Below are 576,716 nucleotides of genomic sequence, written 5' to 3'. Positions count from 1 at the left end.
CAGAATGGTTTACAGAGGGACCGCGAGGCGCTGATTGGCCACCGGCCGCCGTGACGTCGGCAGGCGCTGCATTAAGGCGAGGGGGCTTCCAGAGCTCAGCCAACAGCCAGGAGCAGTGACCGAGTCGCTGGAGCTGGGGAGAGACGCGCCAGGGCGGCCGGCTGGGCCGGGAGACCCGGGAATCGAACGACGCGCGCCGGGAGAAAGCCAGCCAGGAGCCGCGGGCAGGGCGGCGACCGCCGGCGGGCCGCACGGAACTGTTCCAGCCGCGGGCCTACCGGAGCCGCGACACCAGGACATTATTTTGAAGCTCTCCAAGCGGTCCCCTCCCGTTCGACTTTTCCTGTTGCACGAGGGGAAGGGAAAACAACATACACACACACACACACCACAAAACCAAACAAGAGAGGAAGGAGACGAGAAGGGAAACCCAGATTTGCCACCACAACGAAAAGGAAAAGAAAAAGGAAAAGGAAAAAAAAAAAAGGAGAAAGGAAAAGTAAAAGAAGGTCGAGCGACTGTGGGGCTGGACGCCGGCAGCCGGGAGCGTGAGCCGAGCGATGCGGGGCTGCGCGCCAAGGCGGCCAGGAGTTGTGATCGGAGCCACCATGCACGACCAGGTGCGGTGAAGAACCGGACGGCGTTGCCTTCCCACACAGGAGTCCCGGAGCAGGGAGGGGGGGCCGCCCCGAGGACACGGAGGCCGCTGGGCAGGCCACCGGCGGAGGTGACGGGGCTGGGTCGGTGGGGACTGAGCTGAGTGCGCCTGATTTGCATCCTCCCGAAGTTATCACTCGCGGTTTTTCGGCCCACACACAAACACTTCTCAAAAAAAAAAAAAAAAAAAAAAGAGGGGGAGAAACCTAAGCAACAACTGCAATCAACAAGATCTTCTCGCACTCTCCCCTCCCTCCCTCCTCCTTTCTATCTGTCCCCTCCCCCCCCAGGCCCAGCGCGGGAGCCCCGGCGCGTCCCAACCGGCTGCACCATGCCGGCAGTTTAGGATCCAAAGCTTCTCTACTTGGGGTTTTTTTTTTCTTTCTTCCTTCCTTCCTTTTCTTTCTTTTTTAAGAGGGAGAACCCCTGGTAGTGGGCAGCCTGGCACGCACGCATCCGCCTTCATACTCCGACAAAAAGCAGTTGCACTTTGACTCCTGACAGCTCTACCTCAAGCCTGAGAGAACTCGGCGGCGCTCCCCCCCCCCCCACCACCTCCGAAAACCCGAGCTCGCCGCGTCTCTCCTCTCCGGCTCCGTCGCGGTTTTATTTATTTATTTCCGTTCCCGCCTCCGTTCCCGGTGACCTTCACTCTTCCGCGGGCTCCGAGCCGAACAGTGGCTTTCTGGTCTGCCTGAGACTCCTTTCCGTCGCCTGGGGAGCTGCGGTGGCGCTGCTCCGCCCCACGCCCCTGGGACTCCCTGACTACACAGCCCATCCAGGCGCCCCGGGCCTCTCCACAGCCTGGTTTTCCTGGTTTTGATATTTTTTTTCCTCCCCCTCTCGTGCGGGTTTTGGCTTGCACGGCCGAGGTGTGTCTCCTCTCTTTGGAGGGGCTGGGGAGCTGGGACTGGTTGTCTTTGGGAGTAAATCCCCTTGGCTCTCTCTACTGGGCTCCGTCTCCTCCGGGCCTCACCCGACCAAACCAAAGACCATGGTGCACTGTGCCGGCTGCAAAAGGCCCATCCTGGACCGCTTCCTCTTGAACGTGCTGGACAGGGCCTGGCATGTCAAGTGCGTCCAGTGCTGTGAATGTAAATGCAACCTGACCGAGAAGTGCTTCTCCCGGGAAGGCAAGCTCTACTGTAAAAACGATTTCTTCCGGTGAGTATTTTCCTCCCTAAGGGACTTTCTCAGCCAGCTTCAGATCAGAGGTCAGCGTGGCCACCGGCAGACGCTTGAGGAGCTACCTCTGGAAAGGGCAGCCAAGTTCCCCAGGCTCCTGCCTCTTGGCCAGCTGGCGTGCTGCGAACCCAGTGGGGAAAGCGCCTGTACTTGTGGCCTAGAAAGTAGAGGTGCATGTGCCTGGGAAGAAAGGCTATAAGCCTTCCTCCTTTCTGGGAGCGCCCCAAACTTGGAAGAGATTGGGCAGCCTGGAGAGTTGTAGCTCCAGCTCCAGTCTCTCCCCCCACCCCAAAGAAGCTCTCCAACCACTGCATTTTCCAAACCACCCCCGGGCAGTTGCTTACCCTCTAAGGCTGAGCTCTGAAGCCTAGGTTCTTCCCAGCCACAGTTTCTTCCTTATGAGAAGTATTGGCGGGAACACGGAGTCTTTTGGGTGGAGTGTCCCCTCCCAGCAAGTCCCATAGCAAGTCGACCTTAAAGGCAATTCTGCACAGCCAGGAAGCTACCCCAAACTTGACTTGGTCCATAAGCATGAAGCTGGGCAAACTTCTGTTCTGTAGCCTGTGAAGGACCGAAGCTTTTTCCGTGCTGTCCCGCCTGCTAGGGTTGCCATACATTTCGGTCTCAGCCCCAAACAGACTGGGGTATCACAGCATACCAGCTCCCTTCCATAGTCCTCCCAGGCACTTTCCCACCAGGTCTACCACCAACTCCTTTGCAGAGACTTGCTTATGAGAGAGCCAGGAAACTTTCTACTTCACTTCTGTCTTTAGCATTTTAATAGTATGTTTTAAAACTCACTATTGGCCACCTCATCCACAAAACCTAATAGAGAAGCACAGAAACAAATGTGAATTCTAATTCCACTGCACAGGTTTGGAATCTCCCAGCTAACTAGACTGATTTGATCTCTGCTTTCTCTCAATTTGTGGTGATGGATCAAATGGGAGGGAGGGTTTTGAAGCCACCGGTGCCCCTTAGCTCAGAAGCCCGGGACGCTCAGTCCCCAATGCAGTTCCAGGACGCTTAGGTTTGCGAGGAACTGTGAAGCAGATCTGATGCTGAGCCTTGTAGCCTCCACTGTCTATCGAGTTTCCTCCGTAATACCGAGATCAGAGCCGGAGATTCTGCGAGTCATAACCACTTCCAGCGGGTCTGCTGAGGCCTGACTTGTGACAAAGCTCAGCAGGGCACTGAACACCGGCTTTGCCGGCGGCGACTCCCGCTAGCGCCAATCTGCTAGGCTTTGCGCACGAACGTGGTAGCAGCCGAGGCTCCGGCCACTGTGTTTGTTTACCTACAGTGAGCCCCTTGACTGGACCAAGCTAAACCCCAGCCTGTACTCAGGTCTTTTCGTAGTAAAAGGCGAAGCCAGGAGAAAAAAAGAAAAAGTGGTGCTCGGAATGCATGTATAGGGGGCTCGAATTCGAATTTGGCTTCTCCGAATCCAATTGGAGATGAACTATTTCCATGGCCACCTTGCCACCATTTCCCGCGATGCCTTTTTCTCTCCTGGGGGGGGGGGGAATTAAGCGTGGACGTGAAGCTGGGTTTGGGAGACAGCTTGGGCCCCTTGCCCTAGATATATTGCATTTTCTGCCCTCTTCCTCCCCCCCCCCCATGCCCTGCGCTCTCCTCCCGGCTTCCGCCCCTAGTTAGTCGACACATAACCTATAATCTCTGTCTCTCTGTCTGTCTCTTTCTCTCTCCATCCTCCTCAACACGTTTCTTTCCCCCGCGATCTTCTTTCTTTCATTCTCTCCTGCCTCCTCCTGTCCCTTGCCAAATCCTAACTGATGCAGATGTTTCGGTACCAAATGCGCGGGCTGCGCGCAGGGCATCTCCCCGAGCGACCTGGTCCGGAGAGCGCGGAGCAAAGTGTTTCACCTAAACTGCTTCACCTGCATGATGTGTAACAAGCAGCTTTCCACCGGCGAGGAGCTCTACATCATAGACGAGAACAAGTTCGTCTGCAAAGAGGATTACCTAAGCAACAGCAGTGTCGCCAAAGAGAATAGCCTCCACTCGGGTGAGGCACGGATTTCCAGATGCCTTTGGGGCTGGGATTCTGGGGGAGGAAGGCCGTCCAAGGCCCCTGCTCACCTGTCCTTTCCCCCTCTCCCCAGCCACCACCGGCAGTGACCCGAGTTTGTCTCCGGATTCTCAAGACCCGTCGCAGGACGATGCCAAGGACTCGGAGAGTGCCAACGTGTCAGACAAGGAAGGTGGTAGCAATGAGAATGACGATCAGAACCTAGGCGCCAAGCGGAGGGGACCTCGCACTACGATCAAAGCCAAGCAGCTAGAGACGTTGAAGGCCGCGTTTGCTGCTACGCCCAAGCCCACTCGCCACATCCGGGAGCAGCTGGCTCAGGAGACTGGCCTCAACATGCGGGTCATCCAGGTCAGACTCCTGGCGTGCCATTTTGTCCCCTGCCACACACACACACACACACACACACACACACACACGGACATTCAGATTACCCAAGGTGGTGCCTAAGAGAGGAGTGAGCTTGTGGAGGCTGAGGGAGCCGCGAGGGTGGTTATCAAACTCCACAGGACCTGAGAAAGGATGCGGAATAAGTGGAGCATCTCAACCACCCCCTCTTCTTCCCAGACCAACAGAGGTGATAATGGCCAGGGAATAGGAGGAGCTGAGAACTAGACAAGAGGTTGGAGGAAGGGATACTACCCAACACTACAACACTGGACTCTTCTTTATGCATATACCTTAGCAGCCTGCTCCCACTCTTGTTAAGGAGTGGAGAGAGCTGGGCACACACCCGTAATCATAGTTACTCAGAAGGCTGAGATCTGAGAATTGTGGTTGAAAGCCAGCTTGGGCAGGAAAGTATTTGAAACCCTTATCTCCAACGAACCACAAAAAAAACAGAAATGGAGTTGTGGCTCAAGTGGTAGAGTACAAGCCTGAAGCACAGAAGCTCAGGGACAGCACCCAGACCCTGAGTTCAAACCCCAGGCCTGGACAAAAAAAAAAACAAAAAACCAGAATGGAGAGGTTGATTCCACTTCAGGGGTCAATCAGTTGCTTCTTCAAAACACCTTCTCCCTCCAAGTTCTCAGCCCCAACTCTGTGGATCTCTTGCCCTTCAAAGCTCCAGAGCTGAAACTTCCCCCCTGAAAGGAGGTGGCCTGTTAGATTGTGGGAGGGGGTAATTCAATGGAGAGTCAGCCTTGCCTGGGAGCAGCCCCCAGTGGGATGGAGAGGAGAGGCCATCTGGAGGCAGCTGGGCTGAGTATCTGAGGGAGGTGAGAATGTGTGTGATTAGGCAGCAGGGGTCTCTGGCTTACTGGTAGGTGTTGGGTCAATGTGTTTGGACTATGTGGGGTGTGGGTGGAGGTTCAGGGTGAGGCTGAGGGTGTCTGTGTAAGGGTACTGACATGTCCACCTCAGCAGCAGGCTCTGAGGTATCTGGAAAGCTGTGCAACTTGGGTTTGTGAGTGCGAGGTTGTGTGTTTGCCACTATCAGCAAGAGATTGTGGATAAGTATGTTTGGGGCAGGGGAGATTTGCATGGGAGTAAAACAGAGATTGTGGGGTTTGGTGTGACCACCCTTGGGAAAACAGTGTCAGTGGGAAGCTTTTTGTGTCTCGGTCACGATCAGGCCATGAGGATGGGAGGAGCGCTCCAAAAGACCGTGAAAAGGTAGCTAGCTCTGTGTGTGTGTGTGTGTGTGTGTGTGTGAGAGAGAGAGAGAGAGAGAGAGAGAGAGAGAGAGAGAGAGAGAGAGAGAGAGAGACTATTTTGTAGAGGTTTAGTGTCTCCAAGTGCACAGCCCCTCAGACGCCGGAACTGCGATAGTTCGTTTGAAATAACTCAGCTACTTCTTGCCTCACCTCAGGCATGGCGATCAAATCAAGTCCTTTTGTCCTGAAATCCTGATCACCTTAGGCTCAATGTCTGTTTTACCCCGGTCTCAAACCCCTCCCACCCCCTACGCCCCCCCCCCCCCACCAGCACTACCGCCACCCCCGCCACGGCCCCTTCCGAAGTTCGCGTGCTCGCACCAAGTCTAATCGGCGAGCGGGGAGGCGAAGGGCTGAGACCCACACTGCATACTCGAGCTAGGGCGCGAGGGTCTCGGTGGCTTCACCCCACCGACGTGTGTTCTTCAGGTCTGGTTCCAGAACCGGCGCTCCAAGGAACGCAGGATGAAGCAGCTGAGCGCGTTGGGCGCCCGACGCCACGCCTTCTTCCGAAGTCCCCGCCGGATGCGGCCGCTGGTGGACCGCCTGGAACCGGGGGAGCTCATCCCCAACGGCCCCTTCTCCTTTTACGGAGGTGAGTGGTGGGGCTCCGTCAGACCCGGATCGGCTTCGCAGGAAGCGGGTGTTTCCGTGGCCAAGTGAACAGGTAGGGTGGCACGGGAGGCTGGGGAGAAAACCCGGGGAGGTGCTGCGACTCAGAGGCCAAATTCCCCACCCCGGAATCAGCGAGGTGGGCCGCGAGGAAGCGGCTCCCGGCTTTGCGCAGTCTCCTCCCTGCTCCCCGGAACGCAGAGGCGCCCTCCCAAAAACAAAACAAAACAAACAAAAACAACAGTTCCCTCCCCCGTCCCCCCCCCCCCCCAGCCCCGAGGTGCCCTTCCTTCGCTTCTGCCCGGGCCGGCCCCGAGCTCCTCCGTGACCCTCCCTCTTCCTCGCTGACCCGCAGATTACCAGAGCGAGTACTACGGTCCCGGGGGCAACTACGACTTCTTCCCGCAAGGCCCCCCGTCCTCGCAGGCGCAGACGCCCGTGGACCTACCTTTCGTACCTTCGTCCGGGCCGTCTGGAACGCCCCTGGGCGGCCTGGAGCACCCGCTGCCCGGCCACCACCCGTCGAGCGAGGCGCAGCGCTTCACCGACATCCTGGCGCATCCTCCAGGGGACTCGCCCAGCCCGGAGCCCAGCCTGCCCGGGCCTCTGCACTCCATGTCGGCGGAGGTCTTCGGGCCCAGCCCACCCTTCTCATCGCTGTCGGTAAACGGTGGGGCGACCTACGGGAACCACCTGTCCCATCCCCCTGAAATGAACGAGGCGGCCGTGTGGTAGCGGGGTCTCCCATGGTCCGAAGAGTTCGTGATTGTACAGAAACGAACTTTTATTTAAGAAAATAAAATAGAGAGGAGAGAGAATGAGAGAGAGAGAGAGAGAGAGAGAGAGAGAGAGAGAGAGAGAGAGAGAGAGAGAGAGAGCAAAAAAAAGAAGAAGAAAAAATAAACCCCATAAAAAGCAAACCTCCTGCACCACTTTTCTCCAGTCTCGAAGACCCTTCTCGGTATGGAGAGACCAGGTGGGAAAAGGTGGAGGGGGGGGGGGGGACAGGGACATAAAATAGGATCCAAATTCGACTCGAGCGGGACTGGGATCCGTGTCCTGGCTGCAAAACTGGAGGACCCGAAGGGCAAGGCAGAGCTTTCCTCTCTGCCCACCCGGACCCGGCTCGCTGGATGGACTCCGAGGGTCTGTGCCCCCTGGCCGGAGAATGGCCCGAAAGATGTCTACGGAGGCCGCAGGCGGGCAGAGCAATTGGTGATGCCAGGCGCTGAGGGAGGGAGGCCGCGAGGCCGCGCAGCCCGGCCGGGGAGATGAAGTGGTCGATCGGAGGCCGCTCCCGGTACAGCCGGGAGGGTTTTCTAGCTCTGGGATAGCTCTTGTTAGTGTTGTCTCAGAGTTTCATCCACCACAGCGACAACAAACTCTTATAGCTTCAGAAACACCGACCTGCTGTGCATCAGGTGGGACTCTCTATATATATATTTTTTGTCTATCTGAGTTTTTGGTTTCTGTTTTTGCCAAAATTACAAAATTCTAAATGGTAAGCCCTCAGTATCAACTATTCTACCTTCACAAAGCTACACACACACACACACACACACACACACACACACACACACACGGGACAGGTCTCCAGTTAGACCTCTCAGTAAAATGACTTGAACATCAGCTATACAAGAAAAGTATTCTACTTTCACACACAAAGGTTAAGAAAAAAAGACTATTGAACTAAAAAATAAAAACAGTCAACTGTTTACGTATAATGTTAAATTCAGGAGTTCAGTGTTTTACTACTCTATCCTGTTTGAAACCTCTTGTTCAAAAACAAAACGTTTTGAGCAATCAACCAAAATCGTTCCTTTTCTTTTCCTGTAGATGTTCTGACAGATTTGCAGGGCTGGCGGCTCACTGTGCTAGTATGTAAAAAAGGTGTTGTTTACACGAGGCAAAGAGAAAACATGATATTCAGACAGTTGCCAAATAGAATAATTATAGCACAAATACTGTAAAGGTGCCAGGCACCAGCAACCTGAGAAAGTATTAAAAAAAAGTGTTACAAGGTTTAAAAAAACATCTTTACTAATTTTTAGTCCTGTTGAACATTCATGGAATTGTTAATATGACTTATATAGACCCACACAGGTTTTATTTTTGTGTCTTTAAAATAAAAGTCCAAAATATTTAAATTTTATGGTCAAATATGCAGTCAACAGCTGCTACTTTTTTCTTTATATATTAAATTTCTCATATGTCTTTTATTGTTCTAATAAACCTAAGCTTGTGTGACCTCCAGTGCATATTAGACCATTCACTGTATGAAAGAAAACATGTTGAATAAATTTGTGAGTTTTTAATAAAAATAGAAAATCTGATGTTTAGATAATTGGTGTGGTATTTGATGTTTTCAATGAGCTGAGGGGATGCCTGCTGGGGTGTGGAATGGGCCCACAAAAGTCGGATAAAGACAGGGAGGCTTGCAATGATGTATATATTTTCACCTGGACTGTAGTTGAATCACAAGCTTTTTCCTCCGTGACTCCCTGCTGTTAGTAAATACAGATTTGCATTCTGTGGATTTAGCTGATACAGTTGAAGGGGTGTTTGCTGATAAGTTTATATAGAATTTGAAATAGAAATCAAATCCATAGCTAAAACCCAAGCAGTCCCGATCTGCAATTAGGCATGAGATCCAAAGTATATATACTCACTCCTCTTCCCACATGCAAAGCTGGCCTTGTGAGTGTCAGATTCTTGTTAAATATGTAGTAAGAGGTGATCCTTTGCAGTTGTGATTCATTTTCCATAGATAATACTGCTTTCTAATTTGGTGGTTGGAAAGACAACATAGATTGAATGTACAAGTATATAGCTAGCAATGAAATACTTCAATCCCTACAGAACTGACATGTATTTGTTCCGATCAGATCTACATATGAACTTCTCTGGAAGGAAAATTATTTTGTATGCCACATGATACATATTGAGTTTCTCTAGGAGATGAACAAAAATAACTAATATAGAAATCAAATTTTGACTGGAAGTTGCCAATAGTTCCTGAAAAGTATCTTTATTAAAAATGGAAAGAATTTCAGTGCTTTATCTACTATAAAATACCCATGTGTGGGTGCATATGTGTTTTAATATCAGATACTATTAGAGTTATAGAATTTCTCCACTCATCCACCTAGATTTTAGTTTTGATCACTTGTTTAAATCAAAGGTTTTCATTAAATTGTACGTAATTTCCAGAGCTGTGTCTGTATTTTGGTAAGAAGGGTATCTTTCCTGTAAAGAAGGCTTTAAAATAAGCAATATTTTACTTCAACCCTACCTCATCCAATGGGAGGGGGGCACTATCAGGAAGGTATCTGGCTGGGTTCTTCAGGAATAAAAAATTTGAAATACAAGGGAAACTTTTGAAACTCCTGGTATCTGCACACAGCACATTTTATCTGCTTTATATGCAATTCATTGAATGGCATGTTTTTGCCCGTTTAGCATATATATATATATATGTAAAATCGTAGCAAACTTGTTCATTATAGTGACCACTCTTCATGCCTTTCCTCTTAAGGACATTCACTTGACTGAGCTCATCAGAAAACTGAATTTTCCTATCAGGACTGCTGAATTATTTAGCAGCCTTATTGTGGTATCCGGGTATTTGATAACAGTTGAGCAGGCGGTGTGGACTCAATTCTTCCAACACGGTGACATTAACTCAGCCTTTACATTCCACGTGGTATAGTGAATCCTGGTAAATACCCCTAAACAGTTGGCAGTGCTCAGCAGTCTAATTTGGAGAAGGAGAAGGAGAAGGAGAAGGAGAGCTCTGGAAATAGTAAAGACTGGTTCTGTCAATGTCTCCCTGCCTGCCTCCTGCCAGAGGTGCAGGGGTGTGGGGTTGAGGACCATCTTCACTTAGAGCTATGTAGAGGATGGAGGGTGTAAGGTAGTGGTCCCCAGTCTCCAGGGAGAGCAGCCTCTTCATAAAGGGCTTGAACAACCTGGTCCGTCTCCTTGGTCATCTTTCAGCCTCCAACTTGGTCCCTTCAGCCACCTGTCCTGGAGCCACCATCTATTTAGAAGGAGGAAGCCACATTTCTTCTGGAGAGTAGAGGCTGGAGGGCTGTTCTGGTGCCACGCAAGGTGGGGGTAGGAATGTGGATGGATAGCGTGGACATGCTTTGCTAGGAGAAGAGAGACAGGTGGAAAGATGGTCTTCCCTATACTCTTTGGAACTCCTGATCAGGTTGAATGAACAGTTGTATTGGATAACTAGGTGTGAGTGCAGGGGCCTGTAATTTCATCTCTGCCCAACTTCTGCTACTTCTACATCTGCCTGTCATTTCTGCAGTTCGTAGATAGCAGGAAGGGCGATGTGTACACGGAAAGCCTGGAACCTTCTCTCTAGGTTGCAAACTGTTCTTTTGCCAGACTGCTTACCTTTATTTTCCTTTCTCTGCTCATCTCTGGTTCTTATCTCTACAGAATTTAAAGGCTGGTATTTCTTCTAGGGAGACATTCAGTCTTTGAAACATCTTCTCTGCATAGTCCACCATAGTCTACCCTCTGTCTCCATTGCCACAACACAAGAATTACGATGTGGTTAGAGAAGAACCCCTGATTTCATCTCCATGCCTCAACCTCCTTCTTGAATCTGAAGTCCTAAACTTATTTCCCAGCATGTACAGCATGCATTTTGGAGGCCCTAGGCTGAAAAGGATAGGGGTAGAGTACTTTTGATTATTTCCTAAAGCCACTTTGAAAGATGGTTAGCAACCAGGACATGGAAGCCAGAGTAGGTAAACAGGTCTATGATATTTTCTTCTGAGTGTTTAGCCAGCACAGCCCTTAACAGTCCAGCACTGTCCTGTTTGCCTGACCGTTTAGAGGTGGCCTCTGTCCTGACTCACCTCCCTCTCTCTGTTCTCTTTTCTCCTTGCCTGGAAGGGCAGATTTCTAAGCAAGATTGTGGCCCGAAGTAGGCAAGGGAAGAGGACTGCGGGAGGTAGTTTTTCTAAATGTGGAGTGGGAAAAGAATTTCTGTTCTTCAAAGCCTAGGGCAATGGCACCTTGTAGAGGAATGAGCAGTGCATTTTTACTCTGGAAGCCCAGATGTATGCACAGGACTTCAGTTATAGCATGTTTACAAACAAAGCCCCCAAACTGTTCAGTTAGCCTGAGTTTCCTTATAGAGAGTGAGAAGAGGTTTTCTTCACATGAGTTTCCCGCCTAGTCTGACATTCTTTCCCTTCCACTTCTGAGGGGATTTAGCCTAAGATGGGGTTCTCCCTTCTCTGCAGCCATTGTCATCTTCACATAGAGTCACCCAGGACAAGGGTGTGGGGCAGGACAAAGTAGTATCCTGTCATTAATGGACTCTCAGAGTAAAGGACTGCCTTTTTCTTCCTTTGTGTTCCACAGGAGACACGGGGGCTAAGAGTTGGCTAGATTTTTCAGCCCTGGGATCTAACTGGTACTTAAGTAGGGGCATCTCCACACTGATCAGTACTGTCTTTCTCTGGAATTCTTTTGTGACAGTTTTTGTGTTTATCTGGTTCTAGATCTCTACATAGGACCTCCAACAGATGCTGACAGAGCGGAACACTTTGTACTCAAACTTATCATTCCTTACAGCAGTTTATGTTTACATTTGTCAGCACCCCCCCCCCCCAGGCTGATCAGTGTGTGGACAGAATCTAACATACTCATCTTGTATCTCATCTAGCAGTGTCTGCCACGTAGTGGGCAGGCAGAGAATGTGTGGTGAAGGGAAAGAATCATGTCTCTCCTTGGACCTGGGGGCAATTAAATCTATCCTTTTGCGTCTTTATCTTTTGGTTCTACTCTTCTTACACGGCAGACCAGAATTCTTCTGCACTTGTGGCTCACCTTCAGGGGGTCTGCATCCACCCCCATCAACACCGGGAGAGCTATCAACACCGGGGAGTGTGCAGTAGGGTAAGTCCCACTCCCTCCCTTATCCCCCCACCTTTCTTTTTCTTTCTTTCTTTTTTTTTAATAATTGCTGAGGCAAGGCTACTTGGAGAAGCTACTGAAAAGGATCTTTATTTCCATCGCCATGTCTAATTATTCTTATTGGCAGAGACACCTGAAGACGTGTACCCCGGGCCCAGACCAAATTGTGAAAAGCTTTTATCTATTTTGGGGCCCGGTCCACGCGCGCTCTAGTGAGTACCTGAGAGAGAAGCAAATCCCTTTCCCTCTTCTTCCTTCCTAAATCAGCCACCATGGGCCCCCTGACGCTTTATTTCTGAACGAATCTCACACAAAGCTTATGGCAGATCCTGTGTGGACGGAACCCGGGCCGCCGCGCAGCGAAATAAATGCCGAGCGCCAGCGGCGGTCACGTGCCCTCAGCGTGCTCCAGCTCTTGGGCCGCGCAAATCGCGGCCCCGACTCGCGCGCACGCGCACAGGCGTGCATCCAGCCTCCATCTCTCCCCCGCCGGCTCGCCCGCCCCTCAGCCTTCGGCGCGCTTCCGTCTACTTCCTTAGCAACGGCCGTGGTGACGCGCAGGCTCCGCCCCTTCCCGCGCGCGCCTCCCGGAAGTTACTGGCCGGGTGCTGAGCGGGCGATCTCCGCGCGGTCGTGAGGTGGTGGTGCCGAGTAGAGTCGGGGTGAGAGTACCCGGGAAGGAGCGTCCGGTCCGGGTGTAGGCCGCATAGTCGTGTGCGCTGTGCGAACTGGGAGCCTGGTGACGATGGCGGGCCCGCAGCCTCTGGCATTGCAGTTGGAACAGTTGTTGAATCCAAGACCGCGAGAGGCGGATCCTGAGGTTGACCCGGAGGAAGGTGAGGCTAGGCCACGTGTGGAGCTGCCGTCTGGACTGCTGTGGGCTGGGGCTGCGTGGACACGTGTGTGTGTGTGTGTGTGTGTGTATGTATGTATGTATGTGTGTGTATGTATCCGGTCCGGGAGTGTGCGCCAGTGCTTCCCAGTCTGGCCTGCTGCCTTCTCTTTGAGTGAGGAAAATTGCCTTTCACAGGGTTGCCTGCAGGCCCCGGAACACAGGTTATCCGGGAGAGCTCCGACTTCTTTAGGTTTGGTGTGTAGGTGAACTTACCGGGGTCTCGAGAGAGGAGCAGGTTAGGTTGATTGAGGGCTGTTGGAAGGAGCCAAGGTGGCATTACTCAACCCGTTTTTGCTTTTGTTTTTGTGGGTGTTTTGTTTGTTGTTTATTTTGACACTGCCTGCCTCTAAAAACTTGTTTGGAAGATGAAGGCAAAAGTAGAATTCCTTTGGTGCTTTTTAAGCCTCTTTAGGTTTCATGACATTTGTTCAGGATCTGAGGACAGACCCTTGTTCTGTAAGCTGACGTTCAAAGGTCTAGCTGGGAGTAATCCTGCTTTAGACTTGCCTCACAGAAGTGTGAGGAAGGGATCAAAAGGAGGGATAAGTGGGAGTTCTGAACCATGTCTTAGGAAGGAACAAGGGTTTAGTTAGGATCAGCAAAGAAAACTCCCTGAGAGATGGGATAGAGTGGAGGTCGAAGGAGATGATCCGTTATTTAAGATACTGGAGTGACTGTCACACATGCAAGAAGGGTTAAAACTAGTTTTAGATCATCCAAGGTGTAGAAATATATCTGATGATAGAAGAGAAGGCAACTTTTTGTTGAGAAACAGCAACAGACAGTGATCTATTTGGAAAGCAAATGAGTTCCTTATACTTGAAACTTGGTAGAGGACATTTAAGCATGAGTTGAAAGGGTTGAACAGGGATCCTATTAAAGTTCCTTCTAACCTGACATTCTTATTACTTTTCCACTCACAGCCACTGCTGCCAAAGTGATTGACAGGTTTGAGGAAGGGGAAGATGGGGAAGCTGATTTGCTGGCAGTGGGTAGCATTAGAAAACTGGCATCAGCCTCCCTCCTGGACACAGACAAAAAGTATTCTGGCAAGACTACATCTAGAAAAGCTTGGAAGGAAGACCATTGGGGGCAGACTCTGCCTGGTTCATCTGGTAAGTGGATTTTTTTTGTTTTTGGCATGGAACTATATCTTCCTTAAAATTTTAGGGTTTAAATCACTTTTTTTTTTTTAATGGATGTTCTCTGGTTTTTTTTTTTTTTTTTGGCCAGTCCTGGGGCTTGGACTCAGGGCCTGTGCACTGTCCCTGGCTTCTTTTTTTTGCTCAAGGCTAGCACTCTTCCACTTGAGCCACAGCGCCACTTCTGGCCATTTTCTGTATATGTGGTGCTGGGGAATCGAACCCAGGGCCTCATGTATATGAGGCAGGCACTCTTGCCACTAGGCCATATCCCCAGCCCTATGGATGTTCTCTGGAAATGTTTCCCCTACTTAGTACCTTAGGAGAGACCCTTTTTTTTTTTTTTTTTTTTTTTTTTTGCAATAGCAAGGCAAGACTTTATTCAAGCGGGGCCGCGGCCCGGGCCTTGTCCTACCCACCGACAACAGTGGAGGTTAGGAGGCAGCCTCGACCTGTGATTCCACAGAGCTTATAAAGGCAAAAAACAAAGTTACAGCAATCAGGTGTTCAAGGAAGACAAAAAACAAAGTTACAGCAATCAGGTGTTTGAGCAAGCAAGATTAGGATACCGGTACAAATCTGATTGGCTCAGGGCTTGAGGCACTAGGCTTGAGGCATTCTAGGGGCAGTTAGAGTTAAGCATTCCCAGACGGTTAGAGTTCTTGACCAACTGGGCCCTAATAAGCTTGCCCTAGGTTTGCTCAGACAACAAAACGGGGGCTGCCTGAAAATGGGGTTCACCCTAACTCTTCATTCCCCCCTTCATTCCCCCCTTCTGATAGGTAACTCGAGAACCAATCGTGGTTCTCCTTGCTTATTAGTTTGATTCTGACTGAGAATTGGTAGGGATAGATTGGTATTGTGCCCGCAATACCATAAGTTGTCGGTGGCACTTAGTTGGTAGCGGGTGTGGCTCAAGAGGAGGTCCAGTCTCATAAAGGACCTTTAGCTTGAGCCAGATCTCTTGGTGGACTTGCTATAGGGCTCTGAGGGGGCGGTAAAAGCTCATAACAAATGCGATTGCAAGTTAACATTTAGATGACATCACACAAGTCCCTTAGCCCTGCAGATACAGGTACAGATAAACATACTTTTACACCAAAGCCCCAATTCTTACCCTATTTATATTATAGCCAATTTGATTACATACCAACTTTACTCATATGCTCTAATTTTTTTTTTTTTTTTTTTTTTTTTTTTGCCAGTCCTGGGGCTTGGACTCAGGGCCTGAGCACTGTCCTTGGCTTCTTTTTGCTCAAGGCTAGCACTCTACCACTTGAGCCACAGCGCCACCTCTAGCATCTTCTGTATATGTGGTGCTGGGGAATCGAACCCAGGGCCTCATGTATATGAGGCAGGCACTCTTGCCACTAGGCCATATCCCCAGCCCCCATATGCTCTAATTTTAAGACATACTGATACCATTTGTTATATGTTCACTTTCTAGGGATTGTCTTTCCATACTAACCTTCCTCTTTACATTTCCTGGGGCTTCTTTGCTGCTAGAGTTTTAAACTGTCTACATTTTCCGGTTTATCTCAACTACAGCAAGGCAATTTACTGTGACTCCACCCACAGGCTGTTGGGGAAGACAAAGAGGGGGCGACGGTCAGTCCAATGGGACTGCTGCTCCTAAGAAGCCAGACCAGAGCCAACTATCATAAGCCAACTATTCTATATCTATATTCTGTATCTATATTCTATATCTATATTCTATATCTATATTCTGTATCTATATTCTATATCATGAGCCAACTATTCTAGAGTGGATTTCTCAAGTTTCCAGTTCCTCCAAGTGCCTAAGGTTGGTCAGTGGCATCTGCAAGATCCACCCCCAGCAGGGCTCCATGAAGATGCCCCCCCGGCAGCTTAAGTCTCTGTCCAGTTACCTTGGCACCTGGCACACCTGATGGCAGTTACCTCCCTCTCTTCTCTGAAGACCATTGTTTTGACATTAGGAAGGACCTTGGAAGTTACTTCATTTCATTTCATAAAGAGCCTGCAGTCCACAGTGATCAAGCACTTCGTTGTACTCATGTTCAAACTAATGCTTCATCTACAATAGAATGAATGTAGAGGCATTTTATCCTGGAATTGAAGAGGGTTATGTGTTCAAAAACTATTGTGTTGGAAGAGCATGCTACCGTTGGATTTTGACCATTTTCTTTCAGTTTTTTTTTTTTTTTAGGTCTTGCTTTGACTTACCTTTCGTTATTTATGAAACTTACTTTTTGACATTGTAAAAATAATATAAAACTTCCCTGAAAAGGAATTAGGAAGATGTAAGCTTACAATTTTAGGGATTTATTTCTCAAGGTGGAATGAGAAGTGGATAGAGAAAGGATGTTGTTTGTTTTTCTTTAGCGAGGTCAGGGTTGCCAGATTAAAAATCCACTGGTACTACACAAGGAACTATTATTCATAAAGTCCATAAAGTTCCAGTAGCTCTTGGTAAGGTTGTTTTATTTTATATTCATTGTCTAAAGACTGATAAGGGACCAATCATGAACTCTGATCACAATTCACTACTGAGATTACTTAAGTTCTAAGAGCTTGGGACATAGTCGTCAAAAATATTATCTATATCATGTAATGATGTAATCTTCCCAATAGCCCAAAAGGTTGGCATTATTTTATTATCATAGTATTTTATTTATTTATTTATGGTTGGTACTGGGCTTTGAACTTGGGGCTTCACACTTGCAGTGCAGGCACTCAAGCACTGAGTCACATCTCTGGCCTTGTTTGTCACTGGTTATTTTTGAGATTTGATGTCACTTCCTGGCCAGGTGTGAGCCTGGATAGTGATCTGCCTGTTTTAGGCTTATGGTCACTGCTAGGATTAAGAGTAAGGAATCACTATACCCAGCTATTGGTTAAAAAAAGATTTCAAGAACTTTTCTGCCCAGACTGGCCTTGAACTGCAATCCTTCCATTCTCAGCCTCATAAGAAGCTAGGATTATAGGTGTAAGCCACTAGTACCCATTGAGGTTGTTATTCTATTTTCAGATAAAGGGGCTAAGTGCTTAGTCCAGTAACTTTTGGAGTTGGTAGTCAAATGAAAGCAGTTTGATTCCAAGATATACATTCTTTTTGTGTGTGTGCTCGTCTTGGGGCTTAAACTCAGGACCTGGGCACTGTCCTTGAGCTTTTTTGCTCAAGGCTAGTGCTTACCCACTTGAGCCAAATCTCCACTTCCAGCTTTTTGGTAGTTGATTGGAGATAAAATGGACTTTCCTGCTTGGACTAGCATTGAACCTCAATCCTCACATATCAGCCTTCTGTGTAGCGAGAGTTATAGGTGTGAGTCACCTGTGCCTGGTCAAGATGTACACTCTTAACTATTGCACTGGAATCGGCGTTTGTAAGTCTGAGAAGTGGTATACCTTTAAAATATTAAAAGTATTGCTTACTGCTTTTGCATTTAGTCTATGTGTTTATATTTTTGACAGCATTAGCAATTTTAAGTTTATATCTTTTTTTTTTTTTGTTTTTGGTTTTTTTGGCCAGTCCTGGGCCTTGAACTCAGGGCCTGCACACTGTCCCTGCCTTCTTTTTGCTCAAGGCTAGCACTCTGCCACTTGAGCCACAGCACTACCTCTGGCTGTTTTTTATGTATGTGGTGCTGGGGAATCGAACCCAGGGCTTCACGAGGCGAGCACTCTTGCCGCTAGTCCATATTCCCAGCCCAAACTTGTGTATATCTTTAAAGAAGTACTGAAGAGGGCTGGGGATATAGCCTAGTGGCAAGAGTGCCTGCCTCGGATACACGAGGCCCTAGGTTCGATTCCCCAGCACCACATATACAGAAAACGGCCAGAAGCGGCGCTGTGGCTCAAGTGGCAGAGTGCTAGCCTTGAGCGGGAAGAAGCCAGGGACAGTGCTCAGGCCCTGAGTCCAAGGCCCAGGACTGGCCAAAAAAAAAGAAGTACTGAAGAGCCTTCCTTTTCCTTCCCCCTTTTCTATCTAATGAGCTGTACATTATGCTCATGAGTAAAATTAGATGTCTCTTTCACATAAAGACATCTTTAGCCTTTCTAGGAGAGTTGTGGTTCCTGCTCCATATACTATGTATTGATAACATTGTAATATAATTATTGGTATGTATATGGACTTCCTATGAGACTATATACATCTCTTTACAGGTGTTTAATTCTTTCTGTATCCCTGATGCCTGGCTCATAATAGATAGTATACTAATATGGTAGAGATTTGGGATAGCAAGTGATAAACTGAGGTTTTTTAGATGTAGGTTTGGGAAACCATTCTCACTATTCAAGATCTAGATCAAATGTTCCCCTTCTCCCCCTCTCCCCCTCTCTCCCTCTCTCCCTCTCTCCCTCTCCCCTTCCCCCTTTCTTATACTGGGACTTGGGCTCAGGGCCAAGGCACTATCACTTTACTTTTTCCCTCAAGGCTAGTGTTCTACCACTTGAGTCATAGTACCACTTTTTAGTGCTTAATTGGGGATGAAAGTCTTTTGGACTTTCCTGCCTAGTTTTGCTTTGAATCATGATCCTTAGATCTTAGCTTTAGCCTCCTGAAGTGGTTAATTAATTAATTTTTGAGTGAGAGTCTTGCCAAACTCACAATCCTCTTGCCTCAGTTTCCTGAGTGCCCTGACACCTAGTTTACCTCTTCTTTATAGTCTTCCTTAAATTTATTTGCCCCATAGTTAAAATTTCTCTGTTATTGTAGTTTTTTCAAAAACATGTTTACTTTTTTTTTTTGCCAGTCCTGGGGCTTGGACTCAGGGCCTGAGCACTGTCCCTGGCTTCTTTTTGCTCAAGGCTAGCACTCTGCCACTGAGCCACAGCACCACTTCTGGCCATTTTCTGTATATGTGGCTGGGGAATTGAACCCAGGGCCTCATATATAGGAGGCAAGCACTCTTGCCACTAGGCCATATCCCTAGCCCGGTCTCTGGCTTTTTGCTCAAGGCTAGCACTCTACCACTTGAGCCACAGCGCCACTTCTGGCTGTTTTCTGTATATGTGGTGCTGGGGAATTGAACCCAGGGCTTCATGTATTTGAGGCAAGCACTCTTGCCACTAGGCCATATTCCCAGCCCCACATGTTTAATTTTATGTATTACATTACAGTCTCTTCCTACTAGAACCTTTTCTCAGGGTTAGACCTGTGTTCTGGTCATCTTTATTTTTTCTTTAGCATTTTAGAGATTATAAGTATATAGTAAATATTTGTTGAGCTGAATTGAATATAGTAATAGTTCCTGTCATTGATAACATAGTTGAAATTAAAGGTATGGTCTGGTATTTTTCTTCAGGTTAACACCAGTATTTTTGTTTCTGGTTCAGATGAGGAAATATCTGATGAGGAAGCATCTGGAGATGGAGACTCAGAGGTCCTGAGTGTGGAAGAATCTGAGGATGATGACCTGAGTGCTGCTGAGACCCAAGATGCTGAGGATGATGAAGAGAACAGTCTGGCTCGGAGGAAGAAGAGCAAACACCACTCTGTAGAAACACCAGGCTTCAGTTTCCAGGGCATCAGTGACTTTGAGAAATTTACTGAGGGAATGGATGACCTTGGCGACAGTGGTGATGAAGATGAAGGGGAAGAGAGTGGCATGGAAGAAGGGGATGTTGAGGAAGACTTGGAGGGTGAGAGTGAGGAAGACAGAGCTGGAGACAGGAACAGTGAAGACGATGGTGTGGTGATGACCTTCTCCAGTGTCAAAGTTTCAGAAGAAGTGGAGAAAGGAAGAGCTGTGAAGAACCAGATAGGTTTGTACATGGCTTTTCCAATGGCTTGTTTTTTCAGGTGTCTGCATTTGGTCTCCTTTTTGTTTGTTTGTTTGTTTGTTCATTTGTTTTTGGCTGTTCTGTCTCTCCTGTGTCCTTCCAATTAGTTTGTGACATGCCTCACTTGTCCAAAGGCCTAAAACCTCATTCCTCTATGCTTAGCCAGCCGTTTCTGTGCTGAGCTGCTTAGCTGGTTCTGCTTCAGTACTTCCAGCAACTATGGAAGATTGACGAGGAAAGTGTTTTCTTCTTTCCCTGGGCTTTAGCATTCCCTCTCGTTGACAATATTTGCTTCCAAGATACAGAAATTATTTTCTAGAATAGTGTTTCTGTGGCATGAAACTGATAAAGCTGTGCTGTGTAAAGACTGGCATGATTTCTTGTCCTTCCCCTGACCCCCTCCCAGGAAGATTTTGTAGCTCAAGGATGGGATTTTATTCTTCTTCCTCAGCACTGTGGGACCAGCTCTTGGAAGCAAGGATCAAACTACAAAAAGCCCTGTTGACTACCAATCAACTGCCTCAACCAGATGTTTTCCCTGTTTTCAAGGACAAAGGTGGCCCAGAATTTGCCAGCGCCCTAAAAAATAGTAAGATTAATTATGCCATATTGGGATGCTTAGTATCAATAAGGTACATTGAGACATTACTGTGATTAATAGAAGAGAACATTTTATTTTAATGGTATTATGGTTTAGAATATTAGTTTCAGCTCCTAAAAAAACATCATGTGGGGCACCAATGGCTCATGTAGATTATCCTAGCTACTTGGGAAACCTTGATCAAGGGGATCATAATTTGGGGCCAGCCCAGTTAGAGAATTTTAAAAGACCTCTTAACCTATAGCTGAACACAGTGATGTGTACCTGTCAGCTGTATGGGAGGCTGAGATTGGAGGAGTATAGTTCTAGGCAAGCTTTGGCAGAAAAGTCTGTTGAGACTCCATCACAGTGGAAGAACCTGAATGTGGTCATGTGTCTGTTATGCTAGCTACAATGAGAAGCCTAAACTAGGGCTGTAGTTCTGGAGTATATCAAAATAAGAAATGATACCTATCAAAAATAACCAGAAATCTGGTGTACTAAGACAGGCTTCCTGCTGAGACAGGAGAATCTTTGAGCCCAGGCTAACCTGAGCATTTTATGGAGACTACTTCTTAATTTAAAAATGGAATGGCGGGGCTGGGAATATGGCCAAGTGGCAAGAGTGCTTGCCTCCTACACGTGAAGCTCTCGGTTCGATTCCCTAGTACCACATATATGGAAAACGGCCAGAAGAGGCGCTGTGGCTCAGGTGGCAGAGTGCTAGCCTTGAGCGGGAAGAAGCCAGGGACAGTGCTCAGGCCCTGAGTCCAAGGCCCAGGACTGGCCAAAAAAAAAAAATAATAATAAAAAAATGGAATGGCACTTGCCTAGCAAGCGTAAAGCCTTGAGTTCAAACCCTAGTACTACCAAAAAAAAAAAAAAAAAAAAGCAGTGTAAAACAAAAGGGAGAGAGGGTGATTAAACTCATTTAAGTAGTTTGTATCAGGTGCTTAAAAGTATGCTTTCTCTTGTTTGGGAGGTTTTTAGAACAGCATGCTAAGATGATCTTACTATATTCCTTTGGGTGCAAAAATATTTACTGCCAGGGGAGGAAGAAGGTTTGGAAGATGATTGCTGAGCTATAATGTTAAACATTGAAAGAGAAAAAGAATTTAGAAAGTTAGGTACTGGTGGCTCACGCCTGTAATCCTAGTTAAGAGGCTGAGATCTGAGGAGCACAGTTTGAAGCTAGCTGGGGCAGAAAAGTCTGCGAGACTTTTATCTTCAATTAACCACAAAAAGCCAAAGTGGAGCTGTGTGTCAAGTGGTAGAGAGATAGCCTTTGCCCAGGCCCAGAGTTCCAGGACCGGGGGAAAAAAAATAGAGATTATTTGGGCCCTACTTTCCTCATTTCACACTTCCTACATTCAACAACTAGGACTTAAGAAGGTTTGGGTTGAGCCCTTTGTGTTCGGAATCACTTTCTAATTTGCATGGTGTGGTTTAGTATTTACTTTTGTCCTTTACAACTTAAAATATGGGTATATTAGTAACAGGCTTGTTGCTGAGGTAGGAGAATTCTTTGAACCCAGAGATTCAAGGTCAACCTGGGCAATATATGAAGATGCTATATCAGTTAAAACAAAAGTAAATTTTTTGTAGTAAGGCTTTCTATGAACCAGTGTTTCTGTGTGGAACATCTAGTTTAATTTGGAATGACTTCCTAGGGTCCAATTTTTAGTTTTTGTGTTTCCTGTGTGAAGAGTGTGCAGTCTTTCTTAGAACCCTGTGTGAGGATGTTATGGGATGGGTCTTTCATACCTCCTCCTCCTCCCAACTTTCCCTGCTTTTTTTTTTTTTTCTCCTTCATTTTGATAAATACTTTGTGATCAGAGGCACAGGAAGCATTGAGCCTTTGGGTTCCTCCCCTAAGCAAGTCCTCCTTTGGTTTCACTATATGTGAATGCCTAGAGTCCTGTATCCCTCCCTCCTTTGATTTTATCCCTCCCTCCCTCCTTCACTCCCTCCCTCCTTCACTCCCTCCCTCCCTTCCTTCCTTTCTTCCTTCCTTCCTTCCTTCCTTCCTTCCTTCCTTCCTTCCCTTCTTTATTTCTTTATTTTGTTGATCATACAGCTTGAACTCAGGACCCTAAATACCTGAGCTATTTTTGCTTAAGGCAAGCTCTCTGCCACTTGAGCCACAGTTTCACTTCTGGCTTTCTTGGTAATTGGGAGATGAGTCTTATGGGCTTTCCTGCCTACGCTGGCTTTGAACCATGATCCTCAGATCTCAGCCTCCTGAGTAGCTAGGATTATAGGTGTAAGTCATCAGCTTTCTGCCCTCCTCCTTTTAATAGATGATGGATTCAGTTTTTGAGATTGTAGCACTTCTCTGCTATTTTTAATACCCTTCTAGCCTAATTTCTGGAATATTTTTAGATGAGACCTAAACTGAGTTAGATTAAGTAAGGTCTTTTCCATTTTGTTACTCATTCTTCAGTCTTTTTTTTTTTTAGGATTCATTTTAAAATGCAGATATCTTAAAGGTTAGGAGCAGAAATAATGAGTACATTCTTAAAAAATTTTTTTGTATAAATTATTACTTTTAAGAATTTTTTAAAATATATATTTTTGTGCTCCTGGTGCTGGTGCTTAAATTTAGGGCCTGGGCAATGTCCTTGAGCTTTTGTGCTGAAGGCTAATTCTCTACCACTTGAGCCACGGCTCCCCCTTTGGGTTTTTTTGGTAGTTAATTGAAGATGAGGGTCTCACAGGCTTCCCTGCCCAGGTTCCTTTCAAACTAATCCTCTGATTGCAGCCTCTTAAGTTGCTAGGATTATAGGTGTGAGCCACCAGTCTCTGGCTAAAAGTTTCCTTAGTCATTTTAATGTTGTCTAACTTGCACTACAGGTCTGATTTTTTAAATATCTTTTTTGTATGTAACCAGTTACTCTTTGGTCAACCTCAGTTAGACAGTTTTCTATAAATCTGACAGGGTGGATGGTGGTGGAAGAGGGAGATGTTTGTTTAGTATTTCATATTGTGAGAGGATAGAGAACTTATCTGAAGCATAGTTAATTTTTGTTTGTTTCAGCCCTCATGGGAATATGATATAATACTGTATACTACCCTGTTGAGGTAAATAAAGTTTTTAGAACAATTTCTTGGCTACATTACTTTTTCTACTCATCACCAATTTATATGGTGCTCTATAGCTGATGTGACACACAGGCTGAAATTATACTAGCTGCAGAATCAATAGTAGAACTTAACTGTGTTTAATTAAATCTTTTTATTTTTCTTGGTCTTACAGGGTAAAATCAGACTGTCTGGGTTTAGATTTCATTTCAGCAATGGATTAGCTATGTGACCTTGAGCAAGTTACTTCAAAGTAAAGTGAGGATAATATGGTTGTGAAGATTAAAGGGCAAATCAATATAAAGCATTAGCACAGTGTCTGGCACACATCATGCCATAATGTTAGGTACTAGCATCTTTTTCTGCTGAAGGGCATTTGCTAGTGTCCAACCCTGTGAGTGATTGTCATCAGTAAATAATCCTCTGTCCTCAGTTGTGGTTTACTTTTTCTAACTTATTATTAGTATTCAGATTTCTTATATGATTTTTGATATTTGTTGGGGAATGTGAGTAGAGGTTTTTTTGTTTTTTTTTGTTTTGTTTTTTTTGCCAGTCCTGGGGCTTGGGACTCAGACTCTGAGCACTGTCCCTGGCTTCTTTTGGCTCAAGGCTAGCACTCTACCACTTGAGCCACAGTGCCACTTCCAGCTTTTTCTGTTTATGTGGTGCTGAGTAATCAAACCCAGGGCTTCGTGCATGCTAGGCAAGCACTCTGCCACTAAGCCACATTCCCAGCCCCAAAGATCAGTAGAGTTATAGACTGCTATATTACTTACAGTTCAGCTTTGGCTTTTCGTGATAATGTAGACAGGTAGCTAGAGATTTCCTACTTGCCAAACTGAGTTCTTGCCTCCCAGAATTTAACGTTCTTCAGCTTTGGTAACCCTTCATGTATTGCTTGGGTAGGCTCTTTTACCTTCTTAATGTAAACTGCATCACTTTTAGAATCCTGTCTTTGGTTGTATTTTCTCATCATGTTTCTCCTTGATTGTCATTTACTCCCTAACCCAAACTTTAGTTTCTAACATAGATTTCCAGCTATTTTCTAGCACAGTAAACTCTGGAGTGTCAAGACTGTACCTTCAGCAGCTTAAACTACTTTTCAGAAACTAAACAAATACCCCCTTGATTCTTTCCCTCATCAACATATGCACTTAGTCTCCAGTCACGTTGCTGTTACATGTTGGTAATCATCTCTGTAACTATGAAGTAATTTCAAAGATGTTTTGTGGTATTTTAGAGGCTGCATAAAAGGCAAGTCTTAGAGTAGCCTCAACAAACTTAAGGGATATTCTGTGCACAAAGCTATATTTCTAAAGAGATTAGTTTTATTCCTCTTTTAACAAGGTTTGTGGTATTAGAAGGTAGGCTTTTATTTTGGTGGCAATGGTATGTAAGATTACTTAAAGATCTCTGCATATTATTTGAAACTTTTCATTATGAACTATATAAAGTCTTTGAGTACATTTATGTGTATGTATGTATGTATGTATGTATATATTGCTAATCCTGGGGATGGAACTCAGGGCCTGGGCTCTATCTGTGAGCATTTTTGCTCAAAGCTAGTGCTTTACAGCTTGAAGCACAGCTCCACTTCTGGGTTTTTATTCATTAATTGGAGATAAGAGTCTTACAAACTTTCCTCTCTGGCTGGCTTAGAACTGTGATCCTCAGATCTCAGCCTCCTTAGTAGCTAAAATTGTAAAAAGAAGCCAGGGACAGAGCTCAGGCCCTGAGTCCAAGGCCCAGGACCGGCAAAAAATAAAAAATAAATAAAATTGCAAGTGTGAGCCACAGGCATCTGGCTTTCATTTATTCTTAAATTAGCTTAACTCCTTTTTGGACTATTTTAAAGAGACAATATTAAATTTTTAGTATACATGTCTAAAAGATAAGGATTAAAAAAAACAAAAAGCCCAGCTTGCATGCCCATTATGCTGTATACCCTACAGCAGACATGCAGGTGTCCCCTAAGTGGGTCTTGAAGATGTCTATTTCTTTTTTTTTTTTGGCCAGTCCTGGGCCTTGGACTCAGGGCCTGAGCACTGTCCCTGGCTTCTTCCCGCTCAAGGCTAGCACTCTGCCACTTGAGCCACAGCGCCGCTTCTGGCCGTTTTCTGTATATGTGGTGCTGGGGAATCGAACCTAGGGCCTCGTGTATCCGAGGCAGGCACTCTTGCCACTAGGCTATATCCCCAGCCCCGAAGATGTCTATTTCTATTGTCCTTTTTACTAGAACATGAGTACATACTCCATTGATACTGTGTTTGTAGTAGCTAAAATTTTTTCCTATGTAATTTTAGCTTTACACGGTATCTTTAATGACTGTGTGAAATGGAAAAAAAATGATACGATTATAATATACAAAACAATAGCAGCATTTATTTATTTATTTATTTTTGCCAGTCCTGGGGCTTGGACTCAGTCTGAGCACTGTCCTTGGCTTCTTTTTACTCAAGGTTAACACTCTACTACTTGAGCCACAGCAACACTTCCAGCTTTTTCTGTTTATGTGGTGCTGAGGAATCGAACCCAGGACTTTATGCATGCTAGGCAAGCACTCTACTGCTAAGCCATATTCCCAGCAGCAGTAATTTTTTAAAAGCACTGTTTGGTGTGTGTGTGTGTGTGTGTGTGTGTGTGTGTATATGTGTATGAATGTGTGTACACATATGTGTGTACACATGTATATGCTTGTGCTCAGTCCTGAGGTTCTAATACGGACCTTTTACACAGAAGGCAAAGACTGTACCACTGAGATACACTTCTAGCGTAGCAGTTAATTTTTACTAAGCATGACCACCTTGGATAAATGGGAGAATTGAGAACATTTCTCCCATAGGCACTCTTTACTATCTTTTCCAGAGTTTTCCTTACAGCTTTATATGAAGTGATTAAAGGAAAGCTAAACTTTAGCCATAATAAGTTGACCTTTTAGTGAAATGCTTGTTATTAATGTATTTAATGAGATGCATTACAAACTGCAGTGAGCATCATGTTTCATTACAGGTCTAAAATGCAGTATCATTAAAGACCTTTAATAGAAACAATGATTGACATTTTGGTATTTCCCATAAGCAAAAAACATTCAAGAACACAGTATAATGTAACATAAATTGAGAAGAGGCATTAAATATTTTTACTTACATAAGAGTTTAAGAACAAATTCTGCTATTAATAAAGTACATTCCTCTCTTATTCTCCTTTTTTTTTGTATGGGTACTGGGGCTTGAACTCAAGGCACTGCTTAAAAAAATACTTTTATTGTTATTATTAAGGTACAGAGGGGTTGCCATTTCATAAGTCAGGTAATGAGTACATTTCCTTTTTTGGATAGTTTCACCTTTTTTCCTTTGCTTTCCCCAGGTTCCCCCTCCCATCTCTACCCACAAGTTACATAGGTCATTTTCCACATAGTGTATACCAAATAGCATGATTGCATTTGTTCACTCTTCCTCTCTTTCTGCACCCTCCTACCTTAACCTCCCCTAAAAGAAAAAGAAAAAAACACAAAATGAAAAGAAACCATCAACAACAAAATCCATGTTTCCATTTCCTGTTTTTTTTTTTTTTGATAAATAGTGTTTTAGGATCTTTTTTTTTTTTTTTTTTTTTTTGCCAGTCCTGGGCCTTGGACTCAGGGCCTGAGCACTGTCCCTGGCTTTTTTTTGCTCAAGGATAGCACTCTGCCCCTTGAGCCACAGCGCCTCTCCTGGCCATGTGGTGCTGGGGAATCGAACCCAGGGCTTCATGTATATGAGGCAAGCACTTTTGCCACTAGGCCATATTCCAGTCCCGATAAATAGTATTTTAAATGTTCAGAGAAGTTACACCTTTGTGTTCTTCCCCTAAGGGTATCCTTCTTTAGTCTGTTTGTGTGTGAATGCCTAGAATCCTATATAGGTTATCATATCCAGTTGTGTTTAAGATCTAGCTTCCACATATAAGAGAAAATGTGCACCATTTGTCCCTCTGATCTAGGCTGCCTGACAGTGTGATTTGTTCTTGGTCCATCCATTTCCCTGCAAATGGCATAATCTTATTCTTTTTAATGGATGAGTAAAATTCCATTATGTATATATACTATATTTTATTAATCTACTCATCTGTTGTCAGGCACCCGGGCTATTTCTATAACTTGGTTATTGTGAATAATATAGCAATGAACATGGATATGCAAGTATCTTTACCGTATCCTGACTTATAATGATCTGAGTAGATGCGAGGCCTCTTGCTCAGCCTTTTTGCACACACCTTACATTCTTAACACTTGAACCACCTCTCTAGTTCTGGCTTTTTGCTGGTTAACTGGAGATAAGAATCTGAAGGACATGTCTGGGCTGGGTTTGAACCACTATCCTCAGATCTCGGTCTCTTGAGTAGCAAGGATTATAGGTGTGAGCCACCCATGCTTGGCTCTATTTCTAATTCATATTCATTCTTTTTCATCTCTCTGATGGACTTCCACCCAGTTATTTTCACTTAATAATTTTTTTTCTGTGCTAGGAATTAAATCCAGGGTGTTATACATGCCAAGCAAGCACTGTACCACTGAATTATATCCCTAGCTCTCTAGACTAAAACCACTAGTAGACCCCTTAAAGGATAATGTTTAATTTTTGTTGTTGTTGTTGGTTGTGGGACTTGAGCTCAGGGCCTGGGCATAGCCCTTGAGCTTTTTCGCTCAGTGCAGCACTCATCACTTTGAGCCACAGTACCACTTCCAGATTTCTGATGATTAATTGCAGATGAGAGTCTTATGGACTTGGCACAAAACAAAACAAAAATTGGGGCTGGGAATATGGCCTAGTGGTAAAGTGCTTGCCTCGTGTACATGAAGCCATGAGTTTGATTCCTTAGCAACACATATATAGAAAAAGTCGGAAGTAGCGCTGTGGCTCAGGTGGTAGAGTGTTATCCTTGAGCAAAAAGAAGCCAAGGACAGTACTCGGGCCCTGAGTTCAAGCCCCAGGACTGGCAAAAAACAAAACAAGAGTCTCATGGACTTTCCTGCCCAGGCTGGCTCTGAACCATAGTCTTCAGATCTCAGTCTCCTGAGTAGGTAGGATTACAGACATGAGCCACCAGCATCTGGCTAATATTTTAAATTTTGAGTAGGTCATGAAATTTCTCTTTTATTTACAAAGTATTTAAGTAGACAGTGCATTCATATGGTTCAAAATTTAAAACATACTGAAGATTATACCTCAGAATATTCTCTGAACCACTGTGATGTGCTCCCTGTTACATAGACAATCAGTATTGTTAGTGAAATCGCCCTCCTGTTGCCTTTTCTCATTTTAGAGATATATTTTAATGGACTGTGTGTTTGAACTCTTACATTTAAAACAAAACCTTAGGGGCTGGGGATATAGCCTAGTGGCAAGAGTGCCTGCCTCGGATACATGAGGCCCTAGGTTCGATTCCCCAGCACCACATATACAGAAAATGGCCAGAAGCGGTGCTGTGGCTCAAGTGGCAGAGTGCTAGCCTTGAGCGGGAAGAAGCCCGGGACAGTGCTCAGGCCCTGAGTCCAAGGCCCAGGACTGGCCAAAAAACAAACAAAACAAAACAAAAAAAAGAAAACCTTAAAATTACAGATTGGTTCACAGGTTTTCATAGAAAAATTAATTTGTAACAAAAACAGTCTTCAGTGAAAAAAAAGTCACCATTGTTGAGTAAAGTGTACAAAGGTTTGCATACAAAGGTTCCAAGGGATAAGATGAAAAATGAGGGTTTGGTACTTAGTGGTAGTACATGCCTAGCATACATGAAGCCCTGGGTTCAATTCCTTAGTACCACATAATCAGAGAAAGCAAGAAGTGGCACTGTGATTCAAGTGGTAGAGTGCTAGCCTTAAGCAAAAGAAACTCAGGGGCAGTGCCCACATAGGTCCTGAGTTCAAGCCCCAGGACTGCCCCTCCCCCCCCCCCCAAAAAAAAAGAGGTGTTGGTAGACTGGGACATTTATAACAATAGCATTTTTTTTTTCCATTTTCTTGTTCTTGTTTTTGTTATTGTGGTGCTGTGGGGATCAAACCCAGACCTTGTTTATGCTAGGTAAGTACATTACCAACACGAGCTCTTTGGTTCTTGATGGGAGGGGTGGTTAGCTTAATCAAACTTCACCCAGAGGTCAATACTTTAGATACCTTAATTGCACTGATCTCCTAAATCATGGCTAATTTTGTGGCTAGGAGTTACTTTCTGGAAAGTAGCTAATGTAAAAGTAAGAGTCATGACTCAAGTGGTAGAATGTCTGTCTAGCAAATGTGAGGCCCTGAGTTCAATTCTAAGTACTTCCAAATAAAAAGCCAAAAGAAGCTGGGGATTGGTGGCTCATGCCTGTAATCCTACCTACTCAGGAGGCTGAGATCTGAGGATTGTGTTCCAAGCCAGCCTGGGCAGGAAAGCTGATGAGACTCTTATCTTCAATTAACAACAACAGCAACAAGCCAGAAGTGGAGCTATGGCTCAAGTGGTAGAGAGCTAGCCTTGGGCAAAAATAACTTGGTACAGCACCCAGGGCCTTGAGTTCAAGCCCTAGAATTGGAGTGCATGCATGAGTGTGCGTGTACACACACGTCGCAGGTGCCAAAAGAGCTAGGTGTGGTAGTATATAATATCTAAGATCCCAGGACGTGGAAGTTGGAAACAAGATGACTATGAGTTTGATCTGGTGCTATACCATGATTTCAAGGCCATCCTGAGTGACATAGTGACGGTCCTTATCTCCAAAAGCCAAGGACTGGTTAAGTAGCTCAGTGGTAAAGTAAAAGGCCCTGGGTTTGATTCCTAGCACTACAAAAAAACTCCAGATAACATTAATTTTAGTAATATATTTTATTTAATCCAATATGTCAATAATACAACAATGTAAGTAGTCCAGAGAAAATGAGATAAATTTATATTCTTGTTTTTCATGTTAAGCTTATTTTAAAAACTCACATGTAGCCACATGTAGGGGTTGAAGTGTGACTCGGTGGTAGAATACATGTTTAGTATGTTCTAAGGCCTTAGCACTGTAAAACAAACAAAAACCCAACATTAGCCATATATAGCTAGTGGATACTATGTACACAGATCTACATTCCCTAAAATGTAATTGCAAAGGCAAAGAAATTGTACTTCTCTTTTCTGTTTTAGGCTTTGGGAATATATTGCCAAGCTGGTTCTTAGAAGAATTATAACAATTTAAATTCTCATCTGTAACATTTGTTCTACTCTGCTACCGCAGAGTATTATTGATCTCTTGTTTTTCCTGAACTCTAGGTGGGAAATGAAGGCAATCTTTTTTTGATAACTTTCTGTTTGATATTTACATAATACCTGTTGACTTAGCATTGAAATATAACTCTGTTTGGCCATCTCTATTGACTATTTTTGGTCCCTATGTAGCTGTTACTTATTTTGCCAACCTGGTTCAATGAGCATTTATATTCTGTAGACAGTAAACTTGATCATTGAGCAAGTACTTTTTCAAAGCAATGAAGTGGTAGAATCAGAAAAGTGCAATCATCCATCCATCCATCCAGTGTTGAGAATTAAACCCAGAGACTGTTGCTTGTTAGATAAATTGTTCCACCACTAAGATGCAGTACCAATCCAGAGAGTGTTAGTACTAGATTCTGTTTGTTTGTCAGTTGTAGGACAACTTGAACTCAGGGCCTGGGCCCTGTTGCTGAGCATTTGTATACTCAAGGCTACTGCTCTACCACTTGGAGCCACAGTTCCACTTCCAGCATTTTGGTGGGTAGTTGGAGATAAAAATCTCATGGATTTTCTTGCCTTGTCTGGCTTCGAACCTAGATCCTTAGATCTCAGCCTCCTGAGTAGCTAGAACATGTGCCTAGCACAGTAGGATTTCACTTTACATTGTATTCCTGCTTAAAGGCTTACAGATCTTTATATGTTGGAGCCTGCCATTTTTTTCAGCAGGGAATGGTGGCAGGACAAATCTTTTGTTGTCGCAGTTATTTTTGTTCCTGGGTACCTCTTCAGTGAGTATCTCTTTGAGCAGAATATGAATTTAGTGTTCAAAGTTTATGACATGTAGTCTTTGTATAGCATGATTCCTAAATGTGGTAATGTGTGTTTAATTGATGTGCTCTAATGTATGAAGGGAAAACAGACTGCTGACTTACTTAGGGAAAGCACATTTATGTACCTCATGAACAATTTAAAGGATTTTCAAAGTCATTTTGTAAGAACTTTCTAAAATTTTATTTTTGTTTATGCTGTCTTTAAAACCTAACTATAGCCTAAGATGCTACTATGTTGTTTTTTTAATGTCTTAAAACCTATTTTTATATTCATATACATACATTTTTATATACATGTTTATACATGCATATATTTATACACACATGTATATGCTACACATTACATAAAGAGAAAATAGCATGTATCTTGTAAGGATATGTATGCATCTATACACTATCTTCTGTTAAAACCTATTCTTAAAATATTTTATTAAAATTATTCATGAATATGATAAATAGTGTTGGACCATTTGGGAAGCCATTACTCATTTTTGTTACATTCATTTTCACTTCTGTAACCATCCAGTTTCCTTCCTTCCTCTTTCCCTCTCTTTCTGACTTTTAAGTGCTGGAGATAGAATCCAGGGCTTTGCCACTGAGCTACATTCTCTAATCTTCTGGATTTTTTTTTTTTTGTCAGTTTTGGGGCTTGAACTTAGGGGCTGGGTGCTGTCCTTAAGCTCTTTTGCTCAAGGCTAGCACTCTACCACTTTGAGCCACAGCACCATTTCCAATTTTTGCATGGTTAACTGAAGAGAAGAGTCTCACAGGGACTTTGCTGCCCTTGCTGGCATCCACAGATCTCAGCCTCCTGAGTAGCTAGGATTACAGGTGTGAACCTCCAGCTCATGGTTGTTGTTGTTCTTCTTACTTCTCCTCTTCCTCTTCCCTTTGTAGCCCCTTCGGTTGTAGAGCTTGAATTCTGGGCCTGGACACTGTCCCTGAGCTCTTCAGCTCAAGGCTAGCACTCTTATCACTTGAGCCACAGTGCCACTTCAGGTTTTCTAGTAAATTGCAGTTAAGAGTCTCACAGCCTTTCTTGCCCTGGCTGGCTTTGAACTGTGATCCTCAGATCTCAGCTTCCTGAGTAACTAGGATTATATGCATGAGCCACCTGCACCTGGCCTGGTTCTTCTTATGAATAAATATATATATTTAAACTCAAGTTTTTTTTTGTGGAAAAATAGTGACAGGTTAACTAAGGCGGAAGCTGAAATTTGACTAATAACACGATGAGCATCTGTGACTTTGGTGAGCTATTTTGGTGGGGTTTCAGAGCATAAGTTTATAAAAAATAAGTATAGGCTTAGCCAGGTACCAGTGGCTCATGCCTGTAATCCTAGTTACTCAGAGGGCTGAGATCTGAGGGTTGTTGTCTGATGCCAACTCAGGCAGAAGCGTCCACAAGAGTCTATCTTCAATTAACCAGCAAAAAAAAATTAAATAAATAAAAAATGCTCGCTTGAGGTATGATTCAAATAGCAGAGTATCAGTTTTGAGTAAGAAAGTCCATAGGAGAGCACAAGGCTCTAAGTTCAAGCCCTTGTCTGCGGGGGGGGGGGGGGGGGGGGAAGAAGCATAGACTTGATCATAATGGGAACAAGGGAGGCTGGGGAAAAAGGATTTTTAGACAACATACATAATTCTTTCATAGGATGTTGCTTTAAAGCTGAGCAGAGAAGTGTGCGGCATTAGGTGATGGGAGATCTACATCAGAAGAAGTTTTGTTTGTTTTTAAGATGGAATGATAATAATATGTTTGTATATTGGTATGAATGATCCAGCAGTAGGCAAAATTGATGATGCAAATGAGGACATCTTTCTGGTATAGCAATGATTTGTGTAGGTAAGGGGAGATGAATCTAGTGCTAAGGTGATCAGTATGGACAGCTTAATTATAGTGGCAGATGAGAAGAGAATATGTAGAAATACATAGAAAAGTTTCTGAAAATTCTCTTGGATTATTTCCTCCCTCCCTCCTTCCCTCCCTCCCTCCACCTTTAACTTTGGGTCTGTGCACTGTCCTTGAGCTCCTTTTGCTCAAGGCTAGCACTCTACCACTTGAGGGACAGGGATTTATTGGAGATAAAAATCTCGTGGGCTTTCCTGCCCTTGGCTTTGAACCATGATCCTCAGATTTCAGCCTGCTAAGTATCTAGGATTGCAGGTGTGAGCTTAGGAACTAGGGGTGAACCTACCTTATTAAGTTTTTTGAAGAGTACATGAGAGAACTGTCTTTAGGACATTGGATTGGGCAGAGTTCTTTTTTTTTTTTTTTTTTTGGCCAGTCATGGGCCTTGGACTCAGAGCCTGAGCACTGTCCCTGGCTTCTTCCCGCTCAAGGCTAGCACTCTGCCACTTGAGCCACAGCGCCGCTTCTGGCCGTTTTCTGTATATGTGGTGCTGGGGAATCGAACCTAGGGCCTCGTGTATATGAGGCAGGCACTCTTGCCACTAGGCTATATCCCCAGCCCAGGGCAGAGTTCTTAGATATGGTGTCAAATGCACAGTTCATAAGAGAAGAAATTAATGGTCATGCTAAATTAGAATTTAAATCTTTTGCTCTGTGAAAGGTGTAACAGAATGAAAAGACAAACTACAAACTGAGAGAAAATATTTGCCAAATGGCCTATCTGAAAAAGGACTTAAGTCCAGAATATATAAAGAACTCTAAAACTGAACAATAAAAAAATTCACTTAAAAACACAGGCAAAAATTGGACAAAGACTTTACCAAAGAATATGACAAGCTTGTGAAAAGACATTTCACATAAAAATAATCATAATCATTAATATAATCATTAGTGTTGAGAGAGATGCAGATTCTACATTCCAGTTAGCCATACCAAATGCTGGCAAGGATGCCAGAGCACCTGAATGGTTCATGTGTTTGTGGTAGGAATGAAAAATAGTACAGCTATTTAGGAAAAAGTTTTTTTTGTTTGCTTTTAAATAAAATTGGGCATATTTTTAGCATATGGTCCTCCTGATCTACCACTCCCACTCTTAGACCTTCTTAGGGAAATGAAAATGTGTCCATACAGACTTGTACATGAGTGTTTATAGCAGCATTCTTCATAATCAGCAAAATTGGAGACAATCCAAATGTCCTTCAAACAAATTGGGCAAATTGTAGTACATTACTCATCAATAAAAAGGAATAACTCTCAAAGGTATTATACTAAGTGAAAGATGCCAGCCTCAAAAGGTTGTACAATTCCATTTTTATGAAATTCTAGAAAAGATAAAACTATTGGGACAGAGAACAGATTAGTGGCTGCCACAGGTTATGGTTGGGGGAAGGGTTTGACTACAAAGAAGCAGCCCAGCCTTTTCTTTGTCTCCTATGAGTTTCCATTTTCCTCTCTAGTACCCTTGTTTCATTGGAGTGTTTCCCACCTGTTTTCTAGTGATTCATTGTTGAGCCCTTTCTTTAGCTGGCCTTGATTGTGAACATTTTGCTTGGATTGAGGGAGGGGGGTATAAATAGTTGTATGCTTATTCCCAGAAAACTCTGGGAATATTTCTTATGGTAATGGATACATGATACAGTACTTCTAGGGGTAGAGGAATGAGTTACATCAACCTATAGTGTCATTTTTGCTTGAAATATGTATCTTTGGAACTAAAACCTTATCCAGAAAAGAATAATAGATTACACAGAGCTTCTAGATTTTGATGTGGGTTCGAACTGAAAAATGAGATGTCTTTAAACACTTTTTTCCTTCTCTCTTTGATAAGTGATATAATGTGGTTTGGACACTCAGAGATTCCTGAGATTCCAGGTTCTGGTTGATGATTTACTGCAAAATTGCTTATAAATTGAAGTAGAAAATGTTTTGCAGACCTGGCAGCTTTCTGGCTTCACACCCATTTGTCACCCAGCATTTCCCTTTGTGTATAGAACAAGAATTAATTAGGCTGCACTGCAGGAAAAGTTTATGGCTATAATTTATATAGGATGAAATTTTTTTTAAAGAGACAGCATTGTTTTGTTGTACCTGTGTGTGTGTGTGTGTGTGTGTGTGTGTGTGTGTGTGTAAAGTAGGTTTTTTCCCCCCCTTTTCCTTCTTAACACAGTGTCTATAAGCTTATGAAGTAAATTTTTCTGTTTGATGTGACACAGTGTAGGAACAGATGCTTTTATAGTGATTGCTTTGTGATTAAACTTTTATTTTTATCTCTTGTTTTTAATTCATTGTGTACTAGAGAGAACACTCAGGTGTAGGTTTGTATTTTAGACATTGGTCAGAGTTGTCTGGTTTCCAGAGCTTTGTATTCTTTTGGTCTCTTGGAAAACTTGAGCTTCTGTCTTTCTTAGGATCGTGCTCATTCAATTAATGTTTTCATAATCAATGCAAGTCAGAACTTGCAATTTGTTCCTGATTTGCACATTAAAGAGCTCCATTAATTAAGAATCCTGGTGTTTGGCATGTTCCCGCAGGATCTGTGCATTATTTACATGGTAAAAGTAAAAGATGCAAGTTTCTCAGTTGTAGTAGCAATTGCAGTTAATTCTGCTTTTTCTCTCTTCTTCTTTTTCTTCTTCTTTATTTTTTTTTCCCATTTTGCTTGTGAGTAACAATTATTTCAGAACTCATTGAACCTCCTTAGGGATACATGGTACCAAAATAGGAACAAATGATCTGATTGAGAGGGCTAGGGTAGAAGAGTAGAAAGTAAATCCTTTATTTAAGGAAAAAAAATTCCAGGAAGACACAGAATTTGTGTTTAGTTTTTTGTTGGTTCTTTCACTTGGCTGGATGTGTAAGATGTGATAAGGTTGAATTGTAATTGTATTTATTCTAAATTTTCAGGACTTTCTCCCCCACCCCATAATAGTACTTGTCATCATAAATAAAATCATCTTGGAAATGGAAACAAACTAGCTTCATGCTTACATCACGTGAGCTTTTTCATAAAGCCATTTTTATATGGAGTATATGTTCTGTTACCTTTTCCTTTCAGCAGCCGTGGTCTAAAGCCAATGCTAGTCTCTGTTTTAATGTGTAGTGTGGAAAAGCGGCTAGAAACATGAAATCAGATTGCTCGTTCAGCAAGCTCCTTGCCAGTTTTGTCATGGCTAATACTCAATGTAGTTTCCTATCAAGTTGGTCTATCTTTAAAAATACCACATGAAACAAAAACAATTTTTAAAAAGGAGATATTTTTCTTCCTAATATCAGTTAATTTGAAACAATCATATTATATAGTCCAGCCTAGCCTTGAATCTCTGTCCCTCTTACTTCAGCTTCCTGAGTGCTGAGACTTACATGCCTGTGCTCCTATGCCAGGCATCTCCTGATACTTACGAAACTTGATAGGAATTTTGTAGGAGTTAATTTGTCTGTACAGTCTTTCTTTGTGTTAAAAATATATGAAGAGGGTTGGGAATGTTTAGCAGTAGAGTGCTTGCCTAGCATGCATGAAGTTCTGGGTTCGATTCCTTAGCACCACATACAGAGAAAAAGCCCGAAGTGGTGCTGTGGCTCAAGTGGTACAGTGCTAGCCATGAGCAAAAAGGAAGCCGGGGCCAGTGCTTAGGCCCTGAGTCCAAGCTCTAGGACTGGCAAGAAAGGAGGGGGGAGGGAAATGTGTGTGTGTGTATGTGTCTAGTGTATACACACACACACACAAAGAGCAAGGCACTAGTGGTTCATACCTGTAGTCCTAACTACGCAGGAGTCTGAGAACTGAAGGTTGCTGCTCAAAGTCAATTTAAGCAGGAAAGTCCATGAAGCTCTTACCTCCAATAAGTCAGCAAAAAAGCTGGATTTAGGAGTTGTGGCTCAAGTGGTAAAGCTCTGAGCTTTTAAAAAAAAATCTCAGGGACAGCAATGCAGGCCCTGAGTTAAAGCCCCAGGGAGACTGGCCAAAAGAAAAGAAAAAAAAATCTTCATTTAAAATGTTGAGACAAATCATTATAGGTACATATAAGTAAGAAAATAAAAGCTTTTCTATGTTAACAATTTTTATCTCTACTCAGGAATAACACAACCAACAAAATTTGATTTGTGTTGCTTTGGATGTGATAGTACACATTTTCTTTTCTTTTATAAAAATATTTTATTATCTTTGATTACATTTTAAAGGAGCTTCCTTTGTTTTTTTCTTTTTTTTAATGGGGTTTGGTTTGGTGCTGGAGATTGAACCCTCAGGTCTTGTACTCAGGTACTCTACTGTTGAGCCTTATAGTAAAGTTTAATGGCAGTTTTGACAAGAACAGAAGGTTGTTAGGATGTGTTATACTCATAAACTGACATGTTGAGTTGTACAACTACTTTAAACAAAAACAAAACAGGACAAGTGCAAGGGTGAGGAAAAAAATATGAGTGCTGGTGGGGGGGGGTGGGTGGCTCAAGTGAAGTGGTAGTTAGTGCACCAGCCACACAAGCATGCTGAGCAAAGTGCCAGGGCCTAAGTTCAAACCCCCAGCACCAGCAAAAATAGCAAACAAAATTTTTTAAAGGGCTACAAAATATCTTGTGAATTATATGTATTTTAGGATAATTTTAAGACATAATTTTATGTGGATTATTATTTGCACATTTGAAAATTATATTTGGACTACACTATAATGTAGATTCTCTCTCTTTTTTAAGTTAATTTATGTAGTTCTCAGGTTCCATTGCTTTTTATCTTTGGGGGAGAGAACAAGCCTAATAAAATATGTGCATATCCACTTTTTTTTTTGCCAGTCCTGGGGCTTGAACTCAGGGCCTGAGAACTGTCCCTGGCTTCATTTTGCTCAAGGCAAGTACTCTACCACTTGAGCCACAGCGCCACTCCTGGCTTTCTCTATATATGTGGTACTGAGGAATTGAACCCAGGGCTTTATGTGTTCGAGGCAAACACTCTACCACTGGGCCATATTCCCAGCTCCTCCACTTTATTTTTATTTCATTCTTTTGGTGGTGCTAGGTTTTGAACTCAGGGTCTTACACTTGCTAATAAGCAAGTCATAACTCTAGCCCACCATTTTCTTTGTGTGTTCATGTATGTATTTTACAATTTTTATCATCAGTTATGCCAGGGTGGTTATCTTTCGACCTATCTATTAATGTATATATTTGGTACCTTGATCAGACTCTTTACCTCCTTCACTTTCCTTTCCTCCCCACTCTGGTTGATTTTTAATGTCTTTTATATAATATTGGTTTGCTTGTTATCTACTCTCAATCTTGTTTACTCTTAAGTCTATCAGTTCTTATTCAGTATAACTGTGAGTAAGTTTGTCTCTTGGAGAAATCCAACATGCTACTAGTGCAAGAATTCTTATTAGCTGCTCATACTGTTTATATAAGAAAAAGTTTTATAGGTAGATAAAGCTCTTGCTAGTCTTAAAGATTCCTATGGCTTAGAGATAGTATAATATGTTGTGCTACATACGTCATGGTGCGGGTTGAGTAGGTTGGCTGAGACAAACGTTCTGACTCAAGGAATCAAAGCATTTCTGTCATCTATAGTAAGACTTATGAAATATAAGAGCATGAGAAATGAAATAGGACATTTGAGAATTATCAGTTTACTTCTATTTTAGTATTTTTATTGCCTAAGTATAATTGTAAATGCCAGTATATTCTGCAAGTTACAAAAGTAGCTCCTGGTTGTTCATCTTCCTCTACTACCTACACACAAGAGTTAAATGTGTATGAGTGATTTCACTTCTCACAGCAGCCTGTGAAACAGACACAGAACTGAGTTGTACAGGTGAGGAAATTAAGTTTAGGGAGGTAACATGTTTAACAGCCATTAGCTAGACCTGGTCTGCTCCATTTCTAAGCCTTTGCCCTTGGCTGCATTGTCCAGTCTTTGTTCGTATAGCTGTAACTAAAGGTCCCCCCCCATCCTTTTCAAAGAAAGTTTGAAGGAATACATATATGAAAAAATGCCAATGCTTAAAGAAATGAAGGTAGGAAAAATGTCCTATTATTTTGTTTGGTTTTGTTTTTGTTGCCAGTCTTGGGGCTTGAACACAGGGCCTGAGCACTGTCCCTGGTTTCTTTTTGCTCAAGGCTAGCACTCTGCCACTACTATTTTAAGGCAAGTTTCAAATAGATGTCTTTCAGTTTTTCTAAAATGATGTTTCTGACATTTGTGTTTTCAGTAAAGGCTAAAAAGGCCCTCAGGGACTCTATCCTAATAGCAGGTTAGATTTTTTTTCAGATGATAAAATAATGAGTAAACAGACGAGTTTACCTTTATATTCTTTGTAAACACTTTAGAAAAAATTAGAAAAAATTCACACAAAATTAGGAAATAGTTTTTCAATTCTAGCAGTTAAGAGTTATATACTTTAAAATTGAATGTGATGATACATACTTATAATCCCAGATTTGGGAGACTGAGGCCAGCATTGGCCTTTTTGGAGACTTGTCTACAATAAAACCAAAGTTAAGTACTCTTTTTTTTTTAATTTTTTTTATTATTAATTGAACATAAATTTTTTTTTACAAGGTGTTGTGCAAAGAGGGTGCAGTTACATAGAAGTACTCTTAATATCTTGTTATGTTGTATTTATTTTTCCTTTTTTTTTCTTTGTGAATGTAAAGTTAGAACCATAATAAGAACATATATTCTACAGGCTGGGAATGTAGCTTAGTGGTACAGTGCTTGCCTAGCATGCACAGAGCTCTGGGTTCGATTCCTCAGTACTATATAAACAAAAAAAGCCCAGAAGTAGCACTGTGGCTTAAGTGGTAGAGCGCTAGCCGTGAGCACAGAGAGGCTCAGGGACAGAGCCCAGGCCCCAAGTTCAAGACCCAGGACTGGGGTGGGGGTGGGGAGAACATATTCTATATTGTTTTGTAGTCTGATTTTTTCCCCCCAATAACAGAACATGAATATCTTTCCATGTCATTGCAGTTTGTTCTACAGTGTTGTTATTATTGTTTTTGTGCTAATACTGGGGCTTGAACTCAAGGCCTGGGTACTGTCTTGAGCTACTATTGTTCAAGGTTAGCACCCTACCATTTGAGTTATGGTTCTACTTCTGGCTTTTTGTGGTTTGTTGGAGATAAGAGTCTCAATGGACTTTCCTGCCTGGCTTTGAGCCACGGTCCTCAGATCTCAGCCTCCTGAGTAGCTAGGACTACAGGCATGAGCCCCAGGTGCCTGGCTTCTCCAGTGTTATTTTTAATAATAGTATAAGCTTTCTTTCATACGGGTAGTTTAATTCTTTACTATCAAAAAATACTTTTGGGTTTTCATTTCTATAAATAATAACAATATTGTTATTACTATTCACTTACATTTTTGAATACTTTATTGCAAAAAATACATTTTTAGATTTAGATTAGTACCTTTTTCAAGAATATATGCAATTTTAAGGCTTTGGATCTAGATTACCAAATTTCTCTCCAAAAAAGTTACCAGTTTGCATTCTAACCTTTATATGAATAAGTTAGTTTCCCTTATCCTTGTCTACACTAGATATTTATAATTTTGTTTCATCTTTGTCACTTTGACAGATGGAAAATGATGCCTGTTTAATTTACGTTTTCCAGTGTTTAATGAGAGTATTTCCCCCCTTACATTTGTTTGGTTTTTGTTATTTCTTGTGTGAATCCAATAAGGAAAACTATAAACTAGCTCTAGGGAAATGGCCTCTTGTTGAGCTATGCAACTTCTGAGTCTCGTGGTTCTATTTTTGTTTTTTTTTGTTTTAGTTTTTTGAGATCTAGGTCTCACTCTATATTATATCCCAGGCTGGCTTCCCACTCACTATGTAGCCTGGACTAGCTGGCTAATTATCCTCCTGACTCCGCTTCCTTTGCTCATATACTCACGGGCAACACTATGCCTGGTTCCTAATTGTATTTTAATCTGTTTCTTCTTCATGTTTGATTTTCTGTTGCCAGAATTAAACCTACCTCAGAAGATTTTTTATTCTTGATAATAGTCTTAAAAGCTTAAAAATTCATAGTAAAACTCATTTGTTCTAAAAATATTATTTTTGTTCAAACAGAATTGAGTACTCTAGCTACCCAAAACAGTACTGGAATATGTAATGTGAATTATGAAAATCTTCTTCTCTGCTGTTAATATTGTTATGCAGACATTCTGTTTTAGTAAGTTTGTTGTTGTATATGTCCTTCAATGTATTTTGTGTCAATGTTAACGTTATTAAAAATCATAAGTGATAATGTTTTATACCTTAACATGTCATTACATATAAATATAGCTCTTTTTTTTTTTTTTTTTTTGGTGGTACTGAGGTTTGAAGTTAAGACTTAGGTAGGTAGGCACTGTACCAGTTGAGTCAAGCTCTCAGCTCTAGCTTTTATCTTTTTCTTTTAAAAAAATATTTCAAATAACAATCACTATACAATTTTACCCTGTATTTGAGTATGTGGCTTTAAAATATCATTTTTGACAGTATCATCTCATTTAACCTAATCAACATTCCTAGTTCCTTTCTAATACATCCATTTTTTTTTTTGCCAGTCCTTGAACTCAGGGCCTGAGCACTGTCTCTGGCTTCTTTTTGCTCAAGGCTAGCACTGTACCACTTGATCCCCAGAGCCACTTCTGGCTTTCTTTATATATGTGGTGCTGAGGAATCAAACCCAGGGCTTCATGTATACGAGGCAAGCACTTTATCACTAGGCCTTATTCCCAGATGTTTCCCAAACATTTTTTTATGGCTTGACTTATTCAAAACAAATTCCATTTGGACTTAACCTTTTGAATAGCTGCACAGAAAGTTTTCTGACTAAAATTAAGCAGTCTTCTGTAAATTGACACCTAAAATGGTTACAGTATTTTTGCCATTATAATTAATGCTAAAAAGACTATTTTGTGTTTTGAATCTGTTTCTTTCCTGATTAATTTCCAGAAGTAGAAGACATGCATATGTACAACTTTGATAAGTTTTGCCAGACAGCTTCCTAGATAAGATGTGCTAATTAAACTCTTTATCAGTTGTGAATGGAGAATTCCTTTCCTCAGAATCTTGCCAGAATCAAACATTATCATAAAAGTATCACATTATGCTATTTTATTTATATAGATGTCTGTTTTTGCCGTCCTGGGGATGGAACCAGGGCCAGCACATTTTTAATGAGTACTTTGCGGGCTGTATCCCAGACTAAGAAATTGGCTATAGAAAACTTGATATTAAATGTCATTTATCTCACGGTGTTTTAACTTTTTTTTTTTTTGCCAGTCCTGGCCCTTGAACTCAGGGCCTGAGCACTGTCCCTGACTTCTTTTTTGCTCAAGGCTAGCACTCTGCCACTTGAGCCACAGTGCCACTTCTGGCCATTTTCTATGTATGTGGTGCTGAGGAATCAAACCCAGGGCTTCTTGTATATGAGGCAAGCACTCTTACCACTAGGCCATATTCCCAGCCCTGTTTTAAGTGTATTTTAAGTTGTTGTTTTTTTTTCAGTACTGAGTCTAAGCATGTTATCTTATGTGTTTGGCTGTTTAATTTTGGAGACTTTAACCCGTTGCTTAACATTATTTTATTTTATTTTTTGCTGGTCCTGGGGTTCAAACTCAAGACCTGAGAACAGTCTCTGAACTTTTTTGCTCAAGGCTAGTGCTCTACCACTTGAGCTACATATCCGCTTCTGGCCTTTCCCCTCTTTTTGGTTAGTTGTGGGGCTTGAACTCAGGGCCTAGCCACTGTCCCTGAGCCTCTTTGTGCTCAAGGCTAGTGCTCTACTACTTAGACCACAGCTTCAATTCTAGCTTTCTGGGGGTAGTTTGTTGGAGATAAACAGTCTCATGGAATTTCCTGCCCAGGTGGCTTTGAATCTTGAACCATCATCCTCAGATTTCAGCCTCCTGAGTAGCTAGGATCACAGGCATGAGCTTCCAGTGCCTGGCCCTTAACATTATCTTTTCCTATAGAACTTGCTTGTCTATCACATACTTTGTGCCTACTTTAGTTTTTCCATTTTATTTTTCAACTGTGGGAACCAGATTTGGCCATAACATTTTAACAAGAGTCTCACTGGTGTTTTGTTTTTTTTTTTAAATCATATGGTAGAACTTTGGTCATTTTTTAGTAATTGAAAGTTTTATTATACTTTGATCCTCGGGTAGCTTTGATACATAACTCAGAAAGGTAAATTGATGTAGAAAATGAAAACTGTAATTTATTTTAAGCTTGTAAGTAATGCTTCATTTTCTTCATCTCTAAAATAGTGATGTAATAGAACATCCTTCAAAGAATTGCTGTGAGGACTTAAATGAGTTAAAAGTGCTTAATCTGGCACTTAGTAGGTCTTCACTGAGTGTTAACTGTTAATCTTAAAGAGATAGTACAGAATTTTCTGATTTTTTTTTTTTGAGATCAAGATTTGAACTCAGTTCCTGATGTTTTGCTCATTGGCTGATGCATACCTCCACTCCCTATAGCACAGAATTTTGTGACTTTTGTGTAGGTCTTTCACCACAATAATTGTTTCCTTTTTCTTGAAAAGATGATGTGAATTACATATATTTAGTTCTTTTAAGATTTGAAATGCACATATAAAAAGTATATACTGGTGGGCACTGGTGGCTCAAACCTGTAATTCTAGCCACTCAGGAGGTTGAGATCCGAGGATGATGGTTCAAAACCAGCTGGGCAGGAAATTCCACGAGACTCTTTATCTCTAACAAACTACCCTGAGAAAACTGGAATTGAAGCTGTGGCCCAAGTGGTAGAGCTCTAGCCTGAGCAAAAGAAGCTCAGGGATAGCACCTAGGCTCTGAGTTAAAGCCCAGGACCAACCCACAAAACCCCCCAAACAAACAAACAAAAAGTATATACCATACCTGTAATCCAAGCTACTCATGAGGCTGAGATTTGAGGATTACAAGGTGTAGTCAGTTTGGCAGAAAAGTCCCTGTGACTCTTCTGATTAACCAGTAAAATGTCAGACTAGAGGCATGACCTAAAAGCTACGTTCCAACAAAAAAGCCAAGTAACAATGTAAGGACCTGAGTTCAACACTGGTACCAAGCCACACAAAAAAGTATATGCCGGGATTACGGATTTAGCTCAGTGAAAGAGTATTTGCCTGGCAAGTACAAGGTCCTAAGTTTGGTCCTCAGCTCTGCCAAAAAAAAAGAAAAAAAAAAGTATATGCCAAGGAAGAGATCAGATGTCATTCTTAAATATAAATGTATAAGTATTTATGTTTTTTTCAAAAATACAGAATTATTTACAAGCATCAAGGTACCATGGTGAATAGTTTACAGTCCTGGCTCACAAGGAGTGCACAGGAAGGCATATGGTTAGTTATGTTATAATAAAGAAAATGCCAAGTGTGGCAACTCTGTATCTATTAACAAAAGGTTGAGAATATGTAGTTGATTTAAAGTTAGAACATAAGTAGGTTGGGCTGTCAGCATTTAGATTTGGAAATGATAATGTGATCAGACATTCTGTCATAGAACTTCGACATCAATTCTGTTAGGAAAACATTTCTAGAATACCTTTTATGGTCAGTGTGATATATTGGATGTTGGAGTGACAGCATGAGGTGGGTCTCTACCCTGAAGCAGCTTAAACCTGGTGAAATCAGATGCAGAGCACAGTGTACTAAGTTTGGTGGCAGTGATATGCATGACCCCAAAAGAAGAGTGGTTGATTCCACATGAAATTCTGAATTTTCAGCAAAGAATTTTCTGAATCCCCATTTTCACCAGACTTAGCTCTCAACCCATTTTATTTACAGAATTTGGGCATTTGGTTAGGGATAGGTTTACCTAGGGAGTTTTACAATATGAAGGAATCAGAGTACTTTAAATGAAACATGAGAGGGTTATTTGGATTTGGGTTCTAATTTTGTTTTTAATAAATTTCCTTACTTTGCAGCTTACTTTAAATTTTAATAAAAATTTAAATTATGAAAGTAATATATGCTTATAAAATATTCAGATGGTTAAAAGTATATCAAATACAAATGAAAGTGTCCCTACTCTCTCTGGATAACTGCTGTTAGACAGTTTAAATCATTACTTGTAAATAAACTTGGATTTTAAGTACCTTACATTCTGAGCTCTTCCTATTTAAAGGGAGAAAATAAATTTCTCCTTTTAGGAAAAGTACTCAGGAGCAGTCGAGGTTGTCTAGGGTCTGTGAAGTAGAAGCTAACTGTAGTGGCTTTCTGGATGTACATTGATCAGTTAGATTGCTGTGTCCTATAGGGCTTTTTAAGGATTTATTGACACACTTCATCAAGGTATTTGAGAGAGTATTCAGGGAAACTGAAGAAATTTTCAGTTCTTTTTCCTTCCTTATAAATTCATGCCTGGTCAGAAATTACAGCATGAGTGGGATGTCCCTCCACAGAACACAAATGCCCACTATTTATCATGTTACTTAGTGTGGCAGTAATGTAAAATGTTAAGGATTTTTTTCTGTTGTTTCTTTCTGTGAGGGGGCTCTCTCAACATATATTTTATCATGTGTCTCTTCATTTCTCCCTTATTTCAACTTTCACTTATTCCCTCAATTCCCCACACCATTTTCTTAAAAGAAAAAGTTTTGTCCATCGAGCCCTCTTTCTTATTTTATTTAATGTGTCTTGTGTTGAATAGTTCTCACAAAACACTTTACATTCAGAATTAGCTTATCAAGCCTTTTCCTCCATAGACCCCCTCAGATTCACATCTACTGTGGTGCTCTCTGAGGTATGAAAACCCAAGTCTGGTTGTGGCTTAACCTTCATGATTTTAGAATGTAAGTCCCCATACTCTTGCTTGAAAAGTTACCTTGTGGATATTCTACTTTTGGTTCACAGGGCTAGCTGACATTCTGTGTCAGAACTCCTTACACTGTTCTTAAAACCAGTCTTTGTGACAGCATACCAAATTATCTAAATCTGTATACATGTATGTGCACAATCTATATATACATATATTTATATTTAATGGATAACAATTCTAGTTGGACCTATATTGGAAATGATAGCTATTCATCCAAATGATGGTTGTTGGGGAATTTGTAACTTGCCATCCTTTTTCTTACTGGAAACAGCATTCTGGTTGGGGAATATAGAACAAGCCCAAACAGTAATACTGACAGAATTCGGAATTATGATACAGTGGAGCTTTCACGTAATTCTTTGTTGAAGAAGTTAGGGCCTAAATGTTAAGGCTTATTGTTATTCTGAGTTGATAATCTCTGCCTTGCTTTAATAATTTTTCCTCATGCCTGGGTAGCCTGCGAGTTGCACAATAATCACTCACACAGCTTTGTAATCAATGCCCAAAGTAATAGGATTCCTCTGGCCACCGGCAATTAATAAATTTGTGTCTTTTTTAAAACACTAGCAAGTCGGGCCTGAAATACGACTGACTGGCTCTCCTCATTTGCATATTTATTGCAGTGGAAAAATTCTTACCAGATGATTGATGCTGAGCCTGCCTCTTGAATTCCAAGCAGCACATTATTATGAAATGAAAAATGCTGGCCATACAGTTGATTAAAGTTGAAGACAGTGGAATCGGTGTTTTTTAAGATTGTGGGAGAATTAAAGGCATATTTTAATAGATGTTGACAAGAAGTGAACTAACAAAAGCAAAGCAAAGGATTTGCTTGAAAAGATTTAATCAAACGTCTTTCTTGGGGGATTAATTGCTGGGGATGACTAGTGCAAGTGGCAGGCTTGTGTGGATTTGAATGAAAAGTATTGTTCTCAGGCCAATATATTGTGTGTCATTTTGACCTATAGTTTAGCTCTAGTTCTGGAGTTACTTTTGAAGGAGAAAAAAATGCTCTCTTGTAATCTGTAAATTCCAGCTCCATGTATTTATCTGAGGTAATAGGAATGTGGGAGTTTATGTGTACTTGCACATAAATAATTGTATGTTTGCATATTCATTTAAATATAACTATGTAGACATTTAACAACAGATAAGGTAAGCTTTATTTTACCTTACACATTCACTCTTCTAATTTTTTTCTCCATCCCATTGCCAGAAATTTACTTATTGGTTTGTAATCTAATTAATGAACTGTGTGCCATGTCCAAACAGATTCTTAACCTATAATTTTGTTTGTGTTGGACAGCCTAGATGAATCAGGAGGAAAAAATAGAGCTGTTAGGTAAAAATGTTTTTTAGATTGGTGACATTTTACATAGAGAATGTTTGCATATGGGTAGCATGTAAACGAATAAGTAAGATTCGAATATGAAAACAAGTACAGTGATAGATCAATATTAGAGCTTAGCGCACTTTCACTGTATAGAAAGTGGTGGTGACTTTTTGATAGTATATAACATGCTTTCTTCTTCAGAAATTTAGTGAATGTCTTAATAACACATTTTTTTTTGTTAGGTCAATGGGCAAATGATTGTGTATTTTATAGCTGAGATAATTGAGACTCAGATTAAATTGGTCAACTTACATGACTTGACCAGTTGGTGATAGCACTCAGGACTTCTGACCCTTACTGAATACTCTTTCCCTTTATTCTTTGCTCAGAATTATTCCTTAAAGCTTTAGTGTTCACATGCTAGGTTATAACTTGATAATATGGTAAAGCATATGTTTTTCTTAGTCTGCTTTTAAAGGAAAGGCCTTTTCAAATGGACCATGTAGGGCAAAACAAACATAGGTATTCTTGACAATTTTCATTTGCTTTGTGGCCATGTGCCAACAGGGGGAGTGAAAAAAGCATATTATTAACATATCTCTTGTAATAATTGGGAGAAAAAATTAGAGTTAAATTAGGGGCTGGGAGTATGGCCTAGTGGCAAGAGTGCTTGCCTCGTATACATGAAGCCCTGGGTTAGATTCCTCAGCACCCACAGATAGATAGATAGATAGATAGATAGATAGATAGATAGATAGATAGATAGATAGATAGATAGATAGAAAAGGCCAGAGGTGGCGCTGTGGCTCAAGTGGCAGAGTGCTAGCCTTGAGCAAAAAGAAGCCAGGGACAGTGCTCAGGCCCTGAGTCCAAGCCCCAGGACTGGCTTAAAAAAAAAAAAGAGTTAAATTAGAAACTGTTGATTTCTATATCTATCTATCTATTTTTGCCAGTCCTGGGGGCTTCGACTCAGGGCCTGAGCACTGTCCGTGGCTTCTTTTTGCTCAAAGCCATAGCGCCACTTCTGGACGCTTTCCATATATGTGGTGCTGGGGAACTGAACCCAGGGCTTCATGTATACGAGGCAAGCACTCTTGCCACTATAGGCCATATCCTCAGCCCTCAATCTATTTATTATTCATAGGGTTCAACAAATAGAATTTGGTCCTATATAAATAATAACATATAAATAATACATAGGATTTTGTTTTGTCCAGGATGCATTTACTGTTGAATTTGAACTTTCTGAGGTCTTTGCTTACTGTAGTGAGAGGTGCCTTTAAGAAACCCATCTACTTCAGCAAGGATTGTTCCATTGTTTCTATGTTTTGTACTCCATCCAGACATATGTGGCCCTTCATTACAAAGAAATGAAAATTGAGTTCTGTCTTGGACATATTTTTTTCTTTTTGTTTTTTTTTGCCAGGCTTGGACTTAAGGCCTGAGCTCTGTCCCTGGCTTCTTTTTGCTCAAGACTAGCACTCTGCCACTTGAGCCACAGCGCCACTTCTGGCTGTTTTCTGTATATGTGTTGCTGGGGAGTTGAACCCAGGGCTTCATATATATGAGGCAAGCACTCTTGCCACCAGGCCATATTCCCAGCCCTTTCTTTTATTTTTTGTAGGTGTGGGGCTTGAACATAAATTTCTTTACAGGAAGTTCTCCATGTGTTGGGCCACTGGTGACTGCTTTAATTTTTATTTTATTTTATTTTTTGGTGGTGGTGTTTAGAAGCACAGAATTGCAGAGTTCATCTCTTGAGACTTTGATGCATGATGGTGCTACACCTGAATAGAACTTAAATACTCCAGGGCTACATTCTGAGTGGGTAAACGGGTGTATAGAACAAGAGTATATGAAAGTATTAACAGAAGGCATACTTTGATTTACTGATATTGGCTTTCTGTTTTCTTGTTGGATTGATATGCTGTCTAATATGTACAATGGAGTTTTTTAAAAAAACAACTTGAATAAAATAAAAAAGCTTGAGTAGCTACTTGAAAGTGGTCTTAAAATTGTATTTTTTTATCTTTTCACACTTCTTTTTTTTTTTTTTTTTTTTTTTGGCCAGTCCTGGGCCTTGGACTCTGGGCCTGAGCACTGTCCCTGGCTTCTTCCCACTCAAGGCTAGCACTCCGCCACTTGAGCCACAGCGCCGCTTCTGGCCGTTTTCTGTATATGTGGTGCTGGGGAATCGAACCTAGGGCCTCGTGTATCCGAGGCAGGCACTCTTGCCACTAGGCTATATCCCCAGCCCTTCACACTTCTTTATCATGTTACATATTAAGAGTTTGATTATGGCTTACAGCTATAAATATTATAGACTACTTTCCAGCTTCTTTCCTGTGTTGTGTGATTCTTGATTTCATGTTGATTATATACACATTATCTCGAAGAAATAAGAGATAGGCCCTTTGCTCTTCTGTTATTTTAAATTTTTTTGTTATGGTAAGAAGCATATAACAGCTGGGCTCCCATGACTTAGGCTTAGCTACTCAGGAGACTGAGATCTGAAGATCATGGTTTAAAGCCAGCCTCGACAGAAAAGTCTCTGTGAGTCTCTTATCTCTCATTAACCATTCAAAAACTGGGAGTGATGCTGTGGCTCAAATGGTAGTAGAGTGCTAGTCTTGAGCACAAAGAGGCTTAGGGACAGTGCCCAAGCCTGAGGGGAGGGGGGACAGGGAGGGAATAAAAGAGAATTTACCATTTTAAGTGTACAGTTTGGTAGTGATAAGAATAATATGGTGAGGAATATGTTGTGGTGCATGCCTGGATTCCCATCCCAGTACTGGAGGCTAATCTTGAGTTTGAGGACAGGGATACTACTGTGATTGATGACCACTTCTTTATGATTATAGTTACTTAAGGAAAAGAAGGGAAGACAGGTATGGTGGTTACATGCCTGTTATCCCAGTCCTGCAGAGCCTGAGGCAGGAGGATCTAGAGTTTATAGCAAGCCTGGGTTCTACATAGCAAGACAAATTCTCCACAACCATGATTAGGTAGACTGTCTACCTAATCCTAATTACTTGTATCATAAATGTATCTGTACTGTTGGGTAAAAGAATCCGGTGGAATCATAGTCTGAGTGTACAATTTTTGTCTTTTTTTTTTTTTTTTTTTGGCCAGTAATAGACCGTGAACTCAGGGCCTCAGCACTGTCCCTGGCTTCTTTTTTGCTCAAGGCTAGCACTCTGCCACTTGAGCCACAGCGCCACTTCTGGCCATTTTCTGTATATGTGGTGCTGAGGAATCAAACCCAGGGCCTCATGTATAGGAGGCAAGCACTCTTGCCACTAGGCCATATCACCAGCCCCAGGCCATATTCCCAGCCCCCAATTTTTGTCTTTTTGGGGGCAAGATCATACAATTGTAGTTCAGGCGGACCTCAAACTTTGGTACACCTGCCTGCCTCAGGCTTCTGAATGCTGTCTGTGTACCATCTTTTTTTTTTTTTTTTAATATTCAGTACTGCAAAGTAGAAGATCATTAACATGGGCTCTCCTATGTGAACAGGAACTTTCCATAAGGATGTGTATATGAGAGGTTGAGGTGGATAATTGCAGTTCAAACAAGAGGCAAAGGCAAATGAGATATGTGTGAGAGGAATGTTGGTGGTAGCTCAGAATGGGATTGTGCTCTTCAGGAGGAAGAGAAATTTGCCTAAGGAAGTGGTTGCTAGAGGGACACAATCTAGGAGTTCTGTATATACTTTTAGAAATGAATATACTCAAGAAAACTCAACACCACAGGGACAGTTTATTTTATTTTTAAATTAACACACTCCTCCCTCCCCCACCCCCCTTTTTTTGCTAGTTCCTGCTTGAACTCAGTGCTTTGCTCTTGTTTGGATTGCTTATTCACAGCTACCACATTGGCCATACATTTGGTATTTTTGCTGGTTAATTGGGGATTGAGTTGTGTGGACTTTTCTGCTTGGGCTGACTTCAAACTGTAGTCCTCAGATCTAAGACTTCTGAATAGCTAGGATTATAACAGGTATGAGCCACTGATGCCTAGCGCAAAGGGACAGTTTATTGGTTATGATGACAGGCCGGGAAAGGGTTTGTTAAACTTAATAAATTTAAGCACTGACCATTTAAGTCTTAATATTTACAGGTACCTTTCTAAGCACTTTATACATGCTATCTTGCCTATTCTCACAAAATCCTTATGAGATAAGCCCTGTTATTATATTTTAAAAGTTTTTTAAAATTTCATTTTAGAGATATCCAATTGTACTGGACATTTCCACCTACACTGCTCGTAGATAGAACTTAATGGGAGACATCTTCCTTCCACCTTGGAGATCACTTCTATTCTCTATGTTTTATTTCCTTTCTAGGTCACAAGGCACTGAAAGCATTGTTGAGGTCATTGGTAGATCTTCAGGAAGAGTTGCTTTTCCAGTACCCAGATACTAGATATCTAGTAGATGGGATGAAGTCCAAAGCAGAAAGGTAAGAAGGAAATGGAACTATGGAGTTGCTTAAAAAAAAAAATCTGTATAGTGTCCCATCATGTATGAAGGAGAAAGACAGCTCTTTTTCTGGACGGCAGATATCAGACTTGCTATTAGTTTAAAAAAAAAATCTCTTACATTTTTAACTGGTCAAGATGGCATATAACCAGGTGCTGGTGGCTCCTGCCTATAATCCTAGCTACTCAGGAGGCCAAGATCTGAGGATTGTGGTTCATAGGCAGTCTGAGCAAGAAAGTCTGTAAGACTTATCTCCAATTAACCACCAGAAGAATTGGGAGCTAGCCTTAAGTAAAAAGCTCGAGGATAGCACCCAGGCCTTGAACAACCAAAAAACAGATACTGCTTTTTAGGATTTTTAGTTGTATTGATTCTCTTTATGGGTTTAGGCAACATTCATGTCTTCTGTTTAGATCTATTAAAAGTTGGTAAGGTAAAAAACACATTTTGATTATTAATGCTTAATTACTGTTCACAAAGTATTTTTGGCTCATATTATAGAATCAACTGGTCACAACCATCTCTAGTAAGAAGAGCAGTTACTTTGAAGGGTGGAAAGATTTCAGAAAACATGGGTTATGTTTGATGAAGGGTTTTGCTCCTTTGTTTAAGCTTAGCTTGTTTAAGCTTGATTTAGTACTAGCTTGCTTTTTTCCTCTTGTGTCTGTCCTTAAAGTGTTTCCTACTGAAACTAGTTGAAAACACAAGAAAGGAAGCTCACACCTCTTGAGTACCTACTGTTGGAATTAGTAATCCAGTGAGCTGTTGGTTATGTAGTTGGAGGTTGTTAAATTCTCTTGGCAATTCTTATTGCATATACAGCTGTCCCTCTGTACACTCATGGAGGAGTGGTTCTAGGACCCTGTACAGACAGCAGATCTGCTCAGGACCTTCAAATAGCACAATTTGTATATAACCTATAACACATCTTTTCTTGTATTTTAAACCATCTGAAATTATTTATTTTCAATTTCATTTTTTATTTTTATTTTTGCCAGTCCTGGGTCTTGAACTAAGGGCCTAAGCATTGTCCCTGGCTTCTTTTTTGCTCATGGCTAGCACTCTGCCACTTGAGCCACAGCGCCACTTCTGGCCATTTTCTATGTATGTGGTGCTGAGGAATCAAACCCAGGGCTTCATATATACAAGACGAGCACTCTTGCCATTACGCCATATTCCGAGCCCCATCTGAGATTATTTATAATCCCTAGGACAACACAAATGAAATCTAAAGAGTTGTTATGCCCTTTCTTTTTATAGTGAATTGTAACAAGAAAAAATGGTCTGTACATGTTCAGTATAGGTGCAGGGTTTTTTTCCCCCTGAAATTTAAGAAATTGACTTATAACAGTTACATTGGGGGTGTGGGGAGGATTTCATTGTTACACTGTATTCTATTTAATCCTCTGTATCATACTTCATGCACACTTTCCTCTAAGAAACACCAACAGGTTTTCTTGTTGTGTTTTCATATTTACAAATAGTCTATTTTGATAGTATCCTTCCCCCAGATGTATGACTTTTTCTGGAATATTTTTGATTTGCACTAGATTGGTTCCTCTGATTCGGAGCTTGTGGATTCAGTCAGTGGGCTGGTTGCATTGCAGAGTGCTGATTTGAGTACTTGCTCATTTGAGTTTTCTTCATATTCAGCTTCTCTTTGTTTGGTTAAACTAATATGTTCACCTCTCCTTAACAGTTACCGAGACATGTTTCTCTTATTGATTTGGGGATTAAGGTCAGAGAAATGTGATTATGTGTTTAATTTTTAAAGACCCTTCAGAATAGGCCTGGTTCATACACGTTTCTAATATTTTACAACCTCATTTTTTTTTTTTTACAATTTGCTTACCTTTTAAAAAGTATTTTGAAACCTAAGTGCCTTATTTTTATTTGAAAAGTTATATGAGTTTTTGAGTGACCTAATGGAGATGTTTCTGATGTTATTTCAATTGTAAATAAGAATAGGTAAGGCCTGTATCCTCTCAATTCATGTGAGCTTAGTTTTTAAGTAATGCTTATTTACATTAGACTTCTCATGGGTTTTCTAGTGAGGAGATTTCTAGTGAAGATGATGAGCTAGAAGAGAAGAAGCAGAGAAAGGCTCCACCAAAGCGGAAGCTGGAGATGGATGATTATCCTGGTTTCATGGCAAAGCGCTTTTCTGATTTTACAGTCTTCAGGAACCGCACACTGCAGAAATGGCATGATAAAACCAAGCTGGCCTCTGGAAAACTTGGAAAGGCAAGTGTCTGTAAGATAGCTTGTGGTGGTAAATGGAAGCAGTTGTAAGAAATAGAGCTTAGCTTGTTTACATGGATGGTGTTATGATGTAATAGTAATCAGTCATTTCTGTTGTGTAATTTACTGAACTACTCCTGGAGTTTACACCATTCAGATTTGAGATTTTAACATTATTAGAAAGAATGTTTTAGTATGGAAATGGAGCCTTATTCAGTGCTAAAAGTATGAAATAATTTAAAGAAACAGATTTTAAAACAGTCACTAAAGGAGCATCTCTGGGGATAGGAATGTGATGTGACCTGCCTAAGACTAAAGAACACTTATAACCATTCACAAACTCAGAAAGACCTTCCTAAAGATGATTGTCATATTTCTCGGCTGACATAGGAAGATAGACAAGCTAGTGTCGCTGCCTTTAACACTGACTTTCTGTATTATCTGATACTGGATAATGTTTTTGCAGGGTTTTGGTGCCTTTGAACGCTCAATCTTAACTCAGATTGATCATATTTTGATGGACAAAGAAAGATTACTTCGAAGAACCCAGACCAAGCGTTCCAGTTACCGAGTTCTTGGAAAACCTGAACCAGCTGCTCAACCTGTCCCAGAGACTTTGCCAGGAGAACCAGTAAGAACTCTAATGCAGTTTGATTGTCCTGAAGTTTCTAGGAGGCTAATTAAATGAAAACCTTGTAGGTATTGTCTCTAAATATAAGCTGTTAGTGAAAGGAAGGAAAACAGCACTACTTTCCTGGATTGGGGAATGCTTAAAGGGGAGAGGGGAGCCTTCTGTTTACTTGTATTTCATGCTGATTTTGAGTTTGATACAGGAGTCTGGTGGTGGATGTATTCTTTTTTTTGCTAGTCCTGGGGCTTGAACTCAGGGCCTGAGCACTGCCCCTGGCTTCTTTTTGCTCAAGGCTAGCACTCTACCACTTGAGCCACAGTACCACTTCTGGCCTTTTCTATATATGTGGTGCTGAGGAATCAAACCCAGGGCTTCATGTATATGAGGCAAGCACTCTACCACTAGGCCATATTCCCAGCCCCGGTAGATGTATTCTTAATGTAATTTTAAGATTTAGGATTTATTTTTGTTTGCTCTTTTTATTTGTTGTATTTGTACTGCTGGGAACCAAACCCAAGACCTTGTGTGTTAGGTAAGCTGTCTACCACTGAGCTACAAGTTTGCTATATACATACTTTGGAAAAAAGCCATAAATAGAGCAAATTATTTAATTTCCTTTAAAGGAAACATTTTTAACTTTTTAATGGTAGAAGAAATAAATGAATAATACTTTTTAAGTTGATAGTAATTTTAAAAGAAAAGTAGAATTTTTGATATTCAATTTAATATATTAACAATTATGATAAGTTTTGTGCATATAACATATTAATATTAAAATATGGTTTTTAATTTACTAAATAAGATGTGTAGCTACATATGAATCTATAAAATAACACTGTTGGGCCAATGTGGCTTAGTGGTAGAGTGCTTGTCCAGCATGCATGAGGCCCTGGGTTTGATTTCACATAAGCAAAAAATTAATAATATTTTAAAAAATCACAGTTATGTCAAGTCGTACAACTTTTAAAATTTAGTATATCCTAGATACTTTTTTAAAAAATAGCAGTGCCTAGAGATCTACCTTTTTCCTAATGGCTTCAGAGTTTTCATTGTATGAATATAAGCTATAACAGTCAAATAATGTATATTTATATTGTCTCAGAAGAACTTCAGAAGAACACTGTAAGAAACATTTTTTCTTCTTTTTTTTAAAATTAAATTTTATTGACAAGGTGATGTACAGAGGAGATACAGTTACATAATAAGGTAATGAGTACATTTCTTTTCATATTTGTTACATTCTCCCTCATTTTTCTTTCCCTTCCCTAGTTCAGGTAAGCATATATACAATATCCAGTGTACCAAAATGATATACAGTAACCACATGGGGTACGCCAAAGGAACTTCACCTCGTACATTAAACATAACGACAACAATAAGATCCTCCTGTTTCCCTCTCTTGGAGTTCACCCTACTCAGCTTCATCTTATACAATCATATGCACATAGCTATTGAGCTACTTCGATCCTCTTGTTAGGTCTAGCCTAGACCTTTTTATGTTTGTTTGGCAATTGTTTGGTTTTAGATACACAATGCAAATTCGCTGACCCAAACATGTGGAAATACCATTGGAAAAGAAGTTTGCCACCCTGCAGATCTGGTCTCCACTGTTCTCCCTCCTTCCCCCCACCTAACAATCACATATCAAGGAGACCATGCACCTCTGTTCTCTGTGTTCTAGGCTTGTCTCGCTCAACATTATTTGTTCAAGATCTGACCATTTCCCTGTGAATACCATTATTTTATCATTTCTAATCGCTATGTAGTATTCCATTGTGTACAGGTACCACATTTTTTGGATCCATTCATTTGTAGTAGGACATCTGAGTTGTTTTATAGGAGACATTTCTGAACATTCATACTTGTGTATTTGTGTGACAGAGGACTAGATATCTTACAGTGAAAACATTAAAGAAAATACATTAAAGCCTGGTAGGTATTTCCAAATTACCTCTAGAACACTGGCATTAATTTCTAGTTCCTCCAACTGTGTCTCCAGAAGTCTTAAGTATTACCAGCCAGCCAGATGAAAAATTGTATTTTATCATTCAAGTTTTTGTATAATAGAGTGGAGTTAAGCATTTTGTATAATTATTTGTTTTTCTTTTTCTGTCAACTGTCTTTTATTGTTTTTATCGGTTTCTTTTCTTTTCCCTCTTTCTGCACCCCCACCTTTTTTTCTCTCCCAGATAGGTCTTAGCTATGTGGTCCAGGCTGACCTCAAAGTCCATATCTTCCTGCCTTAGCCTCCAAGCCCTGAGAGTATCTAGCTTGCTGATTTATCTATTAGACTGTTTGTTTTAAATTTAAAGGGACCTGTATATCTTAAAAGAAACACTATTTTGACTTTTCATTATACTATATATAGTAGCTACATTATTTACTGGATTCACTCTTTTTTACTTTTCATTGGCCTAGGAGATTCTTCCTCAAGTCCCTGCCAATGCTCACCTGAAGGACTTAGATGAAGAAATATTTGATGACGATGATTTCTACCACCAGGTATGAGTTTATAGTCTTCTGTTATAAGAAATCAGGTTCTAGAATTTTAAAACTGTTGATAGAATTCTGTGAGTAAAAGGTAACTTGTTTTGGAAGTTAGACAAGGAGTTAGAACAACTACATTCAGAATTGACTTATGGTGTCATTCTAGATTGTTGCTTTTCTTTTGTTTTATGTTTTCCTTTTGAAATGAAAACAGCTACAGCTGTTTTTTTAGTTGTTGCTTTAGTGTAAAGTATCTATAAAACAGTTTCAGCTTCTTTGAGTCAGGTGATTTATCCTTTTCCAGCTATTTATTTATTTATTTATTTATTCCCCTCCTGGTTCTAGGGATCAATCCCAGGGCCTTGTATATACTAGGCAAGTACTCTACTGCATTTCTAGCCCTTAATAATAATAGAGGGCATTTATTTAAAGACCTCTTTTCTTTTCTTTTGTTTTTTTTTGACAGTTCTGGGACTTGAACTCAGGGCCTGAGCACTGTTCCTGACTTCTTTTTGCTCAAGGCTAGCACTCTACCACTGAGCCACAATGCCACTTCTGGCTTTTTCTATATATGTGGTGCTGAGGAATTGAACCCAGGGCTTCATGAATATGAGGCGAGCACTTTACCACTAGGCCATATTCCCAGCAAGATTTCTTTTTCTCCTTTTTTTTTTTTCCCTTGGTGCCACCACTGAGGCTTGAAATGCAGGGCCTGGGGACTGTCCCCTGAGCTCTTTTGCTCAAGGTAGCGCTCTACCACACTTCCAGGTTTTTTGAGTTAATTGGAGATAAGAATCTCAATCCTCAGATCTCAGCCTCCTGAGTAGCTAGGGTTATAGGCCTGAGCCACTAGTGCCTAGCCATTTAGAGATTTCTTGTCTCATTACATTAGAATGGAACATAGTGTTAAAAGTCTGGAATCTCTGAGTTTTTGAATTGCACTTCTGGTTCTGCAACTTATTATTAGTTCTCTTGTTTTCAATGACTTTTGTACCTGCTCAAATCAGTTAAGACTACATTGTGAATGTCTGCTACAGTTGATGATAATCATAGTGTAAAGTTTAAAAAAACAATTGATGGAAGTTGAAATATGGTACAATTCCATCTCTTCACAAATACTCCCAGTTCTTTACCAGTCTTTGTCCGCTGACATGCTGGGTTTTTTTGTTTGTTTGTTTGCTTGCCTGTTTTGAGGCTTGAACTTGGGCCAGGCCTGTCCTTTCAGTTTTTTGCTCAAGGCTGGCTTTTTGGTAGTTGATTGGAGATAAGATCTCACACTTTATTTCTCAGGCTGGCTTTGAACCATGATTCTCAGATCTTAGCCTCCTAAGTAGCTAGGATTATAGGCATGAGCCACCAGCAACTGGTTCATGCTGCTCTTTTTAATAATTTTCATGACTGTGAACATTTGGGCTATTCTAAAGAACCACAATAACAGCTGGGTGCTGGTGGTTCACACCAGGGTTCAAAGTCAGCCTGCACGGGAAAGTCCATGAGATTTATCTCCAATTAACCACCAAAAAGCCAGAACTAGACCTGCGGCTCAAGGGGTGAAGCACTAGCCTTTGAGTAAAGAAGCTCAGGGATAGCATCCAAGCCCAAGTTCAAGCCCCAGGACTTGTGCACACACGCATACCTCCCTTCTTCTAGCCTCCTCCCCTTTATAGTCCTATTTTAGGGCAGCTGCTTTTGTAGATTTAGTCATAGCTGTACTTTATGTTAAGGAAGAACTTTCTTAGGAAAGTTACATGTGAAACCAGAACAAGTTATTTTTTTATATTAATACCTCTGATTGGCCCTAAAGAGATACTTTAATATTTTTATATATTGTTAAATATTTGATAAAATTATTGTTGTATCAGTCTGAAAAATAATGATTGGTAGGTAGAGAGTTGGTGTGGACTCAGCAGTTCCCAATTCCTTATTCTTTTTTCCTTTTCTTCTTCCTTGTATCTATTTGTCACAAGAATAGGGAACTCTATTTTATTCTGGAGTGTCTGAAGAAGTGCCTGATATGGGATATTAATGCTGTATAATTGTGTGAGATCACGGGAGATGATCAAAAATGTTCCAGTCCTCATTAATTGAAGTGTAAGATGGAAAGTGCATCATAAATTATATAGGCTTAATAAAGTAAACTAAAATTACTGGGGAGAAGTTGCTTCTACTGGCAATTCTTATTCTGAAAGAATTTTTTTCCTTTTTCTTCTCTCTTTCTCTCTCTCTCTCTTTCTCTCTCTCTCTCTCTCTCTCTCTCTCTCTCTCTCTCTCTCTCTCTCTCTCTCTCTCTCTCTCTCTCTCCTCTCTCCTCTCTGTCCCCCCCCCCGGCCTAGAGGTCTATTAAAGAAATAACATTATTTGATTGGCCCTCCATCACAATTAATAATTTTAACTTCGATAAATTCTGATCTCAGAGTTATGACTAGTCACATCTTAGCTTTTCCCCTTGCTGGTTAATTGGGGTGCTGAGGTTAATCTAAATTAAAACTTAAACTAATAGAGGTCAGCAAGGCAGCTGAAACACCTGAGTGAAACAAATGGGGCTGCCAGGTGCAACTTTATCTTGGCTGTTTCCCAAGAGGGAAGTGGCAGCAAATTGGAGTTGTTTCAGCCTTCTGTAAAGGTGAATGATGGGTGACACTTGTTAATGTACAGCATCTCCGGAAGCATTCCAGATTGCTTTGCTGCTGTACCAACTGCTGCCATCCATGCACAGTCAGTAGGAACTGGACCAGTTGCCAACATCTGGTAGCACAGCAAGGAATGGGTGCAAGTCTTGAAACCCCACAGATTCTAAATATGGTGCTTAGAACTGTGCAGGCTTTAATCACTTACCACTCTTTGGCAGCAGGCTATGACAGCTTATCCTAGCCTCGTACATCACATCACGACATCTGCTGAGCTGCAAGGCAGCTGCACATTCATTTTCTTTTTTTGCCTTTTCTCTTTGCTTCCTATTCCTCTTCTTTCCACTGCCCTCTCACTCCCCCGTTGCCTCCTCCCTTTGCACTTTCTCCCCCTCCCCAATATGCTTCTTGGGAGAGATGATCTGTAAAGATTACTGCTTCATTGTGTGTGAGTAATTGTGATGATGCCAGGCCCTTGACAGACACAACGTAGCACCTGTTCTGCTGACCTGGTTAATTTCTTCTGTTGAGTGGGATTTGCCAGAGATTGGAGCTGAAGCCAATTCAATGATAAGGCTAAAGAAAATGGCTGTATGTTTTCTGTCACCTCCCAATTAAATTGGCTTCATAAAGTGCTTTCCTTTATTTGTCATTGTAGTAAGCTTGAGCTAAGTGTTGCATTCAGAAGTGGTACAATGTATTACAATGGGTCTGTGAGTTTTCATTTCTTTTCTTTCTTTCTTTCTTTCTTTTTTTTTTTTTTTAATGTGGTCATATGGAAGAGCTGGATGGGTGTAATACATTTCATCCCTTTTTTTTTTTAAACCATACTTGAAGCCAGACACTTTAGGTCCATGTTTTGTAAGGAAGAGATTATAGCCACATTGAATTTTAATGTTTCATTGTACGGGTTTAAAGGCTTACTTGGTTAATTCAGGTGTCATGTGGCTGTGTAAATGCTCTAACTACTGAGAATAATTGTGGGGTCAGACAACCCCTAACACTTGCTCTTGCACATACACTTACTCTCATTCTCTTTGTTTCTTAAATGGGCCTTAAACTTACAAAAAAGTCTGTATTGTTTAATAATGGCACATGTTGTATATATGTATGTATGATACGCTTGTGCATATACATATATGTGGACAATATCATAAATCTCATTTTTATTTTGCTCTTTTTTTCTTTATTGTCAAAGTATGATACAGAGAGTTTTCAGATTCATATGAAAGGCAGTGAGTACATTTCTTGTTCTGCTTGTTACCCCCTCCCTCATTTCCTCCCCCTCCTCCTTCCCCTCTCCCCCCAAGAGTTGTGCAGTGGTTTACACCAAATAGCTTTGTAAATGTTGCTTTTTGAATGGTTTGTCTTTTTGTTCTTTGTCTCTCGACTTTGGTATTCCCACTCCCTTCCCCAGTTCTAATACTCGTATAAACAGTATCGGGGTACTCAGATGTGATACAGTGGTAGCGAGGGTACAGCCACAGGAAGGGAGTACAAGAGAAACAAAACTATTTTGCTCTTTTGAGAGTCTTGCTGTGTAGGCCTGGCTGGCTTTGAACTGCTGATCCTGCTCCATCTGCCTATTTAGTACTGATCACAGGCTTGTTCCACCATGCACAGATTAATCTCATCATTTTAGAGCTGAAAAGAAATAGAGTCCTTGGGAACTGAAACAACTTCTTAAAAGTCATAGCAAATGGCAATATTACCACTTGATCTGAAGATTGCTTAGGCCAAGTCTTTCTTTCTCTAAACCTTCTTAAATATCTTACTCTTGAGTCATAAAAAGATTTTGCTGTAGTATTACAGCTTTCAGTTTGTAAATAAATAAGCTTCATTTTCTTAGAACTAGGAGAAATATTATGCTGTTAGAAAGTAATTTTTTTCCTTAGAAGGCAAATGATTTATTGAATTCCTGTTACTTAACAGTTCTTATGAAAAAATTAGCTTTATACTTTTGTTACTGATTTTTTTTTTTGAAACTAGAATTGCTCAAAGCTTGAAGTATAGCCACTGGTGAAGAGGAACTGTTCACCTGATGTGGAAAATCATTGGGGGGAGATCATTTTCAAATGGAATTAATTTGCATTTGGCCCCTTTGTTTTTGAGGCTCATTCCTAAAGACAGTTTCACAAAACATTAGGGTTGTAAATAACTATGAAGGATGAGTCCTTTCAGAAGTGTTTTCAGTATTTGTTTTTCATTTTCGTGATCCTACTAGCTACTTTTTAACATTAGATTCTTTAAAGAATATAATGCATTGTCTGTGTGTTACCATTTAAGATTTTTCTTTTGTTTAACCTTTTTAAACCATCAGATGTTCGTTGGCCTTATAAGCCTGAGTTCTTAAAAATTTTAGGGAGGCACCAAAATTTGTTGAATATTAATTAGGGACCAGCTCCTGGACTATGTAGGAAGGTAGTTGACCATCATCTTTATTTAAGCTTTACAAGATCCCCATATTGGGATGCGACTGCTCCTCACAATATGTAAAGAGACTGATTTTACTCTTTTTATATGACAAACCTCAAACTAGTTTCTTGTCACTTGGCAAGGTATTTTGTTCTGAAAGGACTATTGAGCTTAGCTGTTGACAGATTGATGCCTGGATTTCTAGGGGTTCATTCGAATTTTGTATGTTGCTTCTAGTTCTGTTTAGTTTGGGTCCAGCTTGTCCTTGTCACTTTAAATCTAGCCTGGAATGTCTAGAGAAAGGCATATGGGTTTTGTACTTTTGATGGCCATATTGTTGGGTTAAATTTCTTCTTTTATTTGCCATTAGGACATGTCTGTAACTGACCTTGCCTACATGTTGGACTTCTGTATCCAAGACATTTGATAATGCTATAAACAAGTAATTACTAATTTGATGAACTATAAAAAGTCAATATCGTTGAAAAATAGCGAATAGGCTATCTGACACTATGGTTTTCTTTAAGGAAATAGGTGAATGATTAATATGGACAGTTAGTGTGTTGGCTTTAATTGTATACATTTAGAACTTTGTATGAATGAGTGATGTTTCAAGCCATCCCTGGGGCAAATAAGACATAGTATTTTTACTGTGGCATGTATCTTTTCTAGTGGTTCAGTTGATGGTTAATAACATGTTTTAAGTTTGGATAGAAATTTGTTCCTGCTAATGAGTTCCTGAAAAACAAATGCCTTTTGTTCAGAGAAGTCTTTTGTTTTAAATTTTACTTTGAAATGTTACTGTGACTTGGCAAATATGTTGTCAAGATTTCTTTTTTTGCGTGCTAATAATAAGCACTGTTCTACTGCCTGAATGTAAATAAAATACAAGATTCCAGTAATACTTTTGTAGCCTCAAGTGAGGAATTTTTTTCATAGTCCTCAAGAAATGAGAAATAATACTTCCTTGTTCAAATAGGTTGATGGCATGATGTTGGACTTTAATAAACCTTCCAAGTGACTCATAAGAAAAATGGTGTAGCAAAGAGAGAGTTCAGTGCCTCGTGGATTATAGATCTAGGATAGAAAATAGTTGTTTTAAATTTGTATAGTGGGCTGGGAATATGGCCTAGTGGCAAGAGAGCTTGTCTCACATACATGAAGCCCTGGGTTTGATTCCCCAGCACCACATATATAGAAAACGGCCAGAAGTGGCGCTGTGGCTCAAGTGGCAGAGTGCTAGCCTTGAGCAAAAAGAAGCCAGGGACAGTGCTCAGACCCTGAGTCCAAGCCCCAGGACTGGCAAAAAAAAAAAAAAACACCCAAAAAACAAAAACTAAATTTGTATAGTGACTTTGGAGATGTCCAAATCTAAACTGTCTTATCACTGGAGCCTAGATACTGAAAGCAGCCAGACACATCATAAAGAAAATTATAAATCGGTATTTCTTATGAGTATTAATTTTTAAAAAAAAAAAGCAAACTCATGTAGACTGCTGCTTAACATGTGCAAGGCCCTAGATTTAATCCCTAATACTATATAAATAAAAGTCAGAAAATTTAGTCCCTTAGAACATAAAAAAGAACTACAGCCAAATGGAATTTAGCCCAAGAATACAAGGTTATTTTAACATCTAAAATCAATTAATACAATATGTCAATAGAATAAAGATAAAAATTATCTCAGTAGGTGCAAAAATAGTCTCTAACATCCTTTTATGATAAAAATAAACATTCAACAGACTAAAGATAGAGGACGTTTCCACATTTGATAATGAACATCTGTGAAGCCTTATGTTGTGGTACAAGTCTATAATCCCAGCAGTTGGGAGAGTTAAGTCAGAATGATCACAGTTTGAGATTAGTTTGAGACCTTGTTGCCAAAAAAAAAAAAAGAAATGTGTGAAAACCACAAAAGATGGAATGTTTTCCCCTAAGATTAGGAATAAATACGGATGTCTGCTTTTGTTACTTGCATTCAATATTGGGACAAGAGAAAAAACACATTCACTTTGGAAAGAAAGGATGAGATTAAACTGTTACTTGCAGGAGGACTGCTAGAGCTAATAAATAAACACAGCATTGAAATGAATATATAAAATCAGTGCTGGGTGCTAGTGGCTCATGCCTGTAATCATAGCTACTCAGGAGGCTGAGATCTGTGAGGATTGAGTTTGAGAATTAGCCCGGGCAAGAAAGTCTAAGAAAGTTATCTCTGGTTCCCCTCCCCCCCAGCCCCTGAAAAAAAAGTGGTAGAGTACCAGCCTTGAGCAAAAATGCTAAAAGACAGTGCCCAGGTCCTGAGTCTAAGCCCCAATAATCACACACACACACACAAACACACCAGTTGTATTTCCATTCGCCAATAATGAGCAATGTATAAAGAAAACTAGCAAAAGAATTTATTTATAATAACATTCAAAAGAGTAAGAGTGCCTAGGAATAAATTTTATTAAGGAAGTAAAAGACTTGTACATCAACAACTATAAGTATACTGGGTATTGATGGGTCACACTGGTAATCCTAGCTTCTCAGAAGGCCAAGACCTGGAGGATTGTGGTTCAATTCAAGCAGAAAATTCTGCAAGACTTTATCTTCAATTAACCAGCAAAATACCAGACTGGAGGTATGGTTCAAGTGGTAGAGCACAATAATGAGCAAAAAAAGATGGAGCTGAGCGTGAAGCACTAGCAGCATGCATGTGTACACACACACACACACTCACAATGCAACGTTGCCAAAAGAGATTGGAAACCTAAGTAGATGGAAAGCTTAGGAGAATTATAATAATGTTAAGATGAGAATATTCTTTAAATCCATATCAACATCCCATATTCACCCTTTTGGCAATATTGGTAAGCTGACTCTAAAGTTCATTAGGGAATATAAGGATCTAGAATAGTGAAAACAATCTTGAATAAACAGCAGAGTTGGAAGGTCTGTGCTTTTCTGTTTCAAAACTTACTGCATAGCTACAACAATCAAGACATTGCAGGGGACTGGCTTGGAAGCATGTAAGTCAATGGAGTACATTTTACATTTATTGGTCATTTGAGGGAAGGAATTCAGTACTTCTATTGAACCCAAAGCCTTGCAAAATCTAGGCATGTACATTCTCATTGAGCTAAATTTCTCTGCCTAGTCAACTGTTTTTTGTGTTTTTTTTTTAAATAAGAATAGCAAAGCAATTTTAATGGAGGAGAGAACAGTCTTCTCAGTAAATGATATTAGGACAACTAGATAATTCACATGCAAAAGAATAAAGATAGGGCTGGGGATATGGCCTAGTGGCAAGAGTGCCTGCCTCATATACATGAGGCCCTGGGTTCGATTCCCCAGCACCACATATACAGAAAATGGCCAGAAGTGGCGCTGTGGCTCAAGCGGCAGAGTGCTAGCCTTGAGCAAAAAGAAGCCAGGGACAGTGCTCAGGCCCTGAGTCCAAGCCCCAGGACTGGCCAAAAAAAAAAAAAGAAGAAGAAGAAAGATAGAACATTGTCTTAAACCCACATGAAAATTATCTCTTAGTGGATCATAAACTAAAATATAGGAATTAAAACTAGCTGAGGTGGTGCATACCTACAATCCCAGCGTTCAGGAGGCAGAGCAGGAGGATCATGAATCCCAGAAAAGCCTGAGCTACATAACAAGATTCAAAAAAGAGCTAAAACCATAAACCCTTCAGAAGAAAACAAGAAACAGGAATTTCTATGACTGTTGGTTAGGAAATGGGTTGTTCTTAGATGTGATAGCAAAGCATCAGCGACAAAAGAAAAAACAGCTCAATTGGGCTTCACTGATAGTAAAAACTTTTGTGCTACAATGGTATTAAAGAAAGTAAAAAAGGCCTCAAGAAGAGTGCTGTTTAGCAAGCACAAGATCTTTAGGACCACAGAAGGAATAAAACGAGGGGAAATACTTTAAAATCATACATCTGAAAAGGTGCTTGTATCCAGACTATATTAAGGATTCTTAACCACATATGATGGCACAAATATTTCATTCTAGCACTTGGGAGACTGAAACATAAGGATTGAAGTTCAAGGCGTATCTGATCTTGATAATGAGAATATTTCTCCAAAAAACCCTAAACAAACAAAACTCTTACAACTCAATAGTAAGACAGACACATAATAATGAAAAATATCAAAAGATCTGATTAGGGCTGGGAATATAGCCTAGTGGTAGAGTGCTTGCCTCCTATACATGAAGCAGTGGGTTTGATTCCTCAGCACCACATATATATAAAAAGCCAGAAGTAGTGCTATGTCTCAAGTGGTAGAGTGCTAACCTTGAGCAAAATGAAGCCAGGGATAGTCCTCAGGCCCTGAGTTCAAGCCCCAGAACTGGCCAAAAAAAAAAAAAGGTCTGATTAGCAATTTCTCAAAAATTCTGTAGGTCACCAATAAACACAGGAAAAGATGCATAGGATATTTAGACCTCAGGGAAATGAGCATTAACCACAGTGAATATCACTTTACACTGACAGGAAAGCTGTAATTAAAAAAAAAAAAGAGTATACATTGCTGGTGTTTAGTTTGTATGGAAAAGTTTGACATTTCTTGAAAATGTTAAGCAGAGTTATCATATGAGCTGTGTATGTCGTAGAAAACTTTGTACATGAATATTGACTGCATTATTGCCACAAAAGATAAAAGCAAAATATCCCTTAGCTGAAAAATGGATAAAAAATGGGATTTATGCATAAAATTTAATGTTATTTGCCCATAAAAGGAATGAAGTACTGATATCTGCACTTGGAAGTCATCATGCTATGTGAGCCAATGCACAAAAGATCATGTAGTAGGGGCTGGGGATATAGCCTAGTGGCAAGAGTGCCTGCCTCGGATACAGGAGGCCCTAGGTTCGATTCCCCAGCACCACATATACAGAAAACGGCCAGAAGCGGCGCTGTGGCTCAAGTGGCAGAGTGCTAGCCTTGAGCGGGAAGAAGCCAGGGACAGTGCTCAGGCCCTGAGTCCAAGGCCCAGGACTGGCCAAAAAAAAAAAAAAAAAGATCATGTAGTATAATTTCATTTATATGGAATGACCACACTAGACCCACCTATAAGAACAAAAAGTAGAGTTTTGGTTGCCTAGGGCTGAGGACATTGGGGGAACATGGAGAGTGACAGCTAAGGAGATAATGGGATTCCTTTGGAGCTGATGATTGTATTGTAGTGTGTGTGTGTGTGTGTGTGCGCGTGCGCGCGTGTGTCCGTGTGTGCACGCGCACGTATGTGCCAGTACTGGAGCTTGACTTTGGGTCTGGGAGCTGTCCTTTAACTTTTTTGCACAAGGCTGATACTACCTCTTGAGTCATACCTCTACTTCCAGCTTTTATAGATTCTTTGCTGACTTTTAAATGGGCAATCCTAGCTATTCAGTAACCACCAAAAAACAAGAAGTGGTGCTGTGGCTCAAAGGGGTAGAGTGCCAACCTTGAGCATAAAAGCTCAGAGACAGTGCCCAGGCCCCAAGTTCAAACACCAGAACCAACAATAACAAAATAATAATTTTGCTGCAAATGGTGCCATTAAGAAAGTGAAAAAAAGACAAATGTGATGGCACACACCAGTAATCTCAGCCGCATGTGAGGTAGAAAATGAGAAGATAGACACTTGTGATCAAACCAGGTAAAAAGTTGTTGAGATAATATCTCAAAAAGCAATTTGGGCATGGCAGCTCATGCCTGTAATCCAAACTAAAAGGAATTAGGTAGGAGAGTCACTTTCTGAGGCTTGTCCTAGGCAAATGTAGGAGAGCCTACTTGAAAAATAAACTAAACCAAGAAAGAGCTACAGGCATAGAAGTGGTAGAGTACCTATCTAACAAAGAAGGTCCTGAGTTCAAAATCCAGCACTACCCCCACAAAAATGAAAAACACACCACAGAATTGAGACTGCCAAGGGACAATTATCCAGAATATGTAAAGAACTCTTACAAGTTAACAAAAAGAATCCACTTAAAAATGGGCAAAGAATCTATAAATAGACATTTCTCTAAAGAAAATGCAGATACACAATAATTTAGAAAGTTTTACTTAGTTTTCTAAGTATCTGCTGCTATCCCCCCCGCCCTCCCCCCGTCTCCCCCCCCCCCCCCCCGGGGATGTTTGTTCTTGGCCTGTGCTGTTTAGGACTTGCCCTGGCTTTTTTTTTTTTTTTTTTTTTGAGTAAGGGGTATTTTCTAACATCTATGTCTTTTTCTTGTTTGCTATGTGCTTTCAGTTACTGAAGCATGCCGTCCAGTGAAAGGGTATGTAGAAGATAAATTGTTGAGTCCTTCTTTGCATGTATGACACTATGTAATTCTTATTATATTTGGTTAGTGATTTGGCCATATATGGAATTTGAGGTTGGAAATAGTTTTTCTCCGAATTTTGGAGATACTCTTTTGCTTCCGTCTGCTACCTGTAGTTGCTGTTGATTGAGATATTTAATCCCATCATGTTTTCTATTCTTTAATATGAAGTGTAACCATATAATTTATTGTCAGAAATAGGCACTCTAGGGTAGCTGAACAGTAGGGAAATAAGCACAATCTATAACTTTCTTGGATAAACTGGTACATGCTTTTCCTCAGGAACGAGTTTTGACACAGGACTTTCATGTTTGCTAGACAAGAGCTATACCACTTAAGCAACACCTCCACTCCTAAACTGGGACATGTGGTTACTTACCATCTTTCTATATAGTCTGTTTTTTTTCTCTATTGAGGATTTTTTCATTTATTACACTTGGTCTATACAAGCTGTTCTGTTCTTTAATTTTGGGAAATTTCCATTACAATTTCTTTAAAATCGTTAGCCTAGCCTTTGTTCATTACATAGTTAATTTTCTAGCATGTCCTCTTAATTTTTATTTCCTTCTTTAACAAATAACTAAGGAGTTACTGCTTAGTCTTTTTTGTTTTATTTTATTATTTTTTAAAATTTTTATTGTCAAACTGATGTACAGAGACGTTACAGTTTCATATGTTAGGCATTGGAAACATTTCTTGTACTGTTACCTCCTCCCTCATTCCCACCTCCCTTCTTCCCCATCTTTTTTGTTTTATATTAGAGATTTTAAAAGAATTTTTCTTCTAGTTCTTTATTGGATTTTTAATTTTTTTTTCTGTTTTGGTTTAAGACTAAGATAGTAGCTGGGCACTGGTGGCTCATGCCTGTAGTCCTAGCTACTTAGAAGACTAAGATCTGAGGATTGCAATTCAAAGCCAGCCTGGGCAGGAAAGGCTGTGAGACTCTTATCTCCAGTTAACCACCAAAAAGCTGGAAGTAGAGCTGTGGCTCAAATGGAAGAGAGCTAGCTTTGAGCAGAAAAAAGCTCAGGGACAGTGCCTAGGCCCTGAGTTCAAGCCCCAGAGCATACACGCAGACACGCATGCAACATTAAAAAGATTATTTGGAGTCTGTTAAGCCTGAGCAGAGCTTTTGGGCTTTAAAAAATAAAATTAAGCTGTGAACTAGCCTCTTGATTATGCATCCTTCAGTGTCAGAACTTGTACTTTAGTCTCTTTGTACAAAATACTATGAACTGGGTAATTTATAAGGAATAGAAAATTATTTTTATTTTTACACAGTTTTGGAGGCCCAAGATCAAGTTATCAGCAGATTCAGTTGTCTAGCAAGAGCTACTCTTAGCTTCCAGTATGGTGGCTTCTTTTGAAAATTTATTTTTTTGTTAAGGTACATTGGTCATACAAGGGTGTTAAGGGTTAAGTAGGGTTTAGAGGGCTTGCCTAGAAGCCTAAACTTCATCTGTGATTACACCAGAGACACAAACAAACCTTTCCAAGTTGACTCTGAGTAATTTTAATAGACTGCAGCAAAACTATTTCATATACCTCTCCACTTCCAAGTCACATAGAAAATTAATGTAAATATCCTGTCATCTTTGTGAAATAATGAGCTCCGATAACTGTAAAAGAAACTTGAAGAATTTTTGTAGAAAAATATGTTCATCAAGTTAAGTTATAAAAATTGAATCCAGAAGCAAAGTTACCCTGCCAATGTTCTTAAAGCTTCATTTTCTAGCAACTTTTTTTTTTTTTTTTTTTTTGGCCAGTCCTGGGCCTTGGACTCAGGGCCTGAGTGTCCCTGGCTTCTTCCCGCTCAAGGCTAGCACTCTGCCACTTGAGCCACAGCGCCGCTTCTGGCCGTTTTCTGTATATGTGGTGCTGGGGAATCGAACCTAGGGCCTCGTGTATCCAAGGCAGGCACTCTTGCCACTAGGCTATATCCCCAGCCCCTCTAGCAACTTTTTGAAGGCAGCTTTTGTAATTAAATTTAAATCTAGTGATAATGACAGCTGTGGAAAATGGCAATTGCCATGGGAATAGTTTGTTTAATTATGGCTTTTTTATTGCTTTTTTTGTTTAGTTTTTTTTTGCTTTGATATCCTTCCTACCTTGAATAAAACAATCTTTCAAAAATGTGGGCCATAAATAAACTAGATTTAGCCAGATAAATGCTAAGAAGAGCCCAAGAATACTTGTGGAGTAAAAATGAAGGTCAGGATTTATATAGAGTATAGAAGATGTATACAGAGTGCTTGAAAGGAAATTCTGCCCCTACTTGGTGTTTGAATGCCCAAGACGTATTACGGATCCAGTGCAGTTGTGCAGCTCCAGTTTCCAGTCTTTGTCAAGGAAGTATTGTGGCTCTTTTCCAGATGAGGCTGTCCTCTGGACTGGGGCAGCCTTCTATAAGCACATACTACTCCCCAGTGGCCATGCCTGTCCAGCCTCAAGGGATCAAGGATGATTAGGAAAGCTGGGAATGGCTCTTGTGTAGCTAAAGCAGGGTAATAAGGGCAATGAAATGCAGTCATTTAATCATTTTCATATATATAATACTTTCATATATAATATATAGATGTAATTATTAACCCCTACCCTCATTTTCCAAACTTGCTTTTCAGGGAATATTGACTAGAACCTATTTGTGCTGGGCCTGAAGGGCAGCTGTTTATACAGCCATGGTGTTACATAGGTTTACTGGGTCGTATGTCTGTGTAGCACTGGATTTGGATCTTGTATTTAGCTGCCAGAAGTGACTGTGATGAAGTAGGAGAGATAAACTGATAGATTGGCTGCCAGAAAGATGTTGGGAATCAATCAGATAAACAGAGTAAAGAAATAGCTTGCTGTTTTCTAATGATAATAAACAGTGGCCTCTGGTCTCTGAATTTTTAAACGTGATTGCTGTGGTAATAATGTCCAAAATAAGCAAATGAAAAAAAGAATCACAGGAGGATTTTTAATTGTGATGGAGATACCCTTTTCCCTATTGCAATAAAGATGCATATTATGGATGTGAATATTTTTATACATTTGTTAGAAATAGGCACTTCTTCCAGTGCCTACTTATATAAACAAGTGAAAATTAGAAAGTAACCTACTTTCATAGGTATTTTTTTTCTCTATTCCCACAAGCTTCAGCTGTTTAGTTTAGTGAAATATCTATAGTGCTGCTATCCTTTACCTAAAAAATAATTGCTTATTTGGGGGAAAGAACAAGTTTTAAAGTCAGACCTATATTACTGATGGATGATTAGCAAAAATGCGTTTATTTTAGTTTTCCTCCTTAGATTTCTCTTCAATTTTTGGAATTTTAACCTCTTACTATATCTTTGCATACAGCACTTGTAGAAGAGAGATGATATCTAGTTTTGTTAGTTTTGTAACTTACAATTCTCCTCCTTCAATGTTGACTTTAAATTTGATTGCTTCTTTTCACCTAGGACTTGAGGGTCCCATGCAAATTCCTAAATCTGTGAAAAGGACACAGATTTAGTTTTTGATTGTATGTAGTAAGAGTGCCTGGGATTAAAAGAACAGTAGAAAATAATTTAGAGTTTCTGTGGAGTTATTTGTAGAAGAGCCTGTTTGTGTTGTACTTGCAGTGAACACAAATGGCTTTATTTTGGTTTCCTCTTATTTTTCTTTTCTTTCTTTTTTTTTTTTTTGCCAGTCCTGGGGCTTGGACTCAGGGCCTGAGCACTGTCCCTGGCTTCTTTTTGCTCAAGGCTAGCACTCTGCCACTTGAGCCACAGCGCCACTTCTGGCCATTTTCTGTATATGTGGTGCTGGGGAATCGAACCCAGGGCCTCATGTATATGAGGCAGGCACTCTTGCCACTAGGCCATATCCCCAGCCCCTTCTTTTTGTTTTGTCATGGTGCTTGAACTTGGAGCCTAAGCACTGTCCCTGAACTCTTTTGCTCAAGGCTAGTACTATTCCACTTTGAGCCACAGCACCACTTCTGATCTTTTTTTTTTTTTTTTTTTGCCAGTCCTGGGGCTTGGACTCAGGGCCTGAGCACTGTCCCTGGCTTCTTTTTGCTCAAGGCTAGCACTCTGCCACTTGAGCCACAGCGCCACTTCTGGCCGTTTTCTGTATATGTGGTGCTGGGGAATTGAACCCAGGACCTCATGTATATGAGGCAGGCACTCTTGCCACTAGGCCATATCCCCAGCCCACCACTTCCGATTTTTAAGTGGTTAATTGGAGATAAGAGTCTCACAGGGACTTTTCTGCCTGAGCTGGCTTTGAACTGCATTCTCAGATTTCAGCCTCCTAAGTAGCTAGGATTACAGGCATGAGCTATGGATGCCCAGCTCTCTTAAGCTTTTTGTGACTGTAAGTGTGTTAGTGTCATGTCTGGTTACATCACTGATAGCTAGCATGGGAGAGCAGCAGCCATATCCCCAGCCCCTTCTTTTTGTTTTGTCATGGTGCTTGAACTTGGAGCCTAAGCACTGTCCCTGAACTCTTTTGCTCAAGGCTAGCACTATTCCACTTTGAGCCACAGCACCACTTCCGATCTTTTTTTTTTTTTTTTTTTTGCCAGTCCTGGGGCTTGGACTCAGGGCCTGAGCACTGTCCCTGTCTTCTTTTTGCTCAAGGCTAGCACTCTGCCACTTGAGCCACAGCATCACTTCTGGCCTTTTCTGTATATGTGGTCCTGAGGAACCAAACCCAGGGCTTCGTGTATAGGAGGCAAGCACTCTACCACTAGGCCATATTCCCAGCCCCTTGGATTGCACACTCTTAACTGCAGTCAAGACTTTTGCCTGAAGATCTTCCTGACTCCTGAAGGTTATAGTTCATGCACCATTATCCTATGGCTGGGAAGTTGATACATTTTCCTTTTTGCCACATAGCACTTCCCACCTGACCTTTTAAAGATTCTTTATTGATATATGTAGGGTGGACAAAACTAATCATAAAAACAATGGAAGGAATGTTGCACACACATTGATCCATTTGAAATGAATTACAGTACACTAAGTCTTCAGTATGGACTTCTGTTTTCAGCTACTGGTATGCGTCCGTGTAAAGGTGTATAAGTATGAAAGGGTTAATGGAAATTCAGCCATGCTCTTGCCACTGGCTTGTCCTTTATTGATTGTAGTTTAAGAGCTGTCACTGTGCCATTCAGAATTCCTTCTGTGCTCTTTTAAAGTCAGTTGGTGCTTGGAGACGATAAATAAATCAGTTGCTTTTCTTTCCCCTAGCTCCTTCGAGAACTCATAGAACGGAAGACCAGCTCCTTGGATCCCAATGATCAGGTGGCTATGGGAAGGTAATTTAGATGTGTGTGTGTGTGTGTGTGTGTGTGTGTGTACATGTACTGTATGTATACTGTATGTATTTTTTGTTTTGGAGTGCTGAGGTTTAAACACAGAGCCTCACACTTGCTAGCAGGTGCTTTACCACTTGAGCCACCCATCCAGTACTGCTTTTTACTGGTCGTTTTGGAGATGTAGTGTAGTGAACTTTTCTGCCCCTGCTGGCCTCAAAACGGATCCATTGAATCTTTGCCTCCTGCATAGAGAGTTTTAGGCATGAACTACAACACCTGGCTTAAATGTAGTTTTCTACTCATAAGAACAACCTATATGTGTCTCCCTTTGAGTCTCTTTAATTCTGACTCTAAGGCAGTGATTGGTCCTATAATTATCCAAGTTAAGCAAGATAATAAGAGCTAGAAAGACAAAGTGATTGTTTATCCTACATTGTCTTAAAGTCCCTCTTAGGCTTTTTGTTCTGCATGTGGGTTGTGATTGTATCCATATCATTCTGCAGACCAGTGAATAAAGAACTGTCCCCTAAACTGCTCTCAGCTGTGGCAGTGTATACAACAGGTTCCTTGCAAAGAGTCAAATCTGCTTTGTTAGTCTGCCCCAGTTCAGACCACCACCCTTTCAGGAAAAGCTTCAGTACAATTGGAAATGGAACGTGGCAGCATTTCCCAGATGTCAGGATAGAATGCATAGTAGCAGAGAAGGCTCTTGTGTGTATGCTTCTTCCTGTGGTTGGAAAATAAAAAGGGCATTTAGAGTACTACCTAACAAATAGTGTACATTTCAATAGCCATGAGCCATAATTTGCAAGAGCATGAAAGGAAACAAAAGCTGCAAGTGCCAAAGATGGGATTCTGGGTAGAGCGGCATTTTGAGAGCAATGAGAAATTTTCAGTTGATGAAATAATCTTATTTGAGTAGAATATTATTTGAATTTTAAGGTTGGATGTTGTTGATATTTCATGTATCTCTGGAATGTTGTAGAGGCTGTTCGCCATCAATTTAATGTGATGGAGCAAATTGCATTTAAGTGGTGATTATATTGTACATTTATCTGACTTTACAATAAAATAGATTATGGTAATTAAGATTATATTAAGATTACAGTAATTGGATTTCCCTAGATTTTTTTTTTCTGATGTTGAGTTTTCATTGTGTAAATCAGGTGAGATGATGAGCTGCTTGCTGTTTCTCAACTTCTTCCTCCTTTCCCCACATTTGATTGTGGTAGCAATCTGCCAAGATTTTCTTAGCTTGGTACTCCTCACTTGAAAAATGAATTTCTTCAAATAAAATGACTGCAGAATCTACAATTCATTTGTGGCACCTGATCCAAATGAACTAGCTTTAAAATTGAGACAATCTGGGAAACTTGAAGACAGCATATTTAATAGTAAATACTGCTATGTACTTTTTGGTGAATAATGGTATGGAAGTTAAATTTTAAGAGGGGAAAGAGTCCTTTTATCAGCATGTGCTGAAAATTTAAATGAAATGAAAATTAAATAAATGACTGTAAAACTAGTGTCAGGCCAGGCTGGTATGGTGGCTCACATATATAATCTTAGTTACTTTGGGAGATAGAGATCAGAGGGATCACTGATTGAGCCTGGCAAAAAGGGCAAGGCCCTATCCAACAAATGAACTGAGTAGTGATGGCATATACCCAGTTGTGTGGGAGGTGTAGGTAGCAGGCTTGCAGTCCGTGACTGGCTCTAGGCAAAACAAACAAGCAAACATACCTCCATACATAGTGGAACCCTATCTGAAAAATAAAATAAAAAAGGCTGGACTCAAGTGGGTAGAACCTAGCAAGCCCAGGCCCTGAATTCAAACTCTAGTACCACATCCCCCTAAAAACAAACCCTCCTGTCAGTGGTTGATAAGTTACTTTTAAAAATAAAAAGTTAGAAAGTAGAAGAAGGTCTGGGAATGTGGCTTAGTATTAGAGTTCTTGCCTAGCATGCATGAAGCCCTGGGTTTGATTCCTCAGCCCCACATACACAGAAAAAAACAAAAGTGGCGCTGTGGCTGTAGTGGCAGAGTGTTAGCCTTGAGCAAAAAAGAAGCCAGGGACAGTGCTCAGGCCCTGAGTCTAAGCCCTAGGGGGGAAAAGTAGAAGAAAAAGCACTCAGTTTTACAAAAGGGGGAATAAAAGTTAAAGAATTCATGTGTTCGAACCAACCAGCAGTTAGTTGCAGTTAATAAGAGAATATGAGGCAGACCTGAAGAATTAGCAGCCCTTTTCAGTTCGATGGGCTTCCTGCAGACTGGTGGATTTAGTGCTTGTCACAGCAGCTCCAAACACTAAAGAGCATTGTTAACCAAATTTGCTGTAGAATTTTGCAGCTGCCATTTGTTTTTTTACCATTGTACAAATCCTCTTCAATTGATTATAGCCACTTTGGCCCCAGACTATCGTAAGGAATTTAGTATAGGTTGATGATTTCCTTCTGCAGGGTTGATAGTGAGGAAAATTCCAATTTGTCAATATGTGTAACTTATTTCTGCCTGTGATGATGCATAACATTGCTTGTGAAATTCCCAGGCAGTGGCTTGCAATCCAGAAGCTGCGAAGCAAGATCCGCAAGAAGGTAGATAGGAAAGCCAGCAAAGGAAGGAAACTACGGTGAGTTTGGGGGGGAAATTATCATGATATAATGTATGTCTTCTCTTAAATTTTGATTATGTCATTTTTCTCTTCCTGATGATTCTGTTTTTAAGGATCAGAAAAACAACAAAATGATATTCAAGCATTTCTTCCTTTTACTTAGCTTTTTAAAACTTAAAATGTTTTATTCAATTTTTTTCTACCATTGTGAATGAACGTATGAAATACAGTATTTCTTGAAAAGAGAAATAATAGGGAAACAAAGGCATGATAGTTGAAAGTATTTTAATTTGAAAATGACATAAATGAAGGAAGGACTCCAGAGAATGTTAACATCATGCTCAAAGGAGATGAGAAATAAGACATGTATGAGAAAGTAGGCTCTGAATGTAGGAAAACTCCACTCTCTGAGCTCTTGCAGTCTTCTGAGGGTACAAACAGGAGCTATCCTTAATATAATCTTAGATTTATATCCCTGATAACATTGTGTGTATGTGTATGTGTGTCCGGGCCCTGGGGCTTGAACTCAGGGTCTGTACACTGTCTTTGAGCTTATTTGATCCAAGGCCACAGCTCCACTTTTGGCTTTTTGGTGGTTAATTGTAGATAAGAGTCTCATGGACTTTCCTGCCTGGCTGGCTTTGGACTGTGATCCTCAGATCTCAGCCTCCAGAACAAGTAGGATTACGGGAGTAAGCCACTGGCTTTGAGCAAATAACAGTTCATTCTTCAGATCAGGTAAAAAGACAGTGAGGAGGTTGGAATGACTCCTACTGTTTCAGAGGGAACAGAAAGAGTTTGTATTATTCATTGCTACATGTGTGCTTCAAGGAGAAAATCTATTTTGAGGAAGAGAGTGGGTCCTGTTTCAGAACACATTGAATTTATTGAATTTGACTTATATTGAACTTCAGAAGACCAAGTTTACAGAATTTTTTTTGTGTGCTGGTACTGAGGCTTGAATGTGGGCCTCATGTTCTTGCTTTGCTTTTTTACTCCAGGCTGGTGCTCTACCACTTGAGCCATGGTTCCACTTCTGGCTTTTCTGGTGTTTAATTAGAGATAAGAGTCTCATGGACTTTCCTGCCCTAGCTGACTTCAAGCCACAGTTCTCAGATCTCAGCCTCCTGGGTAGCTAGGATTATAGGTGTGAGCCACTTGTTCCTGGCTGGTTTGCAGATTTTTGAATCAAGAAAAGGATATAGATAATTGGAAGCTTATAGCATGACAAGAATAAAAGCATGAGAATATCACCCTACATAAAGCAGACAGAAGAAGGGGGAGGAATCTATTAAAATACTGAGGAATAATGGTCATCTAGTAGGGGAATAGGAGAAAGTGAAGCAGTAAATGCAGGAGACTGCCTCACAAGGACTGGAAGTATTCAGTGTCTCAGGAGTTAATTAGGGCAGGGCCATTTCCTCTGTGATCACGTTTTTTCCACCTGAGGTTCTCTTGGCTACAGTGGAAGTTGAGAACCAAGGGACATTCCATACTTGAAATGCCTGTAGAATTACTGCATTAAACCTTTACTTTTTTGACCTCTTTAATAAAAGCCTTTTGGATACCAGCTGGTGTGCCATTAAAGGTTATGTATGTAATGTAACTTTCTAGTTAAATGTAAAGAGAAAAGTAGAAAATCACCAAAAACAAAAAAAACAAACAGTAAATTTTGCAGGCAAGACCACCAATAAATGCTAAAGTCAGGGAGCAAAAGTTTGAGGATATAGTTGCATTGTTTCCAAGTATTGTCACAAGGTATTGATCAGTTATAAGGGAGAGAATAGTAACTACAGTGGAGAATTCTCAATAAGTCATATTTGCATTTCTCTGTTCATGGTAATAAAACACAGCATCATTTGTGGTATTTTTGTCCAGAATGTCTAATTGTATGTAGTCTCATAATAAAATATCACTCAAATCCAAATTTTGAGACATTATATAGAATCTGACCAGTACTTTTCAGAAGTATCAAATTGACCAGTTATGATGGCTCACACTTGTAATCCTAGCTACTTGGGAAAGTAGGAGGCTTGAGGTTTGAGAGCAGCCCAACAAAAAGTAGTGAGATGGGCTGGGAATATGGCTTAGTGGTAGAGTGCTAGCTTTGCATTCATGAAGCCCTAGGTTCAGTTCCTCAGCACCACATAAACAAAAAGCCAGAAGTGGCGTTGTGGCTCAAGTGGTAGAGTGCTAGCTTTGAGCAAAAAGGAAGCCAGGGCCAGTGCAAGCTCTTGAGTCCAAGCCCCAGGACTGGCAAAATAAAGCAAAAAGTAGTGAGACATCATTTCAACAAGTAAGCCGGATGTGATGGCATGCAACCTGTCATTCCAGCTATTCAGGAGGCATAAATGGTAGGGTTATGACTCAAGACAATCTGGGCAAAAACAGGAAACTAAATTTGAAAAATAGAGCAGGAAAGGGCTAGAGGCATGGCTCAAGTAAGTGCTAGAGTGCCTGCCTAGTGAAAGGTCCTGAATTCAAATCACAACATTTCCCATCCCTAGACGTTTCAAGGTAATGAAAAAACAGGGAAGAATGAAGAATTATCATAAATTGATGCTGCTAAGGAGAAAGCATAATTAGCGCAATATGGTGTCTAAGGTGGAATCTTGGCAAAAAAAGAAAGGAGGGGATAATTGGCAAACTGAATGATGTCTGTAATGTCGTTAATAGTATTATGCCAATGTTAATTTCCTAATTTTGATGATTACACTATGATTTTATAAGTTATAACCATAGGGGAAGCTGCCTGCGCTTTTTTTTTTTTACAACTTTTCTATAAGCCTAAATTTATTGCAGAGTAAAAATAAAAATAATAAATAAGGTCACTGTATTGGTTTACTTGCTTGCTTGCTTTGTCATCTGTTCTTGCTGGGTGACCACAAATGTGGGCAGTGTGGTCAGAATCAGAAGAATTCTTATTAATGGCTTTAGTGATAACTAAGGTTTATATAAGTCTCACTATCAGGTACTTTATAGAAAGAACAGTCTCTGGAGCCACACTGAAGGTTTGGAATCTGATTCTTCTATTTACTAGTCTTGAGACTTTGAGCAAGTTACTTTGCATCTCTGTGCTTTAATTTCCTCATCGGTAAAACTAGTACAATAATTGAAGTCACGTCTCATAGGGTTGTTATGCAGATTAAATGAATTAATTTATGTAAAGTGCTTAGAGAAGATAAGTAACTTACCCTGGGTTATGAGCTAGTAAGTAGCAAACTGGGATTTGAAGCAGTTGGCCTGATTCCAAAGGCTATGCTTCTAACCTCTGTTTGTTAACTTGTTGCACAGACAGAATCAAAGTGACATCTTGGCACTGTAAATCCCATCCTAAAGGAATAATCTAAGCATTCTAGGGTAGATGAGAATATTATGTGTAACTTCCTTACTTAAACTTGAAGAATAGGTAAGTAACCCAGCTGCTATCACTGATACTAGCCCCTATCAGACAGTCAGCTTCTTGTTTGTGATGGATTTAGAAAGGTAAAATTTCCAAAAAAAAAGTTACAGCAAAGATTATCGATTATCATTACTTGTGGAAACAGTTTAAATGATAACAGGCCATTATAGGTTATAAGCTACTCAGACTAGGATTGTGCTGTAGCTGTTCAGATATTTCTTTTAGGGTACAAAAGTATGTGTGCATGTGTGAACCGAGCGCTGGTTGCTCACACCTGTATTGCTAGCTACTCAGGGAATTGATGTGGTAGATTACAGTTTAAGGCCAGCCTGGGAAGAAAAGGTTATAATACTCCATCTCCAAAATAACCAGCAAAAAGCTAGACTGGAGTTGTGGCTTAAGTGGTACAACACTGAGCGAAAAAGCCAAGCAAGCAAGAGCCCCAGAGTACTGTCAAAAGGAGGGTGGGAGAGAGGGAAAGAGGAGAGGGAGGAGGACCCACAAGGAGAAGGGAATAAGAGAATCACTAACATAACTAACATATAACTAAAACAGTTGTTTGAAGGTGAAGGAAACTGGTGTGTGTGTGTGTGTGTGTGTGTGTGTGTGTGTGTGTGTGTGTGTGTGTACTTGCTTTATTTTCCAGTTTTTTGTGTGATGAATTTATACTTTTTCTATTATTCTTGTTTGGGTTTTTTTTTGGTTTTTTTTTTTTTTTGGCCAGTCCTGGGCCTTGGACTTAGGGCCTGAGCACTGTCCCTGGCTTCTTTTTGCTCAAGGCTAGCACTCTGCCGCTTGAGCCACAGCGCCACTTCTGACCGTTTTCTATATATGTGGTGCTGGGGAACCCAGGGCTTCATGTATACGAGGCAAGTACTCTTGCCACTAGGCCATTCCCAGCCCTCTATTACTCTTGGATTGAGGGAAATCTCAGTGTTATTGTAAAATGCATTTGTTGAGAAAAGTATGATATTTGAAAGAATTATATACAAGTAGTACAATAGAGAATTAAATTATTTAGTAGATGTAAAAGGGTTTCTGGCTGGGTGCTCACTGGCAGCTCACACCTGTAATCCTAGCACTCAGGAGGCTGAGATCTTAAGATCACAGTTCAGAGCCAGTCGGGGCCAGTCTGTGAGACTCTTATCTCTAAGCAACCACAAGATGCTGGAAATGGAGCAAAATTTCATTTTTTTGTCTTCCACGGTAGTGAAAGACAGGGATACCTCATTGAATGTTCTTTGGTATAATTTGGTCAGACATTACAGTAATACCCTTTTGCCAAGTGCCACTGGGTCTCAGCTGTAATCCTTGCTACGCAAGAGACAGAGATCTGAGAATTGTGGTTTGAAGCCAGGCTAGGCACATTCTTGAGACTCTTATCTCCAATTAATCAGCAAAAAGCCAGAACTGGAGGTGTGGCTTAAGTGTTAGAGTGTGAGTTGTGAGCAAAAAAGGAGAGTACAAGGCCTGTACTTCAAGTCCCAGTACTGGCGCGTGCGCGTGCACACACGGTCCTTTTTACTTATTGCCAAGAAATCTAGTGACATAACTTTAATTTCTATAACACTTCAACTAAAGGTCTTAGATTTAAACTTGTTCTGAATTCACTTGTGCTCCTTCATCTAAAGATGGAGAAATGAAAGACCCAGGGGCGCTTGTGTGAGGAGATGATGCTTGTGTGAGGAGAATTGTAGGAGCCTTTTCTGACTCAGAACTTACTCAGGGATCTGGTGCAAGTGAGAAGTAATGTTAGGGAGGTCTTGCACTCAGCTGTTACTCCAGTGCCTGTGCTGGATAGCTTTAATGGTAATGAAAAATGATTATGATGTACACGTAAGAGGAAAATAGAATAGTTAAGTCCTCACTGACTTGTCTGGAATGTTTAAAATTCATATGTTAAATGCATTAGTATATGTACTCTTTTTCCTCAGCTCTGATATAGATGGATCTTTGTTTGAACTGCTATCATTTGCCATGTGCTTTTATCAGACTCTTCCTGCAACATAAAGGAAAAATAGAGTTGTAATTGCCTGTGGAATTTTCCCTATTTTACTGGGAGCCAAGTGTCCCTATGATCAGTTCTGGGTTTGCAAACTCATAGAATGTGTATCCTTTGCTAGGTTAATGGCCTCTAAAGTTGCTGTCTTTGTGTTTCTTGCTTTATTTAGGTTTCATGTCCTTAGCAAGCTTCTGAGCTTCATGGCACCTATTGACCATACTACAATGAATGATGATGCCAGGTAAGTAATAGATTAATTATATGTCTCAAATGGCTTCATGACAGCCCGGTATTGACCTGTTCTACTGCCTGTCACCCTCTTGTTTCTTCTTATCAGTTAACCATTTGTCATTGGTATCATAGCAAGGATCCTGGTCTCATCTCTTCACTCCCATAATTACTAAAGCCAAATCAACAATTTCCATAAATCTCAATGCCATCTGTAATGATTCATTTTGCTGTATTGCTTTGTTGTTTTTAATGTTGTTAGTCCATCTGCCTAGGACATCTGATTTCCTCTCGGGCAGAGGGTCAGGACAGATCACGTGTGCTGTGTGCATTGGAGATGTGTACATGTGCTCTTTGCAGAATGGTTGTAGACATTACTGGAGAGGTGTACATATAATGTGTTTGCTGAGATTGTTGTTGAGTGTTGGGGACAGCTGTGCCTTTAAGAGGGGACGGCCCAGCTAGCCCGTACCCCCACGTGGATGGGGGGTAGAGCAAAGCCAGGCAGTTGAGTATTGTGGGTTTTGTTGTTGTTTGTTTTGTTTTACAAAAGAACATGCTCCTAAAGCTGAAATGATAGAAATGCATGCAGAAAAAGTATGTCTTCTCAATTTATTAATTGGCATTCTATTATAATGAAGATTCTCCTTCTGCATTTATTTACCGTTCATTGATTCATTTGTAGGAGTATAGACTCGTATGCATTCCTATTTTATTCAGTGAATTATGTTTATAGTGCTAAAGATGTCCCAAGTACGTGAAACCCTTTTAAGCTGACTTGTGTCCTTTTGGTCCAGTCATTATTTGAATTCTTCTTTACTCTCTGGCATAAGATGTTCAAAGCTCATCATGTATCTTTCCTGTGCCGGTACTGGAATACACCCTTCTTGAAGGTATCCTTGTTTTTACTGGATGATTATGTTTAGAAGCCAAGATCTATGCTATGTGTGGAACAGTAAATATGGGGCCTTTCAGTTTGTTTTTGTGTGTGTATGCGTGTGTGTGTGTGTATGTGTGTGTGTGTGTGTTCCTGTGTGTGTGTTCCTGTGTGTTCCTATGTGTCTGTCCCAATTGTAGGGCATGAACTAGATTCTGGGCACTGTCCCTGAATGTTTTGTACTCAAGGCTAATTAATGCTCTACCACTTGAACCTCTGCTCTACTTCTGGATTTTTGATGATCATTTGGAAGTTAGAGTCCTGTGGACTTTCCTGCCTGGGCTAGCAATCCTTAGATCTCAGCTTCCTGCATAGCTAGAATTACAGGCATGAGCCACTGGCATCTATTTTTGTTGTTGTTGTTTTTGTTGTGGTTGTTTTTTCGTGCTTATAACTGAAATTATATTCTGTAAATATTTTGTACTTCATGCCACACATGGCATTTTTATGTCATTAAAATAGTTGAAAAATTATATAACTATACAATATTTTAATGTAATTTAGTCATTCACTGAAAGTTGGACACAATTGTTTTTAATTGTCATTGTTATAAATAATGCTGTGATAGAGACTTTTAAGTAAATATCAAGTAAAATTATTGATGATGATATAGGTAGATGTGGGTTTTGTCAGCTTTCTCTTTTAAACTGTATATGACCTTTTATTTGGTGATTTATTTCCAAACTATCAGAATTTTCTTCTTGTTGCCTGAAGTGTTAGGTTGGCAAATGTGGGCAAGCACAATTAATGATTTTTCATTTGGTTTATTTATTACTTTGAGTATAAAGCAACTTGTGAGTGGTCATGAGTCCGTTCATATCTGTTTTGGACTCACATGTTCTTCAGTGCTATGGAGATGTGTATGTAGCTATTGCTGGCTCTTTTTTTTTTGTGTGTGTGTGTGTGTGTGTGTGTGTGTGCATGTGTGCATGTGTGTGCGCGCTTGGCGTCCTGGGCACTATCCCTGATAGTGCTCAAGGTTAGCACTCTACAACTTGAGCCACAGCTCCACTTCTGGCTTTTCTGGAGGTTAATTAGAGATAAGAGACTTACAGATTTTCTTGCCTAGGCTGGCTTTCAACCATGATCCTCAGATTTCAGCCTCTTGAGTAGCTAGGATTACAGGTGTGAGCCACTGGCACCCAGCAGCATTGGTGGATTTTAATGTCTTGGGGTTGGATATCCTGGAACCAGCTGGCCATGGATAGGTACTGAGAACCCACTGACTTACTGTTGGAAACAATGCAGTACCATTCTGTTTTGTACCCAATTTTGTATACCAAAAAGAAATTTGGTATCACCCTATACTACTTTTCCTCAAGTGAATAGATTAGGTTTTGCTACATTACTGACAACATTGCTCAATGAAATTATAAATAATTTAAAAGATGTAGTAGGCGCGGAAGGAGGCAGGAAGGGGAAAAACTAGGAGAAAAAAATAGAGGGTGACACTGTTCCAAAAGAAATGTACTCATTACCTGACTTATGTAACTTTAACCCCTTTATACCTCACCTTTATAATAATTTTTTAAAAAAATAAAGATAGAATAGAACAGTATGGCAATGTTAAGTGGAAAAAGTAGGCTATACAATTTTGTCTGTATTATAATCCCATTTTTGAGTAAACATAAACAAATTGAATATTCCTTTTCCAAAATGGTTGAGACCAGAAGTATTTAGATTGGCATTTTCTAGATTTTTAAATATTTGCATAGACCCTACCAGTTGAGCATCCCTAATAAGACAGTCTGAAATTAGAAATGCTCCAAATTCAAACTGAATGCCATATATATATATGTATATATATGTGTGTGATTTTTTTTTTTTTTGCCAGTCCTGGGGCTTAGAACTCAGGGCCTGAGCACTGTTCCTGGCTTCCTTTTACTCAAAGCTAGCACTCTACCACTTAAGCCACAGTACCATTTCCGGCTTTTTCTGTTTATGTGGTGCTGAGGAATCAAACCCATGGCTTCATGCATGCTAGGCAAGCACTCTACCACTAAGCCACATTCCCAGCCCCTGAATGCCATATTGATACTCAAAAAGTTTCAGTTTTCAAGGACTAGGAGTGTGGCTCAGTGGTAGAACACTTATCTAGCTTGCATGAACCCTAGATTCCAGTCTCAGCCTGTAAAATCAGAGCAGAAGTGTCAGCTCTCAGATATTCATATTAGTGACACTCAAAGCAGTTTTCCATTCCCCATTGGTTCTTAGGGTCCAGTTTATTGTTCACAAATAGGCCCACATTAGATTAATACCCAACGGGATGGGGCATCTTAAGTGCTTATCCTTGAATCTCCCATGTCCCTTGTACAATTCTAGCCAATAAAATTGGTGCTTTAGTTGAATTGGATTAAAACGAAACAGGATGCAGCTATCGTTAAGGAGATGAGAGAGATTTTTAACACATGATTATTAAGATAGTTTTGGTACGGAAGAAGTGCTCTCTTTAAAAAGATCTTTAGACTGGCAGGGGTACGTTCACTTTGTTTTTCCTTTGGAGTAGTCTGTGTGGGGCTACCTTATTTAATTTTTGCTCATGCAAATTATTTTTCCATAGTATAAAAGTTTCTCTTCTGATCAGTTATTAAACAAGCAAACAACTTCTAGCCAGGCACTGGTAATTCACACCTACAATCCTAACTATTTAGGAGGCTGAGATCTGAGAAGCATGGTTCAAACTGGGAGCAAAGTCCATAAGACTCTTATCTCCAATTAGTCACTCCAAAACTAGAAGTGGAGTATATCTCAAAGTGGTACGGTGCTAGCCTTGATCAAAAGAGCTCCCAGATAGTGCTAAGGCCCTGAGTTCAAGCCCCATAACTGACAAAATAAAAAAAAAAAGAAACTTTTTAAAATGCAAAGTAGCCTCATTGAGTCCCTGGGTTATCAAGTTTCCTTTTGAGAGCATTGTTTTGTTTTGTTTTTTGCCAGTCCTGGGGCTTGAACTCAGGGCCTGAGCACTGTCCTTGGCTTTTTGCTCAAGGCTAGCACTCTACCACTTGAGCCACAGCACCACTTCCAGCTTTTTCTATATATGTGGTGCTGAGGAATTGAACCCAGGGCTTCATGTATATGAGGTGAGCACTTTACCACTAGGCCACATTCCCAGCCCTTGAGAGCATTTTTTGTAGGTACACTTTGGATACTGTTTGCATGCTTTCAATTCTCTTGTGTTAGTGAAAGTTTCATGTGTCCCTGGCATTGACTATGTGTTGGTCCAGTAGGTCTGTACCTTCTGCAGTGTGAGGTAAACAGATGATTTCTATTTTGTGTCTGATGAACATTCCAGCATTGAGACAAACACAAAGAAACCCCAGTTGCATGCAAGGGAAGCACCGTGAGCCTAAAAATGCCTCTGCTTAATGCTTGATACTCTTGGCTCTTGGCCACTCAGTTCCCATAGTACCTACTGTTTGCCTTCCAGTAATCTTTTCTAGGAGGCAGGGAATATTTGTGGTTTGCACAGACAGCAATGGATTGAGGAGGGAGAAAGCACTGTCATGGAGTTCATCTGAGTTTTTCCATGTTGCTGTTCACTTTGATGTTAAAGGTTTTCTTCTTGGTCATTATTACTTTTGAGTCAACATACATTTGTAATATGGGGTTTCATTGTGATATTTCCATCCATGCACACAGTGTACCTTGAACAAATTCATGTCTTTGTCATATTCCTATTGCTCTCCTATTTCCCTACTTTTTCAAATAGCATTTGGTGGGTTTCATTATGCTATGTGTGTTATTCTCTTCACCCCTCAGTATCATGCTGATCTCTCAGATAGTTCCCTTTTTATATTCATGCTCCATTACCACTACTGTACCATCACCATCCTCCTCATCATTTTAGATTGTATTCCACAGATGAGAAAAAACATGTTGTATTTGGTGTTTCATGTTTGCCTTATCTCACTCAACATGAAAAATCTCCAGATCCACCCATTTTCCTACAAATAACCTCATTTCATTTTTCTCTGGCTGAGTAATATTCCATGGTGTATAATATATACCATAATTTCTTTATCCATTCATTGGATAAGGAATGGTCACCTCAGCTGATTTCACATTTGGCTGCTGTGAACAGAACTATAGAAAACATAAGTATATAAATATTTTTTCTGGTATATTGAATAGGTCTATTTTTAGTTTTCTGTGGAACTCCTATACTGATAATGGTTGCACTAGTTTACATTTCTGCCAATGGAGCATGAGGATTCTTTTTCTTGTATCCCTACCAGCATTTGTCCTTCCTTCTTCCCTTCCTTACTACCTTCCATTTGTTTTTTGTGATGGTACCAGGGCATGAACTCAGGGCCTGGTGTTAGCAATTTTGCTTTTTGGGTTGCAGCTGGTGCTCTATTACTTAAGTCATACCTCTAGAATCCCTGCTTTATACTGGCTAATTGAAGGTGAAGTCTCCCTGACTATTCTGCCTGAGCTGGCTTTGAACCTCAGTCATCAGGCCTCATCTTATAGTAGCTAGGATTACAAGTGTGAACCACCAGTACCTAGCCTATTTATTTTCTTGATTGCTGTTCTGACTGTGACAAGATGGAATCTTAGTGTAGTTTTGATTTACATTTCATTTATGGTTAAGGTTATTGAACATTTCATGTACTTATTGGCCATTTGTATGTCTTCTTCTGAGAAGGGTCTGTTCAATTTATTTGCTCATATATTAATTTTATTATCCTTTTATTGTTTAAATTTTTTGAGCTCTTGAGTTCTTTGTATAATCTGGTTATTAATCTTTTATGCATTGAATAGCTGGCAAAGATTTCTCTCCCATTCTGTAGGTTCTTTTTCTGTCTCACAATCATTTGCTTCCTTTGTGATATAATGGATCTTAGATTCAGTCAACATTTTGTTCACCTTGCTTTTCTTACTTTCTTATCTTTTTGTTTGTTTGTTTGTTTTTAGTGTTGAGGACTGAACTCAGTGCCTTGTACTTGCTAGGCAAGCACTCTTCCCCCGAACGAAATCCCCAACCCCTCACTCAGCTTTCTTGTTCATGGCAGGCATTCTACCACTTGAGCCATGCTTCTAGGTCAGCATTTTGCTTGTCAGTTGGAGATGGTGTCTCCTGGAGTTTTTTGCCTGGGCTGAAATCAAACTGTAATCCAGATCTCAGCTTCCTGAGTAGCTAGGATTAGAGGCATGACCCACTGTCACCCACAAATAGGTTATCTCTTGATTCTGGTAAATTTTTTTTGTGCCTTTTTTTTTTTCTTTTCCTTTTTTTTTTTTTTGTGTGTGTGTGTGGGGGGGGGGGGGGGCGAGGCTGGGGTCTTGGAGCTTGAACTCAGGGCCTGGGTACTGTCCCTGAGCTTATTTTGCTCAAGGTTAGCACTCTTCCCCTTGAGCCATTCCTGTACTTCTGTTGTTTTGTGTTGACATTTAATTGGAGATGAGAGCTTCATGGACTACCCTGCTGGCTTTGAGCTTGATCCTCAGCCTCCTAAGTAGCTAGGATTACAGACATGAGCCACACCAGCACCCAGCTTGTGCTTGTTTTGTTTTTTCTTTTTGTTTTTGGCCAGTACAAAGGTCTTGAACTCTTGGATTTCTTGCTTGCTCACTCTGTGAGGTTTTTATGCATTGCTGCTACTTCAGGGAAGGGTTCTCAGACAAACTTGATTCTTTCTATGTGTAGCTCATTGTTTTTTTCTATGTAGCTTTCTTATTCAAAATGTGGCAACCATATATTCCCAGTAAAAACAGCAAGGATTTCAGTCTTACCCATATTCTTCCACCAAAGAATTCCACCTCTCCCTCTCCTTTTGTAAAACTGCTAGCATTAAAAAAGGAGAGGACCATTTGCTAAGTACCAAGTAAGCACCAAAAGTGTTATTGTTTTACATCTGGAGTTTTAGAAAAGAAATGTAAAAATGCAATCAGGTCTTGTAAAGGGCTTTGTCAACATCACTGCCACACTGTTCTTGGCGTGCCTGCGTATAATAGAGTTTATATAGGCAATTTGTCTACACCTGCCACTTTTGTGTTACATGCCTGTCTTCCAGTTGGCAATCTAGGGGTTACTTAAACTATCTTTTCCTCCTCTTCCCTACTGTACCCTTTCATTTGGTAGAAATATGCAGATTATGGTGAGATACTCTGCTGTAGCTCACTCAGCATTTGAGAACTTGTCAGTAATAACCCAGAAGTGCCCTCCTTAGCACACTGTCTGCTGGTTCAAAACTCCAGGCAAGTATGGTTAACATACAGATGTTTTCTCTGAGGCCTCTTATCTCCTAAAAAGACACAGGTTTCTGACAGGTGAAACAAGTCTGGGCAAATATGCAACACTGATCTAATCGGCAGGAACAAGAGCAATGTTTTAACTGGTGCTACCTTTTACTAGCATCATTAAAGGTGCCCATTACTCTTTTATTAGCAGTTCCCACTCTTCCTTATCAGATTACAGAACAAACATAACTCATGGCAGTGATTTGATCTCTTGTTAAAGAGGATTACAGCTTTGCATTAACTCGGATTGACACAGTTTATAATTTGCTTGTTGATACTCAAGCAGGCATTGTCAGTGTTTGACCCCCCCCCCCAGCAGTGCTGAGGGAAAAGCCCCCCCCCCCCCATATATCATCATTAAAGATGGCGCCCAGCACAGAGAAAGGAGACTTGGGGCTTTCCTCTAGTGATGTTACAAAGGACAAAGAAACATTTTTCAAGTTCAAGTCTAAGACATGTGCCAGAAAATGCTACTATTGTTTATTCTCTTTTTCCTGATTCTCTGCTAAGCTTCTTATTCTGGAGAACTTATATTGTCAGATTGAAGTCTTGGTTCCAGGTAGTCAGTGGACTGAGAAAAGTGCATCACATCTTCTGGAAAGAGAAGTTCTCATTTCTGCAGTCACATTCTCAGCATTTCTTCAAAAGCTTGCATATTTTTCCCCCAAAGCATTTCTAATATTCTTTTTATTTGTTTTGCTTTACATTTTTAATTAGCATTAATTAGCTGTACTAGGATGTTTCATTTTGACATGTCTGTCTACACATACAGTTACCTTTTTCTTTTTTAGCTTTGAACTCAGGGCCTAGGTGCTGTCCCTGAGCTCTTTTGCCCAAGGCTAGTGCTCTACCACTTTGAGACACAGCTCCACACGTGGTTTTCTGGCGGTTAATTGGAGATAAGAGTCTCACAAACTTTCCTGCCTGGGCTGGCTTTGAACCGTGATCCTCAGATCTCAGCCTCTTGAATAGCTAGGATTACAGCCTGAGCCAATCTCAACAAGCTTCATTATTCTGTTTCCATACATGTAAATATTTTGACCCTCCCACCTTCCTTTAGTACCCTTAACCTAAACAGGGCCCATTTTATATTCCTGTCTTTTTTTTTTTTTAGTTTTTGCAAATTGTTTACATTTTTAAATTGAGTGTAAATATTTCTCTTAAGGATTTGTTGTTTTAAAGATTTTATTATTGGCTTTTCAAAAATATCTTACAGCTATTGTATTTTATCACAGCTAAGTAACTTGAAAGTGGGTAGGCAAATAGCTAAGGTTTTCACCTTTATCTAGATTAGTCATTCATATATATTATTAATATGCTTTCCACGAGGCTGGGAATATAGCCTAGTGGCAAGAGTGCTTGCCTTGTATATATGAAGCCCTGGGTTCGATTCCCCAGCACCATGTATATAGAAAATGGCCAGAAGTGGCGCTGTGGCTCAAGGGGTAGAGTGCCAGCCTTGAGCAAAAAGAAGCCAGGGACAGTGCTCAGACCCTGAGTCCAAGGCCCAGGACTGGCAAAACAACAACAACAACAAAAAAACCCCACAAACAAATAATATGCTTTCCACAATGGCATTAGATTGCCAATATATGTAGGCTATTTCCATTTCTGAATGAAGTCATTCTTTGCTCTGATTCAGCCCAAGTGTGTTATCCAGTTTTTGATAGGCAAGGGATGAGCCGGTAACAACGTCACATCTACTAGCTCTAAGCCCTTTATGGGCATTTTTGTTTCATCCTTATAGGAAACTTGTGAAATGCTCAACATCTGCATTTTATGATGGGAATACTAAGGCATGGAGCAATTAAGTAGCTTACCAAGGTTAAACATCAAGCAATGGAGCTGGCACATGCATGTGGTGCTACTTCTAAGAAATCAGCAAGCTTTTTTTAGAAATAATTATTTGGAAACGATGTGCCAGAGGGAAGTTGTATGTACACCCATACACACATACCTTTCAATTAAAAGCATTTTTAGAAAATAAACTTACTTAGATTGAGGGGGTTTTTTTTGTGCGTGTGTGCTGGTACTGAGGCTTGAACTCAGGGCCTGGGCACTCTAGGCTGACACTCTTTTTTAATTTTTTAAATTTATTTATTAAACAAATTTTTTTGACAAGGTGTTGTGCAAAAGGGGTACAGTTACATATTAGGGCAGTATGTACATTTCTTGTGCTATATTACACTGTGTTTTTCTTTCCCTTCCCTAGGTCAGGTAGACATATACAATATACAATGTACCAAGAACATATACAGTAGCCATGTGTCCTACGCCAAAGAAAATTCGCCTAGGGCTTTAAATGTAATGTCTACAATAGACAGTATGTCGACAATAGTCTTATATGAACGTACGTACATATAGCTTTTGAGCTGTTGTGATCCACTGAGAGGTTAATTTTTGACCTTTATATGTTGAGTAGTTGTTTGGTTTTAGTTACATAACGTAGGGTTGCTGACCCAAACCTGTGGGAAATATCGTTTGACAAGAGGTTTTTGGTTTCACAGACCTGGTCTCTACTGTCTCTCCTTCACCCCATCTTAACAGTCATATATCAGGGAGATCATGCCCCTTTGTTTTCTGTGTTCTAGGCTTGTCTCGCTCAACATTATTTGTTCAAGTTCAAACCATTTCCCTGCGAATAACAATATTTCACCATTCCTAATCGCTTTGTAGTATTCCATTGTGTATAGGTACCATATTTATTGGATCCATTCATCTGTGGAGGGGCATCTGGGTTGATTCTATATTTTGGCTATTGTGAATTGTGCAGCGATAAACATGGAAGTGCAAATGTCTTTTTGATATCTTGGGACCTGCTGTTCAGGATAGATTAGGCTGACACTCTTATTACTTGGATCACAGCTCCTCTTCCATTTTTTTGGTGGTTAATTGAAGGTAAGAGTTTCATGGACTTTCCTGCCCAGGCTGGCTTAAAACTGTAATCCTCAAGATCTCAGCTTCCTGAGTAGCTGGGATTACAGTTATAAGCCACTGATGACCAGTTCAGTTTTTTCTTTTCTTTTTTTTAACATACATACATATTCTTTATTATTAGCATCAATTAGTTGTACAAAGGAGTTTTATTTTGACATGCCCATTTATGTATATAATATATCTAGATCAGACTCACCTCTCTGTCACTTTCCATCTCCCATTCCCAAACCAGTTGCCTGAGCTTAAACCGTGTGAGGCTATGCCATTGTGACTTTGCTAATAGAGAAGAGTTAGCTTTTACTTTCTATTTTAGTATGCTTTGTCATCACTTTTTTATTTATTTTAAAAAAATGGTCTAGCAAGTGATAGATCCCACAGTGTGGGGAGGTGCTGGCCTGTTGTCTGATACATATTTTCTCATTTCACTGTAAACTTGAAATGTACTATTCATCTCTTTACAGAGTATTGCTCAGTGTTCTCCATTTTGCATTTCTCCTTTCTGTTTGAGTCCAGTCTTTCTTGTTCTAATTTCCCATGTAGGCTGTCACTCTTAAGAGCTTCTAACTACCAATCTGACCTCATGGGTTCTGCACATGTTGAGTCTTGCCTTCTTCACATTCTATGTGGAGCCACTCCTCTTTGCTGTGAAACAAAACTCATAGTCTAGAACCCACCCTGAAGGCCTTCAGTAATTGGTTGCCTTGCTACCATCTTTCTCTTCTTTGTCACCTGTTGGGGCAACATGCCCTCATACCATTCAGAGTGGGGCCCTGCTTTCCCAGAACATGTCCTTCCTGATCCTTTCCTGTCTTTATTCTCCTTCCTTAACCTGGAGGGGCTCCCAGCCTGTCCACCACCATCCTGTCTTATGGAGGTGTTCATAACCATTTGAAGGTACCAGCCTTTTGCCAGGGGACTCTTGCGATCCCCATACTCCATTGGGTGGATGTCTTTCTCTTCTGAATACCCTCCTCCCCCATTTTGCTTGTTCCTCCCCAGTGCTTCACAAAAGCACCTACAAAGTTTTTTGTTTTTTTTTCCTTGCTAAGAGTATTAGCCTACAAGTTAAAGAAGTATGGTTATGTTATGTTATAATTTTCTATCTGGTATTATCAAAGCTTTTATGCTTATATATTTGAAATAATCTACTTTAGTTCTAATCACATTTTGCCTTATGTAGCATTTTTTTTAGCACAGTATTATTTATAAGAGTTTATGAGGGCTTTTTCAGTGCTGTCAGTCTGCTCAAAGCTCGAGAACTGGCTTGGATTCTTGGGCAAATGGTATGTGCTCTGGTCTTCAGGTATTGTGCAACCCTGAGATCTTTTCTCTGTGTGCCTTAGTGGTTTTGGTTTTGTTCAGTACTGAAGGAGAACTCAGGGCTTCATACTTGCTCAGCCTGCTTGTTTACTCACTCAGCTGGCGCTCTGCCACTTGAGCCACAGCTCCAGCCTGGCTTTTTGCTGGTTATTTTGAGAGGAGGCTGCCTTCTCTAGAGTACAGCCTCTTAAGCAGCTAGGATTATAGATGTGAGTCACTGGTACCCAGATTCGTGTTTTTCCTTATGAAGTGCCTCTTGCTCACCAGTCCCAGAGAATAAAATATACTTTTTGTTTCTGAGAAAGGATTGTTTTAAATGTAGTATTTACAGATAATTATTCAAATAAACAATTCGTGTATAACATCTATATATTGTGCCATTGTCCCTTTGCCTACAATACAGACATATCCATATCTTTACCATCTTATAAACAGTTGGCTATAGACTTCCTTTCCAAAACTCCTCCACAAGCCTTCAGCTTATAAGTCTGTACAAAGTGACTGCTGTGATTATTTTTGCTAACAGTCCTATATATGATTGATGAGAATGAATTGTTTTTGTTTTACCTCTTTTGCTAACTCCTTTTATTTACTGTCCTTTGCTCTGTGAATCTCTGTCTATGTCCATATTACATACATCAGCCCCAGGTTGCCTCCTCATTCTTTTTTGTTGTTGTTGTTGTTGTTGTTGTTGTTGTTGTTGCCAGTCCTGGGGCATGGACTCAGGGCCTGAGCACTGTCCCCTGGCTTCTTTTTGCTCAAGGCTAGCACTCTACCACTTGAGCCACAGCACCACTTCTGGCTTTTTCTATATATATGGTGCTGAGGAATCGAACCCAGGGCTTCATGTATGCAAGGCAAGCACTCTACCACTAGGCCGTATTCCCAGCCCCAAAACTTTTCCTTTTTTTTTTCTTTTCTTTTTTTTGCCAGTCCTGGGCCTTGGACTCAGGACCTGAGCACTGTCCTGGCTTCTTTTTGCTCAAGGCTAGCACTCTGCCACTTGAGCCACAGCGCCACTTCTGGTCGTTTTCTATATATGTGGTGCTGGGGATTGAATCCAGGGCTTCATGTATAGGAGGCAAGCACTCTTTGCCACTAGGCCATATCCCCAGCCTTGCCTCCTCATTCTTTATGGTGTGTGCCTCCATTCGAGAACGTTTGCACTGTTGGAGAGCCTACCTTTAATTTATTCATAGCTCATGACCCTGTTGGAAAAGCACCAGAAAGAGTGTGGTTTGTGTACTTCTCATTTCTATCTAGCCCTTTGCTTAGAAGGTTTTCGAGGTCTTTTTTACTAGGATGAACTCTAGGAAAAGATTTTCCAAGAATCTTACTTTTCAGTCACTTCCTTGAGCTTGATATTCTGCAGTAAGTTTTCCTCTTGGCCATCTTACCTGTAACGTTTATGTCATGCTTGGTTTTGGTAATCTTTCTACAAATGATTGGTTTGTGGAGAGACCAGCAGGACTTTATGATGACCAGTTATACTTCTGGTCAGTGTTTTGGACTACTTTCATGATTTGTTTAAGAAACAAACAGAAGTTCTGGAATGCATTATGTATGGTTACCTTTTGTTATTTTTAGTGTTGGCATGAAGTGTCAAACCAAGAAGGATCTGTAGAAAAAGGTACTGCCTCAGTGTGCACTGAGGCCCATTGCTGGGAAGCACCTGTACTGGGAGCTGTTACTAACTACCCAAGAAATGAGGTCTAGAATGAGCCATAACCATACCTTGTGTTTTATCTATGTCTCCCTCTGGGGAGTAGAACACTTTATAAACATGAACCCTTTTACCCTGTGGGCACCTCCACTTAAAAGGTAAATAAGACTGAAGGGTCTTTGTCCTCCAATATAGATGAGGAAACATCAGCTTGAGAGGGAAATTACTTGAGCAGAGATAGGTGAGGAGATCCAGTAGTAGGCCTGCAAGCTGTGGTGACCCTGACACCCCGGAGTCCCTTCCTGTGCAGTTTCCCCTCTGCTTTTCAAGGGGCTGGGGGCTGGGGCTGGGCCTTTGTCTCTTGTGTGGAATGTGAAATGCTGCAGAGACGAGCAATTGTTCTTCAATGCTTTGTGCTCCCTTATAAGAAAGAAGAAATCAATACACATTTTCTCATACACACACTTGGCAGCACTTCGTCGCCTCTTCCACAGCTCGATCCTGCAGGGGAGGCACAAGTATGCAGCACCACAGGCGCCCCAGCTTCCAGGGGAAGAATTGCAAACTACTCATTTTGTACTTAGCAATCAAGCTTTTTAAAGCCAGCCATGTAAACAGCTGAGGCCATCAAGCTGCAGACCGCAGGCACTCAGTGGTGCCACTGGTACCGGAGAGGTGGTCCTCTTGTGAGTGTGAAAAGCCAGAGGAGTCCTAGGCTGAACCACTGAAGGGTTATACCTGACCAGCACTGGCACAGAGTTGTCTTTTGCAGTGTTCTCTCTCCCTCCCTCCCTCCCTCCTCCCTCCCTCCCTCCCTCCCTCCCTCCCTCCCTCTCTCTCTCTCTCTCTCTCTCTCTCTCTCTCTCTCTCTCTCTCTCTCTCTCTCTCTCTCTCTCTCTCTCTCCCCCCCCCCCTCTCCCCCTTTCTCTTTGGCCTAGCTTCTGAGGATTCAGTTTGTTTTGTTTTGGTGGTTAATTGGAGGATAAGAGTCTCATGAACTTTCCTACTTGTGCTGACTTTGAACCAAGATCCTTCAGTCTCAGCCTCTTGAATAGCTAGGATTACGCCAGACCCAGTTCACATTCCTCTCCATTTCCTCAGGAGAGGATGAAGCCCTTTGAAAGCCACCATTAGGAATCAAAACGAATGGCAGCAGTTCTCATTTTATTTTTTTCAGTAGACTAAGCTAGAGCCCTATCTCAAGTTGAATTTAATTTTCTAATTAGAAAATATGGTACTGATCTCTGAAACTTGGTCACAACAGTTAAATGTAGGGCTTGCATAACAGAATCTGTTACCATTGGGAATAGAAATGGCAGTTTAGGTGACAGACAGGACAGCCTTGCAGGGCAGAGGTGGGCGCAGCGTTATTTTGAGTTAGCAGAGTGGCTATAGATTGTGTGGGGAATGGGGGTCTGGCTTCACATAGAGGAGATGGTCAAAGCAGAGACAGAGTTGCCGGGACAGGCAGGATGTTGAGATGAGAGGAGGGCAGGGGCAGAACGTGGGAGAAGAGCAAAAGAGACAAGGGAGGATGGAGAGGACTGAACCTTGGGGAGCAGGTAGACAAGCTTGCTCCTGCTGTCCCACAGTCCCTCTCCCACTCAGATCTGTGGACTGGCTGCTTTATGTTTACTCAGCGGTTGCTGCTTTTTTATTTGGATTGGACTGTGTTTCTTAGAGAAAAAGAAAAAACACAAAAACAAAAAACCCTCCAACTTGTCACCAAACATAAAAGTGGAGTGCCTGGCTGAGGCTCTCTGGGTGGAAGATGAATATGCTTACTAATTTCTACATGGTTTGACCCCCTGGAAGTTGGAGTTCAGTGAAGCGGGAGATGCAGCCTGTGCCACCCCCAGGCCCAGGGTCACTGGGCAGTGGTCCTCACGTGGATACCAGCGTAACTGGGCATCCTCTCCCTTCCCTGCTTGCCGCTAGGAGAAAGTGATTCACGTCTAAGCAGTGAAGCATCCCCTGGCTTTTAACAGGAGCTGTTAGAGGGGCTGCCGTTTGAACAAGGAGCTTCATCTTCCTGAAGCCAGCAGTCACAAAACCGTAAACACAACACCGGCCAACTCTATTGCCACGATCACAGTGGCCTGACGTTAATATTAAACATCTCCAGCAAGGCAGAGAGCTTATGCCTGATTCCAGAGTAAAAATAAAGAGAAAACCCTGCTAAAAAATAGTGAGATGATTTTTGTCATCTTTCCTTTGTGAGGCTATTTGTCTTCTCCCACATCAAATCTCTTATAAAACAGTCAAACTGTGAAAAGTGGAAATCAACCCAAGAATACGGAATATTAACGCACAAAAAAGGAGTAGTCTCCCTTTTGTCTGAAGAACAGCTTCTGTCCCCATTTCACCCTTTTTGTTTGTTTGTTTTTGTTAAGTCCACTAAGGTAATTTTTTTTTAAAGAATGTGAATAACTTGAGTGGAGTGGAATGACAAAAGTTTCAAGTATTTTTCCATCTTTGTTTAGGTGAAAGAAGACCTTCACAGATTGCACCCGGGGTTCCTTCTGGCTCTCTTCTCTCCTCCTTCCTATCTTCCTACCCATCTTCCTCCTCCTTCCCCTCCTCCCCCTCCTTCCCATCCATCTAGTTCCTTTGTTTGGGGCTTGAACCTGCTTCTTTGAACATTTATAAATCTTGAGTCTGTCTTATATTTAGGAGACAGGCCAGAGGCCATACGTCACCATTTATAATTTAAAGCTTGTAGGGCTAAAAGCATTTGCAGAGGTTTGAAGGACCTAGTTCTGACCTGACCAAAAGAGTGCACTGGAACAGACCTTCCCAAGTCTCCTTCAAGCCCTGGGAGAATGGTGATGGGAGCAGACACACACAGCCAATTTATGGCCTAGTTTGCTCCAGCTTCCTGGTTGCCTGGTCTCCTTAGAAATGAGTCATGTACTGCCACCTTGTGGCAGATTTGGGCAGCTGCTGTTTTAAGTTGAGATGGCTGTGCCCTTGTGTCTAGATTTAGGTAATTAGTGAGAGAGTGGAGGGGATTCTGTTGAGTTACTGTCAGCTACTTTGCCAGTTTGAAACTGTTACAGAGTAGGTCTTGGGAGAGATAAGGTTTTCTTTTACTTCCTTTCTCTGTTTTGTGCTTTTTGTGTTTTCTGTCACTCTGTTTTGGTTTTGCTGTCAATGTGACATGCATTCAGGAAAAGAGTGAGGTGTGATTGCAGGAAAAAAGCCTGTGATCCTCTTATTGTTGGAGACTAAAAGAGGTAAGTAAGGGAGAGTTCTGCCCTGACCTCTACTTTTCTTCCCTCCAGAACCCTAAGCTTTTTGCACTCCTGACTTGCTTGCTATTCTAAGTGATGCTCACTGTTTACTAGAGCTGCGCCTGGCTCTGCTCTTGGTTGGCCTTCTGACTTGTCCTCTTGGCAGTCTTGTGTGCCAGTGTGAGTCCCATTCTGGGGTGGGCACTGGGTCACCCTTTAGCATGGAACATTCACCCGCTGTTTCCATCAGCATCTTCCCCCTGTAGGTCATGGTCACTGATGTTGAGCAGGACCGTTTGGGTGAGAGCAACAGAAGGAATAAAAGATAAAGGAGGGGCTGGGGATATAGCCTAGTGGCAAGAGTGCCTGCCTCGGATACACGAGGCCCTAGGTTCGATTCCCCAGCACCACATATACAGAAAACGGCCAGAAGCGGCGTTGTGGCTCAAGTGGCGGAGTGGTAGCCTTGAGCAGGAAGAAGCCAGGGACAGTGCTCAGGCCCTGAGTCCAAGGCCCAGGACTGGCAAAAAAAAAAAGATAAAGGAAAATATCCTTTAGTCCCTCGTGTTCTTGGGAGCCAACCATAAGGCATTCAAGATGGACTCCTGGGTCCTACTGTATTGGTTGCTGTGTCTTGTGGCATTTTATAACATCCTAGATGGTTGGGCTGTTTATGCAGCAAGGACTTTGCTTAGCGATATAAAACCACCATGGTTAAGGAGGACACTGCTGCTGTCTTACTGCTGAGCAAGCAGGGATTTGGGAGCCTAAGGAATTCACCGCAGGCCATGGATCTGAGCCACAGGCAGAAGCAGATCAGACTCTAGGTTGTAAGTACTGCACACTTATTATGTGCTGTGTGCCAGCACAGATGATCAGCTATGTTTGGTGACTGTCACTGTACGTGAGGAAAAGCTATTGTCCAGGACCTTCAGGTGTCTCTGGGAGGACAGTGGAGCAATGCCAGCCTTTGCCCTTTGGCCCATTTTAGTTTCTGACAGTTAGAATGGGGGCTTGCATCTTCCTGGAAGAGGATCCCTTGTTCAGTGCCATTTGCCAGTTTATGCCAAATGATAATTGGCAAGGTACCTTTCTCAGCAGATCTGTGGAATTCCCGGGCATGTTGATGGGTGAAACAGAAGAGAGTGGAGCTTTATAAGGGCAGAAAGAAGTATTTATTCAGAATGTAAGTGGCAGGACTGGGGTGTAGCTCGGTGGTAAGACACTTGCTTAGCATATATAATGCCCCAAGTTTGATCTCTAGCACTGCCAAAAAAAAAAAAAAAAAAGAAAGAAAAAGAAACATAGGAGCCAGTGATATCTGTGGGGGAGGAGGAGGTGTGCACACGTGCCAGTCCTAGGGCTTAAACTCGGGGCCTGGGCATTGTCCCAGAGTCATTTTGCTCAAGACTAGTGTCCTACCACTTGAGCCATGGCTCTACTTCCAGCTTTTTGGTGGTTGAAATAACAGTGGGGCCGGCTGCCTAGGCCAGCTCTGAACCATGGCCCTCAGATCTCAGTCTCCTGAAAAGTGAGGATCACAGATGTGCGCTATTGGCGCCTGCCTCAGTGATGTCCTCTGTGTCCTCTGTGTTTGCTCTCACCACTGAGGAGCTGAGGGTCTTCTTTGGAGCTTCTGCGGACTGGAGGATTCAGTGGGGTCAGCAGGAAGACTGGCCCAGGAGCAGCAAGGGCAAGTCACAGAATGAGTTCCTGCGTGTCTGTGCTTGTGGAGTGAGCTATCCTGGACTGCTGGATGGTGATCCTCCATGGTAGCTAATGAAGTTCAAGTAGGCACTCAGTCATTGTTTATTAGATATCTCACTCTATGTTGTACATTGATGGGCCATACTCATCTAGCAAGTGTTTTGTAAGCTTCCATAGCACTTAAGTAAATGTGTTGAAGATACAAATGTAAAAAAAGGTGACAGCAGTGACATCACCATCACTTTTGGAAGCACGTGTTTGTCATCAGTGGCTTGAGGTGCAGGCAGGCATGTGAATTTCTGCACCAACCTTGTGTCTGTTGATTCTCCTTGAAGTGTTTTGGGTTTGATCCAGACTCTTACCAGACATGAGTGCTGGTAGAATTGGAACCCTTAGTGTGATTTTTTCCCATCACGTTCTATTGTTCACCCTTGGTTCTTAAATGTATGTTTTGGGGGTCAGGTTCAGCAGCAGAAAAAATTAAAAAAAGCCACCAGGGCTGCAGTGTACATGCAAAATCCTGTAGCATGTGGGAGAAGTGGAAGAGTGGAGAGGAAGGGAAGGCTAGGATGTACACTGGATGTGCCTTAGGGTTTGCTTCTCCCTCATGAGGCAACAAAGGAATAATTTAACATTAATAACCAAGGGAAAGTTAGAGGTGTAGCCCTGTTTGCTCTATGAAACAGGGTCTCACTGTGTAGTCCCGAGTGGCCTCCAACTTAAGTGTTAGGACAGGATTACAGGCATGTACCACCATACTCTATTTAGGTTATCTGAATAATTTTAACCAGGAGATCAGCATTATTGTCTCTTGTACATTTGAAAGACTGGGTGTGGTTCTTGCTTAGACATAGTGATCTACCTGTACAGACTTTTTTTTAGAGAACAGAGAATGGCTGCTTTTTTGGGCTACTCCATCTGCCCTGACCACAGGAGTGCAGGGTATGTCAGCTCAGGGGATTGTCTCAGAGCTTGGGGTTTCCAGGCAGAGCAGGAGCACTGTGGTCTTACAGAGCAGACAGTATAATTCCTCCAGGGCCCCGGATGCCACCAGCTCCTGACCTAAAGACCCACACCGACCATTTGCAGATTTAATATGCTCCTTTGTTCTGTTTGCCCAGATAACATTGTGAAAAGTGGTCTGTGTTGCAGACGTGTGAGGAGCCTGCATGGAACTGAAGGGAATGTGCTGGATCCATGGCGTTTGTTATACATGTACGCTGCCTTTCACTCACCCACCACACGCTTACGGCTCACAGCCAGACCTAGACCTGTGCCCCTGAGTCTTGAGAAGAACTCTCCAGGAAGCCTGCTCCTCACACATGCACTGCACACACACATTCTGTCTTTATAGAAAATGGCTGCTAATCCATGATCATTTTTTTTCAGAAACAGGTTTTATGATAATATAGTAAAAATATTAAATTAGAAAATGCCTCACTAAGGGTTATAAAACCTTACTACACTAGAGATAGGTAATTATCCCCTCTACAGCCTAAATGACAGTTTAAAAGAAATAAAAATGTTAGTGCTCATTACTTGCTTTTGTAGGTTGCAATAAAGGGTAAGTTAAATTTTAATTCAAGGAAGAGCCCCTGCTATCGACCTTCTACCTTAGGTCCAAGTCCTGTTAATTACTCGGTCGCTTTTTTTCCAGCATGATACCAACATTAATACATTTTCATAGACATTCCCACTGGCCATTGAGACCAAGAATAGGGATAAAGTGGGGGTGGCATTTCAGACCAGGAGTGTGAATCTTGATTCTTAATGTGATTGGCAGCAGCAGTTATGTATTTTAAAAAGCAACAGCCACGCTCATTTGCATAGCCTTAAGAGGACCAGAGTTCTTAAATGCCACACTTCCCCTGGAGATCTGAAGGGAGACAGAGGTAGCTTGGAGGATTGTTAGGCAGCCCCTCACACAGCCGGGTCTGGGGTGGGAAAGATGTGGCAGGGAGACGCGCCCTACTGCAGAGTCAGGCTCGCTGTGCATCGGCCTTGTCATTGCCTTGCTTCTTCTGCTTTCTGGGATGAGGTAAGGGGTAAGGGATTTGGGTGCACAGAATTTTGCTTTTCAGATGTTTCAGCCTGCCTCCTAGTTGACACCAGGTCTAGCATTGTCTTAAGCTGGGGGGAAGCTTTGCGTCCTATGCCTCCATCTTTATCCTGGGTGTGCTGAAGTAGACAGAATTTGAAGGTATAGAACACACCTGGGCTGGCAGGTCAGCATCCCTTTGCTGACCTTTCTCAGTTGTCCTTCTGCCTTGCACAAAGCTATCTTGAGGCCTGACCCCAGTGTACCATGCACTGGCCCCGAAGGGGAAGACCTCTAGCTAGGTACCAGGCAGGAGGGAGGCCAGCTTGAAACATGGGTGCAGGGATTGAGAAGGGAAATCCCCCACAGTCTGTATAAAAAGAACCCTGTAGCTCACATGGCTTCCAGGTCTTCATTTTTAATTCTTTTAGGCTTCTTTGTTTTAAGACAGGATCTCTGTGTAGCCTAGGTTGCCTTGGAACACATGATCTTCCTGACTCAGCTTCCCTAGTCCCTAGATTACAGGCATGTGCCTCCACTTCTAGCCAGGCCTTTTATTTTCACCCAAATTATAGGAGAACACAGTTGGGTTGTCAGTTGGTAGATCATAAAAGTAAATTTTGGTGGTGGCTCACTGTGTGGTCTTTGTTTTTGCCATGTAGTTCAGAAAGTATGGAAAGAATTGACATTATTATGACCTCTCTTATTCTTATGTACTGGTTTATGTGACAGTTGATGCTAGACTCTTTGTTCCAGTAAATAATCCTCATCCCTAGCTTCATGAACAAATTGGAGGGAAAAGCTTCATCTGTGTTACAAAGACATGCATTTGCAGTACCATTTTACACACTTATACTGCCATTACTGTATTGTGCTGTCATTAAATATATCATGTGCCCTGATCATAGGTTATATAGATAACCCAACTCAGAAGAAATGCTTAATCAGACTATTGCCCCAAGAAATTTATTTCTATTTAATTGCAGAAAATTCAAGCATAAAGCAATTATAGCAGAATAGAAATCTATAGACAAAGTCAAATGGAAATACCAGTTTAAAAAACAAAATGATAGCAGTGTGCTGTAGTCCTAGTTACTCAGGAGGCTGAGATCTGAGGATTATGGTTTAAAGCCAGTCCATTGTTCTTTCATCCACCAAGAAGCTGGAAGTGGAGCTGTGGCTGTAGTGGTAGAGTTATTAGTCTTGAACAAAAAAGCTAAAGAACAGCACCGAGGCCCTGACTTCAAGCCCAGGACTGGCATCTCACGCTCCCCCCCCCCCCCATACGTACGTACATACATACATACAAACAAAAAGATACTGCAAAAATTCCAAGTTAAGCTTGGGTGCTAGTGGCTCATGCCAGTAATCCTAGTTACTCAGGAGGTTGAGAGCTAAGGATTGCTGTTCAAAGCCAGCCCAGGCAGAAAAGTTCTCCGTGAGATTCTTATCTCCAATTCACCACTCAAAAACCAGAAATGGAGCTGTGGCTCAAAGTGGTAGTGCACTAGCCTTTAGCAAAAGAGTCAGGGACTGCACCCATGCCCTGAGTTCAGGCCCCATGACCACCACCAACAAGAAAAAGTTATGAATGATTGTGGGTATCAAGTCAAAGTGGCATGGAGATTTCATTGGATGCGTTACAAAGGCCTGTAAACTTACAGTGTCTTGATAATTGTATCCTTTGTGACCATAAAATTTACTATGAAAAGTTATATGTAGCATCTTAAAAAGTGTGTGAACTGGATGCAAGGTTTGTGACATACTTGCAGGGCTCCAGAGCCACAGCCTCTTCACACCACTCTCACCAGCCCCTGAGCATGAGGCCTGCATTGCTGCTCCCTGGTCCTGGAGCAGAGGGCTGGGCTGCAGGATGGAGGCTCGTGATGGCCCTGGGCCCCAAGGAGAGCTGCTCCATATCAGTCTGATTGCAGTGCCAAGGCCGAGGGCAGAGGGATGCTGAAAAGAAGCAGAAGTACCAGGTTTGAGGTTGTGGCCATGTTGGGGGCAGAAATGGTACAATCTGAGGTGGTGGGGATTGGGATGCTTTTTACAGGTCCCCACAGCTGCTGATACAGTGAAGTTGCTTAAGGATGTTTACTCAGAATTGCCCTATTGATTCAGACTTCCCCTGAACCCCAGTATTCTTAGAACTCAAACCACTCCATCTCCCAGGTTGCAGCTTTGCACACCTGGGTGTGCAATGATCAAAGCTGCTCCACTGCTGCTGGGGCACAGAAAGGAAGCATTTGCTCGAGGCAGTGATGGCGCGGGTGGCTGGTGCCGGCAAGCAAGGGGGTGGGAAGGCTGAATAGCACTCAGCCTCCTATCTCCCTCTCAGCAGCCTGCGGTCATACTGTCCCTGTCCTCATGGCAACTCTTCCTCACTGCCACTTAATTCTGCCGTTAAGTGGCTAGAGAGATTTGTGTTTGCTGGTGAATAGGTCAGCTTATGTGGTGAAGGCTGGCCAGAATGGCGCTGCCGGTTCTGGGCTGGAGGAGGCCAGGCACACACAGATGTGTACACAAGGGAACAAAAGAGGAGGCTGCAGCTCAGGGTGTGCTCCCTTGTCCACAGGCCTCAAGGTGAGAGTCCAGGCAGATTCTTGCAGTAAAATTCTCTGTCTGTCCTGGAGTCTGCGGCATGAGTGGTCATTTTACATTTTGCTTTCTGCAGTTTCAAGATTTTTCACTTTTATTTTTTTGAAGCTCTGATACACTCTTCTTATTGCTGAGTTTTCTAATTATAGTACCTCCACAACTACATTAGGATGATTCAACAAGAGTCAAATAAGTTTGTGTGTTTTTTTTTTTTTTGCTGAACTGAAAACACTGTGGGAAGATAGGGTTTTTGTGATGACATTAGAGACAAGGAGCGTGCTCTCTAAAGCCTGTTTTAACAAGGCAGATGACTGTCTTTTGGGTTAGATCTGAAGATGTCAGAGCTGGTGACTCCCTAGATCGTCACCATAGCTATGTGCCCCCTGCCTCCAGGAGGCCTGGGGGGACCTGCACACTGGCAGAACATGACCACAAGGTCATCTCACATGGTTCTCTCCTGGATTGCACATCTCCTTTGGGTTGAACTTTCTACAACTATGTGTCTCTGCCTCTCTGCTGGAGGATCTGCTCCGTGTCCACAGACACTGTGCTGAGGCTTCTGTCTCATGTCCCCACCCCCTTTGAAAAAAAGCCTTGGCGCATGCACGCATATATGCACATGCACACTACTATACTTAATATAGACAGAGGTTGAAAGTGATCATTTATGTATTTTCATGTCCCCAAGACTCTGCCATGTTAGGATTTTTCTTAATGCCAAAACCCAACTTTAGAAATAAGTGTATCCAATCACGTCGCTTGTTCGACTGAGACCAGAGAAAGCAGGCCGGGAGTGGGGGAACCCTGGTTCTACTCCTGAACACATGATGGTAATTGGAATCTTGTTGCTGGGTCATTTTCATTGTTTTTCAAGTACTGCCAAGCCCAAGAAAATGTATGAAAACTAAATTATATCCCCTACATCCCATGTCTGATTGAATCCTCCTCATCTCGTGGCAGTCTCATACATCCTATTAAAATATTCAATCTTGTTTTCTTACTGAAGAGCCTGTCTGTAAAGGGCAAACTTATAGAAAACTCATTCCCTGGAGACAGGGTATCTGGCCACACTGGATTATTTACATATTTTACTGTTTGATTGGCTGCTTGTGGGTTTCATATTCCTCTTGTATTTGTGGATAAGAACTGTGAGATGCATTTTTTAATTACATGGCTGTGTTTTCAGTTGAGGAAACAGATGAGGGTATTTCCTAGCTTCATAGTTTCTTCTTAACCTTGAAAAGTTAACCAACGTGTTAACCAATTTATTTTGTTTGTGTTCTAGGACAGAGTTGTATCGATCTCTTTTTGGCCAGCTCAGCCTTCCTGACACAAGCCATGGAGATTGACATCACCCGTCCCCTCTGCTGCTGGCCCTGGGGCTGGGCTCCCAGCACCTACCACCACCCCCTGCTTGGCAGTTTGTCCAGATGGAGGCCACATGACGCAGCAGGGCTGACTCCAAGAACATCCCAGGAAAGGTGCTGTGTTCAGACCCTGAGCCAAACCACAGGGCATGAGGCCCTGACCTTTAGCGTCACAAATAAAGAGTATTGTCACGTCACCACCATGTGTGATTTCTTAAGCAGCACAGAGTAAGTCTGATAGAGTTGTAGCAGGGTTGGCTTTTTTTTTCCTATTAAAATGGCCTCATACAACATGAACCTCTTCATTTTCTTTATCAGTTCATCCATTAATGTATTTTTCCACATTTGGGTATTGTGAAGAGTGCTTTGGTGATTGGGAGGCAGATGTCCGCAGGTCTCACTCATTTCCAGGCTTTTTGATACATACTCAGACATACTGCTGGGTTGTATGGTGATTGGGGTGTGTCTGCCTGAGACCCTGACATGGGACCTTGCCCGTGCTCACTACCTGGTCTACAACTAGGCTACATAAACTCCCAACCCCTATTTTTAGGGTTTTGTTTTTTTGCTGTTGAGTTATTTGACTTTTGTGGGTGGGTAGATGGATGGATGAATAAATAAAATATAGTATATATCCATAGTGGAATACTACTCAGCCTTAAGCAAAGAATCTTGTCATTTGTGACAGTGTGGTAATCCTGGAGGGCGTGATACTGAGTGAGCTAGCAGGCACAGGCCCATACCTGCCACAAGATCTGCCTTGTACGTGCAGTGTCAAAGCAGTGACCTCAGAAGCAGAGCAGAATGGTGGTTCCCAGACCTGGAGAAGGGATGGGGACAGTGTGACTGAGGCAGGTCTCACATAGCAGGATGGTTGCAGGTAATAACATGTTGTATATTTCAGAATAATAGAAAAACTAAATTCTAAATGGCTCAAGTAAGCTGATGGATATGTTAAACAACCTGATCTAATCTTAATCCATTCACTTATCTATCGGTGGGTCTATCCATCTACCTACCTACCTACCTACCTACCTACCACTTTATTCTACCCCCAAAATAAGTACAATTAGGACTTTTAAATTAAAATTAACATCTTTTGCCCTCCTCCCCCTAGTGGCTCACGCCTATAATCCTAGCTACTCGAGAGGTTGAGATCTGAGATTGCAGTTCAAAGTTAGCCCAGGTAGGATTCTACCCCCAAAATAAGTACAATTAGGACTTTTAAATTAAAATTAACATCTTTTGCCCTCCTCCCCCTAGTGGCTCACGCCTATAATCCTAGCTACTCGAGAGGTTGAGATCTGAGATTGCAGTTCAAAGTTAGCCCAGGTAGGAAAGTCTGTGAAACTCTTAATTTCCAATAAACCACCAGAAAAAAATGGAAGTGGCACTGTGGCTCAAGTGGTAGAGCACTGGCCTTGAGCTCAGGGACAGCAGAGTTCAAGCCCCACAACCAACCATAAAAACAAAACAAAGAAAACATTTCTTAGGGCTTGAGATTGGCTCTGTGGCAGCGCACTGTCTATCCATGCAGTAAGTCCTTGGTTCGGTCCTTAGCTTAATTAAAAGGTCCTAAATTTAAAGTTACTTTTTTATGCTTTATTATTATATTGAGTTTTTTTAAAAAGATTTATCTTTTACTGTTATAAATGTGATGTACAGAGGGGTTACTGTTATTTAAGCCAGAATAAGCGTATTTCTTTTTGGACAATGTCACCCCTACCCTTGCTGTCTCTGAGTTTAAAGAACAAGAGTGATATGAAGAGAGGGGGAGGGGAAAGGGGGATTGTGGCCTTGCCATCAATTCATTTCAACTTCTGAGCTCTAAGAGTTTTTTTTGGTTTTGGTTTTGGGGTTTTTTTTTTTGGCCAGTCCTGGGCCTTGGACTCAGGGCCTGAGCACTGTCCCTGGCCTCTTCTTGCTCAAGGCTAGCACTCTGCCACTTGAGCCACAGCACCACTTCGGGCCATTTTCTATATATGTGGTGCTGAGGAATCGAACCTAGGGCTTCATGTATATGAGGCAAACACTCTTGCCACTAGGCCATATTCCCAGCCCCTAAAGTTATTTTTAAAGAAAAAGTTGTGGGGCAATATGCTGCTTTCAGTAATGTCCGTCCACAGGGCAAGTTGTAGATACTTATTTGTTGCTAAGCATAGATTTCTGGTTTCTGTTTTTTTTTTATTTCTTCTTTTCACTTACAAAGATTCTTTCAGGTTCTTCTCTACTTTCCACATTCTTTTTTTTTTTTTTGGCGCCAGTCCTGGGGCTTGGACTCAGGGCCTGAGCACTGTCCCTGGCTTCTTTTTGCTCAAGGCTAGCACTCTGCCACTTGAGCCATAGCACCCCCTCTGGCCTTTTCTGTTTATGTGGTGCTGAGGAATCGAACCCAAGGCTTTGTGCATGCTAGCCGAGCACTCTACCCCTAAGCCACATTCCCAGCTCTACTTTCCACATTCTTAAATCATTTGTTGAGATTAACTCGTGTAAATCTAGCAGGAGGAGATGATTCACTTGTTTCTTAACCAAAGGTCAAAGGCTGGAATTAAACCCTCATAAGGGGATTTATTGGCCTGCTGTGGTCAATACACGGTAGAGGCTGCCTTGCATAAGTAACATAGGCATGCATGTTGGAACAGCAGCTGGCATCTCACTGGTCCTCCTCAGGATTTACAGTGATGGAAGAAAGGAAGGATTGGAACCAGGTTGTTGTGTGCAGTTGTTAGAGTCAGGGTTTGCTATAACACCAGTGGCAGATTTGCAGGAATCCTGTGTGCCCTTGGCAGGGAATCCTGTGTAGCTTGCAGTCCAGGCTCCAGATGAGGCAGAATCTTCATGAGGTTTTAGTTTTCCCATAGTCCCATCAGTTGAGTTCAGGTGGGACCAGCAGGCACCAAGGCTCCTCTGTCTGTCTCATAGGGATCATGCTGATTCCCCCCCCCCCCTAGTTACACCTAGATGTGATTATCATGGAAATGCATAATCCTCAATTTGTTCCTGGTTACCCAAAAGATCAACAGAAATAAAGTCCCCCATTCTGGCCCCTTTTAAAATGATTATTTTAAAAATTAAAATAGCATCCATTCCTGCCCAGTGAGAACTTTCTGGAAGTCTTATACCAGCCACAAGAGGTAGAAGTCACTCCATCTGATGAAGAGAAAGGTTAAACAGGTGCTTTAAAATATTTTGGGTCCAGCAAGATGAATTAGAATGAGCTTAAAACTGGAGCGATGAAACTGAAGGAACTGGCAGTGTTTCCACGATAGGGAGGCCTGCATTTTAGAATGCAGAAGACCACCCTCCTTCCAGCCAAGAATAAATTGGAAAGTATTTTAATTGACACGGATACTGCAATTCAACTGTTACTAGAAAGACAGATTAGTTGATTGATTTGCATTTTAATAAAACTAATACTTTACATTTTGGTAGCTAATGCTGATTTTTAAATGAGTTGAGAAGTTATCAGGAGCTTTGATCCTGAGCCTTTTTCAGTGGTGACTGAAGCATTCCACCCTTTTGTGCGGACTTTGCTGAGTTTATTTCTGCTCAGCTGACTGCTTCGCATTACACTCATAGCTGTAGACCCTGAGATCTTCCAGGACTGTGGTGGGGAGTTGGTCACTGAGACAGCAGTGCGTCGGCACAGAGCCAGGAAGGATGCAGGTATAGAGAAGGCAGGTTTCTTGATGTACTCCATTTCCATCTTGAACATTACAGCTGGGGATGGGGCTCAGTGATAGAGCACCTGCCTAAATGTAAGACTGTGAGTTTTAGCACTGGGAGCCAGCAAGTACAAGGCCTGAGTTCAAATTCCAGTACCACCACCACCAAAAAAAGGGGGGGGGTCTGAGTAGGTATAGTGGTATACTCCTTTAATCCTAACTACTCAAGCAGAGACAGAGGACTGCAGTTTGAGACCAGACCAGGCAGAAAGTCAGTGAGACCCTATCTTGGAAAAAAGCTGGGTGTGCTGGCATATTCCTGTAATCCCAGCTATTCCAGAGGAAGAGGTAGAAGGATGACAGGCAAAAATAGGAGATCCTATCTGAAAAGCATTAAAGGCAAAAAATTTGGGGGGGTGTGGCTTAAATGATAAGAATACTTGCGTAACAAACATGAGACCCTGAGTTAAAAAAACAAAAAAAGTTAAAGGTACAAAAGCAAGACTCAGCTATATAAACCCACTTAGCTCAGAAGTAACCTTACGCTGGGTGTTGTGGTGCACACCTGTAATACCAGCAACTTAGGAGAGTCTGGGATTCAAGACCAGCCTGGACTACATTAGATTCTTACCTCAAAAAAAGAGAAGGGGAAAAAAGGGGAAAGCAAGAAAAAGAAAGCTCTTGCATACCAAAGACATCACGCTGGGTGGGCTCAGTTTGAACACTGTGTGCTTGGTACTATTTTTTCTTCTGGGGCTTGAACTCAGGGCTGTGTCAGGACTTTGCACTGCACTTGAAAAGCAAGAGGCTCTACTATTTGAGCCATACCTCCATCATTTTGTTTTTAAAGTGTGATCCTGAGGATGGAACCCAAGACCTCATGCATGCTTGTTACCCTTTGAAACATGGTAAAGGCAAAATCCCTAGAGCTGGGAGTGTAGCTCAATAGTAGAGCCCTGCTGAGCAGACGGGGCCTGGACTGGCTTCTCAGGGCTGCAGAAGGTATAAATATATAAACACATTTTAAAAAATCACAAAGACAATAAGCAGTTGTGTCTTGAGTCACAGGTGGCTTGCCACACACACCACGATGCCAGAAGCAGCTTAATAGTGCAGTAAAAGCTCGTTTCTGCCTTTGTGCACATACTTTGTTTTGTTTTGTTTGTCAGTCCTGGAGCTTGAACTCAGGGCCTGAGCACTGTCCCTGGCTTTTTGCTCAAGGCTAGCCTAGCACTTTGCCACTTGAGCCACAGTGCCACTTCTAGCTTTTTCTATATATGTGGTGCTGAGGAATCGAACCCAGGGCTTCATGTATATAAGGCAAACACTTTACCACTAGGCCATATTCCCAGCTACATACCGTTTTAATTGCTCACTAATAATTTATTTCATTTTAAGTATCATTGTTTAACTAGATTCCTTGTTAGTAGATTTCTAATCTTTTTTTTCTAGATTTCTGCTTTTATGAATTATGCTCCACATTTGTGGGTAAAGCTTATTTGTGAGAAACCTTTATTTTTCTTGGCATATATATACTTTGAGGAGTAAAGTGTGTCAACTGAATCTAGGTTGTGTGTGTGCCTGCGTGTATGTGCACCAGTACTGGTGCTTGAACTCAAAGACCTTGTTTGGTCAATTGGCATTTTTGCTCATGGCTGGCATGTTACCACTTGAGCCACATCGCCAGCTTGGCTTTTTGCTAGTTAATTGGTGATAGAATGTCACAGACTTTTCTGCCCATTCTGGCTTGGAATTTCCATCCTTCATTTTTTAGCTTCTTGCATAGCTAGGATTATAGGGTGAGCACCTAGCAAGTCTAGATATTTTTAAAGTTTTGGTCCCCATCAATGAGGTTTGTTTTGGGGCTGGGGTCTACATCTCCACACTTGCCTAGGCTGGGCCATCTGGAGAAGCAGGTAGGACATCTGCTCTGGAGTGTGAGCCTAGGGGTTATTCCTTGATCCCCAGGGACCTCTTCACATCAGTGTCCATGTCTGTGTGAAGCTCGTGAGTGTTGAGATGCTCTGAAAGATGGCAGGTAAGGAGGCAGGCGTCTGCTCCTTGTTCGGCCTGTTGGGACCACCCGGGTGCACTCCCCTCCCGCTCCGGTTCTCACACCTGCATCCTGGGCATGGCCAGGTGGGCTCCTCACCTCATAGGACCTGGAACTCCTCTGCTGTTCTTGGCATGGAGGCTCATCTTGTCTCTCCAGGGACACTGACCCCTCTCTTCCTGAGTGGGAGGAGAAGCTGCCAGAAGCCAGCCACAGCCATCCCAGCACACCCAACCTCTCAGGTTAGGAAAACTTCCAGAAGAAAGCAGGGAGAAGCCGCTGCAAGGGGAGGGCATATTTAGATAAGACTCAAAAGCAGAGTAATTGGATTCAAAAGTGTGTGGCTCACACCTGTAACCCCAGAACTCTGAAGGCTGAGGCAGGAGGAGGACTGAGAATTTGAAGCCAGTCTGGGCTACACTGAGAGATCCCACTCCCGAAAAAAGTTAAAAGTAACATTGGACAATAGACTGGGGAGTGTAGCTCAGTAGTAGAGCATGTATGTGTTTGTATGAGGAACTGATCCCCAGCTCCAAACAACAAAAGAAAAACATAGCAATACAGTAAAATAGGTATTTCTTAAAAGAGGACATGTAAGTGATCAACAGATCTATGAAAAAATGCCATCCCACCAATCAGCAAGGAAAGGCAAATGAAAATCACAGTGAGCAGCACACTTGTTAGGCCAAAGATAAACTCTTACAGGCTAATAACGACTGTGAATAGTGTAGTCATGGAAAATAGAAAAGAGGTTTCTCAAACAGTTACAAGTAAAACTCCCTTATGATCCAGCAGTCCCAGTCTTGGGTGTATAGCAAATAGCATGGTGAAGAGACAATACTCTTGGTGTTTCTTACAGGAGTGTAGTTCACAATAGCCAAGATACAGCCATCAACCTAAGAGTCCCATCAGTTGATGAATGGGTAAAGAAAATGTGCTACATGCATACAGTGGAATACTACTCAGCAAGAACAAGGGCAAAATCCTGTTCTTTGTAACAATATGAATGGAGCTGGACAGTATTATGCTAGGTTGAAATAAGCCAGATACAGAATGCCAAATACCCGCATAATGTCAGGTGGAATCTACAGTTGGTGTGACAGAAACAGGGCAGGTAGGGGTTACCAGGGGCTAAGCAGGGGGAGGGATGAGGAAAGGGAGGAGAGATGGGACAGGCTGGTGGGTACTAAGTTACAGTTAGAGTGGGAGCAGGGAGCTCTGGTAGTGCGCACTGTTGATGCTGATAACATACATTTCAGAAAGATAGGGGAACGGCTTTTGCATATTTAAAGGATAAATGAGACATGTTTATCCAGATTTGAATGTTACACATATACGTGTACTGAAATATTACATATCCCGTAAGTATGTGTAAAGATCTATGAAATCAGAAAATCATTAAAAGCAAAAAAAAGCAACACAAAGCTTTTTCCTTCTACAGGCTGATTTTCCTGCTCCCCACACACGGCTAAAACCTTTGCGTGATTACTTACTGCCTCTTTACCTCTTGCCCTGTGACCTAAAAGGAGCTGAGTTGAGGCTTGGAATTAATTCAGACAGGGCATTCGTTATAAACTTTGCTCCATTCGATGGAACAGTTGCTCTCTCTCTGAGATGTGCTCATGGAAGATCTGTTTTCTGGGCTAGGATAGGTGAGGGGTATGGGAAGCAGCCAGAGGCCACCATGTGCCTGCCTGGGGTGCCAACAGCAGCCACTCGGCCCTGGCTGCTCTGCCATCACTCGATCCGGACCAGGATCCGCCTCCTGAACGAATGGGCCTTGTTTCCTGCACCTTTTTGTTTTATGCCAGTTCTGGGCTTGAGCTCAGAGCCTGGGTTCTGCCCCTGAGTTTTTCTTAGGGCTAGCGCTCTACCACTTGAGCCACAGCTCCACTTCCAGCCTTTTGGTGGTTAATTGGAGACGAGTCTCACAGACTTTTCCTGCCCAAACTGGCTTTGAACCATGGTCTTCAGCCTCAGCCTCCTGCGTAGCTAGGCTTAGCGGCGGGAGCTGTCAGCACTCAGGTACTTCTGCTTGTTGAGTTGGAGTCTGTGCCTGAGCACAGGTGAAGGTGTGCTAGGATTTAAGTAGATCTTGCCTTCCCAATAGGCCCTTTTGTTTTTTCACATTTCTTCCTTCCTCTTCCTTCATAACACTTCAAAAAATAATTGCCAGCGATTTGGTAAGTTCATTACCTAATTCTCTTGAAGTCTGTGGGATCCATATCAGCCTGTTGATTTGATTTGTCGGACAGCTCTATTGACCGAGTCCTCATTACCTCTCCAGGTTGGCAGAGGCATGGGGTGTTGCTGGTGAGTCAGCTCATCTACCTTTTGTTTCTCTGTGTCTGTGGATTTCCTGCAGCGCCTCCCCTGCCTCTCCATGGGGTCTACCAGCAGCGCCATGGCCGGCAGCATTTAGATTCTCATGAAGTTTGCTTGCGCTATTAGCCCTGCTTCGGGGTCCTCCGTGCAGTGGCCGAGTTGGGGGTGGGGCATGAGTTCTTAGCAAAGAAAACTTAGAAGAATGTGTTGGGGAGGGGGTTTGGCAATCCCACACCGCCAAGCAGCTCCTGTGGCCGTCCACCCCAGAATGGCATTGGAGAGGGGCTCAGGCCCACCCTTCCCAGGGTGGGGGGCTTCTGTGATGTTCTGGGCAGAGGACGTGTGACTGAAACGTGGAGAAGTGGAAGCATCCACGGTGGGAAGTTGCCCTCGCCAGTCCTGGCGGGGGGGGGGGGTGGGGGGTGAGGGGGTGTTCCTGGAGACCGGGGCTGGCTTCCACCAAATTGCTGGCTCTCTCAGCTCAGCTTAGCCCTGGGCATTGCACCCTGAGCGGGATCGGCTTCCAGGAGAGCCAGGTGCATTAGTGTGCAGGCGCTAGCAATCAGCCGGCTGCTTGCAGTTGCCCTTTCTTTCCATGGACAGTGCAGCGGCAAGCAGGCCTCTGCCCTTGTCCAGTGTGGCCAGCACCGCCTCTGTTCTGCGGAGACGCCTGGAGAACGCCGGGGGAGGGGGGCATCTCTGCTAATGCTAGGAATGGCTGGGGGCATCTAGGCCAGAGCGGCCTTGATAGAACATTCTGGGATGATGATCCTGTGGTTCTGTGCCAGGTGTGGCTTTTGAGCACTTGTTAGTGGGCTGGGGGCTACTGCGTTGGACAGTTCGGGTCCATGTGCCTATTTCCTAACTTTTTTTCAGGTCAGAGCAAACACCAGAGTTGAAAATTGGGTAAATGGTGCCCAGGTGGGAGGTAGGGCGCTCTGGCTGACTGGGCTGAGAGGCCGCGGCAGGGCCTCTCCCTCAGTCCGCAGCCTTCAGAGGTGGCTGGAGCTGTGATCTCTCTCCACCCGCTGCCGCTTGGCCCTAAGGCCTGAGGTAAGCCAAGGCGGTGGGGCCTTGGTGCCTGGAGTGGTTCAGGGGAGCCCACTCCTAAGGGATTAAATGGAGAACTGACTTCCTGGGGCCACACAATTATTTTCCAGTTGGACTCTCATGTCCCTTAACGTTGTTGTGCACCACTTGTGGTCTTAAGAGCCGAGTGCCAGGCTGATAGGAACACTTCGCCATGATAACTCTGGTCAGTATTGTCTGAGGAGATAGGCGGGAAGGGGGCAGGTGCTTGGAATCCACTTATTGGTGTGTGAGCAGGTGCCTCCACCTTGGAGCAGTGATGTTCTGGGGGGATCTTGGACTTGAAGGCCCCAAGGGCTGTGGGTACCTTTCATCCCCCCTCCCCCCACTTTCTTGGCCCAGGAGGCCCCAGCTTTGTTTCCTGCAGGACATTAGCCCCAGGTGTGCATGAAGGGTTCGCCACCCCCCCCCCCACTCCCCTACGGCTGGGCCCTGCCGCCTCTGGAGCCCTGTGGAGAGCTCATGTTTTTTAAGGTCACATCGAGATGGCTGAGCAGGAGAGTGAGGATGGATGAATATAAGCCCTAGTTTGTGGTTATATAATTAAACAGATTTTTTTTCCTTCTTGGAGGAACAAAAAGAGGCCAAGGACAGCCTAACAGAAGTCTCAAGATGGCTTTTCTCATTGTCCAGAGCAAGTGGGCCAGGGGAGGGCTGGGGCTGGCGGTCCCTGCTCCCACCTCAGCCCACGGCAGAGGAAGGGGGCTCAGGGGGAGCGGGCAAGCCAACAACACCTCATCTCCTGCCCCTGTCAGCTCTTGTGGTCCCCACTGTTCCGTCCCCTTCTTTAAAGCGGTGCTCGCTGACCTCAAGTTCCGTGGAAGTGTGCATGTCTCTTTATTTACAAGGACGTGAGCCACACGGGCTCTTCTGACGTCATTCATTACAGATAAGCCATTGTAAAATAGTGACACTATTAATTGTGGATAGGACTGCTAAATAGAACTCTGGTTGTGTGTGTGTGTGTGTGTGTGAGTGAAACTTGTTGACTTGTACATTTGCTTCAGAGCGAAGGACTTTCTCACCTCTCCCGCCTCTCCCCCACCCCCAGAAGAGAATTTCAACTTTAAGACAAACAACTTCATTTACAAGTGTGTCTCTAATTAGCTGCAGAATTAGGAAAGCTGAGTTTTCCCCCATAGATCGGCTGAACCCTCGAGGGAGACTGGTGGAATAGAGAGAATCGCATTTCCAATTATTTTGTTGAATTGCTAATTTAGTTATTGTGCCTGGTGTAATTGTGATGGGTATTGGGTGTGCAATTCAATTTGTTTTAAATATTTGTGGGAAGGCTGATCAGTAATGGAGCTGACCTATTTTATGGCCCAAATTGAGGGAAAAAAAAGACTAAAACACAACAGCCACAAAGATATAGTTTGTTTCCATTTTTATTTTGATCTCTCTCATCCCTCTTAAGACCACTGATGCAACAAAAGGATTAAATTAAAAGATGACAGCACTTTGATCTTCTCCCTTTGAAGGCGTAACTGTCCCTGATAATTTAATATGCAGATATTTTAGGGTGGCGTTCAGATTGCACTGGTGGGGTTGGTAATATCCCCCTTCTCAAGTTGCATTTCCATGTGTGCCTGGAAGTGACCCCACTGTTGACCGGGAAGGGTGTCGGAAGCAGAAGGAGCAGAGCAAGGAGGCAGCCTCGGGGGCCCAGTGGGCAGAGCCCAGGAAACTGCATGAGAAGTTCCCTTGCACAAGGGATGTCCCCAGTCAGAGCTCTGCCGGGGCGGCTCTGCACTGGGTTTCAGCCTCTGCAGTTGTGCTGGGGGGCAGCTGTGAGGTGACCTCACAGTGGAGGGTGACCCTAGCCAGAGGCCCCTGGGGGAAGCTTGAAGGGAAGGGGCTTCATGCTGGGCAGCAGTGGATGCTCCTGTAGGGTGCTGATGAATAAATCCAACCCAGGCCTGAGCCAGGGCAACTGCTGGGCCTTGAGGACCCAGAAATAAATCCATCACAAGCCCAGTGCCTAAGTGCCGGGTGCTGTAAGGTCTGGATTGTTCCCAGGTGCCTGACGCTCCTCCTCCTCCTCATTGGAGGCTGCCAGGCCCAGCAGCCTGTGGTAGACTCCGGGGAGGGTGTGGCTGGCTCAGAGGGAGGAACTGGGTGCTTTTTTGTGTGCTGGTCCTGGGTACTGTCCCTGAGCTTTTGTGCTCTGCTACTTGAAGCACAGCTCCACTCCTGGCCCTTGTGGTGGTTAGAGATTAGCATCTCATGAACTTTCCTGCCTGGGCTGGCTTTGAGCCCTGCTCCTTAGATCTCAGCCTCCTGAGTTGCTAGGATTACAGGTCTGAGCCACCAGCTAGGGAGTTGGTTCTGAGGGAAAGTAATAATAGAAATAGGTCATAAGCACAGCGGGGGTAATGAATTTGATATTGAAAAGGTTCATCTTGTAACTCAGCTTACAAAGGTGCCAGGGTCAATTTCTGTGCTGAATAGAAGTTAAAGCTTCTCAGTTCCCATGTGAGACATTAGCAGAGCCTGCAGAGCAACTTCAGGCTCTCATTTAACAAGCTTTTGGAGAGAAGCTGGGAGGCAGACAGCTGAGGGATGTGTTCTGAGCTGAGAATGGGTAACACCAGGAGCTAAAAAGAGACCTGTGGTCTGGGTGTGAGGTCGAGCGCAGGCTCAGAGGCCCTGCACTTCCTGCCCAGCCATGTGTGTATCCACCGTACACATGTAGCTGCTGTTACTGAGGTACCAATCACATAAAAGATCCATTGTAAAGGGACTGGTTTGTTGTTGGTGGTGGGGGGGGGTGTATTTGTGCACCCACGTTTGTGTGTGTGCCTGTGTGTGCGCATGCACTCCTGCTATTGGGGCTTGAACTCAGGGCCTCACATTCTTGCTTGGGCTTTTCACTCAAGGCTCACACCCTACCACTTGAGTCACAACTCTTTCTGGCTTTTTGATGGTTAATTGGAGATGAGTTTTATGGCTTTTCCTGCCTGGATGAGCTTTGAACCTCAATCTCAGCCTCCTGAGTAACCAGGATTACAGCCTGAATGGACAGTGTGAATTTTAGTAAATTGGTAGTGTTGTGGTGCTAGCACACATAACACTTTAGAACACTTCCACTCCCCCCACGCCAAGGAGCTCCTTCATGTGGTCTTGCAGAGGGTGTCTCTCTCCCATAGCTCACATTGGTAGCTTATGCCTGTTCATTACAGATTAGCACTCTTTTGCTCGGGGAATACTGAATTTGGTTTGTCTGCTCACCTTTGAAATGATTCCAAGTTTTAGCTATTCTGTATGAAGCTGCTGAGAACAATCACAAGTCTTTGTGAAACAGGTTTTTATTTCTCTTAGGTAGAAGCCTAGAGACATGGAATTGTGGGATATGTAACTTTAAAGTTATTACCATAGTTTCCCAGAGTGCTTTGTGTCACATATTTCTGTCAGCTGATGTTTTGGGGTTCTGATAATCTTCTTCACACCTCTACAAGCACTTCTTGCTGCCTGTCTCTGATCATAGCCATTCTAGTAAGGCTTCAACTTATATTTCCCTAAAAGTTGAGCTAGCAATGCTGAGCTCAACTGAGTTTAAGGTTTTATTAGATTTTCATAGGAGAAATGTCTATTCATATTTTATTTTTAAGTGCTGGGGATCCATTTCAGGGCCTTGCACATGCTAGGCAAGCACTGACCTGCATAGCCCTTTTTTCTCATTTTTAATTGAGATGTGTCATTACTGTAAGAATTCTTTATGTATTCTGGATACAAATTCTTTACCAGATAGATATACGATCTGCAAGTATTTTCTCCCAGTGTACAGCTTGTCTTCATTTTCCTAGTGATGTCTTTTAAAGCACAAAAAATTAAATTTAGCTAACATTGGATTTTCTTTTCTGGATTGTTTTGGTTTCATATACTGAAGAAATTTTTACCCAACCGAAGGTCACATTTTCCATGTTTTCTTTCCGAAGTTAAAAAAAATAATTTTAAATCACATTTTATTTTTGGGGGGTAGGGAGGGTCTCAAAGGCCTTTGAACCATGATCCTCAGATCTCAGCCTCCTTAGTGGCTAGACTTGGCATGAGCCACTAGCACCCAGCTTATTTTTGAGACTGAGTCTCCCCTATGTAGCCCAGGCTGGCCTTGATTTGACAATCTTCATATTTTAGCCTCCTGTAGTTCTGGGATTTGCAGATATATACCATGTGTACCACTATACCTGGCTAGCTCTTTTATGTCAATTTATAGTCTATAATATTGTTTGCATTAATTTTTGGTCATGCTATGAAACTCTGAAATGTACTTGAATCTAATTGTCTCAGTGAACACCTTATTTTGAGAAGACTAACTGCTATTGAATTGTCTTGACTTCTCTTGTTGAAAATTAATTGACCATAAATGTAAAGACTCTTCTAGACTTTCAGTTGTTTCATTTACTTGTTTCTATGCCTGTTTTGAAACTGACTAGTTTAAAGTCCTCCAAATTAGCTATGGCTCTAGCACTTGAACCACTGCTCTGTTTTTGGCTTTTTTTGTGTGATTAGAGTGCAGTATGGTTATGATTTGTAGTTCTCTGTTTGGTGGTATTGCTTATCTTTTATCATGTTTATTGGCTATTGGTGTAAAATCTTTGGTAGGGTATCTAAGCCCTTTTCCTACTTTAAACAAAATTATGTGGGTTGTTATTCTGGTAGCATTGTAGTTCTTTATGTATTTTGGAAATTAACTCCTATCAAATATATAATTTCCATTTATATTTTGAAATTATAGCATTAATAATTCTAGGGAATATATTCAATCTACTTGAGGTTAATATTAAAGTAACCCTGCAGTCTTCTGCTTAGCTCTAGTTTCTTCCCTTTGTGTGAATATCATGTTATGAATCCTACAGTACAGTAGTAGTTCCTGTTTCATGCAATCTTTTTCTTTTTTTGGCCAGTCCTGGGGCTTGGACTCAGGGCCTGAGCACTGTCCCTGGCTTCTTTTTGCTCAAGGCTAGCATTCTGCCGCTTGAGCCACAGCGCCACTTCTGGCCATTTTCTGTATATGTGGTGCTGGGGAATTGAACCCAGGGCCTCATGTATAGGAGGCAAGCACTCTTGCCACTAGGCCATATCCCCAGCCCCTGTTTCATGCAATCTTATGTCTATTTACTTTTTATTTATTTTTTGATGCTGGTCCTGGGGCTTGAACTTAGGGCCTTGACACTGTCCCGGAGCTTTTATGCTCAAGGCTAGCAATCTACCATAAGAATCTCACAGACTTACTTGCTGGGCTGGCTTTGAACCGTGATCCTCAGATCTCAGCCTCCTGTAGCTCGGATTACAGGTGGGAGCCACCAGCAAGTTTATGCCCTGATCTAGCTTATTTCACGCAGCACGTCTTTAAGGCTCGTCTGCTGGTGAGATTTTGTTCGGCTAACTCATTGTTGCACATTGCTTTGGTTTTGTTTGGCGGTGCTCACCTTTGAACTCGGGGCCTCTTGCTTGCCAGGCTGACACTCTTGGCATTTGAGCCGTACTTAACACTAGTTGACTTGAAGTCTTCGTAAGTGTGGACTAATGTAGAAAGTTTGTTTAGTTGGGTTTTTTTTTTTGTTTTGTTTTATGTCAGTCATGGGACTTGTACTTGGAGCCCTGAGCTTTTTCACTCTACCAGCCCAGGCTGGCTTTGAACCATGGTCCTCAGATTTCAGCCTCCTGAGTAGCATTACAGACATAAATTACCAGTGCCTGGCTCTACTTTTTTTTCTCCTAAGAATGGATTACTTTGTTTTTGGAATGTCTTACACATTCCTTGAAAACTGGACTTTTAAAAAGTTAGCAATTATAGTCTCTGGGTTTTCTCCTTAAAAGGTGGTTCTTGCTGGGTGCTGGTGGCTCATGCCTGTAATCCTAGCTACTCAGGAGGTTGAGATCTGAGGATGGCAGTTCAAAGCCAGCCTGGGCAAAAAAGTCTCTGTGAGACTTTTATCTCCAATTACCCACCAGAAAATTGGTAGTGATGCAGTAGTTCAAAGTGGTAGAGTGCTAGCCTTGAGCAAAAGAGCTCAGGGATAGCACCCAAGCCCTGAGTTCAAGGCCCACCACCAAAAAAGAAAGAAAGAAAAAGTGATTCTGGGTGGGGGCTGATGGCTCGCTCACACCTGTAATTTTACTCAGGAAGCTGAGCTCAAAGGATCACAGTTCAAAGCCAGCCCAGGCAGAAGTCTGTCTCAAGCAAAAAAGCAGGCTGGAGGGGTGGCTCACGTGGTAAAGTGCCAACTGTCAGTGAGAGAGCCTGGTGCACGGAGTTCAAGCCCTAGAACTGATAATAGATTTTTTAGAAAAGGTTCCCTTGTTTAATTGTATTACTATTTTAGTTTCTGGCACTGCTGGGGTTTGAGCTCAGGGTCTTGAGCTTGCTGTGGAGGTGCTTTAGCACTTCAGCTGTGTCCTCAGCCCTTTTAGCTTTCATTTCCCAACAGGGTCACTGTTCACCCAGGCCCTCAATGCTGGGATGACAGGTAGGTAGAAATGTGCCCAGGTCTTGTTAAGATTGTGTCTTGAAAATGTTTGCCCAGGCTAGCCTTGGATCCTAATCCTCCTGAGCTCTATTTCCTCGGTAACTAGGATTTAGGTGTGGATTTAGGCCTGGTTAACAACTCGACTAAATCTGTAGACTGCTTTCCACATAGCATGCAGGAAAAGTTTCCATCTTTCCTTTTGTCTCCAATTATTAAGGGTCACTGTGTGCCTAATGGTTAGCAAGATTTGAGCAGATACACCTTGAGCCAGAAAGGCCTGTTTTTATCTTCTGTGATGTCTATTTGTGTGTGGTGATGTGTGTGTGTGTAAATCATTCCAAGTATTGGACTTTGAAAGTCTGCTGTGGGCTTTACTTTTTGATGGGCCTTTTGTATTTCCTCTTCACACGCTCACAGGTTCACAATTAGTCTGCCTGGTGCTTAGCAAGACGCCCCATGGCGATCTCATTTCCCGTGTTGCTGTTTACTTTCTGGCTAGGTGCTGGTCTGCTGCTTTGAACCAAGCAGGGCTGCAGCAGCAGGCTTAGTGGAGGGTTCCTTGAGCATTTTCCACCACATTACTAACAATGCCACTGGGGTGTGGGCTTTGACTCCAGCCTCCCCCATGATCCAGATCTGAATCTTTGTCAAGCTGGGAGAGATCTCCTCATTCACTCTTTTCATCCCAGGGAGAGTGGGACCGAGGGCACTTGAGCTGATCAAGGCCTCAGGTGACAGCAGCCAGGCCCCAGGCCAGCCTTTGACCGCTGAGGAAAGCGCCTGAGCGACAACAGGCCCCAATCATGCGAGTATGAAGAAGGAACAGGGCATGGAAAAACTGGACATGTATTGAGAATATTCTAATAACACCTGATAATGAAGATGAATTCTCAGAAAGCCCCACGGAGGTCCCTATTATCATTTCAAGGCAAAGAGCTAGGCACTTGCCCAAGGACAGGTTTGAGAGCACCCAGTGCAGCCTTCTCTCAAGTGATTATGGAAGTGCCCACTGGAACGGCCTCAGCGTGGTGTTTCCTAACTCAAGGCCTAGGCTTTTATTGTGTCTCCTCACTCCCACACCTGAGCACACTTGGTTACTCTGTAAGTCATCAAATGAGAATGCTTGGGCCTTTGCTTCCCCGAGCTGCAGTCTGCCACCTGAGAGTTCCTGATGGGCTCCTCTGGGGCTGTCTCTGCTGCCCTGCTGTCCACCAACTCCAGGGAGTCCTGTCTTGGGTGATGATGCTGTGTTCCGATGTCCCAGTAACACTGCTTAGCACTGGCGTCCACTGGACCTGGCCAGCATCTGGGTTATATAAAACTCCACCTGACACAACGGCTTAGTGAGCTGGGCCTGAGGCTCTCGACATGGGGGATTTCTGGAGCATTAAAAATGGCTGATGAGTACCCATTATCACCTATGCCTGCCATCCTGGGTAATCCTACAGTTTAGGGATCACACACACATGGGGCTGAACCTGGACCCAGATTCCTTGGTACTCAGGATGGTGCTCTTTAACTTTCCTATGTACATGTCCATCTAGACCACCAGGGCCTCCTCTCAGCGATGCCAGCTCCTACAAGCATTGAAGTACCTTCATGATCCAACACCTGCTCATTGTCCATCGAGCCTGAAATGACTGCTTTGCTCCCACCAGGAGCATCCTCCTCCTCCAGCATAGGCTCCAGCCCTGCCAGGTATCTCCACACATCTGCACCCTAGTGCTTGTGCCTCACTGTGCAGATCTGAGTGTGTGCCCAAGACTGGAAGAGGTGGATGTGTGCACAGTGTGGCCTCAAGCCGTGTGCAGTCCCTACTTGCAGGAAAAAAAAATCTGCTCTGGGTGGTCATTAGGTATTTGCATGACTGAATCCTCCACTTCCGGTTGTGGCTCAGGCAGGACTAGAACCCTTGCTATTATCCAGTCTTTCCCTCTTCACTGCACAGTAACGCCAATGGAGGCTTTAACTTTCAGTATGATGACTGGACGCGACTCCCCAGGAGAAAGCACTGTACCTATCAGGCAAGGCGGCAGAGGGAGATCGCCTGCAGTTCATCTTTGCGGAAAACCACCAGCAGGTGCTCGCTTAGCACTGGGATGGCATGAACGCACACAGCCAGGCCTGGCTTACCTGCCGCTTGGGGAAAGGGCAATGGCCTCTCCTGACCAGGATTCACTAATTGCAGAGCGCAGAAGCAATGTTCCCACTGGTTCTGTAACTGTATTCTCCCCACCCTTCTTGACACAAGGTCTTGCTGTAGCCTAGGCTAGCCTGGAACTTACAATCCTCCTGCCTCAGCCTCCCTAGTGTTGGGATTACAGGTGTGCATCACCACATCTGGCTTTGTAGCTCCTCCTTGCTCTTTTTTTTTTTTTAAAGAACATTGGGTTTCAATTACTTAATCTGATCTTTCTGTAACTTTGTATTTTCTTTCATTTTAGAAAAAGCCACCCTCTTTGCTATATATCTCAAAAGAGACAGAGGTGGCACAAAAGTTCAGTCATCAGGAAGACCAGCAATTTGTCTTCCCAGCTTGCTAGTGGCCTATGCCCTTCTTTGCAGATGTTCAGGGACTGATTCTTACCCCTACCTCCACTCTGCAGAGACACAGTTAAGCCTCTAACAAGGGCAACACAGTATCAGAACTTGCTCCACTTCTGCACACTGGAGGGGCTGAGAAAAGGTAGGCTCAGGGCTTTGGGGTAGCTTTTCCTCTGTCCATGGGGCAGGGGGATGTGGAACTGTTATCCTCAGGGACAGCCCAGTTCTTTCTCCCTGTGGCCTGCCTTGTTCCTGCCCTGAGCCAACTTTGTGGGAGAGGATGACACCCCACGAGCACCCCCCACCCCTAGCTCTCAGCAGGTAGACTTTTCTATGGAAAGACACACGCAAGAGTTTCCCCCTGTGCTATGAGTGGGATGTTGGCGGCCTTGTCTCAGCCCAGACTGGGCAGGCCACGGCCAGCTTCCTTGCTGAGCTCCTGCGACCTGAGAGCAGAACAAGTGACCGGGCAGGGATCAAAATGACAAACGGTGGCTCTTCTACAAATGTGGAAGTTTATTTCAACAAAATGTGAAAAGAGTGCATTGGACTGAAGCTCCTTGCTCGTTGGCGCATGTGTCCATCGAGTTTTCACTGACACAAGTGAAGGCTGCTTTGTGAACGACGTGAACAGATAATATGGCAATCTCAGCTCAAGCAAGTCTTGGTCAATACATCATTTATCCTCCTCCTGCCTCAGTAACCTTGTATGTGTAATGGGCTGTGGGAATATCAGACTGCTCATGTGCTGTGGCTCTTTCTGGCTTCTCCATATGAAAAATCCGTGTCTTGGGGATGGGAGAGTAGGCACTGTGGGGTTCCGGAGAGGAAACTTATTTCTTTAATGCGCCATCATTTGGTAGGGCCAGGGGAGCTAAATGAGCAGAGCCTACCCCACCTCGGAAGAAAGGCCAGCTGCCTCCTGGGAGTGGACGCTTTGGGCTCACCCCTGGTTATGTGGATTTGATGCATTTGCATCAAGTGTGGAGGTGAGAGGTATAGGCGGGGATGAAAACTATCCCCATCTTTTTTGCTCTTCTTTGAAGGTGCTGAGCTCCTGCAGCTTTGCCCGGGGCAGGTGGACCCCAGGCTCCTGGGTGGCTTGCATGTCTGCATTACTGAGGGGCCCCCTCCCTCAGGGGGTGCAGGGCGGGGGTCTGCTCTTTGTGTCCACTCCAGGGTAAAGGCTCCAGGCTGAAGTCTTCATTCCACTGCGTCTATGGCATCTTAGTGATTTCCTCCTTGGTTCCCAGTGCCAAATGCAATTAGCTGCACTGTAGGAGCCGGATGCTACACCAGCCCTGATCACCTGCCACTCTTGCTTTAGGCGTACCGACGGGGGAATCAGTAAGCTCCTTTGTTGGATAAAGTGGTTGTTGAAAATAAGCTCTCTCCATCACCCCTGAGGAGGCCCTTGCTGCTGGCCCCAAGGGGCCAGGAAGCCTGGAAGACATGAGCACCATGACTGAGGTGTAAAGGATCTTAAGGTCATGTGGGCTGGGTTCTGGAAGCCTCTACACACCAGGAAGGCCGGTGTCTAGACCTCGGAGCACAGCTGTCACCAGGACCCTGTGAGCAGCCGGGGAGACCTGCCATACCTGCTGCCTGTGTATGTTCTGGAAAGGGGCAAGTCCCAGGGCCAGGGGGCCGCCCCGGAGCAGGGTGACTCCCTAGGCATGAAGGGGCTTCGTGACTGTCAAAGCGCCAGGCTTCACAACCTTCTCTGCGCATCCCACTCCCTGGGCAGCATGTGTTTCCATCACTGACAGGAACGGGAGCCAATGCCTCTGGCTAGTCCTCCACTGCTCAGGGCTCTTGCACGTGCCTGTGCTCTTAGTGACAGGCAGGTAGTGAGGTGTGCCATCTGTCCACGGCACTAAGATGTCAACTCCAGGAGGAGGTCCACAAGTCGAGAGGCAGAAGTTGGTCTCTTTTTGGTCTGCTTCTCTGGCCATGGCTTTCCCTTATCTTTGAATTCTCATAGTGCTTGCATTAGGCCTTGTGCTCTTCATAATTCCTCATCGACAGAGATCTTGGTGTGGTTAAACAAGGACGGGTTCCTCTCCAGTGCCAGGTGTGTGCCGGGCTGCGGGTGGGGTGTGGACGATGGGTTCCATGTCTCCTCTTCTCCTTGGCCCCAGCCCTCCTCTACTGCCCGTGGCTGCGGCTCATGGGGCGGGGGGCCGCTGATGCTTGCCGGTGCTTTGCACAGTCCTGTGCAGGGGCTTAGGGGCTGGCAGGACAAGAAGAGCAGCAGCCCTGCTTGAGTAAGACCTCAAGGTACATGCCCGTACCCTTCATTGCCTTCTCAGTCCTGTGCAGGGAGAGAGGACTGTCATTTCAGCTGGGGTAATAAATACTGAATGGTGTAGGTTGGCTAGGCCTTTGTGTCCTGGGTCCCAGATGTCACGCATAACCCGAAACACTCAAGGGGAATCAAAGTACCATGTTGAATCCAGTGCGCCTTCCCGTTACAGTGGTTTCCTTTGTGCGGGGCAGCTCTAGTCCTTTTCTCTGGACAGGGCAGGGGCTAGGTGGGGAGCTCGTCCTACGTGGAAGGGGAATCCATCGTGGAGAGGATCCGGACGACTTCCGCTCGCTGAGTGGGTGAGATGTGCTGGGTCATGTGGACGATGGAATCCATGGCGACCTCTGGGTTGGCCTGCACCAAACTGGGGGGAAAGATCGGGACAGTGAGGAACAGACAGAGCACAAGTGTCTCGTGGGAAGCTTAAGAACCACTAGTGGACACACGACCATGGCCCTGCAGTCACGACCTCACCTCGCCCTTTCCATATTAAAAATGTTCCAGCAGCCACCGTGTAGTACAAATGAACCAGGAAACAGTCAGCTGTTGCCAGTGGCTCAAACTTCTAATCTTAGCTACTCAGGAGGCTAAGATCTGAGGGTCGTGGTTCAAAGCCAGCCAGGGCAAAGTGAGACTCTTATCGCCAATTAACCACACAAACAAGCCTAGAAGTAGAGCTGTGGCTCTGGTGGTAGAATGCCAGCCCTGAGTGAAAAAGCTAAAGGGCAGAACCCTAGGTCCTGAGTTCAAGCCCCTAGACTGGCCCAAAACAAAACAAGAGGGGCACCGACAGTGGAAACTACAGGAAAGGGCACTTCTGACATCAATGGAAGAATAGAAGTGAATTATAAACCAATGGAAACCAGATACTCATCAGTCTATACCACTAATGACTAACAAGTGCATTGGGACGATGAGGACTTGTAGCTGTGGGGGCTGAGTGGTGAGTGATAATTGGAGGGTGGGCTGGACTCCTAAGTTATTGACTGGCTCAGGCAAGAATTATCAGTGAATGCTAAACCTTAAGAATATCAAGTGTGCAAATCAGTAACTACAGAGAAATGGAGCACCATCTTGACCAGGAGGTGGAACTTGCACTAGCCTCTGGGCAGAAGAGCACCACTGCTCCAGCTGGTGACACGCCATCACGAATTCTGTCCTCAGTGTATAACCAGAATCAAATCATAGGAAACATGAGACAGACAATCTCGCAATGAGATATTCTATAAAAGGAAAACCTTTTTTTTTTTTTTTGGCAGGAAGCAGTGCTGGGGAACCAAGAATCTTGTGAGTATGAGGCAGGTGCTGAATCACCAGACTACATCCCCAGCCCAAATAGTAGATTTTTAGATACAAGGTTTTAATATTATGAATGCTGATTTTACCAGTTATTTGTGAGAATATTTTTGTTCCTGGAGTGAGCATACAAGTGATAAATGGGGTAAAACATAAGCGACCGGTAAAGTTAGGTGCAGACATACAGGCTGCTAACTTTTTCCATAAGGGAAGTATTTCCTAATAGTGTTATTTTTTCTCGTGGTGCTAGGGATTCAACCTGTAGTGCATGTTAGGTGAGCATTCTACCACTGAGCTACATCCTCAATCTTCCAAGTAGTTTCATTACCACCTGGCCAGCTTTCCTTCCTCCCAGAGTGGGCGTCAGGCTGAGGAAGAACCGTAAGCACGGGGCCTCAGGGCTGTATGTGTGGGTCAGCTTCCAACAGCCAGAGGCCACAAGCATGGCATTGCCACCTCATAGTCTGTACCAAACTTTCTTTTGTGTTAATGCTCTACCACTTGAACCACAGCTCCACTTCCAACTTTTTTGGGGTAAGTTTGTTGGAGATAAGGGTCTCATGTTCTTCTGCCCAGGCTGGCTTCCAAACACGATCCTCAGATCTCAGCCTCGTGAGTAACTAGGATGACAGGCAGACATGAGCCACAGTGCCTAACCGTGCCAAACTTGAAATCCCAAATGACTCAGTGCCCTGGTGTGGAGAGGCCCTGGCGGGCTCACCTGCGGATCTGCTTGAGGACGTAGTCTCTGCTGATGTACTTGATGTTCTCCTCTATCACCGACCGAGCACCATCTTCCTCTGTCAGCTGTTTCTCCAGCCACTCCACCAGATCCTTATTATTGTCCCAAATATAGGCCTGCAAACAGATGAGCTGGGGTCAGGACCGACACCTGGCTGCGCAGTACTGGAAAGTTCACTCCCAAGGTTTGCACAAGTCTCCTGAACTGTTGGCACTGGAGGAAGAAAGGATCCTCTCTCCCCCAGGGACCTGGCCTCCTCTCCCTTGGGTTTGTGCAGACATTTTCCCAGTGTAGGGCTCACACCAGACTCTTGTCAGCCCATTCCACAAAGGCTGAGAACTCAAGAGCCCAATTCAGTGAAGTGACGGGGGTGAGGTGGGGGGGGTGTTGGAGGAAGGAAGGTATACCCAGCTCTAGAAGGATGTCTCCAGTCCCAGCAAGGCCTGGCAGATGAGCCCCCCCAGCTGGCAATCCTCCTGTGGTTGTCACCCTCTGGAGCCACCAAGGGAGGACTGTCAGTGTGGTTTTGCTGCTGTACTGTGAAGCCATCAGGCCAGGAAGCAACCCTATTTTATTAGCTATCAGAGTATTCACAAGGGTCAAGAAGTCGACAGCCCTGAAAGTCTCAACCACCCACCTCTCACCTCCTTTTTTTCAAGATCATTTAGCTGAGTATTTCCTAGGTAGTTGACTACATAATAATTCAGGAGTGTGTTAGAAGCCTAATAGCCTTCTCCTTGCTCTCTCCTCCTCTCATTTTCTTTACAAATCATTTAGGAATCGTTTTGTTAATGGTTTCCGGAAAACCAAGTACCACCATTAGGGCTCATTCATATTTATGTCATTTTGTTTGGGTAATTAAACACAAAGCTCGTCATTTAAAGGTGCGCTATCCTTCTCTGTTATCACTAAGGAAGCCAAAGTCAGCATGACAATGAGTTTGGCACTGTAATTTGCGAGGTGGGTGCACCAGGGACTGTAGGGCTAGGGGCTACAGGGGTGATGTTTTCTGCGCACCCCTGACAGGCATCCGGCAGCAAGAAACTAAGCTGTTTCTAACCTACTTCATGCCTTTGAAAGCAGTTCTTCACACATGCTCTTCCCAGCCCTGACTGAGCTGGTGACTTGGCTGTGTGAGCGGTGACTATGAGACATTCCATTGACCTGCATGCTTCTGAAAGCCCTTCAGATGTTCTTCACATGGGAAGCGGATGGGTTCCTGGGACGAAAGGTCAACCATGAGCCTTGGCTGCCTCTCCATTTGCCCCGTCATCACCAGTAGGCATGGCAAGGCGCCTGGCGGGGCCGTGCTCCCATAGCAGGCCCTGCTAATAAACACAAGGAGGCGGGTGTAGACCTGTCCTGTATGTGGCTGTCCTCACATATGTGGCTCACCTATGGATGGAAACACCTGGGCTCCAACTACTGCCACCCAAGCTTTAGCATTTCCCTCGCTGGTAATGTAGGTATCTCTATGGTTTGAGGACTCACGCTTTCCTGAGAATTGTGAAGGATGAAAAAATGCTTCTTGTATTTCAGAATGGGGAAAAAACACAAAGCAAAACCCCAAAACCAACCAGATTTGCCCAAGAATCCCAAAGCCTTTAGTGGAGGAGAATATTTAATACTCTTATTAATCATTTTTAATCCGTTTGCTTTTAATTAAGAAACAGCATGATGCTTTCCTATCAACATATGCCAGGGAGCAGATTAATTGTGGCTTAAGATAACTCTCCTTGATTGGTGTAATGTATTAGCTAACGAGATGCCTGCTTCTAATGATGCTCAGACACTGCACTGGAAAGCCCGCTACCCTCTGGAGAAAACTCTTCTGCCTTGCCCTCCTGCAGCCACAAAGTTGGATAGGTGTTTAAACAGTTACAGAGTTCCCCGACAGGACTACAGCAACACATTTTAACTTTCACAGTTAATTGAAAACTTGGGCCCTGTATATAAAAGAACTGATGTTTACTCAAAGCACAACTCAATGACAGCCACCACACCCAACCCCAATACAGTGTGGACTAGCTATAGAGCTCAGGGTAGGGAAAGGGGTTATGATTCCTAATTAACTGCATTTTTTAGCAAGAGTAAACAAACTTACATACCCACAATGTCACTGGTTTACCTCAACAGACCTGGGAAGACTGTAGATGGTTCTGAGTTAATTTGTTCCCTTCCATTAGGCTGTAGAGGTTATAGGTCCTTGCCTGCCTTTCGAGGGGAGTTGTAAGACTCATTTCAGCAACCCAAAGGATAGGCCACCTCTATTTCCAGGGAAAAAGCCATTGTTCTCCTTAGATGGTGAAAATGTGGCTGATAATTCCCAGAATCCAGCATGGATTTTAAACAGGTATAAGATACTGGACTGCTCATCTTATAATAGGCCCTGATGCACCCCACCTGCCTGGTGTTCTACCAACCAGATGCCAACCACATCACAACACTGCCTGCCCTACACTTCCAACAAATGATATCATCAGTGGGTAATAGCTCAGGCACCACTCAGCCTCACTAATTGTATGTAGTAATTAGTCTATCTTACAAAGTCTAAGTGAGCTCCTTGGGAAGTTTCACGTCTCACATACAGAACAGCTGTTAACCCCTCTGTGGACGATACACGACAGGGGCAGGGGGTAGTTAGCCTATGGCCGGGGGCCCAATTCCCATGCTCTACATACAACGCCCCTCGAAGGCCCTAGACACACCCTGCCTGCCGGGGCTCTTTCCAGCTCTGACCTGGACTTCCAGGAGCCAACCAACCAGTTGGGTGGGATCGGCCTCCCAGAATACAATTTTGGAAAGACATATTCAATAGATCTACAAATACAAGGTTACAATATGTCCAAAAGAAGCCAAGGAAACAAAGATTTTTTTTAAAAAGAGGCTGTGGAATAAAACACCAAAAGGCCACATGCGCGCCAGTGACTTGCTGAACTCCCAATCAGTCCCAGACCCACACTGAGGCCAAGAAGGACTTACCAGCTCTGCCTTTCTCCTCACTCTCTGCCCTTGTGTAGGAAGCTTGCTACATGAGACCTACCTGTGGGTAGCTTTTTTTTTTTTTTTTTGGCCAGTCCTGGGCTTTGGACTCAGGGCCTGAGCACTGTCCCTGACTTCTCTTTGCTCAAGGCTAGCACTCTGCCACTTGAGCCACAGCGCCACTTCTGGCCATTTTCTATATATGTGGTACTGGGGAATCGAACCCAGGGCTTCATGTATACGAGTCAAGCACTCTTGCCACTAGGCCATATTCCCAGCCCTGTGGGTAGCTTTAAGGACAGTGAACAGGCAGTGCTTTTCCTCTATTGCCCTCACAGGTTTCCCTGGTCACTTATTCTCTTGGAACTAAGAAAAGACCATGGTGCTAGGCTGTAGAAACCTCTGGGGAGCTACGGCAAAGCACCTTCACTAACAGTTCTGGTGCTGAGGAGCCAACCTCTGCTTATCAATATTATGAAATCATATACCTTTAACTCAGCCTGGGTTTGTTTTTTTAAAAAACTTCTAACATGCTGTGCTGAGGGCAATGTACTTCATGCTTTATTTCAATTCACTGAAGCTTGTGTCATAAACATCGTTTTATAAATGAGGAAATGGAAGCTTAAAATATATGCTTAAGCCAATAAGTAGAAAGATGATATTCCAAAAGTTTATGAGATTCCAAACCCTACATTTTCAGTGTTCCACGAAGAGTCAATCTCAGTTTTTACTGTTGGAGTTTTTGGGTAGCAGATCAATTGGCCCATTTGCAAAACCACATACTTCAAATTGTGTGAGCTAGCAATCAACGGGGAAACATGACCATGAAACAAGTGTGTGCCATGTTCTTACGATCCAATTTAAACCACACTTCTTGTATTTTTTTTTCCAGGGAGCTGTAGTGATGCTTTGCCTCGCCTGCAGTGAAACTGTGAACCATAAACTCAACTATTTCCGGCCCCGGTGGATTCAAACAGAATTCTATAACTCATGGTAACAGATACTGCTAAGGGAAACAAAAGAATTATATTGCTCACTTATAGAACATCCTAGTGCCTCCAATATTCTGTCCTGGAATCCTCTTTTTTTTTTTTTTTTTTTTGGTATTAAGATTAAGAAACAAATTCTCTGGGGACAAAGAACACAAGCACAGCTCGCAGATGCCTATCCTGACATGTTTCCTTACTGGTAACCACAATGAGGATCAGAGGGTCATTTCTTGGTGCAAAGCCAGTCGTCTCGGCTTTGTACTTGAGAGATGGATCTGGGACTGTTTGAAGAACTAAGAAAATAGGAATAAGTGGTTTTAAGCCATTTCCTAATACCAAGCAGCACATCGGCTTCTGAACACTGAAACACTTTCTTCTCTCAAGGGCGCTGAAGATTTTATCACCCACCCCGCACCGCCTAGGTCCTGCTGAGCCTGCAGAATGTGCAAGGAGCTTTCACTGCCACACACCCTGACTTCAGAGGCTCCGTCGTCCTTCCTTTCTCTCCTTCTGTCCCCTGAAACGAAAAGCTCAGGAGTATGTTCTTTGTAGTCAGGGGCAAGGGAAATAATCTCAGTGCTCGGGTAAAGTTGGTCCCCAGTGTTTGGGCAACTCTGTTCTGAGCTGTGGGGCTGGGAGGCGTCTTGTTCACTTGAGTTCCAGCCAGAAGCCTGTGCTCTTATTGTTCTCTCCACTGAGGAGAAATAACAATGACCCGTTTCTTCAGATGCACTGTCTCCTGGGAGCAGGATGCTAAGGAGAAAGTGAGGGGCCTATCTCCTCACTTCATGCTTGAGGGAAGCTATTCCTTCTCCTCATCCTTGTGCCCACTGAGGCTGTGCATGTCCATTAGTAACTAATGTGGTAGGAAGGCGTGTGGGACACACACACACACACTCACACTCCATTTACCTAGCTGGCCACTCTTAACTGGAGAACAACCTCTTATTTTACACTTGCGTGACTTTCAATGCCAACTTCCACTAGAAGCTGCCAGGAGCCACTGACAAAATTGTCTCACTCAATTATGATGCCACAGCCTGACCTTAACCTGAACCAAGTGTCGGAGAAGGCTACGTTCCTCTGCTGCACATCTGAAATATTTATCCAAAAAAGCTTTCGTCGTAAAGAATTCAGGCAGACTTAACACAAAGGTGAATATCAGAAGTACCCTACTTCACTAGCTTTAAAACTGATGGTGGATCCTGGTGCTCCTTTCTGAGAACAATTAGCTGAGACTTCAAGCAGCATTTTCCAGGAAGGCCAGAGTGAGCCTCTTCGTAGGAAAGGACCTTCAAGCTACCACCAGCCAGCGCTCCATCAACACCATCACATCATTTTCAGAAAGACAGAAAAATATACTTTGAACCTCAATTACCAATACTCTGATAAGTATACACATATGTATAAATAAATTATATATATATTTAGAAAGTGTGTCAAGTGTGTGTGTATATGTGAGAATCAAGCTGTACATGCACTCTCTCTCCCCTCCTTCCCTCTATCTCCTCCCTCTCCCTTCCTCTCCCTCTCCCAGGAGCAAACGCACATGCGCACATGCTCACTGCTGCAAGGCTCAAGCTCTCTCCCTGGGATCGCCCTGAGAGCATGGCAGGCACATAGTTTCTTACATGTAGCTTGGACATTTCTTTCCATCTCCAACTTGAAATCAGATCTCCAGTTGTGGTCCTAGAGCCTCCTCTGTATATTACTATCATGTCCTATTAAGCCTCCTGCTTCTACTCCCTTTGATCCCATCCTCTACAGCTCCCCAAGTGGGGTTTACAAAATAGAAACCAGAAAATGTTACCCTGCTGCTAATAATACCCCAGTGGCTTCCACAGACCTCGAGACCAAGTCTGGACCCCTTGGCTGCTTACAGAGCTTTGTGCAAATTAGGCCTCTTCCCTTTTCTTATTGGCACCCAATCTCTGAGTCATCTTGAAAGCTTTGCAGTTCCTCGGATGCATGCTGCTTTTGCCATTATGCCTTGGAACATACTATTGCTTCTGCCTGACATTCATTCCATCCCTGCCCCTACAACCCAATCTTTTCTTTGCATTTGTTCCCACTTGGTTTTTGCCTCTGCTAAGATACCACTTCCTCCAGAAGTCGCCCTCCTCCTCCCTTGAGTTCGGGTGCCTGAGCTCTATGCTCTGTGACTCTGTTCCTTGCTGAGTTTAGCCCCAACCTCACCGTTGTACAGGACCAATGACTTTCTTTTTTACTGCTGTGTCCCCAAGGCTTAGTGCAGTATCCAGGTTTGCTAAATGACAGCATGAGCTGAAAAGATGTTCTGTGAGGTCTTCTGCGAGGTCACACATGTTTCTGGGCTACGTGTATGGAAAATAGGGCTTAGTAGGCTCCCCCTACTTGTGGCCCTGGAAGGGTGTGGATTCTTAGGTGAAAAGCCTTGCACCCTCAGGTGGGGGTGAGAAGCAGTCACTACCTACCTTCACTGTTCCTTCTACTTCCACAAACCAGCGTCTCAACATGGCCTGGATCTGGCCATCGGTTAGCTCAGGGTTGGCGTTGTGGATTTTCTTCTTGACTAGGTCCTCCAGCAGGAGACGCCTCAGCCGCCAGTAAAAGAAGGTACGAGATGTTTTCCAATCTAGGATGTCCTTCAGGCAGACAAGAATAGCGTAGTCAGCTAGGCATTGGTAATCCTAGCTACTTAGGAGGCTGAGATATGAAGATGAGGTTCAAAGCCAGCTGGGGCAGGAAAGTCCTTGAGACTCTGATTTCCAATTAGCCACCAGAAAACAGAAAGTGGTGCTGTGGCTCAAAGTGGTAGAGACTTTGTTGTGCTTTAGGCACAACAGCTCAGGGTCAGTGCCCAGACCCAGAGTACAAGTTTAGTTAGCCCAGCCTTATTCCCTGCTCAGCACTCATCCTGAGGCTGAAGCCCACAGGCAAAGAACCCTGTGCTCTGACTGGAGTGTAGCTTGAGGGACAGCATATAATGCCCTGCATCTGAACCCCAGTGCCACAAAAAGAATCTTCCCCAAATCCCATTGTCTAGGCAAGCCCTTCGAGACTCCAGAGCTAACCATGAGCTCTCTTCATCTTCAGATTCCCCCCACCCCCACCCCATGCAGGACTTTACCCACATATTCTGTAGGCCATAGCACTGTGGCCAGCCCTGGGCTCAGCCTCTATCCCCTCTACAATGACCGGAGGGGAGGTCCTGGGGAAGAAATCAAATCTCCACAGAATGGAAGGGATGATTTTGGGCAGATGGCTCAAACTGCTTGCATGCAGCTCCAAAGTGAATCAGCTCCTACTGGAACCCAGGACTCTGCAGGTCCCCCTGGGTGGCTGTCACCAATAGAGGCATGGAGCCTGCTTCCTAAGGAGTCTATGAAAACCTAAATCACAACTGTTTTCAAGATGATAACAGATGCACAAAACAGGAAGAAAAAAAACCCAACAACTTGGAAATGGTTTCGTCTATACAAACCATCTCAATCAGCCCTAACGACTCCCTGCTTGTGGACCTGTGTGTATGACACACTCATGGGTCTTTGACAAGCTGGAGAAGAGGCACCATGACACTTACGTTAATAACACCCTTCTCCTGCATCCGGCCTGGTGTGTCGTGCAAGTCAGCAAACTGTACGGCTACCTGATGGTAAATGGGAATTAGAAATTCCTCCCGCTCCTTCATCTTGTTCTCCAGCTCCTTCCGCTCAGCTGAGCTCAGCTCTGGGGTGCCTGCAATTAGATAAAGCTGCCTGTCACACTCTGTGGTGACTGGGAATCTCGGCACAGAAGCAACCATCGTTCTGGTAGGCTTCCCTCTGGGGCCGGCTCTGCGCAGACTTCACATCTCCTTGGTGCATGACAGGACTCTACAAGACATCAGTCCTGTCCTTCCCTCGCCGATGGGAGCCCACCCGTCCTCTTTTCCTGTGGAGGTCACCAGTAAGGAAGCAGTGATGGCCGCCCTGCCTTTCCAAGCAGGTGAAACACCACCTAGAGGCCTGAACCTGCCACCAGCTTGCTGCCTGCCCACGAGGCAGGGCTGCTGCACACCACCCTATTACCAGTGTTAAAGCAGCTTGACTATTCTAGGTATGGGGCACGGTGGGAGAGCTAACCCTGTGGTAGGCACAAACTTGCAGTTCTGGTTTCTCTATGCCCACACCAGTCATTGCGAAACTGGTGAGCCCCTGACCACAAGACTGGAAATCTCAGGACCTCACAGATTCTAATACTCAGTTTGGAAGCCAATCTAAATTAGAGCCAGATCTGTGTATCTTGTGTCAATTAGGTGGATTAGACCCTCCTTGTTCATCCAGGCTGCAAACAGCCGAGCTAATCCCTGACCAAGATGACAGAGATCTTCTGGTTCTTGGGCTAAGAGAGAAGAAAGACTAAAAAAAGGAAAAGGCATCCTCCCCAGTGTGGGCCACAGAGCGTGTAGGCATACTATACCTTCACTTAATAGAGAAGAAACTAGAATTCTTGTAACAAGGGGAACCCCTCCCCCAGTCAATTGGTCCTAGTAGAGGTGTTGCTATATTGTACTTTTCTTTCTAATTGCTTTCAAAATAGAATCTGCAATCAATACTGAAAATTTAACTGCCTGCCTAGTAAGGAAAAATAAGTATAGCTGAAGGAGCAGTGGGTGACTGTTCCTGGCGTTGGGGACAAGCTGATGTGCTCTGTCGCCAAAGCTGACAAATACAGGCGCTCAGGTGATGGGATGCAGAATAGAAAGATCTATTTCAGGCATGCCTGTCTGAAAACAGGCATTGCTCTTTATGCTACTATGAATCATAAGCCATAAACAGCCTTGGGCTGCTGAATGAGCCATAAGTAGTATACATAAACACACGTTAACAGAACAGGGGTAGAACTAGACCACCTAGGGTTTCCTTTGCCTTTTTCAATCCAAGACTGGCACTCAAACTTGGGAGGCCTACTAGCTAGTGCTCTACCAACCATGCCATGCCTCCAACCCCATTTTTTCTTTTCTTTTCTTTTTTAGTGCCTTACTGGGGCTTGAACTCATGGTCTAGGCTGGCTTCAATCTACAGTCCTCAGATCTTGGATTTGAGATCTCAGGATTACACGTGAGAGCCACGGCATCTGGCTCTAATTTCATTTTTATAGTTTATGGATGCCCAACTCCACCCCTGACCCTTCTCTTAAAAAAAAAAAAGTATTTTAGATATTGGGCCATGGTGTCATCTGTAGTGAGTGACACCATGACCCATTCTTTCTAGTGGGACTGCCTGGAACACTGGGAAGAAGCTAATGTTATCTTTATTTTGGCTGGTGAGGCTTGAACTTGGGGCCTGGGCACTGTCTTTGCCCAAGGCTAGCGCTCTAGCACTTTAAGCCACAGCACCACTTCTTGTTTTCTGGTGGGTAACTGGAGATAAGTCTCACAGACTTTCCTGCCAGGGCTGGCTTTGAACGGTAATCCTCAGATCTCAGCCTCCTGAGGAGCTAAGATTACAGGCATGAACCACCAGCACCTGCCTTGATGGTATCTTTTATGATAAGACTTTCTTAGAACATCTGTGACAGTGAAACTAACACTGTTTCTTTTCCGTTGGAAATAACTTAGGAGAAATGATAGGGCTATGGAAAATGTAAGATATGCTTAGAACGTGACAAAATCTAAGGTAGCACCTAAGACGTGTCAGAAGGATGTAGGAGCCAAATCTAAGACAAATTGAATACCAAAATAAGTGATACTTATTAGAATATTTATGAAATAAAACAAGAGTCTGTCCTGATATAAATAATTAAATGGGGGGAATGGAAAAGGAATGCTTTTCTCCTCCAGCAGAGTAATAATTAAAATGTAGTCAGAATGATGAAATTATAAAATCACCATTTTATACCCATCATAATAATTGATTCTGCCAAGAAGCATCAATAGGTGCTAAAACTAGTGGTTTGAAAGTTTTTTGGGCAACTGGATACCAGTGGCCCACACCTGTAATCCTAGCTACCCAGGAGGCTGAGATTTGAGGATCATGGTTCAAAGCTAGCCAGGGTAGCAAAGCCTGTGAGACTCTTATCTCTGATTAACCAACCACCAGAGAACTGGAAGTGGCGCTGTGTCTCAAAGTGGTAGAGTGCTAGGCTTGAGTGAAAAAGCTTAGGGATAGTACCCAGGCCCTGACTTCAAGCTCCACAAACTGACCAAAAAAAAAAAAAAAAAAAGTTTGTGGAACAGAATGTTCAGAGAGTCTCAGAGTTTCTTTTACAAAGTGCTAATTAATTACAAAGGGGAAACAGTGACTTCATAGATGAACCTAGTGAATAAAACCACAAAGTGACCATCACTAGTGACAGGACAAACAGGCATTTTGTGCCTGCTCATTAGATGTACTGAGAAAGGTAGAATAAAGCTTGTGCAATATTCTACAAAAAACACAGATCTGAGTCTAATCACTGAGAGGACAAACCCAAACTGATAAGCATGCTACAGAACTGATCTGTACTCTACATGAAAGATTAAGAAAAGTTGAAGAATTTTTCGAGGTAAAAGGAGACTGAAAATACATCTTAGCGCTGGGGCATGGCTCAAGCAGGTAGAGAGCGAGAAAAAGGCCCAGAGTCCAATCTCCAGTACCAAACAAACAAACCTGGCTTTGGGGTTCCAGCTCAAATCGAAAGGGAAAAAAGACCTAAAGGACATTATGGAGACACTTGGTATAATTTTAATGGCTCATGAATTTATAGTATTGTACCCATGTTTGTAGTTCTGCTTTGATATATACACTGTGGTTAAATAAGGGAAAGTCTATGTTCTTAGAAATGGTAAATATGCATAAAAGAGCATGTTGTGTACAGATGACTAATAATTCAAAGACGTGTGTGTGTGTGTGTGTGTGTGGCCATGAGAGTGAACACACACAAGTGCAAGAGCAAATGATAAAGTACCTGGGACAAGATGGTAACACTAGCTGAATTTGAGGGGAAAAAAAGCAGACATTCTTTGCATTATTTCATAATTGCTTTGTGAAATTATATCAAATGAAAAGTTCTACTATATTTGCCCCATCTGAAAAGACAGTTTTGCTTGCTTATCCAATACATCAACACATCCAATACATCCAATATAATCAACAATCTATGCTAATATTTGTAGGGAACTGGGTGCCATTCTAGGTGGTTTACACTTAAGTCATTCACTTCATCTTCACAAGGACCTTATGGGGATGGTATCTGCAGGTAAGGAAAGCGAGACACTGAGAATGTATGCAACTTATGTGAAGCCATAGACCAAGAAAATGATACTCAACTGCAGCGGTTTGGCCTGCGAGGCTTTTGAACGCAGTCAGCAGACCAGTGCTTCCTAACATGAACCATTTCACTTCACAAAGACTAAGTGGTGATGGCAGCATGTGGCTAATAAAGCCAAAGCTCAGGCTGAGTGCCACCGGACAACAAAGACCAGGACAAGCTCTCCAGTAACCCCAACCCATACTATGGGTCAGATACAATGTCCAAGGCAAGTCTAAAATTTCAGGGTAGCTTTTCCAGCTTCTATGAGATTGAGAACAACCACAACAGCAGGTAAAACCACAGCCTTGCCAAGGCTGAGGAATAGCAAGGTTGTGGACACAGACAGTAGGGAGTTCCAGACCCTTTCAACCTTTTCTCCGACACTGCCTGAATGTAAATATATCTCTATGTGGGCCATATAGAAGACACCATTTACTGCACATCAGGTGCTGCACTCAAACCCTTCAGGATCATGAACTTCATGGGTCAGCATGCACAATTCAGATGTAGACCTGGTCAGCTGTTAATCTTGATGCCAAGCTGAATATCTCAACAGTACCGTGGGTTTTGCAAGATGATTTCACATATATTATCTCTGATCCTGAGGCCCAACCTTATGGACAGGTCATTTATTTTACAAATAAGAAAATGAAGGTCCAGCTGGGAATGTGGCTTAGTGGGTAGATTGTTTGCCTAGCATACATGAAGCCCTGGGTTCGATTCCTCACTACCACATACACAGAAAAAGCCGGAAGTGTACTGTGGCCCAAGTGGTAGAGCGCTAGCCTTGAACAAGGAAGTTCAGAGACAGTGTTCAGGCCTTGAGTTCAAGCCCCAGGACTAGGAAGGGAGGGAGGGAAGGAGGGAAAAAGGGAGGAAGGAAGGAAAGAAAAGAGAGAAGGAAGGCAGGAAGGAAGGAAGGAAGGAAGGATGGAAGGAAGGAAGGAAGGAAGAAAGGAAGGAAGAATGGAAAGAAGGAGGGAAGGAAGGAGGGAGGGAGGGAGGGAGGGAAGGAAGGAAGGAAGGAAGGAAGGAAGGAAGGAAGGAAGGAAGGAAGGAAGGAAGGAAGGAAGGAAGGAAAATGAAGGTCCTGTGATACAAAGTGCCTTGCCCCATAGCATCCAGCTCTTTAGGAGCCAAGTCAGGTCTGGCTGCCTCTAAAGCTCCTACATGGATTGAAAGGGGCCAAACAGACAGATGATTTTAACAGAAGCCAAAGAAGGGAGAATAACTGGAGAGTTGGTAAGAACAAGGCTCAGCACAGGGTGTAGAAGAGGCTTTACCAAGTTGGAGTGACAAAGGAGGCTGGATCCAGGATAGCAGAGATTTTTCCCACCTAATAAAGCTATTCTAGATCATTGGGGGGAAAAAATGAAGTTAACACCTAGAATACTCTGGCTCTCCTATGATAAGGAAGACCATGGAACACTCCCTCAAAGGCTGACTCAAAGGTAGCATAGCAAAGAAAGACTGATGTAGACCAAGAATTTGTGTGCTTTTAGGAAAAAATGGTTTAAAATTTTTTATTTTCTAAAAATAAAAGCCTACTGTTAAGCTACTTGTACCCTTGTGTTGAGCAATGAGGCCTCTGTCTCCTTGTACAGCAAGGCAGCCAGCCCCGGTAATGATTTAGGGGAGATTAACAAATATGTCAATGTCTATTTTCTGCTTAATTTAAAAGCGGCGTCTATAAAGATTTTTGACTTCTGAACCCTGTTCTCCTGAAAGAAAGAAGGTAAGAATGAGGAGGGGGATAAAGAGTGATTATCCTATCATTGATCGTTTGTCAGGAGCATTTCTTATTCACTGGACTATTGTAAAAAGCTAAGCTCTCGATCAATCCTGTAAGCTCCCTGTACAATTAAATATCTTGGAATGGTTTTCTTTCTTTTCTAGCTAGATTGCAGGGCCTCGGGGTTTTTAGGAAAGCAAGTCAGTGTGTATGCCTGTGAGTGTGTTTAAGAATATACTACAGAGAGGAAAGTCATTCTTTTCTAGAATCCTATGGTAGGCAGAAGCTGAAACCAGTGACGAAAGGCGGGCTGCTCCTATCTCTTGCTGCCAAAACACAAAGTCCCTATGAAATCCTAAAAACAAAATTTTACAATTAAAAACATTTTAAAGAAGAATTAAAACAGAAGAGATATCACTAGTATGAGCAAATATGAAGTGCTACTATTACTGCTATGTTGCTATGCTATACTGTTTAAGAACTTTTCATCTTATTTTAAATCTCACATTAACTCCAAATAAAAGTCATTTCCTTATAGATAAGAAAACTAAGGGACAGAAAGTTAAGTAGTCTGCCTGAGGCCAAAGCCAGGATGCAGGGCTGGGGCCTGGGCCTATGCTTGCTTAGGAGACCAGGATCCTTAAACACAATTGTGTCACCTGACCCACAGGACCTCCAGTACAGGAGCCAGTTAGGTGTGCCTCAGACTCAATGCAGAGCCAAAACTCCCTTGGATGGGACCAAAAGGTGGAAGGGAGCCAGACTTTCCCTATATATAAGCAGGACACATCTCAGAGAGTAAGATTTGAGGGAAGTAAGACCTTTAAAAGTCTACAGTAAAATTAAAACTGACACACTAAAACTTCTTAGCTCAGCCAAAGGGACTAGGTGACTTTGTGGAAAGCTCTCTCCTTTTCTGAGTTCAGTTTCTCATCTATGTAACAACAACCCTAATACAGCAAAAAAAAAAAAAAAAAAAAGGGGGGGGAGCATCAGGTTGGGCACTAGTGGTTCATACCTGTAAATCCTAGCTACTCAGTAGGCTGAGACCTGAGGATCAAGGTTCGAAGCCAATCCAGGCAGGAAAGTCCACAAGACATTTATCTCCAATAAACTACAGAAGGTGGAAGAGGCACTGTGGCTCAAGTGGTAGAGTGCTAGCCTTGAGCAAAAGAAGCTCAGGAACAGTGCCCAGGCCCAGAGTTCTAGCCCTAAGACCGGCAAAAACAAAACAAACCCAAAGGGATCATGTTTTATAAAAGAATGGAATATGAAACTATTTTTTAAAGTTATGCTAAGAATCCTATGAGGGGCTGGGAATATAGCCTAGTGGCAAGAGTGCTTGCCTCCAACACATGAAGCTCTCGGTTCGAATCCACAGCTCCACATGTATGGAAAACGGCCAGAAGGGGCGCTGTGGCTCAGGTGGCAGAGTGCTAGCCTTGAGCGGGAAGAAGCCAGGGACAGTGCTCAGGCCCTGAGTCCAAGGCCCAGGACTGGCCAAAAAAAAAAAAAAAAAAGAATCCTATGAACATTTAAATCCAATTTTAACTTTTATGGGCCTTATTCCTTCTCTTCAAAGAGCAATCTGCTTTGATTGGTTAAATACTTATGCTAGAGAAAAGAACCAGACCACCCTCGACACATAGCTCCTTAATATTCTATATTAAAATACACCTCCATCTTGAGATGGAACTATGAGTATAAAGAAGCCTGGAATCTTACAAATCTTGTATGAAAGTACAAACTTAAATAGCTGTTTAAAACATCTATATAATCACATTTTCTGTGCTGAAAGAAATTTCTCTATAGAGATAGTAAGAGTGAAAAAAAATGCTGCAAAACTATTTCCATATCCATAACAGGTGTGCCATTAAAAAAAAAAAACCACAAAAGCATTCCTGAAAAACTGTGTAAATCAGATCCTGTTTTAAATGCCTTTAGGGAGCTATTTAGAAGGAACCCTGCAGTGAATCCTTTGGTAAGGCAAATAATCTTTTTGTAATAGGAATAATTTCTCCCAATGTATCTAGTTTTTTCAAAATCCCATTTTCATATATCTGCTTTTCTTCAAAGGGGGCCATACCTATCTAAATACAACTGCATTTGCATATTGATTTTAACAGTGATCTCCTCAAGGATGTTTAACCCTAAAGTTCCTTGTAATAGTGTTAGTGTTATGCTGTTCACATTTAAAAAAATCATCATGGCAAATCTGTTTCTACTTCAGACAAGCAACACTGGCTCTTTTCAGTTGATAACATCATGAAGACAGATACAAGAGATGGAAAACACACAGAGCTCAGATAGTAATCCCTGGACCCCTACCCCTCAGAACAATCCTTTTCCTGTCATTCTGGCTGCTGAGTGGAAGACCTGTGAGGAAAGGGATTCCTGAAGAATGTGACAGATGTGTATCCTCATCAATGACCACCATCCTCCAGGATCACCCATCACACCTTGGCCAAAAGGCCGAGAGGCTCAGGTGAGGGCCAGCAGCGGCTGCCACAGCTTGTTTCTTTATCAGGGCACCACCAAGGAGCTTCCCAGCTGTCTGGGAATGGGCCAGGAAGGAGACCAAGGTTCTCCTATGTGACTTCTTTGCCTAGGTGCCTTTCCTACAACCGAGTGACAGCGGGGAACTAATAATTAGTTCACATTTGGGCCAGACCCTTCTTTCTCCATCTAAACTGATGATGATGATGATGATGATGATGATGATGATGATTATTATTATTATTTTCCAGTCCTGGGGCTTGGACTCAGGGCCTGAGCACTGTCCCTGGCTTCTTTTTGCTCAAGGCTAGCACTCTGCCACTTGAGCCACAGCGCCACTTCTGGCCATTTTCTGTATATGTGGTGCTGGGGAATTGAACCCAGGGCTTCATGTATTTAAAAGGCAAGCATTCTTGCCACTAGGCCATATTCCAAGCCCCTGAATTATTTCTTTCTGAACATGAGAGGAGGGTAAAGGTCCAGGCAAGGACCTGTGAGTCATAGCACTCCAGAGGTCTGATTAACATGGAAATCCACCTCCACTGCCACTTTCTCTGCTCTGAGACTGAGAAGCAGCAGATAGATGATAGTGAGATACAAAAAGGCCTTGGAGGACAGGACTCTATTTCAGAGTAGGAATTTGTTTTCGTTAAGGCAACTAAAGTAGTCATATTCCCAGCAATGATTTTTACTAAACCCTGGTTCTGAGAATCCAGGGCCAAAACACGCTCAGCAATGCAAGATTCTGGCACATGGACTGAAGTTTGCTTTTCATTTTGAGGCAATTCTTTTCTATATCTCAATCAGAGCTCAATATATACACTATTCTCATTCTCTGTTACAGTTGTAGACCAGCAAAGAAGTAATTCACCACCATTGGATCCAAACTGGGTGCATAAAATGGCCAAAGGTCATTTGTTAAAATATGTGACTGTTTTCAATCTCTAGTATCAAAGAATTATGTGTGTATGTATACATACAAATAATTTTAAATAATTCTGGAAGAGATGATGCTAGCTGTTCAGAAATTAGATGTGACTCATTATCCTTGGAGAATACATCATAATTTTGAACACAGTCAGCTGTGCACTGGAGTCTTGAGTGATCTGTGAGTGTCCCCGGTACACAGGCATACAAGATAACATCCACTCCTACAGGTTTTCTAAATCAGATTTTCTCAGTGTAATTGGCTTTAGCTCACAAAGGGGAAAGAATCCCTGTTTAATTTAGATCAGGCTCAGTATTCAGCTGAGATATAGTCTGAAGAAATCTTGAGAAAAGTAGAATAAAGGGACCAAGAATTCTAGTTTGGGCTCTGTTGTACATGCATTTTATCTTGGAAGATATGTTTTAGCCCCACCCACTTTTTGTTTCTCACTTTGGCAAATCTGGTAGTCTTTGTAGGCATTGTAAGAAGAGTCAAGAGCCATTGTGACCTCATAAAGAACCAGGTTCACACCCAGGCTGATTTCAAGTGTTATGTCATAGACACACCTGGATGCAGAAGACTTCAAATGCCCGAGAGACAGGCCTACTTATTTTTCTTTTGTACTCCCAAATGTGGACCTGAGCCACAGAAAATTTTTGATGCCAAACATGTCCATATGCTTTTTCCAACAATTATGGCTATAAAGAAATGATGCCAATCTCCATGTTTGAGAAATGCATTGCAGATTCAAATCAAATACATGTTCATCTGATCCTCACACTAGCTGGATGAGTGTTATCCCCCTCTTTATTGATATTTAGAGAAGTGAAGCAATGTACCTATAAGTAACATATCCAAGACTTAAATATAATTATTTCTATTCCCAATCCATTGCTCATGTTCCCAAGGTTCCCTGGGCCAGACCTACTTCATGTTTAGCAGACTCCTGATTCTTTCTTGAGTGCCATTTTGGTCAAGGTTAAATAAATATGATTTCCTTCAGTGTGGATAGAAAATTGATAATGAGATGATTTGTAACAAATGATTAAATGGCTATCACTTGGGAATCTCCTCCCTCTCCCCTGCATACGCTTCTAAAGTTAAAGGTGCTGGGTGAAGGTGGGAGAAAAACCACTTTCCATGGAGAGAAGGAAGCTCTGGCTCCACACCCCTCTTCCCCAAGTCCTCCCACCAATGTGGAGAGGATCCTTCTTCCTACCACCCAGTAGTCTGAAGGGATGATAACAGCCATTGGGGGGTTAAAAAGAGGCAGTGAACCCCCAGTTAATGAGTAGGAATTCAGCAGGCAGTGTAAGATAAATGGAGCTCTCTCTGCTTCTGCTGGAGTCAGCATGAACCGCGGCCCTGCGGCTTGTTTGTGGCAAATGGAGTGCGCGAAATATCAAAGGGCAGTGATCCAGAAGAAGACCGACTTTGACAAATTTTAAATTGGCCAGAAAGAAAACCAGAAAAAAAAGGTGGAGGGGGGGGGTGGCAAGAAAGAGAAAAAAAAAAAAAAAGAAAGGAAATTTGGCAATTCTCTGTCTGGCAATTGTGGCACTGTGGACTTCATACAGAATTTAGTGGTTAAAAACAACAGTCATGATCGCTGGATGCTGGGAGCAATTACAAGCCATCTAAGTGAGATGCTTATCAGTGGCTGAAGCTTTTAGCGCTTTCTCTATGTACAGTTCTAAGTAACTTGCTCTTGAACTGCAGTTACTTTAATTAAAGTGTATGGGGTTGGTCAGAAGTAATTATCCTGTTTGGAAAAGAAAGAGAAAAAAAAAACCCACCTCAACAATTCTGGATGGCAATAGATTTTAGAAACAACTTTGCCAATTTCTTTTTGTATGTGTGTATTTCCAATAAAACGATCAGGTGGTGGTGGGCTACAGTTATTGGTGGCTGTTACCTAATAGCAAACAATGGGACACAAACAGGGTTTATTGTAACCCCTGTCACCATGTTCAACAAGCAACCTAGCTTAGGGGTCCAAGGGCCTGGAGGTGTCATTTCCACACACACACTTAGTTGTTTTTCCAGATTCTAGATGGGGAGGATTCTAGACTCCACAATGGTATTTTATTAATTAAATTACTCTGTGGAACATAAATAAGCTAGCACTTCTCTTTTACTCTTTCCATGTGCTGTGTACTTGTGTTTCATTACAATTTTAAGACAATCTCTCTAACTTCTTTAGAAAACCAAAACCAGAGCCAAATAACAGAATCCTAAGCATCTGTCTTTACTAACACAGAAAGGGTCTCAATGGGAGACCTGGATAAAAAAAAAAAAATCAGTGTTTCAAAAGAACCTAAAACTCATTCAGACTCCAGACTCATCATTGGGCTCCTACAGTTTCATCCTATGTTCAAATTGCAAGCATCTCCCAAAAGCTCTGAAAACAAATGAGCAACACAGTAATAGCTAGAAGCATCTCAGGGCGATGACTGCCACAGCCACTATTTGGAAGCAGGCACACAGTGCGCAATCTTGACTTCCATAGCTCAGGATGACCCCAGAACACCGCCTGGGTAGACTATGGCTTTTCTATAACACAACACTCTCTCTCAACATTTCTCAGAAACAAGATAGGCTGTTCAGAGAGATAAGCAGAAACAGGACATACTTAAGTCTTGAGTGTCTCCACCTGATTAAGCTGCTTCCCCAAAGCAACTTCTACCTAATAATTCTCTACAAGAGTATTCTTTAAAAAAAAAAAAAGTAGACTATTTGCACTATAAGAAAATACCAGAGGAAAAACTGGGTATAGCTTTTTTAGGGCCCACTTTCCCTCATATTACACACACTATTTCATTCTACCAGGGTCCTTACCATATAGAGGACAGTAAATAAAGATTATCATGAATTTGATCAAATGCTTCAGTGCCTCCTCCCCTGGCCTATGAATGCACTCATTACAAATCAGCTGAATGGCTCATTGATTTGCCAAGAGGACAAGCAGACATACCTAATCGCTCAGCCAAGTGGATGTAGACTGGGTCCACCCGACGCATGGTTTTCACCAGATCCTTTTTTCGGAATTTGATTTCTACAGTCCCTTCTGGCTCCAGAACTGATCCCCTGGATGAGAGAAACAAAACAAAACAAAACAGAAATAGAGGCACTTTAAAGACGACAACAGAATGAGGCCAGTTACAATTTGTGGACCAGGAAATAGCTTCATTATCATTTTGCCCACCCATGGTTCACAGAAATCACCCTGGGGGAAAAAGCAGACACCAGAGAAGTGTCTAAGTGAGGTATGAGAAAGGCTTGGCAAAAAGAAATTAAAATAATTCTCATTACTACACCAGTTGACTTGTACCTCAGACGGAGAATACAGATTCCACCATCTACAGCTGATAAGGGTGACAAGAGTCACATTATGCTTGTAGGTGCAGTGGCAGGGGAAGCACTTCCAGCTCTTAGGCTATGTGAGTGAGGGGTCAGTGTGGATGGACCCACACCACAGCTGTCAGTCTGCTGGTAAAACTTGGATCAGACACAGGAGGCCAGGCCAAGCTGTAGGTAAGATATCTGCCCAATGCTAGGGAAATGAGCTAAGTGAAGGCCTCAGGGTTGCTTCCAGAAAATACTCAAGAGCTCTATCATCAGAAACCTTTACCTAAACATTTTTTAATATTAAAAATTACAGTTAATGTCTGCTATCTACATTTTAAAGGGCTTACATATAAGTTCTCACAAGTTTTAGTGTGGTTTGGAGGTACCAAGAAGAAAGGACTTCATGCTTAAAAGAATCTGGGATGAGGGACTATCTTGAGGAAGCTTGACTCCGGCCTGGAGTGCTAACACTATTTAGAGAGCCTATTTTCTCACCTTACAGTTCTTTAGGAATGGACAGATTCAAATGTCCCCTTGGTTATCATGTTCCCTGGGAGGAAAACAACAGCTGAAGAATCCCTAGAGGTAGCAAGTGGAAATCTGGGAAGCATATTACCTGCTTTCTCGGTCAGCATACATCTCCATGTGTCGGGGGTTTATGGTAGGGTCAATCACAACCCAGGAGCCACCTCGGAGCTCAGCTTGTGGAGGAATATAAACCATCACAGGCTGGGAGCACTCGCGCAAGCTGTCTACGATGTAAGCACCAAACTTCAGCACTTGGTCATACATGTCTATAGAAAATGAGACAAATGAGAAATCATGAAACTCATCTTTTCCAAAGCAGTGATTTCATACATTGCTCAGATTCTGGGACACAAGGGAAATATTTGTATAGCACACTGTGTTTTTCATAAGGAGGGTGCTTATAGCTAAAGGTAGTGGGTCTTAGGGCTCTAGTTTCTTCAGGTCCCAGGAAGTCACCTTAAAGCCTAATGGATTGTTATCTCTATGTGCATTCCATTCCAGAGATCTTCAAAAGCACAAGAGAAAAATGCATGTCTTCACAAGACACAGCGTGCAAACCCTCAGTTACATATCCATTTTATATCCTCTCTGGATTTCTGTACTAAGGTCTCACCACATTAATTCACACTTGCTCTAAAAACGTTGAGTATTTTTCATGTCAATATGTGATCTCTCCCACTACATTAAGTTTTCTGAAGGAACTATTCTAGCTCTTTCAATTCCTCTCATGATTCTTCACGTATAAGTTTTTTAAAAATGTACAGTTAATGAAAATGGATCCTGCAAAAACTTTATCTTTAAAAACTGGAGTCATGTGTGATGAGGCACAGTTGTAATCCTAGTACTTAGGAGGCTGAGTCAGGAGGAGTCTGAGTAACTTGGGCTACAGGGGAAGTTCTAGGACAGCCTGAGCTCCACAGTAAGACTTCAGATTTCCAAAAGAAAGAAACTCAAACTGGATCTTTCATCCTTACATGCCCATTGGCCTTCCCAATACATGGAACACAGTTAGTACTTAAGTATTGACTCAATGAGTAAATAAGCACACGTTTTTGAAAGAATACAGTAAGAACAAATGGAGTCCTTGGAAAGCTGGATCAGTTATTTATTTCCCATCTTTATATGGACTACTTCCCCAAAGTCTAAACATTGCTAAAGTTTTAGGTTTATGATTCCAGAAGTTTAATGAGTACTTCACTGGAGCTACAATGAGGCTTTTCTAAACACCAAAGAACAGGTTCAACTGAGTTCAAACTTTCTTATCAAAGAGAGGATCTCAATTTGGAATAAATCAATTCTGGAAATCCAAGGCAAAGAAGCATTTTTCAGGAAGTTAAGAGCAAAGTAAATAGAAATTGCTTCCAATGTAGTTACTGGCAAATTAAACTGCCACTTTCTCCAAAGTAAAAATGGCTCTATATTCCAACCACCAGTGAGTGCAGTTCACTGCGAGGCACATGCCTTTCTCCATTGTCCCAACTTGCTTGTCTATACAGACTTTGGAAACTCCAAGCTGCCCCAGGAAGCACTCCTTACTTTATACAGTGTGTATGGTCACATACCCTGTATGTATGATCAGAGTGAAGACATTCATCCTTTCAGAGAAAAGCAAGGACCAAAAAAAAAAATTTACTGCTAATTGCACAAGTGCCGTATGAAGAGCTGGGAATAAAGGACTTTCAGGGCTTTGCGCTAATTCTGTGGTTATGAAAATAATTGCTCAGTTCAAATTATTTTAACTAAATTAATTCTTTAGTGGATATTTCAGCCAGTGCTACATAATAAAATAATTGTGCAATTAGCAGTACATTTTTCAGTGCTGCCAAGAGCACAGTTTCAGAATAAGAAAGGAGTGGCCTCTGTCGATATTGTAAACAATCTGTGGTGTCAATAAAAGGTGAAAATACAATGAGAGTAGACAGCACAAAGTCATCCTACCTGAAAAATAAAATACAGGTAAATGAAGAAAGTTTCTAGTCTCTCGATTATCTTGTTTGTTAGAAACATATCAAAATCTACTTCTGTACTATCTTTGTAATAAATTCAACTCCCAAAAGGGAAAAGCATTAATCAAAAATGTATTTTTCATTCATTTAGTTGAAATCATTTGACTTCATGTTATGCAGAAATAGCTTGAAGTGAGGTTGAATATGTACTTACTTTTCATTTTTGTGAAATGAACTTGGGTTTCTTTTGGTGAATGTGGTTAGCTGGTATTGTATATGAGGAATAGTGTCTACACACACATACGCACATCACTTTACCATCAGAATGCCATCTTGTTCATATATACAAGTTGCAAATAAGTAGATGAAAGCTTGGCTAAATAACAGTAGCTGGGCACTAGAGGCTCACACCTGCAATTCTAGCTACTCAGGAGGCTAAGATCTGAGGATCTGAGGACTGAGATTGGAAGCCAGCCAGAGCACATAAATCCTTGAGACTCCTAGAGACAATTACCAGCGAAGAGCCAGAAGTGGAGGTGTGACTCAAGTGATAGAGTACTAATCTCAATGAAAAAGCCAAGGAGAACATGAAGCCTAGAGATCAAGTTCCAGTACTGGCACATATACACAAAAAGTAGTAATGAAGATAAGACTCGAAGACTCCTTTAAAAAATTGAGGTGGGGTCTTGCTAGGTATCCCAGGTTAGCCTCAAACTTGTAATATTCTTGCTGATAGCTGGATTAGAGGCATATACCACCACACCCAGCTTCAGACTCAGATCTTTTTTGGCTCTAAAAGTCTACTCATATTAATTAAAATGCATACCTTATTTTTATTCATCATTCTTATTCCTTCTAAAGAGCACAAAGCTGAGGTTATCTGCTTTACTAGATCTGATGCAATGCCTGACTAAAATGAAACCACTAAAGAGACTTGCCTAAATGACACAACACTTCTAAATGTTACTTAGACTTCCTCTATGTTCAGAAATGTCAGAGATTGTGCTGATGACACTAGCAACTATGTGAAGAGCTTGGTTCTGGATGCCAAAGTAATTTTTTTAGGCCCCAAGACTGCAAGCTAAAATGGCTTCATTAAAGCTGACATTCTTGGAATGAGGATAATTCTTCCATCTACCCTTAAATACTAACAGATTCACAATCCAACCATAAAAACACAAAAAAGAAGGCTATTAAAATATAAACAAACACAAAAACAAATTCTACAATCATCATGTTCATACTGAATTGGAACTGCTCCAAACCACCTATTTCGAAAGGCAGGTTGGAACACTTGGCAACAATCTGACATACAATTGTCTAAAATCCCTTCATACTTTAGAGAGAGGTGAGGGGACATGAATGGTGATCACATACAGTCTCTAAAGCATGTTCTCAGCAACCAGACATCAACTCTGCCTACGGCTTTCATTGTTACACAACATGGCTAAACCCTGGCAACCACATGTACCAAACAAGGAGCAGGGTGGCTGAGAGTGTTCCCACAGTGCCTCACACACTCAACACTGGAACAGAGTTTATTGGTTTGAGCAAGATGATCTGTTAGAAACTAAGGTAAACAGGCACACACAAACTGCATATACATTATATGTCTCATGAGTTCATTATGGCCAGCAGACACTCTATTTCAGCATCCAAGTAATCAGAGACTTTAAAATAGACTTTCGTTTCAGTTAAAGTTTTCAATAAGTGTGTTTTTTTATTGTTATTTATAACCTGTCCCAGGAACAAAATAATAAGTATAACATGAAAAGCCAACTGAGAGTGACCCTGTAGCTCCAGCAGTGAGGCGGCTTAATATCACTGGGATTTGCATCCTATCAAGCTATTCATGCTGAGGCTGGGACCCTGGTGCTAATTTCTAGTAAATTTCACGCTTGATGTCTCCCTGTTGTGGGTCATTGCCGGTTCGTCTAAATAAACTGCTTCCAAATGGCTCTTCCATCTAAATATTCAGCCAGTTTTTATAATTTAATTTTGCATTATGCTGAATAGCCTTCCGGCCAGATAGAGCTCATTGGAAAGAAAGCACCAATACCATCTTGACAAGCTTTTATTTATTTATTTATATTTTTACTGCTCGAATTAGACCTCCTAGGCCGACTAGTAAAGAGTTTTTTTTTTCTCCACTAATGTCAATTTTCAGCATAGCAAGAGCTGTCTCTAATCTTTTCCTACTCATTACACACAATTTTGGAGTCATTTTACCCACAGTGCAGTCGGCTCCTGGCTGTGTGTTTGTGTGCACTGAGGGATGGCATAATTGTTTATTTTCCCTCCCTGCATAATCCCCAGTCAGTATTGAAACCAAAACTGCAAACATCTCCCCAAGGGATGTGGAGAATGACAAGAGGCTCTCAGTTTAGGTCCCTTTACATGAGATAATATGCAGGAAACATCCTGACCTGTATGTAAATAAGAAAGACACCGGTCCTCCCTTCTTACTTTCACACACTCTGTCCTCCCTGATGTTTTTTTGTCTTATGTGGTATGTAAATGAACACATGAGCACCAAAATTCAAAAGAAAACCTCGCCCAGGCCTATATCTGGCCAACAACTCCATTCTGATAAGGTAAAATAAGAACAGGTAGTCACCGATTAATGAGTACAGAGTTTAAGTAAGAGATGATGAAAAAGTTTGGATATGTTGATGGTCACACAACATTGTGACTATACCTAATGCCACAAATGGTTAAGATATAGTTTATCACAATAAAAACATTTCCTCTTCCTTTCTTTTCCTGAAGATAAAGTTTCTCTATGTAGCACAGGGTGGCTCTGAACTTGCTATACAGTCTAGGCTGGAAAATGACATTTCTGAGATCTAAAAGTTTCTTTTTTTTTTTTTTGTTTTTTTTTTTTTTGGCCAGTCCTGGGCCTTGGACTCAGGGCCTGAGCACTGTCCCTGGCTTCTTCCCGCTCAAGGCTAGCACTCTGCCACGTGAGCCACAGCGCCGCTTTCTGGCCGTTTTTTCTGTATATGTGGTGCTGGGGAATCGAACCTAGGGCCTCGTGTATCCGAGGCAGGCACTCTTGCCACTAGGCTATATCCCCAGCCCCTAAAAGTTTCTTTTCACAATAAACATGGCCGGTTTCTCCAAAGGAGGGGAAGGTGGAAGTAGATGGATTATAACTTTTCAGAAACATTAATATGTCATTCCAGGGATGTTGAAGTTGATCCTGTTCTGGCTCTCTTAATCTGAAGTTGGATGGATTACACTCTTCTCTCAACTCTTATTTGTAAGCTGAATTATCTTGGGAATTTTACTTCAAGGCTTAATCCATGACAAATGAAATATAAGCTACACTTTAGAAGTGCTTATAATGATGACTATGTAAGATAGTGTACAGTGGTTAGCATTTTCTGGTGAAAGGTGCTCAATGAAATTCAATTGTTGTTTTCAAAGCTACAGGCTAGCAGAGAACTGGGCCTCAGCCAAAATAAGCAGAACTGAAGCTTTTACTAGAAGTGGCAACTCTGGAACCTTTGAACTCTGAACTCTAGGTAGGACAGGATAGCCAGGTTGAGTCCCTTTCCTGGGTGTCAAAAAGAATGCCTGAGACCAGTAACAAGAAGCAGCACTGCATTTTCCTCTCAGGTCCTAACACAAACCACAGCATTAAGAAAGTGGGGACCAAGAGATCCCTAGTGCTAAATGAACTTCATTTCTATAAACGAAAGGCATGTATTAGTATCCCCATACTCCCCAGCTTGCACATGCTACTGTCTTCCTTTGAACCCTCTGGCATTTTGTCTCTATGTTATAGCTTCACCATTCTGGCCAAGACATTTTTCTTAACTCCTTGAGGCCCTGCCTGTTTTTCACTTATTTTATTTCCTCTGGATGTCTAACATGTCCTTGTACACAGGATCTTAGTAAAACTGTGTAGGATTGATTTGTTTAACTTGTACTGTCAATTTCTCATGTTATTTCTACTGATTGTTTTGGTCAAAAAGGAATTCACTTTTAAGCAAGGTATGTTGGTATATGCCTATTATCCCTACACTTAAGAGCCTGAGGAGGATCTTGAGTTAAAGGCTAACAGCATGGTCTACACCTAGTGAGACTCATGTCTTAAAAACAAACAACAACAACAAAAAAAAAACTCACCTTAATGGTTTAAAAAAATACACAAATATTTCCCCCAAGAAAAATGCAAGGCATAGTAGTTCTCTAGCAAAGGGCAGATTCTCAACCACTGCCACCATCTTCTCACCCCATGCTAATCAATATGGTCTACATTTTGCTAGGGAGGTCTAGCCACATAATGTTCTTCCTAGCCAGGCTAAACATTTGCCAATGTTTACTGGCAAAATTTTTTATTATCTCCCATCACATGGCTGTAAAGGGGAGCTTCCCCAAGGTTTTCCTCCTCAGAAGAAAGTAGTGATCCTATGCTATTACTAGGTTTCCTAGTAAGTGTTCATTGCTTCAAATTTCCTATGTTCTGGGCACTCTCTAATTACTTACCATGGCAGCTTCTCCTTCCATTCTCCTATTCTGTCTACTTCCTTAGAATCCTGAAGTGAATGAGGTTTGCACAATCTAGTCAGCCTCCAAGTGCATAGTCTCTGTCTTTTGCATAGTTGTGGGGTTCTGTCATTGGAGCAAGGGCCATACCACTGTAAGAAATGGAATGTGTTTCTTTTGGCTCTTCATGGACTGTTGACAGAGGCTTTGCTCATGGAGGATTCTTGGTTAATGATGACATGGGCTGCCTAATCACTAAGCCATTCCCATAGCATGGAGTAGGGCCTTTATAAAATAATGGTCTAATCTGCTAGAGCCACAGGCTCAGGACTGTTGGTGGATAGTAATAAAACATATTACAAATTGCCACAAAGAACAGCCTCTGGTACAGAGTTTGTTTCATTTTCTTTCAGCTAGTGTTAATTTTAGAATCTATCTTTATCATTATAGAACATGAGAGAGTAGTGTGAATGAAGGAAATGACCAGAAAACAGGGACAGAGACAAGTATATCCTATTTCCCAGGACCACCAGAATGATCTAACATCCACCTGTGAAAATTAAATCAACAACAGTAGCCCACTTAGATAATATTTGATTATTCTGTGATAATCAGTGAAATTACAAAACATACCGTATTTTTCCATTTGAGATGCAACTCAAAAGGTATCTCACCCCAGAATTATCTATTCTGTAAGATACCTTTTGAGTATGTCAGAATAACCATAGGCCCTACAGAATGTATATCCTACCTCCTGTCCTCTTTTATTCAGTAACCAGTGATGCCCTTCCTGCCCACAGCCAGGCCAATCACCTTTCATCCCTCCAGAGAAGCCTCTCCAGTTGGCAAAGACCATCAGAGGTAGCCCTTCACGGTTGAAGTCCTTGATAGCCTGATAGGTCTTAAATGCAGAGTCTGGGAACCAAACTTGGCCGGCCTGCTGGATTATCTAGTAGGAAAAATTGAAGAAGTGCTAGTTAACAATATTGAAAGAGAACTTTGAAACTCTATGAAGTGAAGAAGCCTTTATTAAAAAAATGTCAAATTAGGCTGGGCAACGATGGCTTATACCTGTAATCCTAGCTACTCAGGAGACTGAAATCTAGGACTGGGGTTCGAAGCCAGTTTGGGCAGGAAAGTCCATGAGACTCTTACCTCCAATTAACTACCCAAAAAAGCTGGAAGTGGGGCTGGGAATGTGGCTTAGTGGTAAAGTGCTTGCCTTGCATGTATGAAGTCCTGAGTTTGATTCCTCAGCACCACATAAACAGAAAAGGCTGGGAGTGGTGTTGTGGCTCAAGTGGTAGAGTGCTAACCTTGAGCAACAAGAAGCCAGGGATAGTGCTCAGGCCCTGGGTCGAAGCCCTAGGACTGGAAAAAAAGAAAAAAAAAGAAAAGCTGGAAGTGGGGCTGTGGCTCAAGTGGTAACATTAGCCTTGAGCACAAAAAAAACAAAACAAGAAAAACCCCAAAAACCAAACAGGGACAGTGCTTAGTCCCCAGGCATGCGCACACAGGCTCATTCATGCAAGTGTGTGCATGCGCGCACACACACACACACACACACGCACATACACACAAAGGCAAGCCATCAAACAAAAACTATTATTCATCAAGAGTATCATCTCTGAAATAAAAAATAAGAAAGCACCTGAGATCCTTGACCTCATTAAAAACCCTTCTTTTGGAGTCCTGATACACCACTAATTCCTAGGAATTCTCATTCAGCTTCTCAAAGGCAACTTTAAATGGCCCAATTATACTATTCTGCAAAACAAGCCAGTTATATAGACTCCAAGGCTTTCCACCTCTTTGCTTACTTAGTACAGCCTTTTTTCATTGCGCTTAGTCAAGACACGTGATGTAACACTGCTGAAAAGTCTCCTCTCTGGTCTCCTCTACCTCTCACCGTTATCACAGGTGTCAAGATGTAAATATAATCCATCTATAGAGCTGGGATGTAGCTCAGTGGCAAAGCGCTTGCTTAGCAAGTACAACCTCTTGGGTTTGATCCCCAGTTCAAAAAGGAAAGACCAAAAAAAAAGGCCATGCTGTCCATGTCTGGCACTGTTAGAATGAATTCTGGCTTTAGTGCTTTCCTGTGTATGCTAGGACACAAGCTGTAGCATTATCTCTGTACTCTCTCTCCCCGCCTCCCTCCCTCCCTCCCTCCCTCCTTTCCTTCTTACCTGCCTGCCTTCTCTTTCCAGTCCTGAGACTTGAACTCAGGGCCTGGGTTGAGATGCAACTCAAAAAAAAAAAATCAAAGCTAGTGCTCTACTTCTTAAGCTCCACCTTTTTGGTGACTAATTGGAGATAAGAGTTTCATGGACTTTTATGCCTGGGTTGGCTTCAAACAGTGATCCTCAGCTGTCAGCCTCCAGAGCAGTTAGGGATTACAGGCATGTGTTGCCAGCTCAGCCGGTATTCCCCAGCAAAACCAGATTGGTCTCCAGCATCACCAAGACTACTGTAAAGGCCTATTGTTTTTTATGTCTAACTTAGCTTACAGTCCACCTAGAGTCATCCTAAAGGTGAACAACGTAATGATCTGAAATACTGCTACTGCTCTTCCCTCTAAAATTTGGTGATTTGCAATGCTACCAATATATCCATAGGCACTGCAGAAGGAAAATAAGCTTGAAGCATGAAGAAATGCCAAGCACCATGTACTTGAGATGACCTACCTTGGCTTCAGAATCCAGGTTTGCAGGGTCGGCCGGGATACTCAGTTCTACTGTTCGAGTTTCTACAGCAACTACTCCCACAGGTATTCCCCCTAGCCTGATTAAGAAAAAAAAAAAAAGAGTCACAAAGAACCCAGTGCATGTTCAGATTATAGCCTGTCATTTATTTCCCAATACCACATCAACACTGGGGGGGAAACTAAAGCAAGCACAGACAACAGGGGAGACAAATTCTTCTAGGAGTGGAATTAGTCTTCACTTCCTCAGAATCACTCCAGTACAACTAAGGGTTGCACAAGAGAAGCCTCTACAGTGAGACTCAACGGCTTATGCACATCTGCCTCTTTGCTTACCAAATGAAATCTCTGAGCCCAGTTTTTACTATCTCTTGGTAAAGAAGATGAGAAATTGCATGCATGAAAGGTTCTAGAAGCCTTCTAGAACTCAGGAACTTTTCATGAATGCTAGCCCAGTGGAAACAGCTGTGGTTTTCTATGTAATATTAATAATGTGGTTCTAAGGTTGGAGGTATGGCTCAGCAAGTGTGAGGTTCTGAGTTCAGACCTTGGTACCATTTTTAAAAAGCAGATCCAGGGATCTGAGAGTATAATAGGTCTTACCTTTGGGTATGTAAGTATTTAGATATGTAATGAGGATGATGAAAAATATAGGTCAAGATAGGTAAGTGATTCAATAATCCCTTAACGTTTTCAGTGGAAAGAAACAATGAGGAATACTTTTCTGTAATAATCTTGGCAATAATCTATCTCAGAAGTATATATTAAACTTTGGCCAGGCACAGTATCTTTTGTCTGTAACTTAAACTAATAGGCAGGTAGAAATTGTGGTTAAAGGCCAGCCAAGGCAAAAAGTAAGACCTCCATCTCAACAAAACAAGCTAGGCATTAGGGTACATACCTGTAATCCTACTACATAGCTACATGGACTGTGGTCAAAGGCCAGTCCTGAAATGTTATCTGAAAAAAACAACTAAAGCAAAGGGGGCTGGGGATATGGCTATAAGTGGGAAGGACCTTCCTAGTAACTGAAAGGCCAGACTTCAAACTCTAATATTCCCTCCCCTCCCCCCCCCCGCCAAAAGTACATATTTAATTTCCAAACTATGTTATTTACAAAAAAAAAAAAAAGGCTTAGTTTCTGCAGCTATGCTCTATGATCCCCTCCCAACTTGGTTCTCATAAGATTTCCAAGGAAAACTCAGAGAGAAAGGAAGGAGGGAAGGTGGGATGGGAAAAGACAAGGAGAGGGAAAGACACAGAGGCACAAAGTATAGGATGAGTCCTTACTGTAGAAAATGTGATCAATATTCATTCTCAGTTGCGTTCCTTGGGGTTGGGATGGATTATCGTCTCTCATTCCCCACAGCATCTCCATAACAAACTTCCCCATGAAGGATGGTCTTTGGTTACATTTCAGTTGCCATTATACTGGCTACTGGAAATGGATTCTTGTCATCACAAGAGGCCTAACGGGGGGTGAGTAGAGACCACCCACCCCCTTGTCACTTGCCTGCACTGAATCAGAATCAAAAGCCCTCCAGACAACCAGACAACGAGCAGGAGGTACACAGGAGGGTTTAGAAATATTTCTGTTCACAATGATTAATAATCCAACTGGAAACTTGTAATTGCAAAAGCCATCCTAAATCGGTAACTTATAACTTATATATTAGGGCCCATGTGACCTAATAAAGAACATCTTTATCCGAGTATTACAGTTATTTATTGAACTTGAAAACAGCTCAGAACAACTTCTGTTTTCTATTATACTTCATATAAATTTTATCAGGCTAGCACATGAAGATGCTACATCTTGTTTTATAGTGTGTCCCTGGACAAGGTGCCATGGAATAATAAAAGACAATTTACAGCCAATAGCACACATATTCCAAACATACATACCAAAGATGAGTTTTGGCAGCACTTACAGTAACAATCCCAGAAGAATACATTTATATTTATTTCTCGAAATGCCATTGCTTTTGAAAGAAGCTAGCTCCATTTCTGTTTTATATACTTGTGAGCATGTGTATGTGTTTGGAGTAAGAACCCCAGAACTCATCAGATGGAAAGAAAGGAAGAAGTCAGAATGGGTGTTGGAATAAACAATGGCAAAGCTAAGCATCCAAGTTTGACTGATCTAGGTTGCAGAGAAATCCCTACTCTTCCAAATGTAAGTGTAAAGCATTGTTCTTTTATTTCCCAAGGGATGATCTTAATGACCTTAAAAGGAGGGTTGGCTTTGTTAGGCTTAAAGTCTGTCATGCTTTTTATAGACAGGAAAACTGAAGGAGAATATATAAAAGCCAAATTTAAAAAAAAAAAAAGTTGGTCCTGGTGTGATATGAGGATATGTGTAAGGAGCAGTAAGCTCTGGGTGGAAGGGCACTAGCTCTTGTGTATATCCCACCTCTACCTCCCCAGTGAGAATGTTAGTGGCACAAAAAGTGATTCTCACTGGGACCTGGAAGCCTGGGGTGAGGAAAAAGACCTGAGACTCAGAAGAAACGAGCTGCTAGTTTTTGTCTGAGCTGACTTGAGGCCTGACTCCTATTTAGAGTCACAGTGAACGACTCTGTCTGTGGGATTTGCCATCTGATGGCTCCTTGTCACTGGCAGCATGAGGCGTGCTGACCTGCTGCACTGAGAGAACCACAAAGCCTAGAATTATTTTCAAGGCTAGGATCTAAATCTCAAGCCAATGTGGCATGTTGGAGAATCTTGAGCAGGTGCCTTTTTTCCCCAAGATAAGGAAAACTGATTGCCCCCGGGAGGAAGGTGAGCCCCCTGATGCGGGTCCCTCGGGCAGCATGTCTGCAGCACAGAACTAGATTAAGATCAGCCTTGGCAGGTGCTCGTTATAGTGAGTGCTGCAGATTATTTCGTGCAGAGCTTGCTGTTGAGTGAAGCACTTCTTAGAGTGGGTATTAAAATTTAATAGAAACTTCCATTTCTCACTTGAAAAATATAGGTATCCCAGCAACCCATTCCAGCGTATTTTACTTAACTCCTGTTTCAGGTAAACCTTTTTAAATTTTTTTTGTGATTCAAATCTTAATCTAATCCAAGACTATACAAAAGATACTTAAAGAATCTGGATGCCAGGAACTCTCAGGGAGCTTGGAGGAACATATGAATCTCTCTGTGATTCACTCACCACATGCTTCTGAGAGAAAGTGGTCTTTGTGGGAAGGGAAGTTGCTGGAGGACTATGGCTACAACAGGTGATCTTTGCAGATCCTGAAGAGCTTTTATTGGACCAACTTGTATGACTTTATTTATCCTTTTTTTTTCCTTTTGATGTTACATGGGGTTTGAACTAGGGCCTCACACTTGCTCAGCAGTATTCTTCCACTTGACCAATGTCCCTAGATTTTGTTGCTTTGTTTTTAGATAGGGTCTTACATTTTTGTCCAAGATCAACCTCAGATTAAAATCCTCCTACTTAAGTCTCCCCAGACTGCTGTAGTTATAGGCATACCCTGTTCATTTATCTAGATAAGATCTTGCTAACTTTTTGGCTAGGCTGTGATCCTCCACTCTCTACCTCCCAAGAAGCTAGGAGTATAGGTGTACATTCCTTTCTCATACCATTTTATAAAGCAAATAATGCCCAAATCAGCCTTCAGATTAAACGCATCATTAGAGTACTATACTAAAGTACTACTGGGAACCACACTCTAGTTAGGCTGCCTTGTGAATGGCTATAATCTAGTATTTGTGCAAAATTTAGACAAAGAATATTATTGGTTAAAAAAAATCTCAGTAGTCACAGTTCTTTATTATTTTTACATGGAAGGAAAAAGAACTTCCGAACAGAGTTCTTACCTGGCTCTACCAACTACCACAGTCTGCGCCCAGGGCTGCATAATCTCTGAGAAAGATCCATAGTCAAAAAATCCACTCAACCACTGACCTTTCTGGGCTACAGAAGGAAAAAAGAAAACAAAGAATAAAGACAAATCAATTCATTGACAATGCATTGGAACTGATTAATTTAAGGTAGGTTTTGGGGGATTCTTTTGGGGAGTATGTTGTTTTTAAGCATATTATAATAGATGAAAAGCATTTGGCAGCTGAATGTTTATCTGCCTCCAGCCATCATATCCTATTTCATTTGTTAGTCTGTATAAAAGAGTCATTTATCAGCAAAAGCATCATTTATTGTTAAACGATGGGGTTCCGCTAGCTAGAAGAGTTTGAATGCTTTTAAATAAATAACTTGTTTTTCTTTTCAAGTCACCATAAACATTTGTCAAAAGGCAGCCAAGTCATTAAAGACGCTTTTAACACATCTATTTATATTTTAAAACTTGCCTTATAATTTTGATTTCAATGATTTTCATGGAAAGATGAAAACAGCCAAGCAGTAAGTATTAATGATCAGATGAAGAGCCAAATTTGGGGAAGAGAAAAGAGATTCAGTTTCTCTGCTATAACAGCAACAAGATAGATCCATTTTATTTATAGCTGACAAAGAATTATCTTTCTTCAAGAAGACAGACATGACCATACATATCCTTCACAGGGCACAAATGTGGTTCAGATTGCACACATTTACTCCACTAGTCTCCCTTGTACATGTGACTTCAACATCCTAGTTTAAGACAAACTTTTGTTCCACAGGTATGAATGTTTGACCAAATGCCCATGAAGGCTTCTGCAAATAACTGTTTGCCCTCTCAGCTCAGTTTCTCAGTGATTCTTCTAATTTGAACATGGCCCTCTACCCTCTAAAAACCCAAGTCCAAAACCAATTAAAAGTGGAGATCCAAGCAAGCTAACCTCTGCTGACTTAAACAGGATGGAGAGTGTTTTATCAAGACTAAACTTGTAATTACTGTGTTCTACATTCCTTGCCTCTATGGCCCCGGTGTAAAATGTGATCATCCATTTCAAAATTATCTCTCTATCGTGAGCCCAAAGCTGATCGTTTAGATTCTGGTCTCGTGTTGGGCGTCAGTTTGAAGAATATCACAGCACTATCTCCTCTAATAAATGACTTTAACTTTTCACCTAGAAGATATCTGCTTTAACTTATCACAGGGAATCATCTGCTTTCTTTAACGCTTCCACTAAATTAAAATCTGAAGTCATTCGATTTGGGAGCGAGTGTTAGCTGCACATAGACAGCAGGATGAATTACTAGGGAGTTGATGAAAAAAATATTATCCCAAAACCCCCAGAAAACTTAGTTTATCACAAATTTCATTTCATTTCGTGGATTTCATTAATAACAGACAGGATAATGCCCACCTACACATACACACTTCTATTCATCCCATATTGGAAAAGGAACTCAATCTTTTTTTTTTTTTTTTTTTTGAGAGGGTTTATGCAGTCCAGACTGGCCTTGAACTCAAGATTCTCTCTTCTTAGCCTCCCGAGTCTGGGATTACAGGCATCATGTCTGGCAAGTAGCTTAGTTTAGTTTTTGTTTTTGGTCAGTCATGGGGCTTGAACTCAGGACTTGGGCACTGTCCCTGGGTTATTTTGCTCAAGTCCAGTGTTCTACCACTTTGAGCCACAGCTATACTTCCAGTTTTCTGGTGGCCAACTGGAGGTAAAAGTCTCATGGACTTCCCTGCTCAGGTTCCCTCTGAACCACAGTCCTCAGAGCTCAGCCTCCTAGGTAGCTAGGATTACAGGTGTGAGCCACCAGTGCCTAGATGAGGAGCTGAGATTTTAATAAAGTAGCAAATCAAATTCCTAGGGCATCAGGATTCTAAATTTTTAATTGTATATGCTTGGATCATTTTATGGTTCTTACTTCAACACTAATGATTTTGAATTACAGAATTAATTTTAAAACAGAAATGTTCAGAAATATTAGGGGAAAGGGAACCATTGGCTACTGTGGTTGGGCTTCACAGTTCCCAAAGGGCAGATCATTCTTACTTCAGACATGGAATTTAGAAGCCTGCTAAAATGGTTCCTTTATATTTCTCAGAGAAATGCTTGCTTGAACCTTCTGAATTCTAGAAGTCTACTTCATTCTCAGAAAAGTCCTGGATTTTGAGGCAGATATTAGGTTTATTGTTCTTATCATAACCTCATATAAAAGTAAGAGGCAGGGAGAACACTACTATGATATAATTAGTCATAAGAAGTCTCAGGCAGGTGCTTTTGCTGACACCTATAATCCTAGCTACTCAGGAGGCTGAGACCTGAGGATTGCAGTTTGAAGCCAGCCCAGACAGGAAAGCTCATGAGACGGTCAACTCTAATAAACTACTCAAAAAACTACTCAGGGGGCTGGGAATACGGCCTAGTGGTAGAGTGTTTGCCTCACATACATGAAGCCCTGAGTTTGATTCCTCAGCACCACATATATAGAAAACGGCCAGAAGTGGCGCTGTGGCTCAAGTGGCAGAGTGCTAGCCTTGAGCAAAAAGAAGCCAGGGACAGTGCTCAGGCCCTGAGTCCAAGCCCCAGGACTGGCAAAAAAAAAAAAAAAAAAAAAAAAAAAGCATCTCAGAGACTTGGGACTTTACAAAAGAGTCTCCTGAGAAAAGAGGTTTGCTAGAACAGCCAAATGGACGGACAAATAAAAATAGCAATACTATTTCCAGTATTCCATATACCCTGTGTAGGGGAGGTGCTCAGGAATAGCTTGTGGAGAAGAATGTAGTCACATTCTGCATTTAAAGATATTTCCTAAAAGCTGACTTGATTAATCTCTCTCTATGGGATGCTAATGGGCTAAAGACTCTGGTTCTGGGACAGGGATGTAGTTCAGTGGTAAAACAGCTAACATGCATGAGGCTATGGGTTTGATTCCTAAAATTGAAAGAAAAATTCCTAAAAGTCCATAATTTTACAGCTCATATTTTATTGGTTTTAAAGTCTTTGAGCCTACTGAATAGTAAGTGCTTTAATAACAAATAGCATAAATCAGTAACTATACTGGCTATGATTCAATGGGTTATTTATAAATTTCTTATGTTTCATTTGTTCATGAAGGATTTCCCTATCATTTTCTTCATAATGCTGTTTTTAGACCATCCTTGTTTCTAAGAAGCTCTGATTTCTTACATACTTTTGTGCAAGAATTGGATCGTGTTGGAAAGAAGATTAAAAGCTTGAGAAGCAAGGTAGCCAAGGTTCTTTCAACATATACATACTTGGGTGAGGTCGGCCTGCCAGCATCCATCGGGGATCATATGGGGCTTTTGTGGGAACAAACTCGATGATTCTATCTATAGGGTCCTTGGAGTTCAGGAGAGGAACTGAACTATGAACATTCTAAAGAAAGATTGGGGGCGGTAGGAAGAGAAAGAGAGAGAACACAATAATCAGTGAACATCAGTCTTATACCTCAACTCAGGAACAACAGAAAACAAACAAACAAACAGGGTCCACATACAGAATTATACCTACTGGTCTCTATCACCAGATGCATCCCAGTTACATGCTGAGGAACTTGCACAACTCTCAAGTCTTTTAGGATGCTGGCATAAATTATTGCATTTTGATTATGATTCAATGTGCCTCTGCTTTCTGGGAAGCTCCCCAGAGGACAGACTATGGTTACTAGGAATCCTTACTATGTTAGGTCTGAGCCTAAATTACTCATGAAAATGTCCGTGGCTGGAAAGCACTAGAAAGGGACCTAACTAATGAAATTCAAAGGCATTTTAGGTAGAAAATAGCTTTAAGATAAAAAAAAAAAAAGGAATTAACAGCTTTCAAAGAAATATTCCATTATACACACACACATACACACACACACACACACACACACACACAAACATACAAAACCAACTCCTCAACCATAAAGATAGTACCACAGACCCAGTGAGCTGGGGTGGTAATGGTGGGTAAGGTCTCACCTTAGGCATGTATGACAGCCAGTGCAGAACAGTAAAAACCCCTTCAAAGTCATCACATACAGTGCAGTGGGTGACCCCATTGTTGTGCATGATCTGGATGCCCCCAAGCTGGTTGTTGGAGGTGTACACTTCTCGCCCGAGAACCTAGAAAAATGACAAGACACATTTGGGTCTGCAGAAATAAAGACAGCGTTTATTTCATAATTATCCTTGAAACAGTTTCATTTCCCTGTAAGACAGAGATTCTAGCTACTGTGGGTTATTCTGCGGGACTATAAGGACCGTACTCATGAAGAGGGGAAAAAAAAACTTAGAAAGAGATTTTTAGCAATTATGTACATTTTTAGAATCCCATAAGCCTCCTTACCTCTAAGTAGCTGTAGATATGGGGAGCACACTTAGAATTGAAATTGCAATGGTGTGTAGGTTAGGACTGTGAGGCATAGGCCACCTTTTCACATGCAAGTCTGGTAGAGCTGTTACATGCACATGCACATGCGTGCACGCGCACACACACGAGGTAACATGTCTATTGTTTGACCATCTTTAGTGATGAGTCTGTTAAAGAAACCCTGTGGAGGTTTGAGTTCCTCTTTTTTTTTTTTTTTAAAGGATTAGCTTTTTTTCTTACAGCCCCTAAGGCTGGTAAAATCCTGAAGCAGCTCACCCGGCACACACAAGTCCTCTTTGTGTGCTGGGTGCAGGGTTGTGATTTATTCCCTAGCCTGCTTTTCTTCCATCCTTCCTTTCCTCCCAAGGCTGGTGGGAATTCAAGACCTCATCCCAGTGTCTCTCTGGAGGAGTTTAACCCTTGTCAGGTCAAAGGGCACCTATAATTGGAAATCACAAAGTTTTCTTTAAAGAAGAAAAATAGAAGAAGAAATATTCTTGGACTTGGAAATTGTAGGGTTTCTTTCCCCCTTGAAGATTGGTTAATAATTTCTTTCAGGAGGGAGGTTTTCTGACCCAGCAGATGGAAGCCGGGCAGCCTGATCACTGACTATTGCAAACTGCTGAGTGTGTGGTAATTGCCAGTCATCTAGGGTAGCCCTGGAGAGCTCTAACCAGTTGTGGAGTGCTTACTGTATTTTTCACTTTTCTTTTCCTTTTCTCCTCTCTAAAAAAAATAACAAAACAAATTTTCTTCCTTACCAACTTTTATTCATTTTCAGTCTCTGGGGAGAATCTAATAAATTAAGGAATAGCCAATTGTAACTGTATATTCCCAATTGGCCCTTGCTTGTTGGGTGCTTTAAAAGGTTCCCCTGCATGTATGGTCAATCCCTACCAAGGCTTTCCAAAGGCTGAAGAAGTTGTGACTAAAGTAATAACCTCACTGTGACCCAGCTGGCCTTAGTTTCATTTAACTTCAGCTAGCAAGGGCATAAGAGAGTTTTCTGAAAAGAATATGGAAAGCAAAATTGCTCTCAGATTACTGCTTTCTTTGATAAGGAAGCAGAGAGAACAAGCCTTTACAGGCAGCCACAAGCTGAGCAACATGCTGGCAGCTCCTTTGAAGGAGCCCCGTGAACAGGGGAGACCATATCTGACCACTGGGCTCCCATCCTCCTCTCAGTCCGTCTTTAATCTCAGCCCAGGCGCTGCGGCTCTTTTCTCATTCTCCTGCTGTCTCTTTCCATTTGCCCTCTCTCTGACTGATACACTGATCTCCCGGTCACTCGGCTTTCTGCTCCACTGAGTCCATATTACTAATAACACCTCCGCCACGGCCAGTTTACCTCATGAAGGCAGGAGCACATCATTACAAAATAAACTCATAACTTTGACATTCTAGCAAATACACGCCGTTTGTTATTTTTATGGCTTTAGTCTTTCTAACAGGCAGAGGACATTACATACCTGTTTCATTTCTATCTTTAAAGTGTGCGCACACATGCACACTCTTACATGAATCAGGAAACAAAACAGCAAAAAACAAAAACAAAAAACCCCAACCCAAACAAATAGCCCAAGCAGCCAGTCGGCAGGAGACCCTGGTGGAGGCAGAAACCCCATCACTTAGGGAGGCCATGCTCTGATCTGGCTCTGGTTTTATGGTCGTCATAAACCTGATGGCCCAAAACTGGTCCTTCTGGGACAGACTGCCTCTCTGCTAGAAGTCATTCAGTCTGATCAGCAGTATTTTTAATTATCAAAATAAAATTGGAGTGAAGAAAAGGGGATAAAGAGGAGACACTGTGCTGACCCTGTATATCTGATATTCACAATCTATATCAAGAGCCAAGTACTCAATGTTGCCTAAAAAGAGCCATTTTCTATTCAAACCTTGTTTTCTGCCCTATCTTTAATATTTGATATTGTCCAGCCAGTAGAATTGTATACAAATCTAAACTCAGTAATGAACCAAGAGCTAAGCTTTGAAAAAGGGATCAAAGCAGACCAAGAGCTACTTTGTTGTTTAAAATGCACTGTCCTTGGGGCTGGGTTAAGGCTGGGAATGTGGTTCAGTGGTAGAGTCTTTGCCTAGCATGAATGAAGTCCTGGGTTCAATTCCTCCATACCACATACACAGAAAATGCTGGAAGTGACACTGTGTGGCTCAAGTGGTAGAGTGTTAGCCTTGAGCAAAAAGAAGCTCAGAGACAGTGCTAGTTCAAGTCCCAGGACTGGTAAAAATAAAATGTAGTTTCCTCATATGTCATTTCCTCTTATTACAAGGAGGAGAAGAGCCAGTTCCAGAGAGAGGTTCTGTTACTGACCCTATCCTTTTAGTGTACAAGCTGGGGACTGAAACACAGCACACATTCTATCTACACTGAACCATATATACTTCTACTAACTCTCTATACTATATTTTTAGAATAAAAATAAGAAAAATTTGAAAGGAGTAAGTTCAAAATCTACCACATCTCTTTCCAAGCTAAAATGGAATGCTCTGATGCTATATAGCACTATTCTGGAAAAGAAACAGCATTTCTACATCCCTTCTCCTCTGGGTTCTAAAGAAATCTAACTAGAGTTTACTGCAACCAAGAACAGTATGTCTAAGCTCAAGAAATGTCATTCATCTGAGAAGATTCATTTAATTTGGAAGTAAGAAAAAATAATTATAGGCTAGACTAATAGAGCATTTAAGAACCGTCTCTGATCAGCATTATCTTTGGAAATGGAGGTGGAGATGGACAAATAGAAATGAAACCTGCTCCACTAACCACAAACAAACAGCAACAATCACAGCTACTTAACAATCAGTGAGGAGAAAGCAGTTACCCAGCCGCCCCCACCCCCTTCATCTGCAGTGCAGGTTTGGAGTATACACTGGTAGGATGAGGGCACACACAATAGGTCCTGATTTATAGGGGCCGTTGCTGACTCAAGTGGTTTTAATGATTTTAGAATACTTCACAACAAAAGCTCCAACGAAGGAAGCAGAATGTGGGCCAGGACAAAATCCATTCTGCCTAATTCTGAAATGATCACACAAATCCTAATCAGCCTTTAGGAAGATGACAAGAGCCCCCAGAGAACCATTGCTCTTTCCTTCAATATGTTGGCCTTCCAACCTTCAACAGAAAAATCTGGGATCAACAGCTCTCATCATCACACTACTTCATCAAGCAGGCAAGCTTCCTTTATCACTCTTTAATCCCCAACACAGGCATTTCTATATTAGTCACCTTACTTACAATGTTTCAGTTTCCAAATTATCCCTCTCACATATATTTTCTATTGAAGGTACAAACTTTGTATACTTCTGCCTAATAAACATCAATTGGCATTTCAACACAGGAGCCATTTAAACAGGAGGTGACATTCCTGAGGTCCCCTTTGCCCTTTATCTCTAAGTGGAGCAGCAACACCACCATCTTGTGATCCTCTGCTGAAGAATGCTCAGGCAGCAGAGCTGGATAAAGGCTGAATCTGAGAGGAAGGGGGATCTCCATAGTCTCTTGAAAAAGTTAAACCTCATCCAACGTTCCAGTCACTGAGCTGGCTGACCTCAGAATTAAGGCACCACATAAAAGCCAGTGATTAGCAGAGATGCAATTGCTAAAGGCTCCACCAAGGATGCTAACAGAGCCTTTAGAAATTCTGAGATACATAAGAGGTAAAAATGAATGCAGTCATACATACATGGTAAGGCCTCTGCTGCTACTGCTGCTTATCTAGAGACATTGTAGACAGCTCAGGTTTACCATAGCTGACAGGCAATGAAAACAGTCTAATATACCGCCTGCTCTTGCCCTTAAATCCCTTTTTGGAGATCAAGATAAACACGTTCTTCCTTTCCCAGTGCTCCAGACATTTGACTGAAGTGGCACAGCATTGTGAGGTTTTGTGCAAATGAAATCACTATGTAATACTGAACGAGCATAGTATTTACTTGTCAGGATATTTGTCAGCACAGGCATTTGGATTTCCAAGTTTCATAGATGCAACTTAGCTCAATTTTTTAGAAAATTGCTTTTGTCCTGATACATGCATTATGTTAGGGACCTTTAGACTTATATACAAACATTTGCAATCATGTGCTAAGATGTGAAAAATAATGATGCATATCGATGGTGAAATACAAAAAGAAATCTACTGCTGCTTTCCCCCCTTTAAGACAATCCTTAGTGGGTTAAGGCATCTTCTATTTAAAGAAGCATAGAGTACAAAATTCTTCCCATCCAGGCATTAGGCTATACAAAAGTGGAGTCCTTATTGCAATCCTTTTCTCATTATGATATTTCCATTCTCAAGAGGATCTAAGGAGGTGTTTTGTAAATTTACTGAGCAATCATCATCACTGACTTCATCCATGATTCTAGGTATTAAAAATCACTCTGGGATTTGCCAGATTATTGGTAACGGTTTGGCTAAGACACAAAGAAAAACAGATATGTGAAAGAGTGAGTGTAAGGGAAAAGTGGTAAAATAAGGCAACAGAAAGATGAAAGAGGATAGGGAGGGGGAGTGAAAAGAGGAAGGGAAAGAAAAATGTAATAGCTCATCTCCTCAGTGCTGCTAACATCCTCCTCCTTGACCTGAAAGGACTACATTTTTAAAAGCTGACAAGTAATTCAATCTCCAATTAACAATTTTAAGTGGTGCAGCACATATTACTGTGCAAATGTTTCTCCAGGAATATATCTAAGAGTGAATGGAATTAAATCTCTAGGGAGACAGGAACAGTGCCTCTGTGACCAAGAATATGTTAAGTGTTCCAAAATACACAGTCATAGGGTTACTTCTCCACCTTCACTGCCAATACTGTCACCGACAAACTGGAGAGCTGACTGTTGGCTGGTAGATTAGGGATGAGGTAGAGAACAGACTCAATGACATTAAACCTGAAGGTCCAGAAAAGTGCATAATTTGAGCCAGAGATGGAGTTAAGACCAAAAATCTCTATAGGTAGGTGCTCTCTGTCACTTGAGTCACATCTTTAGCCCACAAAAATCTCTCTGTAATAAACAAATTATGAAGTGATGATTGGGTTTGCCAAAGAATAAATTGGGGCAGAGAGAGACTATGCTACCAGTGGTAGGAAAAGATGCCAAAAGGAGGCCAAGATACATGCCAGAAACAGCACTGGAAGGCCTGCTTACTGAGGTGTTCTCACTGGAGAACAAGGATTTATTAGTTAGCAGAACAACGATAAGGATTGAAGGTAGAGAGGGTAAGGAACAGAAACTCATTTTTAATGTAAGGGATAGTGAAGAGCCACATGATAGTTTGCCTGTCAAATGTAGGAGAAAAAGTGTAGGCTTCTGGAGAAAAAGCTGACTGCCAAAAGAAATCACTCATCCCAAGAATCCATCAACTTCTCATTTAGCTAGAGACTAGAGAGTACTGACAAGAAATCAATTCCAAGTATGGAAATATTTAACATTTTAAATAACATCTAATTTATCGAGGTATAGTTTACATAAAACAATATTGTCCATTTTAAAGTGCACAACTCTATGAATGCTGACAAACACATGTAGTCATATAACTTCCTCAAAGAAATCAGAGAGCATTTTTATCACCCCCAGAAGATCCCTCATGCTCCTTTGTAATCCATCCCCTTCTGCCACCCCTAACAACCACTGGCCTGCTTTCTCCCTCAACACTGTTGCTTTTTGTGGAATGTTATATAAATGAGGTCACATGGTATATAGTCCTTTAAGTTTAGCTTCCTTTGGTTAGAATAGGGCATCAGATTCTTTCATACTGATGCAGGTATCAGTAGTTACTTTCATTGCATGGAAGTACCACAAGTCATTCAAATGTTTTTCAGCTGATGGACATTTGAGAGATTACCAGTTTAGTGAGATTAAAACTAACTTCTAGGCCAGGTGATGGTGGATCACACCTAGCTAGTCAGGATGCTGGGATCTGAGGATCTGTAAGCCAGACCAGGCAAGAAACAACATGAGACTCTTATCTCCAATAAACTACTCAAAAAATGCCAGGAGTGGTACTGTGGCTCAAGAGGCCGAGTACTTACGTTGAGCAAAAGAAGCTCAGGGAGAGCCCATAAGCCCAGAGTACATGCTCCAGGGATTGGCAAAAAATAACAAAAACCTAACTTCTATAGAAATTCACATACAGGTGTCTGTATAAACAGTATGTTTTCACTTTTGTTGAGTAAATGCAAAGGTGTAGGACTGCTAAGTTGTATTGTAAGTGTATAGCGAAGTATATAAAAACACAAACACCAAAAGCACACCTTTTTCAAAATGGTCATATCCCCTTCACATTCTCATTAATAATGTAACAATATAAAAGTATGTAATATATAGCATGTCATAATACAGCATCTTCATCAGCACTTGAAATTTGTCTGTTAAACTTTTTTTAAGTCTAGGGCTGGGAATGAGTTCAGTAGTAGAATGCTTGCCTTAGATTAGATCCTCAACACCTTTAAAACAAACAATAATTTTGGGGAAAATTTAGTGGTGTCAATTGTTGTTTTAATTAGCATTTCCCTAATGAACAATGATAAGCATCTTTTCATACAGTTACTTTTCATCCTGATGTATTTTGGGACATGTCTATTCAAATTTCTTGCCCATGCATGTTTTTATTGTTTAGGATTGAGTTCTGAGAATTCCTTTTTTGGGTGAGTGGGGCTTCACTTCAGTCTCATGCCCTCACTTGATTTTTTTCATTTAAGGCTGATGTTTTATTACTTTAGCCATGCTTCCATTTTCTTTTTTGCTGGTTAACTGGACCTAAGAATCTCATGGACCATACTGCTCAGACTGGCTTTGAATGCTGATCTTTAGATCTCATCTTCCTAAGTAAACACAATAGGTATGAACGACCAGCCGATTGGCTTTTGGTGGGGGTGGGGGGGAAGGAGGCAGTACTCAAAGCCTCAAGCTTGCTCAACTTGTTAGGCTGATATCCGACTGAGCCATGCCTCTAGCCCCACTTTTCTGCTAAAATGAGATAGAGTCTTAGCTGACTTTTCTGCCTAGGCTGCCCTTGAACAATGATCCTCGGGCACTCTGCCTCCTTGAGTAGCATGAGCTGCTAGAACTTGGGTCTGAAAATTCTTTATATAGTCTGAACACTAGTCTTTTATTAAGCACATACTTATTAAAGATAGGATAAATTAAGTCCATTTTTTAATCATATACTGATTTTTCTCAATAGACTGGTATTGAAGGAAGGGGGCTATGTGACCAACTGCCCATGCCCACAGTGGCCAAGCACCAGTTCCGTGCTTGGTAAAAAGCCTGGCTTCTTGAGGAGTAGGATGACTCTTCAACTCTGAAGACTTTTTGTGTTTTCTCATTTTAGTTTTACCTGTAGAGCCCATGAAAAGTGTATTGTTGGTTATAGTTTTAGTGTTTGAATTTTGACATTGTTTTTCATGAAAGCTAAGACTTTTTACAGTGTAGCTAAATTTTAATTTTACTGAAAGTGGAATTCAACACTCGTCTTTTGGCCTAAATTTTAAGCTCCATGAAAGCAGTAATTACATTTGTATCTCCACAACACAAGAACAGCTTTATATATAACATTCACACAATAAATACATGTGAACTACTACGATTCTTAGTGGGCTATACAAATTCAACTTTTTGATCACTTTGATCACTATTATAAGTAAATCTTTCTTATTGACATTATAATGTGTAGTGGTTTTTTATTAAACAAGACAAGTGGCTCAATTTTCTTACTGTTTTACTGGTCCCCCATGTAGATGTTAGTTGAGTTTTCTTTTCCTCCTTCCCTTTCCAAAAGTCTTTACTTGGGCTAGAATTAACCTAATAACTCTACTCCAAAGCCATATTATATTAGGGCTGCTCTACTGAGCTGCATACATCTGTTTTATCTGTTGAGAAAAAGTATATTTTATCAATGGGCAGATAGAAAATGATGATTTTTCAAGTTGATTATATGTTCCAATGGTCTTGACTGCTCTTATTTGCATCTTATGCTGCTGGTTAAATTTAGGTGGATTCTTTTCTTTAATAACGTTGATTTCTCAATTTCTCAGATGTGCATACTATTTTAGTGGGCTTATATCCCAGATGCTGGGACATTATTTAAATTAGGAATCAGCCAAGAATCAACCAAAAAAACCTTGAAGTCCAGGCATGGTAATCTGTAGTTCAATCTAAAAAGCTCTTAAAGCTTCTCCTTTCATAATTCAGCACTTCTGACTGTGTACATTAGCTGATTAGACTGTGGGATGGCCACTCTGAATGAGGACATGGGTAGGTTTGGATCCATGCACAGGGGACATTCCCTGGCATGATGAACAGCCAGGAGTCAGGTTTCTAAACAGTCTTACTTCCCAGGTCTTTATCATATTTGAATACATAGCAGTCTGTGCACAGCAAGGGCCCAGGTCTGTCTTTCTCAGAAAAGACTGGAGTCCTTGCATTTCTAATCTACCAACGTGTGCAGTTCTTACACTTTTAATTTATGAGTGTTTAGGGGGGACCTCTCTGACTTGGGAACATATTGGCTTGGTCTAATGCTTGGAGATTATTAAACTTGGAGCTATGCTCCACTATCAGGTCTACAGATCTTTTATTTAGAAGATATGGTGCTCTAAATGCACAAAGAGCTCCCTGTCACCTTCACATTAAAGCCCCTAGTGCCTGGTAAATGGAATTATATAGCTGTCATCTCCTTTCCCCAAAGTTTTAAGAGTACAATGGGCTCATTTTTTCACACTCCATCCCAGCTTCAGAACTAAGAGACCTACTTTGTATTGATTTAAGGTCTCAGAAATAAATAAACCTGCTTCACCGCTGTGATTCACAACAAATTCATGATACACTATTGCATGATATATTTCAAGCTCTTGCTCTAGCTCTCTTTTTCCTCTAGTGAGTGATGGGGGAGGTGGGAGGTAGTGGGGAGCTGCAAAGCTGACAGCCTGATGGTTATTGGAGATGGCTGCTGACTGCAAATCCAAGAGCAGACACTGTTGGAGGAATATGGGATTTTTTTTTTTAAACTTGGGGGCAAGGGTGAGAAGCTAATTTACTTGAGTTTCTGGCTGGGGTTGGGGGAGAAGAAAGGTTGAAGGGAGAAGGGAGGGCTGTCAGAGTAGCAAGCTTCAAGCTAACACTGATCTACTAAGACAAAGCTATGAACATGTGAAGAAAGTGAAGGAAATCTACCATGTGAAGGTGTAACAAATGAGTGACTGGAAAATGAAGCAGCTAAAGAAATAGTTCTGCCTAAGGGACCGTGTTCATAGACCTAAGTGGGTACTTAGTTTGAGTTCAGGGGCAATGCTTTTGTAAAGCCAGGAAGCAAGCAGAGACTGTGTGCCACTGAATGTGTGAAGTAGGGACAATTCCTTACTCTAATACTCAAGATACATCAGAATCCTCAAAGTTGAAATGGACACTTTGGAGATGGGGTAAAGATGTATCGGAGGTCAACATGGATGAGGTCAGCCAGGGACTGTTCACTGAAGTGAGAGGGCAATAAATTCTAGCAGTTTGGCTTTTGTTTGTATATCCTAAAGGCTTTGAGTACCTCAGTCTATATCATCTTCACTGATTCTACCAAATCTTGGACTCACTGAATTTTAGCTCAAATAAGACCTATCCTCCAACCATATATTGCAATCCTGACTTTTGGCAGGGCAGATTAATGGCAAAGCAGTAGATAACTGGGATTGAAAACTTCTGTGAGACACTGTGGCGGAGACCCCTAAGGGTCCACAGCATAAATTCAAATTAGATTAAGTTTTAACTGTCTTTTTTTTTTCACTTATAATCACTACTTACTTCATATTGGTAACAGACAAAAAGTATTATTTATAAATATAGCACCTTTTTCTCTTAAAACAGCATTTTCATCTTTACTAAATTTACTTTTCAGACAGGATCAAATTGTGAGGCAAAGACCTGGAAAAATCTTTGGTTCTGTTCAATTCCCCGTAGGTCATATCAGAAAAGTAAGACTTTGATTTTGAATGCTTTTTAATAGAAAACAGTCTGTCTATATAACAGAAAGAGATTTTGATCAAGAAGAAGTTGATATAGATAAAGGGGATGGATTGGGTTAAAAAAAAAAAGAGGGTTTTTTTAAACCTGAAAATTTCAAACACAGCTAAATGAATATTTGACAAAGGTGTCAGAGAGGAAATGGTTGGGTGGCTAGACTTTTGAGAATTTTTTCACTGCCCCAAATAACAATTCTATGGCCACTTATGATTGTGAACAACAGCACATAGGATTTACTTTTCTATAATCTAGTCACAAAACAAGATAAATTTTAAGTATCACATACCACTTTCATTCCTAATTTCACTAATAGATATAATTTTACATATCATGATATGTAATCTTTTTTTTTTTTTTTGCCAGTCCTGGGGCTTGAACTCAGGGCCTGAGCACTGCTCTTGTGTTCCTGGCTTCTTTTTGCTCAAGGCTAGCACTGTACTTCTCGAGCCACAGCGCCACTTTGCTCATGTATATGAGGCAATCAACTCTACCATTAGGCCATATTCCCAGCCCCGATATGTAATCTTATATAATGTTATAATATATAATGTCTTTTAAAAATTGCTCTTCCTAGCCTAATATGGTTTTCTGGCTTTAAATAAATACACATCTTCACAGCATCACAGAGTACTAGAAAAATTAGAGAAAGTTTATGATTAAGGCAGGAAATGTATTTTGTTTCCTGTTATATACAGAGGAAATTGAGACCCTGCTTAAGTCCAAAGAAGTTTATCTATAAATGGAGAGGAAAGGTTTGTTTTGTTGTTATAATCTCAATTCTTATCCTCCCTCCCTCCCTCCCTCCCTCCCTCCCTCCCTCCCTCCCTCCCTCCCTCCCTCCCTCCCTCCCTCCCTTCTTTGCCAGACCTAGGGCTTGGATTCAAGGTCTGAACACTTTCCCTGGCTTCTTTTACTCAAGGCTAGCACTCTACCACTTGAGCCCCACTGCTACTTCTGGCTTTTCCTGTTTATGTGGTACTGAGGAATCAAACCCAGGGCTTCATGCATGCAAGGCAAGCACTCTACCACTAAGCCATATTCTCAGCCCTCAAATATTTTTACTCTCAAAAGTTTGGGTGGATTTGTAATAGGATGTCCAATGAGATCATCCTTGAGTCTGTATTTAATTATCTAAACACAAGCTCTGGGCTATAACTTGGAAGTTTTCCCAAGTCCTTGCTATCTAAACTACCAAACATATAAGGGGCTGTCTTAAGAGAATCAAGACAACTTTTGTGGTGAGCTCTGAATGGCAATTCTATCTCGTAAGATCTTTAAATCAGTATATTAAGAACTAGACAAGAGTGCTTGCCTCGTATACATGAAGCCTTGGGTTCAATTCCCCAGCACCACATATATAGAAAAAGGCCAGAAGTGGCGTTGTGGCTCAAGTTGGCAGAGTGCTAGCCTTGAGCAAAAAAGAAGCCAGGGACAGTGCTCAGGGTCTGAGTCCAAGGCCCAGGACTGGCAAAGAAAAAACAAAAAGAACTAGGCTGCTGGGGCTGGGAATATGGCCTAGTGGCAAGAGTGCTTGCCTCGTCGTATACATGAAAGCCTGGGTTCGATTCCCCAGCACCACATATATAGAAAATGCCAGAAGTGGCACTGTGGCCCAAGTGGCAGAGTGCTAGCCTTGAGCAAAAGAAGCCAGGGACAGTGCTTAGGCCCTGAGTCCAAGACTCAGGACTGGCAAAAAAACAAACAAACAAACTAGGCTGCTGATGGATCCACTAAGGCTCATGAACATAGTCAAATACACCTGGTATAGTTTTCTACTGAGCCCGAGGAACATAAAATGAAATCCAAAACAGTCCCCCCCCGGCCCACATACACACCAAATGGGGTCAAATTTATCCACATTTGTGTACAGGGGAGACTTCAAAATTAAGGAGACCTGTGTATTGCAATCCTTTCTTAGAATTCATTCCTACTACTATAGAAAGGCTTATTTAAAAAGGAAGCTAAAAGGCCCTCTTTAGAAAGGAGAGTGATCCCATCTGGAGCTGTGGGAGTACAGGGATTTTCTATTGTCTAAATGGGTAGTTGGAGACTTTTAAAAATGCAAATTGCTGGACAGATCTTTAGAGTGATTATGGGCTATTGTATCAACAAGTCCTTGGGGACTCTTATAGACAGATGACTGACACATATACTACCCTATCATGACTGAACATGGTGCCTCTCACATTAATGGTTTTCCAAAGTACGTTGATTGTCTTTAGATAACATCTACTGAGAAAGTCAATATGTGAATGTACAGCCTCAGTGAGAACTACCATTTAACATTTCCTTAAAGGAAATTTTGCCTTTGGAGATACAAAGTATGGGGAATATTGGGTTTGTAATTCCTTTTCAGGACCCAGATAATGAACAGCAATGAGAAAGGACCCTAAGTGCACCTCAGAGAAGATTACAACAGTGCCTGTGTTTTCCTGTACTAAGTCCTTTAATCCCCACATGACCTTACTGGATAGGTACTATAATCACCTCCAATTTTACAGTTAATAAAATTGTAACCCAAAGGGTTAAGTAAATTTCTCGAGGCCGTACAACTAGCAGGTGCGAAAACCAGGAATTAAACCTAAGCAGCCTGGGTTCTAGAGCCTGGGCTTTTTCATCTCTTCAAGTTATATGAAAGTGACAATGATGTATGCCCTACAATGAGAGCTAAATAAACTTTCTTCCCTCCCTGAACCCCAAGACACTCTCACATTCTGTCACAGTGTCATGGATGAGCATGGGAACTGTACTGTATCGCCCTTGGTACAACAGGAAAGTCCCCCTCTGGAAGCAACCGTGGTACTGTGCTCAATAGAGTCAAATGTGATAACTGCATGTTTTATGTTGCACAACTACATATAAATTTCTATGTGGAAACTGAGAAGGATGTGAACTACTTATACCCAGTCTCAAAAGCAAGATTAGCAGAATCAGTCCACAAAGAGCCCTAGCCACACCTATCTTTTTTTTCCCCCTAGCAGTTTCAGTGTAAGTGCCTGATCTCATTAAAGGAAATGAGCTTATAGATTTTTTTTCCTTAAAAAAGAAGTGGAAGTTCTAACCTGTTAACCTGTTTGCCATACAGAAACCACATGATCTCCTGAGTGAATCTATCACCCGCACACTGCAGGCATTACAGAAGCCATATCTTCCATCAAGCCATTACGGTCCAGAGGCATAGCAGTCCCGTGACACCATGTTAAAAACAGGAAGCAAAAGCTGGGAAGAGCTGAGGTAGTAGTGGTAGTGATGATGTTAAATGTTACTACAAGTGTCTACACGAGGTACCCCCAACTCAGAAATTTACAACTCTGCAACTCATCTTGGCAACTTAAGGGTCTGTCTTACTAATACTCCAAGTACACACTGCCTTTGCCAAGCCAACCTAAGTCCCTTCACAGAATTTTGTCAGCCACATCTCTCAGGTCTATCCTACCATTCAGTGAGGCATTGAGACTTTTCCATCTACAATTTCCAGAGTTAGGAAACCTACTTATTACCTTGAGAGACATGAAATAGCAGATTCTTAGAAATATCTCTATTTATGTCATTACACTCATAACATTCGGATTAAAAAAATGAGAAGAAAAGAAAGTGAACAGACCACCATCTTTTTGTAGGCCTTGTGGGCATTAAGCAGAAATTTTTCTGTAATAAAACTTAGGGAAACAGATTCATGTCCTGACAATTTAGTCTGTTTCAGCTAATTCTGCTTCAGTCTTCCCATCTGTAAAATGGCCCTCAAACCACTGCTTATCCTAAAGACAGCAAAAACAAAAAACCAGACAGGTGTTCTTGATTTTGAGATTCAAATAAATCCATTTGGACTGCCTCCAAAACATCCACCGCTTTTAGTTCAAATGTCAGCTCTATACCCACAGTCAAGAAAGTCCAGAAACTCTCTCTCCTCAATGTAGTAATATTTTGAATACCTAACAAAATAACTACAGGCAACAAAATAAGATAAGTGCAAAAGAAGAATACAAATACTGAGATCACAAGTGGAAAGCATCTTCTGATTTGGGAACAAAAGGATACAGTGGCAAAGGATGATGCTGAAGAATAAAACATGTACTTTACAATGACTGAACGTGAAAAGCAGCAGCTGCAACATTTTATCTTATATTCCTGTTACTATTATCTAAAAAACAAAACAACCCTCCCCCCCCCAAAAAAAACAAGAAATCTTCTTAAAAGTGTCTTTGGAAGCAAAACATGGGGAGGTATAAACTAATTAAAAACAGATCATTGATATCACGTGTGTGCTGAGATGGAATACAGCTATAAAAGCTCAATGCACACATGCAATGTATTAACTGGGAACATGTCTGTCTTTAGCTTTATATCTATTAAAGGAACAAACAAATTACATGTTGATGCATTATGTGAGTATGCTACGTGGCCTGTCAACCCGTCTTCATATCAAACCATGTTAAGTTCAATCAGTGATGGGGTGGAGGGGGTGGACGGGTTGGAGAAAAGCAGGAAGAAAGAAAGTTTTCAAAAAATCTCTGCCTCAGCAAAAGTTTTCATTAAAATTTTAGACAAATGATCCCTGTGTCCTTCTCTCTTGCTGCCTGGGGCTCCATGCTATTTCTATGCAAATAACAACCTCGTGGTTTATATCTTATTATTTCCACCGGAGTTGCAGTGACATGACCTGAGACGTGTAAGAGGTGGGATGGAGGGGGTGTGTGTGTGTGCAGGCGTTGAAGAAGATAGAGAAAGAGAGAGAGAAAAGAGAGCAGGAAGAGAGAGGGAGAGAGAAAGAGATGGAGTGGGTGTTCATTCAAGTGTGAAAAAATATTGTCAGGAGTGAGCGTCAAGAACAAAAAAAAATTGCAAGGATAACGTGTTTATTTCAACCCCCCCAGCTTCATACCCCCACCCCCACTTGCAAACCAGCACCTTTTAAAATTCATTGGGCATCAGGCGATCATGCACAATCCATCTGCTTTCACTTTATCATTTGCATTTCATGCCTCCTGGCTTTTGATGTGCTGATACTTTGATGCAGTCAGGAGACGCGCATTATCATTATTTCAATTTTCACAGGGGTCAACGGGATCGGCACTTGCACACACAAGATCTTTTTTTTCCCCAGCAACCTCTGTGAACCCCCTTCTTATTCTTCACCCCAATGTTTAACATAAAAGATGAAGGCTCAAAAATGTGGATGGGTCAAATGTTTATAGTCTCAGACTGTATGTAAGCTTTCATATACCACTTACATTTCCACTCTACACAGGTACACACATATGATGAGCAGAATGGCTAAGGCTTAAAAAGGAGTCTCTACAGTATTTCAAACACACAAAGACTTTCTCATCTGTGCACACTCGGGGAGGAGCACAGTCACAGCTCCATAAGCAAGGCACAGTAACAAAGAGATCAGTGCTCACACAGAGAAAGACATGCACTCGGAGTGACTTGCTCACACCCAGAATAAGTGAGACAGAAAGAGATCTAGAGAATGAAAAGCTAACAAGAGACTAGAAAGACATCGGGACACACAAAGACAAGAGTATGCACAAGGAGAGGGTCAGAGGAAGCATTTTGAGTGTGCTATCGTGTTTTCTTTTTCATACCTGATAAGTAAAAGGGCTGACAGAACATTCTTAATGAATTTGCATAAATCCAGAGTCTTGCAGCAACATGACTCTTCTTAAGAGGTGCTGACATGTAGATAGTGAAGTAGAGCAAGATTAGGTAACATCTACAAACGATAACTCCCTTTAGCTAAAAATGATCGTGTCCATCTTGAAATGAGAGTTGTTTGATAAGTTACAACAGCAGCTTTACTAGTCTTTCCCTCTGCAATTAGGTTTTTCCTTTAATGAATAGCTCTGCAGGCTTAGGAAGGTGAATATACTGAATTTGATCAATTCAACCAGATTTTATTTTTGTGCTGGCATTGTGGCTTGAACTTAGGTTCTCATGCTCTCTTCAGGTTGATGTTTTAACCACTGAGCCACACCTCCAGTCACAGCTTTTTTTTTTGCTGGTTAATTAGACAAAAGTCTCTCGGAACTGTCTGCCCAAGCTGGCTTTGAACCTCATTCTTCAGATCTCAGCCTCTTGAGTGGCTAGGATTACAGGTGAACCATAAACATGAGCCCCACCAGATTTTAAGAAACAAATCCTTAGTGTTTTCTTCATGGCACAAATGAAATTCAACCAGCAAGTTTTCAGGCAAAACAAAATAAACTCTAAAGTAACAATAAAACTCCCCCCCCCTCAAAAAACCCAAAGGCCAAACAAACAAAACTAATAACCTTAACTTTGCTTTTTGTGATATAGTATCTGTATATGTGTATACAACAAGATACATTTTAGAAACTAGCTCTGTTGGTTCATGTTAAATGATATCATGTAAACATAGGGGTAGGTATTTCTAAATTCTATCCTCATAGATAATGATATTTAAAACTAAAACTCATCAATATCTCATCCTATTGAAAAGAACAACAAACAAGAGTCTCAGCAGTTTCTCTCACTGCAATACTCTTCAGTAGTGCAGTTTTAAGTCTTTATTTTTAGGCTATTATTCTCCCTATGAAAAAATAAAAAAAGAGGACAGCCAAGTCTGCTACTGTTAGCACTACTCCACTTTCTCTTGGAGAGAAAAACAAATCCAGACAATGATACAGAGTTCATATGAAGGCAGAGAACAAGCTCATCACATCTAGCAATCTCTAATTTCTGATCTCCCAGAAGCTAACTGAGCCCAATGACAGTATCAGCATTTTTCATGTAGGAATGATGTGATAGGACAGTTAGTTCCTGTCCTTCTTGCTTAAAAATCAGGGCTTGATAAAAAGTTGCTAGTAAGTCTCATAAACAAAATATCCATACTGTAACCTCTCTGTACGTCAGTTTGATAATAAAAATTTGAGAAAAACAAACAAACAAACAAAAAAAACCAAAATATCCAATATACTTTAAAATGTGGATAACTCTATAGCTTCAATTATGGAATGATGTGAGAAAGAAGAAAGGGCTTGATAGTTAAGTGCTAACTTCCAGGCACTTTTACTCTTTTTGTTGTTGCTCTTGGTGTTACCAGGGTCTGAATATGGGGCCTCTTGCTTGCAAGGCAGGCACTTTACCACTGAATCATGCCTCTAGCTACTTAGGTTTTTCATTTGAACTTAATAATATTACTTGAAGGTTTACATTATTATTCTCCATTGATAGCTGAGGAGCTAAAAGGTGATGTAAGCTGCACAATGGTAGCCAGCCCCAGATTATTCCATTACAGAATTCTGGCTGTAGAAAGAAAATGTTTCCTATGCCTCCAAAGAACTGAGCACTGTATTATCCTTTGTATATGTAGTTTCCTTGGTTTATTTTCACTCATATTAGCAGTGACTTCACTATCCATTTTTCTCTTTTAGGGCTGGGGGTGTGATTCAAGTGGGAGACCACCTGCATAGCAAGAGCAAGGTTCTGAGTTCAAATACCAATACCGCCTTCCCAAAAAGAGGACCCTTTTTTTTTCCTCTTAGAAAAGCTACTAGCTTAGATTAAAAAGGCATAAACCTTTAAAAGGAATGATAATGTCTATATCATACTCTTTCCCAGCAAGTGTCCTTTTTTAGAGGTCTACTCACAGAATTCTGAAAACATTAAAATTAGATATCTTCAACACCTAGTGCATAATTCACACTGTAGATCTGAGACAGCTCCATGAGAATAGGTTTCCTCACATTCCTTATTCACAGGTCAGAAAAAGGAAGGGTGTGGGACAGAATAAAAACATTCAGTTAAGTCTCAGTCTTTCAGAGAATGTGAGCTCTTTAAAGCAGAGATTTTTATATACTTGGTTCACTAAGGTATATACAGGATGTGGAACAGTGCCTGGCACACAGCAGGTACTCAGTATTTGTTGAGTGAAATGAAATGAATGAGTGACGGAATAAATACAAAGGCAAGCAAGTCAATGAGTAAAAGTGATAGGCGAGAGTGGAAGAAAATAGACGAAGAAAAGCATGGATTGAATGCCTTCTCTCCAGTTAGGACCTTCCTTACATTAAGAAAATATACTTATCTGTATTTGAAATAGATTCACATACTTTATTCAAATCTTAGAAACTTACTTTGTTGAGAGCACCAGCTCCTGTCAGAATTAAGTGAGAATTCTCAACCTGGATGGTTCTTTGTCCCAGCCGGACAAGGTAAGCCCCGATCCCAATGGCCCGGCATGTAACCTTAAAAACAAATACATTTGTCTTTATTAACAACAACAACAAAAACTAATCTCCAGGTCAAAGAAGAGACAAAATTATTCATTCAGTAATCTGACTATTAGGCACTTAAATGATCACAACCCTTTCACGGACACCTAGCACCTCTACTAATGGCATGAGCAAAGAATGTACTATGAAGAAAAGAAAGTCAAGCTGTTAAAATTATGGTAGACAAATAAGTGAAACTAGAGGCTAATACAAACCTAGGTTTATTTGGAAAATCTACTTATTTATATTACTGAATTACCTATCTTCACATTGTACCTGATAATGATTCAATTATACAATGATACAATTTCAAGAAATGTTATCATTAGAGACTGAATAGCATTGAATGGGGGAAGAAACAAACCTAGTCATGTAGCTAGCTCTTTAAAAAAAAAAAAAATCACATCCTAGGGGCTAAGGTGTAGATCAGGGTAGAAATCACTTGCCTAGCATACATGAGGGTCTGAGTTCAATCCATAGCCTTGAATTAAGGGGGAAAAGGGAAGGGGAGAGAAGATCCAACAACATTCTAGGAGGATTTACCAGACTGATGGTGATGATCTCATCATAGGCCAATGAGGATTCTCCAGCAATCATTCCAGAGCCTCGAAGGTTTTCTGCTCCAAGTCCCTCTTCTTTCCCAATAATATCTGTTATCTTGTACCTATTGGGAACAGCCATGTAAAATAGTAAAGGTTAAACATAGTGAACAATAATCCTTAAAAGAACAATCAGGGCTGGCTCAAGTGGTAGAGCACCAGATGAGCAAGAAGCAAGCCTGGAGGGCCTGAGTTCAAACCCAAGTACCCCAGAAGCAGTAGCAACAACAGTAACAGCAACAATAACTAATCACTATTAAACAGCTACAGAATGCATTTGAAAAATTTATAATCAACATGAGGGCTTTATGTCCTTCCTATTGTACCCTTCATTCATGTATTTTCTTCTTAGCTTGTTTTCTATTTTACCTGGAAACAATATAGCACAGTAGACAAAATAAAATCTAAAATTAAGCAGAAAGGTTTGAATCCTTGCAGTAATGTTACTCTAGTGATTTAAGTTTTATAAAATAGGTATAAAAGTATTGTCCTCTCTAAGGATTGAAATGGGAATTATAGCAATGAGACAGCTTGGCACATAGATAGATGCTCCTCAGATTTGAGATGCCCTTTCTTGCTTTCTTGAGCCAGCTTCTTAAAATTGGGGCCAAAGTATATAAACACAATAAGCAATAGCCACTAAATTGGCAATTTCAGACAATTTTTTTTCAATCCCAAAATAAGGCTGGGTGCCAGTGGGTCACATCTGTAATGCTAGCTACTCAGAAGGCTGAGATCTAAAGATTGCAGTTTGAAGTCAGCTGGGGCAAAAAAGTCCATGAGACTCGTATCTCCAATTAACCACCAAAAAGCTAGATGTGAAGCTGTGGTTCAAGTAGTAAGAGCACTAGCCTGAGGGGGAAAAAAAAAAAAAAGCCCAGGGATGGCACGCAGGCCGAGTTCAAATCCCAGGATTGATAAAAAATAATAATAATAATAAAAAAATTCAAAGACAGAGGTAGTAGAAAGCTCAGTCAAGTTTCTCATGTCAAACTACTCTCCTTTTCTAAGATAGAAAAGAAGAGGTAAGTAAAAGCAGTGTATTCCATTATTATATACCAAGTGTATGCATAAGGGTTCCCTTCCTGACTATAGTTCTCTGGAGGAGCAAATGGAGTGTGTGTAGAAGTGAAATGCTGACCAAGTTGTCCAAAAAGCATCCTGTGGATCTAGTGGGAGTCACTCATCTGTCTTCCTGGCAGGGGATTAGGAGTGATAGCTGATAATGGGAAATGAAAGATGGGGAATGCAAATAATAAAAGAATGGAAAAATACAAAGTCGGAAGCAGAGATAGACGTATATTAGTTGTTGTTCCATGTGTACCCAGAAGACATGGCACTGGGTAGGTTTTATAAATTGAAATAATAAGTATCCCATAGTGGCTCTTAACTATTCCCCCTTCCTCTGCTCCCATCTTTTGTCAGTTCTACTTATTTGCCCTTGCTGTTGGCCTGTGATTTTCCATCTGTTTCCCAGATTATCCTAGCTTCCTACTTTTAGTCCCCAACATTATGTAGTAACACCTCAATTCTTCCTTTTGTTCTATATTTAGACCTTAGATTCTAGGGTTATGTTATAAATAAAGCTAATCTTCCTTAAAGGGTTAATGATCCACATTAATTGGAGAGGTGATAATGTCTCCCTTTTAAGTCCCACATAATATACAATGACAGATACTTATGGCCCATACAGCCTGATCTGGAAAGGAGATCTTTACATCATATCACTTGCCTATTTCTTCACATCTGTTTAGGATTTGTTAAGCAGTATTTTCTCCTACCTTACCATAAGGAAAAAGCATTAAAATCTCCTACTTTCTGTTAAGACTGTAATTCTTTAAAGAAGCACTAACTTTTAATGCTATAAAAATGTGATTATCATTTATTACAATTAAGTTATTCTGATTTTTAAAAATCACACGTAATTTAAAAAGAAAAATCTAGCGTAGCTTGGCGTTGAATTTTAAATCCTCCTGCTTCAGCCTCTCTAATGATTCATGATTTTGATTTTCATTACAATCCAATATGAGAAATAATATCATTTCCATTATTTAGATAATAGTTAATAGCCAGGATAATTGTTTACTATGAGCTCAGCCTTGTGCTAAGGCCCTAGCCTATTAGATCTCAACTTTCAGATGAAGAAACTAAGAAAAGAAAAAGAACTTCTTGTAACAAAAGCAATATACAAAATTATATTTGGAAATACCTCTCTACTCCCAATAACACAGAATTCTAAAAATATGCAAAGGGAGAAATTTTTTACACCAATTAAAAAAAAGTAAAATATTTAGAAATAAACTCAAAAACCTTGGCAAAAATCCCACCATACTCACAGTGTCCCAAGCATCTCAGGACACCCTTGGGGTATGCAGTTTCAACTTTTGAGAGACACATTATAACATGTAGTGTCTTCTGGACCCTAAGTTAGTGACAAGTATCACATAGTCAACAACTCAACACTGGATAGTGCCTTTTGAAAATATTCTGTCTTGATGAAGCTAGATTTGTATACTTTCTGTGGGGAAAAAAAGGTAGGCTTTACACAAAAATCAATGAAGAACTAGAAACAAGAGTGGCAATGCCCCAGCTGATTCCAAGGTTTACGTGTTAAACAGACACTAATACCCCATTCTTTAGTAGCTGTAATTATTTAAGAAAAAAAAATTAGATGGGCAGTGGTTCAAATCTAGCCCAGGCAGCAAAGCCTGTGGGAGACTCTTATCTCCAATTTATCACCAGAAAATAACAAGTGGAGCTGTGGCTCAAGTGGTAGAACGCTAGCCTTGAGCAAAAAAACTCAGGGCCAGTGCTTAGGCCCTGAGTTCAAGCCCCAGGGCCAGCAGGCATATGGTGCTCATGCTCTCACACACAGGCTGTTTAGAAACAGCTAGTAAGACATGAAGAAAATTTTAAGGCTGTAAAACAAATTTCCCAGTCATATATTTAAACAGTGTGGCATTGGTTCAAGAATAGATAAAACAAAAAAGAGGAACATATGAATTATCCAATAAATTACTCCAATAGTACTTTACTCCAATAGTAAATTACTCCAATTATCCAATAATTACTCCAATAGTATTGGAGTAATTAGCATTCTAGAAAGTACCTGTAGACAGATTATAAAAATGTTCAGCTTCACTAGTAATCAAAAATACAAGTTAAAATAACAATAGCTGTTTTTATCCTACTTTATTAATTGACAATAACCAATCTTGGCAAGAGTAGAGAAAAATTGAAGAGAAAATAAGTACTACTACATACATACTGATTAGAAATATAGATTGGAGAGAGTGATTTGAATTTTTAACTTTAAAAATGGACTTTAACCAATAATTACACTAAAGGGAATAGAGATTTCCATATAAGTTTGTATGTCCCAAAGACTTAAAAGTGAAAAATCAGATAGCTGGAATGCTCAAATATTATATAGTCATTATGAGATATTATACAATCATTAAACTTCATATTCTCAAGCAATATTTTAAGAATCTAAGAAGCTTCTATAAAATAATTTTTAGTAAAAATCACAAATTTAAAGGAAAAAATGTATTTACTATAATCCCAGATAGGTAGTAGAAAAGGTATGAATGTAGAAAGACAGAATATAACAAATTCATAATTGTGGCTTCAGGATAGGATAGAATTGTGGCTGATTTTAATCTTTTTCTTCATAATTGTTTATATGCTTACATTTTTCTAAAATGAGTATTGTAAATATAATTTTAAAATGTCTATCAATAACAGGGTCCTTCAGCTAGTAAGTAGTAGAGCTGAGTCAAAAGTCTAAGATATGGGCTGGGGATATGGCCTAGTGTCTAGAGTGCTTGCCTCGTATACATGAGGCCCTAGGTTCGATTCCCCAGCACCACATATACAGAAAATGGCCAGAAGTGGTGCTGTGGCTCAAGTGGCAGAGTGCTAGCCTTGAGCAAGAAGAAGACAGGGACAGTGCTCAGGCCCTGAGTCCAAGCCCCAGGACTGGCCAAAAAAAAAAAAGTCTAAGATACTTAGATTATGTAATGAATAATCTTCAGTGCTCTTCAAAGTCATGATCAGCAAGACATTACAGAAAATGACCACATTCTTTCCTTTTGTCATGGCCAAATTATTCTGACATACAGATACCTACCTGGATTCTCCTTCATCCTCTACATGTTCACAGTGGACAGAGTTGAGAGCACTGACTCTCTTGTAATCTTGAGGGGTCAGATACAAATATTTGTATCCCTGTGAAGCAAAAATAATTTTAACCCATTACTTTCCACTATCATGTTCCATAGCTAGCTATCAATTGCCATATCACTTCTTGGAGTTACTAATAGGATACTAACACAGACAAGGAAGTACCATGCCTTCTTCCCAATCAAATCACGGAATGCCCTTGAATCAAACAAGATACGTTGTGGTTACAACTCCACATATATTTATTTTACTTTCAACAATGATCATTTTTGGGTCATTAGTGACAGTTTTATTAATGTTATCTACATGAAATTCAAGAAATAATTGTGTGAAGAATAACTGAGAGACTGACAAATCTAGGTGATTCAGTATGGAAATCAGAAGGCAATCCAATACTAATTAATAACCAATGAGCTTGGTGCTTTTTAACAAATACCTAATTTCTACTTATATTAAAATTTTATTAATATTTAATAATCAATTTGTTTACATACCTATATACTCAAATACAAAATAAGAGTAACATAGCATATGTAATTAACATTGCACAATTCAGTAGTTTTTACATTTGGAAATTGTGCAACTATCATGACTAATTCCAGGATACTCTCATTACCCACCAAAGAAACCCTGTCCCCATTAGTAATCATTATCTATTTCCATATACTTTTAAAATATATGCTACTGACCTATAACTTAGATTCAATAAAATCCGTCAATTTTCAGTTTTAAAACTTTTGGGGAGGGCTGGGAATATGGCCTAGTGGCAAGAGTGCTTGCCTCCTACACATGAAGCTCTCGGTTCGATTCCCCAGCACCACATATATGGAAAACGGCCAGAAGGGGCGCTGTGGCTCAGGTGGCAGAGTGCTAGCCTTGAGCAGGAAGAAGCCAGGGAAGGTCTTGCTCAGGCCCTGAGTCCAAGGCCCAGGACTGGCCAAAAAACAAAACAACAACAACAAAAAAAAAACTTTTGGGGAGCTTTGAGACAGTCTTTTATATTGCTCAGGCTGGCTTTGAACTGGTGGTCTTCCAACATCAGCCTTTGAGTAGCTAGGATTATGCCAGTGTATCCAAACTTGTGTTGTAATATGATGGCTTCTGACAAATGTATATGTATTATGTAACCAATATGGCAACTAAAATATAAAATATTTCTATCATAACTTGAAAGAATCCTGTTTGTAAAGATATGAAAGACAACTAAAGAAGCCAAGGACGGAGACAAATTTTAAAAAGAAAGAAACAAAGACTGTAGGGTTCTGAAAGCCAAGAGAAGAAAGTATTTCAAAGATAAAGAAATGACCAACTCTGGCAAATACTGGTGAATTACCAAATAATTAAGAATAGGATTGAGGGCTGGGGATATGGCCTAGTGGTAAGAGTGCTTGCCTTGTATACATGAGGCCCTGGGTTGAATTCCCCAGCACGACATATACAGAAAATGGCCAGAAGTAGCACTGTGGCTCAAGTGGCAGAGTGCTACCCTTGAGCAAAAAGAAGCCAGGGACAGTGCTCAGGCCCTGAGTCCAAGCCCCAGGACTGGCCAAAAAAAAAAAAAAAAAAAGAATAGGATTGAGAATTCTCTGTGGAATTTAGCAACCTGCAACTTCTGGTAGCCTTGATGAAAGCAGCTATACTGGAATGATGAGGGTTGTGCAACTGTGAAGTGTGTTCTAAAAGAAACGAGAGAAGAATATTTGGAGACAGTAAGAAAAGAGAATTATTTCTGGGGATGGGCAGTCTTGAAGCTTAAACTTAGGGTTTGGGTGCACTCCTTAAGCTTTTTTTTTTTTTTTTGCCAGTCTTGGGGCTTGAACTCAGGGCCTGAGCACTGTTCCTGGCTTCTTTTTGCTCAAGGCTAGCACTCTACCTCTTGGGCCACAGAACCACTTCTGGCTTTATCTGTTTATGTGGTGCCAAGGAATGGAACCTAGGGCTTCATGTAAACGAGGCAAGCATTCTACCACTAGGACATATTCCTAGCCCCTGTCTTTAAGCTTTTGTACTCAAGGCTAGCACTTTACTACCAGAATCATAGCTCTACTGCCATTTAAAAAATTGTATTTTATTTTTTTTTAATTTATTAATTAAATTTTTTTGACAAGGTGTTGTGCAAACGGGGTACAGTTACATAATAGGGCAGTGTGTACATTTCCTGTGATATCTTACATATTTTATTTTTATTTTTGTGATTTATTGAAGATAAAACATCTCACAGATTTTCCTGCCTGGGCTGGCTTCAACCCACGATCCTCAGATATCCACCTCCTGGGTAGATGGGATGATAGGCATGAGCCACTGGTGCCTGGCAAGAAAAATCTTTTAAGTTTTGTTCTACAGGGACAAAGAAAATAGTGTAGGAATCCTAACTAGAGGGATATATGTATGTATATTAGTAAAGAGTAATTCCAGTAGAGAGAGGGGGAAGAAGTGATCAAAGAAGAAGAGGGCAAGCCAGGTGCTGGTGGCTCATGCCTGTAATCTTAGTTACTCAGAAGGCTGAGATCTGAGGACTGAGGTTCAAAGCCAGCCTGGGCAGAAAAGCCTGTTGAAACTCTTATCTCCAACTAACCACAGAAACTGGAAGTGTCACTGTGGCTCAAAATGGTAGAGCACAGCCTTGAGCAAAAGAGCTCAGGGGCAATACCCAGGCCCTGAGTTCAAGCCCTATGACCAGCAAAAAAAAAAAAAGAAGAAGAAGAAGAAGAAGAAGAAGAGGGCCAGAAGTACTGATCTACACCCTTAATTGCAAGAAGGGAGAAGATCAATGTATAAGAAGAGGAATGGCCTTAGATAGGAGCAGGGATCATTCGTCCAAACAACTCCTGTAAAAGTACACAAGAAGACATATGGAAGCTTGTGGACAATCTGTTCTAATTGTTTCTGTTTCTGAGTAAATTGGGAAGCAAGGTCTATAATCAGTTAAGAGTGAAGATGGGAGGAAGAAGACAGTGAAGGCTTAGGGTGAAAAGATATAAAACTATCATGCAGGAGTTTCAAAAGCTTGAATAAGATTAGTCAACAGAACCACACAGGTGTACTCATGGGAGTACAGATGGATTTTTAACAGAGATTTTGCAAGGGCAGAACGAAAGGAGAGGCAAATGTTGAAGATATTAAAAAGGTAAAAGAAGTATGTGATTATATTAACCTTGTAACTTAAAGTTAGAAAATCTGAAATGAAAACGAAAGAAGGAAGTGAAACCCAGAAAACAGTGATAGGATCAGTAGTTGTAGGTCCTGGTAGGTTAGAAGGACTGATTTGGAAAACTGGAGACTACCAGCTAGGAAGAAGATAAAGGAGTGGCAGTGAAAGGCATTTTTGAAATTGAGATTATAGGGAAGGGAGGCTGAGCTAGATGTTGGATAGGACCCGTAGAGGACATAGGAAGTCACTATCCAAGAAGCTAGATTCTGGGAGGGATCTTTTATAAGGATATAGCAGTTACGATGAATTGTCACATGACTATTAGTAATGGAGAAGAGACAGTAAGTATGTCAGAAACTCAAAGATATAAAGAATGAGAGGTTATAACTGAAAGGTGAAGAAACACTATAATAAAGTAGTATGGCAGTCAGATGGCATGAAATTAAAAAATGAGATATTTCAGAGAAAAGGGAGAAGAAGGAGTCTGGAAGTAACAATAAGGACACAACAAGACAGCATGCCCCCTCTAGGCTCAGTAGTACAAAGGAATGAGAAAACATTCACTACTTGGGAAGGTAACAGAAGTGATCGTCTTTAGAGGATGCTTTTAGGTTAGAGAAGAAGCTTGGGATATAAGGACTGATGACTGATAGTAAGTTCTGGAACCCATAGTAGGAAAGTTTAAAGATGTACATTTTGGATTTACATATGTCATGCACTCCTGTCATGTCATCTAATGTTCAACCAAACAGCCATCTGTTTTAAACCCTAGAAGGAAAACCAAATGAACGTACCAACAAGCAATTTGTCTGTAACATGGTGTCTCACAGAATTTTTATAAGTAATTATTCATATTTTGTTTTTGCTAAAAATGCTTTGAACTCAATTTCATTTCTTCTACCTCTCTATACATGTATACACATACTCATAACCATAGAGTATTTGATCTCTTCTTCGTCTGTACCTTGTAAGGATCCTCTGGATCTACCCAGGCGACATGAAACATATGACGAATTTCTTCTGCCAATCCAATTCTTGCTCCACTGTTGGCTGCTACATAGATGCGTGGGATTCCTTCTGCCCTGGCAAGTTCAGAAGCTCTGAGAAACAGCAAGTCCTCCTGGGGCCCAAAGGACCCAATTCGGTATGTGATATCATTGCCAATAACAATTATATCCCGGCCTTCTGGACACTCAGGACTTTTAAGGGTCATTTTCCAAGCTACCATGCCAATCTATAAAAATACAAATAAATGAATACAAGTTTCTTACATGCAGAAAATTTCCCAGGTTCTTTGATGATATGATACTATAGCTAGATATATCATTCATGTAAAGATATTCACTGCTAAGAGCCATGTTCCCTCTTGGAAACTAGAAAAACATTATAGTGTACTGCTTTAAACTTTTCTGAGTACAACTTGTTTACTGTGTATTCCACTGAGCTGTCTCAATTCCCTCTTTGAGCTTACTGAAAAAAGATGGTTAAAAACAAAAATAAAACCCAACAATACAAACAGTGTAAATTCACTTTGTGAATGAATGCCTTAATAGTGGTGACTAAATCCAAAAACAGTGTAAATTCACTTTGTGAATGTATGCCTTAATAGTGGTGACTAAATCCAGAATTCCCACTAAGGCATTATTCCAACTTTAGTGATATTATTTCCAAGAAATCTTTAACATACAAGTTATATAAGAAAGTGAATCACCTCTCATGGACTGTATGAGTTTTGTGATCTGAGGTCCTTTTACTATCCTTTAGTATTTCATAGGAATAATAAAAGCATTCCTTGCTGGCTTGCTCCAGGTATCTTCCATTTCTGCAAGGATTTAGTACTGCTCAACACTCCATCCTTTTTTTTTTTTTGAGCATCTCTTGCTGCTTTTGCCCAGCACCAGAAAAACCAAAGAATGCAACAGAACTAATCTCTTGCTTCACTATGACAAATGTAAATTTCTGCTCCCTGTTCAGCATCATCTGACTAGCCACACAAATAAAGAATATTGACTTAAAAGGCAGAGGTGACATGCCTCTTGCAAAACCCCCATGACCCTCTCCTCTTTTCATCCCCTTCTATATGAGAAAGTTAATCCTTCTATGTGTTTTTGGTAGTCTCATTTCCTTTCTATTCACTTACACCCCAGTTACGGCTGCAGTTTTTCATATCTGCCTGCCTATGTGCTATATACCTGGATAAGTAATGTTTTCCATTCTTTCTTCTCTTTCTTTCCACCCTGCCCCCACCACTCACCCCCAAACACAAAGCCAACCAGATGAGCTTTCCTGGTCCTGCCTAATGGAGCCCAGTCACATCTGCAGCCTTAGCCCCTCATCCCCAGGCTGCTGCATATCACCTCATTGGGGAACTGGCCATCAAGAAGGGCCATTAACAGATGTAAATAGCAGCATCCCTGGAAAGCCACATGCATCACCCAGGCTCAACCCGGCCAGTGATCATAAGCTCTGAGTACACATTCCTCAATCCAATTGCACATCCACTGTAATCAGGCTGGTTGAAGCTTCCACATGGCTATTTGTGATTCTCTGAATTAAGAAACATATATACATATACATATAGATAGATAGATATGTATGAAACACCCACAGATAAATATAAGCTATTTAATGCATCATACCACTGGCCAAATACAAATCAAAATAGATATAACACACAAGAAAAAAAATCCAATCACTTCCTGAGATAAGGTATTACTTTATCTGCTCATTAAAGACAGACAAGGAAAGGAGAAATACATCATCTAAAAAACAGCACAGAGAAACCTCAAATATCAGGATAATTTCAGTTGTGTTCTTGAGAAGCTAGTTAATATAATGCATGTGTTGGAAGAAATGTTTTATCTATCTTCTCATATGTTTCCCCAGTCCAAATGTTCTTTTGTTTTTAGGAGAGAAAAGCTATTTCCTGTCAGCCTCCTTCTAAATGCATTTGTAGTTAGGAAGATTAGGTTTTACACCAAATTTTATGCTATATTAACCTTAGCCACCTAGACTAGAAGCAGCTTTGATACAAGCGCTAAAGAATCCATGTTATCATTTGTGTGCTAATGTAAACACTGTGACTATGTGGCACTGGCAGGTAAATAATACTCTTACCTTTGGTTAGTACCTGGGGATTCTAACTGTGTCACTTGGACAGTCATTTTAGCAATTGGCCAGGTCATTATGCTTGCAATATTGACTTCTAATTAGGTGTCAACACAGCACCAACAAGAACACACTATTCTTTAGCAGTATCTTTTCAAAGTGTGTTCCTCACTGCCTCCCCCATGCCTCCCAGCCACCTTGAAAAGTATCATTGCAAAATGAAGTATGTTATCCCAGTCTTAATATAAGCAAGATTCCTTACTGGAAGAGATTCAGTTGAGTTACCACAATGGAGAAATATGTAAGAATGCATCTGTGACTTGATTTGCATTAAAAGTTTGGATTTCATTACTAATCAAATAATAGGGCATATATGGAAAAATAGGCTTTGGGAGTCAACCAAACTTAGATATAAATCCATTACTAGTTTTGTGGCCTTGAGTATGCTATTTAATCTTACTGAGCTTCAGTGTCCCTGTGTGCAAAACTAAGAAATCTCATGAGTTTGATAACTACTGGAAAGAGCAATCATTAGCTTTTTTTGTTGTTGTTTTGTTTTTGGTGCTACTCCTGGGCTTGAGCTTAGTTAGGGCCTAGGCACTGTCCCTGAGTCTTATTTTTTATTCAGGGCTAGCACTTACCACAAGAGCCACAGCTCCACTTCTGGCTTTTTTGGTAGTTAATTGTAGATAAAGTCTCACAGACTTTCTTGCCCAGGGTTGGCTTCGAACTGCAATTCTCAGATCTCGGCCTCTTGAATAGCTAGTATTACAGGTATGAGCCACCAGTGTCTGGCAAAAGTCTGTTATCTTTAACATCCAGTTTCCCTTTTATCTCCTCTCAATCTCTCCAAATTCTGTCTTTTCCAAAAGTTTCATTCAAATTCCATGTCTTCAATAAAGCATCCCCCAGCCTAAAACGACTTCTCTCTTCTCTAATCTTTAAGATCTTAATGTAGAAAATATATTTGGTAATTAATCATGTAATGCCAAGACTTCTTTTATCATCCCACATTTTTATTCATGTTTATTAGTTGTACAACATGGGGATTCACTACTCATACATGCACATGATATATTTTGCTTATACTTATCCCCTCTATTGCTCTTATCTCCTTCCCCTCCTTTTTAAAAAATCTTCCTTGTAATTTTCTTAAATGGAGTGAAAAGGGAAAACTCTATGTTGAAGCTAATAGAGCTCTATGTCCAATATCTATCAAACTTATAGGCTTTCTTAATTTTGCCCATGAGGAAACATTTATTTGCTCCTTATTATTATTATTACTGTTAGCAGTACTGGGGATTGAACTCAAATCCTCATGCTTGCTAGGCAGTTATACTACCACTTGAACCATGCCTCCAGGCCTGTGAATTACTTATTTTTTTAAGTTTGCAGAAGAAGAAATGGTACTTTTATAATAGATAAGTTATGGAAGTATATTTCGGAAGTGCAGCTGCTTTTAGCTATATACAATAGAGAAGATGAGTATTGATTATAGCATATACATAAATGTCACTGACCCCTAAATACAACATGGTTTTGTAGATTGGATCCTGAAACAGAAGAAAAAAAATTCTTAGAAGGTGGCTTGTGCCTGGAATCCTAGCTACTCAGGAGGCTGAGATCTGAGGATCATGATTCAAAGCCAGCGAGGGCAAGGACATCTGGGAGACTCTTAACTCCAATAAACTACCAAAAAAAGCTCAAAGCAGTAGAGCCCTAGCTTTGACACAAAAGCTAAAGGATATTTTCCAGGCCCTGAGTTCAAGCCCCAGGACCAGCTCAAAAAAAGGCCCCCGCAAAAAACCTAGTGAAGTCCGCCCCAGAAGTCTATCCTTTATTTAATAGAACTGGAAAAATGTTAACTTTTTAGTTTTGATAACTATAATTACATAAGATGTGATACTGGGGAAGTTGGGGTCGGAGGTATAGTTAATGGTAGAGAACATGTTTACATATACATATATATGTTGAGGAAACTTGGTGAAGGAAGAGAAGTCTCTATACTACCTCTAAACATTCAAAATTACTTGAAAATGCAAAGTTAAAACAGTACATGCTAGGCTGGGCATGGTGGAGCATTCTTGCAATTCTGGAGCTCAGGAGGCAGAGGCATGAAGGACCTAAGTTCCAGATGAGCCTGGATTACATAGAGACTATGAAGCCTGCCATAAATGAACAAATAAGCAAAGAAAATGTCACGATAAAAACTTTTTATGAGCTAGGTGCTAGTGTCACATGCCTGTAATCCTAGCTACTCAGGAGGCTGAGATCTGAGGGTCTCGGTTTGAAGCCAGCCTGGGCAGGAAAGGTCCATGAAACTCTTATCTCCAGTAAACTACACAGAAAAGGCCAGACATGGTACTGTGGCTCAAAGAGGTAGAGCAGTACCCTTGAGCCAAAGAAGCTCAGGGACCCACCCAACACACCCAAGCCCTAAGTTCAAGCCTGAGGACCAGCACAAAACAAAACAAAACAAAATCCTACCCTTTGGGGAGAGAAGTAAATTGCCTACTACAGTCAGTGTTAACGTTCTGGGTAGCCTTATAAAGTGATAGCTATGAAGACTAGGAATAGTATTTCAAAGTACTCATGGTGTGCTATCACATAAAACTGCATGCATACTATAATTACATGAGGTTAAAATAGTGTGAAGGTCATGGGTACAGATTCAGGAGCTAGACTCTTAAGACTGAATGTAATAAAAAACCAAGAGTCAGTTTTCTATCCATATAATTTTAGGCAAGCTAATTATCTTTCTGTGCCTCAGTTTTTCATCAGTAAAATGAGCCTATGATTGACAAACTGTATAAGTTTATTGTAAGGGTAAACAGGTGTTTAGATCTACAATGGTCCTGCACATACTATGTACCTATGGAAAAGTATTCTGGGAGGAAAAACAAAAATGAAGAAAAGTAGCAAAATAAGATAATTAGCAGGATAATGGAACTGTGGGCTTTTTTTTTTTTTTGGCCAGTCCTGGGCCTTGGACTCAGAGCCTAAGCACTGTCCCTGGCTCCTTTTTGCTCAAGGCTAGCACTCTGCCACTTGAGCCACAGCACCACTTCTGGCCATTTTCGGAATATGTGGTGCTGGGGAATTGAACCCAGGGCCTCATGTATATGAGGCAAGCACTCTTGCTACTAGGCCATATCCCCAGCCCAACTGTGGGCTTTTGCTTTCTAAATTCTCTTTAATATGTTTATATTGTATTGATAACTTTAAAGTTTTGTAAGTTAAAAAATAAAAAAGATTATGTACCTCTTCTCTGAGTGGTAGCTGAAGACTACTTGTACAGTACTGTAATATTGATATTACCTTCGAATTGCTGATGAAAAAACTGAGGCAGAGAAAGGTTAGTAACTTACCCTAAGATAATATGACTAGGAAATGGATTAACTCTTTATTCTATTAAAGTATATTATTAGCCAGTGCAGGTGGCTCGTGCCTGTCAACCTAGCTACTCAGGAGACTGAGATCTGGGGATTGCAGTCCAAAGCCAGCATAGGCAGGAAAGTCCATGAGATTCTTAAATAAACCACCAGGAAACCAGAAGTGGCACTGTGGCTCAAAGTAGTAGAGTGTTAGCCTTGAGTGGAAGAACTCAGAGACTGTACTTAGGCTCTGAGTTCAAGCCCCACAACCAACAACAACAAAAAAGTATATTATTATTATCCCTACTGAGGTGAGCCCTTGAACATTTAAAAATTTTTTAAGGGAGGAAAGTCTCATCAGCTTAATGGCTTTTCCATATTTTATAGGAACCGACTGACTCTAGATTGCAGTCATACTACAGCAGATGGAACTAATGCAAAACTAAAAAGAATAGAATAAAATAGAGGAATAAACATGAAAATTAAAAATCAATCAGCTGGGTACTGGTGGCTCGAGCCTGTAATCCTAGATGCTCAGGAGGCTGAGAGCTGAGGATCGCGGTTTGAAGACAGCCGGAACAGAAAAGTCCCTGTGAGACTCTTTATCTTCAATTAACCACTCAAAAACTGGAAGTGGTGCTGCGGCTCAAGTGCTAGCCTTGAGCACAAAGAGGGTCAGGGACAGTGCCCAGGCCCTGAGTTCAAACCCCACAACAACAACAACAACAAAAAAAAAAAAAAAAAAAAAGGAGGGGCTGGGGATATGGCCTAGTGGCAAGAGAGCTTGCCTCGTATACATGAGGCCCTGGGTTCGATTCCCAATGCACCACATATACAGAAAATGGCCAGAAGTGGCGCTGTGGCTCAAGTGGCAGAGTGCTAGTCTTGAGCAAAAGGAAGCGAGGGACAGTGCTCAGGCCCTGAGTCCAAGGCCCAGGACTGGCCAAAAAAAAAAAAGGGGGGGGGGAATATATGAATGATCAAAGTACCAAGATCTTAGTAGCCAGGCATGGTAGTAATCTCAGAATCTCTTCACCTAGAAGGCTGAAACAGGAGAATTCTATGTTAAAGGCCAGCTGGGCAACATAGAAGAAGAAAAAACAAGAATCAATCTGAGTTTGTTGGGGCTATCATTTCATTTTTTAAAAGAGAAATGCCCTGGCAATGCTGTAGCAGAATGTAAACATAGGTATATATAGGTTTATACAATATTAATATCTCTACCTGAGAAGTAGTGCTTCACTGTTTTTCTGGTCTGATGGTTAAATACATATTTATACTTTTAAAGTCAATATTTGTACAATAGACAAGAACAGTGCCTATCAGCTAAATACATATTTAGGACTGTACCACATGTATTACAAACATGTACTAAAATCGAAAGCTTATATTTATATAAAGCCTTTCATCTTGATGGGGACTAAAGAGCTTTATAAACATATGTACATAAAAGGACGTAAGCGCTGAGCAGCAGGCAAGGTATCAATTCGCCCACTCCCCTATTTCTTCCAGCAGTCCTGGGGAGGAACACATGGTGTCAACAGATGCAGGTCTGTAACAGCTGCAAAGACATGGAACACAATAATCCAGTTCCGACGCACAGTCACTGAAAGGAGACTTGCAACTTGAAAACAGCAACTGCTCTCCTCGAGTGCACAAGTACCACAGCCATTTCCAGCTTTGTGTTTTTAAATTATTCTCTACCAAACTCAACTAATCACTTGACAAAATTGAATTTGATACTGGAAATGGATTCTGAATGCAAAACACTTTCTGTCTGATGATGAACACTATGGTTGAAAAACGCTTCCTCTTGCCCTTATTAGATTGCTGGGGGGGGGGCGCGGAGGAAGCATCACAATATTGAGAAGAAATGATTCAAAATATTCTACCTAAGAATAGCTTTCTCCCAGAGGATTGGGTCATTACATCAGAAGACAGTCATACCTCATTCCCCCAATTTAATTAGGACACTGTCATTTTTCAGTCAAGTTACTTTATATGGATGTTACATATACAATATAGATTCTATATCACAAATTCTGCAATCCCTATGAAAGTATGTACAAGTGTGACAATGTGATTAGGAATGCAATATTCATTGATTTCATCTAAACCCAAGCTGGCTTGTATATGAACTGAAGAGTAACAACCAAGGGAAACTTTGTCACTGAGTTCCCTTTCTCCTATTGTCTTTTTCCCTATCGTATTTTTCACAAGTGAAATCAGGTATAAATGACACGCTAGGACTAAGGGCTAAGGGCCACCTGTAGCCTGCTGTGTGAGCGGGTGGGTTTATGTTTAATGAGTTTCTGACTTGGGCTTCTTGGTACAGCAGTGCCAGGATCTTCTTCCCTAACAACTGCTTTACTTGAGCACAAAATAACCAAGTGGTTCTAAGCACTTGTGAAAAGGCTGTTTTCATCAAGAGTCATGAGTCAGCTGTAAACATTTCATTTCAGACATTTTCTTATATCAGGACTTTCAATGAACAGGTTTCTTGGGTTTAGGGTTATCAATGTAAGCTAATTATCTTAAAATGAAAAAAGTCAAAACAGCTACAGTAAATAAGCTAAGGACTAACAAATATTTGTTTTCTTTATCCAAGTCCTGAGGGGGGGAAATATTTCTCTAGTCACATTCTGATCCTGGAATAAACATACTCAAGAGAAGGAGGAGGGAACCGGGAGAAGAAAGGAAGCAGAAGATAGCAGTCTTATTTAACTGTTTTTATGTGGGTAAAATGATTTGTGCCACAGTATTTCCATAAGAAGTGGGACCATTATTTTCCTGTAGAAACACATTTGGTTTGAAAAGTATCACTGGACAGAACATGAAAATCAAACCAAATGAATTATTCACAACCTCCGATCAGAGGTGATCATTATTTCTGATGCTCCAAACAGTGATTAGGATTCTGCCCTGAGATGTCATTTTCTCGCTGAGTAACACCAGCAAAACAGAAAGGCATTATCTATCTACCCATATATGTATTTTTTCTCTTGGGAGGACCCTGGTTTAATGTTACTATAAGAGATACTAAAAACATGATAATATTAACATTTATTCTGGTGGCACCCATAAATGCTATTAGTCTGACATGAGGTGTCAACACTAATCATGACCCAAAATTAACACCAAAATTGACATCAACATTAATTGTACTATCATTGTGAGTAGAATGTACAAGCACATACAGGCACCTTCCAAAGCTTTGTTATTATAATAAAATGAAACAGTACTATTAAGCTCAACAGGAAAATGTGAAGTGAAAGCTAAGGAACAAAAAGCTAAGGAACAAAACATTGATACGATTTTATTTTTTGGAGGAGATAAAGGAGCATCCATCAGCTCTAACTATGCTGTGGAAAGCAGAAAGGAAATATCTATGTGACAGCTGCCTTTCTTCTATTTCCACACTTAAGGGTTCAGCTGTACCAATATCTTTCCATACAGATTTAAACACAAGCTAAGTTATGGTTAATTTGGTGATACTCTGTCATTTCCTGTGCTAAGAGCCAAGCAAAAAACCTGAGGGTTTTGTTTTTGGCAAAATCTCCACTAGCTATTGTTCTAAATACCCTAGAACAGTGATATAAAAATAAACAAAAGTCTTAAAATGTTATCTCTGGTTCAAAGTAAATTTATGCATTATCCACATTAAGATAAAGAGAATTAGAATTAGAATTTGAGTTATCTTTTGCCCATTTTATACCTTAGATGGACTATTAAACCTGTACTTGTAATTGGAAACCATCAAAAATGTCACAGTAATTTTAACTTGTTAGCCTCAAAAAAGATATGATGAAACAGCAGAAAATGCTGCACAGGCTTTTAACAATGGGTTTTGAAGCTATAAGGTAATGCAATATTTGATTTGTTCTGTTTGCTATGACATTGCTGAAAAACATGCCAATGACTCTCCATACTGTATCATCTACCAGATGAAACATGTCCCACTGCCTAGATTGTATGCTCCAAGAAAAGAGCTCAGAATAATTTCTTTTTTCTTTTTTTTTTTTTTGGCCAGTCCTAGGCCGTGAACTCAGGGCCTGAGCACTGTCCCTGGCTTCTTTTTTGCTCAAGGCTAGCACTCTGCCACTTGAGCCACAGTGCCACTTCTGGCCATTTTCTGTATATGGGGTGCTGAGGAATCGAACCCAGGGCCTCATGTATACGAGGGCAAGCACTCTTGCCACTAGGCCATATTCCCAGCCCCAGAATAATTTCTTTATGAGCTGAAAAAATTCTTTTTCCCAAGCTTGGATAACTCAGAAATGGATTTAAACCTTACTTTATTCTTTCTAAAATTTGACAAAAGGTTGAGAACAGTATAGTTTTTACAGTAACAAAAATTTCATCTCATAAATAACTTCAGAAATACTAACAAAATATTGGAAACAATAATTTTGAACAGGGAAATGATTTCTCTCTGTCAAATATATGTGAAGCTAAAGCAATTTTACACATGTAGACACAGTAATTTAACAAACATATCCATTAAAAAAAAAACATGTATTGGAGCAATACAAGCCAGTGGTATTTGAAAAATGGGGAGCAGCATTAATTGGTTGATATGAAAATTAACCAAGTTGGCTAACTGTAGTTTCAGAAGCCTGGTCTGTTAGTTATATGAATAAATGTTGAACTCTGATGCTCCGTAGTACACCTCATTCTCTGCTGTCATCTGCTGTTATCCTAATGTTCAATATCATCCCCAGCTCAAGCTATAGTTTCTTGACATAGGGTATAATGTCACCTCCTTTTACAATGGACTATTAAAGCCTAAGAAATGTACAAAAATGCTAGTAAGTACCTTCTTTTGTTTAAGGGTTAATCTCTCAGACTTTTGAAAAAGAACAGAAGAGTGATCTACCAATATTGCTGCAGTGGGGGCTAGGAATATGGCCTAGTGGCAAGAGTGCTTGCCTCGTATACATGAAGCCCTGGGTTCGATTCCCCAGCACCACATATATAGAAAACGGCCAGAAGTTGCGCTGTGGCTCAATTGGCAAAGTGCTAGCCTTGAGAAAGAGAAGCCAGGGGCAGTGCTCAGGCCTTGAGTTCCAAGCCCCAGGACTGGCAAAATAAATAAATAAAATAAAATAAAATAAAATAAAATAAAATAAAATAAAAAACAAATATTGCTGCAGTGGGCCAATGGATGCTTTAAGATATTCAAAGTCAACCAAGGTCATTGAGCCTTGGTTTGCTAACAATGAAATAAGATAAAACTAACTAATCAACCCGAGGAGAAATCTCCAAAACCAATAACCAGCCTTTCAGAGGAATCCTAAGTATGTGCACCCCAAAGAACAGTGTTAAAAATTCTTCAGAACTAATTCTACTTCAGAAAACTTATTTTTCAAAATCAGACTCAATTTTTTTCTTCTTTTTATTTATTTATTTTTGCCAGTCATGGGGCTTGAACTTCAAAAATTTTCTAATAAATTACTTTGAGGTTGAGTAAAAAAATGTATAAAAGTCTAATGTTAAATTAGGAATATATTTGAGTCCTGTGTTCAAGAGAAACAGCCACCCCTTTCTTTACTCAAGTTGACAAAGCAGGCAATTTAAGACCATAATGGGTTCCACTAGAATTTGGTTCCAGGATGACTCTAGCAATTCTTTTGAAAGTATGGAAAATGTCAACCAGGTGAATTTAGACAGAAGGTATGGTGGTTTTACTAAAAGTAAGAAAGAGGTCCATTAGGTAAGAGATCTGGCGTAAGAATTGTTAGAATGAAACTGTTAATTTTTCTTGTCTTATACGTATTTAAGCTTATAAACCCTTTCTGTGTCCCACTCCAAATTTTTCTATCTTCAAATTATTTTTAAAAATATCATAGCAATATATAAATGAGAAGCACAGTAGTTAAGTGGTTAAGATTTAAGTGATCAGTAGTTGCAGGGGTGTTAGTTATCCATCTCATGTTTTTCCGTACTGTTTAAAATACTTTGTAATTAGAAGAAAAGATACAATACTATGGTGATGCGGGATGAGGGCACCTTGGGAACAATTAAAGAATAATTAAATACGGGTAACTGGGAGGGCTATGCAGTTCTAGTACTGAATTCCTAATTTCCCACTATCTGTATCATTCCGAGCTCGAGAAAATAAAGCAGAACTGAAACCAAGGTATTAGTCATGATAGCAGCTAGACTTTAAAACTTTAATTTATCCTACTTTATTTCTCCTTTGATTACCTTCTTCCAAAAAAGAAAGTGTAAGACCATGTAGGTTCAACACATTTGCAACCAAAGACTTAAAATGGCAATTACATATTATAGGTACATTAGGGGAAATCTTCTATACCAACTAGTTACAAAAAAGGGGGGGGGGGGCAGGCCACAAGTGGATTTGCTTCACCAACAAGGCAATTCCAGAGGTTTATTTGAATGTTAAACTACTAAAAGGAAAAACCCTGACACCTAGTGCCCATCTGAAAAAATGAAGCTGAAGCAATCACAATTCTTAACCTGGCAGGGTGTGCGGAGGTAGCCATCAAACTATATTCAATTTGAACACATTTTTCTCCCAGAAAAAAATTTAAAGAAAAAAAAAAACACATTATGCCATTTAAGAACTCCAGTCTACAATTACAAGACCCTGTTTTGGGTAGACATATTGTAGCTAATTATAATAACTGCTTTACTGTTTCTCATTCTGATAGGAGTGAAGAGAGGGAATATTTAAAAGACCATATTTTGAAATAGTAAAGAAAACTGGGACCTGATTTCTAGTATCACTGAAAATATTATGAGTTATCTCTCCATCCTATCTTCCATCATTGCCTAATTTAGAGGTTCCTGATTTAGTTCCCAGAGCTGCTTTTTAAAGGAACAAAATAAAATGCTAATGACTTATTTTAGAATAAATAACTTAGCCTCAAGGCAAGTATGTTCTTTGTCCTACCAGGCAAAGTTAAGTTGTTCTCTGTCAAGTCCGTTACAGTCATTGGCTTGATCCAAGTGTGAGCTTTTTAATAATGGGATTTAGTGCGAAAAGAAGCTGCACTGGATTGCGAACTGTTACTCAAAATGTTCCCACCTGCAATTACAGCTTCCACCAAATGATCAAAACAGATTAGTAAACTGGCAGGAAAATGAAAACAATTCTTCCAAAATTGAGAAGTAGGAAAGTACACTGGCTGGACAGCTGCATTTCTCTTACACTGGGGCTCAGCAGCACACATTCATCTAACTGTGTATTTACATACAGTGCTCATCACGGTAGCTTCATAGTAGCTAAAAATGAAATCCGTTTAGTCTCTGTTGCAATCACATTTCCTCAATTTTCATCTTTACTTGAAACCATCAAGAAAACCCTGGCAACTCATCTTAGAGCAAATAATGTAGTCCACAGATTTGGTGTATATTGTTTTTATTTCTACTCTAAATTCATGTTAAATGTTATGCCATTCAAAACTGACACAGAGAAAAATGTGTTCTCCTATACCTTTCATCAGGCATAGGGGTGACATTACTTTAGTACATCTTTCTTTTTGGGGAAGGGCCAACTAGAAAAACAGAAAGGAGAAAGCAGCTAACACGAAATCAGAAAAGCTTTCTTTCTTCTGCTTTTAACACAGGCATGAATGTTCAAAATGCAGGTCACATCTCTCCTGAAATAGCCAATATTCTTTCTCAAATGGCAAACAAGTTACCTAAAACTAAATGAAACTGAATTGGTCCAAGTCTTGGTCCTATCACCATTTCACCTATTTACTGTCCTGTGGGGGGAAAAATAGGGAAGGAAGGCTGGCTACCAATATAAGCAATGGTCTGATAAGTGCAGGTTTTCTCCCTTTGATCGTGGGGTAAAGCATCTCAATTCATGGAAAAACTCCACAGGAAACTCTTGTTTTACCTTTATTCCTTATATCCATGTGCTAGCTGAAACTCCTATACTTCAAGGTAATATAATACTACCCACAATGATGACCTGGTAGAGCCATCACTTTTGGAGAACACTGCATTATGATGATTTAATGTCCACGTAGCACCAATGCATTTACATTGAACCTTGGCTCTCAGAACATTAACAGGTCAATTTTTTATTTCTTCTTTTTTTTTTTTTTAATAAAACTACTTCTCAAGGCTGTGTTCAGATGCCCATTCTCTTTGGGACAGGACATATTTGCTCTAAATCTCATCAACAAGAGCTCTCCTCCACCCCCACCCCCCACCATTCACCATTCTTGGTGTAATATGTACAGTGCCAGGCTCATGACAAACTTGTCTCTTTGGCAAAGAAAATTAAATTGCAATAGCTGAAAGTCAACGTGCCCTGACAAAACTGGGCTCAGCATGAGGAAATACATTCTACTGACACCTCGTCATCTCTTACGCACAGCTGTCTCTCAGCATTCTGACTACTGAACTCCATCCTTAGATTGGCCAGTCTCACAGTGGACATGCTCCATTGTATGTCCAACTATTGGTAGCAGAGTTTGATACTAATACCTTAACCTCATTCCTGTCGTGCAGTGCCCTATAATCTAGCTAAGGCCACTGACTTCACCAGCTATCCTGAGCATTAGTCACTAACTGTGCAAAAAAGAACATCAGTCTCACTCTTCCTGGGCTCAAAGGCTCAGAAACAGCAAACTAACGCTCAGCCTCAATCCCAGTCAATCAACTGAAGAAAAAGAAAAGAGAACAAAGAAAATAGGCAACTAAGGAGGGAAAAGTATAGAAGAAAGTGAGAATTAATAAAAAAAGCAAGAAATCATTTTAATAAATGCTAGTAGCATCTTGGTTCAAAACCATTAAAGACCTGGGCAAAAGAAAACGTGTGACCCTATGGTAAATTGTAGCTATCTATAGTCCTGTTTCGCTACGTAAGGCATGCCCCTTTTAAGAAGGTTTGTTACATCTTTTTTTTTTTAATTATTTTTTTGTTTTGAATTTTATTGTATAGGTGATGTACAGAGGGGTTACAGTTACATGAGTCAGGTAATGAGTACATTTCCTTTTGAACAGTATCACCCCCTCCCTCAGGTTTGTTAGATCTTAAAGAGTTAAAAAAAAAAACCTTTAATTTTTTTTATTCGTGTGTGTGTGTGTGTGTGTGTGTGTGTGTGTATGTATGTGTGCGTGCCCGTGTGCGTGTGAGTGTGTGTGGTCTTTGGGTACAGAGTCCCGTATAATAAGACTATTTGTATTCATACTGGCAGAGTAAACACTACATGTTCATGCCCAGGCAGCTCTGTGCTTGTAATTTCAGCAAGAACAGAGCTCTGTCCCTCTGGGACTTCACTATTCCCCCAGTCTCCATTCGCTCAAACACAGAATAAGAGCAGAGAGAAAGCAGGAGAGAAAGATCATGGCAAGAGGTTTCACACAGCACTGCAGCTAGCTTTCACGTGGCCAAAAATCTCATTTTGTGTTTTAATTACATTAGTTAAACCATTTTACTCTCAGCTCCATGTTCACAGGGGTGCCTTCCATTCCTGAACAGTATCCCAATGAATCAGAATTTAAGTCTAGCACAATGAAGCTTTTCTTTGCTGCTGAGGAACACACTAAGCAGATGCTATACACAGTAGCACAAATCTCTGTTTCAACTTTGTGTGTTGACAAGTATATATGTACTCTTGTCAAAATTCTATGCATTCTCATAGAATTTTGCCTCATCTTCTTGCCTTTGCTATTTGTTGAGGTGCTAGATTATAACTCCCACAAGTCTGATACTCTCCATTTGCTCCAATATTTTTTTCCACTTTAGTACTAAATCATCCTTTCTTGGAAGCCCCCACTGTATTGATGAAATAGCCATACACCTTGTTTACAGACTTTCTGAAAAAAATACTGAAACACAAAAATCTGCACATTGTTTCTAGAGATCTACCCAGTCTGTTATGGCTAATATTCAGTCAAGATTGCTCTAAGGAATGAGTTTTATCTCCAAATATGTTACTATTTTTTATCACTGTTACAACTATATAGTAGCAGCATGTTAAAATCAGTAAAATCTCAATGTATATAGAAGGGCTATATAAGGGTTCACAACAAAATATGACTTTATATTACTATTAAGATGTCATTATATGAGAAAGGGTGCTAGGGCTAGAAAATGCATTGTTGTATTAACTATCAAGAAATGGTTTCTCTGTTTCTTTTATGTTTAAACTCCTAGTTTTGTTTGACTGCCTTTAAAAAGAATGTATCTATGATGCTCACAATTGGATGAGATCAAACGAATTGAGCGTGGAAGATATATTTTAAAAAACAAAAACAAAAACAAAGGAAGCTGGGCACTGGTGGCTCACATCTGTACATTCTATCTACTCAGGACCCAGGAAACTGAGATATCAGGTGATGATTCAAAGTCAGCCTGGGCAAGAAAGTCTATGAGACCCTTAACTGTAATTAACTAGCAAAAAGCTGGAAGTAGAGCTATGGATCAAGTTGTAGAGTGCTACCCTTGAGTGAAAAAACTAATGGACAGTGCCCAGGCCCTTTGTTCAAGTTCCAGCACACACACACACACACACACACACACACACACACACACACACACACACACATTAGGTAAGAAAATATCTAATCATATACAAAAATAAAGAACCCAATCTATTCTCATATACTAATCACCTATCAACTGTGATGCATCTATAGCTCCACCTTCATCCCTTTTTATTTTGAAGAAAACCTTAGACCTCAAATTATTTCATTTGTAATTATTTCTGTATGTATGACTAGAAAATAAAACTTCTTCAAAAAGCAAAATTTTACTATGCCAAAATTCCTTGATTTCCATTCAGTATTCTCTCACAAACGAATTTTACCAAGACCACCATGCTACCTGGGGCACATGAATCTTAATACTATTTAATGAAGACTCACAGAATGCTAATACTAATAGGCCCAGAGACAAGAAAGGGAGAAGGGGTTTCAAGCACTTGCCTCATTTCCTCCTGGAAGCCTGTTCATGTGTACCAGCTGACCTTGATCATCCAACACCAGCTCAGTATACGTCAGCATGTCAGAAGGCAGTGGAGGTGGGGGAAGGAATGCTTGAGTGGACATAGACTCCCAGAGTTTGATCAGAGACTAGTGAGGGAAAGAAATTTTACTAATCAGCGATAATTAACATTCCAATATGAGCAGAAATAATTATTAAGACTTGGTCAATCTTGTTTTGCTTTTCTTTGTCAGGTGCTTTGCAGAGAATATAAACATTATGCTAAATGCTCTACTGCAGTATCACTAAATACAGATCTGTAATTATTTTTTATATAGTTTTTGGCATGCAAAAAGTCAAGTCTTTTTCCAACAAAGTCAAACTACTGAGTGAAACTGAATCAGGACCAGATCACTAACCCACACAAATGTCCTAACACTATCCCATGAATATTTTTTAAAAATTTAAGTAAGTAAGGAGTTGGGGGCGGGGGAGTGAGACACATACTCAACTAAAACAAACAAAATCCAGGAAAGCCAGAACAAGGCAAAACTATCCATTTAAAAGCCATTATGGTTTTTATTTTCAACTTCCTACATAAATGAAATAAACAAATCCTTTCTAAAGTGGGAACTAGTTCTGGTCTTTCTTTGTATCCTTTAAAGCAACATTTAAAGCCCAAATGACTCATACAAACCTACTTGTTCTATTATGTTTATAAAGAATTACACAGGCTGGGCTGGGTGCTGATGGCTCACACCTATAATCCTAGCTACAGAGAAGACTGAGATCTGAGGACTGCAGTTTGAAGCCAGCCCAAGCAGGAAAATCTATGAGATTCTTATCTCCAATTAACTACCAGAAAACCAGAAGTGGAGCTATGGCACAAAGTGGTAGAGCACTAGCCCTTGAGTGAAAGAGCTCAGGGACAGCACTCAGGCCCTGAGTTCAAGCCCCACAACAAAGAAAGAAAAAAAATTACACAGACTCAAATTTCTATTTATAGCACTGACACTGAGAAACAAAACTCTCACTCAGTTTCAGGCTAACAATGCTATTAAAGGGAAATAATAAACTGAGATACGTTTCAAGAGACAGAACTTGCAAATGAATGGTTACATAAAGGTAATCCTTGCATTTGTGAACAATACAGGAATTATAGTCTATCTGTCAATTTCACATGTATTACTTTATTTAGATTCAAATGTTGTAATACTGGAAGTATTGACTAGGAAACTTGGAAAAATCCTATATTCATAGGATTTTAAAAAACAAGTACGGTATTCTTTTGATACCTTATTCTTTATCTGTTGTATTTTCTGCTGGTGAAATACTTTTCTTGCCTTCTATTGATGGAAGAAAAGGCTGCAGCATAGAAGTGATTCACCATATAGATCAAAGGAATTTATTTTCATATAGAGGATGAGATTCATAATGTCATATTCTCTCATGCTAGTTTTTATTCAGCTATAATAAATCTCCCACAAAAGAAGTTATACTTTAAACTGTGTACCATGAACTCTATATTCATTTGTCTATGCTATCTGTATTGATTCTCATCATATTAGCCCAGGCTATCAGCCAGGGACCAGAGTTATCTTGGAAAATAGGAGAATGAGAACTAGAACTTCATACTTCTCTTTTAATACCCCTAATTTGAATACAGACTTAGTAAATGTATAAAACTCTTCAGATAGGTCACTGTAAGCTACTAGCACAGACATATGGTCTTGGGTTAGTTTCTTTTACTTGAGAAACTATTCTAGCCTTAATATTCCCCTCATTCATTCTACAAGAACCACTCAATAGTTGAGTTGGGAGTCAATGAATCTTGAACAGAGTAAAAATGAAAACAGTGTCGAGGCATTTTGAAAGTGCTATTTTCTAATCAGAGCTCCATGTGATAGAAATTCAGGAAAATTTTGCCTTCGTGGAATGTATCAGAATCCCCACTATGAGCCACCTTTACCTGCCGAAACATCTCTGGGATATCATATATATATGTTGTTCCTAAGGATTGCGCCTGAAACCTTTTCGATTGAAGTAGATCTTTGGTCACATATGGAGTGTTGATTAACATTCCATGCAATGGTCCTTGTTTGTCTCCATATGCCTGAAACATGATCTGTAGGAAAAAATAAAATGGTATGCAGAATTAAGGCAGAGGAAGAAAATCAGATATTTGCATATAGGCTATTGTTTTTTCCCCCTTGAAAGTCATTTTTGGTGAGTTAAACAGTTTCTTAAACATTATTGACAATTGCGTTCTCTGTTCTCTACAGGTTAAACAACTCCTAAACATAGCCAGCCCTGTACCTGCAAGCTGCTCTTCTTTTTGGATTGGTTAAAATTAATAAAACATAGTATAAATTTCCCATCTCAGAGATGTACTGAGGATGCTTCCCTTCCAAAGGGACTTAAATCCAAAATACTCAGAAATGAACTATATCAACTAACTAACCTGAGCAGTCCCTGTATTTAAGTCCTATGCACTAAAGATAACTCATATTCTAAGGCCAGATCAAAGTTCTACAAGTGATTGTTTTACTTGATTAGAAAGTGCTTTGTAAGGGCTGGGAATATGGCTTAGTGTAGAGTGCTTGCCTAGCATGCAAGAAGCCCTGGGTTCAATTCCTCAGTAACACATAAACAGAAAAAGGTGGAAGTGGTGCTGCAGTTCAAAAGAAGCTCAAGGACAGTGCCCAGGCCTTGAGGTTAAGCCAGAACTGGCACCAAAAAAAAAGTGCTTCCTAAGTTTTATTAGCCACACAAAAGCTTTGATGATTTCTTTTATCCATCTAGAAGTTCTTGTGAGCCAGTAAGATATAGCCTATAGTAAAATTACCATGTTTTACAAAATTATATTATACGCACATATATTTCTTTTTAGTATGTCTATAACTAGTAATTTCTGGAATACCTATATTGACACATACTGAAATCATGCCAGTTTTTAATCATTTTAACTCAAATATTTCTAGAAGAGTACTTCATACTCCATATATTTAGCTAGTCTTATTTGCTCATGAATATTTATAAGGGATGCCATTATTTCAATTCAATTAATATTTATTGAGTGCTCAGAGGTTGTATAACACTAAACTAGGCACTTTATGTATGAATACATAAAATATAGAGTCCCGAAACAGAGAATGTAAATGGAGATTGGGATGAAAGGGTATGTGTACACCCACATATCTGTTCAGGTCTAAAATATAAGCACCAAGCTACCATTAATGAATAGATTTGTGGGCCTGATATATAGGCATAAAAATGGGATTAAGTACTTTCCTAAACCCTAGGGATAGCTCAGCTTAGTAAATCCTTAGCCTCTTTTGCTGACTTGTCAATCAGGTCCTATTGTGGGCAAAACTTATTTGAGACTACTTAAAAGCCCAAAGACTAGAGCTCCCAGTGGTGCTCCGCAAGACTAGTGGGAAAGAGTCACAATGTGGAAGACAAAATTAGTAATGTCTTAGGAATGTAAGAGTAAGAAACAGCAATATTAAAGAGAGTCAAAGTATATGTAATGCAAGGATATAACACACACACAAAAAAAACTGGACTCAGAGGAAGTAACTGCAGAAGGTTCTTGGAACTACATTTCTTGTCTCCTAAAAAGAAACAAGACCTATGGGTAAAGAATGTAAGGCTGAGTTTTGCCAAGTTCTGGAATAAAATTAGATAGCTCATAGTTAAGCAACACAACAATTCACCAAAGAAGAGAGGTGAAGAACATATATTATTGCTGGAATCTAAAATAAGTAACTTTGGCAGTTTATTATTGTTTTTCCTCCTCTCCCTCTCCTCCCCTTCCTTCTCCTTCCCTCCTCCTTTCTTCTTTATTTTTATTTTCTTGAGAGCTATGTAAGCCAGGCTGGCCTAGAACTCATGATCATCTTGTAATTATACTCTTACAAAATTATCCAAAAATAAATGAAAATATATATACATAAAGATTTATAAATAAATGCTTATTATAGAATTCCCAACATCCTTAGCTGGGAGATAAAACTCTATCAAAAGGAGAATGGATATAAACCTTTTAGTCAGTCCATAAAGTGCAATACTATTTAGCAACAGAAAAGAATATAGACTAATCTCAGAAACATTATGTTTAAAACAAAAAAAGGCCAGATAAAAACAATGTGTATAATTTCATTTGTTTACATATATGAAGTTCTAGGATAGGAAAAACCAGTCTATGGTGACAGAAAGCAAATCAATGGATACTCAAGAATGGAGATGGTGGACGGCAAAGGACAATGGAAAAACTCTTGTGGTAATCATGATGAGGTAGTCCCTACCCTAACTGTGATACAGTCAAACAAGTGAGTACAGCTGTCAGAAGGAGTACATTGTATTATATGTTAACAGTATTTCAACAAAGACTGTTTTGGGGTTTTTTGTTGTTGTTCTTGTTTGTTTTTTTGTGGGTTTTTTTTTGGCCAGTCCTGGGACTTAGACATAGGGCCTGAGCACTGTCCCTGCATTCTTTTTGCTCAAGGCTTACACTTTACCACTTGAGCCAAAGCACCACTTCCAGCCTTTTCTATTTATGTGGTGCTGAGGAATAGAACTCAGGGCTTCATGCATGCGAGGCAAGCACTCTACGGCTAAGCTACATTCCCAGCCCAACAAAGAGTGATTTTAAAATGTTATTTTTCAGGAAGGTGTGCTGGTGCAAACCTATAATACTGGCTATTTAGGAGACAGAGGCAGGAGGATCACAAGCTAAAGAATAGCCCGTGTAAAGTTAGCAAGATCCTATCTCAAATAACAATACAAATCTTGAGTGAGGGAGCTCAAGCCTATAAGCCTAGCTACTTGGGAAGAGGAGATTGGGAAATTAAGAGTTCAAGGCCAGCCTAGGAATAAAGTTCATGGGATTCCATCTCAACTCATGACTAGACACAGTGGTATGTGCCTATCCAGCCAAGGTACTGAGAAAAAATAATGGTTGGATGCAGTAGTACATGTTGGCAGCAAAAGAGATCACAGACTTGACTGACTTGGTCATAAAGGGAGACTCTATCTCAAAATTAACCGATGCAAAAAAGGGCTGGCAGAGTGCCTCAAGTGGTTTAACATCTGCCTACAGAACTGAAGACCCAGAGTTCAAACCCCAGTAACACTCTCTGAAGATGCAAACCAAACAAAAATCAAGAAAATCAGAAGAAACTAAGGGCATAAAGCAGGTGGTAGACTACTTTCTTACCAAGTATGAGACCTAGTTTAATCCCCATTAATGCAAAAGAAAAAAAGTGTTATTTTGCTTTTATACTACATGCTGAAAATTAATTCACTTCTGCAAAAGATTACTCAACTCTCTTTTCACTATGACTGCCTGACATCATGGCTTGTTATAAGCCTATACCACAAGGATTACATAAGGAAAAGGAAATTGAAGCAAGTCACCCTTCTCCTTATTGGCAGAATCAATGGCTGGTGTGCTAGGACAAGAGGTGATGGGGACTAATGGAAGCCAGGTTAGCTTTACTTTCCAATATAATAAAACAGGAATTAAAAACCAGTAAGGGTCATGATAATGTGGACACTGTTGTATAGTTCCCCTTTTATAAGAGACCCGCAGACCCGATTCTCTTAGAAAACAATCTCTGCTCCAGAGTCTGCTGTCTTAGAACTCTGCCCTTTTATGATATGATGGCACATATGCCCCAGAGAAACAAATGATCTTTTTCTATTGGCATGTAAATTTCTAAGTGGTCAATAAATATCAAGTTAACTAATAAACATATGAATGAATGTCAGACATGGCTCTGTATTACCTTAAATCCTCTAATGATTCATTACAGAAAGAGGAAAAAAGATTAGCAATATGCACCCCACCCCACCCCCCACCCCGTAGGCACTGGGAGCACAGAAAGTGGGCTGGCGGTTGTTCAGTTCCCAGCCCACATGGGATCACAAAACAAAGCACACCCCAACAGTGCTCCAATTCTCAGCTGAAGAACCGGAGGAAAATGTCTTCTTGCAGGGTTTCTTGAATATACAAGATCACAGTAAAAGAGGAATCCTCAGGTTGACAGTGTCATTCTTTCACATGCCTCCTGAGTGCTAATTTTATGCCAGGCACAGTACAAAGCTCTGATACACATGTTATGCTCCTGTGTCACCACTAGCTAGCATGAGGGAGATGTAAGAGCTTGATAATAAAAGAAAATGAAAAAAAAAAGGAATTCATGATGAAAATCAAACATATTTACCTAAAACATTAACATCTCAAGTGGTCATCTCATTTTTACAAGAATGTTATTTCCAGCTAGGTACCAGTAGTTCACAGCAATAATCCTAGCTACTCAGGAGAGCGATATCTGAAGTCCGTGGCTCAAACCCAGCCTGGGCAGGAAGGTCCGTAAGATTCTTATTTAAGCACTAAAAAAAGCCACAAACAGAGCTATAGCTTAAATGGTAGAGTGCTTAAAAGCCTCAAGCAAAAAAGCCCATGGACAGCACTCAGGCACTGAGTTCAAGCCCCAGAATGAGGGGATAAAAAGATCATGTTTGCCTTGAAGAAACCGTAGAACTGCCATGCCCAACTTTTGCTCATGTTGGCTTTAACTCTCTGCCTCAAGAGTAGCTGGGATTATAAGCATGATCTACAAGCTCAACCTTTTATCAAAAGGAATACTCTTTACAAGCTCTTACAAAAATACTTTAAAATAACATCCCAGTTCTTTAAAAAAAAAGGCATATTAATATTCAACAACATAAAAATGATACAAATATTTTTAGAAAATAAGATTAAAATAAAATTCTTTTTTGGGGGTGGAGACTAGTACCAGGTATGCAGGAGGTAGTGTGATGAGTGTGTGTGCGCGCGTGCATGTGTGAGCGCGCCTATGTGTGCACATGTGAACTGAGTTCGAACTTAGGCCCTAGGTACTGTCTCTTAACTTTTTGCTCAAGGCTCAATTGAGCCTCAGCTCCACTCCTGGCTTTTTGTGTGTTACTTGAAGATAAGAGTCTCATGAACTTAAGAATCTCATAGACTTGTCTGCCTGGGCTGGCTTTGAGCCATGATCCTCAAATCTGGGAATGTGGCTTAGTGGTAGAGTGCTTGCCTAGCATGCATGAAGCCCTGGGTTTGATTCCTCAGTACCACATAAACAGAAAAACCCAGAAGTGGTGCTGTGGCTCACGTGGTAGAGTGCTAGCTTTGAGCAAAAGAAGCCCAGAGACAGTGCCCAGGCCTTGAGTTCAAGCCCCAGGACTGGCCAAAGAAAAAAAAATTGTTTCCAGAATAGCCAGAAATACAGGCATGAGCCATAGTGCCTGGCTTGGTATCAAGATTTGAACACAAGGCCTCATACTTGCTTGCTTTCTTGGTATTCTACAACTTAAACCATGTCTCCAGCTTGGCTTTTTGCTGATTAACTAGAAATAGGGCTTTTCTGCCCAGGATGGCTTTGAACCATAATGCTCCAGATCTCATAATCCTAAGTAGCTAGGATTAGACATAAGCTACCAGTGGCTCAGCAAAAGAGAATTCTTTAAAAAATTTTTAAAAAGACATTAATATTATCATAGAATTTGCACACTGTGTCATTTTCCATTTTTGTATTCTCAGTATTTTTTCCCTGAAAACCAAAACATGAATTAAAGTTTGACACTTTGTTTCCACGTAGATATCAAACAAGTCTGAATTCTGTGAAGACGTATATAAACAGAAAAGAATAATGGAGAAATAATATGATGAAGTCACTGTCTGACACTCATTTATTATACTATGTTGAAGTTTTACTTGCTTCAAGATAGAAGTTGGTGACATATTCCAACAATTCTCCTTTCCTTACTTGCCAAAGAGTTGTCTAACTGCACTGAAAGCAAGAGAGACAAAAGACTACAAGACCAGACTGCTACAGTAGCCCAAACAAAAAAACAACAACCAACCAACCCTTAATTGCAGAATTACCTGCGGAGTCAGGTTCACTTGGCATTTGCCAAGTGTTCATCAGTATGTGGCAAAATGTTGAGGGCTTTACAACAGCCATGACTGAGAACACAGGCATATCTCATAAGGTAAAAGAGGTTTTCAAATTCATACAACCATGTAAGCTCAAAGGGATAACCCCGCTGTGTATCAATGAGGTTTGTTGGCTTGGGTCATCCATAACGAACACTGGTGGCTTCTCAGTAGGACAAAATCAGATTGGGAAAAGAGATGGCTTGACTACTATACCTGTGCTGTCCTGGAGTCAGTCACTTCCTTATAGAGGCTGATGTCCAAGTAATAGCCAGACTCGTTTGTCAGGAAGAGGCGAATGGGAATTGCTTTTCCAGTTGGTGTCAGGCGAATGTTGATTTTCAGTTCTGCCTGGAGGACGCGCAATTTCCACAGCCGACTTCCATAGCGCATTACCATGCTCCGCACAGATTCCTCAATCTGACACAGACACATCACCAAGCACAAAACTTCAATATCTTGTAACTAAGACCTGGTTAAGGTCTGCCCATCTTTGGGAAAGGAGAAATGGAAAAAGATGCTGGCTTGTGGAGATGTATACCACATATATCCCTGACAAAAGGTGGTCAAATAGTTTCTCCCCACCTATTCTTGCTTGGAACAAGTTGGACAATTTCTTACTGGTCTTGCATTTTAGTGGTTTCCTTTGACTAACAACACCTAAATCTGCACAACTCCTTCCCCTTTCCCAATTATATTCCTACTCTCTATCAAAGATCTGCAATATCTAAAATTAAAAGCCATGAGATTTAAGCGAAAGCCCCAAATAAGAATAAAATCTCTAGTTAAACAGCCATTAAGTAGCATTTATATGCATGGTAACTATGTTTCATTGCAGTTACCAGACCTTAAATCAACATAGCAATTACCACCATGAGGTTTTTTTCCATACAATTTTATTAAACTTGATAATATATGTCTCTTGGTAAATTGCACAAATTAAAGAAAAGCAATCTGCAGGTTGTATTATACTATTCTCTCTAAACATTAGACCTTCAAGTTTGGTCACTGCTAAGTCCGAAGGGGAATTAAGAGTTGGGAGCTCCTGGGATTCTTTACATCTTATGCCACCGTATAGCTTAGTACTCTTGTTTTTCAGTGTTAGGAATTATTTGAGTTAAGTGGCCTTACAGGTGATTTTGTTATTGACATACAAAAGCCAAACTTTCTAAAATACTTCCATAACATCCTACAAAATCTTAATCATCCTTCTCTAATGATTCCTTTTTTACTTTGAAAGTAATGCAGGCTTGAACTCAGGGCTTGGGTGCTATCCCTGAGCTTTTCTGCTCAAGGCTAGTGGGCCACAGTACCACTTCCAGTTTTCTGGTGGTTAACTAGAGATGAATCTCACAGAGTTTCCTACCTGGGTAGGCTTTGAACTGCAATCCTCAGATCTCAGCCTTCTGAGTGATAAGATTACAAGCCTGAGACATCAGAGCCAGCCTCCAATGGTTTTTTTAGTCTGTGCCACCTTGCAGCTTGTTTATGCAGCACAGAATTCTAGGTTTCAAAGAGTTAACTTCCTTATTCTCACATTTGCTTGCCACTAAGAGATATTTATCCATTCTTTTCTCAAGGGAATGAAAGCCAACAATCTTTATGTATAGGAAACTGACAGCTGTCTATGATTGGCAACACAGTGCCTGGACATGTGGGTATTTAGAGTGAAGAAAGCAGAAAGGCTGATGTTAAAAAATTGAGAAAAAGCAAAAGTATGTGCCTACAATAGATCTGGAGAAAGGGAAATACTGGTCATCCTATCTAAACTCTACAGTATCACGACAGAATCAGAGACAGCAGAAATAGAGCAACTTGTCCTTGCTGTACCTAGGTTAAGAGTCAGGTACAGAATTATCTTGTTTTCTTTCCTTAAAGTATATGGAATGCATTTTAGAACAGAGCCTCGGGGAAGAAAATAAGACATAGTACATGTGAAATTCCTTATTAGCCAAAATCTTATTGTAGAAAAATACTAAAAAAAATAGGTCAGACATTTTGGAAAGTGCTTTATCTCACCAAGGCCACAAGCTAATTAACCCTTAGTGCACAGGAACAGTAATTTAGCCCAGGCCTAATGGAGAAAAATTAATTATTCCAGAGGAGAAATCTTAGAGAATATAAAACATGACCACTATTGTGGCAATATCACAAAACTAATATCAATGCAGAGTTTTTATTACAGCTTATAAATGACCAGCAACCTAACAGCACACTACTTCAGCCATGAGGACTATTCCTAATGGCTCTAATTTTTGATACTGCTCAAGAAATTAAGTCTTAGAAGCAGTCTATAAACTTTAAAGATGAACAACTTGACTAACTGACACAAGTACTTGTTTCTAAGTTCAGGTGAGATACACATAAACCAATCACTTTGCTAGTGCTCAGAGAGAAACTGTAAGAAAGATACCTTTGATGGGTCCATGATAACAGTGGGTACAAAGTTGAGGAAGATATGGTTACAGTCAGTGCGAACATTCGTGTTGTTAAAAGCAACTTCCAATTCATCCATGGCTTCCAGAAGCAGTCTCTCCCCTTCATTTTGTAGATATTCAAAAGAAGCTTCCTGTACACAGGAAGAAAATCACTAACATTCACGTGTTTTAAAGGCAATAAAGAAATTACTACTTTGATAACTTAAGGATCCACATGTCATGACTCATGAAGTACCTGTTAAAGACATTATTTTACCTTTCTCCCTAGTGTCAACTTAGTGACCCACAGACTAGCCCTTTCTTCTGCCTCTTAAAGTGTATTGTTTTTACCCAATAAGTGGAGATGGTGAGCATTCCCAGAGCTGAAACACCAGATGATTATACTTTACATGTGCCAAACAGGGCTGTATGGAAATGAGAAGCTGAAGAAAACTATCACTACAGAATGTGATAATAACTAATAAAGCCAGAAGCACTTGCTATATAGATACACTACCGTTAGACAGGTTTACAATGGGGTTAGCTCTTTCTCAACTTTTCTCCTTATTCTCTATCAATACCCAACTTTCCCTGAGGTTTTTCTATTCCATACTTTTCCTTTTCTAGAGTGAGTGCTCTCATGGTTTTATGACCAAGAAATATCAGAGAAAGAAAAAGAAGCCTTACTTATTTGTAATATTTACTTCAGTGAGAGAAATGACCTCCAGACATCTGCTAGTTATTGGGAGACTAGGAAAGAAAACAAAAGCCTTGCTTCAAACTATAAAAACTTGATTTTTGAACCTTGCTTATGTTGCTGCCACGTCCCTGAGGGATAACTTCCCATTAAAGTACAGCACCTACCTTTGTGACCAGATCAGAATGTCTGATGATTGCACGAACAAAGAACCTGTAGTCTGTTACTTCTGTGCCCACTTCCACCTTGGCTGCCCCAAGATACAGGTGCATCTTGTGATTAGCACATGGAATGGCAGTAAGGTCGAAATTTCTCATCCGGTTCAGTTCTAACTGGAAAGCCAGAGCAGGCTCCAAGTGACGATAGATACGATCTTCCTCAAACTGAGCATGAAAATCAGAGAAAACACTGGCTCATAAGAGGCAATTACAAAGTTATATTATGACTGGGTAAGTTAAAGTGATGCTTAAAAAGAGAAAAATGAAGTCAAGTGATAGAACATTAGCCTAGAGCAAAAAGAGCCTAAGGGACAGCACCTAGGCCCCCGAGTTCAAGCCTCAGTACTGGCATCAAAAATTTTCAAATATTTTATATATATATAGTATGTACATACACATAGATACTATATATGCAATATATTACATATCTTATATATACAATAAGCTACAGTGTGCTAATAGACAACAAAAATAGCTACAGTTAATGCTCTTGTTATGGGTTATATAAAACTAGAGGCCAGGGGCTGGGGATATAGCCTAGTGGCAAGAGTGCCTGCCTCAGATACACGAGGCCCTAGGTTCGATTCCCCAGCACCACATATACAGAAAACGGCCAGAAGCGGCGCTGTGGCTCAAGTGGCAGAGTGCTAGCCTTGAGCAGGAAGAAGCCAGGGACAGTGCTCAGGCCCTGAGTCCAAGGCCCAGGACTGGCCAAAAAAAAAAAAAAAACAAAAAAAACTAGAGGCCAGAATACCTATTCACTTCCCAAACTTTCAGTATTTATGTTTTTACAAATGGTGATGTTCACAATTAAAAACAAAAACACAAGCAAGCAAAAAACTTCAATTCCTCCAGAATTTTTATAACACTAATAATGTTATAATTCATTTTTTTGGTAATTAACTATAGATTGCTGGGGCTGGGAATATGGCTTAGTGGGAGAGTGCTTGTCTAGCATGCATGCAGCACTGGGTTCAATTCCTCAGTACCACATAAACAGAAAAAGCCACAAGTGGCACTATGGCTCAAGTGATATAGTGCTAACCTTGAGCAAAAGCAGCTTAGGGACAGTGCTCAGGCCCTGAGTTCAAGCCCCAGGACTGGCAAAAAAAAAAAAAAAGTTAACTAGATTGCTTCACATTAACACCTTTTGCATGCTGATGTTTGGGGCATTTCTTGATATTTAAATTTGGAGCATAATATGCCCATAGATACATAATATTTATCTTTTCAAAAGCTGAAAAAGTATATTAACTATATGCTTTGCTGAAACGGAATTGTTTTTTGCAACGTACATGTCAACTAAATGTAAGCTGGCAAAAAGAAGAAACTCAAATGGTATGACCTCTTACATATTAAAGCTGAAAAACAAAGAAGAGTTCAAAATAGAAAATAATAACTTTGTGTAAGGGACAAAAATTATTCTACTAAGTGTAGAGCCCTTCAATATCATAAGTCTATTCTAAAGGATAGGAGTGACCTGCAAACATGTATGACTGGTTCCTAAACCAAACGCTTTCTGGAGTGTGCTCACTTGGGTAAGGCAAAAAAAAAAAAAAAATCACAATTTTAATAAAAGAGAATGGCTCTAAGGAAAAAAACTTAAAGATCATATACACAGCTGCACAAAAAAGAGGTGAGGGAGAGAAAGAGCAAGAGCAGCCCTTACTTACCTTATCTCTTGCTCGAAAGGTAAAAAATTTAGGGAATTCTCTCTGCATTAAAGAAGTAGGAGAGAGAAATGTTAGTTCTTCAGAGATATGGCTCCTCGGGGACAAACATACGATATAAAAGCAGTCAAGTATCTAAAAGAGAATTTCCTCGAAAACATAGTCCTTATCCAAGCTTAGTCCAGGGAACACGAATAATTCTCTGGGTAACTATCACTTTGACCCCCACTTCCAAACTTGAGATTACTCAACTGTTAATTTAACTTTAGTATCAATCCACTCATAAAAAAAGAAGTTTGTATTTTTTTTCCTCTTCCATGTGGAAAAAGAGGTTTTGGGTATTTGTTCTTGGCACAAGCTGGCAAATAAAACCAATGCACCTTTATGCTGTAGCCACTGCAGTTGTACTTACTGGGCTGATTTCCCAAGTTTCTCCTTAAGAAAACCTTAAAATGTAAACCAACCAGATAAAAGAATCTTCAGTTCAAGGGAACTGTTGTTTTCCACATTCACTGTCAAGTCAATATTGCAAGAATTTAAAGAATAACATTTCAAAACTAAGTATACTATGATATGCCACTTTGATCACTACTACTCTTACATCGAGGAAAAAAAGGAGCAGAACTAGTGAACTTGTAATTGCTAGGTTTTAACTCCTTTTTGCAGCACATTACACAAGAAAGCAACTAATTCACTAGAACCTTATTAATTAACAAAGATGAATTCAATTAGCAGAGTTCATTAGTTTCTGAAATTTAACTTATTACCACTGAATACCCCTGTTTCTTGGATGGGAAGGTCTACTGGCAGTGCTAGCATCAAGTCATTACTATGTGTCTCTATAGGAGGTTTCATTAGGCATCTTCTTCATTATGAGTGCAATATAATCAAACACTGGTACAAACAGAGAGCGACCAGAACTGGTTGCCTGCATATCCTTCAGTGGGCTTTTTAGGAACCATGAAGAAAACACAAAATGAAAATCTCCTAGGTGTTGGCCCATCGAATGCTCTTAATAACCTCGAGGGAGTTATTATTACTTCCTTCTCACCCCCAATTTTACAAATAAGCAACTCTTGGCTTATAAGATATGCATAGGATCATAGAAGAAGAAAATAAACCTTAGTCTTTTCTATGCCAAAGCTCATGCTCTTTCATCTCTAAAGTTCAAGACATTATGTTTCTGTTCTTGATGTCATCCAAATTCCTTATTCAGGGAATTTCTCTTTGATGAAACAAACAACAATGAAACACCAGAAAATAAAATTTTAAGGAAGAGTTTGCGATGGCTCAGGTAATAGAGTATTTGCTTAGCATGCACAAAAGACTTTAAGAGGGGGGAAAAGGGCAAGCAAAGTAAAAGTCACACTGAAAATCTCAGGTACTTAATTTACTGAAAATTTCTTGAATAGTTGCTACATGTGTTATAGCTCATCCTCATCATGCACAATTAATAAATCTGTTTATATTTTCCTTGGCATTTTTACTAAAAAAACTGAATATACTCATAGGAGTTTATTTACCAAGCCCAGGGAAATCCCTTGTCCAGACTTTAGTATTTAAAGGCCCCTTAAGAGTAGATTTTTATAAAGGACTAATATTTTATTACTGTTCTGTTGTAGATAATTCTTTCCCTCCCTCCCTCCCTCCCTCCCTCCCTCCCTCCCTCCCTCCCTCCCTTCGCCAGTCCCGGTCTTGGACTCAGGGCCTGAGCACTGTCCCTGGCTGGCTTCTTTGTGCTCAAGGCTAGCACTCTGCCACTTGATCCACAGCGCCACTTCTGGCCATTTTGTATATATGTGGTGCTGGGGAATCGAACCCAGGGCTTCATGTATACAAGGCAAGCATTCTTGCCACTAGGCCATATTCCCAGCCCTAGATAATTCTTTCTGACTGACACATTCTCTCCCCTCTGACCTAATGACAGGGTAATAAGTACATGAGTAAACAGGAAAACTTCAGCAGTTGTTAGTAGATTGCATGCTTATGGTTTTCCGGCCTTCAGAAAATTACCTAAAAAGTAATACATGTTAAAGAGGAAAAGTAGCTGGGCACTAATGGCTTGTACCTGTAATCCTAACTACTCATAAGGCCTAGACCTTAAGGATTGTGGTTTGAGGCCAGCCAGGGCAGAAGAATCCTTAAAGACTCCATCTCCCAAATAATGAGCAAAAAGCACAGCTGGAGGTGTGGCATTAAGTAGCAGAGTTCTAGCCTAGCAGACATGAGGCTTTGAATTTAAACAAAAACAAGAAAAGTGATAATAAAACTTTAAGCACATACTTTACTATTCTGTGTAAACTATTGTTAATTAATAAGAGTATTTATTTGGTGTATCATTTATCCAATTACGCTCATTTGTACTATTTTCACTAAAAAATAAAACTATTTTCTTTTAAAATAAAAAGCCCCCAGAAAACGTTTTCTTTTTCCACAAAACCAATTAAGAAAATTTGTAGTAACCGAAAGGCAGGAAAAGAAAGGAGCTTAAGTGGAAATATCTTTATTATGAATAATGGAAGAGACTAATTCTTAAAGGAGAACAAACTATCTCTAGGTGACAAAATTGCTCAACAACTACCAATTAAGAAAAGCCACTTTTGGGCTACAGGAGTAGCTCAAGAGGTATAACACCAGACATTAGGGAAAAAGCTAAGTAACAGAATGAGGCCCTGAGTTCAAGTCCCAGTACCAACAAAACAAAACAAAACACCCAGTTTCATTTATGCTAAGAAAGGGCATCATAATAAATTTCTCTTTTTATTTCTAACTTTTGAATAAATTTTATATGTATGGCATTATCTTTAAACACTGAGCATTTAAAACAGGAGGTAGCAAGAACTTCAGTTCTTGCTGCAAGCAAAGCTATCAAGAAATTCTTTGAGCTGGGTGCCAGTTGCTCATGCCTATATTCCTAGCTACTCAGGAGGCTGAGATCTAAGGATAGCAGTTCAAAGCCAGCTTGAAGAGAAAAGTCCATGAGACTCCTATCTCTACTAAACTATTTATTTTAAAAAAGGGGGGGGGGGCAGAATAATAGAGTTGTAGCTCAAGTGATAGAGTGCTAGTCTTGAGCACAACAGCTCAAGGACAGCACCCAGACCCAGAGCTTAAGCCCTATGACCGGGGGGGGGGGGGGGGGGCAGTCTCTGAGATACCAGAAGTCTTAAGACTTTTGTATTATAGAAACTATCCTCCTCCAATATACTCACAGTAAACTCCTTAACCTGAAGACCAAGAATGGAAATCAGCCTTGGCAAAACAAAGTTCTCTAGAGTCCATCTCACTCAATGGCTGGGAATAGTGGTACACACCTGTCACCCCAGCTACAGGGAAATCACAATGTCTGGGCATAATGGCATGTACCTGACAGGTACCTCTAGCAACACAGGGAGACACAAGTAGGAAAATTACAACCATAGCTGGCCTGAGTATAGAGGGAGAGCTTGTTTTCAAAAAACCCGTATAAAAACGAGCAGGAGGCATGGCTCAAGTGGTAGAACCACTCCCTTGCAAGCATCAAACCCTGTGTTCACTCCCCATTACTGCCAAAAATTAAAAAAAAAAAAGAAATCCTTCACTACACCTCATTTTCATGCTGCCAATTTTTCCACTAGCAACATTCATGTTTATTCCATCACTAATGCAATTGCTTTCCAGGCATTCTACTAGGTTTATGGGCAAATATCATAATTGGATATATACAAAGAAAAAACCCTCTTAGTGTTCTGGTACCCCCCCCCAAAAAAAAAACACAAAAGAATGCAACATTTCTCAGAAAGAAATTATGCCCCTGCTGTGTTCTAATCAGCCAACCATCATCAAGACAATCAAAATAATTTGCCTAAATTAGCCAATCAAGACACCCTGCAAATCGGAGAATGTGAAAACCTGCAACAGAAAACATCATAGCTGATTATGATACTAATAATCATGTTAAAAACCTAATGAGATGAAGAAATTGGGAGCTTGCTAGTGCAATTCTCTTTTACCTCAACATGCTGAGAACTAATTATATAGACTGTAATTAAAACAAAAACCCAAACCAAACCTTCTGAAAACTTATAGTTGGTCCACTAGCAAAGAGAACTACCTTTTCATAATGAGGAAGAAGGAAGGGAGGAAGGGAGGGAGGGAGGGAGGGAGGGAACAAACTACTAACCATGATAAATGTTCAAGCAATGCTAGTGAGCTCTTCGGACAAAGGCCCAGGTAATCCGAAACATTTTAAAGTGGGAGTTACACAAAAGTCTTGAAATTGTAACTATCTCTTAGGAGAATTGTGGCAATTAAAAAAAAAATCTCATGAACTTGTATGAGAAAGAAATCAAAGGAAAAAAAAATTTTTTTTTTGCCAGTCCTGGGCCTTGGACTCAGGGCCTGAGCACTGTCCCTGGCTTCTTTTTTGCTCAAGGCTAGCACTCTGCCACTTGAGCTACAGCGCCACTTCTGGCCATTTTCTATATACGTGGTGCTGGGGAATCGAACCCAGGGCTTCATGTATATGAGGCAAGCACTCTTGCCACTAGGCCATATTCCCAGCCCCAAAGGAAATATTTTATCAGCCAACATTTGTAAAACTGATTTAGAATCTTACCACAGTTTCTGGATCTCATGCTGTTGTTTTATGTGGCAAAAAGGAAGAAATCCTGATAATACTCAAAAAGTTCACTTAAAAAGCCTAATATATCCCAATTAACACTTTCTGATATAATTTTTATTAGACCTAAAATGTGAGTGTAAGTAACAAGAGTTGATAAATTTTAACATGGAACTACAGAACCATAGCTTAGACAGTTGCAGAAATTGAAGAAACTTACTCTTTTGCTTTAGAGGCTTCTTTTTTCTCATTTCTTTTTAATAAGACATGTATCTACTCAAACTTATTTAAGTATCAAGTTATACAATTATTTGAGTCTTATTATGGTTGCTTTTAATTAGTTGGTTATGGATGCAGACTCTTCTGATAGTCAGTCCCCTCAAAATGCTATGGACTTCCTTGGCATCTGACACCTCATATTATACCTCTCCCCTGTGGTCTAGTCCTCATTTGCCTTGTGGTTTTGAGGCAATCTGAAAGATCCCAAACTTTGAAACAGCACAGACTGCTTCATCTCATACCAACTAATGCTGTTCTTAATAAAAACTTGGTAACATTCCGCTTCTCCTTGCCCCCTAATGTGCACATTCTCTCTTCAATAATATACGGATTTCACAGTGTAGAACAGGGGGAGGCTGCACACATCACTGTGGATTACCAAGAAGCCAGGGAGATCAAGGGATTCATCTCTAACACTCCTGGAAAGCTTCCTCTTTTTCACTCTACACTAACTATGAGCCAAGCACACATCAGATGACATGACAGAAGTCAAGCATCCTTCATGAATGGCAAGCTACCACCAATGAAAAATCTCACAACACCCCAATAGTGAGTCACAGATTTGTAAAATTCTTGCCAAGGTTTTCAGGCTATTGTAGGTGATGGTGGAATTTAGTAATAGTTGTCCTTCCCCACTAAAAAAACAGCAGCCAAAACAAAACAAAACAAAAAACAAAAAAACAAAAACCAGCCTGAGCATTGTCCCAGGCTTCTTTCTGCTCAAGGCTAGCACTCTGCCACTTGAGCCACAGCGCCACTTCTGGCCTTTTATATATATGTGGTGCTGAGGAATCAAACCCAGGGCTTCCTGAATAGGAGGCAAGCATTCTTGCCACTAGGCCATATTCCCAGCCCACTTATCATTATTTCTAAGAAGCCTAACATAAAAGCACCCCTATTCCTCTTTCATTCAATTCCTTAAAGCATGTTCACCCCACATCCAAACTTAAACATTTTCTATGCTCTAAAGCAGCCTTTCTTATACTCATGACAAAACAAGTCACTTGATATTTCAATGATTTCCCACTTAATGACACTGTAAGTAGGAGCTAGACTCAGACCCTCCCCCACCAGCTAGCCTGTCCTAGCAGATTTTGCCTATACATGTCCTCTTTCAACCTAAATCCAAAAATATGAGGACATCAGAGGAAAACAAAATGTTGTCAAGCTGTTAAACTCTAAAACACAACATAGATTCAAAGATAAGAAAGGTTCTCATATATTATAAAATAAAAACTGTTAGAACTAATGATTCTGGCTTTTGAGTGGGCAGGATTTTCTTGTTTGTTTTTTGTGGTCCTGGGATTTGGACTCAGGGTTTTGAGCTTGCTAGGAGGGAGCTCTACTGTTTAACTATGTCTCCAGTTCATTTTTGCAATGGTTATTTTGAGACAGAGTCTTGCTTTTTGCCCAGGTTTGCACCTTAACCAAGATCTTCCTATTTTAAGTTTCCCACAGAAACCAAGGTAACAGGTGCATGCTACCATACCCAGCTTCTTATTCTGAGATGGAGCCCCATGAATTATTTGCCTGAGCTAGCCTGGAACTACAATCTTCACAGTCACAGCCTCTTACATAGCTGAGATGACATGTACACATCACTGCACCTAGTTATTACCTGAGATGAGGTCTCATGAACTTTTTTGGCCTGGGCTGGCCTTGAACCTTGACCAAATTTCAGCCTCCCTAGTTAGATGGATTATAGGAATGAATGAGACATCTTGCCTGGCTTAGTTGGAAGATTTAATTGATCATGGAATGCTTACTATGGAAATCAGTTAGTAGTGTGCTAGGGTCATGAAGACTTTATTGTCAGAAAAAGGTAAATATATGAACTCTGTGTGATTTTTCAAGAATAATATGTTATTATTACAAAGTCAGTGGCAAAAAGAAAAAGTTTCCCAACATTCATGAACCTAAAATTCCCAAATCCAGAGCCTTGTGCTGTGATGTATACTTTAGTTCTGTTCAGCACTACCAGGCAGTATTTATTCATTGACTCTCATAGTCTGTCCTCTAGTATCAATTTTATACTCTAAGCTCCTGATTTTTCTTCCTAAAGCCCCAGGGTTCTCTTTAAGCTCCTCATACTTCTCCACTGACTCCAGTTTTCTATCTAAAATTATTGATTGATATATATCTACACTCTACTTGATTTCCTGACATCAATAACACAAGGGAATTGTGTAGTAGACAACATTTCCTAAAGCATTTCAGAAAATCTTAGCTCTTGAGCTTGCAGGGTAGGCATTCTTGTTTCTCTGTATAGTAGATCAGCAAGGTCAATTGTATGAAGAAAAATAAAATGTCAAGTGCTAGAGACTTAATAAACAAAAGGCAACAAAATCAATCACATGCAGGTCCTTGGGTTTAGAAAGTCCTTTCTGGAACTGCAAATGTTAGCTCCTCATTACTGCAAACGAGCAGGACTTGAACACTAATTTAATTATCTTAACTACTAAAAAACAGAAAAACAAAGGTAAAAATTTTTATCTGGAAAATTAAGACTTCTTAACCTCCTCTGGAATATTTAGCTACAATAGAGTCAATTTGTAATGGAACATTTGGACTACCATCAGTCATTTTTAGAATGACATCATGATTGTAAATTGCCTTCTTGGCCTTACTATTATCATCATACTGGGTAAATTCATTGGGTAAACCATAAAGGCTATTGGCTTACCTCTTTCCAGTAAGATTTTAATAATACTTAGTTAATGTGTCAAAATGAAAAAACAACAGAATGTTTGGTTTTTGTTTCCTGCTGTTAGAATTAGCCTAAGACAAAAATAGTAATTTAGGCTCTGTAAGGCATTAAAAAAAATAATGTATTGGTCTTCAGAATTAAGACTTCTCAGTTCAATTTGTCTTTGGTAGAAGCCCCAATCTCAAATCTCAAATACAACTGCTATTCTTGACTACTGAGTCACTAAATTACCATATTCTATTTATACTATATTCATATGAAGAAATACATTTGCTTATTCTTAACTATTTCCACAGCTATGTTGAGAATTCATTATGAGCAAAGAAAAGTTTTCAATGAAACATGAAAATTAAATATATTTACTATACTACTTTCTAAAAGAAGAGGGATCAAAGACAATCACATCTTAACTTAGCCAAATCTCTGTAAATAATCAGTGGCAAACAGATAAAATTGCAAGTCATCTTTTATAAAATTATTCTTTTTACTTACATGAAATCTCTGATCCACCTCACAATTGACCTGTTTTCTGAAATCCTTTCAAATAAAAGACAGAAAGGAAGAAAAAAAAAAAACAGCAGAAACTGTCAATCAGTAATAACATTAAAATCAAATTGAGTAATATGTGATGTTTAGAAAGTCCTTCCCAGAATTTTAAGTGCTGTCTAATTCTTTTAATTAAATTTATAGAAAAAGTTATTTCCTGGCATAAATTCTATAAGTAAACATCTAACTACAATCCATATTCTTTTTTTTTTAATTCAGCAGGACCATAAGAAATACTAGAGAAATAAAATTCACATGTCAATACCTTTTGTGCCACAAGGAAAGTAAGGCGCCGGATCCCATGCTCAACCAACGTAGCTTTCTATGAACACACACATAGAAGAGAAGAGAAATTATATTTCCATTCATTCTAAATTTTACCCTCTTCAATCTTACAAGGCTTTGATTGTGATAAGCATCTTTTTGGATATCTGTACCTTAGTTCAGATCCATCACATTTGCAAATAAATCAACATGATTCCAAAGACTAAGTCTTATGATGTAGGTTTTACACTGATCTGAACAAAATGGAAACAAAATCTTGTGCAGGAGAAAGGGTTCTATGAAGTCACTTAAATTCTCTTGGGATTCATTCATATAGAGGTAAAGTTTCATACAAGTTATGCCTACAGAAATTATATTACTGAGCGTCCAAATGTGAAGACTATCACTAATACAGGAACTAAATGAAATCATATGGAGGAATACAAACAATGTTTTATAAAATAGGAAATAGAGGTCCTATACAGTTGTTTCAATGGTAGCAATTACAGCATTCCTGAAATTTAACCTCACAAATCCTAAACTTTCATTTCTTCTAAAACAGTTCCCCTTTACGTTTCATAAAAGTATTTTTAAAACAGACATAGTTAGGGCTAGGAATATGGCCCAGTGGTAGAGTGCTTGCCTTGCACACATGAAGCCCTAGGTCCAATTCCTCAGCACCACATACAGAGAAAAGGCCAGAAGAAGTGCTGTGGCTCAAGTGGTAGAGTCTGGCCTTGAGCAAAAAGCTAGGGACAGTGCTCAGGCCCTGAGTTCAAGCCCCAGGACTGACTGGCATAAATGAATGAATGAATGACAGACAGACAGACAGATACTTTTAAAAATTGGTAAAACCAAATGAGTATGGTGGCATCCATCTATAATCCCAGAATTTGGAAAGCTAAACTAGGAGGGTAATAAGCTCAAGGCCAGCCTGATTTACACAGTGAGTTAGAGGTCACTCTCAAAGCAAAAAAGGAAACAAAAATACTTGAGGGAATGAGTGGGAAAGGAGAGATGGAAGAGAATAAATGGAAGGGGTGACACTGATAAAGGTTCATTGTACCATAAACTGACATGTTGAATTGAAACCCCTTTGTAGGACTAAAGATTATACACACAACCATGCATACACACATATGTACATATACACATATTACATGTACATACAATGTTCACATAAACAAACAATATATCAGAAAAGGAAAAAAAAGATCAGTGGTTTTCAAGACAAACTTGGTCTTCTGGCCCTAAGCCTTCTTCTATCCTGTACTGCTCACTTACCTCAAAAGCAAAGAAACAGTGTGAATTAAGTGAGAGACAAGCTTTTAAAGAGCTACATTCCAGCAACTAGAAAATCAACTCTACTAGTTAAATGGCTTCAGAGAATATATGAACAGTACAACTTTCAGAACCTACATATGACTTCACATTTCTTGCTAAAACTTAATCAAGAAATATGTGTGCGGGCTGGGAATATGGCCTAGTGGCAAGAGTGCTTGCCTTTCATATATATGAAGCCCTGGGTTCAATTCCCCAGCACCACATATACAGAAAATGGCCAGAAGTGGCGCTGTGACTCAAGTGGCTGAGGGCTAGCCTTGAGCAAAAAGAAGCCAGGGACAGTGCTCAGGCCCTGAGTCCAAGGCCCAGGACTGGCAAACAAACAAACAAAAAACCTCACTCAACCTCACTCCAGTTAGAATGGCCTATACTCTGAACTCAGCCAACAACAAATGCTGGAGGGAATGTGGGGAAAGAGGAACCCTTCTCCACTGTTGGTGAGAGTGCAAATTAGTACAAACACTTTGGAGAACAGTATGGAGGTTCCTCAAAAAGCGCATCATAGACATACCCTATGACCCAGCCACACCACTCCTAGGCATCTATCCTGAACAACAGGCCTCAGGATATCATAAAGACATCAGCATATCCATGTTTATCGCTGCACAATTCACAATAGCCAAGATATGGAAACAACCCAGATGCCCCACGACAGATGAATGGATACAAAAAATGTGGTACCTATATACAATGGAACACTACATAGCGATTAGAAATGATAAAATATTGGTATTCGCAGGCAAATGGTCAGAACTTGAACAAATAATGTTGAGCAAGACAAGCCTAGAACACAGAGAACAAAGGGGCATGATCTCCTTGATATGTGACTGTTGGGGGCGGGGAGGGGACATTAGAGACTAGGTCTGCGAAACAAAAAACTTCTTTTCCAATGGTATTTCCACAGGTCTGGGTCAGCGACCTCACATTATGTATCTAAAACCAAACAACTACTAAACATAAAAAGGTCTAGAATAGACCTATCAGTGGATCACAATAGCGCAACAGCTATATACATATGATCATATAATACGAGGATAAGCAAAAACAACTCCAAGAGAAGGACACAGGAGGATTCTATTGTTGACATTATATTTAAAGTTCTAGGTCAATTTCCTTTGGCGTACGCTACATGGTTACTGTATATGACTTTGGTACACTGGGTATTGTATATATGCCTACCTGATCTGGGAAAGGGAAAGAAAAATGAGGGTGTAAGATATCACAAAAAATATACTCACTGCCTTATTATGTAACTGTACTCTTTTTGCACAACACCTTGTCAACAAAACAATATAAAAAAAAGAAATATGTATGCAAACCAATTCTCAACGTTCATGATACCATATGGAGTTTTTAAAATCCAAATTGGCTTCCTTTTATAAAGAAGGATGTTCCTGGGTCACTTCCTTTTATTTCTCTACTTCTCTTACAGTATTGCCTGTGTAATAGAATTGACTTTTATTGGGGCTGGGAATATGGCCTAGTGGCAAGAGTGCTTGCCTCGTATACATGAAGCCCTGGGTTCAATTCCCCAGCACCACATATGTAGAAAACGGCCAGTAGTGGCTCTGTGGCTCAAGTGGCAGAGTGCTAGTCTTGAGCAAAAAGAAGCCAGGGACAGTGCTCAGGCCCAGAGTTCAAAGCCCAGGATTGGTCAAAAAAACAAAAACAAACAATTGACTTTTATTGATATCATAACAAAAATTGGAAAAATAAATTTCCTACTTATAAATTCTAATAATAAATTCCCAGGTGAAATATAAGTCTTATCTAAAAATTAGGTCACATTTTAAATATAGGTCACAGGGCTGGGAATGTGGCTTAGTGGTTGAGCGCTTGCCTAGCATGCATGAAGCCCTGGATTCGATTCCTCAGCACCACATTATCAGAAAAGGCCAGAAGTGGAGCTGTGGCTCCAGAGGTAGAGTGCTAACCTTGAGCAAAAAGAAGCCAAGGACAATGCTCAGGCCCTGAGTCCAAGCCCCAGAGAGAGAGAGAGAGAGAGAGAGAGAGAGAGAGAGAGAGAGAGAGAGAGAGAGAGAGAGAGAGAATGAGAGAGAATCACATTTGAAAGTTATCCATTATATATATATATAGAGAGAGAGAGAGAGAGAGAGTCACATTTGAAAGTTATCCATAATATGTCATCATATTCCTTACCATTTATAAATAACCAAATATTGATAGCACAGTAAGAAAACACTATGGAAAGAAAGGGGTTGTGGTGATATTTGGTCTCTCAATGTGTACAGTAACAGAAGCATTTCTTCTGATACCAACAAAGAATTCCACTACAGTCAAGTCCTTCAGAGACAAGCATCAATAGCTATGTTCTGGCAAGGAAAGAAAATAACTTTAATAATGCCATGATTTAAAATCAAAATTGTTATTGCTTTTAAAATTCCACAAGTGGCTGACAATAACAGCAGAGCAACAGGATTCTGATTACATTGTAATAATGCGGGTCTCACAGCAAGTCCACAGCTATTACCCAGCGATTAGGCGTCAGCACCTGGAGAAACTCCATTTACACTGACTGCTTCAATCTCCTCCACAAGTCATTTACAAATATATGATCCTAATTTCTATGAGAGAAAAAAAGACATGCTGGGACTAGAAGATTATTTGGACAATTTGGATCAACCTATTTGATAGTTTAATGTGTGCTTTAAAAAAAGAACTTTTTCTAAACTGCTAGAAGCATGATCATGAAGTGAAAAACAAAACTAGTTATCATTTTAGGTTTCTTTTTTAAATTGCTTTTTCTTCCTTTTCTTCTTACATATTTTTAAAATAAGAAGATAAAACACCAGATTTTTCTAGACAAGCATAGTATCAGATGAAGTTAATAGTTTTTCTAGGTTTGGAATATTAGCAGTCTACTCTGGCTCTTCTGAACAGCCTTGGGCAAAGACACTAGATTTCTCTGTGCCTCAGTTTACAAGTCTAATAAAAGAAAAAAATGACTTATTGATCAAATATTAGAAATAAATGTAGTAAAAATGAAGAAACCAAGGTTGGGGATTTAGCTCAATGGAAGATCACTAGCTGGGCAAATGCCAAGGCCCTGAATTTGGTCCTCAGCACTGCAAAAATAAAAAGGAAGAAGAAAGAAGAGGAAGCTGCTGCCATCTTTATAAGTCACTTTGAGACAATATACAACACTTAGGTATAAGGATATTTAAAAGCCTAAAGCTGTTGTCAAGTTATGGAGAAACCAAATACAGGCAACTAGAATCTCAAAATCTGTGAAGAGGGCAGTAGTAGAGCATCTGTCTAGGAAGAACAGGCCCCAGAGACCAGACCCCAGTATTGAAAAAAGCAAAACAAAACAACAACAACAACAAAAAAACGATCTAGGAAGAAACTTGCAGACTTATTCTAAGAAGCAGTAGCAATCGTAGGATTCTTCTACTAAGATTACCTTCTCAGGTTAATTTATATGCTCACCAGCTAAGGGCAAGAAGGCAAATTTCCTAATTTGACTTCTCTGGAAGTATCTTTTCCTCCTGTTGGCCACTGTAATTCTACTATCAATTTACTAGCTGAAAGAACTTCAAGGAGTAAATGCTGACTCTGTTAACCACTTAGTTGCCAACTTCTCACCCCTCATCGGGCATCTACCCCCTAGTATTAATTTTTATACTTAATTAGGCTTTAAAATATTTATTGAGGGGCTGGGAATGTAGCTTAGTGGTAGAGTGCTTGCCTAGCATGCATAAAGGAAGCCCTGGATTCAATTGCTCAGGGCCACATAAAAACAGAAAAAGCCAGAAGTGATGCTGTGGCTCAAGAGGTAGAGTGCTAGCCTTGAGCAAAAAGAAGCCAGGGACAGTACTCAGGCCCTGAGTCTAAGAGCCAGGATTGGCTAGCTAAATAAATAAATAAAAACTGCATTTACATACAGTGTAAACCAACTGTACAACTCATGAGGAGGAGAGGGAAATGGGGAGGGGAGGAGTCAGGGAAAAAATGAGGGAGGAGGGAACAAGTTGAATAAGAAATATATTCACTGCCTTACATATGAAACTGTAACCCCTCTGTACGTCACTTTGACAATAAAGAAAAAAGGAGAAAGTTACAAAAAAAGAAAACAAAAAAAATGCGTTTAAAAATTTATTGAGTTCTTTTTAATTTTTTTGGTACCACCCTTTCTTCCTCAGCTGGCACTGTACTACTTGAGACATGTCTTTTTGCTACTTAATTGGAGATACAGTCTCTTGGACTATTCTGCCAGGGCTACTTCAAACCATAATCCTCAGATCTCATCCTTCTGAGTAGCTAGGTATACAAGGAAGGAGAGATCAGTTATTTTTTTTCTGCCAGCACTATTGTCTAAGTGTCATTCAAAGAGAGAACATGGACTTGGTCATTAAGAGCAAGTTAGAAGGTCAGTTTAGTATCTTTCACACTTGAAATAAAATGTAATTGTAGGACTGGGGGTATAATTCAGTAGAAGACCACTCGCTTACATTCAACCCCTTGCACCAGAAAAAAGGCAAAAAGAGAAAAACAAAAACCATAGGGTGGGGGAACTGTAGTTATTCTATCTGCCAAGTTCCCCTCAACTATATTATAAGCATCTTCAGAACTAGAACTTTATTCATTAAAGCTCCTAATTATTGGTCCCCAGAGCTAGTATCAAAGCTTTTGCTCTATCATCTTCCAGTTGGTGACAAAGGGACCTTAATCCCTAAGAGCTTGAGAGTTTTTGTCTGCATACAACATAATAATTCCAACCCCATGGGATTGTGGTATGGTACAAATAAAAAATTAGATACAAGTTCTTTATAAATAACAGTATCATTGCTATTAAATGATACACTAATCAATTAGTAATTAAAGAGAGAAAATATATTTTAGTTACTTAAAAGTCTTCATCAAAGAAGTAAAACTTAACAGTTCTTAAGATGAATAGAAGGAGAGAAGGAGGAAGAAAGGGTGAGAAGGGAGAGAGGAAAGGAAAGGGAGAGGGATGACAAAACATTTTAGGTGAAGGAAAATGATCAGACAATGAGTTTGATGCCAAGTAACATAAAATTGAAAGGAAAATGGAAGTACAAATATTTCATCGGAGAGAAGCAAAGGTCACAGAAGGGCTCTGAGTGAAGAGTTAAGTTTCCAAAGAAAAGTTTTCAGCAAGAGACTAAAGTTCAAAATTGGAACTGTAAGAAAGATTTGGGAACATACTTCCCTTAAAAAGTTTAAGTATTTAAGGTCTATATTTCTTGACATAAAATGATACTCATTATATATCATTAAAGTACTTTGGAATTTTATCCCCATAGGCTAACCATAGAACTAACCATAGTTCTGAAAGTTCTGCTGCTAGAAGGCAGACAGTCATTATCAATAATATGCCTTACAAGTTGCAACTGATAAAAAGATAGATCTGATGCAACCAGCAGTTTCTACCATCAGTTCCTACCAATCAAGGATTTGCATTTTGCTGGGTAAATTCTCTGAACATAGCTACCAGATTGTAATCAAAGACTTACATGTTGCTGGGTAAACTCTCTGAACATAGCTGCCAGACTGTCATCCTCAATATCACAGTCAGTCTTAATAGCCACATTCAGAATGTGAATTGGTTCATCCCTGGGGACCTGTAACCCAAGAACACAAATCAAAAAAATTATAAGGTTGGCTACTACAGAAGCAGTAAGAAACTAAAGTGCCCAGTGAAACAACTGAGAGAGAAGATACTTCCACAGAATGTTTTGGTTTGGTCAACGAGCAAACACAAACTTTTCTCTAAGAGCAATGGCAGAAATTAAATAAAGCACATAAAAGGTTGCAAAAGCATTAGCTAGGGGTGGCTTCAAATCCTGATTTGACAAGAATTTGAAGATCCCTATGCCTCAGCTTTTTCACCAATGAAATGGAAGTGAGACCATTTTATTTTTTTTATTCACCAGATCTCTTCATAGAATATGAAGAGAAATGAGTAAAAGAGGCCATCTGAAAATATTCCCACATAATGTATTTCTTTATAGTTTATCAAACAATGGAAATATCAAACCACGGGAAAATAATGTTGTAGAGCAAGAATATAACAATTTACTGAGCAATGAAAAGAGATTTAATAAAAAGGGAAAAGTTTAAAGTAAAATGCCTACTTTTCTATAGCCTTAAAAAACTCACCATTCCTTGAAGACCATCATTAGGAAAAATAAATGTATATTATCACTGACCAAGAACTATAGCGGACTGAGAATGTGGCTTAGTGGTAGAGTGCTTGCCTAGCATACATGAAGCCCTGGGTTCAATTCCTCAGCACCACATACACAGAAAAAAGCCAGAAGTGGCGCTGTGGCTCAATAGGGACAGTACTCAGGCTCTGAGTCCCAAACCCCACGATTTACCAAAAACCCCAAAACTATAGCAACCAAAACCTAGATTTTTTAAATGGCACTGGGAGACCAAGAGTAGGCTATATGGGATAAAATCTGAGCCTATTCCCCACACAGAATTCAAGATTAATATAATGTTTAACATTTTTGAACTTATATTCAACATATTTCCAAAAATCACTTTGATGAGGCATATAGAGAGTAACATAAAAGGTAAATCTTCTCTATAGTGTTCCAAAGTCAGAAAGACAGTATAAGTATAAGCCCCATGTGTGAAGGAACAAAGCAGTTTTCCAAAGCGGACACCGTACCTTGTCTTCGTCATATAGAGATGTATGACCTGCCTCTGGGAATGTGGGACTTTGGGGTGGGGAGTCACAGAAGCAGCCCATCACTTCATCAAAGATCCTGAAAAATACCAGAGAAATACCCACCATGAAAACCCAAGTGGCAGAAAACCTAAATGGCAGGAAACTAATGCTGCCACTGGCAGCTCAGTCTAAAAGAATAATCTATCCTACCCTGTGCTCACTAGCTGAACAGAATCACCAGTGGCTAGAGACGACATGCAAAATTTCACAAGTGGCAGAAATTAGAAGGATGGATTGTTTAAACTCTAATAAACCATATATATTTTTTTCTTCTTTAAAATGAATGATCTAATGGCTTTTGTTTTGTTTTTCGTACGTAAGATATGAACACTGCTGTCATCTATCGGTCTTAAAGGAACAGAAAGAACCTGGGATCAGAGCAGTGACAGACCAATGTAATTACCCCTCCCCCAAGGGTAATGCATCAGTATACATCAACAGATAGATGCTGAATGCATTTAATCAAAAGATGTATCGTCTCTAGTGGGGCTCACTCTAGTGTTGTGTTTAATTTCTCCTGACATTTCACTCATCACAGAGCAGACAGCTTCTTCTGTTAGCTCCTAAGGAAAAGATGATTTCTGTTTGTTTCTTTTCTTTCCCTTTTCCTTTTCCCTGACCAGGTTTAAACCTACAAGCAGAGACTTACAGAGTCTGAATGAGAGGTGGAAATGGAAAGATAAACACTTCTCTGAGGGCATACATAGTGAGGGCTATGTCTCAGCTGGGTTGTAGCTATCCTGAGACCCTTTATTCTTTAAAAAAAAAAAAAAAAAAAGACCTCAAGACAGAGAAGTTCATGACTTTCCTTGAACAAACACAGATCCATTAATGTCTTACCTGACAAAATCTTCAAAAGTCCGAAAAGAGACCATTCCTCCCATCCGTTGACATGGTGGAGTGAAAGAACTGTCCAACAGCACATCGCTGACACTAGCCACATGTGTCATGCCATAGTGGTTGAGGTTGGAGGAGAAGGACATTCTAAATGGTAATTCAAGTGCATTAGACAAGGAGGGAAGGATTAGGAGAATAACAACAGGAAAAAGAGTGAAGAGACAACTCTAAAATAGGGTCAGGTTGCAGAGCAGATTTGGTTTTTTACCCCTTGTGATTAAAGCTGTCTTGCAAGATTAGTGTTGCATTTGACTTTCCCCATAATTGGGTATTTTCATCACTCCAAAATGTCTTCAGATAGAAATCTAAAACCTGTCAGGAATTTCATGGTAGTTTTAATACAGTTGATATTATGGCATTTGTGATGAATGAATAGTACATAGAGGGTTAAAAACCATCCTGCATCATCACCTTCCCCCAAACATTTCTTCCTTTACAAAGAAATATACAAGCCAAGAGAGTTGTAGTTATGTCACACTTAAAACAATTTTTATTTAGGAAGTACAATATATTAATATTCACAGATATAGAATTATATAGATTAAAAAGAATGGAGTTGCTTAGTAGCTTATTATAAAAATCATTACTTATGGGACAGAAAGAAGTCACAGTCTTAAAAAGGAGGTTTACTGAGGTATTTACATTAGGATTATAGTTCTCCTCTTTTGAAAGAGTTTTTAACCCCAGGTTGAAAATTTTCCTTTTATTTTCAAAACTTCTATACCAAAGCAAAAATATCTTCATTGAAAGCCTGTAATAATTTCCAGCAAGATACAAAAGGCAGAGCATAGGTCTCAAAGTATGTGTAAACATGACAAGTAGCAGCTCAATGGAAATGCTTGAAGAGAATTGAACTGATCTGTTCAATTTAAAATCATAATGAATCTGAATATTCCTTGATGCACCTCAGCAGCATGTGCAGATAAATAATACTATAAAGTGTTTATGAATGTCCAAATCAGTACAATCTATTAAGAAGGACCAAACTAAATGATCCCTCTAGGACTTGCCTGACGTGTTACTGGCATACTGATCTGAAGCACCTATGCTTTAAGGAACTGTCCAAAAATATCCTGACAGTACACTGCCTGCACTGGGTCAGGAGGAGAGATGGCAATGTGAACTTAAGATCTGGGTACCTATTGCACCCCACTGCAAGTCATACTTACAAAAAGCAATGAAATGCTTTATAGGATGAAAATGCTGCTCACACAGACTATCGAGACTGACACTCCTGGTTTTCATTCCTTTCTTAAGTGATGACTATAGAAAAAAGTACTTTATCTTTTGACAGTTCTGGGAAATAGAAAGGCAGCGCAGGGGGAGAAGAAACCACTGATACCATGAGTGAAACAAACAAATGAACCACACATCAAGCAAGTCTTACACGTGATGCCCACTAGAAACAGATTCTGAGGTGTATTAACTCAGAAATGCACCTATTGTCCCTCTTTCTAGGAGCACCAAATGTATTTACTAATGGAGCAAGTTTGTGAGGCATTCTTTTCTACCTGCCTCACAGTAGACAGGAGAGATAAAAAGGGTTACAGGCAACATTTAAAAGAAACTCCCTGTAAATGAGCTAACTGGCTGTGTTTGTGGCAAACATGGGGTTAAATATCTTTTTCACTTGACTGAACCCCATGGGAAATATATACACTATCCAGTTTCATTCCACTACTACACTCGTGGCCAGAGAAGCTAAAGGCAGGCAGGAATGAACCAAGTCCACTCTAAGGGAAGATTAGAAGACCCTATAAAAGCACTGTCTCTTCTCCACATCTAAATTGGGCTCTAAAGGATAAGATCAGTTTTGATTACTTAATATTTTAAAGGGAGAAAGACAAAATAAAGGTAAGCCTGTAAATATTTCCACATGGAACCTTATGTACAAAGAGCTTGCCACCAACTTATCTTTGCTTTAGCATTTTGTGGAATCAATTCCAAACAGAATTGCTATCCTCTCAAACTTGCTTTGTTACCTTGCTTGGCTCAAGAGGCAGGAAGAACTTAAAATATGTACAAAACTATCATTTGTGTTACATTGGCCTAGAAAGCTCTTCACAAAGCTAACGATATCAACATTTAAATATACCTTTCCAATGTTAATCTTATTATAGGTATAAAATAAAAATTGACTTTCAAGTCACTGTAATACCTTTAACTCTTTAGTAAAATAGCTTAAAAAAAAAACCTGATGAAGTATGAGATCAGCTATTTCTGGATTTGCTAAGGAGAAACAAATTAGAGAAACTAAAAACAGAACAAAATTTAAATAGCCAGGCTACAAGTGACCTTAAGGGTTTCTCCTCTGAAAGCCCCAAAACTAGATAGAAAACTTAGCAAAAGATATTTCTAGTAAAGCTGAACATCAGACAGAAGTCCCTATTGTATACAACAGAACAGGAGCTTTTCCAAGCTGATGCTTTTTAAATTATTATTTTTTGAACAGCTAAAGACAGGTTTGCCAAACAGAAAGGGTTTTAGAATTCCCTAGCAAATCATAACACATAAGCTTATCAAGTGAAGTATTTTTTTCTGATTTCACTATTACTACTTTATTTATAAAGGTGCTTTAAATTGGAAAAGAAACCAAGTATACGGTACCTGTTTAGCGTGGGGATGTTCCCTCTGTAATTAAACAACCACAGTTAGTTACTGATAGGTTAGTGAAAGCCATCATAAAAGAATTGTCAGAGCAGATACAGACCAGTCAGTCATAAGGAGCTCCAGTTTGGCAGCTCTGGCATTCAGCAGACATAATTAAGTGCTCATTACCCTTCAAACCCCAGGATGCCTCCAAAGAGGAATGCCTCCTGACCTACCTCACCACAGCAGCTGTTAAGAAAAGAGTCCAAATGCATTTACCATAGATTTTTATAAAACAACTCTATACCAAAAAAAAAAAAAAAAGGTAATGCACAGCAGTGGTAAAACACAGACTGAAAAAAATTAACTTAAGCTGTACAATATTATTATCTTAAGTCTTGACAGCACTTACTTCTTGTTCCTATTATTAGAGGTATAATAGGGAGACAAATTCCACAAGCCTTCTATCTTAATTTTTTTAATGATATATAGTGCAACTACAAATTATCCTCCAAAGAATCTAATTATCTAAGTTTCCTAAGTTTTAGCCATACCCTTTCTCCCTTGAGGAAATTGGAGGATACTCTACCATAGGAATTTAAAGGAAATGAAAACCATGCAGAGAAGTAAGGATGAGTGAATTCTACCATCCCAGTGCTGTATTTTATTAAAACTAATATTTTTAATTAAATGGTTTAGGGTAACAATTATTTTTTAAATTACATTCAGCCTTAAACCTCTTGGCCTATAGGTCTCTCAAAAATAAAACCCTACCTAAATTTGGCTAGCCCTAGGACTTCCTTACAAAGAACAAGCCAAAAGACTAGGATATGATGGGAAAAAAAGGCAAGTTTCTTGCATTCTCTTTGATCTTTGCCATTATTTTGTAAAATTTTCTCCAACTTAAGAAAATAATCAAGAATCAAATTAAAAACCTTTACTTTTAATCTTTAAAGTATAAAATGATACTTATCACCCACAATTTAGGGGCTTCGTAAGGGGTTCGGTTGGTTGATATCTTAACCTTCTCATATTCTTTTATCAGCATTTAATCATTGTTGGGGTTTTCTGACACAGAGGACTTAATGGGCAGAACATAGTGGGTGGTGCTGATGATATGTGGGAAGGAGGATTGAAGGAGGAAAATGATGCACTTTCCATGGCAGTGGAAGGAGCAGAATAGACTGAGCTGGCCATATAAATAAAAAGCTGTGACATATCACTGCATACAAACTGTATACCTCATGTGATTTGTGAGCAGTGAGGCTCTTTGCATCAAACCTGTATCACTGAGTGAACTCATAAGCAGCAGCAAAAAACACCAAGTGCAAAGCTCTAAACCTTTGCTGCCTAGATTCTTGGGAGTGTCTCATTCAGGAGAATGGTTTTTATAAGAGATCCTTGGTTCCAATGCATTTAGCTCTCATGAATATACAAAAAGTGTGCATAGATTCCAGAGCAGATGGAGGTATGACTGAATAGAAAATTAACTGCATCTGGTAATAAGATTACTGAAAAACGCTGGGAATATGGCCTAGTGCAAGAGTGCTTGCCTCCTACACATGAGGCTCTCGGTTCGATTCCCCAGCACCACATATATGGAAAACGGTCAGAAGGGGCGCTGTGGCTCAGGTGGCAGAGTGCTAGCCTTGAGCGGGAAGAAGCCAGGGATGGTGCTCAGGCCCTGAGTCCAAGGCCCAGGACTGGCCAAAAAAAAAAAAAAAAAAAAAAAGCAAAAAACAAAACAAAACAAAGATTACTGAAAAACCTTCTTTTACGATGTATAAGATTCTGACAAATGGGGCTATCTGACCTCTTCTACCATCCAGAGAGAAGGGACTTACAACCAAACAAATCTCAAGCTCCATTAGTCCAGGTTTATGGTATTTAGAAACCAATACAATCTGTCTCAACTATTAACCAATCTCTTAAGCAATTAAAAAGGTGTCTCTGCTTCTGTAGTTACACTCTGATTCCTTAGAGAGTCTTCATAAGATGAAGACCAAGATTTTAGGGAAAAAATGACCTAAATTGGGAACAGGAACAGGAACACACACACACACACACGCGCGCGCGCGCACACACACACACACACACACACACACACGCTAGCCCTCTTCATAAGCAATTCTCAAGTTCTCATAGGGAGCCCCCTGCTGTTTTGTTATAGAAATTATGCACTATCTACACAGTATGGGGCAAAAAACCAGAAACTCCCAATATTTCCAGTTATCATTAAAGGAATGGCCTTATATCAGTCATGTAAGAAGTAAGTTTAGAGCTAGCCATCCTCTTTGGTAGAATAGGAGCTTATGAAGTCACAGGAGAAATTAACAGGGAAGGAAGGATAAATCAGCTATTAACAGGTAAATGCTTAGCTATGTCCATAAAGGTCATTTATGTCTTTGGTTATCCTATATAGCTTAAGAATATGACAGGGGCTGGGAATATGGCCTAGTGGCAAGAGTGCTTGCCTCATATACATGAAGCCCTGGGTTCAATTCCCCAGCACCACATATATAGAAAATGGCCAGAAGTGGCACTGTGGCTCAAATGGCAGAGTGCTGGCCTTGAGTAAAAAGAAACCAGGGACAGTGCTCAGGTCCTGAGTCCAAGCCCAGGACTGACAAAAAAAAAAAGAAAAAGAAAAAAGAAAGAAAGAAAGAATATGACAAATTGGGCCTCTTGCACAATATTGCAAAAGACAACAGAAAGCTAGAACTATGATCTGTGTAAAAATAAGAGATTACCTATGAGTCAAATTTATGTAGCTAAAAATAAAATGAAATAAAACCTTTCATGTTCCACTGCATACTTATCATGCATAATGTTAAAACTGATCAATCTCCCATACGACAAATCAACTATATTTTAAAATACATAAATGAGACATTAAACTGCGATTTGAACTATTCAAAGTACTTATTACAATTAATCTTCATTCACAATGTCTGGATAATTATCAGGTCAGAACCAGTGTCCTTTAAGTAAATTAGCTCCATTTTACAGATGCAATAACTGAGAAGCCAAAATGGATGCTTTCCAGAGATAATGTTCAATATGGTTGCCATAAAACAAAATCTATACTTGGCACTTTCTCATCTCTGCTCCCTAAACTAGCATTCCACGTCAATATAGACTTTTAAAAAAGGACAAGAGAAAATCCTTTGAATTCTGAGCTTCTTGGCATTAAGTCGCCTCTGATTTTATTGATCTGACTGCCCAGAATAGCTGAAGAGCCTGCTATGATATGAATGCAAAGTCAGAGTTGCTGCCTGCTATCTGAACTCTCTAGCAGTCACAAGTTCTCTAAGCCTTTTTACCTTACCTTCCAGCTGAATTTCATTTTGCTTGATTCTAGATGGCCTTGTATAAATATTTTTATCATATAAGAATGCTCCTGATGCTTTTGCCGTCTAACTAACAGAAGAGAAAACAAACAGAACCCCCAACCCTGTACAAAAATGATGGGGATGCATGCAAACAAGCAGTAGTTACATCAAGCTGTGACTGAGAACCAGTATAGGGCAAATCTTTTGAAATCAGGCAGCAAAGCAGAATCAGAAGAGGTCAGCTGAATAACCTACTAGCAGTCACTAACAACAGTACCATAGGAGAAAGAGCAATTTGACTGGCTGTGACCAGTGGTGGTCTCCTTGTGTGACTATATTTCTGCAGGAGAATCCAAATCAAGAGCTATAAAGTCCTTCTGAAACATGTATTTCTATTGGTACACACACCCCCTCCCGCCCGCAACACTTCCTTGCAGTTCAGATGCTCTGATTCTGCTGCAAAGGTTTAGTTTATAATAAAATGAGCATTGCTTTATTCATTTGCAGACCCTCCAAAGCCCCTTCTTTGCTCTGTTGGAAGATTTTGCTCTATCTGAAACAAGTACACCAACAGGGCTACAGCATATTACTGTTGCCTGCTGTATAATTAGCTACAAACCCACAGCACAAAACTACAGGGATTTGCAGGTGCCCTGGATTCTGCTTTTCCCTCCCTCTGGAATCAGACAGTCTTCCTTGACAAGAAGGGACCTTGGGCTCTTCTAATGATATATTGAGAGTTTTAAACTCAACTCTCCGATCTTACAAGTCTAGAGTGCCAAAATAACACAGCAGAGACAAGAAGCTGAGCCATGGATACAGGAAAGCACTTTGGTAAGCACTTAAACCTGCTGAGAATCTTCTCTTCTGCCAGATGCTTGCATCTTATCAGCAACTACCCTGAATGAAGGAAGTAAAGCATTGTGGGATTTTATTTATTTATAGCTCATTCCGGCCTGCTAACTACAACCAAGTACTCCCACTGCTAAACATGCTACAAGTTGGATGACTTTTAACTATCTCAGTATTATCCAAAGAAGGTTCTAATCCCTGGTTGTCCAAGATTATCAGAGTTCTCAAGAATGGCAGCAGACTGCTCATTAGCCACATGAAAAGCAATCTGATTTATAACCATCTTTACAAATAAAATGGTAGTCCAGAGATTACCCACGGATAGCTGAATGCTGAAGGTACCAATCACTAAATCATGACCAAAACAACCTCTTGTGGATGTAAAAGGTAAGAAAAGGGAAATACTGGGCTGGGAATATGGCCTAGTGGCAAGAGTGCTTGCCTCGTATACATGAAGCCCTGGGTTCGATTCCCCAGGACCACATATATAGAAAACGGCCAGAAGTGGCTCTGTGGCTCAAGTGGCCTTGAGCAAACAAGCCAGGGCCCAGAACTGGCAAAAAAAAGAAAAGGGAAATACTTGAGTTAAAACATTAGAACACAGAAGGTCAAATTCACATGAAGAAACAAAACAGCACAAAAGCTACATACAGTACCACCCAACTTAACTAACGTGTGGGCTTCCATGCAAAAAATAAATACCAATAGGTCCTCAGTTATTATATGTGCCCAGAAATATACAATAGAGTGTATTTCCACCTTCTGAATAAATTCTGATAATTATTTGAATCACAGATTAAAAGTTTTTAAAATATTCATATTTGCTAGTATGTATTATGTATAAAAACCATTTGGAATGTACAATATAGTATTCTCAGACTGTCAAAATATACAAAGCCATATATATACCCACAAAGTTTAAAGGATAACACTTCACCTATGTTTCTATGACTATAGATATATTTTAGAATATTAACTACATAGGTTGACTGAAGAATTTGTGCTCAAGTGGAAATAAAATCCTGAATATCAAATGATTCAAGGAACTGTCAAAAATAAAAACACTAGAAGCCAGGCACCGGTGGCTCCCACCTGTAATCCTAGCTACTCAGGAGGCTGAGATCTGAGGATCACAGTGTGAAACCGGCCTGGGCAGCAAAGTCTATGAGTTTCATCTCCAGTTAACCACCAAAAAGCCAGAATTGAAGCTGTGGCTCCAAGTAGTAGAGCACTAACTTAGACAAAAAGCAAAACACAATAACAACAACTCAGGGCCCAGGCCAAGTTCAAATTCTATGACCAACAAAACAAACACAAAACATTAGAGCAAAGTGCTCTAATGTTTTAGAGCAGGTGTTAGTGCAGGGTGGATCCTGGCTGCTTAAGAAGCTGAGATTTGAGAATTGTGGTTCAAAGGCAGCCCAGGCAGACAAAATCTTATCTCCAATCAACAAAAACCAACAAAAAGCTGGAAGTGGAGCTACATGAGCAAAAAAGCCAAGCAAGAGTGAGAGGCCCTTAGTTCAAGCTCCATTCCTGGCACAAGAAAATAAACAAATGAACAAATAAAGTATAAACACTAGTCCAGAACTGGTGGCTCACACCTGGAATCCTAGCTACTCAGGAGGCCGAGAGCTGAAGATCACAGTTTGAAGCCAATCTGGGAAAGAAAGTCCGTGAGACTCTTGTCTCCAGTTAACCAAAAGAAAACTAGAAGCAGACTTGTGGCTCTAAGTGGTAGAGTGCTAGCTATCCTTAGGCAAAAGAGCTCAGGAACAGCGCCCAGAGTTCAAGCTTCATGACCAACAATAAAATAAAACAAAACAAAACATTAAATGTAACAAGGTTTTGTATTTCCGGCACCAGTGAGTGATAATAGGTTTCAGAAGGGGGTAGGAGAAGACACACACAGACACTCTGGTTCTACACCTGAACTTCATTAAAAAAAAACAACAACAAAGGAATGCTGAATGATACAGCATGAGCTATAGGATTATTCCACATAAAACACCAGTTGACCACACTATAGAGCTGAGCACATAGACTCTTAAACAAGAAAATTTGGTCCTAGAGACAAGTTGTCAAAACTATTCCTGCACTAAGAAAATGACTAAAAAAAAAACTCATATAAATTCCTCTCCAAAAATCATGTACAATAGCAATGGCCTTTAAATGCTAAGTTTTTTTTAAATGCATAAACATACAAATGTGTCACATATGTTTCTAATTACTGTTCATTATGGCTCCAGAGAAGGAAATTTAAGAAGAAAAGGTTAAAATACACTCTGAATTTCAGGGACTTAGTATCAATACAAACAAAATATCTCATTGAAAATTGTTATATAAAAATGGTATTTTATATACTAAGTTAAATAAAATTCTACCATTTTAAACCATTTTTATATAGCCAATATGAAATTTTGAATTACATATGTGGCTTTCACTAGACTTCTACTGGACTGTGCAGGTTGAGAAGTAGTGATTCTCAATTACAGGTATTCATCAGAAATATCAGAAGATCTTTAACCAAAATAACCTGGCACTGGACTATAACCCAAAATGTAACCCAAAATGAATCAGATTTTGGAAAGCATGATCTTAATATGTACGTTTTCAAAATATTCCTCAAATAATTCAAAAAAATCATTAAAATAGAAGAGAATAAAAAATACTAGAGGCTGAAGAGGGAGGGCACGAAAATAGTAGCTAACCCTTTAATAAGGCGAAGCAGGTTTAGTGCATTATTTGGCCATTGATTGTCCCTGATTCCTAGGAGTGATACTCTACATCCGAATTTTTACTAAAAGATGGAATGACTCCACATCTGAATTTATGCTAAGAGATGGAATGACTCAGAATGGTAGCTGCTTACTAGAAAGACCAACTATGTGACTAGAGGATTGGGGCTTTGAGGTAGCCAGACCTCTACAAAGGGAGATTGAGTATAATCATATAGCCCATGATTTAATCAATCATGTCTATGAAATGAAACCCAAACAAAAAAAACTGACACTGTAGTTCAAGAGAATGTTAGGTAAATGCACCAATGTGCTGAAAAGGTGGTGTACCGTTATTTCATAAAAAAAAAGAGAAGGAAGCTGTGTTTGAAGTTCTCCCAGACTTCCCTCATGTGTGTCTTCATCTGGCTGGTTCTGATCTATATTCTTTTTGTTTCATTTTAATTTTTGGCAGTCCTTGGACCTGGACTCAGGGCCTGAGCACTGTCCCTGGCTTCCCTTTTTCTCAAAGCTGGCACTCTACCACTTGAGCCACAGCGCCACTTCTGGCTTTTTCTGTTTATGTAGTGCTAAGGAATCGAACCCAGGGCTTCTACATGCACACAAGGCGAGCATGCTACCGCTAGGCCATATTCCCAGCTCTGATCTATATTCTTTATAATAAAATGGTGAATAAAGCCATATGGTAGCACATGCCTGTAACCTCAGTACTAGAGAATTAGAGGCAGGAGGATCATGAATTGGAAACCAGGCTGGATTACAAAAAAAGTTAATAAAACTATAAATGAAATTACAGTGTTTCAGTTCTGTGGAATTATTGAACCAAGAGGATTATGGGAACCGCTAACTTTCTATCAAATGGTCAAAGTGCATAGCACCTGGAATTCTATTTGTTGCCCCATCTGAAGCAGGGGCAGCTTTCTGGAAGGATGAACCCTTAACTATGTATGATCTAACTATGGATAAGTATCAAAAAAAAATTTTTCAGTACACTAGTAGGTGTCAGAATATGGTTACTGGAGTAAAAGGAGTGGGTCAGATGGTAGGGCAACTGCCAATGAGCAAAACTATCAGACACTAAGTTCGAGTCACAGTCTCAGACACACACACACACACACACACACACACACACACACACACACGTGGTTATTATTCTAAATTAGTAAAAACATCATAAGCAAATGTTAAATCTTACCAAATTACAATCAAATAGAAAATTTTAATGACTGAATAAATTTGGCTGTAAAACTGAATATACCTTTCTATGATCAAATCTGGTCCTATTAACAAAAAGCCTATACATATACATGCTCATCATTTTTATTTAGTTTACATATACTACAAATACAATGTCAATGGCTTCCTTTTCTTTCTTTTTTTTTGAGTGGTGGTGGTGGTGGTGGTGGTAGCACTAGAGTTTAAACTCAAAGCCTAAGTTTGTAAGGTAGGTGTTTTTGCCACTGAATCATGCCTCCAGGCCTTTGGGGAACTGGTTATTTTTAAAATAAGGTCTCTCTTCCTGCTCTGGCTCTGCCTAGGCTGAGAGGTGCTTGTTTTAGGCTTTCCCTAATAGGTACTACAATAGGCATGTGCCATCATAATTACCACTCGGTTAAGAAGCGGGTCTCATGGACTTTTCTGCCCAGGTTGGTTTGGAACTGGAGCCTCACAAGCAGCTAGGATAACAGGCATAAGGCCTAAGTGCCTGGCTTTCACAAAATTATTTTATCTTTCTTCATTTCACAAATTTCTTCACCTTTACACCTACTTCAATAATAACAATAATCATTTTCCATATAATAAAAGAAGATGGTAAGGACTATAGATCACAGTTCTGTTTAGGACTAATCTTTATCCACAGCAGTGTGGATACCTCAGATGTCAGAGGATACAGGCATATGTTTTTAAACCAAGGTTCACATCCTTGAGGAAGAAAGGTGAATAAGATTTCTTAACAAAGCAGTTAAGAATTCCCTCATTTTCAAGTCAACTTTCCCTCACCAAACTGAACACACAGTCTCAAATAAAAAAGTAAGACAGGGAAAGCAATTCAGAAAGACAAGAGAAGCAATGAGAAGGGAAGGAAATCAGAGTGGGCCCTGTAGGCTGACTACAAATCACTGCCCAAAGGAAAGAGGTACTGGAAAGCAGGAAGAAAAGGAGATTGTCTTGAGAATTACAAGAGCATTAAGTATAGCATGTAGTTCTCTACAATTATTCAAGGAATACAGGAAAAGAAAGAAGACCGAGTGCTGAGCCCATGTGTGCCATGAGTACTTCGCTGCTCACTGAAGAACAAACCATTCGTTTCTAGAAAATGAGATTCTGAAATCCATGGAGGCAAAAATGTACCGAGAGATGCTTGCTAAATCAAGGATATATGCTTTTCTCTGTCAGCCATAAGGCATTTCTGAGGTAGAGAAGTGAAAGGATCTTCTGAGACAAAGAAGAGAGGTACTTTTTCCAAAGATGCCTCTGCTCATCTGCAAACCTCTGCTGGATCAACAGTGGCATCCAGTGGCGAAAAATCTCAGCACAGATTTCTTTGTCTCCAGAAAGATTCTATGGCTTTGGGTGAAGTGGCAATTCAGAACAAAACCATTTCTGGTGTCTATAACTAGGATCCCCAAAGACATAGTACTTTGTAATACCAAGTGAAGAACTAAGGGCCATAAAGAAGAAATGGAGAAGGGCAGGTTAAGATTGGCTGTGGTATTTATATTTCCTGTGGTATTACTAAAAAGAATGAAAATACAGAAGGAGAACATGTGTGGTGAGAATTCTTAAGATTTTCATTGCTTTAGAATTTTTTTTAATATAAAATAACGTTTTCATTTTAAAAATCAAAGTAGTCCTGAAACAAATATTTGCACGTATATTTTAAGGACCTAGGAAGGAAAGAATAATAGAATTATCATGGCCAATTATGTAATTTACCTGAATTTATGAAGTCTGGCTCTGAAGTGTGACTTAAAAAAAACAACAGATTGAACTTCAACTAAATTCAGCTGTTTTTAGAAAGATAATGAAACTAATTCAGGTAGCTCAACCTATAGTAAGCATATAAAAAGAGCAAAGCATTTGTTTCAAATGCTGACTTAAACTGTTTTACTTTTATATTTTTATTGCTCTACTAGCAGAATTCTAACAAGAAGGAGAAAAGAATGGAAGAAGGAAGGGAAGAAAAGAAAAGAAGAAATCCTGTTTCTTCAGTGACATCACTCAAGCAAGAATGGATGGAGTTGAAGGATAGGCAAGTCGGGTAGTTCTGTGGACTGGAAGGGAGTATGAGAATAAACATAGTCAGAACCGTTTGGTTGCATTTATGAAAACAGAACAATGAACCTTGTTGAAACAAGGGGGCAATGAAATAGATGAGAGTGATAGAAGGGATGTGAATGAAGACACACTGTATGCATGCATGCACAGAGATGTTACAAGTGAGCCCCCCACCTCCCCTTATACAACTAATGTAGGCTAAGGGTGGAAAAAGGGTAAATATAACCAAAATGCACTATATGTAGGTATAAAAATATCACAATGAAATCTCCATTGTGTAATTAATATATGCTAACAAAGATTTTAAAAAGAAAAAAGAGAATAAACAGAATTTCTTTTGTGTATGTGTGACGGGTGTGTGTGCGTGTGTGTGTATGTGCGCGTGCGTGCATGCAGATCTGGTCTCCCTGTGAAACCCAGACTAGCCTCAAATTCACAATCCTTCTGCTACAGCTTCTTGAATACAGAACTTACAGGTGCATGATTCCTTAGATCCTTAGCTAGACCACACTATATCTCCAGATCAAAGACATGAACACCAAGAAACATTTCTGTTAGGGTTCAAATCTGTTCATTTTTTGCTCTGCATTTATAGCCAAAAAAAAAAAAAAAAAAAAAAACCTCCCCTGTAGTTGTCATGTGCATTACTTTTCTTAACTGTCTTGATAAGCGTGTTTGGCTCAGATACACATATCAGCTCAACTCACCTGTTTGGATGAGATGTAGGTAGCATGAATTGAAATTCAACCACACAGGTGTTGTCCTTAAGCTGGCGGTGTTGTACGCTGTTAAGTTCATAGGCAATATAAGCTCTTCGAACATACACCTGGTTAAAAAGTAACCTTAGTGAATAAAACTCCAAAAACCAAAATGAAGAAAATGTCTAGATCAGGAAAAAGATACTGTTGGTGAAAATGTCTCTGATATAGGAGCTGGTAGTCTGAAGTAAGAGAGAACCCAGGGAGATACACATACACACACACACACACACACACACACACACACACACATATACACACACACACACTTTTGCTTTAATGAGGTTGGAGTCTATATACATGAATATTATAGAAATGGCAATAAAGGTAAGCTATCTCTGCTAGACACCACTAGGTACATGGTACACCTTTCACACTAACCTAAACTCCAGAAGATCTTATCTTTAGCAAAAAGTGAACATATAGTACCATGACCATAGTAAGCATGATCACTTCAAAGAAGATAAAAGCAAGCATTGAAAAAAATAGGAGGTACTGATCTAGGCTACCTAAGGAGTAGAGATAGAAGACTGAACATGTTTTTTCTGTTGTTATTAGTGATGGTGTTTGATTTTGTTTTGTTTTTTCTTTTGAGGGCAATAGGAGTGCTGAAAGGGAGGGAGGAAGGGTGAACAAATGCAATCATGCTATTTGGTATACATTATGTGGAAAATGACATATGTAGGCAAGGGTGCGAGGGGAAAGCAAAGGAAGCACTGACATGGTCCAAAAGAAGCAATGTAGTTATTACCTGACTTATGAAATGATAACCTCTCTGTATAACACCTTAGTAGTAACAATAAAATTATGTTTTTAAAAAGATAGAAAATGGAAGCAATCACAGAACAATTCAACTCTTTTACTGCCTTAAATATTTATGTTTTTCTCACCCTGTTGCCCTTAATTAATTTTAAATTTAGAATTCAAATTCTAAACAAAAGTAGTCAAGCATAATTCGATATATTTCAAATATGGTAACTTGATTCAGGAATTAAAGCAATAGACTACAAAAACATCAGTATACTCTTGTTCTCTTCACATTCAACTCGCCACACATATAATATGGTACATGGATTGTGTCCACACGAGGTACCATGTCTCATTAAATGACATGAAAGCCCTAAGAAACACCTAGATATTTCAAGTATTTGATATTTCCTCAGTAAAATAGTTTATATTTTACTTAGAGAATACAAACATTAGTAACCCAGAACAACTTGCAACAGACTATAGCATGTTCAATTACAATGAAAACACCCTTTTCCCTCATCTTCAAAAGGCATATAGTTGGCAATTGTAAGGCAATATTCAGTGAGGGCAAATGTTATGCTTTATGAGATAGTGTGATACAATGAAACAGAAAAAAGTCTCCAGATTCAGAACTACCCGAGTTCAAATACAAACTTCTATACTTTAGTATCTATACGATTTTTGGACCCATCAATACCTCATTGTCATACTTTCTTTTACTTCATGAAATAACTGTAGAATTAAATGGAAAAAAAAGAACCTAAAACACAGTTCATCAATACTACTACTTTATTTCCTATGAAACAATTATTTTACAAGAGCTACTAAACAATTCAAACTATACCTAAAATCCATTTTTAATTTGGCCCAAATCACAAAATGACAAAGTTACACATTTGGATCAGCCACAGCTATTTCCCTGTGATTATAATCCAGAAGCTGGTAACTTGTGTAAGTAAAACATTTGAAGGAGGTACTTAAGGACACATGAACCATTTGGGGAGAAGACTAACTCATCAGAAGCAACTTTAAGACCAAAGAAAAACACTGGCATGATATGCAAACAGAAAAATGACACCAGCCAGAAGCCAAGGAGAAGCATGTATCACACGACCATGAATACTCACCTCCAAAGCTGCCATCCTCACAACCTGGTTGCTGTGATAGAAGAAGTTTGGTAAAACATCAAAAATTGATGTTTCAGACAGGATGAGTTTCTGCAAAGTACAATGACAGGCTTAAACTCATACATCCAAAACAGAACAATTTCAAAGAGCACTGTTTGGGCATTTAACACATTTAGCCAAATCTAAGAATTCCATCTCTGACTGTCATGTAGCTATAAAATGGGGAAAATGCCTTCTCACAGGTCTGTTACTATATGGGTTATAAGTATAAAATGTGTATTAAAATGTACTAATTTTATGCCAGTAATTGTATGTTTTTCGGGCATACATTTGTACTCCACTTCCTAAATACTGAATCAGTACCACCCTCTGCCCACAGGGTATATCCTAGATTTGAACCCTACTAAAAACCCTCCATTCCAACTAAGACAACACATCCTCTTTCTCAAAAGAAAATCAGAAATTGTAAAGATTCATATTGGCCAAGTATCCTGGTTTCCAAGTAGAAAAACAGAAAATCACCCATGAGAAACTGATACTTTTAAAAAATTTAGTTTAGGCCCTTCCAATTAGTAGTAAAATTAGCCAATATTCTCTTAGAAAATTGGCTTTTAAATAAGGCTTAATAGGGCTGGGAATGTGGCCTAGTGGTAAAGTGCTCGCCTCGTATACATGAAGCCCTGGGTTCGAGTCCTCAGCACCACATATATAGAAAAGGCCAGAAGTGGCGCTGTGGCTCAAGTGGCAGAGTGCTAGCCTTGAGCAAAGAGAAGCCAGGGACAGTGCTCAGGCCCTGAGTTCAAGCCCCAGGACTGGCCAAAAAAAAAAAAAAAAGGCTTAATAATAAGCATTAAAATAAAATCAAAATTAAGTGATACTTAAATACCTTTGTCTCCGGAAGAGTAACAAGCTATGTATGTATCTGATTCAAATATCTGAAATCAAAGAATAGCTGCCAACTCCATGTTATGGAAACGATTGTTATATCACAGTTGTAACTAGTTTCAACGTCCCATGTGTATCTGTAGCTTCTATTATTGATGATGTTCTTGTATCACCTTCCTGTGATTGTACCTACACTATCTTTGTAATCTTATCTGAGTATATTGGAAACCGTGTATACTGGTATTAGAAGTAGGAAATTGAAAGGGAATACCAAAATTGAGAGACACAGGGTAAAAAAAGACAAACAACTACAAAAGCAATACTTGCAAAACTGTTTGGTGTAAGTGAACTGAACACCTCAGGGGGGAAAGGGAAAGGGGGAGGAGGGAAGGGGGTATGAGGGACAAGGTAACAAACAGTACAAGAAATATATCCAATGCCTAACGTATGAAACTGTAACCTCTCTGTACATCAGTTTGATAATAAAAATTTGAAAAAAAAACCCAAAAACAATAGCTGCCACTTAATTCTGGTCTAGAATGGTTTCTATGTAAAATCACAAGAGTTTGTAAAGACGTTAGTAGGACACTTCTACCAAGGTAGTTCTATATGATTTTTAAGCTAACCTAGTTAACAGCATTTGAATGAAAATTTTTTTCCTAAGTATATATCCTTTTTTAAAGTCAAGATATGACGTTCATTACATGGAAATCAAAATTAATTGATTGATGTCTTAATTGAACATGCTTATGGGAATAAAGGGAACAAGAGTGCAGAGTGGAAGAAAAGGGCCATAATATATACCTGCAGGTTCTCAATGCAAAATTGATGTCCATACATGTCAATAGCTGATAGGAAGATAGACTCTACTTGGTTATGGCGAAGCTCATATGATGGCAAATGGGAGGCAATAAGAACCTAGAGTGAGAGCAAAATAAGAGGCATAAGTTCCTAAGGGAGTGATTATTCTAGACTCCTATTAGGCAGCTCTGATACAAGAGCAATAAATATAAATCTGTAAGTGCAGGCATCAAAGATAAAACAGAGACCAAGTAAAACAACTTCTAGGTCCTGTAGCATAAAGTCAATGCCACCAAATACTGAATCTCAGTTGACTCTCACCATGATTTGTGTTGTGGGCAATTTCCCATGGGAGTTGGGGGAAGGGAGAGAAAACAGCTTCAATCAAGTTCCATCAGTGCATGTGATTTACCACTGCAAAGCTGCTAGTCCTGGGGACTGCATGACTAGCTGTTAATTGGGAATCAGATCTGGCAGGGAGCAGCTGTGAGGAAGGTAGATGCTTCATAGCTAGCCTTTTGCAACTCTGAAGTTAGAAGAAAGACTAGGAAAAGCTGCTTTGACAGCCCCAGTACTCAGAACCAAGAAGAAGGAGTCATGAAGTAACACCAATGCATGAGAGGGGCAGAGCAAGTGAAAGCAGTGTCACAAACAAACAGGGACACGGTAGGACCTGAATATCCTCAGCAGGTCACTGAGAGGTTCAATAACTTTGAGTAGTTCAGTGACATGGATACAATTGTGGGGAAAGCAGAAGGTCACTGAACAGCTTCAAATAAGGTTTCCTTGTCAATGCCCATATACTGAGACACAAAGGGAGCACCAACTCTCTGCTTCCCTGCTGAAATCTTTTGGAATGGAAATGAAGACTATGGGGTGAAACTAACTGGACTTCTCTCGGGTTTTCCTGACTGCTAGTGCCTAAGATTCATTTCATTATCTTTCTGCTTTCTACACTTGATTATTTCCTATACACTTACCCTCATCTGTTTCTAAGCTCCCTTTGGGAACAAAGGAAGGGTGAGTTGATTACCTTCTCTCGGTTTACTTTCCTCCACCTGACCCTGGTTTGCTATCATAGGGCTACTAGGGAGGGTGGGAACAATACCAGAATGTTTTTCCCCCAGAGCTGAGGACTGAACTCAGGGCCTTGCACTTGCCAGGCAAGTACTCCTCTACAGAGCTAATAAATCCCCAACCCCTAATAGCCAGATTTTATAATGGGAAAAGTGTTCTGTCTGAGAGACTCAACATTAACTGTCCTTTCTCTTTAAACATTTACCACATAAAAACATTTGCTCTGCAGGCACTGTGACATACATGTGACATTGTCATGATCTTTGTACTATAACTGAGCAGAGCTCATTTTGTCCACAAGGGCACAAACTATGAAAACCCATCCTTCTTTCAAGATAACCAACCACTGTCTTACCTGGCGTGCCCGAAGTGCTACTTTGGCATTGGTGGTCTTACTGAGTTGAGTTAACTCTGTGAGAATATTCAGAAGCTCATCAGTGAGAGTAGGGTCCCGGCCACACAACTGATCCTAACAGTGATTCGAAAACAAAAATATAGACATCTACATCAAAAAAAAAAAAGAACTCAGTAGATAGAACTTTAAAGTAGGGAAAGGGAATAAAAAGAAAGTAAACAAAGCATAAGAAAATCCAACTTCCTTCTGCCAAGGAAAAGCAACTCAATTCTCTCAATCATTCAGATTCAAATATTCTCGAAGTATTTCTTTATAAATTAGCACTGTTCTTTTAACATGCAGAAGAAATCATCAGAGATCTCTAAAATGAGTTAGGGATTCTGAGTAAGAAATAAACGAGGTCTCAAAGTTTCAAGAGGTTTTTAAATAAGGCCTTTCTCCTCCTTTGAGAAAGAAAGTAGTATAACAGGCAAAGGAACCACCCTGGTGGTTTTAATACCACAAACCGTATGTTTGGCATGCCAGGAGGATGCCAAAGTAAAACACAAAAACAAATCACTCATTTATAAACACACACTAAAAATGCCATCTCATATTCTGGAAGTTCTGCATCCAAATCATTTATCTAGTTCTTGTACCAAAATCATTTCATGAACTTAAACATGGCAAATCCATAGACTAGTGGAAATTCTTACTATAGGATTTAGGGCTTGTTCAGTACTGGTACTTCCTTCTTCTAACAATTACAAAATGTTAATGAAAATAATCCCTAGAATATTCTCAGAGAGATATTTATACTGGAATACAATAGAGTATCAATTTATTCCCTAAATTCATATATTATCTAAATTAAAAATAACTACATGCAGTTTTCAAAACAAATGATTGTCCTTTTTAAGTTTTACAAAGCTCATGGGTCTTAATATTCCATAAAAATGAAACACACAGTTTAGCTATTGTTCCCTCTACTTGAACTTTGAAGTAATTGTCTTTATAGTTTAGCAAATTTTTCTTCTCCCCTTATCACTAGGACATGAAAGATGGTCCTCAAGATTAAAGCTAGGCCTCCTGGATAGTAGGTAAACACTATTACCTACTACTCTACATCCTCAGCTCCATTGCTGCTTTATAACCACCACCACTCCTCCCCCCTTGATTACCAGCCCTCTTCTGGAAGAATCACTAATTCATGCTTACCATTTCTGTTTCAGGGATACCTTGTTAATTCTTTATCACAGTAATATAAATAAAAACATGGGCCTGGCCTTTGTAGCAGTCATGTATTTCCCCAAACATTTTCTAAAACACTTATTACACTGTAAGTTACAAGGTAAACACTTTATGCAATACTCAATAGCATTAGGCTGGGACAATAGTCTCTGTCTCTGTCTCTCTCTCAAATGTCTTAGAACATGAGATTCTCATTCCCCAATCCACCAACCAGAGGTCCACTCCAACTGCCCAAAGTCATAAAAACCATGCTTTATAGTTAAGGAAGTAGAAGTATGGTTTTTACTCATCTGAATGAGGAAAATGAATACTGCTATTAAAGATAAACCCAGGAGTCTGTTGATCATATAATCATATACTAAAAGGACTTGTTCTACCCATGTAGGCATGACAGGAAAAAGGAGGGCGAAAAATGCAACTACATCTTGTTTTTTGCTGAGAACTGATAAGCAAAATAGAATTTCAATGGAATATATAAATCACCAGGGGGAGGGGGACACACAAAAAGAAAGAAGAAAGAACAGATAAGGAACTGCGGGTAGGAAAACCAAACAAAGTTTTTCCTACTCCAATATTCCTTTCTTAATGTTCCCAATAGAGCAATATTAGGAAAAAATTCCTTTCTCAGATACTTTTCTTCGATCAGAATGACCCACCAAGAGATATCCTCAACCTATATCAGGTTTGAGAAAGAATGGTTTTCTTTTGAAGTCTAGGTTTAACTTAAAGAAAAATAAAGTTATCTTCTTGCTTAACTATACATTGAGTTCTAACTTAAAAAACAAAGCAAAACACACAAAACTAATTTTACACTTCATCTTTATGAGAGTGAGGAAGAAGAGTAGGGAAGAAGAAACAACATTTGTAAGAAAACTGAACTATAAAGATTAAGAAAAATGACTGTGAAGTAATCATTCATTCATGACCAGAGGCTGACAATCTTCTTGGGTTCCTTGTGATGAAGTATAAAAACTAGGGGGCTGGGAATATGGCCTAGTGGGAAAGTGCTCGCCTCATATACATGAAGCCCTGGGTTCGATTCCTCAGCACCACATATATAGAAAAAGCCAGAAGTGGCGCTGTGGCTCAAGTAGTAGAGTGCTAGCCTTGAGCAAAAAGAAGCCAGGGACAGTGCTCCGGCCCTGAGTTCAAGCTCCAGAACTAGTAAAAAACAAAACAAAACAAACAACTTGTGAGTGGGAACAGGAGGGAAAAACTGCGGGAGAGCAAGAGATGGGTGACATTGTCCAAAAAGAAATGTACTCATTACCTGATTTATGTAACTGCAACACCCCATCATCTTTATAATAACAATAAAAATAAACATATTTAAAGTATAAACACTAGACCTTTTTGGGATATAAAAAATTGAAGACCAAAAAAAATTGAAGACAGTAGGAATAAACCACTAATTCCATTATTTGCCCTGACATAGAAGTTTTCCATTCAAATATTATCTTCCCCACTGTTATCATTAATACTTAGAAAAAGATTGGTAATAAAAATTATGTGGATCAAGGTAGTTACAGGAAATGTACATTGCTGCCCAGACAAGCTATGAAAACTTTGGTACTTTTCACTTCTACCAAATAACTTAATTTGACTAAAGAGGCCCTTAATTATCTTTAAAGGACCACCTTTCTAGAGTGATAAGCTTTTACTTATAAAGCTAAATTGAAGAAACAAGAAGAACTTTCAAAGCATAAATTTGCCACTAGTCTTTCACTAAACGTTCTCAATATTCTCATGTCCTTTTTTTTACCTAGACATAGGATTGACGTCTTAAAAAATAACAGTAGCAATGTTCTCTAGAACCACTCAACATTGAATGCAAATATCTGCAAACAATGCAAACATGGTCCCCTATCCTAGATATAGTCTAAGTTTTCTTATACAGTTTTAGGCAACTAAACCGGATATTGGTTAACAGTTTATATGCAAAAATCTGCAGACCAAAGCAAAAATTATTTACCAGTAGTCAAAACTGGTACAACAGTTATTTCTTGTTTTACATCTCATCCTAGATGGTTGCCAGGGAATCCTGTGGGTTTGCAGAAATATAACGAACACACTAGAGTAGTAAAAACACAGCCTAAATTACATAGCTGACAGAAAAGTCCAATAATAGTTCAACTTAATCTAAGCATTCTAGACATTAAGTACCTTTGAAAAAAATCAAAATAGAAGGAATATGATCTTACAAATAATATTCTCAAATACTAACTACTATTCAGCCAACTAAGGTTCTATTCCTGATGTTAGCAATGCACTAGAGTTTCTTCCTGTGATACCTACATTTTTCTCTTACATTGTAAAGATGTTATAAAACAGATTAACAAATTGTCATTAGAACCCTTAATTAACAATCGAGATCTCTGTTCTCAAAACTTTTCTTAATTTCACAGTGGATAAATTATATGTGGTCATGATAAAAGGAAGAAGGAAAGGCACTGATCAGCTTTTACTTATAAAGTTAAGTTTAAGAAATAAAAAGAGGGGCTGAGAATATGGCCTCGTGGGAAAGTGCTTGCCTCGCAGGCATGAAGTCCTGGGTTCGATTCCTCAGCACCACATATACAGAAAAAGCCAGAAGTAGCACTGTGGCTCAAGTGGTAGAGTGCTAGCCTTGAACAAAAAGAAGCCAGGGACAGGGACAGTGCTCAAGCCCTGAATCTAAGCTCCATGACTGTCAAAAAAAAAAAGAAGAAGAAGAAGAAGAAGAAGTAAAAAGAGCTTCCAAGCTTTGTTTTCTTTGGTGTACAATATTCCTCCAAATAGATAAAACTTGATATAATTTTAACTTTCTACATGATATTCTACTTTCCAGATAGGGTAAAAGATTAGAAGAAATTTGTTGAGACTCGTTGAGGCAAGTTACTACTAGACAACTTCTGTTAACATCTGGAGGAGATGAAGGTACCTATTCACTAAAGCACCCTGATTTTGTTGATACCTTCCTCTAAGTTCAAAGGCCCCAGAAGTCATCATCTAGCTCAGCAAAGCACAACATCAACATTCCTGCTTCTAGAAAGCAGAGATTGGAATGCTGGGCACATAATCATCAATCAGGAAGCCAAGGTAAGCAAAGAAAGGAAACCAGCAGAGAACACAAGCTGGGGGAATTGAAATGCTACCACGTCTCAGTGACATCTGTAAAACACTATGAGACTTGCAGAAAGACTAATCCTAACAACAGAAATGGCTCTTACCAGCTACTACCATTAATGCACATGAGGGGGAGGGGAATAGCCAGCCACTGTCAAAGAAGAAAAGAGAAAGACATGTGGCATTCAGTAATATTGGCTCAGAAAAGAACACCCTGTGAGATTTTCCCTGATCTGTAAGTCACTGCTGGCTGGCCCTGAGTTCAGTTATGTCAATTAATTTCTTGGTTTCCAAATCTATAAGGTAAAAATAAGTGATATTTGAAAAAAATTACAACATGTAAAGCCCATATATCTTATTAGGCCGAATCTCATTTTATGTTTTAGAGGGGGAAAAATGTGAAGATGTCAAAATAATCCAGTTGCCTAGTTAACAAATTCAGCCTCCTGGCTCCTCCTCTTCCTCCTCCTCCTCCTATCCTGTCCATCCAAATCTGGATAACCCTGAAAGCGCTCTTTTCTCCAAAGGGCTCACTCAGTCCATTGGAAAGAAAGTTTGAGTACTATCCATGCAAGTAAGAAGTAATCAGAATGACAAGGCAGGGGTAAAAAAGAAAAGCAGCAAGTCAGGGTCCCATTGGCTTCTGCCTGTCCTGCCTGGCAAAAGCAGAAAGCAAAGCCTCAAACCAGTTCTCTGACAGGGCCCAACGCCTCTGCAGCACCCCCGTGTAATTACACACTTGAGTGACTGGACTCTGAAGAAAATTGAAGGCCTGAGCTCCGAACAGCTGCCATTTTCTCTCTCCATCACACCACCGTGATTACTTGAGAAATGAACAGCCCTGGCTCAAAGCTACTCCAGAATTCTCAGAGGAAATATGGCTCCGTGTTCCAATAATGAGATTCTTAAGGCAAGCGTTACTTACAATCACTCCGCAAAAGGAGCGAGCCGAGCCCCTATATCTTACAAATTAGAATTTAAGAAACCCAGCGACAGTCCTGGACGATCATTACTCTTCTGCTGCTCCAAGGATTCTGGGCTTTGGTCTATTTTTAGTGCTGAAAACTGTTAAGTTCTTAAAAAGGTAATCATAATAAGATGAAAAATTCACTATAATTAGCTTCCTATAAAGGCGAATTCCATCCTATTCTGGGTCCAAACTGATGGATTCTTCTACCCTCTTGTCATCACCCATTTCTGCCGGAAAGACTTAACTTTTATCCAAGTAAGAATGAACAACTCTTACATTAAAATTGGAAGGAAAAAAAGTGAGAGATTTGTTCTCTTTTTTGGTTGAGAAAAAATTAGCAAGTTCCCATGTGTTACTAATTTTTTTGCAGGAAGCTTTTGCTTGAAGAAGTTAAAATATTATATACTTCCAATATGTGTTGTTTTCCCTTTCTCAAATGTACCTATGGTTTCCTCACCACCTGGATATTCCAGGGTGGCAAAGGTAATGAACTGTCCCTGTAATTACACGTTTTTTCTTTTTTTGTAATTCCATATTTTTAAGTGGCTATCTAAAACATGTTATCTTTTAGAATTAACATTCTAGGCACATGGCTGAAAGGTGACATTGTTAGCCTAAGGTATGAAGAAGATAGTTTCCCTTCATTCAGAAGCATGACATACAAAAAAAAAAAATGGCAGCAGAGATTTGTAGAAATTTTTCTTCTCTCCAAGAAGAAATAATAGAATTAAAGTAACAAAAAGAAAGCCCACTCTTCAAAGAGACCAAAGGAAACTCAAAAGAATAAGAAGGTACTATAGTCCCATAAAAACACAAATATGTAGCAAGACAATTGCTCAGAACTACAAGGTAAGAAACTCTAAATCCTACTGTTGTCAATTCCTAGAACTAAATCAACTAAAAATATCTAGGCGTGAAGGTCTTGCAAATGAACTTCACAAATCTTAAGTCTACAAAACTTCTATATGTAAGTCAAATGCACATTAGTCCTATAAAAAGCTTCCTGGTCTCATCCCTGATTCCCACTTTCTTCTTGTTTGGGGGAATTTTCTTTTAGCCAGTACTGGAATTGAACTTAAGGCTTTGTGCTTGCTAGACAGGTACTCTTACACTGGAGCTACAACAGCCAGCCTGTTTTTCCACTGTTTATTTATTTTCAAGGTAGAGCCTCCCTTCATGCCCGGGCTGGCCTGTGGTCTTCCTACTTATACTTCCCTATGTCACTGGGGTTGATAGGTACATACCACTGCTCCTAGCCATTGTGCTTCCCTTATACCTGAAATAACAGGCCTGTGCCACCATCCCCAGCCAATGGTTGAGATAGCCTTGCAAACTTATTTTTCCCCAGGTGACCTTGCACTTAAATCCCCAATCTCTGTTTCCAAGGAGCTAGGATTACAGGCTTGAGCCTTTAATTCTAATATTAGTAAGTTATAGGGACAAAATAATGTATCTCCTGCCAATCCAATAATCAGAGCTAACATTTTCATGTAAATAAAACAAAAAAGGACCAAAGAAGATACAGAATAAATTTGAATTTCTTTGATGGTGGAGGACCAGTTTTAATTTAGATTTAATTTAAATTTTAACTTAGAAAACCAGAGACTTATTGCTTATCACTACAGAACAAACAAGAGTTAAAATGTGAAAAGAGAGAAAAAGTTCACTGGTTAGGGGAAAATTCACTTTTAAAGCTACTGCCATGCTGGGCACCAGTGGTTTATACATGTAAATCCTAGCTACTCAAGAGGTTGAGATCAAAGGTTCAAAACCAGCCAGGGCTGTAAAGTCTATTAGACTCTTTTCTCCAATTAACTGGCGAAAGCCAGAAGTACGTGGTAGAGTGCTAGCCTTGAGCAAAAAAGCTAAGAAATAGCACCCAGGACTAAGTTCAAAACTCAGTACTGACACAAAAAATTAAAACACAGCAAAAATAAGCTACTGTCATGATGAGAGTAGCAATGGGGAAGTGAAAGTCAAGAGGTCTGACCTCCTAGGAACATTATGTGCATAATTACCAGAAAGTAACCAGAAAAATACATTTCTAACTAGTGAATTTCTTTAAGTATAAAGTCAGATGTAAGAAACTGATAATTCACACACACACAAAAAATCTACTCACCTTATAACTGAAAGACATGGTAGCTTTTCCTCTAACTGTGGCATGGGGATTGGAGAGGACAGGGAATGGGGCAACCTTTTAAATATCATTGATCATCCCTACAGGTTCTGAAAAATGATACTCACAATAAGCATTGTAACCAGAAGATTCTTCTTGGTGACTTGAGCATGAGAGAAGATATAATTCAGTACAGTGTTCATGTCACTTTTGTTCTCTTCCCGAAGGGCAAACACACATTTGTCATAGTGACCTGCAAGCAGCAGAAAGAACTGGTCTTCACCCTTGTATAAAGAATTATATTTACACAGTATTTGTAGTGTTTCTTACTGTCTATAATTTATCTGATGAGCATTGAGATTGGATAGATTTGTACTGAACTGGCAGTGTAAGTTAGTGAAGGCAGCAGTGAATGAGAAATCAGGAGAATGGTCATGTAAGATTTGGACTCAAGGTCTATCTCTGAGACCCTTTTACTGTGTGGTCTTGGGCAAATCATTTGACCTTTCTAGGCCTCAAATTCATTGTATTAAAGATGGGGAGGGGTGAGTAATGCCAATATCATCCTTGTGGGGCATATCCGGATGCCTTGCGTCAGAAAGAGGAAGCCACACCCGGCCCAGCCTGTCCCTAGATAGGTGCGCCTACACCCATCCCCTTTCTGCCGCTCTCTGACCTATTTAAGAGAGGAGCTTATTTCAATAAATCGAGATGTGCACAGACATTATCCCGGACGCTTCTGATTGTCCTCCGGTGAGGGGGGGCTGGGCGTGTGTGGTCCGTCGACCCTTCTCCTTTCTTGGTCCGTCCCGGTCGAGGCGGGCTTACCCATCTCTCCCAAAGGTCAGGAGAGCGCTGGGGGCTAAAGACCCGACAATCCTTACTCTCATTTAGGTTCAAGGCATAATTTCCTTAGAAGAGGGAACTGTGCTGCTTAAAAACAAGTACCTAAAACATTAAACTTGATCTTTAATGTATACCTCAGCTAAGAAACAAAACCACACCAAACTTAGCAATACTAGCAAGAAGTGTGACTGCTACCTTAGGAATCAACACTTTCCCCTGTAATTCTATGAAATAGCTAACCAACTTCTAGGAACTCGAAATGCAAACCAAGGTATAGCTCAAGGAGAACCTTGCATTAAATCCAAAAGGTCTCTAGGGCAACTACAGCTGTGTTACTTACACTTGCCCCTTCCATAAGGCCTCAAGGGACAGGTTAGTTCTAGGTAGGAAAGCTGTGTTCTGCAACACAAATGTAAGCTTCCAGTATATTGCAGACATGTCAAGTAACATTTACTTCTTCAAAAAACAGCTTATCTTAGAATTCTCTAAGTAAAAAAGAATCGTAAGTCAGCAATTTATGAAATCATAAAAATACTAAATTACTACCTCAATTGAGATTCCATATTAAGTTACAAACCAGAACTGTGATGCTCAAACTGTATTACCACAGTTTCCTAGAATATTAGTATTTGACTAGGGCATATTAGTTTTATCTGTTTTAGATACAAAAGATTGACATAAGCCCTTTTAGAAATAAATGTAAAATATATTTTGAAAACTGGATTATAATGCCAATTTCATAAAAGATCATTTTACAACAAAATGGAAGTTGTTTACAAATTGATTGTCCTTGGGCTAGGGAACAAAACTTAGTGGTAGAACACTTACTTATATAGCATGTGCAAGATTATTCAGTTCCCAGCACTGCATAAAACTGGTTGTCTTGCCAGCAAATAGTAGCTCACACCTATAATCCTAGCTACTCAGGAGGCTGAGATCTGAGGATAGTGGTTTGAAGCTAGCCTTGTCAGGAAAGTCCATGAAACATCTTTAGTTAACCAAAAAAAAGTCAGAAGTGGAGATGTGGCTTAAGTGGTACAGCACCAGCCTTGAGCAAAAAAACTAAGTGGGAATGCAAGGCCCAGAGTTCAAGTCCCAGTATTGGCATAGAAAAACAAACAAAAAACAGTCCTACTAAGAAATAATTTTGAAGTAATAACAGGAAAATACTTTAGCAATATAATTATTAGAAAGAGGGGAAACTAAAAAAAAAGAGTACATGTTTTCAGGGTAATAGGAAACAGCAAAAGAAAGCACTGATACCAAGCATTCTCTTTATAAAAACTACTGTGTGTGTGTATACACAGAAGAATACATAAAATATATACTAACTGAAATAAATACTCATATATTATTTCAAAACTACTTTTTATAGGGAGTCTAGTACTCAGGTTTTAACTCAGGTTCTCATACTTACTAGTCAGGTGATTCCCTCCCAACCCCTTACTGTGCTATTATACACATAAAATAAAATATATGTCAACAGTCAAAATAAATAAATATCCATATATTATTTCAAAGCTATGTTTTGTTTTGAGATAGAGCCTTGCTATGTAGCTCAGGCTCATCTTGAACTCCTCTTACTTTAACCTCCTGAATGATGAGGATTATAACATGCTCTACCATGTCCAGACTGAAAGCTACTAAATTTTAATAGTATAGCTTTAGTGCCTTTGAAAATGTCTATATTTTTCCTCTCAGAAAACTGACTTTCACAATAACCCTTCTTTTGCTTTTGACCTCAGTTTACATAGTTTAATTTTTCCTGTTGCTCATGTGTATACTTTGGCTCATCCATTTTCACTGTATATGTAACAATCTGTTATAAGAATATCATAGAAATCAATAGTCTATTTCACTGTGCATAGATTATATCCTATCATTTTAGAACAATGATGACACCAAACAGTCCTGTATCTGTCTCCTAATAAACAACTATAAAAGAGTTTCATCTTGGGATAAAATGTCTAGTTTGAAAAAAATAAGTTAAAGTTCAACTTCATTAAATATTGACAAACAGTTTTCCAAAACAGTCATAATAATTTGTACTCCCACTTACAAGAACTATAAAAGACGATGATGTGACTTTGCCAACCACACTGTGGTTTGGGTTCACATCTATCTCATAAGTAGCACGCAGATCTTACTGTAAATTTAGGGATGGTTTACATGAAGATATAGCTGAAATATTTTTTGTCCCTTTTTCTACCAGTTTGCTTTTTATTTATTGACTCAAACAAGCTCTAAATACTAATCCTTACTTGTCTATTTTGTAAATAGACACCATGGCTTGTATTTTATTTAATCTCTTAATTACACACTTTGATGCAAGTGTTTTCTTGAAGGGGGTGGACTTTGTAATGGAATCTGAACTCAAGGCATCACTAGGCAGGCACTCTACCACTTGAGCCCTAGCTCCAGTTCTAAGCAGTTCTTAAGTGAGACTGAACTCATCAACCTTTCCTTTATAAGTTGTATTTGATATGTCTCTGAGATCATAAGAATATTCTATAAACTTAAAAGTTTTGCTTCCTTGGCAAATGTTTAATTCCAGTTCTTTTACAAATTGTTCATGTACAGTATAAAATATTCAATTATTTCTACCTCTCCTTAAAAAAAAAAAAGCAAAACAGCTCACTATCCCAGTATTATTTATAGAAAAAGTCTATTCTTTCCTCATGAATAATGCCTGCTCTATCATAAAATAAGCTTCACATATACAGATCCATTTCTGGGTTTTTATGCTCCTTTGATCTATAAATTTGTCCCTAGACAAATGTACTAACTGCTTAATTAATATGGCTTTTTGTTAGATCTTGATACCTCATCAAACAAATCTTATTTCATCAGAAATATCTGTTATTGGAAGACTTTTATGTAAATTTTTGAACTAGCATGAAAAATTCCACAAAAATACCCTAGTAGTATAATAGTAATTAGAATGTCAATGAACCAAAAGATGAATTTGAGAAGTAATACCTTTCTAATAGTACATATTCCAACCTAAGCCTTTGATAATTACATGGATATTTTTTACTATTAGTCACTGAGTATAATTTCTTCCAAAAGAGTCTGGCACATTTTTTGTGGGATTTATTACTTTATATTTTGGTGGCTATTTTAAATTGTGTGTTTTTCTAAATTTATTCTCTAAATAACCATTGTAAAAAAAAAAAAGGCAAACCAATTTTTTGGCAGGAAAGAGTTTGAGATAGAGACTTACTATGTAGCTAAGGGTTGGCCTCAAACTCATGTTTTTCCTGCTTCTACCTCCATAGGGCTATACCACCATGTCAGGTATTTTTTTTTCAGGTAATGGTAGTGCTGCAGATCAAACCCAGGTCCAACCACATGCTAAGCAAGCACTTAACAATGAGATTTTATATGTTGACTTTTGCTAGTCTTTAAATAATTTAGAAATAAGTCTGTACACTCTGAGCCTCTCAAATAGACGTCATGGGGCTAGGAATATGACCTAGTGGCAAGAGTACTTGCCTTGTATACATGAAGCGCTTGGTTCGATTCCTCAGCACCACATATACAGAAAATGGCCAGAAGTGGTGCTGTGGGTCAAGTAGCAGAGTGCTAGCCTTGAGCAAAAAGAAGCCAGGGACAGTGCTCAGGCCCTGAGTTCATTGCCCAGGACTGGCAAAAAACAACAACAAACATCAAATAAACATGTCTGTCAGTGGCAGTCTTACTCTTTTCTCATCTTCACGTTTTAATTTCTTCTCTTGTTTTATTGCACTGGCTAGGACATCAATCTGATACTAATAAAAAGATCTATGCTTTATTCTTAATTTTAAAAATATGCTTTCATACTTACTACCTTACATAACTGTAACTCTTCTGTATAGCACCTTTACAATAAAATTAAAAAACAAAAACAGATTAAAAAAGATCCACTGGAAGGTTAGGGCTATAGCTCAGTGGCAGAAAGCCACTGAGTTCTAGTCTGCACAAAGCCCTGAGTTCTAGCCCCAATATTGCAAAAAGAATGGTTCCTATGTCTTTTCCTCATGTTCAAGTGTTTATTATGAACGAATGTTCACCTTTGTTTTCTCCCCATATCTAGAGATGATAAGCATATTTATTCCTCCTTTAATCTATTACTACATGATAAATTACATAAATCCCCAAATTCATCAACCTTTTATCAGTGGGATAAAGCCAACTTGGTTATGACATATTATCTATACATTGTTAAGTTCAGCTTGCTAATATCTAGTTGAGGAACTTTGCTCGTCACGACTGAATTATCTTTTAAGTGAGACCAGAACAGGTAAGAAACAATCTCAGCTAATGTTTTCAATTCCATGGTGTTTAAGCGCCATCTTGTGGCAGAAAGCAACACCAGCAACATAGCTTTGAAATTCCAGCCAAAGTAATTTACACTTAAAGACAATACATTATTTAGTAAAGCTCTTCAGAGAAAGTCGGGATAAATTCCACCTAAATGATATACTAAAAAATAGTGCAAAATCTGAGCCTTTCCCATATGCCCTTGATTCAAGGTATGGATTAGCTGCTCAGAGGCAAACTCTTCAGATAGGATATTTCCATTTCAGCCTGGTCATGACTCAACCAACTCTCACTATACAAGGTTAAGAAGATGTCAACACGGAATGCTAATCTCGCCTAGACAGGTTATCTCCAGCCTTTTTCAGAAGCACAATGGGTTTACAATTTCATCAAGCTGTGTTTTACTGTTGCTCTTTCCTTGGCACTAGTGGGACATTGGAAGTCTAGGTTTTGAGAGGGCTAAAAAGTAAAATGTTTGTTAAAAGAAAGTGTTATTAAAGGTATGACCTTCTTAGCTGTTATGCAGGCCTATATGGTTTGGAGTCTCCAGGAAGAAGCTTACCATTCTGGAATTGTGTCTCTACTCGCAGGTACTGCCGGAGCAGATCCATCACCACTGCCTTCATGTGGCCTCGGATGCCACTTCGGTACCTAAGCAAACAAAATAGTTTCCACTGAAAAACCTGACAGGCGAACACTACTAAATAATAAACTCTGAGACAAATTTACTTTCTAGATATTCCACTGAACCACTTTTTCCTTTGAATCTACAGCTCTAGAGCAGGGTTGTGATTTATAAACCTCTTATAAAGGAAAAGAGAAAATAAAAACAAAACCAAAAAGAACTTCATATTTAATGACATCCTGATTCAGTTTCTACTGCTAAGTAGAAATTATTAGAACACTCTTGAAATGGCTAAGGAATTTCTGAAATATAAATACCTTAAAGTTAGAATGAAAACTAAGAAAGTAACACAATTGTTGTGCCTTAATAACTAATGGAAAGAATATTAAGAAATTACAAGAAAGCCGGGAACATCAGTAATTCTAGTTACTCAGGAGGCTAAGACCAGAGCATTGTAATTGGAAGCAGCCCAGGGAGCAGAGACTCTTATCTCCAATTAACCATTAAAAAGTCAAAAGTGGAGCTGTGGCTCAAGTGGTAGAGTGCTAGCCTTGAACAAAAAGCTCAAGGACAGTGCCTAGACGCTAAGTTCAAGCCCCAGGACCAGACCAAATAAGAAAGAAACCACAATAAAAGTATGAAAGTTAATCACAATTCTAAGACCATAAGACATAGAGTATTTTGTAATATACAAATTGCTTTTTACTTTCAAAGTCAGACCTGAAGTACATCTCTTTATGACCACTTAAAAGATGAGGAAGGTACAAACGTGGACAGTTCTAGGAATCTGGAGTTACATGTTAAGTACCTCTGTACCAGCTGGACAATGCTCTGAGTGTTCATGAAGAAGACTTCCCTTTCAGATTTCCGGTTCAGTGTAGCTGCATGACTATCTAGGATGTTGGCAATCTATGAATATAAAGGAAAAAGAAATGAAGGCCATTCTAACAAAGGGACTAAAAGCTTTAGCCTCTATAGCACCACTTCTAGGAACCTTCTTAGTAATGACAATTCCTACCTTCACAAGTTGCAAGCAGCTAGATGCTACTGGGTATTGTTTAGGGGCTTATGCAAATTTGTTTCTCTTTATTCCTTTCCAGATGGACTCATGGGTAGATCACAAAAACTATAACCTACTTAGAGACCCTGATGGGCAAGAGCATCTAAGGTCAAGATCCAAACTTTACTCGGCACTTGACCAGCTTCATTCCGTACATACATCAGCGTTACAGGCAAATAAAACTGAAACTAGCTGGCACCGGTGGCTCATACATATAATCCTACTCAAGAGGCTGTGATCTGAGGATCACAGTTCAAAGCCAGCCTGGGCAGGAAGTCTATGAGACTCTTATCTCCAATTAATCACAGAAAAAAGCTGGAAGTAGAGCAGTGGCTCAAGTGGTAGTAGTGGCACTAGCCTTGAGCTAAAGGAGTACTAGGGCACAGAAGAGTTCAAGTTTCAGAACTGGGGGGCTAGGGTGGGGGGTGGGGGGACACTATTGAGGTATTCTCTCTGACAATAAATCTAAAACTAACCTTTAAATGTATGAAAATACTTCTGGGGAATAACCCTGAGAATAAGTCTATATAGGTTACATTTTACATACAGTGCTTTTATTATTGAACTCATCTGTTGAGGCAATTTTATGAAAGATAAAATGCTTAAAATTGTAAAAGCACTACATGCAGACAGCAAAAAATCCTATAGTATAAACTCCAGGGGTAGTCTGAAAAATAATGTTAGTGTTTCCTATAAGTACCTGCTGACTGGGGAACTGACATAGGACTGATGTGATATTGCTAGCATACTGAGCCATTTCCTTCTTGATGGACTTCTCCACATTGAGGGGGATTCGGCCAGAGACACTGGTCATAATATCTTGCAATTCTAGAAGAGGCAGGGAGGGATCTCTGAGAGTTTTCATCAAGTGTTCTACCCAGTCTTTTACCTGAGAAGAATGAATTAAACAGGAGCCATAGTTAGCATAGTTCCTAAATTCACTATCATAAAATACTACTTTAAAACTGCAGTATACGCATCAAATACTGCCCCTATTCTCTAGTTTAAAAAGCAGTAATCCCAGGTAATTATGAAGTCCATGAAAAAGCTAAAAAGCAAGTAAAAACTTCAAATCCCACAACAAAAAGTAGGAGTTTCAGACCACACAGCTTTCTTTCATTCCCTCTGAAAGATCCTAAGATTTAAAAACTACTTTGGAGAATGACTGCTCCATTTGTACACCCCTTTCCCAAGAGAGGTCATTCATACCCTGTTGCTGAAAAAAGGATCTGGAAGGCAGTATCCATTCATCACATTGACCAAATTATCCAGGACATAGTGGAACACTCGATGGAGCTTCTCGCCTCTGAGAGCTGTGCTCTGGATTTGTGGCAAACTACCCGTGTGAAGCTCAGCCTGTCAATCCCAATGAGAGATTGTCATTCATTACCTTCTCTTCAGGGTTTAAATACTATGGCAAACAGATATCCCTTCACTGCAACTAGCTACTAGAAGTCAGTAAAGGAAACATGAAGAGGACATTAATGTTACACTATTACAAACTCTAGTTCTACAATATTACAGTCATAAACAAAGCATTAGACTAGGGTGAAAGAGTTTAAGAAAAAGCTGGCAAATTAAGCAACTTCCCCTACACACTAACTCAGCTCTTAAAGAACAGTATTCACAGTACCTTCTCCTTACCTGCTGAACCTTGCTGGGGTTGTCCAGCTGCATTTTGGCTATTACACAGCCAGGGTCAAGAGCTGCTCCAGATCTCTTGACATAATGGATACAGCCAGATTCTGCAGCTGTTAAGGTCATCACCATCTTCATTACCTATAAATAAAAAATATATAAATTGGTCTAATCTCTCTTTGTACAGATGAATGTTTTAAAGAGGTCAGCTTTACCCTTAGCATCTTAATTGGACTATACTTAATTCATCCTAGTAAAATGAGAATCTGTCAAAATCTCCTACTGAGTAACAAAGCAGACAATTAAAAAAAATTCTCAAGACCTAGCTTTGAGGATTAAGAAGAGTCACTGACATTTCCTGTGTTTCTAACTTTTAAACCCATTTGCTACAGCTTATGGTCTTAATTGTTTTGTACTGATAAGTGCCATAAGTTTTCACTGTTCACATATGAACAACCTGCCTTCTTATATCAGTGGAATTGAGTGCTCACGGGGCGTCTGTCTACCTAAAATGTCCAGGCCAAAATCCAAGAGTTATTCTTCATTCTTCTTTTTCCCTCATATCCCATTTACAGTGCCAGTCAAGAATATCTTCTAAACCTCTCTCAAAATCTTCTCCTGTCATATATTGGGGTTAGGCCCTCCTCACTTCTGGCTTAAAGTACTTCAAAAACCTCTGAAGAGATTTCCCTACTTGCCATATACGTCCAACAGGATTTCCCCAAAATAATCATCCTAGAACCCAGATCTCATCATTTATCACTTTTCTGTACAAAATCTTCAATGATCCCCTGGAGCCTTTAGGACAATCTAAATTTGCTAGTTGGCATTAAAGACCCTTCATGATCTCACATTTAAGACATTATCTGTTAAGCAATAACATTATCTGTTAAGCAATGCTTGCATGCCACTCCCAATCTAATCTTAGGCTATTCCCAAGCAATACTAATACGTGACTGTGGTCCCTAAATCTACTTCTGTGCATTGATATATGGTATTCCTTCAACTCTGAACACTCTTCTGCCCTTCATCACCTGACCTAGTACTATTTATCCTTCAAAAAAAGATCAAATATCCTCCTTTCAGGATGCCTTTCCTTACTTTGTACCCTATCTCAATTTGGTACAGGTGGTGCTCTGTATTTTGTGCTGTTTTCTCAGAATTTATTACTTGTGGAGATGGGAAAAAATGAGGGAGGAGGTAACAAGTTGGATAAGAAATGTACTCACTGCCTTAAAAACAAAACAAAACAAAACAAAACAAAACAAGAATTTATTATGTCTGTTTTGTACACCAACTCCACCATGACATTTTTTATGCAGCTACTAATAATTAGCACAACATCTAACAGCCAGTAAATACTATTGTTTACAATCTACAGTTTCTTCACTTCTCAAAGAAAATGGTAAGCTTTATATTTGTTTTCAAAATCTTAAGGTTCGCAACCCCAATTAAACCAACTGATGTCTTTCCTTTCTATTTCTATTTCCTTTCTGTTATGTTTCACTTCTAGTCCATGCCAGCCAAACATTTTTCCCTCCCATGACCCAATAGCTTATTTGCCACCCTGACCTCAATCTCAGCATAGCACTGGCCAGCAAACACATGGCCTCCATCCTCCACAATGTATTGGATTAACTTCCCAGCAGAAGGTGAGCGCATCACTGACGGGTCATTTTCCTTCTCAAACACACAGGTTTTATTGCCAATCGTGATACGGTATCTGGGAGGTAAGTGGGAGTATGTTAGCCAATAAAGCATTCAGAATGTAAAAACAAATAACAGAAAATGTCTATCTTTAAAAAAATAAATAAATAACAGAAAATCCTGCACGCAAACACAGGCTTGTAAGCACATAGGACATTCATTGTATTTTTTGTTACAATTTCATTATCACTTTCCCCCATTATATTTTCATATGTGTATATATTTTGATCATATCAATTCCTAAAAATCATTTTTTGTTCCTACCCCACTCTTACCTTCTGCTAGTCTCCTTTTTTCCAAACAGCCACTACTTTTAATTTCAAATCTTTTTTTCAAACTGGTTCTGGAGCTTAAACTCAGGGGTGCTGTCCCTGAGCATTAATGTTTAAGGCTAGCACTCTACCGCTAGAACTACAGCTCTACTTCTACCTTTTTGGTGGTTAATTGGACTCATATCCTTAGTCAAAGAACACTGATCAAAAGTTTCAGGGATCTTTTGAATATAGTAATATGTTTGACTATCAACTATCTAGATGCCAAAACAATCTCTCCCTAGAGAGAGAATGGAAGACTGGAGATCCTACAAGAAAAGTTGAAGCAGCATTGAGTAGGAGCCTTTTCCTGTTTCTCCAAGGGTATTCTGTAGAGATCAATTTAGTTTAAGCTTTGTGCTGGGAGCTCTTCCTATAAGGTGAGATGCTCAGGAGTCAGATCAGAATGATTATGGTTTGGGGCCAGCCCAGGCAAAAAGCTAGTGAGACCCCATCTCACTAAATAAAAAGCTGAAGCCGAGCACTGATGGCTCTTGCCTGTTATCCTAGCTATTCAGGAGACTGAGATTTGAGGATCACAGTTCAAAGCCAGTCCAGGCAGAAAAATCCCTGTGAGACTCTTATCTCCAATTAACCACTCAAAAACCACAAGTGGTGCTGTGGCTCAAAGCACTAACCTTGAATAAAAGGGACAGCACCCAGCTCCTGAGTTCAAGCCTCACAACCAACAAAAAAAAATTTTTTAATTAAAAATCTGGACATGATGGCACATACTTGTTATCTGAGCTACATAGAAAAATTGAAATATGGACATAAAAAAATTCTCTGACCTATCTGTTGAAAAGTAGGTCCTAAAAACTTCATTCCAAAGAGGTGTCTGCTTTGTGTACAGAAGTTAAAGGAATCAGAACTAATAAGCCTTGCCAAGGCCACTGCAAATCACTCAAAGTCAAAGTTCCTCATTTTTTATTTTTTGTGCTGGTTCTAGGGCTTGAACTTAGGGCCCAGGCACTATCCCTTAACTTTTGTGCTCAAGACTAGTACTCTTATCATTTGAGCCACAGCTCCACTTCTGGCTTTTTGTTGGTTAATTGAAGATAAAAGTCTCATGGAATTTCCTGCCTGGGCAGGCTTTGAACTGCAATCCTCAGATCTCTGATAGCTATGATAACAGGCGTGAGCCACTGGTACTTCATCATTCTTTTTGATCTAGATTTTGTATATTAGAGAAAGCAGGTGGGGCTGGGGATATGGCCTAGTGGCAAGAGTGCTTGCCCCGTATACATGAGGCCCTGGGTTCAATTCCCCAGCACCACATATATAGAAAATGGCCAGAAGTGGCGCTGTGACTCAAGTGGCAGAGTGCTAGCCTTGAGCAAAAAGAAGCCAAGGACAGTGCTTAGGCCCTGAGTCCAAGCCCCAGGACTGGCCAAAAAAAAAAAAAAAAAGCAGGTGATTTTTTTATATTTTTGTATTTATATTTGTTTTATGTTCTCCATCCATTTTATTCCAAATGATAAAATCATTCATTCATGTTTCAGATTACAGGTATGAAAATCAGCACACTTTTTGCCTGAGCCAATGCTTCACATCATAATCCTACTTCTATATCCTAAGAAGCTGGGATTATAGGTTACACCATCATGCCTAATTTTTCTGGGGTAAAGTTTCTCACTAACTGGGCTGGCCTCAAACTGTGATCTTCCTATCTCTACTTCCAATGGAGCTGAGATTACAAACATGTACCCCACACCTGGCACTTACATGTAATTTCAATATCCATTTCCCTGACAGGTAAGAATATTGAACATATTTTCATATACTTAATGGCCATCTGTACTTTTTTTTGAAAACTGTCTAGTTGATTTTCTCATTTATTGACTGAATTAAAGAATATTATTTGTACTTAGGGGACAAACATAGTACATATGTACGAAATTATTAACAGTGGTTGATTATAAAGAGAGAACATTGTTTTCATTGTCTACCCACACTGGCATGGTAGGGAGACATGTTTTTCTTTTCTTTTTCCTTAAACAGGACTCATTAAATTTTCATACAGACTCAAAGTCCTGGGTTCAAGCAATCTTCTTGCCTCAATCTCCAAAGTAGCTAGGGTTCCAAGAATGTAATATTTTTAAAAATTCATTATAAATTCAGCATCTTGATCAATGTTACTCCTTTCACATGTGGTATTTTCAACTGTAATTACTTTCACATTCTTGACATTTTTTTTTTTTTTTTTCATGCCTATAGTTTTTTTTTTTTTTTTTTTTTTCTCAAATTTTTATTTTCAAACTGACGTACAGAGAGGTTACAGTATCATACGTTGGGCGTTGGATACATTTCTTGACATTCTTGACATTTTTAAATTTCTTTTTTTTTTTTTTTTACCAGTCCTGGGGCTTGGACTCAGGGCCTGAGCACTGTCCCTGGCTTCTTTTTGGCTCAAGGCTAGCACTCTGCCACTTGAGCCACAGCGCCACTTCTGGCCGTTTTCTGTATACGTGGTGCTGGGGAATAGAACCTTGGGCTTCATGTATACAAGGCAAGCACTCTTGCCACTAGGCCATATCCCCAGCCCCGACATTTTTAAATTTCTTTTTTAAATTAAATGTGAGTATACCCAAATAAGCATGAGAAGATTCTCAAAGCTAGTTACTAACAAGTGAAAAAGTTAATACAATGACCAGCAAATAGGCTTAGGAATAGCCACTCACCGATCCACTTCCTCCTTCATGTATGTCGTATAACTACTCCCATCATAAGACAAGAGCAGTCCTCCATCACTTAGCCGGTGCACATCTACTTCTACACATGATCCATTCATGATTACTACATAGGAGTTGGGTGACTGCCGAGTCACCTATAGTAAACAAAACCAGAAGTAGAAAGTCAGTGTGGGAGAACCACAGACAAATTTCATTGTTTCAAAGATACAGGTTTAAAAAACAACAACAAATGCAGGGCTGGGAATGTGGCTCAGGGGTAGATTGCTTGCCTAGCATGCATGAAGCCCTGGGTTCAATTCCTCAGCAGCACATAAACAGAAAAGGCTGGAAGTGGTGCTGTGGCTCAAGAGCTCTACCTAAAAAGAAGCCAGGGCCAGTACTCAGGCCCTAAGTCCAAGCCCCAGGACTGACCAAAAAAAAAAAAAAAAAAAAATCTGACCCTGGTATCAGTGGCTTACACCTATTATCCTAGCTACTCAAGAGGCTGAGATCTGAGAATCAAGTTCAAAACCAGCCCACACAGGATAGTCCAAGAGACTCCTATTTCCAATTAGCCACAAGAAAACCAAAAGTGGTACTGTGGCTCAAAGTGGCAGAGCAGTAGCCTTGAGCAAAACAGCTCAGGAACAGTGCCCAGGCTGAGTTCAAGCACCACAACCGACCAAAGAAAAAAAGAAAAGAAAAATAAAAAAGAAAAAAAGAAATCTGTCAGGAAGAAATTAATATGCTAGGGGCCAATGGCTCATACCTGTAATCCTAGTTACTTAGGAGGCTGAGATCTAAAGACTGCAGTTTGAAGCCAGCCCAGGTGGGAACTTCCTTGAGATTCTTATCTCCAATTAACCACTAAAAAGCCAGAACTGAAGCTGTGGCTCAAGTGGGAGAGTGCTAGCCTTGGTTAAAAAAAAAAAAAAAAACCTCATGGACAGTGCCCAGGACCTGAGTTCAAGCCCAAAGACCAGCATTTTAAAAAAATGTAAAAAGAAATTAACACTCACGCTATCTGCACCAGTGTCTATGACTATGGCATAGTCCTACTTTAAATAAGGTACTTTTAGTTACTGTTCCCTGCACTGTCAGAATTCTCTTCCCCTTTGTCTCTTGATAGTAAAGTTAAGAAGCCAAAAGATTTTCATAGAATTGTCAAATAATGCTTCCCACTACTGACTTGTTAACAACCCAATCTTCCTCTTTACCTCTTCAATGAATGAAAACTCATCCTGTTTCTCTCCATCTGTCTCTGTCTGTCTCTCTCTCTTCCTGTACTGGAGCTGAACTCAAAGATCTTGTGCTCATCCAGTTTGCTTGCACTCTATCACTTGAGCCATACCTCCAATTTTTTGCTGGTCATTTTGGAGATGAGAAGTCTTGCAAACTTTTCTGTCCAGAATAGCCCTCAAACTGAGATCTTCCTGATTTTTTCAGCCTCCTGAGTAGTTAGAACTAAGGTGTGAGTCACCACACCTGACTTTTTCTATCTCTTGACCTATAGTAAACTAGTTTAACTAAGACAGACAAAAACTAGAGTGCAGGCTTCAGTGGGATCACATACCTTAAGTACATACTTGACTCCTTCATAGATCAGTTCAACATCTACTGTGTTCAGAAGTGTATGAGCAGGAAGGACTTGACCCCTAAAGAAAGACAATGTAAGATACACTTCAGAAAGTTATAATAAAGGAAATTCAGAATGTATTATTTCTTAAATAGGAAGGCTAGGAAGAAAACATAAATGACCAATTATAAAGGACTAATGAAGTAATCTATGAAAATAATATATCAAAAACGTTACAATTGGGGCAAAATATTTATAATGTACTATTTTAACTATTTTAAGTGTATAGCTATACAGTACTGAATATATTTCCACTACTGAGCAAATATTTTAATATTTTCATGCACAGTAGATGCAGAGAAGCTTTGTCAGTCCTATATTGTTGTCAGATATGATTAAATCTTTATGTAATCTATTTCCCTGCTCTTAATTTTGTGAAAATATTCCTCCTCAAAAGCAAACAGTAGGGGCTGGGACTATGGCCTAGTGGTAGAGTGTTTTGCCTCGCATACATGAAGCCCTGGGTTCGATTCCTCAGCACCACATATATAGAAAAGGCCAGAAGTGGTGCTGTGGCTCAAGTGGTGGAGTGCTGGCCTTGAGCAAAAAGAAGCCAGGACAGTGCTCAGACCCTCAATTTAAGTCCCAGGAATGGCCAAAAAAAAAAAGGAAAGAATGTCCAAAAAGCAAGGCAAAAATTAATGTGTTCAATTGTCCAAGTGAAAATTTTAGATTTGTTGAAAGGTGGTATGTCCTGAACAGAAGTTGAGCTGCATTATGGAGAAAATGAACCAAGCAGCCAAAGTACTGTACTGAACTCTGCATCCTGAGCATTCAGTTTTTCTTCAACATCTGTGTCTTTGTAAACATATGCCAGCAGATACTAAGGGTCTACCTTTCAAACAACTCGAAGTCCCTGTTTGTATTCTCTTTCTATGAGTGTGAATATTCTTGCTAGTTCTAGATACTAAATTTAGACCATATTTAGACTTTTTTTGTGATGGGCTTATTTTACATATCCTAATAGCCTCAAATTTTATCTTTTAGCATGTGTCAGATTACCCTTCCTCTTAAAGGCTGGATAATATTCCATTGTTACACACATGCCATGTTTTGTTTATCCATTCCAATAGGCATTTGGGACATTTAGCTACTATGAATAATGCTGCTAAGAACATGAAAGTATCTCGATTAGATTCTGCTTACAAATCTTTGGACATATCTAGAAATGATATTGCTGGATCACATTAGTAATTTTCTACTGTCTTACACAGTGGTCCCACCATCTTACATTCCTACCAATATTGTACAAAGGCCTCAACTTCACCACAACCTTTGTCACTTTGTCTGACAGTCGGCATCCTAATGGGTGTAAGGTAATATATCATAGTGATCTTCAGTTGTATTTCCAAATGGTTAGTGGTATTGAGCATCTTCTTGTATATACAACAAAATGCCTTACACCCATTAAAAAGTAAAATAAAACTCTTGTGTACTAATAAGACACATTCTAAGTAAAACATTAAGGGAAAAAAACCAAGGCAAACAGAAGTTTCAGAATACACTGTCACTTAAATTTTAAAAAGCAAGGAATTTTAAAAAATAAAACAAAAGCAGGGGATATGAATCAAATATGACATGTATATGTTTATGTAACTTTAGGATACTTCTGGAAGGTTACAGAAGAAACCAGCAACATGGAATGACACATTGTCATTCCATTGGGTACACTGGGTAGCTAAGAAACAGAGGGAAGAAGACTTCTCATTATATATTTTTTTCAGTCTTGTGAATTTTGAGGCATACGAATTTAATACCTATTCTTAAAAATAAAATCAGGCGAACAAATGCAACAATGGTCCTCACTGGACACCATGAATTATACAATTTGTATGAACTATGCAACCTGTATAAATAGCTTGTATGAACTATACAAGTTGTGAGGGAGATGGTAGGGAAAAAATGGGGAGAGTGAAGGAAAAAATGACACTGTCCAAAAAATATGTACTCTTACAGTGTTGGTGGCTCACACCTGTAATCTTAGCTATTCAGGAAATCTAAGGATGGTAGTTTAAAGCCAGCCTGGGCAGGAAAGTCCATGAGGCTCTTATCTCTGAATAACCAACAGAAAATCAAAAGTACTGTGGCTCAAAGTGGCAGAACAGTAACCTTGAATAAAACAGCTCAGGAACAGTGCTCAGGCTCTAAGTTCCAGCCCCATCATTGACCAAAAAGAAATGTATTCTTTATCTGACCTATGTGACTCCTCTGTATATCACTTTTATAGTAACAATAAAAGTAATAAAATAAAAACTTGGAAAATTAAGAGTCACAATGAAACCCCCGTGTATAACTAATATATGCTAATTGAAAAAAGAAGCACACTGACAAAAAATAGAGGGAGTGATAAACAAGTTGTGAATTAGGGTGATGAATATATAAAAATAATCTATACTACACATGCAGTTCTTAAAAAGTCATAAATTATTTCAAAATACAAGTTATAAAGATAAACTAAAGGATAAACAAATGTAGCAGTGGTACTCAGTAGAAGCTATGTAGAAAATGATTTATAGAACTTGTGGACAAGGATGGAAGGGAAAAACTGGGAGATAGCAAAGGAAGTGGTGCTATTATCCAAAAAGAAGTGTGCTCATTACCTTACTTATGAAATGGTAAAGGTTATGTACATCACCTTAATAATAACAATAAAAAATAATAAAAAGGATAAACTAAAAATAAAAAATGTTAAGAGAGAGGTCATAGAGGAGATTCTAAGTGGTACATTTGCAGACCAACAGAAAAACCATTTTTTTACTAGTAGACACTAGAAATAAGATTGGAATGGTACAAAGAGACCAAAGTGTTCAGCGAGTTGAAAGTCAAACTGAGGGATTTAGATTTGATACACAAGGGAATAACAAGAAAAATGAAAGCTGCTGAAGGTTTTAGTGTACGAGAGTAACATAGTAAAAGATATTTATCACAGAACTTGAATAACTGAAATCTCAGTTCAATTTTGAAAATTTTGTTTCTTTTCTTCCTTTCAGACACTTCAAAAGGGAGTTGTATAAGTCTAGCGACACAGGAGGAAATAAAGTGCCTGTGATTAAAGTGCTTTAATATGATTAGCCCTTTGGATCATTCCTCTGGGGACTCAAAGGCAAAGCTTAGTCTCTGAAATCAGTGCGAGAAATTAGTTCAGTCCTACACATGTCTGACCTTCTACTTGAAAAACTCATGAGGTCATCCTGAATATCAGCCTCAATTATTAATTCCTAAAAGGTAGTGCAGGTAATACCAAAATACTTAGGGTTTAATGCTAGGGAGAAATACCAGATCTTTATCACCATGGTCTAAAGAATTTGCACACAACAGATATTTACTACAGTTTCTGAAAATAAGCAACCTGTTTTAACTGTGGTATGAACATTTCCAGACATTCTCTTGCTTCCTTGCAACTACTGTCCGTGAACAACAAATAGCAATCACAAGCTGCTAGGAAATGACAATCAAACAAATGACTTTTTTTAACTGTAGTATATACTAAGGATAATTAGTTTTCACAACCCACAGAAACAAATACTACCTTTCTAAGGAGTGCAGGAAGTTAGAGACACTATTTCGCAGGCTCACATCTGCCACATGGAGAGCTCCACATACAACTCCCAACATGGTGTCAGGACGCTCTGCCTGAAATGAAGAAAAAGAGAACAGATCAAAAGTCTGGACACTTGGCATAATGGTCCCTCAAGTGAAATCAGAATTGAATTTGTTCTGAAGAATCAGTGAGCTAGGACAATCTCTACCCTTTGCTCTTATTTTTGAGGTTAAAAATAAACACATTTACTTTGGGGATTTGAATTAGAGGTACCACATAAGTTTTTTTTAAGCTAACTTTATAATCTAAGATTTTTCAATGAATTAATCAAAGTTTAATTAAAAAACAGACTGTCAAAAATAAATTCAAAAGGATACAAAGATTTGGCTATTGATATCTAGTGGAAATGTAGACAGACCTTTTGGCAATTTAGATAAATCTAATAATGTCTTTATACCAAATTCTGGTCAATTTTTTTTTATTTTTAATTTTTATTTTGTGCCAGTCCTAAGGCTTGATCACAGGGCCTGAGTGCTGTCCCTGAGCTTTTTTGCTCAGACGCCAGCACTCTACTTGAGTCATGGCTTTTTTTCAGGGATAGTTTATTGGAGTTTTATAGGCCTTCCTGCAGGGCTGGTTTCAAACTGTGCTCCTCAGATCTCAGCCTCCTGAGTCAAAAGGATTATAGGCTTGAGCCACCAATGCCTAGCCAATTGTTTATTTTATTTTATTTATTTATTTATTTATTTTTTGCCAGTCCTGGGCCTTGGACTCAGGGCCTGAGCACTGTCCCTGGCTTCTTTTTGCTCAAGGCTAGCACTCTGCCACTTGAGTCACAGTGCCACTTCTGGCCATTTTCTGTATATGTGGTGCTGGGGAGTCGAACCCAGGGCTTCAAGTATACAAGGCAAATGCTCTTGCCACTAGGCCACATCCCCAGCCCCCCAACTGTTTCTTTTTTAAAACTTTTTTCTGTTTTTGGTCAGTCATGGGGCTTGAACTCTGGGCCTGGGCGCTGTCCCTGAGCTCTTCAGCTCAAAGCTAGTGCTCTACCAGTTAGCCACAGCACTACTTCCATTTTGTGAGTGGTTTATTGGAGTTAAGAGCCTCATAGACTTTTCTGCTTGGGCTGGCTTTGAACTGTGATCCTCAGATCTCAATCTCTCCTGAGTAGCTACGATTACAGGCTTGAGCCAGCGGTGCCTGGCTTAAAACATATTTTTGAGTAACTTAAAATAGCTCAGCAATTCAAGAATAAGAATTGACAACTGGGGGACTGGGAATATGGCCTAGTGGTAGAGTGCTCGCCTGGTATACATGAAGCCCTGGGTTCGATTCCTCAGCACCACATATATACAAAAAGCCAGAAGGGCGCTGTGGCTCAAGTGGCAGAGTGCTAGCCTTGAACAGAAAGAAGCCAGGGACAGTGCTCAGGCCCTGAGTCCAAGCCCAGGACTGGCAAAAAAAAAAAAAAAATTGACAACTGAAACAGGTCCCTCTCACCAATACTTAGTTCACGTTGGTGCCTTAAAACCATACTGAACATCAAATAAAGAGAAAGTAATATTTTAATCCTTGAATATTTCTCTTTAAAGGTAATACTAGAACACAGAAAATGACTGTGTAACACACTATGTGTATGTGCAATGAAAGTAATAAATACCTAAAATGTAGCTTAAAGATATTCTCCTATGCATTGTCAGGCTGACATCTGACACTATCCAGCCAGTAGCCTAATTGTAGAAATTTATAAATTAAATGCACATACACATTACTTTTATTGTACACAGTAGGTTAGTAGTAACACAGGTATGTAGAGATGTATCTCAATCATCAGCCCAGCACAAGCGCTTTAGTTTTTAGTACTAGAGTTTGACCTCAGGACCTCATGCCTGCTAACCATGCTTCCAGTCATTTTTTTTAACAAGTTTTAAGACAAGAGTATCAATTTTTGTCCAAAACCACAATCCTCATGATGTAAGCTTCCTGTGTAGCTTATTCAGCTACTGGTTGAGAAAGGGTCTCACAGGGATGCCTGGGCTGGCGATGAACCATGGTCCTCCCAATTCTAATAACCCAAGTAGCTAAGACTACAGGAAGGAGCCCCCCCTGCACCAAATAAAAACACTTTGAATCTTAAATATTTTAGATAGACCATTGACATTACAATCAAATTTCACCTGGGGAAAAGGAATGATCACAACACAAACCTATTAAAATAAAAATTAAAAACCCTAGACTCAAGAGATTATTTATGCAAGAAGAAAAAGGTATACCTGCACTTTTTCTGCTATCAGTCTGTCCAGCCAGCCAGTGTCAATTCTATTCAATTGAAAGCTTTCAGTCTCTAACAATTTGATCAGGTATTCAACTGTGGTTCGAAAATCACCTCGAATAGATAGCTCCTTCAAAGCCACCACCATATTTCTATTGGAAGAACAGAAGACAATCTGTTTCAGCAACAAATGTTTTATTGTTTTTCAATCATTTTAAAAGAATGGTTTCATTCCTTGGAAGTCTTGGGAAGGCAAGGGGACAGAAAAGCAGTTCCAAGAACAAATAATCGTTGCACGTGTAAGTATACTCATTCACATACATACCAAATAGAATTTGCAAGAAGGTATACTTATAAATTCTCTGCTAGTACCAGAAAAGCATGAGCAAGTCAGATATATTTCATCACACAGAACATAGAGTAAATCATATGTAAACCACCCTCCACATTCATCTGTTATTTTCCATCATTCATTAATTCACACATTTATTGTTGACTAGAACTAATATGTTCTATGTATCTTAATTAAAGTGTAATTTATCCTTTTACCTTACTTATGTATAACTTATATGCAACAAAATACACTTAAGAGTATAGAGTTCAATGAGTTTTGATAAACTTATAAAGTATATTAGAATTTTTTATAAGTAGGCTACTGAAATATCAGCCTGACAATGCATAGGAGAATATCTTTAAGCTACATTTTAGGCATGTGAAATGACTTGTTCATTACTTTCATTCTTTCCCAATTAAGTATCAAATTATTTTCTTTTTTGTCAGTCCTGGGGCTTGAACTCAGGGCCAAGCACTTGTCCCTGAGCTTTTTTGTTCAGGGCTTGCAATCTACCACTTTGAACCGTAGCTTACTTCTGGTTTGGGGATGGTGAAATGGAGAGAAAAGTCTCACAGACTTTCCTTCCCTAGGCTGATTTGAACCGTGAGCCTCAGATCTCAGCCTCCTGAGTAGCTAGGATTATAGGATTGAGCCACCAGTGCCTGGCTAAATGATTGCATTTTACAAGGCAAGCACTCTTGCCACTAGGCCATATCCCCAGCCAATGATTGCATTTTAACAGTAGACTTTTTTTGTATATATATGTCTAGGGTCTATCCTGAACCACTTTCTTCAACAATACTTATTATGTACCTACATGCTCAAGACACACAGGATCATAAGGAAGAAAAAATAAAGACATAGTAATCATATTCAAAATATACATATATAAATATATGTATGTATGTATGATTTTTTTTTCCTTCTAGGAACCTTTCCAGGACCAAGTTAACTGACTCAGCCATATACTCCTTTACTGCATTTCTATAATTCCACCATCATCACATTCACTACACTGTGGGATTTTGTTGTTGTTAAGTAGTTCTACAAAGGAATTTCAATTCCACAAGTCAGGTTATGACCAAAATATATCACGATCAATGTCACCCCTTCCATTGTCTACCTCCTCTTTTCCCATCCCATCCACTGTGTTTATGCCTTTGGATTATACGTTTCCATGATGACAGACACCCTATTTTGGTCCTTACGATACTACCAGAACCAATATATAGTAGATACCAGAAAATATTTGTTGAGTGAAATGAATGAATAAGTGAACAGAGGGAAACAGCAAGAACAAAATAGAGGGAGAAGAAAATATAGGCTGTGACTGTGAATGGTATAATTGAAGCAAAAGGTCTGAGGAGAGTGAATAGGCAAATTCATTCATTCAACAATTATTTCCTGAATGCTTGCTGTATCCAATGGATATACCAGTTCTCATAGTAGTTATATTGTGTTCTATGGAAAACACTAATGTATGGAAAACTACTTGTAACTTTGGAAACATGGGTTGGGACTATTACAGAGAATAAGGCTCTGTCAAGTTGAAAATGTTAAGGACAGAACAAAAAAAACCTCTGATCTGAACTTGTGGCATGTTATCTAGAAGCAAGCTTATTGTAAAATATTTTTACCATATCAAAGTTAACCTAGTTACCTTTATTCTACAAAGAATTATACAGGGCAGGGAAGAAGTAAGGAGAAAGGCTTCTGAAACAGGTCATAGGATATGCTGTAGAAAATACCAGTGGTCTTGCCTAATCAAGACTTAATACCACTAGAGGCCAGTCTGGCAACATACATGAGGTATATGGATGGGGTAATGTGTACCAGAGTTCACTTTTTTTTTTTCCATCTCCAACTTTTAAATACTTTTTCCATCTCCAACTTTTAAATACTGGCAAGTTAAAAACAATCAAACAAAAAACAAACCATTGTGAGCTGATTAAAACACATCTACAAACTGAGACTGGCCAGAAAGCTACCAGTTTGCAAGCTCTAGTGCAAAGTTTCTTCACTGACAGAGGAGGATGAGGCAGTAAAGGGCAGCACTGTGCTAATGTTTGGTTTGGCTTCTGGTAGCACTCTATAAATTTGTAAAATTCTACTTACAGTTTTAGCCAAATGGAGGACATAAAGAACAAAACAGAAGGGATGGGTGAGAATGGTGAAGGGGGTGACATTGATCAAAACACATTATATTCATAAACTGCTTTGTTGAATATCAAGGCCTTTGTACAACTACTTAATAGACATATTTAAAAAGGAAAGAAATGTTGAGATTTCTCTACATCTGAAAATGTTATTAAAAACTAAGAGTATATTTTTGCACAACGCCTTGTCAAAAATATTTGTGTTCAATTAATAAATAAATTAAATTTAAAAAAAGAGACAGGAAGGACAAAAAAAACTAAGAGTATTGATACTTATTTATTAGTTTATAGCTGTGTACAGTTCAAAGGTGAGCAAATTAAAAAATTAATTAAAAGATGGGGGTGTAGCTTCTGGTAGAACAAATGAGTGAGGCCCTGAGTTTAAACACTAATATCCCAAAAAAGAAAGATAAGAAAGGAAGGGGCTGGGAATATGGCCTAGTGGCAAGAGTGCTTGCCTCGTATACATGAAGCCCTGGGTTCAATTCCCCAGCACCACATATATAGAAAACGGCCAGAAGTGGCGCTGTGGCTCAAGTGGCAGAGTGCTAGCCTTGAGCAAAAGAGAAGCCAGGGACAGTGCTCAGGCCCTGAGTCCAAGGCTCAGGACTGGGAAAGAAAGAAAGAGGGAGGGAGGGAGGGAGGGAGGGAGGGAGGGAGGGAGGGAGGAAGGAAGGAAGGAAGGAAGGAAGGAAGGAAGGAAGGAAGGAAGGAGAAAGGGAGGGAGGGAGGGAAGGGAGGGAAGGGAGAAAGGAAGGAGAGAGGGAGAGAGAGAGGGAGGGAGGGAGGGAGGGAGGGAGGGAAGGGAGGGAAGGGAGGGAGGGAAGGGAGGGAAGGGAGGGAAGGGAGAAAGGAAGAAAGGAAGGGAGGGAGGGAGGGAGGGAAGGAGGGAGGGAATTTGGAGTTATATCTTGAGGCTCTGAGTCCAACCTCCAGTATCAAAAAAAACAACAAAAAACTACAGCTGTACCTCTATTTCTATGACTTATTTTATACCAAGCTCTTGATACTAAGCATCTGCCTCTTTCCAATAATAATACTATCCTGTGGGGGAAAATATTATATTTTAAAGCAAATTACTTTATAAGTTTATCAAAAAGAATATTTGAGGACTGGGGCTGTAGTTCAAGTGGCAGAGCATCTACCTAGCATGTGCAAGACCCTGGGTTCAATCACAAAAACAAAACCAGCAAACAGAAAAACATGGGCCAAATACTGCATAAGTTAACAAACACGAATCCAAGTACATACAAGACATTTTTTCAAAGATGTTATCCATAATATAAGGTAAATGATTCCCATTCTCGTGTTTATACCTTCACAAAGGATTAGCACAAATTTGTTTGGCAAAATGCAAACAAATGTTTTATACTCACGAAATTGCTTCTTCTCTGTTTTCTCCCCAGGAAAAGCAGTGACCAAACTGAGAATCAGCAAATTCATGAAGTCCTCCTGCAGCAGCAACACTGAAATAACCCCAAACATTCTTATTGCTGCGGAAATTTAGTTCCTGAACTGTTCCTGAGCTTGGCTTAAAACCCTGTTAAAAAATGAATAACGAGAGACCGTGTTGTTTTTCCAAGAGAGCACTGTTACAGTCTATATTCAGGCTTGGTATAAATTATGTATAGTTGCAGACATAGCACACAAAATCATAAAGGCCAAACAAGGCTCAGTGCTACAAACCCATTGAAGACTCTAAAGTAAAATGGACAGTAAAACAATGATCACTTATCTGCCAAGAACTTCTATAAATTTCTCTCTCCAGAGGAATCCAATATACTTCAAATGTATGTTTATAAGGGAAAGGGGAAAAAAGCATAAACCTTTTTAAGTGATAAGTTACCTCATCAGGATTTTCACTTGTGATCCGAGCAGCGATAACATGGCCTCTTGGACTAGGAACATGAGAAGAATTTTCAAAATCAATGGGAGTATCACCCCAGGGAGAGACCCCATACATCATACGGATATCCTTGATTCTAAATAGAGGGATCCCCATGGCAATCTGAAAGGTAACAAATACATATCATTCATTTAACTTTTCTTAAAACACAGAAGCTATCAGATTCCTTTTTTTTTCCTTTTTGTAACCACAACCTAAAACATGCCAATCTTATGAATGTATTTTACAATCATCAATCTTACCTTACTTGAAATACAATATAACCACAGATAAGTCACTAGATTATTCCTTACTCATAAAAATGACCTCAAATTCCTACAGATCTGAGTTTCTCTCTGTTGTCATTTCTCTATGAGGGGTAAGAATGAAGCTATCCAATGAAACAGTTGATGTTACTAGCAATCCATGAAGTTCAGTTAAAAAAAACTCTCAACAATATTCTAAGTAATTTTTCCATTCCCACAAACTACTGGAAGAAGTAAATAAACTAGTTCTTTAACTACAAGGTATTCCCAAAATGAGCAAAGAAAAACAATAAAAGTAATATCAAACCTTATCATTAGCTACTAATGCTTCATGGACGCAGAGAAGGCAATGATACTGACAGTTGCATTATAAAAACAAAACAATGTATACTACCACAATCTTGCCAGGAAAAGCCTAGAACACCACTCTGATAAATTTTTATGAGGAAAAAAAGCTGGGCCTCCAGTGGCTCATGCCTATAATCCTAGCTAAACAGGAGGCTGAGATCTGAGGATTGGCGTTCAAAACCAGCCCAGGCAGGAAAGTCTATGAGACTCGAATCTCCAATTAATCACAGAAAAAGCCAGAAATGGTGCTGTGGCTCAAGTGGTAAAGTGCTAGCTTTGAGTAAAAGGAGCCCAGGACAGCACCCAGGCCCAGAGTTTCAGCTCCAGGACTGGCAAAAATAAATAAATAAATTACTGCAATAACCCTAGAACCAGGAATAGAAGCTAGTTACAAAATTGCAAAGTTTTGCTGGTGTTGGTGGCTCACTCTTGTAATCCTAGATACTCAGGAAGCTGAGGACCGAAGTTCAAAGCCATCCCAGGCAGGAAGTCCATGAGACTCATCTCCAATTAGCCACCAGAAAACCAGAAGTGGTACTGTGGCTCAAGTGGTAGAACACTATCCTTGAGCTGAAGAGCTCAGGGACAGTGCCCAGGCCTAGAGTTCAAGCCCCATAAGACTGACCCCCACACAAAAGAAAACATTGCCAAGTTTTTAATAATGAAATAACCGAATAAAGCATTAGGTTTTTACAGTTTCTTCCTAAAGTATGAGAACTTGTATCAGATGTGTCTGAGTAGTAAATGCAGTAATATGTCTATTTGTACCTTATCAGGAAAACTAACTCACACACATATACCCCCAAAAAGCAAAAGAGCAACAAACATTAGGTGAGACTCAGATAGGAGGTGCTTCTCTTTAATCAGACACTGGTTAAACAAGTTTTTCAGGCACCTCCAACATTCCTAACTTCTCTATATTCTAACTGAAGCCCAGTTCAGGGTGACTCACCTGGAGTTGTGCTGCAGGGAGATTGACGTCAGCTACCATCTCTGTACAAGGGTGTTCCACCTGTAGCCGAGGGTTGAGTTCCAGAAAGTAGAAGCTGCCATCCTGGCTATACAGGTATTCCACAGTTCCAGCACTCACATAACCAACCATTTTGGCAAGTTTCACTGCACACTTGAAAGACAAGCAAATATATTACCTTACCCAGCTACTCAATCACTGCAATGACCTACAGTCTCTCCCTGGCTCAACTATACAGTGTTTAGGAAGAGTCACCAAAGACTTTTGGCTACATGACAGCAAATTTCACCCTTTATTTATATGCAATATCCTGGGACATGGATGACAAACTCAATGTCACCATCAGATCACAAGCAACTTTACTCCATCAGACGACATAAGGAATTAAGCAAAAATGAATTGGAACAAAACCTAGAGATTGCCCCATGGCTTCTAGTATTCTGTATGTTCCCTACCACCCACTTTTCAAAAACATTGCTATCAAGCTAATAAACTGGATTTTCTAATACCTTAGTATGCTTTAACCATCAGGATGATGGTTAACATCGATGAGTGATATGCCTAACTTGTAAACTCAATTTTGAAACAAAAATCGCTTGTCTTCTTCCTGGCTTTTCCTTTCTTATGCACTAGGACATGATTATGGCAGTACAAGACATTTCAATCATGGAGATGAGAACACAGAAAGAGTGACAAAGAAAAATAAGCAAGAACTTCCCTCCCTAGACAGTCTCATAGAATAAAACTCCTTCATTAAATAATAATAAATAAAAACTGGGCCTACACTATCATTGGAAATAAAAGTAATCTCTTTCTTATTAGGGTTAGTAGGCTTTTTTGATCTTTTTATCTTTTTTTTTTTTTCTGGCTCTACAAGAATTTTGAATCCAATGCCTACCATTTGTTAGGAAGGTATTCTACTTCTCAAGCCACACTCCCAGCTCTTAGATCATCTTATTATAGAAGCTTTAACAATACTTTATTTAATATAGACCTTAGTGACTACTGGCAGGATGTGCTGCTGTTTTAAAAAATTAAAATATATAAAATGGATTACCAATAGGGGGTAGCTAACAAACAAACAGTACCAGCAGGAAAGTGGTGGTCTCCTTGTTACAGCATGATGTAACACTTAGTGAATTACTTCCTACAATTCTGGAGGGTTGACCATATATAACACAACTAAGAGAAATGATTCATATACTGAAAAATCTAAGTGCTCTTGTGCCTCAAAAACAATTTATCTAATTCTTACTCTGAAGTAATTTGGTATCAAAGATCAGATTTAAGAAAAGTGCTATAGTTTCAGCTGGCCCCAAGGCAGAAAACATTAAATCCAAGAGACAGAGATGAGCTAAGTGAAGAAGCATATCTCAGAACTAAAGTTGCTAAATCTAGAAGAAATTGCTGAGTGTGGTTACTCCATTCTGAAGCTGAGTATTTTTTAAAAAGGCATAGAAGTTACTGTGCAAGCTATATTTCTAAATAATCCATCAGCCCATCCACCAAAAAAAGCCTGTGACATTGATGACTGGAGCAACAATTGTACCTATACCAACTGAAAATGTGTTGTCAAAGTTTTCTCAAAGCAGGCATAGTCTGCAAAGCCCAATTCACAAAGAAACAAACAGGATTTTCCCAGGAACAAAGTCTGGCATTTTAAAGGATAATGGACAAGGGACTGTGAAGGAGCAGGACCAGAGCAGCCGTATACACATGAAGTACTACTTCACAAAATAGCAAGCAATAAACACAATTTATGCCCAGAAAAATTTGTTGACTGCTGTATACTAATGACTGCTGAATACCTTAATGATATTCGATGAGAAAGGAAGAGGAATAAAAACTTGTATTTAGGTCACTGGACCACTACGAAAACAAATACATGTGTAAAAGAATGTTTACCACCTAGAGATCATGGGTGATCTAGAGATCTTATGTACATCTTGAATCTATAATAACTGTGTTACTAGTAAGGACTTAAGGCTACTTTCCTTGGAGAAAGGCTAAGAATATTCTGAGTATGAAATAAAGAATAAAAATAAAGAATAATGGGTAGCCAAAAGGGCACACTGAGGCACAGGTTACTAAATGCCCTCCAACATCTTTCTTCATCTTTTTAGGAAAATAATCTCCTGAATTTTAGCCAAATATATAATAACTTAGCTAGTGACTACAGTTCCTAACATCTTTTATGCTAAGCAGGACTGAATTTTAGCTAATGGAACAAGAACATAAGTGACATATGTGACTTATAGATCATGTTTTTATCTGCTTGCTCTGTCTTTCTTCTTCCCCTTCCACTGACTACAATTAGAAGATAATCCTGTGACTTTTCTTAATCATGAAGAAGATAACATCATCTAAGTGCAAAGGTTGGCAAACTTTTTTGCAAAAAGTCAGATTGTAATTGTTCTCAACTTTGTGGAAAACACAATTTTCCACAGCTCTTTAGTTCTCTCATAATAAAGTAGACACAGAAAATACAAAGGATACTCAATGATCTAAAAGTAGTTAACAAATTATTTAAAAATTCAGTATTGACTAGAGATAAAGATATTGATTTTCTTTTTGGCCAGTCCTGGGGCTTGAACTCAGGGCCTGAGCACCATCCCTGAGCTTCTTTTGCTCAAAGCTAGCGCTCTACCACTTGACCCACAGTATTGCCTTGACTTTTTCTGAGTGGCTTACTGACTATTAGAGTCTCATGGACTTTCCTGCTTGGGCTGGCTTCAAACCACAACCCTCAGCTCTCAGCCTCCCAAGTAGGTGGATCATGGGTGTGAGCCACCAGCATCCAGTCAATATTGTGCTTTTTAACCTGATTGTTTGAGGTTTTTAACAAGCAGTTCCATTTTTTTTGATTGATTAACACCAAGTCTCAAAGGAATCTATTGAAATCCATTATTTTCTTAAAACTTTAAGTATCTTGAAAGTTCACATGATAGATCATTTCTCATCAATTTTTTTTCTAAGAGAAAGATAAAACAGTCATCAACTTCAGAATCATTACTTGCAACTGCACTGTCAGGCTGGCATACAAACTGAATGAAAAAGAAAGAAAAAATAAAACATTTAATAGACATACCTGTTCCATATGTTCAAATACTGCTGGGGTAGCAATAGCAGCAGGTGCCTCTTCAATAATCTTCTGATGCCTGCGCTGTACAGAGCAATCACGACCAAACAAAGAGATGGCATTTCCGTACTGATCTGCTAGGATTTGTACCTCGAGGTGACGAGACTGTTTAGCTAGTCTCATCACAAATATTGGAGATCCAGGGACTTCAGCTTGAACCTATGTTAGAAAATGAAATAAAACAAATCCTTATTACGTAGTAAATATTTATTCTGCACTGATAACTTCCTTTGATTTCCATAAGCTGATACCTACAAGTGTGAGTAGCTGTTAATCAGAAGGAAAATAAGATGAATAAAAGATAGTATATACCCTGATCTATTTTTAAGGTATTACATTCTGAGTTATTTAACTCTATTAGCGAATACAAAAATATAAAACATCCAGTATGTTACAAGGGTAAACACAAAATACTTGACAACACATACACATGTACTGATCCCACAACAATGCAAAATACCATCATGTACTGCATACAGTCCAATGTGAAACATGCTCCAAACTAGATGCTTCTCTGGTTCACAATACATTACACATAGTGGTATTGAAGTCAAAGGACTTCTTTCTATCTTTAATTCTGAAAACCGCTATGAGTAAGAACATTGGTAATTTCTTTCACATCAAAGATACACCTGTGTTTTCTGATTTCCAGAGTTTCTACTCCTATTTCAACTGGTGATCTTCTTTCTCCTTTGAAAGCATTTTTTTCCCTCCAGATGCTCTAGGATAATGTCTATGTTTTATACCCAAGTTTGGGGAAGGTCAGGTGGCAAATTAAGTCTAATAAGCTTAGATGTGATTTTGTCTTGCTTTGGGCTCATACTATCTTTTGAATCAGTGTGCAGTATTTTTTAAGCCATTCAAGGAAATTATTAGCCATCATCTCTTCAAATAAGACTTCCTGCTTCATTACTTCTTCATTGTTTCTGCTTCATCCTCTTTCTCTTCTTCTCTGAGACTTAAAGTGCCTGATGAAAAATCATTTTGCTGTATCTCATCTGCCTTGTATGCTTTTCATTTTTTAGCTGTTCGTCTATATTATAAGTCTATATAATAAGTCTGTTTATAATGCTTATTTGAACAGCTATCACATGCATGTGCATATCATCATCTGATAACTAGAGTAGGGCTGACTGATCCTATTCACATGTTTGGCTATATGTTGTTGGCTATTGACTGGGAGGTCTAGGGAGCCACACTAGAACATGCTTGTTTCTATTCCATGTGGCATCTCACCTTCCAGTATGCTACACCAGGCTTCTTTAGTGTTCCTAGAAGGCCAGGGAAAAAGTGGTAGTCTTGAAGGGTACACTGTAGAATTTACATATCATTTTGGCTACTTAGTCATGGTTTAAGCAAGCAACAAGGCCAGGTCAGCTACAATTCAAGCAGTGAGGGAAGAGATGCCATCTCTTGAGAGGAGGAACAGCAAAGTCACACTCAAATGGGTTGTACCTACAGGAACAGGAGGAGTTATTGCTTCCAGCTCTACAAACAATCTACTATGGTCCACTCTATGGCTACAATAATTCACATACCTCCCACATGCAAATTAGGCTCACCTCTCCTATGACACCCCCCCCAAGTCTCATCCAATCATGGCATCTGGCTTGACATCCACTTTCCTCATGGCACATGACCAGAAGTAAGTAAGATTCTTAAGATTAGGGACAGCTCTTCAGGCACAGTTTCTCTTTATCCAAAGACCTGGGAACTCAAAAGACGAGTTATCTGCCCCAACACCTCCAACATTCAATGATGAAATTAGGAGAAAGAACTAAAAAAGATACTCCTGTTCAAAAAGGACAAGATGGAAGGTAAATAGTGGTCACTAGTTCACAGCAATTTTTAAATCCAGATGAATACAAGGGGATTTTACTCTAGAGGAATGGATTTTTTAATACGGTTCTGTACCCTTTTAGGAAGTGTACCCACTTTAGAGGTGGGTCCCTAATCACAGAACATGCACATGCACACACGCACGCACACACACACACACACACCCTGTTCACTCTACTGAAAATTCTCTTTTTATTAGAAATAACCAATGCTTAGAGCTCAACAACATTCTGTCTGCTTCCTGTCCGCTTCCTGTCCATAAAAAGTTGAAGGCCCGGGGCTGGGAATGTGGCTTAGACATAGAATGCTTGCCTAGCATGCACAAAGCCGTGGGTTCAATTCCTTAGCACCACATACAAAGAAAAAGCTGGAAGTGGCACTGTGGCTCAAGAGGTAGAGTGCCAGCCTTGAGCAAAAAGAAGCCAGGGACAGTGCTCAGGCCCTGAGTCCCAAGCCCCAGGACTGGCAAAAAAAAAAAAAAAAGTTGAAGGCCCAAAGGCTTCTGTTATTGTATAGGTTTAAAATGTCCCCCAAAAGGCTCATATGTTAAACATATAGACTCCCACTGCAACAGTTAACAGGTGGTTTTCTGGGGTGATTGAATCAAGAAAGCGCTCATCTCACTGATGGATTAACCTGCTGATCAGTCCATAATTGAATGGACCACTGGAAGATAATAGAAACTAGAAAGTAAGGACCTTAATGGAGGCCGTAGGCCACTAAGAACATGAACTTGAAATATAAATCTTATCCCATGTGCTCTCTTTGCTTCCTAGCTCCTTGAGGTGAGCAGCTTTCCTCTGCCACAATGCTTCTGCCATGATGAACTCCCTTACTGTAGGCCCCAAAGTCACTGGACCAAGCAACCATTAACTGAAATCTTTGAAACTATGAGACAAAATAAATCTCTCCACTTTTTAAAAAACTGTATTTTATTACCTTTTAGTTGTACAAAGAAGTTACCATCTAATAAATCAATATCTAGGTACAATGCATCTTGTATAAAGTCACCCATCTCATCATTCTCTCCCATCCTTCCCAACTCAAACCCCTCCTTTAATTTCCTTAATTTCATAGGATATGTATTGAATATTATAATTGTATTCTCCCCCAATTCCTCTCTTCATTCATCTACCTCCCTCCCCTTAGCACTTGCCCAGTTTCCCAGTACTCATTCTGTCGGACTGTGAGTTTTTCTAAGGAATTACACCATAATATTTGTTAATATATCTCAATGATGAAATTAGAAGAAAAAACTAAAAAAGATACTCCTGTTCAAAACGGACAGGATGGGAGGTAAATAGTGGTCACCAGTTCACAGTAATTTTAAAATCCAGATGGATACATGGGGTACATTTGCATACAACTCTCTGTTTACTTGTACATTTATAAATTAGTTCTAGATTTCACATGTGAGTGAAAACATGCATCTTTTGTCTCTCTGGGCCTAACTTACTACACTTATTTTTTTTCCAGGTCCATATGTTTCTTTGCAAATGATACATCATTTTAATGGATAAGTAAAATTCCTCTCTTTAAACTGTTTTTCAGGCATTTTATCACAATGACAGAAAGCTAATTGCCTTTTCTCATCTTAAACTACTTCTGTCTCTTAATTCCTTTGGTACAATCATCAATACAAGTCACTTGACAACTTTGTGAGTTTCCTATGGATCATGTTGAAGTTAAAAGTTTAACTCAAAACCATATGCACTGAATTTTTATGTAGACTTCTCTACATTCTGTGCATGTCTAGGTACCGTGGGGAAACATCTTTAATATTACTAGAAGAATGTTCTCAGAATTGAAAAGGTAATGTACTAGGTACAACATAAATTTCTGAGGTCTTTCTTAAAGTCACCAGCACTCTGGATTTGATCTTTATTTTAAATCCTTTCCTTTCTTTTCATTTTTGGTGGTACTGGAGTTTTAACTCAAGGATTTTACTTGAGTCACCATAAGACCTTTTTTGCTTCTGTCATTTTTTCAGATAGAGTCTCCAGTTTCAGCCTGACTGGACTCATACTTTGACCTTCCAATTTACAGCCTTCTGTGTTCCTGGAATTACCGGTGAGAGCTACCTTGTTCAAGCCCTTGACCTAAACTGAGACATGTTTTACATGGCAGTTAGAAAAACTGGAAAGTAGAAACAACATATTTTCAAACACAAGTTCTAACTTCTTTATACAAATTCTGCTAACAAAATATCTTCTCCAGCTCATTTGTTATAATCCCTTAGCATAAGCAACTAGAAGCATTCCATAGATACTTTTAGTTCTTTGTCTAGAAATTCATGACTATATTATATACATTCTCTGTCTTTCAAGTTATCTTAGACACTTTTTGTAACAGTTGTACCATTATGGGACATGAATTATCTCTTTTCCAGAATCTAATAACAATCATTTTCCTACTTTTCTAGCTCCCACTAAACAGTCTGCTCACCATTACTACAACCTGCATTCACATGCCTCTCATTGAGTTTTCTAGCTTCCACTTACGTGCCAGTTTTGAAGGGAATGTCACATCCTTTTCACTATGGCACTATCATACCTGTAAGCATCAATATCTGTGTTGGTTATCTACTGATAGATACCTACAAATGTGCAAAAATGTAGTGACTCAGGATAGCAACCATTTTACTTGCTTATGATTCTGTGGATCAGCACTGTGAGCTGGGCTCAGCTGGTGATCTTGTCACTCTTTGACCAATATGTGAGGCTTATTCCGAGGGAAAGGGCACAAACTACACAACCAATTAGTTTAGGCTTCAGAATTTGTGTAGCATTTCTGCCACATTCTACTGGTCAAAACAAGTCCAAACCCAGTTTAAATTCAAAGGGCAGAAAAGGGGATTCTATTTTCTGATGGAAAGAGAATACCATTATTCTGTATAGTACAGTGGAAGGTGTACAGAGATGACAGGAGTTTCCATGGTCATCTTTGCAAAGACTAGCCCAGACTGCTCTATATTGTTCATTCTTTGTCTCTCTTCGTGCTTCACAATAAATTATCTTCTTTTTTTTTTTTTTCCAGTCCTGGGGCTTGGACTCAGGGCCTGAGCACTGTCCCTGGCTTCTTTTTGCTCAAGGCTAGAACTCTGCCACTCGAGCCACCGCGCCACTTCTGGCCATTTTCTGTATATGTGGTGCTGGGGAATTGAACCCAGGGCCTCATGTATATGAGGCAAGCACTCTTGCCACTAGGCCATATCCCCAGCCCCATAAAATTATCTTCTATTTCCAGCAATTAAATCTTTCCTTGACTGCATTGGATATTAATTTTAGTGATTGCATTTTCAGTTCTAGAATTTTCACTTGTTTCTTCTGTACTCAAATTCTCCATCTTGCCATTAACTTCTCTGAATGCATTAAACATGGTTACTATACATCCTATTCTGAGTTTATTACCAAATCTTCTGTGGATCTGATTCTACCAACTTTTGTTTTTGTTTTTTTCCACTTCTTTGTTTGGTCTTGCTGAAGTCTCAACTCAGGGTATCACACACGTACCAAGCAAGTGTTCTGCCATTTGATGCATTCTCTAAGCCCTTGATTTTAGTTCTTCTTGGTTTTCAACCTTTCTTTCTTGGTTTTCAATCATGTAGCTTTTCAATCATGTGCTTGCTTAGTTTGTCTTTGGTACTTAATACACCACATGAAAAGTTAATAGAAATAATTTAAAATTCTTGGGCTGGGAATATGGCCTAGTGGTAAAAGTGCTTGTCTCGTATACATGAAGCTCTGGGTTCGATTCCTCAGTACCACATATATAGAAAAAGCCAGAGGTGGTGCTGTGGCTCAAGTGGCAGAGTTCTAGCCTTGAGCAAAAAGAGGCCAGGGACAGTGCTCAGGCCCTGAGTTCAAGCCCCATTACTGGCAAAAAAAAAAAAAAATTCTTGGTGTTATAGTTTCTATTCTCTGAATGACCTAACTGAATAAAACTTGAGTTAAATTGGACATTTCATTAAATTTTCCTCCTGCTAATAACAAGCAAGTGAAGACTAGAGGAAGCCTAGACTAGATACAGACAAAAAAAATTAGGGACTGGGAATATGGCCTAGTGGTAGAGTGCTTGCCTCGCATACATGAAGCCCTGGGTTTGATTCCTCAGCACCACATATATAGAAAAAGCCAGAAGTGGCGCTGTGGCTCAAGTGGTAGAATGCTAGCCTTGAGCAAAAAGAAGCCAGGGACAGTGCTCAGGTTCTGAATTCAAGCCCCAGAACTAGCAAAAAATAAAAATTAAAAAGTTAAATATTCTCTGGATATCCAAATCACAATATGAGTTAAATCATACATCTCTAAAATACATGTTAGTTGAAATAAACAAAACCACTTGCACTCTACCTGTCTGAACAGATTAGGAAAGTCATCTGCGTTGTTGACTTTTCTGATTCCCTTTCCTCCTCCTCCTTCTGAGGCCTTGATCATTACTGGATATCCAACTTCTTCTGCTGCCTTCAAGAAAAGAAAGGAAAAATACAAATTGTATTAATTAGTAGGACTGGCATGTTCTCCCTTTAAGAAAGCTACCATAGCTAGATATGGCGGCTCATACTTGTAATCTTAACTCTTTGGGAGGTTGAAATCAGAAGGGTTGAGGTTCCACACAAGTCTTAGCAAAAAAGTTGTTAATGCTGGGCACAGTGGCTTATGTTTGTCATTTCAGCTACACAAGAGGCTGAGATCAGAAAGATCATAGTTCCAAAATAGCACTCCTCCCAAAAATAAAGATTCATGATTAGGGGATGAGTAGGGCTGGGAGAGATGGGGGAGAATGATGAAAGTGATGACATTAATCAATAAGTATTATACTGGGCTGGGGATATGGCCTAGTGGCAAGAGTGCTTGCCTTGTATACATGAGGCCCTGGGTTCAATTCCCCAGCACCACATATACAGAAAATGGCCAGAAGTGGCGCTGTGGCTCAAGTGGCAGAGTGCTAGCCTTGAGCAAAAAGAGGCGAGGGACAGTGCTCAGGCCCTGAGTCCAAGTCCCAGGACTGGCCAAAAAAAAAAAAAAAAGAAGTATTATACTCATTGACATGAAACTCCATCTCAGTAGAAAAAGCTGCATACAGTAGTACACATCTGTCATCCTAGCTATGGTGGGAAATGTGAATAGGAGCATCTCATTCCAGGCTGTCCCAGGGCAAATAAAGAGACCCTATGTTAAAAGATAACTAGGGTGAAAAGGGTTGGAGGGACAACTCAAACATCAGAGGCCCTGACGGGTCAGTTTGGAAGAAGAAACTTGAGCATGCATAGCATATCCTCTTTCTCTTCAAGATCAATCTATTGTACAGAATATATGTTTAATAGCTCTTAGCCAGAATTATAAAAATTGTGTCTCTGTAGAAGAAAAGCTGGTTATGCAGCACTACCAGTAATGAGGGAAGGAATGAGCCTGATTAACTCTGGCATGCTGTTTAAGTTTCACTGTTCCTATAAATGTAAGCCACTTCTATTAACATCTCTTTTTATAATAAAGATGACAGTTTAGCCTCTATCTTCCTGCCTTCTTGGCTCTGAATTCAAATTAGGGTAAAAGTGCTTTGCTTGTTGGCCCTCTTCACACAATAGAAGGTGCAGAGAGGAAGATCATTAAAACACTGATTTATTCACCTAAGAAATTATCTGCCCAGAAGAACAATTTGCTTTAAGATAAAAAAGTTTAACTACATCTCCTGGTCTTACAATAACTCACATGCCAATATGGGTATAGATCATGAAACAGAATTCCCCTATTTGTGATTATAACTGGTCAGTTGTAAGCCATCACTCCCTAGAATTAGCAGCATACCTGCAGTCCATCATCTACATCCTTCACATAACCTTTTTCATATAGCTCCTGTGGAACATTTAAAATACGCTTTGAGAAATCATTTTCTTGCCAGTCCACACGAAGACCTGTAATAGACAACAAGGACTTGAGAGTAAGTACAAGAGCACATGTCAGTTTTCTACTGTATCTTCTTTAAAATGCTATGGCATTTTTCTAAAATTGAAAGTAGATAAGAGAAAGGATACCATAAAAACCTGATCAGTCTTTGGAGTTAACAGCATTTATCCATAGCATGGGCTGGCATTTTGGGTTCTTACATTGGAAAAACCAGAACTAATGCAGCAACTTACAAAAACAAAGGGACATACAAGACAGGGGTAGGGGATGCAGGATGGGGGTAGGGGACAGAGGGTGCGGTAGGGGAAGGGGAAAGCATGGTAAGCGTCTCACAACAACCCAGCAGGCAATATACCCTCAATTTGTGTTTTCAGGCCTGCTCCAGGACCAGAGGTCTGAGAAATAATTCAATCTTTATGAGCCCTTGGAAAAGGAAATGGCAGTTTTATTGGCCTCAGTAGAGTCATGATTCCATGCTCCCTGATTGTGCCTGTGCTCAGCCACAAGGGGAAAACTATAGTCTCTCCATTCAAACAAGAAAAAAATGTAACCTTTTAAGCCATTTGACCCAGTAAATCTGGAAAGGATATGGCAATCACCCTAAAAGCCAGTGGAACAGGGTTCAAATCTATTAAGTCTCCAGACAATGGTCATTCTCGTCTAAAAGAGGTTTTAATTTATGTTTTTATGAATGAGTACTTTTTTAAAGGTGAAGTTCATATTATTATTAACTATAATAATTCACACAGCATTCTTTAAGAAATTTGCCTAGAATGAAACAATTAAAAATATTTATCCCTCCAGCATGACTGAAAGGTTGTTTATTAACCTCATTTTCTACATCAAGGGCAACTAAGGTTCAATGGTATCAGACACTCAAAGCTAATCATCCACAGACTAGACAGACATCAAGAAAACACAGGCAAAGAAACACCTAAGTAACAAGGCTTCAGGTATTTCCTAGTGATCCAGGCCAGCCGAAAGCTGTTCAGAGGTTTAATTCTAATCCACAGCTGTTCAGAGGTCCAATATCTCTAAGCAACCCTTCAGCCTGAGAAGATCTGAATTTCTAGAAAAATAAGCATTTTCCCAAAGTCTCTTCACACCAAGTTCTAAAATCATTCCAGATCAGTTTAGCATTTGTATATGTGGTACTAAATTTGTATTCCTAAAACATGATAAGAATCATGGATTAGGGCTGGGAATATGGCCTAGTGGCAAGAGAGCCTGCCTCGTATACATGAAGCCCTGGGTTCAATTCCCCAGTACCACATATATGGAAAACGGCCAGAAGGGGCACTGTGGCTCAGGTGGAAGAGTGCTAGCCTTGAGCAAAAAGAAGCCAGGGACAGTGCTCAGGCCCTGAGTCCAAGGCCCAGGACTAGCCAAAAAAAAAGAATCATGGATTAAGATTAAGCCAGGAAGTACCAGGATTCTATTTCTTTTCAAGTATCGATATATTTTAAACAAATTTAAGCCCCATACAACAGACCTAAATATCCTGAGGGTTTTTTTTGACACAAACAAGAAGCAAGGCACTGGTGGCTTGGGCCTGTAATCCTCACTTCTCAAGAGGGTAAGATCTGAAGATCATGGTTTGCAGCAAGAATGTCCAGGTAGCCAGGCACCAGTGGCTCACGCTTATAATCCTAGCTACTCAGGAGACTGAGATCTGAGGGCTGCAGTTCAAAGCCAGCGGGAGCTGAAAACTCCCTGTGAGACTCTTATCTCCAAATAACCACTCAAAAACTGGAAGCAGCACTGTGACTCAAGTGTTAACAGTGCTAGCCTTGAACACAGAGAGGCTCAGGGACAGCACCCAGGCCCTGAGTTCAAGCCCCACAACAACAACAACAACAACAACAACAAAAGAAAGTCCATGAGACTCATATCCCCAATTAATCACCAAAAAGCATAAGCTGAGCTGTGGCTCAAGTGTTAGAGCACTAGCTTTGGGCAACAAAGCTCAGAGACAGAGTGCAGGCCCTGAATTCCAGCACCAGGATCAGTGCCCCTCCAAAATACACAAAGATACAAACAAATCCTATCATTTCTTACCACTGCCACTCCATGGAAGTGTTGGGATCCCTGCAGTCTGAGCTACTATTGAAGATGCAATCTTATCCCCCAAAGCCCACATCGCCTGGCTTGGAGGACCTAAAAGCAAAACAGGAAAAGAACTTTGACCATAACATTTTGCTTCATTTCTGGCACATGTATTTTGCTTTATAATTATTTTTGTATCTCTCTTGGGCTCCTCCCCCTCTTAGATCATACAGCTCATAAACTTGATTATAGGACTACTATTTTGGCTACCTTCGTACCCTTTATAGAATTTAATTGTAGTAAGCTTTTGTATACAATAAGAGAGCTCAAAATGTAAAAATGCTATTCTAAATTGCTGAAAAGTCTAATTTTTATCAACCTTTATTATCCACTTTTACAAATTAACAAAGTCTTTTCTAAAAGAAAAAATTCTAAAAATGATGACAGTAAAATTTGGAGTTTAAGTTTCAAGTATCATATTCTCTGTTTTAAGGGAACTCAAAGGATTTATTTTTAATAATGTTCACTAAGGACAATCAGAATTTAGAAACAATTTCAGCCATATAACCTTTATTTTTCATTTTCTACCATTATGAAAGCAAGAAGTCAAAAGAAATCACTGTTATCCACAGGAATATAAACTACAGGCTTAAATGCAAAGGTACCAATTTATATTTACAAGCACACTGTTAGAATATCCTGAGTTATCTAGCCACTCAGGAGGCTGAGATCTGAGGACTGTAGTTTGAAGCTAGCCTGGGAAAGAAAGTCTATAAGAATCTTATCTCCATTTAAGCAACAGAAAGCTGGAAGGGGAACTATGACTCAAAGAGTGGTAGAGCACTAGCCTTGAGCAAAAAAGGTCAGGGATAGTGTCCAGGCCCCAAGTTCAAGTCCCCCAACAGAGAGAGAGGAGAGAGGAAAGAAGAGAGAGAGAAAAGAGAGAAGAGAGGAGAGAAGGGGCGGGGAGAGAAGGGGGGAAGGAAAGAGAGAAGGGAGAGGAGAAAGGGGGGAGAAAGGGGAAGGGCAGGAGAAAGGGGAAGGGCAGGAGAGAGAGAGAGAGAGAGATACAAGAACACAAAGGTTTACCCATGAATGCGATGCCATTTTTCAAGAGTAGTTCTGGAAGCTTAGGGTTCTCGGAAGCATGACCCCAACCAGCCCACACTGCCTACAAAGGAACACAATATGATTCATTTTTTAAAGTCATACCCTAAATCATAAACTACTTTGTACTCTATCAAGTCTGGCTCTACTACACAGTAGTTCCACAGCAGCCCAATGGCTAATTCAGCTTCCATGCTTGTTTTTGGAAAACTTTCTTCAAAATAACAATAAGCAGTCCTTTGTAGTAAAACCTCTGAAGAGGTCAAAAGCAAAAAGAATAGAAACCAAGAGGCAGTTAGCCTGGTTGCTCTTTAGGAGATTCAATTCAGAATCTTTCACCTGGGCTCTAGAGAGCCCTTTCTGGAAGTATATCTGTTCCAGATATATAATTATTTTGGTCACCCTACCCCACCTTTGTATCTAGTGGTGGCATTGACGTATAAGTATAGGTTTTTCTTCTCTTTGGGCTCTAAGGTATTTACATTTCTTAACAAATGTGATAAGGGAGAAACAATCTACTTACAAAACACTGATATAATCTAGGCTGAGTATATTCTCTAGAAAATAGTTAACTTGTGGCACAGAAGTGAGATGTATAGAATTCAAAAGGATCTCTTCAAGACCCTTCTACACCTTCTATTTATATTACATTTACCTTATTTTTAATCATTCCTTTCTTTCCGTCTTTACTTGTCTGTTTTAAATATTCCACATAAAAGCATTTAAGAGGGCCTAGTGGCAAGAGTGCTTGCCTCCTATACATGAGGCCCTGGGTTCGATTCCCCAGCACCACATATACAGAAAATGGCCAGAAGTGGCCCTGTGGCTCAAGTGGCAGAGTGCTAGCCTTGAGCAAGAAGAAGCCAGGGACAGTGCTCAGGCCCTGAGTCCAAGGCCCAGGACTGGCCAAAAAAAAGCATTTAAGAATTTTCAAAAAGATGCCTTACCTAAAAGTTGACAAGCTTGCACTTAACTATAAAATGCTGAATTTGCTTTAAAAGCACTCTCTTACTTGTACTGGGATCCGTTTGGCAATATCAAGAATTAATTCTACATTTGCATAGTTGTTGTTGTTTGGTCCTCCAGGCACGGGCACATAGTGATCTGCCATCTTAATGTATTCTGAAAAAACAAGCAGATAAATGAACAACACATGATTTGACTCCAGAAATGCAATAGCATAGCAAAACTATGTAAAAGGGCTATCACAAGTAGCCCCAGAACAAACTTGAACGGGATAATTTCCTGTACCATTTACTTGTAATGAGTTTGTCACTGTATTTAACATACTCCTATACCAATCCAACAGTTCTTTAACACTTCATTTTCATTTTTTAAGAGTCAAGCACTATGTAAATATCAGCATGCTTCGTAATCTTCAGAATAACTCTGCAACATAGATATTATTATTCTGTCTGCTTTATACATGAATAGATGAGAAGTTAAATAACGTGCAGAGTTCTGCAAGCAGGGCCCAGGGACAGGCTTGGGCTTGCTTGAAATCTTTGTTCTTAGCTGCTATCCTGCCATGCTTTTCTGTTATTAGCTGACATTGCTCTACTACAAGCAAGGATGGAAGGACATTTGTAGTGTTGGGCTTAGTAGTCATCACCATTAGTACCCCCAATTCTTTTTTTTTTTTTGGTCAATCGTGGGGCTTGAACTCTGGGCCTGAGCGCTGTCCCTGAGCTCTTCAGCTCAAGGCTAGCTCTCTACCACTTGAGGCACAGTACCACTTCCTCTGATTCTTAATACTAAACTAATTGAGTGCAACAAATTGTTAAGCAGAGTGTCCAAAGCCACACAACTAATTGGCAGCACAGTCAGGATTTTGAGCTAAGACTGAGTTCAATCTTCAGCTTGTTCTACTTTATCACAATGTCTCTGAACCAAATTCCTGGAGGAGTATACTTTTAAATTGATCCAGACTATAAGGGTAGAAGAGGAAGCTCAGTTAATTTTCTTCTCAAAGACCCTGTAAGGATGTTTGGCTAGGATTTGGGGAAAAGTTCTAAACTTAGGGGGCTGGGGATATGGCCTCGTGGCAAGAGCGCTTGCCTCTTATGCATGAAGCCCTCGGTTCGATTCCCCAGCACCACATATACAGAAAATGGCCAGAAGTGGCGCTGCAGCTCAAGTGGCAGAGTGCTAGCCTTGAGCAAAAAGAAGCCAGGGACAGTGCTCAGGCCCTGAGTCCAAGGCCCAGGACTGGCAAAAAAAAAAAAAAAAACAGTTCTAAACTTAGGACCAATAGTAGCCATTTCAAGAAGACCTGTTTAGGTTTAATGTGAGGAACTTCCTAGCAATCATCAAAATTATCCAGAGAGAGAGTGTATTGTAAGATAATGAACTGCTTAACAACAGAAGAGTTCAGGCACAATCTTTTGTGCTGTGTGTGTGTGTGTGTGTGTGTGTGTGTGTGTGTGTGGCCTCACAATCTTGTTTACTCATTTTTTTCTGCTCCAACCTATCACTTGAACCACATCTCCATCTTTGGCTTTTTTTTTTTTCTTTTCAGTAGGTCATAGGGCTTGAACTCAGGGCCTGGGAGCTGTACTTTAGCTTCTTTGTACTCTAGGCTAGAGCTCTACCACTTGAGCCACAGTGCCACTTTCAGTTTTCCAGTAGTTAATTAGAGGTTAAGAGTCTCACGGGGACTTTTCTGCCCCAGCTGGCTCCAAACCATGATCCTCACATCTCAGCCTCCTAAATAGCCAGGATTACAGGTGCGCACCCCAGGCACCTGACTCCACTTCTGGTTTTTGAATGATTAACTATAGGTAGGAGTCTCATGAACTTTCCTGCCCCTGCTAGCTCTGACCTGTGATCCTCAGATCTCAACCTCCTGGAGTGGCTAGGATTATAGGCATGAGCCACTGGCACTTGGCCTGAAATTCTCTTTTCTTTATGGTTCTTCTTTGCTTGCTTCTTCTACTTCTTTATTTCTGTTTTGCTAACAGGTCTTTCCCAGTCTGTTGCATAGTCTTCCATAAAACTTCATACTTAGTCCTTTCTAATTTCTATTAGTTCCTACGGAGAGTAGGGTTAACTATACCACATAGCTCTAGTTATTTCTAAATTCTAGAATTATAAAACCAACTTTTTATGGAATATATGGGATTTGTATGTTGCATAATACTCCAAAGTGAATCTATCCCCCCATTAACAAACCTTGCTCTTCTTGCTATATTATCTATTTTAGTTGGTGATACTGGCACCACTCTAGTCAACCAAATTAAAAATCCAGCAGTGAACATTAGCTCTTTCCTTAGTTACCAAATCTTCCTGTATTTACCTGTCTTCCTCAGCACCACATATATAGAAAAGGCCAGAAGTGGTGCTGTGGCTCAAGTGGTGGAGTGCTAGCCTTGAACAAGAAGCCAGGGACAGTGCTCAGGCTCTGAGTCCAAGCCCCAGGACTAGCCAAAAAAAAAAAAAAAAAAGCTTATCCATTTAAAATGCAACACATTTCATATGTAACATACACAAATAAAAATGCACAGCCACATACACACCTAATCAGATAAGGTCTGACCATCTTTAACGAACACTTTAACAAACCTTGTACTTTAATAAGCCACCTGTAATTTCCAGAAAGCCACTTGTGTCACACCCTCATATGTTTACACATGCTGTTCTTCCTGCCTGGCACACCTTAGTGTCCTGTAATTTGTACACTAATTCTTACTCATTCTAGGCTAAAGGCATAACCTTTTTCAGAAAGCTTTCTTAACTGTTTCTCCAAGAGCTAGATGTTTCATTTCTATGTTCTCAGTCCTATTATAACACGGCATGTTAATACAGCATGTTAATACCTGACTACAATGCAATTGTTTCCTAGAATAAGATCATATCTTATTCAACTACAGGTCTCCATGTTCATGGAATGAATGAATAAATGAATTCACAAGAGTACCAAGCAGAATGGATTTGGGGAAAAGAAACCATGTAAGATAGTTTACATGTATTAAAGATAATCATATCTTTAAAACTCTCTAGTAAAACAGACATTATTATCATCCTTTTACTGATACAAAAATTGGAGCTCAGAGACCTTAGAAAGTGATCTAAATGGTTTCATATTATAATGTCTGGTTCTAATAAACTGATGACTTCACCATTTATGAAGACATATATATATAATAATCTCTACTCTTTAGGAATATTCTTAATCTACCTTTAAGATTACACTTCAGTGACAAAAAGTATAGAGAAGACTAGCCACACATCTCACAGGACCATCTGTTCAGAGAGAATATGCAGAAACTTCACTTAACAAAAACCCCTTTGGAGCCAGGAGCTGGTAGCTCCTGCCTGTAATCCTAGCTGTTCAAGAGGTTGAGATTGTGGTTTGAAGTCAACTTGGGCAAGAAAGTCCATGAGACACTTAGAGTACTAGCTGTGAGCAAAAGTAGCTCAGAGACAAGGCCCAGGCCCCTGGACTGGAACAAAAAACAAAAACAACCTTTGGGTCCCAAGTTGTCTCTTCATCACAGGAATATTAGAACACAGGAATTAACTATAATATTATCACTTTTTTTTTTGCCAGTCCTGAAGCTTGAAATCAAGGCCTAGACACTGTCCCTAAACCTCTTTCTTTATTCTCAAGGCTTGTGCTCTACCACTTGAGCCACGTCCAACTTTTTCTGTGTAGTTTATTGGAGAGAAGAGTCTCCTGGACTTGTCTGCCCAAGCATGATCCTCATATATCTCAGCCTCCTGAGTAGCTAGCATTACAGGCTTGAGCAAATGACGCCCAGCTAGTACATCACTTTTATATGCCTATTATTTACACTCTTTAAAGATAAATTCTTTGCATAGGATTTCACTGGAAATCCTGGGTTTGGGAATCTCCTTAGTTAACATCCTCCTAATTACAGGCTGTTCCAGTCAATGGTCTATGTTTGGTGGTACATATAAAGCTAATAACTCACCTGCATTGGCTTTCAGGTCTTCAGGTGTGACCATGACAACAAATCTGATTGCACGCTCATTTCGAAACATTTCATAAGACCACCGACGAATAGATCTCATGCATTTCACTGCAGCAATTCCATTGTTAGCTATAAGAACCTGGGAGGAAGGGAGATGGGAATTGAAAAAAAAGGCAAAAAAGGAAAACAACGACAAAAGAAAAAGATGGGAGGTTTCTGTAGATGTCTCTTTAAAAAGTTCAAAACTTCAACCAGTAAATCTAGCTAGTTCAAAGTATTAGAAACCAGCTCCCACATGATCCAGCAATAGTTTTAAGTATTTGCTAAGCAAATACTTCAGAACTTCCTTTCTCATTTATTTCTTGACGAAGAAGTCATTACTGATACCCCTGTTTGTGGATTATTTTATGATAGCTGTTACTAGAGGATAGCAGAAAACAAATTGCAAAGAGATGATGTATTATTTAATGAGGAACAGAGGAAGACTAAACTGTTTGGTGTCATGTACCGTTTTCTGTTCTAATAAACTAAGACACAGAGGCCCGAATAAACTCAACCCTGACATCAATCACGTCCATCCACAATGTTGAACTATCAATCCCTTACATTTGTAAAGACAGAAAGAAGGGTCACAAGAAAAACTATAAGAATCAAAGAGCATGGCACAAGTGCTATGGCTAAGAGTACTAGTTTAACAAGTGTGAGACCCAGTACTGCCAAAAAAGGAAGAAGGAAATGGAGGGGGGGGGGGCAGGGAGAGAAGGAGAAAGGAAAGGAAAGGAAAGGAAAGGAAAAGGAAAGGGGAAGGGGGGGAGGGGAAGAGGAAAGGGAAAGGGAAAGGGAAAGGGAAAGGGAAAAGGCGGTGAAAGAATCAAATGATTCTGAGTCTTCTCTATAAATAAACCTTTCACCTCCTAACTTGTCTTTCAATCATGCCTCTAAGGATAAAATAGGCTAATAGATACATTAATTTACCTTAATTGAAAGACTAATAGGCCAGGTGGCTCACACCTATAATCCTAGCTATTCAAGTGGCTGAGATCTGAGAATGAAGATTTGGAGCCAGCCTGGGTAGGAAAGTCCATGAGATTCTTATCTCCAATTAACTAGGAAAAAGCCAGAAGCAGAGCTGTGGCTCCAGTGGTACAGTACTAGCCTTGAGCAAAAAAAGATCAGGAACAGTGCCCAGGTCCTAAGTTCAACTAAGTTCAAGCCCCAAGACTGGCAGAAAAAAAAAAAAAAAAAAAGACACAGACACCAATGAAGCAGTACTTTTAGGAGTAGGAATACTGGTCCCCATCCTTTCATCATTTAAATACCATAAGCTACTTCAACCAAGTTATTCTCTCAGCTCTGACACAGTTTAGATAACAATGACACATTTTGAAATACATGAAAAATTTCAAGTATTTCATGTGGTCTAGTCCCTTAGGACATCTCAAATGCCTGGTGGAAGCCAGAAGTCACAGTGTATCAAACTGTTTAAATCTGAAAGCCTCCACTGCCTTAGCTCTAAGTCTAATGCTATCACCTAATATCTTCCATCAGCACCCCACAAGTCAGTCAATCTTTAAATACTCCCTGTCAAATCAATGCAAAATCTTTCAAAAGGAACATTATGAGCAGTAGTTTCTTCTCCTTAATCAGGTATGACTAATTTATTACCAATAAATATATGCTTCAGAAAACAATAAAATTATATTCAGATGCTAGGAATGGAAAGAAAAATTCCGAATAAAAAGACCAAGTTTTTGAAAATCTAAATGTCATTTTGGAAAAAAAAAATCTTAACTACAAATCTAACATTAAATCTCATATACTTTTGATTAAATAGTTCAGTTAGTTCAGTAAGTTATAAGTTACCTTCTCAATTACTTTATTTCCCCCAAAACGAGTAACAAATTCTGCTGGTGAAGCCACAGTGAAATCTCGCTGTGAGTCTATTTTCTTTCGGTCTCGACCTTGTTTTACGAGGTGCAAGCCAGACATGCTGGACCTACAAAAATAAAGAAAACATTAAAATACATAGATAGGATTTCGTCACATCACCCACATCCTCTGGAGATCTGATTTCACTACTCTACTCATAACAGTACTTCAAGAGTAGACTTTTGGGTTTACATGCTGGGAGACCACACACTTTTCAAATGGAAGAAAGAAAACAAACAATTTAGTTGGGAAAATTTAAGGAGAAAAGATCCAAGCTCCTGAATAACAACAACAAATTAAGGTTTGTCAACAGAGACTATCACAAAGAATTAGGAAATATGATATGGTAAAAAAAAAAAAAAAAAAGGAATAGACTCAGATTGTAAATGCTATTTCTGGATCACAACTATGGCATACACATGACCATAATCTCTGTATTTCTACCATTCACCTTTCTTATGAGCTAAAACTCCACACTTGCAATAATTACCTATGAAGTGTTTTACTTAGATATCCCATTGACATCAAAATCAGCAACTAAAAACAAATGCTTTAGAAACATATCATATGTTGTCAGTTTTTTAAGAGAGCCTCACTCCAAGCACCAATGGTATACACCTATAATCTGAGCTACTCAGGAGGCTGAGATCTGATGACGGCAGCCAGGCAAACAAATCTGAGAGACTCTTATCTCCAATTAACCAGCACAAAATCAGAACCACCAAAAAGGCAGAGGTGTGGCTTAAATAAATGGTAGATCATCGGTCTTGAATAAAAATGCTTAGCAAGAGTACAAGACCTGAAGTTAAAGTTCCAGGCCTGGCAAAGGGTAGAAAAAGTAGCCTCACTTTTTTTAATACAGAGATTCTTAAGACCTTATTTAATTGGAAGTGCTATTTTCCAAATGGTACATAAAATAATGGTAATTGAAATAACACAGTGGCAGAAGCAGAACAAGCTTCTGTTTAAATTCCAGATGTGTCCATTTAATAACTCCAGTGATTCTGACAAACAATTCAACTTTGCTCAGCTTCTGTTTTCTTTATAAAGTATGCATAATATTTACTCTTCCAGTTATTTAGATATTGCCTCTCAATTGCAGGCCTGCCCTTATATACTTTGCACTGTGTCAGTGTGGCTATGACACTTTTAATAGTTCTCTCCTGCTCAGTTCCATAAATGAGAAGTCAGAAAAGAGAAAAGAGATTATTTACCAGCTGTTACTGACACTGCTTTAAAGGCAACAGAGAGTTAACTGCAGTCTATCAATTCGTTTAGCATTCATAAGAAAAGCCTTAGGACCATTGGTTACAGATCAGACATCCAAGGAATAACATCCTTGTACCACTGAATTAATGTCTAGACCATGTTGCTGAGTCTATCCATCACCTAGACAGACTTTCCTTAGGAATTTGAGCACTAGCTAGTCAAAGCCTTTTTTTGATAACAGTATCTTTGTTTTCTCAGTCCTACTGGTGACAACTGCTTCCCAAAGCTAACTCAGTTAACTCAGCATCTCTTTTTTGTTCTCTTATCCTTCTAATATCTAAGTAACCAATTCTCACTGTTGAATGCATTGCTTATAATTCTTAATGTAGTTTCTCGTCCCATAACTAGACTTTACTAATAAACTGTTGGAAAGGGGGTATTCTGATGATTACTGACAATGTATGTAAACTCTTTAGGTACCAGTGGGTTCACGCCTGTAATCCTAGCTACTCATGAGGCTAAGACCTGAGGATCACAGCTTGAAACCAGCTCAGACAAGAAAGTCTGTGAGACTCTAATCTTCAATTAACTACCAAAAAGCCAGAAATAGAGCAGTGGCTCAAGAGGTAAAGCACTAGTCCTTGAGCACAAAAGCTCAGGGACAATGCTCAGGCTCTGAGTTCAAACGCCAGGACTGGTACAAAAAAGACAGTAACAAGAAATCTCCTTGGTACATTGGTTTAAAGACAACTGCTTCTTCCAGTACACATTGTTTTCTTCCTTTCCTACAATCTAATTTTGCAACTATATCCTTTCAAGATTAAAAAAAAACTGATTAAAATTTTTCTATAAAGAAAATATCAGGTCTTAGAGGGCTTAAAAGAAATTCTATTGAACCTTCAAGAGGAGTTATCCACCAAATTTCCAGACAACAGAAAAAGTAAAAGTCCTAAGAGTAACAATGTGGTAGACCAAAATGTAAACAAAGGTAGTACATGAAGGGAAATTTTCAGGTCCACTTGGACTAATGACTACAAGTGCAAAAACAAAATATCTGAACTAGATATTAAGGCAAAGATGGACAAAGTAGTTTTAAAAAATTACTCCATGGTGGTCGTTAAATTTATCCCAAGGTATGCAAGGATGGTTTGATTTTAGAAAATCCATAAATAGAAAACTGGCAGAGGACCTAGAAAGGAAAATAAAATGAAAAAAAAAGTCATGAAAATTAAAAAAGAAGAATCTAAACTGTCATTTGTGGATGACATTATTATTTACAAATTATATAAATTATCAGAAACAATAAGAGACCTTAATGGAGTTTTAAAAAAGAATAGGTTTTCTGTTACCACACTCTCACAACATAGAACAGTTCTGTGACCACATATGTAATTGATTTTCCCCACACACCAAGTAATTCTGCAGCCTAAGTTGGATGTCCTCTAATTCAATTCAATTCCGAAACTATCTGCCTAGATATAGCAGCAGATCCCACAGGCTGAGGACTCAGTCCCTAAGATTTCAACCCTCTTCAAGATGCCAGGTCCCAGATCATGACCTGTACTTCTGACCTACCAGTAATCAATTAGAGCTCATACAACTCCTCTTTGTGTCATATTAGTTTGTTAGAGCATCTCACAGGATTCAGGGCAACTCTTTACTTTTATTCACATTCATTTACTTCATATAAAGGATATTACAAAGGATACAATATGAAAAATGGAAGGAAAGCAAGGCATGGGGCAAGGTATGTGAGAAGAGCACAGAGGTCTCATACCTTCTTCAGTTACACCACTCTCCAGGCATCTCCATGTAATCAATGTTCTGGAGCTTTTTAAAGACCACAGTTCAGAGGTCATTTGCAGAGGCTTCATCATGAGGACATAACTAAGTATATCATTGGTCCTTGGTGATCCACTCAACCTTTAGGTCCACTCACCTCCCTAGAGGTCAGGGATCGAGACAGAAGGTTCCAACCTTCTAAGAACAGGTTGGTTCTTCCATGGCAACCAGACCTCATCCTGAGGTTATCCAGGAGTCTAGTTCCCAGTCACTAATCCTTCCATTAGCATACAAAAGGCAATTTTCATTTGAAGATATCCCAATGGCATAGAAGATTCATGCTAGGGAAACGCAGAAGACTACAAAATCACAAATGTTTAGACATAAAATCAATACACCTGGGCTGGGAAGGTGGCTTAGTGGTAGAGTGCTTGTCTATCATCCCTGAAGGATTCCTCAGTACCACAGAAAAAGCTGGAAGTAGTGCTGTGGCTCAAGTGGTAGAGCATGAGTCTTAAGCTCAATAGCTCTGAGACTGCCCAGGATCTGAGTTCAAGCCCAAAGACCAGCACAAAAAAGAGGGGGGGTGGAGAGAGCAAGGAAAGGAGGAAAAAAGGAAAGAGATAATATAAAAATGGAAACAAGAGGGGCTGGGGATATGGCCTAGTGGCAAGAGTGCTTGCCTCGTATACATGAGGCCCTAGGTTCGATTCCCCAGCACCACATATACAGAAAATGGCCAGAAGTGGCGCTGTGACTCAAGTGGCAGAATGCTAGCCTTGAGCAAGAAGAAGCCAGGGACAGTGCTCAGGCCCTGAGTCCAAGCCCCAGGACTGGCCAAAAAAAAAAAAAAATGGAAACAAGATAAAGTAATTAAAGAAAAAAGCAGTAACAAGTAACAAGATGGTCATGATTTCAGCTAGTGGTCTAGAGATACTAAAGCAATACTTAGGAGGATCACTTGAAATTAAAAGGAAAGGAAAAACAAATCTAACTTACTTGTTAATGATGGGATTTTTTTAAATACAGCCATATTCCTATTGTTATTGGTAGTTGGTAGTTAATCCTAAACTTCACTGAAAGTTAAAAATAAAGACTCCTATTTGTCAATATCAAGGGAACAGTTGCTTTTTCAACCAATCAGGGGCTGGGAATATGGCCTAGTGGTAAAGTGCTCGCCTTGTATACCTAAAGCCCTGGGTTCGATTCCTCAGCACCACATACAGAGAAAAAAGCTGGAAGTGGCACATGGCTCAAGAGGTAGAGTGCTAGCCTTGAGCAAAAAGAAGCCAGGGACAGTACTCAGGCCCTGAGTCCATGCCCCAGGACTGGCAGCAAAAACAAAACAAATAAACTGTTCTAATTCATAAAATAATCCAGTAACTTCACTTTACTTAATTTTAACTGCTTCTGAAGGGAACACTATAAAATCAAACAGGAATTAGTAGGTTATCAATTGGTATGGAAAAACAATGTACAAGATACCTCCAGCAGGCTACAATGTAACCATAAAGATTAAAATGAGATATACATAAATAAGCCTAAGCAGAAGTAGCAAAAAGAATTCCATAATTAAGAAAAACTTAGCAACTTTATAACTGCTTCTTCCCTCACCAACTGTAACCCAACTTCTTACAATACACAGCAACAATTTTATGTACAATAAATTTTTTTTTTTTTTTTTTGGCCAGTCCTAGGCTGTGAACTCAGGGCCTGAGCACTGTCCCTGGCTTCTTTTTTGCTCAAGGCTAGCAATCTGCCACTTGAGCCACAGCGCCACTTCTGGCCATTTTCTGTATATGTAGTGCTGAGGAATCGAACCCAGGGCCTCATGTATGTGAGGCAAGCACTCTTGCCACTAGGCCATATCCCCAGCCCCAGTAAAATTTTTTAAAAAAGAAAAATACCACAGGAAGAAAGCAGGAGTGGGAAAGACTGAATGAGTACAAAGGCGGAATGAATACAAAGGCACAAGTGGCAGAAGTAATTTCTAGTGTCCAATTGTATAATTAAGAACTAGTTATAACAATAACTAACATACAGGGGCTGGGAATATGGCCTAGTGGCAAAAGTGCTTGCCTTATATACATGAAGCCCTAGGTTCGATTCCTCAGCAGCACATATATAGGATATGGATAGAAGTGGAGCTGTGGCTCAAGTAGCAGAGTGCTAGCCTTGAGCCAAAAGAAGCCCAGGGACAGTGGCTCAGGCCGAGTTCAAGGCCCAGGACTGGCAAAAATAAATAAACAAATAACACATAACTAGCTATATATTTTATATAGTTCTATGACCAGTTATAATAATATTCTTTTGAGGGGAGGAGGGGCCAGTATTGGGGCTTGAACTCATGGCTTGAGTGCTGTCTCTTAGCTTTTTTTGTGTAATTCTTTCACAAAGCTTTCTTGTACTTGGAAGTACACTTCCACGTCTAGCTTTTTGGTGGACATCAGAAGATAGAAGTCTCATGGACTTTCCTCAGATCACAACCTAAATAGCTACAGTTAGAGACATGAGCCACCAGCACAATAATGACCTTCTTTCTTCCCTCCTTCCCTCTCTCCCTCCCTCCCTCCCTCCCTCCCTCCCTTCCTCCTTCCTTCTTCCCTCAGGTCCTAGACTCTTTGTGCTCAAGGCTCCCACTCTATCACTTGAGCCACAGTGCTACTTCTGACTTTTTCTGTTTATGTGGCACTGAAGAATTGAACCCAGAGCTTCATGCATGCTAGGCAAGCAATCTACCACGAAGCCACAATCCCAGACCACTTGCTGCAAGATTTTATGGTACTAGCATTTTCTACTGTTGGCTCCAGTTTTAAATGAGCATTTCTTTCCTCAGCTCTTTAGAATGTAATTCTTCCATAAGTATAGTACAGAATTCTTCCATACATCTTTTCCAATAGCTAGCATATTATCTTCCATGAACCTATAGTTTCATATATTTAAAAAAAAATCAGAGCAACTCTTTCTTCCCTCAGTGCCTCTACCAAAACTCAACGAGGAAAAAAAAAAAAAACTCAGCAAGGCTCTTCTTACATTTTACATGACTTAAAAGGTGGCTGCATAAGCACCACTCACAGGATAGCAAAAAGGAACTGTGCAGAGACTAGTAGTGGCTTCTTTTCCTACTAGACTTAATTACAGAACAAGGATTCTCGCTGGCACTCAGTGTTTAAGCTTGCTAATGAATATCACTGAGTTCATTCACCTGCTAAGACAGTGACATTTCATGCTACTCAACCTACTAAAATTTTCCTAATCATTTTCAGTCAAAGCAATTATTTTGTACCTGGATTAAAACTGAGAAGGATTATAAAGAAAATGAGCTCTACAAGTAGAATGATCTGTCCAAGATCACAAATGAAGTCTGTGATACAAACAGGAAACAGGTTTTCTATTTATCATTTCAGTGTTGTTCCAACTGTACCATGCATCATCTATGATGATAACAACAGTGGTCTGGAGACAGTGTCATAGGATAGTTGTTTTTTAAGATTTATTATAAAGGTGATGTATAGAGGGGTTACAGTTGTTAGGTAGTGAGTACATTTTTTTTTGATGGTCATGAGATTTGAACTCAGGGCCTGGGAGTACATTTCTTTTTGAACAATGTCACCACATCCCTCACTCTCTCCCAGTTTTTCCCTCTTGTTCCTACCCACAAGTTGTATAGTTCATTTTCAACATAGTGTCTAGTGAATACCATTCAAATATATCTATCTTATATGAACAGCTTGCTAAAATTTTTTGGAGGCAGCAAGGTTGGTGGTATTCTGGTTTTAACTAAGAGCTTTGTACTTGCTAGGCAGGTGCTCTACCACTTAAGCCATGCCCCACCCTTTTCTTTGTGCTGGTCCTGGGGCATGAAATCTGGACCTGGACATTGTCCCTGAACTTTTTGCTCAAGGCTAGCACACTACCATTTAAGCCCCAGGCCCTTCCCTTTTGTTTTTTATTTTTCAGATAGTGTTTTATATTTTTGCTCCAGTGGACCTCAGACTGTGATCCTCCTACTTGTAGCCTTCCACTTGGCTGGAATTACATTTGTGCAGCACCATGTCCAGCTTATTGAGATGATGCTAACCTTTTGTACAGGATAGTGTCCAATCATAATCTTCCTGATTCCCACCTCCTGAGTAGCTAGATTATGGATATAAGCCACTTACTCTGCTAAAATCACAGTTTTATACTGATTTTGATATATGTATCTAATTAAGCAACTGTCATCATAATTGAGATTGAGGTATAGAGATTTCTATCATCCCTATCCCCCTTTACAGTCATTTTTCCTACCCAGGAACTGATCAACTTTCTATGCTGTATATTAGTTATCTTTGCTTTGAAATATCACACACACACACACACACACTATCATACACAATCACACAATCACATAGTATATGTTTTGAACTCAGGGCCCAAGGCTCTGTCCCTGATCAAAATCGTTTGTTCCAGGATAGTACTCTACCAATTGAGCCACAGTGCCACTTCCAGCTTTTTCTGAGTAGTTTATTGGAGATAAAAGAGTTTCGTGGACTATATATAACCTTTATAATAAGAATAAAGTACATTTTAAAAAATAGGTATATTCAATTGCATGTAAATTACAACTCAATAAAGTAGACTTTGAAAAACTTCTATGTTGGGCGGAAATATGGCCTACTGGTAGAGTGCTTGCCTTGTATACATGAAGCCCTGGGTTCAATTCCTCAGCACCACATATATGGAAAAAACCAGAAGTGGCACTGTGGCTCAAGTGGTAGAGTGGTAGCCTTGAGCAAAAAGAAGCCAGGGACAGTGCTCAGGCCCTGAGTTCAAGCTCCACAACTGGCAAAAATAAACAGAAAAAAACTTCTATGTCAGCTGAGCACTGGTGGTTCATGCCTGTAATCCTAACTACTTAGAAAGCTGAGATCTGAGGATTTGAAGCTAGCTTGGAAAAGAAAGTCTATTGAGATTTTCATCTCCAATTGACCACCAAATTGCCACAAGTGAAGATAGCTCAAGTGCTACAGTGCTAGCCTTAAGCTAAAAAGCTCAAGAACAGCACCTAGGCCCTGAGTTAAAGCCCCAGTATAGGAATTTCAAAGAAAAAAATTTGTTATGACAACCATGCACTAGGGGGTCACCCTGGTAATCACAGCTACTCAGGAGTGTGAGGTATGAGGATCCATGGTTCAAAACCAGACCAGGCAGCAAAGTCTGTGAGACTCTTATCCCCAATTAACCAGCAAAAAGCTGGAAGTTGAGATGTGGCTCAAGTGGAAGAGCACCAGCTTGGAATAAAATAGCCAAATGGAGAGCCTGAGGACCTAAATTCAAGCCCCAATACTCACATACACAAACACATATGCACACATATGCATGAGCATGCACGCATGCACACACACACATACACAATTGTCAGTGGTGTTTTTATTCCCTAGTTTTGCCTAACTCCAGTTTAATTTTCAGGAAATTTTGTTCAAAATAATAACTTCAGAATACAAGCCAAGCAAGCAAAAGAACAAAAAGATAATGGAGGGACCCTTAATTATTGCTTTGTAACAAGTCTTTCATGGAAATCCTCTCCTGGGAAGGTAGAAACCTTTAAGAAAACAAAAAGCCCCAACTCAGTTCCTCCTGAGCTTGATTTCTAATGAAAAAAGTTCCTAGGATAAGAGAGTTGGGCATCCTCCACAACTCCAGTCTGGCTCTATACCAAGACTATTACTGCAGGCATCTTTTCTGGCCTCAGAGACTATTCAAGAAAGGTTTTCAGCAAAACTAGCTTCTACAGGATACTACACACGAAAGAACTAAAATCCATCCTTCATAATAGCTGAGAAGACTTCACTCAAAATGACAGCCAAACCCAGTGGGTAAAGTTGGCACAAACCCAATTACCCTAACAAACTAATAGCATAGCAAGGTCCACATAAGGTGCTTATTTGCAATATAGTTATAGTAACACGCATATGTTCACATGTCTTTCATTCAAATTCTGAACGTAAAATAAATCATTTAGAAATTCAGGAGCAAATATTTTAAAAAGCATTCATTTTCACAGATATTTAAAGAAACCCATCAAATTTCCCATAAACTCTAGTGTTTAGTGTCTTAATGAAGATATACATTGCCTAAAACTTACCTCTGAAGCATGTAATAGCTCATTTCCTTATATTCCAATGCAGAACCCTCCATATCAAGATAGCAAATGATGGAAGCTTTTTCTTCAGATGTGGCCTGGTAAATACAAGCCACAGTTCCTCCTCCTTTTGCAGCTGCTTAAAACCCAAGAGGACAAGAGATACTATGCCATCATCTACTTCTTGGCCCTGCTTCAGTCAGGTTAAAATACTCCTGACAACCTCAAACTACAGGCTTTTGTCTACTTTGTCCTCAATTTCTATATTCCCAACCTTTTCTTCCCCCCCCCCTTTTTTTTTTTAATTTTCACCCTACACATGGGTCACATAGATTCCCAAAGAAATCATGAGGACAGAAAAGAATCTAAACTCTTGGGTAACTGGAAAACAGAAGCTCTGCATCATCAGCAGCAAAGATGTTTTCACTGTCACTTTCTCCTGACAATCGGCAGAGAAAAGCTCCAATGCCCCTCCTGGCTGCCAGGAGCACCTGACAGGGAGGGCCCAAGATAAAAAGAAGGCAAAGTTTCCCAGGACAAGTAAGCTAAGAAAATAATCAGGTCATGAAATCCAGAGGGAGTAGGACAGAACAGCCTAAGTAGGCAGTTTCTGAGATCCAATCAAAACAAGTAATACCAATTATCATGCTCCAAGAGAAGGTAAAGTGAAGAAGCGTGTCACAACTAAGAAACTCAGCAAAGTGGGAACCATAATTCTAATTTTTAGCCCTTCTGTCTTTACATCTCTTCAGGATAAAATCTGTCAAATATAAAGCACTGAAACCTTTATCTGTACAATTACAGTGGCCACATATATAGAAGCTCAATTTTATACACTTACAATTGTCCATAGGTGTAGGCTGTCTCTGTAAAAGATAACAGAACCTCTGCCTTAGTTATAAAGTTGAATACTCAAATAAAGGTAAATAAACCTTTAGTGTAGAATAAACAGCTCATTTTGCACTGATTATATCAGAAAAATATACAAAAGAGGCAAATTTAGTAATCAAGTTTATTTCCTTTAACCAACGGGATCTTTCTAAGACAACCAAACACTAATATAGCCCACACATATACCAGATCCAAAAGCAAAGCTTTATGCAGCCCCTAATCTTTCTGTAACACTACAAGAAAGGAAATTTAAGAAGAAAAAAGTCACATCTTTAAATTCAAAGCATCTTCATTTTAATATACCATGAAAAGTGTGTCCAAGGTATAAATATACCTGACACAAAATCCAATTGAAGCCCACACAATCCCAGCATTGTAATTTGTCAAGTATCAAGGGTAATGTAGCAGTTTATCCAGTACACAGTAAAGCATTCACTACCTTGATTGCAATGCAGACTGAGCAGACTGCATTGTGTCCATATGTATAAATCAACTGACCATATGCACAAAGGTTTCTCTGTGGAGTCTACATTCTGTTCCACTGATCTATGCCTATCCTTGCAGCAATGCTACCTGGTCTTAATAACTGCAGTTTCACAATAGGTAATGAAATCAAACAGTATTAATGCTTCCAACTTTCCTTTTTCAAGTTTATTTTGCTTATTCTGGTTCTCTGAATTTTCAAGTAAATTTTAGGGTTGGCTTGTCAAGTTCTAGAAAGAGAAGAAAAAAAAACTTGATGGGATTTTTTATACCCCACTGCCCCACACCCTTTGGTCTTCTTAAACTCAGGGCCTAGGCACTGCCCCTGAGCTCCACTTTGAGCCTCAGCTCCACTTCCAGTTTTCTGGTAGTTGATTGAAGATAAGCGTCTCATGGACTTTCCTGCACTGGCTGGCTTTGAACTGTGATCCTCAGATCTCAGCCTCCTGAGTAGTTAGGATTACAGGCATGAGTTACCAGCACCCAGCGGGATTTTTTATATATACTTAGTTTATGGATAATTTTAGGAAAAGTTGCCACCTTGGCAATATTGAGTCTTCTAATCCATGAAAATGAATGTTTTTCCATTTATTTAGATCTTTAATTTCTGTTGGCAATGTTCTATAGTTTTAAAAATACAACTTTTGTACCTTTATGGCTAAATTTTTCTTATAATTTTAGATGCTACTGTGAATATAATCAATTCTCAATTTCATTTTTTGATTACTCATTTTTAGCCAACATAAGGAAATAGCATAAGAAAATAATGGTCTTGTAGCCTGTGACCCTGATAACAAGCTCATCTGAAACTTTTGTTAAGAACACAGTACAAATGGCTCAGGACTGTAATCCTACTGAAGGAGGGAATGAAGAGTTAAAGTAAACCCCATTTTCAGGCAGCCCCCGTTTTGTTGTCTGTTTAAACTATGAGCAAACCCAGGGCAAGCTTATTAGGGCTCAGCCGGTCAAGAACTGTAACCGCCTGGGAATGCTTAACTCTAACCACCCCCAGAATGCCTGGAGCCCTGAGCCAATCAGATTTGTACCCGTGTCCTAATCTTGCTTGCTTGAACACCTGATTGCTGTAACTTTGTTTTTTGTCTTGCTTGAACACCTGATTGCTGTAACTTTGTTTTTTGCCTTTATAAGCCCTATGCAATCGCAGCTCGGGGCTTCCTCCTAACCTCCGCTGTGTCGGTGGGTAGGACCAGGCCCGGGCCGCGGCCCAATTGAATAAAGTCTTGCCTTGCTTTTGCATTTTGGAATGTCTGAGTCTCGGTGGCCTTCTGGGTGGTCGTCTCACGACTTGGCATAACACTACTTACTCAGAAGGCTGAAACCTGAGGATCCTGGCTTAAAGCCAGTCTCAGCAGGTAAGTCCATGAGGTGTTTGTCTTCAATTAACCAATAAAAAGCTGAAAGTAAAGCAGAGCATCAGTGGCTCATGGCTATATTACTACTCAAGAGACTGAGATCTGAGGATCATGGTTCAAAGACAGCCTGGGCATAAGATCACCAATTAACTACCAAAAAGCTAGAAATGGTGCTGTAGCTTAAAGTGGTAGAGCATTAGCCTTTAGCACAAAAGCTCAAGGATAGGGCCCAGACTCTCAATTAAAGCCTTAGGACCAGCACACACATAAAAAAGCTGGAAGTGGAGGTATGATCCAAGTCGGGGCTGGGAATATGGCCTAGTGGTAGAGCATTCGCCAAGTAGTAAAGCGCCTTGAGCATAAAAGTTAAGTGAACTGGGCACCCGTAAACTTAGCTACTCAGGAAGCTGAGACCTGAGGATTGTGGTTCAAAGCCAGCCTAGGCAGAAAAATCTCCATAAGACTCTTACCTCCAATTAATCATTCAAAAACTGGAAGTGGCACTGTGGCTCAAAGTGGTAGAGTACTAGCCTTGAGTAAAAGAGCTCAGGGACCGTACTCAGGCCTTGAGTTCAGGCCTCACATCCAGTTTTAAAAAAAAATTAAAATTAAGTGAGAGGTCAAGGCCCTGAGTTCAAGAACTGTACTAGAAAAAAAAAAAAAAAGAGAATATACTAAGTTGAATCAATTCCAGAGTTGGTCAACATCACCTAGGAAAAAACTAAGATGTAAGACCTGTTCCCTCTAAAATTACAAAACTAAAAGACTTTACAATTAAACTTTAAAAGGTTTTTAGTGATATGAAAAAATATTAAGTGAAAATAAGCAAGAAACAGGGCTAGAAATACAGCTTAGTAGCAGAATAGTTGCCTAGCATGCACAAGGCCCTGAATTCAATTCTCAGACCCACCAAAAGGAAAACATCACACATACTAAGTAAAAAAACTAATTTTGTAATCACTGGGATACTTTTTAATGGAATTCATTGGTAAGGAGTAAAACACAATAACAATAAAATAGTGGTTATTGCTGAGTGATTGTATTATTTCCATTACTATACTTATTGAATGTTAGAACTTTTGTAAATTAAGCACAGATTACTTGTAACAATTTAAAATTACAAAAATATACATGACAAATGCAAAGTTTACTTGTAAATTTAGCATAGCCTGGGCAGGAAATTCCATGTGACTCTTATCTCTAATTATCCACCAGAAATCTGGAAGTGACTCTGTGGCTCAAATGGCAGAGCCTTGAGCTGAAGAGCTCAGGGACAGTGTCCAGGACCAGAGTTCAAGCCCATGAGGGAAGGAGGGAGGGAGGGAGGGATAGATATGCTGTCTTAGTATAAGCTAGAAATAAACTTGAATAAAAATATTGTCAAGTAGTTGTCCTGAGCACTACTTATACTATTTATAATTGTATTTCCATTGTCAGCTAAGTTTACAAAATAATCCTGACACTAAAACACATAGATGAGTACAAACATCTTGTTTTCTGAATGGGAAGAAGGAAAGGGTAGGAGACAGAGGGAGGAAACTACTGTCCTCAGCAAAAGAGTACCAAATTGAAGATTTCATGATGACCTGGACTATCTACTCACCACTAAAGCACCATGGCAAGTGGGAAAGTCAAGGAAAAGCAGGGCTCTGATGGCTCACACCTGTAATCCTAGCTACTCAAGAGGCTAAGATCCAAGGATCATGGTTCAAAGCCAGTCCAGGCAGGAAAGTCTGTGAAACTCTATATCCAATTAATCACCAGAAAAACAAAGTAGAGCTGTGGCTCTTAAGTGGTAGAGCAAAAGGGCTTGAACAAAAGAGCTCAGAGATAATGCCCAGGCCCTGAGTTCAAGTCCCACAATTGACAAAAAAAACCCAACAACCCACCACCATCATTAATGCAATGCCAAATTGTTGTGTAATGCTACTGTAACTATAAAGTGTAGAATGGTTGTTTTCCTTATTTTTTCCTTCTATTTCTCTCTATGCTGCCAAATTATTATTAGCAGTCCTATTTTTATTTTCATGATTTTCTAACCTACAAATCTTAAAACAAGTCCCTAGTTACTATCACAAAAACTATGGGGAAATAATATAATAGATTAAGACATTTAAGAGACATAATATTCAACATGTATACTGTTGTAGGAAATAGAGCTGACTCCACCTTGATTAGGAAAACATGGTAGGAAATGTTGGGAGGAGTAGAGCTGACTCCATCTTGATTAAGGAAACATGGTAACAATTGTTAAAATGAAGTTAAATATTAGATCAACCTGACCCCAAAATTCTGCTTCTGTAAATAGCTTGTTTGTTGCCTCCTCTACCTCCTGCGTCAACCCCCTACATCTGTGCTACCCTTTTACCTTTATAAACCCCCAGCTCCAGGACTGTTGGGGGTCGCAGTTTCAGCTCCCTAGTCTCTGCTGCGGCCCTGGCCAGTCAGTTTGCTTCCCCAGTAAATCCATCTTTTTACTTGAGAATGTCTCTGAGTGGTAGACTCTTGGGAGGGATGTGGACTCTCCTCCCTCGAACCCTGTAACATATACTTGGGTGGATCTTATTCTTGTTTAAATGAACCAAAACTTGTAAGTCAATTGAAAATTTGAATGGTATGCACATTAAATGGTTGAAAAAATGGGAAAATGTGAATAGCACGTACACTAAATGGATGAGAATTTGAAACAGAAAGATGGAGATTTTTTTTTTTTACTATAAATAAACAAACATCATGCCAGACACTGGCATCTCACACTTGTGATCCTAGCTACTCAGGAAGTAACAATCAGAAGAACTGAGGTTCGAAGCTAGCCTGACAAAAAGGTTTTCTTGTTTTTTTTTCTTTGCCAGTCCTGAGTCTTGGACTCAGGGCCTGAGCACTGTCCCTGGCTTCCGCTTGCTCAAGGCTAGCACTCTGCCACTTGAGCCACAGCGCCACTTCTGGCCATTTTCTGTATATGTGGTGCTGGGGAATTGAACCCAGGGCTTCAAATATGGGAGGCAAGCACTCTTGCCACTAGGCCATATTCCCAGCCCCTGACAAAAAGTTTTTCAGACTCCCATCTCAACCAACAGCTGGGTGTATTGGTACATACCTGTAATCTCAGCTACTCAGGAGGCTGAGATACAGAGAATCCAGAGATTCATGTCTCCAGGTCAGAGTAGGCAAAAAAGATCAAGGGTCTCATCTTAGCAGAAAACACTGGGCATGGTAGATCATGCTTGTACATGAAGTGTAAATAGGAGAATCAATATACAGGCTTTCCCAGGGATAAAATGAGACCTCATCTCAAAAATAACCCAAATAAAAAGGGCTACAAGCATGTTTTCAGCAGTAGAGCAACCGCCTAGCAAGTTCTAACCCGAGTTCAAGCTTCAGTATATAGTCTGACATTATTTCGTGTGTGTGTGTGTTTGTGTTTTGAAAGAATCCAAAAGACTAAATACTGGGAAATTAATAATCTCTGAACTGTGGATTTTTTTTATTTTTTGGCATTACTGGGATTTGAACTCAGGGCTTTGTACTAGTTATACACACTAGCTTCAGTGAGTGGATTTATAAGCCTTTATTTTTTGCTGCCTCATGTTTTGCTTATAGTTTTCTGTATTGCTTCTTCCCTCCACCCCCACTGGAGTGCCTTTTACGAAAACTCAAAAAAAAAAAATCCCTAAAAGATGAACATATAGTCTTCATTTTACATGTAAGGAACTTGAGTCCCAGAGAGACTCTCCAAGTGACAGAAGCATGGGTGGAGCTTGGTCATTCTGATCTCCTACTAAAGGTTTTTGACACTTCCCTGTTTACTGTCTGTCACACTTGTCCAGTATAATGCACTGAAGATAATTTAAAAATATGGATATATATATATGTATATATATAATCCTTCATTAAGCATGTCTGAGTTAGAGGAAAAGAATCTCACATGATCTTAGGTCTCTGTGGCCACTTTGATTTGGTGGCAATCTGAGGAACAGAGGTGGACATTCAGTATAGATTTAAAATCTTAACACTTTTCTAATGGATAAATGATTCTCATTAGATCATTTCAAGACACAAAGAACTGATCTTATCACCTAATAAAGGTTCTCAATTTGATTCAGTGCACCTGGGAAATAAGATTTCTATTTACTGCCAAGACATGATACCTTAATGATATACCTGTCTTAGAGTTGAATAAGAACATTTTAACTGGGGCTGGGGATATAGCCTAGTGGCAAGAGTGCCTGCCTCGGATACATGAGGCCCTAGGTTCGATTCCCCAGCACCACATATACAGAAAAACGGCCAGAAGCGGCGCTGTGGCTCAAGTGGCAGAGTGCTAGCCTTGAGCGGGAAGAAGCCAGGGACAGTGCTCAGGCCCTGAGTCCAAGGCCCAGGACTGGCCAAAAAAAAAAAGAACATTTTAACTGAGTGCATCTCTAGATTTCCTTTTTCAGAAAGGTAGAAATGTTGACGAACTCACAGTTCTCTGACATTATTTTCCTATAGTCACTGATGAATACTGCCTCCCCTCCATAGCACAAGGCTTTGCTAGGCTTCTCCTTGGCAATCAGATATTTGTGTGTGTGTCCTTTGGCATAAAATTTCCTTTGAGTTCCTGGAAACTGTCATTATAATGTCTGCAGAAATCAATGGCAGTTCCAGTGAAGAAGACAGAATCTCATTATGTCAAAATTGAACCTGGCCTAAAGAAAGAGAATTGGCTTTCATTCCATCTAATATGTGAACACCAGATGTAGAGAGGAGACAGTGTGGTGGTTGCATAACCAGCAATGGTAAAGATGAGAAGTCCAAGATGGGGTTCCTCCAGCTTTCAGCAGCTGGGTCTGAGGAGGGGCAATCAGGAGGTGGACTGACTCTTAAGAGAGAGAAGAGGAGGGGATCCAGTGACTTCTGACACTATCCCCTCCAGGGTTTTTGGCACCAGATGTAATGTTCACCAAAAGGAGATTGCCACATGGTTCAGGAAAAAAAGAGTTTATTGGGGGCAGAGCAAACTGCTGGCCCAAATTAGATGGAGGCATGAAGAGAGAGAAGAAGAGGAAGAGCTGTACTGCTTCTTAAAGCATTATCTTTAAGAGATATTTTCTAAATTCTATGCTTCTTTAATAAGGATGACATTAGACAACTGCTCAAAGAGAGCAGTGTTATAACACTTGGGGCTCCATTTGGATGTGTGGTAGACATTAGAAGTTCTAACTGGACTCAATATCTAACTTGGTCAATGACTACCTAATGTGACCTATGATATTTTACATATGACTCAGTTTCAACACCCCAATAACTGGGGGCAACCCAAGCGCCAGTGGCTCATGCCTGTAATCCTAGAAACTCAGGAGGCTGAGATCTAAGGATTGCAGTTTGAAACCAGCCCAAGCAGGAAAGTCCATGAGACTCTTATCTCCAATAAACTACTAATACACTGTGGCTCAAGTGGTGGCCTTGAGCAAAAGAAGCTCAAGGTCAGAGCCCAGGCCCAGAGTTCAAGACCCATGACTGACAAAGCAAAACAAAACAAACAAATCTATGGGTAAGAGTAATACAATACCTCCTCCTGGTATTATAAAGATCATCATACCCCCACATAAAGCACCAACACGATTGTTAGTTCCAAAAGATAATATGGACGAGGGATAGCTCAATATTACAACACATGCAAATGTGAGGCCCTGGGTTCAATCACTGGGACAGGAGTGGGGAGGGGAGGGGAAAGAAAAAAATGGTAAAGGGAAGGGAAAAAGAGGAAAAAGGAAATAAAAGAGAAGGGGGGAGAGAAAGAAAAAGAGGTACGAGGTAGGAAGAAAGGGAGGGGAGAATGCAAGGAAGGAGGGTAGGGGAGAATAGGATAGAATGCCAGCAGTAAATAGGCTTTATCTCTCACTATTGTTTCCTAACCTTCTCTCTTACCAAAGCAAATAGAAACTGAAAGCCAATTCAAGATTTTCTTAGAATCTCAACACCACTATTTCCTATGACTCTACATGAAGCTTTCTGTCTACCACAATACAATATAGTATCTAGAAATGAATTTCAAACTCAATAATTGCCCATTTGGTATCGTATAGATTATTTCTAATTACAAAAGAGTTTCAATATTCTGTTATCAGGTTCTTCTGAGAAGTAAGATATATAGAGAGGCAATCTCCTGTTTAGATTATCAAGTTTCAAAGATGTTTGTAAAGTACTTTTCTTTCTAATCTAGAAAAGAAAGGAATAGACTTCCCCTTCACAAAGCCCTCCCTGAGTGAATTTGTTCTCTTCTTCCAAAGGAGTAAATGTTTTGAATGAAGCTATAGAACACATACAGATACCAACAATTAAAGCTTAGTGGTAGAATGCTAGCCTTGAGCAAAAGAAGCTCAGGGACAGTGCCTAGGCCTTGAGTTCAAGCCCCAGGACTGGTAAAAAAAAAAAAAAAATTAAAAAAGGAGAGAGGGAGAGAAAGAGAAAGAGAGAGGGGAAGAAAAGAAAAGAGGAGAAAAGAAAAGAAATCATACTACCCAAGGAAGTAAAAGACACAAACTTGTTTCCAACTGGATTTCAACCAGTAACTTAGTTACAAATACTGAGCAGCCAGTGCACCTCTATATTGTAGCTTGGGCCTGACTGGGCCCTGAAGCTTCCTGGAATAACTGCAGAACACCTCAGTGTGAGGCCTGAACAAAAATGAACTAAAATAATCAAGGTAGCCAGAGAGACTTCATTAGACCAGAAGTCAGTTAAAGTTAGGATGCTTTAGCCATTGTTTGTAAGACGCTTCACTGCCTTCTTTGATAATTGTGCTGTGTACTGGAATATCAGCAGATAAATATTTGAAGTGCCAGGTGCTCCACCAGGCAATCAAGCCCCTGACAAGTTACTGCCCCAATAAGTAACTAATGTATACACAGCAGGAGGGAACTGGTGCCAAAAGTCCCTCGCAGCACTCCCCACTAACAGTCCTGAGGTCCATAACAGGTGAAGGCTGACTCCAGATGTCTTTTGCAAACTTTGACTGTCTTGCTCTTAAGCCACAATGCCCCAGCTAATCAGGAATAGATAACACACTAAAGGTTAACCAGTTACATGTCCTTTTAACTGGGAATCCCCTAGACTTGTCTACTATAAAAACCTAGTGTCATTTGTGCTTGGGGCCTTCGTCCATCTTGGCTGTGTCCTTGTGGGCTTAGGTCAGAGCTCAGCTTGCTAATAAACAACATTGGAATCAGCTTCTCAGTGGTCTTTTTCGGGGGGGGGAGCGGGGGGACTCGAATTCTGGGCATTTCAATACTAGCTTGACAAATCTGTTCACAATCCTATTTGACTGGTCAGGTTGACAGCATGTGGTACATTTTAGGTATACAGAACAAATTGATCTCAAGTAGCATCCTATTACAAAGAAAAATGGCAAGAGCCTAAACACATTCCTAGTCCTTCATTTTTTTGTTTTTTTTGCCAGTCCTGGCCTTGGATTCAGGACCTGAGCATTGTCCTTGGCTTCTTTTTGCTCAAGGCTAGCACTCTGCCACTTGAGCCACAGTGTCACTTCTGGCCATTTTCTATATATGTGGTGCTGGGGAATCAAACCCAGGGCTTCCTGTATTAGAGGCAAGCACTCTTGCCACTAGGCCATATTCCCAGCCCCTACCTGATCTTATCTAAAAAATGAAAAGACAAAACAATTATCTTCAATATGTTTTATCTTCCTTCCAATATATAACTACTTTCTTTGGGCCTCATTTTCAAATATTTGGATCATAAAGTTTAGGGAGAGATTCATCCAATCTTTCACTGAACTCTAGAAAAGTATGATAAAAGTGATTTCCATCCCTGGAAAGTCTATTTTTTTTTTTTTAATCTAGCTTAACCATCATACAAGACTTGTCATTTAGCACTTACTAAAGCCCTAAACATAAGGGCAGGGAAGAGGGAGAAAGGCCAATGTCATATTATAGTAATTGTAACAGTTAGCATTATATAACTTTAGTTAACATCTCTAAGGAATGTGCCAGCCTCTTCATTTATATCACTATTCATTGTAGGAGCTGATACCAAACCCAACCAGTTTCTATTTAACTTTTGAGTCCAAAGTGAAAATGAATGTCTAAATTACCATCTTCATTTTTACAGAAAGGATAATTCGTTTAAGGAAAAAAAAAAGAATTGTGAATGAGCACATGCCTAATTAACTGCAGGTGTGAGAGCAAAAGTTTTTCGTTTATCAAATGGATTTGACAGGATTTTTAAACTATCCTAAAGAACATCATAACTACAGGTCACCTAAGAAATGGATAAAGGGAGGATTGGAGTATGGCTCAAGTGACAGAGTGGTTGCCAGGTGAGCATGAGGCCCCAAGTTTAAACTCCAGTAAAACCAAAGAGAAAAAAAAAAAAATAGACCAAGGGAGAAACTTTGTTCTATTTTTTTTTAGAAATACAAACTGTCTTCCTCTCAGGCTGCTGATCACACTTCTGTCCATGACTGCCCCACGAGCAAACAGCATGAGTTTGGCAACAGTAAAGCATCAACAGACATTCTCTGGCATTCACACCACTGTCCACACAACCTATGCGTTACAACTACCACGAACTTTGGGAATGATCTGGCAACTGCAAACTGCCTTCTAATTTCATCAGCTGAGTTTGTTAGAATGGCATTTTTCATACTATTGCATAGCCAACAGTTTCCCAATTCAGCAAACAAATATTACGTTTCACAGAGAACTAAATTAGGCAAATTTCTCTAGGTGCTGTGTGGCTTCAAGGATTTAGAAGTAACCCAGTATTTCTCAATAGGGGACTGATATTTTGAAGACAATACTTGGTTATATGGGATTATTCACTATATTGCAAAAGTTTAGTATCGGGCTGGGGATATGGCCTAGTGGCAAGAGTGCTTGCCTCATATACATGAGGCTCTGGGTTCGATTCCCCAGCACCACATACACATAAAATGGCCAGAAGTGGCGCTGTGGCTCAAGTGGCAGAGTGCTAGCCTTGAGCAAGAAGAAGCCAGGGACAGTGCTCAGGCCCTGAGTCCAAGGCCCAGGACTGGCCAAAAAAAAAAAAAAAGTTTAGTATCATTGGTCTTCTGTCTTCCCAACACAAGAAGTCCTACCACCACCACACACACACACTTCCAAATGACCTTGGGGGAGAAATAACACCATCAGTATTAACCTTAAGATTAACCTTAAGTGAACCATAAAGTAATAAAAAAATGTTCACATAAAGATCTAACCCATTTTTCCTGTCACTAATTTCACATTTTTAGGCAAAGGTATGGTATAACTTGTTCATAAGCTCCATAAAACCAACTATGTCTGGACTAGTTATATAACTAAGACACTTATATTAAGCCAGGCACCAGTGGATCCTACCTATAATCCTAGCTACTCAGGAAGCTGAAATCTAAGGGTTGTGGTTAGAAGCTAGCCTGAAGAGGAAAGTCTGTGAGACTCTTATCTCCAATTAACTACCAAAAAGCTGGGAACAGAGCTATGGATCAAGTGGCAGAGTGCTTGAGCGAAAAAAGCTAAGGAAGGTGTATTCAGGCCCTGGGTTCAAGCCCCATGACCAGCACATGCACATACATGTACATATGTATACACACACTTTTACTGTCAGAGAAAGAGTAGAAAAGTTACTGAAATTAATCAGGACATCTGAGTTCGAATTCCACTTTTCTGGCTAATCAACCTAAGGTAAGTTGTTTCCATTCATCAAGCCTCAAACTTTTCATCTATTAAAACAAAAACATCTGAGCTGGGGATATGGCCTAGTGGCAAGAGCGCTTGCCTCGTATACTTGAAGCCCTAGGTTTGATTCCCCAGCACCACATATACAGAAAATGGCCAGAAGTGGCGCTGTGACTCAAGTGGCAAAGAGCAAAGAGAAGCCAGGGACAGTGCTCAGGCCCTGAGTCCAAGGCCCAGGACTGGCAAAACAAAACAAAACAAAACAAAAACATCAGGCTTGCTGGGATCGTGAGGCCAATGCTACATATGGAAACCCAGGATAGAGGGGGAGAGACATTAAAACATTAAGCTAAGCCGGGCACTGGTGGCTCACGACTGTAATCCTAGCTACTCAGGAGGCAAAAATCTGAAGATCGAGGTTCAAAGCCAGCTGGGGCAGCAAAGTCCATGAGACTCTTATCTCTAATTAACCACCAGAAAATGGAAGTGGCGCTGTGGCTCGAAGTGGCAGAGCACTAGCTTTGAGCAAAAAGAACTCAGGGACAGAGCCTAGGCCTGAGCTCAAGCCCCACAACCAAAACAAAACAAGTACCAGGCTAAATTATTTCCCAAGCTCCTTGTAATTCTAGGGAATTTATTATATAAAACAAAGTCAACTTGCTAGTCTTTCACTTACCCTCCACATAGCTAAGAGGGAGTGATTACTAATATATATTACCTTCTCTCTCAGAAACCAGGATTCTAAACCCCAAAGATAGCAATGTACAGAACAGTCACATCTAGCTAGATCTCATGTGATTATATATATATATGATTGATTAATATAGTCAGTATCTTAAGTACATAAAAAGGAGTTGAATTATTTTATAACCCATTAATAACAGGAGCACCAAGATAATAACAGTAATCGTTACCCTAATGTATGTTTACCTAGGTTAGATCTATAATTTTCAGCCTGTTTGCACATTAGAAACCACCTGCATAGCATTTTACAAAATGCTCACTAGTCACCACCAGTGGCTCTCACCTAGAATCCTAACTCCTGAGGCTGAGATCTGAGATCATGTTTCAAAGCCAACTAAGGCAGAAAAGTATGTGAGACTTGTATCTCCAATCAACAACCAAAATGTTAGAAGTAGAGCTATGGCTCAAGTGAAAGAGCATTAGCCATGAGCGAAAAGGCTCTGGGAGAGTTCAAGCCCCAGGACCAGTATCAAATAATAACAATAATAAAGTAAACAGAGACTGAAATTCCTTAGCCTAACTCTCACTAAAACACCTGCTATATGAAAAAGGGCAGAAAAAAGCTGAAGGGAATGTTTAGGAAAAAGCACTTCCAAAACTTGCAAAATACATCATTTCCTACTTAGAAAGTTATGAGTCCAGTGATATGGGAAGAAGGCAATCTTGATTAATATTACTCTTTTCAGAACATAATCAGCAAAATTATTAAGATAGGTTAAGTAAATTCACCACTGAACTTCTACCTTATGTGTAAGGCCAAGCCATCTTGTAAACTAGAGACGCCCAAATCAGAAAGTGTATCTGAGCTGACAGAGACTGGTGATAGAGAGCCTTCCTTCTCCTCTAATAGGTCCAGCTTCACCAGGTTGCTGATCTCATCTTCAGAGTTATCTTCAGACACGGATCCGATTATAAATCGGGAATGCTGGTTCAGCTCCAGAGGTTTGGCCAAGGAAGATGGTTCATCCATTATTCTTTCAAATAAAGCTCTCAGAGCTATTGAGAGAATGAAAAGTGAGAAAAGCAAGTTATGAACAATAATTTATAGCTGAGGACATGCAGATACTATAACTAATAAGCTACTTGCCCTTAGAAGCAAGACACTTTAAGGATTAGCTTTCTTGGCTATTTAAGGATATGTTTGTACAAGGAAGAAAAACTGAGATCATGGTTAACTATGTCTAAAATATTAAAACAAGTTCTTGTTCCTGCCAAAGAATTTTTTTCAAAAAACTATACGCTATTCCAAATTTCTTTGAAACTTAAAATCCAAAAGATGGTTATGATCAATGAAGAAAATTCAGTGGTATAAAAAAAACTGTTTGAAGACAGGCACTGGTGACTCTCATGTCTGTAATCCAAGCTACTCAGAAGGCTGAGATCTGAGGATATTGCCCGAACAGGAAAGTCCTAGAGACTCTTATCTCCAATTAATCACCAGAAAACTGGAAGTGGAGCTGTGGCTCAAAGTGGTAGAGCACTACTAACCTTGAGCAAAAGAAGCTCAGGGACAGTGCCCAGGCCCCAAGTTCAAGCCCCAGGACTAGCAAAACAAAAAAAGTTTGCTGTCAAAGTCTTTTTGTGTCCTCATGAGGAAAACACATTGTAATTTTTCCTTAAATTACATCTTTTAAAATTTTACCCCAAAATGTCTACATTTGGCTATGATAACTCAACTATTGCTTGTTCAATTATATAAACTTAACTGGTGGAGATGTCAATCTAGACAAAATATAAAATCTATTATCAAAGTAACAGGGTGTCATCTCAATTAAGTACCATTGTTTTAGGTATATTACCTTATTAGTCAACTTAAATAGTCACAGTTGCTAAGACCAAAATACAGTGCGAAGCCCACAAGGAAACTCCACACAAAATGAAAAATATTTTGTCCTCTCAAAAACACTATTTTAAAATTTCAAAACTACACATCAGCTCAGTACTAAACAGTTTTGGCTTGATCAATAATTTTAAATCAGTAAATAATTATTCCAATCTTGATTTTGAAGTGCTCTACGTCATAGAATATTAATAGTTAATAATAATTTTTTGAACTCAGGGCCTGAGCAATGTTCCTGAGCGATTTTGCTGAAGGCTAGCACTCTACCACTTCGAGCCTCCATACTACTTCTGGTTTTCTGGTGGTTTTTGGAGATAAAAGAGTCTCATGGACTTTCCTGCCAGGGCTGGCTTTAACCATGATCCTCAAATCTCAGGTTCCTGAATAGCTAGAATTACAGGCATGAGGGAGGCACCAGCACTCAGCTGAAATTTATAAAATTAAGTAAGGAGCAATGTTCTGTCACCTTAGACCAAAGAACAATATTTATCACCATTGAACTTGTTACACTTGTACCATTATTTTGGTGCACTTTGTAAATCAGAGCTTATTTATTTGAAGACAAAACAGTATCCATAAGTGCTATAGCCATGTGGTTCTCAAAATGTGTTTCCTCGACTTGCAGCAGTAAAGCACCTTGGAACTTAAAAGAAGTGCAAAGTTTATGGCACTGACCTAGACCAATTAACTATCAGAATCCATACAATGGGATCCAACAATCCATGTTTTAACAAGTTTGAGAACTATGATGCTACAAAAATAATATGGTGGGGCTGGGAATATGGCCTAGTGGTAAAGTGCTCGCCTCGTATACATGAAGCCCTGGGTTCGATTCCTCAGCACCACATATATAGAAAAGGCCAGAAGTGGCACTGTGGCTCAAGTGGTGGAGTGCGCTAGCCTTGAGCAAAAAGAAGCCAGGGACAGTGCTCAGGCCCTGAGTCCAAGGCCCAGGACTGGCAAAAAAAAAAAAAAAGAATAATATGGTACTAAACCACCAGGAATGCAAAAACATCAAAACAACAACAACAACAAAAAACACTATAACCATTTTCTAAGTGTGAGAGATTACTTACTTAACTGGGGTGTGTGTGTGTGTGTGTGTGTGTGTGTGTGTGTGTGTGTCTATGTGTGTGACTCAGGGCCTACAGTGCTGTTCCTGAGCCTTTTTGTTCAAGGTTAGTGTGGCTCTACCACCCGAGCCAAAGCTCCACTTTAGGCTTTTTGGTGATTAATTAGAGATAAGAGTCTCATCTTTTCTGCCTGGGCTAGCTTTGAACCACATCGTCAGATCTCAGCCTCCTGAGTAGTTGGGATCACAGGTGTGAGACAGGCACCTGGTTTAAGTTTATTTCATTTGTTTTTCCAGATACTAGGGCTTGAACTCACAGCCTGGCCTCTCACTTGGTGTGACACTCTACCATTTGAGTCAACTTCAGAATGACTTTTTTGCTGGTTAAATAGAGATGAGTCTCTTGGACTTTTTTGTCCAGAGTTAGCTTCAAACTGTGACCATATCTCAGTCTCTTGACAGGTACAAGGTCAGAGACATCCAACTTTACCCAATATTTTTAAAACCACAATGAAATATAAAGAGTATGAGGTGAGAAGAGTAACTCAGTGGTAGAGCACATTCCTAATATACGCAAAGCTCTGGGTTCAATCCCTTGCATACCTAGGTGACTCCATGTAGTCAGAAAAATCTGATGTCTACTTTACACATTTTCCCCTTGCCATGCAATATATTTATTTTAAAATAAAATGCCTCCAAATTTCATGAAAAGGTTCATTATAGAAGCCCCATTAAAATCATTAAAAACAAAAAAAAGGATTAAAAGGAAAGTTGCAACACACTGACCATTCTGAAGAACAACCAAAGATATGGCAGTAAAAAGCCTCATTTCTTTTATATTTGAGAGCAAATAAGATTAAAAACAATAGAAGAACCAGCAATAAAATTCCATCCCAGCTAATAGAAAATAAATGCTGCCTTCTTCACAAGAGAGTAAGACACTCACATATAGATTCTGATTAATACACACACACACACACAAAAAAAAAAAAAAAAAAAAAAAAAAAACAACTCATGAGAAACGAATGATTCTTTGACTCCATGGGAGAAAAAGGAAAGGTTAACAAAATATGGTTCCTGGACAAATAATGAAGAATAGGTAAAGACAGCTTTAAGTGAGCCAGACCCAAAGAAACATGTACTCTATGGTTTCCCTCATAGGGAATAATTAGTACACGTTTAGGCTAGTCATAGCAGAAGATCACAAAAGCCCAATAGCTATGCTCTTATGAACACATAAGATGATGCTAAATGAAATGAACTCCATGTTATAGAAACAAGTGTTATATCATTGTTGTAATTATTTTCAACATGCCATGTGAAATCATATCCTTTTCATTTCTCTCGTATTCCCTTCCTGTGGTTTCACCCCCACTATCACTATATCTCATCTTAGTCCCCTGGATACTGTATATATGTGCATTAGAACTAGGGAAGGGAAAGGGAATATCAAAATTGAGAGACAAAGGATAAAAAGACAATGCCAAAAGCAATACTTACAAAACCATTTGGTGTAAACCAACTATACAATTAATGGGGGGGGGGGGCAGGGAGGCGGGGGGAAAAATGATGGAGGAGGTGTTACAAGTTGAACAAGAAATGTACTCACTGCCTTACATATGAAACTGTAACCTCTCAGTACTTCATTTTGACAATAAAGCAAAAAAAAATTTAATAAATTAAAATTTAAAAAAAATTTTTAAGACAGCTTCAAGTTTTTCTTTCCTAGCTGACAAAGGGGAGTCTTTCTTCTAAAGGTCTGCATATTTAGGAAGCAGCTCAGGGTTAACAGCTAAACAGTCTGTCCAGGAAGGGGCATCTATAGAGAATAGAATTCCCCAGCATAAGCATGCAAACCACCAGAAAAGACAGGTCATGTATGGAAAATCACTGAGAACTCTCCAGACATTCTAGAAGCTCCACAGCCTGTCCCATTTTCATTGATTCTAGTTCTGAATTAGAAAGGTGCTAGAATACCATACTTCAGGGTATCTATCCAGTCTGCTAGTATTCTACATGAAGCCAACTTTTAATGTATAAGTTTAATCTTTCAATGTATGAACAAGTTTTTTTATTACTCTGTAAATAAGAAAGAGCATTATTTTGTAACTGACCTCTTATAATTCTTACTGTCTGAGCAGATATCCACCTCCAAAAAGAACTAAAGGAAAAGAGAAAAAGAGATTTGAGGTTATTAAAAGAAAAATCCTACTTGCATCAACTCCTGTTTTGTTCTATATAGTATATACATATATGTGCTTATATATACATACAACTTAATTGTAATTAAGGGACTTTTGGGCACAGAAGGGGAATGAGGAAGAGAGTACCAACATAAACTGCATCTACTTGAAAAGATGGCATGAGAAATCACACTGAAAACTGTTTAAAAAAAATAGAGGGGGGCTGGGGATATGGCCTAGTGGCAAGAGTGCTTGCCCCGTATACATGAGGCCCTGGGTTCAATTCCCCAGCACCACGTATATAGAAAATGGCCAGAAGTGGCGCTGTGACTCAAGTGGCAGAGTGCTAGCCTTGAGCAAAAAGAAGCCAGGGACAGTGCTCAGGCCCTGAGTTCAAGCCCCAGGACTGGCCAAAAAAAAAATAAAAAAAAAATAGAGGGATGGGGAAAGAAAGCAATAGAGGGGATTATTCTAACAAAATACAATCTATACACATGTAAAGTAACATGGTAAAATCCTTTGATACAATTAATGTACACTGAAAAGTAAATGACAGAGTAAAGGAGGCTCTAATGGAGGGGAGGAATCAGAGGGGGCAGGAATGAATGGAGAGGGTCAAAGAGAGTGAATATGGCAAAAAAAAGTACTATATATGCACGTATGAATAAACAACAGGGAAACTTGCTGAAATAGTTTCTAAGGGGAAGATAAGGGAAGGAGAGAGAAGAGATAAAGTTAATGTAGAACAGTGTATGTACATATGGAAATGTCTCAATGAACCTGCCTTGTACAAGTACTATATGCTAATAAAAGCATTTTAAAAGAATCCCAAATTTGTATCAACTCCTGTTTTGTTTAGTATAATACAAAACTAATTATAACCAAAGTACAATTTTTTCTTGTCAAATCTATTTAACTCGAAGTATGAAGTTCAGGAGTTTTTCACTCCATTTTGTAAACAAGAAGCAGTACACATTCAAATATCTCAGTAGTAAACAACAGTAAAAGCTTACTGTTCCAGAAAGGTGACTTTTCCAGGGAAATTGCAAGCTCAAAAGAAATACACTACAATCTTATCATTTCAAATATTTCATTAAAAAATGAGACAATGGGGAAATGAAAATAACTACATTCTCTACAATTCAGTTAGACTCTGCTACTTACCAGCTATGAAGAAGGCAATACTCCCATTACTCTAAACTCTATAAATAAGTATCTACTCCCCAAACCCTAAGGTTACTTCTAATCTCACAACATAAAATATACTCAGGTAGAAATTCTTCCTCTAGATGTATAAGAGCTTTTTAGGAACATACATGTCAGGCTGGGAAGATGACTTAGTGGTAGAGTGCTTGCCTAGCATGCATAAAGCCCTGGGTTCTATTCCTCAGTATCACAGAACAGTAAAAGCTGGAAATGACACTGTGGCTCAAGTTATAAGAGTGCTAGTCTGGAGCAAAAGAAGCTCAGGGACAGAGCCCAGGACCTGAGTTCAAGCCCCAGGACTAGCAAAAAAAGTCTAAATTTCATCCCAGATCTACTAAATCAGAAATTCAGTGGGAATGGCCAGCAATCAGAAGTTGCAAAGTTAATTAGACTGCAAATTAAGACTTTAGAATCATTGATTGGGGACAGAGAGCAAAACAAAAGGAGAGAACCACAGAGTTAATAGGGAAATAAGAACTTCTAAGGAAAGATCCTTAAATGACAAAGAACAAGACTTGAGGGCACATTAATTGGGAAATTACAATTTATTCAATCCTATGCTCTGAGCTAGCATTATTCTTTACTGCTGTGTTAGGGAAAGGATAAAAGGGGAAAAGGAAGTAGTTTGGACCAGTAATCAAATGTGCTAGAGTCAAAGTACAATGGAGCCGAAGTTAAGTCAAAACCTAGGATCCAGGTTCAAACTCTGGCCCTGCCAAGTACTGGCAGTGGAAACTAGAACAAACATCTCTGACCTTTTTTGTGAAAATAAAATTTACCTCATGACTGCTGTGAAGACTACAAGTATACAAAGAGGGTTTTGTAAACTAAGGCCCTACATGAGTGTCCTTATCCAGCAGAATGTTAAGAAATTCATTCACATGCATACTTTCTCACCATCATTAAGTAAAAAACTCCTAAGTTGAACCGTCCTAAGTCTGAGACCATCTATACAAAGGTTTGATACAATACTCTAATACAAATATAGAGGCTGGGTACTGGTGGTTCATACCTGCAACCCTAGCTACTCAGGATGTTGAGAGTTGAGGATAGTGGTGGAAAGCCAGCCCAGCCAGGAAAGTCCATGAAAATCTTATCTCCAAATAAATACTAAGAAGCCAGAAATGGAGCTGTAGCTCAAGCGATACAGCTCTAGCCTTGAACACAAAACCCAGGCTCTGAGTTCAAGCTCCAAGACAGGCACAAAGAAAAAGCAGTTAAAAAAACAACAAGAAAATCTAAACAGATTGAATTTTACTACTTAGGTAATTTAGGGGTTATCTGAAGGCTTCAAGCTTGAGACAAGTATACACTTAAGATTTATCAATTGAATATTTTAAGAGAAGGGCATAAATGGAGAGAGGATTTAAATGAGACTGGCCATAAATTCCTAACTGTGACATTAGGTGATAGGTATTAAGTGTGTTAATTATACCATTCTACTTTTGAGTATATGCCTGAAATTTCCCATAATAAAAGGTTAAAAATATTCGAAGGAAAATTTAACAAAAAAAATTCATAATCACAGCAAGTCAGGATATAATATATTCTTTAACTTTTATATGAAGACTCTAAAACATTTGGAACTGCACATGAATGAAAGAATATTTGCCCAGTAGTACAAAGCTATAAGTTCAATCCTCAGTATTAAGGGGGAAAAAAAGAAAGAAAGTATTTGCAAAAGTCTCCTTTTTCAGGGCTGGGAATATGGCCTAGTAGCAAGAGTGCTTGCCTCCTATACATGAGACCCTGGGTTTGATTCCTCAGCACCACATATACAGAAAATGGCCAGAAGTGGCGCTGTGGCTCAAGTGGCAGAGTGCTAGCCTTGAGCAAAAAAGAAGCCAGGGACAGTGCTCAGGCCCTGAGTTCACGGCCTAGGACTGGCCAAAAAAAAAAAAAAAAGTCTCCTTTTTCCTGGAATTCAGTTAATTACATCACACAAACCTATTTAAAGGCCAGCCTGCATTTCTTTTAAAAAATTAGAATTTGCCAGTTTTATCTTATTCTCTTTTTTTACGGGGGGGGGGGGGGGGGGGTGCGCCTTGAACTCAGGGCCTAGGCACTATCCCTGAGTTTCTTTTGCTCAAGGCTACACTCTACCACTTCAAGCCACAGCACCACTTCCTCATATTATTAAATGATACTGTATTTCCAAAATAATTCTAATAATGAAGCAGCAATTAATTTCCAAAACAAACAGTACAAGAAATGTATACAATGCCTAATGTATGAAACTCTCTGTACATCAGTTTGATAATAAAAATTTGAAAAAAAATTCATTTTCAAACTCACTGACAAAAGTATATAAGCCTACACAACGTGTTCTTGCCTTCAAGCCAGAGTAAGTTCATTCAGTCTTCTTCAAAAATAACTAACTTGGGACTGGGGATATGGCCTAGTGGCAAGAGAGCTTGCCTCGTATACATGAGGCCCTGGGTTCAATTCCCCAGCACCACATATATAGAAAATGGCCAGAAGTGGCGCTGTGGCTCAAGCGGCAGAGTGCTAGCCTTGAGCAAAAAAAAAGAAGCCTGGGAAAGTGCTCAGGCCCTGAGTCCAAGGCCCAGGACTGGCCAAAAAATAAATAAATAAATAACTTTATTTTCTCATATTTTTGTCATTTTACTGGATTCTTTTTTCTTCTATTTTTCTGGTCAGTCACAGGGCTTGAACTCAAGACTTGAGTGCTATCCCTGAGCTCTTTTTACTGAAGGCTAACTAGCACTCTACCACTTTAAGTCACAGTGCCACTTCTGGTTTTCTGGTAGTCAGTTGGAGCTAAGAGCCTCACAGACTTTCCTGCCTGGGCTGGCTTTGAACTGAGATCCTAAGATCTCAGCCTCCTAAGTAGCCACAATTACAGTCATGAGCTACCAGCGCCTGACTTACTGAAGATGATCATATATTCAATTCTCAGATTCTAAAATCATACAATAGCAAAGCAACAATCAACAATATATAAAGATCAATAGTGCTCTTCCATAAAAAAGACATATAAAAAATGTAAGTAAATACTTACTGGATCCTTATTTTTATTTTATTTATTTATTTATTTATTTATTTAGCCAGTCCTAGGGCTTAGGACTCAGGGCCTGAGCACTATCCCTGGCTTCATTTTAGTCAAAGGCTAGCACTCTACCTCTTGAGCCACAGTACCACTTCTGGCTTGTTCTGTTTATGTGGTGCTGAGACGCAAACCCAGGGCTCCGTGCATGCTTGGCAAGCACTCTACTGCTAAGCCACATTCCCAGCCCTTAATAATGTTTTTTTATATTAATTTAGCAATCTATAGGAAGGTTATAAATAATTTTGAATCATATTTTATTTTCTTGCAAGTTTGAAATGATATGTTCTTTTTCTCCCAAGTTGTATGGTTCAAACCTACAGCCTCATGCACAAATTTTAAATTTTCAAATGAACACTTATGTTCTAAATAGACATTTAAAAAAAACCACTTCCCTAGGCCCTGAATGAAAACCTTGATACTTGTACGTACACACACACACACACACACACACACACACACACACACACACACAAGCAAGCTAGCAAAAGGAAAACTGTTGGTGGGTTTAAGTCAAGGGTACAAGGGTATTTATTGCACTAGTCCTTTTAAACTTAAAATTTTTGAGTAAAGTCAAAAAATATTTACCTCCCATACTCTCTCAGGATGCCACTACAGGATATTCTCCACCAAAATGAAGGAACAAACCAATAATGTGGAAGGCATGGGGAATAGTTTCTCCACAGCAGAAGAGAAGAAAAGAGAATTCCCAGGATGATGGTGAGGAATGAGTCCAGGATGACAGCTATGTACCAGAGGCAGAGGGCAAGCAATTTAGGTTGGAGCCAGTCAGAAGAGTCTGAGAGAGATTTTACAGAAGATAAAAATTAATGGAACATCAGGCCCTTATCCATGTCCTAAGAGACTTAGAAAACTAGTGTAGAGTAAATAAGTGGCTTCTGGCTTTTCCTGTTTATGTGATCCTGAGGAACAGAATCTAGGGCTTAATGCATGCTAGGCAAGCACTCTACCACTAAGCCACATTCCCGGCCCTCTGATCCCTTATTCAGTCAAACATTTAGACTACTCACTTATTTTACAAGTACTATACATTACTGTGAAAGTCACTCTTGAGTTATTTCTCTTTAATGAAGCTAGAAAGGTTATTTTCTCTAACAACACTTCACAATGCTATGTAAACACTAAGCTTTTGTGGGGTGATTTATTAGAATTTAAATGAATATTTGAATTACAAAACTAGGAGACATGAACCAAGTGTTCATTTCCAATACTACCCTTTACAAATACTGTTATCTTTTAGAAATACTTAAAGGTAAAATTTTGTTTCATGTTGAGCATCAGTGGCTCAGGCCTGTAATTCTAGCTACTCAGTAGGCTAAGATATGGAGGATCAAACTTTGAAGGCAGCCTTAGCAGAAAAGTAAAAAGAGAGTCCATCTCCAATAAACCAGCAAAAAGTTAAACTGACAGCATGGATCAAGTGGTAGACTACCAGTCATAAGCAAGAAGGCCAAACACACATGGCCCTGAGTTCAAGCCACAATCCAGCACACACACGAAACAAAACAAAAAAACAAAAACACTACTCCCATAATTTAATTGATCAATGATGCATTCAGCCAGATGGTAAAATGTACATAGCTGAATTTTTCAATGTAAACTACATTCCCATATTAAGCAGAAATCTGGACTAGAGAGTTCCTTACTTCCCAAAACTAAACTATTATGTTAGATTTTATGAGATGGAAAATTAAACAGCTTGTCTAGGCAGAACCAAATATCATTAAATGCTGAAACAGAAAATACAATCAAACTATTCATCCCCTTGATGACAGTCAACTGATACTATTAGAAATAAACTTAAGACCTAACCAAATATAAGGCATCAATGACTCTCACCTATAATCCTAGCTACTTAGAAGACTAAGTCCTGGAAGAACTAAGTTTGATTCAAAGCCAGCCTGGGCAAAAATAGTCATCAATATTCCATCTCCAATTAGCAAAAGCTGGTTTGGAGATATGGCTCAAATGGAAGAACACCAGCTGAACAAGCAAGAAACTCTGAGTTCAAAACCTGATATAGGGATAGGGGGTGGGGAAGAACCAAGGTCTTAATTTTGAGTGTGATTGGTGTGTGTGTGTGTGTGTGTGTGTGTATCTACATGAACATATAGGCAAATTTGAATGACTGAAGATGGATTTGAAAATGGTCTATAAAAATAGATAACAAGGGCTGGGGATATAGCCTAGTGGCATAAGCGCTTGCCTCGTATACATGAAGCCCTGGGTTTGATTCCCCAGCACCACATATACAGAAAATGGCCAGAAGTGGCGCTGTGACTCAAGTGGCAGAGTGCTAGCCTTGAGCAAAAAGAAGCCAGGGACAGTGCTCAGGCCCTGAGTCCAAGGCCCAGGACTGGCAAAAAAAAAAAAAAAAATAGATAACAATTTTTAGGTACTTTATTGATCTATTCTATCACAGCCATGTATTGACAAATGAGACTATACCTTTTGAAAAAGCTTCCGCATGTAAAAGCCAGGCATATAATCCCAGCACTCAGAAAGAAGGCAAAGGCAGAATCATCTTGAGTCCAAACCAACCAGGGCTATATAGTGTCTCAAAAATAATAGTAATAGGGGCTAGGAATCTGGCCTACTGATAGTGTGCTTGCCTGGCATACATGAACCCCTGGGTTCGATTCCTTAGCACTACATATATGGAAAAAGTCAGAAGTGGTGCCGTGGCTCCAGTGGTAGAGTGCTAGCCTTGAGCAAAAAAAGAAGCCAGGGACAGTGCTCAGGCCCTGAGTTCAAGCCCTAGGACTGGCAAAAGAATAAAAAAATAATAACAATAGCAAGGTACCAGTGCCTCACACCTGTAATCTAGTCATTCAAGAGACTGAGATCTAATGATCAAGGTTTGACGCTAGATCAGGCAGGGAAGCCAAAAAAACCCAAAAAAGCCAGAAGTGGAGCTGTGGCTCAAGTGGTAGAGCTTTTTTCCCCCTTGCCAGTCCTGGGACTTGAATTCAGGGCCTGGGCCAGCTTTTTTGGTGATTAGTTGGAGATAAGCTTCTCATGTACTTTCCAACGTAGGCTGGCTTTGAACTGAGATCCTCAGATCTGTCTCTTTACTAGCTTAGATTACAGGGGTGAGCCACTAGTACCTGACTCCACATAGCTTTCTGAGCCTACTTTTCAAACGTAACTTTGTAAGTTCATTTATACAAGCTGATCCTATCTAGAATGACCACTTTATAACATTCAATTTCAATTCCCAATGTCACAGAACAATAAATATTATTTACTGATTATTTACTGATCGGTATGGCATGCAAGCAGGATAGAATGAGTGTACCAAATAGCATCACTGGAATGTGGGATCATACGGGGCACTTTGGTTACTAAACATGTTTCTGCTGAAGCCACTTTTCTTTTACCTTCTTTAAATGTCCTAAAACTCAAGTGTAATAGTGGCTTGAAAAATAAGTTGATAAGAGAACTGAATCATAAGAGTACACTTAACTAAGACTAATTGGCCAAACTTGTAAGAATGAATGCCAAGTCAGATGCTTGTCAAGTTCCCCATCACTACAGCCTTCAAATAGACCATGAGACTCAAGTAAAGCCAGGAATACTCACTAAAGTTTTGTAAAAATTAAAGAAACAAAAAGTAGCTAAGCAATGATCTGATCTTTAGAAATGTGTTCATGAAATAACTACTTGTTTTTCTGAATTACCAAAGTAATTTCTCTTCCTCAAGTTAAAATACTAAATTCAATGTATTATTCCACAATCTTTATTTTTATTTACTTCTTGCCTCAACCAAGACTTAGCCATCCAGAAAAAGAAAAAAAAATCTTTTTTAACAAAAGAAAAACAATCTGGCAGTAGTTCAGCGGTAGAATGCCTGCTTGGCATGCATAGTCATGTTCAATCCTCAACACTGAGAGGGGAAAAAACGTCTAGTATAATGATGCACACCTGTAATCCCACTGAGAAAGCTGAAGCAGGAATGCAAGTTGCAGACAGCTTGGGCAACAAAGCATGACCTTTCCTCAAAATAAAAACAAACAACAACAACAACAAAAACATTACCTTGGGTTCTGTTAAACTAGTCCCAGTAACAGATTTAAAAAAATTCCCCAGGAGCTGGGAATACAGCCTAGCCTAGTGGTAACCTGCTCGCCTCGTATACATGAAGCCCTGGGTTCGATTTCTCAGCACCACATATATAGAAAAAGCCAGAAGTGGCACGTGGCTCAAGTAGTAGATTGCTAGCCTTGAGGAAAAAGAAGCCAGGGACAGTGCTCAAACCGTGAGTCCAAGCCCCAGGACTGGCAAAAACAAAACAAAACACAAAATTCCCCAGTCACTGATAGAAAAGGAGATACTGTAATGCAGGTGTTACAGAGGGATCTATACCTGAACCTGTTCACAGCACTTTAGAAGTCAGCATGTAATAAGCATTCACTCTGGTGAATAAATTAAGTGCAATGGGGGCTGGGAATATGGCCTAGCGGCAAGAGTGCTTGCCTCATAAACATGAAGCCCTGGGTTCGATTCCCCAGCACCACATATATAAAAAAAAACAGCCAGAAGCGGCACTGTGGCTCAAGTGGCAGAGTGCTAGCCTTGAGCAAAAAGAAGCCAGGGACAGTGCTCAGGCCCTGAGTCCAAGGCCCAAGACTGGCAAAAAATAAAGAAATAAATAAGTCTTTAAAAAAAGTTAAGTGCAATGTCACATTTCCAATTTTTCCTCTCATTTTAAAAACAATTTACTGCTATGTGTGATGCATTTCTACTCTGTACTGATAAGATGAATGAAACTTACACATTAGTAAACACAAGCAGCTCCATAAATTAATACTTTACCACTGACTTTTTTGTATGTCCAGGTTGCAATGTTGGTTATTTTGGAGTTTATATCAGTGTTTCTGTTAGGCATTAAGTAGTATTTGGAAATAAAGAAATAGAGACAAAAGAAATGGGAAGATACTTAATGTTTTGTAACAAGCAGGTATCTTATGCTACCAGTGGCCCTGCTCTATTAAACAATATTTTCCCAAAAAGTGCATGTCCAATAGAAAGCAAAGAAATCCTCAACAGAGGTCCCAGGCATTCCCATAAAGAAGCAAGAAACAAATTAAAGTATCCCTATTCCCTGAGGGAGAGAAAAACAGGTGTTTCTCAATCTTTAGTATGGGATAGGGAAAGGATAGATAATCAAAGGAAACCAACTTCCCAGAGTAACTTCTGACACTGACGCCCATGCACGTTACTAGGTTTATTCTGCGCATTGGGACATTTCTGAAATACTGCGTAAGTAAAACCGGAATAAGGAAATCCTAGAGTCCTCTAATTTCAGTCTTAAGCTTCAAAGCCGAAACATAGGAAACTGAAACATTTCTCCTACCGGGGCAACTTTATTCTTATATGCTTCTATAATCCCCACCAGGCCCAAGAAGTTCCTGATTTTTAGACCTGATCTCAAGTGTACACTGATGTCCACTTTCTGGACCCCAAATCCAAAAAATAACGTTGGCTAGGACCTGGGCAAGATCTTCAGGAATATATTCCTTCTGAGATCTTTAGCCTCAACTCACATCACCTTCCAACGTCCTGTTCTCCAACATCGGCCATTAATTAAGGAGGGTAACAACAGGCAGTACACTTACTACGTCCCTCACAGAAATAAAACCCAGCGAGCAGGAATTGGCCAGGGGCAACACGCCCGGCCCCAGCTCTCACCGCGATACAAAGACACAGTGAGACCAACAGTAGCCGAGTCTCCAGCGCCCGGGCCACGCTCCGCAGGGGAGGAAGACTTTCCAAGCATCCACACCCAGCCCGCAACACCCTCTCCCTCCCACGTGGGCTACTCCCTCTCTGGAGCCCAGACCCCGCTGGAAGGAACCAGACCCAGCCGGGACCCTCCCTGGTGAAGGTGGCAGTCTCCCCGTCCCCCTCCCTTGTAGGGACACTGGGGTGTGCACTTCGCAGTTCCGAGGGTCTGAACCCCCAGCCTCCTCCAAGGCTTGGGGAGCAGGAACCTCAAGGCCCCAGAGCAGCCGAGAAGGCTGAGCAGCGGGGTCCCGGTCTGGACCGGATGGAGCCCGGGCCGCGTGCGGGCGGAGGCTGGGAGGCCAGCCCCTGCCGGCCGCGACCCCTCCCCTGTCTCAGCTTCCCCGTTTTCGGGGTCCCGGACGCTGGTGGGTTCCCACCTCACCTCAGACTGGAGGCGTCCGAGGTCCGGCGGTCACCGAGCCCCCGAGTGGAGGCGTGCTGGGCGGGAGGAGAAGCCGGAGGCTCCGGCGATGGCTGACAGGCGCGCACACCAGGCCAGCCGGGTGCACGGGGAGGGGCGGGGGCGGGGCGGGACTTCAGAAAGCCTGCTCGCCCCGCCCCCGCCCCGCCCCCGCCTCCTACCTCAGCGGCGGAGCCTCATGAGGTGACCAAGGCCGGGGTTACTCCAGGTCGTTCACCTCCGACCCCGCTTTGGGCTGCTGCTCGGTCTGTGCGGCTATGGGAGGAGGCGGGGCGCGGGCCGGCGGCAGCCAATGGGCGGGCGGCGGGGGGCGGAGCGACGTGAGGCGATGCCGATGGTCCGAGCCCGGCTCTGCCATTCGGGACTGAGAGGTGCTGGGGCGGGCGGGCTCTTGGCGGTTGTGGCGCCCCTCCGGCCCGGGCGGGTGTGGGGCCAGCCCTCCGGCTCCCCCTCCTGGCGGAGAGCGGAGTGAAAGACACGGTCCCACTTGCACCTCTCATCCGGGATAGAGGCGCCGGAGCCACGGAAAGTGTGGAAGGCCTGGGACCTTGCGGGTGTGCCAGCTCCGCGTAGATTTTAGTATTTTTAACCCTGACACCTTTAAGAGGTGGGTATTGCCTCGCCATCAGTTACCCTCATTAGTGCAGGCTAGTTGATCCGAGTCTTAGAACTCCCTATCCAGACCTTTGGCTTTGATTTGGCTTTGATGCTACTCCCGAAGGCAGCCCACCCCAAAGGGGATGGAGGGTGCTGGATCTTAAGAGGTCTGGGAGGAAGCCTTATAGTAAGGGAAGCTCCGTGAGAAGGGTAGAGGTACTTTTGGTACACCGCCAAATGTAGCAATCGTCTGCCTGCCCTGAGCAGGGAAAGTGGGCGTCAGGGAGTTCTGACTTTTCAGAATCGAGATTGCCTTCCATCCTTCACTGGAGTTGCCACAGAGCCTTGTAAGGTGCAGCCAACCAATTTCTTCAGTTTTTTGTTTGTTTTTTTCCAGTTACTTCATAGCAAGACTCAAAAGTAGTAATACAGGCTGGGAATGTGGATTAGCGGTAGGGTGCTTGCCTAGCATGCATGAAGCAATAAAAATTTAATGAATTCCAGAAACGAGAAAGAGAAAAACCTCCATTCCTGCAGCAGTGTAAACTAGTGTGGGTTAGCCAGTCTGTCTTCGATGGAGATCTTTGGGTTGTGGGAAGATTATGTCTATAATCTTTGGAATGCATTTAAGGAAGGTCTGGCTGGGAAATATAGCCTTGTGGGTAAAGTGCTTGCCTCGCATGCATGAAGCCCTGGGTTCCATTCCTCATCACCACAAATACAGAAAAAGCCGGAAGTGGCGCTGGAGCTCAAGTGATAGAATGCTGTCAGGGACGGTGCTCAGGCCCTGAGTTCTAGCCCCAGGACTGGAAAAAAAAAGTAATAATAACAGGCAGAAGTCCCAATAATACAACCATTGGGCAGGACAAGAAGAATGGAGGGAGTTCTAACCTGTTCTGGGAGTTTAATGAAGCATCTTGAGTACTTTCCCATCCTTTACACCGCTTGTCATGACGACCAGAAGAGGCCAAGAATGACAGTTTGACAAGAAGGCCTATGCCAGACAGCAAAAAGTGAATAGGGGGAAAAATACACACCCCAGGAGACAAGTTCCTTGGTGAAACCTAAGACAGATCAAGAAGGAACAATATCTAGGATTTCTGATACCTTTAGACAATGTCTTCTCCAAGAGCTTATCCGCACATTTTTGAGTAATAGGGATTGGAAACAAATTGAAAATCACATTTTATAGAACTGTGACCCATATTTTACTATAAACTGTGTGATTGGGATAAATGTCAAGCTGACGAACATAAGCTCAGAAATTTTAAAACAAGACTTTCTGGCTTAACAAGGTGTTTAACTTAACTGAAAAATGGGCTGAGAACAGGAGAGCTTGGCCTCTCCATAGTAGTACACTCTGAAGCTGCCATGAAAGAATGACTTATGAAATAAAAACCTTACAGTTGCCTCTTTTACTTTTCCTTTGTCTTTTCTAGTGCCTATAAAGTAGTAGGACCTTTTCCCCCAGGATTCTTTCTCTGTGGTGTTGCAGTTTATCAGCTTTAAGGGTGCCACAAAACCAGAGATTTACCCTCAAAACTATACTTAGAAACCAGCAAAGTGGAGTACTTGGTGGCTCACATAGCTAAAAGCCTTGAGTTCAAGCCCAATACTAGCACACATAGATTCTCACACATACCCTTAGCCAAGGCAACTCCTAATAAAAAGGCTACAAGGACAGAAAATGAAGGATGAGTTAGGATACATTATACTACAGAGACCAATTCTAGTGGATCTGTGTTCACCAAATGTTAACACACCTGAGCAGAAAACAGGCACTGTCTTGCTGGACACTGGTGGCTCGTCCTATAGTCCTAGCTAGTCAGGAGGCTGAGATCTGAAAATTGAGATTTGAAAAGCCAGCTGGAGCAGGAAAGTCCATGAGACTCATCTCCAATTAACCACCAGAAAACCGGCAGTGGTGCTGTGGCTCAAAGTGAAAGTGTTAGCCTTCAATGAAAGGGGACAGTGCCCAGGCCCTGAGTTCAAGCCCCACAATTGATATCACACACACCACCACCACCACCACCACATACATACATACATTCATACATACAAAGAGTTGTGTCTTTCAGACAATGCTCTGGGAGTTTCTGTTTGGTACATGCCCAAACCTGCCCATCCTTTCTGTAGGTTCTTTATAGCTGCTCCATGAGTTCTTGCCACATAACCCGAACGTCTTTTAAGAGATAGAGTAGGAGAACCAAAGGGCGTAGAAAACTTACTACACAAGACTAACAGGTAGAAGAAAAGGAGATTAGTAGTATATTTCCAGAAGCGAAAACTAGAGGTTTGTTATGGACTGAACTATATCCCCCAGATTCCTATACTGAGTTTTTATTCCTAGTACCTTGAATATATTTGGAGATAGAGTCTTTCAGGATACAATTAGATCATCAAGATAAGCCCTAATAAAATATGACTGATGACCTTATAACAAGAGAGTATTAACACACAGAGATGGAAAACCCTGTGAAGACACAGGGAGAAAACAGCCATCTACAAACCAAGGAGAAATATCTCACACAAAAAAAACTAATTACTTGATCTTAAACTTCTAGACTCCAGTAATGTGAAGAAATCAATTTCTGTTGTTTATATGGTATGATATTTTTTCAATAATTACTTATTTATTGTCAAAGTGATGTACAGAGGGGTTACAGTTTTATACCAAAAACAATGGGTATATTTCTTGTACAATTTGTTATCTCCTCCCTCATTTCCCCCCTCCCGCCTCCTCCTTTCCTTCTCCCCCATGAGTTGTTCAATTGGTTTACACCAAATGGTTTTGTAAGTATTGCTTTTGAAGTCATCTGTATTTTTATACTTTGTCTGTAGAGTTTGATATTCCCTTGCCCTTCCCTAGTTCCAATATCAGTATTTACAGTATCCAGGGTACTCAGATGAGATACAGTGATAGCGCGGGGACAACCACAGGCAGGGGATACAAGAGGATCATCAACAAAAAAAAAAGCTATGGTTTCGCATGGCATATTGAAAATAATTACAACAGGTATGATATTTTGTTGCAGCAATCCTAAAATACTAACACAAAATACTAATGCAATGTCTTAAGAACCAAATGGTTTCCAGGATTTTCAAGAAGGTTGAATAAAGATATCAGGAACTTAGCCTAAGCATACCCTACTGTGGAAAAAGTCAGAAGAGATTGAGAGATCCTTATCTTTAAGGTGATTAAATCTGTTTAGGAAGACAAAACTCTCGCACTAAAAGAGAACCTAGGGGGCTGGGGATATGGCCTAGTGGCAAGAGTGCTTGCCTCGTATACATGAGGCCCTGGGTTCAATTCCCCAACACCACATATACAGAAAATGGCCAGAAGTGGCGCTGTGGCTCAAGCGGCAGAGGGCTAGCCTTGAGCAAAAGGAGGCCAGGGCAGTGCTCAGACCCTGAGTCCAAGCCCCAGGACTGGCCAAAAAAATAAATAAATAAATAAAAATTGGGCTGGGGATATAGCCTAGTGGCAAGAGTGCCTGCCTCGGATACACGAGGCCCTAGGTTCGATTCCCCAGCACCACATATACAGAAAACGGCCAGAAGCGGCGCTGTGGCTCAAGTGGCAGAGTGCTAGCCTTGAGCGGGAAGAAGCCAGGGACAGTGCTCAGGCCCTGAGTCCAAGGCCCAGGACTGGCCAAAAAAAAAAATAATAATAAATAAATAAATAAATAAAAAATAAAAGAGAACCTAGTAGGCTAGGAAAGTGGCTTAGTGGTAGAGTGCTTGCCTAGCATGCATTGCAGTCCTGGGTTCCATTCCTCAGTACCACATAAACAGAAAAGGCCAGAAGTGGTACTGTGGCTCAAGTGGTAGCCTTGAGCAAAAGAAACTCAAGGACAGTGAGCAGGCCCTGAGTTCAAGCCCCAGGGCTGGCAAAAAGAAAAAAAATATATATCATTATTGTTCCTCTCTCTGCTGCCAGAATCTCTTGTCAAGCAATTATCCTACACCTGTATTCTGAAGACAGAAAAGTCTACTAAGTCAGGCTGAGTTGAACCAGTGATGGAAAGAAAGTTCCTAAGCAGCCAGGTGCTGGTAGCTCACACCTGTAATCCTAGCTAATCAGGAGGTTGAGTCTAAGGATCAAAGCTCAAAGCCAGCCCTGGCAGGAAAGTCCATGAGACTTATCTCCAATTAACCACCAGAAAACCAGAAGTGGCAATGTGGCTCAAAGTGGTAGAATGCTAGCCTTGAGCAAAAGAGCTCAGAGACAGCGACCCAGGCCCTGAGTTCAAGCCCCACATCCAACAAGACACACAAAAAAAAGTACCTTAAAAGAAAATGGAACCAGGGGCTGGGAATATGGCCTAGTGGCAAGAGTGCCTGCCTCGTATACATGAGGCCCTGGGTTCAATTCCCCAGCACCACATATACAGAAAACGGCCAGAAGTGGCGCTGTGGCTCAAGTGTCAGAGTGCTAGCCTTGAGCAAAAAGAAGCCAGGGACAGTGCTCAGGCCCTGAGTCCAAGCCACAGGACTGGCCAAAAAAAGAAAGAAAGAAAATGGAACCATATCCAGGCACCAGTGGCCAGTGGCTCATACTTGTAATCCTACATATTCTGGAAGCCAAGATTTGAGGATTGCAATTCAAAGCCAGTTAGAGCAGACAAATCAGAGAGACTCTGATCTCCAATTCACCAGCAAAAAGCCAAAAGTGGAGGTGTGGGTCAAATAGTAAAGCAAGAGCCTTGAGTAGAAAGAAAGAGAGGTAGGGAGGGAAGAGAAAGGGAGAGAGAGAGACTATGAAGAATACCCTATGGCTATGTGACCATAGTTCCAAGTTTACTAAGTAGAAAAGGATAGAGAAACTGGTATGTCCCTTCCCACTGACCCTCCAATACTCTTATACTCTTATTTGGCTCCTCGCATTTGCTGTAATTATACTTAATCTCCTGTATCTGCTTACGATGCCAGACATCCTCCTTCTTGCTGTTTTTCTGAAATTTTCTAGTTCTTTAAGTCCCAACTCCTCCAGTTTCCAGCCATCTATGTCTCTTTGAATTCTTACAGCAAATATCAAATATGGTTACTACCACAGTTCAGCATTTTGGCAGGCTGTAATTGCGTGTATGTGTATTGAGCAAAGAGAGCATTTCTTAGCACTTATCATTTCTATTTATAGGACCAGATGTAGATATTAGTGAGGGATTCATTGAGTAAAACAAAGATTAATTCTGTACCCAGGAAGTCGCTGTGTTCCTGATATCTGCTTTATCAGTCTTCCCTTTGCATTTGGGAGGTAGAGCTTCCAGGGGAATACTCAGCTGCTTTATAGATTATCAAAATTCATCAAGAAAGTCAGTGCCTTGCCAAGTATTGTGACTCCATTTGTGAGGTAAATGAAAATACAAAGACCTTATCTACACACAGTTCCCTCATACACAGGTCAACCAGCCCAGCCAGGAAAGTCTGTAAAACATTCATCTCCAACTAACCACCAAAGAAGCCCCAGTACAGTTGTGGCTCAAGTGCTAGAGTGCTAGCCTTGAGCACAAAAGTGCAGGACAGTGCCCAGGCCCTGAGTTCAAGGCCCTGGACCAGCACATACCACCACACTCACACATACACACCCCCACACACACCCCCACAAGAGCCTGAAAGAACTTTACTCCATAAAGTCAGAAATTATCTTTAGGGAGGCCATTTATAACTCTGGTCCTGATGATGAAAGGTAGGATTACCTAATGAAAGGCTGTTTATGCTGAAGACTGCCCACAGTATTTTCACATGGAGACCAGGATTGTCATAGTGTACTTGGTATTCACATGGTGTTTCAGTTCTCCCTCCCCTGTAATAACTAATCCCAAACACTTCTGATCCCTAGCTACACTTTAAGCAGTCACCAAATCATTGCTTCTTTTTTAATGATAACTATGATATGACATGATTATATAAATATATAACCTATTTTCAGGTCCTCTACACTTTATAACTAAATACCTGGGAAACATTTAAAGAGCCTTTTCCCCCTCTTCTCTCTTTCATTTATTTCTTTTTTTTTTTTTTGGTTTGTTTGTTTGCTTGTTTTGGCAGTACTAGTGATTAAACTCAGCCTCCAAGTTCTCTCTCTAACTAGAGCTGTTAAAGAGGCTTTTTCTTTAAGGCAGGAAAATGGACAAGATAACTCACTGAGTTTTGACTACTCCTAGGATTCTGACATTATGTTACCCAGCTTTACAGCATACCCACCTCAAATCTGACTCTCCTCTTCACTCCTGAAAAGCCTCCTGATCTCTCTGATTTCAGGACCTTTGTATCACATCCTAAATCAGGGCTAGGGTCATGGTTGAAGTGGTAGAAAACCTGCTAAGCAAGGGTGAGGGCCTGCGTTCAAGCCATAGTACTGCTTTCCTCCCAGCCAAAAAATGAAAAAAGAAATCCTTTAAGATGAGTCATATCTTTAATCAGAAGATTTTACAATATCCCTTTCTTTTTTTAAAATCTGATCTCTGGTGAACATCCTAGAGCTGCAGATAACTAGAAAGCTATCTCACAAGTCTTGTTTACTGCTTAGTGGACCTTCTGTCGTGATATGCCCAATTATCTTGGTGCTGGCAATCTTAAGCAAAGACTCCTTAAGAGTAGCCTTCTTTGTGGTCTGTATTGAAAAGAGCTTGTCTTTATTCACTCAGACCACATTTTAAATCTCAACCCTGTCATAATTAGTCTATGACCTTGAGCAAGTAACTCCCTTTCTGAGTCTCACTTTCCTTGTCTATCAATTTGAGCTATAAAATCTACTTTATAAGTTGGTCATTTGTATTAAGTGATATAAAGAAAATAAAAAGCCTCTAGCACAGAGCCTGGAACACAAAAGGCATGTAGAAAAGGTTTTCTCCATTTCCTACTATATTCAGCACAATAGAATGCCCTGCAGATGCTCTTCTGGCCCAGGAATTATTATTGAATTCACTTGCACAGGTGTAGGGCCCCAGCAATAAGCTGAATCCTCTCTTCTTTCTTGGAGGGAGCAAATGTCTGTGGCTTGAGCTTCTGCGACTAATAAAAAAGTTGGCACTATGTGAGGATATGTCTGGCTCTGCTTCCGCTTATTATCATTCCACACAGAAAAGGTTCTTTGGCCTTTTGGGCAAGAATATGGAACAACAGAAACTTTCATATACCACAAGCAGAAGTATTAATGGGAACAACTGATCAATTTGAATATAACTTGCAAACCCTTTAAACAGCTTTGACTTCTATATTTATACCCTGAGTAACTTTCAAATGTGCTCCAGGAATATTTCAGCCAAAAGTTAGAAACACCTTGATGTCTTTTGGGCAATAGAATGGATAAATTAACCAGAACACACTCACACAATGGAATACTATAAAGCAATGAAAATGAACACACAACTGCTACATGAATATGGATAAATTTTGCAAACACAATAGTCACAGTGTGTGTGTGTGTGTGTGTGTGTGTGTGTGTGTGTGTGTGTGTGTGTGTGTGTATGCAGGACCTGGGGGTGGAACTCAGGCCTGAGCACTGTCCCTGAGCTTCTTTTGCTCAAGGCTGGCACTCTACCACTTGAGCCACAGCACCACTTCCAGCTTTTTCTGTTTATGTGGTACTGAGGAATCAAACCTAGGCTTCATGCATGCTAGGCAAGCACTCTACCGCTAAGTCACATTCCTAGCTTCCTCTATTTGTTTCTTATGGAAGGTTAAGGTTATCTAAACAGCATTCCAGAAGTGTTCTTTATGTTCTCCGTGTTATTTATGATGAAAATTTTAAAGTACATAGGTAGGGCTGGGATGACACATACATATGCACCAGAATTTTATTCATCCATCAGGAGGAATAATATGTCATTTGCACAGAACTAGACAGAACTGGAAAAATAATGTTGAGTAAAGTAAGTCAGGCTCAGAGAGACAAAAGGCACATGTCTTCCTTCATATGTAAAGTTAGACCTAAAATATAGACATATATGAAAACATATACAACAAAACTGACTAATGTATGGTATTCACAGGAAAGGTTTCCTGGTATAACTCCTTTGCACAATTAACACTATGAACACTATGAAGCTGAAACATGTCTGAGAGGAGAGGAGGTTTAAAGGGAAAGGGTACGTGGAGAGAGGACTGGTGATGAATGCCATCCAAATACTCAATGTACCTAAATGAAAATGGAAGTAGGCCACTTGAGGAGACAGATGGGGAGGGGGTAGATGGAGAGAAGGAAAAGAATGGAAGGAATGATACTGATCATATAAATGAACATGGTAAATTAAAACATCTTTGTTCAACTATATGAAGCTAAGAAAAAGTAAGACAAAGGATGGCAATTGGCACAAGGGTACAGTTGCATAGGAAGAATATCTTGTACTAGTCTATAAACTGATAAGATAACCAAGCAATTTATTGAATATTTTAAAGTGGCCACCAGAGGTGCCTAGTTGTTTGCCTAGTATTCAGGAGGTCTTGGGCTCACACAAACACACAGAGCTAGTAGAGTAGATTTGAAGTATTTCAAGCACAAAATAATATAATTCTGAGGAGGTAACTGATATGCCAATTAAAACATTACACTGTAGCCCATAAATATGTATAATTACTATGTCAATTAAAATACATTTAAAAACTAATCTGGGCTGGGAATATTGCCTAGTGGCAAAAGCGCTTGCCTCCTACACATGAAGCTCTCGGTTCGATTCCCCAGCACCACATATATGGAAAACGGCCAGAAGGGGCTCTGTGGCTCAGGTTGCAGAGTACTAGCCTTGAGCAGGAAGAAGCCAGGGACAGTGCTCAGGCCCTGAGTCCAAGGCCCAGGACTGGCTAAAAAAAAAACTAATCTAACCAGGTGCTGGTGTCTCGCACCTGTAATCTTGGCTACACAGGAGGCTGAAATCTGAGAATCACAGTTCAAAGCTAGCCCAGGCAGAAAAGTCTGTGAGACTATTAAAGCCAACTAAAACCAATGAATTACTCAGAAAACATCAGAAATGGTGCAGTGGCTCAAGTGGTAGAGAGCTAACCTTGAGAAAAAGAAGTTCAGGACAGCACCCAGGTCCTGAGTTCAAGTAAGCCCCACGATACACACACACATACACACACACACACACACACATACACTCTCTCTCTCTCTCTCTTTAAAATAAAATAAAAATTATCAAAAAGCACCCTTTAAAAATTGTAGAGGTAAGAAGATTTTAAAACTCAAGAGGTCTTGGGCGCTATCTTTCCCAATCATACCACTGAAGAAATTTATTAAGTAACCTGCTCAAAATAGTTGAATCAAATTACAGAGCCTAATCTAGAGCTTTGATAGGCTTCCTGGCTTCTGATCAAATGCTTCACCTGCAGACCCACTCGAATTCATCCATTTAGTATGTGTTTCCTACTGTCTTCCAGAGGTCACATCTCCAAATTTGACACACCATAACCCCCCCTTACTATGATTATAGTATCCTTTCCTTCCTAACTGTGTATGGGAGGGGAGATCAAAAGAGATACCCCCTGTTTTAACCCTATATCAAACACTTAGAAAATTAGTGGAAATATATAAAAGAGAAACAATTCTGGGTCTATTTCTTCATCATTAGATTTTTTTTTGTCAGTCCTGGGGCTTGAACTCAAGGCTTGGGCACTGTCCTTGAACTTCTTTTTTTTTTTTTTTTTTGCCAGTCCTGGGCCTTGGACTCAGGGCCTGAGCACTGTCCCTGGCTTCTTCCCGCTCAAGGCTAGCACTCTGCCACTTGAGCCACAGCGCCGCTTCTGGCCGTTTTTTCTTTTTTTCTGTATATGTGGTGCTGGGGAATCGAACCTAGGGCCTCGTGTATCTGAGGCAGGCACTCTTGCCACTAGGCTATATCCCCAGCCCCTTGAACTTCTTTTTGCTCCAGGCTAGCACTCTAACACTTGAGTCACAGCATAATTTCTGGCTTTTTCTGTGTATGTGGTACAGAAGAATTGAACCTAGAGCTTCATAAGCTAAGGCAAGCACTACCACTAAGCCACATTCCCAACCACCATTAGATATTTTGACATGTTAATTGCAGTATCCCACAATATGGCCTCCTTGAACATGCAGGCTGATTTCTGAGCCTCTGAGTTTAAAAAGGCAAAGTTAGGTTTCTGAGAGTGGATAAAAGAACACTTTCCACTTTATCTTTGGCCTATGGGAAAAGTGAGCTCTTCTGCCATCTTGTGACACAGGGTGAGAATAACTAGACCGCAGATGCATTCCTACCCCAGGTGCCAGGTGGCAGCACTGTCACGTGGCATCTAAAGAGAATTTCAAATAAAACAGTAGGGTAAATGTTCCATCACTAGGGAGCAGAGAATCATGTAATTGTGTTAAGGAAATAGTAAATAAAAATCATGAAACCCAAGGAAGGTCAAGAGACCTTTTAATTCCTGTGCCAGGAGATATAGGCAACTATAGCATAGGGGAGAAGAAGGGACAATATCAATAAAGATTTCCTGTGGAACATAATGCCTAATACTTCCTTCTATCTTTCCACATGTCAACTAACATGTTGATTTTCAGTGACATCTTTTCCTTTTATGTTTCCCCACTAAGACTTCTCTGATGCTCAATTTAGCCAGATGTCAAGTTCTACTGATATGTCAGAAAACAGGGTGCTGTTTTAAATTGTTATAATTTGATTCAAATTTCATTAATAGAAAATCCTTTAAATCAGACTCCTTTTATTTACTAACTTATTTATTAAGTTGTCTTGTTTTTAAGATAGGGTTCCAGCACAGTTTCAGTATTGTTCTCACTTCAGAAGAAATCCTTACAAGACGTCTTTGTTTCTACAAAAGTAACATATTCAAATATATAGGGATGTTGTTAGGTAAGAGAGATGAAGGAAAAAGTGATTTGGGGTGGAATGGTACTATCTGCTGCTCTTTTGTAACTGTTTAACTTTAAATGTAACTGTTTATTTTTTTGCCAGGAATGGTAGTGTATAGCTGTAATCCCAGCACTTGGGGAGCTATGAAGGAGAACCAAGATTTCAAAGCTAAGCCCCATGCTCGTGGCTCAGGCCTGTAATCCTAGCTACTCAGGAGACTGAGATCTGAGGACCAAGGTTCAAAGCTAGCCTGGACAGAAAAGTCCATGAGACACTTATCTCCAATTATATAGCTAGTAGAGGTGTGGCTCAAGTAGTACAACACCAGCCTTGAGTGAAAAAGCAAAGCAAGAGGGCTGGGAATGTGGCTTGGTGGTAGAGAGCTTGCCTAGCATGCATGAAACCCTGGGTTCCATTCCTCAGAACCAAATAAACAGAAAAAGCCAGAAGTGCCACTGTAGCTCAAGTGGTAGAGTGCTAACCTTGAGCAAAAGAAGCTCAGGGACAGTGCCCAGGCCCTGAGTTCAAGCCCCAGGCCTGGCAAGATAAAATAAACTAAAAGCCAAGCAAGAATAAGGCCTGAGTTCATATCCTAATACTGGCACACACACACACAAAAAAAACACTTATTATTTTCAGAGTTTTCTAAACACTTCATCTATAAAATTAGCTAGTTAAAGTAAAATAGCATATGATGCAGAAATAATGTGTAATAAAGTATAAGTAGGAGCTAGGAATGTGGCTTAGTGGTAGAGTGGTAGGCCTAGCATGCATGAAGCCTGGGGTTCCATTCCTCAGTATCACATAAACAGAAAAAGCCTTCAAAGTAGCACTGTGGCTCAAGTGGTAGAGTGCTAGCCTTGAGCAAAAGAAGCTCAGGGATAATGCCCAGGTCCTGAGTTCAAGCTCAGGATGGGAAAAACAAACAAATAACTATGATTCATTGTTCAGTGGAAAACTATACAGTAATAATAAACTTTTGAAGATTCTCCTAAGTATGTTAGGCAGATAGAACAGGGTGGGGAAGAATAAAATAAGCATTTTTGAAGGAATAGGATGCTTAGTTTTTCATTAATTTACTCTTTTCACTTTTCTTTTCCCTAAAAGTAATAGGTTAGTATTCAGTTTTCTTTATACTAAGCTGACTTTTTATATACAACTGGCTGAATCTTAAAAAGTCATTTTTAGGGAGGGTTTGATTGCCCCAGTTGTAAGTTTTATGGGCAAGAATTTCATTCTTTCGTATTCTCCTCCTGTGCTCAGAATCCTAATGAGTAAGTACTGGGTAAATTCTGTCCCATTTCCCCTGACTCTAGAGATAGGAGCTGCCAAGTGGAACAGTTGCCTGGGCTCTTCCCAAAGGATGTGAGAGGCATCAGGAATTTGTTAATACAAGGTAAGGAATGGAGCCCTATTTGAGAATCAGTTTTCTAATTTCTAAGATCTCTTTTAGCACTGATATTCTGTGATGTTCATATGATCTTCATTTCTGATGACTCTTTTTGATTTTTTTAAAAAAATTTCGTTTTGAATGCTTCACAGTAAGGCATTCAAACAGCACAGGAGTGTGTAGTAAGTCTCTCTCCTCCTCCTGTCTCTTCATCTTCCAGTTCTCAATCCCTGAGATAACTATTATTGCCAACCTATTATATTCCTTGCAGAGATATTCTGAGCAAGTATCACATATATTTTAAAAGTATAATTGGGGGGCTATTAAAAACTATAAAAGTGGGGGCTGGGAATATGGCCTAGTGGCAAGAGTGCTTGCCTCGTATACATGAGGCCCTGGGTTCAATTCCTCAGCACCACATATACAGAAAATGGCCAGAAGTGGCGCTGTGGCTCAAGCGGCAGAGTGCTAGCCTTGAGCCAAAAAAAAAAAAAGAAGCCAGGGACAGTGCTCAGGCCCTGAGTTCACGGCCTAGGACTGGCCAAAAAAAAGAAAAAAAAAAAAAAAAAACCAACTGTAAAAGTGGGCTGGGAATATGGCTTAGTGGTAGAGTGCTTGCCTAGCATGCATGAAGCCCTGGATTTGATTCCTCAGTACCACATATACAGAAAAAGCCAGAAGTGGTGCTTGTGGCTCAAGTGGTAGAGTGCTAACCCTGAGCAAAATAAGCTTAGGGATAGTGCCCAGGCCGTGAGTTCAGGTCCCAGGACTGGCAAAAAAAAAAATAAAAGTAGTAAAGTATAAATGCCTTTTCCATTTAACAATATATTCAGCAATTTTTTTTTTTTTTTTTGGTCGTGGAGCTTGAACTCTGCGTCTGGACACTCCCTGAACTCTTGAGCTCAAGGCTGGTGCTCTATCACTATGCCACAGCCCAACTTCCAGTTTTTTGGTGGTTAATTGGAGATAAGAGTCTTGGGGACTTTCCTGCCTGGGCTGGCTTTGAACTGCGATCCTAAGATTTCAGCCTCCTGAGTCGCTAGGACTACAGGTGAGAGCCACTGGCACCAGCTATATTTCAGCAATTTGCTATATCAATGATGCATACATTTGCCTCATTCTTTTTTTTTATTCCTTCCTTCCTTCCTTTTCTTTCCTTTTTTTCTTTCTGAATGTCACTGGAGATTGAACCTAGAGCCTCATCTGTGCTGAACAAGTACTCCTCCACTGAGCTACAATCCCAATACTCCTCATTCTTTTTTGTGTTTTGTTTTTTTTTCTCCAGTCTTGGGACTTGGGACTCAGGGTCTGAGCACTGTCTGTCCCTGGCTTCTTTCTGCTCAAGGCTAGCACTCTCCCTCTTGAGCCACAAAGCCACTTCCGGCTTTTTCTGTTTATGTGGTGCTGAGCAATTGAACCCAGGGCTTCATGCATTCTAGGCAAGCACTCTACCACTAAGCCATATTCCCAGCGCCTCCTCATTCTTTTTAACAGTTGTTCAGTATTTTATTGTATGGCTGTACTATAATTTATTCTGTTAGTCCCCTATTAATGGATATGTTTGTTTTGAGTCCTTTGAAAATACAATGATAAAAATGAAATGGCTTTATCCATTCTTCTTGTATATCTGCAATTTATCAAAAGGATAAAACCAAGAAGCAGAACTGTTATGTGAATGGCTTGATAGACTTTGCCAAATTACCCTCTAGAGAGACCATCCCATTTTGTATTCCACATGCACTGTGAAAATGTCTTCCCCCACAGTTACTAGGCAATGAATGGTTCTGGACCCCGGCCATAGTCTCTCCACCTCTCTTCTTTCTTTTTCTTTCTTTATTTTTTATTTATTTATTTTTTTGGGGGGGCCAGTCCTGGGCTTGGACTCAGGGCCTGAGCACTGTCCCTGGCTTCTTCCCGTTCAAGGCTAGCACTCTGCCACTTGAGCCACAGTGCCACTTCTGGCCATTTTCTATATATGTGGTGCTGGGGAATTGAACCCAGGGCCTCATGTATACAAGACAAGCACTCTTACCACTAGACCATATCCCCAGCCCTCTTCTTTCTTTTTCTCACCCATTCTTTTTGTCAACTAGTTTCTAATCAGTAGATTGCCTTTTTATTCAGGCAATTCCTTAGACCCTGCTCCTATTCCGTTGGAAAAATCAAACTTGGTACTTGTAGAGGACTGAGGGATTCATAATGAGAAAAATGAAGAAACAAACTTTTAGTAGTAAAGCACTGCCTAATAAGCATTAGGCCCAAGAACCAGTCATATAATATCTAAAAAATTTTATTACCTATATAGAGATTGATAAATAAGAGACTAGGTTCTAAGGATGTGGCCAATGTTTGGTAAATTATATATCTTTATATAACGTGGATGTTTCACACACTGTATTATACTTTCTAAAATTCTACCATTGATATCCTCAAATTAGGATTTCTTATTCAAATGTTTTTAACCAAAAGCCAGCTAATATTGCAACTCCATGATCACTGAGAGTAGAGTGTTTGTATTTACAGACTGGCTCCATCTTGACACTCAATTACTTTACAGGTGAGACCTGAAGGAGATGAGCTGAAAACATGGATAGACATTAATTTAGAAGTGAGGCAGAATTGAATTTACACTGACATTTCCCAGGAGGTGGGAACACATGCCATGTTGAAATACCATTATCCCTGTGGCTACAGAGCAGAATTTTTCTACTTAAAAAGATCATCTTTAAACAGTACAAGAAATGTATCCAATGCCTAATGTATGAAACTGTAACCTCTCTGTAATTCAGTTTGATAATAAATATATATAAAAAAGATCATCTTTAGTTTATTCCTGCTCACTCAATCATAATGTCACTCAGATTGCAAAGTATCTTCAAACATGCTGTCTCATGTTTTTGCTTATGATCTTCACAACACCTCTGAGAAATATGCTGAGTATTATTTTAATCATCATACAGATTTGGAAAACCAAAACTCTGATAGCTTATCCAAAATAAGGTTTATCTTTCTCTCATCTCTCTCATAAACACATAGGTTATCATGTCAGAGAAATGAATGATAGTATGCTATAAGTCTCCTTGCTTTTCTTTTTGAACTAAATGACTTTAAGGGTATCTCTACCTGCCCCTTCCAACACTATCTTCCTGAAATTAAGGATTACTACTTCTGTGGTTTTAGGTACAGTGCCTGGTACTATGGCCACAAGCTCCTGAAGCAAAGATCACCTTTACATAGACTTAATCAAGACGTGGAGGAGTAATTTAGAAAGGTCAAGAGGAATACTTAGGCCTGACTTAGTAAGCAATCAGACATGTTCTTCCAAACTGGAATAAGAACCACTGCCTGAATTGGATGAGGTCATTAGTGAAGGCACATGAAGTGAGTTCCAGACTACAGCCAGAATCCATCTTTTCCTCTTCATTTCTACTCCTAAACTGGAATCACACCATCTCTCATCTGATGCTTGCAGTAGCCTCCTAGCAGGTTTTGGTATGTCTACTTGCCCATCCTCAGACCCTCCCAATTCCTGTCATCCCCTTCACAAAACCTTGCAATAAATCTCCGCTTCAACCAGAATAAAAACCAAAGTCCATGCCAGGCACTGAAGGCTCACACCTGTAATCCTGGTTACTCAGGAGGCTGAGATCTGAGGACTGCTGTTTGAAGCCAGCCCCTGCAGAAAAGTCAAGGTGAGACCCTTATCTCTAATTAACCACTCAAAACCTGGAAGTGGTGCTGTGGTTCAAAGTGATAGAGCACTAGCCTTGAGCAAAAGAGCTCAGAGACAGAGCCCAGGCTCTGAGTTCAAGCCCCACATCCAACAACAACAACAAAACCCCAAAGTTGTGGCAGGCACTACCACCTGTAGCCCTAGCTACTCAGAAGGCTGTGATCTAGAGGATCCAGGTTCAGTGCCAGCACGGGCAGAAATATCTGTTAAACTTCCATCTCCAAAATAATCAGCAAAAAACAAGGTGGTATTACACTTCATCTCCAAAATAACCAGCAAAAAAAAAGTGGTATAGCAGCAGCCTAACAAGTGTAAGGCCCTGAGTTCAGACACAAGTGCTGAGGAAAAAGAAAAAAACAGCAGTCTTTAAACTGGCCTGCTAGGCCTTATACCTGTTTCCTCGGGATATTTATGTTCTGAACATCATTCCATGATGTTTCACTGACCACTATGCTACACCTCTACAACTCTAACACTGCTTTGTAACCACACTCTCATTGCCTTTCCTCCCAAGTCAGTACTTCCCCAGGCTTCTGTTTAGTGCATCCATCACTTCCGTCAAGTCCTGCTACAATTCTCACTTTCTCACTGAGACTTAGCTTATACTGCAGCCTCCCAACTATTGACAATCTGTGCTCCTCAGACTACTTACTCACTTATTTTTCTCAGGTTTGAATTTTCTGGGTAGCATGCATCTCCTTCTAATATAAAACATATTTATCACATTCATTATAGTCTGCTTCCTCTGTTCTACCCCCACAGCCCTTCCTCCTCTTGCCTTGTTCCTTCTGAGAATATATCCAACCAATATAGACAAACAAAGCAGTTTCTAGCATGTATACCTTATACAGGCATGTATACAAACATGTATAAGGTATACATGTGTGAACATATGCTGGGTGAATTAAACTGAGTATATGAAGCTGGTGTTGGGGGTGGTTCCCATATTCCTTTTGCTTTCTCCAATCTCCTTTCAGAATAGTTGACTTATAGCAGTAATTCAGTCACATTACATTTCACATTCTTCCTTGGACTTTGTAGTCACCTCTACTAAACAGGAAAACTTTCAACAGTGTTATGCCCTTCCATCTTTATTATTATTATGATCTTAAGAATAATAGGCAAACAAGATAAGGTTTATTCCTTTACAGTGATCCTAAGCTAGTGAAAGGCCCTATGGAGATTTAGTATCACTATCCTCATTTATTCTTGGCAGTATTTTATGCCTACACCCTAAATCTATGAACACTTAGGTCTTCAGAGCCATAATTAAAAGCTTAATATCAGAAGTGAGTAGGTGGTTCAAACTTATAATCCAGGTACTTGAGAGGCAGAAACAGGAAGAACTTGAGTTGGAGGCTTACCAGGGCAAAGTTAGTGAGAACTTATCTCAAAAAACAAAACAAATGGGCTAAAGACTTGGCTCAAGTACTAGAACAATTGCCTGACCCATTTGAGGCTCTGGGTTCAACCCTCAATACCTCATACATTCAGGGGCACACAAACACAAAAGTTTAATATCAAGTAGATACAATAATAGTTTTTTGTCAGATCAAATGATTAAATATAGAATAAAAATTTCTCCTAAAGTTGTTCTTTCATTGTTTCTTTTTTGTTTTTCAGCTCTCTTACCAGGTGTCTCCCAATGTAGGGTCTACCCAGGAACAAGGGCTTCCCCAGAGACTCCTCACCACTATGACGAGCTCCACAATTCGAGGAAATAACAGAGAGAAAAGTACAAGTATTGGTGATTTTTCCAGCCCTTTGACACAAAGTACAAAATAAGTAGGTGTAACACAAGAACAGAAATAAAAAGAAGCATTTTTAGCTTTTGGCGGGGAGGGGCAGGCCTGCGGCTTAACTCAGGACTTGAGTTTGATCCCTGAACCCCTTTGGCTCAAGGCTAGCACTCTACCACTTAGAGCCACAGTGCCACTTCCGGTTTTATGGTGGTTAAGTGGAGATAGGAATCTCATGGACTATCCTGCCCCAGTTGGCTTTGAACTACAATCCTCAGGTCTCAGTCTCCTGAGTAGCTAGGATTATAGGCATGAATGAGCCACTGGTGCTCAGCCAGAAATCATTTTTTATGGAAAAAATTACCTTCTCTATAAAAAATAGCCCCAGAAATGTTTGTAGTTTGGCACCATCAGTGATCTTTTACGTCCAAGCAAGTGAGTTTACCCTGTAGCCAGACTTGGGGACAGAAAAACAGTATCTCTTTTGTAGATAATTCCAGTCACTGTATTTGAACAGTTGCAAAGTATTTGAACATTAAGCAATTAAGATAGTGAGGACATGAAACAAGTGCATGGTTCCATCTTCTCTAAATGGGTGAGTACTCCAATTTTGTAAGATTTGAGTTTGGATTACATCATAGACTCTACCAGTGGAAAATTAAATAGGAGATTAGTAATAACAAAATGTTAGAGCCATTTGCCATAGATTTGGCTTATGACTCAGAAGCAATGCCAATTCACCTTTGTTCCTTATCTATTCTGTTAAACCAAGAGAAGCACAAGATAGGTGACTTTCTTTTCTTTTTGCTTTTTCCCTCAGTGAAGGAAATGTGGTATTTTTTAAAGTGTAGGGACTCCGAGAGGGCTGATAAAGGTAGGTTTAGAATTCCTTATGCAACCAAGCCTGTTTTTATTTGAGAAAAGTACAAGAATCAGCCCTGAAAGACTATGGAAAATCCAAAATTCCAGGGAAGATGACTCATTGAGAAGAGGCTACAAAAGAGGTTAGGGAGGGCTGGGGATATAGCCTAGTGGCAAGAGTGCCTGCCTTGGATACACGAGGCCCTAGGTTCGATTCCCCAGCACCACATATACAGAAAACGGCCAGAAGTGGCGCTGTGGCTCAAGTGGCAGAGTGCTAGCCTTGAGCGGGAAGAAGCCAGGGACAGTGCTCAGGCCCTGAGTCCAAGGCCCAGGACTGGCCAAAAAAAAAAAAAAGAGGTTAGGGAGAAGAGGCCCCTGATTCATATCCCATTCCTGTTTCTGAATCTGAAGTGATGAGAATCCAGCCTCTGAGTCAGGCTGGGCTCCTATAAGCCTATGAGTCAGGACAACTTTAAGTCAAAGAAAGGGTTAGTCAGTCTTCCCTTGCTCAAATTCTCTTTTCTCATGAAAACTTGAAGAACAGGCAGAGATGAAGAGTTGTGGTCAAAGTTCTGACAGCTTTTACACTGTTGCTTGGTGGAATTTCCATTATAGTATTTGTCATTTTTGAAGTCCCATGACCTGTAAGTTGTCTGATGCTTTGGATCCTTGGACTTGATCTATGAAGACTTCTTTCTGTGCCCTAGGCAGCTTGGCATAAGGAGGAAAGCTCAGAACTTGATACTTGAGTTCATTAGCTGAGTAGTTTGGGGGAAAGCTGCTTTACATCAATATCAGCTGCCTCATCTGTTAAAGTGGGACTCAAAGCATTTGTCTTGCATGGATGAAGGTTAATTGGGATCCTGTGTAAGAGATGCTTAGCATATAGAAGGTGCTTGCTAAACGTGAGTTCCTTCACTCCATGCTCTTTTATTTTCTTCTGTTATTGAAGTGTGTGTGAGTGTGTGTGCATGTGCGTGCTGTGTGTGGACACTGATACTGAAGCTTGAACTCAGAACCTCATTCTCTCACTTGTCTTTTTCCACTCCAACTTGATGCTTTACCACTTGAGCAATGGCTTCATTTCCATGTTTTTGCTAGTTAATTGGACATAAGAGTCTCATGAATTTTTCTGCCTGGTGCTGGTTTCCAACCTTAGTCCTTAAGATCTCAGTCTCCTGAGTAGCTAAGATTAAAAGCATGAGCCACCAGTGCCAAGATTGGGGGAGGGAGGATAACAAGTTCTCACTATGTAGCTCAGCTTGATCTTGAACTCATGATCCTCCTGCCTCTGCCTCCTAAGTACTGACTACAGACATACACCAACATGCTTGGCTATGTCATTGAGTTTTTAGTGTTCTTTATACACCTGCATACAAGGATTTATTTTAATTTTAGTTTTAATTTTGAGACAAAGTCTCACTATGTAGCTCAAGTTGACTTTAAACTCAAATCCTTCTGCCTCAGCCTCTTGAGTGCTAGAATATACATGAGTACCACCACACCTGGAATCAGCTGTTTTTTAATTAAGATGTTTTTGTCCTGGGGGCTGGTGATACATGCCTGTAATCCTAGCTACTGAGGAGGCTGAGATCCAGTGGATCATGGTTTGAGGCCAGGCAGGAAAAATAGGTCTGAGAGACTGTGTTTTCAAAATAACTAGCAAAAAGTCAGGCAGGAGGAATGGCCCAAGTGGTAGAATCCCAACTGTGAGCAAACAAACTCACAGTTCAAGACCCTAAGTCCAAACACTGGAACTGGCCAAAACAATTTTTTTTTTTGTTTTTATTTATTTTCCTTTTTTTTTTTTTTCTGGCTAGTCCTGGGGCTTAGACTCAGGGCCTGCGCACTGTCCCTGGCTTCTTTTTTTGCTCAAGGCTAGCACTCTGCCACTTGAACCACAGCGCCACTTCTGGCCGTTTTCTGTATATGTGGTGCTGGGGAATTGAACCCAGGACTTCATATATACGAGGCAAGCACTCTTGCCACTAGGCCATATATCCCCAGCCCGAAACAATTATTTTTATTAGCATTCATTAGTTGTTCAAGGAGAAGTTCTGCAATTTCCATATATGCACACAATGTATTCCATCAACTTCACCTTTCTCTCACTCTCCTTAATCCCTTCTCCATTCTTTTTTTTTTTTTTTTTTTTTTTTTTTTTGGCCAGTCCTGGGCCTTGGACTCAGGGCCTGAGCACTGTCCCTGGCTTCTTTTTGCTCAAGGCTAGCACTCTGCCACTTGAGCCACAGCGCCACTTCTGGCCGTTTTCTGTATATGTGGTGCTGGGGAATCGAACCCAGGGCCTCATGTATACGAGGCAGGCTCTCTTGCCACTAGGCCATATCCCCAGCCCCCCCTTCTCCATTCTTAAAACAATTTTAAAAGGTTTCAAAGTTCTCTTTTCTTTTCTTTCTTTTTTTTTCTTTTTGTGCCTGACCTGGGGCTTGAACTCAGAGCCTGGGCACTGTCCCTGAGCTTCTTTGCTCACTGCCTTGCACTCTACCAAAGTTCTGTTTTCATGTGTGCACATAAAGTGCTTTCTAGACTATTCATCCTCCTCACCTTCTCTGTTCACCTTCCCCTCTCCTACAGGAAGGATAATTCTAATGAGGCTTAGAAAATATTCAGATGTTTACCAGTCACTAAAGTAAATACCACTTATTTTCTTCCTTTCAGAGTCAATGTCTTCAAGGAACCAGAAAGCTCCGCCAATGCCAGCAGCTATGGAGAAGGCAAAGGAAGGGAGACCTGCAGCCTGAAACAGATGAGTCCTAGCCTGCCCCTCAGCCTGAGAAGGGAAGTGTTCTCTGTTTAATTTATGTCATTTGTTTTAAGAAAACAAGGCTAACGTATAAGTGCTGGGAGGCAGCAGGTTGCTTCACGTATAAAACAAATGTGGATAATTCTTTTTTGTGCCAGGAAACAGGTATCTATCTGTATTGCTATTTTCATAACAGTCCTAACATTAGCCTTCAGCAAAAAAAGCTCAAGGACAGCACTCTAGCCCTCAGTTCAAGCCTCAGGACTAGTACAAAAGAAGAAGGAAAAAAAAGGCAAAAAAGCTAAGGTATAGCTCCCAAGCCCTAACACCCATGCCCCAGTACCTGTACACACACACACACACACACACACACACACACACACACACACACTCATAATTATGTCCAGAAGAGTTAGGCATTTAGAAATTATATATAAACCTCAGTGAGACATGTAGTCAAGTATAGTGAGGGTAGAATGGAACTATTAAATATATTTGGTCAAGCTGGGCACCAGTGGATCACACCTGTAATCTTAGCTACTCAGGTAGCTGAGATCTGAGGCTCGAGGTTCAAAACCAGCCTGGACAGGAAAGTCGATGTGATTCTTTTTGTTTTTGTTTTTAGCCAGCCCTGGAGCTTGCCTTAAGGCCTGAGCACTATCCCTGGCTTCTTTTTGCTCAAGGTTAGCACTCACCACTTGAGCCATAGCGCCACTTCTGGCCGTTTTCGATATATGTGGTGCTGGGGAATCGAACCCAGGGCTTCATGTATACAAGGCAAGCACTCTTGCCACTAGGCCATATTCCCAGCCCCTTGATGTGATTCCTATCTCCAATTAACCACCAGGAAACCAGAAGTGGTGCTGTGGCTCAAAGTGGTAGAGTGCTAGGCTTGAGCAAAAATGTGACAGTGCCTAGGCCTCAACAACAACAACAAAAAATTTGGTCAGACCCAACATTCAAGTAGGAGTGAATAAGCACTTTGCTAGTGTGTTTCAAGTTTCAACCAACTGTAGCTTCTCATTATATGTGCAATTCAATTCTGATGCTTTTTCAGAGTAAGAACTGGATAACAGAGGTAAAATAAAAATGTACTTGGAATTATATAGGATTTTGTACTTAACAATCCCATTACTGATGTATAAAGAAATGTTTATTTGCATCCTTCTTTATCTTTCATTTTCCTTTTTGATCTCTAGGTTAGACAAGATGCTCCTAATTCATCAAACCCAAAGAAAGCTACACTGATTATTGTTATCCACCAGACATACTTCTAAAAGTTCTGCTCTGCCTCAAATACTTGAAGGAATATACTGTCTCCTTCTATACTATCTTTGTTCTACTGTTAATCAGTATGGGCAGATTCTTGCCAGTGTTACACTCTTACATTCACTGAGACCTTATAATCAACAATAGTGATACGATAGAGAAGGGGAAGCCTGGGCTGAGAAGTTACCCTCATGCCACTGCTATTGATGTAATACCTGGACTGTGTGATTCAACTTGGTATATCCACAGTAATGGATATATTTCCATTCCATCAAATGAAGACAAAGGCCTATCTCCAAACACTATGAATGGACCTCACAGCTCTCCTTGATAAGATTTAAATATAGCATCCAAACATCCCAACTGCTATCATAGCTGACTTAAAGTTCAACTGGCTTTCAACTAACTAGATAGGGTGCCTGTTTGCCCAGGGATTATGATTTAGCCTCTGCTGCTACATGTAGTTTTCAACATACTAGCAAAAAGACCTGAAAAACATTCCAAAAGTGTTCCTCATAAACCATTCCCAGGAGATTAAGATTAAGAAACTGCAGGCAAATAGTACTCTAGTGACAATACAGAACTCCTAAAGTGGATCTAATATTATGCTGCATTTTTAACACTGAGCTGCATATAGTTTGGATAAAGACTCCAGAGCAATGTGAAAAAGAACCATTCTTACAGGGACATAGCTGAGTCTGCCTGCTTGAATAAAGCTTGCTGCAGAAGTGGAAAGACCTGATCTTGAAGTAGTGTTTAAGTGAAAAAGGAATGGAAGGGTATCATCCTGCTTTTTTTCATGAGATTCTGAAATAACTGCTCTTAGACAATGCCTATATTAATGACTACCCTTCCAATCCTCACCTGCCACAGAATGTCCCTTAATCTAGAAACACCAGATTTCCCACAAGAGAAAAACCCGTGCAAAGTCTATGCTCATCAACTTTTCCGTAAGGGTACAATCCTGGCACAGATAGCTCATGCCTGAATCCTAGCTACTCAGGAGACTGAGATACAGAGGATCTCGGTTCAAAGCCAGCCTAGTCAGAAAAGCCTAAGACAGTCTGTCTACAAAGTAACCAGCAAAATTATATCTTTTTCTTTGAGGATAACTGTTTTCCCTAGCAAAGCTAATACCCCCTCTGAGGATTCTGACTCCCTCCCTAGTCACTTGAAAACTTTGGGTCCAATGGAGGAGTGTGTGTGTGTGTGTGTGTGTGTGCGCGTGCGTGCGTGCGTGTGTGCGCCTCAGTCCTGGGGCTTGAACTCATAGCCTGCGTGCTGTCCAGTTTTGTTTTGTTTTGTTTTGTTCCTCAAAGCTAATACGCTAACACCTAAACCACAGTTCTGCCTCCAGCTTTTTGCTGGTTAATTGGAGATGAGAGTCTCATGGGGGCTGGGGATATGGCCTAGTGGCAAGAGTGCTTGCCTCCTACACATGAAGCTCTCGGTTCGATTCCCAGCACCACATATATGAAAAATGGCCAGAAGGGGCGCTGTGGTTCAAGTGGCAGAGTGCTAGCCGTGAGCAAAAAGAAGCCAGGGACAGTGCTCAGGCCCTGAGTCCAAGGCCCAGGACTGGCAAAACAACAACAACAACAACAAAAAAGAGTCTCATGGACTTCGCTACCCTGGCTGGCTTCAGATCATGATGCTCAGATCTCAGCTTCCTAAGTAGCAATGATTACAGATGTGAGCCAGCAGCACCCAGATCTCCAAAGGAGATCTTTGAAAACTAAGAGAGTGGGCAGGAGAGAAGGGAGAACTTCTATGTGGACTTTGGGTTGTGGACTTTAGTCTGCAAATTGCCCCAGAACCTGACACAATTCTCATTGTCACCATTTAGACACAAATGACATTTTCAGTATCATATTTCAAAAGATAACATACAGTCTTTTCTCCTTCAAAATTTAAGTTAGTTAAGAATTAAAAAAAAAAAAAAAAACAAGGGCTGGGAATGTGGCTTAGTGGTAGTGAGTTGCTGAGCACGTATGAAGCCCTGGACTTGATTACTCAGTACCACACAAACAGAAAAAACCAGAAGTGGATCTGTGGCTCAAGTGGTAGAGTGGTAGCCTGGAACAAAAGAAGCTCAGGGACAGTGGCCAGGGCCTGAGTTCAAGCCCCAGGTCTGGCTAAATAAGTAAGCAAATAAATATAAATTTAAAATATACAACACTTTTATAACTCCATTTTGGCATTTCTTCATTCTTTAAATATAACTGAGATCACAAAAAATCAAAGTAGTCTAACAATCCCTTCCTCTCCCCTCCATCCCTCCATCCCTCCATTCCTCCCTTCCTCTTTTGCTCTCTATCCTCCTTCCTTTATTTTTTTTTTTGAGTCTTCTGCAGACCAGGCTGGCCTTGAACTCTAGATCCTCCTGACTCTACTCGCCAAGGGCTGGAATTACACATGCTATAACACCCAGTTCAGCATTCTGGCTCTCTGAAAGTTCTAAACTGGTCATTATTAGTTTTTCTTTTCTGTACCCTCTAGGCTAGTGCAAGATGGGCTTAGGGCTGGTCTCAGCCCTAATCATTCTCAACTTCAATTATAGTTTCTTATTTTGGCCCTTCTTTAAACACAATCCAACAGACTCTGACCTAAAGTAACCCTTTCCAAGGAGGATTGCTATGTATTTATGACTAGGGGCCAGAAATCCCTTATTTATTTAACTATGTTGCAGTAGGCAGGTTGAAAGTCCTCTAATCCTTTCACACTCTGATCTACTTCTCTCTTACTATCAGAAAGAGTTCCTTTTCCTAGTTCACACAGTGTCCCTCATGGTGCTTGGAGTTGCTATTTATCATTTTATGTTTATGTCCGGGTTCTGGTGCTTGAAACTGGAGTCTGTATTAATTTTTATTTTGCTATATTACTTTTTATCAACAAAGTGCCATATACACAGCAGACATTAAAAATCTGTGTTGATCATGTCACAACACCAAATGACCAGCTAAGGATAGCATAAATCATTTTCTGAAAAGAAATGTGATAATCCTTATCTTCAAATTAAAGATGCTCTTGGTTACTAAGATTTATTTTGGGGGTACAGTATTGTAACTTGAACTCAAGGCCTTCTCCTCCACCATTTAAGCTATCCTCTGAGCTCTAGATTCATATTTTTTCTTAGATTCTTTTATCTTGTCTTCTTTCTGTTGTCCATTCCAATACTTTCTTCCCTTTTTCTTTCTCACTCAAATGACCTAACTTGCCAATCATCCAAACTTTACCTTTGTTTGAATTTCTAGGGGGTATGGATCCATAACTATACTGTAATCTCAGGTCTCAGAAGTTTTTCCTTCTCCCTAACACACATTCTGTGTAGCACAGTTGTAATTTTGGAACTTGCACTGGACTTGTGTGACTTTATGCCACCCAGTGGCTTAAATTATAAACTACATCCTCTAGAAAAGGGAGGTATAAATGAATAAGTGTAACAGATCAATCATAACAAATGTGAGATATGTATTTCTGAGCCAATGGCAGAAGGAAACATTCATACAAGTCCATTTTTGTCCTATTTTAAGTCTCACTTACTAAAACTTAAATAGGATGAAGAACGATGTTTAGAGGCTTGGCATCATGTCTATGCAGAATAAGATGATGCATAGAGGCTTCAAGGATCCATTCGGGTCACTATTTCTCCCTAATGTATAGGTAAAGAATAATAAACAGGGCTGGGAATATGGCCTAGTGGTAGAGTGCTTGCCTCGCATACATAAAGCCCTAGGTACGATTCCTCAGCACCACATAAACAGAAAAAGCCAGAAGGGGCACTGTGGCTCAAATGGTAGAGTGCCAGCCTTGAGCAAAAAGAAGCCGGGGCAGTGCTCAGGCAAGCCCCAGGACTGGCCAAAAAAGAAAAAAAAAAAAGAATAATAAACAGTGCAAACTACTGGGTAAAGTCCTTATTGCACCTGCCTCCCCCCCACCCTTTTTTTTTTTTTTTTTTGCTGGTCTTAGGGCTTGAACTCTGGGCCTGGGCACTGTCCCTGAGGTCCTTTACTCAAGGCTCTACCCCTTGAGCCACAGTACACTTTGGCCTTTTCTGTGACTAATTGGAGACAAAAGTTTCACAGGCTAGGGGTTACCTACTCAGGAGGCTGAGATCTGAGGATTGTGGTTCAAAGCCAGCATGGGCAGGAAAGTCCAGGAGACTCAGAAAAGGTGGAAGTGGCGCTGTGGCTCAACTGATAGAGAGCTAGCCTTGAGCTCAAAGAGGTTCAGAGACAGCACCCAGGCCCTGAGTTCAAGCCCCAGGACCGGGAAAAGAAGTTTCACAGACTTTCCTGCCTGGACTGGCTTTGAATTGTAATCCTCAGATCCCAGTCTCCTGAGTAGCTAGGAATACAAGCGTGAGCCAAAGCACCCAGCTTGTTTTGTTCTTAACCAAGTCTTTTCGTTGAGTTGTAGAAGTCTTGTAATCCTGGATATACTCCTGGATACTAAGCTCTTATCTGTAAAACATGTTACAATCCAATGTAATTTTAAACACAATATTCCTCAGCACTTAGGTTTGCAAATAAACAACTGCCATACTCTGAGGTGCTGGGAATCCCACTCGGTTGCAATCATTTGTGTTCATCTTGTCTTCTCTGCTTTATTAAAAAACAATCAATGGGGGGGGCGGGGGCTGAGAATGTGGCTTCATGGTACAGTGCTTGCCTAGCATGCATGAAGCCCTGGGTTTGATTCCTTAGTGCCACACAAACAGAAAAAGCCAGAAGTGGATCTGTGGCTCAAGTGGTAGAGTGCTAGCCTTGAGCAAAAAGAAGCACAGAAACAATGCCCAGGCCCTGAGTTCAAGCCCCAGGACTGGAAAAAAAAAAAAAAAGCTGGGGCTGGGGATATAGCCTAGTGGCAAGAGTGCCTGCCTCGGATACACGAGGCCCTAGGTTCGATTCCCCAGCACCACATTATACAGAAAACGGCCAGAAGCGGCGCTGTGGCTCAAGTGGCAGAGTGCTAGCCTTGAGCGGGAAGAAGCCAGGGACAGTGCTCAGGCCCTGAGTCCAAGGCCCAGGACTGGCCAAAAAAAAAAAAAAGCTACCAATGCTTAAGTGTAAAAGTCCTGCAAAACCAAGCATATTTAGGAAAACTTCAAGGGCTCTCCATTTGTTTTTGTCTGCCCTTCCTTCCTTCCTTCCTTCCTTCCTTCCTTCCTTCCTTCCTTCCTTCCTTCCTTCCTTCCTTCCTCCCTCCCTCCCTCCCTCCCTCCCTCCCTCCCTCCCTTCCTTTCCTTCCTTCCTTCCTTCCCTCCTTCCCTCCTTCCTTCCGTTCTTCCTTGTACTGGTCATGGGATTTGAACTAGGTCCTGGGTTCTGTCCCTGGGAGTTTTGGCTCAGGTCTAGCACTCTACTACTTGAGCCACAGTGCCACTTCTGGCTTTTTCTATATATGTGGTGCTGAGGAATCAAACCCAGGGCTTCATGTATATGAGGCAAGCACTCTTCCACTAGGCCCTATTCCCAGCCCAGTACATTTGTTTGTAAACACTGTTACCCTGTGCTTTAAATTATTTTTCACACAGAATCTCTCCTTTTGCCCAGGACTGGCCTCAAACAGTAATCCTCCTACTTGTGGCTTCCCTGTAGCTGAGATGATAGACACATGCCAGCCAGAGCACCTGGCTTATTATTTGGGAGGGAAGAAGTCATAATTTTTATTGAAATGTTTCTTTTTTTCAATTTAACATCTCTATATATGTGTACAAGGTATCTTAATTAGCCTTGCCCCCTCCATCCATCTTCCTTCTCTTTACATCTATCCCATCCTCAATCCTGATGAAAACAGCCAGGCCCCAGTGACTCATGCCTATAATCCTAAACACTCAAGAGACTGAATCTGAGGGTCATGGTTCAAAGCCAACCCAGTGGAAATGTCGGTGAGAATCTTACCACCAATTAACAAGTAAAAAAGTCAGAGGTAGAGGTAAAAAGTCAACCTGGAGTGAAAAAGCCAAGGGAGAGCTCAAGACTTTTGAAGTCAAGCCTTAGTACTGCCTCAAAAAAACAAAAAAAAACAGGGCTGGGAATGTGGCTTAGTGGCAGAGTGCTTGCCTAGCATGCATGAAGCCCTGGGTTTGATTCCTCAGCACCACAAAAACAGAAAAAGCCGGAAGTAGCATTGTGGCTCAAGAGGTAGAGTGCTAGCCTTGAGCAAAAAGAAGCCAGGTATAAGTGGCTCAGGCCCTGAGTCCCAGGACTGGAGAAAAAAAAACACCTACTATATGTGTCATTGCCTTATTCTGAAATTAAACAAGCTAAGTAATAAACAGGTTAAATTTCAGAATGATTTGTTTAGGTACTATTTTCCTAGATACCTGTGAAGACTCCATAGTGTTAAAAAGAACTGTAACATGCAGCAATTATCTACACTCCTATGACTATTACATTTGTATTTAGTTAGTTAGCTAGTTAATTAGTCATGGGGCTTGAACTCAGGGCATGGATGCTGTTCCTGAGATCTTTTGTTCAAAGCTAGAACTCTACCACTTTGAGCCATAGCATCCCTTCCTGTTTTTGAATGGTTTATTGGAGATAAGAGTTTCATGGAGTTTCCTGCCAGGACTGGCTTTGAACCAGGATCCTCAGATATCAGCCTCCTGAGTAGCTAGGAACATATTCATTATACTGAGGTACCAGCATCACTTAAGCCCAGAATTTGAGGGTAGCCTGGTCAGCAGAATAAGACCTTGTCCCCAAAGAATAACAACAAAAAGTACCATCTTCCCCAGGTAAGCTATTGTTAGGGGTTAGTGTAGAGGAGAGTAAGAATGACTCCATCTTAAATTCACTGAGAACTCACACGCCCTTGAGAATTGAAAATAACTGACTAGCTTGCTGCTCAAATGTTATCTCCAGTGACCCCATCCCTGTTGAAAAGCAGCCAGTCTTCGTAAGCACCTCAGATTCCAAGAAATGTCAGAACTACTCAAACTGTTTGGATGAGTCACCTCTTACTGTACTAAGATTGTGTAGTCTGCTTGACAACCTGCATTGTGGTTTTTTCCTTTATAAGCCCAGTCTGAAAACTGATCAGGGTCACAGTTACAGCTCCCAAGTCTGTGCTTCATCCCTGGCCAATCAGCTTACCCTTCCCTCGGTAAAGATCTTCTTGCACGAGACTGTCTCTGTGTGGTGGATCCTGGAGGGATGTGGAATTCCCTCTCCCGGCCAGACTCCATACACTATAAAGCAACTTTGACCAGCATTTTTGTCTAAGCACAGTGAAGGCAAACATGAGCAAAGCATTATGTACAAGTGCAATATCATGGTTAAGAAAGTCTGTTTGGTTCCCTCCTCATTTTATATTATACTCCTCTAATTTCTTCCTCCTATCTAGATGGAAAGCATCTGATTCCATATCTGTGCCTCAATGAAACCCTTTCACTCCAACGTATTCATTCTTCCTGGTGGATTAATTTTAAGCGTTTAAGCTCTAAGTATAGACAATTAGCTAATATCTGATGCGTAAGAACAAAAGGCTGGCATAACTTCAAGAGACTAATAATCATTGGCCTGAACTATAAAACCTCTGTATCTGTTTTGAAATATCACAGCCAGAGTGTCCTTTTCAAAATGCAAACTTGACCTTGTTGCTCTTCTGCTAAAGCCCAGAGACTTCACTGTTATCTGAATGAGTCTTGAGAAGACTGGCTTAGTCCTAAATCTTTGTCCTTCCTTTGGCCTCAGGCACTGTTGAGGAGAATAGCTCTTTCTAGTTTCCAGTTCTATACAGTTTTGTTTGTTTGAACGTGGTTTGGGTTCCCTCAGCCCACCTTCCCTCTTTCTTTTACTACTGTTTGTCTATTTAATTCTCCACTCATCTTTCATATATTGACTCTCATCTTGTCAAGTCATCTCTTCAATTTGACCTCCTTTGCTAATCCCATTAGGTTCTTCTCTTATCCCTTTTCACAGAGTACATTTCCTTTATGATATTCATCTGTTGGCAATCAGGTATTTCTGCAGTATTTGATGTCTCTCATGAAAAAAGGTAGGCTAGGGGCACCCTCCCCCTCCAGCCGACCCTGGCCCAAACAGGGTCAGGCTGGGAAAGGGGAACCCGGCGATCGGCAGACAGGCTGCCAGGAGCGCAGACTTCATATAGGGGGAGACCCCACGGACACAAGGCAGGGTGCGGACCAAGACACACCGGCAGCGACGAGAAGTTCGGGTCCACACCGGGTTTGGACAAGGGAACCCAGCGCGGCAGAAATCGGGAACCAGGGAAGCCACCACGACACTTAGCCAACCCCTGGAGGGCCAACGGCTGCGCGGGACACACACACAAAGCAGCAAAAGTGAGTGCCCTCCCTCCCCCCTCCCCCACCCCTGAGGGAACAAAGAACCCACAAATCAGGCGGGGAAGCTCCCATCAGGCGCTGGGAAGTCAGTTTAGCAGGGGAAGGGCTCAGCAGCACCAACACCCCACAGGTTCCTGAACTGGCAGAACCGGCCCCGCCCCCTTCCCAACAGGGGCCGGGAGACAGCTGGTTGTGCAAACCCCACCTGAGGCGCCTGGACCTCGCAGACTCTTACAACTAAAACCACAGGCGCTGGTGGGCAATACCAGCCCAGCAGGGTCACTTGAGCCTGATCACGTCCCCCCTCCTCACAGCGGAGGTGAGGTCTGAAGGTGCCAAGCCACACCCGGACAGTCGATCCCACTGGGCCCCACACGTACCCCCCCCCCAAACGGACTCGTGGGAGGGCGCAAGCACAACCCAACAACCCAGGACTTGCTCTGGGAGGCATATCCCGCCGAAGTGCCTGTTGCACTGGACGCACAGCGCACAGGAGGGCGGGGCCCCCGGCGACAGCGCCCGCTCTGGTAGGCGTACCCTGCACTGGTGGGCGGGGACACAGCGACAGCACCTGCGGCCGTAGACACGTCTACACAGGAGGGAGGGAGGAGCTACAAACCAAACCTGAGAAGCCATCCAGATCTCCAGATGCGCAAATCACAAAGAAACATAACTCAGTTCATCAAAGGGCAAGCCAACTCGCCAGCTCCAAAAAGCAGCACGACTGAAGAGGAGATGGAGACTAAAAAAGCAAATGAGGCCATGTTAACAGGAATGATCGAAAGCGTCAGAAATGAAATCAGAAAACAATTCCGGGAATTTAGAGCGGAAATCTGGAAGGACACCCAGGAAGCCAAGAAAGAAATGGAAGCAAAACTGGATACAATGCAAACCTGCTTTAAAGAAATGGAAGCAAAAATGGATACAATGCAAGCTGCCTTTAAAGAAAATCTCCACATCCTAAGAATTGAAATGCATGAAAAAATAGATTTAAAATACAACTCTTTAAAGGAAGAAATCTCCACGATCAGAGCTGATATGACAACCATAAATAGCTCTCTGACATCCATAAACTCCGCAATTGAAACCATGACACAAAGAGTAGACCATATAGAATCCAGAATCTCTCGCCTGGACGATGAAGCAGCTGACAACAACCAGAAAATGACCACACTCCAAGAAAAGGTGAAGCTTCAGGGAAGACTAATCCAGGAACTAATGGACAAAGACAAGAGATATAATCTGCGCATAATTGGAATAGAAGAAGGAGCCGAATACCAGAGCAGAGGGCTTAATCATGTTCTCAATAAAGTTATTGCAGAAAACTTCCCCAATCTCACAGGGGACCCCATCCAGGTAACCGAAGCCTATAGGACACCTGGCAGGCCAGACCCCAGGAAAGTCACCCCAAGGCACATAATATTCAAGACTACAGACCTCAAGATTAAAGAGCAAATTCTGAATTCAGCCAAAGTGAAGAAGGAAACTTTTTTCAATGGGAAGAGGATTCGAATAACATCCGACTTATCCACACAAACTTACCAAGCTCGAAGCGAGTGGAAGAACACCATCCAAGTACTCCAGAATAACAATTTACAACCTCGGATCAAATATCCAGCGAAATTGGAGTTCACATTCGAAGGGAGAACCAGATCTTTCCACACCAAAGAGGAGCTAAAGGAGTATGTGAATAAAAACCCAGCCCTACAGCGAATATTAAGAGGGGAACCCCACCCAACAGAGATCGTAAAAGACACACAGACAGAATCAGAAAGAAACTTCAATAGCCAAAGTCCAGCAGAAACACAAGCTCACTAAAGACAAGAAGAAAAAAAAAAAAAAAAAGAAGAAAAAACAGCCCACCAAGAAAATGGAAGGAGAAAAAACACCCTTATCCTTGATCTCTTTAAATATAAATGGTTTAAACTCCCCGATAAAGAGGAGCAGACTGGCAGAATGGATTCACAAACAAAAAGTTGACATCTGCTGTCTACAAGAGACCCACCTTACAGCAAGGGACAAAAACAGGCTTCGAGTGAAAGGATGGAGCAAGATCTACCAAGCAAATGCATCCACCAAAACGGCAGGTGTAGCCATCCTGATCTCAGACAAGCTTGACTTCTCTTTAAAGTCCACTCAAAAAGACAAAGAAGGACACTACATATTAATATAAGGAAAAATACAGAATCAAGAAATCACGGTGATAAATGTATACTCACCAAACAAAAGAGGCCCGACATATGTCAAGCAAATTCTCAAAGAATTACAGAGCAAGATAGACGCAAACACAATCATAGTGGGTGACTTTAATACTCCTCTCTCTCCAAGAGACAGATCCAACACCCAGAGGATTAGTAAGGGAGCTGAGGACCTAAATAACACCATTTCCCAAATGGATCTAACAGACCTATATAGAACCTTTCACCCCACAGAGACCCAATACACCTTCTTTTCAGCAGCCCATGGATCATATTCCAAAATAGACCACGTCATAGCCCACACAAAGAACCTCAGCAAATACAAAAGTATTGACGTCATCCCATGTATTATATCTGATCACAGTGGATTAAAGGTAACCCTCAACAACAAAGGATACCACAGAGCCTATACACACTCTTGGAGGCTAAACCCCACGCTGCTATCCAACACTTGGGCCACAGATCAAATTAAAGATGAAATCAACGAATTCATAAGCCACAATGACAAAGAAAACACATCACAAAGAAACCTATGGGACACAGCTAAGGCAGTACTGAGGGGCAAGATCATTGCACTCAGCACCCACATTAAAAGAATGGAAGCAGAGCAGGTGAATACCCTCACGATGAAACTAAAACAACTGGAGAAACAAGAAATGACAGAATCTAAAACGACTAGGAGGGGAGAGATCACAAAGATTAAAGAAGAGATAAATCTGATTGAAAATAGAAAGACCATTCAACAAATAAATAAGACTAAAAGCTGGTTCTTTGAGAAAATAAACAAAATTGACAGACCCCTTGCAAGACTTACAAAAAAAAGAAGAGAAGAGACTCATATTCGTAAAATCAGGGACTCCACAGGAAAAATTACAACAAGTACACACGATATTCAAACAATCATAAGGAGCTATTTCCAAAACCTCTACTCAGCAAAAAACAATAATTCTACAGAAATGGATCAATTCTTAGAGAAGTACAAACTGCCCAAACTGAACCAAGAAGAAATAAATCAGCTAAATAAACCAATAACTTACGGTGAGATACAGGAGGTAATCAAGAACCTCCCTACTAAGAAAAGCCCAGGCCCAGATGGATTCACCAACGAATTCTACAAAACCTTTAGTGAGGAGCTAATTCCAATACTCCTCAAACTCTTCCGCGAAATAGAAATGGAGGGAGAAATCCCAAACTCATTCTACGAAGCTAATATCATACTAATTCCCAAACCAGGCAAAGACCCAACAAAAAAAGAGAACTACAGACCAATATCACTAATGAACACAGATGCAAAGCTCCTCAATAAAATATTAGCTAATAGGATCCAGAAAGTGATCAAGAATATCATACATCATGACCAAGTAGGCTTCATCCCTCAGTCACAAGGATGGTTCAACATCCGTAAATCAATCAACGTAATTCACCACATAAACAGAACTAAAATCAAGAATCACATTGTTATCTCAGTCGATGCCCAAAAAGCCTTTGACAAAATACAACATCCATACCTATTAAAAGCTTTGGAGAGAACAGGAATAGATGGAACATTCCTCAAAACAATAAAAGCCATATACAACAGACCAACTGCTAATTTCATATTAAATGGAGAGAAACTTAAGTCATTCCCCCTAAAATCAGGAACAAGACAAGGATGCCCACTCTCCCCACTTCTGTTCAACATAGTGCTGGAATCCCTAGCCATAGCAATAAGGCAAGAGGAGGACATCAAAGGGATCCACATCGGCAAGGAAGAAATCAAGTTATCCCTATTCGCAGACGACATGATCTTGTATCTGAAGGACCCAAAAACCTCAGTACCCAAACTCCTACACCTAATAAACCAATTTGGCAAAGTAGCAGGATACAAAATCAACCCACAAAAGTCAGCAGCTTTTCTGTACACCAGCAATAGACAAACAGAAAAGGAAATTATGGAAACAATTCCATTTACAGTAGCCAAAAAAAGAATAAAGTACCTAGGGATCAACTTAACCAAGGACGTGACGGACCTATTCAATGAAAACTACAAAAATCTAATAAGGGAAATCAAAGAAGACACAAGGAGATGGAAAGACCTCCCATGCTCATGGGTAGGCAGAATCAATATAGTGAAAATGGCCATATTGCCCAAATTGTTATACAAATTCAATGCAATCCCTATCAAAATCCCAGCCACATTCTTCACTGAAATAGAGAAACCAATCCATAAATTCATATGGAACAGCAAAAAACCTAGAATAGCCAAAGCAATTCTAGGCAAAAAAAGCAATGCAGGAGGTATCACAATACCTGACTTCAAGATCTACTACAAGGCCATCATAACAAAAACAGCATGGTATTGGTATAAAAACAGATCGGAAGACCAATGGATTAGAACTGAAGACCCAGAAATAAAACCGCACTCTTGGGGCTGGGGATATAGCCTAGTGGCAAGAGTGCCTGCCTCGGATACACGAGGCCCTAGGTTCGATTCCCCAGCACCACATATACAGAAAACGGCCAGAAGCGGCGCTGTGGCTCAAGTGGCAGAGTGCTAGCCTTGAGCGGGAAGAAGCCAGGGACAGTGCTCAGGCCCTGAGTCCAAGGCCCAGGACTGGCCAAAAAAACAAAAAAAAACAAAAACAAACAAATAAAACCGCACTCTTATAGCCAACTGATATTCGACAAAGGAGCTAAAGATATACAATGGAATAAACATAGCCTCTTCAACTACTGGTGCTGGGAGAACTGGGCAGCCATATGCAGAAAACTCAAAGTAGACCCAAGCCTATCACCATGCACCAAGATCAACTCAAAATGGATCAAGGACCTCAACATCAGACCTGAATCCTTGAAACTACTGAAGGACAGAGTAGGAAAGACACTAGAACTTATAGGCACAGGAAGGAACTTCCTGAATAGAGTCCCAGGGGCACAACAAATAGGAGAAAGACTCGACAAATGGGACTACTACAAATTAAAAAGTTTCTGCACAGCTAAGGACATAGCCACCAAAATAGAAAGACAGCCAACCACATGGGAAAGGATATTTACCAGCACAGCAACAGACAAAGGCCTGATATCTGTCATCTACAGAGAACTCAAAAAACTAAGCCCCTCCAAGCCCAATAAACCTATTAGGAAATGGGCAAAAGAGCTAAAGAGAGACTTCACAAGAGAAGATATAAAAATGGCAAAGAAACATATGAGGAAATGCTCAACATCCCTGCTAGTAAAGGAAATGCAAATAAAAACAACCCTGAGATACCACCTCACCCCAGTTAGAATGGCCTATACTCTGAACTCAGGAAACAACAAATGCTGGAGGGGCTGTGGGGAAAGAGGAACCCTTCTCCATTGTTGGTGGGAGTGCAAATTAGTACAACCACTTTGGAGAACAGTATGGAGGTTTCTCAAAAAGCTCAATATAGACCTACCCTATGACCCAGCCATACCACTCCTAGGCATCTATCCTAAACAGCAAAATCCAAGATATCAAAAAGGCATTTGTACTACCATGTTTATCGCGGCACAATTCACAATAGCTAAAATATGGAAACAACCCAGATGCCCCTCCACAGACGAATGGATCCAAAAAATATGGTACTTATACACAATGGAATACTACATAGCGATTAGGAATGGTGAAATATTGTTATTTGCAGGGAAATGGTCGGAACTCGAACAAATAATGTTGAGTGAGACAAGCCTAGAACACAGAAAACAAAGGGGCATGATCTCCCTGATATATGACTGTTAACAAAGGGAGACGGAGAGACAGTAGAGACCAAGTCTGTGAATACTGTATATGTTCTTGATACATTGTATATTGCATATATGTCAACCTGACCTAGACAAGGGATAGAAAAACAGGTTGTAAGATATCATAAGAAATGTACACACTGCCCTACTATGTAACTGCACCCTCACCCTCTTTGCACATCACCTTGTAAAAAAATTTATGTCCAATTAATAAAAAAAATAAAAAATAAATAAAAAATAAATAAAAAAGGTAGGCTAGAGGTACCTAGACATCGTACTGAAGGGCAAGCACCACAGCTCTTTTACTTGCATGATATTCTTAGGGCTGTATCTCACTTATAAATAGTAAACACACTAATATTTACTTAATAAATAACTGCCTTAAAATCAAAGGAGAGATGGAATTGGGTGGGTAACTTCCTGTGTAGCAAGCCTATACTGACTACTTTAGATTTCCCATACTTGTTGGAATTACAGCAGTGCACTACTGCCTTCAGCTTTCCCATCACAAATTGGTTTGTTTGGGCTGGCTGAGAACTGTGGTCCTCCCAATCTCAGCTTCCAATCTTATCTGGTTGATAGAGATGTGCTACCATAGCCAGCTATGAGTTGAAAGGGGGTCTTTCAATGTTTGTTTGTTTTTTCTTTTTGCCCTGGCTAGCCTCAAACCTTGATCCTCCTGATCTCAGGCTCCCGAGTAAGAGTACAAGTATGAGCCACTGGTGCCCAGCTTCAAAAGCTGTCTTCCTTGCAAGTACACTTAAAAAGTAGGTTTCCACAGCCCTGCACTAATCTCTCATTAATAACCCCTACTTTTAGGATATTCATTCTCCCTTTGGATATATTTTACATATTCTTCTATATTCCAGAGCCACTCTGCCTCCTAAAGTAATTTTACCTATTTCTGCTAGAATCCATTACTTTCTGAGGTTGTGTTAGCAGTGGCTACTGGTTCACATTGAAGGTTGACTCTCTATTATGCTGTCAGTTTACATTCTCTGAGCATCAGTTCTCCATCAGTAAAATAGTAGTAACATCACTCACTATAAGATTCGCCAAAAAGGAAACCTACCACATGGTTCAGGCAGAAAAGAGTTTACTGGGGGGAGAGCAAACAGCCAGCCCATACAAGATGGAGTTGCAGGGAGACAGAGGGGAAGGAAGAAGAGAAAAAAAGGGAAATGTGAGAAAAAGAGCAAGAGAGAGTAAGAGAGAAAAGGAAAGGGAGAGGGGACTTGTGTTGAGCATGATTATATAGGGAAAGGCCAGAGGCATGGCCAGGTGAATTGGATGTGATCACAGAGGAAGAGGTAACTGCCTCCAGGTGTGCCAGTTACCTAGGTAACACAGGTACTGGGTGTAGACTTACACTGGTGGGGGGTATCTACATGGAGCCTTCCCAGGGGTAGACCTTACAATCATCTTTCTTGAAAAAATCTGTTAGGGGTTAAAGTAAAGGAAATATACAGAGAATCTGACACTTGCACAGTAGCTGTTTTTAGGTCCAAGTTGGGAGAGGTACTCTGCTGTGTCATTTTGAAGAGGAGTATGTTTTTTTTTTTTTTGGCCAGTCCTGGGCCTTGGACTCAGGGCCTGAGCACTGTCCCTGGCTTCTTCCTGCTCAAGGCTAGCACTCCGCCACTTGAGCCACAGCGCCGCTTCTGGCCGTTTTTCTGTATATGTGGTGCTGGGGAATCGAACCTAGGGCCTCGTGTATCCGAGGCAGGCACTCTTGCCACTAGGCTATCTCCCCAGCCCCGAGGAGTATGTTTTTGAGTGCGTGATTAAATAGTAAAGAGTTTCAGAGAAAAATGTCCTTGGAATGATTAAATATTCTAAAAAAATTAATAAAATGAGCAAACAGTGGGAAAATGTGTTGGCTGTGTAAACATAACCAACTACAGTCATTTCTGTAAACACTTCAACATTTAAGGCCTAATTATCGTGCACAGCATAACAGTTAACACAAATCATTAAATATGCATCAGATTAACCTTTTGTAAGTTTTGATTCCAATAGTAAAATATTCTATACCCAAGAACAGTCTTATAGTTAATTGTTCATAACCTAAGTATGACATCAGTAACATCAGTTAAATGGGACATAACTCCTGAGCTCAGGATTGGAAAAAAAATTTACTGTGCAAACTGTGGCACTTCGGGGAGGACAGAAGGCAAGATTAATAATTTCACAAGCACAGCAGGTGCATAAGCAGGCCAGAAATTATGGTCACTCTACTCGTGAAATTTACATTCAGATGCTTTTACTCATATAATTTTCTCCCTTTAATTTTTTAAAATTTGTATTATTATAAAGGTGATGTACAGAGGGATTGTAGCTACATAAGTCAGGTAAATAGTACATTTCTTTTTGCACAGTGTCATCCCTTCCCTCACTCCAAGTTTTTGTCTCCTCCCTTTATCTTATACATTGTCCTGAGTGATAGGACATTCATTAATATCTTCTCTCTCACTCTCTTTTGTTTTTATTTGTTTTGCCAGTCCTGGGGCTTGGACTGAGGGCCTGAGCACTGTCCCTGGCTTCTTTTTGCTCAAGGTTAGCTACTCTGTCACTTGAGCCATAGCACCACTTCTGGCCGTTTTCTATATATGTGATGCTGGGGAATTGAACCCAGGGCTTCATGTATATGAGGAAAGCACTCTTGCCACTAGGCCATATCCCCAGCCCAATATCTTCTCTTTTTATTTGTTCATTTTACAGTTATATATTAAGAACACATTTCTGGGTGCTGGAAAGACAAAAAGACATATAGCTCTTTCTGGTGAAGACACAGACAAGAGAACAATTTTACTGAAGTTATATAATGCTAGCTTTAAACTCTACTTGTCATTTCCAGTCAGTTTGTGAAACTTAAGATCCAAAGCAGAACTTTACATATCTCCTTCAAATCTGTCTTCCTTCAACAGATCTAATAAGTGATATCAGCAATACTACACTGCTTAACATAAAATCCACAGAATCACCATCTAGATCGGTGTTACCTTTCTTCTCACTGTGCATTTTCATTTCTCCACACTTTTCTTATCACATGGACTAAACTGGGGAACAGAATTAATCCTAAGGAGCACCCAACATCAGGTGAAGAGGAAGAAGAATTTCCAGAGGCTTGAATGCTGTGTTTTCAGGAAATAGATTGTGGTACTATTTGTCCCACAGAAGTACAATATTGATGGTTCATATTTACTTTGTTGATAATCATGACATTAAGATCTGGACATATACCTCAGCCAGTTTTTTAAAAAAAATCTGTTTAAGCTAGGTGAAGTAGTACACTCAAGAGGCTTTAGCAAGAGGACTTGAGTTTGAGGCCCACCTAAGCTGCAGAAAAATATTTTACTTTCAAGAAGGAAGGAAGGAAGGGAGGGGGGGAGAATAGGAAGGAGGAGAGAGTGGGAGGGAGAGAGAAGGCAAAGAAGGAAGCGAGGAGAGGGAGGGAGACAGAGGGAGGGGTCAGAAAAAAAAACAAGCAAAAATCTCAGTTTATGGGCTGGGAATGTGGCTTATTGGCAGAGTGTTAGCCCTGAGCTAAAGAAACTCTGGCCCAGGCCCTGAGTTAAAAAAAAAAAAAAAAAGACCTCAGTTTAGGTAAGAAAAACACAGGGATAAGTCCTAAGTGACAGACTCTATCTCCATTTTGAGAAATTGAATAACTGAAAAAATACACAGCTGCCTGAGTGATCCTTTAAGCAAATATGTTTGATCCTTTGGTCTCTACTTTCTACATTATTCTGTTATATCAGGATGAAACCCAAAGTCCAAATGAGTCCCAAAGCTGAACAGATAAAGCACAATCTAGTTCCTGGCTATGTTCTCTATCATATTTCTCTAGTTTGTTGTGTTGTAGCCACTCTAGCCTCCTCTCTATGCCAATCAAGTCCCTATGTCAGGGCCACTGTACTTACTGTTTCTCTTCTAGAGTAATTTCCCTCTAGAAATCTACTTGGATCCTGATCTCATTAAACAACTGTACTTCTACTTTATGCCTTTTTTACTAAGAGGCTTTTATGGCTTACCTTAAGAGAGAATCATTTTTTTATTATTGCATTGTTCTCCTCCTCCTCCTCCTCCTCCTCCTCCTCCTTTCTCTCTCTCTCTCTCTCTCTCTCTCTCTCTCTCCTCTCTCTCTCTCTCTCTCTCTCTCTCTCTCTCTTTCTCTTTCTCCCCAGTCCTGAGGCCTTGAACTCTGGGTCTGGGCACTGTCCCTGAGCTCCTTTTGCTCAAGGCTAGCACTCTACCACATGAACCACAGCTCCATTTCCAGCTTTTTCTGTGATTTAATTGGAGATATGAGTCTCATGGTCTTTCCTGCTTGGGCTGGCTTCAAACTGTGATCCTCAAATCTCAGTAGGTAGGATCACAGGCATGAGCCGCCAATTATTGGCTATTATTTCTTTATCCTGATTTATTTTTCCCTAAAATCACATTACTAAGGATCTTCTATTTTTTAGTATTATGTGTATTGTTTGTTGTCAACCTCTCTGAGCATAATATGACTTTTAGGAGTCTCCGGATGTGCTCTGTTCACTACTGATGTTTCAGCACCTAGAACAGCAAATGAATAAGTAGATTTTCAAAATACATCAAAGACTAAATATCATTTATTATCTTTTTTTGAGACAGCATGTTTTGCTTATGTAGCCCAGGCATTTGTCAAACTCTTGATCTTTCTAACTCAGCCTCCTAAGTGTTGGGACTACAGGTATGTACCACCATGCCTATATTTGTTCACATGTACACTGTATTGTTCACATGATGTATCAAAACATGTCTGGAAGCATGCATATAAAAATATTAACTATTTAACATGGTGGGAAGTGGTTTTCACTTTTGCTCATGAGATTTTCCTTTTTATTTTGTGGGATGTGGGGCTTGAACTCAGGGCCTGGCCGCTGTCCATGAGCTTTTTCTATTCAAGGCTAATGCTCTACCACTCTGAGCCACATCACTACTTCTAGTTTTCTGGTGGTTAACTGGAGGTAAGAGTCTCATGGACTTTCCTGCCTGGGCTAGCTTCTAACGATCCTCAGATCTCAGCCTCCTCGTAGCTAGGATTATAGGTATGTGAGCCATCAAGACTTGCTAGATCTTCCCTTCCTTCCTTCCTTCCTTCCTTCCTTCCTTCCTTCCTTCCTTCCTTCCTTCCTTCCTTCCCTCCCTCCCTCCCTCCCTCCCTCCCTCCCTCTCTCTCTCTCTCTCTCTTTCTCCCTTTCTTCTTTTCTTTCTTTTTTGCTGGTACTGGGGCTTGAATTCAGGGTTGGCTTTTTGAATTCTTGTTTGGCTTTTTCCATTCAAGGCTGGCACTCTACCCCTAAAGTCACACTCGATCTTACTTCTTTTCCAAAAATGAATGTGATTTGCAGATATATTTTTTTAAATAGAGGGAGCAGGGAGGCAGAAAGAGTAAACGAATTATAAAGCAGGTTGGGCAAATTGATCAAAGACACCAATATACATCACAATTAAGATACACCGTGGTTTGGAATCAACACTTCCTAGCAGTTTGATGCTAAGTATATATCCCCCTGCCTAAATTTTGACACCTGGAACATGAGGATAACAATAGCACTTATCTCATAAGGCATGTTAAATCTTCTGTGTAACCTGTTTGGTACAACACCTAGCATGCAAGAAGTACTTGACAAATGGCAACTATCATTACAATAATCACTACTAGTAGTCGTAAGAGATGTCGGGACATACCTAGCCCTCAAGATTGACATCAGAGTGGACCACGACATCATTGCACCTCCATTGGGGCATGTGAAGCCCACTGAGGGGATGGCTCTGTTCAAAGATGACAATGTCCACGTCCCCGAAGCATCTGGAGGAAAAGGACCCTCTTCATCCCCGAAGCCATTCAGTCTGGTTAATCCATGAATGGCACTGCGGGGCCGGGATTGGGAAGGCGGCCACGACTTGGTCCTTGGGCCTCCGTCTCAATTTCCTTCGTTGCAACAGGGGTGAGAAGCGGGAACGTTAGCCAAAAATCCAGCCCAGTCCAGGCCGGCCGGGGCCCGGCCCCGCCCTGCCCGCTCGGCCTCACCGCACTCCTGAGGGGACCAAGCCGCACCACCAGAGGGCTCCTCTGGCGACTGGCCACGCTCCACACCGGAAAAGTGATTCGTGGTTAGACTTTGTTGGGCAAGAGGTTCAGCCTCCTCCTCCCAGTCCTCCGGCTAGGCACGGTGAACCCGCCTTCCCGTCCCAGGCTCAGGAAGGGTGGGAGGGGCGGTGGGTGGGAACGCCGACGCTGGGGGAACTGGATGGGGAAAAGGGGCGGAGGCAGGAGCGACGGGAGCGGAGCCGCGGGGATCGGGAGCGCGCACGTAAAGCGGAGTTGCGTACGCAGAAGGGCGCGCACGCCGAAGCCCGGGCAACGCGCACGCGAGGGGAGTTTTTCTTGGTTCCGCGGTGGGATAAACGAGGGAGGTGAGGCGCCGGGCGAGCGGCGGGGTGGCTCCGGGGAAGCCGGGCGCGAGCCCACAGTGGCGACCCCGCGGGGAAGCAGGGTCGCGAGGTGCAGCGGTGAGGATGGTGTGGAGGGCGGCCGCCGCGGCCGGTCGCCGCGGCCGGCCACGCGGCGCTGTTGGGGGAGGAAGGCGCGGCCCGTGCTGACCCCTTAGGCCCCGCCCCGTTCCTGGGCGGCCCTCAGTGTTCCCGCTTCGGTGTGGGTGAACAGCTTGTGTGGCTGTGTCTCTCTCTGTGTGTAGCCTTGACCTGTAGACCTTTCCCGACTTGGTGGTTTCGCTGTGGTGAAATGACTGGTCCAAGATCCCACAGCGAACAGGGACGTTGAGCACGGGCTGCAGAACTGCAAAGCTTGCCTGCGCCTCCCCTGTGTACCACGCAGAGCCCCGGCTTCGCAGGACCTTTCTGGAAACAAACTTGAATGTAGCCAGTGTGCATTTGGAGCTAGAGTCGGAAGGATGTTAATGTTGCAGAGTAATCTTGTGAGAAGAAAAGGGAAAAAGTCTGATTGTTGTAAATTGAGCGTTTTTGTTTTTTTTTTTTTTGTCAGTGCTGGGCCACACCTTCCAGCTATTTTGGTGGTCTTAATGAACTTTCCTGCCAGGGCTAGTACTGAGGAGTGTTTACCAACTTGTTGGTCCTGTAAGGCCTTGTGCAAGTACACCGTCTTAGTGCTTCCTTTAGGTTGACAGAGCAGCTTGCCTGCAAAGGCAAGGTTGGGAGAATTCAAAGATAACCCGTATACTCATAACCAGGACATGACATATGGGACAAGTTCAATACATCTTACTTTAGTACTATGTTATATTATGCTAGGTTATTCTATTTTTTTTGTATGGTAGGTTATTTTCTTACTGGATATATGTAATATGCCCTTGCTAAGCTCATTTTTCCTGAAAGACCACTTTTTTTTTTTTCTGAGTTTACATGAGATTCACACCACTCTAAAAAAAGAAAATTTTATTATCTGACTTGGGGAATTATTCTCTAAGAATGAAAAAGTCACTCTGGGAGAAGATCAGTTAACTTTTTGTAGAACTAGCATTTATTTATTATGTGGTTGTTTTGTGTGTGTGCGAGTGTGTGTGTGGTGTGTTGGTGGCTTCTTTTTGCTCAAGGCTAGCACTCTACCACTTGAGCCACAGTGCCACTTCCAGCTTTTTCTGTATATGTAGTGCTGGGGAATCAAACCCAGGGCTTCTGTATGTGAGGCAAGCACTACCACTAGGCCACATCCCCAGTCCCCCCCCCCCTTTTTTTTCCCCAGTCATGGAGCTTAAACTCAGGTCCTGAGCACTGTCCCTGGCTTCTTTTTGCTCAAGGCTAGCACTCTGCCACTTGAGCCACAGTGCCACTTCTGGCTTTTTTCATATATGTGGAACCCAGGGATTCATGTATATGAGGCAAACACTCTACCACTAGGCCATATTCCCAGCCCAGGATGTTGTCTTTTAACTCTTTTGCTCTAATCTGGCACTCTGAGTCTCAAGGATTTTCCTCCCTGAGCTAGCTTCTAATTGCCATCCTCAAATCTCAGCCTCCAGAGTAGGATTATAGGTGTGAGCCTCTGGCCTTTGGCTTATGTGCGTTTTTATTTTATTTTTAGAGTACTAGAGTCCCACTATAATTTAAGCTGGCCTTGAATTGTGCATTCTGAACCTGTTTTAGCCTCCTGTGAGTTGAGATTACAAGTGTGTAGCCCCCCCCCCCCAGCACATAGTTTCTTCTACGTGTTTGGCATACAAATTTGTGTTGGATGTAGTTCCTGCTTTCATTTAATTTAGTCTTAAGATGGGAAGAAAATAAACATTCAGAAGTAGTCTTCACAAAGTATAAAGTGAAAAATGCTAGGAGAGAGATCAAAAGAGATGTATAGAAGAAAAAGAGAGCCCCTCAGTAGACAAGTGGATCAGGAAAATGTGATACATACACAATGGAATTCTATGCCTCTATCAGAAAGAATGACATTGCCCCATTCATAAGGAAATGGAAGGACTTGGAAAAAATTATACTAAGTGAAGTGAGCCAGACCTAAAGAAACATGGACTCTATGGTCTCCCTCATAGGGAATAATTAATACGTGTTTAGGCTAGTCATAGCAGAAGATCACAATAGCCCAATAGCTATGCCCTTATGAGCACATAGAGGATGCTAAGTGAAATGAACTCCATGTTATGAAAACAAGTGTTATATCATTGTTGTATTTATTTTCAACATGCCATGTGAAACCGTTTAAAAAAAACATTTCTTGGCTTAGTGTACAATATGATTTCATTTCTGCCTTCAAAAAAGAAACTTTTTTGTATACTGAAAGAGTAAATTACTGAACCAGTGTATATTAGGTAGAATTCTTTGGTTTCCAGTAAGGGAAACTCATTTGAGTTTTTTTTTTTTTTAATTTTTGTTTGTTTAACAGTCCTTGGCCTTGAACTCAGGGCCTGGGCACTGTCCCTGAGCTGCTTTTGCTCAAGGCTAGTACTCTACCAGTTCAACCACAGCACCACTTCCAGCTTTTTCTGTTTATGTGGTACTGAGGAAAGGGCTTCATACATACTCAGCAAGCACTCTACCACTAAGCTGCATTTCCAGCCTGAGTTCAAGTTTTATTGGAAAGATTTTGTAAGAAATGTTTGCTTTAGCTCATGTATGTTGGAGAGGTTTGAGTATTGTGATTGCCGACACCACCAATACCATGTGAAATAGGAGGATGTCCGTATACCAAAGGGAAAGAAGGCTAAAGAGAGAAGTGATGATGACAGAGAAAGCTCAGAGTTGTCTAGAAATATGCTTTCTGGGTACAGTAGTTTATACCTGAAACACCAGGACTCAGGAGGAAAAAACCAAAAGGAAATGTGTGGCACTTATAGAGAACCAACTATGGGCTAAGCATCATGCTACATTGTATATAATATTTGATTGTGACATTTGATTCTCATAACAGTTAGGGGAAGTAGATCCTATTTACCCATTTTCCAGAACAAATTAATTCATAGAGGCAAACCAGTTTGCTTAGCATTACAAAGTGGTGCTGAATCTAGGCTGAACACGTTTCTTATCTTCCCGTCTCCAAATATTTTTCTGATCCATTTGCCACTTCTTTTTGTTCATAGGAGGTTACCAAGCCTTTGTGTATGTGTTGGCCTCTGAAATCTTGAAGAAGTTCTGCATTGAGGACAGTCAAAACAGCAATCATCAACAAAAATGGACTGTTTGGGTTCCTTTAGCAGTAAGTACAATGCGAACAGGTCCTCAGGTAGCTAGTAATAATTCTTTTCACTCAGTACCTGGGCATGGTCCTTGAGAATTTTTTTGCTCAAGGCTAGCACTCTACCATATGAACCACTGCTCCACTTCTGCCTTTTTGTGATTAATTGGAGGTAAGCATCTCATAGGCTTTCCTGCCCAGGCTGGCTTTGAGCTTCAATTCTCAGCTCTCAGCCTCCTGTGTAATTATGATCACAGGTATAATTTGTTAGGACCTCTCTTGTTTTTTAAATGTATAGTACTCCATGTGTGAATGTACCATTAGCTTATTAAGGTAAACTCCATGTTAGACCTATAACTAGAGTTTTGTAATTATATATAATGTTCTCATATGTATCCTTATGAATATGTATGTTTGTGTTAATGGAAATACGTAGGTGTGGTAAATTCCTAGAAGTGGGATTGCTTATTCAAAAGATAGAAGAATTCATAGTTTCATTTGCATAATGCTAAATTCTAATCTAAAGGATGTTTACTAATTTGCATTCCCACCAAGAATATATGAATGCCTCTTTTGGGACCCAGTTTTTGTTTTTTTTCTTTCTTTCTAAGTTCTTAGAAAGAACTTAACTTTAGCATAAGCAGAATAAAGGAAGGAGGCATAGGAAAAAAAGACAGAAACATTTCCTGCTCCTCATACAGGAAATGAGAGTTAAAGACTCTCCTCAGCTTGTTTTTTATTTTTTATTTTTTGCCAGTCCTGGGGCTTGAATCCTCCTGTCCTTGGCTTCTTTTTGCTCAAGGCTAGCACTCTACCACTTGAGCTATAGCGCCCCTTCTGGATTTTTCTATATATGTGGTATTGAGGAATCAAAACCCAAGGCTTCATGCAAGGCAAGCACTCTACCACTAGGCCATATTCCCAGCCCCTCAGCTTGTTTTTTGAGATAGGGTCTTGTTGGTTTTTCTTGTGGATGGCCTCAAACTGAAATTCTCCATCTCTTAGTAGGTGAGATTACAGTTGTGTGCCATCACAACGAGCTGTAACATGTTTGTTGTTTTTTTTCCTAGAGCCAAAGACTGAACTCAGGGCCTTGCACTTGCTGAGCAAGTAGTCTTCCACTGAGATAAATCCCCAACCCCTCTGGAATACCTTTTTTAAAAAAAAAATAATTTACTTTATTGTTATGATAAAGGTGACGTATAGAGAGATTACAATTACACAAGTCAGGTAAAGAGAACATTTCCTTTTGTATAATGTCTTCTGTTCCATTTCTCTCCCAGTCCCTTCCTCCCATCTCTACCCATGAATTTTATAGTTCACTTTCATCAGTGTCCATTGAGCTCCACTGCTGCATGTTTTTGCCCTTTTTTCCCTTCAGTTCATTACCCCCCCCCAAAGATACACATGTGAATACACTGTACATAAGGAAAAGAAGACAGAATCATCAAAACAATTTTTTTTTAAAGGAGAGCTCTTGTGGAATATCTTTTTAAAAGAACAGTTTGACTGTGTATTTCTTAACAATTCTCCATGACCCTTTGGTCATTCAATAATTCTACTTAGAGGAAAATATATATCTTGAGAAACAAATGTGAAACATACATATAAAGATATTGATTTGATCATTCTATATTTTTACTTAAAATGAAATTACATAATTCATAAATTTATATCAGTGGGGAGCTGATCAGATTTATTTGTTTTTAGTTTTATGAGACCCAGTAATTGCTTTGTGTCATGTTTTTATTTATTTATTCATTCATTTATTTATTTATTGCCAGTCCCGGGGCTTAAACTCAGGGACTGAGCACTGTCCTTGGCTTCTTTTTGTACAAGGCAAGCACTGTACAACTTGAGCCACAGCGCCACTTGTGGCTTTTTCTGTATATGTAGTGCTGAGGAATGGAACCCAGGGCTTCATGCATACTAGGCAAGCATTCTACCACTAGGCCACATTCCCAGCCTGTGTCATGTTTTTAAAGCCTCTCTTACTAGTAGGAAATGAAATATGAAGATAATATATCTATATATGATTTTAAAAGATAATACCATGACTATAGTTGAAGGTAAGTAGTTTTTAAAAATTAATTCTATTTATTTTTTGTTTCTGTGATACTGAGAAATTGAACCCAGGTCCTCATGCATGCTAGGCAAGCACTCTACCACTAAGCCACATTTCCAGCCAAAGATAAGTAATTTTTGATAATACAATGCAACTTATAAAATAGGTGCCTCTGTATAAGATGTATTTATAGCTGGGCATGATTCCATATACCGATTATCCCACCACTTACGGGGCCGAGATAGAGGATGGAGAGATTGAGGCTAGCCTGGACTACATAACAAGACCATGTCTATAAAAATGATATGATTTCAGTTCTCAAGCATAATGACTTATGTAGTTAGGTACTTAAGTAGTCAGATGTTTATTCCCATTATCATTCGCGTCTTAAAACTACAAATGGGTAATGATCACGGTATATTAGTGACTAAGGAATACCACAAGCCTGAATAACTGCTGGTAAAGTTGAACAAAACAAAACACAACATTCTTCAAAATTATGTGCAATTAATTTTAGAACTTGCTGTGTACTGGAAGATTCAATGTCCAGTAACACTGAAAAACTGTTTTGCTTTGAGGCTAAGTATAGAGTGCTTGCCTAACATGTGCAAGGTCCTAGGTTGGATCCTTACCACTGTCCCCCCACCAGTAAAAAATTACATATAATGTATTTTGCTTTTGATGTAATATGGAATTAGTCTTTTTCTACTTTGTAGAAAATCTCTGGAATGGGCTGGGAACATGGCTTAGTGGTAGAGTGCTTGCCTAGCATATATGAAACCCTGCCTGGGTTCCCTCAGTACCACATAAACAGAAAAAGCCATAAGTGACAGGACTGGAAAAAGAAAAAAGTCTCTGGAATATTCCTTTTATTTGTGTGTGTGTACCTATTCATCCTGGGGTTTGAACTCAGGGCCTGGGAGCTATCCTCGAGCTCTTTTGCTCAAGTCTCTTATTCTACCACTTGAGCTACAGCTCCACTCCCATCTTTTTTGGTACTTAATTAGAGATGAGTCTCACAGAGTTTCCTGTGCAGTCTAGCCTTATACCACAATGATCAAATCTCAGCTGCCTGAGTGGATTGGATTAGATATATGAGCCACTTTTTTTGCTGATCTCGGACTTGAACTGAGGGCCTGAGTGTTATCCCTGAGCCTCTTTGTGCTCAAGGCTAGCATTTTACCCACTTGAGCCACAGTGCCACTTCCGACTTTTTCTGAGTAGTTTATTGGAGGAAGAGTCAGATTTTTCTGCCCAAGTTGGCTTCAAACTGTGGTCCTCAGATCTTATCCTCCTGAGTAGCTAGGATTACAGGTGTGAGCCACTGGCACCCAGCTTGGAACACTCTTTTCAAGGATAGTTTAGCTATATCTATCAAAAATCTCAAAACCAGAGGCATGATCTCATTTAAAAAAAAAACAAAAACTTAAAACCCAGCAAAACCCTTCACATTCATGTAGTTATGACGTTTTTCATCTACTTATATGTCTGGTGACACTATGTCTGGTGACACTTTTGGAGGTTATGCAGGATACAAGTCAGCTTTTTGTTGTTTAAGAAAGTTGTGTGACAGCAGAGGATCCCAAGAGCCCAATAGCTATGCCTTTATGAGTGCATAAGATGATGCTAAAACGAACTCCATGTTATGGAAATGAGTGTTATATCACTGTTGTAATTACTTTCAACATGCCATGTGAAACAGTAGCTAACATGCCATGTGAAACAGTAGCTTCGTTTATCGATGATCCTCTTGTATCCCCTTCCTGTAGTTGTACCCGCGCTATCACTGTATCTCATCTGAGTACCCTGGATACTGTATATACTGGTATTAGAACTAGGGAAGTGAAGGGGATATCAAAATCGAGAGACAAAGGATAAAAAGACAAACAACTCCAAAAGCAATACCATTTGGTATAAACCAACTGAACAACTTATAGGGGGAGAGGGAAAGGGGGAGGGGGGCGGGGGGGAATGAGGGAGGATGTAACAAATAGTACAAGAAATGTATCCATGGCCTAACCTTTGAAACTGTAAAAAAATTAAAATTTAAAAAAAAGTTGTGTGGACACTAGGATTTTTGGAGGGTGCAGATATGTGTGCTAGTATTGGGGCTTGAGCTCAGAGCCTTGTTATTTCAGTTGGCTTTTTATTTTTTTTAAGTGATTCTTTTATTTTTTTTTTTATATTTGTTTTTTGTTACCAGTCCTGGGGAGTGGACTCAGGGCCTGAGCACTGTCCCTGGCTTCTATTTGCTCAAGGCTAGAACTTTGCCTCTTGAGCCATAGCACCAATTCTGGCCATTTTCTATATATATGTGGTGCTGGGGAATTGAACCCAGGGCTCCATGTATACAGGTCAAGCATTCTTGCCACTAGGCCATATTCCCAGCCCTCGGTTGGCTTTTTATGCTCATCATGTTTTACCATTAGAATCTCACTTCCACTTCTGGCTTTTTGCTGGTTAATTGACTTAAGAGTCTCATGGGCTTTTCTACCTAGGTTGGTTTTGAACCATGATCCCAAGATTTCAGCCTCCTGAGTAGCTAGGATTACAGGCCTGAGCTATCCAGGCCTGACAGGAATAACTTTTTTCTTTTTTTTTTTTTTTTTTTGCCAGTCCTGGGGCTTGAACTCAGGGCCTGGGCACTGTCCATGAGCTTCTTTTGCCTAAGGCTAGAGCTCTACTAATTGAGCCACAGCACCACTTCTGGCTTTTCTATTTATGTGGTACTAAGAAATCAAACCCAATGCTTCATATATGGTAGGCAAGCACTCTACCACTAAGCCATATTCCCAGCCCTACACAATTTCTTTTTTCTATCCTATCATTTTTTTCTTTTCTTTATTTAAAAAACAAATGAATGGGCACTGGTGGCTCATGCCTATAATTCTAGCTATTTAGGAGGCTGAGATCTGAGGCCTGCAGTGAAAGTCAGCATGGGCAGAAAAGTTCATTGAGACACTTATCTCCAATTAACCATCAAAAACCAGGAAGTGGAGCTATGGCTCAAATGGTAGAATGCTAGCCTTGAACAAAAATGCTCAGAGACAGTGCCCAGGCCTTGACTTCAAGCCCCAGGTCTGGCACAAAAACAAAGGACAAGATCAACAACCTCCATTTACAAGAGAGGAAAATGCCTGGAAGAATGTTTGGGTCATGGGTCAAGGAAGAAAATACTGTTATTGAAGGAGAGAAATTCTGCCCTGCATTAAATTTCATCCCACCATTTACTACCCAAGGCTTTATTCTCCTAGGTTCCTGTGGTTGATCACAGAGAACAATCTGACTAGGTTCCCTGATGCTTGTGGCAGAATTTGGGGCAACCAGGGATATTCCTATTTGCCACTTTATAACTTTAGAGGAAATTAGAGTTGACTTCTTGTCTTGATAGTTCACAGACTTACTACTGTCAATGGGACTGGAGGAATATCTATGTTTTCTGCTTTTCTGGGTATAAGGCACAACTCAAACACAAAATTTAAATCTCATGACCTATATTTAATTTGCTGAAGATGTGGTTCAAATGGTAGAACGTCTGCCTAGCAAGACAGGCCCTGAGTTCAACATCTAGTATTGCCAAAAGAAATTTAATGGCGTCTACTGCCTAACTTATTTTTTTTTTAAATGTGTGTGCCTGTTGCTTAGATTCAGCAATTGTTGACATCTTGTCAGATTTTCTTTTTATATATATGTTGTATTATTATGTGTGCATTTTTCCCCCATGGAAAAATAAATTGTATTTTATGAAACTTGGCTTGAAATATCTGTTTATAAAATATCTGTTTATATCTGCCAGGGCTATATCTGTCTTACTGCTGTTTGAAGTAATGAGTACACTATAGGAAGGAACAAAGCCGCACTGAAGTAAAAAAGAGCATAATTTTTGTTTTGCTTTTGTGGGATGAGCTCATCTTGTCTGCATGCATTTATCAGCATACCTCACTGACTTATCTGTAGTCATTTGCAGATTTTCTCCTTGCATTTATGATAATCATAAGGTGTTAAGAGTATTTATTGTTGTTTTTATTGTTCTAGATGATCCCTCTGATAAGCCACCTTGCAGAGGCTGTTCCTCCTACCTCATGGAGCCATATATTAAGTGTGCTGAATGTGGACCACCTCCTTTTTTCCTCTGTTTGCAGGTAACTCACTTGAGAAGAGGCTCATCTTTTATAGTTTAGTGTTACAGATATAATAATATAGAGATTGCTGTAGATTGCTTCAGAAATCTGTACCTTATTAAATCTATTTTCTTTTCTAGTCAGGCTTTCTTTACAGATTTTCCTACTGAAATGTTGGAGAACAGAGTAGCTGTGGCAAACTCTTGACTATTTCACACGATATCTCAACCTAATGCATGACATTTTTTTTCAAGTTGATTTGAAGAATCAGAAATGGAAGAGTGGTGTTCCATTGGATGGCATTGTTTGTTGTATTGTTGGAGTGATCTCTGTACAGATGACAAAACAGACTGTTTTGTGGTCTTTAATAGTAATAACAGTAATTATAAGTACTTATTCTGTACCACTATTTTGTGTACTCTTTTTTTTTGGCAAATCACTAGGTATGGTGACATGCATAAATAATCCCAGCACTTGGGAAGCTGAGGCAGGAGGATCAAGAGTTCAATTCAGGCCAGCCCTGGCTAAGTAGCAAGGCCCTATCCTATTAAAAAACCAAAAAGCCCATAAAAAAAATAATAACATAATTTACAAGAGTAGAGCATTCTCAAACTACCTTTTTTTTTTTTTTTGCCAGTCCTGGGCCTTGGACTCAGGGCCTGAGCACTGTCCCTGGCTTCTTTGTGCTCAAGGCTAGCACTCTGCCACTTGAGCCAAGCACCACTTCTGGCTTTTTCTATATATGTGGTGCTGAGGAATCGAACCCAGGGCTTCATGTATACAAGGCAAGCACTTTACCACTAGGCCATATTCCCAGCCCCACTGCCTGTCTTTTAAGAAAACATTTTTTTTAAGAAAACATTTTTAAAAGAACCTTTAGTAACTTAACTTTTCTTTCCTTGCAGTGTTTCACTCGAGGATTTGAGTACAAGAAGCATCAAAGTGATCATACTTATGAAATAATGGTAATAAAGTTGTTGGGAATTTCAGTTCATTTTTTTAAAAGTACTAAGATGGGGTATTTAATTTTATCTCCATATATCTCTTTTTTTCTCTTCTGTATTTGTTAGTCATTACACAGTAGATTTTATAAGGGTTTTGTGCAAGCTACAAAAGTATTTAAGGGGGCTGGGGATATAGCCTAGTGGCAAGAGTGCCTGCCTCGGATACACGAGGCCCTAGGTTCGATTCCCCAGCACCACATATACAGAAAACGGCCAGAAGTGGCACTGTGGCTCAAGTGGCAGAGTGCTAGCCTTGAGCAAAAGGAAGCCGGGGACAGTGCTCAGGCCATGAGTCCAAGGCCCAGGACTGGCCAAAAAAAAAAAAAAGAGAGATTTAAACCTAGAGTCTTATATATGCTAGGCTAGCACTCTAAAAGTAGCTCTAAAGTTGCTCTAAAAGTATACTCATATTTTGGTTTCAAATTTAGACAATATTTAATGGAAGTATTGTTCATTGACATGAATATAAGAGGTTTGCCTTTTTGGTTTGTCAGTAAGTATATATAGCCAGTGTGTGGTCACTGTGTGCTATTAGCATTTTCATGTCATTGATGTAGATACTGAAGAAGTTCATATTCAGAACTCTTTATCTCCCTGTCTTGGGGAGACTAGTTACTCCCTGAGAGTTAAGTTAGAAAATTGTCATAGAGCATATGCATCAGTACTGTATAAAAATGACTGAGGCTGGGTGCCAGTGGCTCATGCCTATAATCTTAGCTACTTGAGAGGCTGAGATCTGAGGATTGCATTTCCAAGCTAGCCTAGGCAGGAAAGTGTGTGAGACTCTTATCTCACTACTCAGAAAAAAGCTGTGGCTCAAGTGGTAGAGTGGTTAGCCTTAAGCAAAAAAGTAGCTCAGGGATAGTGCCCAGGCCCAGAGGTCCAGCCCCAGGAGTCTAGGGATGTAGTTCGTTTGTGGATCACTTGCTTAGCATGCTTAATTCAGACAATGGGTGTGATTCTTTAGCACCACAAAAAAAAAGGATCTGTTTTCAGAGTATATTAAACATATAATTAAAGTTCTTACTTCACCTAACAGTTTTAACCCTTTGACTCTGCTAATGTCCTCAGATTGACAGTAATAATTTCTCAATGTATATTAATCACCTGGCATTTTATTAGTTGTTTTTGTGTGTGTGTGTGTGTGTGTGTGTGTGTGTGTGTGTGTTGGTTCTGGGGTTTGAACTCAGCTTTTTTTGCTCAAGACCAGCACTCTCACTTTAACCATTCTATAGCTGCCCTTCCAGCTTTTTTGGTGCTTAGTTGGAGATAAGGGTATCTTGGACTTTCCTGCCCCAGGCTGGCTTTGAACCATGATCTTCAGATCTCAGCTTCCTGAGTAGTTAGGATTACAGGGGTGAAACACCAGATGCCTGGCTCCCTTGACTTTTTCACTCAAGTATTGCACTCTACCACTTGAGCCATAGCTACACTTCTGGCTCTTTGTAGTTAATTGGAGATAAGCATCTTGCAACCATTCCTTCCCAGGCTGCCTTCGAATCTGGATCCCCAAATCTCAGCCTCCTAAGTAGCTAGGATTACAGATGAGAGCAACCAGTGCCAGGCTTTATTAGTTTTTCTGTGGCTCCTATAACACATTGCCAAAAATTAAGTGACTTAAGACAACGCAAATTATCAGAAGTCCATTGGGCTCACCAGTTTGCTATATAGGTTGGATAAGGCCAAAATCAAGGTGTTAGCCAGCCTGGAGTTGTTTGTTGGTAGAATTTGCTGCTTTGAGATTGTACGATTGATACCACAGTTTCTTTACTGACTGAGAACTTTTTTTTAGCCCAGGGTCATAAAAAACTCACTATAGGCAGATGGCCAAGGGCAGCTGATAAGAAACATATGTCCCATCATGTACCAAATGATTTTGTGGGATTTATGCAGCCCTCAGGCCAGGTGTTCCCCACCACTGTTAGAGCCTGCTGGAATTTCCTGGTTTCTGGTTACCTTTTGCCATTTCCAAAGCCAGATGAGTGTCCTTGAGGGTTGAGGAAATGCTTGCAGCTTCTCTGACTTCCTGCCTTATCTTTCCTGTACAGAATCTCTGACTCTTTTTTGCCACCCTCTTCTGCTTTGAAGGGTTCATGTTATTACACTGGACTGACCTGGATAAACCAGACTAATTTCCCTGTTTGAAGATCAGCTTATTAGTAGCCTTAATTCTATCCGCAATGTCTTTTCACAGCAATACCCAGCTTTTGTATGACTGAATAGGAATCTTGAGGAGGAGGGGATATATTTAGATTTTTTCCTACTACAGATTTCACAATGTATTACTTGAGGTTCTTAATATTTGGAGTTAGTCAAGTTGGGTGGTAAAAGGCAAGCCCAGGCAGAAAAGACTGCTAGACTCCCATCTCCAGAATAACCAGTAAGAAAAGCCAGAATGGAGGCATGGCTCAAGTAATAACACAGCTAAGCAAGCATAACTAGCAAGTGTGAGGCCCTGAGTTCAACCCCTAGTATCACCACCACCAAAAAAAAAAAAAAAATCAACATCTCAGTCTGATTTTCCTTTTTTTTGTAGAGTCCTATTAAAATGAGTTTCTGGGACTATAATACTGCTTCAGATTCTAGACTACAATGAATCAAAGCATAGCTACTTGGTAAAAGTTCTTGGGAACCAAGTGTCTCTTTCTAGTCACGAATTATAAGACTTGGAATTATTAAATATTTTTTTCCTCAAGTCTAGCTGTCTGCCACTTGAACTCCAATTCCAGTCGTCGTCCCCCCCCCCCCCCCCCCCCAGTCCTACGGGTTGGACTCAGGGCCTGAGTACTGTGCCTGGCTTCTTTTTGCTCAAAGCTAGCACTCTGCCACTTGAGCCACAGCACCACTTCCAGCTTTTTCTTTTCTTTTTTTTTTTGGCCAGTCCTGGGCCTTGAACTCAGGGCCTGAGCACTGTCCCTGGCTTCTTTTTGCTCAAGGCTAGCACTGTGCCACTTGAGCCACAGTGCCACTTCTGGCCATTTTCTGTATATGTGGTGCTGGGGAATTGAACCCAGGGCCTCATGTATATGAGGCAAGCACTCTTGCCACTAGGCCATATCCCCAGCCCGAGCTTTTTCTGTTTATGTGGTACTGAGGAATCAAACCCAGGGCTTCATGCATGCTAGGCAAGCCACTGACTGCTAAGCCACATTCCCAGCTCCTGTCTCTGAACTCATTGCTTAAGGCTAATGCATTACCACTTTGAGCCACAGCTTTACTTCTGGTTTCTGGAAGTTACTTGAAGATAAGAGTCTCATAGACTTTCCTGCCTGGGATGGCTTTGAACCACAATTCTCAGATCTCAGCCTCCTCAGTAGCTACGATTACAGGCATGAGCTACCAGTGCCCAGCTACTTCGGTTTATCTTCCTGTTGTGCTAGTCGTTGGACCCAGTACATCATCTGTGCTACCAATCACTGAACCACATCCTCAGTCCTCACTTGTATTCATTTAAAATGGTAAAAGAAGTCTTTGTGCTTAAGGCTAACAATCTACCACTTGAGCCACAGTGCCACTTCCAAAAGTGCCACTTGTATTTATGTGGTATTGAGGAATTGAACTCAGGGCTTCATGCGTGCAAGGCAAGCACTTATTCCCAGCCCCATAAGACTCTCATCTCTAGTTAACCATCAAAAAGTTGGAAGTGGAACTATAGTTCTAGTCAAAGAGCCTTGAGGAAAAAAAAGCTCTGGGATAGCACCCAGGTTCAAGCCCCCTTTCCCCCCAAGGAAAAAAAAGAAAAGTAAAATCTTCAATGGATAATTGAGTATAGTTTGGGTATGTTGATAGTTGTGATTATCCATTATAGGAAAGCTGGCCTGCGCTTTCTTTAGCTGTTCTAGAGACCATGTCTTCTGCATAATACTAAAAACACTTTGGTTTCACTCCCAAGCCCATTTAATTCTGTCTGCTGAATGCATCATCTTTTTCTTGTGCTCAACATCAACATAAGAATACCTCAGAGATCTTTTAATTTGTGCAGTTTTGTGGGCTTAATAATTCTCTCCTCTTTTTTTCTTAGTCTTATCTATTTTGATGAATCTTTTTCTTGTGTTCAATATCAACATAAGAATACCTCAGAGATCTTTAATTTGTGCAGTTTTATAGGCTTAGTAATTCTCTCCTTTTCTTAGTATTATCTACTTTGATGAATCTTTCCTTCTATAGGAAGGAAAGCTACTAAAAACTTGATTTTTTTGTAAGATGAAGCCTCATAACTTTAAATGGGTTTCAGTACTTTTATCATCTCACAGTGCTGTATTTTGGGGGTGTTACTCATGCTGTGGTGGGTGGTGCATTAATCAAGATTTCTGAGTTCTATACCTATTTTTGTCTTGTAGTTCTTAGAACTTTGAACAAGTGAGCACAGCTCTTTCTACCACACACTTTATAGCAATAATTCTTAAACTTTAGTACATAATAAGAACCACCTCAGACATTCAGAAGTACAGCTTTGTAGGTCCCATTGTTACAGATTCTGGTTTTGTAGGGCCACGTTTGTGCCAGTGTTGAATAACACTGATTAAACTTCAAGAAACATTACATTATGCCTCTTCCCCCACAGAACAGAAAGTTCTCATTATTTATTACTTTTTTTTTTTTTGCCAGTCCTGGGGCTTGAACTCAGAGCCTGAGCACTGTCCCTAGCTTCTTTTTGCTCAAAGCTAGCTAGCACTCTGCCACTTGAGCCACAGCACCACTTCTGGCCTTTTCTATGTATGTGGTGCTGAGGAATTGAACCCAAGGTTTCATGTATATGAGGCAAGCACTCTTGCCACTAGGCCATATTCCCAGCCCTCATCATTTATTTCACAGTAAAAGTGGGTAAGAGATAACTAGTATACTAAAAACACAGTTTTATAAATAAGTTCTTTAATAGTTGAGTTGTTATGTTTACCTATCTTCATGGTACTTGCTAGATTGAGAACAATTCATGTAAATGCAGACATGGACTCATTTCTTTATTTATATTTTCTTTTTATACCAGTCCTGGGGACTAAACTCAGCGCCTGGGTGCTTTCCTAAACTTTTTTGCTTATGTCTAGCACTTAAGCCACAGCTCTACTTCTGGCTCTTTTTTTTTTGGCGGGGGGGGGCAGTACTGGGGCTTGGACTCAGGGCCTGAGCACTGTCCCTGGCTTCATCTTGCTCAAGGTTAGCACTCTGCCACTTGAGCCACAGCACCTCTTCTGACCTTTCCTATGTGGTGCTGGGGAATCGAACCCAGGGCTTCATGTATACGAGGCAAGCAATCTTGCCACTAGGCCATATTCCCAGCCCCCTGGCTCTTTTTTTGTTTTTTGGGTTTTTTTGGCCTGTCCTGGGGCTTGGACTCAGGGCCTGAGCACTGTCCCTTCTTTTTGCGCAAAGCTAGTATTCTACCACTTGAGCCACAGTGCCATTTCTGGCTTTTTATATATACGTGGTGCTGAGGAATGGAACCCAGGGCTTCATGCATGCCAGACAAGCACTCTACCACTAAGCCACGTTCTCAGCCCTCTGACTCTTTTTTACTTTTATTTTTTGGTAGCTAATTCTAGATAAGAATCTCACAGACTTTCCTGTCCTGGCTGAACAAGCCTTTATCCTCAAATCTTGGTCTCCTAAGTAGCTAGGATTACAAGTGTGAATCACCATAACCTGGCTTGAAATTTCTTTTTTTTTTTTAGCTCATGTGTTAGGCATATCCATAGTAGGTGCATATATTAAAAACTTTATTGCTAGGCTCCAACTGACAAAAAAGAAAAAAAGAATTCTAACAGAAGTTCCATCTAGGGCCACCGTTGTAACCAGTTGCCACATATGGAGAAGCAAATTTCTGTGTCACTAGTTTTTAAAACTATTAGCTAATGGATTTCATCTAAACTCTCAGTTCTTTAGATTATTATGAAGCAAATACCCCAGATGTGATATCATTGTTTCATTAGACCTCTAAGTAAATACAATCACTTTCCACTTTACTTACTGATTGATTGTGCTAATACTAAGGCCTGAACTCAGCTGGTATGCTGTGCTGTAGGTTTCTTTTGCTCAAGAATAGCACTGTAGGGGCTGGGGATATGGCCTAGTGGCAAGAGTGCCTGCTTCATATATATGAGGCCCTGGGTTCGATTCCCCAGCACCACATATACAGAAAATGGCCAGAAGTGGCGCTGTGGCTCAAGTGGCAGAGTGCTGCCCTTGAGCAAAAAGAAGCCAGGGACAGTGCTCAGGCCTAGAGTCCAAGCCCAGGACTGGCCAAAAAAAAAAAAAAAAAAGAATAGCACTGTACTACTGGAACCACATCTCCTCTTCTGTTTTTTTGCTGGTTAATTGGAGAGAAGAGTCTAGACTTCTCTGCCTGGACCGGTTTTGAACTGGGATTTTCAGATCTCAGCCTCCTGAGTAGGTAGGATTACAGTGTGAGCCATCAGTGCTCAGCTAAAGTCTTTAATTTTAGAACACTGTCCCCTTTTTTGCTTCTAAGACAATTAGCATTGTTTTTATCAATGTTGATCCATTTTGCATATTGCACAACTCCATATAAATGGAATCATACTGTATGTATTCTTTTGGGTTTTTTTTTAAATTTTAGCTTAATTGTTGCATATATTAGTAGTAATTCTTTAAATTACAGAATATTCTATTGCATGAATATACATAATTTGTTTATCCATTCTCCTTTTGATCGACTCAGCTGTTGGCTTTTATGAATATCGCTGTTAGGAATGTTCTTATACATGGCTTTCTATATTCATATATTTTCATTTTTCTTGGATAAATGCCTAGTAGTGGAATTGTTGTCATAGAATAAATTATTAACTACCTTAAAGAAATTATCAAAGTTTTCATTTTACACCTCCATGAGCATGACAGTTGTGATTGCTTCATATACTTGCCAGTCTTCTGCGAGGTCAATCTCATTCATTTTGGCTATTTTAGTGGGTGTGACATAACATCAGTTAAAAAAAAACAACACAAAAAACAATTTCTTGTTCATGACTAATGGTAGCTCAAAGTGTATTTTGTGAGATACTCAAAAATGTTTACATTCATATGATTGATTTTATTCCTTTGAATTATGATTACTTAGGAAGACCACAGAGGCCTGAAGTGCTTTCTCATTGCATCATGCAGGTGGCTATGTGACATCAGGATGACTTTGATGCTAATATTAAAAGATGACCAAGAAGAAGAGATAATTTTGGTAGAGTGTGTGGGAACAAAGCTTCCATGCCCTCTCTAGGTGTACCATCCTTCAGGAAGCTCTATATGTTTAAAAATCATCCAGAGGTTTCCCTCTCTAGTTTCTTACAATCTATTACATTTTGACAAGCTAGGTTATTAGTGTAGTTTAGTATTGACAAACTAGCTGATATTAGTGTAGTCTGGATTTTGTATTTCTCTGTCTTTTCCTGTAAATTGGGACTGGTGTTCATTATTATCATTATCTGTTACTCAGGGATTCCACAAATGCCTGAGAGATTCCAACTCAAATTAACCAGTAAAATGCTGGGTTGGAGGTGTGGCTTAAGTGGTAGACCACTAACCAAGCAAGTAAGCCAGAGAAGAATGTGAAGCTCTGAGTTCAAACTAGTACCAACAAAAATAAAAAATATTTCCCTTTACTTACTAGTTTTGTAAGTTGTTTGCCTAACATCCTCCAGATATTTGAAGTATTTCATGTGTTAATCCTTTGCAGTTATTATTTTTATGGATGCAAGTATTGCAGTTTTGGTCACTGGAAGCGCCTGTTATTCAGCTTCTGAATCTTTTACACTGTCTGAGAGCTCTTTGTTTTTTAGTGTGACCAAATGTTCTTCTAGTCTAGCCTTATTACTCATTTCCTGACATAGAACTACATTTAACCAGGTCTTTAAGGAGCTCAGGTTCCTTTTCATGGGAAGTAGTATTTAAAGATTGTGAACTGGCCACTAGAAGTATTCGCGAACAATGTAATAAAAAATTTTTTCAGGTCAGGTTGGACTACATAGCACATTCTAAGTTAGCCTGGGATACTAGACCCTGTTTCATAAAAATGAGTAAAATAAAAAGTAAAATCAGGGACTGGGAATATGGCCTAGTGGCAAGAGTGCTTGCCTCATATACATGAAGCCCTGGGTTTAGTTCCCCAGCACCACATATATAGAAAACGGCCAGAAGTGGCGCTGTGGCTCAAGTGGCAGAGTGCTAGCCTTGAGCAAAAAGAAGCCAGGGACAGTGCTCAGGCCCTGAGTCCAAGCCCTAGGACTGGCAAAATAAAAAAGTAAAATCACTTGAAATAGTTTCTTTCTGTGTGAATAAGCCTTAAAGTTGGTTTATAAATTTTGATGCTGCAGTTTGCTTTTGATTTTGATGACTTAGAATTTTAATAATTATGTACAATATTTATGTTTCAAAGTAAAATCTATTAAACAAGGAATATTTGGTGGTATCTAACTTCTGTCCTTGTCTTCACCCTCTTCTCTCCCTTGCTTCCATACAGATAGTCCCCCCCCCCCTTTTTTTTTCCAGTCCTGGTGCTTGGACTCAGGGCCTGAGCACTGTCCCTGGCTTCTTTTTGCTCAAGGCTAGCACTCTGCCACTTGAGCCACAGAGCCACTTCTGGCCATTTTCTATATATGTGGTGCTGAGCAATTGAACCCAGGGCTTCATGTATACAAGGCAAGCACTCTTGCCACTAGGCCATATTCCCAGCCCTTAGGTAGCCCTTTTTATTTGTTTTGTTTTTGTTGCCAGTCCTGGGGCTTGGACTCAGGGCCTGAGCACTGTCCCTGGCTTCTTTTTTTTGCTCAAGGCTAGCACTCTACCTCTTGAGCCACAGTGCCACTTCCGGCTTTTTTCTATATATATGGTGCTGAGGAATTGAACCCAGGGCTTCATGTATACAAGGTGAGTACTTTACCACTCAGGTCACCCTTTTTTGAAAAAAAAAAAGGGGGGGGCTGGGAATATGGCCTAGTGGCAAGAGTGCTTGCCTCGTATACATGAGGCCCTGGGTTCGATTCCTCAGCACCACATATACAGAAAATGGCCAGAAGTGGCACTGTGGCTCAAGTGGCAGAGTGCTAGCCTTGAGCAAAAAAGAAGCAAGGGACAGTGCTCAGGCCCTGAGTTCACGGCCTAGGACTCGCCAAAAACAAAAACAAAACAAAAAAAATGTAGTTTATTCTTCTGCTTGAACAAAATTATACATATTTATATTTATTGCTTTTCAGCATACAATGAAATAGCTATCTTTTGTACTTAGTTTGAAAATATATATATTTCTGTATGAGTTGCATGGTAATTATCAGTGATAGCATTTATTGGAGACCCTTGTAGTTAATGATGGAAGTAGGGATGGAAGAAGTAGACAATTGATTATATACTTTGAGGACCTTCCAGATTGGCAATCATCCTGGTTGCTGGTGGCTCACATCTGTAATCCTAGCTATTCAGGAGGCTGAGATCTGAGGATCATCGATCAAAGCCAGCCAGACAAGTAAAGTCCATGATATCCTTACCTCCATTTAACTACCAAATAGCTACAAGTGGAGCTGTGCCTTAAGTGGTAGAGTGTTAACCTTGAGCAAAAAAGCTCAGGGACAGTCTTGGTTCAAGCCCCAGGACTAGCACCAAGAATGACATTTCTACAGTTGAAATTCCTGGGTCCTATTGTTGTGCCAAGTTGCAAGACCACCCCCAAGAAGACCACCGAGATTCAGACACTCCGAAATGCAAAAGCAAGGCAAGGCTTTATTTAACGAGCTGCCAACTCGGGCCTCGTCCTACCCACCGACACAGCGGAGGTTAGGAGGAAGCCCCGAGCTGTGATTACACAGGGCTTATAAAGGCAAAGAACAAGGTTACAACAATCAGCTGTGCAAGCAAGATTAGAACACAGGTACAAATCTGATTGGCTCAGGGTTCGATTCTAAAATGGGGTTCACGTGATGGGGCCTGACTTCAAAGTCTGGCACCTCATTTCCCCCTTTTTCTTTTTGGTACCTTGGGAGCCAATCATGGCTCCATTCTGTCCATTTCAATGGCTTGCACGTCTAGGGGATGATATAGAGGTAAGGCATGGGCCAGTAGGGCCAAAAGTAGTAACCAAAGGGCCTGTCACCATTTCTTACAAGAATATTCTCTGTACCTCTGTTCTGCATGTCTCTAGTTTATCCTGCCTCATCTTCCCAAAAACAACTCTGGTCCCTTGATTTTAAAGGGGGGCTGATGGGTGAAGATCATCCATCTTCTGTAATTTCTTCAGGCTGATTCAGGGGCGTTGACCTTACCTAGCCAGGAACCTATAACCTTAGTCTACTTTTCCAAGGGACTGCAGGATTGCTGCAAACTGAAAATTAACTTTCAGCTATACAGACTTACCATTAGCTCTATAGTGTTTAGTATCCAAATGTAAGCAACAAAATAATACATAAACTTCTCAACTGTGCTCTAAGGGTCGGGTGGCTATACCCGTATTCCTGAGCAAGCTCAAAACTACCTAAAATAAGGGGGTCCACAAAAATTGGAGGACGATGTTTTGCCAGTCCCATTCCCCCAGTTTCTGCCCATGCTTGGGGAAACGCCCGTAGCCACTCATTTTCTGGAGACTCGGGCTTGAGATGCTGGTATAGCCTATACTCTTCTTCTAACTTGCTAGTTATTAGTATACTAACAGGCTTTTCTCTTGAGTTCGTCACAGAAATCCCACTGTCTGTGAACTGTATCTGAGCTTTCATTTTCGTTAAGAGATCACGTCCAAGCAATGGATAGGGGCAGTCAGGGATGACTAAAAACGAGTGGGTTACCTGGCCCGCTCCCAAGTCCACTGTTCTTTGAGTAGTCCATTTATAGGGTTTAGTGCCCGTTGCACCTTGGACCCATGTTGTTTTAGTGGACATCGGCCCTCTCGGGGCTAGTAATACTGAATTTTCTGCTCCCGTATCTACCATGAACATGACTGGATTCCCCTCCACTTTTAATGTTATCCTGGGCTCAGGGAGGGGATCTGAACCCCGACTCCCTCAGTCACTGTCCTCAGCCATCTCTAAGGTTGACAACACTCTTGATCCTACTTTATGTTTTTCCTCCTTTTTCTGGGCTAGCTCTGGGCAGTTTCTGATCCAATGCCCCTCCTTCTTGCAATAAGCACATTGATTCTTCCCCATCCTTGGTTGGGGTTTGGGCTTTTGCTCCTTACTTGGAGAGGAGGACTGTCTAAAGTTTCCTGCCTGCATAGAGGTCAGGATTTCCCTGAGTTCCTTCTGTTGTTGTTCCAAAATCCTAGCCAGACTCCTTTCCTGTCTTCGTTCTCCTGTTTCTCTCTTATTATAAACCTTTTCCGCCACTGCTACTAGATCCCTAATAGATTTTTCCCCAAGCCTGTCTAGAGCCTGCAATTTCCGCTTTATATCCGGTGCGGCTTGATTTACGTAGGCAAACATAATCATCTGAGCAGATTCCTGGGTCTCAAGATCATATGGGGTGTATTGACTAAAGGCTTCCATAAGACGCTCAAGGTATGCTGCCGGACTTTCACTTTCTCCCTGTCTGATATCATAAACTTTGGCCATATTTGTAGGTCGACGAGCCGCCGCCTTGAGACCTGCCAGCAGAGCCTGGCGATAGACAAGGAGTCGCTCCCTACCTTCAGCCGTATTGTAGTCCCATGCTGGTCGGGTCTGGGGAAAATAGGTATCAATCAAGGCAGGATCCGTGATGGGTGCTCCGTTGGGGCCAGGGATAAGTCTCCGGGCCGCTTCTTGAATACGACCTCTCTCCTCATTGGTGAAAAGTACCTGTAAAAGCTGGCTACAATCATCCCAAGTGGGCTGGTGAGTGAAAAGTATAGTTTCAAACAAGCGAATTAAGTCCCGAGGTTTCTCAGAAAAGGGGGCATTTTGGGCACGCCAATTGTAAAGATCACTAGTAGCAAATGGCCAGTATTGGAATTGTTGTCGACCGTCCGCATCCACAGGACTTATAGGGCGTAGGGGAAGGGTAGTAGATTTGTGAAGAGATGTAATTCTTTGGCGCCGGTGAGTTGATTGAGCGGGGCCCTCCGGGGCGGAGGGCACAGCTGAAACATCTTCCTCAGAGTCCTCCTCTTGGAGAGTTAACTGGGGTGGGGCGTATGGAGGGGGAAGCATTTCCTCCTCTGTGCTTCCTCCCTGGAGGACAGGTGGATATAATTTCTTTTCTCCCCTCTTAGGTTCTCTCTTGGCACCCCGTGTTTTTTGAGTGAATATTGGGGTAGGGGAAGGAGTGGAGGAGGGAGTTGGTAAGAAAGGCCGAACCCAAGCTGGAGTGTCCCTGTCAACTAGTTCTTTCCAGGTGTCTATATAAGGAATCTGGTCTATATAGCCTGAATGAGGGGCTTCGATTAGGCTTTGTAAGGTACTGATCTTAATGATGTCAAAGCTTCCCTCAGGTGGCCAATTAACTCTCTCAAGGGTGGGCCATTCTGACTTGCACAGGGTAATCCACTTTTCCTTCTTAAGGGCCACACCTCGGTTCTGAGCTATCTCCTTGATCTCCTTCCAGTGAACTAGAGTCAAATCTAGGGGGCTAGATGGAGGACCCCAAGATAGAACGTTACCCATAGCTCTGATCAGATGTTTAGTCCAAAAGGCTACAAAAGAAAAGAAACCAAAACAATTAATACAGAAGGAAAAAAACATAGGCAAGATCAAGAACAAGAAAAACTGGAGATTTCCCAAGTTGGCCCACACATCCCCCTGCAAGGATGCAGAAAGAGTGAATTCAAGTTGAAAGCGGGGCTCCAGAGATCCCCCTTTAAGGGTGAAGAGTCTGGGACATCCCCCGGTCTCACCAGGATTGTCAAGTAAGTACATCTGCTTCGACAACCCCTTCAAGAAATAAGCAAAAGCAAGACAAACAAACAGGCACATTACAGGACAAGACAAATGAACAGCGCTGTTTTCTTACCTTCGGAGTCTGGGATCTCGGGGTCTCTGGGGCTATCCCGGACGAAACCCCAAATGTTGTGCCAAGTTGCAAGACCACCCCCAAGAAGACCACCGAGATTCAGACACTCCGAAATGCAAAAGCAAGGCAAGGCTTTATTTAACGAGCTGCCAACTCGGGCCTCGTCCTACCCACCGACACAGCGGAGGTTAGGAGGAAGCCCCGAGCTGTGATTACACAGGGCTTATAAAGGCAAAGAACAAGGTTACAACAATCAGCTGTGCAAGCAAGATTAGAACACAGGTACAAATCTGATTGGCTCAGGGTTCGATTCTAAAATGGGGTTCACGTGATGGGGCCTGACTTCAAAGTCTGGCACCTCACTATTTCTATCCTTTTCTTAGATAAAACCTTTTTCCCCTTAGACCTCTGACTTTCCTGTTCTTGACCCCAGCTGGACTGCTCAAGAAGAAATGGCCCTTTTAGAAGCAGTGATGGACTGTGGCTTTGGAAATTGGTAAGAACTTGGTGTTAATAGTGGTCTTGCCCTAGTGGACTCTAACATTAGAAGTCATTGCTGAAGGGTAGAGGGAAGAGTCTCAGAAGAAGAAAGCTCTCTTACTCTCCTGTTGACCCAGGATTGAGAGACAAGTTCTCTTCTCTGCATATTATTTTCCAGGCCTAAAATGCCTCACGGGAATGTGGGATGCTTAGTGGTCCATGATTGAGCAGCTCTAAAAGGTCACTTTGGATGTCAACACTAGGAAGGTTGGTTGTTCCATTCTGACTAGTGAAGTTTAGATTTATTTGCTATCACTCCCTTCAGGTTTATGTATTTTTCTGGACATAGATGGTAGGTGTTCATAGCAGACCTAAGATCCAAGTTTTACAGCCTTCCTAAAAACATTCTCTTTTTGCTATTAAGGCCTCACAGGAGGCCTGGGAATGTGTCTTAGTGCTTGTGTATCATATCTACCATATATGAAGCCCTGGGTTTGATTCCTCAGTACCACATAAACAGAAAAGGCTGGAAGTGGCACTGTGGCTCAAGTGGTAGAGTGCTAGCCGTGAGCAAAAGAAGCTCAAGGACAGTGCTCAGGCCCTGGGTTCAAGCCCCAAAACTGGCAAAAAAAAAAAAAAAAAAAAAGCTTCACAGTATTGAGCAGTAATTTTCTATTGCCCCAGGAGTCAGTATCGTCTAAAAATACCACCACTTGTTTTTTATGCTGACCTTGGGACTTGAACTCGGGACTGCACTGAGCACTGTCCCTAAGGTTTTGTGCTCAAGGCTAGTACTCTGTCACTTAAGCCACAGCTCTACTTCCAGTTTTTTGGTAGTTTGTTGGAGAGGAGTCTCACAGTCTTTTCTTGAGCAAGGCCCCAGGCAGGCTTTATTATGATCCTCAGATCTCTTGAAGTAGATAGGATAGGATTATAGGTATGACCTACCAGCTCTGGCACCACTTTCATTTTTTTTTAACCTTCTTGTGGAGCCCTTTTTTTACACACTGATGATTTTCTTTTGTGAACTAGACAGTAGAACCATTATTAAATATTTTTTGTTCATGAAGAATTTAAGGCTTAGGGCATCAAAATTATGTCTCGTGATTATATAGTTTATTAATGGACTTTTTTTTTTGGCCAGTCCTGGGCCTTGGACTCAGGGCCTGAGCATCGTCCCTGGCTTCTTCCCACTCAAGGCTAGCACTCTGCCACTTGAGCCACAGCGCCCCTTCTGGCCGTTTTCCATATATGTGGTGCTGGGGAATCGAACCAAGAGCTTCATGTGTAGGTGGCAAGCACTCTTGCCACTAGGCCGTATTCTCAGCCCAATGAAGGACTTTTAACTAGATCCTTTCTGTCCCAGCTTACTAGTATTACTAGCATAATTTTTCTTATGCTGTTTCTCAGTGTCCAAGGTCCTGAAGATCTCAGTTCAGTTTACTCTTAAACTATATTTAGCCATTATTAAGCATTATAAAATATTATATGCTATGGGAAATGACAAAAGTGGTTAAAAAACTCAAGTCACAGGTCCTAGGTTTTCATCTTCTCTTGCTATTCTTTCTTTCTTTTTTTTTCTCTCTCTCTCTGTCTTTCTCTTTTGGTGCTAGTAGTGGAGCTTTAACTCGGCCTCATGCTATGACTTGGGACTCATGCTCAAGCCTGGAGCTTTAGCACTTGAGTTACATGTCTCTCTCTTTCTCTCTCTCTCTCTCTGCCCAATACTGGGGCTTGAACTCAAGCCCTGGGCACTGACCCTGAGCTTCTTTTTTTTTTTATATTTATTTATTTTAATTTTTATTGCCAACCCCAGCGCTTGAACTCAGAGCCTGAGCACTGTCCATGAGCTTTTGCTCAAGGCAAGCACTCTACCTCTTGAGCCACAGTGCTGCTTCCAGCCTTTTCTTTTTATGTGCTACTGTGGAATGGAACCCAGAGCTTCATGCATGCTAGGCAAGCACTCTATCACTAAACCACATTCCTAGCCCACTTTTAACTTCCTAAAATAGGAAAACTCTTCCTTCTCTCCTTCTGTCTAAGCAAAGACCACAACTGCTACCCCTCCTGTCTAAGAAAGTTTAATTTAAAAAAATACTTTCTGGGTTGGATATGTGTAGTGTGGTAGATTTTTTTTTTTTTTGTACTGAGGTTTGGACCTGAGCTTCATGCTTGGCAAGGTGGTACTCTACTACTTGAGCTGTATTTTCAGCCCTATGGTAGAACTTTTCATCATGCAAGAGGCCCTGAGTTGTATCTCATAAAGAACATACACATACACACACACGCGTGCGCGCGCACACACATGCGCGCATGTACGCACACACTTCTCGGAGGCTCAAAGTGTAGTTCAGTGGTAGAATGCATATGTGAGGCCCTAGGTTTGATCCCTAGAAACACACACATGTACATACATATAGGGAAGGGGGGATAGAGGCAGAAAGGAAGACAAAGGAGAAGGATAAAGAAGAAAAGGGAAGAAAGAAAGGAAAAGAGAGAGGGAAGGGAGGAAGGAAAGGCAAGCAGGCAGTTGTATCCATCTGTGGGTAAGGTAGTGAGTTTTGTGATTAGAGCACTATGGCTTAGAATTCATTATATGTCTGCTCTTAAGAAGCTCATAGAGTCATACTGTATATACAAATGGTTAAGAGCTGGAAATGTGGTTTAGTGGTAGAGTGCATTCCTAGCATGCATAAAGCCCTGGATTTGATTCCTCAGCACTACATAAACAGAAAAAGCCAGAGTGGTGCTGAGGCTCAAGTGGTAGAGCACTAGCCTTGAGCAGAAGCTCAGAGAGAATGCCCAGGCTTGAGTTAAAGCCCCAGGACTGGAGGCGGGGGGGGGGGGGGAGTTAAAGAACAAAGTGGAACATAATGAGGCCTTAGGGAAAGTGAGGTGCTGTGGAATAGACCCCGAGGAGGGGACTTTGAACCTCTTCATCACCTGAGTGCTCTGAGTCAGTGGTATTGAGTAGGTTCTGCTTTTGTCCCTTAGGAAGGAGCTTTATATTGAGAGAAATCATGTCTTTGTGTCTCATCTTTGTTTCTTTTTATTAAACTAAAATAAGATTACACCTCAAAGTAGTAATACTAAAGCAAACTGTAATTGTGTTTGAATGTAGCTCAGTGACTGACATATAAACACTCTAGTAAAGAAATAAAACTAGCTCTTGTTCTCTTTTTCCTTCCCCTCTCTCCATGCACCTCCATCTGGTGCAAGCCGGCAGTTTACTCTCCCCCCAATAAACTCTTTTTTGCCTGAAAAAAAAAAAAAGAAAACTATATTTTGGAACATTTTGTATATTACTATTTATAGCTATTATTTCCATGGGGCCTTGCTCAGAAGGAAGTTTATAGAATTTCCTAGTCATATTACTTTCTTACAATGGCAAGGAAAGGGCTATTTCTATGTCTTGGAAGAGCAAGATTTGCAACATCAATTATATCAAGAGTAGGCTTATGGACTGGGAATGTGGCCTAGTGGTAGAGTGCTTGCTGTAATGGAATTCCCCCATCCCTCCAAGAGTCCACCACTCAGAGACAGTCTCAAGTAAAAAGATGGATTTATTGGGGAAGTTCCAGATGGACCGGTCCCAGGTTTCAGAAAAGCATATAACACAAAACAGGACAGAGATACAGAGACTTACTTCTGGAAGATTTCTAAGTACCCACAAACCAATTCAGCTCCAATGGAGAGCTGAAGTGGGACATCATGGGAAAAAGAGACAGGACACAGGACATGAACATGGAGACATGTGGCATAGCATAATAGCACCTGAGCTGGCTTGTCCCTAAACAGGTTCAGGTCAGGGGACTGGGTCACGGGAAGCTCCCAGTCCCAAGCACTTGACTGACAGGTTCAGTAAACTATAGGCCAGGTGCCTGCCCCTGTCCCTTGGGATTCAGGGACCTGGGGATGGGACTTCCCTTCCTGTAGGAATCCAGGCACGCCCATCAAGACAAGATGCTAGAAATGCCACACGGTCAAGCTTGCCATGTGGCCAATATGGCACTGGCCAGATCTGACCTCCATAGTACACTTGCCTCGTATACATGAAGCCCTGGGTTCGATTCCTTAGCACCACATAAACAGAAAAGGCTGGAAGTGGCACTGTGGCTCAAGAGGTAGAATGCTAGCCTTGAGCAAAAAGAAGCCAGGGACAGTGTTCAAAGTTTAAACCCTAGGACTGGCAAAAAAAAAAAAAAGAAAAGAGAAGTAGTCTTACATGTGCCTCACTATTTTTTCTAATATTTCCATGACATCAGTTTGGAAGTATCAGATTATTGCTATTATAAGGAATCGACTTAGAATGTGGAAATAACTATGCCTTCAGTAGGCATAGACAAAAGTACTATTCTCTTTCTTTTCTGTAGGCAGGATGTAGCTAATCAGATGTGCACCAAGACCAAGGAAGAATGTGAGAAGCACTACATGAAGCATTTCATCAATAATCCTTTATTTGCATCTACCCTGCTAAACCTGAAGCAAGCAGAAGAAGCTAAAACTGCTGACACAGCCATTCCATTCCATTGTAAGTATCTCCCTATTTTTGTAACAGATACTTAGCCTATTCTCAGGCCCTGTTTCACTGGTAGTTGAACAGTGATTTGGTGATTTGGACAGAGAAAAAAATCTATAGAAGGTGAGAGCAGTTGATAGGCCAGCTGTTGAGAAGAATGATCTGGCAAAGAGGGAACACATCCCAGGGACCAGGGTTATATACTAGACATCTGAGTACTTTAAGCCAATATACATTTCTGCCCACTCTGGTCCCTTGAATATACCAGTTAACTTTAGTGGTTACTTCAGTAAGGTGAGATGTCCATTTTATCATGAATACAATCCATTTTGCAATTCCTTTGGATGGGATGTGATCTTAAGTATGAGTTGCTTAACAGGGACTAGGTTGGGACTTACTAATTGCTCCAGTATCAGGTCCAAGGAGTCATTTGTTATTTTTCTTACTGGTTCGTGGCAGTGTGGGCAAATTTTTTGTGCCTGTAGGACCAGGCATGCAAGACTTAGCATAACTAAAACTATGATGAATTATTTGTAAGTTGACATTTTTCCTTAATGACTTCTGGGGCACAAGTCATGAGAATGTTTTTGCTACCTCCTTCCTCCTTTCCTATACTTCTAGAGATGGCCTTATAGCTGATAAACTAAGAGACTAGTGACAATGCCTTTGGGTGTTAGCACTTATTTCAAATCCATTAGACTGTTTATTCTTTACAGCAACCCAATGAAATACAAAGAACAGATGTTTTTTGTTTTGTTTGTTTGGATGTGTGCCAGTCCTAGGGCTTGAACTTAGGGCGTAGGGACTGTCCCTGAGCTTTGTGCTCGAGGCTAGCACTCTACCACTTGCGTCACAGCTCCACTTCCGGCTTTTTGGTGTTTAACTGAAGATAAGAGTCTCACAGACTTGGGCTGGGATATGGCCTAGTGGTAGGAGTGCTCGCTTCATGTACATGAAGCCCTGGGTTTGATTCCCCAGCACCACATATATAGAAAAAGCCGGAAGTGGCGCTGTGACTCAAGTGGTAGAGTGCTAGCCTTGAGCAAAAAGCAAAGAGTCTCACAGACTTTCTTGCCCAGGCTGGCTTCAAACCACAATCGTCAGAGCTCAGCCTCTTCTCTTGAGTAGCTACCAACACCCAGCAGAACAGGCAGAACAGGCACTTTTGTTTTACACACGAGTCAACAGATTCAGAAAATTTAAACAATGTGTGCAAAGATTATAAAATATGCTGGAGCTGGGACCCAGTTCCAACTGCCTTCCAAATCAAGTGTATTGTTACTGCTAAATTGGTACAGGTTGATAAATTTTTTTTTTGCCAGTCCTGGGCCTTGGACTCAGGGCCTGAGCACTGTCCCTGGCTTCCTTTTGCTCAAGGCTAGCACTCTGCCACTTGAGCCACAGCCACTTCTGGCCGTTTTGTATATATGTGGTGCTGGGGAATCGAACCCAGGGCTTCATGTATACGAGGCAAGCACTCTTGCCACTAGGCCATATCCCCAGCCCACAGGTTGATAATTTGAGATTGGTCCTAAAGATCAAGTTAGCTAATGCTGACAGGATAGTTAGGTTCTATAATATTAAAATAAATGGGGACTGGGGATATGGCCTAGTGGCAAGAGAGCTTGCCTCGTATACATGAGGCCCTGGGTTCGATTCCCCAGCACCACATATACAGAAAACGGCCAGAAGTGGCGCCATGGCTCAAGTGGCAGAGTGCTTGCCTTGAGCAAAAGGAAGCCAGGGACAGTGCTCAGGCCCTGAGTCCAAGGCCCAGGACTGGCCAAAAAAAAAAATAATAAAAATAAATGAAGTACTGGGAATACAGCTTAGCGGTAGAGTGCTTGCCTAGCATGAATAAAGCCCTGGGTTCGATTCCTCAGTACCACATACACAGAAAAAAAACAGAAGTGGTGCTGTGGCTCAAGTGGTAAAGTGCTAACCTTGAGCAAAAGAAGCTCAAGGACAGTGCCCAGGCCCTGAGTTCAAGCCCAGGACTGGGGAAAAAAAGAAAGAAAGGAGCTTTTGTACCAGGCACTGGTAATTCATACCTATACTCCTAGCTACTTAGGTGGTTGAGATTTGAGGATCACAGTTGTAAGACAGCCTGGATAAGAAAGTCCATGAGACTCTTATCTTGAATTAACCATTCAAAAAAGTCAGAATTGGAGCTGTATTTCCAGTGGTAGAATGCCAGCCTTGAATGAAAAAGCTAAGGGACCGTTTTGAGGCTCTAAGTTCAAGTCCCAGTATTAGCACTGAAAGAAAGAAAAGGGCTTTTGTCTGCATATGATGGTTCATGTCTGTAATCTCTGCTACTTGAGAAGCAGAGATAGGGAGGATTGTGGTTTGAGGCCAGCCAAGATGAAAATTTAGCAAATCCTGAGCTTAACAAAACAAACAAGATATAGTGCTATCGGTCTATAATCTAGCTCCTAAGGAGGCACAGGTAGGAGGATTATAATCTCAGGGGGGCCTGGGATTATACCATTTGAGCCACAGTGCCACTTTCAGCATTTTTAAGTAGTTTTTTGAAGATAACAGTCTCATTGAGTTTCCTGCCTAGGTTGGCTTTGAACCAGGATCCTCAGATCTCAGCCTCCTGAGTAACTAGGATTTAATATTCTTTTTAAAGAACTCAAACTGAAACTGGGTGTGGTGATGCATACCCATAATGGCAATACTTGGTAGGTTGAAGCAAGAAGATCTAAGTTTGAGACTAACTTGGACTGGTTTAAGTTATTCTGTGTCAAGAAACCTAAACCCCAGTATCGCTCAGTGGTGGAGCATTTACCTAGCATAGGCAAGGTCCTAGGTCCAATTCCCAACACTGTAAGAAAATAAAAGAAGAAATCAGTCTCCATAATACTTTAATATCTTTTTCACTTGTCCTTTAAACCATTTTGATTTTATTTATGTTTCTTGGTGTGAATAGAGAGTTTTATTTATCTTTTTCATGTCAATATTTTATTAAGAAAACTTTATTAATTCTTCCAGCTACAGATGACCCTCCACGACCTAACTTTGACTCTTTGCTGTCTCGGGACATGGCTGGATACATGCCAGCTCGAGCAGATTTCATTGAGGTAGGAGAAAACTGTTTTTAGCATAAGAGGAAAACCTTGTTTTTGAGAGGGCGTTGTAACCATAGCTTTCTTATCACTAAAATGAATTTTTTGGAACACTGTAGTGTGTATGGGTTTTGTACTGTCATATCTTCATTTTTTCATTTGTATACATTTTCATTTACACAAAGGGATTTGTTGTTTATGCTAAAAACCTGTTTTAAATTCTGTCAGTGCTGGCTCCCACTTTCATTATAGGTATGGAATTTCTACAGTCTGGGTCTCATTCCATTAATACCAAAGCTTGGAAAACTTTTTCTAGTAAGAGTCAGGTAGTATGAATTTTAAGTTTTGCAGGTCATATTAGATTTCTGCTGCAACTAACCCTTTTGTTATTGTAAAAAAGCAACATAGAGAATATGTAAATAGATGAGTATGCTGTATGTTTCCATAAAATTTTATGTACAAAATCAGGCAGTAATTTGCTGATTCCTGCATGATATCAACACATATTTAAGAATGATGAATTTGTATAAAAATCATACATTTCTCATTCAGCCACAGAATTAAAAACCATGTGAATGTAATTACAAGAATCTTGATCTATCATTTAATCCATATCTACAGTGCTCTTGGCTATAACATGGAAGTTTTAACAACTAGAAACAATTTTATTAGCCATGCCCAAATTAGTATCTTCTTTTCATGGCAGGTGATATTGTAGAACCACTTCATACCCGCAGTGCATTGTACTCACTGAATAGAATATGAACAGATCTTCTAATTGAACTTTATAAACAATATATAATATTGACTAAATTAGATCCCTGGAAAAGTAACAAAAGTTAAACAAATTAATGTTGGCAACTTCCTTATCTACTTGAAGACCTAGTTGAAGTTACATTTTGGGGGGAATGAACAAGCTATTTGAAAATTTAGAATAGATTTAGACCTCATTCTTAGACAGCTATTTTAATCTTTTGTTTTTACTACTGCACCCAAAGTCTTACAGATCTCTTACCTCTCTCACCTACCCCCATGTCTTGTTACTTGTATCAGTATTCTGGCCTCTCACTCCACTTAATATTTCTTTTTTTTTTTTTCAAATTTTTATTATCAAACTGATGTACAGAGAGGTTACAGTTTCATACGTTAGGCTTTGAATACCACTTAATATTTCTTAATAAATGCTGGTTTGTGTATTTTCTGTTTGCTTGTAAAGCATAGCAACTTGAAAAGGCATTATTCAAATCTATGGGCTTGGGGTGGGGATTTGTTTTTTTCTTAACAGGAGTTCGACAATTATGCAGAGTGGGACTTGAGAGACATTGATTTTGTTGAAGATGACTCAGACATTTTACATGGTAACTTTATTTTGTCAAATTAATGAGTTAAAATATGCGATGACACTATGTTGGATGCTAGCAATATAAAGATGACGAAAAACAGGTCTCCTGCCCTAATGCAATATAGAAAGAACCTAGTGATTGGGCTGAAGTACGTTTCAGTGGTAGAGTGCTTGTCTAGAATGCTAGATGTCCTAGATTCAATCCCTAGCACCACCAAAAAAAAAAGAAGAAGACATAATCTAGCAGTTATGTTATTGAACTTTACCCTGTGGTTAGATTTTGGTCACATTGAATAACAATTTATGATGGTGGTTAGAATATAGACTACATAACAGTTGGAAATATTCCATCCCTTGAGCTGAATCATAATTCTTTTCACTGAAATAACCCAACACTGAAGTAATTGGTTAAGTGGGCCTTACTTGCCTAATTAGGAGGAAGGGAACTAGTGTAAAAACGTTGAGAGTTCAGTAACAATGACTGATATCAAATGTTCACTGTAATTTGTTACTTAAAATTTCTTGTTCTCAAAACTGATTTTGAGGGGCTGGGAATATGGCCTAGTGGCAAGAGCGCTTGCCTCCTATACATGAAGCCCTGGGTTCGATTCCCCAGCACCACATATATAGAAAATGGCCAGAAGTGGCGCTGTGGCTCAAATGGCAGAGTGCTAGCTTTGAGCGAAAAGAAGCCAGGGACAGTGCTCAGGCCCTGAGTCCAAGGCCCAGGACTGGCCAAAAAAAAAAAAAAACCAAAAAACTGGTTTTGAGAGGGTCTCACTGCATAGCCCGGGTTGGCCTTGAAATCCTCCTCCTCCTAACTCAGCCTCCTGAATACTGTGATTGTAGGCATGCCTCTTAGAACTGCTAAATATTTAGCACTTCTGATTTTTTTTTTTTTTGTCCTGAGTGTAGGACTTCATGACTTGCCAGACAGGCACTATCACTACTGTGTCATGCCTCTAGCCTTCTTTTGCACTTGCAATTTTTGAGATAGGTGCATGTCCTTCCCAGGCATGCACCTGGGTCTCAATCTGTCATTTTAGACTTCCTGTCATAGCTAGGATAAAAAGCTCTGACCACTGGGCCCAGTTCTTTGTTAAGAAGAGAAGGTCTCATGAACTTTTTGCCCAGGCTGACTTTGAATGAGTATTCTCTCAATCTCAGATTTCCTAGTAGCTAGGGTACTAAGTAGTCACCTGATTTGAATACTAATTGTAAATGAACTCTGTATTATAATTTAAGCCCCCATGAATGTTGTTGAAAGTAGATAGTCAGGGCTGATGAGTAGCCTAGTATTTGTGTGGTTCTAGGTTCAGTCCCTGGCACCAGAAAAAAATAAAGGTAGACTTTCATTGAGCCTGTTATTCCCTTATTTTAGATTTTTAGGAAACTTCATACATAAAATAATTCTCCATCTTTTCTTTGAGTTCAGAGTCGAATGTGGTACAGTAGATCATTAGAGTGCCTTATTGGAATCTATATTATTTATTTTTATTTTTATTTTTTTAATTTTTGGCCAGTCCTGGGCTTGGACTCAGGGCCTGAGGACTCTCCCTGGCTTCTTTTTGCTCAAGGCTAGCACTCTGCCACTTGAGCCACAGCGCCACTTCTGGCCATTTTCTGTATATGTGGTGCTGGGGAATTGAACCCAGGGCCTCATGTATATGAGGCAAGCACTCTTGCCACTAGGCCATATCCCCAGCCCTGGAATCTATATTATTCAAAAAGCATTTTATTGGGGTTGGGAATGTGGCCTAGTGGTAGGCCCTGAGTTTGATTCCTCAGCACCACATATATAGAAAAAGCCAGAAGTGGCACTGCGGCTCAAGTGGTAGAGTGCTAGCTTTGAACAAAAAAGGAGCCAGGGACAATGCTCAGGCCCTGAGTTCAAGCCCCAGGACTGGTGGGGGGGAAAACATTTTATTTTATTTTATTTTATTACTTCTCTTAAATCTACATCCCAGGCAGGAATGACAAGAATACCTGTTGAGTTATAAATCAACCAATTAACGTGTTATGTTAATTGGTATTCTTTCTATATAAGAGCTCCTGGATATTTGTTGACCTGGCCATGAAAGGAGTCTTTAAAATTTTTACCTTGAGTATTTTTTTCTACATATTTTTTTGTGTATTTATTATCAAACTGAATTACAGGGAGGTTACAGTTTCATACATTAGGCATTGGATACATTTCTTGTACTGTTTGTGGGCTGCCTCGTATACATGAGGTTCTGGGTTCGATTCCCCAACACCACATATACAGAAAACGGCCAGAAGTGGCACTGTGGCTCAAGTGGCAGAGTGCTAGCCTTGAGCAAAAGGAAGCCAGGGACAGTGCTCAGGCCCTGAGTCCAAGGCCCAGGACTGGCCAAAAAAAAAAGAGAGCTTGCCTCGTATACATTTCTTGTACTGTTTGTTACCTCGTCCCTCATCCCCCTCCCCCTTTCTCTTTCCCCCGCCCCATGAGTTGTTCAGTTCATTTACACCAAACAGTTTTGCAAGTATTGCTTTTGTAGTTGTTTGTCTTTTTTTTTTTTTTGGCCAGTTCTGGGGCTTGGACTTGGGGCCTGAGCACTGTCCCTGGCTTCTTTTTTGCTCAAGGCTAGCACTCTGCCACTTGAGCCACAGCACCACTTCTGGCTGTTTTCTGTATATGTGGTGCTGGGGAATTGAACCCAGGGCCTCATGTATGCGAGGCAAGCACTCTTGCCACTAGGCCATATCCCCAGCCCCGTTTGTCTTTTTTTTTAACCCTGTGTCTCTCGATTTTGGTATTCCCTTTCAATTTCCTAGTTCTAATACCAGTATACACGGTTTCCAATATACTCAGATAAGATACAGAGGTAGTGTAGGTACAACCACAGGAGGGTGATAGAAGAAGATCATCAACAATAGAAGCTACAGTTACACATGGCACGTTGAAAGTAGTTAGAACTGTGATATAACACTCGTTTCCATAACATGGAGTTCATTTCACTTAGTATCATCTTATGTGTTCATAAGGGTATAGCTATTGGGCTCTTGTGATCCTCTGTTGTGACTTGCCTAAACCTGTGCTAATTATTCCCTATAAGGGATACCATAGAGTCCATGTCTCTTTGGGTCTGACTCACTTCACTTAGTGTAACTTTTTCCAAGTCCTTCCATTTCCTTACAAATGGGGCAATGTCATTCTTTCTGATAGAGGCATAAAATTCCATTGTGTATATGTACCACATTTTCCTGATCCATTCATCTACTGAGGGGCATCTGGGTTGGTTCCAGATTGTAGCTATGACAAATTGTACTGCGATGAACATTGTTGTGCTGGTGGCTTTAGTGTGATTTTGTTTGTGGTGTTTTGGATAGATACCCAAAAGTAGGGCTGCTGGGTCATAGGGGAGTTCTATGTTTAGCCTTCTGAGGAATCTCCATACCACTTGCCAGAGTGGCTGAACCAGTTTACATTCCCACCAGCAATGAAGTAGGGTTCCCATTTGGCCACATCCCCTCCAACAATTGTTATTGTTAGTTTTCTTGATATAGACATTCTTACTGGGGTGAGATGGAATCTCAATGTTGTTTTGATTTGCATTTCTTTTATGGCCAGTGATGTAGAGCACTTTTTCATATGTCTCCTGGCCATTCTCATTTCCTCATCAGAGAAGTTTCTTTTTAAGTCATTAGCCCACTTGATGAGGGGGCTATTGGTTCTTTGCGGTTTTGTTTTGGAGGAAGGTGATTTTTTTAGTTCTGCATATATTTTAGATATGAGGCCTTTGTCCATTGAATGGCCAGTAAAGATCTTCTCCCAATCTGTGGGCTTTCTGTTTATCTTGCGAGCTATGTCCTTTGCCCTGCAGAAGCTCTGCAGTTTGATGCAGTCCCATTTGTCCAACCTTTCTTTGCTTTGTAGCCTTTCTGGGTCTTTGTTAAGGAAGTTCCGTCCTGCGCCAAGCCCAAGTGTTTCTCCTACTCCTTCCTTTAGTGTTTTCAGGGTGTCTGTTTTGATTTCGAGGTCTTTGATCCATTTGGAATTGATTTCCGTGCAGGGTGATATATAAGGATCTAGTTTAAGTTTGTTGCATGTGTTGTACCAGTTTTGCTAGCACCATTTGTTAAAGAGGCTATCTTTCTTCCAAACTATTGTTTTATCTCCTTTATCAAAGATTAGGTAGGTGTAGTTCTGTGGGTTCATTTCTGGGTCTTCAATTCTGTTCCATTGGTCCACCCAACAACAACAGAATACACATTCTTCTCAGCGGCACATGGAACATTCTCCACAATAGATCACATCTTAGGGCACAAAGAAAATCTGTACAAATTCAGAAGTATCAAAACCATTCCCTGCATTCTCTCAGACCACAATAGAATAAAATTAGAGCTCAACTCAAACAGCCACCACAGAAAATCCTACAATTCATGGAAACTAAACAACACACTGCTGAAACATCAGTGGGTCACTGAAGAAATTAAAACAGAAATTCAGATGTTTATGGAATTCAACCAAGATGAGGACACAAAGTACCAGCTCCTTTGGGACACAGCAAAGGCAGTACTCAGAAGAAAATTTATATCTCTGAATGCATACACCAACAAACTGGAGAAACAGCAATGCAATAATTTAAGGAAGCACCTTAATTTCCTTGAAAGAGAACAACAAGCCAAACCCCAAGTCAGTAGACGGAAGCAAATAATTAAAATCAAATCAGAATTAAATCAATTAGAGACAAAAAAAATCAAAAGAATCAACAAAACAAAGAGTTGGTTCTTTGAAAAAATCAACAAGATAGACCCCTGGCAAACCTGACCAAAAAACGAAGGCAGCACACTCAAATAAACAAGATAAGAGATGAAACAGGTAACATCACCACAGAAACAACCAAAATTCAGAACATAATAAGGGACTATTTTGCAAACTTTTATGCCAACAAATTCGAGAACTTGGAAGAAAGGATGATTTCCTAGAAAAAATCCATATCCCCAAACTCAACCATGAAGATTTAAACCTTCTAAACAGACCTATATCCAGTATTGAAATAGAAATGGCAATAAGTGATCTCCCATCCAAGAAAAGCCCAGGTCCAGACGGATTCACAGCAGAATTTTTTACATATTTTTAAAGCAGAATTTCATTCCTCTTCTTTTCTCCCACACAACTTTAGGAAAGTCAAAGTGACGCAGATTGAACTATAAAGAGGAAAGCTTGAAAGCAAACTACTTTAGCTTTCACTAGATCCATTGAGTTTGTTCAGTCTTACATGTCAATCTCTTCAAACTCCTGTGACTCATATGGTCTTTTCTCTCTTCTATTACTCTCTGTAAGGTAATATGCAGATTGCCATCTAGTATCGACCTACATATATGCCAACTTTTGTTAAAATGGTAGTGTTTCCTGGCTTATATCCTTCTAACCAAAACACTAGGTTGTAATATGCTAAATAAAAAGGAGCTTCATAAATATCATCCTTTTAGATACTGTTAAAAATGAAGGACTGGGGGCTGGGGATATGGCCTAGTGGCCACCACATATACAGAAAACTGCCAGAAGTGGCGCTGTGGCTCAAGTGGCAAAGTGCTAGCCTTGAGCAAAAAGAAGTGGGGCTGGGAATATGGCCTAGTGGCAAGAGTGCTGGCCAGAAGTGGTGCTGTGGCTCAAGTGGCAGTGTGCTAGCCTTGAACAAAAAGAAGCCAGGGACAGTGCTCAGGCCCTGAGTCCAAGGCCCAGGACTGGCAAAAAAAAAAAAAAATGAAGGACTAGGAACGTGGCTAGTGGTAGAGTTCTTGCCTACCATGCATGAAGCCCAGGGTTTGATTCCTCAGTACCACATAAACAGAAAAACCTGGAAGTGTGTGCCTTTCCTGGGGCTTGAAATCAGAACCTGGGCACTTTCTCTAAGCTTTTTTTGCTCAAGTCTAGTGTTCTATCACTTGAGCCACTTCTCTACTTCTGTCTTTTTTGTTTGTTTGGTTTTGTTTTTGTTGTCGTTCCTGGGGCTTGAACTCAGGGCCTGAGCAATCTCCCTGGCTTCTTTTTGCTCAAGGCTAGTACTCTTTCACTTGAGCCACAGCGCGACTTCTGGCTTTTTCTATATATATGTGGTGCTGGGGAATCAAACCCAGGGCTTCATGTATATGAGACAAGCACTTTACCACTAAACCATATTCCTAGCCCCTTCTGGCTTTTTTGTTAGTTTGTTGGAGATAAGACTCACAGACTTTCTTGTCCAGGCTGGCTTCAAACCTGGATCCTCAGATCTCAGCCTCCTCAGTAGCTAGGAGATAGTGAGCCATGGGCTCCCAGCAATATTTGTAATTTCTTCAGATGCATTTGTGGTTCTTTCTATAAGTGAATGGAGACAAAACTAAAAATCACAAGCAGTTGACTGATAAGTAAGTTTTTGTTTAGTTCACTCTTCAAACTTATAAGATGTTAGTTATGTACCTTTTCCTGCAGTTTCTACATAGAACCTTGTACATCACTGATTTTCATTTGAACTAGAGCTGAAGCATCAGATTCTCATACATAAGTAACTTTTTAAGACTAAATGATCATTTCCCCCCAGCCCAATACTGTAGGAGATCTTGGTGATAGGGTCAGGGATGTGTTTAGTATAGTTTGCTTGCCTTGCATAGGGCAAGGCCCTGCAGTTGATCCTCTCAGTACTCAAATAAAACAACCCCAAAACCACAAAATTGCTCCCAACGCAGCTGCTTTGGGAGACATAGGTAGTAGCTTGTTTTCACTGAGGATTGAACCTAAGTCTTCTCATATACTCTTACTATTGAGCCACCTCCCCAACCCTAAGGTACTTCTGAGGAGATAACATTTTTCATTTAATTTTTTTTTTTTTTTTTTTTTTTTTTTTTTTTTTTTTTTTGCCAGTCCTGGGGCTTAGACTCAGGGCTTGATCACTGTTCCTGGCTTCTTTTTGCTCAAGGCTAGCACTCTGTCACTTGAGCCACAGCACCACTTCTGGCCTATTCTATATATGTGGTGTTGAGGAATTGAACCCAGGGCTTCATGTATACGAGGCGAGCACTTTTGCCACTAGGCCATATTACCAACCCCAAGGAGACGATATTTTTAAGAGATTTACAAATATTGGAGGCCAGAAGGATTCTTTTGTAGGCAGTGCCATAGAGATGCTTTATAGTTCTGAGCTTTTAAGAGTAGCTCCACTGACAGCATGACTCATGTCTGGGTATACTGTCCTGAGTAGACTCTCCCAAACCACCCCATGAATGGTTCTAGAAAACCAGGTAGACTCAGGTAGGATGAGAAGAAGCTTTTAAGCACACCTGGAACACAGAGGAAGGCACAGATTTGGTGGAAATTAGGGCATTGATTTAATCCTAGGCTTGCTTCTGAGTCATCATCATCTTGGGCAAGTCCTTGGAATCTTGCTTGCTATTTCTTTACATACCTTACCGGTAAAGAATGGGTGATCCTGATTAGTCAGAGTATAAATGTCTCCAATGAATGATGGTACACAATTCAGATTGCTGTTATTAACATTTCATACCATTATACTCTTATTATTACTGAACATTTACAACATTCTTTTTATATTTCTCATTTATAACTACTAGAAGGAATATCAGCTGATGCCATCAAGCCTTTTCTTTGCTCTACCCAAAGGCTTACATTGATTTATGGAATTTTTCTAATAAAACTGGCTTGCATGGCCCATTATAGATGCATTGGATATAATGAAGTGTAATGAGTTACATTCCAGTTGTACCAGACTTTTCAAAATGGGCTTAGAAAAGGCACTGTGAATTATGCAGAGAAAAGAAAAAAACCCAGGAACAGTGAAGTTATGAAATCGATAAGGAATCCTGAATAGCAACTTCTATTTTATTAATATACAGAATTATTGGTTCTGAAAGAAAGATGTAGAAGATTCATAACTTGGAACTCACTCCCCTGCCTCATGGTACATTATGAGATCTCCGTGCAGATGTCCAAAGCTTTGGCTTACATCTCTTTTCCTGTCTCCTGTCAATTATTAAAACCTTTTAAGTTTGTGGACTCTTTCTCTAAGTTTCTATAATTCAAGATGCACCATCCATCTAGTCATTGCCTGTTCCACAGTGATATGAGCTAGAGGCATTATGAACTCCTGTGTGCCAAGTCTGTGTTTTCAGCAATTCTGAGCATTATACTTTAGTACGATCTGTGTTTCCTCTATTTGGGAAGCTAGTTTCAGCAAAGTTTCTCTGATAGATGTGGACTCCTCCCCCCACTGTTATCTTCAGATAATATTAGCTTTTAAAATCTTTAACAATTAGTAGATAGAGGTCCAACTTGGTCTTCGTGTGCATTTACCTACTGATAGTGACCTTCATTTTATACTGATAAAGCTTTTATGGCCAGACACTGGTAGCTCACTCCTGTAATCCAAGGTACTCAAGAGACTGTGATCTGAAGGACCAAAGTTCAAAGCCATCCCAGGCAGGAAGTCCATGAGACTCTTATCTCCAATTAACCATCAGAAAACGAGAAGTGGTGCTATGGCTCAAGTGGTAGAATGCTAGCCTTGAGCTGAAGAGCTAAGGGACAGCTCCCAGGCCCAGAGCTCAAGCCCCATGACCAACAAAAAAGAAGAAATAATAAAAATAAAGCTGTTTTATTCATAGGACAGCGTCTTTGTAACCTAAGCTGGCCTCAGAATGATGATCCTCCTACTTCAGCCTCATAAGTGTGATTCCAAGCATGTGCCACAACGCCCAGCTCTTTGAAGTCATTTAACCCTCATAAAACCTTATGAGTTGAATGTTACTATTTCCATGTTATAGATGAGGTAATTGAAGCTTGAAAAGGTCAAGTAACTTGCTTCAAAGATGTAACTAGCAAGTGTCAGAGCAATCCTCAGAGTTCATTTTTAATACCACATAATACTCATTCTTTATATCCCTGAATTTTTCTTACTGTTTATTTTTTGTGAGGTTTCATGTTACCTTCTATGGCTTCGCTACTTTTTTGCAACTAAGAGAAAGATATTTTCCCATTGTACTTCAGAGAAATGTAAAAGAAGTAATTTGCCCAAGGATTCCTACTTACTAACTTTATTGGTCACATAGTTTGTTTTTCCTTCATAGAATTATTGGTATGCAGCTTAGCCAAGCCAGAAGCTTAGCAGGGGAAATGTCTTAAAAGCCTTGCTTCTGAGGAATACCTGATGCTTGTGCTGTTGCAGTGAGGATTTTGATTGGCCTCCCTGAAGTTAAACTCTGAGTTGATTTTCTTGCCAAGCAAGCAGTAAGTGCCTTCTGTCAAGAAAACAGAAACATGTTGCAAGCTATTTTGAACAATGATAGAAATACATTGCAGTGGGAGGCGCTGCCTCTGTCTTCTGCCCACTTCTTGAAATATTTTAAGGCAGCAGTTTGGAAACTCTATCAGTCCTCAGTGTAATCATAGGGAGACTGTTCTTCCCTCAATGCTGGGATTTCAGAGGCTTCGTATCAGTGGATAGATGATGGGTGGTTTTGGTTGGTTCACATGTAATGATCTCTTGTTCTTTGTTTGCTAGCTTGTATTGAAGCTTCCAGTAGCTTCAAGTAGAATGTGAACTGATGGTTCTCATTCTTGCAGTGTCTGCTTTCTCATTTCTATTCTATTTGCTGTATTTTTGTTTTTCCTGGGTTAATCATCCAGTTATAATCAGTTGCTGCTACTTGAGTGTGCTTTGTAAAGAAAATATATGAGAAAAATCAGCTGTTCTTTAGGAGAACCCCAGATCTTACACTTGTTTTTGGTTTTCTTTTTTTTTTTTTTTTGGCCAGTCCTGGGCTTGGACTCAGGGCCTGAGCACTGTCCCTGGCTTCTTCTTGCTCAAGGCTAGCACTCTGCCACTTGAGCCACAGTGCCACTTTTGGCCATTTTCTGTATATGTGGTGCTGGGGAATCGAACCCAGGGCCTCATGTATACGAGGCAAGCACTCTTGCCACTAGGCCATATCCCCAACCCATTGTTTTTGGTTTTCTTTTAAGATTAAACTACTGAAATGATGAGCCAGTAGAACCACTGGCACTATTTGTTGATAATTTTGGAAATACAGTCTCTTCAGTTTTTTTAAAAATTAAGCCATTCCCACACAAAGTTCCAAAAACAAAATGGTAAATTTAGTATCTGACAAAAATTACAGAAATATTTTGTCAGAATTAGTACTAATTTTCACTGGCTCTTCAAGACATTTCTTTTCTATTTAATTTATCTTAATGGGTAGCTAGATAATCTAAGACATAGCCTAAAACATGAGAAAAATGTCAGTATATTTGTTATGATTATATTTGTTTCCTTCCTGCTTTGAACTGTTAGGAATTAAGCTTTTTAATTTTTTTTCCTTCTTTTTTTCTTTCTGCTAGTCCTGTGGCCTGAACTCAGGGCCTGGGTGCTGCTGTCCCTGAACTTTTTTTTAGGACTTCACAACTTGAACCACAGCTCCATTTCTGGGTTTTTGGTGGTTAATTGGAGATAAAAGTTTTACAGACTTTCCTGGCTGGGCTGCCTTCCAGCTGCAATCCTCAGATCTCAGCCTCCTCCTGCATAGCTAGGATTATAGGCATGAGTGCCACCAGTGCCTGGCTGGTAGTTAATTTTCAAAAATATTTAGACTTCAGGGGGCTGGGAATATGGCCGAGTGGCAAGAGTGCTTACCTCATATACATGAAGCCCTGGGTTCAGTTCCCCAGCACTACATATACAGGAAACAACCAGAAGTGGCGCTGTGGCTCAGGTGGCAAAGTGCTAGCCTTGAGCAAAATGAAGCCAGGGACAGTGCTCAGGCCCAGAGTCCAAGCCCCAGGACTGGCAAAAAAAAAAAAAAAATTAGACTTCAGAAAATATTGCATTCTATCATCTCTAAAGATTAGGTAGCTAAGATTTAGTTTCTTGCTGTTTTGTTTTGTTTTGTTTTGATCTCAGACCATCAGAGAGCCTGGATAACTCTCAGTGATTGAAGCTACATCTCTTCATAGCCCACTATGTAAGATTTTTATTTTGAACCATCTGATCTAACAGTATCCTAAGAGTAGATCCCAGCAAGATACACAGTAATGGGTTACTCTGGAATATCTGGAATTGACAGTGCTTTGGGATTGTACATAGCCCAACAACTTTCATTTGCTTTTGAAAGCATAGGTCCCAGCCATCCCAGAGGACCATGCATAGATAATCACAGGCAGGAGAAGAAGGTTCATAAGGAGGTTTATTAGTGGGGCCATAGTTCCCACAAGAGAGGGAGCTACATGGCGTCTGTACCTTATCCAGGTGGCAGCTTCTCTCTCTGGGGGTAAAGGGGAAGTAGGTAGGTAGTGAGTAGGAGTGGCTCATTAGGTATGGGTGGATCTGGGGCTAGTGGGAGGAGCTGAGGACCTGAGGCTAGGGAAATGCTAACAGCTTTCATATACTGAAAAGTAAAGTTGGGCATCTTATGATCCATTATATTCTGCTTTCTTACATGATTGGTCACACATTTTCCCCTCTCTACCCTAAAGTCTAGTTCCAGCAAAAGTGTTCCATGGAGGTACCATACCTCAATGACTACTTGCTGGGCAAGGCAGCTGGGGTTCTCGCTAGAGCAGATCTGACTTATTGTGCCAAATAATGTTTTGTTGGAAAACAAAGGTTAAATATTTACTATAATAAAACATGGCTCCCTCCCACCCCTGCCCTGGGCTAAACTCGAACTTGGATGTGGTATTCTTGGATGAGGATGAAATCACATTGTTCTTTGAATTACTGGCATTCCAGAGGCTTTTTAAAAAATTTATTTATTTATTGTCGAAGTGATGTACAGAAGAGTTACAGTTTCATATGTAAGGCAGTGAGTACATTTCTTATCCAACTTATTACCTTCTCCCTCATTTTTCTCCCACCTTCCCCCCTTCTCAATTCTGCTCCCCCACCCCCAGGCTTTTGATTGATTTGGGATGAAGCTTACTATCTTGAAAGATGTTATTCTTACATATAGCCAAATTCTTTGCTACACAGGCTGTTATGTTTTGGGGGCTTTTTGGTTTTGTTGTTGTTTTTTTTTTGCCAGTTCTGGGGCTTGGACTCAGGATCTGAGCACTATCTCTGGCTTCTTGTTTTTTTTTGTTTTTTTGTTTTTGTTTTTGGCCAGTTCTGGGGCTTGGACTCAGGGCCTGAGCACTGTCCCTGGCTTCTTTTTGCTCAAGGCTAGCACTCTGCCACTCGAGCCACAGAGCCACTTCTGGCCGTTTTCTGTATATGTGGTGCTGGGGAATTGAACCCAGGGCCTCATGTATACGAGGCAAGCTCTCTTGCCACTAGGCCATATCCCCAGCCCCTATCCCTGGCTTCTTTTTGCTCAAGGCTAACACTCAGGGCTGGGATTATGGCGTAGTGGTAGAGTGCTCACCCCGTATACATGAAGCCCTGGGTTCAATTCCTCAGCACCACATATATAGATAAAAGCCAGAAGTGGCGCAGTGGCTCCAGTGGTAGAGTGCTAGCCTTGAGCAAAAAGAAGCCAGGGACAGTGCTAAGGCCCTGAGTCCACGCCCCAGGACTGGCAACAAAAACAAACAAGGCTAGCACCCTACCTCTTGAGCTACAATGCCACTTCTGGCTTTTTCTGTTTATGTGGTGCTGAGGAATCAAACCCAGGGCTTCATGCATGCAAGGCAAGCACTCTACCTCCAAGCCATATTCCCAGCTCCAGGCTGAATATTTTTAGAAATAATATTACCTACCATTTAACTAGTTATTTTTTGACTACTTATATTTGACTCATGTAATTTTTCAAATGGCAGTGACAGGTCAATATGTTATGCCTTCTTTGAACAATGAAAACAAATGAAAAACAACAAACTTTTAATTTATCCAAAGCTTAAGGAGACTAGTTATTAAAATAGTCCCAGAATCTAGTGAAATTGTTAAATGCTTACAAAATCCATAGATGAATGAGTTAATGTAACATAGTGCTAAGCTGGGCACTGATGGCTCATGACTATAGTCTTAGCTACTCAGGAGGCTGAGACCTGAGGATCACTCTAGCAGGAAAGTTGTGAGACTCATCTCCTATTAACCACTAGAAAACCTGAACTGGCACTGTGGCTCAGAATGGTACAGGGCTAGCCTTGAGTGAGAAAGCTCAGGGACAGCACTCAGACCCTGAGTTCACACCCTACAACTAGCAAACAAAAGCAAAAGCAACATATTGTTAAATTATGCCTTACTCATAGTTTCTTCTATCGTTACCAATAATTCAACTTCATTACTTAACCCTAGAGGTCTTATAATTATAAGCATCCATAGGGATTTTTGCTTCTGAGATTTTTGTCTTTGATTTCCTTGTTCTTTTTTTTTTTTTTTTTTTTTTTTGCCAGTCCTGGGGCTTGAACTCAGGGCCTGAGCACTGTCCCTGGCTTCTTTTTTTTTTTTTTCAATCTTTTTTTTATTTATTTGTTTCTTAATTGAACACAAATTTTTTGACAAGGTGTTGTGCAAAAAGGGTACAGTTACATAGTAGGGCAGTGTGTACATTTCTTGTGATATCTTACGTCCTGTTTCCTGGCTTCTTTTTACTCAAGGCTAGTACTCTACCACTTGAGCCACAGCGCCACCTCCACCTTTTTTCTATATATGTGGTGCTGAGGAATCAAACCCAGGGCTCCATATATAGGAGGCAAGCACTTTACCACTAGGCCATATTTCCAGCCTTGTTCTTGTTTTTTTCTAAACATATTTCATTTTCAGTGAAGGTAGATTTAGCATCTAGTACTTACAAGGGAAGTAAATCCACTAACAATAAACATGTTGGATAGTTTCACTGTTTTTCCTACTCACAGTTCTGGAACCAAGATTCCTGATATTTACCTAGCAGCTGTGTGATCTTGAGCTGGTGGTTTTGTGTGCACCACATATAAGGCCTATGAGGAAGGGGTAGGAAACACTGGAAAGGTAGGCAGAATCAAGGCAATAAAAGGCCTTTTTTATGTGTAAGAGTTTGAACTCCTGTAAGTAGATGGGAAGTTGATGAAAAGTTATAAGCATAGGAATTATTCAATCAGATTGTGTTGTAAAATATTACTCTGGCACCATTTGGAAGGGTAATGTGGGTCCATTTGGCAGAAATGGAGTCAGTAAATATAATGGTGGTTCTCTTACTAGGTTGCTTCAAGCTACTTGAAGGTTGCTTCAGGATACTTGGGCTAAGGAATGGGATTAGAGATAAAAAGATGAATTTGAGAGGCATTAAGTGTTAGGTAAAGCTCAGAAAAATTCTGGTTGATTTCTGTTTTGGACTAGTGTAACTATGATGCTGTTAACCAAGGTAAAAGAGGATAGGAAAAGAGGTGGGATATAAGAAGGCTCTGTGAGTAGAGATATCCAATAGCACCTAGAGCTTAGGCTGTATATCTCAGTTTCAGATGGTGGTTTGAACCCTAGATATGGATGTATTTATAGGAATGAGGTGAGGAATGAAAAGAGAAATAGAGCTGGATCTTTAAGAACTCCAAAGTTGGATAAAAGAATAGTAAGCAAAGATACATCTATGAACTACCACATTGATTAAAACTTTTCTTATCTACTGACTCAGTTTTCTCCTTGTTTTACAAGAGACTAAAACTAGGAAAGGGCATGGCTTTTACATAGGCTTCTTAATAAATCTTATCATTACAGAATACAAAATTCTGCGTTCTAGGGGCTGGGAATTTGGCCTAGTGGTAAAGTGCTCGCCTCGTATACATGAAGCCCTGGGTTCGATTCCTCAGCACCACATATGTAGAAAAAGCCAGAAGAGGCGCTGTGGCTCAAGTGGCAGAGTGCTAGCCTTGAGCAAAAAGAAGCCAGGGACAGCGCTCAGGCCCTGAGTCCACGCCCCAGGACTGGCAACAAAAGCAAAACAAATAAAATTCTGCACTCTAAACATGAAAATGCTACTGTGAAAAATTGTTTCTGGTGCATGTTAGTCTTGTGACACCATTTCTTGAGATTGAGATTACTCCTGTATAGTTACAGCAATGTTTATTTTTTAGTTCAGAGTGTAACTCAGTGGAAGAGCACTTTCCTAGCATGCTTGAGGCCTTGGGTTCCATCTCGAACATCAATAAAAGAAAAATTATTTTGTGACTACTCTTAATAGATAGGATTTCTAGCCCATGTATTAAAAGTTCCAGCCTTCACTCTATGTAGTATTTAACAAGTCAAAAAAGGTATTTAGAATAAAGTTGACATTGTAATCTACAAATTAATGAAATAGATAGATAGATAGATAGATAGATAGATAGATAGATAGATAGATAGATAGATGAGAAATAACTTCATTACAATTTACTGATAAAGAAATCAGGAGCTGGTCACTTGCGGCTCATACCTTTAATTCTCGCTAGTTAGGAGTCTGAGATCTGAAGGATTACCAATTAAGGCCAGACCAAACAGAAAAGTTTGCTAGATTCCATCTCCAAATAACTATCAGAAAGCAGCATTGGAGATGGTAGAATGGTAGAATGGTAGAAATGCCAGTCTAGTAATTGAGAGGCCCTGAGTTCAAACCCTAATACCAAAAAGACCAATATGCTAGGGTGTTTTTATTTCCATTAGAAGAAACATTTCCTAGATTGGCAAATGTGGAATTGGAGCAGATATTAATTTGAGATTTAGTTTGGGTAATACATTTTTAAATATTTTTATTATTTTAATTTATTTATATAAATGAATGTATTTGTAGCTCTGAAGATGGCTGTGGTAGATATCTATCATTCCAGGCTAAAGGAAAGACAAAGACGAAAAAAGTAAGTACAGAAAATCATCCTGCCTTCTTTGAACTTTGGAGTACTGTATTGATTGCATGTAGTCAGTCCATGGCAACACTGCCTTTATAGATCATCTTCTGATTTGGGGGAGAATACTTAACCGTCCTTGAACTTCAATTTTTTCTCTTTTCAAATTCTTTCAAGGCTAGCACTCTACCACTTGAGCCACAGTGCCATTTCCAGCCTTTTCTGTGTATGTGGTACTGAGGAATCTAACACATTCCCAGCCCAGCTTTTTTTCTTTATTGTAATTGTTTTAAGAGCTTTGGAAAAAAAGAACAAGATAAATTCAAAATATTCTTAAGTTATGCTATTGTTCTAACTGCTTTTTTTTTTTTTTAATACTGGTCTTGGGTAAACTCAGGATCTGGGTACTCTCCCTGAGCTTTTTTGCTCAAGACTCACACTCTACCACTTAAGCCACAGCTCCACTTACAGCTTTTTAGTCATTAATTCGAGTCTCACAGACTTTTCTGCCTCGGCTGGATCTGAGGTCGTCAGATCTCAGTCTCCTAAGTGGCTAGGATTACAGGTGTGAGCCACTGGAGACCAGCTTTTTTTTTTTAAATATATATAAGAAAACTTTAAGTTTCATGGACACTGGTTATATAAATATATAATAATCCCTTTGCAGTAGATCTGGTCTATGCCTGAGCTACACTTGAAGGCTAGAGGTACATGTAGTTCAGTGTTGAGAAAACCCTGAGTAATTGGTCTCATTCATTCAACCAGAAGCTAAAAAGAAAATAAAACCATGTATGTATGTTTGTGTGTGTGGACAGATAGATGGATGGATGGATACATGTTATAAATAACCTATGCATACATACTCAGATTTAGAAATTATTAACCTTAGTCCTCCGTTGAATCACCGAAACAGGTCATGCAGAGGTATGCAGAGGGTATGAGTGTAAGTATAAGTGTAAACATGTGTATTATTGTGATATTACTAACTATAGACATAGCAGTATCAGCAATAAAAAGCAAAGGTTGTTGGGAGGCACTCTTGAGGGGCTGAGTGTGATCTAAAGTAAAACTTACTCCTGGGGCTGGGAATATGGCCTAGTGGCAAGAGTGCTTGCCTCCTACACATGAAGCTCTTCAGTTTGATTCCCCAGCACCACATATAGAAAATGGCCAGAAGTGGCTCTGTAGCTCAAGTGGCAGAGTGCTAGCCTTGAGCGGGAAGAAGCCAGGGAAGGTGCTCAGGACCTGAGTCCAAGGCCCAGGACTGGCAAAAAAAAAAACCAAACTTACTCCTGCGTCTCTGGAGTGAGCTTCCATGCAGTGTTGCAGCTTTGTTGCTAGTCATGAGCACCTCTGGTATAAATCAGACCTGAGTGGCTTAAATTTGGCTTTACTTACAGTACATAATTAGACCTGACACTGATCACTCATACCTTTAATCCTAACTACTCAACAGGCTCACATCTGAGGATCCAGGTTCAAAGCCATCCCAGGCAGGAAAGTCTGAAACCCTAACACTCCAAATAACTACCAAAAACCTGAAAATGGAAATGAAGGCGTGGCTCAAGTAGAATGCTAGACTTAATTAAAAAAAAAAAAAGCTCAAGGACAGCCCAGGCCCTGAGTTCAACCTCTAGGACTGCACCCACCCTACCACCACCCCCCCAAAATAAAAATAATTTGATCCACAGAGTCTTACAGAATCCAGTTGCTAAAGTTGTTATTAGGTCTTCTATTTTGTGATGCCCTTTCATTAATCATGAACACTATATATTTATTTCAAATAGTTTCAAAGTATTATATGAGTATACAGTTATAATTGTTGAATGTGTGGTAGTGTCCTTTTATGGTTTCCCTTCAGTGACTGTTCGCAATTACAATTTCGTCAAGATGAATAGATTAATCTTATGTTGTAGACACAGATTCCCTTCTGTTTCGTCTTAAGTGGCAGACATGTGTTTTTGTGAGTGATAATTGATTTCATTCATTCACCCAGCTGCTATGCTTGACAGGGAAAGTATGGGATACTTTTTTGGGGGGGGGGGGGGCTAGTCCTGGGGCTTGGACTCAGGGCCTGAGCACTGTCCCTGGCTTCTTTTTGCTCAAGGCTAGCACTCTGCCACTTGAGCCACAGCGCCACTTCTGGCCATTTTCTGTATATGTGGTGCTGAGGAATCGAACCCAGGGCCTCATGTATATGAGGCAGGCACTCTTGCCACTAGGCCATATCCCCAGCCCAGTATGGGATACTTGAGAGGCTAAGATTGTGCTTATGATTTACTGACCTGCAGAATGCAGAAGTTGGTGAGGAGTGATTTTATTGTTTTTAGTATGGCTAATAAAAGCTGCACATGGAAGACATTAAATGTAAAATTCTTTTTGTTCTAGAATTATAAGAGATCATGGATTAATCAACCTTAGAAAGTTTCAATGTAAGTACAAACTTTTTAATCTATAAGTTCTTTTAACATTATTGTGTAGTTTTAAATAAGTTATTTATGGCAATGGTTTTTGTTTGTTTGTTTGTTTATTAATTGAACATAAATTTTTTTTACAAGGTGTTGTGCAAAAAGGGTACAGTTACATAGTAGGGCAGTGTGTACATTTCTTGTGATATCTTACGTCCTGTTTTTCTATCCCTTGTCTAGGTCAGGTAGACATATATACAATATACAATGTGTCAAGAACATATACAGTATTCACAGACTTGGTCTCTACTGTCTCTCCATCTCCCTTTGTTAACAGTCATATATCAGGGAGATCATGCCCCTTTGTTTTCTGTGTTCTAGGCTTGTCTCGCTCAACATTATTTGTTTGAGTTCTGACCATTTCCCTGTGAACAACAATATTTCACCATTCCTAATCGCTATGTAGTATTCCATTGTGTATAAGTACCATATTTTTTGGATCCATTCGTCTGTGGAGGGGCATCTGGGTTGTTTCCATATTTTGGCTATTGTGAATTGTGCCGCGATAAACATGGAAGTACAAATGCCTTTTTTATATCTTGGGGTTTGCTGTTTAGGGTAGATGCCTAGGAGTGGTATGGCTGGGTCATAGGGTAGGTCTATATTGAGTTTTTTGAGAAACCTCCATACTGTTCTCCAAAGTGGTTGTACTAATTTGCACTCCCACCAACAATGGAGAAGGGTTCCTCTTTCCCCACAGCCCCTCCAGCATTTGTTGTTTCCTGAGTTTAGAGTATAGGCCATTCTAACTGGGGTGAGGTGGTATCTCAGGGTTGTTTTTATTTGCATTTCCTTTACTAGCAGGGATGTTGATCATTTCCTCATATGTTTCTTTGCCATTTTTATATCTTCTCTTGTGAAGTCTCTCTTTAGCTCTTTTGTATGGCAGTGGTTTTAATCCAAGTTGCCTTACCTAGGAAGATTTTTAAAAATTCGAATACAGAGCTAGATATGTCACTCAATAGAATAGTGCTTTTGAGGCCTAGAGTTTAATCCCTGGTATATACATGCACAACACACAACACACATACACCAAAATAAATCACCACAAAATCACCAACAATGAACAAAGTCTTCAGAGCAGTTCTATATTGATAGTAAAGAACTATTAATTTGTAGTCATTCACATTTGTGAAAAATGCTTTAATTAGTAATTAGAACATAGATATTAGCGGATGATTTTTAGATAGTGTCCTGTTTCAAAACTACATATTAAATAAGCACAACATAACCTTGATCCTCAGGCTATAAAAGTATAAGCAACAGAAACGAATACTTTTATTTTACATAGTGGCCAACAGACAAAAATGACACTGTGGTTTTTGTTTTCTTTTCACAGTCCTTGGTCTTGAACTCAGGACCTGAGCACTGTCCTTGAGCTTCTTTTGCTCAAGACTAGCACTCTGCCACTTGAGCCACAGTGCCACTTGTGGCTTTTTTTGTGTGGTGCCGAGGAATCGAACCCAGGGCTTCCTGCATGTTAGGCAAGCACCCTCCCACTAAACCACACTCTCAGCCCCAACACTGCGGTTTGATGATGATGATAAATGTGATTTTTAAATGAACTGCTAACTTTGACTTCACTTTTAAATAATAGAGATAGCTAAGCTGGGCAGGAAAAAAAACAAACTCCTGTTTCTTCTACAAAGTAGACTCTTTAGCATTTTTAATAATAAGATGTTTATAATGTGTTATAATACCTTTTTGTTTTGTAAAATTATTAAATGATTACTAGTTTTGTTTTTTTATTGTAAAGGTTATATAAAGGTACAGAGAGATTACAGTTACATATGTGATTAATAAGTACAGTTCTTTCTAAATAGTGTTACCCCTCCCTAGTTTTCTCCCTTAATGAATTTTTTAGAACAAATCTCTGTAGATAAAATCTTTCATGAGGGGCTGGGGATATGGCCTAGTGGCAAGAGTGCTTGCCTCGTATACATGAGGCCCTGGGTTCGATTCCCCAGCACCACATATACAGAAAATGGCCAGAAGTGGCGCTGTGGCTCAAGTGGCAGAGTGCTAGCCTTGAGCAAGAAGCCAGGGACAGTGCTCAGGCCCTGCGTCCAAGCCCCAGGACTGGCAAAAAAAAAAAAAAAAAAAAAAAAAAAATCTTTCATGAGCCTTGTGCTAAGAGCCTGGTGCCTACGGCTCATGCTTATAATTCTAGCTACTCAGGAGGCTAAGATCTGAGGATTGTAGTTTGAAGCCAGGCAGGCAGCAAAGTCTGTGAGACCCTTATCTCCAATGAACTACAAAAAAAACTGCCCAGCATTTTCTGTTGAGCTGGAGTTTCTTTTATTTATTTGTTTGTTTGTTTGTTTTTGTCAGTCCTGGGCCTTGAACTCAGGGCCTGAGCACTGTCCCTGGTTTTGTTTTTGCTCAAGGTTAGCACTCTGCCAACTTGAGCCACAGCACCACTTCTGGCCTTTTCTATATATGTGGTGCTGAGGAATCAAACCTAGGGCTTCATGTATACAAGGCAAACACTCTTGCCATTAGGCCATATTCCCAGCCCAAGCTGGAGTTTCTTAAAGGTTTTTGGGTTTTTTTTCCTCACAAACTGTCCTGGAACTGTGGTCCTTCTGATCTCTACTTTCTGCATAGACAAGGTGACTGTTATACACCACTGTTGAGAAGCTATTGGGACCAAGCTTCCATGTACTTTATATAAACAGTAATTGGACGTATTCTCGTAGATGAATCAATGGCTTTCTTAATCTGTGGTTTTCCCTACGTTTTGACCATTACTTAGAGTAACTCAAGAACTCTTACATTCTGTTTTAATCAATGGACAGTGAGTTTGGCTTTATTTTATTACTAACTCTAAGTAGAGAGCTAAGGAGAAGCTCTGTTGCTTCCAAGATTTAGCAGTAGCATGTGCAGTGTTGCTTCAGAGGTACTCTTTGCCGTCCAATTAAATGTTTACAGGATGTTTATATGATAGCATTTTCTTTACATCAGATTTTAAATGTTTACTCCAAATTCTTCTGTTTTGTTTTTTTTTTGTTTGTTTGTTTTTGTTTTTTGCCAGTCCTGGGCTTGGACTCAGGGCCTGAGCACTGACCCTGGCTTCTTTTTGCTCAAGGCTAGCACTCTACCACTTGAGCCACAGCGCCACTTCTGGCCATTTTCTATATATGTGGTACTGGGGAATCGAACCCAGGGCTTCATGCATACGACACAAGCACTCTTGCCACTAGGCCATATTCCCAGCCCCTCCAAATTCTTCTGTTTCATCCCTGTTCTGAGGGATTAATTGGTTTTGTAGCAAACCTGTATTGTTAGTCCAAAAGGAGGCAGAACTAACCTAGTTACTACTGACTATCCTGTTGAAATCATCAGGGAGCAGTTAAAGAGCTGCTGGCAGTCCCAACCAACTAGTTACTTTCAGTCAGTTTTATTCTCAATCTTTCTTCCCAGATATTTTTTTTATTAGACATTTGGTCAGTAGTGATCTACAGAGTAGCTGGCTCTGCTCACATTACATAGTAAGTTTTAGTACTTTGGTTTAGAGAAAAGTGAAGTACACCCTTGAACAATAAAATATATACCTCATCTAAATCTGTGTAGGTAAAGAGATTTCAGGAGTGGCAGAGAGACTATACACTTTTTTCCAAGCTGATGGATCTCTTCTACATGAATTCTTTTTTTTTTTTGGCCAGTCCTGGGCCTTGGACTCAGGGCCTGAGCACTGTCCCTGGCTTCTTCCCGCTCAAGGCTAGCACTCTGCCACTTGAGCCACAGCGCCACTTCTGGCCGTTTTCTGTATATGTGGTGCTGGGGAATCGAACCTAGGGCCTCGTGTATCCAAGGCAGGCACTCTTGCCACTAGGCTATATCCCCAGCCCCCTCTACATGAATTCTTGTGTCTGCTTCTTTTTTTTTTTTTTTTTTTTTTTTTTTGGCCAGTCCTGGGCCTTGGACTCAGGGCCTGAGCACTGTCCTTGGCTTCTTCCCGCTCAAGGCTAGCACTCTGCCACTTGAGCCACAGCGCCGCTTCTGGCCGTTTTCTGTATATGTGGTGCTGGGGAATCGAACCTAGGGCCTCGTGTATCTGAGGCAGGCACTCTTGCCACTAGGCTATATCCCCAGCCCTTGTGTCTGCTTCTTGCTTGTTTGCCTACAAGAATACCAGAAATTCTAGCCATTGTTCCTAACAATGCAGGATCTGCCCTTGATTCTCTTTTCCGTTGCCATAGTCATGAGTACAATGCATCTTGGACAGTGTCACCCCTCCATTTTCTTACTTTTAAAAAAAAATGCAATAAACCTAGAGATCCTTACCTTCTTCGTGACATGGTTTACATTCCTTTCTCTGTAGTAATGGAACGTCGGTATCCCAAAGAGGTCCAAGACCTTTATGAAACAATGAGACGGTTTGCTAGGATTGTGGGGCCAGTGGAACATGATAAATTCATTGAGAGTCATGCACGTAAGTGGATTTTAAACCTCGTTGAATAAATACTTTTGTTTTCTTTTGCTTATATAAATAAGAGAGGTAACGGTATATTTTATGTATAGTAAACAAATAAATACTAGATATTTCTGTATTGCCATGAGATGAATTTAGTACTGTGAAGGTGGGAGGAGAGAGGTTAACAGATTCAATGATGTCAGGCACCAGTGACTCACACCTGTAATCCTAGCAACTCAAGAGGCTGATATCTGAAGATTGCCATTCAAAGCCAGTTCTGGCAGGAAAGTGTATGAGAATCTTATCTCCAATTAATTACCAAAAGAAGAGAAAGAAATAGAGCTGTAGCTCAAATGCCTTGAGGACAAAAGCTCAGGGACAGCACTGAGGCCTTGAGTTCAAGCCACAGGACTAGCACCAAAAAACAAAACAACAACAACAAAAACCCCTCAAAAACCAGTGACTTGCTTTTTCCTCTCAGATAGTACTTACACCCAGTTCAGTAGTAGTCTTTTATTTATTTATTTTTTTGAAACAGGGTCTTGATGTTGCTATGTACCTCAGAAGACCCTCAAATTTATGATCTTCCTGCTTTAGTTTTCAGATGCTAGGACTACAGGCATTTACTACTCTGCCCAGCAACTTTTCATTTTTTGTGAGCATATTTAAATCTGTATAGAAATAGAAGTAATAACAAGCTGGGAATATGGCATAGTGGTAGAGTGTTTGCCTCACATACATGAAGCCCTGGGTTTGATTCCTCAGCACCACATATATGAAAAAAAAGAAATAGTAGTAATAACATAATGAACTCCTGTGTATCCCTCTAACCAGCTTTAGTCATTATCAACACACCATCACTCTAGTTTCATCTGTGTTTACTACTTCCCTTTCCTGTTGCTCTCAACTGGATTGTTTTGAAGCAAGTTACAGGGGAAGGAAAATATATGTTTAAATTTATTTACTTATTTATTTGTACATACAGGGTTTGAACTAAAGGCCTTATACTTACTAGACAGGTATTCTATACCTTCAGTCACTCACTCCCAACCATTTCTGCTTTAGTTTTCAGTAAGGGTCTCCAGTTTTTGCTTGGGTTTGGCTTCAGACCATTATCCTCCTGTGCATAGCAGAGGTCACAAGCATGAAGCACTATACCTGCTTATTGGCGATTAAATCTCTGTAACTTTTTACCCAGGTGGGCTTCAAACTGCAATCCTCCCACATTCCTCCTTCCAAGTAACAGATTATAATCTGTTACTATGATTCACTGCCTAGTAACATCATACTGTTATATACATAAATATTTTAGTATTAAAGCTAGTTTTTAAAATGGCAAGAGAGCTGGATGATTCATAAAAGTAGTACTTCCACCATTCTCTTGCCTTTTTCTGGTTTGCCTGAGAGTTATAATTTGATTTTTTTTTCTGGTCCTGGTGCTTGAACTCACTCAGGGGTGGGACACCCACTGTTCCTGAGCCTCTTTGTGCTCAAGGCTAGCACTCTACCACTTGAGCCACAGTGCCAGTTCTGGCTTTTCCTGAGTAATATATTGGCGATAAGAGTCTCATGGACTTTCCTGCCCAGGTTTGCTTCGAACCATGATCCTCAGGTCTCAGCCTCTGGAGTATCTAGGATTATAGGCATGAGCCACCAATGCTTGACTTCATAATTTGATTTTTTTAATATAAAAAAAAGAAGTTATACTGGTCACCAGTGTCTCACACTATAAATAATCCTAGCCACTCAAAAGGACAAAATCTGAGAATTGAATTTTGAAGCCAGCCTAGAGAGAAAAAAGTCAGAGGTGTGGCCCACCTTGAGCAAAAAAGCTAAGCAATATTGTATGGTTTATTTACAGCTCTAGTATGGCACTGGTGCGCGCGCGCACACACACACACATTAAGGTAGAATGTCCTAGACCTTAAGACAATCTGGACATGGTGGCTTATTTGCTTTTCATCATGAGATACAAGATATGTATATTTGTCTTCTCAATTTACTTCTGGGAAGGTGTGTGTATGCATACATGCTATGTGTATTGTGTCTCTCTGTTGTCTATCTGTCTTTTCCTTTTTCCATAAGGAAATCAAGAGGCTCCAGGGGCTTGAACTCAGAACTTTGCACTCTTGCTTTTTTGCTGAAGGCTGGTGCTCTACTGTTTGAGGCATATCTCCAGTTCTAGCTTTTGGCTGGCTACTTGGAAATAGAATCTTGAGGATTTATAAATCCACCTGGCTTTGAGCCATGATCCTCTTATCTCAGCCTCCTAAGTACCTAGGATTACAGGCATGAGCCCCTTGCACCTGGCTGGGAAGGTTCTTCACCAAGATTCCATTTCGTTTCCTTTTGTTTTGCCAGTCTTGGGGCTTGAACTCATGGCCTGGACACTGTCCCTGAGCTTCTTTTGCTCTACCACTTGAGCCACAGCGCCACTTCCAGTCTTTTCTGTGTATGTGGTACTCCCAGGGCTTCATGCATGCTAGGCAAGCACTCTACCACTAAGCCACTACCAAGATTTTTAACCAGTCCTCATCATGTAGCTATTGCCTTACATGGCATCACAGGTATTTATTTAAGCCAGTTGGAATGTCCTCAGGAAACACCTTGCTGTGTTGGCATTCTTTGTGAGGTTTGTACTGAAAGACTAGTTCTTTATTTCCTGTCCCAGTTTGTGTTATGTGTCACTCCATAACTACACCCTATAGATTATCCAGGTTTTTCCTTCATCCTCTGTTTCAAAAGCACCCAAATTTGAATAGTCTCTCACACAGTGACTCAAGCAGTGGAACCTGATCTGTGTTCCCTGAGAAGACAGAAGTCTTTGGTTTGTGGAAAATACAGTGCTCTTTGTCCCTATGGGAGAGAAGCTATAAAGAAATGGGTGGGTTTGAGCACAAAGCTTTTGTCCTCCCCTTGCATCAGGGTTATAAGTAATCCTAGAGACATTCTATATATATAAAAGTCGGTTGTGTGAGTAGAAGTTTTAACAGAAAGCAGGTAGAAAGGAAAACTTAGTAATTTAAAAATGATTTCATGGGAATGAGCAAAAGCATCAGATATCAAGTATAAGTCCCATTGTAGACCAAAAGAAAAGGAAAGAAAAATGGTTTCATTAATTTTGTAGCTAAATGAATTCAGCCAGTTTACGCAAGTTTTCTAGAGAACAGTTCTAGCTTTTGAATCTGGAGAAAGCATCTGTTGTTTTTTGTTGTTGTTGTTGTTGTTGTTTGGCCAGTCCTGGGGCTTGGACTCAGGGCCTGAGCACTGTCCCTGGCTTCTTTTTGCTCAAGGCTAGCACTCTGCCACTTGAGCCACAGTGCCACTTCTGGCCATTTTCTGTATATGTGGTGCTGGGGAATCGAACCCAGGGCCTCATGTATATGAAGCAGGTACTCTTGCCACTAGGCCATATCCCCAGCCCTGGAGAAAGCATCTGGAAGACAGCTGGAGTAGGCTTTTCCCAGCTCTTGGGTAAAATTGCTAATGAGAATGTTACAGTAAAAAGGATTTCCCTGATGAAATTGTCCAGCCTTTTGATGTAAGGCATAATTACTGAAAATGTAAAAGGATTCATTGATGTTGATTTTGTTTTCCTATTTCTTTCCTTTGTTTTCTTGGGGAAACAGTGGAATTTGAACTCCGAAGGGAAATCAAGAGGCTCCAGGAATACAGGATAGCAGGCATCACCAATTTTTGTAGTAAGTATGCCTTACTTATATACAACCTTCCAAACAAACACACAGAATCTCTGAGGTCTTTTGAATTTTTTTAAACATGGTTTTCTTTTTCAGAATGCATTTTTAATCATTCTAGTAAAGTTTCATCTATTTGGTCATTATAAAGACTATCTGAGGTAGAATAAAAGTCATGACACATACAAAAGAAAGGTCTGCTTTAGATTGGAAAGTCTACTGTATACCCTGGGTTTTAGCCTCTCCCTTCTTTCTTTTTTGGCCAGTTCTGGGGCTGAACTCAGAGCCTGAGCACTATCCCTGGCTTCTTTTTGCTCAAGGCTAGCACTCTGCCAACTTGAGCCACAGCACCACTTCTGGCCTTTTCTATATATGTGGTGCTAAGGAATCGAACCTCATGTATATGAGGCAAGCACTCTTGCCACTAGGCCATATTCCCAGCCCAGCCTCTCTACCTTCTTAAATTTGGTTAGGCATAACCTGATTGTTTTTACTTATCAGGCTTCTACTGGCTCTAGATACTTATTACATCTCATCTACTTAAGGTACTAGAAATGATTATGTTAATAGCAGCTAACATCTACCAGTTCTTTACCATGTACCAGGCCCTATGGGACACCTGAATGTTGTTGAAATCCTCTGATGAATTTGTGAAGTATTGTTGCTCCTATTTAATGAAGAAAATAATGTTTAAAGCAATTGAAGAGCTAGTTCATAGTACAGCCAGGTCATAAGGAAAGGCAGTATGTTACTATAACTGTGACTTGGTGGTAGAATGCTTGTCTAGTATGTACAAGGTTTTGGGTTCAGTCTCCACCCTTAAAAAGTAAACAACAGTCAGATGCTGATGGCTCACACCTGTAATCCTAGCTATTCAGGAGGCTGGGATCTGAGGATAGTGGTTTGAAGCTAGCCCGGGCAGAAAAGTCCCTGTGAGACTCTTACCTCTAATAAACTACTCAGAAAAAGCTGGACGTGGCGCTGTGGCTCAAGTGGTAGGGCGCTAGCTTTGAGCACAAAGAGGCCCAGGCTCTTGAGTCCAAGCCCCAGAACGGGCAAAACAACAACAACAACAAAAAAAAAAAAAAACAGCTAGGCAGAAATCCAGTGATCACAGTTTGAAGTCAGCCAATAACAAGAAAATCCATGAAACTCTTATCTCCCATTAAGCACCAAAAAAAGCCAGAAGTAGAGCTCTGGCTCAAGTGGTAGAGCCTCTAGCCTTGAGTAAAAAAGCTCAGGGACAGGACGTAGGCCCTGAATTCAAGCCACATGACTGACACACGCACGCACGCACGCGCGCAAAATAAATAAAACAAAAAAAAAAAAAAAAAAAAGACCAGACAGCGTAAGTTTCCAGTCTAGCTTCTGTTTACTTGCTCCATGATTCTGTTCAAGTTTTAGTTTTCCAAGTCTCGTTGAGTTAGGATGAAAACCACTGGAATCAATCAGTACAACCTGGTTAGCATGTAGAATATACTATGAAACACTTCTGTTTAGTAGGATGAATGTACAGACTCAGATACCCAATTTTGGTTTCTTGATAATTGCTTGCTCTACCGCTGGGGAAATAATAGTGCTTAATAAAGAAGATGCTTTTTTTTTTTTTTAAAGGAGGAAACAAAGTTGTCTATCGACATCTATTTATTTGTTGGTACTGGGGTTAGTTGCTACCCATTAGCATTTTCATTCAAAGCTGGCAGTTCTCAGCCTCCTGATTATAGGTGTGAGCCATCAGCAATTTTTTAACAAAAGATAAGGAATAAAAATATTTAAAGTCAAGAAATGGATTTCAAACTCAGGGGAATCTGCTTATCTATTGGACGAATTAACTGTGAAGATGGTTTTACAAAGGAAAAATAAACAACCCTTTTGGTTACCTAGGAGGGCCTTCACTCCTAACTTCTGTTAGTTACTGTTATTGTTGTCATTGCTTTCCTTCCAGGTGCCAGGACTTATGATCACCTAAAGAAGACACGGGAGGAGGAACGCCTTAAACGTACCATGCTCTCTGAAGTTCTCCAGTATATCCAGGACAGTAGTGCATGCCAGCAGTGGCTCCGCCGGCAAGCTGACATGTGCGCATTTAGTCCATGGTGAAAGAGGCTTTGACCTTCTCATGGGTTTGGGAAAATTTTTGTGGTTACTCTAGTATACTAATTGGGTACCTACATGAATTCAGAAAGCTCATACCAGTCAGTTTCAGAAACAGGATAGTAAAGCTAATGGCTCACTCCTATAATCATAGCAGCTCACAAGGCTGAGATCTGAAGATTGTGGTTCAAAGCCATCCCAGGCAGAAAAGTCCTTGAGACTCTTATCTCTATCCAGTAGGAAGCTGGAACTGGTGGTATGACTTGAATGGTAGAGTGCCAGTCTTGAGTGAAGAACTAAGGATTGGGAGGCCCTAAGTTTAAGTCCCACTACATACACACACACACACACTCTCTCTCTCTCTCTCTCTCTCTCTCTCTCTCTACCTCTACAACACCACTTTTCTACTTTGACATTTTTATTTTTTTTAATTTGTTTTGCCGGTCCTGGGGCTTGAACACAGAACTGAGCACTGTCCCTGGCTTCTTTTTGCTCAAGGCTAGCACAGCGCCACTTCTGGCCTTTTCTATATATGTGGTGCTGAGGAATCAAACCCAGGTCTTCATGTATATGAGGCAAGCACTCTTGCCTCTAGGCCTTATTCCTAGCCACTACTTTGGCCTTTAAAAAAAAAAAATTAGTGGCTACCCCAAATTTTTTTTGGTGGTACTGGGGTTTGCACTCAGGGACTCACACTAGGCAGGTGTTCTATCACTGGAGCCATATCTCCAGCATTTTTTGCATTATTTTCCAGGTAAGGTCTTGCTTTATTTCTTGGGCCAGCCTGGCCTGCTATCCTATTTGGGCTTCCCTGTTTCACTGGGAATATTTATATGCCGCTTTGATATTTATATGCTGCTTCATCTCATTGGTTGAGATGAAGCCTCATGAACTTCTTGTTGCCTCACCTGTCCTCAAATGTCAATCCTCCCAATCTTTGCTTACCAAGTAGTTAGGATTACAGGTTAGAGCCACCATGCCCAGTTCAACTAGTATGAGTTTCATTGAAAATCAAATTCCTGTTTCTTCCTCATAATTGAATCAGTGATATACCATGTTAAAAGCTGTTTTTAACAAACCTGAGGGATTTATTTTTCCCTCAGAATGACTTTTTCCTGGTCTACACAGTGAGACATCCTGTTACTCATACAGTCTTATCCTAGCTACTTAGGTGACTGAGATCAGGAGGACTGAAAATTGAGGCAAGCTTGAGCATACACATGAGACTTTTTCTCAATCAGTGGCTGGGCACCGTGGCATGTGTCATCCTGTCTGTGGAAGGTTGTGATCTGAGGATTGTGGTTTCTCTCTAGCCCAGGGAAGAAAAGCCCGAGTCTTCATCTGTGGAAGAAGCTGTGTGTAGCAATATATACCTGTTACTCTGACTATGGGAAAGTAAAATAATTGTATCATAGGGGCTGGAAATATGGCCTAGTGGCAAGAGTGCTTGCCTCATATACATGAAGCCCTGGGTTCAATTCCTCAGCACCACATATATAGAAAAGGCCAGAAGTGGTGCTGTGGCTCAAGTGGCAGAGTTCTAACCTTAAGCAAAAAGAAGCCAGGGACAGTGCTCAGGCCCTGAGTCCAAGCCCCAGGACTGGCAAAATAAATAAATAAATAAAATAATCGTATCATAGTCTAAGCATACCCAGGCAGGAAGTAAAACCCTATTACAAAACAACCAGTGCAAAAAAAGGATTAGGAGTGTGCAATTCAATCGTAGAGTACCTCTCTACCAGGTGTTAGGCCATGAGTTCAAACTCTAGTACACACACACACACACACACACACACATACATACACACAGGCTATCTCACTACATCTCTTTCTGGCCAGCCTTCCTGATAAATGTCCCCCAGTCACACAGTGGATTTTGGAAATTGTCTTCTTTTATAAGACCTAAGTTTAAATTCTTTTCTGTTTTTGTTTTGTTTTGTTTTAGTGATTCTGGGCTGAGTCCTTCCATTCCAATGGCTTCAAATTCAGGTAATTATTTCTCCAGCAAGATTTTATTTGTTGGTTTGTTTTGGTGGTTTCTTTTATTTCCCAGTACTGAGGGTTGAATCTATGGCCTCACACATATGAAGCAAACGTTCTATTTACTGAGCTACAACCCCCTCTCAGAATAAATCTTTGAGTGGGGGTGGGGTGTGTGTATGCAGGTGTGCACACACGCACTTGGGCTTGAACTCAGGGCCTTCACCCTGTCTCTGAGCTTGAGTCACAGCTCCACTTTTGGGTTTTTTGGTGGTTAATTGGAGGTAAGAGTCTCATGGACTTTCCTGCCTAGGCTGGCTTTGAACTATGATTTTCAGATCTTAGCCTCCTGAGTAGCTAGAATTACAGGTGTGAGCCAACGGTGCCCAGCTCAGAATAAGTCTTTAACTGTCTGGTTTACATTCAGGAGTAAGTACAGACAGGGAAAGGAAAGGATTCTAGCATTCATTGGATATTTACCAATATCAATATCTTGAAGTTGCATACACCACAAATTTTGTGATATGTCTCAAATTAAAATCTTGGATATGAGCAAAGAAACATTTAACTTGCCAAGAAACTTTAGGATTTCTTGTGAGTTACTGTCGAGACATTTCTGTTTCGAAGTTTTACCTCTTTGGATGTCTTATTTTGAGGTTGGTTTATAAACCAAGGTTAAGACATGTGCTGGGGCTAGGACTGTGGCTTAGTGGTAGAGTGTTTACCTAGCATGCATGAAGCCCTGGGTTCAATTCCTCAGTGCCACATAAACAGAAAAAGCCAGAAGTGGTACTATGGTTCAAGTGGCCGAGTGCTAGCCTTGCGCAAAAGAAGCCCAAGCCCTGAGTTCAAGCTCCAGTACTGGCAAAAAAAAAAACCACACACATGTGCTGTCTGGTGCTACTTGGTGATCATTAATCAGTGACTAGGAATTTGCAGAGGCATTACTTGTAAAGCTCTGAAGCAAGATTATGGTAGTCTGCCTATTGTCTTGGGTTACTTTCGCCACTGCTCTATATGATAAATAGTCCATTCACCTAATCAAAACATATATACTCCCAGGTTCCAGTGGCACCTGTGATTCTAGCTTGTAATTCTAGCAACTCAGGAAGCTGAGATCTGAGGATTGTGGTTTGAAGCCAGCTTGGACAGAAAAGTCCATGAGACTTATCACCAGTTACCTATCAAAAAACTGGAAGTGGCACTGTGGCTCAAGTAGTAGAGTGCTAGCCTTGAGCCAAAAAGCTCAGAGACAGTACCCAGGCACTGAGTTCAAGCCCTAGCACTGGCACCCCCCCAAAAAAATATTAAACTTAAAAATATATAACTGTTGATTAGAAATAAGCTAAATATGATCCATCCATTCTTTTACCATTTAAACATTAAAGAATGTTTTGCCAGTCTTGAATCAACATACCTTATAAAATATCTGAGAATCCCAAACTGTGATTGAGAAGACCCTTTGCCCTCATTTATACTGGGAGTGGCAGTGAAAAAATTGTAATTCTAGCACTGCCAGTCCTCATCTAGTCTTTGATTGTTGGGGACAGCTGTGCCTTTAAGAGGCCACAGCTGGCTTTAGCTCGTCCCCTCCCCTTCCGCCTTTAGCAGGAAGAGAAGCCCCCACCCCTGGACACAAGCACATGTCTGATGGCTCTGATGGCCGGGTACCCCAGAACCCAATCCTTGGGGGGCTGGGTCTATGCCCACAAAGGAAGTCCCCTGACATCACTTGATGGACAGCCCTTGTGGCCAACCTATAGTCCCTCTCCTGTGCCCGCCTTTGGGGGTATATCTGTTGGCTCCTCATTTGAATAAACAGAACGCCCCAGAGGCTGTCTCCGAGACTACCACGCGCCCATGTCTTTCCTTGGGCTGGCGGGCATGGGGTCTCGCAACCACCCGTGAACCAAGGCTGCATCGGGACCCCGCTTCCGCGATTAACCTCTACTGGCCAGGAGGTGTGAGATAGCGAGTATGGATCCCACACAGAAGAGACAGAAAAGCCCAGGAACCACCACCCCCCCCCCCCCCACGCAGATGGTGGGGGTAGAGAGGCCCGGCATTTGATGACTTGTAAAGTGCTACATGATTTTGTCTTCCCTCTTAAGCACTTAGTATCAGCTCATATCCTTTTCATTGCCATACAAAAATACCAATTTCCAACTGTGACCAACTTGTAACAATCCCTGTCCTTTCTTCCTTACCTAAAGGGCAGTCCCCATAAACAGTTAATCTTTTAAATTTGTTTTTGTTTTTGTTTTTGTGGTACTGGGCAAGGGTCTGGCCACCCAGGCACTCGTGCATGCTAGCTAAGTGCTCTGTCACTGAGCCACACTCCCAGTCCTGTTTCTATTTTTTTTTTTTTGAGCTTAAGTATTGCTAAATGGCAGCCTAGACTGAACGAGAAGTCATCATCCTATCCCTTAGCCTCCTACAGTGTGTGCTGCTGGCCCAAAATTACCAATTTTTTTATGTGTGGTACTCAGGGTTGAATCTAGAGCCTTGTGCATGCTAGGTAAGCACTGTACGTCTGAGCTACACCATCAGTATAAAACTAGTTAATACAGCATTCTATTTATTTTGTTTAACTCCCGCCATCCCCACTTGAACACTAGTCCTAATGTACATGCAGAATAAAACTAAAAAGACTTGCTGCATCAAGCTTCTCGTTTTGGTATGACCAGTGGCTTCTCATTTGGGTTTCTTTTTTAGGTATTGAGTTGATTTTATTAGTCCTTATTTTGCCTTATAAAGGTTTATTATTCCTATGTATAGTAAATAAGGATAATATTTTTCTTTCTTTTTTTTTTTTTTTCCTTTTTTGCCAGTCCTGGGTCTTGAACTCAGGGCTTTTGCTCAAGGCTAGCACTCTACCACTTGAGCCACAGCACCACTTCTGGCTTTTTCTGTTTATATGGTGCTGAAAAATCGAACCTAGGGCTTCATGCATGCTAGGCCAGCACTCTACACTAAGTCACATTCCCAGCCCAATAGGGATGAACATGAGAGGAACATGTGACAACTAAGAGGGATCTTTTGCTTTGTTTTGATGCTGGTTAGGAGGACGGGTCTCAGAGGCTGAGACTGTCCTGTAGTTTATGTGCTCAAGGCTAGCACCCTACCACTTGAGCTATAGCTCTACTTCTAGCTTTTTGGTGGTTAATTTGAGATATGAGTCTCACAGACTCTCCTGCCTGAGCTGGCTTTGGATCAGGATCCTCACAGCTCAGCCTCCTAATTAGCTAGGATTACAGGTGTGAGCCACCAGCTCCCAGCAAGGCAGCTTTAAGCTTAACTGGTTGACATTTGGACTTAAGACTTGCATTTCTGATGTGGTAGGAAGAAATAATGATAATTACTGTAGTGAGTAGACATATTTGGTGGTAAAGCATATATGATTATTTTTATATTTTGGCAGGACAAAGCCTATGAATTATTTTTACTGTAAAGTGAACATTAAGGTATCTGTGTTCCTATTAACCAAGCCAGCAGACAGTGGATTTCCTACAGGGTTGTAATATTCCTATACATAGCTGGTCTAGCTGCACTGAGTTTTGTCATACTTCACTTGGTTATACTGTACTTCTCAGGTGAGCAGTTGTCGCTTGTGTGAGATAGTTCTTCTTTTCTGTGTCTTTAGGTAGACGAAGTGCACCACCCCTGAACCTCACTGGCCTCCCTGGAACAGAGAAACTGAATGAGAAGGAAAAGGAGGTAAGAAAAAGGAGGAAACCTAGAAAGAGAATAGAGGCTGATAATTCATTGATTGTCACTTAAAATCTGTTACAGACATAAACCTATTTTATTCTTTATTTTGGAAGTTCAGGCATTAATTCACTAATAATCTAAAGTTTCAGAAAACTTCCTTTATCTTGTGTTAGAAACTTTACTAGGTGCTTTATGTAAACAAATTAAAATAACTTAAAAATAATTTATCAGGCTGGGAATATGGCCTAGTGGTAGATTGCTTGCCTAGCATGCATGAAGCCCTGGGTTCAATTCCTCAGCACCACATATATAGAAAAGGCCAGAAGTAGTGTTATGGCTCAAGTGGTAGAGTGCTAACCTGAGCAAAAAGAAGCCAGCGGGGCTGGGAATCTGACTTAGTGGTAGAGTGCTTGTCTTGCATGCATGAAGCCCTGGGTTCTATTCCTCAATACCACATAGACAGAAAAAGCTGGAAGTGGCACTGAGGCTCAAGTGGTAGAGTGCTAGCCTTGAGCAAAAGGAAACCAGGAACAGAGCTTAGGCCCTGAGTTCAAGCCCCAGGACTGGCAAAAAACAAAAAGGAAAAAGAAGCCAGGGACAATGCTCAGGCACCAAGACTGACAAAATAATAATAATAATAATAATAATTATTATTATTATTATTATTATTATTTCTCTGTGTATCCAGAGGGAATGTATGGGTGTAGGTGTGTCAGTCCTAGGGTTTGAACTCAGGGCCTGGACACTGTCTGTGAGCTTTTTTGCTCATGGCTAGCACTCTACCACTTTGAGCCACAGCTCTACTTCCAGATTTTAGGTGGTTAATTAGAGATAAGAGTCTTATAGACTTTCTTGCCTGGGCTAGCTTCAAACCTTGATCCTCAGATCCCAGCCTCCTGAGTAGTTAGGATTACAAGTATGAGCCACCAGTGCCCAACTTTTAAAAGATCATTTAAAGTAACTTTTAACACCAAGGTAGGTATTTCCTATTATAATGGTCACTTTGAGAAATTTTGCAGTTTTCCAGTCATATAGCTTAAAATATTTTTTAATTATCTTCATGTTTATAAGCATAAGTAAAAATTCATCATATACTAATCACATTTAAATTTTGATTTATTGTTTGGTGATACTGGGTGGGGATTGAACCTGGGGCCTCAGACATGCTAGTAAACACTGTACCACGTGAGCTATGCTTTTAGTCCTTTAGTTTTTGTATATTATTTTTGAGATATAGTCTCACAAACTTTGCTGGGGTGACCTCAACCTTTGAGATCCTCCTGCCTTTGCCTCTTGAGTAACTGGGATTATAGGTATGTGTTGCCACATCTGGCTATTGGTTCTTTTTACTATTAAGGGTGCTGGGATTTGAACTCAGCTTCATATGTGCTAAGCAGAGTATAACACACAGTAAATGCCCAATAAATGATACTTAGACTTCCCTCAAAAGAGGAATAGTGGCATTTGAGCTAGGCCCCCAGGCTCCCCCACCCTTCATTTATGTATTTAATTTTATTTTCAAGACAGGTTCTCACTACATATCAGACTCTGGCTGCTGTTGTTTTTTTTTTTGTTTGTTTGATTTTTTTTTTTTTAATACCAAGACCTGCTTTTCTTTCCTACAGTAATCATTGGTTTGTGTATTGCTTTTGTTTGTTTCTCAAATTTAAATCCATATACCTACCACACAAAAGTCATCAGCAAAAGGTTATTTCCTAGCTCTGAAAATAAGAATCGAAAGACTACTTTGGGAGTTAAAGGAAGTACATATTGAAGGGACTCACAGTCCAGGTTGACTGATTTAACAAAATGACTTGAAATTTACAGCACTTTTTTTTTTTTTTTTTTGTCAGTTGTGGGGCTTCAAAACAGGGCCTGGGCCCTGTTGAGCTTTTTTGCTCAAGACTAGCACCCACAGCACCATTTCCAGTTTTCTGACAGTTAGTTGGTGTATAAGAGTCTCACGGATTTTCCTGCCCTGGCTGACTTCAAACTGCAGTCCAGCCCCCAGAGTAGCTAGAATTATAGATGTGAGATGCTAGAGCCTGGCTTCAAGCGTTTTTTTGTTTTGTTTTGTTTTGCCAGTCCTAGGGCTTGAATTCAGGGCCTGAGCACTGTCCCTGGCGTCTTTTTGCTCAAGGCTAGCACTCTACCACTTGAGCCATGGTGCCACTTCTGGCATTTTCTGTATATGTGGTGCTTAGGAATTGAACCCCAGGGCTTCATGCGTACTAGGCAAGCACTCTCCCACTAAGCCACATTCCCAGCCCCTTCAAGCACTTTTTATCTTATCCTCATAATCATGACTTCAGACTGCTTATTTCTGGATAATGGCAGGTGAACTGGAATTGAGCTAGTTTTCAAATTATTTAATAGTGCAGGTGGCCTCTTCTTCAGAGTAGGAAATAGAATTATAGAAGCAGCAGTATTCCTCTCTGCCAGTACTAACAAGATTTTCACATGGGAATCCACACGACTGCACCTCTTCCCTCACTTCCTATAACTCTTCTCTGAGAAGAGTATTGGTTTCTACCCAGGCTCTACCCTGAGTAAACAAGGCTGCACCTCAAGAACATATGTATTTCCTCAGAAAACCAGGCCCCTGAGCCAGCCTTCCTGTTCTAAAGGCTCCCCTGGCATCACGTACTGCCTTTTTATTCTAGGGCGTTTATCCTTAGGGAGTATTCTCTCCATAGAAGAAACGCAGTGGAATGTGGCCCAGCCACTCACTCAACAGCTTCTATAAATAGTTGGAGGTTGATGTCACTTATTGTTTTTGCTATACCTGCTGGATAGATGAGAATGACAGATGTTAATGTTTTTTAAATTTGTCATGTCTTGCAGCTCTGTCAGATGGTGAGATTGGTCCCTGGAGCCTATTTAGAATACAAATCTGCTCTCTTGAATGAATGTAACAAGCAAGGAGGCTTGAGACTGGCACAGGCAAGAGCTCTCATCAAGATAGATGTGAACAAAACAAGGAAAATCTATGATTTCCTCATCCGAGAAGGCTACATCACGAAAGCCTGAGTCTCTCTGCAGGCTTGGGAACGCAAGTCAAAAGTTTGGAATGTTGAAGGCTGAAGGACGGATAAGCATTCTGAAGAGTTTTGTTTTTGAACAGAATTCTTATTGTAAAGAGAAGGACAAAGAAAACCTTAAGTTGCAGTAATGTCTGCTTTCTTCTCTACCCTGCTTTAAGAAACTCCTCTTGTTGGTATTGTGCTGCAGAGTGTGTGCTACAGAAGCTATTATTAAATGCGAGTGGGCATTCATTCCTAGCACCTCTTGTAACTAAAACAAGAACCATAGTACCTTACATCACAGTGTTGGTAGAAATAGAACCAAAGTAAACCACAGTGTTTGGTCCCAGGAATCCAGTTCAGACCCTATACTTGAGAGCTTAAGTTTGCTAATCATGTGTTTTTCCATCAGACATGGCAGACACAATTAAAATGAATTAAGATCATGAGAAAGCTTTCTTTTCTTGTGATTTTTACAGCTGACACCCCATGATTATGAGCAAATAGGATGAAAACCTCCCCGTGGTGATCTTGTCCCCAATTGCCTTTGTAACTTTAATGTCTGACTTTTATACTTTGCAGTCTGGCTGTCTGATCTATAGTAAACTTTTGAGGAGGTGGTACAGGAAATAAAATGTCTCTTGTTATTTTTAGTTAATGGATTAAAATGTTTTTGCTATTTAATTTATGGGTGTGTCAATATTCGGGTAACTAACACACTTAGGGTGTTGGACGCCCACCCTACACTCTGCACCATCTCTACTAATGTGTGTCCTGGATTCACCCTGCTCTTACCCTAGGATCCCAGGGTATCAGGGCCCTGAGGATGGAGATGATGCAACTAACCTCAGCTTTGCTTGGATTGAGACTGGAACCCTTTCTTCCTTAACCTGCAATAAAAGCTGCTTTTAAAACAGAGGTAAAGCAGCTTCACATGAGACTCACTGGATGTGAGGGTGAGTAGCCCCACCACATCTAAAACCTGCCTTCAAACTTTTCTTCAAAATAAGAAGCCAAACCAACAGTCATGGGAATCTCATTTCTGTTGGAAGCCATGGTTGTATATAGAAATAACTTCTTTCAAGTCTGCACAAATCACCACAATAGCTGATTGATTTTTTAATTCCCTTAACATTTAAACATCAATTAGTATGTATTTTGTTGGAAGTATCTGCTAAAACTTAGTTTTTGGGTTTTTGTTTTTTTGTCAGTCCTGGGGCTTGAACTCATAGCCTAGGCACTGTCCCTGAGCTTCTTTTCCTCAAGGATAGCACTCTTCCACCTGAGCCACAGCGCCACTTGCGGCTTTTTCTGCTTATGTGGTACTGAGGAATCAAACCGGGGGCTTCATGCATGCTAAGCAAGCACTACCACTAAGCCACATTCCCAGCCCTTTTTTTTTGTTTTTTGATGGTAGTACTGGGCTTTGAAGTTAGGTCCTTGCCATTTACTAGGCATGAGATATACCACAAGCCATGCCTCCAGCCCTTTTTGCTTTGTCATTGTTTTGGTCTTAGGATTTGAATTCAAGTACTTGAACTTTTTCTGTTCAGGATTGGTGTTCTATCACTTGAACTACAGCCTCACTGCTGGCTTTTGGGTGGTTAATTGGAAGTAAGATTCTCATAGACTTTCCTGACTGAGTAGGCTTCCAACCATGATCCTCAGATCTCAGCCTCCTGAGATGCTAGCATTAGAGGCATAAGCTACCAGCACCTTTGATTATTTTTGACACAGAATCTTCCTTTTTGCACTTGCTGAGGTAGCTGCGAAGACAGATACAATACCATACCTAGCTCTTTGTGATTTGAGATGGGAGTGTTGCAACTATTTTTCCCAGGCTGGCCTTCAAACATTAAGAAAAAGCCAGAGGTGGCACTGTGGCTCAAGTGGCAGAGTGCTAGCCTTGAGCAAAAAAGTCAGGGATGGGGTGGGGAGGGAAAGAGGGAGGAGGGAGGGGGGTATGAGGGACAAGGTAACAAACAGTACAAGAAATGTATCCAATGCCTATCGTATGAAACTGTAACCTCTCTGTACATCAGTTTGATAATAAAAATTTGGAAAAAAAAAAAAAAAAGTCAGGGACAGTGCTCAGGCCCTGAGTTGAGTTCAAGCCCCAGGACTTGCAAAAAAAAAAAAGCCTGTGGAAATTATCTCCTTTCTTTGCTTTATTTATTTATTTATTTATTTATTGCTTTTGTTGCCAGTCCTGGGGCATGGACTCAGGGCCTGAGCACTGTCCCTGGCTTCTTTTTGCTCAAGGCTAACACTCTACCTCTTGAGCCACAGCACCACATCTGGCTTTTTTCTAAATATGTGGTGCTGAGGAATCGAACCCAGGGTTTCATGTATAGGAGGCGAGCACTTTACCACTAGGCCATATTCCCAGCCCCCTCCTTTCTTTGCATAATCATATCTCTTAGAAAATGCATTTCACAACCACCATCAACATAAGTTGGTTATGAAGACTTCACTTCTTGCCCATAAATAGTAATTCCTGTGGAGAAAATATGAGATGCGAAACCTCAGTATCAGGTGATATTTGTTGTCATTAATCTTGGTTCAGGAAGGCTTCCTGGGAGAAGTGGGCTTTTGAGGCAATGGTAAGTTGGAGAGGAGAGCAAAAAATGGCAGATGGGAGTGGGAGACTGTTCCAGACACGGAGTGGAGGATGATGCAGAGGCAGCCGTGGGAGTGAGGAAAATGGTGCCAGGGGATGTGTTTGGGTAGAACACAAGGGGCAGCTGTTGTAGTATGGAGTAGGAGGATGGCAGGACAGACTGATAAAAAAACTCGGAACCTATTGAACATTGAATAATGGGTGGGGATCAGTAGATATGGTGAGGAAATAGCATGGTTGAAAAAAAAGGAAAATGAAGCTGAAATACTAAAGACTCAATATTAGAAAGTAGGGTTACTATAGCTTTAGTTAATGTAAAATTTAAGGCCTCCTGTATCTGTCTTTAGTGAATTTTTTTTAATTTAATTTATTTATTAATTGAACACAAATTTTTTTGACAAGGTGTTGTGCAAAAAAGGTACAGTTACATAGTAGGGCAGTGTGTACATTTCTTGTGATATCTTATGCCCTGTTTTTCTTTCCCTTCTCTAGGTCAGGTAGACATATATACAATATACAATGTATCAAGAACATATACAGTAGCCACGTGGCCTACACCCAAGAAAATTCGCCTACGGCTTTAAATGTAATGTCGATATTAGACAATATGTCAACAGTAGTCTTATATGAACGTACATACATAGCTTTTGAGCTATTGAATTCCACTGAGAGGTCGATTTTTGACCTTTATATGTTGAGTAGTTGTTTGGTTTTAGTTACATAATGTTGGGTCGCTGCCCCAATCCTGTGGGAAATACCATTTGACAAGCAGTTTTTGGTTTCCCAGACCTGGTCTCTACTGTCTCTCCGTCTCCCTTTCTTAACAGTCATATGTCAGGGAGATCATGCCCCTTTGTTTTTTAGTGAATTTTTCAATAGTCTAACTATTTAGGGTGAGTAGTACTCTCTTTTTTAAAAAAAAAAAAAATTTTTTTTCTTTTGACTTTTTTATTGTGTATGTGATACCAAAGCATCAAACCCAGGGCCTCATACATGAGGCAGGCATTCTACCACTAAGCCACATTCTTGGCCTATGAGTAGCGCTCTTAAAAGGAGTCATGGGATTATGTCTCTCCTGCTTCTCCTCCTTCCTCTCTCTTCTTTTCCTTTTCCTTTTGCTCAATTTTTTGAGATAGTCTTACTATATAACCTAGAGTGACATTCAACTCAAGATCTTCCTGCCTTAGCCTCCCTTACTGATTATAAAGATATGTCAACAGTCACGTTCAGCAAAACTATTTCTCTTCAGATGTACCCATCTTTCTAAGGATGTCTTTGTGAACACCTTCTAAATACACACTGTTATTATTCACAACACATACAAACACTGGTAGTTTGTAGATACCTGGCTTTTGTGTGTTTGTTTGTTTTTGCTGCTACTGGTGTTTGGTATAATGGGACACTGCCACATCTGTAGCTTTATGTAGGAGAGGTGGCCAAAGATAAAAGATTTCTGGGCTGGGAATGTCACTTAGTGGTAGAGTGCTTGCCTAGCATGCATGAAGTCCTGGGTTCCATTCCTCTCAGTACCACATAAACAGAAAAGGCTGGAAGTGGTGCTGCGGCGCAAGTACTTGAGTGCTAGCCTTGAGCAAAACAAGCTCAGGGGCAGTGCCCAGGCCCTGAGTTCAAGACTGCCCAGAAGGGGCTGGGAATATGGTCTAGTGGCAAGAGTGCTTGCTTCGTATACATGAAGCCCTGGGTTCGATTCCTCAGTACCACATGTATAGAAAACGGCCAGAAGTGGCGCTGTGGCTTAATTGGCAGAGTGCTAGGCTTGAGCAAAAACAAAGCCAGGGACAGGGCCTGAGTCCAAAGCCTAAGCAATCTCTCTCTCTCTCTCTCTCTCTCTCTCTCTCTCTCTCTCTCCCTCTCTCCCTCACACACACAGGCTGGCTTTGAACTGTGATCCTCAGAACTCACCTCCTGAGTAGCTAAGATTACAGGAGTAAGCCACAGTGTCCCTTTTCTAGAGCATCCAGATTCTGTTAGAGTATATCTCCGACTTTCTGTTTGTCTTTTTGTCTGCATGCCTAATGCCTGTTTGCTTGTTCATTTGCCTACTCAATAAATCTCCGCCAAGTTTTCTTACAAAAAAAAGACCCCCAAAACAAAAAAACTATGCACAGAAACCAGCCCTTATAATGAAATGTAAATGAAATTGAATGCATTCTTAGAAGTAAAGCAGGTCCTGAGTGGCCTTGCTGGTCACTGAGATGCTGACAGAGGAATTGCTTGGAGAATGAGAACAGTAGTAAAGAGGATTTGACTAGGGACCCTCATGTTGGAAACATGCATCAGAACTGAAGTGTTCATATTGCCTTTGAGAAGAAGACAGTGGGGCAGTTCCCCACAGTGCAGTGGGGCAGTGTCAGAGTCCTTTTTCTGTTCATTGTCCTGGCTTCCTGCAACTGAGGTATATTGCAATGAAAGGGTATTACCTGCCCTTTGATTTTGCTAACCAGGCTTACAAAACCAGAGACAGGCAGCGAAGGAAAGGATGTTTTGTATTTGACAAAATTCCATTGTCATAGTGAGTTACTTGTTTGATATCAAGAAGGAAGAGGAGATTAAAATACACATACTGCCTACTACTGTAAAGTTCCAAACTGAATAATAAAAAAAAAACTGATTTAACACATAGCCTTGGAGATTACTGTATTTGCCTTGTCTTTGAAAACCCTATAGTTAAACTTTACTTGCCCAGACTTGTTCTTAAAGGATGGGTTATTGAGCATAGTACACTTACTTTTTACTTCAGAGTACAGTAGATGGATTTCTGAGCCACCATATAAATCTTTGGGTTGAGTTAATATTGTATTCCTAACCAAGCAACCTTTTTTCATCTTGAATTGGTCAAGGGCTTAAGTGGCTAAGGATTTAAGGCCAGTCAGGACTGGTTACTTTGGACTTTGTAAGATTCTATCTCCAAAATATTCAGCAAAAAAAAATCTGGACTTGGAGACATGGTTCAAGTGGGAGAATACCAGCTGAGAAACCCAAGGCCCTCTGTTCAAACCCCAGTACTGGGAATAATAAATAATAATACTGTCTTGGTTCATAGTTAAGTTGAAGAGAATCAGCATCTTAGGGAGTGTGGAAAGATTTCAAAGTTGTTTTAAGGAATACTTTCTTAACTATTCAGGAGGCTGAGATCAAGATTCAAAGCCAGCCGGGTGCCTGTGGCTCACACCAGTAATCCTAGCTACTCAGGAGGCTTAGATCTGAGGATCTCAGTTCAAAGCCAGCCTGGTCAGGAAAATCCATGAGATTCTTATCTCCAATTAACCACCAGAAAACCCAAAAGTGGTGCTGTGGCTCAAGTGGTAGAGCACTTGCCTTGAGCTGACGAGCTCAGGGACAGCTCCCAGGCCCAGAGTTCAAGCCTTTCAAGACTGGGGGGAAAACTGGCAATATGGCCTAGTGGCAAGAGTGCTCAACTCATATACATGAAGCCCTGGGTTCAATTCCCCAGCACTACATATACAGAAAATGGCCAGAAGTGGCGCTGTGGCTCAAGTGGCAGAGTGCTAGCCTTGAGCGAAAAGAAGCCAGGGACAGTGTTCAGGCCCAGAGTCCAAGACCCAGGACAGGCCAAAAACAAAAAACAAAAAAAAGGGCTGGGATATGGCCTAGTGGCAAGAGTGCTCAAGTCATATACATGAAGCCCTGGGTTCAATTCCCCAGCACCACATATACAGAAAATGGCAGAAGTGGCACTGTGGCTCAAGTGGCAGAGTGCTAGACTTGAGCAAGAAGAAGCCAGGGTCAGTGCTCAGGCCCTGAGTCCAAGCCCCAGGACCGGGCCCCCCCCCAAAAAAAAAAGACTGGGGGGAAAAAAAGATTCAAAGCCATTTGGGGCAAAAAAAAAAAAAAAAAAAAGTCTGAGACTCTATACACCAGTTAACCAGCAAAAAGCCAAAAATAGAAGTGTGGCTGAGAAAGCCAAGCAAGAGCACAAGGCCCTGACATCAAGCTCCAGTATCAGCATAAAAAGAAAAACCAAAACTACTTTCTCTCTCTTTTTTTTTTTTTTTTTTTTTTGGCCAGTCCTGGGGCTTGGACTCAGGGCCTGAGCACTGTCCCTGGCTTCTTCTTGCTCAAGGCTAGCACTCTGCCACTTGAGCCGCAGCGCCACTTCTGGCCATTTTCTGTATATGTGGTGCTGGGGAATTGAACCCAGGGCCTCATGTATATGAGGCAAGCACTCTTGCCACTAGGCCATATCCCCAGCCCAAAACTACTTTCTTTTTTTTTTTTTTTTTTTTTGGCCAGTCCTGGGCCTTGGACTCAGGGCCTGAGCACTGTCCCTGGCTTCCTTTTGCTCAAGGCTAGCACTCTGCCACTTGAGCCACAGCGCCACTTCTGGCCATTTTCTGTATATGTGGTGCTGGGGAATCGAACCCAGGGCCTCATGTATACGAGGCAAGCTCTCTTGCCACTAGGCCATATCCCCAGCCCCAAAACTACTTTCTTAAAGCAAAAAATAAAGTAACTGGGTGGCACCAGAGGCTCACCTATAATTGTAGCTACTCGGGAGGCTGAGATCTGAGGATCAAAGCCATCCCAGGCAGGAAAGTCCATGAGACTCTTCTCTCCAATTAACCACCAGAAAACCATACGTGGTGCTGTGGCTCAAATGGCAGAGTGCTGGCCTTGAGCTAAAGAGCTCAGAAATAGTGCCCAGGCCCTCAGTTCAACTGTCAGAATAAAAATAAATAAATAAATAATAAGAACTAAAATGCTGAAATGCTATTGTTTTCCCAGTAAACTGACAGTCAAGTGCCAACTCACAACACTTCTAGTATGTCTCTATTCTCCTTGGAGAGCTGTTGAATGTGCATATTCCTGGTATGAAAACTGATTTTTTAATTAAGAAGTCTGATTTTTTTTCCATTTCAGTTTTTTATTCTAGGGAGTTTTCATAGATGAAATGTGCAATTTCCAGGTAAATGTAAGTTTTTTTCAAAAAGAATATTTAAAATGACTGATCAGATATTTCTTATAGGCACTGGCCCCCAAGTGCCAAGGGCCTTAAGAGATGGGTGGACCCATTAAAACACCAAGATAATGGTCAGCACTCTTCAGATCTTAGTTTGGTGAGAATTTTCTTTTTGCCTTGCAGAGGTGGGACAAGTTTTTGTACCTGTTTCCAGCTTTACCTCATTAAGCTTCTCTTTTTAAGGGCATGATGCAACAAGTAAAGCCACTCTTACAGGAGCAGGAGCTAGTTCCCTCATTTAAATTCCAGCCCTAGACAACTGATAGGGTATCAGCCTTACCTAGCTTCCCACCCCAATGAGAAATGCCCTGTTCTGAGCCAGGTGCCCGAGACTTACTCCTGTAATCCTAACTACCTGGGAGGCTGAGATCTGAGGATTGCAGTTCAAAGCCAGCCTGGGCAGGAAAGCCCATGAGACTCTTAATGCCAATAAACTACCCCTCCCCCTCAAGAGCCAGAAGTGGAACTGTGGCTCAAGTCCCAGGACCAACACACACATACACACGCTGTTCTGGTTGTACATGGCTTCACATTCAGGATTCAGGACACCTGTCAGCTCTAAGTTAAGGCATGGGTTTTAACTTGATGCAAAGCTAAAACAACTTCTGGGAGCACAGTCTCCTGGGAGAGAATCAGCCCCCAGCAACTGCAGAAAAGGAGGCGTTTGTGGGAGAGAAGGGTGGCTATAGACGTCACTGCATCATCTAGATCCCAGCTGTGACCTGGCTCAGAGTTTTCCAGTTAAAAATAACCAGCTTAGAACTGGGGGATAAAAGTAAACTGTTGCGTCTCCATGGAAACTAAGAGGGGCAGAGAAGCAAAGCTTCAGATTTCCAGCCACACACAGCAAGAGGAGGTGGATGCGAGGACCAGAAGCTTAGAGGCCCTCTGCTGAAAGGTGATAGTGATAGTTAGCATCCTACATGTAGCTAGACACCCCCCAGTCAGGGCTGGGGGGACATGTTGCACAGGGGATATGTTTACAACCATGTATGCATGCATATTGGGTCAGGTGGGGAATTATTGAGGCTTCCACTCCCTAATTTAATGGATTTGCTACTCTGGCTCTGCAAATGGCAGGTGCACCACACTGTAGGCAAGATGTTGCCTTTTAACCTCTGTCAACTTTCCCTGCCCTTCATTTACAATCTGCTCCTTCATTTGCCTGTTCAGCAGCTTGAGATGATACAAGTATTTCATAACCTGAGGGAAAATCTTCAGGCTTTTGTGCTGATGGGTGCCTTTACTTCCCTTTAGCAGGACTAGGTTTCCCCCCTACTGTAGTGGGATATAATACAAAGCAGCATTAATTACTTTGGTTTGCTTTAAAAGTGTTTCACCATTTCTGGTATTATTACCACTTGTAGGGAACTAACTCTTGGGGGAAAATATTTTATTTCTTCATTCTCTTTTTATAAAAACATTTCCCCTACAAGAAATGCATGAATACGTTCTAGTTATTTTTATTTTTTTGGCCAGTCCTGGGGCTTGGACTCAGGGCCTGAGCACTGTCCCTGGCTTCTTTTTGCTCAAGGCTAGCACTCTGCCACTTGAGCCACAGCGCCACTTCTGGACGTTTTCTGTATATGTGGTGCTGGGGAATTGAACCCAGGGCCTCATGTATACGAGGCAAGCACTCTTGCCACTAGGCCATATCCCCAGCCCTTTCTTTTCTTTTCTTTTCTTTTTTTTTTTTTTAGCCAGTCCTGGGGCTTAGACTCAGGGCCTGAGCACTGTCCTTGGCTTGTTTTTGCTCAAGGCTAGCACTCAGCCTCTTGAGCCACAGCACCAGTTCCAGCTTTTTCTATGTATGTGGTGCTGAGGAATCAAACCCAGGGCTTTGTGCATGCTAGGCAAGCATTCTACCCCTGAGCCACATTCCCAGCCCTCTAGTTATTTTTTTAAAGATATAATTTTACTTTTAACTGAGTTTATAGAGCAAATATCAGGGAGTAGAGATGGCTATTTGTTGTTTGGTCAGTTTTTGTCAGTTGTAGAGCTTGAACTCAGGGCCTGAGTGCTGTCCCTGAGGTTTTTTTGCTCAGGACTGGCACTCTACACTTTTAAGCCACAGCTCCACTTCTGGTTCTTTGGTGTTTACTTGAAGATAAGAGTCTCATAGACTTTCCTGCATTGGCTGGTTTTGAAACATGGTCCTCAGATCTCAGCCTCCTGAGTTGCTAGGATTACAGGCATGAGCCACCAGTGCTGGGCTCACAATGTTCTTTGTTACTGGCCTCTAGAGAAATTAATGCAGTTTACCAGCCTAAATATATGAGCATTGGCCCTTGCTCACTACTTAGTAATGGAGAAACCACATATGAATTTCTTTGCCCTTCACATTTGAAGTGTTTTTGGTAATATTTGCTTGATGGGAGTGTGATGAAGATTCAATGGGATATGGCATATAACACACCTGACATCTCCCCTCCTTTTCCTTCCCCAGGCATGATTTGTTTGTGCCACACAGTGCACCTCATGCTAAAGTCACACAGGAGACTGTAGTCTAAAAAGCCCAGAACAAACTGAACACAAGCAGATGTGCATTTTTATTAAGGATGTTGCTTATCTTGGAACTCAAATCATTGCATTATTGCCACAGCCATAGTGTGCAAGTAAGTTCAGAAAATTTCAGAGACAGATTTTCAGTTACTCAGCCTAGACATGTAAGGTTCCTTTATATAATGCCTAATTTAAAAATTGTATGCTATGATTATGATTATATAAATAGAACCAAAAAACGTTGCACAGACAAAAGGCAAAGCAATACAAATGCTAATTGTTGTTTTGTTAAAGTGATGGTAGGTGGTGGGTTTTTTCTTTTGTAATATGACATTTCTTTATTACTAGAAAAATTAATTTTATGAGAATTATAAAAACTCTAAAGATTTTATGTGTAATAAAACCTAATTAACGTATATGACGGAGTTGTATGGTTGCTATACAACTAACCAAGCAACTAATAAGGAGGATGGATTCGGAAGACCGGAGAAGCTAATTAGAGTAGAAGTTCCACCCTCTGTCAGCCTTGTCTATCCCATCAGTTCTCATCCCACACCCATGCAAGCACCACTTATTTAGTTCTAGTCAGGAGGACCTAAATCCTAGCTAGGCACAAACTATTTTTGTAGTGCATAGGTCTTAGAATACTTGTCCCCTATGAACTTATTTATGTTCTAGAAAGTGCAGCCCATTAAAGTAGTCACTAGCTACATGTAGCTACTTAAGTTGACTAACATAGAGCAAAAATTCACTTCCTGGGTCACATTTTAAGTACCTGCAGGCGCCTGGATTATTGAACTGGACTGTGAAGATACAGAACATGTTGGCCTTCACACAAAGTTCTGTTGTAGAAGCTGACAGTTCCTCATTCCTTCCATAAAGGCATAAAGCACCTCCCCCCTCCCCTAGGGAGAGAGGTACAGTCATGGCCTGCTATTACCGACTTCAGCATTTCTTCTTACTTTGCTTAATCTCTAGATCTTTACCAATACCTCACACTCTTTTCCTATACCCCTATGGCTGCCCTCTTTTCACTGATGCAGGGCCTGATTCTTCACCCTAGGCATAGTTCCCACCATCCAGGGAAAAGCCCAGCTCCTTGCCACTACCTGGAGCTTGTCCAGGAAAACTGCTGTAACAAACAAGCTGGAATCTGAAGAGGGATGTTATCTGCTGCTGAGTCACTGAATTATTGGGGGAGAAGCCGAAATGATGCAACGAAAGCCACAAGCAATCATGTCTATTAGGCATTTTGCTATTTCTATAGCAAAATTGGCATGTCAAAAAGTCATTAGATGAACTGCTGGGATCATTTTGTGCTGGGAAGATGCCTTTCTTAGGCAAGATTTGAACTCTTGGTGCTTGACTCTGAATCAGCTGGGTTTTTTTTTTTCTCTCTCTCAGATCAAGGTTAATTTTGAAACTTTTGCTTCTTTTAATGGTGACAAAAATAAATTTCCCCAGTGTAGGCCTTTTCAGCTCTCCCGGGATTATCACTGAAGTGCTTTGATGTTATATTTGTTTTTTGGTTTGGGAGGCAGACAAAACTTCTAGATACTCCAGCACCCACGGGATGCTCTGAATCTGGTTAGCCAATGGCATCAGGAAAAGCATTTTTGAAAAAGCCTCAAAGCTTTTGCTTAGAGATGTGGGGAGCTCAAACCCACCTCGTGCTGCATACTTCCCCAACATCCCCTGCTTTCCCCTTCCCCCTGGAATATAGCTATCCTTTTGACTGCTCTGCAGTTTTGATGCCAGCGATATACAACGGTGAGGAGCTGGGTCTGGCCAGTATAGGACTGGGCATGATGTCAAGACTCGGGTGTCTGACTCACTGCGGAACCTTTACACACACACACGCTCCCCAGGGTCGCCCCTCACCTGCCAGAGACCCCCAAGGAGGGGGTGGGGGCAGGGCATCTCAGACATGAGCAGACCTAATAATAAATCCCCCAGAGTGACCCAGCAAATAAACCCTCAACGAATGCAAGCGTCCAGCCTGGGCTCCGGAGGCCCTACCTCCGTACCCGGGAGCCCGGCTGGGCACCTGCGGGGTGGGGGCAGCGGTACGATGTTCTGGGAGCCGGAGAAGAGGGTCAGATCTTTCCCCTCTCGCGGCTGCTAGCATCTGCCCAGACCTGTCTAAGCAAAATTCAACCCGAAGCTGCCACGAGCCTCCCCCCGGCCCTAACCCCGGGGCTCCGCGCCTCCCGCCCGCTGGAGTGTGTGTGGAGGGGGCGGGAGGGGGTGCGGCGAACGGGCGGATTAGTCACTACCTGCGGCGCCGCACCTTTTCCATTCCTCGTGTTCTTGCCTTTAACTCTCTCATCTAGACACTGCCCCCGTGGCCGCCATCCCTGCACCGCTGCCTCCCAACTCGGCTGGGTCGGCGCCGAGGTCGAGGTGGGTGAAACGGGACAGCTGGCAGCCCGGGCCCGCCGGGCATCTCCGGGCGCCCGGGTCGCGCGGGCCCCGCCGCTGGCGGAGAGGACGTAGCGCGCACGCGCAGCGCCCCGCGCGGCTCCCGCCCCCGCCCTCGGCCTCCAGGACCCTCCGCCCCCGCCCCCGCCCCCGCCCCCGGGAGCGGACGGTGGGGCGCAGGGAGCGTGCGCGCGGCCGGCCCAGGGCGGGGCGGGGTGGAGAGGGAAGGGAAGGGGAGGAGAGCCGGCGCGGGGCGGCGCGCGGCGCCCCGTCCGCAGAAGCCCGGAGTGGTGCAGGAGTACGGAGCCCGGAGCCGCGCCGCGCCGCGCCGGTAGGGGGGGGCCCCCCACAGGCCAGGGTGGAGGAGTGCGGCCGACCGAGTGGGGGCTCCGGGGGCCCGGGAGGTCGGGGCGCCGGGACGCCCCCGCGCGACCCTGCGGTCTTGCAAACTTTGTGCAGGCGTCCGCACCTGCTCTGGAGCGGATCTGTTCCCTCTTCGGGTAGTGGGGAGCGGACGGGCCCGGCACGCTCCGCTGCCACCCCCACCCCCCCTTCAACTCTCTTAGGCGCCCTTCTTCTGCAGCCGAGCACGGGCCCGGGACCCCAGGGTCGCCGGCACCCGGCTCTGGGTCTGTCTTCGCCCCCGCCGAGGCTCCATCCGCCTCCTCACCCGCCGTCCGCGTCCACCCGCGGCTTTCCGCCCCGTATCCGGGCTCCCGGGGCTCGGGGGCAATCCATTCTACTCGACGTTAGGCTATGCGGAGTCTTCGACCTGAGCCTGGCCGGGCGGCAGCGGGTCGGTGCGTGAGGGGCGGACGCGCCTTGCTGGCTGCGGGGCCGCCGGAAAGTGCGTGGTGTAACTTGACTTCATTTCGGTAGACGTTACCGACGGCACCCGTCGGTGTCAGGGCAACATGGGCCTCCCGGAGGCAAAGGAATTTTCCTGTTCAGGGATTTCAAATCAAAACAACTTCAGCGTACTTTTTCCGCCAAGCAAGCCCTCAGGGCATTCGGGTGCGTGTGAACTCGTTCGCTTTTCACTCGCGTGCGTAGTGGACAGCCCGGGGGGGGGGGCGGGGGGGCTTTACTGCTTCAGATGTGGGGAGTGTATATGTGTGTGGGCGGGGGGGGGGGAGGTGGACAAGCGAGGAGCAAACTCCCCGATTGCTTACTGACCTTAAAGGAATAGTGGCCCAGAAGAGTGACCCCGAGTTTTCCTAGAATTCCTGGGAGATGCAAGGAGTGCGGGGAGACCTCTTCCCCGAGGTCGTTGAGAGCAATGAAAAGCCAGGAGAGAGAGGTCCCGGGGCGTGGGGTGGGGTGGGGGTGAGGGCCGCAGTCAGCCACACCACGCCGGGACTCTCAGCCTGCCAGCGAGTGGCGGCCCGGCGCGGTGCTCGGCTCTTCCCTGCGCATTTCTGGCTGGAGGGAAAGGAAGTTGAGCCGCCGTGTGCTAGGCAAAGTTGTGAGCGTGCTTCTGGAAGCTCCGCTCCGGAGCTGTCATTTGGTTAGTGTTTCTTGCAGACTCCTACCCCGCCCCCCTTCCGCGCGCGCCCCTCCTCCGTCCCGCTCCCAGCCCCCCGTGTCTCTCTCCTTCCTTGAGAAGCAAAACGAAGCACCCCCAGGGTGAACAACCACCGCTTCTTTCACCGGAGACACCTTAAGAATTCACATCAGGCTAGAATCCCCGGAGGAGGCAGGAAGGAGCCTTGCACAGGCGGCTTGACACATGCGCCCCATTCCTGCCTCCAGCTCTGACTCACCTTCTGACGCTTGGGGGAGGAGGAATAGCTGCTTGGTATTTTTGGCTTTCCCCCATAAAACCCAGAGACAGTTTCCTTCATCCTAACTCTTCCTCCCATCCGTGTGGAACGTGTTTGTGCTGAGGTCTCACCTGAAATCCTTTGAGATCGCGCTGACTGCAGGTATGATTTCTGAGGGACTACTTAATAGAATGGCACACACACATACATATATATGTATATGTGTGTGTATATATATATATATTTAAGGATTATTAAACTATGGGCCAGATAGGCTCCAGCTGGGGAATTGTTCGGTGATTTCCTTTGCAATTGGAATTTGGTTTTAAGGCAAGGTAGATTTTTAAAATATTGTTCTCCCACTATCATAAGAAATGCTTTAATCAATGTGTGTAAAAAAAATTAAAACTTTACTAATGAGGGTAAAGCCTTGTTTTGAGCATCTTCTTTTCAAAAGGTAGCTGTGTTGTTTATCAGTTTGTATCTTTAGACTTCAACATTTTCATCTCGATGGATTTGTACAGTGATTTTTTTAACTTAATTTGTTTACAAGTTGACTCGTGTTGTCTATAGAGATTTGATTTTCTGTTCAGAACAGGGAGCTTGCTTTTTAAGGACAACTGGTTGTAAGCTTTTATTAACCCTGATGGCATGATAGTATTTCTCAGGAAAACAGGCAAATAAATGACTCCTTAATAAACAACATCATGAGCCTAGGGTTATTCTCAGGTGCAAATGAAAACTTTCCCATTAAGAAAGGTCAAGGATTGGTGTATTTGGCTTTTTCTTTGCTTATAAGGAGGCATAGAAGGGAGTAGAAGGCATAGAAGGCTGGGCAAGTTGCTAAAGCAACGGCAGCCTGAGTATAAACTTACAGAGCTAACATTTAAGGTGGTAGCTTTATTATTTATGAAAGCTTTGCAGGGTAAGACAAAGAAAAGAAAGCAATGTGTTAGGTTCAGGTCTGCAGTTTCACGACATGGATAATTAGAACAATTTATGTCATCAGTATATAGATTTATAGAGAAGACATTGATTGAAGCCTTTACCAGGTGACTGGTTCTGTGTTGAATACCAGGGTAGTAGGCAAATAAGGTTCCTGGTCGTATGAGGCTGACAGAGAGGAAGTATGCTGAGCTGAATTATTGTCAAGATTCTGAACTCCTGGAAATCAGCATTGTGTTCGTCTAACCTTGTATATTATGACTTATAACATGAAGGAAAATGCATAAAACAAATAGATCGCAATGGATGATTTTAAAGAAAACACAAGGGTAACAAATCATCTTGTAGATAGAGAAGTATCTTTTCCACACCTCCCCCCCACCCATGGCAATCAGGAACTCCCCAGATTTTAATAGAAATAACTTTCTTCTTTTTCTCTCTATATTTTTTTCCCTTTTAATATAACCTAAACCTGCATGTTATTTCTTCTATTCTTTTGGGTCTTTTCTTTTTTGTCACTGTCACATAGGTACACAGTATCCTATCTGAATAGATGTATCTATGTTTGTTTAACTTCCTGCAGCGCTGTTCTTTTAGGATTTTCTGTGTTGTCACCTATAATTGTAGCTGGTTCATTTTTGCATGAGCATACCACAAATGATCCACCCGCTGTTGATGGACATTTGGGTTGATCTGGTCTGGAGCAATTATGAGCAATCCCGGGTCAGGCGTGCATAGCTTCGGCCTTACTAGTTGATGCATATCCCCAAAGTGGTTGTGCCAGTTTACATTCCTTCAGTGATGTCTGCCTCCTATTCATAAGCCACCGTATTTGCTGATTAACCACAGCATGCGTGGATATTTCTTAAATGAATAAATAGATGACAGCTAGAAAGTCTGGTCCTTGACTGATCAAGTATGGGTATATTTGTATTTCCTTTATATATGCTTTGGTTTAACATACTACCCAGATGCCAAAAATGGTTCCAAAATAGAATTCTTCCATTGATTTTTTGGGGGCTGGTGAATAGATACAGAAAAGGTAAATAAGCAAAAACGTAAGTGCTAGAAATCAAAGCATGAAGTACCTAGAAGTCTTGTCAAGGTTTTTTTTTTTTGCTAGTCCTGGGGCTTGGACTCAGGGCCTGAGCACTGTCCCTGGCTTCTTTTTGCTCAAGGCTAGCACTCTACCACTTGAGCCACAGCGCCACTTCTGGCTGTTTTCTGTATATGTGGTGCTGAGGAATCGAACCCAGGGCTTTGTGTATAGGAGGTGAGCACTCTTGCCACTAGGCCATGTCCCCAGCCCCTCTTGTCAAGGTTTTGACAAGGTTTTGACTCTCAGTGAATGCTTGCCTGTGTCCAGCCCGGCACAGCAGTGCAGTGGGGAGTTCAGGCCTACCTTCCTTAAAGGGCCCAGAGGACAGGACTCTCTCACACATACACACACAGTATGTGCGTGTGCATCTTTCCTAAGTGGTGGGAACACAGACCCTGGCTGTACTTCCTGTGTGGTTCCAAAATAACAGCAGCTTTTGTGCTACAAGTGACACTTTCACAATTGTGTGTATGTGTGTGCCAGTCTTGGGGCTTGAACTTTGGGCCTGGGCACTGTCCCTGAGCTTTTGTGTTCAAGGCTAATGCTCTACCAGTTTGAGACACAGTGCCGTTTCTGGCTTTTTTTGTTTGTTTTGTTTTTTGCATTCCTGGGGCTTTGACTAAGGGCCTGAACACCGTCCCTGGCTTCTTTTTGCTCAAGGCTGGCACTCTAACCTCTTGAGCCACACTGCCACTTCTGGTCTTTTCTATATATATGGTGCTGAGAAATCAAACCCAGGGCTTCATACATGCTAGGCAAGTACTCTACCACTAAGCCACATTCCCAGCCCCAATTTCTGGCAATTTGGTAGTTATTTGGAGATAAAGGTCTCATGGACTTTGCTGTCTGGGATGGCTTCGCAATCCTGAGATCTCAGCACTGTGAGTAGCTAGGATTATAGGCGTGAGTCACCAGTGCCTGGCACTTTTACAATTAAAATTTTATTTTGTTATAAAGGGGATGTATAAGAGGGTTACAGTTATGTAAGTCAGGTAAAAAGTACCTTTTTTTGGGTCAAAGTAATCCCTTCCCTCTCCCAGTTTTTCCCTCCCACCTCTACCTAGAAGCTGTATAGTTCATTTTCAACATAGTGTCTACTGCATTTCACTCTTAGTTTTTTGTTTTTTTCCAGTCCTAGGGCTTGAATTCGAGGCTTGGGTCCTGTCCCTGAGCTTCTTTTGCTCAAGGCTAGCACTCTACCACTTGAGTCACAGCACCATATCTGGTTTTCTCTGTTTGTGTAGTACTGAGGAATTGAACCTAGGGCTTCATGCGTGCTAGGCAAGCACTACCACTAAGCCACATTCCCAGCCCACTTTTACAGTTTTTATTTATTTATTTATTTATTTATTTATTTTTGCCAGTCCTGGGCTTTGGACTCAGGGCCTGAGCTGTCCCTGGCTTCTTTTTGCTCAAGGCTAGCACTCTACCTCTTGAGCCACAGCGCCACTTCTGGCCACTTTCTATATATGTGGTGCTGGGGAATTGAACCCAGGACTTCATGTATACGAGGCAAGCACTCTTGCCACTAGGCCATATTCCCAGCCCTTTTACAGTTTTTAATATGTCTTTCTCTGAATCTTCCTTCATATGTGGAAGTATGTGATACTGAGAACCCCACTTTCTGAGCACTCTGTAGTCTAGATTATCTCAATTGCTTGTATTTAGTTTTCCTAGCTGGATTTGAAGATAGTTACTCTATTTTTAGTCTTTAAATCAATCACAAATACTACTTTGCTTATTTTTTTTTCAAATTTTGTGTGTATCCGTGTGTGCGGTTCCTGTGACTTGAACTCTGGACCTGGGCACCGTCTCTGAGCGTTTTTTGCTCAAGCTAAGTTAGTGTTCTACCATTTGAGCCACAGCTTTACTTTCAGCTCTTTGGTGATTAATTGGAGATTAGAGTCTCATGGACTTTCCTGCCCAGGCTGGCTTTGGACTGTGATCCTCATATCTCAGCCTCCTGAGTAGCTAGGGTTATAAGTGTGAGCCAGTACTGTTCAGTTTTGTGTGTGTGTGCCAGCCGATACTGGAGCTTGAGTTTAAGGCCTGGGCACTGCCCCTTAGCTGTTGCCTTCAAGGAGCCACACCTCCACTTCAAACTTTTTGGTGTTTTAAAAAAAATAATAAATAAAGTTAATTCACTGATTAAAAAAAACTTTTTGGTGTTTGATTAAAGATACAAGTATCATGGAAAACATTTTATTTTTATTTTTTTTGCCAGTCCTGGGACTTGGACTCAGGGCCTGAGCGCTGTACCTGGCTTCCTTTTGCTCAAGGCTAGCACTCTACCACTTGAGCCACAGTGCCATTTCAGGCCTTTTCTGTTTATGATGCTGAGGAATCGAACCCAGGGCTTCATGCATGCTAGGCCAGCACTCTTACCACCAAGCCATATTCCCCCCCATGGAAAACATTTTAGAGTAATAGGACCAGCCATTTGATTTTAGTTTTCATGTGCTGTGAAGTAAAGCCATTTCATTTTTTTCAAAACTTTATTAAAGATGCTGAATATTAAAAAAAAAGAAAAGTGACTCATGTACTTTCCTGCGCAGGCTAGCTTTGAATCACCATTCTCAAATCTCAGCCTCCTGAGTAGCCAGATTATGAGCACAAGCCATTAACACCTGATTTAAAATCATAACTTTAAGAACTATATATGTATGTTAGAAGTTTCTAAGGAAAAATACTCATTGGAGGATTAAAAAGCATTCATGTCAGCCCCTTTCAATCAGTGTGATGGGGCAGAAATCTAGCACTAGCTGGCTCTCCAGTCAAGGCATTGAGCTGCTATTTGTGTGTACCCAGCCCACCAGGGCACTCACAATTCTTGCTCTCATAGAAAACCACTTCTCCACCTGTTTGCTCAGCTTTCCACTCCCTCTACCATCTAGGCATCTCAGTGGACAAAAGGGCTCTTGAATTTGGTAAGCAACTGCTGGGCTTGGTTCGGCTTTTGTTCCAGATAGCTATAGCATGAATAGTCAGTAGCAGGTTTTTCTGCATGTGGGCATGTACCAGGAAAATCTCTTTAACATAGAGACAGTGTGAAACCCCAGCCACCCTTCCCAGAAGAGCTAAGACTGGACCGTGAGCTTGCTAGAAGTTGTGGAAGCATAGGCACAAATAAAGTCAGGAAGAACATTGTCATCTACAAGAGTATACAGCTTTCAGCCAAAATATGGAAACAACCCAGATGCCCCTCCACAGATGAATGGATCCAAAAAATATGGTACCTATATACAATGGAATACTACATAGCGATTAGGAATGGTGAAATATTGTTATTCGCAGGGAAATGGTCAGAACTTGAACAAATAATGTTGAGCGAGACAAGCCTAGAACACAGAAAACAAAGGGGCATGATCTCCCTGATATATGACTGTTAAGAAGGGGTGACGGAGAGACAGTAGAGACCAGGTCTGTGAAACCAAAAACTGCTTGTCAAATGGTATTTCCCACAGGATTGGGGCAGCGACCCAACATTATGTAACTAAAACCAAACAACTACTCAACATATAAAGGTCAAAAATTGACCTCTCAGTGGAATATAGTAGCTCAAAAGCTATGTATGTACGTTCATATACGACTATTGTCGACATACTGTCTATTCTAGACATTACATTTAAAGACCTAGGCGAATTTTCTTTGGCGTAGGCCACGTGGCTACTGTATATGTTCTTGGTACATTGTGTATTGTATATATGTCTACCTGACCTAGGGAAGGGAAAGAAAAACAGGGTGTAAGATATCACAAGAAATGTACACACTGCCCTACTATGTAACTTTACCCTTTTTGCACAAGACCTTGTCAAAAAATTTGTGTTTGATTAATAAATAAATTACAAAAAAAAGAGTATACAGCTTTGAAACCATGATTTTTAGTTAAAAATGCTGCTAATGGGGGCTGGGAATATGGCCTAGTGGTAGAGTGCTTGCCTTGCATACATGAAGCCCTGGGTTTGATTCCTCAGCACCACATAAACAGAAAAAGCCAGAAGTGGTGCTGTGGCTCAGTTGACAGAGTGCTAGTCTCGAGCAAAAAACAGCTCAGGGACAATGCTCAGGCTCTGAGTTTAAGGCCCAGGACTGGCAAAAAAAATGCTGCTAATATAGCTTTTATCCCATACAGGTATTTTTGCCAGCTCTCTCACTAGATCCACTGGTGATTCTGAATGCCATCCATATAAAGGGCACCACCAGGCACAGGCCAGAGCCATTTGTAGGAGTTAATTTCCTTCTATTAAAAATGTTTACTTTTAGAGTTATGTGTGAGGTAGGAGCATCATGAGTTTTAAGGGCAGCCAGGCCTACATAGGAGATTCTGTCTCAAGTCTTTTTGGCTTAGTGCTTGGTGGTTCACGCCTGTAATCCTAGCTATACAGGAGGCTGAGGTCTGAGGATCCTAGTTTGAAGCCAACCCAGGCAGGAAAGTCTGTGGGACTCTACTTAAGTACCAAGAAAAGCCAGAAGTGGAGCTGTGGCTCAAGTGTTAGAGCAGTAGCCTTGAGCACAAACGCTCAGTGACAGCACCCAGGCCAAGTTCAAGCTCCATGACTGACCAAAAGAAAAGTATTCTCAGAGATTGAAATCCTATAGAAAATTGTAAAGAGCAATCTAACCAACACCATCACTCACCTCTTAAAATATTTGCTTATGGGCTAGGGTGTTGTACAAGTGGTTGAACTCTGAGTTCAAACCCAGTAGTGCCAGTATACGTGTCTGTGTGTGTGTGTGAGAGAGAATTTCTCTCTCATTTAAAGGAAATAAACATTATAAAGCTTAAGCTTCCTTCAACCCTCTCTCCTCCTACCTCCCTGCTTTTATAACCCCTCCCATGAATTTGATAAGTTTCCTTCCAGCCCACTGTATTTTAGTATCTGCTGTAGGTGACCCCACCCCCACCTCCTGTGTTGAGGTTTGAACTTGGGGCCTTGGGTTTGCTTGCCTGGCTGGTGCTGAGCCGCATGCGCCATGCCTTCAGCCCAGTGAGTGATGCATTTTTGATGAATGTCAGGAGAACATAAAAATCTCTACTGTCCTTTATTTTGCACTGTCATGTATTCCATATTTGGGAACAGAACTCTTTCCTGGCTAAAGGTTGGGCAACGGGATGGGAATGAAGTTGAACATCATTTAACATGGTGTTCTTTGCTCACAAAAAAATTCAAAGGCCCAGGGTGGTGTGCCCAAGCTTTTTTGCTAAGTCTAGCACTCAGCCACTTGATCCACAGCGCCACTTCTGGCTTATTTTTGGTGGTTAATTGGAGATAAGAGTCTCATGGGTTTTCTGGCTGGGCTGGCTTTGAACCACAGTTCTTAGATCCCAGCCTCCCTAGGATTATAGGTGGGAGCCACCAGCACCCAGCTCGTATTTAATTTTTACCAGTGTGCTAAGATTTTAAAGTATTTGTTTTATAGTCTGTTATGCAAATTGTTTTCTAGTTATCACTAGTGAAGTATAAATGGACTTTCGGACTTTTTTTTTTTTTTTTTTTGGTCAGTCCTGGGGCTTGGACTCAGGGCCTGAGCACTGTCCCTGGCTTCTTCTTGCTCAAGGCTAGCACTCTGCCACTTGAGCCACAGTGCCACTTCTGGCCATTTTCTGTATATGTGGTGCTGGGGAATCGAACCCAGGGCCTCATGTATACGAGGCAAGCACTCTTGCCACTAGGCCATATCCCCAGCCCAGGACTTTCGGACTTTTGCAGACACTTGTTGGTTTAGTTTTATCAGATTTTTTTTCACTCAATGACCATCCCCCTAATACTGGCAATTTAGAATTTTGAGAGATGAATGCCTAGCTTATAGATACAGTGCCGACTGACCTGCGTTCCTTGCTTCCTTTCTCTTTGCACCCTTTGTTTTCCCTAATGGAATGTGTGTCTCAGTCTTGTTTAGCTTGCAGGGCTGGAGCTCTGGTCCCAGAGGAGTTACTTGTTTTCTCTGTAGTCTGGGAAGCCTCTTTTACCTCTCTTTACCTCTGACTCCTCATCAGAGAACAGTGATGGCGGCGACTGATGCTGATTCCCCAGAGCCCAGAATGCCCCTGAGACAAGCAGGATGGGCCCTTGAATTTGCTTTAGGCAAGGCCCATGAGACAGAATGAGGCGCTTCTCACACTGATTCCTAAAGAGATCACTTGTTCAACTGCAGAACCTGCTCATGTGGATCTGTGACTCTGAGATTCTGCCTGTCAGGCTCCATGGGGGCATCAGTGGTTCTGCACTGAGGTCACACTTTTTTTTTTGGAGGGGGGAACCAGTACTGGGCCTTCAACTCAGGGCCTGAGCATTGTCCCTGGCTTCTTTTTGCTCAAGGCTAGCACTCTGCCACTTGAGCCACAGTGCCACTTCTGGCCGTTTTCTGTATATGTGGTGCTGGGGAATTGAACCCAAGGCCTCATGTATACGAGGCAGGCACTCTTGCCACTAGGCCATATTCCCAGCCCCCATCAGGAGACTTTAGATAAGATTCTCCCAAAGCTGGAATGCCAGCATATTTTGAATGCACTGGAGAAAAGGCACGTTCTACTTCTCTTCCTGCTGTGGTTTGAGTATGGCCTGAATACTGTGTCCCCCCCGCAAACACTCATGTGCTCATGATGTTTGGTTCCCGGTGTGGGGGAAAGGGTGATGTGATGGAACCTTTAAGAGATTGGGCCTACTTCCAGGTAACTGGGTCACCACAGTCCTTGCCCTCAGAAGGGATTAGGGATTAATGTTGGTGTTGGAGTGAATTCCTATCACTGTGAATTCTAAAGAGCAAGGCTGGCCCCTTCTGCCATGTGATTTTTTTTTTCCCCTCTTGCATGAACTCCTTCCAGGATGCCATCGCCATATGACACAGCCAGGAGGCCGTCAATAGAGGTTCAACTATAGCCTCCAAACTGGTAAACTGAATAAACCTTTTTTTTTTTTTTTGCAAGGGGGCAGGGTTGTGCTGGGATTGAACCCAGGGGCTTGTACATGCTATCCTTTGTACATGCTATCCTTTTTTCTTTATATAATAACTAGCTCAGATATTTCATTATAGCCAGAGAGAATGGACTTATATACCTCTTCAAGGAGCAACTAGGGTTGTGAACACTGTGTATTGATCTTCCTTTTCGCTTCCCTTCTGTGCCTTCTCTTTGCATTGCTTCAGGCCCCTCCGTGCTAGTTTTTCATGTTACTCAGTTGTCTTTGTATGTGTATTATGCATCATCTCTTTAAGATGATAAATTCCTAGCAATGTTATATTATTCGCCTTTGTATCCCAGTTGCAATTATTGTTGCAAAATGTAATTCCAAAATTTAGTGGTACAAAATACACATCTATATTGTATCCACAGATTACTATAAATCAGGAGTTTGGACCTCATGTAGTGGGGACAGTTTGTCTTTGCTTCACAATGGCTGAGCCTTCAAGTGAGAACGAGAATCACATTGAAGTCTTTTTGTTTTCATCAGGACCTTGGTTTGAACTCAAGTTGCTCAACTTGCTTGCTCATTTGGCACTCTACCACTTGTTGCTGTTTATTTTGGAGATGGAGTTTCTTGGGCTTTTCTGTCCTGGCTGACTTTGAACCATGAACCTCTGGATCTGAGCCTCTTGATTAGATAGGATTACAGGCATGGGCCACTGGCACCCAGCTCTACTGTGTGTCTCTGTGTTAATACATATCTAGTAAGGGGCTTGCCTGTCCCTGGGGGCCCCAGCTGGCCTCACTCACAGATGGACTGGGAGAATGTGTTAGCTCTGCTAGGCTATTTAGTTCTCTTATGGTAACTGAGTTCCAAGAATAAATCTCAAGAGAATGAGGTAGGGGCGTGAAACATGTTTGTAATAATCATCTCACCTCAAAGACATTTCTGTGGTTTTTGTTTTTGGTTGAAGTCACATAGGTTTCTCTCGGCCCAAGGGGAGTTGACATCAACTCTGACATTAGATGGGAGGAAGGTCGGGACTGTATTGTATGAACTTCTTGTGAGATGGGAAGATACTGTTGTGATCATCTTTAGCAAATACATTTTACCACCATCTGTAACACCAGTTGAGCATGGTGTGTGAAACATAGCAACTCAGTAATTCCTGCTGTGGGAATGAGTCGTAAGTCACCTGAGTACTGAGCTGTGTGAGACCCAAATTTCAAGTTATGATTACACCTGTGAGCAGATGACCCCACGGCATGGGACTGAATGCATACCTCCATCACGGTATTGCTACTCTCTTCTCCCTGAGCTACTCCTTCTGCTCTGACATGGAAGACTGATGGATTTAGTTTATGGAACTAAAGTTCTTTAGATCTGTAATCACTGCCTTGGTCATCTTCTCTTTTGTGCAGTGGCATATTCTCCAGTCCTCAGCTGGTTAATAATTTGCAACAGTAGGCTTTAGTTGGGCTCAGCAAAGGCTGTGTCAGTAAGCTGGTGTTCACATGTGGTTGGGGGTGTTGGCAGTTGTGTAGCAGCCATGTGTCACACCAGGGGTCACCCTGGGGAGCATTATCAGTTACTAAACGTGATGGAAAAGCAATCTTCTGACCTCCAAATGTGAGATGTAGCCTTACTTCATTTTATTTTTACATATTACTTAAGTTTGTATTTTATAGTGTTCTGCCAAAAATTCATTTTTTCCTTAATGGAAGTAGTAATTTTTTTTTTTTTTTTTTTGGCCAGTCCTGGGGCTTGGACTCAGGGCCTGAACACTGTCCCTGGCTTCTTTTTGCTCAAGGCTAGCACTCTGCCACTTGAGCCACAGCTCCACTTCTGGCTGTTTTTTTCTGTATATGTGGTGTTGGGGAATTGAACCCAGGGCCTCATGTATACGAGGCAAGCACTCTTGCCACTAGGCCATATCCCCAGCCCCTTATTTTGTAAGAGTGAATATTTTAACTTTCTTACCAATAGAACATTTATTTATTTATTGTCAGTCATGGGTTTTGATCCCAGGGCCTTGGGAACTGTCCCTGAGCTCTTTTGCTCAAGGCTAGCTCTCTACTATCTCTATTACTTGAGCCACAGTGCCACTTCTGGCTTTTTCTGAATATTTTATTGGAGATAAGACTCATGGATTTCCTGTCTGGGCTGGCATTGAACTGGGATCCTCAGATCTCAGCCTTTCGAGTAGCTAGGATTACAGGTAAGAGCTGCCGGTGCCTAGCTAGTTTGTTTTTAAGAACTAGATGCTGGGGCTGGGAATATGGCCTAGTGGTAAAGTGCTCGTCTTGTATACACGAAGCCCTAGGTTTGATTCCCCAGCACCACATATATAGAAAAAGCCAGAAGTGGCGCTGTGGCTCAAGTGGTAGAGTGCTAGCCTTGAGCAAAAAGAAGCCAGGGACAGTACTCAGGCCCTGAGTTCAAGCCCCAGGACTGGCAAAAAACCAAACCAAAACAAACAAACAAAAAGAACTAGATGCTTAGTAGCAAGGGGAAATGCAATTACAACCACTTTCTAAATATAGAAAAGTAACAGCATGGGGGGCTTTGTGTGTATCTTGACCCTGGAGTATGCCTAAAGCTAAGACAGACATCATTTTACCACCATCGTGGTGCCACAGAGGCCATTTTCTGCTTTTTCACAATGAAAAAAAAAGTTGTAGCACTCCACTCTTATAACTAATTCTAGTGGTTGCCACCAAGAAGGACAGAAGCCAGTCCCCATGACGGCACTGCGATGAGTCCTTCTTAGGCTGGAGTGGGACCTTTTCCTGCACAGCACGTGCAGGCTGGTGGTGGCAGAGTCCTGGACTTAGGGCAGTGAGGATATGCAGGGTGTAGCTAGGGCTGGAAGCCAGGGCACTGTGGGTCTTTTCCTGTTCACTTTGCCTTCTCCAGGTTGCCAGTCGTGCCACCCATTCTAAACCTGCCTCTTTCTCTGTGAAGGGCCCCAGAGGGCTGTCAGAGGCGCATCTGCAGTGACTGCCCAGCATGCTCTCTGGCAGAAGGTGTTTTTCTAAAGCTCACAAGCAGCTTTGGCATCATAAGTAGCTTTGCTGGCACGAGACGGTGGCAGCAGGGATGGCGCATTGTCTGTCTCTTAGATTCTGCCCTGAGGACTCGCAATCTGTTCTCCCTGCCGCTGCATAGTGCATGAGTCGTAACCCAAGCTTCCAGCCCTCCTCTGTGCAGCCTCGGTCCCTGGTGCAGCCCTTCCTGCCACAAATGAAAAGGCCAGGAGGTCCAGGGCCCCCAGCTCTGCAGGTGGGGGGTGGGCAGTGGCTTCCAACAGCAGGTACAAGGAGGAGCCGGTTCTAACTAGCAAACTACTTGGGACTTTGGTGGGCACATGGTGAGAAAGCCCCCGGCAGTATGAAGGCCTAATTTGATGACCAGGGGTCTGTTTTGGAAATGAGCAGGATTCTGCCAGGGTAAGATCAGGAGTGACAGGGGGACCGCGCTGTGCTGTAGGTTTTTTGTGTTTTGCCAGTCCTGGGGCTTGAACTCAGGGCCTGAGCACTGTTCCTGGCTTCTTTTTGCTCAAGGCTAGCACTCTACCTCTTGAGCCACAGCACCACTTCTGGCTTTTTCTGTGTATGTGGTGCTAAGGAATCGAACCTAGGGCTTCATGTATGCTAGGCAAGCACTCTACCACTCAGCCACATCCCAGCCCCTAAATTTTTCTTTGGAATTTTTGCTCCTTCTGTCTGAGCTTCCTGAGTGCTGAGATTATAGTCATACATGAACCACCTGGCTCTTTACAGTTTTAAAGTGTTAAACATGTCATAAGATTAACCAATGTGCTAGTCTATACAGAGGTCTGTGCACAAACATTTATAGCAGCTTTACTTATAATAGTCTTGAACGCAGTAAACTATAAGCAGCAATAAAAAAAAAAAAGAGTAAAGCACTGGTATGTCAACATCAGGGAGGAATGCTAGAATGAAAGAACCCAGATCATAGAATTGCAGGGTTCTATTTATATGAAAGTCCAGAAAGTACAAACTATGAGATATAGTCTAGATTAGTGGTTGCTTGGTGTAGGGGTAGAGGGATGGATTATAAAAGCGGGGGCTGGGGATATAGCCTAGTGGCAAGAGTGCCTGCCTCAGATACACGAGGCCCTAGGTTCGATTCCCCAGCGCCACATATACAGAAAACGGCCAGAAGCGGTGCTGTGGCTCAAGTGGCAGAGTGCTAGCCTTGAGCAAAAAGAAGCCAGGGACAGTGCTCAGGCCCTGAGTCCAAGGCCCAGGACTGGCCAAAAAAAAAAAAAAAAAAAAAAAAGCGCATGAGGAAATTTTGAGGGGTAGATGTTTCTGTTGAAGTCATGGTGTCTTACGTGTATATGTATGTCAAAACTCATCAAGTTATGTACTTGATCACTGTACACACACACACACACACACACACACACACACACACGTTTTATATGTTGGTAACCCTTCAAGAAAGCTGTAAATGAAGTGAAATTTAAGTGTGAAACTTACCAGGAAAGGCAGGGGACCCTGATAGGAAAGGAGCACTTCTTCAATAGTGCTCTCGGGTGATGAATATCTTACTACAGCTATGAATAAGAGGGCCAGCCTGAAGAAAATGAAATTTCCCATTGTCATCCTGAACACCAGCACTGTTTGTGGCTGGCATTGGTAGCTGCAGCCAGCCCTGCAGCTCTGCTTAGGAAGCTGTCCTCGGTGCTATACTGAAAGACCTTTCTCCTGGTCCCCTGTGAGCCGGAATCACATGGCTGTTCAGCAGGCTGCCATCCCACCTTGCTTAGCTCTTCTCACGGTGCCATCTGGCCCAGTTCCTCATACTCCTGAGCCGACTGAGTGCCAAGAAGTTTTGTTACCTGGCAGGCCCAGTGAGCATTCTGCAGGGCCTCCCATCTCATCTATGTGTGTGCACTCTGAATCACCACCTCTCAAAAATCGTACATTTTATTAATGCCAAAACTGTACTATACGTTTGTGCGCCATGGGTTATGTTATTAACAAAGAACTGGTAGTAGGGCACTCCAAGTGTACATCAGAAATACTGAGCAGACACACTCCATGTCACAGAGGAATCCTTTGCGCCTCCTTGCTGACCGTGTTCTTGCCTCCTTGTCTTTCTGCAGATCTGATTTTTATTCACTGGAAACAGCACTGTTCACCTAGGACTTCCTGAATCCAGCATTGGTGAGTAGCAACAACCCTACCTCCAAGCCCTCCCTCACCCCCTTACAAGGGTTTGAACTTAAGGCCTTGCATTCACTTAGTTTGCATATATACTAGGCTGAAACTACCACTTGAGCCACACTTCCAGCACAGCTTTTTGCTGGTTATTTTGGAGATGGAGTCTTACAGATCTTTCTGCCTGGTTTAGCTTCAAGTTCTGAGCCTCCTGAGTAGCTAGGATTCCACCAGTGCCTGGCCTGGGGATGTTCTTATCTGACTACAAATCATCTCAGGCTTATGGTACCAATTATTTATTTTATTTTATTTTATTTTATTTTATTTTATTTTGCCAGTCCTGGAGCTTGGACTTAGGGCCTGAGCACTGTCCCTGGCTTCTTTTTGCTCAAGGCTAGCACTCTACCACTTGAGCCACAGCACCAGTTCCGGCTTTTTCTATATATGTGGTGCTGAGGAATTGAACCCAGGGCTTCATGTATATGAGGCGAGTACTTTACCACTAGGCCATATTCCTAGCCCCTGTGGTACCAATTATGCAAAATACATTTCCCAGTGCAAACAGACTAGAGGCACTGGGATCTCACAGCAAGAAAACCAGTAGGAAACAATTTCTTTTTATGTGTGTGTGTGCATAAGCCCAGGCTGGCCTCATGCTTTACCTTCCAAGTGCTAGGTCTACTGGTGTGCTGCATTATGCTCACTTCAATATTTTCCTTTTCTATGGATATATATATATATATATATACATATATATATATACAAATACAAATATAGGGAAAAATAGACTTGGAATTAGACTGATTTTAATTCCAACATAAATCTGGACCCAGTGGAATTCATTTGGGAGCTTAGAGAGGGAAGAGGGGAAGGTAAAGTTCCCATTTAGCCCTATCTGGGGTCAAGTCAGGCAGAATGCCCATTTAAACTCAGCAGTGAACATGAGATCATGTCCTTTTCAGGGCTGGAAGTGGAGCTAAGTGGCAGAGTACTTACCTAGCATGCTTGAGGTCATAGGTTCAATCTCAAAAACAAACATGATGACCATGACTTTCAAATCCCCGGGCATTATTTCCACAGAAATGCCACAGTGCCCAGATTCAACAGGACTTCCAGTGTTCATATTACAGAAGAAATAGCCCTTTGTTACTTAAGGCACCTAAGGTGACCTGGCTTTTCTGCAGTTCATCCAATTCAGTTTCTTTCTTGTCCATAAAGACAGTTCATTGAGTGAGTCACCTAATATGAGATCTTTTTTTGTCATCTTGTAAGGCCTCCATGTTTGGAATTAGGTTTATGAAAATATAGCCATTGTAGCCATAGGAGTAGGTGACTGGTACATGAAGGCACGGCTGTATATATGGAATGGAAATTTCTGCTCTCTGGCTGAGCTGTGGTTCAGTGGTAGAGCATGTGATCAAGTAGGTGTGAAAAAAAAATTCTGATCCCTTCCCAATCAGCAGAAACACTCCTGGCTGAGAATAGGATCCTGATTCTTTTCTTTTTTGCAGTCCTGGGGCTTGAACTCAGGGCCTGGGCACTGTCCATGAGCTTCTTTTGCTCAGTGCTACATCCAGCCTTTTCTGTGTATGTGGTACTGAGGAATTGAACCCAGGGCTTCATGCATGCCGGGAAAACACTCTACCACTAAGCCACATTCCCAGCCCCTTCTGAAAGATTCTTTAGGAACCATTTAACCTTTTTTTTTTCTTTTGATAGTACTGGGGTTTGAACTCTGTGCTTGTTAAGCAGGCACTCTACCACTTGAGCCAGGTGTCTAGCCCTGTTGTTGTTACTTTTCAAATAGGGTTTTGGCTTTTGGCCAAAAGCTGGCCTTACTGTTTATGCCTCACATCGCTGGGATGGCAGGCACCCTCTGACACACTTAGCTTTTAATTGGCTGAGATTGGGGCTGTGAACTTTTTGCCTTGAACTACAATCTTGCTAGCCTCACAAGTACCTATGATCATAGGCATGAGCCAGTGTGCCTGGCTTGTCTTTTTTTTTTTTGGCCAGTCCTGGGCTTGGACTCAGGGCCTGAGCACTGTCCCTGACTTCTTTTTGCTCAAGGCTAGCACTCTGCCACTTGAGCCACAGCGCCACTTCTGGCCATTTTCTGTATATGTGGTGCTGGGGAATTGAACCCAGGGCCTCATGTATACGAGGCAAGCACTCTTGCCACTAGGCCATATCCCCAGCCCCCTGGCTTGTCTTTTTAACTTGTCTGAAAATGAGATGACTGTTTCACTTATTTTTTTAAACAATCACCAGGAGTTGAGTTTGACATTGATTTTTACATATCACATTGTAGGCTACTTTTCCTGTTAATCAATAGAAAATGCCTTGTCAACATCCTTGAAAGACTGCACCCTGTTACAGAGAATAGCATCGCTAATCCTCTTCCTTCCTTCCTTCCCAAGCACTGCAAAGGGTTGTGCTCCATCATTAATTAGCATTTCATGTGCTGTGCTGACAGATACCGTTGTACCTTGCAGGAAGGAGGCTGCAGGTTTGGATTCCCTGGTGGACAATAAAACTCTGTCTGGTCTTGCCCCTGATGATGCAAGTGTGACCACTGCCATCTTCATGAGCTCCAGAGGTCACAGCACGCTTCCACGGACTCTCATGGCCCCTCGGATGATTTCCGAGGGAGACATAGGAGGCATTGCTCAAATCACTTCCTCCCTCTTCTTGGGCAGAGGCAGTGTGGCCTCCAACCGGCACCTCCTCCAGGCTCGTGGCATCACCTGCATCGTGAATGCTACCATCGAGATCCCCAACTTCAACTGGCCCCAGTTTGAATATGTCAAAGTGCCTCTGGCTGACATCCCTCATGCCCCCATTAGACTGTACTTTGACACAGTGGCCGACAAGATCCACAGTGTGAGCAGGAAGCATGGCGCTACCTTGGTGCACTGTGCTGCAGGGGTGAGCCGCTCGGCCACTCTCTGCATTGCTTACCTGATGAAATTCCACAATGTGTGCCTGCTGGAGGCATACAACTGGGTGAAAGCCCGAAGGCCTGTCATCAGGCCCAATGTAGGCTTCTGGAGGCAGCTGATAGACTACGAGTGCCAGCTCTTTGGGAAGTCGACAGTGAAGATGGTGCAGACACCTTATGGCGTGGTTCCAGACGTTTACGAGAAGGAGTCCCGACACCTGATGCCTTACTGGGGGATGTAATACCGCCGAGGCCCACAGCGGCAGCCCCTGTGCAGTACCAGCATCTGCTACGCACTGTCTGCTCCTTTCATCTATTCAAGTGGTTTACTTCTGGTTCTCCCTCAAGTGTTTTTACACTGAGTGCTCAAATTTAAGAGATAAAGAGGGGAATAAGGGGATTCATCTTAGTAACATTTTTAAAACTGGCATTTTGAAATCGTGTTTATGAAAAATCTCGAACTGGCTTTTAATCATTTTTAACAATTTAAACAGTTTACTAAACTGGTTCTGCTTTATTTTGATGTCCTTGCCTTTGGCAACATGGCAGGTGCAGGAGCAGCACAGTGCAGAATTCTCCCTGGATGGGCTTTGCCCAGGGTGCCCACCAAACATACTTCGTTGGGGAAAACTGATAGAGAGCTTCTCTCTTGGATTAACCCTACCTTTCCTTTCCTATTATTTAGTGATTCTGTAACTTAAATATACTTTTATCATTTAGTTGATAAGTAATTATAATGAAATCTGCTGCAAAAACTCCTGAAATCAATGCCCCAGAATCATATGAGCATTATTTTTAATAAATATATCTGCTTAACATAGAGCCTTTCCTAGTAATGTCAGGGTGTGTTTGTGCATGTGTGCTGCTGTTGAAAGAAAGGTGCTTCCCAATTGCTGTGCTAAACACTGCTTAAAACAAGCATCCGGCCAAATCACATCAGTGTCTGACATCCTTGCTGGAGGACAGACATGCAGTGTCTGCTTTGATCAGTACTATTTCCAGTTTCCTCTTGGTAAGTGCAATGCACCAAAATATCCATCTCCTATCAAACAAATCAATTTTTAGCAAAAGGCATGTCTCTGTGGACCATTAATATACAAAAGTTATCTAAATCAAAGCTTGGCCTAAATGATAAGCAAATGACAATGGCTCCCCCTTTAACTTTGGTGGAAATGTCACCCAGTTCCTTGTTCCTGGCTAATCTGTCAGCACAACTCACCAAGGATGAGCTGACCAGGTGGATTCATAGCTACATGAGAGCCACCTGAACCCTACAGCACACACAGCTGCTGCTACAGCAGACTCACGTATGCCATAACTTATTCATCTAAGAATGTTCTAGCTTTTTTTTTTTTGCTTGTCCTGAGGCTTGAACTCTGGGCCTTGGCACTGTCCCTGAGCTCATTGCTAAAGGCTAGCACTCTACCACTTGAGCCACAGAGCCACTTCTGGCTTTTTCTGTTTATGTGGTGCTGAGAAATTGAACCTAGGGCTTCATGCATGCAAGGCAAGCACTCTACCACTAGGCCATATTCCCAGTCTGGCTTTTTCTGGAGATAAGAACTTCAAGGACTTTCTTGCCTGGGCTGGCTTTAAACCTTAATCCTTAGATTTCAGCCTACTGAGTAGCTAAGATTACAGGTGTGAGCCACCAATGCTGGCTGTTCTAGCTTTTTGAGACAATATCACAATACTCACCTAAATTTTATCTTCCAGATCTTGTTTGGTCTATGGCAGTGGTCCTGCCTTTTGTAAATTCTAAACAAATTCCACCTTTTCTTGTATACCATTCACCCACTCTTATAAAGATGTGCCATTATTAACTAAATAGAAGAACCAAACATTCAAAATTAGTCCATGATTGAAATACAATGAACAAAGACAAAGCAATGAGGGGATATGGGGGCCTTTTCAGCACTAAGTCCAACTTCAGGTCCAGTCCTTGGATCACGAGCCCCAAAGCAATCACTGTCCCATAGGAAGGAAGTACCTGGTGACAGACATTTAGAAAGTAAGGAACATTTTCCTGTAGAAATCCTGTCACACAATAGTATTGGAATGTTAACTAAGTGTTCCTGGCGCTTGGGAAGTCTAACTCCCACGTGTCCTGGCTTTTTTTCATCCTAGTGTCTTACATCTATGTAAAACCTTACCCTGTCAAAAACAAGACCAAAAGTATATAGTAGCATGGCATTCTCTTATACTTGCTTTTTACATTAGAGAAGTTTAACAGTTAATGTCACTACAAGCACTCACAATCTTTTACAGTCAAGATTTATAATGTCTCACCAGGGCAACTAGGGAGCTGTTTGTTCAGCTGTACACACAAGGAAGAGCCACACCATCTTTTAAGCCTCACTCACTCAAGCTAATACAGGCAAAGCCACAAAATGACCAGCTGTCACACAACACTGTATTTACATCAGTGTAAATGGAGAAAACTTTATTATGCTGATGCTTAAAGTATTTGCAACGTGGCATATTTCTCCCAGAGCTGTTTCATTAAGTTCCTTCTTCAGCTGGACTTTGGAAGGAGAGGACTTGTCAGTGTAACTATTTGGTGTATATTCTTCCAACCGAGTCATAGAAACACAGAAACTTGCCTGCATACTGATGCATGCTGAAATAGTCTACAGCAAGCTACAACGCTTCCCTCTGAGCAGCAAGTGCCTTTGAAAATGTCACTTTATTAGCTCTTCACAAAAGAAGCTGTTTGACCCAGGTGTGGAGGGGAATTTTCACAGTGGCTCCCAGTACAAAGCAAGCATTTCACATTTCTGTAACATACAAACCCTAAAGTTTTTCAGGAACATACTAATAGGAAAGTAGATAACTTTAATTGAATTGAAAAAATTAAAAATTCAAACAAAATATGTATTACACCTAACATTAAAATAACTTTAAAATATGCAGTCCATATGGAATGCTATGAGATGAGAAAAACCATAGATAATATCCTAGTATACCTTAGATGTGTGCTAGCTCAAGCATGTTCAGACAAAAATTACATGCTAACCCATAGAAATCTAAAAAGTAAAACACAATACCCCCAAAAAGAAAAGTGCTTATTAATCGCCATTCAAACAGTAGGGTGAAGCTGCCTGACACAATCCACAGGATGGGAATAAGTAACCTTGGTTACAGTTTCCAAGGACACTGTCCTCTTGGCTAACAAGAGAAGAGCTAACGTGAAGCCGAGAGCTGGGTTGAGTCATTTCAGTGAGTGCATGCAAAGACAACCAGCTTTGTGGTATGTCATCTCCAATCCTCATTGGAGGCATCTAATTAAACATGTCAAGTATTACACACATTCAAAGTAGTAGATGCTTTTCATAGCAAAAGGTTTTTACTTGATGGCTACTGAATTTTCCTCTGGCAACAATCAAGGTGTGACTAAGCCTATCATACTCGGTAGGGGCATCTACAATAATGAGGAATGTTATCCAATACATTCTGGAAGAAAATCTTAAGAGTGGAGGCTAATCTAGTAAACAGATGCTTTAAATTATAATAAAAAATGACTGCCTATACCATTTCACAAAATACTTCAGCAATATAAGTCCTATCAAACTGGAAATGATGCTTCTTGCTAAGATGGATTTCATTCTTTGCTTCTATGAGGGAATTTACATAGCCGAAGCTGGTTGTTATTCTGGTGCCATGGTAGGCACCAGATTGAGCCTGTTAATAACTGGCCCACTCATTCCACTAGCCCTGTGCATGGAAAAGCCTCTCAGTGGCAATCAGACAGCGGTCTCAGTCATTACTAGCTAGAGGTGATGCCATCTGGAGCAAATAAACATCTGACCAATGCTTCACTGTACATCCTGGTGTACAGCAAGTTAAGGCAAAGGCCATGCCAACAGTTGTGTAAAACAGTCTCCACTTTTCTTAGAGATAATAGATAGTAGATAGGACAGAATAGCACAGAAGTCTCCCAAGTTGTTTTGTCTTGGAAGGGGAAAGTAACATAAAAGCAGTAGTTACAGACAAAAGCAACCTTGTCAGTTTATGAACAGAGACTAGGTCTATGTCAGAGACTTTAAGTCACATACTCAACTAAAGCACTCAATATTGCAAAGAGCGAGAAGTGGAGCTGTGGACAAGTGGTATAGCACTAGTCTTTTGTTGGTGGTGGTGGTCATGAGGCTTGAACTCTGGGCCTGAGTGCTAGCCCTGAGTTCTTCAGCTCAAGGCTAGCACTCTACCACTCTAAATCACAGTACCATTCCAATTTTCTGATGGTTAATTGGAGATAAGAGTCTCATGGACTTTCCTGCCTGGGCCGGCTTTGAACCACAATCCTCAGGTCTCAGCCTTCTGAGTAGCTAGGATTATAGGTGTGAGCCACTGGGGCCTGGTAGCACTAGTCTTGAGTGAAAAAGTTAAGCGAGAGTCAAGGCTCTGCTGGATGCTGGTGGCACACACCTATAATCCTAGTTACTCAAGAAGCTGAGAGCTGAGGATCATGGTTCAAAGCCAGACTCAAAGCCAGCTGGGGCAGGAAAACTCTGTGAAACTCTTACCTACAATTAACTATCAGAAAACCAGAAGTGGTGCTGTGGCTCAAAATGGTGGAGCACTAGCCTTGAGCAAAAAGAGCTCACTCAGGGACAGCACCCAGACCCCAAGTTCAAGCCTCATGACTGACAAAAAAAAAAAGAGCACAAGGCTCTGAGTTTTTAGTTCCAGTACTGACATTTTGGTTCTAGTAATGGCATATGTGGACATGTCCATGCATGCACACACAGACACACACACATGTACACATACCCCCTTAGATAAAGCACATGAGTAACAGCATCTCTTAACCACTTGGCTTTTGGTTTCCTGATTTTATGCATTCAGTTTAAATGGCAAAGAAAATTCCTACATCAGAAAAAAAAAAATGAGACTTTTCCTTCCAGTGCTATTGCTGAACAATGTCAAGTATCTATCATTAATAGGCACACATCTAGGCCGGGAGCTCCGGCTTTTCCACCTGAGTTCATTTCCACATCTCTCATGGGTACTGCAAAGGCCAGCAGTCCCAGATTGTACCATCATTCTTGGAAGCTTGGAGAGAGGCCACTGCAAAGACTTCATTCTACAGCCTTTCCCCATCTTATGTGGAAAAATGCCATGCTTTGTACCAGTCCTTGTAGGGTAGAGGCAAGGGAGGTTTTCAGTGGAGGCTCCAAAGGGGTTCCAGCTACTCTGACACACAGCTTTAAGTGGCTATTCTACAAAGGACGTTGTTCACTGCCCAGAGGCCCAGGGGCATCATGGGACAGTCTTGATAGCTGTCACTTTCAGGAATGAAGACAAAGAGCAGAGGTTTAATGGTGGCAGCAGATAGTAGAGGTGCCCTCACTGCCTGTCACTGTACTGTGGAAGTCAGGTTTTTTAACAAGGCAAAGCATCATTTTAATCACCATTTCCCCTTTTATTCATTTCAAACATACTCAGTGAAATGCAGAGAAACTCATTCTACTTCACAGGACTTAAGACTCCAGATATAAATAAGCACCAGCTCCAAACACTCTTGCCAAATTGCAGTCCTCCAGAAAGAATCTATTTTTCTTCAAATGTCAATTCTTCACAGTCTCAAAACTGCAGCAGCAAATTATTCCTTAAAACTGGTCCACATTTTAAAGCTTAAGAGAGCTAGAGCTGGGAAAGTCCTGAAAAGAAAACAAGCCTAGAAAGAATTGAACAAACTTTGATGCTACCTGCAGTTTGGGCAGGACAGCTTCACTTCAAATCCCGAAGATGCAGTGGGATTGGAGGGTCACCAACACAGCACGGTTTCTTCCTGCTCCAACCTCCAGGGGAATTCTTCATGCAGACTTACGGAAGTTATCTTCATGGTCCTTGTATTCTGTTTATCAGTCCCTGTCAGTCACCAACAAAGGGTGTGACAGAAAAGAAAACTGAAGATAAAACAAGCTGGTGCCTCACAGAGGAGCTTTTCAGAGCAAATCAGGCAGGATGAGGCCAGGAGGCTTTGGCTCAACACAGTTGATCCAGAAGTTGGCACAGCTGGCGTGATATTGGTGCCCTCCATAGGCCAGCTTGAAACTGTCTGTTTCTGAGTTGAAAGCCTGCCAGAAATAGACAGAGATGTGGGGCAAATCAGGCCTTTTCTGAATCTAAGAGCTTGTCAGCAACCAACATGTAACACCTCTCCAGGTATCACAGAGGCTGAGCCCTGCATGGCACACACACAAAAGCTGAGCAGGTAGCTATAGAAATTCAAGTGAGAAAGTTTTCACTGCTAATTAAAGGTATGTAAAAATGATTACCACACAACCTACTTCCAGCAAAAGGTGGCCAAATCTTTCATAGAAAAGGCAGAGGAGATGGTGGGGAGAAAAAGAGAGATTATGATATGGAATACTAAAATAGTCAGGAGGTCAGAAATGGTGGTGCATGTCTGCAATCCCAACTACTCAGGGGGCAGAGATCAGGAAGACTTCAGACTTATGCAGCTGGAAGTCAGCCTGGGCAAACAAGTTAGCAAGACCCCCATATCTCAACCAATAGTTCAAAGGTGGGTTTCACATTTGTATTCTCACCTAAGCATGAAATGTAGGAAAGAGGTTTGTAAATCAGGCCAACTCAAGCAAAAGGGCAAAACCCTATAAAAATAGCTAAAGCAAAAAGGACTAGAGGTGTGGCTCAAGTAGTAGAGCACCAGCCTAGCAAGCTCAAGGAAGCCTTGAGTTCATCCCCAATAATACAAAAAAAAAAAGTAAGAATAAGATAAAAAGTAAAGCCAAGTATCGTGTTCCTAGCTATCGGACAAAAAGTCCATGAGAACCTATCTCAGCTGATGGTGGGGGTCTGTCATCCCAGCTACCTGGGGGGCTAAGATGGGAGGATTGTGGTTCAGGGCCAGCCTGGGAAAATATGCCCATGAAATTCCAAAGAATGTTTACTGAAAAAGCTGGCCAGGTGTTCCTGTCATCCCAGCTGCAGCAGGAAACAAACAGGATGACTGTGGTTCCGGTCATCCCAGGGAAAGAGCGAAACCCTGCCTCAAAAATAACCAGAGAAAAAAGGGCTAGAGGAGTAGCTCAAGTGGTAGAGTGCCTGCCTCGCAACCCTAAGACCCTGAGTTCAACCTCCAGTGCCACAAGTAATTAAATAGCCAAGAGCTGTGGATAACTCTCATCCCTCACTGTGCTGAAGGCTGCTATCTACTATCACATACCATTCCTCCAATTTCTGTGACTGGCTCCAGTCTATAATATAAATAAATTATAAGGCGGGAAACAATTACAACAACTCTTAGGATCTAGTGCTATTGGGAGTTAACAAGTCAATCAACACCATGGCCCCATTATCTGCAGCTTCAGTTGCTACAGTTAGTCAGGTAACGTCCTGCGGTTTGTGTTCTAGAACATTACAGGTTAAGACATCAAGCTCGGAACCCTAAAGGATTTGCTTTTGTCTATGATGGGCTAAATCCTGAAGACCTCTGATCTCATTCTGTATCACTAGTGTCTTCCAGAAGCTGCTCATTCTGTTTCTGAGGTCACGGCAGAGAAAGAACTGTAACACCAGAAGCAATGATGAGAAACAAGCAAGCAGACAAGACAGACATGTTAGTGGATCCAATCTAATGTTAGGGGACAAGAATGAGTCAGTGGAGGATTCATGATTGGAACGGTCCAGGATGACAACAGAATCATCTGTTTGCTTTCCACACTCAAAATTAAGATGGAGACGCTAAGAAAACGTGTAACCAATTCATACTTTTTTAGGATGTCCTTCAGCAGGCTTCTCTTCTTTCTGAAATAATGTTGAAATCATAGGTCAAAAAAAAAAAAGTTACCAAGAACAGGGCTTCTTGCTTCAAATAAATTCTCATGGAGTTTTAACCTTTCTCTCTTATCCCTGTGCTCAGGGTCCTACAGGCACAGCACAAAGCACTTAGGAAGGGCAGAATCACACCCAGAGCTCAGCAGCTCCCCAAGGCCTCCTAGAAAGACTGAATCTGTTGTGCACCATTCTGGCCATTCTCGGGTCCCCACCTGTAGTCACAAACCTTGCAGTGTTGAGTGGGCTTCACTTGGGGTTGTTCCCCAAGTCGTGCTAAGGATGCACTTAGTCATCTGCTGAGGGAATGGCTGTGACTTACCCGGCTCCTTGAGTCCACGTTTAAGAGGCACACCCCACAAGCAAGTTCCTGAGCATTTTTAATCCCAGGCCGCAGCATACAGGAGGAAAAATCCAGCGAATTTTCATCGGGCTGTGAGGATGAGAGGTACACAGTTAAGGACCAGCATTCCAGGGCTGCTGGTTTTACTCCCTCAATATTCAGCAGGTCTGGGAGCAAATTAAGTCAGTGGCACAATACAATAGCTTAATTTTGTATATGTTTGCCAAGTACTTGCTATGTGCTATGTGGTAACACACAATTACACATGTGGTACTGACAGGAAATAGAAATAAGGGCCCATACTTTACGTGGACAAGGATCTATGAAGCTGGGGGCCTGGATTGTCCTTATGGATACTGAGGCAACCCAGGATAATGACAAAATTCTCTCTAAGGTAATGGCTACATTTCCTATGGCTACTCTAGATTGATCCACTAGGGGTAACCAAAATGCTATGGGTAACAAAGCAAAGAACTATGGTTTGTATTTTTCTTCCTAAGGGATAGAGAAAAGCTTCCTCTTAAAAATTATGTGGATTATGTAGGATGCTTCTCCATCCCTTTCTAATTTGAAATAACAAATCATAAAGTAGCTCCACAAACTTTCTTTAACCACAGCTAGGGCAGGGAAATGTGATTCAATTCTGTACAAGGGGGCTCTGACCTCCGTGATGGAAGTAAATGCATACCACCATATTAGCTTAGTCCAAGGGTAATTATATTTTCCCTCTCTTTTTCACTGTAGTTGTAGAACTCTGGTCATATGCAAAAGAGGCTGGTACTACCCTAGTCCTAGCTTTCTCCCTCAGTTATTGGTAGGACTCTCAGAGCTATAGGACATGTGCTCTGGAAATGACAAAATATTCTGATTATTTGCTTTGAGAAATAAACTAACAACCTTTTCAAAGAGATCAGAAACATAGTATCACCTCTGTAATCTACATCACAGGCATTCATGTCACTGATCAGGACTATGTGAGAAATAATTCGAATACAAAAAAACCAGAATCATGAAATCAGTAAATTAATAAGCCTTCAAATATGTATTTACCAAAGGCATAATGAGGGCAAATGAAAATCCTCAGAGTGCATAAATTATTCTGTGATCAAATTAATCTTTCAAATGATAAAAATTACTCAGTACACATGGGTAAGCTGGGGATTATTGTAATGTACAGTGGCAGTTTGACACCAATCATTGGCTACAACTGTATCACCATTTATACCTTCTACAGATTATTGCAAAGTCACCATCGATTTTAATTGGCAAGTGTTTTATGTATTTAGTAAAGATATTTATATTAAACACCATGTGCTTACACAAATGAAGTCCCATAGTCAGATGGAGCTACATAATCTCAAATCTTGAGCCAGTAATAAACTGGTAAAATAGTATTCAAGAAAATCATTATTAAGAAAGAGTTTGGTGGTACGTTAGTGTTTTTAAAAACAACACTCACATTGTTCTTTCCTAGACAAATGGTAGCATGGGTCTTCTCTGCCCCCTTAAATTAGGCATAACTAGGTAAATTGCTATGAAACTGGCTGTGTGCTCTAAATCACATGCATCACAGCTGAAAGGACGCCTTTAACACCAATGTGCCATCTGTCATGTTGCCTTGACCTTCCCCTGGTAGCCAACTACATTCAACACAATATAGGTTCTGTCAACTCAGATCAACAAGGGAAAAGGGTACAGTATAGAGCCATTCTGACTTGAGATGCACCTACAGTATGAGCAAGAAAGCCAGCTGAACTGTTGTATAATGCTAAGATTAGAGAGAATGTTTGTTACCACCACCTAACTTCATCTAGCATGCCAGATATAAAGAGTGACCTAGACACCAGTTCCACAAGCAATCCTAGACTTTCCCTATTTGGTTGGTTACAATGTTTTGCATAATACTCTGAAACTGCTTTTGAAACAAATTAGCACAAACTCTCTTAGAGGGCTGGGAGTAGGGCCTAGTGCTTGCCTCCTACACATGAAGCTCTCGGTTGGATTCCCCAGCACCACATATATAGAAAACGGCCAGAGGGGGCGCTGTGGCTTAAGTGGCAGAGTGCTAGCCTTGAGCAAGAAGAGGCCAGGGACAGTGCTCAGGCCCTGAGTCCAAGGGCCAGGACTGGCCAAAAAAAAAAACAACAACAACAAAAAACAACAACCCCCCCCCCCAAAAAAAAACCTCTCTTAGAGCTCAGAAGTTGAAATGAATTGATGGCAAGGCCGCAATCCCCCTTCTCCTCCCTCTCTCTTCATATCACTCTTGTTCATTCTGACCCTCCTGCCTTGTTCTTATAAGGAGGCTTGTGATGACCCTGGGCACCTGTACAATCCCATGTTATTTCTCCAACTGAAAACTCTTAACAATCCCATTGGCAGGATTCTTACTATCATAGGAGGCAAAAGACTTGCAGGTTACTAGACATGGGCACCTTTGGGAAGGTCATTATTCGGACTAATGCCTTCAGTCAAATGCAGAGAAATGGTAAAGGGATTGTCTCTAAAACTGACAAATGAGGTTGGGAATGTGGTTTAGTGGTAGAGTGCTTGCTAAGCATGCATGAGGCCCTGGGTTCGATTCCTCAGTACCATATAAACAAAATAATAATAAAACTGACAAATGAGAAAAAATGCTATAATTAAAAATAAATATAGCAGGGCACTGGTGGTTCATGCCTGCCATTTTAGCTACTCAAGCGGCTGAGATCTGAGGATTGAAGTCATTGAAAGTCATCCTGAGCAAAGTCCATGAGACTCTTATCTCCAATTTATCACCAACAAGCTGAAAATGTAACTGTGGTTCAAGTGGTAGAATGCCAGCCTTGAGCAAAAATATCTCAGGGACAGTGCCCTGACAGGCCCTAAGTTCAAGCAAAAGGATCAGCATGTGCTCATGCACATGCACACACATGCACACACACACACACACACACACACACACACACACACGCAAAAGCCACAGCAATAGGAAATAAATGCTCTGATATTCACTGCTTTTTCACAATGAAAGGAATCAGAAAATAATTTGTATGACATTGAAAGTAACAATGGAATCAAAGAACCTGTGGGATATCCAGCTGGCTGGGTCTCAGGAAAAGCAGTCCTTTCTGTTAGATTTTATAACACAAATATTGATTAGGTTTCCCTCTACTCCTTTTTCCCCCTCCCAAACTGAACTCTTTCTTTGTTTCAAATCTTCTGAACTTCAATCCATACCCAGGAGATAAAGGCTTAGGTAACAATTTACTCAGGGGGAGGACCATCAGAGTGTCCCATCTTATACAATAGACTTTTCCCCTAGAGAGCAGGCTCCTTCAGGGTCTTTGTGCTCAGAGGAAGCCATGCTTCTTCCACAAGAGGGGGTTTCATGCCACAGACAATGGACAGGTTAGTGGGAAAGAGCTGCATAAAACCGCTTTGCCTGTGTAACATCTAACTCAAGTAAATACTAAGAGACCTCAACTTGGAGTTTAGGACTGTGTACCTTTCTCTTCTCCATCCAAGCATTCCTACTGTGATGCATACTGCAACTGGAGCTTTCTTCCTGGAGAAAAATAATGGGGTGTGTGTGTGTGTGTGTGTGTGTGTGTGTGTGGTGTGTGTGTGTGTGTGTGTGTGTGTGCATGCATGTGTACAGGCCACGTACTGATTGTTAAGCACACACTCTACTGAGTTCCCTTCCAGCCCCCATGCAGCCATGCAGACACTGTTTAAAGGGAACAGTCTCAGGGACTGAGGAAAGAACAAGCTGTTTCAGGACCAAATAACTAAAAATAACATAGTGGGGGGAAGAGTGGATTTTAAAACAATGATGTAGATTCAGATGCCAGATCTGTCAATTTGGGTCAAGTCTTATTTCCTCTGAGTCCCTGATTTCTTCAGTTGTAAAAAACAAAGAATATATTGCTGACCTCACAGGGTTGTTACTGAATTAAATGAGAATGAATAGAAAGAAGAGAGCACGAAGCCTAGCAGGTGCTAAGTGCAAAACAAATGGAAACTGTCATTACTGGCAGGAGTCACATACTGAAGTCAAGGACCCTCACATAGCAATGTGGTCCATTCAGGATATATTTACCTACAATGAAGTGATGGGATGAAGAGGTCAAAGCTTCCTATACAACCTCAGTGAGGCCTCTCTGTAGGAACCAGCTTCCTGCTATGGGCTTCTAGTCCACAGTCACTGGTTTATACAGTTTTGTTACAACTCAATCACACAGGTGTTGGATTGTATGTCATTTATCTCTATGTAGGTATTCTGATCTGTTGTGTTAAATAGCAGAGGCTTCTTTAGGACAAGCCATATCTTTGTTTCTTTGTTTTTTTGTTGCCAGTCCTGGGGCGTGGACTCAGGGCTTGAGCACTGTCCCTGACTTCTTTTTGCTCAAGGCTAGCACTCTGCTACTTGAGCCACAGCACCACTTCTGGCTGTTTTCTATATATGTGGTGCTAGGGAATCGAACCCAGGGCTTCATGTATACAAGTCAAGAACGCTTGCTCCTAGGCCATATTCCAAGCCCCGACAAGCCATATCTTATACTTCTTTTTCTCCCCCAGTCCTAGGGCTTGAACTCAGGGCCAGAGCACTGTCCCTGTCTTCTTTTTGCTCAAGGCTAGCTAGCACTCTGCCACTTGAGCCACAGCACCACTTGTGGCCTTTTCTGTTTATGTGGTGCTGAGGAATCGAACCCAGGGCTTCATGCATGCTAGGCAAGCACTCTACTGCTAAGCCACATTTCCAGCCCCCATACCTTATACTTCTGTGGAATATACACTTCTCTTCATTCAGGCAGTATGCAATTCAAGTTTGTTTTATAGACTTGAGTGAAGATCTATCTGCTTGTCAAGAAGAAATGAATGCTACAATACAGAAAAACAGCTGAACAGATTGACTATTTTTCAGTCACAGTTAACAAGGTGAAAAGCAATTGTAATTGGAAGAACAGAAGTAATTTAGAGATGTGAATATACAGTGGTGTTCATGTACAATTTTCAGTGCATTCTACCACTGTAGGGTTGCAGGTAACTAATCTCTGAACCCTCACTTTTTTTTGACCCTTTTTTTTTTTGACAGTCCTAGGACTTGAACTCAGAGCCTGGGCACTGTCAGGGCTAGCACTCTACCTCTTGAGCCACAGCACTACTTCTGGCCTTTTCTCTGTATGTGGTGCTGAGGAATCGAATCCAGAGTTTCATGCATGCTAGGCAAGCGATCTACCACTAAGCCACCTTCCCAGCCAATGTCTTCTTTTTAAATTTTTTTTTGCTGCTCTTGAGGTTTGAAGTTTGGGCCTAGGTGCTGTCCCTGAGCTCCTTTTGCTCAAGGTTAGCACTCTACCACTTGAGTCACATCACCACTTCCAGCTTTGTCTGTGATTTAATTGGGGATAGGAGTCTCACATATGACAGGCGCTAGTGGCTCATGTCTGTACTCCTAGATACTCAGGAGGCTGAGATCTGAGGATCAAGGTTTGAAGCCAGCCCGGGCAGAAAAGTCCCCATAAGGTCTTATATCCAATTAGCCACTCAAAAACATGAAGTAAAGTTGTGGCTCAAAGTGGTAGAGTGCTAGCCTTGAGCAAAAAATGGTCAGAGAGAGCACCAAGGCCTTGGGTTCAAGCCTCACAACTCACAACAACAACAAAAAACTTAGGCAAATCACTCTGCACCATGTGGACACAAATGTTAGAAATGGATATTATAATGGACATCTGGAATGCCCAGCAGCCTCTCTTTCACCTCATATTTGGTCACACTAATGAGCTATAGCCACCTGATGGGAATAGAGGCAAGACTTCCCAAGCTAATGCAACAGGCTTTTTTCAGATAAAATCAGATTCCAAGGTTTCTTTAGCCAAAGGTCTGAGCAAAGTCAGGTGCCAGGACTCATACCTGTAATACTAGCAATTCAGGAGGGTGAGATCTGAGGATCATGGTTCAGAACCAGCCTGGACAGGTTAATTTTCAATTAACCACTAAAAAGCCAGAAGTGAAGCTGTGGCTCAAAGTGGTAAAGCACTAACTTTGAGCAAAAGAGCTCAGGGACAGTGCCTAGGCCCTTAGTTCAAGCCCCACAACTGACAAAAGAAAAAGGAAGGAAGGAAGGAAGGAAGGAAGGAAGGAAGAAAGGAAGGAAGGAAGGAAGGAAGGAAGGAAGGAAGGAAGGAAGGAAGGAAGGAAGGAAGGAAGGAAGGAAGGAAGGAAAGAAAAAAGAAAATTTTATATGTCTTGATAAGTGCTGAGGGGTCATGCTTATAGTCGTACCTACTCATAAGGGTGAGACCAGGGGATTGAGGTTTGAAGCTAGTTGGGGCAAATATATCTATGACTCTTAATCTTGAGCTAACCAGCAAAAACCAGAATTGTAGGTGGTTCAAGCAGTAGAGTGCCAGCTGTAATTAAAAAACTGAATGAGAGCTCAAGACCCTGAGCTGAAGCTCCAGTAAAAAGTTGCAGGCCTGCTTTTTAAATTTTGAAGCTTAGGGCTGGAAATATGGCCTACTGGTAGAGTGCTTGCCTTGTATACATGAAGCCCTAGGTTTGATTTCTTAGCACCACATACATAGAAAGAGCCATGAAAGGGCACTGTGGCTCAAGTGGTAGAGTGCTAGCCTTGAGAAAAAAGAAGCCAGGGACAATGCTCAGGCCCTGATTTCAAAAAATTTTAAGACAAAAATATTAAAAAGTTCCATTGAACTTTGTGCTAGATTGCTAATAAAGAAACAAAGGACACTACCCTACTTTAAAAAAATTGGTAAGTTAAGAGGAAAGAGGTAAATAAACACAATTTCAATAAGCACAGTAAATGCTATGACAAGTGAGAGAGAAAAATGCTGAGCACACACAGGAAGAGTAGGTGAGTTGGGTTGAAGGCTGATTAAGACTGAGGGACTTTGCCTCTTGGAGAAAGTGATGCAGGTCCCAGAAGGAAAGTAGCCTAGCAAAGGGAAGTCCGGCAGTCAGTGACAGGAAAAGTCTATACTTTAAGTTATAAAGTCTGAACTTGGCCAGGCACAGTGGCACATTCCTGTAGTCTCAGCACTCAGTAAGCTGAGACAGAAGGATGGAGAGAGCTTGAAGCCAACCTCAGTTAAATGACAAGAACTCTTAAAAAAATGAAAAGTTTAAATTTAATCCTGACGACCACAGAGAACCAATTATAGGATTTTAAATGAGATTTAAATGACATGATTGCATTTTATTTATTTTTTGTCCATTGTGGGACTTGAACTCGGGGCCTGGGTGATGTCCTGGAGTTCTTTTCGCTCAAAACTAGTGCTCTACCACTTGAACAGCTCCACTCCCCAGATTTGCATTTTAGGAAGAATAGTCTACAGAGGTACACAGAAGAGACTTGATAGTGGGGGGAAAAGCAGACCCAGGTCTAGGGCGTAGCTCCTTGGCAGAGCACTTGCTGAGCATTGGTGAGATCCTAGGTTCAATCTGCAGCATAGAAACAACAAAAAAAGAAACCTATAACCCTAGTTGTGAGGGCAGAAGTTCAGAAGTGAAAAGAACCTGAATGAATTAATTCTTAAAAGAATTGCCAGGTGCTGGCGACACATGCCTATAATCCTAGCTACTCAGCAGGCTGAGATCTGAGGATCATGGTTCAAAGCCAGCCTTTGCAGGAAAGTCCATGAGACTCTTATCTCTAATTAACCACCAGAAAACTGGAAGTAGAGCTGTGGCTCATAGTGGTAGAGATCTAGCCTTGAGCAAAAGAGCTCAGAGAGAGTGCCAAGGCCTGAGGTTCAAGCCCCAAGACTGACAAAGAAAGAACGAAAAGAAAAGGGGGAAAAAAGTCAAGTCTATTTTCATTATATCTTCTAACTACTGTTAATATGTAGAATGCTGTGAATTTTTGCCAAATTCAGTACATTTGACCTCTTGAAATCAGATTTGTAGAGAATTTTATATTGCCAAATAGACATTTTAACTCTCCAAAGGTCTACACTCCATTTACTACTATATTGGTCAGTTTTCTTGAAATAATTATCTAAGCTGTATGATTTCGGGTCATAAATTTAAAAATGGTTCAAAAGAATGAAATAAAATTGGGAAATTATTTAAATTCTTTAAGAATTTAATATCACAAAGCAGAAGCAATGTAACAACAGTGGGAAGATTTACTCTTTGAGGTAGGTTGTTGGGACTGCTGCATATCCAGCTGCTTATATCAGAGCAGTGAGAACTGCTTCCTACCAGAGTTGCAGTCCTGCTGAGATGGGTCATGTAGTTAAGTGTAAGAAAGCAAAGAAAGAACAGTATTTATTCCAGATGTGAAAAGAATATAAATTTCTGACTATGAAAAAGGATATCATTGTGATTAATAGGTATGGATATACAAACATACAAATTCTGCCTAATAAAATGTAAAGGAGGAGAAAAACAACTGGTAAAAGTAACTTCACTGACAACCTCTCTTTAGGAAATTTACTAGAGGGAAAGAAAGAAGGCACCTCATTTCCTGGTGGGCTTCTGGGAAGGCATTAGAGCTGTGCCTGTTTGAGCAGGGGAAGAGGAACTCAAATCAATGCTTTTTTTCTTTTAACTTGTATGCATGTTGAAGGATGTAGCATGAATGTGCTATACGCTTACTATCCAAGTTTGGTGGGTTTTAGAAGCTACCCAAAAGCCAGCCTAGAACTGTCATCATGCTCCTCTAACCAAACAGGATCCCAGAAGTACCTTCATCCTCCAACAGGTGCCATCATAGGAATGTAGCCCCAGCTTTACAATTTAGGTTTCCAGAAAGAAAAAACACTGCTGCAGTGTTTAACGTGCTTACTGTGAGAGTGGCAAGTGACATGAAGCCGATTAGGTTATTCCAGACTTTATCAATGTCTTTCAGTAGCTGCTGGAGTTTTTCACTGCACACAGCGGTGGCTTTGATCCCCAGCTCCACACGCTTGGTTACGCGGTATACTTCTACCACTCCTGCCGAGTGAAAGGACAGAAGTTAGGTGCTGGAGTATGCAGAGGGAAGAGCAAGACTAAGCAACTTAGTTACTTGATGGTATCTCAGTTAGAAGGAAATAGTAGTAACAGGACAGAGGTGAACATACCTATTCTTTGGGGTCAGCACATCTCTCAGTGCTACCATATGACCTTTAGTTAACAGCACAGACTCTAGGACTATGATGCCTGGGTTCAAATCTTACTAGGTTCTATTTCTTACTAGCCAGGTAAGTCATAGAAATCTCCTTTGGAGCAAAAAAGAAAAACCGAAAACCTACACGGAGCCGGAGATTCACCGGGGCACCCTCCCCCCACCAGCCGACCCTGGCCCAAACAGGGTCAGGCTGGGAAAGGGGAACCCGGCGATCGGCAGACAGGCTGCCAGGAGCGCAGAATTCATATAGGGGGAGACCCCACGGACACAAGGCAGGGTGCGGACCAAGACACACCGGCAGCGACGAGAAGTTCGGGTCCACACCGGGTTCGGACAAGGGAACCCAGTGCGGCAGAAATCGGGAACCAGGGAAGCCACCACGACACTTAGCCAACCCCTGGAGGGCCAACAGCTGCGCGGGACACACACACAAAGCAGCAAAAGTGAGTGCCCTCCCTCCCCCCTCCCCCACTCCTGAGGGAACAAAGAACCCACAAATCAGGCGGGGAAGCTCCCATCAGGCGCTGGGAAGTCAGTTTAGCAGGGGAAGGGCTCAGCAGCACCAACACCCCACAGGTTCCTGAACTGGCAGAACCGGCCCCGCCCCCTTCCCAACAGGGGCCGGGAGACAGCCGGTTGTGCAAACCCCATCTGAGGCGCCTGGACCTCGCAGACTCTTACAACTAAAACCACAGGCGCTGGTGGGCAATACCAGCCCAGCAGGGTCACTTGAGCCTGATCACGTCCCCCCTCCTCACAGAGGAGGTGAGGTCTGAAGGTGCCAAGCCACACCCGGACAGTCGATCCCACTGGGCCCCACACGTACCCCCCCCCCAACGGACTCGTGGGAGGGCGCAAGCACAACCCAACAACCCAGGACTTGCTCTGGGAGGCATATCCCGCCGAAGTGCCTGTTGCACTGGACGCACAGCGCACAGGAGGGCGGGGCCCCCGGCGACAGCGCCCGCTCTGGTAGGCGTACCCTGCACTGGTGGGCGGGGACACAGCGACAGCACCTGCGGCCGTAGACACGTCTACACAGGAGGGAGGGAGGAGCTACAAACCAAACCTGAGAAGCCATCCAGATCTCCAGATGCGCAAATCACAAAGAAACATAACTCAGTTCATCAAAGGGCAAGCCAACTCGCCAGCTCCAAAAAGCAGCACGACTGAAGAGGAGATGGAGACTAAAAAAGCAAATGAGGCCATGTTAACAGGAATGATCGAAAGCGTCAGAAATGAAATCAGAAAACAATTCCGGGAATTTAGAGCGGAAATCTGGAAGGACACCCAGGAAGCCAAGAAAGAAATGGAAGCAAAACTGGATACAATGCAAACCTGCTTTAAAGAAATGGAAGCAAAAATGGATACAATGCAAGCTGCCTTTAAAGAAAATCTCCACATCCTAAGAATTGAAATGCATGAAAAAATAGATTTAAAATACAACTCTTTAAAGGAAGAAATCTCCACGATCAGAGCTGATATGACAACCATAAATAGCTCTCTGACATCCATAAACTCCGCAATTGAAACCATGACACAAAGAGTAGACCATATAGAATCCAGAATCTCTCGCCTGGACGATGAAGCAGCTGACAACAACCAGAAAATGACCACACTCCAAGAAAAGGTGAAGCTTCAGGGAAGACTAATCCAGGAACTAATGGACAAAGACAAGAGATATAATCTGCGCATAATTGGAATAGAAGAAGGAGCCGAATACCAGAGCAGAGGGCTTAATCATGTTCTCAATAAAGTTATTGCAGAAAACTTCCCCAATCTCACAGGGGACCCCATCCAGGTAACCGAAGCCTATAGGACACCTGGCAGGCCAGACCCCAGGAAAGTCACCCCAAGGCACATAATATTCAAGACTACAGACCTCAAGATTAAAGAGCAAATTCTGAATTCAGCCAAAGCGAAGAAGGAAACTTTTTTCAATGGGAAGAGGATTCGAATAACATCCGACTTATCCACACAAACTTACCAAGCTCGAAGCGAGTGGAAGAACACCATCCAAGTACTCCAGAATAACAATTTACAACCTCGGATCAAATATCCAGCGAAATTGGAGTTCACATTCGAAGGGAGAACCAGATCTTTCCACACCAAAGAGGAGCTAAAGGAGTATGTGAATAAAAAACCAGCCCTACAGCGAATATTAAGAGGGGAACCCCACCCAACAGAGATCGTAAAAGACACACAGACAGAACCAGAAAGAAACTTCAATAGCCAAAGTCCAGCAGAAACACAAGCTCACTAAAGACAAGAAGAAAAAAAAAAAAAAAGAAGAAGAAAAAACAGCCCACCAAGAAAATGGAAGGAGAAAAAACACCCTTATCCTTGATCTCTTTAAATATAAATGGTTTAAACTCCCCGATAAAGAGGAGCAGACTGGCAGAATGGATTCGCAAACAAAAAGTTGACATCTGCTGTCTACAAGAGACCCAACTTACAGCAAGGGACAAAAACAGGCTTCGAGTGAAAGGATGGAGCAAGATCTACCAAGCAAATGCATCCACCAAAACGGCAGGTGTAGCCATCCTGATCTCAGACAAGCTTGACTTCTCTTTAAAGTCCACTCAAAAAGACAAAGAAGGACACTACATATTAATACAAGGAAAAATACAGAATCAAGAAATCACGGTGATAAATGTATACTCACCAAACAAAAGAGGCCCGACATATGTCAAGCAAATTCTCAAAGAATTACAGAGCAAGATAGACGCAAACACAATCATAGTGGGTGACTTTAATACTCCTCTCTCTCCAAGAGACAGATTCAACACCCAGAGGATTAGTAAGGGAGCTGAGGACCTAAATCACACCATTTCCCAAATGGATCTAACAGACCTATATAGAACTTTTCACCCCACAGAGACCCAATACACCTTCTTTTCAGCAGCCCATGGATCATATTCCAAAATAGACCACGTCATAGCCCACACAAAGAACCTCAGCAAATACAAAAGTATTGACGTCATCCCATGTATTATATCTGATCACAGTGGATTAAAGGTAACCCTCAACAACAAAGGATACCACAGAACCTATACACACTCTTGGAGGCTAAACCCCACGCTGCTATCCAACACTTGGGCCACAGATCAAATTAAAGATGAAATCAACGAATTCATAAGCCACAATGACAAAGAAAACACATCACAAAGAAACCTATGGGACACAGCTAAGGCAGTACTGAGGGGCAAGATCATTGCACTCAGCACCCACATTAAAAGAATGGAAGCAGAGCAGGTGAATACCCTCACGATGAAACTAAAACAACTGGAGAAACAAGAAATGACAGAATCTAAAACGACTAGGAGGGGAGAGATCACAAAGATTAAAGAAGAGATAAATCTGATTGAAAATAGAAAGACCATTCAACAAATAAATAAGACTAAAAGCTGGTTCTTTGAGAAAATAAACAAAATTGACAGACCCCTTGCAAGACTTACAAAAAAAAGAAGAGAAGAGACTCATATTCGTAAAATCAGGGACTCCACAGGAAAAATTACAACAAGTACACACGATATTCAAACAATCATAAGGAGCTATTTCCAAAACCTCTACTCAGCAAAAAACAATAATTCTACAGAAATGGATCAATTCTTAGAGAAGTACAAACTGCCCAAACTGAACCAAGAAGAAATAAATCAGCTAAATAAACCAATAACTTACGGTGAGATACAGGAGGTAATCAAGAACCTCCCTACTAAGAAAAGCCCAGGCCCAGATGGATTCACCAACGAATTCTACAAAACCTTTAGTGAGGAGCTAACTCCAATACTCCTCAAACTCTTCCGCGAAATAGAAATGGAGGGAGAAATCCCTAACTCATTCTACGAAGCTAATATCATACTAATTCCCAAACCAGGCAAAGACCCAACAAAAAAAGAGAACTACAGACCAATATCACTAATGAACACAGATGCAAAGCTCCTCAATAAAATATTAGCTAATAGGATCCAGAAAGTGATCAAGAATATCATACATCATGACCAAGTAGGCTTCATCCCTCAGTCACAAGGATGGTTCAACATCCGTAAATCAATCAACGTAATTCACCACATAAACAGAACTAAAATCAAGAATCACATTGTTATCTCAGTCGATGCCCAAAAAGCCTTTGACAAAATACAACATCCATACCTATTAAAAGCTTTGGAGAGAACAGGAATAGATGGAACATTCCTCAAAACAATAAAAGCCATATACAACAGACCAACTGCTAATATCATATTAAATGGAGAGAAACTTAAGTCATTCCCCCTAAAATCAGGAACAAGACAAGGATGCCCACTCTCCCCACTTCTGTTCAACATAGTGCTGGAATCCCTAGCCATAGCAATAAGGCAAGAGGAGGACATCAAAGGGATCCACATCGGCAAGGAAGAAATCAAGTTATCCCTATTCGCAGACGACATGATCCTGTACCTGAAGGACCCAAAAACCTCAGTACCCAAACTCCTACACCTAATAAACCAATTTGGCAAAGTAGCAGGATACAAAATCAACCCACAAAAGTCAGCAGCTTTTCTGTACACCAGCAATAGACAAACAGAAAAGGAAATTATGGAAACAATTCCATTTACAGTAGCCAAAAAAAGAATAAAGTACCTAGGGATCAACTTAACCAAGGACGTGACGGACCTATTCAATGAAAACTACAAAAATCTAATAAGGGAAATCAAAGAAGACACAAGGAGATGGAAAGACCTCCCATGCTCATGGGTAGGCAGAATCAATATAGTGAAAATGGCCATATTGCCCAAATTGTTATACAAATTCAATGCAATACCTATCAAAATCCCAGCCACATTCTTCACTGAAATAGAGAAACCAATCCATAAATTCATATGGAACAGCAAAAAACCTAGAATAGCCAAAGCAATTCTAGGCAAAAAAAGCAATGCAGGAGGTATCACAATACCTGACTTCAAGATCTACTACAAGGCCATCATAACAAAAACAGCATGGTATTGGTATAAAAACAGATCGGAAGACCAATGGATTAGAACTGAAGACCCAGAAATAAAACCGCACTCTTACAGCCAACTGATATTCGACAAAGGAGCTAAAGATATACAATGGAATAAACATAGCCTCTTCAACTACTGGTGCTGGGAGAACTGGGCAGCCATATGCAGAAAACTCAAAGTAGACCCAAGCCTATCACCATGCACCAAGATCAACTCAAAATGGATCAAGGACCTCAACATCAGACCTGAATCCTTGAAACTACTGAAGGACAGAGTAGGAAAGACACTAGAACTTATAGGCACAGGAAGGAACTTCCTGAATAGAGTCCCAGGGGCACAACAAATAAGAGAAAGACTCGACAAATGGGACTACTACAAATTAAAAAGTTTCTGCACAGCTAAGGACATAGCCACCAAAATAGAAAGACAGCCAACCACATGGGAAAGGATATTTACCAGCACAGCAACAGACAAAGGCCTGATATCGGTCATCTACAGAGAACTCAAAAAACTAAGCCCCTCCAAGCCCAATAAACCTATTAGGAAATGGGCAAAGGAGCTAAAGAGAGACTTCACAAGAGAAGATATAAAAATGGCAAAGAAACATATGAGGAAATGCTCAACATCCCTGCTAGTAAAGGAAATGCAAATAAAAACAACCCTGAGATACCACCTCACCCCAGTTAGAATGGCCTATACTCTGAACTCAGGAAACAACAAATGCTGGAGGGGCTGTGGGGAAAGAGGAACCCTTCTCCATTGTTGGTGGGAGTGCAAATTAGTACAACCACTTTGGAGAACAGTATGGAGGTTTCTCAAAAAGCTCAATATAGACCTACCCTATGACCCAGCCATACCACTCCTAGGCATCTATCCTAAACAGCAAAATCCAAGATATCAAAAAGGCATTTGTACTACCATGTTTATCGCGGCACAATTCACAATAGCTAAAATATGGAAACAACCCAGATGCCCCTCCACAGACGAATGGATCCAAAAAATATGGTACCTATACACAATGGAATACTACATAGCGATTAGGAATGGTGAAATATTGTTATTTGCAGGGAAATGGTCGGAACTCGAACAAATAATGTTGAGTGAGACAAGCCTAGAACACAGAAAACAAAGGGGCATGATCTCCCTGATATATGACTGTTAACAAAGGGAGACGGAGAGACAGTAGAGACCAAGTCTGTGAATACTGTATATGTTCTTGATACATTGTATATTGCATATATGTCAACCTGACCTAGACAAGGGATAGAAAAACAGGTTGTAAGATATCATAAGAAATGTACACACTGCCCTACTATGTAACTGCACCCTCACCCTCTTTGCACATCACCTTGTAAAAAAATTTATGTCCAATTAATAAAAAAAAAAGAGTGCAAAAAAAAAAAAAAAAGAAATCTCCTTTGCTTCAGTTTCCTCATCTATAAAGTTGGGATATTAGTAGCATCTCTTCACAAGATGTCTGAAAGGATTAAATGTGTTAATACTGTAAAAGGCTTAAAACAGTGTTAGAAGAACAGTAGGCATATAATTTTTTTTCACTACTGAGGTTTGAATACAGTGCCTCAAGCTAATTGTTAGGCAGAGATTCTACTGCTTGAGCCACATCACCAGTCCATAGTTGTTTGTTTACTTGTTTTGAATTTCTTGTTTGTATCTTTAAAGTCCCATTAAACTGGATGAAAATGGGAAAAGAAGTTAAAGAACCTAAATGTTAATATAATCACAGAGTAATTAAAAAAATCTTACTCTTTGAGTACTCAAGGATTTACAAACTCAGTGGCTCCACTTATCCTTTATACACATAACAGGATGCAGAATAATTCATTTCCTATGGTCTCTCGATTGGGGTCAAACTCTTCAAGTAACGATGGCAGGTGTCGTAGTACCTCTATATTCTAAGGAAGCCACTAGCCATACCTCCATCCCCACCAAGTGACCGTTACCAGACACAGTACTTGGACTCTACATGATTACTGAAGAATAATGCCAGGGGATTATCAGCCTTGTGTAGAGCATTAGGGCGTTCCCTGTTTTTCCTCCATTCCCCTAAGGGAATAGCAGGAATCATGGCTTACCCTAAGAAGTAAGGGTGCTTCCCAGAGAATCTCCCATAGACACTAGGAAACCTACTAGGAATACTAGGATACCAGGAAATTCCTGGTAGGCATCTGCTGAGATAGTAGAACTGTGCCTGTTTGAGGAGCAGCAAGAGGAAAACTAGAGTCCAGTAGTAAGACCAAGGCAGGACTATATGCCTTTATTACCCACTCATCCAGCCTTCCATGGGTCAGGATGGAATTAGGCATTGGGGCCACAGAAGTGAACAAGAGGCCAAAACTCCTGCCTTTCTGGAGGCTCATCCTATTAAAGGTATGTTTTACAAGAAGTAAAACATGTAACCTATTCAATATGTAGGGCAAAGGAGAAAACCGAGCAGAGACGGGGACAGGAGGTATCAGGAGATGGAGAAGGGATATCATTTTGAGAAAGAAGGCCAGAGAAGGGCTGGGAATGTGGCTTAGCTGTAGAGTGCTCACCTAGCATGCATGAAGCCCTGGGTTTGATTCCTCAGTACCACATAAACAGAAAAAGCTGGAAGTGGCATTGTGGCTCAAGAGGTAGAGTGCTAGCCTTGAGCAAAAAGAAGCCAGGGACAGTGCTCAGGTCCTGAGTCCAAGCCCCAGGACTGGCACGCGTGCGCGCATGCATGTGCACACACACACACACAGAAAAGAAAAGAAGGCTCCTGCCAGGTGCAGTGCCTTCACCTCAGACTTCTCAGCCTCCAGAACTAAAAAATAAATAAATTTCTAAAAAAAAAAAAAGAAGGCCAGAGAAAAACCTCACTGAGAAAGGGACATTCAAGCAAAGATATAGAAAATATTAGGCTTCTGTTCATGTGGCCCTGGTCACCAGTCAGGCCTCAGCTTGGGGAGTGAAGACACTGAACTGGCCAGAGATTGATATCTCAAGTTGGAAGTTAAAGGGCTGAAAGAAGAATCCAAAGAACATGGTAAGGAATTTCCTGAAAACAAAATGATTTTATTTGAATGTCTTACTCATAGTTTGTTCTGGTTGATAAGGCAGTAACACAGATATAATTTACATTATTCCTATTATATAACAAAGACTAGAAAACTTAGCCAGAGACCTTATGTCAAGTAAGGTCCTGCTTATGACTTAAGTATCTTATGTATAGATGCAAATGCTTAGTAAAGTTGTATACAACTTGAGATCTAGCTTAAAATACTTTTGTGAATAAAACCTGATAATAATGCAAAGCACCATGATTTAATAAATATAAAAGAACATACCTAATAAATATTCCATGCCTTGAGCTGACTGAATAACTTCTGTACAAACAGCACTACTGCTAATTCCATTTAAGGTGTCATTTGCCTTCTTAATGACCTATAAGAAATGAAATCACAGTCCCTTATATTATCAAGAAAGTTCACTGCAAATCAATTTCCAATTACTTAAAAACTCAACAACAACAACAACAAAAAAACAGGAAATGTGAAAAACCATGACTGATGCCTATACTGAAACAAATCTGTCAATTCAGCTTTAACCTTGAAGAAATTATCTGCTACTCTTTGTAATTGAAAAGATAGAGGGTCTAAAGAACCTACTTTAAGGACTATTTTTATCTAGGTATAGATAATACTATTGTCTTCTTATTTCTCAAACACACTGACTGAAAAGGAGACTGCTGACAAATAAGCCAAAATCTGCTATTGTAAATATGAAAAAAACTTTATTAAAGATGGATGATTTTCATGTTGTTCAAGGCCATGACTCCATTCAAGCTTGCCTCTGTCCAGTTAAAAGAACCAAGGAGAAGGCACAACAGTGTAAGAAGAGTAACACAAAAGTACATACTCACATCCAGAGCACTCCCCAGGCATCTCTGCCACTCATATGCATATCTCTCATTTTCCTGTAGATTTTATACAAAGAACTAGGTTAAATGAGCAGCCCTAGGATCCTCTACTTATGATTTTGTCATTAAAGAGATGGAAGGTTTCTTTTTATTGAAAGCATTGTTATAAAAGTAGTAGATCATTCTGAATCCAGTGATCCAGTGATGATTAGTTAAAATTAATACTCAGTGTAACTTCTGAGCACATGATAAATGAGCCTGAAGGACATGTCTTAGAACAGCTTTCCTCTGCCAGTGCTACCTTGCTTCTTCCATCAATAGCCTTTCCTCATGGGTACTTACCTGGAGGTATGCAGTGCTGAGAGCTGGTGTCAAATCACTGGCTTCCCACTCCTTAGCTATAATGTCTATGCAAATGTGTGTATGGCTAACAGGAGTGAGGAAATGAAATTTAAGTGTACTGGCTACAGGAGGTCTTGAGCATGGAACCAAGATGTAGCAAAAAGAAACAAAATATCTTGAACATTGCCCTTTTCTCCTTTATTCTGATGTCTTGACATTCCACTGTATGATAGTCTAAGGGCTCAAAAAGAATCCTCTAACTCTCCTCCTTGTGAAGTCCCATGAATAGTCCAAGAATCTGACTATTTTCAGTGGCTGCCACATCTGGGAAGTACATTTACCCAGGAGATTACCAATCTCTCTCTGTTACTTTTTTTTTTTTTTTTCTTGGACAGTCCTGGGGCTTGAACTCAGGGCCTGCAAGGTGTCCCTGGGCCTCTTTGTGCTCAGGCTAGTACTCTACCACTTGAGCCACAGTGGCATTTCTGGCTTTTTTTTTTTTGAGTAGTTTATTGGAGATAAGAGCTCATGGACTTTCCTGACCAGGCTGGCTTTGAACCATGATCCTCAGATCTTAGCCTCCTGAGTAGCTACGATTATAGGCTTGAGCCACTGGTGCCCGGCTCTCTCTATTATTTTATATTTTACATCTGGAATTTTGTGTCATTCTCTTTATCATTTCCTCAGGTGAAATCTCAAAGCATTTATTCCTGGGGTCCTCAAGGCTCAGCTGGTCTTCTACCTGATCCCCTAAAAGAGCCCTACTCACCTCTACCTCTCCAGTCAGATCTTTGTACTTGTCACGGATGACAGGTAGAGCAGGCTTCTCACTCAGAGTGTTGGAACGGTCTCTGAAAGGCTGCTCCAGGGCTGGAGAAGGTGAGGACCGGTTTATTTCTTTATCACCAAGGCTTAGACTCCTCTTGTGTGATCCTGGGAGGAGGGATGATAAAAGCAAAGGTTCTAATTACTCAGCCTAGCTCTAGCAAAGTCTCCTGCTTACACAATCCTTCCCTCTCACACTCTTTTTTTTTTCAGATGGGTATGTCAAATCCTTATTCACTCTAGGAAGTTTTTCGATGAATTCTTTCCATTGCTCTCCTTTGTTTAGTGTCCCTATCTTTAATTTTTTCCATTACTCTTCTCTGATCTATCTTTTTTTTTTTTTTTTTGCCAGTCCTGAGCCTTGGACTCAGGGCCTGAGCACTGTCCCTGGCTTCTTCCCGCTCAAGGCTAGCACTCTGCCACTTGAGCCACAGCGCCGCTTCTGGCCGTTTTCTGTATATGTGGTGCTGGGGAATCGAACCTAGGGCCTCGTGTATCCGAGGCAGGCACTCTTGCCACTAGGCTATATCCCCAGCCCCTCTGATCTATCTTGACTCTATTATTCTAAGGGCAGAAACACTGAAGCAACAGTTGTGTTGCTTTCCCAGTCATTAGTTATGGATTTGCACCTGAGCCCTTCATACTTGCTCAATCCCACTGAAGTCCCCATGAACCCTTCTGTCAGGATCTGATGTTAAGCAAATCCAAATGTTCTTGGAGGCAGGCAAGTAAAGCAAATGACAAAGTAGGCTAGCAGGAGATAAAAGTCTTGGAAACAAACTGTGAGACCATGCCTCATTTTGGGGGGTGTTGCTTCTCAGCGCTAACCTATTGTGAGGACATGAGAAGACAGTTCTAGTGTTGACAGATAATAAGACTTTTTGAGGAAAAAAGCTATAAATCCACATTTAGACATTCTGTAACTTATGAGCAATTATCTCACACTTTATGGATCAGCTAAAATAGATCTGCAGGCTAGATACAGGTCCTCGGCTACCACATTGCAACCTCTGGAATAAAATATACTGTAGCCAGGGGAAAAGAGCAGCCTTAATTTGCTCACAAGAAGATTAAATCTATTTTTTAGCTTTTGTCTGTGTGTGTGGTGGTGGTGGAGGGTGTTGGGGATGGAAGCTAAGGCCTTGTTTATGCTAGGTAAGTACTCTACCAGTGAGCTATGCCCCAGCCTACTCTGGCTATTTAAAATAGTACACCTCTAAGCTAATGAACAGCAACTACATGCTCTGTTTGTGTCGAATTCAAAACGTGACTAAGGGATACTGATTTGATTTCAGTTTTAAGAAAACCTCTACTAGAGAAATATGTAATTGGCCCCAATTTCCGAAGCTGGAATATATTTTTCCTGCTAAACCAAGAACCAACTTAAGAAAGAATATTTAAGCTGGGTGCTGGCGGCTCATACCTGTAATCCTAGCTACCTACTCAGGAGGCTGAGATCTGATGATTGTGGTTTGAAGCCAGCCTGGGCAGGAAAATCCATGAGACTCTTATTTCCAATAAGCTACGCAGAAAAAGCCAGAGGTGATGTTGTGGCTCAAGTGGTAGAGCACTAGCCTTGAGAATAGAAGAAACTCAGTGACAGCTCCCAGGCCCTGAATTCAAGCCCCAGGACAGGAAGGCAGGAAGGCAGGAAGGCAGGAAGGCAGGAAGGAAGGCAGGAAGGAAGGCAGGAAGGAAGGAAGGAAGGAAGGAAGGAAGGAAGGAAGGAAGGAAGGAAGGAAGGAAGGAAGGAAGGAAGGAAGGAAGGAAGGAAAGAAGGAAGAAAGGAAGGAAGACCTAACAACTAAGTGGAATAGGTCCATAGCACTAAAATTTACCTTGCAGCTACTTACCTTGAACAGAAAGGTCAAAGGTTGCAAGCTCACTTTTGATCATTTCTTCACTGGATTTCATTTTGCCTTGTGAAGTGGCTACTAAAAAGTCAAATTTGCTGATTTTGGGCTTTTCACTCTGAAACTCTCCAAAGTCATCTGAACATTCTTTGGGGGTCTCATGAGAGGTCACACTGGAAGCTGGGCTTGGGCATGTGGCCTCTTGACTCTGCTCAGCTACAGGTGGATCCTGTCTTGCAAATTCTTTGTAGTCCCCACTTACGTATTCCTTTTGTTCACTGGTCTGAGGAATCATATCTTTAAAACTGGTAAAAGCTGGGAAGGGAGTTTCAGGAAGAGCTTCTTCACTTGCAAAGGTTGTTACTTTGGAGAGAGATGTCATGGTGATGTTTTCAGAACTGCCAAACGATGTCTCTTTCTTTAGAAGAACTGAGGCAGCTGAGGATCCACTTCCTGCTGAGAGGACAAATGGAGAGAGTTTTCTGCCCTGAGATGGGTCATCCCTGTCTGACCAGTCACTGCTTGCAAGTGTGCTCACTGCAAGATTGCTACCGTAGCTCCCAAAAGCAGCATATTTTAAGTCCTCTATATCTGAAAGGGAAATAAGACCCCACAATTAGAGGCAAGCTCACAATTTTGGCAAAATGCCCTACACTCTGCAGAAGCAAAAATGCCTAGCACATTCTATTCATTTTAAGTCATGTTGGAGTAACTGAATTGAGTGTGTACCTAAACTAATGGAGTTGGGTTATAATATTTGACCTTAAAAAAAACACAAAACAAAACAGCCAGGCACCAATGGCTCACCTCTGTAATCCTAGCTACTCAGTAAACTGAGATCTGAGGATCACGGTTCAAAGCCAGCCAGGGGAAGGAAAGTCCATGAAATTCTTATCTTCAATTAAGTACCAGAAAACTGCAAGTAGTGCTCTGGCTCAAAGCAGTAGAGCACTAGCCTTGAGCGAAAGAGCTCAGGGACAGTGCTCAGACCCAGAATTCAAGCCCCATGACCAACAAACAAACAAAACAAAACACATTGGCCTTGAGTTTGCATAGATGTTTAGCTATAAAAATTTAGTAATTTAAAAATTACTAAAAGAGATACAAGGTTCATCTAGTGATTTATATACTGTTTGTGTAGGATTAGTATGATTTAATAAACTGTGCTCTTATAAACTCTTGACTTCATTTGAAAAAGTTCTTTAAATTAAAGCATGGTCATATGAAATGTACATGAGTAATTAAAAGTTGACAATTTGTCATAAATAAAACAAAAACAATGTCACTTAACTTGTACTAAATTATTAGGAACTCCTGTCTCAGGTAAGGCCAAATATGATATTTTTAATTAACCAGTTACTTACCTAGTTGTTATTTTGGTCAATTTGGACGTCATACTGCTGGGATGGGATGTGAAGAGAAGAAAATCAATCTAATCTACTTTATTTCTTAAAAAACAGAACCAAAGGTCTGGGTCCTATTGAGCTCCTGTTTCTGCTTCAACTATGTATCTCCCATGCCCATTCGTAAATAAAAGGGAAAGAAGTAGAAAGCAGAAATGTTGGGACAGAGGATTCATTATATAATGAATGAAACAGCAAGAAAGAATGTGGGTTTCTAGTGCAGACAAAACTGAGTTCAACTCTGCTGCCTACTTAACTTGTGGGACACTAGAGAAATTACCTCCCATTTTTGAACACTGGTTTGCTTGTGTGTACAATGACGGCAAGACCATGGGATAGAATGGCTGTGTTAGGATGATCAACTGTGGTCTGTGTGTGGAAGGCCAGCGGAGGGTGAGGTGCAAGTACACAACAGCTAGTTGTTCATCAGCAGTTGCAACCAGTTGTAATCTTTCTAGCTTAAAACGGAACTTTTTTGTGTGTCTGTAGTGAGACTTGAACTCAGGATCTGGGTGCTGTCCTTTAGTTTTTTTTTGCCAGTCCTGGAGCTTGAACTCAGGGCCTGAGCACTGTCTGTGGCTACTTTTTGCTCAAGGCTAGCATGCTACCACTTGAGCCACAGCGCCACTTCTGGCTTTTTCTATATATGTGGTGCTGTGGAACTGAACCCACCAGGGCTTCATGTATATAAGGCAAGCACTCTACTACTAGGCCATATTCCCAGCCCCTGTCCCTTAGCTTTTATATTCAAGCTGGCTGGGTGTTCTACCATTTAAACCACAGCTCCACTTCTAGCTTTTTGGTTATTCGCTGGAGATAAAGTGTCTTTTGGATTTGTCTGCCTGGACTAGCTTAAAACTATGATCTTCATATTTCAGCCTCCTGAGTAGTTAGGGTTACAGATGTAAGCCATTGGCATCCAGCTTAAAATGGAATTATTTTAAAGTAAAAATAAAAACCCAACTCCTTATTTTAGTGATGCCACTAGGAGAAAAGTTTCTTGTTCCTTTTCAAAAGGTAAAACCAGCTGAGACTGAACAGGACTGGTGTGGAACAGTTCCCTTCATGATAGCACAGTCCATCTGGCTGGCTGATAGGTGTTTATTTCATTTCAGTCATTGACTGGGAGGCAAGACAGCCAAAAGTCCCCAACAAGCACCTTCATACATGATTTACAAGAAAAATTTCCAAAAGCTTTATGACCCAGACTTTCATAAGTCAAAATGTAAACTAACTAACACTAGGTTATTTTTCTCTCTATTTCATAGCAATGCTGCATAGTTTATGAGAAGTACAAGGCTCCTAACATTTTGGTAGTTCCTCAACAATAAATCTCTTTCTCTAAGCTTCCTTAGGGAAAGGGTACTAATAATTAAAATGCTATAAGAACCCAACCAGCGAAAAGCAAGTTATCTTTCACTGGATGATGGTATATTTTAAAATTCTATAGTACAAATGGTACCTTCAAACATGGCTTATTAAGCAGAAGGAAAAAGATTCAGGTGAAAAATTTCCTTAATAAATGAAACAAGCCTTCAGATAAGATGTTTTTCTAGTCACTTGCTATATTATTTTCCTTTTCTACTTAAAGGGATCAGAAGGTGCCCAAAGTCAAATGAAGCAAACATAAGACTAGTCTTCAAAGGGCACATTAAGAAGATGTTTCACAATATAGACATTTTTTTATTAAATTCTACCAGAAAGCTCTTTGGGGAAACTGTATTAGGAAGTGTTTTCAGACTTTTATCTACAAAAGGTAGCAATTTTCCTAGGGACCAAACATAAATTTAATAAAATGATAACTCCAGTTCAAATACTGCAACCAAGTTACTATGGTAATAGATTGTTCTGTACAATTATGCAACAAAATCTTTTTACAAAAAATTAGAAATGGCTCATATAATTCAGTGAAAGGTATTATAATAAGGGTTACCTTAGCTGAACATTTTTACATATTTTTAAATTATTATTAAGTAATTGATTTTACATGTTTTTATAACTACAAAGGTCTTTAGTGAATGTTACTTTTATTAAAGTTGACACATATATACATTTTACCTTCTGGAGCAACTCATAGAAATGACAAAAAAAAACAAATCAAAGACTAAAAAATGAAACATTTAATACCTTTTTTTTTTCCTGAATGAAGAGTAGGCATACAAGAATCACTGAAATTAAACTTTTGACTTTTATATTCACTTTTGCTTATTTACTGGCTATTATAGGGTGAAAAATACAAGGCAAACACTCTTGCCACTAGGCCATATTCCCAGCCCCAGGGTGAAAAATAATTAGGAGTATATTCTTTGAACACATTAAGTACTAAGCCTGATGTTACATAGGCAAAATAAGACAGAATGATTATGTAAAATCTTAAACATTAGTATTTATAAACAGTGTAACTATAGAGTATTTCCTGTCATAATGAATACTTGCAAAAAATGTAGTGCATCAGTTCATTAAAGGTATGCTTAAAGTAAGAAAATCTCTTATGGTGAACAAATGCAGACATGGTATTCAGTATACACTATGTAGAAAATGAACTATGCAACTTGTGGGCAGAGACACAAAGGGGAAACTGGGAAAAAATAAAGGAGGGATGACATTGTCAAAAAAAAAAAGGAAATGTATTCATTTACTTATGTACTCATTGTACTCATTGACTTATTAAATAGTAATCCTTCTGTAAAACACTTTAATAATAAAATTATATTTAAAAAAAGAAAATCTCCTCTCTCCTCTTTTAACAGTTCTATACTTGTTAAATAATCCATATATATACAAACATGTATTTATTTATATTTGTATAATGGTATTAAAAATGTTAAAGATTTTGTAAGACCTATCACATTAATGATAAAGACTGTGTGCACCCATACTTTACTTTGTAATCACTGAAGTTACTATAGGTGGGTTCTCCATTTGATAGCTGAGTTCTGAACATTGCAAGAGAAAAAGGAGAAAGAAAATGGAAAATGAATGCAATAAAATAAACAGAGAATCACGGCTACATTTCCAATTCCAGTGGAGAACTCCTAAGCCATAGAAAGCTAAGCTGCAATTGTACACAGATAACACATCAAAATTTTGTGCTTTAATACACGTACTTGTTTGCAGCCAGAAATGTCCTGTTACAAAAGGCAAAGGAATCAACTGTACAACCTGCTTTCCATTGTGGATCTCAAATCAAGACGTGGATTTCTTTCTCATGCTGGCAAGCAACCCCATCAGTCTCTACCATAACTCCTTTTGAATTGATGTTGCATATGTAAATAAGGAATTTCCAAGCACTTGAGTTGCCACTATAGAACACAGAAGGCCCTACCCATTCCTATGGACATGTTCTAAAGCTGACAGCACGCAACACATCTACTGGCTTTGAGGAAGAGAGACTAAAAAAGGAAATATACGTACAAATTCTACTATTCTCAAAGGTTTTATAATACAGTAACAGTGTTCAGTGGACCAAGGAAGAAGTATCTTTTAATTTCCTATATTGACTTAACCCAGACTTCATTTACCAAAGCAAGCCATGTCAGATCTTTTTCATCTCCAGACCTATTATTCTACCTTAGAGAATAAAGTCTGCTAACTATAAACTTGGTCTGTCCTGTTAAAGTCTCAAATACACTTACAGGCGCTGCTTAAGGAAGCAGTAACAAAAATGATGCTCATGATGTAAGTGAAAGATCCTATGGTTTTTAGGGGCACCATATTGTTTTTTGGTTTTTTGGTTGTTTTTTTTTTTTTGGTTTTTTTTTGGTGCCTGGGCCCTGTCCCTGAGCTTCTTTTGCCCAAAGCTAGTGCTCTGCCACTTAAGCCACAACTCCACTTCCAGCTTTTTTTGGAGGGTGGGATGGGGAGTAATTTATTGGAAGTAGAAGTCTCACAGACTTTTTTTTCTGCCCAGGCTGGCTTTGAACTGTGAATTTCAGATCTCAGCCTCTGGAGTAGCTAGAATCATAGACCTGAACCACTGGCATCTGGCAATAATGTTTTTATATAAGGCTAGAAAGTGCTATGGTGTAGTCGCCCTCCTATGTATTTATTTTTGCAGTACTGGGGTTTGAAATCAGGACCTCCCACTTGGTTTGCTTGCAAGGCAGGCATTCTACCACTTGAATCATGTTTATAGCCTTGCTTCCTGCTGGTTATTTTGGAGCTGGAGTCTAAGGGAATTTTTCTGCCTGGTCTGGCCTCTAACTGTGATCCTCTAAATCTCAGCCTCCTGACTAGCTAGGATTACAGACATGAGCCACTGATGCATGGCCCTTCTAATGTTTTCTAATTTGCATGGAAACCTCTCATCCTTCATTTATATGAACTCCCATATGGTATAGTTTAAGTTATATCCACATTCTCTCTAAGCTCCTACATGTTTATAAACCACAATTTTAATAAAAACAAAAAGAGGGAGTGACAATTCTATCAATTCTTTGTCAGAGGTCAAGGATAGTGGCCCATCCACAGTCATCAATAGGTCAACAAAATTATACAGAGTACAGAATCTCAATTTCATTTGAGACCATTTGGTTGTACAAAGAGGGCAGCACAGGAGAACTTCTATGGATGTGACCCTCTTATGCTCTCAGTTTACTGAACCAATATTTTCTAAAACAGAATATTGGGAGTTCTCAAGTAACGGGCCTGAAAGGTGGCTCCAGTGGCAGAGCTTCTGCCTTGCAAGCATAAAGCCCTGAATTCAAGCCTCAGTATTGCCAATAAACAAAGGAAAAGCACTTGAATGAGGGAGAGACGTGATTCAGCCTCGTAAGTGCAAGGTCCTTAATTCAGTATCACCAAAAGAAAAAAAATACTCAAATTATGTAAAAACAAAGAGCTAGAACTGCAGCTCAGTAATGATTTGTCTGAAAGTTAGCTCAATGGCAGAGCACTTGTGTTCATTTGCTATTTCTAAAAATCAGCAGATTTGAATGTGAATGATGATTGAGGACCATGAATACATTTGTGTAATTCCTTAAGTACTGATATAGAAGTCAAGTAATAGCCAACCATATCTTTCTTAGCATGCAGAAAATAAGATAGTATGCTTGTTTGAACCTATAGCATAGAATTTAAATCTTCTTCATTGCAAAAAAGTTTTTACTGTCGTATTATTAAAACTACTTCCTGGGCTGGGAATATGGCCTAGTGGCAAGAGTGCTTGCCTCATATACATGAAGCCCTGGGTTTGATTCCTCAGCACCACATATGTAGAAAATGGCCAGAAGTGGCGCTGTGGCTCAAGTGGCAGAGTGCTAGCCTTGAGCAAAAGAAGCCAGGGACAGTGTTCAGGCCCTGAATCCAAGCCCCAGGACTGGCAAAAAAACAAAACAAAACAAAACAAAACAAAAACAAAAACAAAAAACTACTTCCTGCCAGGCACCAATGGCTCATGTCTAATCCTAGCTACTCAGGCTGAGTTCTGAGGATGGCAATTTAAAGCCAGCACAGCTAGGAAAGTCTGTAAAATGCTTATCTCCAATTAACCACCAAAAAACCCAGAAATGGAGCTGTGGCTCAAGTGATAGAAAACTAGGACTTGAGCAAAATAAAACTCAGGGACAGCACCCTGGCTCTGAGTGAGTTCAAGCCACAGGACCAGCACCAAAAAAAAAAAAAAAGTTACTTAAGAAACAATGCACCGATGCACCATTTGAATGTATGTGTGCACAATTATCAATCACTCAGGTTCAGAAAGGAGTTAAGATAAAGCAGTCCCAGATGAACTTTCTAGCATTAGACAATTCCATTGACAAAGGAATTACTCGGCCAAAGCCACCATGAGATTGGCTGTATACACAGCATGACAAACTCCTAGACTAAGGCAGCTGATATTATCACTAGATAGAAGCTACACTAAGATCCTTTTCTTTCAAATTTGTTGGTAGCACATATCATAATTAAAATGTAATGCATTTACATGAATTTTTTTAAACCAAGCATTATTAAACTTTCTAATGCATTATACTTTGGAACGAACTGTATATTTGAATGGCAGGACCACCTTTATTTAAGAGTTAGTTTAACTCCCAACTTTTTTCTTTCTCAAGTAGCAAAACTCAGATATGAAAATGACCTTTCAGGAATCTTTCTCAAAATCTTCATCTTCAGTAGTTTTTGTTTCTTTCTCAAATTCTAAAAGAACCAAAAATCAAAAACCTCAAGATGTAAGAGTAAAATCTTCCATCTATTGAAATACAAACTTTTTCCCGAGGCTTTTATTTGGCTTACATTTCTACCCTAAAAAAAAATGATATCATTCACAAGGTTTTACACTATTATACTCTAAAACGGAGAGGGTTAAATGAGAAGAATATAATAGAGGGGATGAGCTTGTTCAAAGCATACTATATCCACGTAAGAAAATAGCACAAAGGAAGTGGAGCTATGGCTCAGAGTGATAAAGTGCCAGCTTTGAGCAAAACTCAGGGACAGCACTCAGGCCCAGAATTCAAGCTTCACGACCAAAAAAGAAAAAAGAGAAGAAAATAGCACAAAAAAAAAAATCCCTGGGGGCTGGGGATATGGCCTAGTGGCAAGAGTGCCTGCCTCATATATATGAGGCCCTGGGTTCGATTCCCCAGCACCACATATACAAAAAATGGCCAGAAGTGGCGCTGTGGCTCAAGTGGCAGAGTGCTGGCCTTGAGCAAAAAGAAGCCAGGGACAGTGCTCAGGCCCAGAGTCCAAGCCCAGGACTGGCCAAAAAAAAAAAAAAAATTCCCTGGGTTGGGAATATAGCTTACTGGTAGAGTGCTTGTCTCATATACATGAAGCCCTGGGTTTGATTCCTCAGCACCACATATACAGAAAAATCCAGAAGTGGCACTGTAGCTCCAGTGGTAGATTGCTAGCCTTGAGCAAAAAGAAGCCAGGGACTGTGCTCAGGCCCTGAGATGAAGCCTCAGGACTGGCCAAAAAAAAAAAAAAAAAGAAAGAAAAAGAAAAAAGAAAGAAATCCCTTTGCACTATATTGTATCAATCTATGGTTATAGCACAAAGAAATCCCTTTGTACTATTAATGTATACTAATAAAATATATTTCTAAGTTTTGCTACTTCTCATTGTTCCTTTTAGAACTTGTTTTCTTAAGGTTTCACTATGTAGTCTAGGTTGGCTTTAAACTTGAGATCCTTCTATGTCTCCAAATGTGGAGATGGGAGGCCTGTACCACCACAGTAAGTTAAAAAAAATAATTATTTCTCAAGGTTAGGAATGTGGCTTAAGCACAAGGTCCCGAGTTCAATCTTAATGATGCCTGTCATCATCTATAAACCCTTGCTACCCCTGCCTCCTAATTTTGGGGATCAAATTCAGGATCTTGAAAATCTCAGTTAAGTGTTCTACTATTGAATAACATTCCTACTCCTAAAAAGTTATGTTTTATCTTCTTTTTCTTCAGTACTGGTGCTTAAACACACCCACCCACTTGCTAGGTAGGCACTCTGCCATTTGCGCCTACAGCTCTAGTTCCTAAAGTTCTATCTTAACCTAGTACTCTAATAAAAACTCACAACAATGGAATTATAAGGCCCAAAGGCCAGGAGGCAGGGACAGGTGTTTGAGGAAACAAAAGGGAAAAACGTCTAGTTTCAAGGGATACTGTTGCTTTAAACTTTATTCCAACCAGGTACTCCTTTGGTCTAGCACTGAAAAAGTACAAATTACACACATCCTCACACTTTCAAAATATGCCAAAGAATTATTTATTAACACAGGACTTACAGATCACAAAAGAGAGTAGTACAGAGAGCTGGAAAAGGAAGTCATCAGAATAAGCATGCAGATCAGTATTTGCAGAGGGATATACTAAAGCAAGTTCAAAAAGGCACATTCACACAGAAAATGTCTAAATTGAAAAAAGACATCAAAAAGCAGCCAAATTAAAAAAAAGGTGCTGATTAAAATACAAGTTTTAATATCAAAGAAGAACTGCTTTACAGGTAGGTAGCTACATAAGTCTTGTTGACCGTTTGTGAAAGCTACAAATAAGAGTAAGCTCTTGCTGTCAACAAAACCAAATGATCTTAGTAACTAAACATCAAGATGTAGCAGTGCCAGAGATTAAATTTAGTCAGGGGAGAAAAGCAGACTCATTGAAATTATAAGCAGCAAGGGCTCAAAAGGCTAAATGTAATAATATGTAAAGAAATCAGGCAATGTTATTGGTATTATCTACCTTCCATACAAAGAATTATAGCAAGTGTTTAAGAGAGACAGTATCCCCTTCAGAGTTAAGTTAGGGTTTCTAAACAGGATTAAGGTCCACAGATAGTAATCTACTATGTTTTACTTCACCAGCCCACTTCTTATTTCTGCAACAAGATGTGCGTTTAACCCTTAAATTCACAAAGCAAGAGATACTGTGGAGAAAGTAAAACCACATGGTACTGAAGCATTGCCTGCCACTTGCCCTCTCTAATGCACTGATGTAGCAGTTCTGCTGAACAACAGCACAGGTGAAGCTGCTTGGTTAGTTATCAAACCCTTTTAACAACCGCTCTAAGGGGATACTGCTCCTTTCCAACAGGAGGGTTACAGATCAGTGGGAGGCAACAATCTGCTTTTAAGAGCATCGTCACTCTGAGAGAGTTGGTTTGAACAGGACAGGTTCCATTCTTGGAATGTTCCAAATGTACATAAAGAACATGAGCACAGATTGTTTCATCAGGTCCATCAGAAGAGCTCAGTTAAAAAACCAGTCTCCCCTCCCCAACTAAAATAGGGGAAAAGACACTCCAAAACTAGACTAGACCTATTTCATAAAGACATCTAACTTGGCACTGTGAAAGAATATAGATTTTCAGAAAAATAGCTTCTAATTAAAACTTTAGAGTTCAAAAAGCTAGCATATATGTTATGAGATTTTAAAATAAAAATCAAATACTATTGTTCAGAAGACAGAGCACTTTGCAACCAATTGCTATGGCTCAGTAGCTCACACACAAGAAGAAAAAAAATCACTGTATCAAACAACAGTAAATAAATAAAACAAATAAATAAATAGTAAAGGGCACAAGGAGCTCTTCAGACAGTCCATGGCACTCAGAAAACACCTCAGCAAGTTGCAATATGAAACATAAATAACATCTTTGCTAACTTGCTCCTAATTAAACATCCAGTTTAAGAAAACCTCCAACATATCAATAACCAACGAATGGACATCATTTTGGTTTCTGACTTACCAATTTAATGTATACAAAATCTACAGTACTTTACAATTTCTGCTTGGACCTGTAAACTTGGAAGTGTCTTATGTATCCTTCTCAGGTAAAAAAAACAACAACATAAAGAAAACAAAACCCTTCAAATGCATAACACATTTCTAGAACAATACAGTAATACTGAGACCACTTTCATTATTAAAGGCCACAAAATAGGTTTATCTCTCTATATACATATCAAAATTCAAACCAAAACAAAACAAAAACTAGACACTGGAAATCTACGTTTTGAGACAGAAAGTTGGACTGAACAATAAAATGCTACATGTAAATCCACAATGAATTTAAAGAAGGATCCCTAGAAAGATGCTTTCAAATATTTTATCAGAAAGTTAGTGGTTACCCTATTCTAGCATCTACAGATTTATTACAACCTAATACTTGCACACTCAAAACAGCACCTGGATTCCACTAATAACACAGGCCCTTCTCCTTGCCATGGTACATCTGTAAATAAATGCTTTCCCTCTCCTCCCCAAGGGATGTGGCAAGCTGCAATAAACTGGTTAGAAGCATTTACTTCCTTGGCTTACTTCTAAGAGCAGGTTCTTTAAACCAAACTGGCTACTATGTGGGCAGCTAATACACCCCAGAGAAGACAATATGAGAGGGAAACATTGATTTCACTCACCAAAACGAAGAAACACTGCTGACACGCATTAGTCCTTATAAAATGTCTGGCAACATGGGAGTTCATTGAGCAGTGGATTCTTATGTGATTCTGACACCAAAAGTTAGTATTGGATTTCAAAATTAAAAACATTTTGGCTATCCAATCTAAGTTTCAGAGTAGTCACAGTCCATATGCCCAAGTACCCATAGATTCAAATTTAACACTGCTTCAAAGAGACTGGCAACAGTGAGGTTAATTATTAGAAATTCATAAAGGTAAAGGACCAGCTCACCAGTCTTTTGTAAATTAACACACAAAGAATCATGTTTGAAATCTCCATCACCATCACCAGAGCAATCTCACCAATTCCTCACCTGCAGCAGGAGGGTGCTGGCCACTAACTGTTGGCAAATCCAAAGAGCTATCAGACATGACATGTTTAAGATCTCCTCCCACATCAGCCAATTTCATGTCAAACTGAACAGAAAGTGCATCTTCAGAGTCCTCCTTGCCGACACTGCTGCCACCAATGGAAGGGAGATCCAGGGACTTCACTGAAGCAGAGTCTTCTTTGGTGTGTCTGAAAGCCACTGCTTTCTCTCCCAGGGATTTGTCGGAGTTCATGGATGAAAATTTACTGGAGTGGAAGTCAGCAAAATCATCTTCACTTTTTCCAGAAGGAGTGTTATCTTTTAACTCTTCCATACCTAGTCCAGCTCCTTCAAGGGAAAGTTGCTTGAAGACATCGTACTTGGTAGATGCTGTAGTTGAGTTCTGTGCACTCTTTGCTGTGCTGCCTGAGTTGCTGGTGAGAGGCACAGGACTAGCTTCGTCCCTAAGGACATCATATTTGTCATCTGCCTTTTGCTCAGATGAAATGGAACTATTACTGAAAGCCATAAAATCTGCAAAGTCATCCTGTTCCCCAACAGATGCTGGACTTGAATATTCCCCAAAAAGATTGAATTCTCCAAAATCATCGGCCAAACTAGAAGTTTTAGTGGATGTCAGTGCTGTTGTAGTTGTGGCAGAAACCACTGGCTGAGGTCGTGCAGAAGCTGATTTGGATGTGCTAAATGCAGCTGAAAAGGCCAATGCTTTCTCACTGGTGCAATTAACAGAGGAAAACATATCTAGGTCTGCTAGGTTCAGAGGGCTTTTCACTTGTGTTTGATGTTTTGCTTGTGTAGTTCCTGAGGGGAAAGATACTGGAAAAGTGTCTTTTGTCGGTGGCTCTAGTGGTGATATACTATCGGCTGTTTTAAAATCTGTGAAACCATCATCAGTTCCTGTAGACCTGAATTCTGCAAAGCTGTCTCCTGAAAGATAAAAACATAGCCAAATAAGAACACTAAAACTAAAAAACATATAACGCACAACACATTAAACAGGAGTGCAATCGAACAGGCTTCTATCATTGGCTTGACAATAGTCAATTTAAGTCCTATGGAACACATGTTTCCACACTGACACCTAGTGATATGGAAATAGTCACTGTTCTGGAGATTTTCATCCTCTAGCCAATCAACCATACAACAGAACAGAAATAAGTGCTACAGGTTCCTGACATACATTGAAAGAGTAACCATTCAAAGATTAAAGCATGTTGTTACATGGAGGTGGTTGGGGAAGAGGAGGGACAGTGACAAAGAGGATGAGTCTGATCAAGGGGACATGTTAAGTACATCTGCACATATCAAAAATGAAACCCTCCTGCACAACTAATTGATGCTAATAAAAAGTGTGAGGGAGAAAAATGTTAAATTTTTAATCGGATGTACCAATGGAGCAGTACAAGAAGTCCTGCATCTAATATTCAGCATATACAATATACTTTGAATAACTAAGCTCTTTAAGAACTATACTGGGCATGGTGGTATATACTTGTAATCACAGCAGTTTTAAAGTTGAATCATGGAGAGACCATGAATCTGAGACCAGTCTGGTTTACATAGCAAGACCCTGTCTTAAAAAAAAAAATTGGGGGCTAGGAATATGGCTTAGTGGCAAGAGTGCTTGCCTTGTATACATGAAGCCCTGGGTTCAATTCCCCAGCACCACATACATAGAAAATGGCCAGAAGTGGCACTGTGGCTCAAGTGGCAGAGTGCTAGCCTTGAGCAAAAAGAAGCCAGGGACAGTGCTCAGGCCCTCAGTCCAAGCCCCAGGACTGGCAAAACAAATAAACAAATAAATAAATATGAAATACAAATAAATTAAAAAACATCAGAAGCTAGGGCTGTCATTCAGTGGTAAACTGAAGACACCGAATATACAAGGCCCTTGATTCCATGCCCAGTACGTAAGTAAATAAATACATAAATAATCTGTGTTCTTTCTCAAGTATATGGATGTATTATCTTAAAAGGAATTATTTTTTCTCCAGACAGGGTCTATGTAGCCCCAGGCTGCCTTTGAATTTAGCCTTCTGAGTACCGGGACTATTAAATGCATCCACCACCATGGGCCACAGGGTGAGTTTCAGAAAAGGCAGTTACTTGCTGGTAAAGCATTCTACATAGGGCACAACTTTAAAAAAGTCCTCTCCATACTGTTTAATAAACTGAATCTCACCCCCCAAACATGTATGAGCCTTTCTCAAAATCAGCTACCTCCCTGTTCTAACAAGCACTATTTCTTAAAAATCTGTGTTCATGATTCTTAATAGGGATTTTATTCTTTTTAATTATTAAACAGTATCTCTCACAGATACGATATTAGGATGCAGATGATTTCAGTTTTCTAAGTGCCTCAAGGTCTAACCCTAAAAGGTTAGAAAACCAAGGTAGTGAAAATGAAAGGTAAGTCAAATATAAATACAGCTAACTATTCTAGCTAACATCAATTGTTATTTAAAAACATAACTGCTATGCTGGCACTAGTAGCTCATGCCTAAAATCCTATCTACTCAAAAGGCTAAGATCTAAGGATCAAAGTTCAGAGGCAGCCCAGGTAGAAAAGTCTGAGACTCTATCTCTAAAATAATCAGTAAAAGAAAAAGCTGGACTGAAGGTGTGGTTGAAGTGGTAGAGCACCAGTAAGTGAGATAAGCTGAGTGAGAGAACAAAACTCTGAATTCAAGCTCTGGTAATATCATAAAATCAAACTAAGCAAAATAAGACATGACTGCTATTTCTGGAGATTTATAAATTAAAATACAAACTTTAATTTCCTCAGCCATTTTTTTTTTTTTTTTTTTTGCCAGTCCTGGGCCTTGGACTCAGGGCCTGAGCACTGTCCCTGGCTTCTTTTTGCTCAAGGCTAGCACTCTGCCACTTGAGCCACAGCGCCACTTCTGGCCATTTTCTGTATATGTGGTGCAGGGGAATCGAACCGAGGGCTTCATGTATACGAGGCAAGCACTCTTGCCACTAAGCCATATTCCCCAGCCCCTCCTCAGCCATTTTTAAGGTTCTATTTCCCCCTAAAATTAGATTATATAAACATATGAACCTAAAATTAGATATAGAAACAAATGACTATATGAAAAAGTATTTAAAACCAAAACTCAATTTTTTTTTTTTTTTTTTTTTTTTTTTACCAGTCCTGTGCTTGGACTCAGGGCCTGAGCACTGTCCCTGGCTTCTTTTTGCTCAAGGCTAGCACTCTGCCACTTGAGCCACAGCGCCACTTCTGGCCATTTTCTATATATGTGGTGCTGGGGAATCGAACCCAGGGCTATCATGTATACAAGGCAAGTGCTCTTGCCACTAGGCCATAGTCCCAGCCCAAAACTCAAAAATTTTAAATTGACATATAATTTAGGTGTGAAAAGTTGAGCTTGCAACATACTCTACATACTTTGACATAGCTGGTGAAAAAGCACTGGAAATGCTTTTTCTCCTTATTAGGATTAGGCTTTTTAATCTCTTAATGTAATACTGAACCCATCTGCTAGTAAAATTCATCAACACAAAACCACCTAATACTATTAAAGAAATTTTTAAGAAAAGCAACAGTCTGATTTCCTGTAATTTGTTTTCAAGACATATTACTAATAAAATTAAAGTCAATTTCACAAATTGACAGGAGATGCAAATGTAAAGTATGTAAAAGTCATGCTAAAGTTTTAGACAAGTATATCATGAACTGTATTTGTTTTTTCTGTAAGCCAATTTACCACAGCCTGAATTTTTTTTTTTTTCCCATTCTGGAGCTTGAACTTAGGGTCTGGGTGCTCTCCCTGAGCCTCTTTGTGTTCAAGGCTAGTGCTCTACTTCTTGAGCAACAGTGCCACTTATAGCTTTTTGTGAGTAGTTTATTGGAGATAAGAGCCTCATGAGTGGCTAGAATTATAGGCATGAGTCACCAGCACCCAGCTCAGCCTAAACCTTTGATGCAATGCTTTGAAATATCTGTGAAATTGACAAATTTTGCTTTATTTTAAAAAAATAAATCATCACAGCAAACTAAACTTACTGATGAATTGTAAGTTTTCCATCAGAAATGTAAACTGGATGAAAGAATTAGAAGGAAATAAAATGGGTGGGTTTATAATTTAAAAAACAAAGGGACTATTTTGGCAAATAAGTTAGATGCAGTCATTGGAAGCTTGCATATCAGAAGGCACACAATATATTACTTCACAGGTTGACTTGTAAATTCTTATGTTTCTGTCTTGACTTGGCACTTGTTTTGGGGCTTGAACTCAGGACCCAGGCACTGTCCCTGTCAAGACTAGTGCTCTACCACTTGAGTCACAGCACCACTTCTGTTTTTTTTTTTTGTTTTTTTTTTTTTTGAGCGGTTAATTGGAAATAAGAGACTTCTTTTCTGCCCTGGCTGACTTCTAATTGGATTCTCAGATCTCAGTCTCCTGAGTAGATAGGACTACAGGAGTAAGCCAAAGGCACCCAGCTTGATTTGTCACTTTGTTAGCCCTAAAAACAACAACAAAAAATCTCAAGTACTTTTTTTTTTTTTGCGCCAGTCCTGGGCCTTGGACTCAGGGCCTGAGCACTGTCCCTGGCTTCTTTTTGCTCAAGGCTAGCACTCTGCCAACTTGAGCCACAGCGCCACTTCTGGCCATTTTCTGTATATGTGGTGCTGGGGAATTGAACCCAGGGCCTCATGTATATGAGGCAAGCACTCTTGCCACTAGGCCATATTTCCAGCCCCTCAAGTACTTTTTTTTTTTTTTAAACTAAAGCTTCAATAAGAAGTGATCAGTCTTCCTTTCTATTTTCCAGTCTTACTAAGTAGCCCATATTAACCTTGAACTCATGTTCCTGCTGACTTATCTTTAAGCCACTTCAGTGCTAGGATTACAGGTTATGCTTCACCAAGTCTGGCTTATACCAATGGATTTTTCAAATAAAATATATACATTAAAATACACACATTATTTAGGAGAATAAAACATTTTCCCCTAAAATGAATATGTCAGTAACTCTTCTTAGAAGGATTAAAGTCAAGAAAGGAGCATTATCTAAATATCACAATGCAATACTTTTATATGATTAATATACTGTAATAAAAAGTAAAGTCAAGAAAGGAATAAAAAGTAAAGTCAAGAAAGGAATGAAAGTAAGCAAACAAAAAGGGCAACAAACTGGGACTTCATTCAGGACTGAAAGAAGCAGTACTAAAGCACTGCTTATATTCTGTTCTTTATTGTCCTTTATAAGAGTAATATATATGACATGATCATTAATACTATATCACATAAAGAACCCTGATATTAAACCAGGCTCTTGCCAGGTGTAGTGGCTCATGCCTGTATTATCAGCTACTCATGAGATAGAGATTGGAGGATGAAGGTTAGCCTGAGAAAAAATTTCAAAAGATTCTGACCATCAGAGGCCATGACGGTAATCCTAGCTACTTAGGAGGCTGAAGTCTGGAGGATCTTAGTTAGAGGCCAGCCTAGGTAGAAAAATTCACAAGACTCACATCTAAAAAAAATTTTTTTTATTGTCAAAGTATGATACAGAGGGGCTACAGATTCATATGAAAGGCAGTGAGTACATTTCTTGTTCTACTTGTTACCTCCTCCCTCATGTCCCCCCTCCCCCATCCTCCTTTCCCTCTCCCCACAAGAGTTGGGCAGTTGGTTTACACCAAATGGTTTCTAAGTGTTGCTTTATGAATGGTTTGTCTTTTTGTTCTTTGTCTCTCGATCCTTGTATTCCCTCTCCCTTCCCCAGTTCTACTACTCTCTTTCTTTCTTTCTTTCTTTCTTTCTTTCTTTCTTTCTTTCTTTCTTTCTTTCTCTTTCTTTCTTTCTTTCTTTCTTTCTTTCTTTCTTTCTTTCTTTCTTTCTTTCTTTCTTTCTTTCTTTCTTTCTTTCTTTCTTTCTTTCTTTCTTTCTTTCTTTCTTTCTTCTTCTTTCTTTCTTTCTTTCTTTCTTTCTTTCTTTCTTTCTTTCTTTCTTTCTTTCTTTCTTTTCTGCCAGTCTGGGGCTTGAACTCAGGCCTGAGCACTGTCCCTGGCTTCTTTTTGCTCAAGGCTAGCACTCTACCCCTTGATCACAGCACCACTTCTGGCCATTTTCTATATGTGGTCTGAGGAATCAAACCCAGGGCTTCATGTATATGAGACAAGCACTCTTGCCACTAGGCCATATTTCCTGCCCCCCTCCACATCTAAAATTGCCAGTAAGAAAGTAGAGCTGGAGGCATGGTTCAAGTAGTAGAGTAGCGGCTTAGCAAAAGGGGGTGCCCAGAGTTCAAACCCTAGTACTGAAAGGAAGAAAGAGAGAGACAGAGACAGAGACAGAGATAGAGAGACAGAGGGAAGGGGAAGGGAGGAAACAACTAGTAGTTGAGTGCAATGATATGTACCTGTCATTTCAGCTACTGGGAGATGTGATGGTGGTCCAAGCCAGCCTAGGCATAAATGTGAGACCCTACCCTAAAATCAGATAAAGTAAAAAGGAGTAGGGGTATGGCTCAAGTGGTAGAGTTCCTGTCTAATAAGCACAGGACTCTGAGTTCAACTCCTCAACATTATCCAAAAACAAATGAAAAACAAAAGCAACACTCCTGGTTTGCTGAGTGCTGGTGGCTCATGCCTGTAATCCTAGCTACTCAGGAGGCTGAGATCTTAGAATCACAGTTCAAAGCCAACTGGAGCAAGAAAGTTTGTGAGAGTCTTGTCTCCAATTTACCAACAGACAATGGGAAATGGTGCTGTGGCTCAAAGTGGTGGAGCATTAGCCTTGAATAAAAGAGATCAGAGGGGCTGGGAATATGGCCTAGTGGCAAGAACGCTTGCCTCGTATACATGAAGCCCTGGGTCCGATTCCTCAGCACCACATATATAGAAAAAGCTGGAAGTGGCTCTGTGGCTCAAGTGGCAGAGTACTAGCCTTGAGCAAAAAAAAAAAAAAAAAGAAAAGAAAAGAAAAGAATCCAGGGACAGTGTTCAGGCCCTGAGTTCAAGCCCCGGGACTGGCAAAAAAAAAAAAAAAAAAAGAGCCCAGGGACAGCACCCAGGTCCTGAGTTCAAACCCCATGGCTGAAATATATATACACATACACATATATGTATACATATACCCTGGCTTTTTATTCCAAACTTGCCATAACCCTAAGCTACTCAGTAAGTTGACATCTGGAGAATCATAATTTAAAGTCATCCCAGGAAGAAAAGTACAAGAGACTGTAGCTCTACTTAATCAGCAGAAAAGTTGGGCTAGAGGTGTGGCTCAAGTAGTAAAGCGTCAGTTGATCAAGCAAGCTCAACAACTGTGAGTTCAAACCGTGGTAATGAAAAAAAATTCCTCTACAGTTCATGTTTGTACTCTTAACTAAGAAGGGCGCTGAACAAGAAATAGCTGTTATATCCTAAGGACTTAGATGAAGCCCACAAAATATTTCTGGAACCTAAGAGATATAAGGAATTGAACATTGTGGTTTTCCCTTTTTTAGAGATACTTAAGCAGTATGGTATCATCTCCCACACCCCAAGCAAGATGGTAGTACAGTTTCCAGGAGGAAAGCCAACCTGGGCAGACAAATCCAAGGGACTCTTATCTCCACTGAACCAGTGAAAAGCTGAATATAAAGGTGTGGCTCAAATGGCAGAGCACTAGCTTTGAGTGGAGGGGAAAAAGGTTAAGATATCGCACAAAGTCCTGTGTTCAAGCCCAAGTATCAGCAAAAACAAACAAATAAACAAATTTCATTGAATTCAGGGCCTACTGTTTGTCAGGTAAGCATTCTATCACTTGATCCATGCTCCCAGTCACAAAGTATTTTTAATAAATATATTCTAGCATGTCTTTTAAATGATGAACAAGAAACCAAAAATCAAAAACAAAATGGGACTGGAGGCATGGCTAACATAGTAGAGTGCTTGCTTGGCAGTGCAATGCCTTTGGGTTCAAACCTCAGTAACACCAAGTATTAGTATTACTACTACTACTACTACTACTACTGCTACTACTACTACTAGAAGTAATGCTGCCAGATGCCCCACAGCAGTAACAGGATTGTTTTTAAAGATGTGTCTTTTGAACAGTTCAGATTGGTTCACTGATTTTGTTCATAGTTCAAGTCTTACTGAACATTACCATAAACAAAGCTCATCACAGCTGTTCATTGATATAGGATTCTAAGTTGGATTGTGGATGTCCAATAAAAGGACATGTACTATAGTCTGAGGAGACTGCACTGATGTGAGATTTGTCCTAAATTTTAGGAAATGATTTCTAATAACTGGGCTACATTTGCCTACTGCTATAATAGTTACTATTTATTAAACATAATAGACACCAATTAAGGTTTTCTGATTTAAAATATTTACAGTTTAAATATCTATTAAAATATCATTATTTTACCCATCATGATTTTTTTTCTCCAAACAAAACATGCATATAGGGCTGGGGATATAGCCTAGTGGCAAGAGTGCCTGCCTCGGATACACGAGGCCCTAGGTTCGATTCCCCAGCACCACATATACAGAAAACGGCCAGAAGCGGCGCTGTGGCTCAAGTGGCAGAGTGCTAGCCTTGAGCGGAAAGAAGCCAGGGACAGTGCTCAGGCCCTGAGTCCAAGGCCCAGGACTGGCCAAAAAAAAAAAAAAAAAACATGCATATAATGAAGTAATGTCCAGGAGTATCCCTGAATGAACTGTCATCAGTTCCCTTTAGGACTCAGATATAGTTCAGTAGTAGAAAGCTTTATTGCTATGTATAAGGCTCAGGTACCATCCTCAGGACCATCAATTAAAAAAAAAAGAATAAAAAAACTTACCTACAGATTTACTCTCTGTTGTCTGTTCAAGTTCTCTGAAAGCACTATACTTATCACCAGGTTCTATGATGGAAAGACAGAAGCTCAATTATGGTTAGGAACCTTGTAATCACATCTCAAGGAAGCAAGGGAGATGGGTTAAACAAATACACACTTTGTATCACATGTACAGTACTTTATCTACTTACTACAAAAGACTATCAACGATTAATACAACTCAATATTACATTCACAGATTTATGAATTTAATCAACATTTTTACCTCCAAATGGAACAGTATTTTCGGAGGACTTTTCAGCTGTAATTCCTTTAAATGCAGCGTATTTATCTACTGAAGTCATAACTTTAGTTCCAGGAAGTGGCATCAACAAAGAGGAGGTACTAAACAAAAAAAGAACACATCTTAATAATCAGAACATCAAGTCATTCCCTTGTCATCAAACAGAATCTTAGAATATGGCAAACAAGTACTAAGCCAGAACTGTAGAACTCAGAAACTATATTCACATTCCTCAAAGGACTGTAAATAATATTTTTTAGGGCTGGGGATATAGCCTAGTGGCAAGAGTGCCTGCCTCAGATACACGAGGCCCTAGGTTCGATTCCCCAGCACCACATTATACAGAAAACGGCCAGAAGCGGCGCTGTGGCTCAAGTGGCGGAGTGCTAGCCTTGAGCGGGAAGAAGCCAGGGACAGTGCTCAGGCCCTGAGTCCAAGGCCCAGGACTGGCCAAAAAAAAAAAGAATAATATTTTTTACTTGAAAAAGTTGGGGCAACAAACAAGCAATATACTTTTTCAAGTAACTGAAGAGAAGTTAGAGGGATTCAGACCTCAGCATCTCTTTAAGCCCTAATAATGACTGAAATGGCATTGGAAATAGAATACTAAAGAATGGAGACCTCCTGAAATTTTAAGGTTTGTAAAACTATAAAAATGCACCACTGCAAAAAAAACCAACAAAACAAAACAAAAAAACCCATACACCACTGCAAAAAACAAAACAAAACAAAACAAAAAACCCATACACCCAGCTGGGCACCAGTAGCTTATGTCTGTCATCCTAGCTACTCAGGAGGTTGAGATCTGAGGATCACAGTTCAAAGCCAGCCTGGTCAGGAAAGTTTGGGAGACTCTTGTCTCCAGTTAAACACCAGAAAGAAAAAAGTGGAGCTGTGCTCAGTGGCAAAACACTAGCACTGTGCATACAAGCTTAGAAACAGTGTCCAGACTCTGAGTTCAAGAACAAAACTAAAAAATATACATCATGCCAGGCACTGATGGCTCTTGTCTATAATCCTAGCTACTCAGGAGGCTGAGAGCTGAAGATCATGGGCTTGCCAGGTAAGAAAGTCCATGAGACTCTTATCTCCAAAAAACCACTCAGAAAAAGCCAGAAGTGATACTGTAGCTCAAATGGTAGATGCTAGCCTTGAGCACTACGAGGCTCACGGACAGTGCCCAGGCCCCTGAGTTTCAAGCCCCAGACTGGCAAAAAATAAAATAAACACACACACACACACACACACTCCTTAAAACACATTGCATTAACCTTATTATCAAATATTTCCTAAATGAACTCAGAGTATAGATGTAGAAGTTAACAACCTACTTATGAAATGCTGTCTAAGCCAAGACGTAAATTGTTTTTTAAATTGTATTACATTGCTTTCTGGAAGCTTGTATATCTGATAAGAAGTGATATATTTAATGTAATTTGCCTTTTTACAGGAATCACATGGGTGGTTCCAAAAGGTGTTTTTATAGCACAACAATAATCATTTCCAAATTAGACACTTTCATTTGTGGTGAAAGCATCCATCACTGCATGGAAAATAGTCTTAAACACATCCTATAAAAGCACTGCTTTTTTCTCTTATCACACCTGGGCAGCTCCTGGAAGAAATACCTTTACATGATTACATCCCACCACCAGTTTGTGTCATTCAATACCACACGCAGTTATAGAAACAGGTATCTATTATGCTCTTTACCCTGAAGCAAAAATCTTTCCATAGCCATTTAAATTTTCTTATCAGTGACCTACAAGCAAGGTAAAAACTAGGCTGTCATACATGCATGCTAATGGGGTCCCACAATGCTAAAGCACTTAGTGATTTAGTGACATCCAGTATTAAAATTCCATATCACCACCAAGCAGCTGCTCCATGCTTGATCTTGACAAATGCAATAGGTTACCATCTATGCATTATACTTTTAAGGTTCCACAAGTAATTAAACTACTGCTCACTATACAGCATGTTACATTGGAAAAAAGACAGTGTTTAAAGAAAAAAACCCATGAAGGTGTATGGTCTACTTTTCATGATAATCCAATTTTAGCTAAAGTTTTTTAGTTTTTGGCCAGTCCTGAGGACTTGGAACTTAGGGCCTGAGTGCTGTCCCTGGCTTCTTTTTGCTCAAGGCTAGCACTCTTCCTCTTTAGCCACAGTGCCACTTCTGGCTTTTTCTGTATATGTGCTGCTGAGGAATCAAACCCAGGCCTTCACGCATGCTAGGCAAGCACTCTACTGCTAAGCCACATTCACAGCCCTTAGCTATGGTTTTTTTTAAAGCTCGCTGGCAAAAAATTTCTTCTATGTGTGCCCTTTAATTGAATAAGATTAATTTTGAAAATGATGGGAGCTAAAATTGCAGATGGATGAAAAGCAGAGAAAGAGTAAAAACATGCACTGGGTACAGTGGGTCATGCTTGTCACCCCAGCTCTGGAGGAGGTAATCTGGATGATTATGATTTGAAACCAGTTCAGGCAAAAAGCCAGCAAAACCCCCATGTCAACCAATAAGCCAGGCATAATGGTGTTTGCCTGTGGTTTCAATTATGTCAGAGGCTATAGGCAGGATGATTTTAGTCCAGGCTAGCCCAACCAAAAATGTGAGACACAATCTAAAGACAGTCTAAAACAGGTAAAGGATGGAGATGTGACTCAAGTGGCAGAGCACTGGAGTAGCAAATGTAAGGCCAGAAAAAAAAAAAAGTAAAAGTATGTCTAAAAAAGGAATAACCAAGGAACATACTAGAGTAAGAGGTGCTCATTTCTGATTCTTGCTTCTTGTAAATGCGCCTTTCTCAATGATTAAATGCAATGTTAAAAATGCCCAACTCTCTCTTACCTGTTTCCATGCTGAGAATGACTTGTTTTTGAGGAAGTGGGCATCTCTTGAAAATCAGAGAATGAATCATCCAGGGATCCTGACTTAGAAGCATCTTGAAAATCTTGAAAGTCATCTTCTTCTGGTTTTCCCACCTAGATTTAGAGGCCATTTAAAGAGAAAGCACAAACTTGATCAAATCTCCAATGGTCAACCTCAAAGACGACCACTTAAATTTCTCAATTTGGTTACCATTATGTAATTTTAGAACTTTTTTTTGTTGTTATTTGTAATGCCAGGGTTCAATCCCAGGGCCTTGTACCCATTAGGCAAATGCTCTACATCCTCAGCCCAGAAATTTCCTTTTAGACGTACAACTCAAATGTTTTGCATTTTCAAATATTCTCTAGTACAAATGGTAAAAAAATTAAACAGCTAATCAATATATTTTTAAAATACTGAATCATATTTATTGAGTTACTGAGAGCTTGCTATCTAAAGTAATGTTTTATGCATGTTTATAAATTATAAAAGTAACATAAGCTCCTTATAAGCCATCATATACAAGTAAATACTAAGTCCATGATTCATTTTGTTAACTTGTTTTATATAACAAGCTTACATTACCTAGCACTTAAAAAAATGTAATTATAGGGGGCTGGGGATATGGCCTAGTGGCAAGAGAGCTTGCCTCGTATACATGAGGCCCTGGGTTCGATTCCCCAGCACCACATATACAGAAAACGGCCAGAAATGGCGCTATGGCTCAAGTGGCAGAGTGCTAGCCTTGAGCAAAAAGGAAGCCAGGGACAGTGCTCAGGCCCTGAGTCCAAGGCCCAGGACTGGCCAAAAAAAAAAAAAATGTAATTATAAACCCCAGGGAGATGCTGAGGATTCATCAAGAGGCTGAGGAAAGAAGATGGTGAGTTTGAAGCCAGCCTAGGCTATTTAGCAAAACTCTTGTGTCTCCTTTATGATGGCCACTGGTGGTTCAGGTCATTAATCCAAGCTACTCTGGAGGCTGAGGCATGGAGACTGAGTTTGGAGCCAGTCTGGACAGAAAAATCTCCATTTCTAATTAGCCAGCAAAGTGCCAGATTGGAGTCATGGCGCAAATAGCAGAGCACCATCTGTGGGCAAGAAAGTCAAGTGAGAATACAGGCCCTGAGTTCAAACCTCTATAATCAGTGCATGGAGGAGTGTGTGTGCACACACAAAAAGCAAAACCAAAAAATTTTATTAACCACCCAACTTTTTTAGGCTTGATGTTTAAAATATATATTCTATAAAGAACGATAAACCTTCACCCCAAACTCAAATACTTAATGCTTTAGAAATATCTTCATGCTTAATGAAAACTAAATTTTATACTATTTTAATACTGATTCCGTTTTTATTTTTTTATTTTCTGCAGTTCTGGGAACCCAGAGCCTTGTGAATGAGCTATACTCTCATCCCCAAAGCTATTTAAGTTCAAGTCTCCATAATAATCTACCAGGGTGACTGCTTGGAAGAAAAGTTGTACTCTGATGTACTCTTGGAGATTATTTAGAATATGCATTGTTTCTCCACTTACCTGATTTGCTGAGTATGTTGGCATGAAGCCACTGGAAGCTGGGGCTGCAGCTCCGCTCACTGGTCCAACAAGGTTAATGCCCATGACAGGCTGTCCAAGGTTAAGGGGCACAGAGCCTGCAGGACCTGAAGGTATCACAGGAGGCTGACTCACTGGGGTAGGCAGTGGCATAGAAAAGCCACTCAGAGTTGGAACTGGGGCTGCTGGGAACTGATTTAAAGCATCAGGACTCATGGCAGGAACACCTCTCTATTATTGATGAGAAGAAAATGGAAATATTTTAGAAGAGAAAAATGCAGCCAAAATCTCATAGAAGAGACCAAAACATTAAATCTGTAGTTCTCCTATTGTGTTCACTCTGACTCTTTTACTGACTCCTAAATTCATGAATCTGATACAGGAAAAAAAGTAACAAGGCAAACCTAATACACAGCAAAGAAATGGCCAACACACATTAATTCTGATCTTGGGCTGGGAATATGGCCTAGTGGCAAGAGCGCTTGCCTCCTACACATGAAGCTCTCGGTTGGATTCCCCAGCACCACATATATGGAAAACGGCCAGAAGGGGCGCTGTGGCTCAGGTGGCAGAGTGCTAGCCTTGAGCGGGAAGAAGCTAGGGATGGTGCTCAGGCCCTTAGTCCAAGGCCCAGGACTGGCAAAAAACAAAAACAAAGACAAAAACAAAAACAAAAAAAACATTAATTCTGATCTTTCTATCTGACAAATTATTAATTTGCTATAATCAAATGATTTAGACTTGCTCTGAAAGAAAATATGCTATCAGTCTGTGCATACTTTAAGGGATAGTGAAGAAGGACTTGAAAGGACACAGAGCAATTAGCTTTCAAGTTCAAGAGGAACACAGCAAGGCTGGAGATAAACATATACTAAACAAAAGGATAACTTGCTAATATGTATACTCCAAAAACTACACATTTAAAAAATACTGTATCCTATAAATGATCTCAACTTTTTTTTTTTTTTTTGGCCAGTCCTGGGCCTTGGATTCAGGGCCTGAGCACTGTCCCTGGCTTCTTCCCGCTCAAGGCTAGCACTCTGCCACTTGAGCCACAGCGCCGCTTCTGGCCGTTTTCTGCATATGTGGTGCTGGGGAATCGAACCTAGGGCCTCGTGTATCCGAGGCAGGCACTCTTGCCACTAGGCTACATCCCCAGCCCTGATCTCAACTTTAATGTATAATGAATTCTATGTGGCTGTAGTCAAGTAAAAATCATATTCTTTCAATTTATATGGAAAGTCATTTGGTGTAACCTAAATGTTTTCTACCTGTGTTACTGCTATCATGGCGAGAACAGTATAAAGTTCTTCTTTAGTAAGTTTGCCAGGTGTAGTTCGGTTAGCTAAGGCCCATATCTGTCCAAGCGTTTCCCTGGGAAGTCCAGATGACATCAGAATGGGATAAAGTTTAGCAGTATCTATTCCAGTTGGAGTCATTGTGGTTTCAAAAATTTTCTTATAGGCATCTATTAAAAGAAAGACCATATTATAAATGCAAATACATGTTCAGTGGTTGTCATGGCCATTGTTGATATACAAGAGTAATCTCAAATCAAATTGCTTTCATAGAACTGAAGTCACAACAGAGAATAAAATGTCATAAAGAAATTCAAGAGGAAACGATCCAGCAGAAAATTAAAAGTCTGGAACCCAGAACAGAGGTAAGGGCTTGATTCTAGAAGATTTGGGGCTGAAGGTTAAGATAAAGTCTTAGAATTCAGAAGACTAAGGACTGGAAATATGGCCTAGTAGTAGAGTCCTTGCCTCATATACATGAAGCCCTGGGTTCGATTCCTCAGTACCACATACATAGAAAAAGCCAGAAATGGCACTGTGGCTCAAGTGGTAGAGTGCTATCCTTGAGCAAAAAGAAGCCAGGGCTAGTCTGTGCTCAGGCCCTGAGTTCAAGCCCCATGACTGGCAAAAAAAAAAAAAAATTCATGGGACTATTATAGCAATATTTTGTGTTTTTTCTATTTTCTGGATATAAATAGTAATAGCAATAATAAGATGGGGTGGAATAAGCAGAGGCCTGGACTATATCAAGTACCTTTCTCTTGGCCTAATGAGTAAGAAAGAGGCTGAGAGGGGTAAGACCAAAGGAGGTGCTTTGGAACACAGGCTGCAGGCTTAAAGTCACTATAGGGAAGCTCAACCAGTGTTTGCAAAAGGAGAGACAGTGATTTTTCACAGTAACTTGGGTTTCAAATGGACAAAGTAGGAAAAGCTGTTAGAGATAAAATTACCAAAAAGAATTGAGGATGCTGGATAAATTTGTGCTGGTATTTTAGGACTTATGATATCGAACATGGGTTTGCACCAGTGTTATTGTCTAATTTTATAACCTACAAACATACCAGCTACCCAGGGACAAGTATGAATTTAGTCCATATGGGCTGTTGACCCCTTCTAAGATTGTAGTATATGTACTCTTAAGTCAGTGTGTTTCAACTTTGAAGTATTTACTTCATTCCTGAACATGTAATATATTTGCAAACTTCTTAATTTGCAGCAATAATTTAGAAAATACCTATTTAAACACAAATTGTATTAGGTGTCATCAGAGAACACAGCAATATTTGGTATGTTGCAAGCTTGAAGGTAACTTAAGCTTGAAATAGTTGGTCCATTAGCTGTATCAGATGGATATGAATTTGCCTCCTCCTTCACTTTGTGTCAAGAGCTAAAACTGTGAACCTTTATTGTTGGGTAATAATGGAAAATAAGATTTATTTTCAAGTTAAAAAAAGAAGAATTAAGGATGCTAATGCACGTACACACTCTCAAACAGTTATTTGCTATTTATCTGAAATTCAAATTTCAGACATGCTTGTTTGTTAAACCTGGCAGGCCCAAAGAATTGTTGAAAATGAGTGAGCATGGCTCAAGGAGACAGAAAAAAGTTTAAAACAAGATATAGAATGGGGAGCTAAGAAAACCATTTACTGCCAGGGCGCCACTAGCTTACACCTGTAACCCTAGCTATTCAGGAGGCTGAGATATGAGGATCATGGTCCCAAGCCAGCCCAGGCAGGAAAGTCCACGAGACTCTTATCTCCAACTAATCACCAGAAAACTGAAGTGGGCTATGGCTTAAGTGGTTTAGCTCTAGCCATGAGCTGAAGAGCTCAGGGACAGCGCCCAGGTCCAGAGTTCAAGCCCCAGACCAACAGGAAAAAAAAAACAAAAAACCCACCCAACCAAAGAAGAAAACTTGTAAGCCTCCCAAATGCTGGGATTTTATTGATTGGTATAAGAGCCTGTAATCACAGCTACTCGGATGGTGGGGTTTGGGAGGATTGAGGTTCAAGGCCAAAGGAAGAAGTCACCAAGACCCATCTCAATGAACAAGGTGGATGTGGTGGTATATATCTGTAACACCAGCTTCACAGGAGACATATGAGGATAGAGGTCAAGAGTGAAAATCTGAGACCCTACCTGAAAAATAACTTAAAAAGTAATAGACTACATGCCTAGCAAATCCAAGGCTCTGAGTTCAAATCCCAGAGCACAAGAAAAAAAAATTCTCAGCCAGGTGTGGTGACACATGTGTGACCTCAGTTACTTAGTAGATGGTGGTAGGAGGATTGCAAGCTCAAAGTCAGTATGGGAAAAGTTAGCATGACCTTATTTCAAAACTGAAAATAAAGGGCTAGTTGCATAGTTCAAGTGGCAGAGGGCTTACCTAGCAAGTGTGAGGCCTTGGAATAAATTCCTAGCACTATAAAATATGATAAAATATTATTGTTCTTTTTAACACAGCTAAAACACATAGAATATAAAAGATCTTTGTGAACAGCTTTTAATTTTTATTTATTTTTGAGATGAGTAATTACTACATAATCCAGGCTGGCCTTGCACTCATGATCATCTTACCTCAACCCCTTGAATGCTGGGATTTACAGAAGTGCACTACCACACCTAGTTTAAGAAAGCTTTTATCAACAAAATTATATGATGTTCAATAAAATACTAAAGGGTTGGGAATATGGCCTAGTGGTAAAGTGCTTGCCTCATACATGAAACCCTGGGTTCAATTCCTCAGCACCACATATATAGAAAAAAAAAGCCAGAAGTGGCGCTGTGGCTCAAGAGGTAGAGTGGTAGCCTTGAGCAAAAAGAAGCCAGGGACAGTGCTCAGGCCCTGTATCCACGCCCCAGGACTAGCAACAAAAACAAAACAAATAAATAAAATATTAAAGCAAAGCATTTCTCTAGCACTTATATAGTTATTTCATATACAAGATCATTTTATTTACTCTTTCAGAAAAAAAAGATGTGACAATTCCTTTTGCATATTTTGTGACCACAACAGTAAATACTTACAACTATAAGCTATAACAGTTAAAGCAAAATAGCAGATGGGAATGCTGGGAAAATAAAAAACTTTTGTTACCTGGAACCAAATTCTCATTGTAAATCCAAGGAGGCATTCTGGGCTGAACTGGATCCTGTGAGGGAAATACTCCCACACCTAGGAGATAACAACATTCAATGGATATCATGGTCCATGGAAAAGATGGGGAGAAAAATCACACAGAGTCAAGCTTTTTATAAAGATGAGCACTGGCTGGAGACACTAGAAAAAAGTCACCAATACAACTTAAGTATTTGGTTTCAGACAACTCTTGTACAGTAAGCATATCCTCAAGAGTAAATTAAAATGAGCTGTCCCAAATCACTATTCGGAATCATGTGAGGCTTGCACCATTTTGTGTGTATTACTAATTAAAAAAATTGTGATAGGTGGCTTAAAATTCTAAATGTAAGAAATTTAATGGCCTAAATTTATTTGCAGACTTTAATATGTTCTTCACCAATCCAATTTTTTTTGTCGGTCATGAGGCTTGAACTCAGGGCCTGGGATCTGTCCCTGAGTTCTTTTACTCAAGGCTAGTGCTCTACCACTTCGACCCATAGCACCATTTCTGTTGAGGGCTTAGTTGGAAATAAGTGTCTCACAGGGACTTTTCTTTCTGGGCTGGCTTCAAACTACAATCCTCAGATCTCAGACCCCTGAGTTGCTAAGATTATAGGAGTTAGCCACTAGCACCAGGCCAATCCAACATTTTTTAACCTGAATATGGCATTGCTGCCTTACATAGGATTTGGCAGCTCACCCCTCCCCCAGTTAAATATCCTCTAGAAGTTTGTCTTAAGTCTACTCACATGCTAATTCATCTCTGTAATTTATAAAACTTGGATATGTGTGTGTGTGTGTGTGTGTGTGTGTGTGTGTGTGTGTGTGTGTGTGTGTGTGTGTATGTTGAGGACTGAACTCAGGGTCAAGTCTACCACTGTGCTATACTCCCACCCCAAATTGTATGCATGTATGTGTGTATGTATGTATGCATGCATATGTATGTATGTATGTATGTATGTATGTATGTATGTATGTGATACTGGACACCAAACCCAGGGCCTGGGTATGTTAGGTAATGTCCTCTAGAACTGAACTATACCCCTAGACCTCAAATTTGGATTTTTAATTCATTTTTGGTGCTAGTCCTGGGGCTTGAACTCAGGGCCTGGGAACTGTCCTTGAGTTTCTTTTTGCTCAAGGCTAGCGCTCTGTCACTTGAGCCACAGTGTCACTTGCCAAAATTTGGATCTTTATGGCAGCAATGTTCCCTTGTTTTTTGGGACAGTAACTGGATCTCACTATGTAGCTCAGGCTAGCCTGTAAACCCACATCCTCCCTGTCACTGAGTGCTGGGATTGCAGATGTTTGTCACTGTAACTAGTTATGATTTTTTTTTTTTTTTTTTTTTGCCAGTCCTGGGCCTTGGACTCAAGGCCTGAGCATTGTCCCTGGCTTCTTTTTGCTCAAGGCTAGCACTCTGCCACTTGAGCCACAGCGCCACTTCTGGCCATTTTCTCTATACGTGGTGCTGGGGAATCGAACCCAGGGCTTCATGTATACAAGGCAAGCACTCTTGCCATAGGCCATATTCCCAGCCCCCCTAGAAGAAAAAAAAAAGCTGTATTATCATTGGTGACTTTTCTAGTTATCTTTTAACTTTCCTGGAGGAACAGTAAGTGTAAGAGGGGAAGAAAGAGAGCTAGCTTTTATAAAAGGAAAGAAAATGCAAGTTAAGAATGATTCCGATTAAGAAAAGTGATCATCAAAATTGTGTTTTGAAAAGGAATAATACAGTGTGTTGAAAGGATTCGGAGCAAAATTTTAGGGGTTAATTGGAGAAAGGACTGTATTAAATATACTTTAAGCAAAAATTTTAAGCAGCAAAATCAAGCAGCATTTATCTTCAGATTAATGCTTAAAATGTTAGCATTTGAGCAGCATTTGGTTAAACACATTTTTTTCTGAATGTTTCTTGAGCTCACCACTCTCTTCAAGGGACCGTGTTTGGTGTGAAGTCTTTTCTGGCTCTGCAGGGGTGGTACCATTTACACATCCGTCTATGGCAACCCCGTTACTGGCCGTTAAACTGGGACAGTTCTTACTGGAACCTGGGTCTAAGGCTTTGTGCCCAACTTCAGAAGTATTTAATTTAACTTGTTCCTGCCCAGATGTACTTATATCGCAAGACACTAGGAGCTTCTCCTCCAAGGAAGGGCCTAAACAAACAGCACGAAGGATTATTTGTATATAGCTACATATTTCCAGTCATTTCAATCATCCCTTTCCACCCTCACATTCTAAAGGGATGGCCCTGCACGTGTAATAGATATGGAATAATTTAATCTATTTGGAGATTTGAGAGACTTGAGGGATATAGAAGAAAGAACATCAATGTCACTATCTTGTGAGTGTCAAGAATTCGATAAGGTATTGGGAAGAACAGTGCAGTGGTAGGCACACTGCTTCAGGAATGCAGCAACTGATAGTTAGAGAGGCTGAAACATCTCTGGCCTCACCTCTGGGTCAATTTCTATATCTGTTCAATGAAAAGGAATGGATTAAGATCCCCTAGCACAATAATAAGTGTCACATGGGTGGCAACGTCCATTGTTTCACAGAGGATTAAAAAGTAGAGCACAGAAAGTTTACAGACTTTTCAGGGACAGCTGATAGGAAAGGAACATTCTTGCCTTTTCCACCCCCCAAGTACTCTGTCATTGAGCCAGGAAGAAGCCTTTCTTTTTCTTTTTTCTTTGGTGATTTAGTTTGTTGAGGAGGTCTCACTGTGTAGATCAGGCTCTTAGGGTTCTTGTCTCAGCCTTCCCCAGTGCTAGATTAGAGGTGTGCACTTCCATGCCTGGATTTGAAAGAGGACTTTCTAAAGGAGCTACCCTAACCTCACTAACTAGTCTCAAGAAAATGATATTGGTGGCTTTTTTCCAAACAAAAATAATCTGAAGTCAACTTGTTTTTAAAGTTTTAAGGTAGTTTAAATGGTCTCTAGTTTAGCTGCACAAAGTTAAATCACTTTTTTTTGGCATGTGCAGGCCCTAAACCATGTATTTTTTTTCTGACAGCACTGTGTTATTCTACGTATGCAACAGATTATCCTACAGTATCTTAAGAAGTTTTCATTAATAATGCAACAAGTTACCTGCTTTCTGCATAATGTGTGAAGCTGAAGCAGTGGAGTGATAGGGAATTTGCCCGGGGATGCCATGTAAGGCAAAAGACACTGGAATCTGACTTGGAGTGGGAGGCTGTACTCTAGCCTTCTGGGATTGCAACTGGCCAAGTGGGGTGGTAGGATGGAAAGATTGAAAGGGCTGGGCTGTGGAAGATGGCCCATAGGTGGGAACTTCTACAGGGCCCTGCATAAAGTCACTGAATTTGTCTTCATCAAGAAAGGTGGATGATGGGGAGACAGTTTTAGTAGGATGAGATGATGTGGGACAATCTGCAGTATGGAAAATGGCAATGAAACACACAAAAATGAAAATCAATGGAGAAATAGAAATTATGATGCAGTCCCTTTCCAAAGAGACACACTGACATGAATAGTGGGAGTGAACAAGTAACAAGGGTCAGGTGGAATTATATAATGCATACAAATCACATTGATGTCTGTTTATACACAATTTTACATCATTAATAAAAATGATAGCTATTTTACATTTGGTTCAAAAACAGAAAAAATTAACTCAAAATCTTCTTTTCATTAGATTAGTTCCAATTTCTTTTCCTGAGACTACCAAAAAATTCACACTAAGTGGTAATTATTTTTTAAGTCCAAATGATTTGTCTGTATATTTTCTCAAATTTATATATACCAGATATGAGATAACCTATTTGTATGCTGCTCAATACATTTTGGGCAGACATATTCTCTGCTTAATTTTATTATTTACTAATACACAAACATGTAACTTCTTTTATATCATGTCTGACCCATTTACTTTACAGATCACATTTTAGTAAAGTTAATATTAGATATTCATATTAAATATACAATTAAAGTGATATTTTTTCTTTCCCTCCTTCCCTCCCCCTCCCCCTTCTCTCTTTTTTGCTTTTTTGTTGGTTCACGGAGCTTGGTGTTGTCCCTAAGCTTTTTCACTGAAGGGTAGTGTTCAACCACTTTGAGTCACAGCTCTACTTCTGGCTTTATGGTGGTTAGTTGGAGATAAGAGTCTCAAGGACTTTCCTGCTTGGGCTGGCTTTGAACCACAATTTTCAAATCTCAGCCTCTTGAGTAGCTAGGATTATAGGCATGAGCTAACAACTGATGCCTGGACAAAGTGATATTATCTTATGTAAAGCACCCTAATTGGGATACCATAATGTGCTCAGTAGAACAACTCGTTTTATTTTTTATCTTATTTGTTGGTTGTGGGGCTTGAACTCAGGGCCTGGGCACTGTCTCTGATCTCTTTTGTGCAAGGCTAGCATTCTGCCACTTTGAGCCACAGTACTACTTCTGGATTTGGAGTGGTTAATTGGAGATAAGGGTTTCATGGAGACTTTTCTGTCCAGGCTGGCTTCGAATCATTATCCTCAGATCTCAGTCTCCTGAGTAGCTAGGATTACAGGTGTGAACCACTGGCACATGGCAATAAAACAATGCATTTAAAGAAAGTATATCTTGACTGAGGACTGCATTTAAAAGATTACTCTGGCTTTTATTGTGAAATGTAAAATTCACTTATATAATAAATCTACTGTATAGGAGCTACATTTAGCATGAAGCTAAATAAATAATACTATTTTATTGTTGCTTCTTCATTTTTAATGACCATGAATGACTTTAAATCTGTTAAAGTCTCATCTGTGGGCATTCAAAGTTCTATGAAAAAATGCAAAATTAATATGCAAAAATTACTGTTAGAATTAACAATGGCTACTGTGAGCATGTGGGTTTATTTCCTCAGGATAAGTTTTTAACAACTTAGAATATTTTTAAATGGACTCTGGCAACTATAGCTAACAGCTTCTAAGACTAAACTAGTGGTTTTTGTACATGGCAGAAATGATATCAATTGTATAATGGTATGTAGTTTTTAACTCACAGTATTAGGAAATATTAAAATTGTTATACTGCATATTTTAAGATTAAAAAAAGTTTGGGAGGGGGGCTGGGGATATAGCCTAGTGGCAAGAGTGCCTGCCTCGGATACACGAGGCCCTAGGTTCGATTCCCCAGCACCACATATACAGAAAACGGCCAGAAGCGGCGCTGTGGCTCAAGTGGCAGAGTGCTAGCCTTGAGCGGGAAGAAGCCAGGGACAGTGCTCAAGCCCTGAGTCCAAGGCCCAGGACTGGCCAAAAAAAAAAAAAAAAAGTTTGGGAGGAGAAAAACATTGCAAACTGATACACTTCAGGCCTAGGTTTATGACTATAATTGGAGAGGCTCTGGAAGCAAATTGTGCTTGCTTCTGAACAATCTTTTTCTGGCTCAGCATGAGTGGTTAACTAGAAAGTGTGTGTGTATGTGTGCATGCGTGCGTGTGTGTGCGTGTGTGTGTGTCTCTCTCTCTTGAGGCTTGAACTCAGGGTCTGGCCATTGTCCCTGAGCTTTTTTTGCTCAGCTCAAGACTGGAGCCTTACTGATTGAGCCATACTTCTACTTCTGACTTTTGGTTGGTTAACTGGAGATACGAGGGAGTCTCATGGACTTTCCCATTCAGTCTGAATTTGAACTACACTACTTAGATCTCAACTTCCTGAGAGGCAAGGATTACAGGATTGAGCCTGTATTTAGACATTGGCTTAGTATAAATGCACGGATTGAACTCTATAGAGATTTCAACATCAAAACACCAATTTGTAGCCTTACATTAAGTTTTCTTTATTGTTAAACAGCTCCTGTTCACCTACATCTGAATGCAAAAAAGAAATTCTTCATAGATGGAAGAGTGACTTAAAATGACCATCCTCTTGGCCTTCTTCTTTCTCTAAGGGTGATGCCAAGTCCACATTTTCTTTCTCTCTCTCTTTTTTTTTTTTTTTGGCGAGTCCTGGGACTTGGACTCAGGGCCTGAGCACTGTCCCTGGCTTCTTTTTGCTCAAGGCTAGCATTCTGCCATTTGAGTCACAGCGCCACTTCTGGCCATTTTCTATATATGTGGTGCTGGGGAATTGAACCCAGGGTCTCATGTATACGGGGCAAGCACTCTTGCCACTAGGCCATATCCCCAGCCCCCACATTTTCTTTTTGCTAGTCCTGGAGAACTCAGGGCCTGAGCACTGTCCCTGGCGTCTTCTTGCTCAAGGCTAGCACTCTGCCACTTGAGCCACAGTGCCACTGCTGGTCTTTTCTATATATATAGTACTGAGGAATCGAACCTAAGGCTTCATGTATATGAGGCAAGCACTCTTGCCACTAGGCCATATTCCCAGCCCATCCACATTAACTATTAATTTCCAATGTTTACTCACGTAAAAAGCTATTTCTGTGCTAGGTCAAAATCACTTAATATTATTTGGATTACAATTTTCATTTTTAGATGTTTAATCAAAACAATAAAAAGTCCCCAAGAGAATACACTGTATACATGTTTTCCTCCCCTTCCATAACTAATGTATGCTAACAAATAAACCACAAGGAAGGTAAAGTTCTCCAACCATGTATTAATTAGTCAATTAAACATACAAGGACTGTAAGTCATCTTCCAAGAAAAGAAAATTTTAATGTCTTTTAAAATTAAAACTACCTGATTTTTTAGGGTGCGATACTGGAGTAGGGTGCATCTTTGCATCTCTGGAAAACCCATCTAAGTTTCCTTTTATGGCCTCCAAAGCATCGTCTCTACTCTTCTCTCCTGTCTAAGAGACAACAAATGTATGTATATTTCATCACTCACCTCTCATTTTGCTCTATACCCTCCCCAATTAAAAGCATAGTTATTAATCTTTTCTTTTGTGTTAGTTGTAGGGCTTGAACTCAGGTCCTAGGCACTGTCCCAGATCTCTTTTTGCTCAAAGCTAGTGCTCTACCACTTTAGCCACAGCTCTACTTCTGATTTTCTGGTAGTTAGCTAGAAATAAGAGGCTCACAGTTTTTTCCCAGGCTGGCTTTGAACCATGATCCTCATACCTCAGCCTTCTGAGGAGCTAGGATTACAGGTGAGAGCTACCAGGACTCAGCTATACTAATTTGTTTCTAATAGATATTTCTAACAGATTTCTGACCACATATTTCTGAGAACAATTTCTCCAAGTCAGAAAGACACTGATAAGCATGTAAAATGAAGGCATAAAATAAGACTTCATAGAATATAAAAATAAGATATGACTACTTTACAGTAAGCATTCTACAAGTGACTTGAAATCCATTTCTAGCACTACATTTAAGAATAGTGTTTTCCAAGAAAAAAAATTATAAATGCAACCATGTTAAATGAGTTGAGGAGACAATGATATTTCATTCTTATTAAAAACAGAGAGTTGTTATAGAAACATCCCTCACTTTAGGACTCAGATGAAGGAAAAGGAAAGGGATCCATCACAGCCAGCCTGGCTTAGCTGGTGGTGCAGTGATAAAAGCCAGTGACTAAGGAAGTAGAGGTACATTCAGGGGCTACATGTTTTGGGAGAGAGGAGATATTGAATACATTACCTTGGGTTTCACACTACTCAGAAGTCTGAGCTTTTGCTTTTGCTCTTCAAACTGGCGTCTTTTTCTCTCTTCCTCTAAGAGTTTTTGTTGCTGCTCAAATCGTTTTCTGCAGGAAATACAATGTAATAAATCCAGCTTCAAGGAATAACTGTCATAGCCAGATGTGTGTACTAACAGTTTCAGCAATACCATCCTACATCTCTAGAATTATAATCTTCATTTCTAAATATACCTATTTTATGACAATCTTTCTACTCTAAAATATTTCAAGTGAAATCTAAATAATGATTCGCTTGAATTGTGTATATGCATACACACATTATATATATATTTGGATCATCTTCTTGGGGGAGAAGAGGGTACTAAAGATTAAGCCAGGGCCTCTTACATGCTATGCAAGCAATCTGCCGTTGAGCTATCTATACCCCAACCCTATAGGAAACACTTTGCATACAAGAGTAGAAAGAAGAACAAAACAAGGAAGGCAGAAAAATATGCAAACACTCTTTACATATAAAAAAGAAATTTAAGGGTTAAGATTATAGCTCAGTGATAGGGAATTTACCTAGCACTAAGGAAGACCTGGCTTCAATCCCAGTACCACCAAACCAAATCAAAGAATAAACAAAACAATGAGGACAATAACCACAAAACACTTTCAGGGCTGGATACAATAGCATATGCCTGTAATCCTAGCACTTGGGAGGTTGAGGTAAGAGGATATCAAGGTCAGTCTGAGCTATATCTCAAGAAAACAAAAGTAACAAAAGAAATTTCCTTGGGAAGATAGGATATACATAAAAGCAATGTTCTGAGAATGCAGGTGTCTACAAATGCGTCCATGAGCTTCCTGCTTCCACCTCTTCAGGTGCTGGGATTATAGGAGCATATCACTACATCACTATTCTAAACTTCTAATAAAAGTATTTTAAAGAGCCTTGTCTCAAAACAAAGTATTGTAAAGAGTTCTACAGGCAGTTTGACTATTTCAGCTTCAAATGTGTACTACAAGATATTTGTCTATCTATAAAATGGCTATTATGTATCTCTGTTATCCTTGAGTTGTAGAGTTCTCTTACTGTTGCTCTTCTGCAAATTGCTTCTGCATGTCTGGAGTATATTGTGGGCCTGGAGGACGCATGCCCAAGAATGGTGCTTGTCCTAGGTAAGGCATTCCAGCAGCTGGCATGGGACCCATTGGGATTCCTGCCTGCAAGAAACAAAGGAGGAAAAATTTTCTTCCCAATGATTACAAAGAACAGTGTAAATCACATAAGTTCTTATTATTTTTATTAGTAAGCAATGTAGCATAGCATAATATTAAAAGATTCAAAGAACATAGTCTAGAACGAAAAGCCCTCCATTCCCTGCACTGTACTAGAGCTGATCACTGCTAAAGGTGAAGAGGAAGCAGGTTTATAGAATCCTTCTGCTAGGTTTGAAGTACAAACACAGGAATATTCTTTCAAACTCACTCTCTTCACATCTTGAAAAAGGTAGTGTATATTATATATTTCTAATTTCAGCAATAGTAATATTGCTGAATTTAAAGAACTGGCAGTCTCTCACCCAACTACCAGGTACCAACCCTGCTTAGCTTCTGAGGTCAGACAAGATGGGGCACATCTACAGTGGTATAGCCAAAGATATAACTCATAATTTCAAGAAATTTTGGGTGGTATTATTGGGGTTTGAACTAAGGGCCTCATGCTGGTTAGTCAGGTCCTCTACCACCACTTTAGACACACACCAGCCAATTCTAGCTTTAGTTTTTTGTTTGTTTGTTTTGATAGGGTCTTATGATTTGGCATAGGGCTGACTTTGGATCACTATCCTCCCACTTGTAGTCTCCCACACAGCCAGGATTAGATAGGATCTACCATGCCTGGTTTATTTGTTGAGATAGGGTTCTTGATAACTTTTTGCCTGGGTCAGCCTCAAATTGTGATTCTCCTGATATGTGTCTCCTCAGTACCTGGGATTACAGGTGTGAGCCACCATGCCCCACTAGTTTAAAAATCTTTACAGCATTTCCTAGCATGTGTGAAGCCCTAGATTCAATCTCCTGAAAAAAGGAAAGGAAAGGAGAATGAAAAAAGAAATTGTGGCACATGCCTATAGTTCTAGCTACTTGAGAGGCTAAAGAAAGAGAATCAAGTGAGCCTAGGAATTCAAAGTAGAACCCCCACTTTAAAAAAAACAACAAAAGCCAGGCACTAGTGGCTCATGAGGCTGAGATCTGAGAATCACATACAGTTCAAAACTAGCCAAGGCAGGAAAGTCCATAAGATTCATCTCCAATGAACCACCAGAAAAGTGGAAGTGGTGCTGTGGCTCAAAGTGGCAGAGTGCTAGTCTTGAGCGAAAGACCTCAGGGACAGCACCCAAGCCCTGAGTTCAAGCCCCATGGCTGACCACCGCCCCCCCCCACCCAAGAAAAGAAAGTCACATCTTAAAACATAACATTAAACACTTAAGAACAAAGCTGTTGGTATGCAGACCTCTAGTAATAAACAGTAACTTCATAAACAATAAACAAGTACCTGCATAGCAATGGGTCCTTGGGACATTTGAGAGCCATAATTCATTCCCATCATGCCTTGCATATTAGGCTGCATGACTGAGACCATAGAAAATCCTTGTTGCTGCATTGGCATGAGGCCCGCTGAAAAACACCAAGGCATTATTAAGGTAGCATGTTTAAAGTTTATTTTCTTAAAACCATAAGTACAACTGGGTGTTGATGGCTCATGCCTGTAACCCTAGCTACTCAAGAAGCTATAATCTGAGGATCTCAGTTCAAAGCTAACTTGGGCAGGAAAGTCTGTGAGACTCTTATCTCCAATTAACTAGCACAAAGCTGGAAGTGGAGATGTGTTGCTCAAGTGGCAGAGCACCAGCCTTGGGAGAAAAAGCAAAGGGACAGTGCCCAGGCACTGAGTCCTCACATCATTAAGCCTTGTGAGAAGTCTTGAGCCACAATCACTCAGCAAAACCATCCTGATACGTTACAACATAATAAAATGTTTTGTTTCTAAAGTTTGAGGATAATTTGTTATGGGGAAGCAGGTAAATGATAACAGTTAAAGAGCATGAACTCTGGGAGCCAGTTAGAAGTGCCACTTCCTGGCTTTGTTTTTTCATAACTTCTTTCTATATCTTGGCTTGTCTTCTGCAAAACTGCTTAATGCTTACTCTATTAAAGATAGTTCTTCTCCATCCTTACATGAACAGTAAATGTAACATTTACCACGAACACGGTCATTGGCATGCTAAGTATATAATTAAGTGACAGGGAACTCCGCTCCCCACCCCCCACCCCCGGCCCATGTGTCTCCCAACTATCCTCAGGAGCAGAGGACAATGCACCATGTGTGTGTTTAATAAATACTAAAATATGGCTTGGTATGTGACACCAAATTTTTAAAAACCTTATATAGTTTGAGGACAACTTTCATTCTAATTTTGTATTTTATTACATCATCTTAAACTCATATTGGTTTGACTACATTTTTGTTTTGTTTTCTTTTCTTTTTTTTGCCAGTTGTGGGGCTTGAACTCTGGGTCTGGGTGCTGTTTCCAGGCTCTGTTTTACTCAAGGCTAGCACTCTACCATTTGAGCCACTGTGCCACTTCTGGCTTTTCCTGTGATTTACTGGGGATAAGAGTTTCATGGACTTTCCTGCCTGGGCTGGCTTCGAACCACAATCCTCAGATTTAAGCCTTCTAGTAGCCAAGATTACAGGTGTAAGTCACTGGCTCCGAGCTTTGATTAAAAGATTTTTTGTTGGCTTGTTTTGTTTGCATGTAATCAACTAAATATTTTCTTTCATATGGTGTCTTCCATTCCCTCTCTCTCTCCCAGTCCCTCCCACCCATCTCTACCCACAACTTCTATAGTTCACTTGCATCCATGCTTTCATCTCAGTGAGCTCCACTGCTGCAGTTTTTCACCCTTTTTCTCTTGAGTTCTGTACCCTCCCTTTCCCCTCTCAAAGATACATACTTGAGGGCTGGGGATATGGCCTAGTGGCAGGAGTGCTTGCCTTGTATACCTAAGGCCCTGGGTTCGATTCCCCAGTACCACATATACAGAAAACGGCCAGAAGTGGCGCTGTGGCTCAAGTGGCAGAGTGCTAGCCTTGAGCAAGAAGAAGCTAGGGACAGTGCTCAGGCCCTGAGTCCAAGGCCCTGGACTGGCCAAAAAAAAAAAAAAAGATACATACTTGAGTACACCACACATAAAGAAAAGACAGAATCGTCAAAAAAAACAGAGAGAGAGAGAGAGAGAGAGAGAGAGAGAGAGAGAGAGAGAGAGAGAGAGAGAGAGAGAGAGAGAGAGAGAGAGATCTTTCCATATCTTTTGAGTTCGTTTTGATATCAGTTTTACTTTTTATTTTTTTGGCTGGTCCTGGACGCTGTTCCTAAGCTTCTTTTTTGTTCAAGGCAAGTGTTCTACCACTTGAGCCACAGCGTCACTTCTGGCTTTTTAAAATAGTTTATTGGAGATAAGAGTCTCAGGGAGTATCCTGCCCCAGCTGGCTTTGTACCATGATCTCTGGCTCCTGAGTAGCTAGGATTAGAGATATGAACCACCTGCACTTGGCACAATTTTGCTTTTTTAAACCAAATTTCCAATTTGAAAGGTAAAAGTCATCTGAGCATTGGTGGCTCATGCCTATAATCCTAGTTACTCAGGAGGCTAAGAGATGAAGATTGTGGTTTGAAGCCTGAATGGGCAGAAAAATTTGAAGAGACTAACTAGATCTCCAATTAACTAACCAAAAAGCTGGACTGGAGGTGTGGCTCAAATGGTAGAGCACCAACTGTGAACAAGAAAGCCAAGTAAGAACATGAGGTCTCAAGTACAAGCCCCTGTACTGGCACACAAAAAAGTTTAAAAATAAAAAAATAAAGGTCTAGAAAAGTATATATTTATCTTGTAGTTTCTGTTACTTCCAAAATTACTTATACCTAACTTAATTTCAGAAGCATGGGCATCTACATTTTTAGGTAACAACTATTAAGAGGCAAGGCAGCCATTTGTTCACTCAATCATTTATTCAGGTATTTGAGGACCTATTCCATGTTATGAAACATTGTAGAAAACATAGAAATGAACAAAACCAGGTCTCTTCCCTCACGGAATTTATACTGTAATTGGAGCAGATTTAAAAAAAAAAAAAAGGAAACAAAAAGCCTACATGCAAGTACTGTAGAGATGGGGCAAAAGTGAAACAGGATTATGGGGAAGAGGTGAGTCAAAGTGTAGAGCAGCTGCTCTATTATAAGACAGACAAAGTTTTGTTCACAAAACTTTTTGTCAACATTTGATCAAAGACCTGAAGTAAAGGAGCAAGCCATCCAGATATCTGAATTATACTTTAGACTAAGGAACCTCAAATGCAAGGACTATGAGGTACAATAGTAAATTGGAATGAAGAGATTAAATATAGCCACAGTGAGATGTTCTCCCTCTTACTCTTTGGATTTAATTTTTATTTTATTAAAATAATAAAATAGTAGCTGGGACTACAGTATGAGCTACCAGCACATGACTATTCAATCATTATTATTTTAGTTCTGTTTGGGTAACTCAGGTTTGTGGTATAACATTGGTAAGCATTAAAATATAAACCAAAAAAAAAAGTCTGTTTTCTCTCCTATCTCCTGTTGAAGTACTTGTGATCCTGTGGCCACTTCTGCTGTTGGTTTCTTGTATATGCTTTTAGTATGTATATATGTATATGTATACATAAAGTCATTCTAATATAATTTTTAAAACCCTCCAACACAATTCTAAATTCATGAAGAAAAAATATATCAGGCAATCTTTAGGATCTTTCCTTCTTCAGTATCTTTTCTCTATATATAGATTTTTATGCAGGAGTTTGTAGAAATGCAAAAAAAAAAAGAAAAGGACCACATATGGTGATAACCAAATAAGTCTGCAATACCTTCTGAAGGAACAAAAGATCTCAAACTACTTGATCTAAATATGGGGCACATTTAAAGACAGATAGCTTAAATAATATATAAATGTGAACACAATGAAAAGAATACAACTGACCTTTGGAAAAAATTTCCCTGAAACTCAACCTCTACCATTGATTACAAATGGCTACAGAAGAACTACTGACCATCTGCTGAGTGGTTCTTTATCTTTCATCTCTGTTGGTGACCTAGGAGTCTCTGTTTCTCCAGCATATGTCCCATAACCACTCAACACTGGCTTTGAGAAAAGTACCACTTTTCAGAAACAGCTTGGCATTGAGGTGGGTGGAGGGAATATGCAGGAGTAAGAGAACTGAGCAGAAAGAAGCAGAAGGGTGGACACAGCTCTCCCTCAGTGCTGGGTTCCAGCTACACAGCAGCATAGGTCTAGATTACATTCTTTTTTTTTTTTTTTTTGCCAGTCCTGGGGCTTGGACTCAGGGCCTGAACACTGTCCCTGGCTTCTTGCTCAAGGCTAGCACTCTGCCACTTAAGCCACAGCGCCACTTCTGGCCATTTTCTGTGTATGTGGTACTGGGGAAGCGAACCTAGGGCCTCATGTATACGAGGCAAGCACTCTTGCCACTAGGCCATATCCCCAGCCCTAGATTACATTCTTGACTACTATCTTCTTGAAGATTGAGCCAGAATTGATATTAGTAAGATTTAGTTCCTTAGTTCCTTCCTTCCTTCCCTCCCTCCCTTCTTTCCTTCCTTCCTTCCTTCCTTCCTTCCTTCCTTCCTTCCTTCCTTCCTTCCTTCCTTTCTTCCTTCCTTCCTTCCTTCCTCCCTTCCTCCCTCCCTCCCTCCCTCCCTCCGTCCTTCCCTCCCTCCCTCCTTCCCTTCTTTCCTTGTGTCCTGGGGCTTTTGGTGCTCAAGGCTAGTGCTCTACCACTTGAGCTACAGCACCACTTCTGGCTTTTTCTGAGTAGTTTATTGTACATAAGATTCTTACATACTTTATTGCTCAGGCTGGCTTCAAATTGTGATCCTCAGAGCTCAGTAGATTACCAGCACTGAAGTAATGGACTAAAACAAAACATCCTTACAGTTTCACATACCTTGAGGGGGTCTTATTCCACCTGCAACAGGAAACATGAAGCTGAAAACAGAAAGTAAAAATACATGATCATCTTCTTCTTATGTACTAACATTTCAAACAAAACATATATATTTTTTAAACAGGTTCTTGTTATATAGCCTATGTAAGCCTCAACCTTACTACATAGTTAAGGCTTGCCTTGAACTCATGATCCTCCTGTCTCTGCCTTCCCAGTGCTAGGATTACAGGCAAGTACCACTACATCCAAAAATATGTAATTCATTAAATAAATGAAAGAATTGTAGACAAGGCCTAGTGTTTGAACTCAGGGGCTCACTCAAGCTTTTTCACTCACAGCTGGTGTTCTACTATTCAAAGTATACCTCCAGCACAGATTTTTGCAGTTTAACTGGAGATTAAGTTTCTTGGACTTTTCTGCCCTGGCTGGCTTCAATTCTTGATCCTCAAGATCTCAGCCTCCTGAGTAGCTAGGATTACAGGCATGAGCAACAAGTGCCTAGGATTTTTTTTTCAATCCATCTTTGCATGTATTAAAATTTCAGTCCTCTTCATGATTAGTACTGCATTGTATGGCTAGTCTTGAACTCAATGATCTTCTTGCCTCATGAACAGCAAAGGCTACAGGTGTAGGCCATCACACCTGTTAACTGGATCAGAGTTTTTGTTTTGTTTTTGGTGTGGGGGCACTATGGGAATAACTCAGAAGCCTCATAATTGCTAGTCCAGGGCTCTACCACTTAAGCCACTCCCTTAGCCCTTTCTGCTTTTTAGGCTTTTATTTTATTTTTTATTTTTTGTAGACTCTCAGCTGGCCTTGGATTTTAATCTATGCCTCCAGGCGAGCAAGGATTAAAGGCAGTTATATCTGGCTTGTTTGTCACAGTTCCATCCAAGACAACTAACTATACAAACAACAATACATCTTAAACACATATAAAGGTAAAATATTTACATCTGTGGAGTGATAGAACCTTTGCCTAACAAGTTTAAGTTCCTGAGTTCAAGTCCTAACATCATTTAAAAAACAACACAAAATAAAAATTAAGTCACATTAAACATGACTTACTCTAGTTAAAACTTGGCAAGCCAACTGCCAACTGACCTATGTACCATTCACATACTTTATGAAATGTCTAGACAGTAGCAACATGCTTAAATACTGGCTAGATAGCAGCTAAGTACAACACTGATAAGACAGCAAAAGTTTACAATAAATGGGCAGAAGTCAAATAATTTGATCTCAAAAGTAAAAGCACTAATCCATGTATTGCTAAAATCTCCACGTGAAAGCAGACCCGTGAGCTCTGCTTGTCACATTATCTGTCTCTTCAGCCTTCCTTTTTAGGTATCTTTTCTACTAACCTAGATTTACTGAATTCCTATAGACCCTATGACCTGAGAAATCACTTGGTTTATGACAGGCACAGACACATATGTTTCTTGTACACTTCTCTACTGCCTGCAGGCTATCTGCCTGCATCGACAATTTTGTATGCCCTACAACTGATGTTATGCATATGCAAATAAGCCTTTGGCAGGAAAAAAAAAAAGTTCCTCACCCCGAATGGATCTCTCCACCTCTAGATTCTGTGGTTTCTAATTCACCTAATGCAAAAAAAAATGAGGTGTATCTTCCTTAATAATGGTCAGGACCTTTTAATAACAATCCCTAAGGAAGATGTACACCTGGGCTTTAATTGTAACATCAACTCTGTAAGTTAACCTCACAGCCTTCTCTACTCTGACACAATTTTCCTTTTCAATTTTAATCTCAAAGTTCTTTTCTCCATGTAATCCCAGTCAACCCGGCAGTGTAGGTATGCTGTTCCCTAGGCCTGCCTTCCCTCCTCTATGCCAATATCTTGCCTCTCTCCACTGAGTGACTAGCTGAAATATAACTTTTTATTTCAATATAGGTGAAATCCAAATATTTCTGGACTTTTTTTTTGTGTGTGTGTGGCATTTGCACTTAGGGCTTTGTACTTGCTATGCAGGTGCTCTTCCACTTGAGCCCTATTTCTAGCCCTTTTTGCTTTAGGTTTTGGGTGGTTTTTCTGTTGTTGTTTTTTTTTGCCAGTCCTGGGGCTTGAACTCAGAGCCCAAGCACTGTCCCTGAGCTTCTTTCTTGCTCAAGGCTAGCACTCTACCACTTGAACCACAGAGCACTTCTGGCCTTTTCTGTATATGTGGTACTGAGGAATCGAACCCAGGGCTTCATGCATACTTGGCAAGCACTCTACTACTACTAAACCAAGTTCCCAGCCCCTAGCTTATTTTTTTCATGTAAAATCTTTCTGCCTAGGCTGGATCCTCCAACGTAAGCCTTCCATGTACCTGGGAGACTTCATATAGCAACATATGGCTTACTGATTAAGATCGGGTCTTTTTGCCTGGGCTGGCCTCAAACTTGTATCCTCTTGCTCTTGCCCTACCTGTGCTGGGATGGCCAGGTAGCTGGGATTATAGGAATGAACTAAGACACCAGGCTCCAATTTTTTTTTTTTTTTGGCAGTACTGGGGTTTGAACTCATGGCCTTAAATTTGCATTCCTGCCATCTTTCAAAACATTTTCAATGGGTCAGAAGCAATGGAAGATAGGAGGGTGAGGAGCCTCTCAAAGAACTTGTAGGAGAATAAGAAAAAAAACAACCGAGTGCTACAATTATTTGGTATACTCTTCTAGTATGGGGGCTCTGTCCTGGTGCCTTAGATTCACTGGTATATAAATTCATGGAAGCATCAACAGTGCTTTAGTTGCGTTTGGTGGAAGCTAAGGCAGGAGATCTTGATTGAGCTACACAATGAGACCCTATCCAAATTACAAACAACAAAAAAACCTCAGTGCCTTCCACACACACAGGCAATGACTACCAGTCAAACACCCAGAGAATAATTCAGATCTTTAATCTGTTTTTGCTGCCTTGACTTTTAAAAAATATTATACTTGTCATCTCTTGGGCAAAATTTGCCCTTACACATCTCTATTTATTGTAAAGTAGCCCATTCATGATACCAGTCAAAATGTGACTAAGATTAAATTGGAAAACACATTTTCAAAAAAATTAGTCTCTTAAAAACTCCTCAGTACTGGGCTGGGGATATAGCCTAGTGGCAAGAGTGCCTGCCTCGGATACACGAGGCCCTAGGTTCGATTCCCCAGCACCACATATACAGAAAAAACGGCCAGAAGTGGCGCTGTTGGCTCACGTGTCGGAGTGCTAGCCTTGAGCGAGAAGAAGCCAGGGACAGTGCTCAGGCCCTGAGTCCAAGGCCCAGGACTGGCCAAAAAAAAAAAAAAAAAAACTCCTCAGTACCACAAAACAGAAAAAGCTGGAAGTAGTGCTGTGACTCAAGTGGTAGAGTACTAGCCTTGAGTAAAAGAAGCTCAGGCACAGTGCCCAGGCCCTGAGTTCAAGCCCCAGGACTGGCAAAACAAAAAACCAAACACAAAACAAAAAACTAAGTACCTAAGAGCATCCCTAGTTTATGAAATCTGGCCTAACAATCATAAGGAAATAATATCAAGGAGAGAGGGAGACAGACACAGACACAGACACACAGACACACAGACACCCCCCCCCCCCCGAAATGCCTGCAGCTCTAGTTTATGAAATCTGGCCTAACAATCTTAGAGAAGTTGCTGGGTTTTGTTCCCTAAAATATAGTCTATCACAATGTTTGTTTCCTTGTAATTCCAGTCCTTACCATTGCTTCTGAAAAACTGTAATATTCTTCACTGACTATTCAGTTTCTTAATCTCAGAAAGTTCCCAATATATGTAAGATACTTTAAAAATTGTCTCCATGTACCAACCAGTGACATCAAAATACTACAAACCAACTTTCTGTTTTAGTCATTTTAACTTAAGTTTAACAATTAAAATTTGGGTGTAGAGTACCCAATTGTTTCAAGTTAATTATTATTTGTGCCACTACTAATCACGTATTTTTATCAAACTAATGCCACTCAGCAATATTTTAGAAATTCATATTTATAAAAAAAAAGACTGTATATTTTTCTTCTGCAGTCAGATTTATTTATACAAGGTATTTGTGAAAGATGCTACAGATAAGTAGTGAAGAATACAATGGAGGAAACACATTTTACTTAAAGTAAATCATTTAAAGTCAAAGGTGTGTAGAGGAAATGAAAAATGGGCTAACATACCGGTCGTTTACCAGAGTGATTGTTACTGCTCTCACATTGTAGACACACACACAAGCACCTGCAAGAGGTTGCAACATGGAACACCTTACACTTATACAGTGTTACTGATTCCGAAGTTGAATTACATATGAAAAAAGAAAACACTTCGTACACTGTTTTCCAAAGATCATTTCTGATAGTGAAGATAAAGAGCGAATTTGACCTCCAAATGTATGAACAGTATATGTTAGCTAATAAATCACACTAGGTCATTATCAAGAGTGGAGTGATGACTTTCTGGATGGAATACAACATTTCCTAAAATGATAACCTGTCCCGTTGCAAATGTACACTCTATTACCATTTCGGGTATGGAAAGCACAGGCTGCGTGCTATTAACTGATATGTAACAAAGGACAGGGCTTTTTGTTGTTGTTGTTAAAGACGAAGCAAAAGTCTGGAAGCCCTGTGCATAACTGCTGTTCAAAAGTGAATTCTGTTCTGAATACCCTTTAAAAAGAGGGACACGTCTTAGGAGTTAGGTCTATGAGACAAGAGTTCGATCACAAGGCAATGATCAATTCAAAGGTGTTCGGATTTTCCTGCTGTTTGTCATTGTTAAGAAAACAAAAAGAGCAAGATCTGGCATTGTAAAGGAGGCAAAGGCAAAACAACACACACACACACACACACACACACACACACACACACACACACGTGTGTCTCGGTGACCGTTCCGCCACCTCTGTGAACAGCCTCTCCACAGCCGTGCCACCCTCGGAGCCCTCGAGCCCGGAAGCTCGGGCGGCTCCAGAAGCGGAGGCCCGAGCCCGGCCCCGACTTCCTCGCCCACCTCCCCGGCGCTGCCCGCGCTGCCCTCCCCTCCACCGCGGGCAGCAGGTGCCTCTAAGCCCCGCACCCCGACACCGCGCACCCGGGCACGTCGCCCGCATCCAGGGTTTCTCTCGCAGCCCTCTTCAAAGGAAAAGAGTCTGAGCTCGCCTAAACCGCCATAACCGCCAAGCAGGCCCCGCTGAGGCCACGGGTCGTGGGGATGTCCTGAGGCCCGCCGGCCTCCGACCCAGCTCTTTACACCCACCTGCCTCCTCCCGCGGCCCCCGCACCGGTTCCCGCAGCCCCGCCGCCACCAGCTCCCGTTCCCGGCCGTAGCGCCATCTTGCTCCCAGCGCGTCGCCGGCGCCGCTACCGCCTGGGTGCCAGCAGCTGTCAGAGGAAGACAGGCACTTCCGGAGCAAACGCCAGGCCCCACCTCGCCGCGGCCCGGGCGACGGGGCGGGGCCGTCCGCTCACGTGACCTCCCGCCCTCCCGGGCGCCTCCGTCACGTGACCCGGCACCGGCACCGCAGGCTGGGGGCCTGAGCTCCACTTTCCTTGGCACTTTGGTACTTCCTGACGCTAAATGCATGAAAACCCTCTAAGGCGCACTAGTTCTATCTTCGTGCCACTTGGGAGGCCCTTTGTTTTCCATTTTGGCAAGCAGGAACAGTAGGATTTACCCTGAATCTGGGCATTTTTCTTTATCACTGTGATCTCCCCTTTAATGTGATCCTCTTCTCCCCCGCTCCCACCCCCATCAAGCTATTGTCAAGCATAACATGAAGGCCAAGTGTTAAGTTTTCCAAATCCTCAAGCGGTGGATAATGAGTTTACCGCTTTGAGAAAAAAGATTGTACTCACCAGTTGTCTGACACCAATCACTAGTCAGCAATTTTACATGCATTTAAAGATCTGATGATGAACTAAAACTGTTATTTTATAGATGAGAAAAAACAATGGTAAAAGGTGTTAACACACGCGGCCTGGGAATATGGCCTAGTGGCAACATTGCTTGCCTCATATACAACAAGCCCTGGGTTCAATTCCCCAGCACCACATATGTAGAAAAAGACCAGAAGTGGCGCTGTGGCTCAAGTGGCAGAGGGCTAGCCCTGAGCAAAAAGAAGCCAGGGACAGTGCTCAGGCCGCGAGTCCAAGCCCCGGGGCTGGAAAAAAAAAAAAAGATGTTGACATACTTTGCACAGATTAGGAAGCTATAAACAGGACCAGATGAGTTTGACTGCAAAGCTCTTTCTTGCTATTGGATTATATGTTTGTCTTGTTTATTCACTTGTTTCATTCTCCCCTTGCTTGGGCAAAGCTGAGATGCATGCACCAGAGGATTCCCAGCTGACAAAGGAGTTTAAATTCGATTATTAATGCAGTGAAAATGAAAACCAGGTGTATCAA

The 576,716-nt window shown here is 40.9% G+C and overlaps 7 protein-coding genes and 4 long non-coding RNA genes across 30 annotated transcripts in view; 6 read left to right on the top strand and 5 right to left on the bottom strand.

The window, feature by feature from the left end:
- The window catches only part of LOC125365531, a 9,622-nt gene extending 8,684 nt beyond the window's left edge, over positions 1-938 (bottom strand). For both annotated transcript variants that reach the window (XR_007213718.1, XR_007213719.1), the window contains exon 1: positions 1-938. This exon is cut by the window's left edge and continues 120 nt beyond it. This is a non-coding gene — a long non-coding RNA (uncharacterized LOC125365531).
- Positions 939-951: 13 nt separating this feature from the next.
- Positions 952-7,836, top strand: Lhx1 (LIM homeobox 1). 4 transcript variants are annotated; one of them, XR_007213717.1, is made up of 6 exons: positions 952-1,821; positions 3,645-3,871; positions 3,969-4,246; positions 5,983-6,148; positions 6,521-6,977; positions 7,033-7,836. XR_007213717.1 is itself a non-coding variant. In XM_048365659.1 (5 exons), the coding sequence occupies exons 1-5, from the start codon at positions 1,652-1,654 to the stop codon at positions 6,898-6,900; spliced, it is 1,221 nt and encodes a 406-aa protein (XP_048221616.1). In that variant the 5' UTR covers positions 952-1,651; the 3' UTR covers positions 6,901-7,003. The 4 variants fall into 4 exon arrangements, 1 of the variants encoding a protein (XP_048221616.1); XR_007213715.1 differs by having other exon boundaries at positions 7,025-7,836; XR_007213716.1 differs by having other exon boundaries at positions 7,021-7,836.
- A 4,860-nt stretch (positions 7,837-12,696) lies between these two features.
- On the top strand, positions 12,697-106,619 carry Aatf (apoptosis antagonizing transcription factor). Its single transcript, XM_048365124.1, has 12 exons — positions 12,697-12,944; positions 13,927-14,118; positions 19,465-19,893; positions 20,363-20,500; positions 52,003-52,117; positions 54,189-54,381; positions 54,845-55,009; positions 57,428-57,511; positions 74,061-74,128; positions 76,678-76,758; positions 82,315-82,386; positions 106,338-106,619. The coding sequence occupies exons 1-12, from the start codon at positions 12,854-12,856 to the stop codon at positions 106,399-106,401; spliced, it is 1,692 nt and encodes a 563-aa protein (XP_048221081.1). The 5' UTR covers positions 12,697-12,853; the 3' UTR covers positions 106,402-106,619.
- Positions 59,607-70,553, bottom strand: LOC125365202. The gene is made up of 3 exons (XR_007213667.1): positions 70,178-70,553; positions 69,217-69,223; positions 59,607-59,620 (listed from the first exon to the last, which is right to left on the bottom strand). It is a non-coding gene; the product is annotated as an uncharacterized LOC125365202 (long non-coding RNA).
- LOC125365201 lies at positions 101,071-105,624 on the top strand. Its single transcript, XR_007213666.1, has 3 exons — positions 101,071-101,081; positions 105,342-105,344; positions 105,397-105,624. It is a non-coding gene; the product is annotated as an uncharacterized LOC125365201 (long non-coding RNA).
- Positions 106,620-124,955: 18,336 nt separating the features above from the next.
- On the bottom strand, positions 124,956-395,392 carry Acaca (acetyl-CoA carboxylase alpha). Of its 5 annotated transcripts, none has more exons than XM_048365118.1 (56): positions 394,963-395,392; positions 341,230-341,276; positions 336,947-337,199; positions 313,852-313,984; positions 311,989-312,127; positions 308,067-308,176; positions 307,037-307,118; positions 305,960-306,058; positions 303,803-303,909; positions 302,348-302,458; positions 296,109-296,318; positions 293,003-293,173; positions 291,398-291,559; positions 290,928-291,091; positions 287,063-287,213; positions 284,775-284,878; positions 281,183-281,264; positions 279,619-279,764; positions 276,492-276,642; positions 274,926-275,060; positions 274,491-274,637; positions 273,982-274,170; positions 273,030-273,130; positions 272,159-272,247; positions 266,577-266,701; positions 259,025-259,138; positions 257,596-257,709; positions 255,907-255,996; positions 253,979-254,097; positions 243,089-243,112; positions 240,425-240,568; positions 239,525-239,621; positions 238,359-238,466; positions 231,518-231,574; positions 231,199-231,243; positions 223,124-223,165; positions 221,400-221,615; positions 220,532-220,687; positions 218,335-218,538; positions 212,101-212,256; positions 210,134-210,280; positions 193,705-193,974; positions 189,537-189,634; positions 185,349-185,469; positions 184,668-184,778; positions 166,151-166,294; positions 165,443-165,563; positions 162,147-162,243; positions 158,299-158,395; positions 156,425-156,560; positions 149,260-149,437; positions 148,270-148,382; positions 136,448-136,602; positions 135,339-135,509; positions 128,894-129,030; positions 124,956-127,240 (listed from the first exon to the last, which is right to left on the bottom strand). In XM_048365118.1, exons 1-56 carry the CDS (start codon positions 395,001-395,003, stop codon positions 127,117-127,119), a joined length of 7,155 nt encoding a protein of 2,384 aa, XP_048221075.1. In that variant the 5' UTR covers positions 395,004-395,392; the 3' UTR covers positions 124,956-127,116. The 5 variants fall into 5 exon arrangements, with proteins under 5 accessions (XP_048221075.1, XP_048221080.1, XP_048221079.1 ...); XM_048365123.1 differs by lacking the exon at positions 394,963-395,392 and adding an exon at positions 351,762-351,880; XM_048365122.1 differs by lacking the exon at positions 394,963-395,392 and adding an exon at positions 346,160-346,377.
- On the top strand, positions 362,608-375,408 carry C17H17orf78 (chromosome 17 C17orf78 homolog). The gene is given in 8 exon segments (XM_048365965.1): positions 362,608-362,624; positions 364,546-364,625; positions 366,744-366,790; positions 369,976-370,093; positions 371,433-371,599; positions 373,635-373,726; positions 373,878-373,884; positions 374,919-375,408. Coding segments are annotated over 8 exon segments (606 nt in total). The 3' UTR covers positions 374,997-375,408.
- A 223-nt stretch (positions 395,393-395,615) lies between the features above and the next one.
- On the top strand, positions 395,616-465,724 carry Tada2a (transcriptional adaptor 2A). 3 transcript variants are annotated; one of them, XM_048365714.1, is made up of 16 exons: positions 395,616-395,691; positions 398,841-398,956; positions 405,036-405,142; positions 406,027-406,086; positions 419,442-419,533; positions 423,891-424,048; positions 427,034-427,122; positions 428,393-428,465; positions 444,140-444,203; positions 446,580-446,623; positions 450,984-451,094; positions 454,709-454,777; positions 456,717-456,849; positions 458,811-458,854; positions 462,489-462,562; positions 465,401-465,724. In XM_048365714.1, exons 2-16 carry the CDS (start codon positions 398,932-398,934, stop codon positions 465,584-465,586), a joined length of 1,329 nt encoding a protein of 442 aa, XP_048221671.1. In that variant the 5' UTR covers positions 395,616-395,691; positions 398,841-398,931; the 3' UTR covers positions 465,587-465,724. The 3 variants fall into 3 exon arrangements, with proteins under 3 accessions (XP_048221671.1, XP_048221670.1, XP_048221672.1); XM_048365713.1 differs by having other exon boundaries at positions 454,706-454,777; XM_048365715.1 differs by lacking the exons at positions 395,616-395,691; positions 398,841-398,956; positions 405,036-405,142 and having other exon boundaries at positions 419,471-419,533; positions 454,706-454,777.
- Positions 465,725-478,336: 12,612 nt separating this feature from the next.
- Dusp14 (dual specificity phosphatase 14) lies at positions 478,337-497,791 on the top strand. 2 transcript variants are annotated; one of them, XM_048366790.1, is made up of 3 exons: positions 478,337-478,455; positions 493,974-494,034; positions 496,524-497,791. In XM_048366790.1, the coding sequence occupies exon 3, from the start codon at positions 496,615-496,617 to the stop codon at positions 497,209-497,211; it is 597 nt and encodes a 198-aa protein (XP_048222747.1). In that variant the 5' UTR covers positions 478,337-478,455; positions 493,974-494,034; positions 496,524-496,614; the 3' UTR covers positions 497,212-497,791. The 2 variants fall into 2 exon arrangements, with proteins under 2 accessions (XP_048222747.1, XP_048222748.1); XM_048366791.1 differs by lacking the exon at positions 478,337-478,455 and adding an exon at positions 479,805-480,049.
- Positions 497,792-499,397: 1,606 nt separating this feature from the next.
- LOC125366226 lies at positions 499,398-501,136 on the bottom strand. The gene is made up of 2 exons (XR_007213820.1): positions 499,853-501,136; positions 499,398-499,802 (listed from the first exon to the last, which is right to left on the bottom strand). It is a non-coding gene; the product is annotated as an uncharacterized LOC125366226 (long non-coding RNA).
- A 1,233-nt stretch (positions 501,137-502,369) lies between these two features.
- Positions 502,370-575,708, bottom strand: Synrg (synergin gamma). Of its 9 annotated transcripts, none has more exons than XM_048366779.1 (23): positions 575,569-575,708; positions 570,322-570,362; positions 565,810-565,931; positions 564,346-564,476; positions 563,267-563,372; positions 562,362-562,473; positions 558,806-559,108; positions 557,634-557,867; positions 555,685-555,762; positions 552,558-552,754; positions 551,269-551,517; positions 549,714-549,847; positions 546,842-546,960; positions 546,580-546,642; positions 537,757-538,701; positions 526,140-526,730; positions 524,231-524,394; positions 523,123-523,176; positions 522,548-522,644; positions 513,910-514,058; positions 505,095-505,205; positions 504,710-504,745; positions 502,370-503,052 (listed from the first exon to the last, which is right to left on the bottom strand). In XM_048366779.1, exons 1-23 carry the CDS (start codon positions 575,643-575,645, stop codon positions 502,921-502,923), a joined length of 4,245 nt encoding a protein of 1,414 aa, XP_048222736.1. In that variant the 5' UTR covers positions 575,646-575,708; the 3' UTR covers positions 502,370-502,920. The 9 variants fall into 9 exon arrangements, with proteins under 9 accessions (XP_048222736.1, XP_048222741.1, XP_048222737.1 ...); XM_048366784.1 differs by having other exon boundaries at positions 526,140-526,592; XM_048366780.1 differs by having other exon boundaries at positions 565,810-565,928.
- Between the last annotated feature and the right edge of the window lie 1,008 nt (positions 575,709-576,716).

Source organism: Perognathus longimembris, chromosome 17, assembly GCF_023159225.1.
Source record: "Perognathus longimembris pacificus isolate PPM17 chromosome 17, ASM2315922v1, whole genome shotgun sequence".
In the NCBI taxonomy this organism is placed as follows: Eukaryota; Metazoa; Chordata; class Mammalia; order Rodentia; family Heteromyidae; genus Perognathus; species Perognathus longimembris.
The sequence above is the reverse complement of the archived record's forward strand: the minus strand, read 5'-3'. Positions and strand labels throughout refer to the sequence as shown.

Coding starts and splice junctions, on each gene's coding strand:
- Lhx1 (XM_048365659.1), top strand. CDS start 1,652: ATGGTGCACTGTGCCGGCTGCAAAAGGCCCATCCTGGACCGCTTCCTC. Junction 1,822..3,644: donor TGTAAAAACGATTTCTTCCG/GTGAGTATTTTC, acceptor TAACTGATGCAG/ATGTTTCGGTACCAAATGCG. Junction 3,872..3,968: donor AGAGAATAGCCTCCACTCGG/GTGAGGCACGGA, acceptor CCCTCTCCCCAG/CCACCACCGGCAGTGACCCG.
- Synrg (XM_048366779.1), bottom strand. CDS start 575,645: ATGGCGCTACGGCCGGGAACGGGAGCTGGTGGCGGCGGGGCTGCGGGA. Junction 552,755..555,684: donor CAATGAGAATTTGGTTCCAG/GTAACAAAAGTT, acceptor TTCTTTTAATAG/ATGCCTATAAGAAAATTTTT. Junction 524,395..526,139: donor CTTTGACCTTTCTGTTCAAG/GTAAGTAGCTGC, acceptor CCCTCCTCCCAG/GATCACACAAGAGGAGTCTA.
- Dusp14 (XM_048366790.1), top strand. CDS start 496,615: ATGAGCTCCAGAGGTCACAGCACGCTTCCACGGACTCTCATGGCCCCT.
- Aatf (XM_048365124.1), top strand. CDS start 12,854: ATGGCGGGCCCGCAGCCTCTGGCATTGCAGTTGGAACAGTTGTTGAAT. Junction 19,894..20,362: donor AGCTGTGAAGAACCAGATAG/GTTTGTACATGG, acceptor CTTCTTCCTCAG/CACTGTGGGACCAGCTCTTG. Junction 82,387..106,337: donor ACAATGAATGATGATGCCAG/GTAAGTAATAGA, acceptor TTTGTGTTCTAG/GACAGAGTTGTATCGATCTC.
- Acaca (XM_048365118.1), bottom strand. CDS start 395,003: ATGATGTCGTGGTCCACTCTGATGTCAATCTTGAGGGCTAG. Junction 307,119..308,066: donor CCAAACGGATCCCAGTACAA/GTAAGAGAGTGC, acceptor GTTCCTTTGTAG/GCAGTGTGGGCTGGTTGGGG. Junction 296,319..302,347: donor TTCCTAATCTGTTCAGACAG/GTAGAGTGCAAG, acceptor TTTCTAACATAG/GTTCAAGCTGAAGTCCCTGG.
- Tada2a (XM_048365713.1), top strand. CDS start 398,932: ATGGACTGTTTGGGTTCCTTTAGCA. Junction 406,087..419,441: donor ATCATACTTATGAAATAATG/GTAATAAAGTTG, acceptor TTTTCCCCTTAG/ACCTCTGACTTTCCTGTTCT. Junction 428,466..444,139: donor TGACTCAGACATTTTACATG/GTAACTTTATTT, acceptor ATGTATTTGTAG/CTCTGAAGATGGCTGTGGTA.